Genomic DNA, 545,122 nt, shown 5'->3' on the forward strand with positions numbered 1-545,122 from the left:
CAGATTCTCAACCACTGCGCCACCAGGGAAGCCCTATTTTATACCTTTTTAAAATAAATTTGTTTTATTTATTTATTTTTGGCCGCGTTGGGTGTTCGTTGCTGCACGCGGGCTTTCTCCAGTTGGCAGTGAGCGGGGACTACTCTTCCTTGCGGTGCGCGGGCTTCTCATTGCGGTGGCTTCTCTTGTTGCAGAGCACGGGCTCTAGGCGCGTGGGCTTCGGTAGTTGTGGCGCACGGGCTTAGTTGCTCCGCGGCATGTGGGATCTTCCTGGACCAGAGCTCGAACCCGTGTCGCCTGTATTGGCAGGTGGATTCTTAACCACTGAGCCACCAGGGAAGCCCTATAAATACCTTTAAATGGAATATACGCTATAAAAATATTGAATCATTACGTTGTATACCTGAAACTAATATAGTATTGTTCAATACTATAAAAAAATAAACAAAAAATAATAGATTAAAAACTTTTAATAACTAAGATTCTTGCTACCTGCTGTCTCTGATTGGCTGTATTGTATATAAAAGTGCAAGGAGAGAAGTAAGTCAGAGGTAATTTAAGGTTTGAGACAATGGTGATACTGCTGGCAGAATTGAAATTGTCTTCACAGTAGGTTTGGTGTGTTGGGGGAGGGGTGTTGTGGAGAGGCAGAAGCATCATGAGTTATAATTTTAATCTGTTCAGTTTCAGAGGATATTGTTGTACATATTAACCAAGTGCTAATGTCCTGTAGTCAATTTACTTCTTCAATTAATTACACAGTGGGTAACAGCTTCAACTCTGTAGTAAGACTGCCTGGGTTTGACATCCAGGCTCCATCATTTGACAAGTGTGACGGTGGGCAAGTTACTTGGTCTCTTGAACCTCAGTTTCCTTATCTGTAAAGTGAGGGTAATAATAATAATAACAGTAAGAGTAGTATCTTCTTTCTATACCCAATGTGAAGACTAAAAGAGAAAGTAAATGCAAATACATTGGACTAGGTCCTTATAAGGTAAGTACTCAAAATGGTTTCTTGTTTTTATGATTTATGCACTACCTACTTCCTATGCAATAGGTTGTCATATTAAAACACATATAAATAAGACTTTAAATAGAACAAAATCTAAGTTAGCAAAGAAATAGAGAAATTGTTGCAATTCATTACTAACTTTAGCTAAGGTGATGGATATAGCTCCCAAAACAAGACAGTCACACTACTTGTACAATTCTTCTTTTAAGGAAACATGCATTCTGCTATGTCTGGATAAATACAGAATGCAACCCTTCCACCCCAATCCAAATGAATTAATTAATCAGTTAGGTGTGGTTATTTAGCATTATCCATTTAATAATTTGCCAATGTCCCACAAATACAATTTTAGTTTCAGCGTGAAACTAAATCAGAAAACATTTTTAACAATAATCAGAAAACATTTTCAGCAATTTCTTTAGGCCATTACTAGTTCAAGGTAATAAATTATTTCTTCAGGTTAGAATAATGCTTGCACATCTCTCTAATGTATTTTTGATGGAATCTGGACACGCATGACTGATCCGTGAGCAAAATGGAAAAAGTGCTCATTAGCAAGGCTTTGAGATAATCAAGACTGACACAGGCTGCAACTACATCTCTTAGACTAAGGTGAACATCTTGTACCTGACATTTTTTTACCCTCTTTAGTGGACTATTTTTGTTAGGTGACTTCTAGTATGAGTGGGCAGAAACATCCAAAAGATCCTCACAAACGAAATTGAGTTATTTGTAGTGAGGTGGATGGACCTAGAGTCTGTCATACAGAATGAAGTAAGTCAGAAAGAGAAAAACAAATACCATATGCTAACACATATATATGGAATCTAAGAAAAAAAAAAAAAGTCATGAAGAACCTAGGGGCAAGACGGGAATAAAGACACAGACCTACTAGAGAATGGACTTGACGATATGGGGAGGGGGAAGGGTAAGCTGTGACAAAGTGAGAGAGTGGCATGGACATATATACACTACCAAACGTAAAATAGATAGCTAGTGGGAAGCAGCCGCATAGCACAGGGAGATCAGCTCGGTGGTTTGTGACCACCTAGAGGGGTGGGATAGGGAGGGTGGGAGGGAGGGAGACGCAAGAGGGAAGAGATATGGGAACATATGTATATGTATAACTGATTCACTTTGTTATAAAGCAGAAACTAACACACCATTGTAAAGCAATTATACTGCAATAAAGATGTTTAAAGAAAATCAGGGGAAATGGACTATTCATTAATGACACAGTTAACTAATTAGCATACAGGAAAAAATTAGATCCTTACTGCACACTATGTACAAAAATAAATTTCAGGGACTTAAAAAAAATGGTGATTTTTTTTTCACAGTTTTTAATGCAGTATATTTCAAATGAATGTATTTCTCCATTTCATCCTGCAGTCTTGCATTTCTAAATTCTACCATCAATCAAGGCTCAGTCACTTGCCACCTCCTCCACAAAGGCTTCCCTGATCTCATAAGCTGAAAGTTAAATCTGCTTTTTTTTTTTTTAATTTATTTATTTATTTTGGCTGTGTTGGGTCTTCGTTTCTGTGCGAGGGCTTTCTCTAGTTGCGGCAAGTGGGGGCCACTCTTCATCGCGGTGCGCGGGTCTCTCACTATCGCGGCCTCTCTTGTTGCGGAGCACAGGCTCCAGACGCGCAGGCTCAGCAGTTGTGGCTCACGGGCCTAGTTGCTCCGCGGCATGTGGGATCCTCCCAGACCAGGGCTCGAACCCGTGTCCCCTGCATTGGCAGGCAGATTCTCAACCACTGCGCCACCAGGGAAGCCCTAAATCTGCTTTTCCTCTTGTCCACTTACTCTATCTGTTAGCCCCTAAGGACACAGCAGTATGTTATTTACATAAATATCTTCCCTACGAGACCACAAGCTCCTTGAGGTATGAGTTATCCCTGTCCTGACCAGTACAGGTAAGAATTATGTCTTGCACCACTAGTGCTGCTCAAAAGTGATGTTCCGCACCCACCCAACAATATCACCCTCATCTAGGAATTGGTTGGAAATGCAAATTCTCAGACTGATCTCCATTCCCACTGAATCGAAAACTCTGGATGTGGGTCCCAGTAATTAGTGCTTTAGCAAGTCATCCAGGTAATTCTAATGCACACTAAAGTTTGAGAATACACATAGCAGGAATTCTTTAGATCATCTACAAAATATGAACCCAGCTATAAAGTATCTTAACTCTACTGTGAAGAAAATGAATAGTATTGTCCAAGGGCAACTCCACTGGGTCCTTTGGTGATCCAGGAAAAAGTTTATAGATGTATAGTTCATGATCATTTCTAGGGAAGAATGCATAATGAGACTCATGGAGGGGGGACCTGGAACAGCTGTAGCTGGGTCACTTATAATAGTGTCATTATGGAATGCCAGTATTCCTGGGATGCTAGCCAGAGTGGAGGTAATTATTTTCTGAAAGTCACTAGGGTATAAACTCGGTCTGAAATAAATCCATTTTACATTGCAAGGTGACACTGGAGAGCTCTTAAATACAATTTATTTTGCAGAAGGCAGATAAGCTTGTGGTAAAAGGAGAATGACCATGCACAGAGACATTAAAGGTCAATGCCTCCAAAAGAAATTTTTGTTTATTGCCACTGCACCAGTGACACAAGCTAAAATCAAATATCTCTGAATGCTGTTGAATTGCAGTGAGTGCTATTACTCATAGATGAATGGTTCATGTTATAAGAATATATCTTGTGGTTACATAATATTTGGCATGGCAAAGCATATTGAAGAAATTCTAGCCTCTGTCCTACAGGTTGCAATCTAAGTAAAACAGGCAAGATTTACTGCAAATCAAAACCTCAGGAAAATCTAAATGAATCAGAATAAGAATGTTCTGGGAAGAACTGGAATCATTCAACTACTGGAATTAACTAAAAATAAGGCAACAGTACAGGGTTTTGAGACTGGCTATCGGGTTAAAAGATTTTTTTTTAATTGAAATATAGTTAATTTAAAATGTTGTGTTAGTTTCAAGTGTACAGCACAGTGATATATTCTTTTTCAGATTCTTTTCCATTATAGGTTATTACAAGCTATTGAGTATAGTTCCCTGTGCTATACAGTAGGTCCTTGTTGTTACCTATTTTATATATAGTAGCGTGTGTATGTTAATCCCAAGCTCCTAATTTATCTCTGCCCCCCAAACGAAAGATTTTTTTTAATCTAGTCATTAAGAGGAAAAAAGGCATCAAGACAAACAAATTGTGCTGAGGAGACTGGAGGACTGAAGACAATTCTGAAGAGACGGAGGAAATGAGGGGACCCTGGGCATAAGCACCTTGGACAGTGAGTGGATGGGATCCCAGTGAACCTTATGCTCTACTTAACTTGTCTGAGTCGGGGATGCCGTTGAGAACCTTGTGAAAGCTACGGCCTTCTTCAAAGCAATGTGCACATGCACTAATATTTTGCATACGATTTCAAGAAGTTCAACGACCTCTAAATAAATCAAATTCAGGTAAGGGACTCCTAGCCTAGTGACCAGATTTGCCTAATTTTAGACCCCAAAGCACACACTCCTAAAGATTTCTTTTGTCGAGACATGCTGTTACTGGCACAGCAGAGTTCTAGTCATCGTACAAAACATGAACAGAACATGTTAAATGCAGAGTTTACCACAGCAGGAAGAAAAGCTATTGATCCTAAAGGGGATGGTGGTTGGCTGTACAATTTTCTGAAGCCCCTCATTATGTGGAGGACGCCTGGCTTGATTCCGAGATACAACGGTGAACGTTACGGGTTTGGGTCTGCTCCCTTCGAGTTGTCTTTGCTCTCACGCTATAGGAGAAGGTTGACGTTTGTGACCGATTCAAAGAGTGAGCTCAGTAAGTATTTAGTGTGAGGGTGGGACAGAGGCAAGGAGAGAGAGAGAGGAAGAAGGAAAGAGAAAAGGGAGAGAGGGAGGAAGAGGCAGAGATGTCACAGTGCAAAGGAGAAGCAACAGAAGAAATGAGTGGAAGACTGAAATTTTATCACTTTGCCCTACTTCTACTCTACTCTGATCAAGAATCTCACAATTGGAAGTCAGCTCCATTTATACACATTATTTGGTAAAACAAGAAAAACTAATGTTAATTATAGGTAAGATTTTTGGGGTGTTTACCACGGCCTTAGATTAAAAAAAGAAAGGAAAGGAGATTCTAAAAGGGTGAATGCCAGAACACACTAAGCCTACATCCATAGGAAAGAGTGGGATAGTATAGGCACCAAATAAGGTAATTGAGAGAAAATGCCTTAGGGTAGAAGTGAGACAGTTCTATAAAGAAGGGTAAACTACGCATAGGATGCACTGGAAGAGTATGATGCCTTGTATCAAGGGAGAGATGAATTAAGATGGAGCTTCTAAAATTTAATGTGCATAAGAACCACGTAGGAAGCTTACCAAAATGCACATATCTGGACCATGTTCCCAAAGAGTCTGATTAGGTGATCTGAACTGGGCCTGGTAATCTGCATGCAGGTGGTCCATAGACCACACTTTGAGAAAGACAACCTCAAAAGGAGGAAGAGGAAACTATCCATTTTTTGATCTTGATCTACAGAGCTTAGAAATGGCTTGGCTCCATCACTTGGTGAATCGATTTGGGAGAAACCTTGAACTCTACCAACCTTGACTTCGAAATGACCCAGCTTATCAGGCAGGCTCTGTTATTGGTGGGAAAAGATCCATTCGAAGATTATTAGTACCAAAAAGAACCAACCTCCTGAATCTCCCTCCTGCTGTGACCCACATAGGATAAGTTCCGGGGAGCATCTCCACCCCAAGCAACTGGTGGCAGATGGCAAACTGAGGAGGACTAAGGAAATGCTTTAGAAGAGGGTTCCCACAGGAACAAAATCATAAACACGTATAAATGCTGTAGAGCTGGAAGTGAATAGTTTACAGGTACAATGGGTCAAGTAAGCACTGTTTTCCTTTTCATCATGTGTTCCATTTTAAAATTTTTGTAGGAATTACTTTTAAAATTTAATTTAATTTTATAATTATGTAAACGATTTACATGGCTTCAAATTCAAATCTAGAAAATAAGTGTATTTGAAGAAATTTAGTTTTTCCCATTCCCTACATTCTATTCCCTTCTTTCCTTTATAGATAACCTTAAAACATTTTAAATTGTTTATTCTTCTATTATCTTTAAACATAAACAGATGTATACAAATATTACTCTTTTCTTAGATAAACATTTTACATAATTTTCTCTACCTTAAAGAAGCTTTCTTGATCTGGACACCTTATAACATCGTCTCTGTGGAAAAATGTATTTGAGTTTAGATTAACTGCCTCTTTATAAGGTAGCAGTCACATTAAGTTTTGTTCAATAATCCACTCATTCAAGAAACATTTACTAAATAACTATAACAGGCCTAGGGTTAGTTCCAGATCTTGTGGGATCTAAAGCTTCTCTAATATTGGGTCCTCTCTTTAAGAAAAAGACTATAAAATTAGTATTACAACTTGCAGCAGCTCTCAGCAATAACCTGCCCTGGCAGGGGCCCATGCAAGATTCTCCAGCATCATGGGAAATCAGCCCCTGCATGGGCTTGTGCTAGGGACTGTACTGGTGGTTCGTATGCACAGCAAACATGATCCCTTATTTTGTGGAGCTTGTACTGTGGTGCAAGAGTGAGAGATTAAGCACATAAGCTCAAGACAAATATACAATTACAAATTGTAATTAAATTCCTGTTATGCACTGAATTGCATCCCCCCAAATTCATATGTCGAAGTCTTAACCCACAGTACTACCGAATGTGACTATTTGGAGTTAGGGTATTTAAAGAAGTAATTAAGTTAAAATGAAGTCATTAGGGTGGGCCTTAATGCAGTATGACTGTTGTCCTTATAAAAAGAGATTAGGACACATTTGTACAGAAGGAAGACCATGTGAGGACACAGGGAGAAGATGCCACCTGCAAGCCAAGGACGGAGGCCTCTGAAGAAATCAACCCTGCCGACACCTTGATCTCAGACTTGCAGGCTCTAACTTCTGTGATCTAAACCACCCAGTCTGGACTTCCCTGGTGGCGCAGTGGTTAAGAATCTGCCTGTCAATACAGGGGACACGGGTTTGACCCCTTGTCTGGGAAGATCCCGCATGCCGCAGAGCAACTAAGCCCACGAGCCACAACTACTGAGCCCGCGTGCCACAACTACTGAAGCCCGCGTGCCTAGAGCCCGTGCTCTGCCACAAGAGAAGCCACCGCAATGAGAAGCCCGTGCACCGCAACGAAGAGTAGCCCCCACTCACTGCAACTAGAGAAAGCCTGCGTGCAGCAACAAAGACCCAACGCAGCCAAAAATAAATTAATTAAAAACAAAAACAAAAACAAAATACCCAGTCTGGTACTGCATATATTAGCCCTGGCAGACTAGTACAATCCCTAAAAGAAAAGAGTGTTGGAGAGAAAGCACTATTACAGGAATGGTGAGGAAGCTCATCAGAGAAGGCAACTCTGAGAAAGTTCATATAAGCTAAGCTGTGAATAGATGAAAAATGATGAACTATGGGGAAGAAACCGATTTTGCAGATCCTGTTAAAAGGCGAAAGAAATCAAGGTGCTTTGCTTTGGTTAATCATCCCACAGTCTACAGAACCAGATGGTCCTCAGGCGACAGTCTTTCTAAATTATCCACCTAAGATGAAAAGCTAATGTGCAGCCAACTTCTGTACAGTCCACAGACTCTGAAGGACTGTATGAGCAAGAAGTTGAATTTTTAATTATAAGACACAATGTATTTGATATCATTCACACCTTGATTTAAGGACGTTTCTGAAGAAAATGCATATGATGAAATATGTAGCTCAAACACTTCTTAGAAAAAGAATAAAACAATGTCCTTCCTCATGGTTCATTAAAGAGATTATGAAAATTATAGAACCTGAATATGCAAAAACAAAAAAAGCCAGGAGCACAGACTCTGATTAGTCAAGGCTAATGCCTCACAGAGTAGTGATATACTTGAATAAATTGATTTGTCCTTGGCAAGCAAGTGTATGTCTTCATTTTAACTCAATGAATAATAAGAATTATAGAATCACAGGATAGACATGGGAGTCCCTTATTTCTTGGTGGGATGAGTCCCTTATTTCTTATGTGGGATCCACATAAACTACTTCTGACATATGCTTATTTAATTTGTCTTGTGAAAGGCTGAATATACAAACGGACAATGGCTGGACCAAATATGACAACAGAACTTTGACCACAGCCTCTGAAGCAAAATGCCAAGAATGGTCAGGACCTGGTCAGTGATTGCTAGCTTCCCTATTTTTTGCCCCTGGCTTCAACTCAGGACCAACCAGAGGAAGCAAAATATGTTTCCCAAACCAATCACCTAAGATGCTCTGCTTCTTGTAAACTCCTCTCTAGCTTGCCCATGCCAACAACCTCTTATCAGAACATACCTGAGGCCTTCCTTCTTTTCACTATAAAGTGTTCTCACTCCTCTGCCCATTTTTGAGTTTGTGTCAGATGCATGAGACGGTGGCTGACTCTTGCTATAGTGAGCAGAATAGTAAATAACCTCTGTTTGCTCTCATTTGGGTGGCTTTAATTTATTTCTATACATGACTGTTCCCAGAGAAGAAAATGTGTGCTGGGTCCCAGGGCCATCAGTAGAGGATGGGAATCAGAGTCACCTTCAAGCCCTGAGGTGCCCATCTTCATGCCGCTTGATATTTCCTTCAGGGAAGATGTCAGTGACTGGGAAGGTCATAATAGCCACTGAATCCCCACTGTGTCCCTGCTGTCAAATGATGGGATAACCCAGCCAACAATTCAAAGTGGTGAATGTATCTGTGAAGTTCTCTTAGTGATCAAGCAGCTGGCCAGATGTGCTTCAGTGTCAACCAGTCATGATACAGGTAAACTGGAGTTCTGGGTGGTTGAAAGCATTTGAAACAAGCTGGTTATAGCACCAGCTTTTATTCATTTTGCAGCTGTTTAAAAATCTCACCAATGTTGGCCTTGAGCAACCCAGCCAAGGCTTAGACTAAGAAGAAACATTGCCCTGGAAACAAAATTTCATCTCCAAACAGGGCTCCTGCACTAAAGAAATGACCTGGGGCAGGTTACTTGTTCATTTCCTCATCCCTAAAATGAGGATTACTAGACCTCTGTGAAGTTAAAATTGGATAATAAGATGGAGTATTTTTAAAGGTAAATAATTGGCAGAGCATAAATGCAAGACATTCTAAAGCACAACTGAGTTTTCAGCACAACTGATTTTATCCCAGCGTTTACATCACTCGGATTCAGATTAGCACACTACTGGCAGAAGGAGGGTGAGTGTAATTCATGGGCTGCCTGAGGGAAGAGCAAAATGTGGGGAGAGCCAGGGCTGGTGACTACTTCCTGGTTCTCCTCCCACTGCAATAAGAATGATAAAGGAGACTGGTAAGGCTCTCACTGTGGACAGAGATTAATATTCATTTCCTGGAAGCCTTGTAAAGTCACTTTCTGAAAAATGACCTGGTGCCATTTGCCATCCCACTTAGTGACTATCAGACCCGAGGTCTCACCCACAGAAACCAGGCTGTATTTTAAGCTCCTTCCAGGTGAGCAGCCCAGAAAACTCAGTGAGCAAAGTTGCCATCACTATGTCCTGTTTTATGAGGAGTGCATTTCAACTGCCACCATTGCTTCACCTCTTCTGGAAATTAGGGTTGTTTTTTTTTTTTAATTCTAGAGATAGATTCTCTGAAGTCTTGATAACAAGAAAATCACTTAGTGCAAAAATCGAATTTGACAGGAAATCCAGTTACACCCAATAGCTGACATATTAAATGTCATTGAAGTTTCTTTCAGGTTGACTTTTGTCATAGAGAGGGGTTTAAGACCAAAAAGAGAATACGTTATATACGAATTGCTTTATCCCAGTGATTCTTAACCCTGACTGCACATTGCAATCATTTGGAAAGTATTTTTAAAATGCCAATGCCTAGGTCCCATCACCAGAAATTTAATTTATCTGGGGTAGGACAAAGACGTGAGATGTTTGGAAGCACCCCAAAAGATTTTAATGGTCAATCAAGACATTTCCTCTAGGAGAAGCCACAGAGCCTGGGGAGATACCTGTAGACACTGGATCCCCATAACAAGGTGCCGTTAAATGATGGGGGAGGGCTCCAAGAGAAGCTCAAAGTGATACTTACAGCCTGTGAAGAAGATGCCTAAGTAGCTGGGAGTAGCTACACTTTGAAGACAACACTTTGAATGGTAAAATAAGTCAGGTTACCTACCTCCACCCTCCGCCACCTGGTGGGGCTTGATAGCTTTCACAGACATCCTCGCAGACAAAACTTTGCTCTCTGAAATCCAGCATCTCATTTCTGACTTAGATTCATAGTTCCTTTTGAGCTGCCCTTCTGTTTATTCCCAATCTACATGTTTGTTTTGGTGCTTCCCATGTACTTGTACTGCACGCTGTTTTCAGCAAACCATTTTCTGATTGGTCAAAAGCCCTTTGAAATCTGTCACGTGAGCAAGTCTCCCATGCTCTCAATTGTATTCTCTAGTCAATAAAAGTATGTCTCATTCCTAACGGTTCTACTACCCAGGAGATCTACTACCCAGTGATCTCCAGCTCTGCTTTCTGGCTTCATGGTCAAAAAGCAACACATTTCCTTCCAGATTTCATATATTCCATGTATTTCCTTCTCTGTTCCATATCCATCATATTATTCTCTTTGCTAAAGAAATCTCAAAATATTTTTTATTTAAAAGTCTGCAATCAGAAAACAATCTGTCGTATCATATAAATTTTTCATGCCCAGATATTTACTCATCCATTTTCCTGAAAGACCCAATAAAATAGTCAAAGAGCCACAGTCTATTTTAAATTAAAATGCATGGCTTTAAGGGCTATTTGACATGCAGTAATTATTTGCATAGTCTTCTAGCCAAGCATAGAAATTGCTAATGTCTCTGTCCTTGAAGGAAATGAACTGTGCAAAAAATTTCAAGCAAACATGATCCAACTGTTCACACAAAAGAGAGATTGCATAAGAAATGCATTGTGTCTCTACCCAAATTTCTCGTCTACTTGTCACAGATCAGCATGTACTTCACCTCTTTGGCACCAGGTAAAATCATAAACAGATGAGCTTTTCAGTAGAGGAGGGCAGACATGCCCTCTCCACAGATGGTCAGTATCACATGTCGCAGTAATGGCTGGACACGCCACGAAGGTACCATATAAAAACGGTGGGACTCAGAGCACTTCGGCTCCACTTGCTCTATGTTTAGAATTGCCTCTCTTTCAAGATGGATTTCCTTCATAGGAACGGAGTGCTCATTATTCAGCATTTGCAGAAGGACTACCGAGCTTACTACAGTTTTCTAAATTTTATGTCCAATGTTGGAGATCCCCGGAATATCTTTTCTATTTATTTTCCACTTTGGTTTCAACTTAATCAGGCAGTTGGAACCAAGATGATATGGGTAGCAGTCGTTGGGGATTGGTTCAATCTTATTTTTAAATGGTAAGCCTTCTGTTTTGTTTCATTTTTCCTAAAGCTTATTCTTAAATTTGTAGCTTGGTCTTAATGATCACATTTCAGATGTGTATAGTTTTACTTGGAAAATCTTTCAAACATACCAGTTAACTTGAAACACCTATTCCTAAATAGAACTTACATAAAGGCATAGAAATGTATACTTGATCTGGCTTAGAAGAAAATTCCAAAAGCCTGTTACATATATGATGTGATTAACCAAGGAGTGAGTTAAACGAGCAGCGCCATAATGAACAGATTGATAATTCCAGGAACCACTTTGATATTTCCAGTCTAAGTATCCAAAGCACCCAAGGACTTCGCCTGCAAGGAAAAAAGTCCCTGTTTTTATTGGAACCTAGGATGCCCAAACTCCAAATGACTGTCATGCTCTGTATTGAGACACAGGCCAGAAAGCAAGTTCTTTCAAAGTCTTTTAATCATGAGTTTTCCCCATCAATGTTCTGCTTGACTCATTTTTATAGGAGAGAATCGTTAGTCTCCAATTAAGTGATAGTTGTATATTTAAATATATATGCATATTTATATTTCTTTAAATACAGGATATTATTTGGTCATCGGCCTTACTGGTGGGTCCAAGAAACTCAGATTTACCCAAATCACTCAAGTCCATGCCTTGAACAGTTCCCCACTACGTGTGAAACAGGTCCAGGTAAGCAATTATAGCAGTCGCAGGTTAACTAAAGATATTCCAATAGAGAGCCATTGTGCATGATTATCAACTAATAACTGTACGATATCATACAGGGTACTAAAGAAAATGTCATGCATGAGGATGCTAAAAGTTCATAAACAAAAATTGCTAATGAAAAGGACAAAAGTTTTATGAGTAAGAAAATTTCATTTTTGTATTTGTAAAAGCGTTAATTAAGAGAATAGTCCCCAAATGATTTTATAGTTGGCATTTTTTAGAAGAATGTCGTGGTTTGATACTGAAACAAACAAAAAACAATTAGCTAGAACAAATTCCCCAAAAACTATATTAAAATCCTAGAAATGTTGATTTATCTGTTGCTGTGCAACTTTCACAGTTATTATAGATCTTCTGAGAATCACATGAATGAGGAGACAATAGACACAGTTTCCGTAAGAAAGATAAGGACTTCCTGGTATTACTATTGCCTATAGAAATTCTCTCTAATCTTATAATTATTTCTTTCAAATTTCTTTTTTCTCTTGTGTATACAGTATATAAGTAGACTTCTTGATCCACTTTCTTTTTTATTATAAGTAAGACTTTGTATGAGTGTAAAATCTTTACTATGGGAGTTGAGTTTAACATTTTAAAAAAGGTTTTTAAAAATATATATATAAAGGTAAACTACATGTTGTTTTAATTTCTAAGACTGTGTTATATTGTACCTCACCTCACCACAATTTGTTACATAGCCTAAAGTTCTTGGCATTTGACATCCTGAGACTAACCCTGAATACAGTCAATGTGTAAGTTCCTAATAAGTTTTCTGGATATCTTTATTTTTTGCTCTCATAAGAGTAGACATCCATCTGTTATAGTACTTATCAAACTATATTATAGTTAATTCTTTAATATCTGGCTCCTCCAATAGACTGTGCATTCCATCATGTCAGGGATGGTGTGTATTTTACCTTTGTGAAAGCAGTGTGGGATGGATGGATGGATGGATGGATGGATGGATGGATGGATGGATGGATAGCCTTTCAAACAATTGAAATGCTACTTTGGTTTACCCCAGAACTTCCCAGCATGTGTTCTGTCTTATGAGACATTTTCTGAAAAAAAAGAAAAGAAATATTACATTTTACATTCACTCCTTGGAGATGTACAACTCATGAAGCATATAAAAGGCTCTGAAAATTCCTGTTTGAGAAATAGACTTGAAGGAAACAGATCTATAAGAAATAGATTAGTCTTTATTTAACTTAGTGTTCTTCAAAAAGAGACTGGTGTTTAACCTGAATGAATCTCCCCTTGGTAAAAACTCAGGGAGGACATAAAAGTAAAGTGATTTTTAAAAAAAGATCAAGCAACATGGGAAAGATATTCCGGGAATAGAAAGGTTACCTGTCTGCTGATTTCTTCTGCCAGGATTAATACCCCTTTATAGCTTCCCTCATCCTTTTAATGACAAAGACTCCTTCTGCAGCGGCCAGCCACAAGATAGGCATGGGGGTAGCTGTTGGTACCCAGCAGTCAGTTGGTAAATCAGACATAGCAATGATAGCCTTTAGATGTTTGACTTTTCAACCCAAGGAAAATAAGCTGATTCAAGATCCAATCCAAGTACTTCAGTTTTCTCATCAATTAAAAACAATTAGATATGAAGAATGACTAAGGATGTGGCAGATTTTCTGATGCAACAGCCTGAGTTCTTACTTACCCTTGAACATTTTGGTTTCTGGACTTTGATGAACTTGAATAACCTGGGGAAAAAAATTGAAATAGTATTTTGAGGCTCAATTTGACTCAGTTTTCTTTATTTCTACCCATTTCTAAACATTACATAGAGCCTGTGCCCTGTGGCTTTTTTTTCCTGAGTTATTTGTAATTTTCATGGCTAATGTGCTATTCTATTGTCCATTTCTGATAGTGATACTCTATTAACCACCTTTCAAATGGATTGCCACTTTCTTGTTGCAGGAAGTCCATCTGGCCATGCAATGGGCTCATCATGTGTCTGGTATGTCATGGTGACAGCTGCCCTGGGCCACACCATCAGTCGGATGGATAAGTCATTCACCACTCTGCACAGGTCAGCTTTGCTCCAGTCTCTGTAGCCCTGGAACATGACAGTTTCAAACACAGAAAGTCTTTTGAAAAATTCAGCTTAGTGTATTTTTAGTTATTGAAATGTGCTTATTCAATTCTATCATATCCAAAATAGCAAAATGAATAGAAAATTAATATTTTGCTTTAAGATAATACCTTAATTAGTTCACAGCAATTACATTATAGGGTTGGATATGTTTAATTGATTAATGATTTTCTAAATGTGCCTTTGGGTTTCCATAATACAGTAATCACTTCGGTAGCTCACAAATAGGTCATCTAAAATTACATAATGATGTATTTTTGCATGCACATTCCCTTGTTTTAAGATTAACTAGACATTTTGAGAAGCATCATTTCCCTTGAATGCATCCGTTACTTTCATATAATTATGCTTTCTTCTTTGAATAGCCAGTGATTTTGACATCAATAAAATATATTCTAGCTTTAAAGATTATGCAACCTTTTAAATTAAAAACATTCTAGAGACAAACTTAAATTTGAATGTTAGTAGATTTAATGTTAGTAGATTCATAACATTCCGAAAGGCCTAGACCTTTAAGATTATTCAAAATTTTTGTAGAAATTTGACTTTTTCTTTCTTTTCTTTCCTGATATACTTTATCATTAAAACAATTCTGAGCACCACTTTAATCATAAACTATTAGGCTACCTGAGATAAGATTTGCCAGTTAATTGCATAAAAAATACTGAAACATACACCATTATATAAGTTCTTTATAATAAAAAATTTCCAAGAGCCATCTCATATTCTACTTTTTAGAGTAATATTGGGTAATATACAAAACAAGTAACCAAAGGAATGTGGGCATCTTTAAAGTTTATCCTGATGAGACTGTGACCAGTATGCCTTAAGGTATTCATTATCCCAAACAGCAACAATAGAGAGTTGTTGTAATTAAAAGAAATTAGCATTTTCTATCCATAGACAGTTTTTCAAAGTAGGAATCTAGCTAAGCCTCACCTTTTCTCTGTAGTTCATTTTCTCCTCCAATTTCCAAACCTGGAAAATCATTTGTTTCTTCTAAAAAAAAATTCTCTTGACTCCTCTTTGATTCTTATAACTGCAACATTTCTTTCATCCATCAAAATGTATTGAGTGCCTACACCTTACCTAAACATTACCACACCCTTATTGATTCTTCCATATGGATAACTCCTGCTTACTTTCTCTTTGAAAGTCTTGTTTCTCTCTATTCCTTAATTTTTCAGTAATCAAAGTTTGGTCCAATTATCAGGAACAAATCATTCAGAACACTCAAGGATTCCTAGAACTCATTATTGCTAATTCTTTTTGTATTAAAATGATGAGCATTGCTTGGATTTAAATATTTTTATAAGTTTTCTGCACACTGCTGCTTCTAATCCAAGACATATAACCCATAGGTCACTTTTCTGTTCCTTATCTTCTACGTGTCAAAAAACAAGGAGCCAGGACTCCTGAGAGTCTGTGAAATTAAACCCAGTGAAAACTTGCCCTTGATGGAATGCTCATGTGTTTTTATCAGCGTGGCAGCTGCCTCTCCAGTGAGTTTTCTTCAAGCAAAGAGAGGCTGAGAGAGGAAAGAGGAAGCACATGTGACAAGGAGTAAAAAATACATATAATTCACTCTTGATCGTTGTGGACATTAATAATTCCCCCAAACTTGAATTTCCCCTACTTCATTAAAATAATTTTCAGGATGCCAAGTTGGCTTCCTTTTATAGCATTTATTAAAATCTCAGGATATAGCACTGGTTAAGTTTAATGCATTGATGAATGTAGAAACATCTGTTAAAGCTTTTCAAATCCTATGGAGTACATAGAAAACAATTCTGGAAGAAAAAACTCTAGAATCATGATATTATATCACAGCTAGAAGATTCCTCTGAGAAAGATCATCTGGTGTCACCTCCCTCCCCCCCCCCATTTTTATGAATGATACAATTTCTTTGCCTTTTATGCTTGTATCTATTCTTCCATCGTAGACTCACCTGGTCATTTCTTTGGAGTCTTTTTTGGTTGATTCAAATCAGTGTCTGCATCTCCAGAGTATTCATAGCAACACATTTTCCTCATCAAGTTATTCTTGGAGTAATTGGTGGTAAATATGATCACTTACCTTTAGTTGTGTCATTGAACGCTTTACTGTCATTTGTTTTATGTTGACTCTCTCTGCTAATGTTCCCCAATCTCAGGTAATCCTATCAAGCCACTGATACTTAATGCTACCCTGGGAGCTTAAGTGGTTCCTCACACCTTTCAAAGTCTCCATGGACACAATGGCACATTCTCACTCAGTAGGATAAACCCATTACCTCTTAGTGAGATGGGCTTCTCTGAAATGTGGCTAGAGCTGAGGCCAACTCCCAAACCACCACTTAGGATGGCGTGCTTGTGTCTCGGTTTGGGGGATTTAATAAGGCCTTCCAACCTGCACACCATGCCACTCTCTCTGAAATACCTGCAGTGATTATTACCTGACTGTGGACTTCATTCAGCAGCTGCTTTGTATTTCCAAGGCAGCATTCACCATGACTGAGTTTACACTGTTCAGCCCCATGTACCTTTTAAAGGCTCTCTACGTTAATTGGCTGTGGCAATTGAAAAATTCATTGCAAGCACCTAGATCAGTGCTCTGCCTATAAAGTGGTTGTCACTCAGTGCCCTGGACTCCTGACCCATCCCCCTGCACTAATGTGGATGGTGAAAAGACCATGGGGCAAGTGTGGTTTTAGTTATTGCCTTAAAAAAGGGCTTTGGAAAATGGATAGAACCTAGGTTTCTACAGCCCTTTATCACTGAAAACTATGGCTAAACTCTTTAATGCAGAGAGGAATAATTCCTGAGAGGCTCAAAGGCACACGATTATCTTCAGTGTCTCTTTCCAATCCCCAGGCATGCTTGTGGCAGAGGCCTTTGAACACACTCCAAGGATCCAAACGGCCAGCCTGGGCACATACTTGAAGACCAACCTCTTCCTCTTCCTGTTTGCACTTGGCTTTTACCTGCTTCTCAGACTGCTTGACATTGACCTGCTGTGGTCCGTGCCCATAGCCAAGAAGTGGTGTGCCAACCCTGACTGGATCCACATTGACACCACGCCTTTTGCTGGACTCGTGAGAAACCTTGGGGTCCTCTTTGGCTTGGGCTTTGCAATCAACTCGGAGATGTTCCTCAGGAGCTGCCGAGGGGAAAACGGCTATAGGCTGAGCTTCCGGCTGCTCTGCACCCTGGCCTCGTTGACCACACTGCAGCTCTACCATTTCATCAAGATCCCGACTCACACGGAGTATTTATTTTACGTGCTGTCTTTCTGTAAAAGTGCGTCCATCCCGCTGACTGTGGTTGCCCTGGTTCCCTACTCTATTCATATGTTAATGAAACCGAGTGAAAAAAAGATTCATTAGAGTTGTGCGGAGGGTTAGTGCCGTGTGGCCCCAGGATGACCCTCCTCCTGCATCCTCCGGTAGGACCACAGGGCGGGGAGAGACTGGAGGCTTCCATTCGGAGGTCACAAAATGGCGGCCATAGGACCCAATCCATCCATGTGTATGATTAGTTTGGCCTTCGGGGTGGTCTTTTTTTTTTTTTTTTTTTTTTGTCCTATTTTAGATTAGTTGCCAACATTTAAAACCAGGATATTTGACACAAAACCCTGAATTTCTGTATTTTCCCGAAAAATCTGACAATATGGTAACACAGGGCCTGCGTTCCCACCTGGAGACAATCCACTGTTGCTGACTGACCCCAGTAGGAGACGTGCTCTTTGCAGGCTATCACAGTTTTCAGTACCCTACAGGACCCCCAGTATCAGATAACTTTATCATCTTAAAGTCAGGCTGCTTCTGGCTCCTGTGGGCATTTTAACGGCAATCAAACCTGATCCCCTCAGCGTTCAGATAAGGAAATGGAGGTTTATTCAGTTGAAAGAACTCACCGTTATCACACCACCGTCAGAACAGGAATTAGAACCCAATCTTCTGACATGTATTTCCATGACACTATGTTTTGTTTCTTCAAGAAGTAAAAATCTGTAAGAATGAATGCTTTTACATAGGTTCTATGATGTTTGCCATGTAAATCAGCTATTTTTTCAGAAATGACATTAAAATACCATATGCTGTTTGACTTAGACCATGCATGCAGGGTCTTGATGGGGCCAGCAGTAGCTCTAGTTATGGTTACATATCCACAGGAAAGGAAACAGGCCAGGTTACTGTCTGGACTTGAATCTCTGCTTAACTCCTGGTCTCTGTTTTATGGTAGTGCTTTCCAATATTTTAATAAATTCTGCTGAAGATGTTCGTCTTAGAACATTATTTACTCCCCAAAGGTTTATCTCTTCACTATGACATCCTTATACTTTATTTTTAGGAGCTAATCTTTCAAAACCAGGGAAATCAAGTGCCTTCCTCAAGGTCATGCTCTAACCCAGGAAAACTATGAAATGCTTATATCTATTAGCTGGGTTCTGTGTGTGCTGAACTGTGATGAAAATCCACAGCTTTATTTCAGAAAATTATTATTGATGGAATATTAATATACTAAAATTTTTTCAGTAAAGTTTTTTTCCCCTCATTGGACCTAGTAATTCTAGACTTTAAGTTGATAACTAGGGAATTCCCTGGCAGCGCACTGGTTAAGAATCCGCCTGCCAATGCAGGGGTCATGGGTTCGACCCCTGGTCCGGGAAGATCCCACATGCTGAAGAGCAACAAAGCCCGTGTGCCACAACTACTGAGCCTGCGCTCTAGAGCCTGCGAGCCACAACTACTGAAGCCTGCATGCCTAGAGCCCGTGCTGCGCAACAAGAGAAGCCACCGCAATGAGAAGCCCGCGCACCGCAACGAAGAGTAGCCCCCGCTCGCCGCGACTAGAGAAAGTCCGCATGCAGCAGTGAAGACCCAATGAAGCCAAAAATAAATAAATAAATAATAAAATAAATTTTAAAAAAGAAGGAAAGAAACCGCTTAGGCAGCAAGAAGAAGAGCTTCTCACAGCCTTGGCGAAAATGCCTGCCTTTAATAATGATGGAAAAGACTCTTCTGCTTCCAATTTATTTGCCAAAAGTAAGTGGAATTGAGCTTATTTGACTTAACTGTAACTATAACCATATATTCAGAATGTCCACATATCTACATATTCAGAAGAAAAATGTCAATATCATGAGCTTTCAAGATGAGAAAATCTAGACAAGTGACTTGAGAAACATACATTTGAAAAGATATGCAAATTAACAAGAAGAGTGTGGAATCCCTTCCCATTGACAACCTTTTGAATGGACATCTGCCTTAGTGGGTTAAGTTGGTGCCTTCTCTATGCCTATTTCAGTACAACAGAAGGGTGATTTAAAAAATTATTATAAGGTGCCCTTTAAACTCAAAGTTATATCTCTAAATGCTTTATATTTATTCACACCCTGTAAATAAATTCAAGATCAAAGTGGTACATATACATACAAAAAAAAACTTGCTATAAGAGAAAGTCAAAAGACTTGGTTTTTAAAATGTGAGTCATTTCTTAAGGATATGAAGACTGTATATTCCAGCACTTCAATTGAACTTTCTGCAATGATGGAAATGTTCTGTATCTGTATGGTAGCCACAGCTACATATGGCTATTAAACTCTTGAAACACAGCTAACGCAACTGAGGAATTGCATTTAAAAATTTTATTTACTTTTAATTAATTTAAAGTTAAATAGTCATATGTGTCTGTGGCTACTGAATTGGATAACACAGATCAAGTCCCAAAGTGCTTTCCCTGAAAAAAAAATTTTTTTTATGTTGTCACCTGTACCACATCCCTGTGAGACAGCATGAATCGATATTAACTGCTTTATTCTATATGGAGAAACTGAGGTATCAGTGGTTTGTTGGCGGAGCATGGACAAGGTATGTTTATTCCAACCAGGAGATCTTTTGATTAGCCCATGGATGTTACTTTCCAGATGAAAAAAATAATAGTTACTGTCAACAAGTTCAAAACATGCATGGTGATAAGTAAATCCCATTGTGATCTTCACACATTTAAAAAGAAATTTTAACATGTGTGGTAACTGACACGAAACATTTCTGGGGCTCGAAGGATTAAAGTGACCATAAAAAGTTAATAGTAAACTCTGCTACGTTTTCGAGAGAAATCCTCTGCAGATCTGGGAGTCTCTGTCTGTGCAGCTCTCTTGTCTTACTCTGTCCTGTGAGCTCTAACTGCCTTGGTGTCCCAGGACTCTTAGCTCTGTCACCTCAAATCAGGGAGTCTGAGTTCCCTCTCCCTGCACTGTGCCCCAGAAACCCTTGAAGGGTCACAAAACTGAGTGGGACTTTATCCAATATTCACAGGGCTGGATGACTTTCTGACCAAGTTTTCCTGCTTGTCTGGGTCTCTCATACCCATATGATGGATATCAGTACTTCTGAAGATATTCAAAATCTATTCAAAATCTATTCAAAAAGGATCGCTGGTATCTAGTTGCACCTGAGGATTTGGCCCTTGTTGACTGACTGTCCTAGCCTCTCTGGAAATTGCAAACAGCTTTCTGGAAGAATGAACCTCAACGCTGCCAAGAAACTAAGGTGGTGTTCCTAATTTTTCCTTCCCCTTACCTTTAATGCTTTCTGATGGTGATTCCACACTGAAGGTAAAGTGGTGGTACTTGTTTATTTTGTTAAGTCTTCATTTTGTTTTTCTTAAAAAAAAAAGTTAACAGCAAGAAAGGTCTATAAGAAGCAATACTCCAGAAACTTCTGTCAAATGACAGCAACTCATGAGAAAATTCTAAGAATTAGAAACGCTTCCTTTTAGCTCTGCAGAGGACAAATGCAATTTATGTCAAATGTGAGGCCGATTTGGTGTGGAGTACTAATTACTGTCTTTGTTATTCTTTGATGGAGATCACAGTAATGACTTGGAAGAAATCACATCTCATTTCTTTTGGTAGCACAGATGTGATTGCCCTCAAGGAGGGAAGAAATTCAAAGGTTGAGGTTATAAAGGTTAACACAAAGCTGATCAATTATTTGGTTTTTAATTTCTTGGAATCTTTTCTTCGAACATTTTGCCAGGTGATTTCTGAATCTATCTTCTGCTCAAAAACTGTGATATTTCCCCCCAAAAACACTATGTTCTGAAGAAGCTGCTGGGACCCAGGGAAGGTAATGAGAAGAGTGGCAGCTGTGGTCCTGCCGAGTGGGATTTGTGGCAAAGACCGGGGGCTGCCAACAGGAGCGATCGCTCTCACCCACCTTGGCCCATTTCCAGAGCTGGCCCAAGCGAGAGCAGAAACCACTGCCCTGGGACAATCTGGGCGCTCTGCAGGAGGAGCAGTCCACATATGTGCCTGGGAAAGAAACCCGGAGCTGATTAAGATGAAGAGCTTCCTCCTCCTCTATCTCCCCGTTGCCTTCCATATCAGTTGGGCCAATCACGCCCCAACTTCTGTTCAAAGACTTGACTTCTTCTTGAATTCAGTCTTGGGAACAGTACTGGCCAGATTGTCATCCCTGCTCACACGCCCTGCCATTAATGGAAGGGGTTTTCTAAAGGTGGGCGTTGAGTTCACCCATCACTGCCTTTCTTAGATGCCACCCTTGCCCTCAAACTCAGTAATTCCTCATTGAAAGCATCTGATCCTCGAGATCTCTTTTTCTACAGAATCATTCCAAACTCCGCCTTTTTATAATTCTTTTGAGTGAAAGAAATTGTAGAGGCCCTGCTGTCTTTCTATTTGAAGATTGCATTGACTTAACAAGGGGGAAGTAAATGTTCCTGTCCGAGTTCGTGAGATTTTTGTGTGCATCTTATCCTTTTAGCATTGGAGTATTGGTGCCCTGCTCATGCTGGCCAATCAAGAGACGGTGCCGCACGTCCCTATATGGATCCCAAAAGGTGTCAGAACTCAAGGGGGCAGGTGCTAGAGAATTCACAGACAGATAGATGTACAAAAGACTTCTTGGAGTTTGGCAGCAAGCACCCGGAATGGAGTCCTTAGACTGGTTTCTAACCTGTCTCTGCGTCTAACCACTGGGATACTGGGAGTCCATTTAATGTTAGTAGATTCAGTTGACCAGTTTCTAAAATGAGGGGCTTAAACTAGGCTTAGAATGAAAGGTTCCTTCCAGCTCTGACATTCTGCAACTCTGAGGATCTCATTCAATAAAACTGGAAGGAGAGCCAGAGTACATTAAATTTTACTTACATGCAAATGAACAAGGCTGTAAATTCTAAAGTGTACTCCATTTTGTAATTTGCTACTTTAAGAAACAATTTTAGACTTATGTAATACATTTTAGTCTTTAAAACATCCTATTCCTATTAGTATCTGAATTGTATCGCTATGAAAGGAGATGCATGGAGACGTGAAATAATGTAACTGATCTTAGAGGGCAAAATTATTCATATGAAAGTATTCACAGACTTCCTGCTCGAGTATCTTCCAAAAGAAATCCTGTAACTAAATCACCAGCTCCATTTCCCCTTCCTTAACATCCTAAAGAAGAAATTCTTCTTGCTGGAAGAGATACTAATGGGATATGTACAGTAACAGGCTGAGTGAGAAGAAGGGAAGCACAAGAAAATTCACTCTGTGGGAGGAAGGGTTTAACCAACTTGCTATGTGAGGAAAGTGCTAGAACTTTGAAAGAGCATTTTAGTAAGTTTGTTGTGGACTCATTGTGGATCTCTCAAAGAAATAAAGATAATATTTACTTTTTAATTCTTTATGGCTGTTGAAATGTACTTCTTGAATACAACAAAAATTCTAACGCCAAATTTTATGATGCCAAGGTTTTTGAGGATGACCGTGCTAAATTAAATTAGAGATTCAGTTCCACATAGCTTCTAAAATCGTCTCAGACTCAAGTAGGGCCCCTTGTGTCTTTGCTCATTTTTCTCTCTAACTCACTCTGTCCACCCACCTGACAAACACTTATTAAATGCCTTTACGTGCTAGAGAATCAAGGATAAGTTTAATATAGGCCTTTCCCTGGGGTAGATCCCCAGGGGCTCCAGGCTCTGGGTAGACTCTAGGGACATCTCTGGCTTGTGGGCTTGGAACGTTTGGATTGACACTGTCTCCAGCTACAAATTAGCTGGTAACATTATTCCCCATCTCTTCTAAACCCCTGCCTGCCCCCCTTTCAAATTCATCCTCTTCTTGAATCACTTTCTTTTCGACTCTAGCTATATCTTGCCAATGGAATACAGATCACTCCCAGTCTGACACCAATTGTATAATGGGAGAGAATGAGAAAGCATAATCACAAAACACTAAGTTTCTAAGTAAAGGCCTCATTCACTCAAAGCGTAATAAAGTGGGGTATATGGAATGTTCCTGAAAAACCACTAGAATGAGCTGCAAAGGACATCCATCCAGTGACATCTCCTTCTCATAGCAGTGACTTTTGCAAAAACACTGAGCAATTTCTTCTTTCACTCAATGTTTTTGGAATACTTCTGGATATAAAAGTCATATTTTGAGGTCATTTGTGCACACATCAATACTTCAACATTGCTTTATTGTCTTTATGCTTATGTTTCAACATTTTTTATTAATAAAAATCTAAGTGTATCTACTGAGTGTGTTAATCCATAATCAACAACAAAAACTACAACTACGACAAACTACTTCAGTAGCTTATACAAGTGAGAGGTGTTTTTTTCTTGTGTAATAGGTTGGCTGGAGGTGGGCAGTCCAGGCTGCAACGGCTGCCTAAGGATGTCCAGGAATCAGGCTCTGTCTCTCTTCCTGCTCTGCCATCCATAGTGTGTGGTTTCTATCCAAATGGCCACAGCATTACTGCTGTGCATCCAGGAAAGAAGAAAGGGGAATGCAAACGGGCTTCCTTAACCCAGGCTTTGTTCCAGAAGGGAAAGCCTCCATAGAGACTTGTGTCTATATTTCATTGACCAGAACAGTCACATGGCTTACCCTAGCTGTAAAGGAGTCTGGGAAGGTAAATATTTTACTTTCCAACCTCTGAGATAGAGGCCCCTCTATCTCAAGGGGAAAGCAAGGGGAAAGGGTGTAGGACTGGGTGTCAACCTAGAGCTTCTTATGTATATAACAATGAATGTAACTTACAGCTGCCTTCCTCCTCTGCAACCTACTAAATGGTTTCACAATAACACACAAAAATTATGAAGGCGAGGTGCTTTCTAAATTATGAAATGCTTTGTGAATGTTACTATGGGGTATATTTAAATGATTAATTGAATTTTCAAACTCTAAGGTATTTTATGAAAACATTGCTCATCTCTTACTTTGACTCCATACTTGATATATCAGAAATATATACTCTCAACCAATAAGATAGCACAATTTTCTTTCTTTTCTGTAGTCATTCTTAACTGTAGACACTAGCTCTGTGTCACCTTCAGTAAACAGCTCCCTTTCTACCTCCAGCTATTCTGTTCTTCTCACATCTATCTCTTTGTACCTGAGAGTAAGAACTGTACCTGAATTATAGGAAGGAAGGAACTGCCAACTCACTGACTGGCTATATATTCTTCTTCCTTTTTCTACTGCACAGTTTGTCTTAGCGCTAATTTATTGGGTTGAGTAGTTGCATCCAGACAGCTACATGCCAATCATGCATACCCTGATTACTCATTATGAGCCTTAAGGATACCATACAACTTACTAATGAGCACATTATAATGTTGGCCAGTGCTAATTAGATGATAATCATGTGCATTGCTTTATTTACAGTCTATCCATTTAAATTAATTGGACATTTAACTGAACACAGTGTGAAAGAAATTGGAATTGTGTTTCAAATTTCGTTTAAGTTAATTTCACCTGACGTCTCTTATAGGCAGGTGAGATTACTCACTTGATCTGGACATTTTCAGCAAATACAAATGGACATAATGCTTATTTTATAATGGCACACACGCATATGTAAATTTGTCTCAAAATGTGTTTGGAAACAGCAACCAAATTTGCAATTTTTTATCTCCACTAATATCCTTATGTGATCTGACTGCAGAGAGATTCTGCATGCGTAAGAGATATTAATAGATCCAACTCTTAGTTGGAAACATGAGGCGGGATCCTAAAACAACCTGATGAGAATATTCTGATATTACCTTAGGATAGGAAACTTACATTAATTCATAAATAATTAATAATTAATTAATATTAATAAATATTTGGTGAACTATACCTAATTATGATCCTATGTATTTTCCTCTTTCAGGACATAGCATCAAAAAATTAAAGGATCTACCTTTTTAAGTGAGTGTATGATTGCCAAAAATTGCATGCATGACTGCACTACTAAATTCAAAGTCTTTTTATTGAAACAATTTCCTAAGAGCACATGTAGAATAGACTTAGAGTAACTGTATGAAAAGGTGTTTCTATACAAAAGGATCCAGAGGCCAACTCTTCTATTTTTTTCTCAAATAGTAGCATTTCTGGTTTATGGGTATCTGCTTCAATGCAGTTTTGAGACACTTACATGACAGAATTTCTTTAGGCCTCTCTCATTCTTGAGAATAGTTTGCTAGGTATACAATTCCAGGATGGAGATAACTTTTCTCTCAGAATTCTGAAGGCAAATCTTTATGTCTTCTGACTTTTAGTGTCATTGTCAAGAGATCCTATGTCATTATGTTTCTTTATTATATGTCTCTTAGAAAATTTTAGTATCTTCTCCTTTCCCCCAGTTTTCCAAAATTGCATAATAGTGTGTCCAGGTAGGATCTTTGTTTATTTATTATATTTGACACTTGGTGAACTCTTTCAAGTTGGAAATTCACATCCTTCAATTATAGGACATATTCTTGGACTATTTAATCATTTGTCCCCTCAGTTTTCTCTACACTGTCTTTCTGGAACTGCTGTTAGCTAATTATTGCATCTCCTGAATTGTTCCTCTAAATTTTATTTTCTAACTTTTCATCTCTTTCTGTCCTACCCTCAGGGAAATTTCCCCAACTTTATCTTCCAATCCTTCTATTTTTTTTCTTCTGTAAACTTTTATTAACTGGGGTAACAGGGAGAGTTTGATCACAGCAGAACCCACCCTGAAAGCATTAGAAATTACAGAAAGACGAGATAAGTGTCAGACACAACAGATTAAGCAAGTCCCTCCATCACCTGAGAAACAATAATATAAAACTGTAGAAACCAAATCTTTGTGAGTGATACAGGATACGGAACAAAAATGAAGACATTGGCACTCTTGGTGTTGCAAAATAAACTCGCAACTTTATTTCTATATTTTTGAAGTTGTAATTCAATGTTTTTCCCAAATCATTTCAAGCCTTCTCCAGTCAACATTTCCCCTCTATCAATAACTTCCAAGGACCTTATTTAAAAAATAACTCTTTCTTTAAAATTTTTATTTATTTAATTTATTTATTTTTGGCTGCGTTGGGTCTTCATTTCTGCCTGTGGGCTTTCTCTAGTTGCAGCGAGCGGGGGCCACTCTTCGTTGCGGTGCGCGGGCTTCTCATTGTGGTGCGCGGGCTTCTCATTGTCGCGGCTTCTCTTGTTGCAGAGCACAGGCTCTAGGCATGCAGGCTTCAGTAGTTGTGGCACACGGGCTCAGTAGTTGTGGCTCGCGGGCTCTAGAGCACAGGCTCAGTAGTTGCGGCGCATGGGCTTAGCTGCTCCGTGGCATGTGGGATATTCCAAGACCAGGGCTTGAGCCCGTATTCCCTGCATTGGCAGGCAGATTCTTAACCACTGCGCCACCAGGGAAACCCCTAAAAAATAACTCTTAATCATCCATTTTTCTCACCCCACACATTCTATTCCAGGAAACTGGCAGCCTCCCAGCACAGAGCTTATGTTCCTCCTCTTTGAAATGCAAACTTAAACAGATTTTGGTCTTCTTTCTTCAATATTACAAGATGAGCACATGCTTACTGCAAAGCTTAATTCCTTCTCATGGCATTTTTATTCTGCAACTTACTTGTCACTGCCATTTGTCATAACTTAACTAGAATGCTGTCCTCCACCCTCTCCCTCCCTGACTTTGCAACCATCAGTTCTCCTGACCTAACTAGTTAACCTGTTAAACCACCTGTGTGGTTATTTACCAGGAAACACTGGACCAGAAACATAAATAATATACCTCAATATACAATAGCTCAGGCTTAATTTGTAGGCAGAATTTCATTTGTTGGCCATAGGAAGAAAGCACTTATACAAGGTAAAATTCACTATTTTCATTTCACGCTGGAATTTGGAGAAACAAAGGACAGCAACCAATGTGGAGGGGGATGAGGAGGAGTACAGGCTTGGGATAGAGCCCCTGCTCCAGGCACACCGGCAGAATCTAGTCCGGCAAATGGGGACTTCACCACCCACATACTACACCTTGAATCTATAAATCAACATCCCTGGCTGGTAAGCTCCCGCTAATACTTGCCTTTTTCTGCCCGTTTCAGCCTGAGAGCATCCAGAGTATCAAAGTCCTCCTTTCCCCATCCTCATCCTTAGACATAAATGAATCTGCTTTCACATGCAAGCAAACTTCAGTCAAAAAATACGGTTGGTCTTCAGTCCTTCTGTTCTTCTCCACATGATCTTGGCCCAACTCAGTAAACATTTGTTGAGTGCCTATTCTCGACCAGGCTTTGTGTACACTGAGGGTTCACAAATGCAAAGGATGGCTCTCTGTCCCTGAGAAATTCGAAGTCTCATTTCCTCCAAGTCTTGCTAATACCCACGTAGTAACTGGGACTGGCTCCTGCATGGAGAAAGCACTGGGTGATGGCTGAGCAGCTGCTTGACGTTGGATTCTCACTGCCACTGACCCTAGTTTCTTTCATGTTCTATATACAGACATTTAAAACTAAATTACTATTGAAAGTCATTAGAAATTAGCTCAGATGCCAATGTATGACCGTGTCTGTAAAAGTAAAATATCATTATTTCTGCTTAAAGAAAAGAAAAAAAAAAAAAACCCCACAGCACTTCTGTAATTGGTGCACCAACTGTGCATGAAGTTCTCAGGTCAGGTCAACTGATGGGGGCTCCTGTGGTGACTAGTTTGTAGTAGGCTCCTTTCTGGGCCATCAGTTCTTCATGGGTCCCCTTTTCAATCACTATCCCCTGTGACATGACAGCAATGATATCCGAGTTCCGGATGGTGGACAAACGATGGGCAATGACAATGCAGGTCCGACCTTCTCTGGCTTTGTCCAAGGCGACCTGCACCGTCTGCAAAGAGAAGATGAAAAGTTGATGCAAAGACGCACGCTTGTTCCCTGGCCCACCATCGCGAGAGTTCTATTTCATACCACCTGATTAACATCTCTATATTCAGGGGTTAAACCCGAAGGCTTGACAGGAGAGAGAGGATTAAATAAATATTCGCTGAATGCAATGCATCAGTGACTTAAATTGCAGTCTACAAGCTGAAAAATTTCAGTGAAGCCAGAATGAACCAAACTACAAGATCACAAGGTAATTTTACAATACTTGAGGGTCTAGTTTGCTAAAATGAAACCAAGGAAACAATGTAAGGTAACAGTTAAACGGTCACTCCTGATACTGTCCTTCATTGAGGACATTTTAGCTCTCTCCAAAACAGAATCCTGACTTTTAAGGAGTTAATTTTAAATGGTAAGTTTCATAATTGTGTTTTGCCCAATTACATTTCCTTTCATGCAAACTGCACATCAGATACCGCCTCTAACTTTGTGTTGTATGCTTCCCACCTGCTCTGCCATGGAACTTTAGAACTATAAAATATGAAATGCCTATCAGATGGCCTGGATTATTTTATTTTATTTAAGAAAGCTCATTATTTGCCCATGAAAAAAGTGTCACCTAGCCTAAACAATCTTAAAAAGAATTCTTATTTTAAAGTGAAAAAAATTTTTTTATTTGAAGCAATCCTATTTTAAAATCACTTTCTCTAGACTATTGTCTTTGGGTGCCGCAAAGAAGTGGCAATTTCTACTATTAATGAATCAGAAAATTAACAATACTGCCATTTTATAAGGACAAATATTACAGCAAAAAACTCATTTACAATGATCTAAGACTTTAGAAAATCAATACCTACCTTTTCACTTTCTGTGTCTAAGGCAGAAGTAGCTTCATCTAGTAGCAAGATTTTAGGATCTCGTACGATGGCCCGAGCAATAGCAATGCGTTGTTTTTCCCCTCGAGAGAGTTGAGACCCCTGGGACCCAACATTAGTTTCATATTTCTGGAGAAAATATGGTAAGTTTGAGAACCAGAAACAGCCATTGCTCCTATGCTGTATGGAGCCCACATCAATGACCCCTCTGAGGGTTTAAACAATTTGTTTTTTGTGAAATTGGGAATAATTTGTATAAAGGATGTCAAATCCATTTAGGAATATTAAAAAAAACATGGCGTTTTATGACCTTTCATGTTGGGAAACACGGGGACTTTGTATCCCTTTCTCTGCATTTCTTTTAGGTTTGTATTTTTGATCTCTTTCTCCTTGCGTATGAGATCTTCCCTGATTTAAGATTCCCTGATTTCCAAACTCCTGTCTGGAAGATCTTTCCAAGACAGAATGATCCTAGGCATAGAAGGGCCTTCAAGAGATCTCCTGGTCCATTCTCTTGTTGAGGTAGCATCATTCTGGAACACAAGCCTAACTTTCAATCTTCACTCTTGCTGCATACCAGCTCTGTGATCATGAACAAATTATTTAAATTTCTGTGAGCTGCAAACTCATCTGAAAAATGCAGATATTAATAACTAGTTAACATATTTGTTGTTTTAGATGAAATTATGAAGGAAAATCCCTACCTGACGCCTATGTAAAAAACAGTTACATTCACAGAGTATTTACTATGCATCAGGTATTGTACTAACTATTCTAGCCAGCTTATCATTTAATGTTTACAGAAATCATTTTCTCCCTATTACTATTTTTCAGTTTCCATGTCTTAATTTTCTTAGTGACCAACCACCAAGAGAGACCCTTGGTGGATGGAAAAATGCAGAGTCAATATCACACTACATTCAAACTTGGCTCTGGGAAAGTGAGGCATTCCAAGGCAAATGCAACTTACCCACCACACACAGGAGTTGCTGCCAAGTAATGAAATGATCATGATGACAATAGTAACAGCAGCAGCTTTCTTTGTGAGGCTATTATGTGTGCTCTCTCATTCTAAGTTATTTTTTGCATTTTGTAGATGACTGAGTCTCAGAAAAGTAATTGTTACAGAAGTAACTTTACACTAGAAAGTGGCCAAGCTTGGATTCAAATCAATGTCTGTTCCAAATCTCAGGATTTTTTTCCGTTATGCTAAGCTGATGCTCAATGTGGTACTGCTTTACTTACAACAAGTAATAGAGCATCCTTTGCGTTGGATAATATACTACTTTCCAAAACTAAAGTTTATGTTGATGAAGGACATATATTTTGCGTAAAAGACTGAGACGATTTCAGGGCACTGGGAAATAAGTTGTGTTGCCTTTGACCTTCTCCTTGAGCCACAATCATAATACTTTTTAGTCATTCTACCTCTCTCCCTCCCCATCTGCCATAGGGAATGACTCTGACTTGGTACCCACCTCTGGAAGGGACATGACAAAGTCATGCAGCTGAGCCTGCTTTGCGGCTTCTATGACTTTTTCTGTGGGGATTTCTTTGGTGTTGTCTCCATACTTGATATTGTCCACTATGCTACAGGCAAACAACACTGGTTCCTGGGAAACGATTCCAATCTTCGAGCGGAGAAACTGGACATTTACATTTTTGGTGTCATGCCCATCTATCATCTGCCAATAGAGGTGACAACCAGGGCACTGAGTTTTAGAATTCCAGCAGTGAGGAAAGTTTGTATCCTAGAGTTAGTGTTATGCAAGATATTTGCTTTGCTTAAGAGACAACAATCCAAGGACTCTTGGAAATAAATTATGTTGCCTTTGACCTCTGGAGGTGGTGTCTGCCAGAAGTGGTGTCAAAGTTGTGATCAGACATGGTTGTTTGTTTCCCAAACTCTAGTTCTACAGGTAGTATTATACAAACAGGAAAGGCACTCCAGACAGTATCTAGTTAAAAAAAAAAAACTTCCCCTTATCCTTTGGTGCAGCACATCCTCTCCAAGTACACAGAATTGCTCAATTTTGAGACTCCATGGGTTATGAAATGGGGTTTCCTATGTAAAGCTATTGGACAATGTAAGAATCAAACCTGTTTCCTTGATTTCACTGATACTAACCTCTGAATAATTGAGATAACAGACCCCAGTAAGAAAGAAGTATATTTGTTTACTTAGTCAACCAACAAACATTTATTGAATTACCTGCCACAAAGGCACCATGCTAGACAGTCTTTTGTATGCTATATAAAGAAAAAATAATTTGTAGTGAGGTGGATGGACCTAGAGCCTGTCATACACAATGAAGTAAGTCAGAAAGAGAAAAACAAATACTGTATGCTAACACATATATATGGAATCTAAAAAAAAAAAAAAAAAAGTTCTCATGAACCTAGGGGCAGGACAGGAATAAAGACACAGACATAGAGAACGGACTTGAGGACACGAGGAGTGGGAAGGGTAAGCTGGGACGAAGTGAGAGAGTGGCAGGGACTTATATATACTACCAAATGTAAAATAGATAGCTAGTGGGAAGCAGCTGCATAGCACAGGGAGATTAGCTCGGTGCTTTGTGACCACCTAGAGGGGTGGGATAGGGAGGGTGGGAGGGAGACGCAAGAGGAAGGAGATATGGGGATATATGTATATGTATAGCTGATTCACTTTGCTATAAAGCAGAAACTAACACACCATTGTAAACAATTATACTCCAACAAAGATGTTAAAACAATAATAAAGAAAGAAAGAAAAAATAATCTCTGTTTTTTAGGAACTCATGATCTACCTAGGCAGTTAATTACAGGAACTCATATGTCTACCATTTGAGCTCTTTCACTTAAAAGCCTTAGAATAGTAAAGGTACAGTATGTCTCACATACTATAATACTGTAAAGTATTTGGCCCCATGATTTCAGAAAAAGATCATATTAAATGGTGTCAATATATGATGTTTTAGATAATTTTTTGGCAGTGTAAAAAACAAACACTACTAGAAAAAATATAAGGCATTCTTCAACAATTAGCCCTCGCTCATCTTCCTCTATGCATTTTCCATAGTACTTATAGACTGCAAAGCATGATTTAACAATTAAATACTGGAGCTGTTTGCTAATTGTTGTCTATATGCTAGTATTGTAAGCTCCTAGAAGACATAAGACATGCTTCATGCTCTTTAGAATTTCCCATAGGGCCTAATGCAGTGCTGGGCACATCATAGGTACCCAATTAAATGTTGAAAACGTTGAATGTCTGCATTTGTTAGCTTCCTTAAGAGCAAAGAGGATTTTTAAAAATTGCATTAAAGGTGGTATTTTTCCTACTGAAAAATGTTTGTAGAAACATTTTACGATGATGTAACAAAATATATTGTGTCTATGAAATGCAAGGAATCATATTGATTTCTTCATGGGCATTGCTTTCTACCTGCGACCAGAACATTCACTGAGTACATTCAGAGAAATATACTTAATATACATGTTAATGTTGAAGAAGTCAAACATGAAGGATTCAGGTCCCTACATGTCATGTAGTTCACAGTCTACCTGGGTGATAGACATGAAAGATCTGACATTTGGGGAAACTGGATCCTCTCCTTTGTAGAGATCAGACCCCCAGTGCAATGTACTTTCTAGATTCATCAATCACCAAATACTTTCAAACAAATTAAAATCTCTATACCTAAAATTAATAAAAGTGATTATAAACTACAGATAATCAACTCTTACTCCTTATTTTCATAATTTCCTGGATTTTACCACTATCTGTTTGCTTGTTTTCTTGTTTTGCTTTATGCAAGGGAAACTTTAGTTGCCTCTTTCAAGTTTCTTTCAGCATTTCTCATCATGTTATCTATCCTCATTGCAATGAAGATTATACTATTCAGGGATATCAGAAAGTCCTTTTTCAAAAAAAAGGATTGAATAATCAATCAGACCCACACCTCTGAATCATTTCTTAGAAAACTACTTGAAGATGCACTCCAACAAAATGAGATGGAAAACCAAAGAAAGAGGAAGATATGGGAACTAGGAAATAATGGATCTAATCCAAAAGATACTGCAGGAAACTCATAGGCTGACAGTTGTTCAGCAGGTGTAGGATGTAATTAGTCCAGGCAGTGGCAGAAATAAGGGAAAGAAGCAGGTTCCTCAGAATAGATATCAGGAGAGAGACATTGGAAGAAACTAAAGATTTTATAAAGGCAGAGAATGCAAGAAAAAAGAGTCTTTCAGAAAAACAATCAAGAAAGAAAAATGTAATGCTAATGTACCTCACTACTTAACTATGAGATGAACAATATTTACTTAGCCATAATAAAAGTTGTTAATAGATTTTCAACTTTTAGAATCAACCTAGAGTAAAAGCATGAAAGATAATAAATGTTATAAACAAAAGGTAAGCATTTCATATTCTTTTTTTAAAATGTAGTACATATATACAATGGAATATTACTCAGCCATAAAAAGGAATGAAACTGGGTCATTTGTAGAGATGTGAATGGACCTAGAGTCTGTCATACAGAGTGAAGTAAGGCAGAAAGAGAAAAACAAATATCGTATATTAACGCATATATGTAGAATCTAGAAAAATAGTGAACCTATTTGTCGGGCAGGAATAGAGACATAGATGTAGAGAAAAGACATGTGGACACAGTGGGGGAAGGGGAGGGTGGGACAAATTGGGAGATTAGGTTTGACATAAATACACTACCATGTGTAAAACGGATAGCTAGTGGGAACCTGCTGTATAGCACAGGGAGCTCAGCTCGGTGCTCTGTGATGACCCAGATGGGGGGGTGGGGTGGGGGAGGGGGAGGGAGGGAGGTCCGAGAGGGAGGGGATGTATGTATACATACAGCTGATTCACTTCATTGTACAGCAGAAACTAACACAACATTGTAAAGCAATTATACTCCAATTAAAGAAAAAAAAGATGATATAAAAGTATAGTTATTAGGACTTGAGAGGTAAAAGGAGGGAGGAATAGGTGAAAATAGAGGTAGAATTGCTAATATTCTCATCTTAGAAAATGAGAATTCAAGAGATGTTATCGATAGGTGATGGAAAAGAAACAGAAGTGTATTAATTAAATTTACAAATAAAAGAACTTTTTAAAGTAATGTAACCATATTGGGAGGAGGTGGGTAAAAGGAGGGGGAGAAGTGAGGGTAAGCTAAATTTCCATCTCTTGAGAATAAATCAACAGAGGGTCTAAATTCGTTAAATCGTGAAACAGCAGCATAAGCATATTATTTAGGGACTTTGAGGTAATCATTGGGAGATCTAAAAACATAAAGTGGTTAAAGATAGTTGCCTTTGAGCAGAAAAATGGAGAATGGGGGGTGGAAAGGGTGGAATAAGGGGTTGGTTTTGTTTTGTTTTTTTAAACAAATCTTTCTTATTCTACTTTGTGCTCCTCTGCATATATTATTTGGAAAAAATAGAAAGGAAAAAGAAAAGAAGAGAAAAGAGGAAGAAATTCTGTGGAAATAAGCAACAAAGCAAACCACCAATTTTTCAAACATCCTTACCAAAGATTTATGGCATATGACTACCAATTTGAGGTCCTTATATTATTTAGACTTTAGCTTCTTGAACCAGGATTGTCTCAGATTTTTCATACTAAATTCCCTTTCTTACTCATTTATCATTGTGTTTCTTATCACCCCCACTTTTTCCATTCCCAGTCATTAGTTTCCTGATTAGTCTGCACTTTCTGCCCCATTTACAGGTAAGTGAATGCTTCCGTTAAGTACACTCATCTCCAGCTTTGCAGTTTTCTTTGCCTAACTGGTCAGCAGACCATCTGGAACTGGGAAGAATATGTTAGAAATTGTGAGGTAGAATCAGGTCAACCAGCAAATGACTGGAACTGGAAAATACTGTCCAAGGCAAGCGCTTTGGAATGAGTCTGGCAAGACACAACCTTGAAGATGACTTTTAGGGGTTGGAGATACTCTGCAGAAAGCAAAATTCTCAAATGCATTGACAATTTTGCATTGCTTACCACCTTCCCTTGGTCAGGATCATAGAAACGTTCCAACAGCTGAATACTGGTGCTTTTACCACATCCACTGCTTCCAACAAATGCCAGGGTTTGCCCTGGACCAACAGACACTGAGAGACCATTCAGAACTTGTATATCAGGTCGGGAAGGATATGTAAATTTACAGTCAACAAAGTCAACCTGCCCCTGGAAGTTGTCCTGTGGACGGGAAGATTAGAATTATATATGCTCTACTAGAATCTAGACTATAGAAAATGCACATAAGCCTGAGTTTTAAATCCTTGCTTAAGATACCTTCAACACCGAGCTGCCGAAGTGCAAAGTATAAAGACAGCAACTTAATGAAATGGCATTCTAGTCCCTATTCCAGCAGATGTAGAATAAAAGGAGGCTTGAGCATTGAATTTAAAGATATTTGATCTCTTATTCCCATTCTAACCTAAGGGGATTTCCTTGTCACCCATTCTTTGACATTCTGCATGGAAGAAAATACAGGATATGATTACATCACAGAAGACAGTAACTGTGCAAATTCCTACAGCTCTGTTCCCCCAGAGATTTAAAATAATAGCATTACACTTGAAATGACTTACACAGAAAGTTACTCGAGCCCTGAATTGCAAAGGTGAAATACCTTGAGTTGTACTCTCTGACGTGTGAACTCTAGAAATGGATAGACATTTAATAAGCCACACAGAGACTTACCTTTTATTGAGCTGAAGGAGAAATAGGGCATTTGACCAATTTTAAAAGATTTCTGAATTTAGTTGACTTTACTGGGGTTTAGGGGTTTTTGGCTCTCTTGAACATACTGGGATATTAAAAATTAGGCAGGGAAGATTTAAAAACACCTGTAGGGACTATCAATTAGAAAAAGTGATATTTCATTGAGATCAAATTAATTTTCTGGGAGTCCACATGAGCTCATGTGGAACACAGATAAACATGAATTAAATCAGTATTATTGGACAGGAGAAACTGGTTTTTCTACATTCCGTACCAGGATATCAGTAGAAATCTTGGTGGTTGGGTAGGTCGCAAAAGACATGTAGCTTCATTCATTCCGGAACTAAGTGTGTTTTTTAGTACCTGTGTACTATAAAACAAGTATTCACTGGATATCATTGCCTTATTCAAGTTCCAGCTTTATGAAGAATTTTTAATGCTAAGGTACTTCATTCCTTTACATTTGTAAATCTACTGTCTGTCCATTCTGAGGGCATATGAGTTCACCCATATACTGCAGAATTTAGAAGATAAGTGGTCTTGAATAACCAGCCCCAGTGACTGCTCTGCACACACGCAGAAGCACAAGCCTCCCCCACTGCCCTCTTACCCCTCTATACTTACCCATCTTTCACCCGCACTACTATACACATTGATTGTGGGTTGTCGGTCCAGCAGTTGGAAAAAGCGTGCGGCTGAGATTTTAGCTTTGGCATAACTTGGCGTATAAGAGGAGGCTCTCCCAAGAGCTGTCGCACTCAGTACAACTGAAGAGATCACCCTGTAGTTGGACAGACACCCAGGTAGAAAGGGCGCGGTGTGGTTGGTGTGACGGCCTAAGAGGCAGGAGTTTGGGGGTCTAGCCCTGGAAAGGACCGAGCAGCCTTGAGCAGGTCTCTTTAGACTTGTCTGGGAATGGGAGATTGGAGAGATTAGCCTTTTTCAAATTGTGTTCTAAGAAGAAAGGGTGAGGGGAGGATTGAAAAAGGGGGGCTCAGATCTCCAAACCCTGCTTCAACTACAACAGCCTTTTAAAAAAAATTTGTTTGAGAAAAAAAGACTTCTTAGAAAAAAAAAAAAAGGAGGGAGGTTGAAAGATCACCCACCGGATTGGGTTGCATTTTTACAATGTTAACATTCTATGAATCTATGATTAATGTGTAAAAGACAATGATTGGCGATATAAGCATCAATTCTGTACCAAGCAAGCATGTAATTCATGATTCAGACAGCATGATGCAATTGCCTGTATCCTTCTACTTGTCCCAGCCTCAATGTGTGCATAATTAACGAGCAAATAAGTGAATAAATAAATGAATGATAAACATGATAAGAGATAGCCCTTTTGCTCTATAGACCATGCTGCGAGGGGCGCCCCCCGAAGTTGTCCACCTGCACTGCAATGCACCATGGGGCCTGCCTCAGTCGGGGTGGGGTGGGGTGTCTCTGTGTGTTTTACTGCTCAGTTTATAAGCAGAAATTGTTTTAGGCCAGACTGGCAAAGCCAGACATCTCTAGGAGCCCAGTCCAAAACTTAAAGCTATGACAAGCACCCAGAATAAAATAGGAAATGATGAAAGGTCATCTTTCATTTTTTAAAGAGAAGCCAGAAATTGGGAGCTTTCTGTAGTGTCCCAATTTTTACACATTGGCAAATAATTCTTCAAAAGTCTTACATAAACTAAACAAGTCAAGAGTTTGTGATTTCTGATTTGGGGTTAGTAGCTCTACATACGCAAAAATTTAGAAAGGAGACTTTCCTGGTTGAGGTGGGCATAGTGGGGCAAGAGAAAAAAATTTCTTCTATATTTCTAGAAGAAGATAGAGGGCGAGCAGACAGAACTCGTGGCTGGAGAAGAGATGTCTTTTAGGGCCGATTTTCCTAATGTCCTCCGAGGCTTTCTCAGACCGTCTCCCCCTCATCCTTCCAAGGTTCCCTGCCCCATCACACCACACCCATATGCATGTGCACCCAGTCCCTTGGTACCCTGACACCCTTAGGTGTCTGGAAATGTGAGAAACTGGACTCAAAGCTAACCTTATTAGAAGAGCAGACTCCAGCTATAAACAAAAGAACAAAATTCCCCTCACTAGTCTTTGCTGTCTCTACCTAGGGAGAGTCAGCTAGACATGTGCCTTCTTTACAAGAAGTAGAGTTCAAATAAGGTAGTTCTAGGAACCATCTTATTCAAGGACTTTAGATTTTCTCAGCATTAACCAGTACGGTAGATTGTGAAAATGCTTAATTTGTCCTATTACTCTATACAAACCCTTTTGCAATATGATTTTTTTTATTCCTCTGCGATATTGTGACTTATGATAAGAAAACTATATTGGTCTTTTGTCAGTTCCTGGCACAGACTCCTAAACCCTTGGAATTTCCCAAGTTTTGAGAGGACCGAGGTGTCTTTTGTTATGTTAATGAAGTGACTTCGGTAAAAACTCTAGATAACCTAAGGATGGGGCTGGTTGCCTGGAGAGCCAACCATGCGATTAGAGGGGTGGAACTTCAGTCCCTTCCCCAACCTCAGGGGAGGGGAGAGGCTGGAGATTGAGTTCAATCGACAATGGTCAATGATTTAATTAGTCAGGTCTACGTGATGGAGCCTCCATAAAAACCCAAAAGACAGAGTGCAGAGAGCTTCTGGGCTGGTGAACACGTGGAGAGTTGAGGAGAGTGGCATTCCTGGGGAGGGTATGAAAACTCCAAGCCCTTCCCACATACCACACCCTATGCATCTCTTCCATCTGGCTGTTCCTGAGTTGTATCCTTTTGTAATAAACAGGTAATCTAGTAAGTAAATGTTCCTCTGAGTTCTGTGAGCCACTCTAGCATATTAATCAAAGCTGAGGACGAGGTCATGGGAACCTTGGGTCTACAGCTTGTTGGTCAGAAGCACAGGTGATGACCTGGACTTGCTTTGGTATGGAGGGTTGGGGGAGGGGCAGTCTTGTAGGACTGAGCCCTTAACCTGTGGGAGGACCCAACGCTATCTCCAGGTAAATAGTGTCAGGATAAATTGAACTGTAGGACAGCCATCAGGTGTCAGTGCCATGTGATAGCCGTGTGAGAGTAAAGGAGAAACACTTATCAGATCCTCTCATCAAAAGATGGGGTCCGTTCCTCTTTTCTCTGAATCTGGACTTGGTCCTATGACTTTCTTTGGCCAAAGAGATATTAGAAAATGTGATGCATGCAGAGTTGGCAAGTGCTTGCATGTTGGGGTTTGCAATCTTCTGTTGCACTTGGAACTCCGAGAGCACAATGTGAAGAAAACAAGCTCAGCTGCTAAGAGGCCATGTGGAGACAGAAGGGCATTCAGAAGCCTGACTGAGTCAGCCCGGTCCAGAAGAACCACCCTGACAGCCCACAGAATCTTTAAGAAATAATAAATCTGAGCTGTTTAAGACACCATGTTTAGGATGGTTTAAGCAGCAGAAGCGAATGGATAGAACCAGACTATTCCTCTCTAGAGTGCTGATCTTTTATGACTTTGGCCACGTAGTCCTCACCTGAACACATAGCTGAAATGGAGCCCCTCATTGGAAATTAAGTAACCTCCATATCTGTAGGAAGCAGAATTAGCAACAAACACAATGCACTGGGAAAAACCAAAGCAGAATCCGTAAACATTTGCTTTTCGGATGGCTGTCTTGTATGGCTTCTCCAGTTCAGTCTCAAACACTTCTATAAACTGCCTCTCCTTTCCAATCCCAGCCACAGTGCGAATATTATTGAGGGCTTCATTTGTAATCTGAAGAATGAAAAAGAGTTTTAGAAATAAAAGAGCGAGATAACTGCTTTCATGACATTTTCAGCCATTACATGGATTAGATCTGGTGTAAATGACAGAAGGCAGTGTACAGCACAGATGGGGGCATCATCTGGGAACACAGAGAAGTTGCTGGAGATCAATTTGACTGGACCCTGAGACATTCTATCAGTTCAACACAAGTTCTACTTGATCCTTACATGGCTTTGTTGCCTCTACTTGTTGAGGAAGAGAGAAGAGGGGGGAAAACGGTACATAAGGCTATCTTTGTGAATTCATTTGAAATGTTCAAAATGGTATCTTTAGATGCGTCTGAGAGAAAAAGATTGTTTAATAATATAAACCTAAAATATTAGATTCTATTTCTTAAAAAATTATGACCAAATACTATATAAGATAGATTAAAACTGAGTATGAAGTTTATCTTTTAGTCTATACTATGAATTTGTATTTGTTTCAATCCCTACTCTAGGGTAAATAACCACTGTTTCTGAATTAGGGTCCTATCCTAAAAATGGTACAAAAGTGGGCTACTTCCTACTATTGGCATACGGAATTCTTTTGGCTTCTGCCTACTTGGGCAATGTTCACATTCTCTCTTTAAAGAGAAAAAACGTAGTTTATAGTAAATTTGTTAAAAGGTGAGGGTGTGTTTATGTGTGTGTGCATGATTCCTTATCCCTGATATCTGTCTATGCCACCATATCTTCATTTACCTCTGATAACCAGATTTAATTACAACACACTCTTAAAAGTGCACAGGTAAAACCTAAGTGTATTCGAGACCTAAACTGTATATACCTCATGGTTCTCTTTGGGAAAGATATTTGCCACAAGTCAGGCAGACACTGAAGTGTGAAAGTTAAAAGCATGTGCCATTAAAAAGATAGTAACTCCTCTCTGTGTGGGTGGCATGACCTGGAGAAAGCATTAAGCTGAAAAAAACCAATAGACAGGAAAGTGAACTATCCTCTCTTGCAAAGGAGAATACTACACCAAATTGAGATGTAGAAAAAATAACTGTTTGACAGGAAACTGAACATGTAACCCTCTGTGTTTTCCCCACTATTTCTCCACACCTGCTCAATCCCATATCATCAGAGGCATATATGAAAAAGGCTAATGGGAAGTTTCTAACCATGAATGTTTGTAGGCTGACAGCTTCCTTAAGTCTGTTTGCACCCCTCATTCTTAGCAGTCTGACAGCCACTCAGCCATAAGCAGTCTGAAAAGTGGGTCTGGGAGATTACCTGTCCTGCGACCTCCATAGCCTGCTTGTCATGAGTGGCAAATCCCATCAACATTTTGGTCTGTATGGCTCCCGATAAAGCCAAGAAGGGGAAGAAGCACACTATGACCAGGCTTAGCTTCCAGCTAAAGAAGAAGGCGATGATCATGGCCACGGTGATGTTAGTGAAGGCATTGACCATCATCCCGATCTGAGAGCCGGCAGCCTGCAAACCAAAAGTGATCAGCCAATTTCAGACACACAGTCTCTAACTAAATATCATGAAAAAGCTATTTTGTAGCAAACAGATAGGTTTTTAAAAATTATTTTGATAAAATATACATAACAATGTTTATCATTTTAGCCATTCCTAAATGTACAAGACAGTGGCATCAAATACCTTCACAATTGTAACTCTCACCACATTTATTCCTGAAACTTTTTCATCATTCCTAACAAAAACTATACCCATTCAATTTAACATCCCTTCCTCCCTCTCCCCAGCCAGCACCTGTTAACCTCTATTCTATTTTCTGTCTCTATGACTTTGCCGATTCTAGGTACCACATATAAGTGGAATCATACAATATTTATCCCTCTGTGTCTAGCTTATTTTATCAAGCATAATATTTTCAAGATCCATCCATGTTACAGCAGGTATCAGGATTTCATTTATTTTAAAGCCGAATAATATTCCATTGTGTGTATATACCATGTTTCGTTTATCCATTGATCTGTCGATGAAAACTTGGGTTGTTTTCACCTTTTGGCCATAATGAATAATGGTGCTATGAATATGGGTGTACAAGTATCTGTTTGTGTCACTGCTTTCAATTCTTTTGGATATATACCTAGGAGTGGAATTACTGATCATATGGTAGTTCTATGTTTTAAAAAGGAGGGTCTTTTAATTAAAGAGACCCCCCCAATGCACTTGAAGGCTGAATTAATAAAAGTACATCTTATTCACACCTTCTTGGGAGCTCATGTATTGACTAATCTCATTTCATGGGTATCAGAGCTAGACCAGTTAGTGTGAGATTAATTCTAGTGATAATAAATAACTATAAAAGCTCCTTGCAGATTGAAGTTTGCAAAAATAGAAGAGATGAGATTATGGCTTATTTATTTAATCTAAGGTCAAGAATAAGGTGAACTAGACACTAGAATACGCAAATGTTGAGAGTAAAACTGGTAAAAACTTTAAGCAGTAAGACAATGCATATTAAAACCTTTCAAAATGACTATACATTTTGATCCAGTGGTTATATTTTGAGAACTAAAAAAATAATCAAGGGTATGCCACAAGCTTGATGCAAAATGATATAAATTGCTTATGTGGGGAGGGAGGACCTAAATGGGGAATTCTTTAAGAAATGATGATATATTAAAATGATGAATTAAGCATTCTTTAAAAATTCATTGTAGAAGGATATATAAGGACCAAAATAGGCTCACATCAGATTGTTTCAGGAGAAAAAAGAAAGATTACAAAATAATATGTACAGTGTGACCCAATGACTGTGGGAAACACTTTTTCTATTTATACAATAGAAAAAGCCTAGAATGATCAAAATGAAAAATTTACAGGGATTTTCCTTTAAAGAGGATTCCATGTTCCTTTGAAATTCTCCATATCATGGTTCATATTGTTGGTTGAACTGGTAGAAGTCAAGATATACAGTACAGCACTACAAATCCAGTGAGTTTTTTCTTCCAAGAGCCTCACAGACAAACCATGACTTTTCTTTTTCCTCTTTTTCTGATTTTCATGGAAAGTGAGCAGTGGTGTTGAGAGGCAAACTGAACTCTCATCCCTTTAACCCAAATGCCTGGTTTTATAAAGGTGTAGCCTCATCTTGTACACGTGTGCAAATCTCCTGAACAAGGCTACAGGTTCTGGGGTTTAGAAACCACAGCTTAGTCTCCCTTAGTCAGAAAAGACAGCCCTTGGAATGTGTCAGGATTCTAGATAGGAATCATCTCCGTCTTTCCCTCAGGTTCCCGGCTGGGCTGCTTAGAACTGCTTCTTTTCCTGAGACTAACTTACAAGCCAGGCGCCTGTGGAAGGAGGCTTTTTTCCACACACACCCTCTGGGGGCGCCATTAAGTCTCGTGGAATCTGAGCCTCTGGGCCTAAAAAAAAAAAAACGAAACGATCTGAGAAAGGAGGGAAAGTTCTTCTCAACTGCCAGACTCAGAGGAAATGCAAAACTCTGACAGATTTTGATTCATGCCATAACACTGATTCTGGGCATTACCTAGGAGACAGTGTGCTTTAGCTGCTGTTTGTCAGCTTTGGAAATGGGTGAAAATGTAGCTCTGGGGTAAACCCCCGCGAGTTCCTGTTTCATAGGAAATATGTACGTGGTTATCGGAATTACATGATTATTGGAATACATAAAGGAAAGAAAGTCTACTCCAGTTACTACATCCCTGGTTTCCCCCACGGCTTACCCCTTGAACTTGAGAAGCATCTGTAGCAAGCCTTGTTGTCAGTGCTCCAGGGCTATTTCTGAGGTCATCAAACCAGCCAATGTCTTGCCCTAACATTGCTCTGAAACCCAATTTACGTAGCCTTTTGGTGAGGAGTTCCCCGGATTTAGCAAAAGCATATCCCTAAAACATAAAGGAGTCTTTAGTGGTATTTTACCAGGAGAAGGGGGAAAATAACTAAATTGCTTACTGAAAAATAAAATTCCTTACCTGCAGAAATTGAGTGCAAAAAGATAAACAGCCTATTGCTACAAAGATCAGGCACACACCATGGATCTGTGACCTTTGTTCTTCTTTATCAGGAATTGAAAAAGTCTTTGCAAGACAGTAAGCAAGGAAGTAACTTTAGTATTAACAAACGATAGCAAAAGAAATCAATTCAAATATGTTTAAGAGAAATTTCTCTTAGGCTTTGGGTTAAAAAGCAGTTCACTTTAAACATACTAGCGTTAAACCAGAGTTAACTATGAACATGTGCACTTAATTCTCTGTGGGGAAGGAAGGCTGGTGAATAAAACCCAGTGGTTATGACTGACAGAATTTTTGTCTCGTTTCTTTGCCTGATGTAGGCAATTGTATTGGCTTTTCTTCGATACAGATGAAAAATATGATGAAATGCCTCAAATTCTTTACATAATAAGGCAAGGAAAAAAAAGAAAGGAAGGAAGAAAAGAAGAAGGAAGGAGGAAGGAAAGAAAGGGGGGAAGTTACTTGAGAATCTGAGAATATTATTCTGGGACAAAACTCAAAGCAATATGACCTATGTCTTTCCCCTATAATAAAGATGGCTTTCTCACTCAGGTACCTAGCCTATTATTAGTTTTATAGATTACTTATATATATACAAATAATAGCATTATTATAAAAGCAACTGGCACACACACACACACAAAGCAACTAGCTATCAAGGCATTGACTGGAATTGTCTTAGGACAGAAAAGCTTCCATCCATCAGAGGCTGAAATTGTTGCTTCTAAATCACCAGAAGCTGAAAACATTCCCCTCAAAAAACTATGGAAATTATGAGTGGGTTTTTTTTTTCAGTCTATATTAAGTGGTAATCTATACTCATAAGTATATTCTGAACTTACAGGCACATGCTCAAGTAACTGATTGGGACCCAAGCTGTTGCAATAAGAAAATGGAAAGAATAGCTGCATATTCTAATGACATCGCCCTACAGTGAAATAGATTTTAGGTACATCAAAACCCTCCTAATTCAGACTAAGTGAGGGAACTGTGAGAGTTCAGAAAAGCTATTTATTAGAGAGCTGCACAATAAATCCTTACTTATTGCTCTGCATTAATTTGAGTAACTAGAACAATGCCAGAAAGCAGTTGCTCAAAGGAAACCATTTATTCAACAAATATTTATTGAATGCCTGCTATATGCCAAATAAATCTCCTGTAAACAATGTATACTACTCCATTAACAAATCCTTTTTTGTAAAGCAGAAGTAACCTGTTGAAATTATCACAAATTCCAAAGTAGGGGGAGGGGTTCTAAATTAATGAGATGTACTGTTTCTAAGACAGAGCTTTTGGGCCCGTTATGGTTCTTAGCAATAAAGAATACATTCATTCTTAATGAATGAAGTGGGTTCAAAAGATGCCACAGTCATTCACCCCACCATGGAATAACTGATGTAAGTTTACTTTACAGTTTACAAATACAAGGACTTAAAGACATATTTCAGTCTGGTTTTAAAAATCGCTATACAAATCCCCACAAACCCCAAACAGTGATGCCATAATTCTCATTCCTCTCTAAGGTCACCTATTATAATCATGGACTATAATACTGCATATTAGCCAGTTTAACTCTTATTTTATAGATGGGAAACTAAAGCCCACAAGATCGAGTCCTTTGTCCAAGTTCATTTAGCTGGTGGTTATTATTAGATAAGGAAATGCCTGGTTTCCAGATTCCAGTGCAGTGGTTTTCTTCTGGGCACTCTCTCTTGGCTCTTGATATTACCCGTCTTCTCAGTGTTAAAAAAGAATGTTTGGCTAATATTAAGTTCAAGATTGGGCATCAGCTGTCTGTAATCTTTCCCCTCCCCCAAACTCTACTGCATGAGTTCTTTGTACATTCTTACTGAAATGCAACCCAAAGGACTGCCCATCCCCCGGTTCTTCTGTTTTTAGACTAGCTGTAGTTCAAGCACACATCTACATCATCTTGTAAAGGTAAGTTTGTTTAAGGAGAAAATGAACATTCTCTAGACTCTTGCTATTTACCAGATGCAAATGTGTTACTTAACCTACTTTAACTTAAATGAGGATTTCCTTAAATTAGGATTCTTAAAACAACCCAGTGAGGTAGATTTTCTAGCCGCATATTATAGATAAGGAAGCTAAGACTCATCAAGGGGAAACCACTTGCCCAGATGCATGCAGACAGCACAGAGCAGAGACCTGCGGCAAGTCCAGGGCTGGCTGACTCCAGCGTTCATACTTTTCTCCAGCACGCTATGTCCAAACTGCAGTGCTTGGAACACTTGGCACCTCTTCCAAGTCATATAAACCCAGGGAAAGTGAACCAGAGACATTATGCTTTATGTGTACATTGAGGTTTCGCTAGATTAGCAACCAGGCCCCTAACGCCCAATCATTTGCTGGGTCCACGTTCCAAACTGTGGTCTCAGTACCAGCTGTGAATATTGTGCCCTTTAGATATGTCAGAATGAAAACAGTGCAATTAAAACCAGACTATTATCTGACTCATGATTATACCCTACGAGATGAAAGCATCATGAACCCACTGATGAATATGTGATAATTATGCTAAGAGGCACACAAAAACCACCTTCTTTATCAAAGAAGAAGAATAGTAAAGCTTTATCCTCTTAGCAAATATAACCCTGTGAGAGCCTTAACGATGAGCAGATTTTGGATTTCACCAACTAGATCCTGCTACTCTGATCCTTCGGTCCTTAAGTGAAAAGCTGAATTGCTCAGGCTAGGATTTTCTGGTTGTGACCAAAAGAATCACAGAGAATATTCTCACCACCAATAACCAAGGGCAGGGGTTATAACTGGATCATCAAATTTTCTTTGACTTGGCCATTTCATAGACCACTAGAGCTGGAAGTTATCTTACAGATCATCTTTGTCAATCCTTCCTTTTATAGTTAAGGAAACTGAGACCCAGAGAAGTGGCATGATGTGACTCCAGGGCAGAAAAAAAGTCTCCTGGCAGGGAACCCAGGACTCTTCCCAAAGCAGTTCATACACAGAGTTTGGGTAAAGTTGAGTGAATGCATTCCATACTCTGCATTTATAAGAGAGAAAGAGATGATCAGCAAAGAAGTTGACATCCTGGAATTATTTTAAAAGTGTACATCTAGGGCATAGTCTTGGGTCTTAACAGATTCAATGCCACCCCCTACACCCTCTACATCTGCATCACTGCTCAGTGGAATGCATTTCCAGAGCCTCTCCCTAGTAGAAGGTCAGCTTTATGAGAGCAGGGAGGGCTCTGGTTTTCTTGCTCCTCACTGTACTGCTAATACCAGCAACAGTGTCTTGAAAACAGTAAGTGATCGATAAATATTTGGTGAATGATGAGTGGATTTTTTGGTTTAATGTCTATCTTCCTCATAGACCGGAAACTGCATTAGGGAAGGCGCCCTGACTGACACTGTGTTCCCAAGTCCCTAGTCTAGGGGAGATAATCAACAAATACCGGTTGAGTGAATAAAAGAACATTTCTATTATGATTAGGGTATGGTATTTACTAGATATTAATGAATATAAATTAATTATTAAAATATTTTCAGCATAACCAGAAATTCAGTTTACCAGAGTTGGCCCCTGTGTTTCCAATTTCCTACCTTTCTGATGATTTCCTCACTTAACACAAGGGGGTGGTGTGAAAATTGAAGCAGTGGCTGAGGCCTTCCCTATAGGATTGATTTGATTTTGCTTGTGGACTGTACAAGTCTTTCTATACAACTCATGCCTGAGGGGACTTAACTTCTGGTCAGGAACTCTGCCAGAGAGACCGCAAGAGAGAAAGAACAGTAGAGGGGGAAACTAAAACTTAGGACTCTCACAAATCCTTCAAAACAGCTGGTGCTAGTCCTGGTCCCATCAGCTAATGTGACCCCGTGTCACCTTGAACAAGTTGTTACAGTTCTCTAGATTCTAGGTTTGCCTCCTTGTTGACCTCACAGGATTTGTGTGTGTGTAAATTTCAACTAAGAAAATGTGATAGCATTTTGAGAGCTAATTTTGCAATGATAAGTTTTTATTGGAACTTGGCCCTGTAGTCACACTGCCTGGATTTAAATCCCAGATCCACCACTCGCTCCCCTAAGTTCTTTATGCCTTGGTTTGCTCCTTTGTCAAATGGGAACAATAAGAATACCTACCACAGGTGGTTATTAGAAAAGTTTAGTGAACTATTGTATACAAAGTTCTTAGATAGTGCCTAATTAATGTTTGTAGTCATTATTATTATTTTATTATAACAATGAAGTCAGATGGAGAATATCAAAATTCCTAGGAGGTGAAAACTGAAATAAGCTTATTCTTTATCCATGCCTTATTTTACTTCTCTCTTCCTTTTCCTGTTTTCTCCCCACTTCCCCATTTCAATGGTGCAACCAGCAGAAGAGAAGAGCATTATACAACAGGCATGAGCACCTGCTATTACAAGTCAAACTTTGTACCTCAGCTGTTCAGCAAGATCAAAATGGCCCCCCAATCCTTTTGTATTATTCAACCAACCAGCTTTGTATTCTGATTTGGTTTGCATATAGGTTAACTGCCCTCTTTTGACACTAAATTTGCAGCTATAGTGCTGTTTTTTTACAGACACGATGCCTGTTGAAGGGTGTTGCCAGCCCAAATGACAGACCGCTTCACCTTCTTACCTCCTGTGTGATGGAGACTCGAGACATTTTTAATCCTTTAGAGATGAGAAAAAAGAGCTTAAAAAAGAACTTAAAAAAAGAAAAGAGCTAAAAACATTACAACAAAGAGCCAACCTATCAAAAATGACGATATCCACTGATAGACAAACCAAAGGTAGGAGGAGAATAAAGCTGGTCCAGCTGTTTGCTTACCCCAAGAATCTGGCTGAAGAAGAAGGCATAGAAGGGTGTGACTGTCCCATTGACAGCTGCGCCCACAGCCCCTACCAGCATGTAGGGCCATTCTGGAGCATTAACTTTTAGAATCCTCCTAACTGGGGCAGGTTCAATTTCTTCTTCCACAGGAATGTTCTTGTCCTTGAGGGAAGAGGGAGTTACATTAATCATCTAAATTTCTGCATATACTCTTTTCTTATACAGCAGACCCTTTGGCATTCACAGCTTTGAGTCATGGTTTGATTGGTTATGAGTGGCCTTAAAGATCTACGAGACGAAGTGATTTGTTATTTTGTGAAAAATCGTTCTGAATTGCTTGCCACCATGCTGTGACTTGGATGGGATCGATCTTAGAGTGTCTGCTCATCTGAAGGTGAGCTCGTAGTTCTCATTTCACAATTGCATAGGTATTAACTCTTGGGGAGTAATAAATATGTTGGATCTGTAAGAAGAATAACCCCCCAATTTTAAAAAGTTTTTGTGCTATAGTGGTATTTACATATTTGAGGACTTGTGAAATTTTCAAGATATGTCCTTCGTAAATGTCAAAGCTCTAATATCTTGTAACTGGCTAAAGTTCTAAGGCAGGCCAGTGTATCTAAACAAGGCAAAATAATTTTTAAAATGCATTAAGTGGTGTCGAAGGTTATCAATTGCATGTTTTCTCTAAGGTTTTCCTTAATTAGTGCCCAGAAGTAAATAGTAATCAATTTGGATTTCTAAATTCTGCATTTTCTTCACAAGGAGTCAAAATTATTTCAAAATTTCCCTATTCCAATTTCTTTAGTTGCCAGTAAAGTGTCAGAGCTAGCAAATTTTTATCCTCTTAAAGGCAAATATATTCAGAATATCATCGTTTTTATCATCATTTTTCCTTGTTATAGATATTGTTCAGTGCTTGGTCTTTAGGCCCATTATTCAATAATTTGTTAAATTTATTGCCCACTTTGTTTGAGAAAGGGTTTTAGGTGACGTATATAGATCTGTATTGATTTATTTTTTACTTTTTCTATTAAAATATACTAAAAATGTCTACAGCAAATTGACTACAAAACTATTAGTGCTCTCTTTCATTAACACGCAGTAATTTACCCCTTAGGGAGCTGAATGTCAGGAACAGAAGACAACAAGGAACTTCAAATACTATCCTTTTGCTTCCAAAGTCAAAGTCTACATTGCCAAGTCAATTGAAATAAAAGCCTGGTGTCCCTCTCACTTTAGTTGCAAGCCAAATAGGGTGGGCGAAGGCAGCTCAGCTGGTGATAGATTTGTCAATGCCTCCGTTTCAAGTTCTCTCTTGGCCTGCCGTCAACTGTTGCACTTGTCATTACTACTCACTCATGCAGCAAATCCTTCAATGATTTCATCTCTGACATCTTACTAAACTCTAGGAAATCAATGCAGAGAGGAAGACAGGTGGCTGGGAAAGCATGAGGGAAACAGGTGTAGAAAGAATGGGGTTCTTGGATGAGCCTCATATGGCCACTAATGGAATATATCACCGAGCTCTTCAGCTCTCTGAGGCTCAGTTACCTCCTCCTCAAAAGGAAAGTTGCGTGGGGGAGACAATTCTCTATGGGTCTCTCATGTTTCTGCACATCTTGTGAAAAGAGGCATTGACTACCTTTGTTCAGGCTAATTTTTCAAGGATATTTGTACAGCAAATAGCCTTGGAGGACAGAGGTAGTGTCTCCATCCCAAGAAAAGGACAGATGTGCTTATTGCCCATTATAAAAACATCAGGTTCCTCAAGCCCAGGATTCCTCTCCCCGTTCATTTGCTGGTATCATCTGGCTCTCTTTGCATCAACTTGACAGGAAGTGGGGTTGGGCTGGGGAACTAGTGCAAATGCTATACTCTGGCTCCTGCTTGTGCTTTGAGTAAAACGTCGTTTGTCTCTGACGCAGAGCTCTTGTGTATTCTGCTGGCATCCATGAAATTGGGTCAGGCTATAGCTTGCAACAGAGCAAAATATCAGACCCTCTACAGTTCTAAACAGTGGTTGGTGTCCAGTTCTGGATGCTTACCAGACTCATGTGGGTCGAAGATTAAAATTACAGACACTTGGGTCCCATCAACAGAAATACTAATTTAGTAAGCCTAAGAGTGAATTTGTGTTTTAAAAAATACTCCTCAGCTAATTCTGATGACAAAGCCCATTTTTTGAGGTCCTCAGCAGTATACTATCTCCAAAACTCCTTCCAGAACTAAATGTTTGGGGTGCCATGTTTGAACGTTTTGAAAGTGTCAGCTGTGCTATACCATCTAGGGACATTAAACTCCAACATTTCCTGGAACCACTGTCCCACAGGATGGTCCACCCTCAGTCTGACATGATAGAAATTTCCCTGGTCATCTGATATCTGAAGGTATCCCTAAACCTTAACAACAAAACCAAAGACATCTAAAAGCAGTATGAAGTACCTTTTGTCCAGTAGTTAACATTCCAAGATAAGCTAACAGGAAGCAAAATTTAATTAATTTGAATAATTTTCTTTTTTCCCCTTTCATTAAAAATTTGACTTTAAAGGAAACTATGCCCCAACCCCCCAAAAGATGAGGCTATTAAGACTGAATGATGCAAAAACTAGGAAATCTGTCCCTGAGTAATTGACTTTTGATTGACTTTTATTTGATATTGCTAAAAGATAGTAGAAGAATAAAAGAAAATTAAAGTCACTATGTACAGAAGGGTTTTCACCTCTGGGATTTTGCAAAGCTAAAGATGAATTTACTCATCTAAAAAAGGCTAAAAAGCTAAAGATTATATATATATAGCAAACCAGTAACTCACAGAGAGATACAGTTATAAAAGTTTATATATGTTGAGCTGTTACAGTGGAGGACTACTGGACTGAATGTCAATATTATGACATAGTATGAGTGTGTTTCATGTTTGGTAATGGCAATCATTGTTGCTTTTGTTGTGGTCATCCATGTACAATGCTTGGTGTCAGGCTATTTATCTCTTGTAAAAATAAAATACAGTGTGTGTGTGTGAAAAAAAAAAAAAAAAAAGTTTATATATGTTTCCTCACTGCAGGGTTCCTGCCTCTATTGTGTCAATGTCAAGTTGCACAGTGCTCATTTATTTATCATATGTCAAGAAGTATCCTGCTAGCAGCTCCAATGCAGGGAGAAGGACAGTGACTCTTGTTCATCTTTGCATCCATAACACAATACCTGGCACGTGATAGGTGTGCAATCAGTGTTTATTGGATGAAAGAATGAATGAAGCTTTTATGCCCGTGGTGCATACATGCAACAAAACATTTATTTAAAAAACACTGATCACTCACTTACAATGTAGATGGTACAATGCTAGACAATGAGTTTTTCCCAGCTTCCTTCCTTCCATCTCCTTGTGTAGGTCAGGTGAAAATATAACTTCCTACTTAAATCTTATGTCCCGATTTCTATACTTTGTTACATTGACTATGTCATGCCAATCCATAGGGGTCTCCTGCCTCGATAACGACTTTAAGATATGATGATAGGAAATGGTAACTATGACCAAGAAGCAGGGACTCTCCAAATAATCAAAAACTGATAGTCATTTTTATAGATCCTCTGTCCTATCTCTCAACCATTGCCTAAACCCTGTCTCCAAATTAGCTGTGATGAAGCTACGGATTTCTAATATTTGACCTTGACTCAATCTCCTATATGTTTTACCTTTTTAGTTTCCCTAAAAGAGATGCCTATATATCAGAGACTGGAACCTCTAGCCTGCAGGTTTCCCCTAATCCTAATCTTAATTTTGTCAGCATTGTAACTAAGATCTGAATCCATTTATGAGAGCCAAGAGTATAGCTTGGAGAGGAAGAGAAAACAGGCTGTAGTCATGGCTCTGTCACCAGCTAACTATGAGATGTTGGGTCAGACACCCCACTTAGAGTTTGGAAGGACAGACTTTTGAAACAATTTCCTGAAGTTTTCGGAGTCAAAACTCTAAGAGACCACAAGGTGGAGATAACTCCTTTATATAAGTAAAACTTTTGCACTGCCACAGAAGGTAGAACATCTCCCAATTAACAGAAGGTCAGGTTAGAGCTTCTTCATCAAAATAAGAAAAAAAAAAAAAAAAAGAATTTTGCCAAATCTTACAGAATTTAGTTAACTATTAAAAAACTTTAAAATGTACTTGGATGAGAAAGTTCATACTTTAACCAAACAGGATTAAATTTTATTAACCCTGATTCTGTTGTTTCCTTTTAAAAAATACTTAATTTTTAAATCAAAAAGATTCTAATATAATTATCATACAAATGAGCAGTATTAATATAAGCATAAGACATTTATTCGCTTCAAGCTTTAGCAAAATCTCATTGGTGTCCCTGTCACTTTCTTCCTTTCTTCCTTTTCCTTCCTTAACTAGAGAGAGAAATCAGAGTCTCATCTTTATAAAATTACACTGTGTTATGGACCATTTTTGTTTCTCTAAAACTAATCTCTATATTTGATTTAGGTTTCCATTTATTTAAAGAACTCCCTTCTGAGTTTTCCCTGCCTCATGAGAACTCTGGGAACCTGATCTTCAGACCTCCAGGAAATCTGATTGTTCTCTTCAACAATGCTGAGCCATCTACTAGCTTCAACAAAAACAACAAAATTGGATTTTTTCCTTCCTTCCTAACGCTCTTGCTTTTATTGTAGAATATTTGCCCAGAAACTAGGGGGAAAAAATTAAAATGCAAAAATTGAATATGATTGGGACTTCCCTGGTGGCACAGTGGTTAAGAATCCGCCTGCTAATGCAGGGGACACGGGTTCGAGCTCTGGTGCAGGAAGATCCCACATGCTGTGGAGCAACTAAGCCCGTGTGCCACAACTAGTGAGCCTGCGCTCTAGAGCCCACGTGCCACAACTACTGAGTCCACGTGCCACAACTACTGAAGCCCGTGTGCCTAGAGCCCGGGCTCCGCAAAAAGAGAAGCCACCGCAATGAGAAGCCCAAGCACCACAATGAAGAGTAGCCCCTGCTCGCTGCAGCTAGAGAACACGCACAGCAACAAAGACCAAATGAAGAAGCTTCAAGATGGAGGAATATTAAGACGCGGAGATCACCTTCCTCCCCACAGATACATCAGAAATACAACTACATGTGGAACAACTCCTACAGAACACCTACTGAACGCTGGCAGAAGACCTCAGACCTCCCAAAAGGCAAGAAAACCCCCCACGTACCTGGGTAGGGCAAAAGGAAAAAGAAAAAACAGAGACAAATGAATAGGGATAGGACCTGCACCAGTGGGAGGGAGCTGTGAAGGAGGAAAGGTTTCCACGCACTAGGAAGCCCCTTCGTGGGCGGAGACTGCGGGTGGCAGAGGGGGGAAGCTTCGGAGCCACGGAGGAGAGCGCAGCAACGGGTGCGGAGGGCAAAGCGGAGAGATTCCCGCACGGAGGATCGGTGCTGAGTAGCACTCACCAGCCCGAGAGGTTTGTCTGCTCACCGGCCGGGGCGGGCGGGGGCTGGGAGCCGAGGCTCGGGCTTCGGAGGTCGAATCCCAGGGAGGAGACTGGGGTTGGCCGCATGAAAACAGCCTGAAGGGGGCTAGTGTGCCACAGCTGGCCGGGAGGGAGTCCGGGAAAAGGTCTGGAGCAGCTGAAGAGGCAAGAGGCTTTTTCTTCCCTCTTTGTTTCCTGGTGCGCGAGGAGAGGGGTTTAAGAGCGCTGCTTAAAGGAGCTCCAGAGACGGGCATGAGACGCTAAGGCTGCTGCCGCCGCCACCAAGAAGCCTGTGTGTGAGCACAGGTCACTCTCCACACCGCCCCTCCCAGGAGCCTGTGCAGCCCGCCACTGCCAGGGTCCCGTGATCCAGGGACAACTTCCCTGGGAGAACGCACGGTGCACCTCAGGCTGCTGCAAGGTCTCGCCTGCCTCTGCCACTGCAGGCTCACCCCGCACCCGTACCCTTCCCTCCCCCGGGCCTGAGTGAGCCAGAGCCCCCAAATCAGCTGCTCCTTTAACCCCGTCCTGTCTGAGCGAAGATCAGATGCCCTCAGGCAACCTACACGCAGAGGCGGGTCCAAATCCAAAGCTGAACCCCGGGAGCTGTGCGAACAAAGAAGAGAAAGGGAAATTTCTCCCAGCAACTTCAGGACCAGAGGATTAACTCTCCACAATCAACCTGATGTACCCTGCAACTGTGGAATACCTGAATAGACAACGAATCATCCCAAATTGACGAGGTGGACTTTGGCAGCAAGGATATATATATATTTTTTCCCTTTTTCTCTTTTTGTGAGTGTGTATGTGTATGCTTCTGTGTGTGATTTTGTCTGTATAGCTTTGCTTTTACCATTTGTCCTAGGGTTCTGTCTGTCCGTTTTCTTCTTTCTTTTTTATCACTTAAAAAATTTTTTTTAATAATTATTTTTTATTTTAATAACTTTATTTTATTTTCTTCTTTCTTCCTTTCTTTTTTTTTTCTTCTTTTTATTCTGAGCCATGTGGAAGACAGGTTCTTGGTGCTCCAGCCAGGCATCAGGGCTGTGCCACTGAGGTGGGAGAGCCAAGTTCAGGACACTGGTCCACAAGAGACCTCCCAGCTCCACGTAATATCAAACAGTGAAAATCTCCCAGAGATCTCCATCTCAACGCCAAGACCCAGCTCCACTCAATGTCCAGCAAGCTGGACACCCTATACCAAACAACTAGCAAGACAGGAACACAACCCCATCCATTAGCACAGAGGCTGCCTAAAATCATAATAAGGCCACAGACACCCCAAAACACACCACCAGACGTGGACCTGCCCACCAGAAAGACAAGATCCAGCCTCATCCACCAGAACACAGGCACTAGTCCCCTCCACCAGGAAGCCTACACAACCCACTGAACCAACCTTAGCAACTGGGGACAGATACCAAAAACAACAGAAACTACGAAACTGCAGCTTGTGAAAAGGAGACCCCAAACACAGTAAGTTAAGCAAAATGAGAAGACAGAGAAACAAACAGCAGATGAAGGAGCAAGGCAAAAACTCACCAGACCTAACAAATGAACAGGAAATAGGCAGTCTACCTGAAAAAGGATTCAGAATAATGATAGTAAAGATGATCCAAAATCTTGGAAATAGAATGGAGAAAATACAAGAAACGTTTAACAAGGACCTAAAAGAACTAAAGAGCAAACAAACAGTGATGAACAACACAATACATGAAATTAAAAATTCTCTAGAAGGAATCAATAGCAGAATAACTGAGGCAGAAGAATGGATAAGTGACCTGGAAGATAAAATAGTGGAAATAACTACCTCAAACTAGAATAAGGAAAAAAGAATGAAAAGAATTGAGCACAGTCTCAGACACCTCTGGGACAACATTAAACTCACCAACATTCGAATTATAGGGGTCCCAGAAGAAGAGAAAAAGAAAGGGACCGAGAGAATATTTGAAGAGATTATAGTTGAAAACTTCCCCAATATGGGAAAGAAATAGTTAATCAAGTCCAGGAAGCACAGAGAGTCCCATACAGGATAAATGCAAGGAAAAACACACCAAGACACATATTAATCAAACTATCAAAAATTAAATACAAAGAAAAAGTATTAAAAACAGCAAGGGAAAAACAACAAATAACACACAAGGGAATCCCCATAAGGTGAACAGCTGATCTTTGAGCAGAAACCCTGCAAGCCAGAAGGGAGTGGCCGGACATATTTAAAGTGATGAAGGAGAAAAACCTACAACCAAGATTACTCTACCCAGCATGGATCTCATTCAGATTTGATGGAGAAATTAAAACCTTTACAGACAAGCAAAAACTAAGAGAATTCAGCACCATCAAACCAGCTTTACAACAAATGCTAAAAGAACTTCTCTAGGCAGAAAACACAAAAGAAGGAAAAGATCTACAATAATAAACCCAAAACAGTTAAGAAAATGGTAATTGGAACATAGATATTGATAATTACCTTAAATGTAAATGGATTAAATGCTCCCACCAAAAGATATAGACTGGCTGAATGGATACAGAAACAAGACCCGTATATATGTTGTCTACAAGAGACCCACTTCAGACCAAGGGACACATACAGACTGAAAGTGTGGTGATGGAAAAAGATATTCCATGCAAATGGAAATCAACAGAAAGCTGGAGTAGCAATTCTCATATCAGACAAAATGGACTTTAAAATCAAGACTATTACAAGAGACAAAGAAGGACACTACATAATGATCAAGGGATCAATCCAAGAAGGAGATATAACAATTTAAATATTTATGCACCCAACATAGGAGCACCTCAATACATAAGGCAAATACTAAAAGCCATAAAAGGGGAAATCGACAGTAACACAATCATAGTAGGGGACTTTAACACCCCACTTTCACCAGTGGAAAGATCATCCAAAATGAAAATAAATAAGGAAACACAAGCTTTAAATGATTCATTAAACAAGATGGACTTAATTGATATATATAGGACATTCCATTCAAAAACAACAGAATACACATTCTTCTCAAGTGCTCATGGCAAATTCTCCAGGATAGATCATATCTTGGGTCACAAATCAAGCCTTGGTAAATTTAAGAAAATTGAAATCATATCAAGTATCTTTTCCAACCACAATGTTATGAGACTAGATATCAATTACAGGAAAAAATCTGTAAGAAATACAAACACATGGAGGCTAAACAACACACTACTTAATAACCAAGAGATCACTGAAGAAATCAAAGAAGAAATCAAAAAATACCTAGAAACAAATGACAATGAAAACACGGTGACCCAAAACCTATGGAATGCAGCAAAAGCAGTTCTAAGAGGGAAGTTTATAGCAATACAATCCTACCTTAAGAAACAAGAAACATCTGAAATAAACAACCTAACTTTACAACTAAAGCAATTAGAGAAAGAAGAACAAAAAAAACCCCAAAGTTATCAGAAGGAAAGAAATCATAAAGATCAGATCAGAAATAAATGAAAAAGAAATGAAGGAAATGATAGCAAAGATCAATAAAACTAAAAGCTTGTTCTTTGAGAAGATAAACAAAATTGATAAACCATTAGCCAGACTCATCAAGAAAAAAAGGGAGAAGACTCAAATCAATAGAAGTAGAAATGAAAAAGGAGAAGCAACAACTGACACTACAGAAATACAAAGGATCATGAGAGATTACTACAAGCAACTATATGCCAATAAAATGGACAACCTGGAAGAAATGGACGAATTCTTAGAAACGCACAACCTTCTGAGACTGAACCAGGAAGAAATAGAAAATATGAACAGACCAATCACAAGCACTGAAATTGAAACTGTGATTTAAAATCTTCCAACAAACAAAAGCCCAGGACCAGATGGCTTCACAGGCGAATTCTATCAAACATTTAGAGAAGAGCTAACACCTATCCTTCTCAAACTCTTCCAAAGTATAGCAGAGGGAGGAACACTCCCAAACTCATTCTACGAGGCCACCATCACCCTGATACCAAAACTAGACAAAGAGGTACCAAAGAAAGAAAACTACAGGTCAATATCACTGATGAACATAGATGCAAAAGTCCTCAACAAAATACTAGGAAACAGAATCCAAGAGCACATTAAAAGATCATACACCATGATCAAGTGGGGTTTATCCCAGGAATGCAAGGATTCTTCAGTATATGCAAATCAATCAACATGATACACCATATTAACAAATTGAAGGAGAAAAACCATATGATCACCTCAATAGATGCAGAGAAAGCTTTAGACAAAATTCAACACCGATTTATGATAAAAACCCTCCAGAAAGTAGGCATAGAGGGAACTTACCTCAACATAATAAAGGCCATATATGACAAACCCATAGCCAACATCATCCTCAATGGTGAAAAACTGAAACCATTTCCACTAAAATCAGGAACAAGACAAGGTTGCACACTCTCACCACTATTATTCAACATAGTTTTGGAAATTTTAGCCACAGCAATTAGAGAAGAAAAAGAAATAAAAGGAATCCAAATCGGAAAAGAAGAAGTAAAGCTGTCACTGTTTGCAGATGACATGATACTATACATAGAGAATCCTAAAGATGCTACCAGAAAACTACTAGAGCTAATCAATGAGTTTGGTAAAGTAGCAGGATACAAAATTAATGCACAGAAATCTCTTGCATTCCTATACACTAATGATGAAAAATCTGAAAGGGAAATTAAGGAAACACTCCCATTTACCACAGCAATAAAAAGAATAAAATACCTTGGAATAAACCTACCTAAGAAGAAAAAAGAACTGTATGCAGAAAACTATAAGACATTAATGGAAGAAATTAAAGATGATATAAATAGATAGAGAGATATACCACGTTCTTGGATTGGAAGAATCAACATTGTGAAAATGACTCTACTACCCAAAGCAATCTACAGATTCAATGCAATCCCTATCAAACTGCCAATGGCATTTTTCACAGAACTAGAACAAAAAATTTCACAATTTGTATGGAAACACAAAAGACCCTGAATAGCCAAAGCAATCTTGAGAAAGAAAAATGGAGCTGGAGGAATCAGGCTCCCTGACTTCAGATTATACTACAAAGCTACAGTAATCAAGACAGTATGGTACTGGCACAAAAACAGAAATATAGATCAATGGAACAGGATAGAAAGCCCAGAGATAAACCCACGCACATAGGGTCACCTTATCTTTGATAAAGGAGGCAAGAATATACAGTGGAGAAAAGACAGCCTCTTCAATAAGTGGTGCTGGGAAAACTGGACAGCTACCTGTAAAAGAATGAAATTAGAACACTCCCTAATACCATACACAAAAATAAACTCAAAATGGATTAAAGTCCTAAATGTAAGGTCAGACACTATCAAACTCTTAGAGGAAAGCATAGGCAGAACACTCTATGACATACATCACAGCAAGACCCTTTTTGACCCACCTCCTAGAGAAATGGAAATAAAAACAAAAATAAACAAATGGGACCTAATGAAACTTAAAAGCTTTTGCACAGTAAAGGAAACCATAAACAAGACGAAAAGACAACCCTCAGAATGGGAGAAAATATTTGCAAATGAAGCAACTGACAAAGGATTCATCTCCAAAATTTACAAGCAGCTCATGCAGCTCAATATCAAAAAAACAAACAACCCAATCCAAAAATGGGCAGAAGATCTAAATAGACATTTCTCCAAAGAAGATATACAGATTGCCAACAAACACATGAAAGAATGCTCAACATCATTAATCATTAGAGAAATGCAAATCAAAACTACAATAAGATATCATCTCACACTGGTCAGAATGGCCATCATCAAAATATCTACAAACAATAAATGCTAGAGAGGGTGTGGAGAAAAGGGAACCCTCTTGCACTGTTGGTGGGAATGTAAATTGATACAGCCACTATGGAGAACAGTATCGAGTTCCTTAAAAAACTAAAAATAGAACTACCATATGACCCAGCAATCCCACTACTGGGCATATACCCTGAGAAAACCATAATTCAAAAAGAGTCATGTACCAAAATGTTCATTGCAGCTCTATTTACAATAGCCAGGACATGGAAGCAACCTAAGTGTCCTTCAACAAATGAATGGATAAAGAAGATGTGGCACATATATACAATGGAATATTACTCAGCCATGAAAAGGAACAAAAGTGAGTTATTTGAAGTGAGGTGGATGGACCTAGAGACTATCATAGAGTGAAGTAAGTCAGAAAGAGAAAAACAAATACCGTGTGCTAACACATATATATGGAATCTAAAAAAAAAAAAAAAGAAAGAAAGAAAAAAAATGGTCAGAAGAACCTAGGGGCAAGACGGGAATAAAGATGCAGACCTACTAGAGAATGGACTTGAGGTTACGGGGAGGGGGAAGGTTAAACTGGGACAAAGTGAGAGAGTGGCATGGACATATATACACTACCAAACGTAAAATAGATAGCTAGTGGGAAGCAGCCGCATAGCAAAGGGAGATCAACTTGGTGCTTTGTGACCACCTAGAGGGGTGGAATAGGGAGGGTGGGAGGGAGGGAGACGCAAGAGGGAAGAGATATGGGGACACATGTATATGTATAACTGATTCACTTTGCTATAAAGCAGAAACTAACACACCATTTTAAAGCAATGATACTCTAATAAAGATGTTTTAAAAAAAGACCAAATGCAGGGCTTCCCTCGTGGCGCAGTGGTTGAGAATCTGCCTGCCATGCAGGGGACACGGGTTCGAGCCCTGGTCTGGGAAGATCCCCCATGCCGCGGGGCAACTAGGCCCGTGAGCCACAACTACTGAGCCTGCGCGTCTGGAGCCTGTGCTCTGCAACAAGAGAGGCCGCAATAACGAAAGGCCTGCGCACCGCGATGAAGAGTGGCCCCCACTTGCCGCAACTAGAGAAAGCCCTCGCACAGAAACGAAGACCCAACACAGCCATAAATAAATAAATACCTAAATAAAAATTGTATAACTTAAAAAAAAAAGACCAAATGCAGCCAAAAATAAATAAATACAATAAATAAATTTATTTTTCAAAAATTGAATATGATTGGTACTGTTACGTTTGAAACGTCAGTGCAGTGTTTAGTTCTTTCTCCCTTGAAGCTTATTAAACTCCTTACGTAATGCATCTTGTAGTTATGAGTGGCAGCACCATGGACATAAATGAAGAACCTGTTTCTAGAACTAGAAGAGGTGCTGAGTCCTTAATTGCAAGATGAAGTAAGCAACCATGCTTGCTAAACGTTTTCTCTCACTGGATTCATACTGCTCCTTCTGAGACAAGGTGTTCTTCTATGAAATTTATTTAAACCAACTCTTAGATATTGAGACCTCTATCTATTTATTATCAATATATTAAAACCAAAAGAGAGCCTTAACAATCCTTCCATCATAGTCATAAGATCGTTAAGTAGTACATTATTCCAAATTTAGCATTGTGAATCAGTGTTTATAATTACTTCCAAAATGGATTCTCATACTGAAATTGTTTAAAGACAATTTGAAATTACATCATGTACAATGGATGTGCTTGTAATTAAAATATTCTCTGACTCATTTTCTTTGGTATATCTTGTGGTTTGGACCTTATTTTACTATAAAAATTTAATTTTTCATCCTAGTTTCAAAATCCCTTGATGTCCTACTACATGCAGCTCTGTAACTAAACAGAAAGATGAAAGAGTCTGTAGATCATGGGCAGGTTGGAATGGGACTCAACAGATTCTAGGTTTACATGTGTCAAATAAACAGAAATGTTTGCTAGGTCACATGGTTACCAAATAAAGGACCTTCTGGTTAGGTTTGATAGAGCTATTCTCAGGGCAAAGCAAGGTGCCCAAGTTGATACAAACATAAATAATATATAGTCACTAACTTTAAGAAGCTTATAATTTAGTAACAGGATAAGACAACATGACCTGAAATAAGCCTCAATAAGAAAACTGCCATGAAAAGATTCAAATGAAGAGTAATGGAGGATCGAAAATGGGAGTATCAGGGCTGAAGAATGAAGTTCAGTGATTAAGCAAGGATTTGAGGAGGAGGGATGTTCACCTTATGTGAAAGTTAGACTGTACCCACCACAGCAATAGACATCCTGATGAAGAAAGTTTAATATTGTTATATGTGTTGATTCTTCTCCTATCTCTTTCATTTTTATGTTGTTTTGAATGATACTAAAATTAAGTGTTAATTTTAAATGCACCCTTAAACAATTATTATAAAATTGTATGAACTGAACAAATGCCCATAAAACCTAATCAGTCCCCATTAATTTAAAATTTGTGATAACTTGTATATCAAATATTTCTGTTGTCAAACACTTTTGCCAAGGTTATTATAATTTAAGAAGGAGATTTAAAATTTTACAAAAACAGTTTTCAGATATTTAAAAAATTTTTTTAAGGATACCTACATAATCAAATAATCTGCTAAGTACCTGTAATTTGCTTGTGTTTATCAGAGTGGTTCATCTAAGAACTATCAATTAACCCTTAATAGCTCAGTTTTAGTTACCATGTATTCTTAAAAGTATTTAATTAATTTGTGTTTCTTTTAAAATACCATGTCAAACATTATGTAAAATTTAGAGTTCCCATCAGGTCTTAATGGAATCTCCCATTTAGTTTGACTTAGTGAAATAATACTAGATAAAGGCCTTGAAAACTCATCTTCGCTTAAAGGGCATACAGTAGTCTCCAGGAGAGACTTCTTCCGTCCCCCCATGAGCGATCGGTACCTGACCTTTCTGTCCTCTTCATAAGTAGACTTATGATCTACAAGTGCTAATGGAGGTTCAGGTCCCAGGTAAGAAAGCTGAGACTTGGATCGTTGCCGGATGGAAGCTCTGTAAGTAAACAGAAAGATGAATTAGCCTGTAAATTATGGGCAGGTTGGAACAGGACTCAGCTGGTTCCAAGTTTACATCACTTGTGTCAAATGAACAGAAATGTCTGCTAGGTTACATGGTAAGCAGATAAGGGAGCTTCCTGATCAAGTTTGATAGAGCTATTCTTAAGGCAAAGCTAATCAGTTTGGTTGCTGTGGACAGCAGGCTAGACCCTGATTCAGAGTATAACCGAGGAGGGAGAAAGAGAAGGGGGGCAAAGTTGTTCCACTAGTTCACCAAAAAAGGTCCAAGACTCAAATCCATTCCAAACCCACATGGTTCTACTAATTGCTATAATGGCAATGGTCCATCACTGTTACCTCCCTTCTGTTTGTAGGTTGTAGTTTTGATATCTCTCCTTCTCTCCCTCTCTCTCTTTCTCTTTCACCCTGATGTTTGCTTTAGCATAATGCCACCTGGATACAAATGGACCAGTAGGAGGAAAGAGGGCCCCTAGTGAGGTTTTCTCCAGGCTATATACTGCCCATAGGGATGGATTTAGTTAACAAATCTCTTATTGAAATATAATTTAACTTGGTGTGTTCATTCATTCACTCGACAGAAGCTTACCATGCACCTACAACATGCAAACCAGTGCCAGGTGCTTTGGGGGATACAAAGACTGGTCAATTACAGACTTCTCCCTAAGGAGCTTAAAGCTTTATGGAAGAACAATGCATGCATCCAACCCTGATGTAAGGGAGAATGTGGTAAGTGCTATAAGGCAGATTTAAATAAGCAGTATGGAAATTTAAAGGAAAAAGGAATGTATGTCAGGTGTTACCATAAAAGGTTTCACAGAGGAGGTGGTTAAGGTAGGATCTGGGTATCTGTAGGCTGGAGGGAAGAGCATTGCTGATTGACAGAACAGTATAAAGAGAAGCGTGGAGACAGAGTTACTAGTTATATATACTTAGTATAGAGCAGATACATGAAGTGATTGATTCAAATTGTTTTGTTTTTTCCCTGAGCTTTCTGGGAAGGAGACTCCTACTCTCCTCTAGATTAAATTTGAAAGTATGTGACTCTGGAAGCTGTTGGCAATTATGTCAAGGAAAGAAGCTTCCTGAAAAATGAATACTGAAAAATAAGTAGAGCAGAGAAGGGAAGAGAAAGAAACTGTATGTATCTTGGGCAAATCATCGAAGCCCCAGCCTTGTTTGATACCAAAGCCTCCTTGGACTATTTATTGAGTTATGTTAACTTATTCTTTCCCTTTAAAGGTTAAACCAGGTTGGCTTAGGTTTTTAGCCATTTGCAAATAGAGTCTTAAGTGATAGAGGCAATCCTGAAGACTTGAGAGGATAGAAGTTACACTATCAAAGCACTTAATCTGAAGAAGTACGGCGTAAAGAGAATGATTTAGAGATGAGGAGACCTACATCGGCTGTGGTAGTGCAATCTAGATGGAGCTATTCATAAGTCTCTCTCTATCATCTGTATCCAGGTGAAGTTAGACTAAAACAAATACCAAGGTGGTGCCTGCCTATTATTGATGCTCATGCAGCCTTCTTGAGAAGGCAGCAACGCATCAACTGCATGACTCTAATTTGTTCCCACGTTCTGTTGATGGCATCACCATCCCCTTAGTCACCAGGTTTAACAGGTGCATTTATGTCAAGTCCTTCATCTTCCTTGCTCTTGCTCAGACTATTGCCAAGTCTCATTGTGATCAGGCATGAAACCACACCACCCCGATTCCCTGCTACCAGACTGGCCTCCGGGACACCCCAATCCCCTCCCACTTGGTCTGAAACTCTGCGGCAATAGAGTCATCTCTTTAAGTTAGGTTAACTAAGGTTGAGAGGTCATCTCCCGAAGGTGTGAGAAATAGGTATGTGTCAGCTAGAGAGAGCAGAGTGCATGACAGGGCTGAGACTTAAGGTTATGGGCCTAAAAAGAAACTCAGAGCAGTAGAAGCCAAGGTAGGAGCATGCGCAGAAGAAGAGGGCATCAAAATATAATTGCCTACAGCCCAGTTCTCAGCATGGAAGACCTTGATCCTCGTCCCCTCAAATTTCTACTACTTCATCTTCTATTTCTTAAATCTCTCTTTCTCTCATTCCCTGTTGCCCACCATTCCACCTGTCTAGCATAAGCTGTCCCAGTGAGACCATGGGCAGTAAGGGTGCAAGACAGGGGCCTGACCTGCCCCCTCTGGTCTGCCATAAACACCAACATTAGAGTTCTATCACACCCCTTTTCAGAAACTTACAACATCTGCCCCTCCCTTCCTCAGAAGCCGAGTACCACTTCTCACCACAAATAAAAACAGCTAATTTGGGAATATATGTTCTCTCTCTCAACATTATTATTTAGGAAATTACTGTCATCCATGAAATTGTTCTTGAACCTAAAATATATTACTAAAGAGAGACTTAGGCATCAGAAGGACTGAAGCCAAGGAAATAAGATACAAATGAACATTTCAATGAGTCATCTTAAAAAAAGATCTGTCAGCATACAAAATAAGATATTTTTAACAGACATTCTTACTCAAACTTATAAATCTTTCTCTGCAGGAGGTTAATAGCTACTTTCTGTGTATAGGTGGTATTTCTGTGTTTCTCTTCCTAGTCACCAAAATGGAGAATTTGTGAGAACTAATAGCCAAATAGGAAATATTTATATTAAAAATGGTTATCTGTTCCTAATAGTAAACTGTAAGTAAACTACGTAGAATGGGAAAAATTTTGTTCATCTGAAAAATTAAGAAAATATTAATTTTCTTGTTGACATGACCATGAGATACATCTCCTCTTTGCAACCTTTAACTTAGTGATCAAAAGAGTTGCCTAGTCATTTTCTGTTTTTGAGAAGTTAGTTGGTATCTTCAGATTGTGATTCTAATGACCTTTATAATTTTCTTTCTTCCAATCAGAAAAAAAGCTGGTTAAACATAATACCAGATGTCTATAAAAATTGCCTAACATTTTTGGCAATTTTTATAGCTTTTATTTTATAGAGAAACATGAAGCTATTGTTTTATTACTTTCCAAATTCAAAAAATTCAATAAAACTAGCATTTCTTAGAATTTTTCTGAATAGACTTGTTCTTAAAAGGAAAAATAAAAATCAGTGAATATTAAAAATAAGTAAATCTGTGTTTGAACTATTTGGAGTTGTTACCTGAATATTATATTTTAAGCTTCTTTAACCATTTTTCAATAAACAATTAGCTACCTTGAATGAACAAGTCCTAAACTGAGTCTTTGTTCAGAGCACGGCCTTGAATTAAATGTCCTAGAAATGGTAAACTCCATGGTGGAGAAATATGCTGTCAGTCTGTTGCCTACAAATAGTTTCCTACCTTAAGAAAAAAAGATCTTGAATAACATTTTCACAAATATAGACAAATACTCCTGGGCAGAATTATTCTTAATACATAGACTTTTAACATTAAAGTAACTATTTTGTTTTTGAAACTTTTAAACCAGAATGAAAAGCTAAATTTATAGTCTTGCTATATAGCATGCTCCAAAAATATGCTTTGGAAGTCAATGCCCATGTGTTGATCTAGGGAAAAAAAATTCATGTTTAGGAAAATTCTCTTTAAACGTCAGACAATGAATCTCTATTTCATCTAGTTAAAGAATGATTTGACTTTGGACGGGTAATTCTGGGAGCAGAAATATTTGTAATTCAATTACAGCTCAGTAGGTTAAAGAATGAAGCTAAAGGCATGAATTTGACCTCCATTTAAGACAGTGCTTAATACCACAGTTAGCTTTGGGAGACAAGTCTAAACAGATTTTTCAAAAATCCCCTTTCTAAGCTTAATAAACAACATTTTAACTACAGAGCATCTTTATCATGACCCCTACCCTCAATAAAATGAGAAGCCAAATTTAAACAAAAAATCTCTATGAATTGGAGACAGAAATGTCAATATAGCAACCAAGTATTCATTTGCATGTTCATTATTACCCAAGACCTGGGGCTGTGCTTAAGTAAGGGCTCTCCAGGTTGTACCTGAGGTATTGCCAGAGGATCTTAGCTGCAGAGGGCTCGTAAGAACATTTGAAAACTTAAAAATCTGCCCCATGACTTGAGCTTACCTTAAGCTAGCTTGGTAGCTCCCTCTGCTAAAGGTCTGTTTTCTCTCAAGTAAGGTATCTTCAGTTTCATCTTTTCCTATTCAACACAACACAAGTGATCCCTTAGTGTATACAATAAGCAGAACCATATCAAAATAAAATTATTATTTACTATATTTCCCTAGCATATCATTATTGTGTCTGATGCTAAAACAGTCTATTAACTTTATTGCAATAAATGAAAGTTAGCGCTTGTCCAGCACATTCTAACAAAAACAACAACAAAAAAATCAAAATACTGAGCAAGATTGAATCTTTTGAACTATATGATAGCCTATGTGTTATCACCACAGAAATAGATAACCTATAGATATAGCCGATACAAACCACAAAAAAACTTATGAGAAGCCCACTAGAGGTGGCAAAAAAAAAATGATAGACGTACCAAGTTAAAAAAAAAACCAAAACTTTTCAGAATAAATCACATGTGTTAAATGTATACAGTCATTTTACCCAATGGTGTTCACAAATCCAGATGTGATATGGTAGAGAAAGTTTGGAATGTTCGGTTAACGTAGGTTGAGGTAAACCACCAAACCTGAAAATTCAGATTGAAAAAGAGAAGGTACACTAGGGCCTGAAGTATCTATCTACATTAGTGAAAATAAGCATAAACCTTTTTAGTCATTGGTTAATTCACTCAGTCAACTAGAGGAGAGCTCCTACTGAGTGCAGGACACTCTAGGAAGACTCTCCTATTTGCAAACTGTGAGGGAAAAAAGGGATGGAATTGAAAGTTCTTCCACAAAAGACCTGTGTTTTAGCTCTATGACTTGATCAATAACTAAACCTCCTGAGCATTGTTCTTTCCTTTATCATTTATACAATGTCTCCCAGGGCTCTGAGGAGAACAAATAAGATACTGTATATTAAAATGCATAGAAATCCAAAAAACATTATATATAGCTAATTATTTAATATAATGTACAAGCATAATGGAAAAGGCACTTGCCCTTTATGTCTTTTTCATTAAAGGCTTGATCTCCTTGACTTTGCAAAGTCATTAGAGTGAAGTAAACTCCTTTCCTTTCCAACAGTTCTTCATGGGTGCCTCTTTCCACTGCTGTACCACGTTCAAAACCAATAATGACGTCTGCAGCTCTAACCGTGGATAGGCGATGAGCGATGGAAATGATTGTGTGTCCATGCTGAACCTGTAAGAGTGTACAGTGCACAGTTAAGCCAGACTGTAAGACAGAGCTGACATTGACATTTGGGCAGTCTCTGAATCCACAAGTAAGGCAGAGCCTCAGTTCCTGGGAAGATCCTTAAATAGGCTGTACAGACATTAGAAAATGCCAGCGTGCTTTCTTGTGGCTAATAAATGCCATCACATCACATCACACCAATCAGCAATTGATCTGGTAGCTGCTATTAATCAATAGCTGAAAACCAAAATGGAAATTTTTTAAATCACATATTTTACATTAGACTTAACAAGATTTAAAATTTTACACGTGCAGCTTTTAGAAGCAAATCATAATGTCTTCCATTCAACTGTGAGGAACATAGTGGTGAGCCAATAGTTTCCAGATGGATACACTGACCCACGTAGTCCTTCTCTGTCCCTCTTTCTGTCTCTCCTCTCTCCACAGCTGCCTTTCCTACAGCAACACAAGAATTTCCACACAGACTTATGAAAGGAACTCAGACTTTCAACAAACCTTACTCAGTGCCTCTTGCACCATGGCTTCACTCTCATTGTCCAGTGCCGAGGTGGCCATGTCCAAAAGTAGGATCTTCGGGTTTCGGACAAGGGCTCTAGCAATGGCTAGTCTTTGTTTCTGGCCGCCACTCATCTGACCTCCTCCTTCTCCAACAAGAGTGTCAAATTGCTAGGAAGAAGGTGACATCAGTAATGAAGAGGAAGAATTTGAAGGATCCTGACCGATTCTTTACAAAGGTCTTTTCTAGCTTCCTCCTCAAGCATGAATTTTCACAGGTCCGCCTTTCACTTAAAAAGACTCTTTCCTGAAACAGGGTATTATCTAATCAATATTTGTGTATAAAATAAAGATATTGATTTATCCTTTCCTTCTGGGATGTAAAAATGTTTCTCTTTAGCTCAACTTCAAATAAAATGTTTCCACCACAATAAAAGTGGATCAGGGTCCTGAAAATCCATCTTAGAGGATTAGAGCATGTATCAAAGCATTGTCTCTTTTCTCTAGCTAGACAACACAGAAAAACACAACGCTAAAACTGTCTATATATTATGAATGAAAGATCAAAGTAGCTTTAAAATCATTACCATGAATAGCAAACAGTTACTGAGTATCTTGCATGTCTAGCGTTATATTGGAATCTCACAATGGGGCATTGTGGTCAGACTCTTATCTTGTTTATTATCAGCCAACATGAGTTGAACACCTACCATGTAGAAAGCATGAATCTGAGCTCTCTACACATATCGTCATATTTAGTCCTCACAGATGCCACATGAGTTAGGTACTACTATTCTGCTCAACTGATGCATAAGGAAATACTGGGGCCTGAGGGGGAAAAGTAACTTGCCCAAGTTCATAAGGCTTGCAAGTAGAGAAGCTGGGATTTGTGTGGAGGCAGGCTGATTCTAAAGCTTTATACTTTTTAACCACTAGACTATATAATACTCACAGCTGAAATCCTATTCATACAAACATTTTAGAAGGCTGAGTAGGAAGTATTCTAGAGCACGGACTCTGGAGCCAGACCACCTGGATGAGATCCTTGTCTCTCCTGCCTTGAGCAAGTGATTTGACCTCTTGGAACCTCAATTCTCCATCGGTAGATGCGGATAATAATAGTAGCTGCCTGACAGGATGATTGTGAGAGTTAAATGAATTAATAGATGCTAAAGTGCTTAGAACAGTGCCTGATACGTAGTAAGCACTAACTATATGTAAACTAGTAATAATAACTCTTCCATTTAAAAGACCATTGGCCGCAAAATCCGTACAAGTATATTATTAGGGAGTTGGTTTTTGTTGTCGTGTTGTATAAAATGAAGATAAATGAGGAAATTTTGAATATGTGAGATACAGTACTGAAGACACAGTATTAGCTGCCCAAGCACAAGAAAATTAAAGAGCAGTGACAATGATAGACATCAAAAGGGCATTGTGAAAGTTACTGCCACATGACAAATTTATCATCCGCTTAGACAAATGCTTAATAGACAGAATAAGGAAATTATATCTGGGTCAAAGGAGCTTATAAAAGAAAGCTACCCCAGTTTGGTAGGTTTTTAATATATTAACAACAACATATTTTCAGACAAAGGGGAGAAACTCAAGATACATTTCTGGGCATAAAATTAAAACATGACATTAAGAATTTAATAATTTAGGAATCAAATGAAAAGAAATGCACATTACTGTGTAAATTTTTTGCCTTCTATGACTTCTGGGTTTCCCTCTGGAATGAGAGGCTAGGGATACCTGTGGCAGGTCCATGATGAAGCTGTAGGCATTGGCTTCCTTGGCAGCTCGGACTATGTCTTCCATCGTTGCATCTTCTCTGCCATAGCGAATATTTTCTGCAATGGTGGTGGAAAACAAAACAGGCTCTTGCTCCACTATCCCGATCTGAGCTCTAAGCCACTGAATGTTAAGAGAGCGAATGTCATGGCCATCCAACGTCACCTAGAGAACAAGAATACAAGGTCACTTCTCTTGGAATCCTTCAGAGTTCTGAGTCATACTACTAGGTTGTACTTGACCTATGGGGAGAAAAAAAAGAGACCAACGAGATTGTAAAAGAAACAATTCTTCTTACAATGTGGTTGTTAATATAAGGATGACAACATAAATTGAAATCAAGTATAGCTGTAGGACAATTCACTGTAGAAACACAATTGATATAAAGATCTCTTGATATAGTTTAACATGATTGGCCCAGGAGTAGAAAAGTTTTAAATTCTTTAATAAAGGGTAGAGTCCGTTATTCACCATACTTTGAATATTTCTATCTTTTGACTTGAGGCCAAAATGAACTTCAAAAGACACAAAGAAAATAAGCAATGATCTCTATCTTGTGTATATATGTTTAGAACAAAATCTTACTTTCTGGCCAGATTCATCAAATGACACTTGGCTGTTCAAAAGCAATTGAAACTGTAAGTGTGATAAGTAAATAAATATTGCTATTAGAAAAAAGTAAAACTTTTACATCAAGAAAACATGATTTCTATATATTCAGAATATAGTTATGGTGGTATGTAGCAAAGAATACCCAATCAAAGAACAAAGTGTCTGTGAAAAAAGAAAACTCTATCACATTTGCCATGTCACTCTGACAGTACATGCATTATATAGAGCTCATTGCATGGAAGTCATTTAATATACAGTCAAATGATCCTATCTAAAGGCATCAAGGAGATGTTAACAAGAATGATTTTGAGGCAGAGTGAAAAGAGCACAGCCTTTGGCATCCAACAGATCTGGGTTCAGATCTCAATCTCTCTCCTTCCTCATTCGCAAAACGGGCATATTTATCTTTGGAGGTCACTGTGAAAATAAGTGATGATTTTCATAAAGCACTTGACATATAATATTGATAAATAGCAACTATTAATATATATTTTTTTAGTTTCAATCTATGCTTATAGTCAGGTAAACACAAGGAGAAAGAGACAGTAGTTTTTTTACCTAATTTCTCAAAGCAATAATCAAGAGCTGTTCTCTGTTAATTCTGGTCATGTAAGCTTTCTTATACTTAGCGTTTGGAGGACCTTAGGGAACAATAATAATTTTGTTACAATAAGAAGAAAGAAATGGAAATGTTCCCTCACTGAAGAGGTAGCAATACCATTTTGAATGTATCTGCACATTCAGTTACATCACTGAGCAGATAGACTGGTTATTTATCGAACACAACCACCATGGAGGGAATTAGTCCAGTTGGTTCCGTCAAAAATCATTGTCAACTATGCAGATGTCAGGATGGTCTCAGTGTATGCTAGGCCTTTGTGTCTGACCAATGTATAACCATTTGCAATTTCCTATCCCCGTGGATTAAGAAGTTTCTAGAAAATACACACCATGCCTTCACTGGGGTCATAGAATCGCTGAATGAGCTGCAGTGCCGTGCTTTTCCCAGCTCCACTGGATCCTACCATAGCTGTCATTTCCCCTGATTTAATGACCATGCTTAAGTTATTTAAAATCTGCAGAGAAAAGAAAAGAGCAATGTTCAGATTGCTGTCAATTAGGTTACAAGTTAGAATGCTTTGTGAAGGCACTGTGTATGTGTTTACTTATGCCCTCACAGCAATAGCCACTGATTTCCCTCAATAACCAGAAAAATTAGTAAACAATGCCTAGGATGTGGTTTTAGCATTTAGCACATTACTTAGTAATAAACTGATAGCTGTAGCCAACAAATAAAACACTGTTGAAGTAAATAAGCCAGGCCGACTTGGAAAAGTATGTTCCAGAATCTAATTTAAAATGTTTCTGACATGTCAGGATACCTCAAGGAGACTGTCCCAATTAGCTTAGGGGAGAAAGCCACTTAGCAGTAGAAGACTTTATTAAAACAAACTACTGGCATTGGGAATAGAAGATAAAACAGAAATGACATAAATGTATTTCAATTCAACCGATATTTGTTGAACAGCTATTATGAACTAGCTCCGAACAGATATTATAAATGAAGCTTTCAGTCATCTGTTCAAAAATCTTTACTGAGTACTACCTTGTGATCTATATTTCACAAAGCACTTTTACATATGTTGACATTTAATGTTTATATATATATATGTGCTATATTATAGTAATCAAAAATATACTTCAGAAATATTATCAGAATATATGTAACTATGTTTTATATACAGATATGTATGAGGTGTGAGTGTGTGTGTGTGTATATATATATATATATATATATATATATATATATATATATATTTACCTACATTATAAGTATGTAGTATTAGAATTAAGTTGCATGGGATTGAGTTCTGTGGGGGTAATAGAAATAGTATTAAGAAAGGGTAGCTAACTATGGAAAACAGTACAAAGTTTCCTCAAAATACTTAAAATGGAACTGCCATATGATCCAGCAATTTCACTTCTGTGTATTTACCGGCAGAAAACAGAAACAATAATTTGAAAAGATACATGCATACCAGTGTTCATTGCAGTATTATTTACAATAGCCAAGATATGGAAGCAACCTAGGTATCCATCGATAGATGAATGAAGAAAATGTGGTATACACATATAAACACACACACACACACACACACACACACACAATGGAATATTACTCAGCTATAAAAAATTAAATCTTGCCATTTGTGACAACATGGATAAATCTAGAAGGTATTATGCTAAGTGACATAAGTCAGACAAAGAAAGACAGATACTGTATGGTCTAACATGTGGAATCTAAAAAACAAAATAAACAAACAAGCAAAACAAAATGAAAATAGACTCAGAGATACAAAGAACAAAGGAGTGGTTCCCAGAGGGAAAAATAAGTGAAGGGGATAAAGAAGTACAAGCCTGCAGTTATAAAACAAAGGCACGTGGATATAATATACAGCATAAGGAATATGGTCAATAATATTGTAATAACTTTGTATGGGGACAGATGGTTACTAGACTTATCGTGGCGATCATTTCATAATGTATGCAAATGTCAAATCGCTATGTAGTATACGTGAAACCAGCACAATATTGTACATCAACTATATTTCAATTAAAAAAAGTAAAAAGAAAGGGTGGCTAAAGATACTCTTTTAAAAATGAGGAATAAGTCTCCTCCCAAAGCCAGTTTATTTGGGGAGTAGATCCTAATTTTCCTGTGGGGTAAATTGGCTTTAAAGATACTTGCTCAGTAGGTGTGGGAAAACTGTAAATTTTCTTCATCATGTCCCCTGGACAATCACCTAGTGTAAGACATGTGACCATAATATCACAAGATTACCTTTCCTTCAAGGACTGATCTAGAGATCCTTGTGAACTTACGGATAGGAAATAAAAAACGTCAAAGACAGCAGCTTTCCTTTGCCACTTCATACCCTATCCACTCAGTGTCCCGCCTTCTGCAAGCTTTAAGGAGGTGGTTGATAAGCTACCCTTCTGGATTGTTCTGATTGTTTTGCAGTTTGTTTAGCTTGTGCTCACAGTGACAGGATCTGCCACTCATTTTAACAGAGCATCACTCAGTTGACTTAACCTGAATGTGCTACCAGACTGTGTTCCCACCAGAGAGATTTGCATATATTATGATCACAAGGAATATGGTTTGTGGCCTGAGGAACGACAAGACACCTGAGGACACTTCCAGAGAAACGTGTCTCCCTGCCTCGTTCCTGGAAAATAAGTCATGCTTCATAAAAACAATTATTTTGTGGCTCTGGAAATGAATCATCAAAGAAGAAATTGGCACTTACCTTCACCTCTGGTCTGGAAGGATAGTGGAAGGTCACATTATGGAATTCAATTTCACCCTTAATTCGATCCAGCTTGTAACCATCTTCTGACATGCAGTCAATGAGGGGTTTCTGGAGTAGAATATAAAAGGAATATAGCAACAGCATGTATTATATGCATTTACTGTCCATCTCGGTTTGAACTGATTCATAAAACAGAACAACAATCAGGTAAAACACTGCAGTGATATGCCAAAGATAAGTTGCTTCCACATTAAATATGCATTAATGATAGTAATAATATTCACTACCATTCACTGAGACATTAATGTGAGATTATTACTATTGTAATTACTATTACTACATAATAGTATTAATATATTACATATATTTATATATAACCAAACTTACATAAATAATTAATATACAGTTAATTATAATTAATATAAAATGTCAATGATCATATAATTGGTATAAAATATTATCACATTAATTTAATTAATTAGTATTTATTGTATACTACTATGATATATTATTACATAATGACAATAAAATAATAAAATAGGTTGACCAAAAAGTTTGTTTGGGTTTTTCTGTAAGATGTTATGGAAATATATAGTATTGATCTATAATTAATATATTAGTATATAATATATTGATATTATTATGGAGTATTGTAAATTGAGATACCACAGAAGACAATGTACAAGGTGTTTTAATACGCTTTTTTCATTTATGTAATCATCACTGTAACCTAACTAGACAGGTGATACACCCATTTGTTCACCTGAGGAAGTAGAGGCATCTCAAGAGGCCAAGGTCCAGTAGTAACCAACATTTGAGTATCTATTGTAGACGATGATTAAAACTAACTGAACGTCCTCAAGTGGTGTCTTCAAATACACCAACTTTCAACTGATATGCTGAATTCCACCTCTGTTGTTGTTGGTGGTGAGCCTAATTCAGAACTTAACCATGCTAGGTCATCAGACAAGAGTGAGGGTCATCTCCATCTACCAGAACACTCCAGGGCCAACTTCTTCCCTCTCCCTCACTAGTGAGAGAAATTCATCATCATATCTCTACTTGGGGCTACAGTGTCATCTATTTCTTCTTCTTTGGTCTCTAGTAAAAATAATAAAATAATTTTTAAATGCCTTAATTTTTTGTAATCGTTTCAGGGGCCTTTCAGACTCGTCATCTTATTTGAGCATGCAACAACCCTAAGAATGAGGTAGACTTTGGATAGCTCTATGTGGTTTTCAACAATCTTTTTATACCCCAATAAATGACACCCCAAAATATAAAACAACATATTGCCACCTCCCCCTTCTGTTCTTGAATTTTGACCTCTGCTGTCCTTCAATAACTTAAGCAGGGAAATCCTAGCCAGGCTGCCAGGGTCCTTTAGAAGCTTGTAGACTTTCTGTCACATTTAGAAGTTAATCTAATCTTATGAACTTGGTCTTAAAGTCCTGCGTGATCTGGCCCCTTCCCATTCCTACAGCCTCTGTCTCTTGCTCACTCTGTCCAGTCACACTGACTTTTAGTTCCTTGCATTCACCAAGCGCTTTTCCAACCTGGAGACCTCTTCCATGAATACCTCCCTGCTCTCACCTCTCAGGCATCTCTCCTCCCACGAGTCCCCTTTTGCATGGCTGACTCACCTCCTTGGGTTCTCAGCTCAGAAACGGTGTCACTGTCACTAAATTTAACTGCTCCTTCCCCCATCCCAACCACTATCACACTGATCGATTTTATTTCCTTCCTGCTACTTATCACCATCTAATATTATCTTATCTTTGAATGTGCCTACTTCGGTATTGCCTATTTCCCATATGATATGAGAGCAGGGGCCTTATTTGTTCTATTTCATTCTTGCACTGCCAGCTCAGAATGGGGTCTGGCTCATGACAGCACTTATTTAAGTACTGCTGAATTAAAGGCATTGTGATAGTTTCTCATATTTTTTAACATTGAGGATAAATTTCTCATGAGTTCATTCCTCCCCCCGGCCCCAACCTGCTAATGGCCCTTACTTTTGGCTTTTACATACCCGGTCCATTGTCTCAAAAATGCTCGTGGCTGCTGCACGGCCAGCTGCAAAGGCTTCCAAACAGGAAGAGGCATTGCCAAGATTTAAAGCTCCTACTATGACACTGAGGAAAATCTGTAATAAAAAGAAATAAACATAGTTTTCATCAGTTTGCAAATAGTCTTCACTGTCATTTGGGCTGCCCATGTGAACTCAAAGATTTCTCAGAAATATTCTTCTGTGGGAGTTTGAAAGCTAAATAGCTCTTTGGAAACACTAGGAACAGTTTTTGTTCTGCAAAGTATCTCCAATTTTTCTACTGTTTTGATTTAAAAGACTACATTATTTTTGATTGAACATCACTATTCTACAAAGAAGAACATGTTTTTACATCAGTAAGAGGTCTAAGCAAGGCAGCATATAGACACTGAGTGGGTTAGAGTAGTGATACGATAATTGATTCATTATATAAACAGCCTTATAATGTTAAAGACTTCTGGTTAAAGGGTTGTTGAAATGATAAAGACACTGTGATTAGCTTGATTGTTCTAGAGACTGGTACCTGCAAAATATGCCTACTACTACTGCTACTGCTATATTCCTGCTACTAGTGAACTAGTCTTTAGGATAACTACTGCTATACTACTACTAGCAATAATAACAATAATAGTAAGGTATGTGTTTAAGTGCTCTACTCGTATTACTTCATTTAATCCTTACAATAGAAGAGGAAACAGAGGTGTATGGAGGCTGCCTAACTTACCCAATGTCTCAACGTGTATTAAGGGGTAGAGCATTATTTGAATCCAGGCTCTTGATTGACATTTTGTCCAGCTCCCAGGCTCATCTACTGCTGCTGCACACAAGTGGAGTGGCCAGGTTCCTGTGCAGAGCTGGGGAAGCTCTTCTTTGACTCACCAACCTGGCCATCTCATTAAGTTAGGGGAAGGCTACCTGATCATGATCAGATGTTCCTACCCAACAGCACTCTGTTTTGTTTGTTTGTTTGTTTGTTTGTTTGTTAACATCTTTATTGGAGTATAATTGCTTTACAATGGTGTGTTAGTTTCTGCTTTATAACAAAGTGAATCAGTTATACATATACATATGTTCCCATATCTCTTCCCTCTTGTGTCTCCCTCCCTCCCACCCTCCCTATCCCACCCCTCTAGGTGTTCACAAACCACTGAGCTGATCTCCCTGTGCTATGCGGCTGCTTCCCACTAGCTATCTATTTTACGTTTGGTAGTGTATATATGTCCATGTCACTCTCTGACTTTGTCACAGCTTACCCTTTCCCCTCCCCATATCCTCAAGTCCATTCTCTAGTAGGTCAGCACTCTGTTTTTAATCAGTGCTGTTTATAAAGAGGCAAAGAGGCAATTCCTCACGTTGGCCTCTAGGAGAAGCACAAGACTTCACCCTTTCAACCAAAGAATGAGCTTTAGTCACATGACTCACATGGAGGCTGTTTCGTTGGCCACCATCTATTGAGGACTGGAGTTATTTTCTGAGGTAAAATAAAGGTTGGCACCTGCATGAATGTAGTCTTCTTCGGGTAATCAAATGAACCTAGTCTGTGGTGGTTTCATGAGCTGGATTCTTCCCACAGGTTATAGCACATCAGGGCAAAATACCTGAGTCCCTCCCCATTCTCTTTCTCCCTTATGGCTGGACCATGGGGCTTCTCAAAGCCAGTCAGGCATCTCCTCCCTCTCAGTAACCTCTTTATTCCATATATCTGGATGCTGTGGGCCAGCCCCTTCTTGCCTTCTCCCTGAATTCCCTATTCTATGCATGGGGACAAACATTCTCTCTTCATCTGTCCTTCATCTGTCCTAATCTGTCCTTTTCCTTAATTATGGCAGGTACTTCCTCCCATTGGCAGATTACTTACTCTCTCAAGCCCCAGTAGTTCATTATCTGTAACACAGGGATAATGATTGCCTATACCTCAAGGGATTGTTATGAGAAGTAAATGATAATGTGTGTAAAGGTGATTAATCCAATGTCAGCCACATAAATAATAGTGATGATGATGATGAAAGAAGTGAGATTCCACACTTAGGAAGTGAGAAGATGAACAGACAGAACAGTACTTGTGGTCTAATTTGTGTTAAGACCACCCTCATTAGAGGTCTTTTTAACTGAGCAAAAGAAGCCTTCCACATGTCCTCGTTCAGGGGTCAGTAAACACTTTCCATAAAGGGCCAGTTAGTAAAGATTTTAGGCTTTTTAGGCCATATGGGCTGAAGCAATTATTCAACTCAATTCCTCAACTATGTAGTACAAAAGCAGTCATAGACAGTAGGAAATGAATGACTGTGGCTATGTTCCAATAAAACTTTATTTACAAAAACGGGCCACAGTCTGGATTTGACTTGTGGGCCATGGTTTGCTGATTCTAGACCAACTCACTAGTGGCCTGAACTGAAGTTTGGAGTCAAACCCTTGCTCAGCCTGGCTTTGCAAACACTACCTCAAGCGAACATCTCTCTCGGGGTCCTCAGGGAAAGAGGGAGTGAGACAGACAGAGGTACACATCCTAATACCATCACAGTAGCTAGCACACATCATTTCTCACCCCAAATATCTCACTCTTCAGCCCTGTGGACTGCGGTGTGGGAAGAGGGAGGGCAAAAGAGACCTCTGGGGAATAATTTATCTGTGGGTGTGCTGTGCTGGAGAAAAGGGGATCTGTTATAGAAAATAAACTTATGGTCACCAAATGGGAAAGGGGGGAGGGATAAATTAGGAGTTTGGGATTAATGGATACACATTACTATATATAAAATAGATAAACAACAAGGTCCTACTATATAGCACAGGGAATTATATTCAATATCTTGTAATAACCTACAATGGAAAAGAATCTGAAAAAGTATATATATATATATATATATATAACTGAGTCACTTTGCTCTACACCTGAAACTATCACAACATTGTAAATCAACTAGAGTTCAATTAAATAAGTAAAAAAATAAATTAAATAAAAAGGGATCTGTGGCCCCTTGGAAGAGATTCAGAAACAGGAAAACAGTAGTTAATGAGTCAAGCCTCAGAGTCACAGAGATCTGAGCTCAAATCCCACCCTGTGCTATCTCGCATATATTTCTCAACCTCATGGCTCCATTTCATTTTTAACTGGTAGCATAATTACAGAATGGCATCAATTACAGAATGAAGTTGTGAGTATTACACATGGTAATTACATTAAATACTTCACTCAGTGCTTGACACCTTGTATACACTGAATAATGTTCCTCTCTATAACTGCTGTTACTTTTTTATTATCGAGTCCTGAAACTTAAGAGGGGCATGAAAGAGCAACCATCAGCACCATTCAGTTCCCTTTCATCTTTTTTTCGTAATAGATCATAGAGTATGTTTTTTGTCCATGTACAAGTGATACTAATTACAGTCATTTATGTGAAATACTTACCACTTATGCCCAATTACCGTGCAGCCAATAATGACTTTGTGCATCACAAAATGTGTTAGATTAACCTAATTGTTAATTAGTTTAATGTATTAAAAACACTCAACTCAGCTTATGCAAACTCAGCCTTTATAGTTTGTTGCTCAGAGCATGGCCAAAAAAGTGCATGCACGCTCAAGAGAAAGAGAGAGAGGGAGAGAGAGAACCAGAAAGGGAATGCTTACCAATGATTATACTGTTAAAGAATGTCGCTCATCTTCCCGAAGAAAAGTTTCTTAAGATGTAAGTGGAGGCTTGCAAGGAAAAGTTTAGGAAAAGGAGGTGAGGTTAGTTATTGATGATTAAAATGTTAGAGACACATAGTATGCCATGTCTGCACATAGTAAGTACTCAAGGAATATCAGTTGAGAGAAGGAATTATCTACAGAAGGTATAGAGTAGCCTATAATCCAACAGGCAGGAAACTTGAAGGTGAGAACTTGTTAAATGAGTTAAACAAGGATGCCATTAGACCGAGGTGGCTTTAATGCCACCTAATGTAGCAGCCTACATAAGCGATCAGAACCTAAGCCTGCATGCCTCAAGGCTAAGAAATCAAAACCTAAGGACAACCAATCACGAACAGCCAATTAGGCTTTCCCCAATAAGGCAACTACTTAAGCTACAGTCGATCAAATAATTTCTGTGCTTTGCTTCCTCCTCTTCTCTATAAAAGTCTTTCCCCTAGCTTTTATTAATAGACCCCCTCTAACCACTTCTGGTTTGGTGTGCCCAATAGGAGTTATTTTTTTCTCAAACAAACTTTTAAAAATTTTAATATGCCTCAGTTTATCTTTTAACAGAACCATAAAATTGGATCTTCACTGGAGAGAGTTACCAAGGGTAACTCAGTGGTAATTCAGTGGTTCCAACTGGAATTGTGTATTTTCAATTTACCATTTTTTCATTTTTCCCTCTGAACTGTTATTTGTGCACACTTCTGTCCCCTCCTTGCAGGCAAGGAATCAAAAGAAGGATGTCTTTTCTCAGTGCATATCTTTCTGCAGAGCGAGCAGATACAAGCTGCTGAGACTAAAGTCAACTACTGGTATTTCTAGTTTGGTCAAGTTGAAAGTTCTTAAGAATCATTAGGTCAATAAAGACAAAGGACTTTATAGTCAGATTTTAGACCTGTAGTACTTTCACTGGCTTTTCAAATGTGCAAAGCTATATTAAAAGTTATTAAGAAAGTGGTTAAAAAAAAAGTGTGAGGGCTTCCCTGGTGGCGCAGTGGTTGAGAATCTGCCTGCCAATGCAGGGGACACGGGTTCGAGCCCTGGTCTGGGAAGATCCCACATGCCGCGGAGCAACTGGGCCCGTGAGCCACAACTACTGAGCCTGAGCGTCTGGAGCCTCTGCTCCGCAACAAGAGAGGCCGCGATAGTGAGAGGCCCGCGCACCGCGATGAAGAGTGGCCCCCGCTCGCCGCAACTGGAGAAAGCCCTCACACAGAAACGAAGACCCAACACAGCCAAAAATAAACATAATAAATAAATAATAAAAATTAAAAAAAAAAAAAAAAAGTGTGAAAAGAAAAAGAGAAAGTGGTTAAATTATGATAATAGTAACACTTTCCATCTATGCTATCCCTTTAAGGTTTACAAAACATTTTAACATGATTTATCATATTTAATTTTTTTAAACAAACTTCAAGTGATGCCAGCTGTTTATCTTTCAAAGAAAAACTGAATTTTAAAAAGTCATTCTTAGTGTATTACCATGCTCTTAATGAAATAAAGTCAGTGCCTTAGAATGATTATGGTCTGACCTCTAATAATCATTTCTATTTGCAAATGAAATTTCTATTCAACTTTCCCTAGAGATGTATTTATATAAAAGCAGTAGGTCTCAAATTGCAGGCTTCTGGCTAGCAAATTTCTGGTGCACAAAATTTTGGTATTTTGCATTATTTAATTGATGCCTGTCCTACCTAGAATCTGGAGCCAAAATATTTGTTTTTAAGAATCTTATATGAAACCACTTCCATGCTTTTTAAATTAATATAATTTATTGAATAACTAACAGACCAAATGGAACATATATTTCATGTTTTACCTCCCTGACCTCATGGAGCTTACTGTGTGAGGGTGGGAAGGGACAGGAACAAATGTAAATAAATGCAATTGTTCAGATTCACTCAAGGACTCTGAAGGAAAAGTTCAGCAAACCATGCAGGAGAATAAAAGATTGGGGGACTTCCCTGGTGGCGCAGTGGTTAAGAATCCGCCTGCCAATGCAGGGGACACGGGTTCGATCCCTGGTCTGGGAAGATCCCACATGCCGCGGAGCAACTAAGCCCGTGTGCCACAACTATTGAGCTTGCGCTCTAGAGCCCGCGAGCCACAACTACTGAAGTCCACGCGCCTAAAGCCCCTGCTCCGCAACAAGAGAAGCCACCGCAGTGAAAAGCCCACTCACCGAAACGAAGAGTAGCCCCCGCTCGCCGCAACTAGAGAAAGCCTGCACACAGCAACGAAGACCCAACGCAGCCACAAATTAATTAATTAATTTAAAAACAAAAAAAAAAAGAATAAAAGATTGGATAAGCATGGAAGACCTGACTGGGGAAGTGCCATCCAGTTGGGAATTTGAACAATGACAACAGTCTAACTGTAAGGAGAGGTGCTGTAAGCTAAGGAGGAAAGGTGAGCGGGAGGAAGAGCTTTCCCTGACTCCATCCACACCTGCTATTCACTGTCGAGGTCCCTGTCCTCTGTAGCATATAATACCATTGTCATTACGCATTATGTGATTATTTATTGTTTAGCTTCCCTACTAAACTGTAAATTCCATCAAGGCAAATATCGCATTTCTTTTGCTCACTATTGAATTCTCTACACTTTGTATGAGTCTGGCATATAGTAGATGCTCTATAATTAATTCTTGAAAGGACAACTGAAAAGATACTGGAAATTAAAGTAGCCAAGGCATTAGTTATAGCATGGCTACAGTGCAAGGGAGAAATAAAATATACTTGTCTTACCTGTTCAGTTGAGGATATTATTGGCTTTGTATTTTAGTAACTATGAGTGAGTGTATTTAACAACTATGTCCATTAGCACATATCTTATGCCATTATTAAGCTCAACCACATAAGCTGTTAATTTTTAGCTAGGAGATCCCTGACTTTCCATTTTCATCTTTTGGACTCAGTCAGAAAAATCATTGTTTTACAGCTATAAAATCTTCCGTTGATTGGAAAGCATGAAATCACGAGTCTCATGAACTCAAATGCTCAGCATCCCTTTACTATAAAAGGCATAAGTATTGCTGTTTCAACAGATGGACTCCATCAAATCATTGAGGCTTTCCTCCTTCAAACACTAATGGGATAAACAGAATGCCTTCACTGTGGACTTTTCTGAGATACCGGCAGGAAATGTTCTATCTAGGTCATCAAGATGGAAGTACCTGGACAAGGGTTCCTGCTGTATATTCTCCATCATCCAGGACGAGTCTGGAGCCGTACCAGAAGGCCAGAGCGTAACACAAGAAGATGAGACACCACATGAATCCAGTAAAGAATCCCATCACTATCCCTTTTCTAATTCCCCAACGCTGGGCAAACACAAGATTTTTCTCATACCTGTGAAGAGAAAACATTTGAGTCTATTTCACAACAGCAATAGCAGCAGCAGCAGTTCAAGCTAAAATGTTTAAAACAGGCCACAGTGGTTTTAATCAATGATTATAAAATCATTCCAAACACAGGGCAGCTTTAGGGAAAGAAAACAACAATAACACCTGTGTAGTTCCTTAAAATTTGCTTCAACCTGGCAATGACAATGTGTTGAAAGGATGATGTCTAACAAAGCCTCATAGTTGATTACTTCTTGGATGAGTACAGTGGAGTAAGCTTTGCCCCAAGAGAAAAGAATTTTCAACACAAATGTTTGACCATGAGGGGTCTAGTATTATTTGTGTTTGAATTATCTCATTAAGTCACATGACATGAAAGAAAATATCTTCAATAGTGGAGGAAATATGCTAACGCAATTTTTTATGAGAAGTAAGGTAACCACTTCACAAACAAAAGAAGCAAAAGAAAAAAAATGAAAAGAGGATAATCAGAGGTTGTAAATTCTATTCTCTTTTTCATTTGGTGAATTTGGTAGCAACTGAGAATGTGACCATACTAGATCTACAACATATGAAATAAAAGTTTAGTTAAGCTGGTGGCTGTTTTATAAAATCAGTACCTGGCACCTGATAAGCACTCAACAAATACTAGATAAATGGAAGAATAAATAAAATCAAAGTTTTGACAACTGTGTTGTTTTGGTCATTTAGGTTTTGATTTTCATTAACAGTTAATCTCTTAGAATGATGGTCTATAATATATCAATGCTAAATTTTATTTGATTAAATGGAAATCTTAGACTTAAAAAGAGCATATAGTACAGTAGCTGAATAAAACACATTGAATAAAAAAGTGCTCAATAAAAATGTGCAAAATTGTATTTTAGATCAGGTAGGCTTTTCCTTAATGTCAGAAGACAGTATTTTAGACTGGCATGAAGTATGGTGTGTGTACACACACCCCATCAGAGTTTGAAACAAATATCCAACCTAAGATGGCTTTCTAAAAGCCACCAACTGCAACATCTTCAAGAACACAGAGCTAAAGCCTTGGGAGTCTTTTGTAGGTGCTTTGACCAATCTAATTGCTTAGCTTAGCTACCTCTTGAACAAAAGCTCCCTCAGGGTACCATAGCAAGGTGAATCTGCCACTTTATACAAAATGGGGAAGATTCAGGATAGTATGCAGATCAACAAAATTCAGAAAAGTGGCAGACATTTCAATTAACTAACCTTTCAACCTCTTTTTTCTCACCACCATAAGCAGCCACTGTTGGAATAGATGAGATGACTTCATCAGCCACTGCCCCTGCTTTGGCATAGGCCCTCAATTCATGGTCTGTAAACTTGGACACACTCTGAAGTCCAAACGAAAAAAATAAAATGTGAAGACCAGATAATCAGGTAAGTCACTCCGCCATTCACTGATTCATCTAGCAGAGCAAACATGTAGCACAGTTTCATACAAGACTAGATTCCCACTGGAACAGCGTTTACCGAGGAAAGAATTTGGTCCAAGTTTGAGCCATGTTAAGCCTCATCCATGGGTGTTTGGTTGTTGACATATCAAAATGACTCCATTAAAAGTCAGCCTCAACAAAACTTCTCACAGAGTATGTCCTAAATAGGGCATTCTATGTGACCACAGTGTTTCAGTCATCATATTAATGATGTTTTCAAGTCAAACCATGTCAGAGTTCATTGCTATTGTCCAAAGGCCATGCCGCAGTTTACAGACAAATACCAGGTGCAAAGACCAGAGGCCCGTGCAGGTGTCATATTCATTAGAATATAGAATAAGGGAGAGGTTCTGAGCATGCAAAGGCATGATGCAGCAGAGGTAATTCCATAGGAGAAAGCTTCAGATAAATATTACACCACCTGACTCAACTGTAGGGACCCAACTAACTAGTTTTGCTTTTTGCAAAAGGAAAGAAACAGACATTGCACTTAATATTAAAGTTAGTTTTTCTAAAATTGGACCTGGATTGAGTCCTAGTTAGAATCAACCACCAAAGACTTCCCTGGCACAGATTAAGAAACAACAAGGGGAAAAAGCAAATGTTGTGAAAGATTAACTGACTCAGAAACCTAAAAATATATATAGTACCCAGACTAAGGGGGTTTATCTTCCAAGTTTTTCCGAACTTTTAGCAGCAAAACCCTTATCAAACAAAAATCTTAGACAGAATTTTAACATATGAGTAAAAGTGGTATTTTATTACAATATATTTATTTCACAAGTCCACATTTTATAAATCTTGTGAATTGAAAGGCAACAATAAAGGAAAGTAAGGCGATTTTAATCAACATTAAAATTTGACTTTGGGTGGTATGGCAGTTTTTACCGCAATCCTCTTCTAATTTACTTCTGAAATATGTAATGAGCATAGTAATGAGAAAATTAAGTAGTTGCGAATGTTATCAGTTTTTATTGTAATGGCACATTAAAGAATCTCTTGATACTTCAATTAAACTGATAGAGGAACTTAAAAGATGTATATTGGGAAATATCTAACAGTTGTTCATGTTTCCCATCGTAGGTATATAAAAGTCATACAAAGGCATACAAAACCCACAATCAGTTCTAATATGTCATATTCTAATATGTCATATATTGCCCCCTCCACCTTCTTTTGTCCTGCTTTTGAATTGAGCTTAGTGAAATTGCTCGTATCATTTTACACAAACATGCACACACCTGAATTCAAGAAGAAACAAGTGCAGAGCCACAACATTCCAAATCGGTGACACATTTACAAGAAGTTGAAATATGGACACTGAGACGACAAGAGAAAATGTGCTTTGAGCCTATTTGAAATCAAGTTAACCAGTTTATGTTGTTGGTCTCCAACATGTTAAGACATGACATATGATCCATTTGAGTGTGAATATTAATCTTTTGTGGGTTTGAAGAAAGAGATTAAATTTTTTTGGAGGGAAAAAAATGCTGAATCAAATGTTTGCAGGCTCCCCAGTGACCCTCTGTGGAAGTTGAGGTTTCCCTGGGAGTGCAGCTGGAAAGCATTTGGTAGGAAAGACTGTTGTAAAACTTGCATGATTTGGTGGATTGGGAAAAAAATAAAAGCTAATATCTCTTTAATAATTAATTCTGTGCCAGATGCCATGCTAAGTGCATAACATGGATAATGCCTTGAGTCATCACAATGACTTTGGGAGGTACTAACCTTATTTTAAAGATGAGGAAACTGACATTTTGACAAGTTGAACATATCTTTCTTTTTTTTTTTTTTTAAACATCTTTATTGGAGTATAATTGCTTTACAATGGTGTGTTAGTTTCTGCTTTATAACAAAGTGAATCAGTTATACATACACATATGTCCCCATAACTCTTCCCTCTTGCATCTCCCTCCCTCCCACCCTCCCGAACATATCTTTCTTGAGCCAGGTGGTAGAGCCAGGTGGTGACCTAGTTAAGTGGAATGAGCTCTTTGCTATTGTCACTCTGTATTACTTGGGAAACGTTTGAGTAATACAGCCAGTGGAGTGTAGAGAGTATTTTGCTAGAAAATACAGTCATGGAGATCGGTACCTGTTGCTCAATGATGTGAATGTGTGTGCAGCTTTTCACTTAAATTCTATTCTCATTTACAGCAAATTATTAGTGTGCCTGATCCCATGACCTGTTATCTAATGTGGCTGCTCTAAAAGTAAAATAGAATAATTTCTCAATCCTTGGGAGTGTTTTTTAACTGGGATGACCCCAAATTCCTACTCCTCTACTTTTCCTTGGCCTGCATACCTGGGGAATGGAAACTGTGACTGGGATACTTCTCTGAATGGGTCAGATAACGCTCTCTCTGAAACTGATCAGATGGAGTGGAGAATACATTGCAATTGCAGAAATCTCTTTTATTTGTTGGGCCTTTCTGAGGGGAGCATCTGAACTTGGGAGACCACGGGAAGCCACAGGCACACTGCAGAGTGAGTGGGGATTTAGAATCAGGCTTCCTTGAATTTGAATCCTATTCTGTCATTCACTGGCTGTGCAGTTCCAGACAAGTCCCTTTACCTCTCTGAGCCTCCATTTCTTATATTTAAAATGGCATTAATACTTTATAAGATTGTTGTAAAATTAGAGATCATGTCCTTGAGGCTCCTAACAGTGCCTGGCAAAATAGTAAATATTCAATTAATGTAGCTGTTCTTGTTATTAATACAATAATATTTGTGTTATTAAAACATTATTAATCCCTAATCTAATAATGGAATGTTATTTGATACTGAGTAATAATCAAACAAAATAAATCAAAATGGTGATAATGATGTTGACTAAACGTACTCAGGAGAAGGGAATCAAGCTTCACATTTTTGGCTGTTTCTCAGTGCAAAAGTCTTCCCATGGAGAGAAGTGAGAAGACATTCTTACCAGACCAATGATGGCTGCTCCAATCCCAATGAGAGGGCTGACAGAGATAATAACCAAGGTCAGTTTCCAACCCCGGTAAAATCCCAGCAGGAACCCACAGACGCTCGTGGTCATGCGCTGAATGAAAATGGCCATTTGGTCGGCAATGGCATCATTGATTTTGTTAATATCACTAGAAACAAGAGAGGCTTTGGTCACTAAAACTGAATTTGGTCGATTCAATTCAATTTTGCTGAGAAAGTACAATCTTTCCTTTCTAAACACTCCTATTTCTGTACCCCCATTGCCCTTGGGAAACTTAATAGCTTCTCACATCTTGGAAATTTTGCTGCAGCTTGGGAGGGCAGCAAGTCTCTCCCCTCAGAGCCAAGGGAATGTGTCCTTAATCCAGTTTTCCTGACTGGTGTTCATTCAACATGGGCAAAGACTTTTGGAAACCCTCTTATTTGTCTCTTTCTTTCTTAAAGCTAATATCCTTGGTTTGTCCTAAACAGCCCTTCTTTCCTTTATATCTGCTAAATCTTTTCAGCCTCAAGGTTCTACTCACATACCACCTATTTCATTAAAATTTATATAATCCCCCAGGGAGAAGTAATATCTTCTTTCCTGTGTTTCCATAGCAATGTAATTAATCTGTATACATGTGTATATAATTATTGCTTTCTGCTTATAGGCAGTATAGAATTGTGGTTAACAGCACAGACTCTGGAGTCAGACTCCGAATTTAAACACAAGCTCTTCTTGGGCAAGTTACTTAGCCTTTCTGTGTCTCAGTTTCCTCATCTATAAAATGCAGATAAAAACAGAACCTACCTCAGTCGGTAGCAGTGAGGATTAGTTAATACACGTAAAGTATTGGGTTGGCCCAAAAGTTCGTTCGGGTTTTTCTGTAACATATGGAAAATCCGAACGAACTTTTGGGCCACCCCAATATGTAGACCAGTGCCTAGCATAGAGTAAGCAATCAATGTATGTTAGCTCTGATTATTTGCTTGAACCCTTTATCCCTCCTACTAGGCTGAAAGTTCCTTGAGATCAGGAGTTCTGTGGTATATCTTTATGCCTTGCATAGGGTAAGTGCTCCAGAGTATTTGTTGACTATAATTACATTAAATTCATATTCCTGTGAACATTCCTATAATCTCTTGTCCAGATGGAGCAAACAAGGCTCAGGACTTGATAGCAAAAAAGGACCTTAGACATTACAGCGAGATTACACAATTGTATTCTAGCAAGGTTAAGTATCTGTTCAAGGTCAAAGTAAGTAAAGGGCAGAATGAGTGCTGGAGTCTAGGGGCCCCCAACATTCAGTCTGCTTTTATCTTCACTACACTACCCACTAACTGTCTTTCATGGGACCTCAAACTTAAATTCAACACGATTCAATGATTCTCATTACTCAGGGCTCATTCAAAAATTATGGGCAGGGTTGGGGGGGGGGGCACTATTAATGACCCAAACTAGTATTTAGGTGTAAACTGGATTTAAATCTAGTTTTTCAGTTTGAATCTTTCTCAAACTATTTTGAATTTTTTTTTTGTTTTTGTCATTATATGTGGAAATTATGTCAACAGACAAAGCAAGATAATTCTTTCTAATCATATTTTTTTCCTTATGGGTACATAGATTGTGACATCCCTCAATTTCTTCTTTCAAGATCAAATAACGCTACATCCTTTAAACTCTCTTCTATAATACTTCATTTCTAGTATTTTAGTCCAGGACCTACAAACCAAATTATAGTATCCCGACTTTCAATTTTTAATAGTCATTTTGGAGGAGCTTCAAGATGGCGGAAGAGTAAGACGTGGAGATCACCTTCCTCCCCACAAATACATCAGAAATACATCTATATGTGGAACAACTCCTACAGAACACCCACTGAACGCTGGCAGAAGACCTCAGACCTCCCGAAAGGCAAGAAACTCCCCACGTACCTGGGTAGGGCAAAAGAAAAAAGAAATAACAGAGACAAAAGAATAGGGATGGGACCTGCACCCGTGGGAGGGAGCTGTGAAGGAGGAAAGGTTTCCACACACTAGGAAGCCCCTTCGCGGGTGGAGACTGCGGGTGGCGGAGGGGGGAAGCTTCGGAGCCACGGAGGAGAGCGCAGCCACAGGGGTGCGGAGGGCAAAGCAGAGAGGTTCCCGCACGGAGGCTCGGCGCCGAGCAGCACTCACCAGCCCGAGAGGCTCGTCTGCTCACCTGCCGGGGCGGGCGGGGCTGGGAGCCGAGGCTCGGGCTTTGGAGGTCGGATCCCAGGGAGGAGACTGGGGTTGGCCGCATGAAAACAGCCTGAAGGGGCTAGTGCACCACAGCTGGCCGGGAGGGTGTCCGGGAAAAGCTGGAGCAGCTGAAGAGGCAAGAGACTTTTTCTTGCCGCTTTGTTTCCTGGTGCGCGAGGAGAGGGGATTCAGAGCGCCGCTTAAAGGAGCTCCAGAGTCGGCGCAAGCCGCGGCTATCAGCGCGGACCCCAGAGACAGGCAGGAGACACTAAGGCTGCTGCTGCCGCCACCAAGAAGCCTGTGTGCGAGCACAGGTCACTATCCACACCTCCCCTCCCTGGAGCCGGTGCAGCCCGCCACTGCCAGGGTCCCGTGATCCGGGGACAAGTTCCCCGGGAGAACGCACGGTGTGCCTCGGGCTGGTGCAACGTCACGCCGGCCTCGGCCGCTGCAGGCTCACCCCGCCTCCTCTGTACACCTCCCTCCCCGCGGCCTGGGTGAGCCAGAGACCCCGAAGCAGCTGCTCCTTTAAGCCTGTCCTGTCTGAGCGAAGAACAGACGCCCTCAGGCGACCTACACGCAGAGGCTGGTCCAAATCCAAAGCTGAACCCCGGGAGCTGTGCGAACAAAGAAGAGAAAGGGAAATTTCTCCCAGCAGCCTCAGGAGCAGTGGATTAAATCTCCACAATTAACTTGATGTACCCTGCATCTGTGGAATACCTGAATAAACAATGAATCTTCCCAAATTGAGGAGGTGGACTTGGGAAGGAATGATATATATATTTTTTTCCCTTTTTCTCTTTTTCCGTGTGGATGACAGGCTCTTGGTGCTCTAGCCAGGCGTCAGGTCTGTGCCTCTGAGCGGGGAGAGCCAAGTTCAGGATGCTGGTCCACAAGAGACTTTCCAACTCCACGTAATATCAAATGCGAAAATCTCCCAGAGATCTCCATCTCAACGCCAAAACCCAGCTCCACTCAACGACGAGCAAGCTACAGTGCTGGACACCCTATGCCAAACAACTACCAAGACAGGAACACAGCCCCATCCATTAGCAGAGAGGCTGCCTAAAATCATAATAAGGCCACAGACACCCCAAAACACACCACCAGACGTGGACCTGCCCACCAGAAAGACAAGATCCAGCCTCATCCACCAGAACACAGGCACTAGTCCCCTCCACCAGGAAACCTACACAACCCACTAAACCAACCTTACCCACTGGGGACAGACACCAAAAACAATGGGAACTACAAACCTGCAGCCTGAGAAAAGGAGACCCCAAACACAGTAAGTAAAGCAAAATGAGAAGACAGAGAAACACACAGCAGATGAAGGAGCAAGGCAAAAACCCACCAGACCTAACAAATGCAGAGGAAATAGGTAGTCTACCTGAAAAAGAATTCAGAATAATGATAGTAAAGATGATCCAAAATCTTGGAAATAGAATGGAGAAAATACAAGAATCGTTTAACAAGGACTTAGAAGAACTAAAGAGCAAACAAACAGTCATGAACAACACAATACATGAAATTAAAAATTCTCTAGAAGGGATCAATAGCAGAATAACTGAGGCAGAAGAATGGATAAGTGACCCAGAAGATAAAATAGTGGAAATAACTACCTCAGACCAGAATAAAGAAAAAAGAATGAAAACAATTGAGCACAGTCTCAGAGACCTCTGGGACAATATTAAACACACCAACATTCGAATTATAGGGGTCCCAGAAGAAGAAGAGAAAAAGAAAGGGACTGAGAAAATATTTGAAGAGATTATAGTTGAAAACTTCCCCAATATGGGAAAGGAAATAGTCAATCAAGTCCAGGAAGCACAGAGAGTCCCATACAGGATAAATGCAAGGAGAAACATATATTAATCAAACTATCAAAAATTAAATACAAAGAAAAAGTATTAAAAACAGCAAGGGAAAAACAACAAATAACACACAAGGGAATCCCCATAAGGTGAACAGCTGATCTTTGAGCAGAAAGCCTGCAAGCCAGAAGCGAGTGGCAGGACATATTTAAAGTGATTAAGGAGAAAAACCTACAACCAAGATTACTCTACCCAGCAAGGATCTCATTCAGATTTGATGGAGAAATTAAAAACTTTACAGACAAGCAAAAGCTAAGAGAACTCAGTACCACCAAACCAGCTTTACAACAAATGCTAAAGGAACTTCTCTAGGCAGGAAACACAAGAGAAGGAAAAGACCTACAATAACAAACCCAAAACAATTAGGAAAATGGTAATAGGAACATACATATCGATAATTACCTTAAATGTAAATGGATTAAATGCTCCAACCAAAAGACATAGATTGGCTGAATGGATACACAAATAAGACCTGTATATATGCTGTCTACAAGAGACCCACTTCAGACCTAGGGACACATACAGACTGAAAGTGAGGGGATGGAAAAAGATATTCCATGCAAATGGAAATCAAAAGAAAGCTGGAGTAGCAATTCTCATATCAGACAAAATAGACTTTAAAGCAAAGACTATTACAAGAGACAAAGAAGGACACTACATAATGATCAAGGGATCAATCCAAGAAGAAGTTATAACAATTGTAAATATTTATGCACCCAACATAGGAGCACCTCAATACATAAGGCAACTACTAACAGCCATAAAAGGGGAAATCGACAGTAACACAATCATAGTAGGGGACTTTGACACCCCAGCTTTAAATGATACATTAAACAAGATGGACTTAATTGATATTTATGGGACATTCCATCCAAAAACAACAGAATACCCATTCTGCTCAAGTGCTCATGGAACATTCTCCAGGATAGATCATATCTTGGGTCACAAATCAAGCCTTCGTAAATTTAAGAAAACTGAAATCATATCAAGTATCTTTTCCGACCACAATGCTATGAGACTAGATATCAATTAGAGGAAAAAATCTGTAAAAAACACAAACACATGGAGGCTAAATAATACACTACTTAATAACCAGCAGATCACTGAAGAAATCAAAGAGGAAATCAAAAAATACCTAGAAACAAGTGACAATGAAAACACGACGACCCAAAACCTATGGGATGGAGCAAAAGCAGCTCTATGAGGGAAGTTTATAGCAATACAATCCTACGTTAAGAAACAAGAAAAATCTCAAATAAACAACCTAACCTTACAACTAAAGTAATTAGAGAAAGAAGAACAAAAAAACCCCAAAGTTAGCAGAAGGAAAGAAATCATAAAGATAGATCAGAAATAAATGAAAAAGAAATGAAGGAAACGATAGCAAAGATCAATAAAACTAAAAGCTGATTCTTTGAGAAGATAAACAAAATTGATAAACCATTAGCCAGACTCATCAAGAAGAAAAAGGGAAAAGACTCAAATCAATAGAATTAGAAATGAAAAAGGAGAAATAACAACTGACACTACAGAAATACAAAGGATCATGAGAGATTACTACAAGCAACTCTATGCCAATAAAATGGACAACCTGGAAGAAATGGACGAATTCTTAGAAATGCACAACCTTCTGAGACTGAACCAGGAAGAAATAGAAAATATGAACAGACCAATCACAAGCACTGAAATTGAAAGTGAGATTTAAATTCTTCCAACAAACAAAAGCCCAGGACCAGATGGCTTCACAGGCGAATTCTATCAAACATTTAGAGAAGAGCTAACACCTATCCTTCTCAAACTCTTCCAAAATATAGCAGAGGGAGGAACACTCCCAAACACATTCTACGAGACCACCATCACCCTGATACCAAAACCAGACAAAGATGTCACAAAAAAAGAAAACTACAGGCCAATATCACTGATGAAAATAGATGCAAAAATCCTCAACAAAATACTACGAAAGAGAATCTAACAGCACATTAAAAGATCATACACCATGATCAAGTGTGGTTTATCCCAGGAATGCAAGGATTCTTCAATATATGCAAATCAATCAATGTGATACACCATACTAACAAGTTGAAGGAGAAAAACTATATGATCATCTCAACAGATGCAAGAAAGCTTTTGACAAAATTCACACCCATTTAGGATAAAAACCCTCCAGAAAGTAGGCATAGAGGGAACTTCTTACCTCAACATAATAAAGGCCATACATGACAAACCCACAGCCAACATCATCCTCAATGGTGAAAACCTGAAACCATTTCCACTAAGATCAGGAACAAGACAAGGTTGCCCACTCTCACCACTATTATTCAACATAGTTTTGGAAGTTTTACCCACAGCAATCAGAGAAGAAAAAGAAATAAAAGGAGTCCAAATTGGAAAAGAAGAAGTAAAGCTGTCACTGTTTGCAGATGACATGATACTATACATAGAGGATCCTAAAGATGCTACCAGAAAACTACTAGAGCTAATCAATGAGTTTGGTAAAGTAGCAGGATACAAAATTAATGCACAGAAATCTCTTGCCTTCCTATACACTAATGATGAAAAATCTGAAAATGAAATTATGAAAACACTCCCATTTACCATTGCCACAAAGAGAATAAAATATCTAGGAATAAACCTACCTAAGGAGCAAAAGAACTGTATGCAGAAAATTGTAAGACACTGATGAAAGAAATTAAAGATGATACAAATAGATGGAGAGATATACCATGTTCTTGGATTGGAAGAATCAATATTATGAAAATGACTCTACTACCCAAAGCAATCTACAGATTCAGTGCAATCCCTATCAAACTACCACTGGTATTTTTCACAGAACTAGAATAAAAAATTTCACAATTTGTATGGAAACACAAAAGACCCCGAATAGCCAAAGCAATCTTGAGAAAGAAAATCAGAGTTGGAGGAATCAGGCTCCCTGACTTCAGACCGTACTACAAAGCTACAGTAATCAAGACACTATGGTACTGGCACAAAAACAGAAATATAGATCAATGGAACAGGATAGAAAGCCCAGAGATAAACCCACTCACATATGGTCACCTTATCTTTGATAAAGGAGGCAAGAATATACAGTGGAGAAAAGACAGCCTCTTCAATAAGTGGTGCTGGGAAAACTGGACAGCTACATGTGAAAGAATGAAATTAGAACACTCCCTAACACCATACACAAAAATAAACTCAAAATGGATTAAAGACCTAAATGTAAGGCCAGACACTATAAAACTCTTAGAGGAAAACATAGGCAGAACACTCTATGACATAAATCACAGCAAGATCCTTTTTGACCCACATCCTAGAGTAATGGAAATAAAAACAAAAATAAACAAATGGGACCTAATGAAACTTAAAAGCTTTTGCACAGCAAAGAAAACCATAAACAAGACGAAAAGACAACCCTCAGAATGGGAGAAAATATTTGCAAATGAAGCAACTGACAAAGGATTCATCTCCAAAATTTACAAGCAGCTCATGCAGCTCAATATCAAAAAACAAACAACCCATGGGCTTCCCTGGTGGCGCAGTGGTTGAGAATCTGCCTGCCAATGCAGGGGACACGGGTTCGAGCCCTGGTCTTGGAGGATCCCACATGCCACGGAGCAGCTGGGCCCGTGAGCCACAATTACTGAGCCTGCGCGTCTGGAGCCTGTGCTCCACAACAAGAGAGGCCGCGATAGTGAGAGGCCCACGCACTGCGATGAAGAGTGGTCCCCGCTTGCCACAACTAGAGAAAGCCCTCGCACAGAAACGAAGACCCAACACAGCAATCAATCAATCAATCAATAAAATAAATAAATAAATAAGAACGTGAATTTCTTAAAAAAAAAAACCCAATCCAAAAATGGGCAGAAGATATAAAGAGACATTTCTCCAAAGAAGATATACAGATTGCCAACAAACACATGAAAGAATGCTCAACATCATTAATCATTAGAGAAATGCAAATCAAAACTACAATGAGATATCATCTCACAGCAGTCAGAATGGCCATCATGAAAATACCTACAAACAATAAATGCTAGAGAGGGTGTGGAGAAATGGGAACCCTCTTGCACTGTTGGTGGCAATATAAATTGATAGAGCCACTATGGAGAAGAGTATGGAGGGTCCTTAAAGAACTAAAAGTGAACTACCATACGACCCAGCAATCCCACTACTGAGCATATACCCTGAGAAAACCATAATTCAAAAAGAGTCATGTACCAAAATGTTCATTGCAGCTCTATTTACAATAGCCAGGACATGGAAGCAACCTAAGTGTCCATCAACAGATGAATGGATAAAGAAGATGTGGCACATATATACAATGGAATACTACTCAGCCATAAAAGGAAACGGAATTGAGTTATTCGTACTGAGGTGGATGGACCTAGAGTCTGTCATACAGAGTGAAGTATGTCAGAAAGAGAAAAACAAATACCGTATGCTAACACATATATATGGAATCTAAGAAAAAAAAATCGTCATGAAGAACCTAGGGGCAAGATGGGAATAAAGACGCAGACCTACTAGAGAATGGACTTGAGGATACGGGGAGGGGGAAGTGTAAGCTGGGACAAAGTGAGAGAGTGGCATGGACATATATACACTACCAAACGTAAAATAGATAGCTAGTGGGAAGCAGCCGCATGGCACAGGGAGATCAGCTCGGTGCTTTGTGACCACCTAGAGGGGTGGGATAGGGAGAGTGGGAGGGAGGGAGACCGCAAGAGGGAAGAGATATGGGGACATATGTATATGTATAACTGATTCACTTTGTTATAAAGCAGAAACTAACACACCATTGTAAAGCAATTATACTCCAATAAAGATGTTAAAAAAAAATAATAGTCATTTTGATGAAGCCATGAAACCTATGAAAAAAGCCATGCTCCCTATAAAAGCCCAACTTAAGAGACAAAACGCATCAAAAAGAACTGAAAATGTGTTTCCAATTGTTATTTAATTTGGAAACAAGTGTTTCATTAGCGAAAAATCACACATTCATTAAAACGTCCTACCAGCCACTTACTCAGAAAATCTTGTATTCAGCTCTCCCACTGAATTGCAGTCGAACCATCCTATTTCCATTCTCATTATTCTCCTAAAGTACAGTTTTCTCATTTTCTGTATCTGACGAGCTGCCGCAATTACCCAAAAACATATCTGTAAATGGAGCAAGAAATGTTTAGCATAGTGATAAAAATAGTCATTAATTCCTTCTCTTTTCAGAAGAAAATATTTTCACTATGACAGTTGAGAAAAGGACAAAAGTAATTCACAGCATGCCTCTTGTTGGGAATTAAGGTGTGAGCTCTGACATCTGCTGCCGAAAGTGGGGCTGAGCCGAACCACTGTAAACAGGGAAGCCAGAGGCTTGGGTTTGAATCCAGCTCGGCCACTTGCAGAGTTAACCTTATTAAGCTTCACTTCCCTCATGTGTAAAAGAAGGCTTATCACACCAAAAATAAATTATTGCTCTTAAATCACTACTTTTGCATGCCACTTCTGATGAATTTTTCCCCTGAGAAGGCTGCCAATAAGCATTCATACATTGTTTTCCAGCTGTTGGACAATGATTTTCAGAGAAAGTAAGACAAACATTATGACATAAGCAGGGAATCTTGCTGATAGTTTCCCCCATGCAAGAAAAATAGACTGTCATTAAAACTCCAGTGCCAGAACGGTGAAAATTGACTCATTTCTCTTTACAAATAACACTAACTTCCTGGAATTCTTAAATGAATGGAGAGTAGGGGGCATTTATTATTTTTCCTACGTTAGTAGGAAAAAGATGAAATACTTTTCTTCCTTAATAAGAGTTAACTCCAAGCCCTCCCATAACTGAAATCTAGAATATGGATTCAGTTTACAGAACTTGGGTTGGACTGCATTTTGGTGTGACTTTAGCAAAAACAGAGAAAAAGAAAGTCAAGTTTGCTTTCCTCCAACTCCCCACTCCCAGCTTTTTCCAGGTACGAAGAAGGTTCGTACTCGCTCTCCCTGTACGAACACACCCACAACTGTCTATTTCTGAGTTTAGACGAGAGGATGAAGCAGGGAGGGCAGGGGAGAACAAGACACTGAAGCTAAAAGTCTGTTCTCCATTTCTCTGGACAAGCGCTCTTCCCCAACTGAGAGGAAGAATCCTTCCCCACCGTCTGTTGTCTGCCTGAAATAAAGCTGTAGTCCTTGGGACTTCTGAATAGCTTTAAAGAACACACTTTGCATTTCATTGTCACGTCTTTGAACCCAGCTGCTGAACAATAAATAAAACGAAGGCGTCACTAACTTGAATATATCCTGTGACAAGTACCGCGACAGCGATGCCAGCATAGTAACTGGCAAACTTGATCATTTCACTTTCAATGTCCAGAAACCTTCAAAAGAGGGAAAAAATGGTAAGACTCACAGGTAGGATCTAGCTAACAAAGATTGCATTTGTGAGTACAGAGGAATTTAAGATATACATATTGTATGTTTCTATTAAATATGGGTAAGGCGTTTTACCTGTGTAGAATTACAATCGATCCAAATCCCCAAACAGACCTCACGGTATCCATCATAGCAAAGATGCCTATCTCCTTCATTTTTACAGGCAGAGATGCGAGGGTTGTGAAATAATTAATGGGCATTTGTTGGAAGACAGGGGACCCTAGATGGCAGCCCAGAGCTCTGTCCACTGAGGCCCCTTTCACTCATGCTTATCATTAGTGATAGCGCAATCACAGCTAGAGAAATGTTCTAAAAAGCCAGACAAGTGTCTGAAAAGGCACAGGTAGAGAGATGTGTGCTGTAAATCAGGAGGCTTACTGTTACCCGTCCAGCAATCTTAAGCCAGTTTTTCAACTCCTTCCTCTCAGAGTAACACTAGGAGAAATGTGCGTGTCATCTTCCCATAGAGAGAGAAAAACACTTTATTAACCCAGTCTTTGTGCTGACCACAGCCCAGGAATCCTCGCTCCCCAGGACAATTTCTAAGGCTGAAGTCAAAGATCTTGTGGGAAAGCAAGAAAACTGCACAGTATTTTCCCATTACAAGTATCACACTGCAACACAGGGTTTGGAACTGGCAGGGGCAGGGAGGGGAGAAAAAATGATTCTGAAATCGCTTTCGGGAAATAAGAAATTTTATCATTAAAAAATTAACGTATTGGTTGTTGATATACCCGATCCTCAGGGATAAGCTAGATGATGTCCATTTCTTTAGAGAATCAGAAAATAGCATCTTTAGCCTAGATGCTCTCAGTCTACCAGCTTTCTGCTTTCTATCAGGCCTTCCTTTTGTGACCCAAGCTTGAATTGTTCTCTCCCTCTACTGAACTCAGACCAAGTATTTAAGTATAATTTATTTAATTCAGAACGAACTATTATTCCATGGCAGATTTTATTGCCATCTTGCACTATTATTCAATATTTTCATTGAATATATTTATATCGAGTATATTCATGTTTCTCTTGCTAGTAAATTGCAAGCTACTTGACAGCAAAGACTAGGTAAGCTGCTTGCTCTCACTCCCGAAGCCTGGTACAATACCTTACACATTAAGTAGGTACTCAGTGAATGTTTCTTGACTTTTCTTTCACTTGCAAAATACTAATGAGGAAGGGTAACAACTGCCTTGGTCAACCCCTCTGACAATCTCCAAACCAGCTAATATGTCTGTGTTCACCACATTCCGAGTCTTTCATGATGATTTAAGGGAACCCGGAGAATGAAAAAGATCTAGAAAGTCATAAACTTGTATACAAGTATCCATGATCAGAGGCCCTTACAAAAGCTAAGTATCTTTGTATAGAGCATATAATGCAGTATTTATGAGTAAAGACTTCTAATGTATAAATGAGTGCATAATATATATGATATTGATACTATGTATAAAATAGATAACTAATGAGAACCTACTGTATAGCACAGGGAACTCCACTCAATGCTCTGTGGTGACCTAAATGGGAAGGAAATCCTAAAAAGAGGGGATATATGTATACGTATATCTGATTCACTTTGCTGTACAGTAGAAACTGACACAACATTGTAAAGCAACTATACTCCAATAAAAATTTTTTTAAATAAATAAATGAGTGCATACTCTTGGTTTTCTGTTTGTGAAATAAAATTTGTGTGTCCAAAAACAGATAAGTATGAGCATTTGTCAAAAAGTTTTACTTAGATTCCCTGCGGTGCATTTATTCTACAGACACTGAAAGCAGAGGTGAGAGTGCCTGTCATGAAAAACTCAGCTGCCAGTCATGAATGAATGTACTCGACTAAGAGCTCTGAGCACTGACCCAGCTGTGGGATTTACTGGAGCAAAGTTCAGGAGCATTACATCACTGTCGGGGGGTGTGGATAGGACATGTCTAGTTTGTGATTGTTTTCACTCCCGAGGCACCCCAGAGATGAATGGTTAACTCACTTCTATTTGATTCTGGGAAGAAGTCATTAGAATCATTAGAGTTTTAAAGACTACTTGGGAATATTTCTGGGACAACAGAGCAAACCTATCAGAAAAACTGATAGGAAGGAAAAGGGGACGTCAACTTGGTTCCTTTGACTGCACATCAGACTTCATCATCTGCATGGTGGAAAGCTCCTGTGATTATAAAATCCTAGAAAGGATTCTGTAAAGTTTACAGGTGATTTGGGCCACAGGCTGTCTTTCTTTTCAACAAAAAGAAAAACAAAACAAAATTGATACATGCCTACTTGGATAAATTAAGATTCCCCTGACGCACTTGTTGAAGAGAGAAGAGGGGAGAGAAATGACAATTAGAGGGAAAAGGTAAAAGATATTTTACAACGACATGAGGTCTTTCTGACAAGGTGCATTGCCTCACCAGGAGCACTCCTTTCAATGGTTCTGATGCCCTGTAGACCCAGTAGCATTGACACCTTAGAGTGAATATCAATGTCAACCTAAACTGGCAGAAATGTGTCCATATCCTACTTCCAAAATGTTGAAAGGTGCATGTTCATTAATGCATGGGACATTGACCTATGGACAAATGGTTTATCACTGGGTAAAGTTGCTTTATAGAATACCCACACACTAAGGTAGCATATTGCCAGAATGGCTAATGCAATTGTGAGAAATATTACAGAGAGATTATATATGCCCTTTATCTAGTTTTCCCCCAATGGTAACATCTTGCAAAACTATAGGACAATATCACAACCAGAATGTTGACATCAATACAATGAAGAGCAGAATATTCTCATCATTCAAAGATTCCTCTTGTTGCCCTTTGATATATACACATACTTCCATCTTTCTCACATTTCTGGAGGCCAGAAGCCTGAAATCAGCTTCACTGGGTTGAAATTCAGGTGCTGACGGGGTTGTACTTTCTCCAAAGGCTCTAGGGAAGAATTTGTTTCTTCCCTCTTCCAGCTTCTGGTAGCTACTGGCATTCCTGAGCTTGAGACATCACTTCAGTCTCCTCCTTGATAGTCACCTTGCCTCTCTTTTTCTCTCTATAGTCAAATCTCCCTCTGCCTCTTTTTAGTAACTGTCCCTTTAAGAAATTCTAGTGATTGCATTTAGGCCCCACCTGGGTAATCCAGTATAATGTCCCGCAACCCAAGATCTTTAAGTTAATCACATCTGCATAGACTCTTTTTTCCATACAAGGTAACATTTGCAGATTCCAGGGATATCCTACATATCTTTGGGGACCATTATTCAGCCTACTGGAGCTACAGTCAAAATATAGATACTGGGGCTTCCCTGGTGGCACAGTGGTTAAGAATCCGCCTGCCAGTGCAGGGTGCACGGGTTTGAGCCTTGGTCCGGGAAGATCTCACATGCCGTGGAGCAACTAAGCCCATGCACCACAACTACTGAGCCTGCGCTCTAGAGCCTGCGAGCCACAACTACTGAGCCCACGTGCCTAGAGCTCGTGCTCTGCAACAAGAGAAGCCACCACAATGAGAAGCCTGTGCACCGCAACGAAGAGTAGCCCCCTGCTCAACACAACTAGAGAAAGCCTGCACGCAGTAACGAGGACCCAACGCAATCAAAAATTAATTAATTAATTAATTAATTAAAAAATATATAGATACTAGCAAGTGTTGGTAAGAATGTGAAGAAATTGGAAGCCTCACACATGTTAGTGGGAATGTAAAATGGTACAGCCACTTTGAAAAACAGTCTGGAAGTTCTGCAAATGGTTAAACATTTATTTATCATATGACCCAGAAATTCCACTCCTAGGTATATACTCAAGAGAATTGAAAACATATGTCCACAGGAAACCTTGTACATAAATGTTCATAGCTGCATCATTTGTAATAATCAAAAAGAAGAAGCAACTCAAATGTCCATCAACTGATGAATGGATAAATCCCCTCAATATATCCACGTTATAAATGTATTATATCCATACAATGAAATATTATTCATCAATAAAAAGAAATGAAGTATGATTCACGCTACAATGTGGATGAACCTTGAAAACATTAGGCTAAGTTAAAGAAGCTAGTCACAAAGGACCACATATTATATGATTCCATTTACATGAAATGTCCAAAATAGGCAAATCTACAGAGACAGAAAATAGATTCGTGGTTGTCTAGGGCTGAGGGGGGATGGAGAATTGGGGAGTGAAATTTAAGGGGTAGGGGAGTTGTGTGCCAATAAAAGTGTTCTAAAATTGATTGTGGTGATGAATGCACAGCTCTATGAATATACTAAAAACTATTGAGTTTTATACTTTAAGTGGGTGAATTTTATGGTATGTGAATTGTATCTCAATAAAGCTGTTTTTCAAAGTACATTGTCTTAAAGTGTCTAACTTCAAAATAGTACTTGAGTGCACAAGCTAAATGTACATTGCTAAGAAAATAGACTGAAATCCAAGAGAAAGTACAGACTTAGATTTTTGCATCGATGCATCCATATGTGGGGCAGGTAAGGACACAAACTTCCCAATGGCTGTGGTAGTGAGCCTCCAAGGAGCCCTTGATTGTTTTTGTCTCCTGATATTCACACTCTTGTGTAATCCTCACCAAAAGTATACCAGGGCTGGTCTGTGTGACCAACAGAAAATGGCAGAAATGATAGTATGTCACTTCCACAATTAAGTTACAAGACTTTGTAGCCTCCATTTGAGTTTCTACACTGTAATTGGATAAAAGAAAAGAAAAGTATGGGGCTTCCCTGGTGGCGCAGTAGTTAAGAATCCGCCTGCCAATGGAGGGCACACGGGTTCGAGCCCTGGCCCAGGAAGATCCCACATGCCATGGAACAACTAAGCCCGTGCACCACAACTACTGAGCCTGTGCTCTAGAGCTCGTGTTCCACAACTACTGAGCCCATGTGCCACAACTACTGAAGCCCACGTGCCTAGAGCCCATGCTCTGCAACAAGAGAAGCCACTGCAATGAGAACCCCGTGCACTGCAACGAAGAGTAGCCCCCGCTTGCTGCAACTAGAGAAAGCCCACGTGCAGCAACAAAGACCCAACACAGCCAAAAATTAAAAATAAAATTAAAAAAAGAAAGAAAAGTAAACTGCATTGTGATATTTCCTTTTTTCTTCTTCTTTCATTCTGTTACCTTATTATTTGACTATTCTGAGCAAATAAATTCTGAGAAGCTAATCAGGAGGCCTAACGTTCTGTAATCCTTTTTAGCCTTATTCACCGAGAGCCATTTGGAAGGCTCCAGCCTAAAATTCCATCCAATGGATTACAATTGATATGTGGAAACCTATACAATGAAAGAGAAAATCCAGCTCCTACATTATACATGCATGCTTATGTTGATAAAATCATTGAGTTGCTTTGTATAGTACGAGACTAACACACCAATTATAATAAGTGGAGACATTGTACTTTTAATGATATACTTTTTCCAAGAAAGAAAGTTGTGAAAGAGTTGGGTAATTTTGGAGGCATGTTTACTACTTACAGGTAAGAAAATGTCCCCTCCCTCTCTTCTGTCCCACCCAAGTCCATTTTCACAGTGATCTTACCACACGAAAGCTAAACATTTATTCAGAAGTGCAACAAACTGTATTCATGTCAATGACCATAATAACCCACAATTAAAATATTTAACTTATCAATGGAGTTCCTGGTAAAGGAAAGGCCTGAGAAAGGTGTGGTCCACACAATCAAATATCTATTTACATGTTTGGTATCATGTGAATTCAGCCAAAGCCAAGGAATTTCTGAAAGCCCCTATTTGCTCTGAATTATTTGCTCACCCTCTAGTATAGGACCCAGTAAAAATGAATAAAGTAATGGGTAGCCATGGTGAATTCCTTTCTAATGGATGCCAGTGATGCAGATGTTAAAGGCAGATTCATTCTTTAGTTCATCTAATAAATATTTATGAGGATTTGAGACAAAATATGTCTCAAATTTTGGTCCCTCTAACATTTATTTCCAATTTTTAAGACATAACAGGATATACTTTCAGGGATTTTCCCTTGAAGAATTTATCTTCATGCATTATTAATGACTGGGGTCAATTTACATCATACATAAGTCTGAATGGATTTTTTTCAAAGGGGGAAAACGGATTAGCTTACATTTTGTAGTCATACCACTCTGTAAAAATCAGTTCAATTCTGTTCTCCAACATAAATGAAAGACTTAAAAGACTGTCATTGGGAATTCCCTGGCTGTCCATTGGTTAGAACTCCATGCTTTCACTGCTGAGGGCTCAGATTCAATCCCTGGTTGGGGAACTAAGATCCTGCAAGCCACGTGGTACAGCCAAAAAAAAAATACTGTCATTGAAGACAGTCTCTCTTCTATGCAAATTGTTCTGAGTATTACTTCCAAATTTAGAAGAGAAATATACATATTTAGACATTGGAAATTTATATCTTATGAGTAGGCTTATTATTTGTTAAGGCTAATTCTGCACATTGTATGTTATTCTGTACTTTCCTGTCAAGTGCTAACCAGGTTATAACTACATACTTATTTGCATGGTCGTTGATTTCATTATGGTCTCACCAACTAGACCCAAGCTCCACAAAGACAAGGACCATGATTCATAAGGTACCACTGTATCCATGATGCTTACACATTTTCCTGGTACATAATTAGTGTTCCAAAAATTTTGGTTAAATTAGTAGATGAAGGAAAGATGCTAACAACAAATAATATTATGGAAGAACATCAGTGATTTAGAAGGATTTGTCATAATCTGGAATTAAGTCTGTAGAAAAATTTTTAAATGAAGGAGAAAAATATAAATTCACTTGGGGGTGCCATCCCAAGTGTCTTCTAGCTAGGATGTGCCCTGCCCTTGGTTCTTGAACCTGAGTGGGTTCATACGTGCAAATGAGCTTGTTCTGGCCCTGAGGCAGCATGAGGCAGGCTGCAAAGTCCATGCTATGACAGTGAGTCAACTCTGTGTACACTACAGACTCACTGATTACAAGGCAGCCTGTCGGGCTTATCACAGACAGAACAGGAGCATGGTGAGCTCTGGTTAATTCTGCATGGCTGTCTTCTATTCATAGCACCACATCACTCTTCCACAGAAACTCAACCGTTAACTGAGACCAGCGGCCCCTATTCCAAGTCCTAGAGCACAGGAATGATGAAATTCCCATTGTAGAGAGAAGGCTGGGGATCAAGTGGGTCATCAGCCATGGCCACAGCAGCTGGGGAACAGGAGGGAGGAGAGGAAGAAAGAAAGAAAGAAAGGAAAGAAAGAAAGAAAGAAAGAAAGAAAGAAAGAAAGAAAGAAAGAAAGAAAGAAAGAAAGAAAGAAAGAAAGAAGAAAGGAAGGAAGGAAGGAAGGAAGGAAGGAAGGAAGAAGAAAGAAAGAAAGAAAGAAGAAAGGAAGGAAGGAAGGAAGGAAGGAAGGAAGGAAGGAAGGAAGAAAGAAAGAAAGAAAGAAAGAAAGAAAGAAAGAAAGAAAGAAAGAAAGGAAAGAAAGAAAGAAAAGAAAGAAAGAAAGAAAGAAAGAAAGAAAGAAGGAAGGAAGGAAGGAAGGAAGGAAGGAAGGAAGGAAGGAAGGAAGAAAGAAGAAAGGAAGAAAGGAAGGAAGGAAGGAAGGAAGAAAGGAAGAAAGAAAGAAAGAAAGAAAGAAAGAAAGAAAGAAAGAAAGAAAGAAAGAAAGAAAGAAAGAAAAGAAAGAAAGAAAGAAAGAAAGAAAGAAAGAAAGAAAGAAAGAAAGAAAGAAAGAAAGAAAGAAAGAAAGGAAGAAAGGAGAGAGGGAGAGAGGCAGGGAGGGAGGGAGGGAGGGAGGAGGAAACAGGAAAGAGGGAAAAGGAAGTCTTGGATATGAGACATGACAATGACTCAAGTAAAATTCATGGGTCATCCTCCAACGGCATCAAGTATTGGTAGTGTCATCCTCAAGCCTGTGGCCTACAAAGTGGTGACATTTGGGTGATGTATTTAATGAGCAATTTCCAGTTCTGGGTCTTGCTGTTGTTGTTGGTAAGCTTTAAAAACCCGGTAGGACAGGAAGAACTTCAGGGCAGAGTAATTTATAGAAATACGGGTAAATTTATGTTTCTTTTTGCTCTGTGTTAGACACCACTCCAGCTCAGTCCATAAGATTCTCTTCACACATTTTGAATTACAATCCAAGATACAAGCCAAAAAAGTGAAAAGTAAAAAATAGCAGCCTACCCACAGCGCGTTCCATTTGTCACGTTCTGGTAGAGGGAGCCGTTGGTCCATACTATCGTGTTATTCACACATGCTTTTCCAGGGATCTTGAGTTCTTGTAATTCCATGTCATACTCAATAGAAACATCTGTCATTGTGCCAAAAATCAGTAGTACGCCTGGATAGGCTACTCCATGGAGAAATGCACATAAACTTCCCACAAACATCAGCCAAATGTCAGTCTTTGAAGAAAATCGAAACTTGAAAAACAAAGGATTCAGAGATCATCTATGGGTGAAAAGCAGGAGAGGTAGGAGGACTATTTAATTTTAGTTACTAGATTCTGATAAATAGTATTCAACACCAAGTCTAAGGGAATCATCATAATTGAAAGGCAGAGTTCTCACTAATATTGAAATAAATGGTACATCGATTATCTAAATCATTAGACTCTTACATTGTTAGTTCATGTTATCTCTTTCCTAGTCTCTTAATTCATTCTCTTTATCTCAGGAGCTGACTTTAGTTCTTAGATATTCATTCCCAGCTTAAGGGGGAAACAATCACTGGCACAGATGCTATTGCCATGTAGATATTCTGTGTGGGTTATTCAGCAACTGTATAAATTGGCTCCCAGAACTGATATTGACAATGAAGAGTGCCTATTTGTGCCCAGAAATGCCTCCACTCTGAAAATTTGAGAAAAATACCTACACTATGGAATTTCTAAAGACGTCATAAGAATAAGTATACATGACATGATTACCATGATAATTTTCCTTACTAAAATGATAATTAGGGGTTTAGTGATTATCTTCTAGAACACTTTTATGATCTACCAGATAGAATTTGTGTGTTTAATCAGCAATAAATTTCTAACTGCTATTTAACATGTTATCACGTAGACAGTTTATGACTGAAAAAGTGATCATCGTAGTTAAAAAACTTGCCAATGTGACTATAACATTTCCTCCGCCACCTGAACAATTCACAGTGGCAAAACCTGTGCCATAAATCAGCACAGTTTTATTACCAATTGAAAGAAGCCAACTTGACTGCTGCCACCTTTCTTCTTCTTATCTTCTAACCTGAGGAGAAAAACACAGGGGTTTACAGACCGTCCTTTCCAAAACAATGAGAAATTCTCCCTAGATGGTGATTTTATGAGTCATTCTTTAGTAAGAAAGAAAGCCCTCACTAGCTGCAAAATTCTTTCCAAAACTGGTATCTTAAAAACTAACCAGGGGGCTTCCCTGGTGGCGCAGTGGTTAAGAATCCGCCTGCCAATGCAAGAGACACGGGTTCGAGCTCTGGTCCGGGAAGATCCCACATGCCGCGGGGCAACTAAGCCTGTGCGCCACAACTACTGAGCCTGCGCTCTAGAGCCTTTGAGCCACAACTACTGAAGCCCGTGAGCCGAGAGCCCGTGCTCCGCCACAAGAGAAGCCACCGCAATGAGAAGCCTGCACATCACAACGAAGACCCAACGCAGCCAAAAATAAATAAATAAATTTATTTTTAAAAAAACTAAAACGAAAACTAACCAACAAGGACCTACTGTATAGCACAGGGGACTCTGCTCAATATTCTGTAATGGCCTAAATGGGAAAAGAATTTGAAAAGGAATAGATACATGTATATGTATAGCTGAATCACTTTGCTGTGAAACTAGCACAGCATTGTTAATCAACTATACGCCACTATAAAATAAAAAAATTTATTTAAACTGGCTATTACTTTCAGATTTACCTCTTCTAGAGATTTCAGTATAGCTGTATCTCTTGTTCAGTAGAGATTCACTGAGGTCTTTCTGAGAGGTGCTGAGAGAAAATAAAAAGTACTCTGTACTCCCAGTTACAGTAGCAAATAACTATTGGACCTCAGCTTTGAACCTTGGCCTCTTTCTACCTACATTTCCTTATAAGTTGAGGTGGTTGGATTATCTGATTTATAGCTTCCTTCTCGCACTTAAAATTTTTACATAGTGTTGATATGATAAAAAATTGTTGATATGATAAAAAATTAGTGTTGATATGATAAAATAGTGTTGATATGATAAAAAATTCAAAAAAACTCCCATACTTCCCATAAAATCATATTTACTTATTATTTCTTTTTTTTTTTAATTTATTTTATTTATTTATTTTTGGCTGTATTGGGTCTTTGTTGCGGCGCGCGGGCTTCCTCTAGTTGCATCGAGCGGGGGCTACTCTTCCTTGCAGTGTGCAGGCTTCTCCTTGTGATGGCTTCTCTTGTTGCGGAGCACGGGCTCTAGGCATGCGGGCTCAGTAGTTGTGGCTTGCAGGCTCTGGAGCGCAGGTTCAGTAGTTGTGGCGCACGGGCTTAGTTGCTCCGTGGCATTTGGGATCTTCCCGGACCAGGGCTTGAACCCATGTCCCCTGCATTGGCAGGTGGATTCTTAACCACTGTGCCACCAGGGAAGTCCCGACTTATTATTTCTTATTCATTTTATTGCTCATAAAATTGTACTCAACCCATTCTTGAACTTTTCAACTCCAGGGATCTCCACTTCACCTGAGTCATCCATTCATGAATATACCCCAGGTCTTGTTTTCACCAGGAACTAGTCTACTCTATCGGCTCTTTGGGACTGAGCATGCATCTTGTTTTCTCACTTCCTTCCTCCTTCCATACCTATTTGTCATCTCAGTTGAGACCCGCAGTCCTTTAAACTCTCCATTTACTTACGATCACTAAACCCCATCAAGATGCTGTTTCCTTACTCAGGCATCCTAGGTCCCACTGCTGGCCATTTGGACCACACTTTCACCATCATCCTCAATCCTTTTCCCCAAATCCAGCCTTGGAAACCCCATCTCTGCAGTCAGCCAGCTGTTCCTCCTTCTCCTGAAGCCAGGCTGCTGGACCTGCTAGAGACAACCTCTCCACCATCTGAAAGGTGCTGCACATGCTGTGCTTAGCACTTGGCTGCCCTAAGCTTCCCCTCTAGCTCAGAGTAGAATCACAGATCCTTGCTGACACATCCACAGCCCTCCGTGGTCTGGCCAGTTAACTCTCTGACCTTGTTTTCTCCTACTTCACTCCAATTTTCACCACCCGAGCCACCTGGCCTCTTTGCTGACTTTTGTCCATGCCAAATTTGTTCCCACCTCTGGGTGTTTGCACTTGCTACTTCCTCTCACCAAAATGCTCTTTCTTCAGATATCTGCATGGCCAACTCCCTCACCTCCTTCATACCTTCTCTCCAAAGTCACCTTCTCAATGGAGCCTTCCATGGCCAAAGTCTTTAAAATTTCAACTCTCCCCTACACCATTTCAAATGTCCATTTCCATGTTTACTTGTTTCTTCTTAGAAAGGGAGTGATAAATTATCACTAGCTCCCAGGCTATATATTTTATTTATTTATAGTGTTTATTATGTATCCCTCACTAAGGGAGGGAGCTCTTCAAGGGCATGTGAGTTCCTCAAGGACAGAGATATTTGCCTACTTTGTTCTTTTCTATATCCTCAGCACCTAAGCCCAGTAGGCCCTCAATTAATATTTGTGGAATGAATGAATGAGTATGGTCTCCAGCCTCAGCTCAACCCACAGCACTGTACTTCATCCCTCTACAGATTGTACCCATTCCCCTCAGCAGCTTTATCAAATTTTCACTGTCATCTTCTCATCCTACGTTACCACACTTATCAGGAGAAAGGTTCATATCCTCTAAAGACCAAAGCACTCACTCAGCTTCCCTGCTCACCCTCATTGCAGCTCATTCATCTGCATCCATGCCCTTTTCCATCTCTTTCCCACCCAGTGAGAAAGAACGGTTCTTCTGCGCCCAGCTGACCCTACCATTCCAAGTCCAAAGCTAATGTTACCACACCTACCACCTCCCGCTGCCATGAATTACTTAAAATGTCTTAAATACCTTCAACCTCTCCCTTTCCGCCACTTCTATTTCAGAAACTTAGCTGGTACCTTCTTGTTTTCTAAATTAGATTCCTTTAATCCTGCCCTCATGCTGAGTATGATTAAGTGACATTTGTTTATAAGAGAATTTAAACTCTTAAAGAGAAACATCTAATAATTACATTTTAGGCTTCTACTATTTGCTTTGGGGAAGAATTGGGCTTTCTTCTCTGTACCCATGAAATCATACTTGTCCAATTTTTCCTCTGCTCATTTAGGTCAGAAATTCTGTGGTGTTCCTGGACATACAGGGGAGATTTGGACCTAATCCAGAAGGAATATTCCCAAAGGTTTTTGAAATCAAATTATGGTAATGTTTAAAAGAGAAAAAGAATGGATTATATATACCATTTTGTAGGCAGTGCAATGTGTGTAAAAATATTGTTTCTGCTTTGTGCCTTTTATGGGAATACTAGGAAATTATTTTGAAGATGTGATGCATTGTTGAGTAATCACTTACTTTGATTTCTTATCATTGTCATCTGTCAGGATAAAAACAATACATAAAGCAGTTAATAATAATGACAAAATGAAACATAGTCATTAACAATTTTACTCTGGAAAAACATTTCTATAATTACTTTTATTCATGGAACAATGCAAAATAATTATTTGCTTTTTCATCTTTCTCTCTCTCTCTCTCTCCATATTATAGAAGACATTTTTTCACATTCAGGACTGCTGCCTTGACTACATTTCTTGACTTTTCTCCAGAAAATGAAATCTTTTTACCTTCTGGATGTCAACTAAAGACCAATATTTCTAAATTAGCTAAAGAAAGTCTGATTTTTTGAACTACCAAATAAAATGAATATTTATTTCTTTTTTGGTTCTTCATAAACATCAGAATTTGTCTACTTAAAATGTGGACCACAAATCAACTAAACGATAAGATGTCATTGACACCCCCATGCCAGTAGAAGCCATAGGATTGAGTCACATACTATTTTCCCCAGCATAGGTCAGAGTAGATGGAGGGGAGGAGGTGAAAGTGGGAGCTCAAGGTCCTGAGTGTAGGGAAACCACAAGGAAAGGAACCTGAGGTGCTAATGCCAACCATTGTCATAGGACAGCACATCTTGGTTCCCCTGGCATTTAAATTTCACGTCATTTCATTTCACTAAGAGTAAAGAAGCATTACAGTGTAGATAGAGATTAACCTCCTAGGTTTGGGAATCAGAACCAGATTAGGATTACAGCTCCATTAATTATTAGTCACACGATCTTTGCCAAGTTTTCAAAAATGTATCCAACTCTCTGTTTCCTCTTCTATAAAATGTAAAATCATAGGATTTAAAAAAAAAAAAAGATAGCTTAGAATCATCTGCCCTCACTACACACCATGTACTAGTGCTATACACATTACCTCACTCTGGCCAGCAGTCTTTGTACTGTTCCTCTCAGGGAGCAGCACTCACTAAACATTTGCTACTATAATCAATTATAACAATATACGAATAAAGGTAATAATAATAGCCAATGCTAGAACAACCCTACTCTACCCAGGGAAGAGATATTTATAGGTGAGATGTTTTCACTCACCCAGGATTTGTGCATTCTTACCTAGCACTCTCAGCCATTCCATTAGATGGATTCTAGGGAGAAACACCTAGAGTATGTTAGAAGACCATCCAGTAACAGTTCTACTTATTGCCATTGATTTTTCTCTTCTCCTTAAACCTTCACTAGCTTGTTCCACTTTTGTTCTCACCTCTCTTTGTACAAGAGACAGTAAGAGAAAAAGGCCACTTACATGATCTGTCTGACTCAAAACCATGATTGTCCTCTCCAGATTTCTTCATGCTGAGAAGAATTACCGAGTCAGACATGGTAATTGCAGTCCACAGCCAACAACACTAGAAAATAAAATAAAAGAATCATTGTGATTATTATTTATTTTCTCTTCCTTAATCAAAGTAGTCAAGTGAAAGAATAATTTGGTTCAAGAAATTATCTTCATTAACAATCTCAGACAAAAGTATGTTTTTTAAATTGGTTAATAACCCCATGAAAGAGTCTGATTATTAGGAAAGATAAACCCAAACCATTGATTATGGCTTTCTCTGGTTGCTGGATGGATAGTTGTTTTTTATTTATTTGTTCTTTCTGCTTATTTGTGCTTGCTTGTTTGATTGATTGATTTTTTTTAATGAGTAAAAATAAAAATCACTAGAAGGGCACAGCCAACTGATGACATTCTTGGGTCAGTAGAGCTGACCAACAACACCCAAATACTGGTGGGTAGGTTTCAGTGCTCCTTTGTAAACGCAGCCCCTAGATCCAGAATATGGAAAGTCCAGCATGGACCAGGAGAACTGCTACCTAATTCATTTTATAAAACAAGTATAACCTTGACATCAAAACAAATAAAAATTTTATAAGAAAAAAATAGAATTATAATTATTTTTGAAAATAGAGTTTAGAATGCTAAATATGTTCAATATAATCTAGTAGTTTATGAAAAGAACATAGTGAGCCATGTTGATCCCAGAAATGCAATGATTGTCTAATGTAAAAAAATTGGATCATCCTGATAGATGCAGAAAAAGTATTCAGTAAAAATTAATATCCATTCCAGATGTTTAAAAGCCCATAAAATTAGAAAAATCATTATGTTGCAACCCAATGAATGAATTTGGGTACTGATCAGTGACAAATACTAAAACCATTCATTGAAATACTGGCAAAGATTAAATATCCAATAGTGCAAAGAGTTGTGAAGATATAAAGACATTACACTAAGTTGTCAAATCTCCTTAAGCTTCTCTTAGCCATGACAATTTCTCATAAATTTCTTCTTTCTGATGATTTTGACAGTTTTGAGAAGTACTGAGCAGTTATTTTATAGAATGTTCCTGAAATTGGGATTTATCTGCTGTTTTTCTCATGATTAGTCAGGAGTTGTGTGTTTTGGGAAGGAAGACCACAGAGATAAAGTACCCTTCTCATTACGTCATATCAAATGTACTATCAAGATGATGGTATCTATCAACATGATTTATACAAAATAAATTTTAAAAAATGAACTCAGTATTAAGAAGCAGAGTGAGAGGGACCTCCCTGGTGGTCCAGTGGTTAAGAATCCACCTGCCAATGCAGGGGACACGGGTTCGATCCCTGGTGCGGGAAGATGCCACATGCCGCGGGGCACCTAAGCCCGTGTGCCACAATTACTGAGCTCATGCACCGCAACTACTGAAGCCCATGGGCCTACAGCCCGTGCTCCACAGCAAGAGAAGCCACCACAGTGAGAAGCCTGCACACCACAACAAAGAGTAGCCCCCGCTTGCCGCAACTAGAGAGATCCCACGCGCAGCAGTGAAGACCCAGCACAGCCAAAAAAAAAGTGCAGAGTGTGAAACATTAACTATGTAGTTTATGAGGTCAGTTAAAAAAATACTATAAAAAACAAATTCAGAATTCTTTTATCCAACAACAAAATTTCTTTAATATAACAATATTACATTCAGGCTGCAATGTTTGCTGGTTATACCATTTTTGAAATTTTGACCAAAATTTTTTTTTCAAAAAGCAAAGAAAAAAACTCTTTGTTAATGAGAAAATAATAAAACAACTTGAACCATAGTTGTAATATTGCATTTCCTAATTTTAAAATGAGACGTTTTTTAAAACTCCTGTCTCCAATTATTTTTTTTCCTGGCTTAGCTCTTCATTTAAAAAGGTTTCTTTTCACTGGTGTGCAAATATTTGGCAGTGTTTAGAGGCCATTGGCATAGTGTCTTGCCTGTGACTTTGGAGTTCCACAGATCCCAGTACTGTCTACGGCTTCACTCTATGTTGTTGGATATGTTTTTTAACCTTTCTCCAGGCCCTGATTTCTCCACCTTTTAAGTCAATGGAATACTACTCAGCCATGAGAAAGAAGGAAATCCTGCCGTTTGCAACAACGTGGATGGAACTTGAGGACATTATGCTTAGTGAGATAAGCCAGACAAAGAAAGACAAATATTGTATGATCTCACTTTTATGTGGAAACTAAAAAAGCTGAACTTGTAGAAACAGAGAGTAGGATGGTGGTTACCAGGGCCCGGGGGCTTGGGGGGAGCTGGGGAGATGTTGTTAAAGGGTACGAACTTGCAACTAGAAGATTAGTAAGTTCTGGACATCTAATACACAGCACAGTGATAACAGTCAACAATACTGTATTGTGTACTTCAAAGTTGCTAAGAGACTAGATCTTAAATGTCCTTATCACAAAAAAGAAATAATAATTATGTGATGTGATAAAGGTACTAGCTACAGCTACAGTGGTAATCATATTGCAATAAATAAATGTATCAAATCAACATGTTTTATACCTTAAACTGACACAATGTTATATGTCAACTATATATCAATTAAAAAATTAACTAATTAATTTTTTGGAAGGGTGAATTTGCCCTTTCGTTTTAGCTGGGACATCATCTTTTCCTGCCCTCAGACATCTGCACTTCTGGTTCTTGGGCCTTCAGATTCCAACTGGAACTACACCACTGGCTTCCCTGGGTCTCCAGTTTGCAGATGGCAGATCGTAGGACTTCTCAGCCTCTATAATCACATGACTCATAATAAATCTCTTTCTATGTATCTATATATAATCCTATTCTTTCTGTGCCTTTGCAGAACCCTGGCTAGTTCAGTTAGTATTCTATGAGATTGTTTATTTCTTATAGGAGAATAACACAGCTTAGCTGTGAGTGCCAGCCCAGCAACCAAATATCTGGGACTGTTCTTTTGTTTGTTTTCTTTCTCAGCATTCAATGCATCACTCTGGACTTCGGTAGTCCACTCCAAGGAGCTATATTTTAAAAGACACACTCTCTCCAGTGCTACAGGACATGCATCGGTTGTTCAGTCAGAAACGTAAGCTAGGGGACTTCCCTGGTGGTGTAGTGGTTAAGAATCAGCCTGCCAATGCAGGGAACACGGGTTCGAGCCCTGGTCTGGGAAGATCCCACATGCCACGGAGCAACTAAGCCCATGCGCCACAACTACTGAGCCTGCGCTTTAGAGCCCACGAGCCACAACTACTGAAGCCCGTGCGCCTAGAGCCCGTGCTCCACAACAAGAGAAGCCACCGCAATGAGAAGCCCATGCACTGCAATGAAGAGTAGCCCCCTCTTGCCGCAACTAGAGAAAGCCAGCGTGCACCAACGAAGATCCAACACAGCCATAAATAAATAAATAAATTATAAAAAGAGAAAAAAAAAAAGAAACGGAAGCTAGTTGCCTTATCTCTGGTCAATTCCGTGATGACTTTTAAAGGCCATTGTGTTGAAAATGTTAATTACTTGTGTGCACCCACAAAGATAGTAGTAATTTTATAACACTACATTTGGAGAAGTGCAATGAGATATTAAAATTACTAGAAAGAATAAACGAAGACTTTGCTTGTGGTATTTTCCAGAAAAAAACGATGTTTCCAAAATTAGATGTTAGATGAATGGCCTCATACCATTATAAGTGTATCCTGATGTATCATTAGACCATGTTTTCCCCACTGGTTAATTCCCTTTTTATTAGATGAGATCCTGGGAAATTCTTAGAGCAGATGCTGGAGAACATCTCTGTTAGTCTCTGAAACCCTGGAAACATAGTGGGAATCTAGATTTCAGTGACAAGCACATTTGTTGTACAGAGTGGTGAGAGCATGTCTCTTCCTCACTTGGTACATTTATGATTTAAGAGTGCAAGCAGATGTCATGTCATCTAATTCTACTCTCTCAGCTATTATCTATAGCATTTAAGCTAACAATTTGCTCTGGAGCTTCCTGAAGCGTGTGAAAGGTACTTGGGTATCATGCATTGCAAGAAGCTTTAATTAGGGTTTCTTAACAATTTACAATAACAAAATTGTACTTTAACCCACACAAAAGAACTCAGATTTGAAAATAACTTACCAAGCTATTTCCTCTTCACTCTGCCTTTTTATATAGTAAATTATTTTAATCTCTAAAAAATCTCTTTGGGAACAGATTGAGAATTTTCAAGGTCTCCCAGAAAAATTGTCTTTCAATAAACTTAAGAGAATCTAGAAGTTAAAAGTAGGAAATAAAGCTTTCTAAGCACTGATCAGCAGATTTTGGCCACCTAATCATGGAATCCCCCAAGAATTCTGAATCGCCCACGCCAACACCAGTTTCCCCCTCTGCCAAATGGTACGTGGTCTATACCCTGAGTACTACCTGCGCTTCTGTTTAACTCTCCAGGGTCAAAGTTTCTTTTTCTTTGATAAAATGTGTAAACTTATCAACACAGAAATCCACATTAGAGAACAGTCTCCTGACCTTTATTGGTAGTAATAGCAAGGATTTTTCTACCTTAGAACATTAGCAACAGCATTCTGGAAGACAACTGCCGGGGATGAGAGAGAGGAGACAGAGAGCAACACCTGGATGGTCGCCCAAGAGAACCTGGGACAGTGAGAGACCTCAGAGAAGGGGCGAAGGGAGCAGCGGCACAAGGGGTTGAGGCTGTCAAAGCTGGAGGAGATACAGGCTCTATAGGCCGTGCCAGGAGGAAATCAAAGATCCTGAGGCCAACACGTCAGAGCCCACCATGGGCCATCACACCAAGGCTGCTAGTGTGACCTCAAGACACCAGCCTGGAGCAAAAGATGAGTGGGCTGACCTTCACCAAAAGCTGGGTCAACACTAGCAACTGGCTGTTGATACTGCAGAAGAATTGGGAAAGAAAGGAAGGGAGGGAGGGAGGAAGGAAAGAAGGGAGGAAGGAAGGAAGGAAGGAAGGAAGGAATGAAGGAAGGAAGGAAGGGGGAAGGAAAGAGAGAAGGAAGGAAGGAGGGAAGGAAGGAAGGAAGGAGGGAGGAAGGAAGGAAGGAAGGAAGGGGGAAGGAAAGAAGGAAGGAAGGAAGGGGGAAGGAAAGAGAGACAGAAGGAAGGAGGGAAGGAAGGAGGGAGGTAAGGAAGGAACAGGTTGGGGTAAAAACTGTTCTCCCAGGAGCTGGAATCCTTCCAGGCTGAAGGATATGATAATAACCAGGACATTCAGCCCACTGCCTGGTTTTGTACATAACGTTTTCTTGGGACACAGTCATGCCTATTTGTTTTCATTTTGCCCTTGGCTGCTTTGGGGCTACAATGGCAGAGTTGAGTTGCTGTGACAGAGACCATTCCCACCTTCCCACCAATGCCTCAACATTCACTGTCTAGCTCTTCACAGATATGTTTGCAGACCCCTGAATTATGAAGTCAGTTCAGGACAGCCCAAAGCCCGGGGAGAAATCTTTGGAGAGCTGATTTACCCAACCTAAGAATCTTACTGCACACCAGCCCTCCAACCTGCCTGTCCTCATGGAGCTTACATTGTGACAGGGAAGGCAGATGACACGTAAGAAGTAAGCCCTGTGACTGTGAGTAGAAGAGAAGTACAGGCTTCCCCTAGGCCCTCAAGCAGGGCCCTTGTCTAGAGAGTAGGGGAAGGCTCTGGAACCAGAACAGTTAGCATGGGACCTTGAACATGGGGAAAGTTAGCCAAGGGAGCAGGAGAGAGAAGGCCGTTCCAGGCTCATGCAAAGGCCCAGACTCAAAAGACAATACATAGGTTCAAGGACCCAAGGGTGTCCAGTGAGTCTGAGGGAACATGGATGGGGCAGCTCTGGGGGATGTGGCTTCTTCATTCCTCAGGGCCCCATAATCCTTACTGCTGAGGATTTAGGCCCTTATCCCCAGGGCAATGGGAACTAGTAAGGGCTTTTAGGCAAGAAAAGGGTAGGATCGTATTTATACTTTCAAAAAACACAGCACTCTGATAAGCCCACACCCAGCGAGACAGGGAGATCGGGCTGGGAAGGACAGAAATCTCCCAGGCCCAGCAGCGGTGCCCCCTCGTTTACCAAGGCCAGGGACATATGCAGTTCACTTCACTTCTGGGCAGACAGGCCTGAGGTGACCAAAGGAGACAGGCTGTGTGATGCAAGACAGCCAAGCCAACGGTGCCCAGGCTCTTGTCACTTTAGGACACAGCTTCTCAACTCTACCAGTGTTCTCGGCTTTGAAATTTCTCTGGGGACATCTGTTCTGCATTCCGGTTCATTTTCTTCCGAATGCTATTTTTGAAACACGTTGATCTTGCCTAGACTGAATTCAGGAGGAAGAGGCTGAGATTTGTCTACGTTTAGGCCTCGATGGTAAGGAGGATCTAAATGCCCTAGCAGCCACTGAGGAGCTGGGAGGCCAGCGAGGGGCGGGGACACCCTCCCCGCCTCGCATCACACTGTGAACATTGGCTTTAGCTTTTCTCTCGTGAAGTCTTCGCCTCTGTGAAACCATTCAAGGCCGCCAGCACCACACTCTCCCTTCCCTGAGCTGCGCAGAGAGAGCAGAACTGCTCCTGCCCCTGGTGAATTTGGAAGTCCCTTTTGAAGCCACAAATTCCGATTTTTTTTAAAAAAGCCCTTAACAAGTCTTTCACTGCTGACGTTTAGGGATGTAGGAAGGGCACCCTTATTATGATCAAACCCAGCAAATGATTTCTTTCTCCAAAGGATCATTAAAGGAGAAAAGAAATATTGATTTATACCAAGAAGCAAGAAAAATAGAAAAATACTGCCTTGCAGATAAGCAGGTGTGTGTCAACAACGTGGAGACACTGTCCCAGGATAAGATGAAACAGAGGCCCTTTAGCCGTGGGGGCTACAGCTGACTGAGAAGGGAAAGCAATACACAGTTATCCTCAAGGGGCAGACGGATAGGCCTGCTTCACAGAATCGCAAATGAGACGGAGAACTAAGGAACTGCTCTTGGAGAAAACAGGATTTAACACCAAAGTTCCTCCCTGTTCTTCTTCCTGGTCTCTATATGTGTAGTTCTTTCACCTTCATAAAGCAAAGTAAACCTAATACTTGATTCCTGCTAAGGAACTCGGCATTTTCTAGCAATTTCAGTGTCTTTTAAAACCACAGAGTGAGCAGTGTTTTTTTCCTAGATTACTTCCAAATCCACTTCCAGCATTCATCAGCAAATATTTGTCACCGTTACTCTTAGTAGTAGGACACACAAATTATTCAAGGGCTTACAATTTAGTGGGGAGAAGGGCATGTAAACAGCTAGGCAGGGAGATGGAGGCTTCAAACAGATAATGACAAGAGTGGTACAGGCAGAGTAGGAGGGTAACTAAGTCTGGGAGAGGGGGGCATAAGGTGAGGGTTGGCTGCACACAGAAAGAACCTCTATTAAGAAATAGCCAGGGGGCTTCCCTGGTGGCACAGTGGTTGAGAATCTGCCTGCCAATGCAGGGGACACGGGTTCGAGCCCTGGTCTGGGAAGATCCCACATGCTGCGGAGCAACTAGGCCCGTGAGCCACAGCTGCTGAGCCTGCGCGTCTGGAGCTTGTGCTCCGCAACAAGAGAGGCTGCGACAGTGAGAGGCCCACGCACCGTGATGAAGAGTGGCCCCCACTTGCCACAACTAGAGAAAGCCCTCGCACAGAAACCCAACTTGCACAGAAGACCCAACACAGCCAAAAATAAATAAATATTTAAAAAACAAAAAAGAGAAAAAAGAAATAGCCAGTAGGGGCTTCCCTGGTGGTGCAGTGGTTAGGAATCCGCCTGCCAGCCGCACAGCACAGGGAGATCAGCTCGGTGCTTTGTGACCACCTAGAGGGGTGGGATAGGCAGGGAGGGAGGGAGGGAGGGAGACGCAAGAGGGAAGTGATATGGGGATATATGTATATGTATAACTGATTCACTTCGTTATAAAGCAGAAACTAACACACCATTGTAAAGCAATTATACTCCTATAAAGATGTTAAAAAAAAAAAAAAAAACAATCCGCCTGCCAATACAGGGGACACGGGTTGGAGCCCTGCTCCGGGAAGATCCCACGTACTGCAGAGCAACTAAGCCCGTGCACCACAACTACTGAGCCCGCGTGCCTAGAGCCCGTGCTCCGCAACAAAAGAAGCCACTGCAGTGAGAAGCCCACGCACAGCAACGAAGAGTAACCCCCGCTCGCTGCAACTAGAGAAAGCCTGCACGCAGCAGCGAAGACCCAACGCAGACAAAAATAAATAAATAAATAAATAAATGTATTAAAAAAAAAAAAAAAGAAATAGCCTGTAAATAAGTTAATATCTTAAAAGTTTAGTAATAACCACTATTAGATCCCAATGTTGAGTTCTAAGTACAATCATTATAATTTGCCTCTAAAATGTCTAGAAAGCTATTCCCCCCTTCAAAACGTTAGAAAAACCATACTTTATTCTCAGTCTTAAATGTGAATGATATTTGATCAATGTGTTCAAATTATCAGCAACATGTGATTTCTACTGGCTAGGGAAACTGAAAAATGGAAATAAGATTCTAGAATCCACCTTTTCCCCTTCTAGCCATGAATCCAGAGCTCATATTTTCCAGCATCTGAATTATTGAAAACTAGAAGAATGGAGTCGGTATAGTTCTGTATTAAACCAGCACCAGCTTTCTGGGGTAAGATTTGTGGTGGTCAGTGCATACAGAATTGTGCTTTCATAAAGCCAGGTTTAAAAAGTTCAGTAACGTTTTTACTTTGCGCTGATTATTCAATCTATTTGCCCATTTGCACCACACGCACCCAGATACCACACACACGCACACACATTCTCAAGAAAATTGATGCATAAAAAAAAAGTATTACTATAAATGAGATAGCAACAAAGATTCATCTGTATTATACACAATATTATGAAATCATTAATGTATTCTGCAAGTTCCTAGCCAAGCCTTGTAGCATTGTTTATTGCATAACAAGAGGCCAGCCTTTAATGAATCAGAAACACAACACGCCACAAAGTAAGACTTAGAGGAGATGAATTTGCAGAACACAGTCTTCACATGCTCTAGACGATACATGTCACTTACCTGTGAACGTGAAATTGAAGAAGCCAGAAGAAACAATGGACTCCACTGTGGAGAGTCACAACGTTTTCTAACCCGTTCCAACTTCAGTTTTCATCATTGTAAAGCACTGAACAGAATTCAAGCTTTTTCGAGAACACTATCTATTTGCTTAAGGGTCAGTGCCCTGAAGGTCAGTCTAAGCAGAGTTCAATGACATCTGAGGAAAGGTTGAACACACTCAAAATAATAACCCCAAACACAGAGTGCACTTGGGAATCCCTCTGAGGGTGTCAACAGGCTTTGGAAAGTGTTGATTCAGCTTCGAAGGAGAGGTGAGACGCCAGCAGGGGGTGCCCAGCAAGAGCACTGTGATTCTGGCCATGTCCAACTCTTCTGTTTATAGGCCATTATTTTTGAAGAGTTGCTTGAAAACATAACAAGGCAGAAAAAAATACCTTAAAGCTTTTCCTCCTCAATTTAAAAGATCACTCTTGGAAAATCTTTAGGTTGCAGGCGCTGATATTCCTGCCCCAGCCCCAGGGTTTCGTGGAGACAGATAACCTCAAAGAACACCTGAAACGGCCTTTTGCTCAAAACTCTGAGTGCTCAGATGACCCTTGCACCCTGGTCTGAACAGTCAATAACCTCAGGCTCTACCCACCAGATGAAGCCCTGTGTAAGTAAGGATTAATGATTTTTTTGAAGGTTCAAAAGAACAGAAAACCAAGTCAAATCAACACATATAGCTTCTCCAACAGCTTTGTGCTGCCACCCATATCCGTTCCTCTCTCTTCTTGTTGGTCCTTCCATCTTCTCAAATGTTCTTATTTCTTCTTTCTCTCCCTACCTGAGTGAACCCTTTCCGAAACACTCCTCGCTATGGCCTTCAGCAATGAATAGTAAATACCCAACATTGGTCATCACTTTATTGGGCACCTGACTCAGTTGAAGAGTTTAACTTGTACCACCTTATTTGGACCTCTCAGTAACCGTAGGAGTTAGGTGCTATCATTGTTATTCCCATTTTATAGTAGGGGAAACTGAAGCTCAGAGAGGTGAAATAATCCACCCAAGGTCTTACAACTAGTAGGTCGAGAACCTATGCTCCTGACCACTCTAAGCTAACCCTCTTCCACCCCACGCTCTGAGATGCCGTGGATGGACCAATGCTTCCCAGTTTGCAGAAAGCAAGATCAAATTAAATGATAAGATCAAATTTTCTCAATTTAAAATTTTTCGGCCATAAGTTTCTCTTTGAAATTCAGCTTCCACTACTGTTTGTCTCTACTGGAATCTATATACAAGATTTTGATAGTTTGTGATTTAGCCCCCAATTTTTTGTGTGACTATATTTAGATGTTAAAATCTCAATACATCAAGGTCAGCAAAGGCAAGAAAGATTTCTTGATGTTCCCCTATCTAAACTGTTTGAGAATCCCTGGGGTAGGTTGACTTCTGAGACAATGCAAATATAATAATATTGGGTTTGGCACCAATTAGGACCCAGTAAAAAAAAATCGACACAAAAACCAAAAAGGCAGCACAGCTGTGGGATTGTACCTTTGATTGGGGGAAGACTCTCAATAGAATTTTGCTAACTTTGTTGTGGTGAAACTGTTGACAATAGCCAAAGGGTGAAAATGCTCAGGAGAAAACTGAGCAGAGCTTCTCACTGGTCCTACTGTCCTAAGACCTCCCTTTGTGGGGCATGTAGACCAGGAGGAAGATAGAGCCTGGAGTTTTAGAGCAGAAAACAACATTGCAGATATTTCCTCCACCCCTCAGCTTATAGATGAGAAGTGAGGACAGAGCAGTGACCCCTCCAGAGGCCCTGGGAGAGTTAATGGCATCTTCCTTTGCTCCTTCAACTCTGGCCCCTTGACAGCGTTGGCCCAGGCAGAGTGAATACCGTGTTAATCATTCCTATTTTGTTTCAGCTGTAGGTGTGTTTTCTTTATGGTTTATGGTCTGAAAACAGGTAAGGTCGTGGTCCCTGCTGTCCTCCAGTTAAAACATCGACTGTTTGAGTGCTTACTATGTGCCAAACACTGTTCTATCCTCTGAGATACAGGAATGAGCAAAACAGATGAGAATCCCTGTCCTCAGGAAACTTATACTCTGGTGGGGGGAGGAACTAGACAGTAAAAAATAAAACATATATGTCAGATGGTGATAAATGCTACGGAGGAAAACATTGCAGGAAAGGGATGTGATAGGGAGCGTGCGCATGTGTGAATGTGTGTATGTGTGCGTGTGGCGGACAGGGGAGGGGACGGAGAGTGTTGCCATTTTAAATCAGGTGGTTGGAGAAGATGACATGTCAGGAATTATGAAAGGACATGAATGAAATATGTTGACCTGGGATAAGGGAGAAAGTACATGAGTATCTGGGAAAACAGCAAATGCAAAATCCCTGAAGCAGGGGCACACCTGGTAAGTTTAAGGAACCACAAGAAGTCCGTGTAGCTAGAGTAGAATACGTGGGTGGAGCAGTAGCAGGCAGTGTCAGTATGGTGGAAGGAGGGCCGTGGTTCTCAGGCTGTGGCCACTAGACCAGCGGCAGCAGTGTCACCTGTTGGAACTGGAAAATCTGGGCCCTACCCAGACCTACTGAATCAGAAACTCTGCGGACGGCCCCCAGCATGCTGAAGCTTGAGAACCTCTATTGTAGAGCCTTGGAGGTCACTGTAGACCAGTTTGGACCATGTTTCAAAATCATACACCAAAATGCCTCAGGGAAGGCCCCAAACCATGAAGACCAACAGTTGTTTAAAAAATTATATTGAGGATCATTGTGGGCACTCACTATGGAAGAAACAAAAGAAGTTGCCATTACTTTCATTCCTTGAACCATTTAAGGACAAATTATTGAACATCTATTTGCAAGACACCATGTCAGGTGTTATGCTGATTTCCAACTTGTAAACATTAAGTTAGTGTCCCTGAGAATGTTCAAATCTTAAAGGGAAGATAAGGCTCCACATAAAAAACAATTAAGGAAAAAATAAAGACGAAACAACATCAAATGTCAAAATGTTCAATGCGTCTCAAGTATTTAAAATGTGACACATCAGTGGGGACAGGAATCATCAAAGAAAGAGCGTCAGAAGAGGGGAAATTTGAGTTTTGTCTCAAAGTAGGACAAGGGCCAGGTCAGAAATAAAGCGCGAGCAAGGTCACAGAACACATGCAGGCAGCATTGAGAAGGACCAGATGTCTACTGAGAGGAGAGACTAGAAAACGGTGTTTTGTTTGTTGGCAACAGTGGCATCTAGTTTGCTTAAATAGGGAAAGACCGGCAAAGAAGGAATTTTGATTCCAGCAGGACGCGTTGCAGCCAGTCCAAGATCCAGTTCTCTACATAAGCTTTTCAATCCAGGTGGATGTTGGTAAACTAGTATTTTTAGCTTTGGGGAGAAAGAGTGAAGGCAGACACATTATTTTTATTGCTATGTTGCAAATGGCTGTTGAGGGCTCCTCATTTCCACTCGTACTAAGTCTAGGCAATGCCTTACGACACCAGAAAATTAGCTTGTGAAACAGTCCTGTAAAGCAGTGAGCTATCTAGACCTGATTCACTCATTCATGGCTTCTCGCTGACACTTGTCCAGGCACATGTTTGAGAATGTCACAATTTTAAATAGCAATGATTAAGAGTGATTAACTAGGGGACCCTGGTCATGAGCATCAAACCTCAAACTGACATACAGCAAAATAGAGGCCTTGCAGCCAAGTTCAACTGGCATGCAACTCTGACGGAGAAGTAGAGGCAGCTGTCCTAATGCTAGAGACTCTCTTCCCATTCAGCCCAGGGGTTTCAGCACACCTCGTGTCAGAGTCGACGCTCCTCTCTCCCGGGATGCAGTCGGGCATCTTTCCCTTTAGACCACAGCCCATCCCACGCTAGCTGGTTTGCCACATCCTCACTTCTTTATCGGGTATGGAAGGGTGGTTGCCTGCATTCTCAGGAATTCATTTCAGTATCTCACATGGTCCTTATGGGCATATTCTTTCTTTCTTTTTTTTTAATTTATGTACTTATTTTGGCTGTGTTGGGTCTTCGTTGCTGCATGCGGACTTTCTCTAGTTGCAGTGAGGGGGGCTACTCTTCATTGCGATGTGCAGGCTTCTCATTGCGGTGGCTTCTCTTTGTTGCCGAGCACAGGCTCTAGGCACGCCGGCTTCAGTATTTGTGGCACGTGGACTCCAGAGCGCAGGCTCAGTAGTTGTGGCGCATGGGCTTAGTTGCTCTGTGGCATGTCGGATCTTCCCGGACCAGGGCTCGAACCCGTGTCCCCTGCACTGGCAGAAGGATTCTTAACCACTGTGCCACCAGGGAAGTCCCCTTATGGGCATATTCTAAGGACAGTCACTAGTTCTTGTTCTTCTTCTGGACTGTTGTCTATGTCTTTATTTTTAATATAAATGAATGTGTGTGTAGTGTGTGTATGTGTGTGTGTGCACATGCATGCCAAGCAGAAACAAAACTCACAACGTATCATATTCTAAGTTATGGTATTTCCCTCTAAATCAGAATTTAAGAAATTATGTCTGGAGGACTTCCCTAGTGGCACAGTAGTTAAGAATCCGTCTGCCAGTGCAGGGGACACAGGTTTGAGTCCTGGTCTGGGAAGATCCCACAGGCCACGGAGCAACTAAGCCCGTGCGCCACAACTAGTGAGCCTGCGCTCTAGAGCCTGCGAGCCACAACTACTGAAGCCTGTGCCTAGAGCCCGTGCTCCACAACAAGAGAAGCTACCGCAATGAGAAGCCCGCGCACCGCAACGAAGAGTAGCCCCAACTCGCCGCAACTGGAGAAAGCCTGTGAGCAGCAACGAAGACCCAACGCAGCCTAAGTAACTAAATAAATAAATAAAACCTCATTTAAACAAACAAAAAAAAAGAAAGAAATTATGTCTCGTGATCATGAGGTGACTGACATACTAAAAAATGAAGAGCCACATGCTGAGGACAGCAGGGTGGAGAGATAGAGTCTGGGTCCTGATGATATAATTGAACCACTGAACCAACCCTGAAACCAAATACCTCCAGATTTCATGTACTGTGAAATCACTGCTCTTATTATTTAAGCCACCATTACCAGGATATTCTTTCATAGGCAGCTAGGTATATGCTAACAGAAACTCTTTACATTCCTAGATAGCTCCAGAAATTAAATTGCATTATTACTTTTCAAGGAGGGACACAGGTACACAATTTTATACATTCTGAAGATTTCATCATAGAGAATTCAGAAAATGGCACAAGAAAATAAGTAAGAAAAAAAAAAAGGAAGTGACAACCCAACTAAGTGACTCTGCAATGATTCATCTCAAATCTTCATTCCAACAACTTCTCATGGCCTCTCTGAGTGATTCCCCCACCTAAGTGATTACTGACTTCCCTCTCTTCCTTCAGCCTGATTCCTGATGTGTCACTGCCAGCTCAAATCCACTGGTAAAACATTAGGCTCTGCTCTTCTCCATACTTCTACTTCCTGGATCCCTTTCTTCTTATCAGCCTTGTAAAATACCTATACCTGATACAGTCAACCATTCAAGGTGACAATTTGTCCGTAACCTCACTGAGAAGGCCCCAGTGCAAATAAATGCTGCTGTGACTTACTCAAAGCCTAGATTAGCCACATCTTGGCATGATCTTGAGATTGAGCTGGTTTCTCCAAACTCTGCTAAGATTTCTACAACTACTTAGAGCCTGAAAAAATAATCAGCAGTGCTCAAACTGGGTGCTGTAAGTAGCTCACAGTTAAGGAAGCTGTGCTGAAGAGTTTGGTGGCCAGTGAGGCATAGTTGTGGCTTTATATCAGTGAGATCATAGGCAAGCCTGGTATTATTGGCTATAATGTTTCAGGACCAGTCTTTAACATCTGATTATATTTGGTTTATTATTTGAATGTTCTTGGACCATGTGTGATCAGACTGGTATCTGAATAAAATAAGATAACATATGATAAAAAATACCTACACCGGGCTTCCCTGGTGGCGCAGTAGTTGAGAGTCTGCCTGCTAATGCAGGGGACACGGGTTCGAGCCCTGGTCTGGGAAGATCCCACGTGCCGCAGAGCAACTGGGCCCATGAGCCACAATTACTGAGCCTGCGCGTCTGGAGCCTGTGCTCCACAACAAGAGAGGCCGCGACAGTGAGAGGCCCGCGCACCGCGATGAAGAGTGGCCCCCGCTTGGCACAACTAGAGAAAGCCCTCGCACAGAAACGAAGACCCGACACAGCCATAAATAAATTAAAAAAAAAAAAAAAACCTACACCTTTTTCATGCATGAAACCTCACTTATCGATTCTAATATCTCCTATGATATCCTAAGTTTCAAAACATTCATATTTAGCTTTTATAATAAGGCTAAAATTCACAACAATACTTAAGTTTATACATCTTTCCTCATAATTTCCAATGTTGCTTCTCAATTATCACCTTCAAATCTATAAGCCCCTGAACTATTTATAACTCCTAACACTGAGAAACCACTTCCTCTTTTCTTTACACTCCTGCTGGATTCGCATTTTTCAATTTCCCCTTGCAAGGGCCTGCAGCTGTGTTTTTTGACACAGCTGTTAGATTTTGTCATAACTCCAATGACCTTTGCTCTCGTTTTTATTTTACTCACATCATCATAACATTTCTGATAAATCCCTCTTTATAAACCTATGGCCTTTTGAACTTTTTAAACAATCTAATGGGTTTAAAAGGGGAAAGGTGGGACAAGGGATAAATTAGGAGTTTGGGATTAACATATACACACTATATATAAAATAAATAACCAACAAGGACCTACTGTATAGCACAGGGAACTATAGTCAAAATTTTGTAATAACCTAAAGGGAAAAGAATCTGTAAAAGAATATTTTTATATATATAAATCACTTTGCTGCATACCTGAAATTAACACAACATTGTAGACCAACTTCAATTGTAAATATCTCAATAAAAAAAAAAAAACTTTTTTTTAATCTAATGGGTTTAGCTTCTCTCCTTCATGGTAATTCCTAGTTCATCTTGAGTGTAAAGAAGATTCCTCTCTTGCCCTTGGCTCATCTTGGCATTCAGTTCCTCCATCGCAACGCAGTCTTTGAACAAAGTACATCATATTCCTGATACATATGAGGGGAAAGGGAAAGCAGGGGTTTACTCCCATTGCTGTAATGTGGACAGGTGCCCAAGAAATACTTAATGCTGTTACCCCTTGGGAAAAATCACAATAGGACTGCTTCTGATCCCTAATCCACTCAATCTTTCATTTATTCATTCAACAAATATTCATTTATCAATGACTATTAGCTTAGCATCTCGATAGGCGTTATGGAGAGAGATGATGAGCAAAACAGGCGTGGTCTCATGAAGTTTATAATCCAAAGGAGAACCAATAATAAATAATCACACAAGCATAGAAATGATGATAAAGGTCATAAAGTCTATTAAGGAAATGTACAAGAGGCTATGGGAGAGTTGAGAAGAGGGATTTAACTTAGATTGAGGATTTGGAGGAGGCTGGGCTAAAAAAGAGAGGGTGAAGGGATTGGCCAGGAAAAGAGTAGAAAGAAGAGGACAACAGTTAGGGGAAAATAGTTCATACAAAAGCCCTACGTCAGGAGAGAGCCTGTAGATTTGAATAACTAAAAGGACCCCACTGTGGCTGGAGAGTGATGAGAAAGGGAGAGAGTGGCATGGCCTGTGGCTGGACAGGTGGGTGGAAGGCTGATCACGCAGGACCTTGAAAGCCACATTCATGAGTTACAATTCAGCAAAAGAGTAACGGGATCTGATTTTCATTTTTAAACATTCACTCATTGCAGGGTGAGTTGAAGGGGGCAAGCATGGAAGCAGAGAAACAGGTAGAAGGCTATGGAGTAATACAGGCAAAATATGACATGGCAGCTTATCTTATGATGCTAATAGTGGAGTTGTCAAGAACTGGCCACTTTCAAGAAATATATATAGGGTTAATTATTACTTATTAATTACCAAAATTAATAGGATTGGGGGGCCAAGAGGAGTGGAGAGTCAAGGATGACTCCAAAATTTCTAGAATAAATGAATAGATGGATAGAATGTCATTTAGTAAGATGGGGAAGAACTGAGGAGAAAAATAATTGCAAGAGTAAGAACTAAGTGTTCAGTTTTTAATATGTTTATTTTGAGATATTGTGAGATATTAAGGACAACTGTGAGTAGCAGTTGGGTCTGGAATTCAGCAAGTAACCATGGACTGGAGATGTTAATTTTGGAGTCTTTGGAGTACCTGCAGTATTTATGGGTTTGGAAGAATATAAAATCCCCTTGGAAAGTATAGAATGAAAAAAATTTTTTACAATTGATCCCTGAAGGACTCCATCATTTAAGGTTGGGCCAAAGGAGATTAAAAACTGACTTCTAGAAATGTTGATTAAAAACCAGAAGGGTCTGTAGTAGTGGATTCTGTAAACTAAGTTTTTCAGATAATCAAGCATCTTTTCAGCATATCAGAGAATCAGAAATTGAGCCAGAAAAAAAAAAAATCCTGCCATTACCCTCTATAATCATCAAAGAAGAAAATATGTTAGACTGCAAAAGTTTCTTTTTTCACTGTTAACATATGTCTGCTTATTATTCCAGTCTTTTTCTGTGCACTTAAAGTTGATATGCATTTAAAAATAAACTTTATAAATATACACCATATTTAATTTTATATCATCCTTTTCCACAGCACTGTAACAGTTTCCTATGTTATTACATATTCATCAAAAACAAGGTTTATAAAAACTGCATTATAGTCTCTGATATAGATTTAACACAATCCATTTAACCACCATGCTCAACATAGATTATCGCACTTTTTTAAAAAGTATGAATGCACTTTTAAGACATATGAATGATGACAAGTAGATAAATATTTGATAAATGTTTGACTGCAAATTTGATTATACCCTTAGGATAATTACTAAAAGGGAAATTACTGAGGCACAGGACTCAAGCATTTTCAAGGTTCTAGAAAGCATTTTTTTCTTAGGAAAAAACACTGACCACAGTTCTAGCAACACTGAATATTATCATTAAAACTTTAATTTTAATTACATTTTAATTAAATTTAAGATGTAATAGAAATAATATCTCATTCTGCTGTGTTTTTTTTAATTAAAGTGTAGTTGATTTGCAATATTGTGTTGGTTTCAAGTATACAGCAAAGTGTTTCAGTTATGCATATATATATATATTCTTTCTCAGATTCTTTTTCATTACAGGTTATTAAAAAGATATTGAATATAGTTCCATATGCTATACAGTAAATCCTTGTTGTTTACCTATGTTATTTATAGTAGTGTGTATCTATTAATCCCATACTCCTAATTTATCCCTCCCCCCTACCTTTCCACTTCAGTAACCATAAGTTTGTTTTCTATGTCTCTGCAGCATTTTATTTTATTTTTTTAATTTAATTTTTTTATTGGAGTAGAATTGCTTTACAATGTTGTGTTAGTTTCTGCTGTACAATGAAGTGAATCAGCTATATGTATACCTATATCCTCTCCCTCTTGGACCTCCCTCCCACCCCCCACCCCCTGCCCCATCCCACCCATCTAGGTCGACACAGAGCACCAAGTCTGTTTTCCAACTGGAGATATACAAAAGGAATTCAAGCATCAACCAAGTGGATTGGTAACACCAATGAAGATGGCAGAATAGCGACCACAAGGGGCTTGTCCCTCCCTGGAAACATCAAATTATCTGGCAAAAACTGTGAGGATCAATCTAATTGAACTCTGGAAGACAGACAAAGCTTTACAGCAACCAAGTAAACATTTAACCAGAAGAAGGCCACTAAAATATAGTCAGAGAACTCTGTGGCATTTTAACTTAGCCTTGCCCCGCCCTTCTCCCCACATGGTGGTCTTCAAGATGGCAGTTTGAGTTCCAAGTACGAGTACCTGGTACTGGAGGGAGTAGAGAAAACCTTGTTCCCAAGGAATCACGTTTGTTTTGACGTGTCTATGGGTTCCTTGAAGCACAACACAAGGAGCCTGCCTTGTTTCACCTATCTTGGAATGCCCTCAGGGTGGAGGACATTCCTCAAAAATATTGACAGCCAAATGAACAAGCTGCTGCCACCTAGGACAAAAATCAACAGTTGAAGCAAACAGTAGACATGACAAAAGGAAGAAAAAGCTTGAGAGTGAGATTCTGGGGAATGAAGGCTTTGAAAAACTCCTGAGTATACCAGGGAATCTAGAAATCCATGGACATGCCCAGGGCATCATGAATGCTCAGAAAAGACTTAGAAAAGACTGTAAGCTTTCACTTTTTTGCCGGGGGCAGGGGCTCATCGCAGCATGCGGGATCTTAGTTCCCCAACCAGGGATCAAACACGTGCCCCCTACAGTGGAAGCACAGAGTCCTAACCACTGGACCGCCAGGGATTTCCCCACTTTTAGCTGATCTTTAGGCTCAGCGTAAAAGGAAGTGAAGGCTAATTCAGAGTTGTAAATGGCCTGGCTAAGCACTGAGGATTGGCCCAACACAGAGCCAATCTGCAAAGACCTGGAGGCAATTTTCTTTTCATTTCTTTTCTTTTTTTCTTTTCTTTTTTCCTTGGTTCCAGTCATTTAAAGAAGTCACTATCAAACAACTAGCTGACTACTAAGCTAAAGAAATGGAGACTTCAGAGATCCAACAAAGAATACATTCTTTACAAAAATAGCTTAGAAAAGTCACTAAACAAACAACTACAACCCAGAGCAAGGACCAACAACAGATTCTAGAAAGAAGAGTGTTTGATTTTCAGCATTTTCTGTTTAGAAAGAATAGTTTTCTTTCAACAAAGGGCGCAGGAACAACTGGACATCCACACGCAAAAGAATAAAATTGGACTCCTACCTCACACCAAACACTAAAATTAACTCAAAATAGATCAAAGACCTAAATATAAGAGCAAAAATTATAAAACTTGGAAGAACATATATAAGCAAATCTTCACGACCTCAGTTTTGCTGCAGTTTCTTAAATATGATACCCAAAGCATAAGCAACAAAAGAAAAAATAGAAAAATTAGACTTCATCAACATTAAAAACTTTTTTGCATCAAATGACACTATCAAGAGAGTGAGATGACAATCCACAAAATGGGAGAAAATGTTTTCAAATCATATATCTGATATGGATCTAGTATCTAGAATATGTAAAGAACACTTGTAACTCGACAACAAAAAGATAAACAACCCAATTAAAAACCAGGCAAGGGACTTGAATAGACGTTTCTCCAAAGAAGAAACACAAATGGCCAGGTAGTACATGAAAAGATACTCAACGTCCTTAGTCATTAGGGAAATGCAAATCAAAATCACAATGAGATACCACTTTACACCCACCAGGCTGGCTAAAATTAAAAGGACAGGTAATAAAAAGTTCTGACAGGGGTATGGAGAAATTAGAACCCTCATACATTGCTACTGGAAATGTAAAATGGTGCAGCCATTGTAGAAAACAGTTCAGTGTTTCCTCAAAAGTTAAACATAGAATTACCATATGACTCAGCAATTCTACTCCTAGGTATATATATTTTTAAAAAAACAATAGACATTCAAAAACAATTGTACAAGGATGTTCATGGTAGCTCTATTTATAATAGCCAAAGGCAACTCAAATGTTCATCAACAGATGAATAGTTAAACAAATAGTGTTATAACAATACAATGGAAAATTATTTGGCTACAAAAAGGAATGAAGTACTGATACATGCTACAAGATGGATGAACCATTATGCTGAGTGAAAGAAGCTAGACAAAAGGCCACATATTGTATGATTCCATTTATATGAAATCTCCAAAATGGCAAATCCATAGAGAAAGAAAGTAGATTATTGGTTGCCAGGGACTGGAGACAGGGGAGTAGGGAGTGACTATTTAATGGGTACAGGTTTTCTGTTTGAGATGATGAAAATTTTTTCTGGAACTAGATAGTAGTAATAGTTGCACAACATTGTGAATGTACTTATTGTCTCAATCATACACTTTAAAATTTTAAATAATAAATTTCATGTTATGTGCATTTTACCACAGTTTAGAAACAACAAAAATAAAACATCATCCAAGTGAACAAAAAGTGCTTCCAAGATAAATTTATATGCTTTAACTAATTGGCAAACATCATTTCCAGACTTACAACTTCTACTGATCCAATGATGACAGAAAGCAGAAAGAAATGAAACAAACAAAACATGATGCTTACTCACACAATGCTCAGTTATGAAAAGAGAACGTCATCTTTACAACTGAGGTACTCTTACAGGCTGAATTGTGTCCCTGCAAATTCATATGTTTAAGCTCTCATCTCCAGTATCTCAGAATGTTACTGTATTTGGAGACAAGGCCTTTAAAGAGGTGATTATGTTAAAATGAGGCTGTTAGGGTGGGTCCTAATCCAATTTGACTGATAAAAAGAGGAAATTTGGACACACAAAGAGACAACAGAGATGAACAAGCACAGAGGAAAGGCCATATGAGGACACAGTGAGAAGGTGGCCATCTGCAAGCCAAGGAAAGAGGCCTCAGAAGAAACCAAACCTGTTAACACCTTGATCTTGGACTTCAGCCTCCAGCGTGGTGAGAAAATAAATTTCTATTATTTAATTTACCCAGTCTGTAGTATTTGTCATGGCAGCCCTAGCAAACTAATACAGGTACACAGACCTGAAAGTGACTTACTACAGAATCCACACACAAAAAATTTAGAAAACTGTTTGGCAATCTGAATAGAAAGCAGGAAGACATAGACTAAGTGATATAGAGTAAAAGATAAGAGAAGAGAAAATAATGACATGAAAAGACCTGATAAAGAAGGAGAACAGGAAACTGAAAATACATTATCAGAATTAAAATCTTCATTGCCAAACAATAAACAACAAGCCAACACTATAAGAAAGGGAAGTAGTGACATACTATGTAAATGTGAGAATTCTACCAGACTATAGAGGAAGAAGGCAAAAGTATGAAAATGCTGTGGTGATCATTCTGTAATGTATAGAAATATTGAATCACTATGTTGTACACCTGGAACTAACATAGGGTTGTAGGTCCATTATACTTCAATATAAATAAATAAATGATGAAATAGAGATTATAAATTATAGAAAATAGAGACAACATAAAAAGTGTAAGGCTTCTTGAGGAAGAAACAAAGCTAATAAAACGGAAGCAATAGTCATTGAAATAAATTAACTTCCAGGATTGAAAAACTTCTAAATATAAAAATCAAAGGTCAGTAAGAACAGAACCATATCTGGTTGGTTTCTGGCAAAATTTTTCAAATTACGAGGATAAAGAAAAAAGTCCCCAAAACTTCCAGACCAAAAAAAAAAAAAAGGGGGGTTAACCTTTAAGGCTGTCATTGAGTGGGATCGCTTTCCATGATTGATAATCATTTAAAAAAATTATTGGTGCTGTTCAGTTGAAGACTTGATAGCAAAGATTAAATAACTTTTCAACTCTTTGCAAATGTCGAACACTATCTTTCCCAGGGAATCACAAGTAATTTGCTTTTTTAATAGTCAAGCATAAGAACAAGTGGAGGTTTTAACTGCCAAGGAAATTGAGAAATATTTTGTATATTTTTAATTCCATATTAAATGACCTGACCTAAAACTTACATATTAAATTAGAAAAGAATAATAAACGACCCACTGCCAGATGTCGTCAGTTATCAAGCCCTCTCAATGTCATGTTCCATCTTGGATCACAGATGACCCTATAATAATCATGCATAAGAGTAACTATCTGCTATACAAGCTCGTATCAGTTAGCTTTTGCTGTATAACACACCACCTCAAAGCTTAGTGGCTTAAAACAGCAACCATTGTATTTGCTGACAATTCTAGGGGTTAAGAATTGTGGTGGGCTCAGCTGGGGGTCTTGTTGAGGGTCATGCCCATGACTGCAGTCATCTGGCGACTGTCGGGACTGATGGTCTGAGATGGCTTCACTCACGTTTGGTGGCTTGGTGCTGGCGGAGGGCTGTGCCACAGGACTCCAGCAGCCCAGCCCAAACTTTGTATGGTGGCAGCACTACAAGAGGGCAGGCTCCAGTGTGCTCTTCTTTAAGCCTGTCCTTGCAACTCTTCTGCAGATGCCCCGTTGTCCAAAACAAGTCACGTGGCAAACTCAGAATCAATATGTGCAGGGACTACACACAAGGGCCTGGAAGGAGGGAGGCTAGCCTCTACCGAAACAATCCATCACAAAATCAACCATATAAACGTGCTGAGATGGTACAAGTTTTAGGAATTTACTCTAAGCAAACAATCAGATATGAAAAAAAATTCATTTAAAGATGTCTTTCAAAGCATTATTCATGATAATGAAAAATTAGAAGCAATCTAAATGCCCAGTTATAAAAGATTAGCCAAGTAAACCTATATGATGCAATACAACTATTTTTTTAAATTACTGACAAAAGAATATTTATTGATATCAGAAAGTATTCCAAATAAGTTTATGGTAAATTTTTAAGAAAGCAGCCTACAATACATGTAACACTGTTTTTGTAAAAAAAAAAAAAAAAAAGTAAATAAATACCATATGGAGACATAGAAACAGATATCATAGAAAAAAAGACTAAGTGAATGTACTCTAAATTTTAATAGTGATTGAGAGTATAATGATATGGACTCTGAAATAAGACAGATCTGGGTCTGAGCAACTAGGTAAGTAAATCTAATCAATCATTTAATCTCTCTGAGTCTCCATTTTCCTCAACTTTAAATTAGTTTATAGTTTAACAACTGATAGGGTTGTTGTGAGGATTAAATATGATAATGCTTGTAGTGTAGTGCTTGGCCAACCAACGTTTGTTTGTATTACTGTGATTTGCTAAATACGAAATAATTTTTCTGTTTTTTTTTCCTCATTTTCCTCTGATGAGACTGAATTACTTTTACTTAATAACAAAACTAACTAAAAAGAATAGTAAAAATAGCTTTTCTTGGAATCATTGGGATTTTGTTTAAATGTTAAACAAGGCTTCATACAGATGGAAAGGAGCCAAAACCCAAGTTCTGCAGCCCCAGTTCAGCAAAGGAAAGGCTCCCCATTCAGAGAGGCCCTGGAGAAATCAGGTCCCCTGCATTGAGAAGCTGCCAGTCAGGACATGCTAGACATTCCTTATACATTCTAAACATAAGGCACAAAGTTCAGGTGGGACATTTACTTAGCAAATGTTTGACATCGCATCGGAGGGCCACTGATGGCTGGGAAGTTAACTTTTATTAGGCAAGATCTACTTCACTATGGACCAGTTTTTGTGCCAACAGCCAACCAACTTCAACAGGGTGTTATAATGACAATACGTCCTTTATGTCTGGCAGGTTTCATTAACAACCTTGCCATTCCCAGCATGGGATGTTTGGAACTCAAACTAGTTGATCAGCAGTTTGCTTTCCAACTAATAATTCACATTTTAAAATAAGCAACCATCAAAATGCCAAGTTTACTTGTTTGTATTTGAGCAGGACAAGAACCCTATATTCAGAAAAGCAGAAAGGCTAACAACATTTCACAAATTTCAGTCAATATAATAGTGTCAATGAATCTTGCAAACTAAATTAATCCAGTGCATGTAGTTGATAAAGGTATTTATGTTTAAAAGCAACGATTGTTCCAGACACCTGCAACTTTGTTGATGGCCAAGTTTGTGTTCCATATTATTTATATTTCCCATAACACCTGGCAAAGTATCTTGCACAAGAAATACATGGGCCAGGGCTTCCCTGGTGGCGCAGTGGTTAAGAATCCGCCTGCCAATGCAGGGGACACGGGTTCAAGCCCTGGTCTGGGAAGATCCCACATGTGGGAAGATCCCACATGCCGCGGAGCAACAAAGCCCGTGAGCCACAACTACTGAGCCTGCGCTCTAGAGCCCGTGCTCCACAACAAGCGAAGCCACCACAATGAGAAGCCTGCGCACCACAACGAAGAGTAGCCCGCACTCTACAACTAGAGAAAGCCCACGCTCAGCAACGAAGACCCAACACAGCCAATAAATAAATAAATAAATAAAAATTTTTAAAAATTAAAAAAATAAAAAGAAATACATGGGCCAGATTGGTTTCCTTGACTAATATCCAAAACACGTGAATTGACATTGGGTGCTGTTGTCTTGCAAATACAAGCTCAACTCCATAACCATAGGGAAAGCATTTGATGCATTTTATAAAATAACAATGAGGCATCTTACTTTTTAGACATCATTATGGCAAAAGAACAGAGACAAATTGAAAGCATATTTAGAGTGTAAAAAACCTACAGCAAAACTATACCTTCCATTAGGTAAGCAGCCTGTTCTTAACAAGATATTCATCTCAGGCACAGGTTATGAGACTGGAAGCTAATCTAGTATGGCCCCCTCTTCTGCAATGCTTTAATTCAGTTTTCAACTTTAATTCAGGAGAACACTGATAAAAGAGATATGTTAAATATCTCAAAGTCAGTCTTTCTTTTTAATTTATGTAATTTCTTTAAAAAATTTTATATAAATAACAAAGTGTGGTTATATCATATTTTAAACTTTTTATAATGGAATATTTCAAACATACATAAAAGTAGACAAATTAGTATCCTGAAGTCCCACATACACATCACCAGCCCAGCCACACCTTCATTTATTCTTCCCACTTCCATAGTATTTTGAAACAATTCCCAGACATCATATTATTTCATCCACTAATATTTCAGTAATTAACCTAAATGATAAGGGCTCCTTTATTGATAACTCTAATACCACCATAATATCTGAAAAATTAACAAAAATTACTTAATGTAATCAACTATCCCAGTTAATTTAAATTCCAGTTGTCCCATAAAAATTGCCATAAATAGATTTATTGTTGTTTTAAAGTATGTTCCCTCAGGATCCAGATAAAGTCTGCATACTGCAATTGGTTATATCTTTTAAGTCTCCTTTAATTAGTAGATTCCCTCTCTATTATTTTGTATGTGATTCATTTTTACTGAATAAATCAAGTTGTTTGTCCTTAAGATTCCCTCATTGGTTTATTGATTATACCCCCCTCCCCAGGATATAGTTTGACTTGTTTCCCCTATTCTCTATATTTCCTATAAATTGGTAATTGGTTGTAAAGGTTCTATGAGAGTCAAGGGGTTTTTTGGTGGGGGGGTGTTGTTTGGTTTTTTGGGTGGTTGGGGATATGGCAGGACTTTTTCCTAGCTGGCATTGTGTTCGGTCATATCATTTTCAGTGCAGTCTTTTTTTTTTTTTTTAATTATTTATTTATTTTTGGCTGCATTGGGTCTTTGTTGCTGCATGCGGGCTTTCTCTAGTTGCGGCGAGCGGGGGCTACTCTTCGTTGCGGTGCACGGGCTTCTCGTTGCAGTGGTTTCTCTTGTTGCGGAACGTGGGCTGTAGGCATGCAGGCTTCAGTAGTTGTGGCACGTGGGCTCAGTAGTTGTGGCTCGCGGGCTCTAGAGCGCAGGCTCAGTAGTTGTGGTGCACGGGCTTAGTTGCACAGTTGATCTTCCTGGACCAGGGCTCGAACCTGTGTTCCCTGCACTGGCAGGGATTCTTAACCACTTTGCCACCAGGGAAGTCCCCAGTGCAGTCTTTTAAAAATATCTTTTCCAGGAATTCCCTGGCAGTCAACTGGTTAATACTCTGTGCTTTTGAGGGCCTGGGTTCAATCCCTGGTCAGGGAACTCCCGCAAGCCGCACAGCACAGCCAAATATATATATATATACACACACATATATATACACACACACACATATATATATACACATATATATGTATCCTTTCCTTTTTCTCTTGTTTCATCCTCTCTTTGTTTCACCTATGCCACCCATCTACAAGTGACCCATATTAACAACCCAGGGCATATCCCTCCATATTTTCTCCCTGTTCACTTAAATATCTTTACACACATGCACATAGAGATTCCCTGTCTACTTTACAAAAGTGAGGTCATGGAAAGCCTTCCAAGCCAGGTGGTAGAGCTGTAATTTGTTCTATTTAATGGCTTCAAAATAATATTCCATGTACACATCTACCATGATTTACTCAGCCATCCCACTTTTGGTGGCAATCACTTTGCTCCTGCATCTTGTTGCCACCTCTTGTTCATATGTACATGTATACTGGCTTTGTTTTTATAAAATGGATTCCCAGCAGTGGGATTGCTGGGTCAAAAAGTAATATGTATTTTTTATTTTAATAGATGTTTCCAGATAGCTTTCAAAAAAGGCTGTAGCGGTTCACATATCCACCAGCCAAGGATGAGATCACCCTTTCTCTGACAATATAAAACAGTCTCAAGGAGCAAAAGATAGTCACAGATGAGAGTCACATGTTGGGAGCCAGCCAGGGGCGGGGGTCATTCAAGGAGAGGAAAAAAAGCTCTATGGGTTTCCTTCATCAACAATTAATGAGCCAATGGTGAGTGATTCCTCAATAGGAAAGGCCCTACTTATTTATCCTTGCATCTCATGAGCCTAACACAGGCTGGCACAGAACAAACAGTTCAGAAGACCTTAAAACAGGGTCTGAAGACAGTTATCTCTAACTGCCAAATGTTGTTTTTAACTCCTCTCCATTTCCTGGATCCCAGTGAGTTATTTCCTACTGGATGGCACTTGTATATCATTCAATGGCACTTGTATATCATCAAGCATCTGCTCATAATTTCCTTTGATTGTTTATCATCTCAGTTAAGATTCTGGGAAAAGGAAGTTGTCTTGGAAAGGAAGAAACCAGTAAACTTAGCAAGAGGATTATTCTTAAGCCAGGGGATAAAAAAACGTTTAATGCTCTACGTGTGTTGGTCACACCAGAAGGAGTAACCACCTCCTTCCCTCTGCGAGAGTCACATTTTTCTTACTAAACCTCCACCCTTATTTCTCGCAAGTCTCCCTGTTGCTGAGAATCCCCAGTGTTTCTGATCTTTTCCCTCCATTCTCACCCATCTTCTCTTGCTCCATGTGCCTTGACGGGACAATGTTCACCGATATAATACTCCTCACCCCACCTTTCAAACCAAGACCTCTTGTTTGAGTAAGTTAAAACGATGTGTGTTCTGCAAATAAGAAGAATCTTTCCTCAAATAATCTACCAAATGCTCCCATGACTCAGTCCCTTATTATTATACCTAAAGATCTTACAGTGTAGGGGAACAAAAGATTAGCCCAGCTTCATCTTACAGTTGGGAGAGTCAGGAAATGCCAAATGAATAACAAAGCTCCTGGTTTTGACCAAGCCTAGCTATGCATTTATGAACAGCATTTGCAATGCAGCTCCTCGCATGTCAGAGGCATTGTTGGTGTAGTCAGGGGAACCTTTATAGTGGAAGTAAGAGAGCTGCCTGTTGACAAAGGAAGGAGGTAGAGATTACAACCTGTACTGTTTTTACTAGGAAGCCATAAATCCAATTCATGGTTATTCAGAGAAACGCGCTCCACTGAGAGCGACCTTGGAGAGAGGACTATATTATTACGCCAGGAAGGAGGAAGTCAACACGCAAACTCCATAAACAGTCTTTTCTCTCTGGCAACCCTTACAAGAGTGACACCAGCCATACTCCAGGAATTGGATCCCCTACAGCCTGCAGTGCTGGGGTACGTGCTTTTTTCCATTTGACTCCCATTTTAGGAATACCTGTGGCTTGGACCACCCCAGCAGAATGCCATGACGAGGAGCCTGATGTATGTCCTCTGAGACAGTGTTGGGTCTGGATATTCTCCTTGTGTTTTGGTGTCTGGAAAAAAGTGGAGAAGGCATCTTTGGGCAGAAATCAGAGGGAAATATGGGGGACACACACACTTAGAAGAAAAAGGAGAGTCATATGTATAGTGTTTTTTCTATGGCAGTATCTAGACTTACCCCTATATAATTACAGCCCAAGTATCAACATCGAAATTTACATTTGAATGAAATTCACAATACAATCTCTGTTTTAAAAGGGAACTAGGAAGAAAACGGAATGGCAATTTCATTCTGGATTTTTTTACATCACCTCTGATGACCAGAAGTCTAATGTAGGGAGAGTTCTGAACAAAGAAACACTTTCATATGTTGCCTTATTAAGGAATGGGAATGAAAGAAAGTTTAGCACTTAAGAAGTGAATTTGAATGCAGATATGTTAACAGTCCAGATAAGGCGCTGCTGACAAATGATTGCATTAACTGAACACCTAGATGGGATCATTTGGCAAAGGAAGCAAGTGTTCCAACCCTGGTGTCAGGGCTACTGAAGCTGAACTCCTAAACTGGGTCCACTGGAATTGAGGGATCCAGATACATGGCAAGAATTCTGGTTCTCAACATGCAGATCAGTCAAAACATCTGATTTTTTAAAAAGTCTATTTGGGAAAATTTTAAAACGGCACCAAACACGACTGCTGAGTCAGCAAAACCTACTGATGTTACAGCCTTTTCTTGGCCCTTTTCCCATCTCTACCCCATGACCACCCAGGTGTCTGTGGCTCTCTCCACCTCTCAGTGACAGTAACTTGCTTGCAGGAAGGGTCAGACAGTAAACATTTATACCTGTCTTCATGAGGATGTAAGTCAATGTATTATCTCTCAAAGAAGATTTCTATTTAAGCCTTACTCTGACATGTGAAATGTCAAAGGGGAAAAACTATATGTGGACATTTTGGACACACTATATCTTTACCTGAGTAAATTTCAGTTTTGGTGTTTTGTTCTTTTGGAGAAGAAAAGATCCCTGTGTAATTTAAAGAGTGATGGCAGTTGTCTAGACTCTACCTAGACAGATATGTTCATTCGTCCACTCACCTCAGCTCAACCATAAGAAACTGTGTTTTTCAAAGAAGGGACACAGAAGCCTGGGAAATCTGAGACGTATAACAATAAATCAGTATATAAGGAGACTGAAACTAAACAATCAGTGGCGTTTGTACCAGCTTGAGTGCCTAGGGCGAAGGTGACAGGCTTGGGGAGGGGTGGGGCTGGTGTATATATTAGCACCTGCAGCCTCGGTACTTTCTGTTGCATCCCAGGATATGCCAGGTCAATTGTGATGACCCTAAAACAGACCAACTCTGGGCAGGGAGGGGGCGTCCTTTCCTCTTCCCAGTGGTCTCAGTTCTAGAGACCACTTCAATAATATCTCCTTGTCATACCTTAAAACACAAATTAAGACTTATAAATAAGCCCACCCTCTCGTTTCCTTAAAATGTTTTGATCGCCTTGCTCTCCAATGTATAACAACAACAACAACAAAAGTGGTAAAAACAAATAATCAGAGACTGATTTCCCCTACCTACACTCTTGAGAGGGAAGGAGTACTAAATCAGCAAAGGCGTGTTAACAGGGAGGAAAAAAATAACTAGAGATCATGAACAATAATCATAATTCCAAAATTAAATAATTAAAACAATGCACTGGGCAATTTACAGAATGTCTCCATGTTAATTATTTCAGTACTCACAGTGAAAGTGGTGTTATTGATCATTTGTAAGTTCCTTCTAAAAGTCACTACCTTTCATTTACTAAAAATACTGCTGATTCCTTTGGAAACACATGACCCACAACTTCTTGGCTTCCTTCAACTGCAGAAGAGAGATTTAGTCATCACCCCGAGTCACAGTGAGGGTGACTCACAGAGCGAGGAGGGAACCTGAGTACTCCTCACACATTTAAGTACTTTGAGTCTGACAGGAGCCCAGGCACCTCCACCTTAAGAGGATCTTCGACGTCAGGGTGACACAACCCTTCTTTCCCCAGCACAGCGGGCAGATCGGGCAGATCACAAGCAGTCCACACCAGCTTCTGTGTCCCCGTTCATCTTAAACAAGGTAACCGATGATGGAGTTCTGTCATTTATTCCTTCATTTCTCATGTCAGTCTTCAAACTGTTTTGTCTTACAAAATGAATCAAGTTGTCTTTCATGCTGCAGTCAACGGTTGCTATAAAAAAAAAAAAAATGATATGTTAGGAGGCTGTAACGGGCACTGGGTCCATCTCACCACAGAGATGATCTCAGTGTCCCTCGAGACCTTGCCTTGAACTTCCCCAGGTTTCTCTTTGAATGTTCTTTAGCACCCTAGAGTTACAATTACATTTACATCTAGTTCATCTCTCTGTGCCTATTTGACACCATCTGTGAATCTTATAATTAATTGCAAACTGGAGTGGGAAGAGGCTCCAAAAAGAGTGGGAATCTTAGCTGAGTTTCTGATTGGAACAACAGATTTGCTACCAACTGCGGGTCAGGTCTGTTTGTCTACCTGCTTTACCAATATTTTCAGATGTCAATTTAGGCAAATATACACACACTCCGTAGCTGAGTGAGAAAGATGTTGTCTAGTCCAGAAGGAAGCAGCGAAATTCCTCAACACACATTTGGTTCCTGGACACTGGGATGACAATAATAAACCTACTTCGTATATTTACTCTCCATTTTATGATTCAGGTTGGGATTTTACCTGAAACTCCCAACATACAATGAGAAAGGGAGAAAGTCAGTTTAGTGGCTTCAAGGACAGCCCTTGTTAAAGGCTTTATGATGCAAACAGTAGTGTGGTCTCTCTCTCTCTCTCTCTCTCTCTCTCTCTCTCAGCGGCTTGACTTTTAGCAGCTGGGGAAAAAGTTTAAAGAAAACACACTTTTAAATTAAAATTCTATTCAGGGTTGTACAAATAGTTCTGAAATGTCCTGCTACACTATTAGCTCCAGGGTAAGGATTATGTTTTACTTAGCTTAGTAAGTGCTCTAAAAAAATCCTTGGCTAGATACTGCATAAAATGCAAATTAAATGTTGTATCATCTTTGTTGTACTTTAGACATTCGAAAAGTATGCCCAATTTTTAGGACAAAGTTCAATATTTAAATGCAAGGAAAAATTATTATCTCATACATATCAAATGGAGAAAATGGGAATTGGTTTTTAAACCCTTATAAGGCATGTCACTTTCTCAAGGTACTGTCTTTAAAAACGCTGCTTCTGCTCAAAGATAACTGAGACTGAAAGAAATATACTGAAGATCTGAACACACTTTCTGCATCTCTACATAACATTCTCTCTGTATTCTAAGCTTTCCTTGAAGCTTTGTAACTAAGCTATAATAAAATACAATATACAATGTCTTCCAATTAGCAACTTTTATTCAGAAACATAAATAAGGTAACCATGGCTTTAACAACAATTCTTAACCTGCCAGTACTGTCAGGAAGCATACTGTCAGGCAAAATAATAAACCTAGGAGGGACTGGAAATATTAATTAATTTATTTATTATTATGGATGTTTTTATCAATTATAATTTAAAAGTTTTGAGAGGAAGCAAAGGAAAGAGATACTTTTTTCCTTAGAACGAAAGAATGCAAAACATAAATTCATCAGGTCTTCCCTACAAAAGAGGGGGCTGGCACACCTCTGCCAGGAGACTGAATGAGTCTGCAAAGAGGCACAGCCCTCTCCATACCTCAATGTCCCACTCCACAGGGCACACTGGGCACTGTGGGCCGCCTCCCTCCTGCAGGAAGCAGGATTCAAGGGGTACATAACTGGTGGAGGAGCTTCTCCATCCCACTGAGTGAGGGAACTTACAAGGATGAATACCATCTCAACCATATTACCAGGGACATCATAATCATTATCATTTTAATCAGACCCTCAACGGAGCGTTAGTTGCCTAATGTAAGGCTATTTCAGGTAAGGTCCCTGAGCTTCATTTTAAAATTTTTTTTTAGATTTCTGGGTGCCCAACTTGAACATTTTTTTCACAGGAACATCATTCATTAGTCATATGAATTAGTTTGTGTCATTAGGCGCAAGTGTCATTTTTCTTAAAGAAAAGTGCCACAGAAATCTCAGAAAGGCCAGTTAGGTTAAATAGTGACAGAATTTCTTGATTCAATGAAAAGGTAAAAATAAAAAGGAATTTGGTGTCAGTTAACCAGGTTTACAATATTTAAACGTACAAAGGACATACACATCCAGTCAGACTGCTGTCAACACTAAGAAAGCTTGTGCAAGAGAACCTCCGAAAGAAAATATTTTAGAAAACAATTGCTAAATGTTCTCGCTTTGATGTATTTTGATAAAAACTTAGTTGTTGATTCAACTCAGGCCATGATTGCAACAAATTGAAAAAAAATAAAGATTCTACAAATCCCTTAACAATCAGTGTGATTGACCAGTCTCAGTATTGCTTTCTAAAACAAAGTCTTTTGTGAAGTTCTGTGGAAATAAAACCAAGTTGTATGGAAAGAATTCTACATTTGTTATAAAAAGTATACCTTGCAATGACATTGAAACGTTAGGACATTATTTTCCGTTTTGTTTCTTTTAAACTGTCGTTTATTTTTAAAGGGTAGAGGAAGATGACTAAGAGAAGTGAAATCAAAGGATCTTATTTTAGATATTTTACTAGGAAAAGAAACCCAGAAAAAGGAAATTAAAAGAAGCAGAAGTGGGCAAGGTCAGCAATCGAGTTGCAATATTTTCCTATAGCTGCAGCCAAGCAGTTACTCTTCAGCCCTTCACATGCAGATGAAAGAGAAAATTAGTTCTCCTTTCTTGGTTCCTTTTGAGGCTTTGTGGCATGGTGGAGAATTCTGATAATGTATTTTCATTTTTCCTGTTGACTGATAATGTGTTCATCTCTTTCTATTTCTACTTCTCTTTTTACACAGTTTAGGAATTGAGATCAAAATTTTAGATCTAGCCACTCTCTGGCAAATGACCTTATGTATGACATCTACCCTACTTAGCTCACAGAAGAATTTTGACAATTTTTTTTTAAGATAGTAGTCATCTTTTCTTTCTTTCTTTCTTTCTTTCTTTCTTTCTTTCTTTCTTTCTTTCTTTCTTTCTTTCTTTCTTTCTTTATTTTTGGCTGTGTTGGGTCTTCGTTTCTGTGCGAGGGCTTTCTCTAGTTGTGGCAAGTGGGGGCCACTCTTCATCGCGGTGCGCGGGCTTCTCACTATCGTGGCCTCTCTCGTTGCGGAGCACAGGCTCCAGACGCGCAGGCTCAGTAGTTGTGGCTCACGGGCCCAGTTGCTCCGCGGCATGTGGGATCTTCCCAGACCAGGGCTCGAACCCGTGTCCCCTGCATTGGCAGGCGGACTCTCAACCACTGCACCACCAGGGAAGCCCCTATTTTGACAATTTAATGAGATAAATTTTATTTGAACACTTTTCAAAAATGTTTAAAGTTATCTAAATTGGAAGTGTGACTGTAAGACAATCATAATGATGATGATGTTGATGATGCCCTGATGATTTAGAGGGCTCAACGACTAACCCAATTATCACTAGAACCCTGGTGTTCAAGTGGAAACTTCCTTCTCTCCCTCTCCTCCTTCTTTCCTTCTACATTTACTTACTTAATACCAACTATCACACAACGCACAGGTGGTGTAGAGAAGTGTACACATAGCCCAGAGTTGTGTGGGAATCCAGGTAGCCGTGGAGCAGAGGATTAAAGCATGGGTGCTGGGATTGAGTGGCCTGCATAGCAATCCCCAGAACAGCACAATTCTATCTTGAGCCAATTAACATGCATTTCTGAATTTGTTTCCTCATCTATAAAATACAGATAATTTTACTGTAAGGTATAAATGAGAAAAATATTTCTAGATCCTAGCAGAGCACCTAAAATGTGGTAATACTCAATAAATCATAGAGTTATTATCATTTCTACCTGACTTGGTCAACTGGGAATCCCAAGGACCATGGCTTTCTGGGAGCATCCTCTGAATTCTGTAGTCAGCAGGCCACCCATCTGAAAGGTGCCCCAGAGGAGTCCCGAAAGGTCCAAACTCAAAAGGCTCAGCCAGAATTTAGGCCTCATAAAAGCTGTGAGTGCTCATTTGGTAATTTCTAAATTCACAAATTGTATCACACATAAATTTGGCTTCGTTCACTGCCTCCTATCCTCCTGATGACAAAAAGGCAATTATTGTTTTTAAAACATAGAAATTGATGCTTACAGCAGCAGGGTATGAATAATATTTATAAATAACAAAACTTTTCTGGTAAGACCATAAAATAATATGAACTCTTATCAATGTGGCATTACTGAGGAACCAACGACTGAGTTTCCAGAAAAGTAGTTCTGATGCTGTACAGTTCTGCGCCCCCAAGACAAGGCAGTGCTAGACCAGTGGTTCTCAAATGGGAGTGCTTTTATCCCCAGGGGCCATCTGGCAATGTCTGGAGACACTTTTGGTTGTCACAACTGGGGAGGGCGTCTACTGGCATCTAGACGATAGAGGCCAGGGGTGCTGCTAAACATCCTGTAATACACAGGACAAACCCACAACAAAGAATTATCTGACCCAAAATTGCAGAAGTACTGAGGTTGAGAACCCAACCCAAGATATGGGCAATGCATACAGCAGCCCCCTCACAAAGTGAAAGTGATTGATCCTGCCATACGACAAGGTTCTTCCTGTGTAGCACGCCTAGTCACTTTATTTCACCAAGTACTGTTCAAGGTAGAAGTTATTATCTCCATATTACAGATAGAAAAATGGAGGTGAAGATAATGAAAGTAATTTACCCAAAGGCCTTCTGATGGTAGAGGAACTGAGACTGAAACTTTACCGGCCTGATTCCGAGGCCTAGGCTCCTAAGCCCTGCTCTAATTGTCGTGTGTGTGTGTGTGTGTGTGTGTGTGTGTGTGTGTGTGTGTGTGTGTGTGTGTGTGTGTATGTAACCTTGGTCCTTGCTTTTCCAAATTTTATCTTGGCTTAACAAAAATTTCCATGACCAGTTCAGAGGACTTATATTCAGAATTGCACCCATCCTTTTGCACTGCACTGAAGGGGCTGCAGATCTGCTTTCTCTTACTTGGTTCTTGTCCTTGACGAGTCAAGAGGCTCACAGCCCTTGGGTGCTAGAAGGACTATTGCAGACCTAGGTGCTTCTTGCCAAGGGATTTGTACCCCTACCAAGCAGTTTGTGTGAGATAAATTGGAAAACACAACAGATAAGCAAACAACCCAAGCAACTAAAGTCAGTGTCCTGAGTCACTGAATTGCTGTCACCAGAGAACTATGTGGAGGTGACCACACCTGGCAGACTAAGGTTGAAGCAGACCTATTAGTTGCTGTTACTCATTTACTTCTCGGTGGTCAATGAACCAATCTGCCATCAATCAGCTTCTGTGTACAGGTCATGTTCCCAACGACTCTGACCAACCCAGGCTGTTACTCAGAGGTGGCATCTTGGCTAAAATACTATTAGAGGACAAAGGTATGTGTTGGTTTGTGGCTGACTTGGTCCAATGACCTAGAGGAACGTGAACCTTAGGAACTGAAAAAGACCAGTATTTTTGGATGATAATCTTTGGGGAAAGGACAGGCTTTGCAAAACTCTAGGTCAAGGTTTGCTGTCCACAGATTCGGGCTGCAGGCTGGGACACCAGCATCTGAAATGACCCTCAGTGCAGAGGGGTAACTAGTGAGGACGACACATTTGAACGTGAGCCCATCCCTAACAACTAAACCTCCTCTCTGTTTGCTTGTTATCAAGGAAGAATTGGTTTGACTAGGGAAGGAGGAGGTTGAGCGGGGGGTAGAGAAGATGAGGAGAGAAGAGGGAGTCTGACTGCTTTGGTTTGAGTTTTTGTTTTTCTCCAGTGGTTATGAAGGTGAACTCGCCAAAGAGTAGAACGCAGAAAACTCAGTGTCCAAGGTCACTAGATTCTGAAGTCCTGGGTATGAAATAGTTCTTACCTATTCTGTGCGTGGAACTCAAAGCCGTCGAACACTTTTCTCAGAAAAAAAAAAAAAAGTTTTCTTTTCCTTTGCCAAATTTTTAACTTTTTTGTTTTGAATTAATTTCAAACTTATGGAAAAGTTGAAAGAATAGTACAACCCAGAATCCCCAGATATTGACATTGTACCACATTTACACTCTTATTCTCTCGTTAGAGAACATATGTGTTCTTAATATATTTGTTTATATACATATTCTTATTATTTCCTAAACTGAGAGTAAGTTGAAGACATGGTACTACTTAATCTTTAAATACTTCTGTGTGTATTTCCTAAAAAGCAGGACATTTTCTACATGATCATAGTAAATTATCAAAATTGAGAAATTGATATTCATGCAGTATTATTTATCAGATCTACAGAGCTTACTCAAATTTCACTTGTCAACCTAAAAACGTTCTTTTTGACAAAAGAAAAAAATGATTTTCTGGTGCAGGATCACCAGTTGCATGGGGTTGTCACTTCTATTTAGTCTCCATTAATCAGGAACAGTCTTCAGTCCTTCTTTTCCTTCATTCATGCCTTTGACATTTTTGAAGAGTACAGGCCATACATTGTGTAGAATTGAAAGATGTGCCTTATGAATGATTAGCTTTCAGTTATGCACAGAAGTGCTGCTGTGTCCTTCTCAGTGGCTATACCAGGAGGGACATGATGTTGGTTTGTCCCATAACTAGTAGTGTTCATTTTTATCACTTGGTTAAAGTGGTATCTGTCAGATTTCTCCACTGTGAAATTACTATTGCTCTCTTTTTAATTAGTACAAATCTTATGCAGAGATTCTTTGAGATTCTATGGTTATTGTTTCTCGTCAGAATTTCACCCACTAGTATAAAATTGCCTGGAACAATTGTCACTATGTCAGTTGCCAAATGATGATTTGCTAATTTCATCATTCCTTTTACACATATTAACTGGCATATTAATTCTCCTATAAAATGAGGCAGGTAATGTGCCCTCTCTAACCGAGAAGGCTGTTAAGAGGATCAAATGAGACCTACATGTAAAAGTGCAGTGCATAATGCTTCGTAAATGTAAGCCATTGTTTTACTATTGCTCACCTTATGCCTGCCATCGGCCAAACACAACAACACAGAAAATTTCCACTCTCCGCTCTAGGGCATATTAAACCCCATGAGTATTTGCATTTTTCACATAATTCTCTTGGGAGTTCAGATTGCAGTAAAGACTACAGAATCCATTCAGCGAATACAGTCAACGTTTAGTTATTCGACAATTATTTATCAAGACCAGGACTTGAACAAAACACTATCCTAATTGAGTGTATAAACATGAAATTTCCTTAAAATGTCTAAATATGAAATTTTGCAAGAGTTGGTTACACCACCCCACCCCTCAAAATTATATATTTTTAATGTATTTATATATTTGAGAAAGGGAAATCCTGCTACATGGACATGATTTGCAACAAATGAATAACTCCTACAGAGGGAAGATTTGGAGAAACTATACCAAATTTTTACGCCACGATAGTCTAAAAACCTGACTGCTTTAGAAATAGTCACAGCTCTATCACAAGAATCAACTAGTTTGCACAAACCTACCATTTACCTCTGACATGTTTATCAGTTAATAATTCTTTTACTCTTTTTTTCTTTCTTTAGCTATAGATCTTTTGGCAGGAAAAAAAGATGAAAGCAGAGCCCAAATTTTCCGTGATAAGTGAAGATATATAACACTATTTTTTATCTGAAATAATCTGTTCCTTGTAAAGCAATAGAAATAAAATTGTGTGTATGTGTGCACATGAGTGTGTGTGTGTACCATTCTATCTGTATGTATGCTTGTATTCCTTATTAAGGAAAGAAATATTTATATATATGTGCAGGAAATAAATGGCTTATCAACCCAATGACCTGTGTCAACTTTGCCATTACTTTTTCTACTACTTGGTTAGTTTTTGCATTACTTTAGAGGAGTGTTTTAGCACTTAAATGGCCATCTTCCCAAACAAATAAGTGTTATTGTATTTTTAACTATCTATTTATCCACTCAAATGCATTAAGATATCTTAAGTTCATCACTCCTGGGTTATAATGCCTTAATGGTTCTAATTTGAATTTTCTTTCCAATTTTGAACACTCAGGACGCTATCTTCTTTTACTGTTCAAGAAAGAAGTGGCTCTGTCATACACAGGGGGAAAATGCTCTTTTGGGTGTTAGCCCTCCTCATCCTTTGTGGTTTTCTATGGAATTATAAAGGACAGCTAAAGATCACAGACATCACTGATAAGTACATTTTCATCACTGGGTGTGACACTGGCTTTGGAAACTTGGCAGCCAGAACTTTTGATAAAAAAGGATTTCGTGTAATTGCTGCCTGTCTGACCGAATCAGGATCAACAGCTTTAAAGGAAGAAACCTCAGAGAGGCTTCATACTGTGCTTCTGGATGTAACTGACCCAGAAAGTGTCAAGAGGACAGCCCAGTGGGTGAAAAACCAAGCGGGGAAGAAAGGTGAGTGATGTGGGGATGGAAAGAATGGAGGGGGTGTTGAGAAGTTACCAAAGCTAAATAAAATGTGTTCTGATTTTAAATAGTTTCTCCAAAAAAATGTTTCCTAAATACCAGCTGTGTACTGGAGAAGATTGGAGAAATTTTAGAATAACCCCTGAGTAGTTCTAAGTTGCAAGCTCTCTACGTGCATGAGAGACACAGCCCACGTTATCCTAAGTCCCAGTGGATGAATTTAGAACTGAGATGGAGGTATTGACTTTTCCTGGTCTTTTCCTGTGAAGTGCTACTCTAGCCCCCTGCACAGCAAAGAACTTGGGGCTAAAAGCTACAGGAGATCATGGGGGCAATCTCCAAATTGTCATCTGGATTGGGACCCATTTCTCACTACAAAATGGTTCCAGAGCTCACACATTTCCACTGGGAAAGGAAGAAAATGGTCTGAGGATCTGAGCAAAGGTGCCTTAGATAGTCATGATAGAGTAGTGAGTCACTGGACCTCATTCTGCCTTAGATTCTGCAAAGATGGCAGCATTCTGAACTAGAATACTTTTATTGGCTTGGATCAAGTTTGAAATATTCTCATGAATGAAGATATCTGAGTCCACAAAGGAAAAAACAAATGTATGTGATTTTTCTCTATCACATCTTCATCATACAGTTGAGACTCTGCAACTTTCAAAAACAATGGTTTGATGAGCCTCCAGTTATTTTGTAATGCTTGAATTCCAAACAACTTTAACAATATTAAATGTTCCCCACCATAAAATAAGCCAAGTGAGTGACTGGATTTTTACCAAAAATAACTGTGAAATAGATCAATGTTGTTCTTTGTCTATAAAGAACTGTTTATAAATATTCTCTGTCTTTGCCATCTAGCACGGTAGGAAAAATAAACCAATTTACTCACATCTGAGATTAAAAAGCAAAAAGTCTCCCTCAGACAGTATCAGTGTTTGACATTCAGAAGCAGAAACAGAAGAATTGTGAGATTGGCTTCCAGTCACAGAACTTCAGCCATTTCAGTTTAGCCTCCCACCCTCTGTGCTCTCACTTCCCAAGACTGCAAAGTATTTCAAAGCAGGAAGGAGTATGTCTAGAAGGAGGAAGTGGCACCATCAGGTAAAGCAAGGGCTGTACTTCCATCAAGGATGCCCATATGATGCCACCTTCTACCACACCTCCTTCCCTTCCTCTCTGTTCTAGGCCTCTGGGGTCTGATCAACAACGCTGGCGTTCTCGGCGTGCTGGCGCCCACCGACTGGCTGACAGTGGAGGACTACAGAGAACCTATTGAAGTGAACCTGTTTGGACTCATCAGTGTCACGTTAAACATGCTTCCCTTGGTCAAAAAAGCTCGAGGGAGGGTTATCAACGTCTCCAGCATTGGGGGTCGGATTGCATTCAGTGGAGGGGGCTATGCCCCATCCAAATATGCAGTAGAAGCCTTCAATGACAGCTTAAGGTAAAGCAAAGTTGGGCATATTAGAAAATAATAGGTGCTAACATTCACTGAACATTTATTATGTACCAGACACTATATTTGGTGCTTTATGCTATTCCCAATTTATAGATGATACCACTGTAACTAAGAGAGATGAAGTGACTTGCCCACGGTCACCCAGCTGTCAAGTGGTAGAATTGAGATTTGAACATAATTTTGCCAAAGTCTTTTTTCCTTTTTGCATTAGTGCATGATGTGGATAGCGGTGGCAAATTTATATTCAACAGATCAGCTTATTTAACAGGGAATCACAGAGAGAAGCTAAATCAGGTCTCTCTGTTGGTGTTACTGACAGCTGCAGACACAACAGTAGCATTTTATTTAAACCCTCAGTAGAAAATTATCTGGTAAATAATGACTCAGCTATGCAGCATTTTATTTCCTCTTGTTGCAAGTTCTGGACTCAAACCTCACAAACTATATCCGAATGGATGGTAACCTCCCCACCCCCACCCCAAGGACAAGAAAGACAGCTTTCCTCTGATGCTTCCATTTCCAAACGAAACTCAGAGTAGGAGCTTGCTAATCAGAGGTGAAGATTCTGCTACCACCAGAAAGCATTGACCACATCTTTTTGCTGTGTGCTATCAGAGACTCCCAGAGCATAAAACCATAAGATGACCAATTTAACAAAACAAAGTCCCCCAACTCAGTGTGCGCAGACATGAATTTCTTTGGGTTTATGATGTCTGAGGTTCACTGGGCCTCTTGAATCTCTAGGTTTATACCTTTTGACAGATTTGGGGAGTTTTCAGCCATTGTTTCTCCAAACTTTTTTTTTTCCTACAATCCACTATTCCTCCTCCTAGGATTCTAACACAAATGTTAGACCTTCTGGTTTTGTCCCACAGATCCCTATGTTTCTGTTCACTTTTTCAATTATTTTTCTCTTTGCTGTTCAGATTAGGTAATTTCTAATGATCTGTCTTCAAATTCATTGCTTTTCCTTCATCTTCTCCATTTTACTAATGAGTCCAGCCAGTAAATATTTTATTTTGATTATTGTATATTTCAAGGGTAAAATTTTCATTTGGTTCTTCTTTATCTTTTCTTTCTTTTCTGAAGGCTTTCTTTCTTTCTCTCTCTTTCTCTCTCTCTCCCTCCCTCCCTCTTCCTTTCTTCAGAAAGGAAGAGAAAGAAAGAAAGAAAGAAAGAAGAAAGAAAGAAAGAAAGAAAGAAAGAAAGAAAGAAAGAAAGAAAGAAAGAAAGAAAGAAAGAAGGAAGGAAGGAAGGGGAAGGAAGGAAGAGAGGAATGAAAGGAAGGAAGGAGGAAAGAAAGAAAGGAAGAAAGAGTGAGGGAGGGAGGAAGGATGGAAGGGAAGGAGGGAAAGAAGAAGAAAGAGGGAGGGAGGAAAGAAGGAAGGAAGGAAGAGGATTCCCCACTCTCTCTGAGCATTAGGATCCCCAACGCCAACTCCTCAAGCCAGAACAATGGGCTTCTCCTGGAGTTCTCTCTGTTTATGAATTGGGTCTCTCCTGGAATTCTTTCCTTCTACTTCTGAGTTTTGAGGTTGATTTGAGTCCAGACCAGGGATCTAGAGCAGCAGAAATATAGGAAACCCATGTTTGGTTCAGTGGTATTTCAAAATCTACTCTTCTTCCCTACTTTGCCCACTAACATTTGCTTTTCAGAGTTTTTAAATAGCTGCTCCATGCATTCTGTCCAGGTATTGTAGCTGCTTTCAATGGGAGAGACAGGAGTGTGTGTGCTTAATGCATCTTACCTGAAACCAGAACCTGTGACTGTCAGTTCAAAGCCTCCAAACTGCAAATGGTTATATCAGTTAAGGTTCTCACGGGAAATGGAGGCACATTAAAATCGGGTCAATGGAGCAGATTTACTGAAAGGACTGTTTGCAGACATGGGAGCCGTGTAGGGAAATCTCAAAAGGTAGTGTAGTTTCTAGGAGTTAATGCCACCAGGGGTATATCTGTCCACAGGACTGAAGGGACAAGGAGACAGGGCTGTCTCCAGAACCTGGATACATAGAGGTTATCACCTTCAGGTGAGGGATGAAACCAACCAGTGTCCACACCACAGGAGGAATAACTAGCTCAACCTCTTCTCATCGCTCCCTCTGATCTGCCACCAGTACTCCCAACTGACTGTACCCAACAGAAGGCAAAATCCCAGAACGTAGTGCAGGAAGAAGGGTGGAGGGGACTAGAGGAGGGTATCCAGCAAAGTGTGCCTTAGGGAAGAGAGAAGACAAATTAGATACAGTCTTTTCTTCGATTTATACATTTATTTATTCAACCAGCATGTGTTGAAAGCACATGTTAGAGTTTGTAATCTAAACCATGGATCTAGGCTTAGCTTACCAGTAAAAGGTCAGATTATTCCATGGAGACTAATAAAGACAGAGCAACTCCATTTTGCCATTTAATCTGGTTGCCTGGTTTGATTCTCCCAGGAAATAAACACAATAAATAGCATTAGAACAACACTTCTCAAAACAGTAAATCGCCAGAGGATTTTGTCAAAATGCAGATTCTGATTCAGTGGGTCTCAGGTGGGTCCTGAGTTTCTGCATTTCTAAGAAGTACCCAAGTACTGCCCATGATTCAGGGATCGCACTTTGATTAGCCAGGTCATGGGAAACCTCCATTAGTCTCTTTGGTTGCCCTTTAGTTCCGTGATTTCAGCAACAGTATCCTAATAAAATTTTAGTATACTTAGGGATTTACTCACTTTTAAAAAGAGATTTCAACTGATGGGCTTGTAGGATTACAATGCAACTATACCATGCTTGAAATTAATCAATAAGGGTGTTTATTTCTTTCTAAGGCTTGGAGCTGGTATTAGAGATGCTACTGTGTATTCAGGCCACACTCCAGCGGCAGCTACAGAATTTCTATATTATAAGAGGATTAGGAGCAGCAGTCCAATTGGAAGAAGGCTGGGGCTCTTTAAAGCTATATTTGCCCAGCAAGCATACTGGCTTCATACTGGTTTTACTTACCTGGTAAGCTTAGTTGTGGACTTAAAGTCATTTGTCCCTAGATTATATGTTATTTTCGTGAGCACGTGGAGAGACAAGGCTTCCCAAATACCCCCTTGGCACTGCTAAGTTCCAAAATCCAAAGGGGATCAGAAGATAGGTGAGAAAAATACAATTAAGTTGGAAAATAATCTTTTAAATTTTAATGCAAGCAATATACATTTCAAAATCTTTCAAGGTCAAGCTAATTTGCATTTTTAGTAAAATATACTTCAAACTAGACAATAGGTATGTTTCTAGAAAGCAGAACCTAAGATAAACCACATTTTAAGTTCACTGGCAGAGTTCTTTGAAAAATGTTATGGTGAAGACTTCTGTAAAATGAATAACTACTTCCTTATATATTCCTGGTAAAAATAGAAATTAAATTTAGGGAACGATTATTCATAAACCGTTTGTAATTCTTTGGTTTGCTTTAAAGAAAGGGGTACCATATTCCCTTAAAACCATGTCTCCCAGTAAACCAGTAGACTATTGGTTTTCCAAGGCGACATGATGAAAGAGCTTGCCAAGCAGCACAGGGAGCAGGTTATTCAGGTCAGGGATTGTCATATTGTATCCCTCAGCACCCCTCATTTGTGCTGTAATCTCCTCACATTCCTGGAGGAGAGGTAAACTTGACCATCCAGGCTAGCCATTAGTCGATTTCACCATCAGGTAGTTTGAGTACTGAGAAGAACCTTGTCCCTAACCCAAATGCTTGTCAACTTAATGAGACAATATCTTTTGGGGGAACACTGCACTGGGGGTGGGTCTACCCAGATCCCCTTCCTGTTCTGCCACTAAACCAGCCCTCACTTCACCACCCTGAACTTCAGTTTCCTCATCTGCAAACTGAGAGGGTAGAACAAGATGCTCTTTCCCATGCACCCCATTCCATGATCCCATGAAAAGATTCATAAGCAAACATTCTCCAAGTAAGCCTGGATTAAACATCTTCTATGGGCTCTTTTCACAGGCGGGACATGAAAGCTTTTGATGTGCACGTCGCATGCATTGAACCAGGATTGTTCAAAACAGATTTGTCAGATCCAGTAAAGACCACCGAAAGAAAACTCACCATTTGGAAGCGTCTGTCTCCAGACATCAAACAACAATACGGAGAAGGCTACATCGAAAAAAGTGAGTTTCTGGGTGGACCCAGGGTCCTCTGGTATTCATTGTCCTAGACAGCTTGAAGGAGACTCAAACATAATTGAAAAAATAAGGTTCTCATGGTAATGCACCAATAGAGATCTCAAATGTGGATCAGGGATCCTTATTAATTCCAGTGTCATCTCTTGCTCCTCCAAGTGTTTATAAACACTTACTGAGCATTTACTAAGTGCCAAGTTCTATACTAAGTGCCTTATAAATTATATCATTTATTCCTCAAAAGAATTACAGTAGTGAGCAGAGGCTTGGAAAGGGGAAATGTCCTACCCAAGTTTATACAACTCCCCCAGGCTGTGCCTGGACCGGAGCCCACGGTCATCACCTCTACCCAAACCTCCTCTTTTTGGTAATCACCGACCACTCATTCAACACTGTTCAAGGATTTATGGAGGTTACAACATATAAAGACTCAGACTTTGACCCTTAACTAGCTTACAATCTAGTTGACAACAAAATGCAAGCAGATGAGACTGAACAATGAGACTGTACAACATGCAAGAAACTTGATCCTTTACTTCTGAGACACAACCCAACAGACCAGAAGGGTGCTAGATAGTATGCTCTCTAATTGCCAAGAAATTCTGCACAGGATAAAAAGTACTGCTGGTTAAGAAGCCTTTATAGGAAAGGTCAGGTTTGAATAAGGCCTAAACAGGAAGAAATTATTTGGGTGGAAGTCTTCTGGAGCAGGAATGCAAGGGAGATGGAGACGGAAGGAAAAGTAACATAAGTCAGACTGAGTCAGGGATAGAGGAATAATCATAAAGATTAGATAACAATGACTAACACATAGTGAACATTTACTATGTACTTGTCACCATTCTAAGTGCTTTACACAAACTCTTTCATTCAAAATGCCCAAACAAACCCTCTGAATTTTATAGAAACAGAGGCACAGGGATGTAACTTGCCCAAAGTGGCACAGCTAGTAAGTGGAAGAGCTAGATCTAAACGCAGACAGCCTGACTTCGCCATCTATTCTCGGGCCGTGCACTGCAACAGGGACGAGGCATTGAGGAACTGCTGGAACTTCCTGTATCCGGGGCCCACCTCCACGTCAAACGTCCTGGCCCTGTTAGTTTACTTGCTATTCCTCAAACACTTACTAAGCTCCTGCTTTGAGCCAAACAGGGCCCCACCTAATTTTGTGTCACTCTAACCCCAACTGTGATCTTACCTCTTCATCAGCAGGCTTGGTAAGACAGCCAACTGTGGCAAGGTTCAAGGCCAGGAGTTTTCAAGGCGGAGCCAAGAGCCCAGTCAGACCCACCTGGGGAGGTTTTTAGACTGACTGACTTCCCCAACCACCTCACTACACACACACACACACACACACACACACACACACACACACACACACACAGATACATATAGGTCAACTAGAACATCTGGTTTGACAAGCCTCCCAGTGCTGATATGTCACTATGTGTAGGGTTACAACCACTGCCATTAAATGCTGTTTCTCACTCACGTACCGCCTCTGAAGGTTCTAAGTAAGTTCGGAAACAAAATCCCTCATTGAAAAGAGCTTTCCCTGTTTGATGTTGAAGTTGATACTTTCTAAGTGCCTGTGACTATATCACCAACTTCCATCTCAAAATTATTTTTGACTTGGCCCCTGGGTCAGGTGTCCTTTCTCAGAATTCCCAGAGGCTTAGAGCCCTGTTTTGTCCTGGATGCTCGTTAGAGTTTTCTGAGCCAGGACCTCAAGATCAGCCAGACTCATAGTTCCAAAGCAGACCACAAATTTAAGCTCACCTTGCTTCATTTCGCAAGGTGGAGTAGTAGGAGTTTAAAATTGACTAAGACTTACGAGCTAGCCTCAATTAGACTCTTTGAACAACTTTTGGCTACTGGCCCTGAAGTAGAAAGAAAGATTTAACACAATAGATTTTCCCTTGAGAAGACACAACTCAAGGTATATTTTAAGAGCTGAGGAGGAATGCTCCAAGCCATCACCACTCCCTTGATAAAATACCTGCCTCTTTAAAGGTATCTTAGCTCGGGACTTCCCTGGTGGCGCAGTGGTTGAGAATCTGCCTGCCAGTGCAGGGGACATGGGCTTGAGCCCTGGCCTGGGAAGATCCCACATGCTGCGGAGCAACTAGGCCCGTGAGCCACAACTACCGAGGCTGCGCTCTAGAGCTGCAAGCCACAACTACTGAGCCCGTGTGCCACAGCTACTGAGCCCGCATGCTGCAACTACTGAAGCTCACGACCCTAGAGCCCATGCTCCACAAAAAGAGAAGCCGCCGCAATGAGAGCACGTGCACCACAACAAAGAGTAGCCCCCGCTCGCCGCAAATAGAGAAAGCCCATGCACAGCAACGAAGACCCAATGCAGCCAAAAATAAATAAATAAATAAATTTATTTAAAAAAGAAAAAAAAAGTACCTTAGCTCATTACACAAACACTTCATTTACCTGAGAACCAGGATACCTTTAGCTTCCTGAGTCAGGGCTTTGGGAGATAATTCTCTCTTTATTCACTGACTTATAGAGGCACATGTTATATGAGTGTACGCACACACAGGCACAAGCACATGTGCACACTCACACTTCCTATAAACTTAGTACTCCCTTAAAACAAATTCGGAATCAAACTACTAACTTCCTGGGTTCAGAAGCCTCAGAGACTTTCTGAAGTATCTTTCCTACATTGGTTTAAAGTAGCGCTTCTCAAAGTTTGGTCCGTGGACCAGCGCCATCAGCATCACCTGGAAACTTGATAGAAGTGCACATCCTTGGGCTCCACTTCACATTCACTGAGTCAGAAACTAGAGGTGGGACCCGGTTTTTAACAAGCCCTCTAGGAGATTCTGCTGCTCACTCAAGTTTGAGAGCCAGCGGTCTAAAGAAATCCCTGTTGCATCCTCTTTTGAGGAATAGATAGAAACCCATCACAAGGGGACCCAGTTATAATGGCAAATTCAAAATAAATTCCCTCACTGCATCCTCCCCTTTGCAACCTAGCCTCACACTCCCCTATTCCCCTTCTTCCAGAGAGCTAATGTGCGTTTGTCTCTTTGTACAGGTCTAGACAAGCTGAAAGGCACTACATCCTTTGTGAACATGGACCTTTCCCTGGTGGTGGAATGCATGGACCACGCTCTCACGAGTCTCTTCCCTGAAACCCATTACGCTGCAGGAAAAGATGCCAGAACTTTCTGGATTCCTCTGTCTCACATGCCAGCAGTTTTGCAAGACTTTTTATTGTTGAAACAGAAAGTAGAGCTGGCTAATCCCAAGGCAGTGTGACTCAGCTGACCACAAATGCCTGCCCCAGGCTATGAGATTGGCTGATTCCAAGGACACATCTCCTTCTCCATCTCATTCTTTACCTAATCCAACCTGGACTCATTAAGATGATGCTTCTTTTGGTAAAAGAAGAGATCCCACCGTCACTGATCATCATCAGGGTCCTTCTCAAACTTTATTTGAAAAGATGGGCAGGTATACACCTGCCCAACATTTAGGCTTTGCCTGCTTGGTACGATGTAAGGAAAATGGGGAGGCTTTCCCATCCAAAATGATCTCCACCCGTTGCCTGCCCCATGCTTCTGGTCCACAGCACTTAAAAGTAACTCCTGGGGCTTCCCTGGTGGCGCAGTGGTTGAGAATCTGCCTGCCAATGCAGGGGACACGGGTTCGAGCCCTGGTCTGGGAAGATCCCACATGCCGCGGAGCAACTGGGCCCGTGAGCCACAATTACTGAGCCTGCGCGTCTGGAGCCTGTGCTCCGCAACGAGAGAGGCCGCGATAGTGAGAGGCCCGCGCACCGTGATGAAGAGTGGCCCCCGCTTGCCGCAACTAGAGAAAGCCCTCGCACAGAAACGAAGACCCAACACAGCCTTAGATAAATAAATAAATAAATAAATAAATAATTTTTTTAAAAAAGTAACTCCTGAATGTTAAATATTTGTCCCTTACCAAAACATTGAGAGATAAGTAGAATACTTTCATAAGTGGATTAGGTGTGTTATCTTGCTGAGAGTAAGATTAAGAATAAGGATTAGAACTCAGTTCTTTGAGCTTTGATGGGGGCAAGAAAAGGAAGGGTAATGAAGCATTATGGAACTGGTATAAGCTAAGGGGCAGCAGAAAAATACTAGGTAAGACTACAAGTAGGAGGGAAGGAAAAGGAGAAAAGGAATAGGAGGACTGAAAAAAAAAAACAAGTGTAAAAGTAGAGGTAGGGAGATTCCAACACAAGCCTGCCTATCCTAGAGGGAACTACAGAGGACGGACAGCTTCTTCAAGGCCACTGTGAACATTAATGCCCATACAGCTCTCTGTGGAAAGATGGTAACAACAGAGGAACCAGTCATTCCAAAAGAAGAAAAAATGTAGAGCATGTGTGTTTATTCTGGTTTATTGTAAATATAACAAGACATAGACTATCTGATACAATTACATCTGAGATGGTTGGAAATCCAATATTTGAGGGGTCTCTGAAGCCCCATGAAAATACAGAGCTAAATTCAAAGACTCTCTTTCACCTACAGTTACAGTGAGAGCAGGTCTGCTCCTGGCTCATATCATGGTTCTAAATTGGGTTGACTCTGGACCCACCCCCCATCCAAAACAAACAGCTACCTAAACGGCTGCTTGCCCAAACCCCAGCGCCCAGCCCAGTATCAATCACAGAGGTTGGCTGAATATTTACACGAAAAGCCTGAACTGTCAAAATTTAACATTTGTTGCAGATTAATGTAGGGTGAAACAGCGGGAGAAATTATCTAGTGTGCATATTTGTGTGTACACACACACACACACACTGAACTGACTGTGAAGAAACTATTTAATGTCTGCTGCTTGAAACCATGTCACTTAGAAGATATCAGTAATTCAATTCATTTACACTCATCTTTCAGGAAACATCTGCCTATGAGGTAGTTTCCTCCTTTCACATTTGCAACATACTGATGACTTTGAAAAATCAAATCTCCAATGGTGTCAGGTCCACCTGAACATATATTTCATTATTTTGAGAGAAGATACACTCATCCTTTTTGCATGAAAATGAAGAAAATCACAGCAAGAATCAGATAGAAAAATTCTCGGGCAAAGTTATCTCAACTATCATCATTACCTACTTATGAACTCATCTCCATCTTGGTCCTAGCCCCAGAGACAGTCCACCTATAGATTCCTGATTTCTTCTGGTTGCCACTAACCACCTATGGGTTAGGTGACTGTCACTCGGCTTGTCCTTGGAGCTGAAGTTCATCCGCATTGTTTGCTGGGGCTCCTCCTTCTCCTCTTGAATTCCTAGATCTTGGCTTCATTTCATTGCTTTAAAAACATCTAGCCTGCTGCTCCCTGACCTTCTGGGCCTCCAGGGCTTTAGAATCTGCAGGAACCTCCTTTGCCGAACTTTCCACCCTGTCGCTGGGCTTACCTAATGGTGTTATTTCCTTTGTTTCACCTAGACCTGAGTTCTTTACTCATTTCTCCTAGTAGCTACAATTGGTAACTCCCTGTTTCACCCAACCAGAAAAATGCTGTACTTAAATGAATGCGCTCAAATATGATATCAACTTAAAATGAAACCAAATATATTCATCCAAGCAACTTTTAAAGCTTTTTCAACTAAATGAGAAGGTGGGGGCATTTGGAGTATAAAGGCATAGTCTCAACAAAAGCACAAGACCTGGGAGGGAGGGAGGGGTCCAGGGGGGAGGGACATGGGAAGGTCACGGCACCAGGAGTCTGAACTGTGGGTTCCTAGACGTCTCTCCATCTCACCATCACTTCTCATATTCTCTGTGCTCTTGGGGAAATACATTTTTATCAATAATATTTTGGTGGACATATGTGCTGGGCTTTCTGCTAAGCACTGGCCTACAGTCAGGAACAAAATGGATATGGTCCCTTCCTTCACAGAGCTTAAGGTAATCCAAAGGCTGAGGCTGCCACTCAGGATGCCTTAGGGGAGCTTCTCCAGGAATCTGTGGTCAAGATGAATTGAGATGTCGTCTTCTGCCACATTGAGCTTGGGAGGTCCTTCCCCACTTAGTTTGGAGGGACCAGGAGAACTTCCCAGATGTTTCCTCTGGTCCGATCTAAAAATCCAGCTGTGTCCGATATAGCTCTATCTGAACACTATATTCAAATCTGGAGTTTCTATCTCCCTCGCCCCACCTACCCTTTCCCAGTCCAGCACCAACTACTGTCAATTTTATCGCCTGAGGAGACCTCAAGTCCATCTACTTCTCTTCACGTCCAGTGCAACCACCTGTTCAAGCTTCCATCACCGCTTATCTCAGCTATAGCATATTTACCCTGTGTAGCTTCAATGAGTTCTCCTCACTGCAGTCAGATCCAAAATTTAAATCTGATCATGCTGGTCTTCTCCCCACCTCCACTTTCCTAAACCCTTCAGTATGTTCCCATTGTACTTTGACTGGATTAAAATGCATAACATAAACCACGTTGTCCTGGCATGCCTCATGAGCCTCATTTTAGGCTACTATTCTCATTTTGCCATCTCAGGGCCTTTGACCATGCTTCTCCCTAGAACGTTCCGATTTTACCTGCTTATCTAGTTTCCTCATCCTACGATCTCAGCCCCTTCCTCAGGGAAGTGTGTACAATTCTAAAATCTGACCACCATCTTTTCATCCCAACTAGGTTCCCATCTTATACATTCTCACAGCACCCTATAATTTGCTTCAGGGCACTTATCACAGTCTGTAATTATGTATTTGTGTGGCTGGTAAGTTAGTTAATATTGGTCTTCCCTATCAATTTTTTTTTCTTAACTTCTTATTGACATTGGCAAATTAAAATAGAATAAATTAACAAGTATTTTTTCAAAAAAATGTTTTGTACAAAAATACTGTCAAAATTTCCTACAAAGCTTTCAACACAGTAGTATCTTTTCATGTACTGAATATAACTATTAGCACAGTGTCAAAAATGTTGAAGACAGAAACAAAATAAAAATCTGTGAAATGTTTGCCACTGATGACATTCCACACGCTATTATTGTCTGTACATACGGCGGAGGCGGACAGCCACCTTGAGCGTGAACAGTATGACTCTCCCTATCAAAGTTAAGTTCCATGAAATCAGGAACCATGATGCTTTGCTTAACTTCGTATTCCCTTGCCTAGCACATTACTGGCACATAGACCGGTGTTCAATAAATATTTGTGGAATAAATTCAGAAATCAGCCTGTATTAGCCATTCTGACTAAGGTGCAGTCTACCACTTAAGATCAAGTTTGCCAGCCCCATTACTTGTGCTATCAATGTGTCAGTTCAGCAAAATCCTGTAACTTCCTTAAGCCTTTGAGTATTTCCACAAGGGCTCCCTACCTCTGGTTCTGCTATCAGCATTCCCTCAGAGATTAGTCAGTGTTGCCATAGTGATTTCCCGTGACCTGTTGATCCAAAGACACTGTGAAGGAGCCTGCGTCTATGCTGAGACTTCCTGGGTCCAGTGGTCACAGAAAAAGAGAACATTAGACATCATTTTGTCCAGGAAATTCCCTGGCAGTCCAGGGGTTAGGACTGAATGTTTTCACTGCAGAGGGCCCGGGTTCAATCCCTGGTCAGGGAACTAAGATCCTGCAAGCCGCGTGATGTGGCAAAAAAAAATCATTTTGTCCATTTCTCTGCCTGTAGGCAGGACATGTCCATGCCATCCAGGCTGAAGAGAATCTCTTCTATTTAAAATCTCTCCAGAAACTCCATAACTTCTGTGGGAAACCCAGCCCAGCATTTAATGAGGAAAACTTCCAGGAACTTCTGAGAAAAGTGATCAATTTTGGCTCTTCTCCACCCTATTAATCCCAATAATTCTCAAGAACAAGAGATAACAATACCATCGGTGTGGAGGAAAGAGCTAAACATTCGTAAAATGAAAAGCTTTTTAATATTTACAAATTATTTGTGACAACTTAACCTTTGCCACAGTTTATAGGGATAATACTGGCCAACAGTTTCCTGAATTTTTGCACGTTGAAAAGTTAAGACAATTCTGTTGATACTCAATTCAGATATTCTTCCTCAACTCTGTGATTCATTTTTTTAAAACAAAATATGAGTAATATCCATTCTTCTATATGAGGCATTAAAATAGCCAGGGCTCTAATGCAGATTCTGGTTTAGCAAAGTTTCCAAGCTCTTTGTTCACACCGTACCTGCCTAGGAAAAAAACAGACCACAGCTCTTGCCTAATTCATTCCTGGAAATAAATAACACTCCAGCCTGAAACAGGTCATGCAAAGCAACATAGCATTCTGTCACATTCTACACCAGCAACTGCCCTCAGTTCCTTTTGAGAAACTGGAGATGGAAAGCATCCTGTGATAGACACATAGCATAAGCCCTGACCAAAACCATGCAGTCCCAGGCCTAGGTAAAATATTTACTCTCAGCCCTCTGGGTCTGTTTTTTCCTCCTAGATATGGCAACTAGAACTTGAGCATGATGCCACCCAATTAATGATGGTACCTTTGTTATGGATCAAGTAATCCAAGCAACCTGGCTTCTCACAGGTATAATAAGAAAAATATAGTAATGGTTATTCAACACTCAGTACATGTCAGGTTCTTAATGCATTTGTACATTGCATGAATGATTTTACCTAACCCTAATCATATCTTAGATATGGGTTTTTTTTGCTTTTTGTTTGTCTTTAATGTGGTAGGAACACAACATGAAATCCACCGATTTCTTCCCGATTCTGTAAGTGTGATAAGAAGGGATTGGATCTAGAGCAGAGCACTCAGAATAATGAAAGGGAAAAGAATCAAGACCTGTGAAAAAAAAACAGCCACACAAAATATCCTTTGGTCGCCGTTTTCTCAGCACCCACTCCGTGGAGAGGCCCACCCAAGGTTCTGTGACTACAGAGGAAGGGAGTCCAAGATGCAGGACGGAAAAAAAAAAAAAGATGCAGGACGGACCTGGCAAAGCCTTCAGCTACTAGAAGAGTGTTCGAATGGAGAGAGGTGGGGTTGCAAGGCCCTTCAGATCTCTGTTCAAAGAAAAGGGAACAGAGGCCCTGAAAGCAACATTATCTGTCAGAGTCACAACAGAACGGGGCTCAGATAAGAAATGGGCCACTTCTCCTGTGAGAAAGATAAGAGACCTCAAAGAGTGACTCAGTAGAAATCTAAGAGCTCCAACATCATCACCCCTGAAGAGCTGCAGAAATAAGATAACGAAGATGATGTGATGATGATGGTACCAAATATTGAGCAGCTACTACATGCACAGCAAGCGCTGTGTTAATTGTTTTATATGCACAATTACCTCACTTATTCCTCACACAACAGCCCTGTGAGGTGGTTACAGAGAAGATGAAAGCTCAGATAGGATACTCAACTTACGCAGCACCTAGAGCTGGTGGGTAGCGGTGAGGACCGTCAGCTTCTACGTTGGACAGCCTCTTAGAGGCAGCCCCCTGCAACAGATGCAGCTAAGGGCCCTTCTTGCTCAGTGAGTATATATTTTTAGAACATCCAAGCCACAGCACTGAGAAGTTATATCTCTTATCAGTGAAATCGATTTACTTGGTCTTCCATACAGAGTTTGGAACTGTGAAAATGATATCAAAAATAACCACCACATTCATCTTGGTGTACGAATGGGCTCTCAGACAAAAATCTTCCATGGCATTTGGGTCTGGTATTGATTGCTTTTGCACTATCAGAAACTTGCCGAAATCATTGCTTTTCTCCTGGGTGACATAGCAGCATTTCCCTTGTACTTTTCTAGCACAGTGTAATGACATGCAGTGGAAACCACAGGAAACTCTGTGGTTGGGTTTTGAACTTGAGCCATCATGCTCAATCCCAAAAGTCCGACAAGGGTACTATGGAATGAAAACAAAGTGGGGGGTGTGACATAATTGGGAGGTCCTGTCCTTATTTAGGGGACAAGAGAAGCATCATTTAGGGGACTTGACTTAAGGGTCTTGGTTATAAATGTCTCCATCTAAACCCAAACCAAGAGCAAACCAGGGGGACCCCACTTGGGACACCCCTCAACTCCCAGAAGCCATGTGCTGGAGAGAGGGTACTTGAGGGGATGCTTGCATGTGTAAGTGCTGGTGTATTTCCTAGTTGGCATTGTACTTGGCTCCAAGTTAGGTGACAAGCATTTCCTGAACACATTCTGTTTTCAGAGCCAAGTTGAGAGCTGCAGAATGTCCTGTTGCAGGATTGCATAAGATCTCCCTCTGCATCTAATCCCTAGATGGTTAAAATAGCAACTGCGCTTCCATTTCAGCAGGAAGTGAAGTAAGACCACCTGTACTTCTGTAAATTGCCAAGGAAGCTTCCAAAAGGTACAAAATGAACCCAAAATCAGTTAAAGCAGAAAGAAAGTGAATGAATAATAGTAGATATACCATTTATGGAACAATTTTTATGTGAATGTGGGCTACAATGCATTATCAGGTATAATCTTCTCAACAACATTGTGGTAGGTGCTATTATGATGCCTCATTTTACAGATGAGAAAACTAGAGATTTGGGAGAGGTCGAGTGTCATGCCCAGGGACACACACACACACACACACACACACGCACACACCTCTGACTGGCCTGGAAGTCAATCCTGGTTCACCAGACACTTGTGCATGTCTCCATCTCTGCTGCCCCTTCCCCAACACATGGCAAGTTTTCAAAATGACCTATTCATGTGTTCTAATTTAGTCCCCTTTCTTTTAAGTAGTTAAGGCTATAGTCAGAGAAATTACTCCGTAAAGAGTCCCAATTTACCTCACCTACCTAAGCTAAAAATAATCCCTCTTTCCTCCCTCCATAGTGAAAATGGAAGGCAGAAGAGTATTTTCTGATTAAATGCAAACTCTTCTGTGATAGAAAAGCTGCCCCAAATGAATTAAAGATAGGAGAAAAATTAGAAGCGAAAAAGATTTGGGATCTGTTATGAAGATATTCTGATACTACATTGGAGTGGGTCACTAGGAAAATCTATTCACGACTTCTAGTGAAGCCAGAGGCACTATATCAGCAAGACGAGAGTTTTGCTGCCTGGAGGTACTATGCCAGAGCCTCCAGGGCGGCTATAGTGGATTTCCTCATTGGCTGGCAGGCCGGACAAACTTGAAGGCTCAGCTGTGTCTCATAATTGTCAAAGTGCAACGGCCACATCTCAGGTGGAAATGGTTGCCTGAGCTATTTCAGGGTCAAGTTTGAAGGAGACTGACTTCTAAAAATCAATTAAAGCAGCCAAAAACAAATTAAAAACCCACACACCTTTATAATATTTTTACAAAGAAATAGTATATGCATGAAGCCAGCCCACATAGCTGTGTGTCAAGTGAATTGGACCCAGGAAACTGTTTCAAATCTGGAATGAGGGACAGGCATGGGGAAAGGGGACTGGGGTTTACTGAGAGGCAGCAGGAGTTTCACAAGTGTTGTCTCCGAAATACACTTATTCCTGCCACCGTTTTGAAGGCGGCTCCATCCAAAGGATTAAGTGCTTAGTCCAAGAAGCTAGGAGTTGAGCTCCAGTCTCTTTAATTCCCAACGTTAAGCTCTTTCCACTGCACGGACCTGGTCCCCTCATGGTGATACTGGGTAATGATGGGCAGTCAGCTCTTTCTCCAAATGGTGTGGGTGCAGGAACTGCAGCTTCCAGGGGACTGGACAAGCCACTTCCTGACACCAGCCCCCTCCCTACCTCTATTCCTCCCCCCAACACCTCTGGCCCCAGGAAACAAGTGGAGACAAATTGAGATTCCTCTCCTAAGTCCCCGCACCTGTGCTCCATTTTTGTTGGGATCAAAGCATGCAAGGCCAATACTGCCACTTGGACACTAGGGGGCACCTGATGCTCATAAAATCCCTGGGATTCCCAGGAAGGACCCTGCAGTTGCTGTTTGATCTCATTGGGAAGGAACATAATCGTTCCTTCTACCCCTAAGAAATATCACTTCTAACGGATTAAAATCTACCGTTTCAAGATGAACTCGTTTCTTTCTTTAATAGCTTTTCCTACTGGAGAAGTCTTCCGTTTAGACCATCTAAATCTGACATGCTGTAGTTTAGTTCTATGAAAACACAGTAAAAAGCAAGTTCCCTCTCGGATGGAAAACCATAATCCTCCCAGCCCTGCTATTGCTAACTTCTAGGATAACCCAGAATAATGCAGAACACAATCAGTGATTAATATAATAATTTTTTTTAAAACAGGGGACCAAAAATACTACAAGGCATAAAAGAAAAATCACCGCCATCTCCAAAGTCCTGCCCATCTCCTGAGCCCATAGCTCACTGTGCTTACATGTCTTCGTGGAGGAAGTGGTGCTGGACGGGTGAAGTCAGCCCCTTGGAGAAGCTGTCTTTCGTTTCACCCGGGGAAGCCCAGAGAACAGCAGAAAGAAGGGGAGGGGCAGGGTGTTCTCAGTTCCTGAAGCCCCAAGAAGAGGCCCCAGGTGCCCCCAACATGCTGAGGCCTTTCGAAGCTGGGCTCTTGGCAACAGCCTTTGAAACAACTGAGTGCTGGCAACCCAGGTTTGACATGAATATGCAAATCAGAATATTCAAATCTCCCATTTCATGCTTTTGGATCCTTTTAAAAATCCAGTCACTAACCGTGACTAACAAAAAAGAAAGGAGAAAGAAAAAGTAGTCTGACCTTTGCTTGTTTTCTCCCACTGACCTCCTTGTGCTGGAGCCAAAGCACTTTTCAGACCAGAGAGAAAGATGGCTGGGGTCTTGACCACTAAGTGCCAAAGACATTTCGCCTCCCCTTCTCACAAAAGCTTGGGAATGGATAAATGGGCACTATGCAGTTCTGTCAATCAACTTCAGTTCTCTATTTTTGTTACTACTAACATGGTTACGAAGCTAAAGTTTGCTACAAAGGCCCCATCAACATATTCGGGGAAATCTTAATGAGTAACGTCTGTAAACTTGCCAGGCTGCTAATTGTGTGTATCATTTCCTTACAATCCCTCCATCTTGTCACTCTGGTCCCAATAATCACTTTGGCTCCCATACTTCTTCCTCTGTTTGCCTGCTCCCCAGAGGAGGGCCTGGAGGAAGGCACTTCAGAGGCAGGCACATCTCTATAACAAGATGTGACAACGAGTTTGGGGAATTTGCTGGGTAAGCATAATTATAAAAAAGAATTTTCATCATTATCCAGTGCTTTTCGGAGACACAAACGTGATGGTAAGGCTCTCCCGGACCGGGGCAGGCACACAGCAGGCGCTGACTGATTAACCCAGTGGCAAGTCCACCCTGCCCGTGGGGAAAGGGACACATTTAAATAAAGCCCGAATCAGCTGTCATACCAAACCAATATAAACAGCTGAATGGTAAAGAAACAAACAACGAAAAAAAATTTTTATTTCCTAGGAGATGAATTACACCCATGTTCAAAATTCCTGGCACTCTTTGAAAGGAATCAGAGTTTGTAGATGTTTCTTTGCCTTGGTGTCCTTGGGGAGCAGGGGAATTCAAGATTTTGCTGCAGGAGATGTAGGACTTCCTTTCTTGGGGAGCAGGGGAATTCAAGATTTTGCTGCAGGAGATGTAGGGTGGAGACCAGGCAAAGACTATGTTTTATGTGCTAGTGCAGAACAGGGAAGAGGTGGCCTTTTAGTGTCACATGGAACGTGACTGCTGCACTAACGTGGATGAAAAGAAAGCGTCCAGGACCCACCTCTGCAGGCTGGTAGACGATTACCGCCATCCCACACCCGACACCCACGCTCCCCACAATGTTCTCCAGCTCCTATAGCCCCTAAGGCTCCTGCTGCTTTTGATAATAACCCTTGCCTTTTGTATGAAACACACTTACGCACCTGTTGCTCCTGTGGCCACCACCCCTACACGGAACCTTCTCTGAGGTGTCAACGCCTTTTAACGTTTCTTGGATTTTATCTCCTTATTGAGATGGGGGCAGGTATTAGGAGTCACATTTTTTAAGAAGGGAAAAAGTGAGGCTCAGGAACTACGAATCACCTTCCAGAGGCACAGAGCATCAGAGCAGCCCTGGAGCGTCAAGATCTCCTGCCAGCCCAGCGGCCGTGGGTATCTCCTAATTGAGCAGATGCGCCCCTGTGTTTACTACCCTTGGCCTTTGTCCTTTCGCCTCCCCCGGCAGATCAACTGAATCCCCTCGGAGCCCTAGAGCCTCCACTGGGCAGTGGGCACCAAACGGCTCTGTTCTGGCAACTCCTCTTGATGGGGTGACACCCAGGGTGGGTGAGGTGGAAACCACTTGCTAAGGTTGGGTTTAGGAATTACCTCTTAACTTCTCTTATGCAATTTTGTTTCCCCTCCGCCTTCCTTACTGAGGATAATTGACACATGCTGGCATGTTTTTTGAAGCTAACCCAACATTTTATGATCTGTGAAAAGAGCTGCAATGTTCTAGAGAAACACAACATCAAGATAGCAGCTGGACTCCCAGCTGCATTGGGTCAACCCCTGGTGTCCCATTTCTTTTATTCTGATCCTTTGGTAACAATTCCTAGCATTCTTACTGAGGGCAGGGAGAGGAGAAGGAGGCAGTAAGAAGCAATCTGGCTACGCTTTGGGTGAAACTCCGTCAAATCAGTTTGCCATAGGTAACAAGGGGAGGCAGGGAACTAACTGGAAACAACTCTACCTTATGTACTGTGCTTGGTCCATTAACACTGGTACCATCTGGCCGGCTCCTCCTCTCTCTTCTTCATTAGAGGGAAGGTGGAAGGAGACCCCCAAGCTGAGATCCATTCAAGTAAGTCCGCAGATTTCAAAAGTCGTATATTCCAGAAGTCTCTTTATACATGTAGCTCTAGTTCTGACAGTAGCCAAGAAGGTTATATTCAGGCAGGGTGAGTGGGGCTCTGCATCTTTTTGGCAGCCAGGATGCTGTGGGTACCAATAGTCCTGCCAACTGCCCTCTTCCCAGCACCTGACATCCCCCGGGTGACCAGGTCAGTCCTCGGCTACTGAGGAGTGATCTGGTCATCTTCCCCGTTCAGACCTGACATGGCCCTGTCACTGCTCTCCCAGGCCAGGACCCCTCCCACCAGCACGAGCAACCTTTGACGGGGCTCCTAAGAAAGGACTTCCCTCTCTGGGCATCCTTAACACCCCTAGTGTTGCACATCTTCCCTTGGCCTTCTCTGCTCATTTCATGGGCGGCTTTCCCCCCGCATGTGCCCCACGCCCCCTTAGGAACCTGGCTGGGAGAAAATATGAACCCTTTGACGGCCCCTATCAAGATGTTCCTTGAAACTCAGCTAGCCTCCGGACCAGCTGGTGCATGGCTCTCTCTTCAAGTGGAGTTCTTCCCCCACTAGAATACTTCCTAGCATGTCAAGGAGCTGAAGGGTGTTTGGCCTCCAGTTTGCACCCCTCCAATTTATTCAAGAATTTTCTGCCCTGGGACCGACTGTCAGCCCCAGAATTTGCCTCTGCTCTCCGCGGGGGCCTGCGAGGTCTCTAGTATGCAAACAGAACTCTCCAGTGGCCCCCACCAAAAACAAGCCCTGATTTGTCTGGATTCCAGGACAGAGCACAGAACGGGTTTCACTCTGAGACCAAGGCCATTCATCATCTATTTGGAACTGAGAATGAATTTCTCATAGAAACAATGGTGGTCCAGGTCCCTCTCCAGCTCGCAAGAGCCCGTGAACCCAAAATGTGGCTCAGCTGGAGAACCAACTGTACTAGGCTCCATTCTAAGAGAGAGAAGAATATAGAAAAAGGAAAAGGAAAAGGTCTTTCTGCTTTCCTGGCACCTTTCCTAAAACAAACCAAGCCCATTGTGTCTTTGGCTCCCTGCCATTTCCCCCCTTCGCCAGCACCTAACAGCCTCTCCTCAAGCATTCCAGGACTCCTGCCATTTGAAATCCTTCAGCTTGGCAGTCCCCCATACCCACCCCAGGCTGGCCCACCCTCAGCAGGCTCCAGGCCACAACACTGGACCTGCTGCCCCAATCTCAGGGTCCCTCTGCATAGGTCTGCCATCTGCTGACTCACTGAAGGAAACCAGCCAATCAACTCGTGATCAAGTGTGAGGGCTGACTGCGCGTTGGCGCTCCCGTGAGTATGCACAACAGCTCCTGGCAGACGTTCAGATCTGGAAGCTTCAAGGTGTAGGGAAGCATCCCCAGCAGAAGAACAGCTGCATTGCTACAAGCATTGGCCGTAATCCAGGCCCTGTGCTACGTGGTTTGTCAAATATTTCAGCACCAAGAAGAATGATGTGAGCACTTGAACTATAGCACCAATGAAACAAACGTGCATTATCTCATTTAGTTTTCATAACAACCTAGGAGCATGCGAAGGTCATACCCCCAATTTACTCAGTAAAAAACAAACAAACAAACAAAAAACCAAGCCTCAGGTGCCTGGAGATTAAATCATGCACTGCAAGAATACGCTGGTTAAGTAATGAAACTAGGACTCCAAGCCAGGCTGCCTGTGATGCCTGAGTCCATGTCTTCAGCAGTGGGCCACCTGGGAGCCAGTGCTCCCCACCCCCTGCCCCCTCCACAGATGGGGTCCAAAACCCAGGCTCAACGGCCCCGGGCTGTTTGTGCTTTTGTCAGCCTCTTCCCTTCCTTGTCTTCTGAACTCACGGACTCTTAAGAGGTCTCACCTTTCCCCCAAGTTGAGGGGAGGGTAGAGGGGACAGAAAGTCTGGGAGCCCTGGCCCATATGTGAACAGGGAGCGTGCGGGCCGTCTTTATGACCACTGCCTCCGTGGATCTAATTAGAGGTTTTCTCAAGCCTCCTTGAAGCCACAAGAACCCGTAATTGTCAAACAGGTGAGTCATGTTATAGATCGTTCCATCTTGAAATAAAACATTTAGAATAGTAGGTTCATTCAAAAGCTGTTACCTGGAATCAGAAGGATTGGTATATTTTACGCAAAAAGAAAAAAAATTAGAAAATATAAATTTCCTTTGCAATCCAGTATGAAACATGCATACTCACTAGTCAAAGAGCTAAAGAAGCAAGTAGACACCTAGGGGGACCAAGCTTCCCCTGAGGTCTGAAAGTAGGTTTACTAAGTCAAGGACAGCACAGTCTCACCCACCCCTGAACTTCCTAGAATTGAATATCTGTTTGGTTCTTTAGGGTGATTCATTGTTCTTCAAAGACAAAAACAAACAAACAAACCCAGGACACACCTTGTCTGCTAACATGTGACCTCAGAGATACGCCCTTTACATCTACAAGATCAAAATGTCCCTCTTCTGCAAGATAGAACTTTTGGTGTCACCTAGCTCAGTTTTAAGTTCTGTATTCTAGGAAGACAATTGGGCATCTCCTCCATTTAAAACAGCTATCATATGTGTAGTTCTGTCAGCAAAAGGATTCTGACCCAGAAGGAAGACTCCCATCCCCATCCCTGCCACCCAACCTGGAGGTGCAAGCCCCTTCCCACCCTGCCCCCTCAGCTTCCTTCTCCAAGGACCAACCGCACACTCCTCAAAGGCTGCCTCTGACAGCTTAGCTGGAGAATAAAACTAAGAAGAGGGAAAGGGAAAGTGAGAAGGTGAGGACAGAGGGAGGAGGGTTAGGGACCTTCCTCCGGTGCTTATTCTTGGGTTGGCTGCTCTGCCAGGAGGTCTGGCAAATGGAGGGCCAGGCCATCTTTGTTTTCAGGCTGATTCATCCTTTGCTGAATGCAACACAGTCCTGGCTGGGAAATTTGTTCTACTTTATTCCATTCTGGCAAATCAAGTATGCAAGGATATGGTGACAGCATCAGATGAAAGTTAAAGACTATCTGGTGCTCCTTCCGGATCCCTATTTGGGGCGTCTGCACCCATCCCCCAGCTGCTCAGGGCTCAGGACTATGTCCTTTGATGGACTTGCCCTCAGCCAGCGTGCTGCCTCACACAAGCTTATGGGGGTGTGATAGACACTGAATGTTTGTGTCCCTCTAGAATTCATAGGTGGAACCCTAACCCCTTATGTGATGGTATTTGGAGGTGGGGCCTTTGAGAGGTGATTAGGTCATGAGGGTGGAGCCTTCATGAATGAGATTGTACTCTTATAAAAGAGACCTCAGAGAACTCCTTTATCCCTTCTGCCATGTGAGGACACAGTGAGAAGATGGCCGTCTGTCTATGAAGCAAGAAGTGGGTTCTCACCAGACACTGAACCTGCAAGTGCCTTGATCTTGAACTTCCCCGGCCTCCAGAACTGAAATAAATAAATTTCTATTGTTTATAAGCCACTCAGTCTATGGCATTCTGTTATAGCAGCCTGAACAGACTGAAACAGAGTGGTTGGTAGCCAATGCCAGGCTGATGGAGAGACCAAAGGCTTGGCCCCAGCCTCAGTTAAGGATGACTCGGAAGGACCATTCCCAGCTCCAGAGCATCCTGTGTCATTGGCCGAGGTCTCCATAGCAACTGCCTCAGAGTTGAGCTCCTCCCTCTCCCCAGCCTGCCTTCGTCCCATTCATCCTTATAGCTGTACACATGGCTTTCCACAACATTCATGAGGTCCCATAATATTAATACTTAGTTTCATAAAAGGATAGATCCAAGAATCATTCATATGTATAGGAGAAAGGATAATTTTTTCTAATTCCTTCAACTTATACATTAACTGAGCAGAAAGGTTATAGGTTTGCTATTAATTGGGACCTTTAAAGAAGTTCTGCTACCGCGGACGTCTCTCCAGAATGAATACAGTTACGCTGTCATCTGGCCTTGGGGTCACCCTGCTTGGAGACAGATGGGTATCAGTGGGTGGCACCACAGCATTCCCTACTTCCCATGAATTACATCAGTGGGGGAAAACCACCTCCTAGTGTCCCACCTGCAGTGAATCTCTCCAGCCGCCTTCACAAAGGAAAACCACTGGGTTGTGAAATTTCAGAAGCGGATGGGAGCTTAGAGGTCATGTCATCCAGCCCTTCCCAACCCAGAGTCTACAGACTTTTAAAGAGCAAAAATGGAGCTCTTCAAGTTATTTTCAATATTGTTAAAAGCCAGATTGAAATGGTGTGCTTACCCTTCAATAGCCTCAGCTAACAGGGTTGTCAATACCTATAAGTCAGTTTATTCATTAGTCCAACAACTCATCAAGCACCTGTTAGGTGCTAGACCCTGAAGATACAGAGGAGAATAAGGCAGGGAGTTGCTGGCCCACACAGAAGCTTACACTCTGGAGGGAGAGATAGACAAAACTGAGTAAACAGATAGACTTATTACATAGAAAATGGCGGCTAAGACTAAGAAAGAAAAGTAATCCATGATGCGACACAGGAAAACAGAAGGTGGAAACTAGGTGAAATGCACAAGCAGGACCTCACTGAAACTGAGTCAAACTCTAATTTGACTTCATTAATTCAAAATGGAAAACAAGGTAATTGCTACTCAACAAATATACTTCTTTTGATTAATGTTACTTTCAAAGCATGGGTCCCATGTAATTAATTAAAGAGGGTCTTCCTCTATGAAAGACTTTAAAGCAGTGATCTTTTTTTAAAAAATTAATTTTTTTCTTTTTTTTTATTGAAGTGTAGTTGATTTACAATGTTTCAGGTATACAGCAAAGTGATTCCGTTATACATATATACATATACACTCTTTTTCATACTCCTTTCCATTATAGGTTACTACAAGGTATTAAATACATTTCCCTGTGCTATACAGTAAATCCTTGTTGTTCATCTATTTTATATACAGTAGTTTGTATCTGTTAATCCCATACTCCCAATTTATCCCTCCCCCACCTTCCCCTTTGGTAACCATAAGTTTGTTTTCTATGTCTGTGGGTTTCTTTCTGTTTTGTAAATAAGTTCATTAGTGTCATATTTTAAATTCTACATAGAAGCGATATCACATGACATTTGTCTTTCTCTGTCTGATTTACTTCACTTAGTATGATAATCTCTAGGTCCATCCATGTTGCTGCAATGGCATTATTTCATTCTTTTTTATGGCTGAGTAATATTTCATTGTATCTATGTACCATATCTTCTTTGTCCATTCATCTGTCAATGGATATTTAGGTTGTAGAGCAGTGATCTTCAATCCCCTTTTAAGAAACCCAAAAAGCAGGCAACGTGTTGAGATCACATCGCTCAATTTTGGCCAGCCTGGACTGAGGCTTGGATCTCCTCCTCCCTGGAACAGGACTCTTTCCATTACATCGTGTCTCAGGTCATAGAGACGAACCAGGAAGCAGTTCTGACCCTGATTAGAAACGTGGCTCTGAGTCAAAGCTCCTGGGTTCAAAACCTGGCTCTGCCACTTCCTGGCTGAACGATCCTGAGCAGGCTGTTTTAATTCCGTGACTCAATTTCCTCCTCCACAAAATGGGGCTGCTAATAACAGTACCTCCCTCAGCTTGGTGTACCCCCTGAACGAGGGCCTATGTGCGAACAGCATGTGCCAACTGCTCGGCGGACACCAGCTGTCTCAGGCCTAGGCTCCTAGCCAGCCTGGTCTCAACAGGCCAGACAGACAGCCTGGTTCTGTGAGTGGCTCTCCGCAGCCCTGTCTTATACACGAGCACTGGTAAGTTTTAGGGGTTGAGTGACACGGGAGGGGTGGAGCTTCCCTGCCTACATCCAGGTGAGCTTTTAGTAATAGCTCATCTCCTCTCAGTCATCTTTCTGGAAAAGCATGAGGTTAACTCTTCAGATGTCTTTTTTTTTTTTTTTAATTGGGGTATAGTTGCTTTACAATGGTGTGTTCGTTTCTGCTGTACAACAAAGTGAATCAGCTATACATATACATATATCCCCATATCCCCTCCCTCTTGCGTCTCCCTCCCACCCTCCCTATCCTACCCTTCTAGGTGGTCACAAAGCACCGAGCTGAGCTCCCTGTGCTACACTGCAGGTTCCCACTAGCTATCTATTTTACACATGGTAGTGTATATATGTTAATCCCAATCTCCCAATTCACCCCAACCCCCCTTTCCCCCACTGTGTCCGCAAGTCCATTCTCTACGTCTGCGTCTCTATTCCTCCCCTGCCAATAGGTTCACCTGTACCATTTTTTCTAGATTCCACATATATGCTTTAATATACGATATTTGTTTTTCTCTTTCTGACTTACTTCACTCTGTATGACAGACTCTAGGTCCATCCACGACTCTACAAATGACCCATTTTTGTTCCTTTTTATGGCTGAGTAGTATTCCATTGTATCTATGTACCACTTCTTCTTTATCCATTCATCCGTCGATGGACATTTAGGTTGCTTCCATGTCTTGGCTATTGTAAATAGTGCTTCTATGAACATTGGGGTGCATGTGTCTTTTTGAATTATGGTTTTCTCAGGGTATATGCCCACACATTTGACCATTCTATTCAATAAGAAGCCTTTATGAGTCCCAGGAGCTTAGAAGAAAAAAGTCAAAGTACAAATTTAAATGGCACCTGATCGTGACCAAAGTCACCTCACACACATGAGCTCTGAACCATCCCGTGAGGTAGACAGGATACGAACGTGCTCGTGAAATCATGTATCTTTCACTGGAGGCTCAGGGTTTGATGGATTTCTTTCTTGCCTTAGCCTTTAACTTTTTTTCACTAATTTCCTTAACTAACATTTATTCAGCACTTATTAAGTGCCAGGTTCAATGTTAGGAGCTATGGAGAGAGGAGTGAAAGATGGTCATTGTCCCTGGGACATTGACACAGGGTTGGAGAGAGAGACAAGAAAAGGGATTATTAAAATGTATACCAGGACTAGAATGGAGGTGAGCTTAGAAGGTCCTGTGAGGGCAGAAAAAGGGTGTGAATCTCACTTGATTAAAGAAAGACACACACCACACACACACACACACACACAGCCTCCCTCCTTGCCCAGGAAATTACAAATAACATTCAGGGTAGGGTTAGCTGTCCTAGCTGTTTGACTCCACCATCCGTTTTGAGACACAGCTCAGAAAAATCATTTCGCCTGCCTTTCACATTTTTCTGCCTCTTTTGTTTCTCAGAAACAAGAGCCTCACGGTCGGACACAGCAGGAGACACACCAGGAATATTCAACCTGTCCTGGCAGATTTATTTCTCTGCAGAATAAATCAAGGCGTTGGTTCATTATATACTTAAAGGCTAATGACTGCATGAAGAAAAGGTTAATGCTGGATGGCGCAGCTGGGCTGGGCTGGCGTGGCCCTTCATAGGGAGAGAAGCCAGCACCCAACTGGGGAAGAAGCACCCAGGAGCCAGTCCAGCCCAGGGAGGTCCCTCGTGCGACCAGAGCCGTCTCCTCCAAGGGTTCTTATTAAATCGCATTAGCATTAACTGAAGTCAAGACACTAACCCACAGGGGCCGGAAAGCATTGACCTGCCCTCAGTAGAATACAAGTCACTGAAGGCTTCCTTTGGACAGGAAGTTTTGATAGGAGTTTGGAAAGGTTTTTAAGAGTAGGAACTGTTGGACAGTCAGGGTAGGGTGGGACGGGGATGGAGAAGGAGTTAAGTCGGGGTTGGGTAGGGCAGGATATTCCCTTGCCAGCCTATGTGAGAACTCAGTGTGGCACAGTGTTGTGGAGTGCGGACCCAGGGACTAGACTGAGGTGGGGTCCCGGATCCAACACTTAATACCTATAAGACCTTGTGCAAGTTATTTAACCTCTCTTACCTCAGTCTCCTCATCTGTAAAATGGGGATGAGAATAATAATCTACTTCATAGAGCTGTTGGGAGGATTCAATGAGTTAATACTTGGAAAGTGCTCAGAAAGGGTCCTGGCACATAAGAAAGATTCAGTGAATACCTACTCTTATAGCTATTGTTGCTGGACAGTATAGGTCACTAAGGAGCCACAGAAATAAAATGGAGGAAGTAAAGGAAAATTTTTCCTAGGTCACGATCTTGTGCCAAAGCATGTTGTATTGTGCTTTATAATTTACACAAAACTATAGAATAATTTTATAACTATAATTATCGAAATATAATTTCATGATTTTTTTAAAAAAATAGCATCTTCCCATCTGTGGTCTCCCTCCGTTTTCTGATCTGTAAAATGGTACAAATAGTACTTCCAGTATAAATCTTCCAGAATTAAATGAGATACTTCACTTAAAGTGCTCAGGAAATGTTAGCTGTTACTACTTGATACTATTCTTTGGTACCTAGTAGATGCTCATTCAATATTGGTAGAATGAATTAATAAATACTATCCTCATGAGAGCCCTATGGAATTTATTATCTTCAATTTTTTTAGGTAAAAAACAGAAGTTTAGAGAAACTCAACAGCTTTTGCAAGGTCAGCCAGCTAGCTAGGGAAAGAGCCCTGGCTCCAACCCTACTTCACCTTCCCAGATGCCACGGCTGACTCCTAAACCAGGGCGTGGTGGCCATTTGCTTAAGTTATTAACTGGCGGCTTTGCCCTCTGAACACCCCAGCTCAACCCATTCTGAGAAGTAACTCACGTGACCAACACAGGTGACTAGGGTATTTCCTGCTGGCCTGGGCTGAGCTGAGCTGTGTTTCCTGCCATCTTTTCACGGGCTCTGACACAGTCAGAATATTAGAAGGAATACCATGCCTCAGTGATTTTCAAAGCCATTACAGGAAGCTTCCTAAGGCCGTCTTGGGAAAACAAAAACAAAAACGGCTCCAGATGTCAGACTGATGATTAAAAATCCAAATTTAAAATTTTACATTATGTGTATCTTACCACAATTGAAAAATAAATTCAAGTTTAACATTCAAAGAATTGAAAATCATGATTAGTTTATTTTAGTTCTAGGTTCATCTGCTCTTTAATCCAGAGCCCATTTATGGGCCTCGCGTCTCATCAGAAGTCAGCAGGATGCCACTGGATCTTCATAGGTGACTTCCTGGTCCTCCAGCCAGCCTTACTCTCTGACTAGGGTCCCTTCTTGTGCCTTAGGAAACTCCTTATGGACCCGGGGTCCCATGAAAAGGCCCCTGCAGCCTTGGCTCTGTAAACGAAGTTTGCGGGAGTTTCCTGCAAAAATAAACCCCTCATGGCAACTTTCAGCCCTGAAACTGACAGGCAGGCTTTCAGATACTTCAAAAAAAAAAAAAAAAGATTTTCTAAAATGCATCTCTTTGATAACTCACCTAGAGAGAGACAGAATTTGAGGATAAAAACTAAGGAGTTATAATCGAATCTGTCTTCTTTGAAGTTGCTATAACAGGCTTAGAACTTACAGAAACAGCTGCAGTGATTTTGAATTGAACCAAATTCCAAATGAAGACTGAAGCAGAGAGAAATCATCGAACTCGAGTACTAAAGGAGAACTTAGCGATAACCTTGTCCAACCACTTCACTTTCCAGATAAAGCTACTAACCAGCAGGGAGGTGAAACGACTTACCCAAGGTCACACGGCCACTTAGTCAGAGCTTCACTCTCTCCAGGAGAAGGGCTCCTTGCCCATGTGACTGAAGTCTGTGTCAGCCATTTGCCTGAGGCCCTGGGCAAGGGCCAATGACAGAAAAATGGACTCCCCGCACCCAAAGTCTAGGCACTACCTCCATAATGTGAGGAACCATTTTCTGTGCAGCAAATAAAGTCTCCATTGCCCTCCACTGAATGAATCTGGTCCCTTGAAGATTTGGAAAATGGTGGCAAAGCACTGTTGCCAAGAACAGCTCGAGGTTGCTTATCCTCTAAATTCTGAATTTGCAAAAAAATAAAAATAAAAACTCAACAAACGAAAACCTAGAAGCAATAAATATACAACTGCACTCTTGGAGATAGACTGCATCCTACCTGTCTTGCGGTAAAAGTCGTGTCAGGAAGGTTCAGGATGCTCCAGTCTCCTCCTCTTCCCAGGCCCCCAAAAGGCCTCCTGAGGAATTACAGCCACAGTGAGGTTCAGGGAAACTAATAGAACATAATTAAAGTCCCTTGGCGTCTGGAACCATGGAAAGGGATAGAAGAACAAATTCCTCCATCAACCTGTTCTTTAATTCAGCGAAGGGCTGGGTGCGGGACACTGGGAATTTTGTGCAAGGTCCTACCCCTGGATTGTTGGAACAGGAAATGTGGGTCTGTTCCCCATGCTGTGACCTGAATATGCATTTTCCCTTTCTCAGCCTCAGGTTTCCCATCTTTCACGTCTAGGGGTCTTTACTGCCTTCTCATTACCCTTAAGTGACAATAAAATGAGACCCTACGTTTTATCATCTTCACTCCAGCCTCATTACAGACAAGATCTGTGCATTCTTCCAAAGGCCAGGAGAAAATCTTGACCACCCCCATAACATCCTTCACTTAAAAAAAAAAAGAAAATTAAAGACGATTAGCCACTTCTATTTAGATTAGTTCTAATCCTGGCGGCATGTTAAAATCACCAAGGAGCTTTTTAAAAATACATCTCCCTTTTTAAAAAAGCCTCTTCCCTTCTCTTCCACTTAATAAATGATCATAATCATGGCTACTGCAGATTCAGGGCTTACTTTGTGCCGGGCAGTGGGCTGCATACACTCTTTACATAGATTTTCACACTGGACGCTCACAGCCCACCTCTCTGTTTCATAGAAGGTGCAGCTGAGCCTCGGAGATTAGCAGCAGGAGTATAACCCAGCTCCCGCGAAGAAAGTAACCGGTTGGGAAACTGTGCTCTTGGCAAATGACTGTCATTAGGGGACACTAGTTATCAGAGGAACAGAAATATGAGCCCTTCCTCTCTGGTCTGCATAAGGTGGGCACAGCATTCTATGACTGGTGATATTGTTAGCTAAGTGAACTCAATGACGTCGAATAGTTTCTAGAGACCCGTGTAGTTTGTCTCCTATCACTTATTCCAGAATATCATGGACACAAAGTGAATGCAGAAGCTTGGTTGATTTTCATACGAAATGCTCTGAATTCACTTCCAGGAAGAGGCACAGAACTGGTGTGACTAGAAGTCCTCAGCAAGGCTGGTAAAATTCAGGAGTTGACACACCCAGGTGATTTTTTTTTTTTTTTTTTTTTGATCCGCACCTTGTGATGGCCGTGGTTAGCATTACCACCAGGGGCACGAGGCAATGCTCTCCAGAGCCGGCCTTCCTTTCCCAGGCTTTTCAGACCTTTCATATACGTCCAACCTCTTTTCACTGTAAATCAACTATACTCCAATATAAAATAAAAATTAAATTAAAAAAAAAAAAAGAAACACATAATCATATGTTATCCTCAGTATGACTTGTGGCTTGTGACCTTGATGAATGCAGAGGGGAAGACTGAAGAGAGGCTGAGAGTTCAAAGGACAACCCAGGGCTACAGACTGTGAGGCCAGGGCTCTTTCCAGAATGTGCATCTCTAACCAGCTTCCTCAGACCCCTCCTTAACCCCAGGGCCTAACTAGCTCTCATCTTTGAGCCAGCCTGAGATACTCCACCTCAAAAATCAAATAATAGTGATCTTTCCCCAATTCAGGAAAAAAAAAAAAAAAGTTAATGGATGGAATTCTCCACTAAAAGTTCTCCTCTCACATATTTTCCTTAAACTCATGGTCTCTTATGTCCATATGTTTGCAACTGAGTGCTGGTAAGAACACAGGCAAGTGAGTGAGTGAGTGAATCAATGAATGAAGGAAGAAAGGAATAAATAGTAAAAAAAAAAAAAAAAAAAAAATCAATGGGAATCCCTGGGCAGGTGACCAGTGTGATTTGACAGTTTCCTATGGACACACCTGCTCATGGTTGTGATCTTACATTGTGCAGTAATACACTTCTGCTAGTAAAATTGTTCCTGCTTCATGTGATGAGATGCTGAATAACATCAGCTTTTCCATCCTTTAAACAGCACCCTGTCTCCAGGTTGCCCCCACCAACCTTGCACACCTTCCCACCAGCTGCTCCGACTGGAGAGAGTAAAGCAGGGGCAGGACCTGGGCTGGGAGAGCCGACCAGGGAGGGGCAACCCTCCCACTGACGCTCTGACCCGCAAGTGCCAGCTCACACGGGAGAGAACAGAAACGCAGCAGCAGGCTTTCTGATTCCTTTCTGGGGAGACCCACAGATGAAGCTAAGCAGGGAACTAATTCTCGTTTTTTAAATTCCCCAGAATAATTTCTTATTGCGCTTAAGGCCTAAGACAAATATCAAAGCTGGAAATCACAACCAGTTTTGAGCTCCCTTTTACTCTGACTTCACACTTTGTGGACTGATACATCTCACGCACCCCACTGGAGCCCGAATTCCAGGCTGAACAAAACCCTATCCAGCTGTGACCATGCTCGCTGCTCTCCCATCACAGTTAGATCCGAAATGGGAAACTGGCTGGGGGCCTAGGGTGTGAGGAAGGAAAAAGGCAGGGGGAAATGGATGGCTCTGAAAGGCAATTAAGGGGGCCGTCCGACCAGAGTTCAGGTGGAAACCTAGTTTTTTTTCTTTTTTTTAAGATTTTTTTGATGTGGACCATATTTAAAGTCTTTATTGAATTTGTTACAGTATTGCTTCTGTTTTATGGTTTTTGAATTTTTGGCCACGAGGCATGTGGGAATCTTAGCTCCCCGACCAGGGATCGAACCTGCACCTCCTGCGTTGGAAGGTGAAGTCTCAACCACTGGACAGCCAGGGAAGTCCCAGAAACCTACAGTTTACTCTCCTGAGCTCACCCCGCCAGGCCTGTCAGGGCTGCGTGAGCTGTGGATTCCTCCTCCTCCTCCTCCCCTCCCTGAACCTTGGGCATTCCTGGTTCCCCAGCTGCCTAGCACTTAAAGCCCCAAGCTCTCTGCACAGCAAAATACAACTGATTCATGACCCGGGCTTATGAAGCACACAGAACAAGTCTGATAAAATACACATTTATTAGAAATTTTTCAGCAGCATCATTTCCATTTGCTTTCTAATCAAAGTACATGTCAAAGTAATTTACAATAAGCACTCAAAATATGAGCAAAAAATATTTTGAGAACTTGGGAAAAAAATCATCAGTAGTACATGTTTCATCGATCCATCCATCCATTCATACACTCATTCATTCGTTGTTTTAAAAATGTGCCATAGTAGCACAGAGAGCCAGGAATCCTACCTACTTAGTGTGGAAACTGTGTATTCCTGCCACGGTTCCCGCTGTGGAGACTACAGCCACTATTCAAGAGGAGGGCTAGGCTCCTCAAAAGGTACGATTTTGCCAAGGACCTAAAAAAGGCTCAATAAGAACGGTTTCCCTTTCTATTCATGTTCAACTGAGGAAATAAATAGTCATCATAAGGAAATTTTCACACACAGAAAAAACCACAAACCCAGCTGAGGCTTTGCTTAACCGGTATTTGATTTGCACCATCCTTTATGAAGACACAGATTTGCTTTCAGTTAATTCAGCTCCTGAGCTCCAGTTTCTAGGGTAGGTGACCACCTGAGATGCCAGGCAAGGGTGTCAATCACCCTATGGTCCATCAAGTGAAAGTTCATGCGATTAGATACAAACTCTTCGCAGGACACTTACACTTAATGACATGGGACGTTCTCAGACATTAAAATAAAAGTGTTGACTTGGCAGAGAGCAAGATAACACACAGGAGACAGTGTTCTGGTTAGACAACGCAAACACGCAGAAGGGTGGGACTGAATTGCTTTTCCACCTACTGCATCACTATCATTACGCTATTCATCAGGTTACATGTAATACTGAACATTAAGTGCTGATGTGTGAAAACGGACCCAGGAGTGGCCTGGATTCCCTTCCTTGATAATTCTATAGGGACTATGAGTGGTGCCTCCTCTTCTGACATGGCTAAAGGCCCCAAGTCAATTCCTTTCTTCAGTGGATCATTTTCTTTTTTTAAATTAATTAATTAATTATATTTTTGGCTGTGTTGGGTCTTTGTTGCTGTGCGCGGGCTTTCTCTAGTTGTGGCGAGCAGGGGCTACTCTTCATTGCAGTGCACAGGTTTCTCATTGCGGTGGCCTCTCCCGTTGCGGAGCACGGGCTCTAGGCACGTGGGTTCAGTAGTTGTGGCGCACGGGCTTAGTTGCTCCGCGGCATGTGGGATCTTCCCGGACCAGGGCTCGAACCCATGTCCCCTGCATTGGCAGGTGGATTCTCAACCACTGTGCCACCAGGGAAGTCCCAATGGATCATTTAATGTAATGATCACCAACCAATTCAGCAGATACTCTCATTAGCAAATTTAATGATGTGATAATCTTTCCAAAATTTACAAATATACAATATATTTATAGCATTACCTTCAGATAGCTTCAGTGCAAAGATATACATATAGTACACTGTGATAATTATTTGTAAAAATATGAGATGAATAAAAAAGACACACAAGGTATTGTTTCCACAAATATTTCCAACTACAGGAGTACAGGGGAAAAAATATTTTTTTAATAAAGTACTGAACGTTAATTTTTTTCATCTGTTTGTAAAAAATATATGTGCAAAAGTGTGTTTCTAATTATTCCCTAAATAGCTGGCACAGCTATGCCTCAGAGTCTTCTCTAACGAGATTTGCGGTGTCTTTAAATGTGTCTTCTGTTGCACTGTAGGTTGGACTTGGGCCTTTTTTCCAAGAAATCTTATCAGGGGGAGAAGGTGATGGAGGTGGGGTCACAGCAGCACCAACCTTTGGTTCACTCTCCATCTAAGACCACAAAGAAACAGGAATCAGCCATTTATTCCCCCGACGAGATGGGAGACGGTTTTGTGTGAAGAAGACAAATCTTGGCCAATTTGCTCAGAATCATCTGAGTGTATGCCTGATTTAGCAAGTTAATACTAAGAAAGAATGCCTGGGCTGAGAAAAATTGTTAAAAATTACCTCGGAATAGAATGGATTTTCAAAGTTGGCATTTTGTTTCGGTTTTCGTTTGAAGATATTCCACTTTGTTGCCTAAGTGAAAAGAGGAAACAGAAAACCTTCAGTAATGGAATTTTTTGGTGGGTTTCTTCCTTCTGCTTAGGTTTTAAAATTTCTTCTTACAGAGGGAGAAAGCAATCTGGGACCTGGGACCACGTGACCTGGCCCATGTAGTAAATTGTTCAATTCTTCCTCGGCTGGGCCTTGAACAGTAACTGAAACTCTTTGGGCTCTTTTTATCTAATAATTTCAAAAAAAATTCCTTGATCTGAAGTGTACAGTTTACAGAATCTGTGCCCAGAGTATCTAGAAGCTTTGACAGAGCCAGGCAAGAGATTTCTTCAGGGGCTGCCTGAAAATTTAAGGAACAAGCCAGATTGTAACTCTCGTTTCCTAAAATGATGTCTTGATCCTTGGTCAACTCAAACACGTTCTGTCTCGCTTCATCATTTCCTCCTGTAATCAATAATAATAATGGCAACAAAAACAACTAACATTTATTGAGTGCTTACTATGTGTCGGGGACTATTCCAAGAGCTTTACAAGTTTCTGATGTAATCTTCCCAAGGACTCTGTGAGGTAGATGCTCTTTTGCAGAGGAGGAAAGGCAGTCACAGCAAACTCATTTAACTAAATTGTAGATAGAGGAGTAGGCAGGGCCTCCAGGATACGGAGGTCTCAAAACTGAAGAACCCAAAGAGAAATCACCCCAGTCTATGATGAGTGGCCCCTGTCTGGCTGAAAAGCTGCCCATGGCAGCAGTGCTGGCCACGGCCCTGCTGCCGGATGTAAGGAGACAAGAGAACAGGGGATGAGGAAACAGCCTCCTTCCACAGGGCTAAGGTAGCCCACGTGCTTTATGGATTGTCTCTTGCTCTGTGAAAGTAGGGGGCCAACATGCGAAGGAGTGGGGAGCATGTGAATACAGGAGAAGTAGAAGAGGCCATTCACCCACATTTAAGTGAGCACCTACTCGGCACGAGGGCAAGATGGAGACACTCAGGTCAGAGCCTGGCCTCGGGAAACCTACACTTCAATAGGGAAGGCTAAAACTCATTGCTTCGGTATGGAATGGCTACATGGAGCTGAGTAACTACTAACAAGAGAAGTGCGGGTGATTTTCATTGTCGTCTCCTTGGGAAATCCAATGCATGTCGACACGACTTTTGAAAATGACAGGACTAAGTCACAGGACTTCATGTTCTTTGAGTCCTTTGAGCAGATTTATTGATGAAAGAGAAACCTGTGAGCCCCTCTGGCATATCAAGGTCAACCTAGGGTCATCCTAACCAAAGGCTTCTACTGCTTTAAGCCTCCCTGGCTGTTCTCTCAGTTCCCAGAAGGCAAAGGTCATAGAAAAATCCCTGGATGTACCATGGAGGACAGACCTTAGAGGGTCTCAGCCTCAACTGATTAAAAAAAAAGAAGCAGGGCTTCCCTGGTGGCGCAGTGGTTGAGAATCTGCCTGCCAATGCAGGGGACACGGGTTCGAGCCCTGGTCTGGGAAGATCCCACATGCCGCGGAGCTACTAGGCCCGTGAGCCACGACTACTGAGCCTGCGCGTCTGGAGCCTGTGCTCCGCAACAAGAGAGGCCGCGACAGTGAGAGGCCCGCGCACCGCGATGAAGAGTGGCCCCCGCTTGCCGCAACTGGAGAAAGCCCTCGCACAGAAACGAAGACCCAACACAGCCACAGATAAATAAATAAATAAATAAAAATTAAAAAAAAAAAAAAAAAAAAGAAGCAGAGCCAATGTACTGCAAAGATGGAGATGAGAAAGAAAAGGACTCTAATTGGTAAACATTCGCTCTCACTTGAAAGACTCTCAGTGTTTCTGATGACTGATGTGCAGGTCAGACGTTGCAGCATCTCCATCACACTTCCCTTCCTGCTCAGCTGTGAGAGAACACTGCCTAGGGAAGATCACTAGACTGGAAATGGACTGAGAAAAGATGTTGAGAATATAAAATAGATCTGGCACTGCTGTGGAGTTGAGTCAGACTTGGGGAACCAAATATGTGACATTCAAGTATTCTGGTGTCTGTGGAAAATCAGTGTTCGAAATAAACTTTTCAATGTAGCTTAAAGAAAAAAAATTCAGTCCCTTGAAAATATGAAATATGCAAAATATGAAACTGGAAATTCCTTTCTAAGACAACATTCGTGTGTGTGAGTGTGTGTGTGTGTGTGTGTGTGTGTGTGTGTGTGAGAAGGAATTAGTAAATGGAATATGAAAAGGTGGACAAGGTGACCTTTGTTATAAGCTCTCCTCATCAGCATCAATTTAGTTCAACTTTCATTTTGACGCAAATAAGCAGAACAGGAACCAATCTGTGAGGTGCTGAAAATCCAACATGACTTTGCAGATACCAATTTTGTTTATAGATTATGCAATTTGAGAATAGGGATTGTAAAAAGTGGTAAGATTTCTAACTACCCCTGGGCTTTTGTTTCTTTATATTACTTCACAGAAGTCATAGAACCTTAAAACTGAGACATTCCAGATCCTATTGTTCTCAACTGGGAGAGCATGTTTGGGGGCCAGGGGCGGGGGAGGGAGCGATTTCTGGGATCACAATGCACTGGGTAAAACACTACTGGCACTTAGTGGACAGGGGCCAGGAATATTAAAATGTCCTGCAATGTATAGGATACTTTTGTACCAAAAAGAACTGCCCCTCCCAATAAGCCAATAGTGCCCCCATTGAGAAACATTAAGACTCTAGTGCTCAGAGGTAAAACAGTTGCCCAGAATCAAACAGCTATATCTGAGCTAGCTTCCTATGTGTCTGTTAAAACTAATGATATATTATCCATTAATATTAAGTTTTGTATCAAGTTTATTTATTGAATTTCTCTCTGTAGACAACATAGTTTACAAATTTCAAAGGGCCTGCAGACAAGATAGAGAAGCTCCATCTAGTGGTCTTTGTTTCTTTTAATCTTCTGTATTAAACACTGTGCCTGGCACATTGAGGGCAGTAATGTTCACTGGATGGTTAGATGGAAGATGGACAGATGGATAGATGAAGAGTGTAAATTAGTGCCATCTAGTGGTGAACATTGGTAACAAGAGTAGAGCTAAAAACAACATACATTATTAAGGGAACAAAGATATACACTGTAGAAAAATTGTATTGCACGGGAAAGGAAAACGTCCTCTATATGCATCACTGACACAGTGAGGTCTTTATTCATACTAAGTTGTTATCTCAAATTAAACGCCTCTGATTTGAAGAGGCTGGGTCCAGAAGTCGGCTGCCCTTCTTTTCTGCTTTACCTCCCATGTCACAAGGAACATCATTACCAACTCAGTGTTAGAATGTAGCTTTACTCAGTGGAAAGTTTTTCAGTTTATGATAAAATTATCTTTACTAACTGCCTATACATCTTGGGCTCTGTGAGCCTATCAGGGTCTCTCTAGTTTGCCTAGGATTAATAAACCCAGCAATTCCAAAGTCCTTCCCAAATCCCATATCATTTCAGTAGTCAGTCACTGTTACCTGAGTTTCATCAGCACTTGGGGAAGTTGGCTTTGTGTCTGGAGCTAATTCAGCAGGGTTTATGGGACTTCCATAGTTTTCGTTATACACATTTCCAGATTCAGTCACCTGTGTGCATATTGAAGGCCATTATTCAGTTTTGAAAGAATTTTTGCTATAAAGTTTCTTACCAGCTCTTTGGTTCTGTTTATCACCTTGCTCTCCCACGAACATGATCAGGCATCATTTTTATTATATGAGACGAACCCTGTGGTCCAGGAATAAACACCACTCTCGTCTCCCCAAAATCAGGAGCACCAACTACTAAGTTGTCTATCTGATGCCTTACTCTTGGGAGGCAAATACACCCATCACTGGTCACACTCTCATGTAGTAATAGCAACTTCTACGATGTTCTCTAGGGCCCCTTACTCCCCACTGTTGACCACAGTTTTGGATAAAGGATACTCTGGTTGTATATTGGCAGCCAAATCCTAATAGAACAGTATGAATTATTTCCAACCGCATTGGTGAACTGAGAGTTTTACGTTTGGATATTTAGAATAAAATTATTAATTTCAGAGGACTGCTTAAAAGAGGTTGAAGTTTTTTTTTTAATATTTGTTTATTTATTTATTTATGGCTGTGTTGGGTCTTCGTTTCTGTGCGAGGGCTTTCTCTAGTTGTGACAAGCGGGGACCACTCTTCATCGCGGTGCGCGGGCCTCTCACTATCGCGGCCTCTCTTGTTGCGGAGCACAGGCTCCAGACGCGTAGGCTCAGTAGTTGTGGCTCATGGGCCCAGCTGCTCCGCGGCATGTGGGATCTTCCCAGACCAGGGCTCGAACCCATGTCCCCTGCATTGGCAGGCAGATTCTCAACCACTGCGCCACCAGGGAAGCCCAAAGAGGTTGAATTTTTAAAACAAGAGGCATAATGACATTAATACCCCTCTAGATATTTTCTGTAACACTCATGTGATTCCGAGGTTCCCTCTTAAAGCACAAATTACCATGGATATATAATTAATAAATTACAGGGTAGAAATTCACCCCTTTTCCTATATTTTTACATTCACCACTTTATTTCTTCTCAAACTTGGGAATGTATTGGTAAACATGGCTTCGTTTTATTTCAAGGGAAAATGCCAAAAATCTATTTTATCATGTGATTAAAATTTTGCTATCTGGATATTAAAGGATCAGGCAAAATGCTTTCAAGATTCAAATATTGCTGATCTTAAGAAATCTATTCATAAAATAAACATTTCTGTCTTACATTAAAATGTACTATACCTTGTGAGTTCAAAAGAAGTTTAGGTGTTAACAGTGAAACTGTATTTTGCCGAGGCCCTAGCTGTTTTGACAAAGGAAAGACAGGCTAACTAACAGTTGACAGGCACTGGAGTGGCGCTGGGGCTACTGATCTAGACCTAATGAAGAGTTCTGTTCCTTCATCCATACATCTATCTCATCTCCCTGTTCCTCTTAAAGATGAGTGAGTAATAGGGCCTCATCAAAGGAAATTTATGTACCTGCCTATCAACTTCGAAGACCTTTGTACTTTCCAGAAAAGTATGGCAAGGGCAAGCAGGGAGGTCACCTCAAATCACACCCTTGTGATACCAGTCAGAACCCAGAGAGTGTGCCCAGTACCCCAAACCTCTGCATAATGACCTGACGACCATCCACTCATTCAGTTCACAGATATTTACGGAGAGCCCGTATGTGTGTGTCAGGCACAGTGTTTGCCGAGCCTCTGAATATGCACTCAGACCTCTTGCTCTGACCACTCAAGATGAAAAGGCTCTTGGTCGGCACCCCCAGAATGGCTGCCAAAACCCAGGATTCTGATTGTTTTCAGGCCTTCTGTCCTTGGGTCAGTCCTGTTACTGCAGGGAGTGAAGCTGAGGAAGCGACCAGTGTGCTTCCTTCCATGGAGGGAAGGTTGGGAGGACCCTAAAGGCACATTATTCCAAAGAACAAGATCCAGCAACAGCCAATCCTGACAGCAAAGACTGTGATTTCTCACCGGGGTTGTTGTTGGCTGAGCCACTTTGACGGCAGTGTCCCTGGAGGTGTATGTCGGGTTTTCAAATATTATGGGCGGCTTCCCCAGGTCCATGGCAAAATGTTCACTCTGATGGAGGGAAAAATAAAGATCATACCGTGCTGATCTGATTCGTACACAGAGGAGGATGTGCTCCTCACACCTGGAGGTACGCTAGGTGCTACGTCAAACTGACCCAAAAAGAACTTGCCCCCCACCTCTCCAACAAAAGCCAACGGACACACAAGGCCTCCACCCACGAGGCAAATCATTATGCAAATCGTTATGTAAAGTAACGTAAGTGCACTAACTCCTCAGGGCAGGAGAACAAAAACCCTCTTCCCTTATCCGAGTTCTCTGTGGCTCCTTAAGGCAAATAACTCACTTGGGGATTGGCTTTGGACATAGCGAAAAGGGTGGGGGGGGTGGAAAAGGAGCAAAGAGAAGAGGGAGAGGGGGAAAGAAGACAGGAGGGATAATATTGTACTTTCAGGCAGGAACAAAAAGGAAAGATTGGGGGGGAGGCAGAATACTGGGAATGATTTCCCAACAGTGATGGTAGACTTCATAGTGGATACTAGTACATTCATAAAGTATTTGGTCCTCACAGGAGGGATTATTTTACAGATGGAGACAGAGTGATCAAGCTCCATCCCTACTATTACATACTTAGCAGGTGGCAGAGTTGTGATCTGAACCAACCACTGACTCTAAAACTACTGTTTATCCCAACACTACACACTGGTGGGAAAATATATGAGACTAGGAAACATGTTATTTCCCTGCCTCTTCCTTTAAACATACAAAAAGTCATCAAATAAAAACAGAATATCACGGTCCCTCTCCCTTGCTCCCCAAAAAACATAGATTGTTGAAGACTCCAGTTAAACTTAAAACTGTTCATGATTCCAGTTCAACCGTGTGGCTTAGATCAGGGGTTAATTTCAATTTCATTACTAATGTTTTTAGACACATTTCTACAACAAACTTAGTGTTTCCTAACTTTGTATAGTGAGGGGGCATACTGTATTTCATTTTTTTCTAGGTGAATTTTATTCTTTATAAAAAGTGTTTCTTTGATAAAACAGTAAAAATGATAACCTTCAAATAGTCACTTTGAAACCAAACTCACCATCGCCATTGATCTGTCAATAGCAGACTCGGGCCCCAAACCAGATACTCCAATATCCATGTTAACATCATCCCCTGATCTGAAGGTCACCCCATTTCCATTTTCAGAGGATTTGCTAAGACTGCTTAAGCTGAAAAGAAGTAATCAGTATCTTATTATTTTTAAAAAACAATCTTTTGCAATAGGGTTCTTTCTTTGTACCTTTTCCTAGCTCTTCCTTAAATGAAAGGCTCGATTCCCACTTAGAATTTACACATCATGTATGGGAATAAATTCCCTTAGTGACCTGGAAATGTTCGAGCACATTCCCGAATGCTTGCGATCCAGGAGAGGACCAACTGGGCAGAAAAGAAAGAAAGAAAGCCTGGTCCCTCAAACAGCCAACGCTGTTCTCCAGTGTAACCTCAACGTACAACCCTTTGACTCTAAAATGTGATTTGTACTCAGGTTTCAGAGAAGCAATCAATTAAGACATTGTGATTTGAAGTGACTGCTTTAAGTTCAGTATTTTTTGTTTCTGCAGAATAGGTGAACAGCCTAGGATGCTTTTTTAACTTAAAAGAAAAACTAAGTTATTTACGTGGTTACAGATCACACTGACTTCTAAAATCAATATTCCACCTAATGAAACTGACCTTGACAGCTTGGGCAGAGAAGGCAAAAGGGAGCCAGTTTTCCTATAGTGGAAAAATCCTAAAGTCGCTAAAGCTCCAATTATGATGATCAGGATGATTGTCAATAAGACGGCCGCTGCTGTCAAAGAGGGAAGAGGAAGCAAACATATGAACATGAGGAGAAGGAAAAGAGCCAGTAGTCTTAGCAATAGGGACTGGGGGCTAGAACCATTCATTCTTCAAAAACTGAGTTAAACAGAATATAGACAACACTCAATTTAGTTACCATGATGCACTCCCATGTCCCTCGTATTCTTAAAACTTACTTGTTCCGGGAGGAATGCCTTTTGAAAGCCCTATTTCACAATATTCCCCCACGTAGGTACTAGGACATCTGAAAGGAAAAGAAGAATCATTCACAAGCTGTTGATTTCTTAGGCTCTGATTGTAATCTGACTGTGGAAAGTCACTTTTGAGGGAATACCTGTGGCATCTACAGAATCAGCCTCAACAAATAAACCTATTGGTGTCTTCTCTAATCTATGGAATTCCTCCTTGGAGACTGAAACTGGAAACCTTCATTGTGTTCTTTCCTTTGACATGCTTTCGTTAAATATCATCTTGCTCCACGTTAAGAGCTTTCTTGATAATTCTCTGCTCTCCAAATCTTTAGCCCAGGCTCTGCTCCTCGTGAGCGCCTAGCACTGTAACAGCTCTGCTGACAGCTGCTCTCCCACAATCCAATTATAATTAGCAATCTGAGGTGAGTAGGAAAATGGGGTTGTCACTCCTGTAACTCCTTGCTCTCCAAAGCATGGCCCACAGTTCTGTGGCATCTCCTGGGAGCTTGTCAGAAATGCAGCATCCCTGTAAATGAGATGGGCATTTTTTCCAGAGCCCCAGGTGATTCTAACGCACATTATACTTTGAGAAGCACTGCCTTAGTTCTCTGTGGACTCCCCCATTGGAGGGCAAGCTGGTTATGATGTGAAAATTAGCGAACTGGCAAGGTTCTTGTACTTGTTTTTCTGGCTACTTTGAGGTCTCAAATTCCCCCCAGAAGATGCAAGACCTACAGCATTCAGACTTACTTGCATTTGGGGAGGTCATTCTCGTCAAAATAGCAGTTTCCTCCATTCATACACCTGCATGGATGGGGCATGATGATAGGACTTTCGATCGCTGCAGAAAGGGAAAGCCACGCAGGTGTTAGTCAGTCGCACTCAGCAGACACCCCCTACCATGCAAACCTGCTTCAGCCCAGGGCTGGAGTGGGGAGCCCATGTGATGGGGCAGCTAATTAGTCTCCCTTTTAAATGTCACCTTCCCCTTAAGTCAGATGAATTTCTTTATCAATAAGGTCTTGGGAGTCACATACATTTGGTAGGGGGAAAAAAAGGCAGTTTATAGCATTTCCCACAACCCCCCCCCAAAACAGTGGTGAGATACTAGACTCCAGAATATATACTAATAGTTAAAAAGGACATTGTGGTAAAGGAAATCTCTTAGGACATTGACATTTTCTTTTGAAGTTTTCAGAATTCTTCTCTTTGAATACAGTTGGAATCAAGAATTCAACTTAGGCGCACCCCGAAACTTCCACTAAAGGCTCCGAAGCGTCAGCAATCCGTTCATCAATAAATGGACACGTAGACAGATAAATAGACGCTTAATGGACAGCTGGTTGGAGATCTCCTCATTTTTTAAGACCTTCAAAATTGCCCTTGCTGAAGATTGTAATCTTGCCAATATTTCCCCAGTAGCATTAGGATAAGAGTGGGGATAGGGGAAGGGGAGGGGGTAGTTTTTACTTGCTGAGTTCATGCTCTAAACCTGCCAACTTTTCAGCCTGGTTGGGAAGTCAACAGGAGGGGCCTTGTTTAACCGCTTGCGCCCCCTGGTGGCAGAACATGGTTACGCCTCTTCATTTCCCCATCAGCTAAAGCAGGGGGAAGGGCCCAAGGATGTGAGCCATAAAATGGGCCACTAGTGAACAGCAGGATGATTTTCTAACACCCTTATCAAGCACTGGATACTAGTTAGGGACACTAACTAGTTACTCCCTATGGCTTATTAACTCCTTAATTTAAAAGAGTCACTGAAGAAAGGTCTTGCCAAGAATAGATCATCTATAGCATTTGGGACGAGAATTAAACCACTGCTTACTTACTTACTTCCAGCTTCCATCTCCCAAGAGCATAAGGTACATTTTAAAACGTGGCCCTTTTTCAGTTGTCCAAACTTTGAAATGAGCACGTGGGAAAACCAGTGAACCTCCTCTAGGCCTCCCCTCCGTACTGGATAAGCGCCCCCGTCCCACCTCAGGAGCCTGGCTCTCCACCTTGAGGAGCTCTTGTTAAGACTGAATAGATTCTGGGGCGATTGGGATCCAGTATGGGGTGGAGAAAGGAGGAAGAGGCCTTACAGAAAACTCACTCTTCAAAATGTCTTTATAGGCAACACAACAGTCGATTTAGGGGCACTGGATCTAAATCTCTGCAGATTTTGGCAAATAATTCTCAGAAATCATTGGAACACAAGATCTGTTTGGCCCCTTAAGTCCCACTCAGCTCTGTTCATATTTTCCACATCTCCCATCCCTCTTTCTAGCCATCCCCACTCTATTCTGCAAGAGACCAGTAAACAGGGATTCTTCATGCTCCTGAAAAAGGTGAAGCATGGGTAAGGGAACCTACTAACGAAGGCAAAGGAGCTCTCCCAGGCCCCCATGGCTGCCCAGGCAGTGTCCCTACCTGCATCACACTCAGTGACGCTCCCTTCTATAAATTTGGAGCCTTGGGGACAGGCACAGGTGTATCCCTCAGGTCTCAGAAGGCAAAGGTGGCTGCAGACCTTTTTACAGCGGTTGGGCACTGGAAAGCAGAAGAGAACAGTGGTTAGTTTCTGAGGAGGGAACGAATACCCCAACCAAGGACATGCCCATCCACTGAGTTGTGGCCAGGTGACATCAGAGCCCAGGCAACATCCCAACACCTTTAAGCCACGTGCCACCTGGCAACTCACCCTCATTTACACTACCTTCCCCTGCCACCCCACCAAAGTGGCACAGCCCCGCCCCGTGCCCTCCATCCCACTTCTGTACCCCTCACATTTTCTTCTGGCATCATTTATCTCCCCTGTTGCTCTGGCAGCTTTGGAAGGTAGGTGTCTGTCTGGTTCACTGCATGACCTCAAAAACCAATCAGCACTAAGCAATTTGAGATATTTCTAAAAGGTCAGTAAGACCCCATTATTATATCAAGACTTGTCATCACCCAAATTTGGATAGATCATAAAGTGTGGCCCAGCCAAAGCATACATTGGATGTGATTTCCACCCCTGCTCTCCACGGAGAACTTTCTTCTGGGCTTCAGTTTCATTATTTGCAAGATTAGGGAATTTAGAGCTATGATTATCAGAATCACCTGGGAGCTATTCACAATGATGGATGCCCTGTCACAGAAATCCAGATTTAAATCGCTCTGGGATGGAACTCAAGTATTACCGTTAAAAGCGCCTCAGGTAATTCTAGAGTCTTCTGAACACTAGCTTAGCATATATTATGATTTATCCAAGGATTAGGTCGTCTCTAAATTCCTTCTCAGACTAACATTCTATAATCCTGATTCTCTGTCATGCAAAAACGTGACCATGAACGAGGCATGGCTGTAAAAAGCCTCACTCAAAACCTGTCCCATGACCATTTCTTCAGCTCTCTAGAGCACAGCTTTCAAATTTTAATGTCGTACAAATAACCTGGGGAATCGGATTCAAGAGGGCTGGGATGGGGCCTGAGAGTCTGCGCTTCCAACCAGCCCCCGTATTGCACCAGTGCTCCTGGTCCATGGCCCACACTTTGAGTAGAGCAGGGATTCTCACAATGTTGTTCCTGACCCAGCAACATCAGCATCCCCTGGGAACTTGTCAGAAATGCAAATTCTTAGGCCACCTCAGGCATATTAAGTCAGAAACCCCTCAGGTGGGACCCAGCAAGGCGTGTTCAACAAGCTCTCTAGACGTTTCTGACACGTGCTAAACTTGGAGAGCTATTGGTCCAGAGTAAATGCTAATCTGGCACAGCTGGGCTGAGTCTCTGGCCTACTCATCAATCAACACTTTGCAAAGGAGGCTCAGAGTATCAGCTGGCTGAGATGCTTTTCAGGGAAAGTCTCCAGATTTTCCTCTGCCTGACTCCTGGGCTGTCCTCTGTACAGGGGCCGGAGGGGGCTCCGCAGGTATCCTGGGCTCTCCCCTCCTGCCCTTGAAACTGCCAAACATAAGAGCTGCAGGAGCATTTAGGACACAAGAGCTATTGTATCAGTGGGATCTGGAATGTTCTGGAGAAGGTCTGGAGAAGGGTAATCACTACCAGCAACACAAGGGGGCTAATCCCTAGAAAAGGCATTTGCCGCCAGTGTAATCTCCTGGGAGCCTCCGTTCTGCACTTCAATTTGTCAAGACTGATTCAGGCTCTCAGAGTATCAGAGAACTCAGGGGGACCTCAGGCTCCACATCTGTTTCACATGCAAGGATCAGAAGGGAGGTGACTTGTCAAAGGCCACACAGCCACAGAATGCAATCTGGAATTGGGTACACTGATAGCTGGACCAGAACAGAAAGATGCTGAGCTTTGGGGTGAATGGCATTGAGTTTAAAAACCATTTCTGGGTTTAAAGCTTATCCGCTGGTTGTGTGACTTGGGCGCACCAGTTACTAAATCTTTCCTATCGTCAGTTTCCTTATTTGTGAGATGAGAATTAAACCTCTTTATAAGTTTGGGAGAAGATTAATTGAAGGAGCAGATGTCTGGGTTAATCCTGAAGACAGAATCTGACATATAGAACTTAATAAAAGTCTATTTCCTTTCCTCACTTCAAAAATGTCCTTTCCCCACTATACATTATTGATACTCTATAAAATAGACAACTGATGGGAACATACTGTATAGCACAGGGAACTCTACCTGATGCACTGTGGTAACCTAAGTGGGAAGGAAGTCCAAAAGGGAGGGGAGATCTGTACCTGTATGGCTGATTCATTTGTTGTGCAGTGGAGGCTAGCACAACATTGTAAAGCAACCGTACTCCAATAAAAATTAATTTAAAAAAAAGGAAGATATTTCCAAAAAAAAGATTTGACAGAATATTTTGATATATAATTACCTATATCTGAAATAAAAATCATTAAAGACATCAGTGAATAAAAATGTGCCCACGGGGAAAAAAAAATGTCCTTTCCCTTTCACGTTACTCCACACAATGATGAAGGATGAATTAGAACACAGGTAACCTGAGGAAGCAGGACCCAGAACTCAGAAAATGAGAAAGAAGGGAGGATGCAGAAACGCATCCTTTAAGCTTTAAGCTAAGGCTCGCATAGCTCAGGATGACTTGACTAGCCTGGCCTTGCAATTGCTAGAGTGGGTAAGACTTCTGATGTCCACGAAGCCTATTATGTGACTTGTCAACCCAACGCACATTTAGCAGGGGGTCTGACACCTACTGGATTCTGTGGCCTAAGAGTACAACCCCACAACTCCAAGCAGCAACAAGGACTGAAGTATTTTTACTCCATATCTGCTGGTGGTGTGCATCATTTCATTTGACCTCCAATTTTATCTTCTTTGGTCAAAACGGTTAAAATACACACAGACGCAGACACACACACACAAACATGTTTCAGGCACAGGGAGATCAGCCTATTATTATCCACCACCATTTTCCAAAAAAAAATAGCCATTAATTTGAAATAAGGTTGGTGACTACCTGACTGATTATATCTCCATTGATGGAAGATTCGAACTTGCGTGAGCCAAGGGTTCACTACCAGCAATTTCTCTTTCTCGTCTCGCCCAAATTTATCTTGGATCCATACTTCTCCCTTATCCTTAGATGTCCAGTATAACTGGCTCTCGAAGATGTCCAGACTATAAGGGGTCATTGCTGTTCACCCACAGGGGAAAAGCAAAAGAAAACAAGGTTACTGAAAAGAAGATACCTGAGCCCCACTTCTATGTCAGAAGTCAAACTGCTTGGATCAATCTCTTAGGCAACACTTTAAAATTCCAGCAACATTCAGGCAGACTCTCTGTACACACGACCATGAAAGTGTGCTGCACCAGGAGATCAAGATGACAGAAATTAAAATAGATCAGTGCCTACTGACTGACACCAATTATAGGGGACTCGCTCACTTTCAAGTTGCTGATTTTATTTTATTTTTAGAAAACAATCTGTATGGCAGAGATCTTTTTTTTCTGTGAACATAAGACACCACTTATCAGAAAAACCTGTTACGTGCTGGATTGTTGCAGTTCTGTAGAGTCTAGATAAGAAAACAAAATGCTTCTCTCCTAGATGTTTCCAGTTGTGCATAAAAAGCAATCTAGCACATTAAAAACGGATGTACCTAGAAGTGGTTAGACACGGATTACCATTGGAACACATGATGGCCATCTCTATCAGAGCAACCTAACAAGAAACAGTTATTTCAACATCTGCTGCTGACAGCAGGTTTTTTTAATTCTACAAAAAGGACAAAAAGGACTTAATAATTGCTAATAGATTCATTTGCATTTAAATCAGCAGCTGGGAGCTGGGCAGAGTGGTATCTAAGAAACTATAAAAAGCATCTCCTAAGATTAGGGTTCCTTCTTACGAAAATGGGCAAAGAGACTGGAAGTACATTAATTATTTAATATATGAAATTCTAAGTGAAATTTCTAACCTGCAATTGCAACAATTCTCCTATCGGTCCCATCATATTTGATGGTTTCAATAACGTCCTCCTTGAGGTCACTCCAGTAGATCCGGTCACCATTCACATAATCTATACAAAGGCCGGTTGGCCAACCGAGGTCCTCCTGAACCAGGACTTTCCGACGCTGCCCATCCATCCAAGCAGACTCGATTTTAGGTTCTTTGCCCCAGTCAGTCCAGTACATAAACCTGTAACAGAAGGTTTCCTCATGGCAGCATTTCATCTAGTGGAGAAATCAACTGGTTTTCAAAGAGGCTTGGGTGCTAAATGATGCTATTTTTATACTTTACACAAGACAGGGAGAGAAAGGGGGGAGCCTGTGCATCTGTGATCTATCCTTCCTGAGAACTGCACTTTCCCAATAGAAGCTGGCCAGCCCTGTCCAAAGATATATATCCAGACCTTTTAAAATATATAATCACAAAAGCTGTTCATTCTTCAAAAAATATTTCTTGAATGCCCGCTGTGTGAGAAGCCACTATCCTGTGTTTGGAACGTATCAGAGAACAAAACAGATTCCTTCCCTCATGGAGCTTACATTCTAACTCTTTGAAAAGGTATTACTTTGCATGCAATTAATACTTAATTGTAGAAGAACTGAGTAGACCAGGGACTGTACCCTTTAAACACCTAGAAAGGATCAGGCAGGCAAGATAAATGGGTGGAACAGGGCAGTTATGAATGTAGAGTGATGGGCAAACACCGCATCAAGCAAAGCCCTGTCTAAGAGTTCTAGGCAATACCGCAACAAGGAAAGCATACCTACCTAACTTTACCAGTTCTTCTGATTTTTCAAGCCAAAAATACAAATATTTATTTTTAATTTAAATGTTATCTACTAAGTTTACAAAAACAAAAACAAAAAACTTAAAGCTCTGTGAAGTTCAAGTCCAATAAGTGTATGGGCCATATTTAGCCCATCAGCCACCACTTTGCAATGTCTAGTCTAAACCAATCATCAGGTGTTGCTCAGTCCTTAAATTCTGTTGAGAAATGTGTGGGTTTTAGACGTGTGGGTTTTAGACAAACTGGGCTGTGGAAAAATTGTGGCCAGAGGCCTTCCCCTGACACAGTGTCTATCTTCTGAAGCTTGTTTTGTCCTAAGTGATCTTTAGGGCATATTATAATTCTTGAAAATAGTCATAGGTGCCACTCAAAAAAGTCCAAGGACAAATTTCAGTACAATTAGGAAAAAATAATTGAAGATATAATTTTTTTGAGAATCCAGTGGAAAATATCTAGAACATTAAGGACTCCTTCAAGTACTTACCCTAGTTTGGGATTCACAACTATTGCAGCTGGTTGATCCAGTTGAGCGGAAATCAGCCACTTTCTGTACCTTCCATCAAGTTCAGCCACCTCGATCCGTTGACTCCTGGCATCTGACCAGTAAATATGCCTGAATTTAGAGAGACAAAGTTAAACAATTGAAAAGTCTAGACTGGACTTCTGGGGAAGAGGTGTGAAGATGAGAGCATTTAGTTTGGAAGTTCTGGCCAACAAGACAGCTACTCAGACACCAGTGATGAGAGCACAGCCTCCCTCTCTCAGGAATGCCCCAATCTCTTCAGCCAAGGGGACATCTGTAGAAAGTTACAAGTGATGGGGTGTCGGATGAAGGGGATATTCGGCCAAAGCAGCTGTGTCAGCCAGGATTGGTAATGATGATGAACCTCACATCTGGCATTATTATGAGGCAATTGCTTCTAGGAGTTGTGAGGCACTGTTGGTCTTTCATTCTGACTGCCTGTGAGTTGGCTTCCTCCTCAGCCAAGAGCCCACTGGAATCACTAGGAATCTGGCATCAGCTCCAAGGATGAGTGGAAATAGCCATTCAAAATAACAAACTCAGCAAAGCCATCCTGCCCTTATTCCATCCCTAAGGCTTCAGGTCTCAGTCTCTTACAAGCAGAAAGAGTTCCAGCAGTTGCTTAAATTTACTCATTCATTAAGGCTGAGAAAGAGGTAAAACTTCAAACAAGAAGACAGATCTTGGGACTTCTCTGGTGGCGCAGTGGTTAAGAATCCACCTGCCAATGCAGGGGACACAGGTTCGAGCCCTGGTGTGGGAAGATCCCACATGCCACGGAGCAACTAAGCCCATGTGCCACAACTACTGAGCCTGTGCTCTAGAGTCTGTGAGCCACAACTACTGAAGCCCGTGAGCCACAACTACTGAAGCTCACACGCCTACAGCCCCTGTTCCACAACAAGAGAAGTGACTGCAATGAGAAGCCCGTGCACTGCCAACGAAGAGTAGCCCCCGCTCGCTGCAACTAGAGAAAGCCCGCTCGCAGCAACAAAGAGCCAACACAGCCATAAATAAATAAATAAATAAATTAATTAATTAATTAATACAAAAAAAAAGAAGAAGACAGATCTGCCATTGCCTGGTTGGTTTGAAGAAGGAAGTGCTAAAGTCTAGAGTTTCCAGTTCATGACTCTCTGAGGTCTTGTTTCCTGACAGAAGTTGCTGAAATGAGTCTCCTGTTATGCTGCAGACACAGTGGGACCTACTTAACTTCTGCAGAGATGCTCAAGTCTTCCAAGACCACCAGACAAGTGAGTGACAAGGTGAAAATTAATTAATACTACAAAGGATTCTCTGTTCTCCCAGAGTGCAGCAAACATTTTCCTTTATTAGTTCATTTCAAGGACATAAGAGGTTCTACAAATGGTTGAATTCTGATTGTAATGTAATCACTTTCCCACAAACGTCATTCCAACCCAAGGCTCTTCCTTGAAGAAGGAGCTTATTAATTCTTCCACATCAGTTTGCCTCCCATGCATGTATCTGATGACAAACCTACTCAAGGTTCTTATTTAGGTATCGTCCAAAATGTCTGGCTCTGGTCCCTGCAGTTCTAGAAGGTGTAGAAGAGCAGATCGAAGCTAACAGCTCTATTAACTCAAACCCAAAGATTAAACAGGGAAGTCAAGTTTCCAATCTGTTCAGACAACATAGCCTCCCAAAAACACAACATGTGGATTGTTCCTCCTCAAAATAATACCATAAAGGAACATGTTTCATCTCAACTGCTTTGCTGGTAGAATGTAAGGCTGTCCCATTTCTTCACAAAATGAACAGCGCTGCCATAATGAAAGTTCATTTTGGAATCCAGAACTCTGTTGGCAAGAATGCTCTCCTAGATAAAATATAAAATCTTGACCTTGGGGCTTTCCCAAAATTTTCATGGCACACATAGAATATAGGAAGTGATGATGTTTATATGACACAATGGGGAAGCAGAGGTAGTTGCTGAGGCTACAGGAAGCCCAGGCATCACCCAGCTGCCCCTGAGGCTGAGTGTGCCCATAATCGGGGCCAGTTTAACTCATGCACCATGGTGAGCAGAGGGGAGCTCTGGCCAGGAAAATAGAATAGGCAAGAGGAGAATGAAGCTAAACTTACCTTCCAACCCAGTCCACTGCTAATCCATCTGGCTGCACTATGTATTTCAGATCCAGGTTAACTTCCTTCACGGGATTATTGTTGCCAGATTCAAAGTTGGGGATGTAGGCACGTTTGATAGCACCAAAATTAGAGCCGTGCCCTAGCACGGTGTAATATACAACACCTGCGGAGGCAAGACACACAGGTCAGTTTCCTGTTAGGAACACCAGGTAAGGGAAGAACTGGGTCTAATCAGGTGAAGTACTGTTCATTCATTGACACTTCTACCTCTTCGGTGTTCCTATAATACTAATAATTCAATTCAACCAGTATGGTCAAACCTCAAAATCTATCATACTTGAGCTATTAGCTACAAATGCTTCAATTGATAACTTATTGATACTTAGTCCTCTCTATTTGAAGGTAATGCATTAAAATATATTTCAGCCTATTTACCCCCATTAGGATCACATTCTAGTTTCCAAAACAGAACATACAGATAAACCAGGGGCAAATCGTTAAGAGTTTGAGTCCATACTAGCAATAAAGGAGCTGTGTAGATGAGAAGTCTTATTTTATGTATAGATAAAGGATATTGGACAGCAGGCATTTTAAAAGTCATAGGAAGAAGGAGACGCAAGAGGGAGGGGATATGGGGATATATGTATACATATAGCTGATTCACTGCTATACAGCAGAAACTAACAAAACATTGTAAAGCAATTATACTCCAATAAAGATGTTTAAAAAAAAAAATAGGAAGACTATGACTTTCAAGGCACATACTTTCCTAGGTATGAACCATTCTTTTTTTTATTTTTTAAGACTTTTTTTGATGTGGGCCATTTTTAAAGTCTTTACTGAATTTATTATGATACTGCTTCTGTTTTACGTTTTGGTTTTTTGGCCGCGAGGCATGTGGGATCTTAGCTCCCTGACCAGGGATCAAACCCACACCCCCTCCAATGGAAAGTGAAGTCTTAACCACTGGACCGCCAGGGAAGTCCCTGAACCATTCTTGAAAAGTTCACTGTATTGTATAATGAAATGTGAAAACACAACAGCAATAAATCTTACATAGTTTGTTTGCAAAGCATTTTCATATCTGTCATCTCACTTGGTTTTCAAAACAACTCTCAGAGGGAGGCAGGCCGAACAAGATTACTGCTTTTATTTTACAGATAAGAAATGGAGATCCAGAGAATTGTTACAATTATTTAAGGTCATAAAGCTAGTAGATGAGGGAGACAGGCATAGAGCACAAGTTTTCCTGCCCCACTACCGTCTCCCACACGCCATACAGAGCCATGAGAGACTCCACAGTAAACATCACTCATTTTTCCTTCATTGAGCACCACCACACACACTGTACTAGATGCTGGGTCAGATGCCAGGCATGCAGAGATGAATTCGATTCAATCTCTGTCTCCAAAGAGCACACAGTTAAGACGTAGGGAGAGAAATACGTGGACAATTAGCTATAACTCAACGTAACATGTGCTTTAGTAGAAGCGTGTATAAAATGCTACAGGCTCACAGAACTGTGCCAGGAGGGATTATCAAAGACATCAGAGGGAGGTGACTTTGAACTGGGTCTTTGAGTAGAAATTTTCCAAGCGTACAACGATGGGGAAGAACGGTCTCGGCAAGGGCAAAGACAAGGAGATAGTAAACCAAGGGACATGAGGTGATCCTGAAAGGACAGTCCCCAGAAATGGGAGAAGGTTCAGCGAGAAGGTGGGAAACACTGGCTGGGACGCACGGCCACAGCTAAATTGTCTGGAGCACGCTGGGCGGGAGGAGCATCCCCTTCCACTCAGGCAACAACATTCACTCATTAGAAATAAATTCCCCAAAGTTCAACGCTTTATAATTCAATGTATTCAACTGCTATCAGTGACCGAGGCCACAGTTCATACTCACTGAGGCCTGTGCCCTCTGGATCCCAATCGTAATCCATAGCCTGAATGCGTTCCTGGTCTTCAAGGTACTCTGAGAACTTCTCAGATGAGAGATTGTATTTTCGAATTCGCACGTTTTCGGGCAGTAGCAGCAAAGGAGGGTTACCTGTAAACAAATGAAGGGCTGATTAATCTGTTTGAATGCTACCTGAACTTGTGTTTATAACAGTAGGATATAAAACAGCAGATATCCTCCCTGCCCTTAAAAAACAAAACAAAACAAAACAAAAACGAATTTTTCTAAAAATTGATCTCTGTTAGTGAATAGAGCGGACCATCAACTGGGTTGCAAAATCTGTGACTGTCGACATCCTTGTCTCCGTTTCAGGTAGAAAGCTAACATTTCTGTTAGGGATATTATCAGTTCTTTATCTTTGGGCAACAGTTTAAAGCTAAGCCAAGACTGAGACCCCTGGATAGCCACTTCTTTTTCACTGATTTGTTTTTCACTGACAGTAAAACAGACAAGATTGTAGACATTCAGTCTCACAGAAGAAATACAATATGTGGAGTCATACTAAAAGTTTACCCGGAAGTCCTCATTTCCCATTCTTTACTGACAGATTTTAATGATTCTTTTAGCAGGCAATCAGCTCTGTGACCCAATTTAGCTTCTAGCTAATGACAAAAAACAGCTTGTTCTTGGTTTAAAAAAAATTTTTTTTTACTTAAAGCAGCTATGTAAATGGTGACTCATTCCAAGATGCATTGCCTAGAATTTTTAAAATTTAGTTTACTTGCATAATGTCAATCAAATCTAACAAGCAACTTTTGAAAGTTCATTTTATATATTTCCTTTATCTTGACATAATGTTTTATATACATATTCTAATTTATTTCAGTCATCTCGTTAGTTAAGAGTTAAACATTTTCTAATTTGCCGCTTAATTACCACACCAACTGTTCAAATGCCTTTACCCTAGTTTTCCTTCAGTGTCAAAAATGCTTGGAGGGTAAAATATTTAAGTATGCTAGTCAAATGTATGCTTTAAAAGCCCAATTTGTATGAAGAAAGTGAACAGCCATTTTACCCTTCATCTGCAAAATAAAAATGCTATTTTCTTATCAAGTCCTTAAACTCATTTACAAACTTTAAATTCAAATCTATAAGATCATAAAGACCCCTTAACTGAGATACGCTGATTTAGATCAGACCTCTGGAAATCTGGACTATGATACTTCTGACTTTTATTGTCATTTCTATCTAGTATTTATTACTGCTTTCACTCAGGCCTGATTCTCAAATATTGGCATCAACCTAAAATGTAGAGCTAATGATTGAAGTCGCAAATAAGCCAGATGCTTTCTGTCTGTGATCTGTAGTCCATGAACAATAAAGAAACATTTCTCAACAGAATGTCCCTGATTTGCCCCAACTGACTGTGACCCATTGAATGGAATGTTTTCTGTGACCCGCTTTGGATTACTGGGCCTCAAACCTTGACCTCAGAGGACTGGGAGCTTTTGGTGACCACCATCCTACAGGGAAGCATTTGTTGTTTGAATCCTCTGGAGAGTGACATCTTGTCCACTTTTTGAAGTTTGTATCCAGGTGGACCAGAGGCTAAATCCAAAATAATACGTAACCCCTGACTCTTGTTTGAACTCTTATGTATTTGTTGGGGGGTTGTAGTTAGTGTTTTAATTTGGCAGGGGAGGAGAGAGGAGAAGAGGGTGGATGGGTGTTGGAAGTGAAGTAGCTGGTGAATTTACAAAATAAGACTCTAAAGTTTATTTCCTAGTATACTGTACTCATCAGCATTGCTGAGTACATCAGTTAATCCCCAGGTCAACCATCCTACCGTCAGCTGCACACCGTCCTCCGTGGCTGTCACTCACGGACCTGAACCCTTCAGCGCAGGAACACTCGTAACTTCCTTTGGTGTTAAGGCAATTCTGGGGACAAACCCCAAATTGCTCACATTCGTTGATGTCTGTAGGCAAAATAAAACCAAGTGGGCAACATCTGCTCCCATCCATTCCTTAGAGACCCTGCTTCTGTTTAAATCCATATTCACAAGCAATAAGGATGAGAAGAGTGCAGATGAACATAAGCAATGATGCCAATGTTTGTGGAACACTGACCAAGTTTCAGACACTGTTTCACGTGCTTTTCATGTTTTTTCCTCATTTAATCTTCCAACAAGACTCTCTGAGGTAGGGACTATTACTGAACCCAAAGTCCCAAAGACCAGATTTAAATGGAAGCAGTCTGACTCTGTACAACAGCAGAACAAGATTTTCCCTTTGGGGAAGCAGCTGTTGTGCTGTTGATGTTTGGTACCACTTCCCTCCTGCTAATTGGCTTCAGAAAGGGAAGTCATTGATTGGTTTTTTCAATTGAGTTCTTAAGCTTCAGCCCTTAAAAGAACTATTCTAATCATCTGAGTATGGCACATCATGAGATAGGAACAGTAAATTCAAATGATCAAATACACCTAAAATCATACTTGATATTTGCCATTCTTGATAAGCTCCCTTAGGACTCCACACCTGGGAACTCATTTCCGTCTGACGTAAGGAGGTATGTAATAGATATGTGTTGTTTGAAGAAAGTAAGGCTTGTGTTGTACAGCTGATTCACTTTGCTATATAGCAGAAACTAACACAACATTGTAAAGCAATTATACTCCAATAAAGATGTTAAAAAGAAAAAAAGAAAATTTGCAGACACTGGTACAGTAAGTGGCCATCATCACTCAGGTCTTCATTAATCATCTCAATTTCACAGACATTACTGAAGATGAGCTATGGCCCAATGCTCTGCAAGGTACCAGTAAGATAGCCTGGGGAAAAAGCAACTGGCATCCTTGAGTCATGGTCCTAGCTCATGAGCTAGGACCATGAGCTTAGCCCCAGGAAGGGAATTAAACCATGTTTAGTAAAAGGGAATGAATGGAGAATCTAAAAAGTACAAGGTTCTCCCTAATAGGAATTGGAGGAAATATACTCTACCTTCACAGGAGTTTCTGTCGAAACTATTGGCTTTGAACCCAGGTCTACAGGAGCAGATGAATCCTCCTTCACTTAATTGGGTACAGTTGTGTTCACATAGATTTTCAGCACATGACCTTTCTTTTCCTGTATCTGAAAAACAAAATCCCAGCATTACAAATGAACAGTACAAAGCACGTCAGCCACAAATGAACAGTCAAGTCGTATATCAGAAGAACACCTACAGATAGCCAATTATAGAACATCTTGAGATGACCCCTTTCCATAAGCTTTGCAGAGCATCAGAGACCTCTGTACAGGGCTATCTGGTAATGGCTTGAATACCATTTGTACAAATACATGTAATGTTAGATCCTTGAGGCAATTTTCCGATTATACTCAGCCCTGCCAGGCTCACCCTCAGAGCATCCAGTTCTGGACAGAATCACAGGCAGGGACTCTTTACAACTGTAACCACCTGCTCCGCTATCTTAATATTATATAATCATGTTTATATATAAATAGATACATCTCAAATGTGTGTATACATGTATCTATATACACACACGTATAAATAAAAGACACTGATACAGGTATCTCCTGACTCAATTCTTTTAAATAAAAATAGATTTATATCTAATTGTCTTCTATAGTAGGCAATGAAGTGAACTTAGCCACTTCTCAGGGTCCCTTAAGGCAGGGGTCCCCCACCCTTAGGCCGCAGACCACTACGGGTCCGCAGCCTGTTAGGAACCAAGACGCACAGCAGGAGGTGAGCGGCGGGTGAGCGAGGGAAGCTTCCTCTGCCGCTCCCCATCGCTCCCCATCGCTCGCATTACCTCCTGAACCATCACCCCACCCCCAGCTCCCATCCGTGGAAAAATTGTCTTCCACGAAACTGGTCCCTGGTGCCAAAAGGTTGGGGACCGCCGCCTTAAGTACAATGACTGTGAGTATATGTGGTTTGAATAAACTAAAAACATTCAGTTTCAAAAACACAAAATAAAGCACAATGACATTCAATGGAATGCTGCCCTTGGATTTCATACTTAAAAGCTTTATACGTGAGACCCTTATAATAAAGGTCTAGTCTGAGCTCTTAACAATGACACATTGCTAAATAAGTCTGTTCAGATTTTCTATTTCTTCCTGAGGCAGTTTTAGCATTTTTTGTCTAAGAATTTATCCTTTTCACCTAAGTTGTCTAATGCGTTGGCATGAAGTTTCTCATAGTATTTCTCTATTACCTTTTAAATTTCTGTAAGGTTGGTAAGTAACGTCTCCACTACATTGCTCAATAAATGTGACCTTATTTTTATCAACATGAATAGCCTTGAGCCAGTCACATCACATCTCTGAGTCTCAAGTATATCATGAGGCTCTCTGATTTCCTCCCCATCTCTAAAATCTACAATGTAATTAGGGATCCCAGGAGGTAAAAATTTCTGGACCAAGTGTTCCCTTGAATGAGTTATACTCTTGTGAAGCAAGAGTCCTTAACAAGAGCAGAACCCTATAACATTAAGAGATTCATCCTCAAATGTAAAGACCTTCCTGTAACTTTTTTCATTTGAAAACAATCACCATTTTAATTCATAATACAAGAGATCTCCCCCAACCCAGATATATGATACTCTATTTAGGAAGTAGACACTCTATTTTCCATTTTATGAAGAAGGAATAAGAACTACCAGACAGAGAAATAGCAGGTCAATCTATCTCTGTAATCACATAAATAATATTTGCAACCTGAGGTTAACTTCTTTTCTTTATCCCTCAATGGTATGAGAAAAATGTTAATGTCTTTCCTTTCATGATTTTTAAATATTTTTGAAAAAGAAAACATATGTCCAAAACACTTCAGTGATCCTGTTTAAAAGAAAAGGAGGAGGAAGAGGAGGAGAAAGGAAAAGAAAAGGAAAGCAAGTGGATTAGCAGCATCCAAGAACTGGTGTTTTAAATAAGAATTCTATGTCTTAGTCAAATTAGCCCACTGCAGAAAGACTGAATTCCATATCACAGGTCCGCTTAATATCTGCAAAGAAATGCTGCTTCCATACCATATTAATGCCTGTGATACCTATTTCCTTTAAATAAACCCTGCTTTTAATTAAATGTCATTTGAATTAAAAGTACTGCGGTTAATTTTCAGGCTTTTAACTGGCACAGGTAACTAAAAGAGAAACCAATGTTTGACCTAAGCCTAACTTGGAAATATTCCAAAGTCCTGGAACCATTCACATATCAGTCTCTAGGCAGCAGAACCCAAATCTACCTTTGGGTTTTACAAATTCCATCATGTTTATGCTTTTTAAATATTTAATCAAGTCACATTATTATGCCCAAAACTCCAGGCCCCACTGAGAACGTGTGTGAAACAAATGGCAAATCAACTCAATACAGCTGATTCTTCATCTTCCTTTGTAACCCACACAGGAGAAAATTTGCCAGGAAATCTTTGGGGCGTCTCAGAAAAAGACGATTAAAGCCCACAAAATTGAAAGCATGTGGAGCTAACGAAAGTGACTAAGTCCAGACTTGTAGGGTTTGAAGAACTCCCTCCTTTTTCCTAAGAAGAAATCGAGGCCTGACGAAGTCAGTATGCACTCAAAGTGGCACAGCTAGTTGCAGAGGAGCTAGAAGCCAGCTCTTCCAGCCTGGAGTCCCAGGACTGTTCAAATTCTGCCTCTGCCACTCTGTGTGACCTCAAGCAAGTTACTTAAGCTCTCTGAGCTTTATTATATAGTTAGACATAATAGCAGTAATCCCCTGGAGCTATCTTGAGTGACAAATTAGAGAATGTACGTGAAAGCATTTCATAAACGCTATAAAGGACTACCAAAGTGCGAATTATTAGCATGCCCTTCCAAGATTTCCATCACAATATTAAGCTAGAATCATCCCTTGATTGCATACACCATCCTTTCCCTACACAAAATCCTCTCTTAAAAATAAGTGGTCCTTCCAAGGTCCCCTGTGACATTTCCATTCTTACCAACCACTCTTCCCCTATGTGCCAAAGATACTGCATTTGGCTTAAGATGAGAAAATGTACAAACTAAGAAACAAAATTAATAGCTTTAAGGTGCTGAGAGGCACCTAATGAACTGGGAAGAGGCTATGCCCTGCAGTTAAACAGATCAGAGTTCAAATCCTGACTCAGTTTCTTAATGACAGGAAGACATAGCCAATTTATTTAACCTGTAAGCTGGTTTCCTCACTTGTTTAAAAGAGAGAGACAGAGAGACAGACAATACCTAACTCACAGGATTGTTACAGGGATGAAATGAGATAATCCATGTACTGTTTGGCACGATGTCTGGTATAGAATAAGTGTTCAATAACAGGTAGCTATGGGCTTGACTGCAGTTCAGAACACAATGTGTAAATTAAAGAGAAACGTGGTTATCGTCTACTTTATGTTATTGCATGCTTCCAGTAGGTTAACTTGAGTTACTACAATGAAGTATAAAAATAAGTATTTACTTACTGCATCCCATCTCATCAAAATGGTCACCACAGTCATTGACATCATCACATACAAGGTGCTGTGAAATGCAACGTCCATTGCTACACTTAAATTCATCTTCTGCACAAGGTCTAGGAGTCGGTTCTGCACCTAATATTTAAGAATAAGGTAAAGTCAAAACCTTTTCTTCTGTGAAACATGACGCTTCCTTCTGTGGCAGAGGCAGTATTTCCACAAATAAGCTCGTGCGCTTCCCTACAATTCCTCGTCTCCCTTGCAGTTAGGTTGGGACCATGTGTCTTGTTCAGGCTAATGGACTATGAGTTGGAGGTGACACGTGTCACTCCTGAGCTGAAGCTATTAAAGCCTATGTGCTTCCCTGCTCAGCAACCCAGGGACCATGTGTATCAGGTGGCCTCACGTCAAGATGGAGAAGGGCGTGCAACCTGCGCTGGCCTTTACGTGAGTGAGAAATAAGCCTTTGCTACGTCACACCACTGAGAGTTTGAGATTTGTTGGTTGCGGTCGCTAGTATTAATTACCCTAAGTGATATAGAAGTAGGGCACTTCCATAACAAAAACCTAAAATATTTGGCATTGGCGTCAGTCAGGAGGCAGGCAACGAGGACAGTGATCCCAAAGGAGGGAAAGATGGAGACCTGTGTTACGCAGTGGCAAAGTATTTGTAAAGTTGTCACCTTGGAAAAACTGGAAGGCAGACCACATGTTTACTGAACTCGTCAATCTGTGCAAAGAGGTTAGAAAATGTAATGTTAATAATGTGCACGGATTGCCATTACCTGAGTTTGGCAAGAAAGAGATAAGCTCGGGGAAGAACTGGTTGATTTACAAGCAGAAATCAAAGAAAATAAAGTCCAGAAATTTACAGTTTGCAGAGAACCTACTGCATTTCGATGACACAAGACTCTGAAGTTTAAAAAGGACCAGTCAAATCTCTTAGTTGAATTAAAGCCCATCTACTTTTCTGGCCTGAATATAACTGACAAAGTTGACACAAAGGGAGCAAAGGGAAACAAAGCAAAGAAATGCAACAAATTCAAGAACTGTGTCTCAAAAAAAAAACCCCAAAACCAAACCAAACAAACAAACAAAAACACTGAGTAAGGTTATTGACACTTAGAACTAACTGGAAGCAAGCAGATCAAAAGCCTGCTCGGTTTCTGAAACATATGACCAAATAAACCAAAACACTGTGACTAAGGTGACAAAACTCTTGGGCCCCCAACCTTCTACAAACAGGGAGTGGCTGGGAAAGCTGTACCGCCCCTAAGGAGGGCATACTCCCTTGTTCCCTCTTCATTTGAAGAGGGATATAGACAAGCAACCACTCCCAAAGGGCGGAGGCAGAGACAATGAGGAAAAATGGGCGTAGGTGCTCCTCTGAGGGCAGAGTCTTGACCTCATCAATGAATCTCCTCCACTCCCCACTATATAAGGGCCTTCACAATGTCTGCACAGGGTAAACATACAATTTACTCTCCAAGTCGATACACTTGTGAGAGGGAAAGGAGCTCTATTAACAATTCCACTAGGGCAACAGACGTAAATCAGGATGGTCCTGGGCCAACATGTGCCACCATAGCCCAGTGGCATCCCAGAATTGCTACAGAACAGGGATGGCAATGAGTCTCTCATTCTTTCTTTCCCAATGAGGATGTTTATTTCCATTATGCTCCCCCTGTTCTACCACTATCTACTGGGGGCAGGAGACACAAATAAAACTAGTGTCTTAGTTTATGGGTCTCCAGACCAAGAGGAAACACATCTGGAATTGATGGCACGACTAGTGCCTGTCACCTGGAGCTCCTGGATTTCATTTACTGAGAGGGACTCTGGGTTATGTCCCTGGAGGAGGGGTTAAGAGTGTTCTATGCATGGAAAGAAAAATGCACAGGGAATTTTAGTGACACCAGGGTAAATTGTGGTAGAAACAAATGGTGTTCACTAAATAGCCATGCACTTCTCTGCATTTCCCAGTCCCCCGTGCAGTTAGATTGGGACCACGTGACTAGGGCCAACCAATGGACCGTGAGCACGCGTGACACCTGTCATTTCCAGGCCCAGCAAGTTAGGAAACTGTCTCCTCCATTTCTCTCTTCTCCTGCCTCAGCAACCTTGAAGACTATGTGTTCCAGATGGCATAATTACAGGATGGAGGGAGTTGCCTGACCTTCATCAAACTTTAGTCCTCTGCTGTTTTAAGCTATTGAAATGTTGCAGTTCGCCTACTGTGATGGCTAGCAGTGATTCCTCTAACATCCTGCTCCCTGAGAAGAATTTTAGCTTACTACCCCTTTTTTTCCCACTCTGGGATTTGACCACATGCTACAAATGTCTGGCTCCATTGAAAAATGGCATGATTGACAGGGGAAATGGAAAGAGAAGAGGGAAAGGGGTAAACCTGCCCCAATTTTTTAAAAAGGTTTTATTTCTAGGTTTTCATTCTTTTGTGCTATGCTTCAAACAAACATATTAACAATCTTATAACCACAGGTTCATCTCTGCCCCAGAAAGGTGAGGGAGAGGGAGGGTACAAACTTGAACATGGCAATAGTATCAAAGAGCCCTTGACACCCAGTCGCCGGGATGGCCATCTGGGATGGCAGCTGACAGTAAGCATTTTAAGACCACATCAATATAAGGAATAGAAAATAGAAAAGTTAAGCATTTATCTAAATTTTCCCAGATAATATCCTTTTAGGAAAAAAAGTAATTTGACTCAGGAGGAATAATTTTCCTCACTGACTTTTTCTAGATAAATTAAATTGCCCAGAAAATTAATCAACTCTCTCCTTCAATGGATAGATTTAAAACAGTCTCAAAATGGAAAAGCACAGATTTTTCAATATCTAAAATATTAAATGCAGCCAGTTTGAAACTTATCTCTTAAAATAATCTATCATCTTTCTCTTCTGGGAAATGCATTTTCATTTTAAAGAAGGGTATTAGATAAGCTCTGTGAACACCAGAGCTGCCTTACTTAACATGATCTTTTCAGTGGGGCATTGAGAATTTCCCATGTCTAGATTGGCAATTAGAAACTCTAGGCTGAAGAGTGACCAAACCTCATCTTTGAAAAGAGAGAAACCATTAGTTTGTGAAGTGTGACTCAACCACTATTTAGTATTTGTTCTCACTTTCTTAAGGAACTTGCCAACATCTGGTTCAAACGAAATAGGAAGAAGCAGGGAAGGGTTGCATCTGAGTGATGCGTGTTTATAGGGTCTTGCAAACAATAATGTCCACGGAGATCTGCACTCATGGGTGCAGCTCAAGCCTCTACAGAACGAACTGCAATCCCTGAGGTACATTTTGCAAACTGCAAGCAATTGGGGGCCCTTCTCTTTCCCTTCTCCCTTTTGACTTTGGCTTACAGTTCTCCTTTTTCTCATCACTTCCATCTCCACAGTCATCCTCATGGTTGCACAGCTCGTGACGATAAATGCAGCGATTGTTGTCACACCGGAAACGGTGTGGTGAATCACAGGGAACGCTCACTAAAACACAAGATGGAAAAGCAAAAGTACAGGTTAAGAGCAAAACATAAGGGTCAGTGTCTAAAAACACTCCTGTGCCAGCGCCAGGCTTGCTTGATTCATCCCTTCATTGGCTTGTTCGATTAACCAATCGACAAATAGCTCTTGAGTGTCTAGTTGACACCGTGGCGCTGTGCCGGGCATCAGATTCAACTGCGAAAAAGAAAGACACAATCCTTATCCTCATGGGACGTTTATTCTAGCAGGATAACAGACTTTACAAATTAACCATTCAACTACAACTGTGGTAAGAGCCACAAAGGAAACATGCTGTGAAAGCATCAACTGTGGAGATATGGTATAGATCTGGGGGAGGAGGGGTCAGAAGAGGCTTCACATGGAAAAATTCTGAGTCAGGAAGGCAGGCTTCTGGACCTGAATAAAAGGTCTCTGGGCTGAAGCATGGAGTGAGAGGGACAATGGTGGCCAGGAGGCTGGAGAGGCCAGCAGGACCATACCTGAGCCAAGAGGCCACTGTCTGTCCCTCTGACTGGAGTTATCATTGAGCCTCTAGAACACAGTCTTTTCATTAAAGTTTTACACCATGATGGACTTTCCTACCTGAATTCCCTCACCTATTGCACTTAAAGTTGATATTTCCTAAGCAAACCCTGACTCACTTTATTATCCAGAATTAGACCTCTGGCTAATGCTTGTGTCCCTGTGAGGAACCTACAGGTAGAACCCAGGTCCCTTAGTTGCTACAGGGGAAACGGTCCTCTATGCATGTACCAGGAATTCAGTGAACTCAACACACATGTTCCTCTTTCCCATGGAGGACTTGGGCTGTTTGATTTTCCTTCTGCCTTGGTACCACAAACAGGGAGCAAGAGGAGAGACTTGTAATGAGGTTGGGGGGAAAAAATTCAGCTCTGAGAGCTGGTTCTTGGAAATATCGTTAATAGAACTTTGCAAGAATTATTTGCTGTGAAAGGCAAATGCAACATTATAAAACAGTGTTGGTCACTTTTTCATGTGGCTATATGTCTCTGCCTCCGAAAGTTTAATTTTACTAACTATGGGCACTGTATCTTTTAGAGGGAAGCAACTTCCTGAGGACTTCTTCTTTGAAAGTTATACATGCTTAAGATGTTTTTCAAGATTCATCGAGTGAAAACAAAACAAAACATGGTTAGTTCCTTATACAAAACTAAGATGTGGCAAGGAAAGTGTTGGGATGCCACTGGGAAAATATAATGTACGCTAATTCAAAGTTCTTTGGGGGGAAGGAATACTCTGATATATCATTTCTAGAGTCAAATCCCTGGGCTAAAAATGAATTGTTTCCAAAGGCCACAAAATGTTTAAAACTATGGATGTTTGCCCAACTTTCTCATGTCCCAAGTAGAGAACTAAGCAGGAAGGCCAAGTGAAAGCACACTAATGCAGATGAATCTAGGAAGCTGAATGGAAGAGGTTGTGAGAACCTCAGAAGCAAATTGCAGCTAAGTCAGACTAGGAGTTAACCAAGAGTTCCAGAAGGAATGTTTCTGGAAGTGTCTTCTCCTGTGTTGGGGGCTTTTACTTACATGAAATTCTTAACCTTTAGCTTGCATCAGGATCACCTGGAGGGCTTATTAATGCAGAGAGTGCTGGGTCCCCCTGCCAGAGATTCGGATCGGGTAGATCTGGGGTGGGCCCATGAATCTGTATTTCTAACACGTTCCCAGGTAATACTGACTCTCCTAGTACAGAGATGACACTCAGAACTACTGCCCTTGAGTCTCTCCAATGACTCAAAGCATGGAGCAAAATGACCAAAACAAACTCTATTTTCATTCACTTTGTTAAAATCAGTAGTTCTCAACCAGGAGACTAAACTAAAAGCTAAGGAGCTTTCTCAATATACATTTTGCTCAGGCCTGACATGTCCTTGGACATTCTGGTTCAATAGGTCTAAGCCTAGGGTGGGACCAGAGCGTGTGCTTTTGAAATACCTCTCCCCAGGTGATTCTGATGGGTACCCAAATTGAGACTCACTGGTTTAAAAAATAAATAGATAAAAGAGGGAAGAGATATGGGGATATATGTATATGTATAACTGATTCACTTTGTTATATAGCAGAAACTAACACACCATTGTAAAGCAATTATACCCCAATAAAGACGTTTAAATAAATAAATAAATAAATATGCATCATACAACAGAAAAGAATTAGATGGGCTTGAATTGTGATGTAAAGTGAAGTGACTAAGGACTAACTAGTTTTAAAATTTCCTAAAGGTGTTCTCTGAAGCTCTGGGGGTTTAGCAGAAGTACTCTGAGGGGCACTGAAAGTAGGATGGAGCAGGAGAGATGTACACCCCCACCCTAACTCAGACTTCAACCACAACAGATCTGCCTCTATTTATGCAAATTGCCTTTGAAGGCCACAAACTGTTTAACACTATGGATGCTTGCCCAACTTTCTCATGTTCCAAGTAGAGAACTAAGCAGCAAGGCCAAGTGAAACCACACTAATGCAGATCATGTGTCCAGTACTCAAAAACTGTACAACCGCCCTCCTGGATCACATGCTCCACATAAGAAACATTGACAACACCACCCCCAGTCTCTCTCACTCACAGCACAGATGAAGTTCTTCATCGGAGCCATCGCCACAGTCGTTATCACCATCACACTTCCAAGATGACTGGATACAAACATGATTTTTACATTCGAACATAGTAGCTGGGCAGTATGCCCCATTGGGAAAGCGAGTGGCTGTCGGTGGGGAGGAGACATAGTCAAATTATTAGAAAAAGATACTTTTTGGAAAGCTATCCGGCTGTTCCTCCTTTACAGAAAGAGCTCTCCTAATGGAAAGAGTTCCTTTATAGCCTGCCCTTCCTGATTCAACCAGATGTTCTGTGGCTTTAAACTGTCTGAAATTCTGACGGAATGTTTCTTAAGGATAGATGACCAAGCCCAGTACTCAATGACATGAGTCATTCTGTGGACAGCACTGCACTTTTTCTTTATAGGCAAGTGCAACCCTTCAGCGGTGTCAACACTGGCTTTTCCTATCATCCATTTATACAGTCTCTTGGAAACCAGGTTTTAAGATGCGGCAACCGCATTATCAACAAAATCCACCATGGATAATCATCAACAGTTAATATTTATTCAGTGATTCAAAAAGACTAAAACGCAAATGATCATATTGGCTTTATACTTTTAAACAATTTTATATGCCATTATTCAATTCAGAAAATGTTTAATGCTGGGACTTCATTATGTTTGAATACCCTTCTATTCATTGCTTGAATATTCTTTTACCTGCCAAGTTTTTATCCAATTAATGATTTGTAGAGCAGCTGATAACATATAAATACTTTTGTTAGCACAGACACTTAATATATTCTCTATCTGAAATATTATTAATGAAATGCACTTGAATGTCTACTGTGAAATATATGGACATGGTGACTCAGGCCCCAGGTAAACTGATAATTATCAATGAATGCTGAATAGAAAATATCTATGGTCTTTTAATATAAGAAGTGGTGGCTGATGGGAAAGGTTGGGTCTAAACTGCCATATCCATACATTTCAGACAAACGGTGCCACGGGTGTCTAGAAACTTACGGCAAGTGGCTTCATCAGAGGCATCGTGACAATCGGCAAACCCATCGCATTTCATTTGGTCAGGAATGCAGTGCCCACTATCACACTGAAAATATCCAGGATGGCAGGTCATCATCTCTGAAGAGAAAAGACTGTCATTTCCAGGATGCCTTGGCATTCTCAGACAACTGTTAGTTCCGTGGAGGGTAGTAAGTCTTCCATCACATTCCTATCCATACCCGGTGACTGGCTCACAACAAACCCACGCCTTGTGGTTAGCGAGTAAATAAACTCTCAAAGGTACACCTTCCCCGTTCAAAATATGGAGATGGAAGTAGCGATCTCTCTTCTATTAAATATCTCTAGCTCTTAAACTCTTCCCCAAAAACCTGAACTCCCCAACTTTTACTGTTTTGCATGCTGATTTTTCTCAGACTCAACCCTTAATCAGTAAGAGCTATAAAACTACTTGGGGTTTATGATTCCTATTCTAACATCTGACCTCTACACCAGGGAACTACAGCTGTATATATGTTTTAGGGCCACTTTCTGGAGAATAGTAGGAAGACCAATGTTTTTATTTGTTTATAAGGTCCATGCAGATTAAACTCTGTTCCTAGCAGAGGTTTAAGTTAAAATGAGATTTTTAAAACTCTCTTGCGATTTTCCCCTATTATTATTGATCTAGACTGCTATAAGGTAATCATAAAGCATAGAAAAAAATATGTAAAGCAGAAGGTACTGTAATGTTAAGGTTTATATATTACATAAATTACACAGAAATCATTTAAGTCTAAAAAATCTTCCAAACACACATGTGAAGTCCCTACTTCCGACCAATACGCTGACCCTAGTACAAGACTCTCTGGAAAGCCCCTTAAGGAGCTGTGACAGTTACCGCAGTCCCGCTCATCTGAGTTGTCCCCACAGTCATTGTTTTGGTCACAGATCCATCGAGAAGGAATGCAGCTCTGATCATCACACCGAAACTCGCTCTCTGTGCATTCCCGGGGGGCTGAAAAAGAAAGCCACATGGCCATTAGAGGGCACCAGGAATCATACATAGGGGACAGGCTTGTGGACCGGCCCAAGTGTCCTCTGTGCCTAACGCCCTCCTGTGTCCCAAGTCCCAGACTGTCCAGCCTCCAAAAATAGACTTTACACCTCAATTGTAAGTCTGTAAAGAATGGACTTTGTCAAAAAGTTTGTCCAAAGGTGATTTAATCTTAAGATAATTTTTCATTTCCTGAAACTCCAGATAACCTCCTATAGGATTCAACATGAACTTTCTTATGAACAATAAAATGCCAATTGGATCGCCCTTTTGTGTAAGAAGTTTTTAGTCAATTGATAATTGCAGGTGTAATCAGCATCCTGATTCTCTCAACTGCCTATACCTTCTTACTTCCAAAAGAGGACTAAAGTCAGAATGTATTTCATGTTAGTTAATCTGAAATCGATATATATCATAAGGCAATGATATATTGTAAGTCACCTCAAGTTCTTTTTGAAAAAAAAATAAACTTGAGTGTAAATAAATAAATAAGAGACAAAAGATATACTTGGGTAAATATTCTTCTCCCAGAGCTTGATTACAACCAGCTGAGAAGGAATTGAAAAAGTAGTAATGTACCAGTCAGAAAACAAGAGATCAGGTAGCCATCCTCCTACCCTTTGAGGATGAACAGCATAGACAGTTGAATTACAGACAAAAAGCAGACATCACCACTCCAGTGGCACGTAAGGATGAAGGACCCTGAACACTCACTACAGTTTTCCTCATCTGAATGGTCTCCACAGTCACTGTGCCCATCACATCTCCAGCGAAGAGGGATGCAGTGGTGATTTGTACAGCGAAATTCCCCAGAAGGTTTGCATGCCATCAACTCTGCAAAGCACAGTCATTGCAAATACTTCAGAAACACATGGTCAAGAAATGTTGAAGTAGTACTGACCTTCTTGTGAGATGGTCTGAGGCTTATGCTACCATATTCTCAAAGCTCCCAGAAAGAGGAATGCCAGCCACATTCACTGTCAATATTCCCCTTTAGGCTAAACTGAATCTATCCTACTGTTTGAAACTAGATCTGTTCTCTTTTGTAGAAACTGTTCAAAAAATGATTTGGTCCCTGGCTTGCAATTTGCAACGAAGGCCTGGAAAGGAAAATTAAGTGATGCCACCAGCAAACAAAACATGTCCATCACATTGTCTTTAGTTGATTAGATCCAGTGTTCTTATTAAAATAACCCAATATCTTCCTTACCTCTCTTCCAACTAAACCTAACACACACACACAGAGACATTGTTATCAAGTTAGAGTATATGCCTAGTCTTGGCAAATTCCATTCATTCATTTGGCCTTTTGTCCACAAATTCTCTATGTTGCCAGACACAGAGGATGTGGAAAGTCAGAGGGAGATTCAGAATATGAAAATCTCCAAATAAGAAATATTCTGATTTTGAAATATCCTTTTTAGAGATAGATACCAAATCTTTTCTCTACTCCCCCTTTCATTCCTTTCAATCAATCTCTAAGATTAGACAGACAGTTTAAACTTGTCAAGCATAAATAGGAATTCTGCATTTGGGAGAAATTACACAAATTCCTAACATCTTCACAAGGTCTTCCCCAAGTATAGTATCCTTCGAGACACATTTTCATTTAAGATGTATAAAGTAAACTCCCAATATCCCTGTAAAATGCTACAAAAATGTAACATGTTATTAGAGGCGAACAAAGGAAGGATGATGTGGGAAATCCGCTCTCATCTCCGGTGAACAAAGGGAGGATGATGTGGGAAATCCGCTCTCATCTCCTGCTAAGTTGTTTGCCCCTCCCTCCTCCCCTGCAGCCGCTCCCTACCACAGTCCTGCTCATCGCTGTTGTCCCGGCAGTCGTTGAAACCATTGCACACAGCCCACTGCAGGATGCAGCGGTAGTTTGTTTTACAGTCGAATTCCGTATAGTTGTCACAGCGGTAGGCAGGGCTCACTGAAAAGAGAGGAAGCAGCAAGGTCAGAACTGAAGTCTCGGCCCTGCCAGGAAACCAAAGACACCTTTCCATTGTCTTATTTAGGATGCGGTGCTGATGAGTAATGGTGACCATGTTACCAACCAAACGGACTCTGGCAACTGTGTCTCTTTTAGGTGTGATCCGTTCACCCAAAGCAGAAAGACAGAGTCCTTAAGTTTTCTCACCGTTTCATTACCACTCATTTATGTTGCAGTCAAATTTTGGGGGGAGTGGGGCGGGGTGGGGGGGAAGAACTGGGTCTGAAGTAAAAAAAAACCAGGTTGAAGTGTCAGCTCTGGCACGAAGTAGAAAAGTGACCAACCACTTAACATGAAGCTCAGGTTCCTCACTTGTAAAATGAGAGTTGGTAACACCCACTTCCCCTACCTCACCATGTTTCTCTGAGGCTCAAAAGAGAAAGTGCTAGACAGACAAAGTGTAAGTTCTTGTTATCATATTCTGGACAGTTAGACATTCGTGTATGGAGAGCAGGAATCAGCCGCTTGAGAACCGGGGGCGTGGTTCAACCCGCAGGCTGTGCGTGCGGCTCTCCTTTGCCTTGTGGTGCCGGAAGAGCCGCGGGGAAGAGCCAAGAGGGGGCACCCCATGGGGCTGCAGCCGGGGCTGCACACCCTCTCTCCATCCACACAGAGCTGCTCTTGTTCCCTGCTCCCGGTCAGGCCAGGTCCCTCTCACAGGAACTTACAGCATTCCTGGAGGGGCTCGTCTGAGTAGTCTCCGCAGTCATTGTCTACATCACACTTCCAGCTCTGAGGGATGCAGTGGCCATTGGCACACTTAAAATAGCCCGGCCGGCAGGTCCTGCTGGCACAGTGGGAACTGTCTTCGTCCGAGTTATCTCCGCAGTCGTCCTCCATGTCACACTGCCAGGATTCCGGGATGCAACGTTTGTTGGCGCACTGCCACTCGCTGGACTCACACTGGTGATGCTCTGCAGGCGAGGACGTTTGGTTATCAGCTTGGAAGGTGTCAGGAACAAAAGCTCGTGATTTACACTAATGGATCCTGGAGAACTCGATTATAATTTCTTCTTAGAGGACTTATGCCCTAATGCACTTATTATTAACCAGTACCACTACATGAGCAGTTAGTTCTTTGACTATTACTGTCTCCTAAATTCTTAAATATCTTTTCCTTGCATGCAGAATTAGGGGATAAGGACTGAATCGCTGACAGCCTACTAAATTCACCTTCTCCTGTACCTGCTGCCCTAATGGACAATGGTTTTCAAACTTTGTTTGTTGCTATTGTTTATGTGTTGATTTTGGTTTGGAGAGTTGTCTTTTTGGGTTTTGGTGGGGCTTTTTTATTTTTTTATTTTTTGGCTTTTTAAAAATGGAAACATAAATAAATATTACAACTGAGAGTCCCTGTTTAAAATGTGGGAATCCCTCATTTCATCCTCAATGTTAGCTCTCAAAGGAGATTCTATGCACAGCATACAGTAAAGAACCATCAATATAGACAACTTAGTATCTACCTCAACCATCTTCCTTGTAGAGACCTTGGGATTTTTTTAAAACTTTATAAAAATAGATATAGGATGGACTCTGAGGTTTTTTTTCCCTAGGATTTTGGACCAGTTTTTGGATTATGACATTCAGAAAATCCCTACAGAACCATGGGTGATCAACTATAGAAGTGGGCAAAGAAGGTAGAAAGCAATTCAACACACCACAAAGAACAGAGTCTTCATCGGACCCATCAGGGCAATCCTGATGAGCATTGCATATGAAGTGTGGGCTGGTACAGTTGCCATCCATGCACTGGTACTGTCCTAAACGGCAGTAGCGCTGCGGGCAAGTGATGGGTTCATCGGAACCATCCAAGCAGTCTCTCTGCCCATCACATTTCCACCAGATAGGAATACACCTACACAGAGAAAACAGAGCACTTCTCTTAGCAAAACACCAAGTGGCTAGAGGAGCAGGCAATGACTATCCAGAGAGAAGAAGGCAAAATTGAATTCCAAGCAATGATACACACGAGTTCTCTCACAGCCCAAGAAGAGGATCAATTAAACCTTGGCTACTGTGGAATATTTTCAGAGAAAACATAACGAGGTGACATAGAACAGGTTTGTTAAGACCCAACACACACTGAAAAAATGCTTTGAGTATGATGATTAAATTCCTGCCACGACAAAGAGTGGAGTGTGTGTTTGGAGCTGTGGTTCTGGAAACAGGGATTGGGTGGGACTGTCAGCCAGAGGGATATATGACATTTGGGTACTGGCTGGAAAGCTGGAGGCACTAACATTTGTAGAGAGCCTATGTCGTGATGGGTGTATGCTAGATTCTTAACCTAGGATACCTTATTCAATTGTCAGAATAATCTGCCACTGAATCTTAGATGTTATGATTTGCATTAACACCTCCTCTTGACCTCACTCTCTGACTCAGAGCCCCTAGTCGTCAAGGCCTGTGGCCATAGTGAGGGAAATAATCTGTGACCATGTTTCATAACAAATACAAATGATCAAAAATGGATTTGAATGTGTGACCCTGGATCCTCTGGCATAGTCATCTAAGGAGCTAGGCCAGCATATGTTTGAAAAAGAGAGAGAAATTCTATCACTCCTGAGGGCTATTTTTCAGTGTACACTTATATACATTTTTGGCCCTGAGACTTTGGACAATTCCTTAGAAATAAAAAAAAACACACAGTTTGCTTCCTTGCCTCAGAAACAAAAACTTGCATGCATGGGCGTAACCATTTGGTTCACAAATTCCTTCTTTCATGGACAAAATTATCTGAAGTTAGAGAAAGTTGGACGGTTGGAGATCCAACTTTCCTGGTCTTGGTGCATCCCAAATGAGCCACGTTAATTAGCCAAAATCTTGGTTCATTGGAAAACTCCCATCCCCTGGAGGCTTGAAGTTCAATGTGTGTCCAAGGGCTGGAGAGGCAATGGGGAGAGGGAGGAGAGAGCCTTACATTTCACTGTTGGCACACAGGAATTGGGTGCTAGAGCACACGGGCAGGCACTGGGTGCTGTAACTATGCCGGACAGTATGGAAGTTATCTGGACACTCGCAAGTGAACCCACTGCCTCCTTCTTTGATGAGGCAGAGATGAGAACAGCCACCATTGTTGGTACTGCAGGGATTAGTCACTAGTGAAAGAAGGAAGAAAATATATGTTCATTCACTTAAAGAGAGTATCAAGCACAGACGCGCTGATTACCGGCCGCATAAAACTCATCACCTCTTAGTAAAAAAAACGTTATCCTAGATTCATGCTTTGTGCAAAAGTTCATAAAGAGTACATATGGTAGAGCTGTTTTAGCAACCCTGTTGCTAGTACAGAAAACTGATTTATGTGCTACCAGAAGTGAGGCTTACTCACTGGTGTTGGGCTAGAAAAAATGTGTCTCCCAACGTTCTTGGACAGCAGGTGGGAAATTTAGTTTACATCCATGTGCCCACAATCTAAGTTAAAGTTTTAATTTTCAGCAGATGCTATATTCTCTCATTCTAAGGATATAGACAACAGAAGTTGCACAAGAATCAGGTGGGTGGATAAACTGAGCAACATCTATACTACTTTTCTGGGCCGCAACTCAGAGGTAAAGATGAATTTGAACTTCTGCTAAATAATATGAAGAATATTAACTTCCAGAAAAAAATATTTCACCAATTCTCATTTTTCCTAACTTCCAAGTTTATCGTATGTTTTAACAAGACACCACAACAAAGCAGGCCCACAAAATCCATTCTATCCCCAAAGAATACTCCAGAACTTGGCTAGATATCAAATGCAAACAGACATTTAATAAATGATGTTTTATAGTTACTATAACTTTCTTTTAAGCATTTCTTTTAAACTAATCATTTCAGTAGATTGATGTTGGTAAAGAAATGATTGTTCTAAATACATCCATGTTATTATAATACATCTCTTAGGTGTTACAATTTATTGTGGTTACACAGGAAATGTCCTTATTTTTCAAAGGTGCTTTCTTAAGTACTTAGGGCTGAAATGTCAAAAGGCAACATAACAACTGTTGATTCTTATCAAAAAGAAAGCCCAGACTGATCTTTAAGAATAGAGCAGGTGCTATGAAAAAGAATTGTAAGCAGACTTTTCCAGGAATAGGGGAATAAACTCTAAAGATATTTCCATCCCCTCAACTCTCAGCATTTGCTTCGTAGAAAACATTAGCAAGTAACACCATTCCCAGTATAAATCATGATATTTATGCTTAAAAAACAAAAACAAGAATGGCATGCACAAGACCCTAAAGCAACTGTGCAAAAACTTCCAAATCACTTACTCACCAATTGGCTGCCTGTAGGGATGATACACACGGATGTCATATGGTCTGTGTGTTGTGTTCACCAGCACCACCCTATTGGACCCATTGTATTTGTTTCCCTTTTCAACTGTCTTTGTATTCCAATCTGTCCAATAAATGGTGTCTTCAAAAACAGTAATAGCAAAGGGATGAGGCAGTGTCCCAGTTTCGTACACCGTGTGCCGATGGTAGCCCTCCAAATCAGAGTACCTGGAGTTGGAGGAAGGAAGAGTCACTCAGTGAAGATAATGCCCCTCCTCTAATGCCTTTAAGGATAGAGGCTGACAAATCAATGAATAAAGTTCTACCTTCTAGAGGTAACTGAAGTTCAGATCTTCCTCAAAACTTTTAGTCTTCAATTAAAACAAAAACTAAACTTAAAGTTTATTTGGACTGAACGAAAGATGTAAAAGTTGCAAAAGCAATGCCTTAAAAATAGGAATAACCTTTCTCAAGTGCTCATGGAACATTCTCAAGGATAGATCATATCTTGGGTCACAAATCAAGCCTTGGTAAATTTAAGAAAATTGAAATAGTATCAAGTATCTTTTCCAACCACAACGCTATGAGACTATATATCAATTAGAGGAAAAAATCTGTAAAAAATACAAACACATGGAGGCTAAACAATACACTACTTAATAACCAAGACATCACTTGAAGAAATCAAAGAGGAAATCAAAAAATACCTAGAAACAAATGAAAATGAAAACACAATGACCCAAAACCTATGGGATGCAGCAAAAGCAGTTCTAAGAGGGAAGTATACAGCAATACAATCCTACCTTAAGAAACAAGAAACATCTCAAATAAACAACCTAACCTTACACCTAAAGCAATTAGAGAAAGAAGAACAAAAAAACCCCAAAGTTAGCAGAAGGAAAGAAATCATAAAGATCAGATCAGAAATAAATGAAAAAGAAATGAAGGAAATGATAGCAAAGATTAATAAAACTAAAAGCTGGTTCTTTGTGAAGATAAACAAAATTGATAAAACATTAGCCAGACTCAACAAGAAAAAAAGGGAGAAGACTCAAATCAATAGAATTAGAAATGAAAAAGGAGAAGTAACAACTGACACTGCAGAAATACAAAGGCTCATGAGAGATTACTACAAGCAACTATATGTCAATAAAATGGACAACCTGGAAGAAATGGACAAATTCTTAGAAATGCACAACCTTCTGAGACTGAACCAGGAAGAAATAGAAAATATGAACACACCAATCACAAGCACTGAAATTGAAACTGTGATTAAAAATCTTCCAACAGGGCTTCCCTGGTGGCGCAGTGGTTGAGAATCTGCCTGCTAATGCAGGGGACGCGGGTTTGAGCCCTGGTCTGGGAAGATCCCACATGCCACGGGGCAACTAGGCCCGTGAGCCACAACTACAGAGCCTGCGCGTCTGGAGCCTGTGCTCTGCAACAAGAGAGGCCGCGATAGTGAGAGGCCCGCGCACTGCGATGAAGAGTGGCCCCTGCTTGCCACAACTAGAGAAAGCCCTCGCACAGAAACGAAGACCCAACACAGCCAAAAAAAATTAATTAATTAATTAAAAAAAAAATCTTCCAACAAACAAAAGCCCAGGACCAGATGGCTTCACAGGCGAATTCTATCACAAATTTAGAGAAGAACTAACACCTATCTTTCTCAAACTCTTCCAAAATATAGCAGAGGGAGGAACACTCCCAAACTCATTCTACGAGGCCACCATCACCCTGATACCAAAACCAGACAAAGATGTCACAAAGAAAGAAAACTACAGGCCAATATCATTGATGAACACAGATGCAAAAATCCTCAACAAAATACTAGCACACAGAATCCAACAGCACATTAAAAGGATCATATACCATGATCAAGTGGGGTTTATCCCAGGAATGCAAGGATTCTTCAATATATGCAAATCAATCAATGTGATAAACCATATTAACAAATTAAAGTAGAAAAACCATATGATCATCTCAATAGATGCAGAGAAAGCTTTCAACAAAATTCAACACCCATTTATGATAAAAAACCCTCCAGAAAGTAGGCATAGAGGGAACTTTCCTCAACATAATAAAGGCCATATATGACAAACCCACAGCCAACATCATCCTCAATGGTGAAAAACTGAAACCATTTCCACTAAGATCAGGAATAAGACAAGGTTGCCCACTCTCACCACTATTATTCAACATAGTTTTGGAAGTTTTAGCCACAGCAGTCAGAGAAGAAAAAGAAATAAAAGGAATCCAAATCGAAAAAGAAGAAGTAAAGCTGTCACTGTTTGCAGATGACATGATATTATACATAGAGAATCCTAAAGATGCTACCAGAAAACTACTAGAGCTAATCAATGAATTTGGTAAAGTGGCAGGATACAAAATTAATGCACAGAAATCTCTTGCCTTCCTATACACTAATGATGAAAAATCTGAAAGTGAAATTAAGGAAACACTCCCATTTACCACAGCAATAAAAAGAATAAAATACCTAGGAATAAACCTAGGTAAGAAGAAAAAAGAACTGTATGCAGAAAACTATAAGACACTGATGAAAGAAATTAAAGATGATACAAATAGATGGAGAGATATACCATGTTTTTGGATTGGTAGAATCAACACTGTGAAAATGACTGTACTACCCAAAGCAATCTACAGATTCAATGCAATCCCTATCAAACTACCACTGGCATTTTTCACAGAACTAGAAAAAAATTTCACAATTTGTATGGAAACACAAAAGACCCCGAATAGCCAAAGCAATCTTGAGAACGAAAAATGGAGCTGGAGGAATCAGGCTCCCTGACTTCACACTATACTACAAAGCTACAGTAATCAAGACAGTATGGTACTGGCACAAAAACAGAAATATAGATCAATGGAACAGGATAGAAAGCCCAGAGATAAACCCACGCACATATGGTCACCTTATCTTTGATAAAGGAGGCAAGAATATACAGTGGAGAAAAGACAGCCTCTTCAATACGTGGTGCTGGGAAAACTGGACAGGTACATGTAAAAGAATGAAATTAGAACACTCCTTAACACCATCCGCAAAAATAAACTCAAAATGGATTAAAGACCTAAATGTAAGGCCAGACACTATCAAAATCTTAGAGAAAAACATAGGCAGAACACTCTATGACATAAATCACAGCAAGATCCTTTTTGACCCATCTCCTAGAGAAATGGAAATTAAAAACAAAAATAAACAAATGGGACCTAATGAAACTTAAAAGCTTTTGCACAGCAAAGGAAACCATAAACAAGACAAAAAGACAACCCTCAGAATGGGAAAAAATATTTGTAAATGAAGTAACTGACAAAGGACTAATCTCCAAAATTTACAAGCAGCTCATGCAGCTCAATATCAAAAAAACAAACAACCCAATCCAAAAATGGGCAGAAGACCTAAATAGACATTTCTCCAAAGAAGATATACAGATTGCCAACAAACACATGAAAGAATGCTCAACATCATTAATCATTAGAGAAATGCAAATCAAAACTACAATGAGATATCATCTCACACCTGTCAGAGTGGCCATCATCAAAAAATCTATAAACAATAAATGCTGGAGAGGGTGTGGAGAAAAGGGAACCCTCTTGCACTGTTGGTGGGAATGTAAATTGATACAGCCACTATGGAGAACAGTACTGAGGTTCCTTAAAAAACTAAAAACAGACCTACCATATGACCCAGCAATCCCACTACTGGGCATATACCCTGAGAAAACCATAATTCAAAAAGAGTCATGTACCAAAATGTTCATTGCAGCTCTATTTACAATAGCCAGGACATGGAAGCAACGTAAGTGTCCATCAACAGATGAGTGGATAAAGAAGATGTGGCACATATATACAATGGAATATTACTCAGCCATAAAAAGAAACAAAATTGAGTTATTTGTAGTGAGGTGGATGGACCTAGAGTCTGTCATACAGAGTGAAGTAAGTCAGAAAGAGAAGAACAAATACCGTATGCTAACACATATATATGGAATCTTAAAAAAAAAAAAAAAAAAAGGTCATGAAGAACCTGGGGGCAGGACGGGAATAAAGACGCAGACCTACTAGAGAATGGACTTGAGGATATGAGGAAGGGGAAGGGTAAGCTGGGACAAAGTGAGAGAGTGGCATGGACATATATATACTACCAAACTTAAAATAGATAGCTAGTGGGAAGCAGCCGCATAGCACAGGGAGATCAGCTCAGTGCTTTGTGACCACCTAGAGGGGTGGTATAGGGAGGGTAGGAGGGAGGGAGATGCAAAAGGGAAGAGTTATGGGGACATATGTATACGTATAACTGATTCACTTTGTTATAAAGCAGAAACTAACACACCATTGTAAAGCAATTATACTCTAATAAAGATGTTAAAAAGAAATCAGGGCTTCCGTGTTGGCGCAGTGGTTGAGAATCTGCCTGACAATGCAGGGGACACGGGTTCGAGCCCCGGTCTGGGAAGATCCCACATGCCACGGAGCAACTGGGCCCATGAGCCACAATTACTGAGCCTGCGCGTCTGGAGCCTGTGCTCCACAACAAGAGAGGCTGCGATAGTGAGAGGCCCACAAAACGCGATGAAGAGTGGCCCCCACTGCCGCAACTAGAGAAAGCCCTCGCACAGAAACGAAGACCCAACACAGCAATCAATCAATCAATCAATAAATAAGGATGTGAATTTCTAAAAAAAAAATTAAAAAAAAAGAAATCAAAAAAAAAAACAATAGGAATAACCAGAGGAGTTTCAAGATCACTAATTCCTAACCACAGCTGCTTTCCTTCTGATGGAGCTGGTTCAGTTCTTGTAGGTTTATAACCTCTTATGTTGATGTTCTCCATGAAGCATTCTTTCGATATCCTGGGATGAACACTGTTTCCTAAGCCATCAGAAGAAATCAGAGGAAAGCAATCTAAAGCTGGACTTCTGTCTCCTCAGGAAGACAAGGGAAGAAGCAGTTTTCAGAGACAGCTTGATTCTCAGTATAACCTGAGCGGTATAGACTAGCTGAGTTAACCTAGAGGCCAGCAGGGTTAGCTTTGTACACACTGGTAGCACATGTATTATTAATCATGACCCAGACATTATTAGTGAATCTAGGTCTCATTCATTCCTGTGAACCTATGTCAGAATACTGATATTTTAATATTTAAAAATCTGGGAGCAGACCCTAAAACTCACAAGAGGTGGAATGAGCTAGCAACTAAAGAAGTTGATAACATTAGCCATGTGATGTTAGAAATTTTTTCCAAAATATCATAATTTATGGAAACTTAAAGAAGGCATAGGAAAACCTGAATATCTTCTTGACCTCTGTTAATAAGACTGCAGATAAATGACCAGAACTTAGTCATTATCTGTTTCTTTAAAAAGGTCATAAACCAGAAAGCAGTCTTGAGGCCTTCTCCTTCAGTTCTTGCATGATCTCTATATAAAGAGCTCAGATACTTTGATGAGTATTTTTTGTCAAGTGTAATTTTTTTCAAAATAAATTTAATAGAATGACAGGATTTTTTTAAACCTTTAAAATAGCTCTAGTGAATTAACGACAATTCCCTGCTTTGGCATGCAACAGGCTGTGTATCTGGGTACTAGTTCATAAATACCCAGAAGACATTACCATAGTCCAGCTAGGCCATAATTAGCAATGCCCCGAAATAAACATGTACTGCTTGACTAATAATTTGTATTATCTTTTTTACAAGGAGTATTTTTCATTGAACAGTATAATTTTTCCAAGTCTATTAATCACATATTTGGGAGGGTAGAGCAAAGTAAAGGGATAAGGGAATTAAGATGAGCTGAGCACTAGGCTGACTACCACAGGGGAGAGATTACTAGCTGCTTTGTTAGGAGTATAAGGAGTAAAAGCACCAAGACAAAATCCTGATCTGTATGACTTCAGAGTTCACGCTCTTTCTCTTGCACCATACCACAGAGCTCGGTGAATTGCCTGTAGGCGCTTTAGTTAGAAGTGACTTCCAACAAACAGGCCAGTTAGAAGCTGCCTGGGATTAATACACTGGCAACACAAGCACTGGTGTTTGGAATGAGCAGTCACCCAGGTTGCTTTATTCTTTTCTAAGTACGTACTCAATGTAACCCAGGTGGGCATCTGTCCAGTAGAGTAGATCATTGGTGTAATCAATGGTGAGGCCATTGGGCCACTTGATCTTGGTAGAAATAATCACAGACTTATGGGTTCCATCCATGCCTACTCTCCCAATGTATGCTCGGTCAGCCCAGTCTCCCCAGTAGACATGCCTGTTGGAGCAAACACAAAGGGTCAGTCCCTGAAGCCAAAAGAACTCAGTGGCAAAGACATAAGCTCTCTCCAATTAGAGAAATGGAGTTTACATCCTACAGAGCCTTTCATAAAGGAAGAGAACTAATCGAAAATGATCTAACAGGGCATGATGCACAGGAAATGCTCAAGAATGAACATGATTAACTGGGGATTTCAGTGGATTTGACATGGAAAGTCCAGTAAAGGTGGGTTGTTGTTTTTTTAAACCATAAATTACTTGCATGCAGCCAAAATATGTGACTTTGAAAGTGAAATGGTGTGTCACGGCAAAGAAAATAGAATAGCTGATGAATAGCATTTGAACAAGCCATGCTTCTACCCATAATACTAAGCCATTTACCAGGTAGGAAAAGCAGAAGACAAGCTCCAACAAGACACTGGCCTTGATATCACTACGTGAACAGCCTTTTTGGTAACAGAGGTGGAAGAAGGGCATGAAAGAAGAGCCCAAGATTACAGGGAGACAATACCCATATCGAGGGTGCAGGGCAATTCCTCTGGGATTGTCAATGCAGAAGGTGTTGTTGGCATCCACACAGTGCTCGGCCAGCCTGCGGCGGTATCGACCATTGAGGTCAGAGACAGAAAGGCAATTCAGGTGGGAATCCACCCAATACAGCTTTCTGAAAATGGAGAAATGGAGAACCAGGAGTTATAGCCATTTTACTTGCGAAACAATGCACATTGAGCCACACAATTTCCGATCCAAGCACATTTCCCCCAGGCAAACAAGGACAAGGGGAAACACAGTTGACCTTCCTGCAATGAGACAACAAAAGATGCAAGAATGTGTGCTCCTCTTCCTGTTGTAAGGTGATGTCACCTTACAATAGGAAATTCTGGGGCCACACTTCACACAAGGATTCTGGCTTTACTTGCTTCATGCAGCAAAAGGCATCTTTCCCAAGCAATGTTCCAGGCTTTAGAGGAGCAGGGAAGCAGAAGTGAGAGTGATCAATGAGTATCATGAACTACAGTTTAAATGGTGGAGTCCAGGAAACAAACTTGTCTAAGTGTTTTCATTGAGACTGCACAAGGGAACTCTGAATCATGGCATCCTTCAGATAAAGAAAAACCTGACCCCCTCCCTGGCCCTGTCCCAGTAGGCTGGCAAAATGAGTTTCTTACCCTGTGCCAAGTTTTATTTAAACTCAAAAAGCTTTAGAAACTTATTAGAATCTCTTACCTCAAGGATATTTCAGTTCTGAATATATTGCTATTCAATAAAATCCATTTATTTTCTATAAGGCAGGGTTCTTAATCTGGGGTCCTTAATCTGACACCAGGGTAGCCTAGGCTCTGGGGGCGGGGCGTGTACCCTCTAAAACTGATGCAAAATTGTATAAGCATAAATTTGTTAAGTGCTTTTATCCAGCAAGGGGTCTGTGGGTTTCACCAGAGTCTTAAAGTATCCATAACCTTCCAAAGGGTTCAAAACTCCTAGAATGAGTGTCACTTGAGATCTGATAGTCAATTCCTACTGAAACGATTTCTCTTCCAAAAGACCCCAATGTCTCCTTGCCAGAGGTAAGCCTGATCCAACCATGCGAGGTGTCAGAATATTTAACTGTTAGGACAGTAGCATCTGTTTAGGCTTGGGGATGAGGGAATGAGTATGCATAAATGCACAAGCCTTGCTATTTAATTCAGTTGGGTAAATCCTGATGTATGAGATGGCCACAATTTTAGATTCCAACATTGTAGAGGGTAATAATAGCAATAATAATAGCAGCTATCAATTAAATGCCAAGCCCTGGGCTAAGGACTTTTTCAAATATTATATTATTTAAGATCTTATTCCTGTTTTCTTGATGAGGCTGCTGAGGCCCAGAGGTTGCTGATTAGTAAGAGCTAGAGCAGGAATTCAAGACTGGCTACACCACAGGGCACTCCGCTCTGTGGAGCTTACTGCCAACTCATTAATTTCTCTTTATTCCACAGTCAAAACACTGACCCAGTGAACAGAATATGGAGAAGACACTCCATGCCCACTCCAGGAAAAATTAAGAGGACTGAGAACCAGCACAATTTTCCACGGTGCATAATGGTGCTTTGAAAAACTTGTATATCAAGTTTAAGGGCCTTGGAAACCAAACATCCTTGAGTTCACTATGAACATCTTTATTGATATTGGGGAAATTGTTTCAAATTTCAATGTAATTAGTATCTTAGGACTGTCCCCTACAAACTTAAATGTGACTGCGTTCTATCCTGCCTTGTGTTTTAAGGAATGTTTAGCCTGGCTGTGCTCCTTCTTGAACATTTGAGAAAATGCTTCGGTCATGAGATATTTTATCCTACCCTCACCCTAGACTTTTTTGCTCCATCTTCCTCAGTACCACACATGTACCTAATTCTTTCCCCTGGTCAAGAACATGCCTAGAGTGAGAGGAAAGTAGCTGAAATCCAGGGGAAAATATCATCCTACCAGTTTTGGGGAGAGGGGGCTGAATGACAATATCAAGGCTAAAATATTATCTTTCCCTGCATTGCACCAAAGGATGAGATAGGAACAGTACTACAATTAGTTCTATTCCTGCAAATCATTAATCACTATGCTTTTTGACACCCAAAAGAGCCATTATATATAAAATACTTGTATTCACATGATCAATATTTTATTCATTTTTCTGTAGGCAGTTCTTGAGCACCTATGGCAGGCCAGTTACTATTCAGGTAGAACTAGGGGGCCAATTCTCCATCCCCCATCTTAGGATCTTTACCCTTAAGATGGTCAAACAGAGAAGATGTGGAAGAGTCCTCTGTAGGTCTGGGGTGACTGAAGCAATAATATTTGCAGGCTAAGTGCCTACAGCTTCATGTCAACCACAAAGCCAAATATCTGATAGATTCAATATTCAATAGAGATGTGAAGAAGTGTGGTTGAGCTGGTCAAGTTGAATTAAAATATCACCGTCTACCTTAAAGATGCTCAGAGTTTCAAGTTAGCCATTCTCTATTTTACAACCAGCCCAGGCTGCGAATAAATAGCATTGTAAGCAGCCTGTGAACGCCAGGAAAGCAGGGGCTGTGTCTGTCTTGTTGACCTCTAGACCCCAGTTCCTAGCATAGCACTGCATGCAGGAGGCACTCAGGCAACAGCTTTAAATGACTGAATGCACCAACGAATGCATGCATCATCCCTTCACATCACCTCCAGTTAACTGAATGGCCAGTAATAACAGAGCTCTTTCCTCCTTTGTGATGCCCCTCCCCATGAAATTGATACCATAAATTCTTAAAATCACTAGATTTTAGGTTCTGTGGTATCCCATTTGATTATTAGGTACCTAGCAGAAAAAAACAAAAACATGCAGAAGCATTAAAATGTATCCACCTATTAACCCAAGTTGGAAAAGATCAGTTCTCTGTTAGGATGAAAACATGGTTTGAATACTTTTTTAAAAACAGAAAGCCTTTTAACTCTTAAAAAGCGCCTCAGCTTTTTCTTACCTGGTAACCCAGTCGACAGCCAGACTTTCTGTACCCGGTAGATTGTACTTTAGGACTGTCTCCCTGTTTGTCTTATTCAGAAACATTCTCTCAATGACTTTATTCTCTATATCAAGCCAGTACAATCTCTTTTCTACTCGGTCAAAATCCACTGCCACAGCATTACCCAGTCCTTGCAAGATGAGGGAGTATAAATGGCCATCGATAGTGAGATTTCTCAAATAGTAACGGTTACTAAAAATGAGATCGGGCTCGATGTTGCTGTTCTGCCGGCAGGTCTTTCCATCTGGCTCACGGATGTAGCCTGGGGCACACTTGCAGATGTAAGAGCCCAGTAAGTTCTCACACTTCTGGCTACAGACAAAGGGCGTCTCCTTGCATTCATCAATATCAACACAAGTCCTCTTGTCAGACAACAGCTTGTAACCAGGGTTACAAGAACAATAGAAACTGGTTAAAGTGTCTGTGCAATTGTGGTCGCAGCCACTGAGTGAAGGGTCATTGCATTCATTAACACCTGTAGGAAAAAGACAGTTATCAGAGAACCTAAGTTGACAGCAATGGATCCACCATAATGGTCCAAAGTCAACCTTCCCACTGGACAGACCCAATCCTTTTTGTTTCGTTTTGTTTTGCTTTGTTTGGACAGACCCAATTCTTAATGAATCATGCTAAAAGAAGACAGATAAGAAGGGATTTCTAAAGGTCCTACATTATTCAAAAGTCAATCTTACTCAACTTCCTCCCAACTTGATCCTTCACCAGTGGTTTTAACAACTAATACAACCAACAAGTTTGACTTCTAATCCTATACCTGTCAATCTTCTTTTAATCGATAAATTTAGAAGTAAAATAGCAGGAGAGAGGAGAAAGAAGAGCAGACGAGCCCACACAGCGGTGTGCTGGTAAAACAGGTCTGGGGTGTGGGGTGGGATGGGGGGAGGGGGGAGCTCTAATTTGTAGCCTCTTCCATTTCAATGGTGCCACGACTCACACCATGGCCAATTTCAGGCTCCCAGTGTGACGTCCCTGAATGTGGAGATGGGAAGAGAAGCGCTCACTTGACTGAGAAACACAAATGGGATGAGCCACCCAGCACCCCAGGAGGGTACCTCTGGCTGGTCCTGTGACACATGGCCATTCACATTCAAAAACTATCTACGGGCTTCCCTGGTGGCACAGTGGTTGAGAATCTGCCTGCCAATGCAGGGGACACGGGTTCGAGCCCTGGGAAGGGGAAGATCCCACATGCCGCAGAGCAACTAAGCCCGTGAGCCACAACTACTGAGCCTGCACGTCTGGAGCCTGTGCTCCACAACAAGAGAGGCTGCAACAGTGAAAGGCCGCGCACCGCGATGAAGAGTGGGCCCCACTCGCTGCAACTAGAGAAAGCTCTCGCACAGAAACGAAGACCCGACACAGCCAAATAAATAAATAAATAAATAAATAAATAAATATAAATTTTAAAAAACTATCTACACAGTGGGGAGAATATTTCCTTAAGATTCTATATTTTATAAATTCTAGACTGGTTTACTTGTGGGAGTTCGGTGGGGGTGGGGGGAGGGGCTGCCAGTTAAACTCTCCCCTTTAGTCACCTGAGGATGAAAATTAAGAACAGGCTAAGGGGACTTCCCTGGTGGTGCAGTGGTTAAGAATCCGCCTGCCAATGCAGGAGACACGGGTTCGAGCCCTGGTCCGGGAAGATCCCACATGCCGCAGAGCAACTAAGCCCGTGGGCCACAACTACTGAGCCTGTGCTCTAGAGCCCACAAGCCACAACTACTGAGCCCGCGAGCCACAACTACTGAGCCCACGTGCCACAACTACTGAAGCCCGTGTGCCCAGAGCCCGTGCTGCACAACAAGAGAAGCCACCGCAATGAGAAGCCTGTGTACCGCAATGAAGAGTAGCCCCCACTCGCCGCAACTAGAGAAAGCCTGCGCGCAGCAACGAAGACCCAATACAGCCAAAAATAAAAATAAATAAAATAAATAAATTTATTAAAAAAAAAAAAAAAACAGGCTAAGGAATCCTAGCAGAGAGGCAGTGAAGGCAACAAGTCATTGCAAGATGCCAAAAAGAATCAACACTCTCTGCTGTTAGATACCGATGGCCTGAATTTGTTCATCTCCCGTTCTCTGTAATGACTGCCTAACTCATGAATTAGTCCAAAAAATGTTTGTGACTGACCTTATATACCAAGAAATCCTTGCTTTTTGCTAGACAAGCAATAGTAATTTTCTGGCAATGTTCTACTTAGAGAACCAACTGACAAGTCCTGCTAAGTCATGAAGGGTTGAAAATCCACATTCAGTCCCCCTGGTTTCCTTTTCCCCAATCTTCTGTTATACTCACCACATCCTTTCTCATCACTGTTGTCTAAACAGTCATCTAGATGATTGCAGACTTTCACCATCTCGATGCAGTTCCCATTGTCACACCTGAACTGATGAGGGGGACACGTGGTTTCCGGGGTGTGACACAGGTGCTCCAGCTCATCCGAGTCGTCTCCACAGTCATTTTCCCCATCACAGACGAAGGCCTTATAAATGCAGAGCCCATTCTGACAGGTAAAATGGACCTTGTCGCAGGCAGGGTACACGCAGTCCCTCTCATCACTGTAGTCACCACAGTCGTTGCGCCGGTCACACCTGTGTTATGAAACCCAGTACCACTCTTGAGAGGGTTTTTTAAATATGTTTCCAGCATTTAAAATCAGAATATTTCAGGTGAAAATCCAGATTCCCAACTTCCCTCCAAACAAATGACGCTGACTAGTGTCTGTGTCTCCTAGCTGCAGCACTTGCCCGAGGGCCACCTCACCTGCCCCTCACTGTTGTCTGGTTGACCCTGAGCCACAGCGCCCAGACCCATTTATCATCATGCTCACACTGTTATTTTTCTTACAGCAGAGAGAAGAGAATGAAGTATTTCTTGTACCCATGCCTCTACTCCAAGTGGAAAACCAAGAGCCTCAGCTACCCCAAGAAAGAACTTTCTTCTAGCAAGCCCACTTCATTCATCTCTCTGGCCCTCCGTGCAAGGTCACATTATGACCTTCATGGACCCTAGGCACTTTTGCCTTCATGGGCCCCTTCCTCCATAAAAATATTTATTTATTTATTTATTTCCCTAGAATAGTCAAATTCATAGAGTCAGAAAGTACATCGGTAGATGCCAGGGGCTGGGGGTCAAGGGGAGTGGGGAGGGGGAATGGGGAGTTAGTGTTTAAAGAGGACAGAGTTTTGGTTTAGGAAGGTGAAAAATTCCAGAGATGGATGATGGTAAGAGTTGCACAGCAATGTGAATATACTTAGTGCCACTGAACTGTACACTTAAATATGGTTAAAATAGTATGTTTTATATTACGTGACTTTTACCACCATAAAAAACATTTATAATTAAGGACCACATTGGTATAAAGCCAGATATATTAATATTATTTGGTATTAAAATACTTTCTTTGACCTAAAATTTCTCTTTTTTTTTTCCTTTTGATTTTAAAAGAAATCCAAACATTTTCATAGACCACTAAAAGTACCATGGGCTCCAGGCCCCAGTCCTGCCTCATGGAAGTTTAGGTTTGTTGGTAGACTGTTTAATCCCCAATTCACCTGAACCAGTCGGGGATACACAGTCCATTACTACAGGTGAACTCCGTTTCAGAGCAGGATCTCCTGGTGCAGTTCTGGTGCTCATCATAGGCATCAGAGCAATCCGCATCGCCATCACAAACCCAAGATTGAGGGATGCACCTCCTGGATGGAGACACGCTACTTACACAGAGAAACTCAGAACTTGAGCAGCTGTGACTCTCTGAAACCAAAGCACATGAGAATCAGAAATCACATGAGAGCTCATTCTAGAAGTCAAATTCATTCTGAACCATTATTTATCTTGCTTTACATTACATAATAGTCTGAGGGATGAAAGGAAATGAAGGGGAAATAGGTAGACAAACTACCCTCCCAAATTTTCATTTTAATTGCTTTGGATCTTTGATTTTTTTTCAGAAGTAAAAAGTAAAGATAATAGAACACCTCATTTAGTTTTCCATAAAATTAACGTAAGGTCACATTTTTCCCTTAGGCCTATCAAAACTACTCACATTTTATTAATTGGATACCAAAAATCCCTTACATTTGGTAACATTTTTTAGTTTACAAAGTATAATCACACAAACACAATGTGAGATAGGCATTTTTATGCCAGTTCTACAGATGAGAAAACTGAAGCTCGCAACGGTTGACTAGATAGCTCAAAGTCATAGAATTTTCCAAAAAGCTAGGGCTTCTTTCCTAGGTATCTAGGAGCTGTGTCTATCAATAAGAGTTGTCAGAAACCAAGACACTGTTAGGAAAGAGCTAAGATGCTAAAGTGTAATCATGAAAGCCTGCAGAATAAAATACAGGTATTTTATCCAATCTCACTGAGGGTAAAGAGGAGACAAGAGGAAGGGAGTCTTGGTGAGGAGATATGGGAGAAAAGTATATGCTACAGTCCATGTTTGTGCAGCTGCCAACCACCCACTTCATAGAATATATGTAGAACCATGGACCACCACCAAAGTCGTGGACATATGAGGTAACAATCAAATGCAAACATCATGGAGTCATTGTTTTTATTATTCTACCATGGAAAGACACTCTTCCAAGACACCTTAGCTAAGAGTTCTATGCTCTGTTGGTAATGGGAGATGGTGTTCCATAGTTTGTTCCATGATTCACTTAAAAGGAATGACCCCCCCCCCCGATCCCCTAACAGCTCTAGGTATTTTCTGTTGCATTTAGGTAATGGAAATAATGTCCTAAAAACTGGAGGCACAGTTAATTGCAACACTATTAAAACTGCTATTAAGAGTGGCCAACTGAGTTCTCTTTATCTGCTCTAGAAATGTAGGACATTATTTCCTTTACCTAAATGCAACAGAAAAAAAGTAAACATTAAAATCATTTTTCATCATTTTAAAGCATTTAAGTGGATGATATCAAACATTCTTGAGCGTAAAAATAAAGGTAACATTCTATCTGTGTGCATTCAATAAAGAGGAACCTCTCTGACAACCATATACTCCAAAGACAGAAAAATAAATCTACTGAGTTTCCCTGGAATGTGACAATGCAGAGGAATCGATTGTTTGCACTTACCACAGTGGTGTCTTTCATCCTCATCACTCATGTCCCCACAGTCATTATCACCATCACAGACCCACTCTACTTGGATGCACCTGTTATTGTCACACTTGAACTCATCACTGAAGCACGTTGGCTCAGAAAACTCTGAAAAAATATAAAAAGCACTCTTGGTGAGAAGAGTGGTTTGCAGTCCAGGAATCTTGGGAGAAGCCTACTACAGCATGGGCTTTCTAGAACACCAATTAGAGTTCTTTAATCATATCCCACATGTCAACGAATCAAGTTGTCATATGCCAATAAACCCAGAGACCCCTCAAAATTAGCCTAGGGCAAAAGAAAATTTAATTTTAACCACTAAAAATACAGCACAATGAAACAGTAAGGAGAAACATGACTTTTCATAAGCTGGTAAGAAAAGAGTACATATCAATACAGTCTTTGAAAGAAACATATCCCCTTTGACACAGGAACGCTAATCCTAGAGATCTAGCCTATAAGAATCTTCCCACAGATGCAGGATGTTCATGCTAGCATTATGTCTTATAGTGAAAAAATGGAAACAACCTAAATATCCATCAGTTGGGAAAGGGATAAAAACACATGAAACACCCATACTTTACAGCAATATTCAGCAGTGCAAAGGAATGAGATAGAGCTGCATTTTCTAACTGACAAGATATTGTTAGGCTAAAAAATAAAAAGTGGGGGGGAAATTGCAGAAAAAATATATGTAGTAAGATCCCATTTGTGTTTTTAAAACTACATGTCAGGATATATAGATAAAGGTAAGAAGAATTCACACTTAATAGTGATTATGTCTGGGGAGGGAGGAGACTGTAGGAGGGTGAAGGAATGGGGATTTTACTCTTTTATACACATCTTATTATTTCTTTAAAATAATATCTGTGTATTGGATGTTCACCAAACTTATTGTGGTAATCATTTCATGATGTATGTAAATCATGCTCTATACCTTAAACTTACACAGTGCTGTATGTCAATTATATCTCAATAAAACTAGAAAAAAAAATCTCTGCATATTATGAGAATGCATTCATATTAGATTGTGTGTTTACTTCTATTTAAATATGTCAGACAGTTGGTACTAATTGCTATTACTATGACTTTGGTTCCCATGGAGAAGTCTGGAAACTCTATTTATTCTTCATATATCTGAACCAATAGTTCATATATTTAAACCAATCTCTAAGACTATTCTACCCACCTAACAGTTATTAATTATTTCCTTTACAGATCCTCAAAACTCTATGTGCCCTTTGTTTTCTCAAAACTCTTAGTGTTGGGGAAAAAGAAATTGGCAGAGAGCTTCTAATACCACTTTCTATTAGCCACAGAATTTGAACCTGAGGGAAAATAGGAATAGAAAATAGTCTGAATTCAGCTGCAAAACTAGGCTAATGGTCTTAAGGAAATACCCCTCCAGGGACTTCCCTGGTGGTGCAGTGGTTGGGAATCCGCCTGCCAATGCAGGAGACACAGGTTCGAGCCCTGGTCCGGGAAGATCCCACATCGCCGTGGAGCAACTAAGCCCATGCCCCACAACTACTAAGCCTGTGTGCCACAACTACTGAAGCCCGCGTGCCCTAGAGCCCGTGCTCTGCAACAAGAGAAGCCACCACAGTGAGAAGCCCGTGCACCGCAACTAGAGAAAGCCCACGTGCAGCAACAAAGACCCAACGCAGACAAAAATAAATAAATAAATAAATAAATAAATTTATAAAAAGAAAAAAGAAAATACCACTCCAAAAAAAAGCTTTATATGTGATGATACTTACTGCAGTGATACTTATAATACAAGAAAAAAATAAAGCAATCTAAATGCTTAAAATAGAGGCAGTTAACTCAATGATCACATAACCACTCAATGGACTATCACATAGCCATTAAACAGGAGTATGAAGACTTTGTAACAGGGGTCAGCAAACTCTCTCTTAACCAGACAGTATACATTTTAGGCTTACAGGCTATATGTTCTCTGTTGCGCCTACTTGACACTGTCATTGTAGCAAAAAAGCAGCCATAGCCAGGATGTGGCTGCATTCTAATGAAACGTTATTTATAAAGACAAGCAGCTAGCCCATGGCCATAGTTTGCTGACCCCTATACAGCAATATTGACGGACAAAAAAGCAATGTATTAGATTTTACCTTTATATTTTTTAAATTATGTAAAAAAAATTGTGCATGGATATAGATTAGGACTTGCAGAGGTAAATAGCATACTTCAAACACAAGCAACACACAACTGCCTCTAAGAATATAACTAGAAGGTCCTTGGAACATCTCAGGAAGCTCAGATGGCCATCAGACCCTACCTCCTCAGCTGGCACACAGAACAGGAAGAAATGTGTGCCCCTCATATGCCCCCTCCACCTGTATATGATGATTTCAATCACTCTTGGATCCTCCCACAGTCTTATGGGTCAGAACTCAGCCAAATTCAGAAATTCCAATTCAGACAGAGTCCATTACAATTAACTGAGTTCCACAAGCCAGGCAGGTACCAGGTGCATCACCAACATAATCTCTTTTCATCTGCATCGATCAGCAACCTCCATATCCTGACCAGCAACCCACCCAGTGCCCTGCATGAACAGGTTTTTAATGAGTGTCTGCTGAGTGGTTTCAGCAAGGAGTGCAAACATTCCACAGCCAGAACCATAGTCTATATTTGAAGTAGTCAGAAGAGGGTCTCCAGCCGCGTTACAATGCTTTTCATGCTTGCTTACTCTCTTACCACAAGTGTCAGGTTCATCAGAGCCGTCAGAACAATCTCTTTCGTGATCACAAAACCAAAAGCTAGGAATACAGGATCCAGACGTGCAGTGGAACTCATCACTCTTACATGACTTAGAGACTGCAGGAGGGAAAGAAGATAAAACCCATGAGCAACACACAAGCTTGTTCCTAATAACCTGCCTGTATCTCTGATCTGGATACGAGTTGCCAAGAAAGGAAGGCTGAGGCCTGGGAAATGAGTTTTTGTATAAGTTTTCCACTGGGAGGGAGGAGTATGGGAGAGCAATACCACTCCAGTTTCCCAGGATTTTTTTCTAAATTCCAGAAATTCAAAAATGAATTGCATTTGTTAGAAATACCAAGAGACTATTTTTTTGACACATGAAATCACAAATTATAGATAAAAGAAAACTTGGTTCTATGTTTTCTGCCATAACATAAAATAAAATAAATGCTATTTAAAAGCAAAAACAACAATATAACCAAATCTGAGTTCACCCTACACACAATCTTTTAGCCATCTTAGACCATGATTCTAGAGAGTTAGCAAAGTTCTGCTCTTATTCATCCTTGTAATTCATTTGAGTAAATGACTCTGCCTACATGAGAACATTGATTCTTTTCTCGCATAACCTGAGGTAGTTCTGGTCTGATGTGTTTTCTAGATTTTCTGCTACCTCTTGCCACTGTTTTTACAACTGACCCCTGCTCTTGGACTGGAACCTGGCCTGGTGACAATCACTAAGTTCTTAAAGGATGCATCTATTTACACCAATAGTCTCAAAATCATCGTGCTTAAGAAAGGCCTTTTAGTTGAACAGATACAGGAAATTATTTGATTAAACCAAATGGCTAAATATGAAATTAAGGTTTCTGAAAGTCAAACATATGAAAAAGAGAGAAAAATTCTTTCAGTTACTAATGGCTACTACAAATGTATCGAGAGCATATACAAGGGCTCAATGTGCAAATTCTGCCTGGAGTTCCTGAAGACAAAAGGTCTTTAATTGCAGAAAGTTAGGCATTAGAGCTGGTCTCTGGAAGAAATATTTGGAGTCAGGCATTCAGCCAGGGAACAGAGAGAAGGGGCTTCTTATGTCCCTACAATTACATCCTAAAGTAACTGCCTACTGAATCTACTTACAAGGTCAATTTGAGATGACAAATTGAAATTAGCCCAAACACCCAGGCGATGTATCTTTGCATTAGCTCAAGACATGCATCCCTGGAACTACAGAAAGAGAAGCAGGTTTATCTTACCACAGAAAATGGGGTTTTCATCACTCATATCTCCACAGTCATTGTCTCCATCACACAAGAAAAGATGAGGAATACAAACAGTTGAATTCATACATTTTACGTATCCAGGCTGGCACGTGCGATCAGCTTGAAAAAGACAACCAGATAAACATTTGGAACATACCCACCACATATACATCATACACGTCCACGCTAACAGATCTACTGCAGAATCAAACCACCAGAAGGGAAGGATGTTCAAAGCTATCACAGAGGCATGATCCACGACACTTATGGGATGCCATACATTCTACAGTAAAGAGAGATATTTCCAGCTGATACCGGAGGTCATGGAGGAGAGGGGAGGCTGCTTTATAGTTTTAATTGTCCGTTTTCATTATTTAATAGCATCAGCATGACTCTCCACTCTTGGTTAAATAAACGATGGCATATCCACACAATGGAGTAATATGTAGCTGTAAAAAGGAATGAAGAAGATCTCTGTATATTGATAAGGAATGATGGTATGATCTCCAGGATATATCAACAGTAAGAAAGCAGAACACTAGGCTATCTTTTGTGTAAGAAAAATGATGACAGTGTGTGTGTCTAGCAAGAAAGAAATGCTTACACTAAAAACAACAACAATGATGAAAAGATAAAACTAATGAAAATTGTAACCCCTATGAACAGATTGAGAATAGTATGGAGAGAGCAGGGTGGAGAGGACAAGGATGAAGGACTTCTGTGAATGTACCTTGTCATATAATTTTGACTATGAAACCATGCACATTATTTTGTATAAATAAACATAATGAAATAAAAATAGATAAAGAAAAGCAATTCCTAAAATTTGGAAACAGTAACAAATGACTGCATATTCCTAGTGGGAAATAATCTAAGAACAAGAAGGACCTAAAATCTTTCATTATATTTGTGTGGTTACTTTGAAATTATTATAGGCATGTTGAAATTATTATAGAATAAAGCAAATAAGTGACTATGTTAATGTCACTTATTACAAACCAAGATTTTAAGTAAAAGAGACATGATTATAATATCCAAAAGGTAAAAAACCTGTTATCCCAAATTAAAATGGAAAATACCAATATCATTTTTTTTCCCTTAAGAATTGTATTTCCTAGCTCTGTCCAATAAAAAGGCCTAGAAGCAATAAAAGCCAAATAGGAATGGGTAACGCAACACTGCGGTAATTTTTAAATACCACAAAAGGAATGAGGCCAATTCCAGGTCTGAGACAGGAAATGTACAAGTCTGAGCTATGGAAGACTGAATGGGGTCAAGTCAAAATAACAGAGAACCCAACTTTACCAGGGTTCCTGCTGGCTGAAGATAGAACAATTAAGCACCGAAACCAGTAACTTACGTCACTGCATTAAAATTCAAAAACGTAAAAATCCATGAGTTTAACACAATAGTAAAAACAAAACAAAGCAAAAACTTAGTGCTCATTGGTCACTAACTCATTACTCTCAAAAATGACAAAGGGAAAGAATCAGACATTTACCCTGCAGAATTTTATTTCAGGGTAACAAAACAGTTAATAAGGGAAATTTCTTCTTTATGGAACATCAGCTAATAAATGTGCAAGGAACAATAAAAATTTTAAATGCCTATTTTGTAACCCTTAAAGTAATAATGAATTTATGGAACAACCATTCATGGATGCTAAAACCACTGGGTGAAAGGTTGATGGGAACTTCCTAAGGGAAGATTCAGGCTGACTTCTAAATTCACTAATTAATTTCATCCTCACTTAAAGTGGAACAATCAAGCATTATGTGCTTCATTATGTGATACGACAAGAAATAGCTCCACCTATGAAGTGTTCTTGCCCAAAGAATTGAGTCTAATGTAATCAAACCTCTAGGCCTCAATTCCAGCCTAAATCAACGTGTAGACCTTGCCTGAATCCTAATTTGAACAGAGCAACTGTTGACATTTTGGGGACAAGTGATAAAATTTGAATATGGACTGAGTACTAGAGGATATTAAATAAGTATTGTTGATTTTGTTGGGCATAATACTGGCATAGTAGTTGTTTTTCGAAAGGTCTTTATCAGTGATATGTATGTCTGGGAGTTGCATTAAAATACTCAAAAAAAAGTTTGGGGAGATAGATGAAACAGATTGGCCACTTGTTGAATAAAAAAAAAAAAAGCACACCCAAATAAATATTGTGTTTAAGTGCCTACAAAAGCAACGGAGCATGTAGATATACCCAAACTAAAAATACATTTGTGCTCATGCTCCGCCCTTTTGTTTTCTCAAGGTTCTGAAGTGCAAATCCCAGAAATTTTGGAAAATCAATTCACTAAAAAGCAATTTACCAGAAAAACTAAAGAGACAAATCATTTCAGTCAACACTGTACTATGTACCTTTTTGCACAACAAACATTAAACACAACACATTAATCAATCATTTTTGTCATTAACCACTGGTAAAGCTTTAAAACAATCAGATGTATAAACCAAGGAGAAAATACTGAACGTTAAATAGTCAATGGTTGTACAGATCCATAAATTTAGGTGAATAATTCAACTACTAGGTAGAATTGTTCTAAAAAAATCACTTAGGGGCTTCCCTGGTGGCGCAGTGGTTGAGAATCTGCCTGCCAATGCAGGGGACGCGGGTTCGAGCCCTGGTCTGGGAAGATCCCACATGCCGCGGAGCAACTAGGCCCGTGAGCCACAACTACTGAGCCTGCGCTTCTGGAGCCTGTGCTCGCAACAAGAGAGGCTGCGATAGTGAGAGGCCCGCGCATCGCGATGAAGAGTGGCCCCCGCTTGCCACAACTAGAGAAAGCCCTCACACAGAAACGAAGACCCAACACAGACAAAAATAAATAATAAATAAGTAATAAATAAATTTTTTTTAAAAATCACTTAGTAGACTGTATTAAAATGAAATGTATGTTTTAGATGAATACTATGGGGTTTTTTCTCAGAAAATGCATTGTCTTTATATAAAAATTTCATCTCCCAAGCTCTAAGACTTCAAGACTCCAAAGCACAAGTACTGAAGATGAACTTACAGCAATTTTTCTCATCTGAAGCATTGTGATCATGGCAGTGGTCCATCCCATCGCAGACTAAGTGAAGTGGGATACACTTTCCATTACTGCAAGTAAATTCCGTGGTTTCGTTACAAGCCCTGAACAGGCACCCTGCCTCATCACTGTTGTCACCACAGTCATTGTAGTGATCACAACGATAACGATATTGGACACATCGCCCGTTGGCACAGGTGAAGCTTGTCAAAGGGCAGGTGTGATACGCTAAGAGGAGGGGAAAAAAAACATTGAAGAAGCTTCTGGATTAAAGCATCATCCCATTTTCTAAAAAGATACAAGCAAATAAAATAAGACACTTTGGGTTTACCTTCCAAGGCAAAAGCTGCAAAACGCACTGCATGCAAAGTGAGATAACACTTTAAATTAGTTAGATTAAGCAAATATTTTGTATGCTTCTTTTAGCAAATGAAGTATTTTAAGCAAATGGCAAAGTCACTCCATTTCTCTACCATCTCAATGTATAAGTTTATCTCAATCACATTAAACTTAATCACGTTAAGTTTGCAAACACAATGCTTTAATGTGATTGAGGCTCAGAGAGGTTAAGTAACTTTCCCAGGGCTCTACAGACTGTAAATGGCATCCAGCACCTTTGCTCTTAACCACTATAGAGGTGCTTCCTAATAAAGCATCACACACTACCTCATAGCACATATATCAGCTTATGTGTGATTTAAGCAAAGTGCAGTCTAGATTCTCAGAGTAAATGTTTTTCATTTCTAAAAGGACCAAACACTTGGTACATTGTGAGTTCTTAACAAAAGTTCTAAAAGTCCCAAAAGTCCAACTCACCACAGAGAGTTTCCAGCTCGTCACTGCTGTCACCACAGTCATCGATGTCGTTACATTTCCACTGCTCTGGGATGCAGTACCCACTGAGGCAGGTGAACTTGGAACTATGGCACCTTGTACCATTATCCCGGATGCAGTACTTATTGTTGTTGGCCAGGTACCAGTGGCCCTCGTGTGGACACTGACACTCAGGGCCATTTGGACCTGAAGGAAGGTAGGCCCAGGAAAAGCTAAAGATTTGTGTAGCAAACATTCATATTTTCTCCTCCAGAAGAGCATTGGCAACAGCTTCTATATTAAACACGCTATAAGACAAGCCATGGAAACTCTACTCTGAGTCATTTTTCCATCAATAAGAACCACCACCAATCTCTAATAAATGTGTCTACTTCACCTTAATCTTTAAACCACTATCTCTTGACCTCACTGAAACGTTAGCAATGATTCTACCTTCTCAGCAAAATCTGCAAAGCAACAGTCTCAAAAGGCACGTCTTCCTATGAATTTGTTGTTCTCTATAAAACACACTTCTGAAGCACACATCACACTCTAAAATATCCACTATAAACAGTACCTCCTAAGTGAAAGAATTAAATCCTTTTATAAGGAATGTTAGCTCATTGATGAAATTTCTATTCAAGACATGAGATGCAGCAGCCAAACCTGCATGTTTCTTTCTAACTCCATCAAGCTTGAATTAAAAATGTCTTTGTAAGAAGGCTCCATATGGAATACAAAAGAAACCTTTCAAAGTCTTCTTCTCAACATACAAACCCTGAAATCTATTTTATAAGTTACTCTGAAAACAAAGAGAATTTTTTCTATTAGAGCTGAATATTCCCTCAGCCTTCCTTACTAGTGGTCATCATTATTATTACTCTCCATGAGTCTATCTTCATGGCCAGTGCCTTACCTGGTGCACAAATATGGCTGCAGCCCCCATTAAACTGATCGCAAGGATTGTGACACTGCTGCTGGTCCTTCACGACAGCACGAATACCCTTAGGCAGGAAGGGAAGAGTCGTGGTCATTGCAGTCTGACTTGACCCATCATATTTGTTTGCTCGGTAAATTTTTTTAGTGAACCAGTCACTCCAGTAAACATACTGGCCATAGACAGCCAAACCAAAAGGATTATTGGCTCTGCTGACAATGACCTCCCGCTCCAGGCCCTCTAGAGTGATGCGCTCAATCTTCTGCCTAAAACGAAGATGGAAAAAAAAAAAAAATGCTGGACTCCAGAAAGAATAAGTTCCTCAACTGGTACCCAATGCCTGAGCCCAACCATGGCTTTACACAAGCCCCCAACTTTCTTTTCAAGTGGAGCATATGGCAGCAAGAAATGTTTCTTCTGGTAATGGGAGAACTTCATCTGCTTATCAAACAATGGCCTATATAAATCATTGATTTCCACATATTAATATAACCCACAAGTAATCCTACAAAAGGAACCAGACTGACATTTGAAAACGGGAGGGTATTAAGAAATAATACATGTATTGCATGGAACTCGGTGTTTAGCACAAAGTAGTCACTCAATAAAATGTGAATTACATGGGACTTCCCTGGTGGTCCAGTGGCTAAGGCTCCGCACTACTAATGCAGGGGGCCCGGGTTCAATCCCTGGTCAGGGAACTAGATCCCACATGCTGCAACTAAAAGATTCTGCATGCTGCAACTAAAGATTCCCACATGCTGCAACTAAGACCTGATGCAGCCAAATAAATAAATATTTTTTTTAAAAATGTGAATTACTTTTCCCTTCCCACTCCCTTAATGACTTTTTCCATTTGTCATTTACTTTGAGGTATTTACCTAGAATGATCCAAATTTAGACACAAAACATCACTGCTTTGTTTCAAGTGAGAAAATAAAGATGAAGTTGTTAGGTGCTCAGTGTCACAAGACCAAAATCATAAGAAAATAAGCAAGAAAAGTTAAGATTCCCACCATGTAGACACCAGCCATAATAAACAAAATCATCTCATCTCTTCAATCGTTAGGATGATTGGAACGTGAGTAATTTCAGGAGTACTTGGAGAGTTACATATAAAATTAGAGCTGACAGAAGTTTATAAGTAAAACACTATGAAATTGAGAAGAAGCTAGCACAGAAGAAAGAACTTTTTTGAGAAGATGACGAAAAGACAAAGACTGAAGGAAAATGTTTTTACAAGATACTGAATGCTAAAGCCCAGAGAAAACTTACTATCAGTGGGCATTTAAAAGTCATTCATATTTTATGGTAGTCACATGGGGCCTGTAAATTATAAATTGAATGACTACATTTGTAAATATAGTTGAAATTAACTTGTCTAGTAATGCATCTTTAGATGCCTTCAGTTCACAATTATTCAATCTCATGATATAGATCAAGTTTCACAGGTGTATTCACCAATATTTCATCACATTATGTATATCCCTCTCTTTTTGAAGAGGGAGGAAGAAATCTTCTCATCAACACCCACAGGAATAACCAAAGACACATACAGATTAGCATCTGCCCAGTAGAGAAAGCCTTCTTCATAGTCCAGAGTGAGCCCATTGGGCCAGACCAGGTCACTGTTCACGATGGATTCCCGGAAGTTTCCTCCCAGTGTGGCTCTCTCAATTTGGGCATTAGTACTCCAGTCAGTCCAATACATGTACCTAGTGATCCAAAAGGAGTCATAATTCATCACAAGGAACCTGACTCTTTTTACTTAAGAAAGATGGCAGCATTCTTTAACTGTAAATTGACACCAATACGGCAAAATGAAACCCTACTCCATTCCCATCCATACAACTTGCCCAATGGGGATTTACTGAGTCAGAGCATTAATTCCCTAGTAAGCTGCCAATTTTCCTAGCATCAATGGGAGTTCCTTCCCAGGTAGAGTCACTCATGCTCTTTCACCCTTGAATCTGTAGCTACAGTGCTACAAGCCCACAAAACACTGGCTTCTCTATGAGCATAAAATAATTTCAGACCCCACTCCCTCCAGAAATAAGCAGACCATGGCATACCCTTGGCAAGGATCTAACACAATTGCTCTTGGCTTTGTAACTCGGGCTATCACAGTGTGCTTAGACCCATCCGTGGCAATGGACTTAATTGTCTGGTTGGTGTAGTCACTGTAATAAATTCTTCTATTGATCCAGTCAAAGGCAATGCCCTCAGGATTCCCTATGCCTGGACATACACCAATAAAAACACAAAAAGAAGTTAGAGTCTCAATATGCATTTTAGAACCCCTGGGTTATCCATGTGTGTTGATCCCATTGTGTCTCCTTCCAAGATAAGCTACACTTAGAGTGCACTTACCCGAAACAACAACGGTGGGAGAACTCCTCCTTGAATTCAGGTTGACATAGGAAATCTGGCCTTTTCCAGATTGTAAAATTTGTGTGAAGTAGATTCTGTTATCTATGCTGTCATAGTCTAGGGCCACGGCAATTCTTTCCACACTTATTGCTGTGAAAGGGTGACTATAGTCCTCAGGGTCAAAGTGTAAGCTCCTCAAGGAATCATCCAAGGCAAAGATGAGGAAATTTTCTGATGAAATGGCACAGCTCTTGCCATCACCTTGCAGGGTCCCAAAGGCACAGCCACATTTTGGGGTGTGCAATTTAGGCAGAGCAAAGCAGAAATGGGTGCATCCTCCATTATCTTCCAAGCAAGGGTTGTTGTTGACCTCTGCTGGTGACCGGGGCTGAACATTCTGGTCAAAGATGGTCACATCTCTTAGCCAGTCGATATTGTCCCTTATCACTGTTGGTGGATCTGCTTTATATGGTTCCTTGCTAGCTTGGAAGATTTTTTTTAAATTCCTGTCTACCCATATGATAGAATTTCCAAATATAGTGATGGCATAAGGAGCTGGGTAACGACTGCCAAAACGAATCACTTCAGATTCCCCTCCATCAATGCTGACCCTTGCAATTAAATCTAAAGCATCATCAACCCAGTAAACGTAGCCATTGCTAAGGTCCAATGCCAAGCCCCGTGGTGTGGCAACGATGTTTGATACAAGCACAGTTCGATTGGTACAGTCAAGAAAAGAACGTTCAATCTTTGGGTTTTGTCCATAGTCAGACCAGAAGAGGTATCTGCTCTTGGGGTCTACAACGATATCCCTGGGCATATCCACTGTGGTTTTAAGGAGAACACGGCGATGGGTGGTATTGATCCTTAGAACTTCTATTAGTGTTTCAGACCTAAAAGCATTGGTGAAATAAAGATTTCCTGCAGAAAAATGAAAGAGCATGCTGATGAATGGAAAAACAAGAAGGAAGAAGAAGATACCATTTGTAAGATTGAGGTTTGGGTCAGTATATGTTGTCTTTTCCAGGATGATAGATAAATATCTCAGTTTAGACTTAGAAAAATAAATATTTACTCTTAGGAACTAAATAGATTGTTTCTTCACATTTAAAGAGAATGTAACTCTCTTCAGCTTCTAAAGCAGATCAGAATTCATAGCAAACATCATAACCCACTTTCTACTGAAAGATGTATTTTCCAGAATGTCCTTCCTCTTCTACCTGAATCTTCAAAGACTCATTATCATGACATACCTTCTACTCCAACATGATGAAAGGAGCAAAGAGTGAGAGCCAGCAATATCTCAGGTTGTTACCTATGTCATCAAATGCTCTTTCTGTTTGGCATTAACGTGAGATCTTTTCTTGTCTTTCTAACTAGTGTAGAGGTTTTCATCCCACGGACCTTCTAAAGTCACCAAAACAAAAGGCCATTTGCCTTTGGGCATTAAAGAACAATGTAAATGCTAGAATAAAAAGCATGGCAGGAAGATAGTTTAAGGAATAGAGAGGGAGCCCACATTGATTCCATGTAGTCAGAAGTCTGTTGTACTGCTACTAAGGGTTGGCAAGCTTTTTCTGTAAGGGGCCAAATAGTAAATATTTTAGGCTTTGCAGAGTATACAGTATACTCTACTCTGCCACAGTAACATGAAAGTGATCATAGACAATACATAAATGAATGGGCATAGCTGTGTTCCAGCAAAACTTTACTTAAAAAACAGGTGATGGGCTGCACTTGGCCGACAGGCTATAGGCTGTTGACCCTTGTTTTATCTATATCCTCAGAAATAACGTAGTAAATTTGTAATCAAGAGTGGAATTTAAGAACCAAATTAAAGCCTTAAAGCCTAACCATATTACCATGTTTACTATTGGCAATTAACTATTATAGTATCTAGATTTTCATAATATATTTTAATATTTCTAAGTGATATCTACTTGCCAGGCTTGATAACACACAATGATACCTATTTTGATATAATGGGATTATATTCTAGAAGTATAATACATTTGTTTGTCAGTGTATCATTAAAAATGAGTGGTAATCCAAAATTAAGTACATGAATCAGTATAGCTAAGTTAATATAATATTGGGTCAGGCATTTCAATTTAACTACAATAAAGTGCCTAATAATCAAAACGGTTTTCATACATTAACATGAGGAAGCAATTAAGAATTCGGCAAGTAAAATTGCTAACCTTTAAAGTAAATGTCATATTTCATGGTTTACATTATATTTTGACATAGCTTTCTCTTTGAAAATTTAGACATTTCTAATTTAGAAATTAGATGCTCATCTAAGTGTGAAATAAACCTACATAATTAAATATTTCTATCCATTTTGCCTACAGTTTGATCCTGTTAATAATAGAAGCAAATGAGATAATCTCTAATGAATCTGTCAACTGAAACACCTTAATCATTAACAGACACAAGTCTGTTACATTTATTCTAAAAACACAATTCAATCTATTTTAAGTAATCTCAATAAACATTCAGAAAAACAGATCTGTCGCACTTATGTTAAACTTTATAGCGTAAATAAGATGATAAATAAGAAATAAGAAATGGGAACACGAAAAGCCTTTTCAATAAAATCACTATATAGCTTACCCACCTGCTACCCAATCCACTGCAATACCCCGGACTCCATTTTCTCCTATCCCATCTGTAATGATGTTTGTAAAACTAGTCCCATCTGGTCTGATTCTACGGATTGCATTATTAGATGGCACAGAGTTGCTAAAATCACACCAATAAATAAAGCCAGAAGATACGTCCACATCCACGTGCAGTGCATTTCGTCCTAGAACATTTAAGAAAAGATCATTAAACAATACTCTAGCTTGAACTAGAACTTTTAAAAATGTCTGCCCTTCCTCTCAAACTCTCATTCCCAACACCACCCTGCTCCAACCATGCCCCCATTATGAAATAAAACTATTTATTTCCCAGTTGCAATGAGCACACTTACCCCCAGATCTTAGTTTCTAAGAACCACTTCCCACAGTAAAGAGCACTGGCTCCTGGGAGAAATGGCTAATTATAGGTTTGGGAAGGGAAGGTACAAAGTGAGCCTGGAACATATTTATTAGACCAAGAAACAAGGAAGCACTCAAACACTAATGGGATCATGTCGAAAAAATACAGGCAGCCACTTCGAGAGGCTCTCCCCGGCCAAAATGGATTGCCTGAAGCATCAAAAGAATAATTATGCTAAATGATTCTATACTGAATTAAAAAAATAAAAACTTGAGTGCATGTGACAATAAAAAGGAGAGCTCTCCTTTATAGAAGAATGAATGTAGGGACTTCCCTGGTGGTGCAGTGGATAAGAATCCGCCTGCCAATGCTGGAGACACGGGTTCGACCCCTGGTCCAGGAAGATCCCACAAGCCGCAGAGCAACTAAGCCTGTGCGCCACGACTACTGAGCCTGCACCCTGGAGCCCGCGAGCCACAACTACTGAGCTAGCATGCCACAACTACTGAGCCTGCGCGCCTAGAGCCCGTGCTCTGCAACAAGAGAAGCCACTGCGATGAGAAGCCCACACACCGCAACAAAGAGTAGCCCCTGCTCGCCGCAACTAGAGAAAGCCTGCGCACAGCAACAAAGACCCAACGCAAACAAAAACTAATTAATTACTTTTAAAAAAGAACGAATGTAGAAGGAATGATAGAACAAGAAAAATCACCATTTTGCAATGCCCAATTAAATAATCATTTCAGACAAGGATCATCAATGGCTCAAACCAATGAATAAAAGGTGCTTGGGGAAAAACATTTTCGTGGGTACCAAAGTGTGACCCCAAAGATTTCATACAAATTACAAAGGGGGAAAAAAAAGCAGAGACTTCACAGTGACCACCTTAACCAAATGATCAAGCTTAAGCATTACTAAGAGGGGGACAAGCTGACATTATGTCCTTTTTAATGAGATTCTGTATCAGGGACACAGCTTCAACTATGAAGGATTCTTCTCAAGTGTGTTCAACCCCAATCTAATCAAGCAATTAGACCTAACTTTCATTTCATGGGAAATCAGGGTATAAATTGAATGACAAGTTAAATGACACTATGAGGAAGTAATCAGACATCCTCAATGTGAGATGCTAAAAAGACAATAGGTTTGTATCTTCAAAAAAATCACTGTCATAACAAAATACTGGGGTAACTACTACAGATCAAAAGACACAAAACAGACATTCCAAATACGATGCATGAATCTTGATTAGATCTTGGCTGGAACAAATCCACAGCTATAAAAATATTATGAGGCCAACAGGAAAAAATATGAATTCGATGACAATGCCCTTCAAGCTGCATGCTAAGCAGACAGGGGTGAAGTGTCATGATATCTGCAATATATTTTCGAAAGGTTCATTCAAAATGTATGTATATGTATGTATACACACATAAACACACAGAGACTGAAGGCGCAAATGTGGTGAAATGTTAAGAATGGTTGAATCTAGCGGGTATAAGGATGTTCTCTATACCTTTTTTTCAACTTTTCTGCATTTGATATTTTTCAAAATGAAAAGTTGGTTGAAAAACTTAGTGACTTTATTTGCAAGATGGTAACTTAGGTCCATGACTTTTTAGATATAAGAAAACAGAGATGAGTCATGAGGACATGTGAAAATGGATATCAAGCAGGATAAACAAGCTTCCTTATGTGCTGAATCCAGACGTGGAGAAATGCTTTATGGTACCAAGGACTTCAACATGGCACCAGATGGAGTCAAATGTTACTTATACTGGAGTTGGCATACCTTGGCCTGCCACTGGCACCATGGCTTCTGAATGATCTGACAATTCCAAGCTAAAGCCCCTGATTGCCCACAGCGTGGAAACAACAATGAAAGAGTGATATGGGGAGCAGGTCCGATTATCAGGACTGAGTTTAAATCCGGTGGCACAGGCACATGAGAACAGTCTTCCTGGTAGAGGCAGGCAAATCTGCTGACAGGCATTCACATTGTTGCTACAGCCATTTGAGGATTCGGAGCCTAAAAGAAATCAAAATTAGTTTGTAACTTTTCACCCCACCTACTTGCCACTCCATGTCAAATTTTTCAACTGAGTCACCAAATAAGTCATTATAAAAGTAAGTAACAAAATATGGAATCTGAGTTAACCTAAAAACAATATTGGAGAGCCGACTGCTTATAGAACTAACACGTACAGAGGTTTAAAACAGGACCACAACTATATAATACTTATATAGTTTATATATTATATAATAATAGAGAATGGAGCACCAATTGCTTTTCTTCCACAAATCATTCAAGAATTAGAGGAATTAGGGAGGTCAGTCAACAAATTCTAATTTTTTTTTTTTTTGCCCTCTTGACCTATGTACTGGCATTTTAAATTATATCAGTTTTAATTACATGATCAAAACTGTGATGAGCATTTGATTTAAAGTATATTAAATAAGAATATTTAAGGGTTTTTTGAACATGCAATAAAATAATACCAAGTAACAAACCTAGGTTATAGGACAGCAAACAAATCTTTGGCTAGGGACTAAAAGCTATAAAATATTTCAAAATTATAAAAAATCATCTCCAGATCATAATGTTAATATAAAGGGGCAAATCAGAAGTTAGATTATCTCTGGGAAAAAAATCTATTGAAAAAGGCAACATCTAAGAGTATTCCTTTTAAGATTAAAAAAATTCTATCGTGTTAATCACTTTCCCAGCAGATATCCAACAAATATTTACTGAGCACCTCCAATGCTCCAGCAACTATTCTAGTTACTGGGGAGAGAGTAAGAAACAAGACAGACAAAATACCTGTCCTTATGGAGGTTACCTTCTAATGAAGAACCCAGATGATAAACACATACGTAATATGTCAGGGAGTACGATAAAATAAAAGCAAAGTAAGGAGTTTAAAGTGCCGGGGAAAGAATGGGAGTAAGTTTACTCTGCAGTCAATCTGGCCTTTCAGATGCCAGCTTAGTCTTTGACACTTAGCCATGCTTAAGACATGGTTATAATTTTTTAAATATCTTGGGGTAATTTCAGTTTGTATGCATGTGTATGCACACAGGTTTGTGCGTATGTGGGTTTGCGTGTGGGCATGTCAGTGTGCAGACACCCATGAATAAATATATATACACCCATGAATATGTATGTTTCAGTGACAAATACTCACCACGTCTTTGATAAATTCGAAGGCCCCTGAGATTTGGGACATTATCTCTCAAGACTATTTTGTTGGCCCCAGTAGCCTTGTCAACTCTTTCAATGACCTCATATTCTTCATCTGTATAATAAAGGAAGGGGCCATAGACAGCAAGTCCCCAGGGGTAGGAAAGATGGTTTACCAGGATCATTCGATTTGTACCATCCACGTTTCCTCTTTCAATCTGAAAGATCAAAATTTTCATTATTGACTGTTTCATGGTGCAATGAGGAAAATGTTTAAAACCAATATTCTCTTAATAATGTTTCACATGTATATAGCACTCTATCCTTTCCAGGGATTTCTGACTATATTTCTGACTATATTTGATAGTCACATCTACGTCGAACAGTAGGTCAGACAAACGTCATTGTGCCCATTTCACTGACAATGAAGCTGAAGTCCAAATAAGCCAATCAACTTTCTCAGATGGCATGGTGAAGAATAGGGGACTAATCCCTACGTGTGATATTCTGGTCAAGGATAATACACATTTAATGTCTAACTGGCCCTGCGTTTAACATCTTCACCAACTATTTCTGCAATGGAGATAGGAAACGTGCTCGACACACTCACAGAAGACAGCAAGATAGCGCTGTTATATCAGGACAGTAACAAGCCTGAGTCAAAATGACTCTGGTGAACTAGAAAAGAACTCAAGAATGAAGTTTCTAACAGGAAGTGACAAGCATTCTGCTCTGGAAGAAAAACAAAATGTAGACATAGCTGGTTTGATTTCATTCCAGAAACTTGTCTCAAGTGCCTCCTCTGTGCCAGGATCTGAGCTGAGTGCTGGTAAGAGAGAAACGGGGTGTGGCTCCTGCCTTCCTGGACAAGGGAACCCAGCAGTTACAAGAGCAGGTTATGCCCTAGAAACAGACAGAGGTTCCAGAAGGGTAGAGCACAGGGGAGATAAGCTCTGAGGGGAGCTGCTGAGGGAGTGACCAGGACCAGATGAGCTGACCACACTTGGCTGAAGTATCTGGAGCTACTTATCTGGGCCAGGGTTCCAGGGTTCCTTGTGGTTTTATGAAGACCACATGCCTCCATCACTAAAACAGGTTCATTAGTGAGGGTCGTGCTCTCGTCAGGGCTAGAGAGAAGTGGCTCAGAATGGTGGAAGTGGCAGAAAAAGGCTGGACCTGAGAGAATAGGCATGGGGACAAACTGCCAGGATTTTGTGATGACTAAATAAGGATGTGGTTATTAGAGTGAAGGAGGAATATGTGGGTTCTAGCCTAGGAGAAAGGATGGACAGTCATACCACCAACCGGCTCACAGATTCCAGAGAGCAGAGCAGATGTGGAAACAGGAAGGGGAGGGGGCTGGGGAGTCTGGTCTGGGACACGCTAATTTGTAAGCAGAAATCACACCATGTGGCACGAGCTTCTGCAAAGTGCTTTCACACACATCACCTACTTCTTTTTCACCATTATAAGCACAAATCAGGAGTGAAATGAGTACTCAGCGAGCTGTCATGAACTGAAAACCAAACCTACCGGACAATTTCATGGAGAGCATCCATGTCAAAGACAGATCTGAAATCACTCCTGTTCTTTAAAGCAAGGAAGAGACTAGCACACACTCAACATCCAAAACAATATTTTAGTTGAGCAATAATTATTACTGAGCACCTTCTATGTGCCCAGTCCCAGCTCAGCTGCATAAGCACAGTAGTGAAGATCAAATGTTATTTCTGTGAATGAACGGAACTGTATAGTTCCTGCTTCTTATTGAAGAATGTAATGAACTCCACCTTGGAGTTTAAAATTACCAGGAAAGGGAGTTTTCACACATGCATCTACCATGTTAGGACATTAGAGCGTCATATGTAGCTGTGAGGGGACATTGAGCTCAGAAACTTGCTATTTTTTTTTTTCCTTAGTCTCTGCAATCGGAGAGCCTTTGAGAACTTGCAAAGAAAAGCACTGAAATCACTGAAACATGAAAGAAAGGGCTCTTAAAGGACAAATATGAAATGAGAAATGGAATTATTTTATCTTGAAGAAAAAGAAAGAATGAGGGAAAAAATAAACATTCTGTAAGGAACCATGCACACACTATAAAGAACTGGACTTCAGGGAAAGAAGTTATTGAGAGAAAGGGCAATAAAACACTGGTACAAATGGCCAAGTGAGATTTCTTGAGAACCACTGCCAGACAACTCAGAACAATCCATGTCAGCTGTGCAAGCTCGGCAACGAAGAACAACAGACTAGAAAGTGTGCTCATACCACTCCTGTGCTGCTGACTGCCCAGTAGAGTTTCTGCTCCTCAATATCGAGGGTGATAAACGCCACATTATCAAGGCTCCCAGTAAAGAGAGTTTTTCGAGATGTGCCATCCATGTTAGCGCTGGCAATCTTGGGGGGAATGCCACTGTTGGTTCCTCGGTCTGACCAGTACAGTTTCCTACAACCATGAAAAACAAAGGCATTTAGTGAAACAGATGCTTTCACTACATATTTAAATGAAAAACATGTCTTTCTTGTCCTCAAGATGCACACCATTCAATGCAGGAAGTCTGAAACATTAATACCTCGTTACATCCAATGTGGAGGAGTCCTTAATCGGTGTTCTCTAATGTCTGTATACTTCTCAGTTATTATTGGGGGAGAGGCCATTTAAAATGGTATCTGATACAGGATACCATTTTCCATTGGTGGGCAATCCTTTAGCTTGGGCACACAGGAAGTTCATGGACTAAGAAGAGCCTGTATCAACAGTCGATCCTTTTCAAAGACTCAGTATGCCCAGCACACTAGGAAGGACAAAGCTAATGTAAATGTGGTCAAGTACCTCCCTGATCACCTCTCAGCCCTCTTATTTAATTCTCTTCCAAATCATCTACCACAAGACCAGCTACTTTATTTTCTGATTTTCGTGATGGAAAATGCAATCTGTACACATGAACCCTAATCAGCACACAGAATTACCAAATCCGTGATCCATGAAACTTCATTAAAATATATAAGGGTTGCTTTCCATTTACAGTGAGGACATAACTTCTAGACTTGAATCCAAGTTTTCATTCCTTTCTATCTCACCTCCTGCTATAGCCTCAACAGACAACCCTCTCACACTCTTTCCCTATAAGTCCTCAAAACACTTAATTCCGATCATCTTTATATGCATACCTCTTTCACCACCAATCCAAGATACCCATCCCATGAATCTCCTCTTCAATTCTAAACTTCTCTGCCTCTAAGTTCTCAAACTCTGAAATTCCCTGCTTCAACCAAACTCTTCCATCTCTTCCTTGCTCCTATTTTATTTCTTCCACTGAACCTGTTCTTTGCGCTTAAAACTTGTCTGAGCTCTCAGTCCTTCAGGCCCTCTATGCCTGGACCTCATACCATTTTAACCATTTTAACAATATTCTGATTTATTCTCATGATCTCCCATTGTGCCTACCTTGCTAACTGCTAACCCTGAGTTCCTGTCATTTTCTTTCTCCTTTCCCATTCCAGGCTGCCAAAAGTTTTCTGGACAAAGTCACAAAACTCTTGTGAATTCTGAGTTCACTAAAAATTTAAGCTACCTAAACTTAGCTAAGAACTCTCATCCCTGACTGAACATTTTCTTCCTTCCCCTGACCCTTTCCACTCCAGTTCTGATCAATCTTTCTAAAATACAGATTAGGTTCTATCATTCCCTTCCTCCAAATTCCCTGCTGGCTCCTTATTTCTCAGAAAAAATACAGTGCAACTCCTTAGCATGACATTAAAGTCCTTCCCTAGACTTCCCTGGCGGTCCAGTGGCTAAGACTCTGCGCTCCCAATGCAGGGGGCCCGGGTTCGATTCCTGGTCAGGGAACTAGATCCCACATGCCGCAACCAAGAGTTTGCACGCCACAACTAAAAGATCCCTCATACCACAACCAAAGATCCCACACGAGGCAAGAAGATCCCATGTGCTGCAACTAAGACCCGGCGCAGCCAAATAAATAAATAAATACTAAAAAAATAAATGAAGTCCCTCCCTGATTTGTCCCCAGATGACTTTAGCTGCTGTATCTCCCACCTAGTCAATTGCCCCCTACTCGAAGTCTCTGGTTCCAGCCCTCTACACAATCATGCTAAATACCACCATGCCTCTGGGCCTTCACTGCTCTTTGGCCTCAAGTACCACTTCTCAGCTGCAACCCATCCTGCACCTACTGGAAGCCTTCTCATCCTTCAAGGTCTATTTCAAGTGTTTATCCACCCCCTTAAACCTTTCCACGTTCATTCAAAGTCAAAATGTATTACTGTTCACTCTTATAATTCTATTTTAAAATATCTGAAATTCTTGTTTGTTTGGAATTAATTTTAAGTTCAGTGTTATTAATTTGAAAAACAGAACACAATACACATTAAATATAACTTAGAGTTATTTCTTTCTTACTGAGATCTATATTTTTCAAATGTTGGCATATGAAATCACAAAAGGCCCTACATTTGAAATCTTCCATTTTATTAGACCATAATATTAACAAGAGTGGTGCTGTATAGAAGACATACACTACTTATGAATGAACTCTCACCCATTAACAGGATCAATAGTTATGCCAACAGGAAAACCAACTCCAAGATTTGTCCCATCATTGGTAATCAGTGTTTTTCCGTATCTGACATCTCCTCGGAGTGTCAAAACCTATATAAGGGGAAAATAAAGAAAGCTATGATGAAGGAGAACTTAAACACACAACGAATTCAAAGCATGATTGTGGTGAATGGGAGGGTTTACATGATATTCAGATAATCCCTAATTGCATTTCAAGGCTATGAGAAAATCGGCTCAATAGAAAATGGGAGTAAGAAAACAAAATCACCTCTCAAATTTCTATTTTCAATTCACCTAAAGTTCCAGGAGAGGATATTTATATGGATAAAAGAAAGATTCAAATGAGTGAACATACAGAATCATTGTCTGAGTGAAGCTACAGAAAAAAGATGAGAAAACTCTGGAAGACCAATGGGAACCCCATAGGTCTCCTGTACCCCAGTTGCTGGGCCATAGCACCCAGTGGCCCATCACTGCAAACACAGTTAATCAAACAGTCCAAATTTACACAGAGTTAAAGTGAATTCTGTGCCAAGTTAACAGCCTGAGTACAAATCCTGACCCGGCCAGATCTGACTATATGACCTGAGGCAAGTAAGTTCACCTCTCTGAACTTTATCAGTAAATGTGGATGACAAATTCCCTTCTGCATAGAGGTGCCAGGAACGTGAGACAATGCATGTAAAGTGCTTCACACAGCACCCAGCACAACTGTATTCAGTTTTTTTTATTGATCCATTTATTGGGACCTCACTATGTAGCAGGCCTTATACTAAGCATTATCGGATTTAATCCTCACAGTAATTTTGTGAGATAGATGCCATTATTATGCTCATATAACGTGATGAAAAAGAGGTCTAGAGAGGATTTGTGGTTTTCCCAATGTTATGTTTTTAAGTAATCTTGCTAGAATTGTTACAACCACAGTGTTATAACACTGTGAAACACCACAGAGGGATATGGATTACTGGACTAGATGCAGTTTCTTATAGAAACAAGGCTATTTTGGTATGCACTTGAGACAGAGATGAGAAAAACTCGTAAGAAATAAGAAAATACCTCTTGATTTGCATGAAGGCTTTTCTATAAAATTACATTTCAACACAAACTGATTATTTGCGTTTGTTTCTATCTCTGCCTCTCTATCTGTATACATCTCTCTCTCTCTCTCACACACACACACACACACACCACACACACCGCACACACACACACCCTTCTCTCCCTCACTCTTCTCTCTATATTTTTCTCTCTCCTGTGTGGTATGTTTCTCTCCTATTTGGACTAAAATAATTTTTCTCTTTTCAATTTTCCTCTTCCTGCTGCAATTTCTCTCCTTTCCCTAAGGATGGCTTTGGTTCAAAGGGAAGTCCGTCTCCTTGTGTTTTGGCAGAGATGGAGCTCTCTCACACACGGCCATTCGGTAGGGTTCACTCTTCAGCTACAGAATTGCTTTTAGTGAGTGAGCCCACAGCTACCCCTAGCGGAAGAGTTGGAATTAAATGTGAGTTTCTCCTACTCTGGAACGGATATTATACAGGTAAACAGTACTTGGACACTATTTCTGGTTTTTTAATCAATCTAACATTCATCTGGAAGAGTCACAATTGATACCACCAAAGGAAGAAACCGATAAAAACACTAAAGGGGCAATTTACCTTTATGGATAGTCTAAATATGTTGATGATTTGAGGGAAACAGGGCTCTGTATTCGCAGGAGACCTTAGCGTCAAGTACTTTTACTTACTGAACTATTAACCCCACTTTATAGATAAGGAAGCACAGACTCAGAGAAGTTATATAATTTGTCCAAGGTCAAACAGCCTGTGGGTAAACACCGTGCTTAGTCACAAAATGCATTTTCATGTCTCAGGGTCTTTATTCAAGTGGTTTTTTCCCCCTACTTCTTCATTAGGCAGAAATAAAGGATGCTCATCCTTCAAGACTTAGCTCTCAAGTAACCTCTTCGGGGAAGCCCACCGTTCTCTCCCCACACACTTACTTCTGTCCTTAATCACTCTCTTTATATTCAATGCACATATCACACTTACACTGGAGCAAAGATATTTGTTTATGTGTCTAGCTCTCAGATGTGTGAGCTACTTAAAAGCAGGAAAAACAAATGTTTGATTCATCCTTGAATATCCAGGATTAACCATGGCATCAATCCATGGAAAGCATTTCCTAGTGCTTATTGAATGAATGCATAAATGAGCAAGCAAGCCAGACTCGAAGCCAGGACTCCAAAGCAAGTTCTCTCTCCTCTGGACCTCACTGCATTTGGAGCACAATTGCCAACTTTAGGTTTCCGTGGTTAAAGTGGCCTCACCAATACACACACATGCACACGCACATACTCAGTTCTTCAACTGGTGCTTTACTGTTGTATCTAACCCTGATGGAGGAGACATGTGCCCTGCTCTTGGAAGAGTATCAGTCCAAAAGAGAAGACCCCACTTACAAAGCAGGAGCAGATTAACTGCCATTTGGAATGAAGACAGTTTTCTACTGAGTGGACTCTAGAGAGATGTGAGTTTGGTATTAAAGGTCTTGGGCAGTAAATATTGCCTGTGTTTTGATGGGTCAGTGATGTTTTTCGTTGAGGTTGTGCAAAATACCTTCTGTCACTGTCCAAGGGGGTTGAAGCAGGCTAGACTGCCGAACTTTGTGGTTTATAACAAGGCAAAGTTAGACCACCCACCTCCCCCAGAATCAGGGCAGTGAAGCTGACTGTTTAAGCCAGTTTCTTAGCCTCTGTGGGCTTCAGATTTTCGTCTAACAAAGAGCTTGAACCAGATGAGCCTCCAAGGTTCCCTTCATGTTAGGAGCTGCTGATTCTACCCGGCTTGAGATCAGCATACTGCATGCGTGCTGAGAATGTCCCCATCACTGTGACCGTTTACTACACTTGCCTGCCCTCGGGAATGTTGTAAAGATTGGATGAGATGATGTTTGTGGAAGACCTTTGTAAACTGTAAAGCACTGTTCTGACTATCGAATAAGCACTCCTCCTAGCAAATCTGCTCTAAATTAGCCACTTAGCTGCTGTGTGCCTTCCTCATCTTTAGCATTAATCTTTCTGAACGCCCCAAAGAGAACCAACTTACTAACTGGTGCCTCATCCTGAGCAGTGGAATGTCACCCTACTGTTGCTCTCCCAAGACCACCCCTTTGCATTAGGAATTCTCACTCTCAAAATTACTCTGAATTAATAATCCATCACGTAAGTTTTAACCTTGTCCCAGAGTGGAGCAAACCAGTACTAGTCAAGTTACCTCTGATTTACTTCATGTGATTTCATACCTGTGCCCCTATAGAATTTCTTCTGGGAATTAGAGTAAAAAAAACACTTATCTCAAAAAAGGAAAGCATCAAAGGAATTAGAATCAAGTTTCTACTTTCTGTTTCACTGTTGGAGCCATAGAAAGATTTCCATCTAAGAACAGAGGTAACCTATAAATTTGGTTTAGAACTGAAATAGTATTGAATACTTGATGAGGAAAGATAGTGAAAATGCCTTGCCTACTATCAGCTTCCCTTTATGTTGAACTCCTTACATAATTTTTTATTTATCTTTGTATATATCTTAATAAATTATCTAAAATCCCTTTGTATGAACAAGTTACCATTTATACTTAGGAGGAGACAAAGTAGGGCAGTAGAAAGTTCCAATTTTTAGGTTACTCCTTGGCTTCAGAGACTTTGATAGTTACTATTAATATCCCTTTTGCTTCCTCCATATGATAGCATTTCCTGAGGATAGATTTTACGTGAATAAGAAACCAGTGTTTGCGTCAATAGTATTATGGAATCATTACCTTAATTGACTGAGTTCCACGATTGGTATAATAAAGGTTTCTTGATAGCCAATCTAAGGCCAGGCTCGTAGAAGCCCCCAGACTTGAGAGAGGAACAAACACTGTCCTGTTGGTGCCATCTGTCTTCACTCTGTGAATTTCACCCTGGAAAGAAAGACAAGGAGGGCTGAGCTGTTTCCAGGCCACAGCTTCACTGCAGCTACTGTGTTTCTTTAACACGCCTAACACGTGGAAGAAAGGCAAAGTTTCAGGGCCGCTGGCTGGGGTTACTGTGTATAACGCTAACACCAGCAACACTCAAAACACTGATTTTCAAGCGCATCACAGGAATACACAAGGCTTACCATTCAGGCTCCCTCTGATATCAGCTACAGAAGTTTATTCCTTAACCACCACAGGCCAAAGAGTCATAAAAATAATCCAAGTCACAGGTGTGAATCAGGAGGCCAGGAGTATATTTTTCCACAGAGGTGACAAGCATCAACCACAAAGATCTTCCCTCTCTTCCTCATTTGTATTTTCCTTGCCCCTTCCCCATCCTCACAGGTTTCTTCCCTAAAGGGTGAGGAAAGGGTCCCAGTGGAAAGGAAACTGGAGGAGTGTTCTTTTTTATCCTAGAGGCAAAGATTCTGAGTAAAGGCCACAGTGGCCACATCAGATGCTTTCCTGGAATTCCCTTAGGGAACTACTGCTTTTGGTCTTGAGCGATGATCATTTTTATGTTAGTCTAATATCCTCATTTTTATCTTAGTCTAATAGACTAAAGCTCCTTAAGAGCAAGCTTTGTCACTGCTTCCTCTTGGCATGTACTCTGCAGTTGGAAGCAGCTAGTTCAGTGCAGGGAGAAGAGTAGTCACTTAATACTTGCTGAATGAATAAATATACCCAATAGCTTAAATGTGCTTACGATAGGGTCTTTGCTCCAGGCCAACTTCCCATTGACATCCCTCACTAAATTAAAAAATGCTCAGTGGTAAATCTATTTATGTCTGGGCCATTTCCCACCCAGCAAAAATATAAGAAGGCTTCAGTGCCGGTAGGCTCTTCAAGAACAAGTTGCATACTTTGAATGTTATTCGAAACTTACTGGGTTTTCAAGCCAATAGATGAATCGCTCTGAGTAATCAACTGCAACATCATAACCATTCTGTATCCCTGATATGGGCACCATAGCATCAAAGGTCTTCACCTCAGGGTTAAGGGAGATTCCAAAAATTATACTGTGTCTTACAACTATTAGGAACGCTTCATCACCTGTGAAAATAACAGAATATCTCTCAAAATTATATCCCAGACATTTAGAGTAACAGAAGGTAATGGATCGGTACCATCTGATGGGACAAAATGCCACTGCAGAACTGCTGCAATAACTATAATGCATGATGGATATTTCACCAGATAATCCAGGGCCTTCCATTGGGTTTCAATGGGTTGCTGTGTCACCAGACCACCAACTTCACACATAAGACCTCTGGAATTACCCAAAGTAGATGAGCATTTACCATACTCTTCATTAATTCCTTACTCACGCTGCTAAACTATCCAAGTTTGCTAAGAGTCACAGACAAGAAGTTCTTCCATTTCTATATGCAGAATAACTCAGAGAAAGGAGAGTTCGATTTTGCCCCAAAATGTGAAAGAAAATTTATAGACTCTTCTTGGTGAATGGCAGTTCATTAGTTTTAATTATGTTCAGAAAATAACACCACAAAGTGTTGCCTAGCGTTTATGAGAGACTTTAATTACTAAGTAAATCTAATTTATGATCCCACCAATTGTTGTTTGACTAATGTCTACCTTCCACATTAGATTCTAACTCCCAAAGGGCAGTGACCCTGTCTGATTTACTCACTATTATGTCCCCAGAGCTTGGCTTATAATAGTTGTCTAATAAATATTTGCTAACTGAATGACCCCATAAATGAATAAATGGACGGATACATAAGTAAATATGTAAAGAGTGCCTTCTAAAGTTCTCAAAAGTATCTGTACATTGCAAATTAAATGTCTTCATAATGCCTTATTTAAACTACCAGTTCAAGTAGGCTCTTTAATAAATAATGAGGTCCATTTTCAAAGATGATCTTTATCCAAATTGTAGTCCCTTTATCAAAAAATTAATGAGGTTCACGAGTAGGATTTTATTATCATTCCTCTGTGAGAAAAGGAAAACTTTGGAATGTGAGTTTTGTGTTATTAAGACATATCAGATATAGCACCTATTAAGACACTATATAAAATGATTAATCATTGCATACTCTTCATGGGCTAAAAATGGCGTTTGCATTATTTTGATCATCCGGGAAGCTTTACATCTTCAGCAGGATTATTTTGACAATTTTTTCTTTACTTAACTTCCATGTCCTATTAGCTTTTCCTTGTTCCTTGTTCCTGTTTCCACTACCGAGAAATGACTCAATTTATTAACCTGGTACAAATCTAAAATAAAATTTGCAACTCTTCATGCTTAATACTTTACAAAGTATTACAATATATAGCATTTAGTCTTTCACAGCAACCCTGCAAAGTTGTTTTCAGAAACAACTGAGGCCAAGGAGCTTCCCACAGCTCTGCAGCTTCCACAGGAAACAAGGCAATGAGATTAACCCCCAAGCCTTGACTCTCTCAGCTGCTCCACTATGCCTCTCTTCTGAACAACTGCAATAACCATAATAATCGTCGCCACTTATTGAGAAGACATGCTACACAGCATGCAGCAAATAAGTACTACTTCATTTAATTCCTCTTCCTGAAGCCTCATAACCCTGCTTGTTAGGTAGTTATCCCCCTCCCCCAAATTTCAAATGAGGCACAAAGAAACTAGCATATCTAAACCAGGTCACAGCAACGTTGCTTGAACTCTCCAAAACCTATGTTCTTAATCACTCCTCTGCAAAAAGTGTAGGCTGGGTTACTACTTATCGAATATCAAATCACCACTCAATTCATTTGATTTAACTGCAGAAATTAAAAATTATGAGTTTAAGATGTACCCTGAATATACTGAGATGATATTTAATGATGTATTAATTATATGTTATAAATGTTCATTGGTTCAGAGAAACAAGAAGTATTTCCCAGTTTCACAGGGGAACTTTTACTTACTCAAAACCTGATTCTGTTCTTTTTAATGGGTAATTTTTCTTTTGCTTAATTGCAAGAATTGTCAACCAAAGCACTGTTTAAGGCCTAAAAAACTGCATTTCTCATCCATCAAACATGGGCCTTCCTGATTCCTCTAACAAGCTCTTCCCTTGAGAGCACGCAGCACTACTCCTTCAGCCATTACTCTTCCCTGGGGATGGGTTTCAGGACCTCCATCTGATCACTGCAGGTGTGTTTGAGAGGGTTTACAGCCAGTGAACATTTGTGGGCCACAGACCAGAGATGGGGTATCATTTAATGCTGCACTGGCAGAAGTGACCACTGAGACAGCAGGTGGCATAGGAAGGTGCATGAAAAGTGCTCTGTGGGAAAGAAAACAGGAGTGATTTTATGACTCTACACATCTATAAAGGAATGAGCAGGTGAAAAACACAGGAATGGAGAAGAAGCAAAAAGGGATATTGGAGGGTTTGTCATTCACTCAACATCTACTGAGTGCCACTGTGTGCCACGGGCATACATCAAGGAATCAGGTAGCGGATTTAGTCTCAAGGAACTTAGAGTCTGGAGGGCCAGACAAAGTATATGGACCATGATCATGAAAGAGTAGGCACAGCAGCACCTAGGGTTGGCTGGAAAGGAGTTCAGGAGGTCTTAGTCTTTTGAAATGAAAGAACATTTCTTCATTTTCTATTTTTCATGTCATGATCCTATTAAGATCAGTGTTAGCAGAGCAAAGAAGTGAAAAACAACAGTCAGGAATGGGAAATTTATGTTGTCATTAAGAGGTGACATTTATGACTCCCAAGCCTAGCTCCTCCCAAAATATGACCTTGCACAGCCCTGGATTTGCGGTTGTTAATTTTAGGGGGTGCTGGGAAGATGTTTTGGTTTGAGTTTTGGGGGTTTCTTTGGCATTGTGGGGAACGTATTTGCTAAACATTAAAAAACTATTTCATACAGAGAAAGCTCTCCCTTTAAAATTTTATAGCATAAAATTAGGAAAAAATAGAAATATCCCATAATCCCCCTTCCCAATGTAAGCATTACATTGCAACTTTTTTTTTTAGTTCACATATACTGGCACTCAGTTACCCAGCTGGTGCTCAGAAGCCGGTTGGAAACTATTGAAAAGGTTCCACCTCAGTAAAGTCAGTCCATGGGAAAACCACTAGTGGAATTATTTGTGAAACAACAAAAGGTACTACTATTTAGAGTTTACACTTATCAATCACCATCAGATAGTAATACAGATTACACCAATCCCCAATGCACAGTTCAACAATCTTTGTGTGGTGAAAGAATGCTTTGTATGCAGAATGTCTATAGCCCAGTTTAATCTTCTGCTGAAAGACTCTGAGGACACACTAAATTAAACAATGTCAACAAGGATTAGGTTTATAATAAAGCTCTGAAGAAAAATGGCAAATGTCAATCCCTTTGTAAGCATTACCAATAATTAAAATCTTTCATCACAAAAGTATCATTGCAAAATATTACATGTCGATGGAATTTGATAGTAACCTTACATCTGCATAACCTGTAAACACCATAAATTTCCTGGATTCAGGAATATACTTTCCATTTGAAAACTAAATTTCCCTCTAGATTGACTCTATTTTTCTCTTAATTTAGCAATTTTTTCCCATTAACCATTTAATTTTAACTTGTCTACAGCCATTTTTTATCAGTATCAAAACACATTTACTCCTCTTCACTGAGAAATGAAAGAAACTTGAGTTTAAACTACCTCTTTAGATTTTTAAGCAAAGGCAAATGATTTCTTAGAAATCTCCTTTGCGGATTGACTAAATCTTGTCCTTCCTTTCTTGCTCCCTAAAGTGTTTAGTATAACTCTCCACATACTCTTCAATCAACCCAGTAAGATATCTAGAATGAGATGAAGAATAAATTGTTCAAATAATCCCTTAAAATATTTCATACAGAGAAAACTTTCATTTTTAAAGTACCATACAGTAATAGTAAAGGTACTGAAACTGGAGTCAGAAGACACAGACTATGACACTCATTATTGACTACTGGTTATGAGAATAAAGATGAGATCAGGAACCTAAAAAATGAAGCTATCCACAAATATTAAGGATTTTTACTTCTAAATGCAGAATCTGGAACTTCCCATTGTCATAGCTTGCCTGACTATAACCAGGTAAGAGAAAATGTGAGGTTCAAGATTGTTGAATTACATGCACACATAATATTAGCTGCATGTACAGAAACTATATTACAATTACAACTCAATTGGAATACAGTTTCTGTATACGGTGCTCAATTAACACCCCATATAGCACACACTCTACAGACACCTGCTGATCAGAGGGAACACAGCACACACCCCATCACCAAGTGGTTTAGAGCTCACACAGCTTTGTACAAACTGTGGCAAGCTCCACCTTCAGGGCATACTTAAAGGACATACTGTACCTCTCACGCAAGTCACAGAATCATGAGAGAGACGCCACCCTGAAGGACAAGCACAGGAGTAAAGCCTCTCTGAGGAAAGCAAGCATAGATGGCTGCATTGGGCATGGACGCATGGATTTGTGGCTGTAATACAAAAAGAAGAGAAGAAAACATTGGTGAATGGAAAACCGCCCACTTTAAAGTGCACGGGATGAATGGATAAAGACATGGTATGTATATATACACATATAATCGAATATTATTCAGCCCGCAAAAAAGGAAATCCTCCATTTGCAACACACGGATGGACCTGGAGGGTATTATGCTAAGTGAAATAAGTCAGACAGAGAAAGACAAATACTACATGATATCACTTTTATATGAAATCTAAATTTAAAGAAAAAATGAACTGAGAGAACAGACTGGTGCTTGTCAGAAGCAGAGAATGCGGGGCAGCAAAATGTGTGAAGGTGGTCAAAAGGTACAGACTTCCAGTTACAAGGTAAATAAGTCTTGGGGATGTAATGTACAGCATGATGACTATAGTAAAGAGTCGATCTTAAAAGTTTTCATCACAGAAAAAAATATGTGTGGTGATAGATGTTCACTGAACTTATTATAGTGATCATTTCACAGTACATACGTATATCAAATCATTATGCTGTACACCTAACACTAATACAGTGTTATGTGTCAATTATATCTCAATTAATAAATTGTCCTTCCAGAAGCCCCCAATATTTGGAGACACAATACATTAAGTTACATTGGCTGGTTTGGTATTTACCCTTCCCCAACATCATTCTTTCAACATAGAATTCATAAGAGGCATAAGAGGGAGGAGTGACTTGCCCAAGGTCACAGATCAATCCAGTCTATAAACAGAACCAACGGCCACTGAGTAATCCAGAGCTTATTAATAGAAATTTGATGCTACATAAGATGTGTCTCCTTGGCTGACCCCAAAGAGATCTTTTTACATTAAATGAAACCAAGTTGTGTGTTCCCTGTGTGACCTTGACATTTACCCACTGTAGTCCAAGTTTTGGTTAGATAATAATCTTTTATTTTTCTATTGATGACATCTTTGTGTGTTTCTGCTCCTTGAAGTAGAGGGATCCTGTGTGCATCCTGTGCTCATAGGATGCTCTCTAGATCCTATATATTCTTATTACATACACCTTGTTAGATGCAGTAATCCATTTGTTCACTCAAAAACTAGCAAGCCTTCACTATGTACCAAACACCACTCTAAGCACCGGGAATACTGTAAACATGAGGCAGATACTCTAACAAAGGGAGATAAAACTAAACTCATAAGTAAGTTGTGTGACTTTAGAACGTGAGAGTAAAGAGCAAAAGAATTATGAGAGGCGGTGCCATTTTCGATAGGATGGTCGAGGGCCACCAAGGAGCATCTAAGAGAATTCTAAATAACATGAAGCAGCAACTCAGGCAGACATCTGGATGAGGGGCGTCCCAGGGCAGAGGCAAGAGCCAGTGCAGACGTTCAGAGATGGTAAGTAGCCTGGTGTGCTTCTGTACCAAAATGAAGTCCAGTGAAGTCCAGTGTGGCAAAAGAAAGTGGGAGAAAAGACCAGGGAGACTTGAGTATGTAAAGACATACAAGATTTGAGTTTTCCATGGTAAACAGAGGTCATGGAAATGTATTGTCCAAACAAATGGGTCTGCAACATTATACATTTTACATTCCCCAGATCAATGTTTTCCAAGCTATACCATGCAGGAGATCTCTATCACTTACAAGCTGGTTGTTTTGCAGGATGAACCACAACAATTCCAAGGGGCTGGTGAAGAGACAGTACTACTGATTGGTTCCCCCCATGCCACTTGTTGGCTTTCATAATCTCATGAGTAGCACGGTCACTCCAGTACACGGAATCTTCAAAGAGACTTAGGGAGTAGGGATGCCGCAGAGTCTGTGAAGCAGAAGAGAACAATGAGACCTAGAAATAAAAATGAAGATGAACAAAGTAGAAAAGGATACCTACCCAAGAAGATGGTTTCCTTTAGCATTTAATTTAATAAAGACATAGTGAAATCATTGGTCAAGAGACAGAAAAAAATATACTTCTTGACCTATATCCCACTTACCAACCAAAATACTTTTATGTACCTGTGTCACTTAGCCTTCATTTTTACTCTGGTAATTACACTGCACATCCATCTTATAAACAAAAGCAAAACTGAAGTGCAGAAAGTAAGGTGACCTATGTAGATCACCTGTCTAGTTACAGGAGAGATCCCCCAGGGCCTCTTCAAGTCACAGAACTATAAACAATCACAATCTTAAATAGAAGTCAATAATAGCTCTTCGGTAAAATACATATTTTCTCATTTAACTTGTGACAATAAATTCACCAGAATTTCCTGAATAAAAATACAAAATATATAACAGGCTATGATTTCATGGAGGGAATCGACATATAATTAAATCATTATTTACATGGACTTAGAGAAGCAACAGATTAGCATCTACAAATCAACTAAGTCACACGAGCTATTAATCCTTCCTGGACGTGGCACAATCTGACCATGAACTGGAATATTGATTTTCTGTCAATAATAAAAGATAGACTGACCCTTCCTCCTGTTGATATTTCCTAGATGGACCTTGTAATGTCTACGACACAACAGTGAATTTCTTCGCTTTCTTGTTACTCTATCTGCTTCCTACTAAACCATTATTGTGGTCTTAGTTTCCTTTCCTCACTACCAACTTACCAAATCACTGGCTATCACCTGCCGCCGATTGCTTCCATCATATTCACAATAGTCTATGTAATCAAGATAGCCATCCACGAAATACAGCAGCCTGTTGGGGTAGTCAATAGCTAAGCCATTGGGCCAGAAAACCTTCTCCTGGATAATGACGGTACGCAGACTGCCATCCATGCTAGCTCGCTCAATGCGAGGGTGATGGCCCCAGTCAGACCAGAACATCACACAGGCACTGTGAAAAGAAACCAGTTACCGACTGGATGGGACATATTTCAAAATGGAAAATGACTGTCATTTTAAGTAACAGAATATCCTGTTTAAGCTCTGCTTAAAATAACTCATCTCCAGGTCAGAATATATGCACAGAGCTTACTATTTCCTCTGAGAGTCACAAAGTAAAACTGTAATCATAATGCAATCACAAGCCATCTGGGTGTTTTTCTAATGTTCAGAAAACGTGCAGTGTACTGTGACACTGAAATGTCTCAATGCCGATTCATGTTTCTGTACAATCCACAAATAGTTGATCTAGAAAAGTTCATCTGTCCCTGTTTATCTACCCTGTCGTTTTTAAGATAAGTCAATTTATCCATCATCAGAGATTTATCATAAATTTCACGGGTGCGAAATTTACTTTACAATATCTAGGAAGTCTGCATTGCATTGAACATAATTTGCCTAACTCATCTTCCTGCAGAAAAGAATCTAAGAGAATCTAAGGAAATTCAAGGAAAGAAGCCTTCAAAGTTTTCTAAGCACATGGGAGAATTTCTTCTTCTTCCCTTTAGGGCCAGCAGGCAAAAACTTCCTTACATGACATAAAAGGAAGTTCTAGTAAACAATATGAAACTGAAGCAGGAAAATCTGGCATTTTTGTTGTATAACCATGAGGTATACATGGCACAACAAGTACCATGGCCCGTCTATGGAATATTACTGCATGCATTCATTAGACTTAATCATTTACTGCCAAGCTAATAAATCAATGTGTAAATTTTGTGATATGAATATTAGCCACGGCATGCCATGTTATTTTTCCCTCATACAATGTTAAGGCAACATCATTTAAAAAAAAAAAAAAAAAAGAAGTCTTACGTAGTTCTGGGATCTAACACTAGTCCCCTTGGATTTGTTATGTTTTCACTAAGCAGCACGGTCCTGTGACTCCCATCCAGTTTAGAGACTTCAATTGTTTGCAGAGAAAAGTCTGTCCAGTAAAGATTGCGTCCTACCCAATCTACTGCAATACTTTCAGTCATCGTGATACCACTGTCAAGCGTCTAAAGACAAAAGTGAATAACGAGTGAATTCTAAAGGGAATAAATGAATGCAAACATGGAAATTATATGAAAATTGAGAATAAGGCATCTAATTGGTCCTATGATTGCTTATGAAGATTAGAAAACTTTGTCTTCCCATGTAGAAACAGTAGGGTTTTCTGGAAAAAATAGACAAGATTATGTAGAACTGAATACTCTATTGTTGGATTAGTCTGTAGTTTCATTTTGGTTTCAGAATTTTTTCAATTAAACAAAAGCTGTATCCGTTTGCTAAGCTGGCAACCCTATGAAACTTTACAATGTTCACATGGCAAAAGTAATACCTTTATTGATTGAGTGCCAACAATTACAAAATAAATTTCTAAGGGGCAGAGGAAACATAACCATCAAGGATCAAGAAACTGAAACTCCGGGAGATTGATCAAGAAACATAACTGAATTAAAGCTAAGAAAAGCAACCTCAACAGCAAGGTCCTACTGTATAGCATGGGGAACTATATTCAGTATCCTGTAATAAACCATAATGGCAAAGAAAAGAATAAATTTTAAAAACATTTTTAAAAGATAAAAGAAAGAAAAGCAACCTCCCCTGTGTTTCCCTTATCTCTCATCCACTAGGAAAAAAATTTGCAAAAGGGACCTCCAAGATGCTGTGAGGTCTGCATCATATGACCTGCAATTCAGAGCCATGCATCTCCCTTCAGATCCCATCAAATAGGAGTTAGGAACATCGGGGTCCCTTGGGTGTGATGTGGCCCGGAAGAAAACATGAGAACGACCTAAGATGAGGTAGGGTCTTCTCCCACTGGTGAGTAACAGCAAATAGACCCAAGACAGGGGAACTAGTCAGGTCAAAGGCCAGTAGACATGTACTTACTAGTTTTCTATCTGTTCCATTTTGAAACGCACGCCAGATTTTACCCTGAGTTCCATCAGACCAAAAGATATGACCACTGACTGAATCAAAATCAACAGCCACAATGTGAGAACCATCCTGGACAAGGGCGTGGATAGAGTGCTCCTGCTTGGTGATGTTGTCAGCAACAAGCTGGTTCTGACTCGCCGCAAGTAACAGCAGACTTTCAGATGCTGTCCAAGAAGAAAATACAAGTGTCAACGATTCTGGGAGAAAAAACAATCAATATTTGATGTAATACCTTTGGTAACAGAAAGAAGATGTCATTCCAAACTAGAGTAATGGGAAAAACAAACAAAAATTCCTATAAGAATGATGTTACCTTAATAGTTAGCTGATTTTCATGTGTTGAAAGCAAGCTTTTTCGAAATATCTTTCCTCCTTGAATTACACTTTAGTGTTTATCTAAATATCAACCTGGAGTGAACTCTACTTGCATTCTTCCTGTTACTATAGTTACTTTTGTACTTGCTTATTTTGTACTTTGCATTCAGCTGTTGCAGAGACTTCTAATCATCCCCATGTCCCCTCTCCTCTTCTTCCTTTTTAGTAATAAATTATGCCAACTTTTAGCACAGCACAGGGCCTACAGCTAGAGACATTTCCCCATTTCCATTTCAGTTTGGAGTGACCATATGACTAAGTTTTGAACAATAAAATGTGAACAGAAATGATGTGTCAAATTCTAGGTGCCATCCTTAAAAGGAAGCTACTCGCCCCTTTCCTACTTTCTGGGAGCAGGCAAAGACTGGAGCAAAAGCAATGGATCCCTAGATGGAAGCCACACCAGCTTTTACCCCCTGAACCGTCTACCCTCCAAACTCCTGCCTGAAAAAGAAAGAAACTGCCTACTTTGTTTTAGCATTCTTTATCTGGTCACTTTATTTATTTTTTTAACATCTTTATTGGAGTATAATTGCTTTACAATGTTGTGTTAGTTTCTGCTGTATAACAAGTGAATCAGCTATACATATACATATATCTCCATAACCCCGCCCTCTTGTGTCTCCCTCCCACCCTCCCTATCCCACCCCTCTAGGTGGTCACTATCTGGTCACTTTTAAAGTAGCCAAAGCAATACCTTAACACATAGTACAAATACTTTCACGTAGTAGAAACTGAATTAATACTGGTTGAACTGAATTCATTAAGCATTATATAAAGATGGTGAAATTTGTTAAACATGACATTTAATCTTAAGCTCTGGAGTGTGCTTGGTAAACTGGCTGGAGTAAGTTCACTTTCATTACCTGTAGCTTTGCAGGTCCTCTGGTCAGCGTCTAACCTGTATTCCGGATCACACCAGCACCGAAAAGAACCTCTCATATTGTAACAGTGCTGGCTACAAAAGCCTGGAATATGACATTCATCTATGTCTTCACAGGTCTTGGAATCATTGGCAAGCAGGTATCCCAATGGACACTGGCATTGAGCCCCATAGGGCCCTTGAATACACTGGTGAGTACAACCACCATTGGAATCTGAGCAGCTCTCCTGGTCTAGAATAAAGAAAAAGAATCACAGAGTGGAAAAGTCAGGAATCTTTGCTTCTTTGGTTCACTCGGTTGTATTATGTGTCATACAGTCTCAGGCCACCTTCAACACAATACCCAGGTAAAAGCTATGAGCAGAATCCACCTGGATGAGGTCCACAGGCTGTTCAGTGCTCCGATTTGCCTGAGGATTTACCATCTTTCACGTCCACTGGACTTGGACCACTTTCTTCACTACAGCCTTCTATTATAACTCCATTTAGTGCAATGAGAGAAACTTGGGGAAATATGGTGGACATCAAGAAACACAACTATCGTTGGTAAAGCATGCAAAGAGACCTAAATTACTTGCCATTTGCTTCCTGTCATTCTTCTACCTACACAGAAATGGAAGATAAGATTTTGACACTGAAGAGCAGAGCTGGAAGGTCTATAAAGGAGAAAGGCAATTGGAAGACTACAGGGCACAGATGCACTGACATGCCATCATCCTTACTTTCAGGGCTAAAACGGCAATGCCTGAAGCACCCAAAGATAGTTCATCTACCTGAGGATGCAAATGCCCTCTATTTCCATGTGTACTCTTATTTATAAGAGTCATGATATGAAACATGCACTAGAAGGGGAAGTAAGTCAAAATGATTAGGACATTTTCAGCACAAACGCAATGCATTTAAAATCATAAGAATCTAAAATACTTTGCAATCATACCTGGCTGGGTATCATCTGAGAGTGAGCATTGATTAAAGAAGAAATAAAGAAAGGACAGTAATTAGGATTACATGCCAATCACAGGATTTTAATCATAGCAAACACAAATCCCCAGACTTCATTTGTTTTGTGGCAAGTTCTGATTGAAATCAGAAAATATTAAAGTTAGAGAAACTTAATGAGCGCATTACCCACAGAACCAAATTTAATTTGACGATCTAATGAAGTAAAAACACAGAACCGGGTGCAAAGGATTTAATGAGAAATATTATCCAGTGATGATTTATTTGAACTACTCCAATGATGGCTATCCCTACACAGATCTACATTCAGAGAGGAACCGAGACCCCCTTCCTCAAAAGCTACGTGGTGACTGTGACAAAGAGGACGCACAGCCGGCCACTGCTCAGGATGAAGTTATGGCAGCGAACTGTGGTCAGGAAACTTACTGCAAAGCGGGGACTCATCTGTCCCACTGGGGCAGTCAGGGTTGCCATCACATACTGCACTCAGATTCACACAGACGCTATAACCGGGGCATTGCCATTGCCAACTGGGACACCGAAAGGCCTGCGTAGGGCAGCCCTTCTCATCGCTCATATCCCTGCAGTCATTGTCCCCATCACAGAGCCACTCCCTGTAGATGCAGTTTCCATTGTCACAGAGGAAATGAGATGAAGGGCAGGTTTTGGGGGCACAGCCATTGTGCTCATCAGATCCGTGGAGGCAGTCCGGGTGGCCATCGCACTCCCAGGTCTTCGGAATGCAGATGCCATCTGCCTGGCACTGAAATTCATCTTGGTGGCACATACCAGGAGGCCTGGTTGCTGAGAGAACAAAATGGGGGAAATGGGCTTGTGGATGCAATCCATAATCCCTTTCATAGAATTCCTAGATTCAGAGGAAACGATTTTGGATCAGTGGTAGGTTTATAATAATGACTGTGACAAATGTAATATTAAAATCTAAAATGACACGAGTCTTCTCTGACACTGTGGCACGTAGAGATCTTCATGCGTCAGATTAGTGGATCTGACAACAAAGGATGTACAACTCTTGGATAGAAGATAAGTCCCTGGGTCAAAAGAAAATTCTATTTCCTGTGTTTCTAATTATGGATTAAACAGTAAAGAATCACCAGAGCAATTAAAATAGAGCTTAAATAGCTACGGTGAATTGGAATTCATGGGTTTAATGTCGTATATTTGGATGTTATCATTTTCCCTCAAATGAATTATATCAGATGAAACCAGCACACATTAAGTAAACAAAAGATGACTGTAAATCCTCAATTCTTTGCAAACTTTCCACTATTCACCAAGCAATCCTTACGAGATAAGTTAAGGATTGCTTGCCTATTTCACAGGAGTAAACCCAAACTCCCTCCTAGGAACTTTTTAAGGCAAGAGCAAGTCAGGGGCAATGGCACTTTAACCTCAGATCACCACATAAGAATTCCATGTTTTCAATGTGAGACAGGAAATTCAGTGATTAAGAATTTCTGGGTGTTGTACACACCTATACAGTATGTAAGCATTTAACTTTTCTTTTTGATTCATAGATTTAAACACTTCTGATTAGGGAGGAGAATTGATAGAAACCTACTATTTGTGGTCCAAAATACCATTATTCAAACAAATGACCACCTCACCTCATTTAATATAAAAAGTGGGCAGTAACAAATCCTGTCCATTATAGGTTTACAGCTTGTGGAGAGTATAGGTCCAACAGATTTATAGTCCGTGAAGTCCTCCTTGAATCCTCTGAAAAAATTTCTTTTCTCTGAACCTTCATAGAATTTTATCTGTATCATTTCTATAAGGCCCTTGTAACTATCTACCTTGCTTTGTTTCTTACTTTCTATAATTTCTCTTATCAGACTCTCAGGACAAAGACCATATGTAACATGTTAGCAGATACTAAACAAATGATTTGCTTGATTTCACCTCCCTACTGACATTTAAAAGAAACCATTAAAATATCTTTATAAATAGTAAACCTCAAAACTTTGAAACCCACTAATTTGGTATGCCCTAGGAAAAATTAACAGTGAGAACAAAAATATCTGAGAAATATTTAACCTACTCAAGAGACAATTTGAAAGTGCCCATTTACAACCACTCGATTCACAAATTATAAGTCGCTGTTTGGTAATGTCAAGTCAATTTTATTATATGTTCAATACTGTGTTCCTTTGACAATGCTTTGTAATTCAGGCTGCCTTCCCTCTAGTTTGTCTAAGAGAAAATCTGTGGTAATATCAATACTGGTAAACATGTAATGACCCCTTCACCTGAAACATGCTAGGTATATGGTACTTACGACAATCTGTCTCATCAGAGTGGTCATTGCAGTCAAAAACACCATCACAGCGATATGTGTTGCTAATACAATTACCATTACTGACACATTTGAATTGAGAAGCAGTGCAATTAATTACTGAAAATGAGAGAGAAAAGTATTAGAAATTAAGCCAAGGAGCAAACAACTAAACATTGAGATTTTTCTAAACATCGTGAATAAAAATGAAGCATTATTTACAATAGCCAAGATATGTAAGCAACCTAAGTGCCCATCAACAGATGAGTGGATAAAAAAGATGTGGTATATATATACAATGGAGTACTACTCAGTCATAAAAAAGAATGAAATCTTGCCATTTGCAACAACATAGATGGACATGGAGGGTATTATGCTTAATGAAATAAGTCAGAGAAAGACAAATACCGTATAATATCACTTACATGTGGAATCTAAAAAATAAAACAAACTAGTGAAAGTAACCAAAAAGAAACAGACTCACAGATATAGAGAACAAACTAGTGGTTAACAATTGGCAGAAGGAACAGGGGCAGGGCAAGATAGGGATAAGCTACAGGAATATATTATACAACAAAGGAATATAGCCAATATTTTATAATTATAAATGGAGTTAACCTTTAAAAATTGTGAATCAGTATGTTATACACCTGAAACATATAATATTATAAATCAACTATACTTCAATGGATTGATTAACTAATTAATTTAAAAATTTAAAAATAAAACAATGTACTTACTACAAGCACTCTCATCAGACCCATCAGCACAGTCGTGGATCCCATCACAGACAAAAGATAGGTCAATACATCGATGATTGGGGCAATGAAACTGACTAGGTGAGCATGTCTCTGTATTATCTAATGTCATCCAAAAACAAAACCAAGTAACAGTTTATTTCTTGTTCAGTGTGTACCAGAGCCAAACTGTAAAACGCTAAGGAAATACGTAAGTTATCTCAGTTGTATGTGCGCTCAAAATTCCTTCAAGTCAGCCAGATTGCCAAAGTCAGCCCATCCAGAGCCCAGCTAGGACACTTTTTGGAAAGAGGAAAAAAATATTACAGGGCAGAGTCAGAAACTGTGATTACACCTTGAAAAACAGACCACACTTAGAAAGTAAGCATCATGGCCTTGGACTGGCCTACATCTCCTAAATGCTATAAGTCCAAGACTCTGCACCAAAGCTAAGCAATGGAGCCCAGCAAGGCAACATGGTCCGCATGACCACAATGCCTAGTAGCAACAGTGTAGAGACACATCATGATAACTGGATTTAATCCAAAATCTAAGCAGAACGATCCTCAAAACCAGGGTCCTAGCTGGCTGAAGAGACACAGCCTTAGAGTCAGATGCGCTGCCTCCCCCTACCCGAAACGTGAAGTCATAGTAAATATAGTCTCACAGAATGTGAAAGCTGGAGGGGATCTTAAAGCTCATCTAGTCCTGAGAAAAAGCGAATTGCCTAATCATGCAACCAAGACAGAATTTAGTCCAGGGAACTTTGCTCCACCTTAAACTATGACTGCTGATATGAAAACAAATGACAACCTAGAGGAAATCAGAACTCGCAAGATGAAAGGCAGGTGGGTTAGATTAATGAAATTTAAATGTTCTGTGCCTCTTTATTCTGTTGCCTTTTTTGCCTGTATAAATGAAAAGGAAAACCAATAGCCAGATGTCTGGATGTGTTTATATGATTTAGAAAGAAAAATTGTTTTAGATATCTGAATAGTTGAAGGATTTTATTTTCCAGTTTCTATCTGGGTGTTAGACATCAGAGACAGTGTTTTGCTTGCATAGAAAATATTTAGGAAGACTTGTTTTGCTTGCATAAAAAATATTTAGGAAGACTTCCCATGTCTTTGCTCCTATAGCCTATTAATACAGGGATTGACAGGTGAAGAGAAGTAGCTAAGATACAACGAAAATTATGTAAGCCTTCAAGGAAAGTGCACAAGGCCTACTGACTGTTCAAATCTATTCACCAGGCTGACCAACCAAGAGAAATCAGTTCAAAACTTACCGCATGACTTTTCATCAGATCCATCCCCGCAATCATTATCTGTGTCACAGACCCAGCTCTTTGGGATACACAGGTTATTATCGCAGGTGAAGAAGTCTGCGCGACAGGAAGTGGGTCCTCGGGTGGGGCAGTTCTGCTCATCACTGCCATCCACACAGTCATTTTGTTTGTCACAGCGCCAGTGTGAGGGAATGCACTGTCCCCCGTGGCCACACGCAAACGCTGAAGGTGCACAGGAAGTATCTACAACAGAAACGAATTGGTCATAAAGACATCTGTTTTTACAGCCTTTTAAATGAGATCTTACCTTGTAAAGGCCCATTTCTTCTCCTTTTGCAATGGGAGTGTTATACAAAATGTGCAAGTTTATTCAGCAACTATCATATGCCAGGCACTTTTCTAAGTGTTTACATATTTTTTTTCTCTCTTAATCCTCACAAGAATACTGTCAGGTACATATAATTATCTGCATTTTATAGATGAGGAAATTGAGGCTTTGAGAGCTTAGGAATCTGCCCAAGACCAAAGCTCTAGTTGGTGTGACTCTAAGGCCCATCCTTTACTTCTAAGCTATGCTTCCTCTGATCACATGGGTCATTGGAAATTGATAAAACATTCATGTAAAATCTGCACTTTTAAAAACAAAAAGATATACACAAAATAAAACTTCAAAAAATTTCAAAAATGTACAAATGAGCAGTTTCATTTTCAAATATCACTTTTCTTTCTACTAATGTTTCCTTGATAGAAATTTCTGAGATTTCAACTGTCCTCTATCTTTTTGTCTTCTGCAATAGCATTTATTATAAATTGGATTACCATCAAAAGAAGAATGTAAAGGTTAAAACCACCATTTCACCCATAATTCATTTTACACCAACAGGAGGAAAAAGGAATATAGCACATGAGATTTTCAAAAGCTATTATTGCAAGCACCTATTCTGTGATATTATTCTCTCCAATACTAAAGATTAGATCCACTTTGTTTTGTTGACTTTTTGAGGAGTATGCCAAGATGCAATGACTCTGCATTGATCCAAACAGCCAATGTCAGAAAGAAATTTTGTTGAAGACAGCCCAAATCAATGCTAGCAATCATCTGTAACATTATCTATGAATGATATTTATCGCCTAGCTTCCTAAAAGCCTTTGGAGTACATATTAACAATCCGAAAGGAATATTCTTTCCTATAGAGATAACCCAAGCCTTTTTTTTTAAGCCCCCTCTCTCTGTTCTATTCATCCTAGGAAGTATTGCCAGTGTACAGCTACTTACTAAATGTGCCACATTGAACCTCATCACTGTTATCATGACAGTCATCAATTCCATCACAGCGGTAGTGAATGGGCACACATCTGCCATTGTTACAGGGGAAGGAAAAGGCACCACACTGCTCCAACGGTGGCTCGCGGGATGGGTCTTCCACGCACGTCAAACGATCGGAAGTCAGACTCATTCCATAGGGGCAACCACACACCCGCTGGAAATTTGGCACTGGGAAGCAGAAGTGGCTGCAGTCACCGTTCGGATTGGTGGGTCGGTTACAGGCGTTAGACCCTGAAAAAGCAATGCCCCGAGATAAGTGAGTCAAGCACATTTCCTTTAGGTTGATCACAGGTTTGGTTGTCAGACCCAATATTAAAAACTCGATTCCTCTTGGAAATCAACGTGCCAAATAGCACATTCAATTTAAATACAGAAAAGTGCTGAAACGTGTTTTTCTCAAACACAGTTTTAAAGTTAGCTGAGTCGAACAGAAATTCTAAATCTTACACTTTAAAACTATCTGACAGGAAGATAAAACTATCAGGAGTTATATTAAATAATAAGTACTTAAAGAGAAAAGGAGCCACCATATTAAACACATCCCTATGAAAGAAGCTGGCAACATGACTCACCGGTCTGGATTCTGGTATCATATACCTTCACATGCATTATAATACCAACGCCACTTCGGAGAACCACCAGTTGTCCACCATCTGTTTTCCTGACTCGAACAATACCACGCAGTCTCCAGTCAGTAAAATACACGTAGTCTAAGAAGGAACACGGTGATTAGTATTTTCACCACAGCTCACTTACAAATCACTTGGGAAAATGCAATATGTTTGTAATGCTTCTTCCAAATGTGGGAAGCTTCTTCCATAAATATCTGTAATATGTTTCTGTAATCATTTTCCATGACTTGTTAGTCTCTAGAAAGGACTCTTTAGAAGCCTATATATATATATATTCTTTTTTTTTTAAAGAAAACATTTATTTATTGACTTTTGAGCTTCTGAAGCTAAGGACCTTGAATAAAACAACAGAGTTGTAAGAATACTTCCTGATACAAATTTTTCCTGCACCAGTAGAGGTGAAAATTCTATGATTTGGAGAGAAAGGGAAGAGCTCTAGAGGAGTGTAATATAAACAGTGAAACTCAGGGAATAAAAACAATAGGAGTTGCTGGTATGGATCTCTGAGAGAGACCCTACCTCTTAGAAGCCTTTTTTTTTTTTTAATTTATTTATTGATTTTTGGCTGTGTTGGGTCTTTGTTGCTGTGTGCGGGCTTTCTCTAGCTGCGGCCAGCGGGGGCTACTCTTTGTTGCGGTGTGTGGGCTTCTCACTGCGGTGGCTTCTCTTGTTGCGGAGCACGGGCTCTACGCACTGGGCTTCAGTAGTTGTGGCTCCCAGGCTCAGTCACTGTGGCTCACGGGCTCTAGAGCGCAGGCTCAGTAGTTGTGGTGCACGGGCTTAGTTGCTCCGCAGCATATGGGATCCTCCCGGACCAGGGCTCGAACCCATGTCCCCTGCATTGGCACTTAACCACTGCACCACCAGGGAAGTCCCAGAAGCCTATATTTTTTATAATACTAGCGTTCAGGTTCAGGCAAGAATGTATGGAATATTGTGATGGTATTTAATAGCAATTGGGCTTAGATTGCCATGGGCAAAAATTTTTTTAAATCTCAGGATTCTTTTACAGAGCATTAGCTGATGCCTCAAAAGACTGAGTTCTTATCCCAACTAAAGCAGTAACCTGCTGAGTTATCTTAGGCAAATACTTTACCTTGGGGGGGGGGTGTGCTCATTTTTCTACTAAAATTAAGGAAATGGACTAAATCATCTCTAAGCTCTCTTCCAGGTCAAACATTTTATATCCCATGTTTTAATGAGAACATTTTTTTAAAAACTTTGACCCTCAAGTTTCATAACAAGCTGTTGAGAAGGAAAAGTACAGACCTAGTCCAAGAAGGAAATGTCAGTGTATGTTTAGGGATCAATAACAATTACCCACAGAAGTGTTCCTACACCTAAAGCACACTGAGTAATGCTCCATGAAGCTGAAAGTAGAAGATAGAGGCAATACAAGATTCTAAAACTCAAAAATTTGATCATGTTCATTTTACCTTAGATACTGAAACAGAGAAATAAACATATATATTTCAACAGAGTTTTTCAAAGAACAGATCGAATCAAAATGGATCTTCTCTTTAACAATAACTTAACTAACTAAAACTGCCAACTAACCAGAAAATCACAAATTTTATCATTAAACCAGTTTTCCTTATCTATGGTCTAATCAATGACTAATCAGTCATCAGACTCACTAAATCTTATCTAGACTGACCGGCCATCTCAGGCCCATCACCCAGGAAGGCATCTTACTATATTTAAAAATATAACGTGCTCAATAAACCGGTAGGTCCTGTGTGGTGCGCAGTCAAGGAGATCTAGCCTTTCATTAAAAAGACACGTAATTTCCATGGCATTGTGGAATAAAAAAACTTTCTATAAGAAATTCACAATGAAGGGCAATGTTGAAAAAACACATTATTATTATTATTGATATTATTATTGTAATGCTGTGTTATTCTCATGGGTATGCACTCAAGTTTTTTTCATACTGATGAAACCAAAAGGTACTGAAACTTTATTCAATCCCAAAATATCCCAGCAAAGAGCAGAGAAAATTTAACATTCTTATAATGTTCCTATGTGACAACAAATAGGACGTATCTGACATCATTAGTAGAAAGGGAAAGAATGCATAGGCTGGGGGGCTGCGTATTTATAACTGACTCATCAAAAATCTCACAAGACCATTTTAAAAATATTTTTAAATACCATGCACTCCTCCACAGATAAACAGACAACAGGGTGGAATATACAATATATTTACTAGCTATTCATTCCACACTACAGGTGTGTGACAAAGCCTTTGAATTATAGTCAGTGTCTAGTTTTTTTAAAGCACTATGCTAATTATTCAGAGTAGGAAGTTTCAACCAGAGACACAACTAGCATATGCATAGGGCCTTTGGTGGATCACAAAATGGCACCTCTCTAACTAGACTAATTATGGTTTATCAAGCAGAACCAGGGTAGATTTTAGTTTCTCCTTGCCCTCTTGGCCTGGCACAAGCTATACAATCATTCACAGAAACCCTGTTTTCAAGACTAAACAAACCACCTGTTTCGTAGTGACAAGCTAGATTCTTTTTCCCAGCAACTGAACCCAGGAGAACAGGCTTACACTCACAAGAGGGGAGATGGGAGAAAGAAAACAGATACACCAGTGTGATCATTGTTGCTGCAGTTTCCCAGAATTCCATACTCCCAGCAATCTTAAATTATTTGGAAAGGTTGATGAAAAAACTACATTTAGCTATTCTTCATAAGCCATGTGCTAACACTTCTGTATCACAAAGACGAGTCAGCTACCCAGTTGATGAGTATGTGTAGTGGTTCTCCCACAAGGATTCTGACAAGGTTCTTGCAAACATCAGAGAACAAAGAAATGCTACAATATGGACATACATACACTACCAAATGTAAAATAGATAGCTAGTGGGAAGCAGCCGCATAGCACAGGGAGATCAGCTCGGTGCTTTGTGACCACCTAGAGGGGTGGGATAGGGAGGGTGGGTGGGAGACGCAAGAGGGAGGAGATATGGGGATATATGTATATGTATAGCTGATTCACTTTGTTATACAGCAGAAACTAACACACCATTGTAAAGCAATCACACTTCAATAAAGATGTTTTAAAAAATTAAAAATAAAAATAAAACTTAAAAAAAAAAGAAATGCTACAATAATTATTACAAACAGCCCTTGCTGTTTTATTCATGAAAATAAAGAAGCAGTAATGTACTATTTCTTTGCATGATATTTACATAACAGAGTTAAACTGTATAATATGTTTAATCTATAAAGTGCTACAACCATATAAGTTGTCAATATTATTATCTAAAAATTTCTTAAACAAAAAATAAAAGTTAAATATTCAGTCAACTAACCAAATGTTTTATTTATAGATAAAAGCACCATTTCAATTAAAAAAGTGACCAGCTTTTCTGGAATTGTGAGATTGCCAAATGAGGATGAGTTTTATACAACTTGTACAGTATAAATAAGACACACTTCTTTTGCTTCAAAACGTACCTTCAAAGACAGCAAGTCCAAACGGATGTGTTATCTGCTGTATACTGGCCAGGACTTTTCTATCTAACCCATCAAAGGTACTGTGCTCAATTTTATCAAAAAAGGCATCTACCCAGTACAATCGTGAAGAGCTAAAATAATAAAATACTTGGTTATTGGTTATCCAGAAACTAGCAAAGCACACTTTATACTAAGGGCATTCAAAAACAGCACGTTCAGTTGACACATTTATTAAGCAAAGTTTAATAGCTTCATGCTCTCCAGAAAGACAAAACAACTTTTATGAAGTGATTTTCAATTGTCTTAGAAAACTTGAAATGTTATTTTCCAGCTAGGAATTTTAGTTTTCTCCTTATTAAATCCACAAGTTAGGAAAAATATTCGTAGTAACTGATGTTTAAAAGGTTAAACACGTTTCTTCCTTTATCCTCTCCTATAAACTGCTTTTGCATTTGATGTCTGTAAGCTTATTTACCCTGTTACCTTTTCCTATATTCCTTGACAGATTAATTCCTTAAAATTTAAATCTCATATTCCAAAAATCCTCCACGGTGTATATAGGCAAATACACATTTGTTGACACAATTTCCTATCCTCAAGATGCCCCCTGTAAAAATTGCACATGACCTGTACTTCATCAAATCCCTGTTCTACTTCTAGTGGGGTTTGGGTCTTGTCCTATTCTGCTTCCTCTAGCAATTTCCTCAGAATATTCATTACTACATATGTTTTCATCCCAGCAGAAGCTAGCCAACTATGTATATGTCTTCCATAGTAAGTGGGAACTCAGCAATTTGGGATGATTCCTACTTACCTCCAATCAATGGCCAACCCATTGGGCCATCCAAGAGTAGTGTTTACTATAGGCAAAAGGTTAGATCCATCACTCCATGCTCTCAGAATTTTAGCAGGACGGTACCAATCAGTGAAGAATATATACCTAGAAAAGGAGGTAATAAGTCAAAGATGTTAACATTGGAACAAACTACATGACTTAGAGAGATTTAGCACAAACGTAGATTCTCCAGAGACTTGCTGCAAATTAATTTCATTTTCTGTATGCTATTGGGTTTATATAGAAAAATATATCGAAAATACAAATGGTATTAAAATGGGCATCCAGAGCAGAGAACCACTGTGCTAGACTTCAGGACCTAAAACTATTGTCACCAAGTAGATTCTTTAAAAAGACACAGTTCAGGTTACATTTTAAATACTTCATGGTCTTGAAATAAAATAAACTACGAGCAAGAAAACAGATTTTAATCTCTCACTTTCTTTCTGGATTAATCATCCAGGATCCACTAGATCATTCTTTAGGCATCTTCCACAACGAATTAAATTTGCAGGAAAGCATTTCATCCCTGATGAAAAATGCATCCAAATAAACATAACTCTTAAACGATCTTACCCAAGAGGTCTTTTTTTATCCCGAGGAGTGGCAAAAAGATGTGTAGGGAAAAAACCTTTTCTCTTTCATATGAGGCTTAAAAACTAAAATTAGTCTTTCCAAAAGGTAACTTTCTGAAACGTGACTTCATATTGTTTTAAATTAAGGACAGGGGCTTCCCTGGTGGCACAGTGGTTAAGAATCTGCCTGCCAATGCAGGGGACACAGGTTCGAGCCTTGGTCCGGGAAGATTCCACATGCCGCGGAGCAACTAAGCCTGTGTGCCAGTGCCACAACTACTGAGTCTGTGCTCTATAGCCCGCGAGCCACAACTACTGAGCCCGCATGGCACAACTACTGAAGCCCACGTGCCTACAGCCCGTGATCTGCAACAAGACAAGCAACCACAATGAGAAGCCCGTGCACTGCAACAAAGAGCAGCCCCCGCTCGCCACAACCAGAGAAAGCCCGCGCACAGCAACAAAGACCCAACACAGCCAAAAATAAAAATAAATAAATTTATAAAAAAAAAATATGGGGGCTTCCCCGGTGGCGTAGTGGTTGGGAGTCTGCCTGCCGATGCAGGGGACGCGGGTTCGGGCTCTGGTCTGGGAGGATCCCACGTGCCGCGGAGCGGCTGGGCCCGCGAGCCACAACTGCTGGGCCTGCGCGTTTGGGGCCTGTGCTCCGCAGCGGGAGAGGCCGCGGTGGTGGGGGGCCCGCGCACTGCGATGAAGAGTGGCCCCCGCTTGCCACGGCTGGAGAAGGCCCTCGCACAGAAACGAAGACCCAGCACAGCCAGGAATAAATAAATAAATTTATAAAAACAAACAAACAAAAACATTTATAAAAAAAAAAAAATATGAAGGATACATCAGGAAAGGAATTTAACGCTTTTTCAAAACCCAACGTCAAAGATTTAGCTTAAGATAAATTCACTAGAAAATCAACTGTTTAACTCTCCATTGGGCAATAAAATTTCTTATCAATAACATCATTAGTTTTAAAATATGTTAGACACACTGGCTTTGCCATCAGGCAGGCCTGGAATTTGAATACTAACTATTGCTTAATAGCTGTGGGTCCTTGAGCAAGTTACTTTATCTCTCTGAGCCTCAGATTCTTTATCTCCAAAACAGGTCTTGTATATACCTCACTCACAAACCAGCTTTTGGATTAGATGAGATTATGTACTATGTAAAGTGTTTGCTATGTACCCTCAATCAGGCTTTAGTGAATTACCAGTCATCTTTTTTTTTTAACTACTCTATTAAAACACAACTAGCTATCTCAGACTTTATGTTAGCTATCGAGCATATTTAAATAAGAAAGGTAAGAACAAAAAGGCATGGCGTGAAATGCTCTGTCTCTTCTTGTCTGACTCCACCAATAATGCAATGGTTAAACATGAAACTTTGTCTGTGGTCTGAAAGACTTTTTATTCTGAAAACTACTGAATGATTAAGCAAGTTTTGGTAAGCTTTATATCAATACATTAAAGCAGGGAAAGAATTTGAGCCTTTCCTGATAATTCTGCTGCATATTCATTCCTTCTCCACAGAATCTGTGTCTCATTGTTTGGTCCTCTGCGACTGTGAAAAAAAAACCACACTCCAGTGAAGACTGGGAAGCCAAAGCTTAGGAGAAAGTTTTTGGAAGGAGATAAAGTGATCACTTCAGCATATGCTAAAAGGACACAATCTAAGGTGATTTCAATTTACACGGTTCAATCTTGTATTTACTGAATTTGCCAAATACCTATGGCATCACTTTGCAATGACTGTACAAGACATAAGTTTCAAGCTCTTAGGAAAACATGAACACACTTACCCAGCAATAGGATGAACTACGATTGATCGTGGGTTATTTAAATTCTGGACTATTGTGCGCCTCGATTTATCAGCTAGCCTTATGACACTGACACTCCTATAAGAAGCATCTGTCCAATAGAGATTCTTTGAAATCCAGTCAAAACTCAAACTTTCAACACTTGGCACTCTGTTAGCTGTGATAACTTCTCTTCCTGTAAATTAAAATATGGACATGGTTTAAAGTAAGCATATTTTACATGACATACATTTTCCTACCACTGCATATTTAAACTTTGTGTGAGAACTAGAGAATATTTCAGTAATGTGGAATTCTTTTAAAAAATAAAGCAACAGTAAACTGCAAAGCAACACATGAGATAAACCTAGAATCTATCCATCTCCAAAAGTTTGGATCTCAAAGAATAGATATGACTCTGATAAATAGAACCAGGAGTGGTATGGCCTGGATTTACTCCCTTGTTCAACCGTCCAGAAAAAATTTCTCAGTACAGAACATCTGAAGAAGAGATACCTGAGTTCACATACTCACAACCACCACCCACAGACAGCGCTGATAAGCTGACACCGCCAGGTACGACTGGGGGTATCTATGAGGTATTCCCGCCCAACCTTCTCATCAACAGTCTTTCATAGCCACAAAGTTGCCAAGTTTGGAAAAGACCAGCAACCAGAAAGGAAATCAGAACTGGGTACAAGGAGAAAAATGACCACTTTCTTCTTTGTGAATTTTTTATGCCTTTCCCCCTCCTTTTTCTTTTTTTACTAAAGAAAATGTGAATCACAGGAAACTCTGCTCAACCTAAATGTAACAACCTAAAAGGGAAAATGTATAACTGAATCACTCTGCTGTACACCTGAAACTATCACAACAAAATATTCTTTAAAAAAAAAAAAGTGGGGCTTCCCTGGTGGTGCAGTGGTTGAGAATCTGCCTGCCAATGCAGGGGACATGGGTTCGAGCCCTGGTCTGGGAAGATCCCACATGCCGCGGAGCAGCTAGGCCCGTGAGCCACAACTACTGAGCCTGCGCGTCTGGAGCCTGTGCTCCGCAACAAGAGAGGCCACGATAGTGAGAGGCCCGCACACCGCGATGAAGAGTAGCCCCCACTTGCCACAACTAGAGAAAGCCCTCGCACAGAAACGAAGACCCAACACAGCCATAAATAAATAAATAAATACTTTAAATAAATAAATAAATAAATAAATAAATAAATAAATAAATAAAAGTGAATCAGAGTAAGCAATCACATCTCTTTTTTATATATACATTTATTTATTTATTTTTTAGCACCTTTAATTATTATTTATTTATTTATTTATTTATTTTTTGGGCTGTGTTGGGTCTTCGTTTCTGTGCGAGGGCTTCCTCTAGCTGCGGCAAGCGGGGGCCACTCTTCATCGCGGTGCGCAGGCCTCTCACTATCATGGCCTCTCTTGTTGCGGAGCACAGGCTCCAGACGCGCAGGCTCAGCAGTTGTGGCTCACGGGCTTAGTTGCTCCGCGGCATGTGGGATCTTCCCAGACCAGGGCTCGAACCCGTGTCCCCTGCATTAGCAGGCAGATTCTCAACCACTGCGCCACCAGGGAAGCCCCACATCTCTTTCTTTTGAAGGAAGAGAAACAATCCTGGTGCTTTTTCCATTCATTTATTCAGCAAATTGGAAAAAGAAAGTCCTCTGTGTGCTAGACACCATATTAGACATTGAGGAAACATGATATTGCTAATAGTATTAATAATAATAGCTTATACTGAGCACTTACTATGAGCCTGGAACTGGCCCAAGTACTTTACATGAACTCATCCATCCTCACAACAGCTCTGCAGTAGGAATTATTATTATCCCTATTCTGCACATGAGGAAACTGAGTCATAGAAAAGTGAAGCATTTTGAAAGAAATGTGGACACTGTCTTCAAGGTATCTTCAAGGTAATGAAGTGGGAGAGGTTGGGCGAGGCAATTAGGCCAAGAGGGAAAAAAACAGAAGAGTAACAGGTGCTGTGCTGGAGGTATGCACAGGATGGTATGGAAACCAAGGCCAAGTGCGGGTGTGGAGAGGTTTCCCAAAGGAAGTGGTGCATGGGGGGCTGCAGGAAAGCAAAGACGTGGAAGTGGGAGGGAGAGAGACAGGATTCCACACGCTCCAAAGCGTGGCTGGAGGTTAACAAGTTAATGGTAGAGGCTAAAAGAAAGGAAGAAGTTTGGGTGACCACCAGATTTGGTGGGCAGGGGGAGAGGTGGTGCTCTTCCCCTAAGGCAGGGGTTTGGAGAAGTGGAATAAAGGTGAACATTTAGACATATTGGTTTTGAGGTGGTTTGTGGGATATCCAGGTGAGATATCCAAAAGGCAGTTGGCTCTATGGGTCTGAACCCCAGAGAGAGAGTTTGGATGGAGACTTCCATCACCTCCTGTAAGAAGCCTTACCTGACCTTTCCCCTCATTCTCCAGGTGAGGAGGAAAAACATTCAGGAAATGGCCTATCATAAGTCTCCTCACACTGATTTATAACTACTACATAGATTATAACACAAGATACGGAAGGTGAAAAATTATGCAGAAGAAAATGCAGAATAAGAAAAGAAGACCGGACTTCCCTGGTGGCGCAGTGGTTAAGGATCTGCTTGCCAATGCACGGGACACGGGTTCGAGCCCTGGTCCGGGAAGATCCCACATGCCGTGAAGCAACTAAGCCCGTGTGCCATAACTACTGAGCCTGCGCTCTAGAGCCCGCGAGCCACAACTACTGAAGCCCGAGCACCTAGAGCCCATGCTCCACAACAAAGACAAGCCACCACAATGAGAAGCCCGTGCACCACAACAAAGAGTAGCCCCTGCTCACCGCAACTAGAGAAAGCCCGCGCGCAGCAATGAAGACCCAACGCAGCCAAAAATACACAAATTAAAAAATAAAAATTAAAAAAATTAAAAAAAATAAAAAGAGGACCAATGTTGAGCACTAGAGATCACAGTTGTGTATAGGACAGGCAAAGAAGAAAAGACGTGTAAGGAACACTAGAAAGAATCGTCAAGAAATAGAAGGAAATTCACGAGTGTGTTGTCAAGGGGGAAAAAAGCATTTTAAAGAAGACGACTAAGGCGCCAAAGATAAGGATAAAGTTTATAACAAAGAGACTGGAGGTGACCAGGATAAGGGGTTTCGAGTGACATAGTACGAAGAGGTGAGAAATGTGGAAGTAGGGCTACGAAAGTGTAGGCCAAACTTTTAAGGTGCTTGTTCATGAACTTGAGGAGAGAGGGCTGCAACTAGAGAGGAACGTGGAGTGAAGGGTGGGTTGAAGGTTTTTTAGTATGGGAGAGACTTGAGCATATATGATGGGGAAAAGTCAGTAGAACAAGAGAAGTTGGAGGAGAGAAGGGATCATTGATGGAGCAAGTTTCCTGAGGGCTTCATTCAGCCCATCTTGACTTCAACTTGATTTCTGACAATTCAGTTTTTGCATATAAACTCATTGACACTCAACCTTCTCACTCGGAAAAACAGGGCAATTTACAATAATACATCCCACACCAGAGCACAAGCAGTTTAACCACTAACTATAAGAAACTTTTAAAAGGCAATTTGCTCAGCATGTGGACTTGAAATTGATTTTGAAAAACAAAACAAAACAAAACAAAAAAACCCATGATGAGAATTGCAGTTGCCAAAGCAGAAGGAAGCTGACCTGTGGAGGCATCTACAGGAGACTTAGCCTGTGTGTAGCTCAGCAGACCTAATTCTAGTCCTCAGAAAAGATGCATTCTGGTTCAGAATAACAGATTGACCACTGTGTTTATCTCCTCTTCCTTCCAAACTCCTTTTAATAATGACAGTGAAAGAACAGCAGATGAAAGATATCCACAGAGTTTGGAAGAGAAAGAGACTTCTCCAAAGTAACTCACTAAGCGAAAGGAGAGACGTGCCGGCACGGGGGAGCGCCAACACCCACACACACAGAAGCCTCAGCGTGTCTGCACGCAGAAGCACCGGCTCTGAAAAAGGTAGGGGCGGGATGCTAAGGGGCCTAGTTAAAAGTTGGCATCGGGAGCGACTGGACCCAGAGGTTCCTCCCAGACCCTGAGCATGTATGACACTCCTCTCCGTCTACCTCCTCTAACAGACCAGAGATTTTCTTCTCTGGGGGACCTCAAGCAGAGAGGCTGTGGGCTGAGGACACATTGCACAATGGAGGGCTGGGATCGGCACAGAACTGAGCACACGAGGGTTATATATGTGAACACTGAACTGAACGGGCCTCAGCTCCCTGTCCTCTGTACTACTCCCAAAACAGATACTAGCTTCCCCCTCTTACCCCTCACCCCAATAGGGAGAATGGAAGCAGCTACTAAGGAGAAACTGACTATCTCCAGAGAGGATTTTCTGATACTGACATTTGGAAGCTTCCCAACAAAAAGGCTGCCTTATCACCAGCTGATGAGGCCCATTCATACCAACAGCCTTCTGGTCGGTGTTTCATAGCTTTGCTCTTAATATCAAACAAGGCTCAAAGAAATTTGAAGAAAGCTTCCTTCATGAAGGAGAAAGTTGAAACAAACCAAAAGGAAAAAGGAACCCAAAGAAGATGGAAAGAGGAAAATTAATTTTTTTAATGTAATTAATATCTTCATAGAATAAGAAGAGATTGAATTTATGCAGCAAGAACAGGCTTTATTTTTAAAAAGGAATAATCAGAGAGCAAGAAGGGGCTCTTCAACATTGAAAATACAAGAGAAATTAAATATTCGATAGAAAGGCTAAAACTGAAATGCCAAAAAATCTCACAGAAAGTAGAACAAAATGATAGAGATGAAAACTAGGAAAGAAAAGATAAGAAAAAAATAGATAATTAATCTAACATTCTCGAATAGAAAAAGCAAAGGCGGGCTTCCCTGGTGGCGCAGCGTTTAGGGGTCTGTCTGCCAATGCAGGGGACACGGGTTCGAGCCCTGGTCTGGGAGGATCCCGCATGCCGCGGAGCAACTAGGCCCGTGAGCCACAACTACTGAGCCCGCGCATCTGGAGCCTGTGCTCCGCAACGGGAAAGGCCACGACAGTGAGAGGCCCGCGCACCGCGATGAAGAGTGGTCCCCGCTCGCCACAACTGGAGAAGGCCCTCGCACAGAAACGAAGACCCAACACAGCCATAAATAAATAAATAAACTTATTAAAAAAAAAAAAAAAAAAAGCAAAGGCAAGAAAATTCCCAGAATGGGAGAGAAATCTCAAGATGAATGGGATAACCAAAAGATTCTAAAAGTTTCCAGAAATGAACAAAAACAACCTCCCCCAAAAAAGGTCATACACACTGAAATGCTACTCTGGATGCCACAGGACTCTCAACACTGGCTACTAGAAGAGAGTGCAGCAATGTCTTCAAATTTCTGAGGTAAAATTACTTTCACCCTACACCTAGTCAAATGATCAAGTTGGAGGGCAAAATAAAAACACCTTCAGACTCGAAATATGTACCACCAACTCATTCTTCTTAAGAAGCTACTATATAATGTGTTTCAGCAAAATAAGGAAATCAGCCTGGAAAGAGAAACAAGTGGCTTGCCAGAAACAGGAAAACCAGCACAGGAAAGTGGCAGAGGCAAATCGGAAGACAAGAGTTGTGTACCAGATCCAACTGAACAGCAGAGGGGGAAAAAATTATAGATTGTTCTCATTTGATAGATAAATAGATACACAGACAAGCATTTGATAGATCTGTTGGAGCATTTGGGGAAAATATAATAGCTACGTAGAAAACTAAGAAAATGAAGATGGAGCAATTGTTAACTGGAGGAAAAAAGAAATCAAAATTTGTTCAAGAAATGTCATCATGGAATACTACTTGACTTAGCAGCGAACAAAAATTACAACCTAGCTTTTTAGGGAGAACAGGGGGAGAGGGAAGTTGGTAGAGGGGAATGTAAGAGCTAAATCCCTATCTATAACAATGAAAATAAATGTCTAATATGCAAATCAAGAAGTAGTACTGCAACAGAGAAGAACAAACCTGACTCCATATTGAATCTATTCCTTTAACTCTAACCTTTGTGCTATGTTGCCTGTGCTTAGTCATGCTGGCTGTGCACCTTTTGTAAAGGAATGTTGCCTATGGCCTGAAATACACAGGAGAGCCCATTCTCAAGGCTCTGATCTTTAAAGGTGTAAGACTTTTCCATTCATATAGAGATAAAAAGTTGCAGAACAGAGAATAACATTTGTCTTGTTAGTGGTTTATAAGAACACAGTGACCAGATGCACATGGACAGCTGCAAGAACAAAGGATTCCAGCACCAAGAAGTTTGCAACAACCAGCCACACCCTCTCCCCTTTTAGTATAAAAGAGGCCTGAATTCTAACTCGGGTAAGATGGTTCTTTGGGACGCTAGTCCACCACCTTCTCAGTCTGCTGGCTTTCCGAATAAAGTCGCTATTCCCTGCCCCAACACCTCATCTCTAGATTTACTGGCCTGTCATGCAGCAAGCAGTACAAACTTGGACTCAGTAACAGTATAAGCAAAATATTTAGAAACACGGAGACAAATAATAGAACAAACAGGTAAAAGAATGGTAAGGAATTACCTCTAGCGAGCAGGTCTGAGTTGGGGGCAGGGCGGGGCAGAGCAATAGAGTTTTTCATTGAGAACAGCTACAATAATAGCTAACATTTACTGAATATTTACTATTTTCCAGGCATTATTCTAGGTGTTTTACATGTATCAGCCTAAAATTCTCTCAACAACCTTATGAGCTATGTAGTACCTCTATTATTATTATTATTATTCCTATTTCACAGATTTAGGAAACTGAGGTACAAAGAAAGTAAGTAACTTCCCCAAGATTACATAACTAGGAAATGTGAGGAGCCAGGATTCAAAGCTAGGCAGTTTAGCTCCTGAGCTGGCCCCTCTTAGTTGCTATGTTATACTGGCTACTGATTTTTTTTTTTCAAACTTCAGGTTTCGACCCATTAGTGGATTGTAAAATCAAAGTACTGGATCATGCCAACATCCAATAAAGTACCCAACTGGTAAGGTATGACTGACTATAATTTATCTTTCTGTGAGGATTATGAAGATTTTGACAGAATTCCAATCAACTGAAAACTTACAGTAAATCCATATTTACATATAATTCATGTCTTTTAAAAATAAATATTATTATTCCAAGTCCAGCATTTACGTAGTGCAGCATCCCTATAGAGAGGTCATTCCATTGGCTCAGTCTGGCTGCTTGAATATAGGGAACAGCCTCTAGTTAATTAACCCATTAACAGCTTTCATACATTTGACACTGCTATTATGGAGTGTCCATATGTTAAGATTTGTCAATATTAATATTCTTCATTGTCCAATTACAACAATATTTGTTTTAAAAGGCACTCTCATTTGTGACTTATTTTGAAAATAAAGGAAGTGTTCACTTAAACTCAATTCAAAAGAAAAGCAGTAGATTTCTTTTCCCAGTCTAAAAGTATTTAGCAAGCTTAGTAAAAGACCCTGCTTAAGAAGTGAATGCAAAGTTTTAATGAAAAAATTATTAGTATTATTATTGAAGACAGACAAAATATGCAAAAAAAAACCCCTTTAAACCCATTCTCACCTGTGCCATCGATCTTTTGTTTACAAATCATGTCTTTTGTTGTATCTGAAAAAAAGATAGCCTTCTCCTGGGCATCAAAATCAATCCCAACAAAGACGGAAGCATGTCCTGTCACTGGAAGGATGACATCTGCCTGGTGAGAGAGGGTGAGCGGGATGCCACGAACAGCCACATCAGATGAAAAGAACAGAAATCGCTCAGCAGCTGTAGAAAGAGGGACACACACAGTCAGCCACAGCATAGTTCTTGCCTTCTCCCAATTCCAGAGAAATTACTTATACACCCATAAAACACATGTTATAATTCTGCAATGTCATTCTGAAATAAACATTAAAAAAAATAAATCTGTAGAAAACATAGTTGGAAATAATGGAAAGAAGGGAAGAAAAAAAAACTGTGAAGGCAAAACAATCTTGAATTGAAGTATTACAATCTTACTTCTCCCTGAGAAATTTATCCTTAAGATTTATTTATATAAAACATGGTGCCCCAGCAAGATCCTTTTTGACCCACCTCCTAGAGAAATGGAAATAAAAACAAAAATAAACAAATGGGGCCTAATGAAACTTAAAAGCTTTTGCACAGCAAAGGAAACCATAAACAAGACGAAAAGACAACCCTCAGAATAGGAAAAAATATTTGGAAACAAATCAACTGACAAAGTATTCATCTCCAAAATATACAAGCAGCTCATGCAGCTCAATATCAAAAAAACAAACAACCCAACCAAAAATGGGCAGAAGACCTAAATAGACATTTCTCCAAAGAAGATATATAGATTGCCAACAAACACATGAAAAGATGCTCAACATCAATAATTATTAGAGAAATGCAAGTCAAAACTGCAATGAGGTATCACCTCACACCGGTCAGAATGGCCATCATCAAAAAGCCTACAAACAATAAATGCTGGAGAGGGTGTGGAGAAAAGGGAACCCTCTTGCACTGTTGGTGGGAATGTAAATTGATACAGCCACTATGGAGAACAGTATGGAGGTTCCTTAAAAAACTAAAAACAGAACTACCATATGACCCAGCAATCCCACTACTGGGCATATACCCTGAGAAAACCATAATTCTGAAAGAGTCATGTACCACAATGTTCATTGCAGCTCTATTTACAATAGCCAGGACATGGAAGCAACCTAAGTGTCCATCATCAGATGAATGGATAAAGAAGATGTGGCACATATATACAATGGAATACTACTCAGCCATAAAAAGAAACAAAATTGAGTTATTTGTACTGAGGTGGGTGGACCTAGAGTCTGTCATACAGAGTGAAGTAAGTCAGAAAGAGAAAAACAAATACCGTATGCTAAAAAAAAATGGTTCTGAAGAACCTAGGGGTAGGACAGGAATAAAGACGCAGACATAGAGAATGGACTTAAGGACACGGGAAGGGGGAAGGGTAAGCTGGGATGAAGTGATAGAGTGGCACTGACATATATACACTACCAAACATAAAATAGATAGGTAGTGGGAAGCAGCTGCATAGCACAGGGAGATCAGCTCGGTGCTTTGTGACCACCTAGAGGGGTGGGATAGGGAGGGTGGGAGGGAGATGCAAGAGGGAAGGGATATGGGGATATATATATATGTATAGCTGATTCACTTTGCTATACAACAGCAACTAACACAACAATGTAAAGCAATTATACTCCAATAAAGATGTTAAAAAAAAAACATGGTGTCCATATGCTTAATATCTAAATTGGTATTAACTGCATAATAATCCCATCAAAATTCTCGAGTTACATTAACTTTTGTGTAGAGATCTATATCAAAAATCCTATTGCAGTTTGGGGGATATTAAGACCAGCAAAAGAGAAGTTTGACAGCCACCAGGTAAATTTTTTAGAAAGAAATAAAGGAAGGAAAGAAGAAAGGGAGTGGAGGAATGGAGGAAACAGGAAAGAATGGAGTGACATGTAAAATCAAAGAAGGAGACAGTGACAGTATGCCAGGAAATCAAAAAGAAACACATGATTTTTTAAACGAGGGTGATTTTTATCTGAATCTAGGGTTACCTACAAAGTGAACAAATTTGTTTGAGTTAAAATAAGAGAATTTACGTACTAAGCCAGAAGCAGCACCATCTAGGGAGTAAGAATTTGCCAAAGGCATTAAAAAGGAGAGTTGTCAAAGGGAACATAAGAGAAACAAATATTGTAGGAGTGCATTTCATCATCAGCTGAAGCCAAGGCAGTAGCCTATTTTAACTGTGAGTAGATGTGCAGGTGACCAAAGAGGAGGACAGGAAGCATTTAGGGTAAGAATGCAACCAAGAGCATAGAGGCAGAAATAAAGAGAAAATCTGAATTGAGGAGTAAACACTAGATGAAGAAATGGGCCACCCAACACTTAGGAGTTTAGTTTGGAATACAGCAGTAAAGCCAGGTGAGATCAAGATGTGATTACCTGACTTAGGCAAAAGTGGTGAGCTAAGAGAGGTCAATAAAAGTGATGGGAAGTGCTCCCCATTAGAGTTAAGACTAACATCTAAAGTGGAAAGGATATACACATGGTAGAGAAAAGAACTCAAAATTAAATCCTACAGAATTTCAAGAGCATAGTTTGAAAAAGAGACAGACCTGGTTCTTTGAGAAGATAAACAAAATTGATAAACCTTTAGCCAGACTCATCAAGAAAAAAAGGGAGAAGACTCAAATCAATAGAATTAGAAATGAAAAAGGAGAAGTAACAACTGACACTGCAGAAATACAAAGGATTATGAGACATTACTACAAGCAACGATATGCCAATAAAATGGACAACCTGGAAGAAATGGACAAATTCTTAGAAAAGTACAACCTTCTGAGACTGAACCAGGAAGAAATAGAAAATATAAACAGGCCAATCACAAGCACTGAAATTGAAACTGTGATTTAAAATCTTCCAACAAACAAAGCCCAGGATCAGATAGCTTCACAGGCGAATTCTATCAAACATTTAGAGAAGAGCTAACACCTATCCTTCTCAGACTCTTCCAAAATATAGCAGAGGGAGGAACACTCCCAAACTCATTCTATGAGGCCACCATCACCCTGATACCAAAACCAGACAAAGATGTCACAAAGAAAGAAAACTACAGGCCAATATTACTGATGAACATAGATGCAAAAATCCTCAACAAAACACTAGCAAACAGAATCCAACAGCACATTAAAAGGATCATACACCATGATCAAGTGGGGTTTATCCCAGGAATGCAAGGATTCTTCAGTATACGCAAATCAATCAATGTGATACACCATATTAACAAATTGAAGAAGAAAAACCATATGATCATCTCAATAGATGCAGAAAAAGCTTTCAACAAAATTCAACACCCATTTATGATTAAAACCCTACAGAACGTAGGCATAGAGGGAACTTACCTCAACATAATAAAGGCCATATATGACAAACCCACAGCCAACATCATTCTCAATGGTGAAAAACTGAAACCATTTCCACTAAGATCAGGAACAAGTCAAGGTTGCCCACTCTCATCACTATTATTCAACATAGTTTTGGAAGTTTTAGCCACAGCAATCAGAGAAGAAAAAGAAATAAAAGGAACCCAAATCAGAAAAGAAGAAGTAAAGCTGTCACTGTTTGCAGATGACATGATACTATACATAGAGAATCCTAAAGATGCTACCAGAAAACAACTAGATCTTATCAATGAATTTGGTAAAGTAGCAGGATACAAAATTAATGCACAGAAATCTCTTGCATTGTTATACACTAATGATGAAAAATCTGAAAGTGAAATTAAGGAAACACTCCCATTTACCACTGCAACAAAAAGAATAAAATACCTAGGAATAAATCTTCCTAAGGAGACAAAAGACCTGTATGTAGAAAACTATAAGACATTGATGAAAGAAATTAAAGATGATACAAATAGATGGAGAGATATACCACGTTCTTGGATTGGAAGAATCAACATTGTGAAAATGACTCTACTACCCAAAGTAATCTACAGATTCAATGCAATCCCTATCAAAGTACCACTGGCATTTTTCACAGAACTAGAACAAAAAATTTCACAATTTGTATGGAAACACAAAAGACCCCGAATAGCCAAAGCAATCTTGAGAAAGAAAAATGGAGCTGGAGGAATCAGCCTCCCTGACTTCAGACTATACTACAAAGCTACAGTAATCAAGACAGTATGGGGCTTCCCTGGTGGCGCAGTGGTTAAGAATCCACCTGCCAATGCAGCGGACACGGGTTCGAGCCCTGGTCCTGGAAGATCCCACATGCCACGGAGCAGGTGGGCCCGTGAGCCACAAGTACTGAGCCTGCGCGTCTGGAGCCTGTGCTCCGCAACAAGAGAGGCCGCGATAGTGAGAGGCCCGTGCACTGCAATGAAGAGTGGCCCCCACTTGCCACAACTGGAGAAAGCTCGCACAGAAACGAAGACCCAACACAGCCATAAATAAATAAATAAATAAAATTAAAAAAAAAAAAAAGACAGTATGGGGCTTCCCTGGTGGCGCAGTGGTTAAGAATCCGCCCACCAACGCAGGAGACGCGGGTTCGAGCCCTGGTCTGGGAAGATCCCACATGCACAGCAACTAAGCCCGTGCACCACAACTACTGAGCCTGTGCTCTAGAGCCCATGAGCCACAACTACTGAGCCTGTGTGCCACAACTACTGAAGCCCATGTGGCTAGAGCCCGTGCTCTGCAAAAAGAAAAGCCACCACAATGAGAAGCCTGTGCACCACATGAAGAGTAGCCCCTGCTCGCCGCATCCAGAGAAAAGCCCGTGTGCAGCAACAAAGACACAACACAGCCAAAATAAAAAATAAATAAATAAATAAGACAGTATGGTACTGGCACAAAAACAGAAATATAGATCAATGGAAGGATAGAAAGCCCAGAGATAAACCCATGCACATATGGTTACCTTATCTTTGATAAAGGAGGCAAGAATATACAGTGGAGAAAAGACAGCCTCTTCGATAAGTGGTGCTGGGAAAACTGGACAGCTACATGTAAAAGAATGAAATTAGAACATTCCCTAACACCATACACAGAAATAAACTCAAAATGGATTAAAGACCTAAATGTAAGGCCAGACACTATCAAACTCTTAGAGGAAAACATAGGCAGAACACTCTATGACATAAATCACAGCAAGATCCTTTTTGACCCAGCTCCTAGAGAAATGGAAATAAAAACAAAAATAAACAAATGGGACCTAATGAAACTTAAAAGCTTTTGCACAGCAAAGGAAACCATAAACAAGACCAAAAGACAACCCTCAGAATGGGAGAAAATATTTGCAAATGAGGCAATTGACAAAGGATTCATCTCCAAAATTTACAAGCAGCTCATGCAGCTCAATACCAAAAAAACAAACAACCCAATCCAAAACTGGGCAGAAGACCTAAATAGACATTTCCCCAAAGAAGATATACAGGTTGCCAACAAACACATGAAAGAATGCTCAACGTCATTAATCATTAGAGAAATGCAAATCAAAACTACAGTGAGATATCATCTCACACCAGTCAGAATGGCCATCATCAAAAAATCTATAAACAATAAATGCTGGAGAGGGTGTGGAGAAAAGGGAACCCTCTTGCACTGTTGGTGGGAATGTAAATTGATACAGCCACTAGGGAGAACAGTATGGAGGTTCCTTAAAAAACTAAAAACAGAACTACCATATGACCCAGCAATACCACTACTGGGCATATACCCTGAGAAAACCATAATTCAAAAAGAGTCATGTACCACAATGTTCATTGCAGCTCTATTTACAATAGCCAGGACATGGAAGCAACCTAAGTGTCCATCATCAGATGAATGGATAAAGAAGATGTGGCACATATATACAATGGAATACTACTCAGCCATAAAAAGAAACAAAATTGAGTTATTTGTACTGAGGTGGGTGGACCTAGAGTCTGTCATACAGAGTGAAGTAAGTCAGAAAGACAAAAACAAATACCGTATGCTAACACATATATATGGAATCTAAAAAAAAAAAAATGGTCATGAAGAACCTAGGGGCAGGACAGGAATAAAGACACAGACCTACTAGAGAATGGACTTGAGGAAACGGGGAGGGGGAAGGGTAAGCTGGGACAAAGTGAGAGAGTGGCATGGACATATATACACTACCAAACGTAAAATAGATAGCTAGCGGGAAGCAGCCGCATAGCACAAGGAGATCAGCTCGGTGCTTTGTGACCACCTAGAGGGGTGGCATAGGGTGGGTAGGAGGGAGGGAGATGCAACAGGGAAGAGATATGGGGACATATGTATATGTATAACTGATTCACTTTGTTATAAAGCAGAAACCAACACACCATTGTAAAGCAATTATACTCCAATAAAGATCTTTAAAAAATTAATTAAAAATTTAAAAATTAAAAAGAGACAGAGATTTCAGGAAGGAGATAAAGGGAAAGGGGAGCCCAAGGAAACCCTAGATGTGTCCCAAAGGACAGAAATTTACATCTTCCAACACAGCTCTTTGTACAGAGGGAAAGGTGCCTACCAAGGAAGATGCCCGGGGGCTACCAAAAGTTTATTTGCTGTGAAGAAGTGCTACAGGGAGCTGGCCCAGTCCAAGAGCAGCACATACCCCTGTGCTGACCATCAGAAAGACAGTCCAAAACTGATTTCTTACCAACGCAGTGGTAGTCATCCATATCCGGAATGTAGCCGAGCCTGCACTTGCAACGGTAGCCCAAACCACCATTAAATGTTCTGTGGCTGAGGACACAGATGTGTTGACAGCCCCCATTGTTATCTGCACATGGATTGCTAGCTGGAGGGAAAAATGCACATGGTTAAATCTCAATTAGAAATGCATATTTATCCAAGACATGCGAAGCCATTTTGAGACCTGTGGGTGAATTGGGTTTGAAACTCCTTGGAGACCTCACTACTGGTTGCTACTGAATACATCCACATTTAGCTGCTCCCAATGTCATTGTTGCTCTCGAATCTACTCTCAAACTGATGGTGGCAAAAAAAAAAAAACAACCAAGACTCCTGCAACTGGATAACCTTGGGGGTTCTTTTCCCCCCTATAACTGTAACAGACTCTGTCTGCTAGCCTCAGTGACTAAAATATAACTGCCCCCCAAATAACCTTAGTATTATTTTTTACCATTCAAAAAATAGAGTAAATAACTATAACTCACTGGATGCTTATTTTGTAGGACAACTTAACAATCAATGCCTCTAAGAGGTAAATATTATCGCAGTTTTACAGAAAAGGAAACCAAAGTTCCAAAAGGTGAGACAACTTGCTCAAGATTACTCAGTGGTTAAATAGCTAAACTAGAATTCAAATCCAGATCTCATTCCAAAACCCTACATGTCTGAAACACAAACCATTTTATACGTCCAAAAACCACTCTCAAAGCAGTGACATCAGGAAGTTCACTGTACACAAGGCTGTCAGAGCTAAAAATGTCTGCTTTTGAAATTGTCTTCTTAGCCTTTGACTTATTCTTTAAAATAGTCTCTTCACCTTCTCGGGTAGATTAATTTTGAGAAACACAGGCAGGTATAATTCTGAAGCAAATAATAGAAATAATTTAGATGATAAAACTGGGTAATATTTTTGGTCAAGGGCAGATGTGAATTTAGTAGCTCATGAACTGATTATTCCAAATAGGTATTTTCTAATACAGTGTATACTTTCAGGTACAGTATACAGTTTCCAATGAAGTACTTGTTTCCTAGGATGACTGCATTGAAGGGTAGTCATCTGAATCTATCAGTTTAGTGGTTGGTTGGTTTGAGTTTTTTTAATCAACCTAATTACTTTATAGTCTTTCTCCATCCTAGCCAGACCTATCACTTAGCATTACAGTTTTAAAGTGAAATCTGTCTTTCTCTGAATTACTGTTCACTGGTATTAAGCTTTCTTCTGATGTAGTCTAGTTTATTGTGTTTCTTTTCTTTGATGCATGAGCAAATACAGAAGAGAGCTGTATACACAGTCTAAACAGTCATGTCAATTTAAAACCTTGAAACAAACAGAACTTACTGTAAAATAACATAAGTAACATAAGTACTATAAAATAACATTCAGTGTCTGAATCAAAATATTTCTTTTCTTTGATAAGTGACCAGCCTGAGAGATACCAAACCCAGCTGACCTATGACAGACCCAATGCAAACCAAATAACAGGTGTCATAAATATACAACAGAGAAGAAGGAAAAAAATAGCTCTGACACTACCTAAAATGACCACTTAGCATGTCATTTTCTTCTTCTGGGCCTCAGTTTCCTCAACTGCAACATTAGAGGGTTGAATTGGGAGATTCCTCCCGTAGAATAAGGATGGGTATTTTAGTTTGGTTTGTTTGCTGCTCTTTCTCCAGCCTGTAGACAGGATCTGGTATACCGCAGGTGCCAATAAATATCTGTTAAATACACCTCTAAGTTCTTTGTAGATTGGGCATTTTAACTCTGAAATACATCAAGTTCTCCAGAATGCCAACGATCGGCAAAGCCAATTTCAGAGGGTTGAACTCTCTAGATAACCCATCATATATTTGAGAATGCCACCCAAATCTCATGAGAACTTTGAGAAAACCTTTCTACCAAGGCCAGTAGCAAGCATGGTTTTCCACTGCTGAGGGGCCTACCATAGGGCTGCCTGAGGGCATGGTAAACAGTCACTCCAAAAGGCCTCAGGGAAGACCGGTAGTACAGTTGTGGGTCAGTCTCCGTGAACTTGTTTGCCTTCATTACAGCCATCTTTGTCCAATCGGTAAAGAACACATGATCTTCAAACAAGCTTATTGCAAAGGGATGAGGAATGTTCGAGCCTCCATGAATTACTGTCTTCCTGTTACAAAAGATATATACCATACAATTTTGATTAACGATGGAATTAGTTCCAAAAAAAAAAAAAAAAAAAAAGGTGGAATTAGTTCACGTAAATGCTTAAAGAGCTAAAAAATTTCTTGCTACCAATACAGAATATATAGTCAAGATACATTTTAAGATGCAGGTGTATTTCTGTCTATACTCGCTAGAAGGATTTTCCTATTGTCTCTTCGAAAAGAGCCTTGGCACTTAAATTCCAGTCTCCGTCCTCGCTTGTTCTAGATCTTTTGAAAAATTACTGTTTTCCCACCTGCTCTTCATTCTTTTAAGGTTGCTCCACATATAAAAAAGGTCTAAGATGTGAAATATCATTTTGAAATCTGTAGGGGAAAGAGTGTAACAAGGGACTGGAAGTCTGGTAGACAACTTCAACACTTACTCCACGCTCACCACTGACCATTTCTCAGCAATTAGGGAGCAAGACAGTGAGCTGGAGAATTCACCCCACAGCAAACACACAGACTTATTCCTGATGTCACTCTAGGGAGGGGAAAAAGTAGGGCTACCACTGGTATGCCTCTGTCTGACGAAACCGTCAGCTGAGCATATTTGTAGTGGAGGCAGAGTGCCCAGAGCCGCTAAAATGGAAGACAACACAGGTAAGAGGTGCTAGGCAAGGGGAAGAAATCAACACTGCTGCCATGACTGCATCTACAGAAACAGTAATTCACTGAGGCCACATAAGTAAAGTGAGGTAGAGGATGGTACGTGAAAGAAACCTCTTTTCTTTTGGCATAGGAGAAAGACCTCAAAGAAAAATCTCAGCAGCCCTGGAAAACTAAAGAGCACAATAGAGCTTTAAGAAAAGACTTGAAGATACTAACACTGGGAATCACACTGCACGCGAAAAAAACAAAGAAACCCAAGATGGCAAGTGAGTGCAAACTTTGAAACACTCAATAGTGACATAGTACATTAAAATTAATGGGGTTTTTTTTCATTTAGCAAATTCCAGAAGTCTAGAAGACTTCCCTGGTGGGGCAGTGGTTAAGAATCCGCCTGCCAATGCAGGGGACACGGGTTCGATCTCTGGTGCAGGAAGATCCCAAATGCCGCGGAGCAACTGAGCCCATGTGCTCCAACTGCTGAGCCTGTGTGCCACGACTACTGAAGCCCGCAAGCCTAGAGCCCGTGCTCTGCAACAAGAGAAGCCACCGCAATGAGAAGCCCACCAACCACAACAAAGAAGTAGCTCCCGCTTGCCGCAACTAGAGAAAGCCCGCACGCAGAAATGAAGACACAAAGCAGCCAAAAAATAATAATAATAATAATAATAAATTCCATTAATCTAAATGCCACCTGCTGGTAAAGCAAGAGGCAATGACTTTATGATTTTAGCTGTACTTGTGAGTTTTAGTATCTCCTCCATATTTCTCCACAGCCAGCAAACCACTCGAATCTTTCTGAAATTCCATTGATTTTTATGTTTTACTTTAACCATAGCATAAAAATATTTAGACTATAAAATTAATGCCAAAACAACTGTGAAAGTGAAAAAAAATTAGGCAATTTCTCAATTGTTTTTATATGACTTATATGATTATTTTTTCATTAAATTAATTCCTATCCTCACTATGGGAACCAGTTTCAGTGACAATACGTCATAGCCTTAATACCCAATCACTTCATTTAACCAAGTAGAGATTGTTCTAAGAATATAAAATCCAGTGGCAAACTGTGATACCATCCTTACAAAATAGAGATAAAGGAGAAACCAAAACTAGAATATTCTTTTCACTGAGAAAACAGTAAAATCACGTCATTTGGAAAAATCAAATTGACTAGAGTAATTTTTCTTGGTCAAAATTTAAAGACCATGTTTAACCAGTTTTTGAAAATACCAACAGAAGAGGATCTAAAATAGGTAACAATTTAATTAATTTATAGTGAGCTCTAATCCAACTAAGATGAAGGAAAAAGGTATGCCATACTCTGCGTTCAAATATTGTTTAAATGTCTTTGAAGTATATCAGGTAAAGTCAGAATTTCTCTTTAAGATTTGAAATATATATAAGAGCAGTATAAAATCCAATTAATTCCCACCAGATAATGTTAAAAAAATAATAAAACTTATTTACTGGAGGGAAGATAGAAAGCTAAAAGATAAAGTGATCTTTGGAAACAAACCATAAGGGACCCAGACAAATAAATGGACTCGGAAGTTAATGAAAATAATGTGCTTCATCTGGGAGTGAGAGAGGGCTTGGAGAAGAGAAATCAAAGAACAAATGCTGTAGGTAATATTTAATGAGTGTTAATATGGAACACAAGCTAAAACTCAGAGCAGGTCACAACGTGCAATGTCAACACAAAGATCATTCAAGTTATGTCAACCAACAAAGCAATCTTTTAATTCTAGTCCTTCAGTTTCTCTCTCCATAAATTTTATGTATTTCCCCAAAACTTATAAAGATATAAAAAAAAAACTTCTTACCTTTGAATTCCATCATAAGTTACAGTCTCAATGTAATCAAACCGGGAGTCAACCCAGTAAACACGCTTTGATACCAAATCCAGGGTTATCCCAGCAGGCCATCCCAGCTTTCTTGTCACCAAGTCTTTACGGTTGGAGCCATCCATGAAAGCCCTTTCTATCTTAGGTATCCCAGAAAAGCTCTGCCAATCTGAGAAAAATAAATAACTACAAAAGAAAACCAAAAGATGAAAGAATCAGTTATTTTACAAGTTTACCTAGAAAATATTTTTTGAGATTGTATGTTTGGATCAATGGAAATTTCCTCTAGCTGATTAGAGAACCATGGGGGTTTAAAACAACAGAGAAATTTTAAAGTATTAAAAATCAGAAACTGTGAGGGCCAATCAGGAGAGTCAACAACTCCAAATAGCAACTATTAAAATGTACTAACTGGCAGGCAAAAAAAAAAAAAAAATGCACATCTACCTTCTTAACTTCTTAATATTCTCCCCGATCCCTGACTCCATCCTTTACTTCTCTTTTTTACAGCCAGCAAAAAGGCTGTAAAAAAGAAAAAACTATCAAGCCATTTCCCTCCATCCTTCACTTCTCTTTTTTACAGCCAGCAAAAAGGCTGTAAAAAAGAAAAAACTATCAAGCCATTTCCCTCCTTAATTCCTCATTCTAAGGCATGGTCTAGAGAACATATACATCATTTTCAAGGAAGGACAGCTGAAATCATGAAATAGAAATGAATAATCACCATTCACCAACACTTAAGTAGCCTCAAGTTCATCCAAGGCTCCTAAGACCCAACTGTGAAAATCTAGGAGAAAGCTAGTCCCCCGTAACTGGTCTCAAATGTGAAGATGAGGAAAATTTTAATTTACACCTGGAGAAAAGTAAGCATTATCACTATTGCTGGATTGATTCACAGTTGAACAACTTGTAATGAGGTATTAACACTGACATCTCAACCCCAGTCTCTAACAAGAAATCACTAAAAGGGATAGATCTGATAGGGGATAGAGTAGGGTAATCAAATAGTTAGCTTAGAAACCACATTAGGGGATTGCAGATAGAGAGGGAACTTTAGGGGGTTTTGGGAGACCACAGTAAGTTAATGATCACTCAAGAAAGTAATGGAAAAATCCTGAAACAATGTGGGCTTGCTTGACTCATAAAGCAGAGCAAGTCGCTTAGCATCAAAGCCAGACTGGCCTGCTTAACAACAAAACCAAGCCAACTTGCTTACCAACAAAACCATGCAACAGAAGCATGAGACATGCCCCAAAACAATAAAACAACAGTGGAAAATAAGGTCTATAATCTGCCCAGTGATGTCAACAAGTTAATGACCCCTAGGACATTCTCTTTGCACACACAAAAAAACAATAACTTACAGAAAGGTGATATTTCAAAGTGAAAGACCCTCATTGTACTGAGACCTGAAATAATTTCTCCATAGTGCAGTGACAGTCCCGGAGACACCATATAGGTTCAAAAACTCCCCCGCCCAACGTATAGGAGGAGTTAATGATGGAAGACTCAAAGAATGAAAAAGAAGGTGGTCTTCTCCCCCTCCCCTCTCTTCCTTCGATTATAAAAATGTAACCCACTAAGTACTTGGGGCAGCACAACATTCGCCTGCCCGCTTGTAAGCCTCACAAGCGACCTATTCTAATAAATCACTTCTTATCTATCACTTTGCCTCTCGCTGAATTCTCTCTGCCCTGAGACATAAAGAACCGGGGATATTCAGAGCCCCTCGCAACGCCACCTAGTGGTTTCAGATCTATCCCCTCTTTAAAACAACTTTACAACTTATGTTAGAGTGATCATGTTAATAATGGTTTAGTTGTGACAATACTATTAGAGTCAGAAAACAGAATCCAATTTCTCAGCCAGGAGAATGTGGCAAACACTAAGAATAAAATTCATACCCCAAAAATATCACGTATTTTTAGGACACCAGTAGGTGTGTTTGGACTGCATATCCTCAAATTGAATTATATTTAGCCAACTCCTTTAAAGCTTCTATGAAAAGAGATATGAAATAAACATGGATTCTAGAGTACAGAACCTAAAAGAAGTCAGGATTAACCTTCAATTATGCCAATGGATGTTTTGTGTACGGGGGAGAAATAAAACTCCAAAAATGCTGGAATCAGTATGTATTCACATAACTTACCCAACAGTTGGGTCCACGGCAATTCCTCTAGGATGTCCCAAATGTTCACTTATAATGGTAATCCGTTGGCTTCCATCCAAATTTACCATATCTATGCAGTTGACATTGGTCTCTACAACATAAAGTTTATTATTTACCCAGTCCACAGCCAGATTCTCTGGGTCTTCAACAGAAACATTGAGAACTTCTTGGATATCTAAACCATTAATGTCAACTGAAAAAACCTGAAAGAAAAACCAAAATTATTACACTTCTTAAGCATAATTCACTGGGAGCAGTTTTCCTATATTTCATTCCAGGGACCTATCTTTGTTGCACAAATCAGTCATTTGGATTTTAAAAAAAAAGAATTCATATATGGCCTTTCTTATGTTGAGGTAGGTTCCCTCTATGCCCATTTTCTGGAGAGTTTTTATCATAAACGGGTGTTGAATTTTGTCAAAAGTTTTTTCTGCATCTATTGAGATGATCATATGGTTTTTCTTCTTCAATTTGTTAATATGGTGTATCACATTGATTGATTTGCATATATTGAAGAAACTTTGCACCCCTGGGATAAATCCCACTTGATCATGGTGTATGATCCTTTTAATGTGTTGTTGGATTCTGTTTGCTAGTATTTTGTTCAGGATTTTTGCATTTATGTTCATCAGTGATATTGGTCTACAATTTTCTTTTCTTGTGATGTCTTTTTCTGGTTTTGGTATCAGGGCGATCATGGCTTCATAGAATGAATTTGGGAGTGTTTCTCCATCTGCAATTTTTTGGAAGAGTTTGAGATGGATCAGTTTTAGCTCTTCTCTAAATGTTTGATAGAATTCGCCTGTGAAGCCATGTGGTCCTGTACTTTTGCTTGTTGGAAGATTTTTAATTATGGTTTCAATTTCATTACCTGTGATAGGTCTGTTTATATTTTCTAATTCTTCCTGGTTCAGTCTTGGAAAATCGTACCTTTCCAAGAATTTGTCCATTTCTCTGTGGTTGTCCATTTTATTGGCATATAGTTGTTTGTAGTAGTCTCTTATAATCCTTTGTATTTCTGCGGTGTCAGTTGTGATTTCTCCTTTTTCATTTCTAATTTTATTGATTTGAGTCCTCTCCCTTTCCTTGATGAGTCTGGCTAAGCGTTTATCAATTTTGTTTATCTTCTCAAAGAACCAGCTTTTAGTTTTATTGATCTTTGCTATTGTTTTCTTCATTTCTATTTATTTCTGCTCTGATCTTTATGATTTCTTTCCTTCTACTGACTTTGGGTTTTGTTTGTTCTTCTTCCTCTAGTTGTTTTAAGTGTAGGGTTACATTGTTTATTTGAGATTTTTCTTGTTTCTTGAGGTGAGATTAAATTGCTATAAGCTTCCTCCTTATGAGTAGCACACTGTTTAGCCTCCATGTATTTGTGTTTTTTACAGCTTTTTCCTGTAACTGATTTCCAACCTCATAGCGTTGTGGTCAGAAAAGATGCTTGATACAATTTCAATTTTCTTAAATTTTCCGAGGCTTGATTTGTGACCCAAGATGTGATCTATCCTGGAAAATGTTCCGTGTGCACTTGAGAAGAAAGTGTATTCTTCCACTTTTGGGTGGAATGTTCTAAAAATATCAGTTAAGTCTATCTGGTCTATTGTGTCATTTAAAGCTTGTGTTTCCTTATTTATTTTCTGATTGGATGATCTGTCCATTGGTGTAAGTGGGGTGTTAAAATTCCCTACTATTATTGTGTTACTGTCGATTTCCCCTTTCATGGTTGATAGCATTTGCCTAATATATTGAGGTGTTCCTATGTTGGGTGCATAAACATTTATAATTGTTATATTTTCTTCTTGGATTGATCCTTTGATCATTATGTAGTGTCCCTCCTTATCTCTTGTAACAGTCTTTATTTTAAAGTCCATTTTATCTGATACGAGTATTGCTACTCCAGCTTTCTTTTGATTTCCATTTGCATGGAATATCTTTTTCCATCCCTTCACTTTCAGTCTGTATGTATCCCTAGGTCTGAATTGGGTCTGTTGTAGACAGCATACATATGGGTCTTGTTTTTGTATCCATTCAGCCAGTCTGCGGAGCTCAATATCAAAAAAACAAACAATCCAATTTAAAAATGGGTGGAAGACCTAAATAGACATTTCACCAAGGAAGACATACAGATGGTCAAGAGGCACATGAAAAGATGCTCAACATCACTAATTATTAGAGAAATGCAAACCAAAACTGCAATGAGGTATCACCTCATGCCAGTCAGAATGGCCATTAGCAAAAAAGCTAGAAACAATAAATGCTGGAAAGGGTGTGGTGAAAAGGGAACCCTCCTGCACTGCTGGTGGGAATGTAAATTGATACAACCACTACGGAAAACAGTATGGAGGTTCCTTAAAAAACTAAAAATAGAACTACCATATGACCCAGCAATCCCACTACTGGGCACATACCCTGAGAAAACCATAATTCAAAAAGAGACACGCACCACAATGTTCATTGCAGCACTATTTACAATAGCCAGGACATGCAACCAACCTAAATGTCCATCGACAGATGAATGGATAAAGAAGATGTGGCACATATATACAATGGAATATTACTCAGCCATAAAAAGAAACAAAATTGAGTTATTTGTACTGAGGTGGATGGACCTGGAGTCTGTCATGCAGAGTGAAGTAAATCAAAAAGAGAAAAACAAATACTCTATGCTAACACATATATATGGAATCTAAAAACAAAAACAAAAAATGGTACTGATGAACCTAGTTGCAGGGCAGGAATAAAGACACAGACCTACTAGAGAATGGACTTGAGGACACAGGGTGGGAGGGGGAAGCTGGGGCGAAGTGAGAGTAGCATCGACATACGTACACTACCGAATATAAAATAGTTAGCTAGTGGGAAGCAGCAGCATAGCACAGGGAGATCAGCTGGGTGCTTTGTGATGACCTAGAGGGGTGGGGTAGGGAGGATGGGAGGGAGCCTCAGGAGGAAGGGGATATGGGGACAGGTGTATGCATATGGCTGATTCACTTTGTTGTACAACAGAAACTAACACAGTATTGTGAAGCAGTTATACTCCAATAAAGATCTATTTAAAAAAAAAGAATTCACTAGAGACTTGTTATTTTACATCATGGGTTACTGGGGGCAGGGAGTTTCTTTAAAAGCATATGAGGCATATATAAAAAGTTGGGTTTACAAAAAAAAAGCCTGCATTTCTAATTCTTGGTACTTAGAGAAAGTTTAATTCAATGTGGATATCTTGGTGGAGGAGGTGGTAGTGGTTTGTTTTGATTTCTAGCTGTCATTAAATCAGATCTGCTAATAATCCAAAGTCTCAATTTTTAGAAATTTTATGCAAATTATCAGTTAATTGAATTAAAATTTTATTAATGGTACAAGGAAATGTAAGGGAAGAAATAAAATTTCATAACTCTTTAGGATTCTCCAAAATTTATGTTTTAAAAATCTCCGTTGCATTACTCAAAGTTGAAATCAGATCCATCACACTTTCCAAATAAGAGAACATAATGAAATTTTGGCTGTTAAACAAAATACTGTCAATATTTGCTACCCAATCCTCAATTACTGTTCCATTTAGAAGATGCAGGTAAAAATCTGATTTTTATCATACAGGAAAGCAGAATACTTTTTACATTTTAAATGATCAAGTTTCAAAAATTACTACCAAATATCTACCCAGTTTTGAAAGAATGTCTACTATTTCTTTTAATTAGGCTTTTGGACTCCATTTCGAATAAAATTAAAAGTTGCTCAAGGCTAATCCATATAATAGAGTGCTTTGTTTAATAGGTCACATGTAATACTATAGCTGTAAAAGGTGCTGATTAACATAAAATATCTCAAGGGCCTTTTTTGTTAGAAAACAAAGGAACTTTCCCCTCTACTCCCCCAAAAATGAAAAGCTATCAACACTTTGTGCTTGGAGTTCTATCAGCTCCCGAGCTACACTCCAGAAATTTCTATTTACCTTATTTTGCACAATGTCAGTCCAAAAGACTCTATGTAGGTGATAGTGAAAATCCACACCCACAGCCGATCCACGATTTTGAGACTCTACCAGGATCTCAAAGGTGCTTCCATGAATATCACCCCTTAGCAAATCCCGACCATTGGAGAAGATCACAGAGGCCTCACCAACTAAATGAGAAGAAGGAAGGCATTATCAGTCGTTTCAAGTGAACAAAGATGATGAAGCAACTTATAACCTCGTTTTCTTATTTGGTTTTAAACCTTCTGAGGCACACATATATGTCATTCTATCCATTTTCCAGATGGGCAAACTGAGGCACAAAGAGGCTTAATGAAATGTCCAAAATCACAGTAAGTTAGGAACAGCGTCTGCCAAGAACTCGAATGTACTGATTGCTAGTTCAATGACACTGAGGTATCATGGAGAATCTTTGATGATGTGGGCACCTTATCCCAGGTGCAACTTTAGATTGTGTAAAACACAAAACACATTTTAAGGATTAGTGAGAAACCACTCTGTGAAAAACATGGCAATGGTGGATCCAAATTTGCTATACCCATATACTCACAAGAATGCAAAATGAATAAGGTTATTCACTGAGGTCTTGTTTGCAATATCAAAGGGTAAGAAATAATATAAAAGTCCATAAGTAAAGGACTAGTTAAATAAATTATATACAACCAAAAAATGGATTTTGCCACTATTAAAAAAAAACTGTACACCTGAAACATTGGAAATCAACTATACTTCAATTTAAAAATACAACAAAATTAAAAAAAAAAAATGAAAAAGAGCTGTCTGGGTTGATATGGAAAGCCCTTGAAAATATAGCACGCAACATTAGCAAGATGAAGAACTGTATGTATAGTTTACCACCATACATGTAAAAATAGGGTTAAGTGTCTATATTTGTATATTCCTATTTACGCATTTAACAATCTCTAGAATTAAACAGTGATTATCCATAGGAGAGGAGAAGTGGGAAACTAGGCAGAGGGGAACAGAGATGGTGGGGGGAGGTCATATATCATCTAAATAATTTTAAATTTTTGAAAATGTGAGTATAATACCTATTCAAAAATAAATAAATGTTAAAAATCAGTTGTAAAAATCTAAATGTTCGTCCACAGCATATCAATATTTCTACACAAAAACAACTAGAAAACGGTCAATTCATAGATCATGTGGGCCGATAAGTTTCAGAAAGCCCCCAAAGGCACCTTAAACAGGTGTGAAAAAACAATTGGAAAAAAAGAGTAAAGTCAAGATCTTATTACCCAGAAATCCATGGTGACAAAAATGCTTTGGGAGGCCCAATTTTTTAAAACAAATTTTCATGACTTTTCTCTACCACAGTACTCTTAGAATGAGGGCATTTTCACAAACTAATCCAAATTTAGCAGGTCCATTTTGAACCACCTCTAAATTTTGCACAAACAATGCCTATTGGTACTTGTCACCATATGGTAGGTACAGTAATTAAAAGTAGGTCAAATGTACTCATAAAATTTATGTGATAGATGACATAATATTCCAGTCCCAAAGTGAACAAGCAACCAATAAAAATTTTAAAAAAACAAAAAAAACCTGTTAATCCACAAGTTGGTCCCTAATAACCGAAGTATGAAATTAATGTTGACCTATTCTTCCAAAAGCAGGAGCCATTCCTGATTTGTGGTAATAAAACCCTGCCATCCGCATCAATGCTGATATTTCTTTTGTCGTCTGCTATGGAAAGAGGATAGTCATCAGAAGTTTACTGTTCAGAAACACAAGTGTCTTTAATTTACTCACAAGAAGAATTAGCTTTACAGCGCTGCTGGTGCTCCAAGATATACCCCTCTACACAGTGGCACTGGTGATGGCCAATTCGGTCTTCACATATCTGGTCACAAACTCCCCACATCTGGCAATCATCAAAATCTGCCACATAGGAAATAACCATTTGTAATCGTGTTTAACAGCATTTCTTGAGCACCTTCTGAAAAAAATCTTGGACAAGCTATACAGGAATATGGTGATGCCCCTGCCTAAGTAAGTACCCTCTAGGGGGAAAAAAATAGGCATTATCATACTAGGGAAAACCCAAGGTTTTTTAAAATCTACGTAAAGGATAACTTTGCAGGTGATGCACAACACTGCTTGGACACATTGCCTTTGCATTTCATTTGTTAATGTTGGTTTACAAAATATCTGACTTTTAGTGTAAATGCATCCCTTTAAAATTGTGCTTTCCAATATGGTAGCCACTGCCCTCTGCAGCTTCTCAAATTTATATTTAGATTAACTAAAATAAAATAAATTTAATGATTCAATTTCCAAGTCACACTTGCCACCTTTCAAATGCTACATATGATTAGTGTTTACCATACTGGAAGACACAGACATTTCCATCACTACAGGAAGAACTGCCTTATATCCAGTGGCTCATTAAGATACAAATCTGTGCCTGCAATAAAGTATCTGGAAAGGTCTGTTTACCCAGCTGCCTTTCCTCTGATGTCAAAAATCGTAACCAAAATTAAAATCATTTTTAAGACATGAAAAATATATTCTCTTCTGATTATTCATTAGCATTATTCATTCATTTAATATGGGCTTATTGAAAATCCATTACATAATAGAGCTCTGTTCAATGCCATAATAGTCTCAGTTCTACCGTGTAGAAAGTGTTTCAATATAATTGACATATAAACAATACAATATGTGGGGGAAAGAACGTGTCTTTCTCAAAGATTATAAAGCTTAAGGGGCACAGAAATTGTCCTATCTTTGGTCCACTGGTGCCAAATATTTCATTTGACCCCCCAAGTTCACATCCACTCTTCACCCTCCTTCACCCTGCTCTCTTCCCTTGGAGAATGACCTCCACAGCCTACACCAACAAGGTTCCCACCCCCTAGGGCTTCAGGAAATTCTCAAGTAAATTATAATTCCTGAGACTCTCAGGTCTAGGATTCTCCAGAATTTCTAGAATCCGATCACACTTGCAGAGTTGTGAGTTGAGTTCTACCACACCTGCTGGATGGCCCACCATCTTGTGACTCCCCAGCAAGAAAGACCAAGAAAGTCCTGGGATCAAGATAACAGTTCCCATTTACCCTCCAGACCAAGTATAACAACATGGACCAGCATATCTTTCATTCCAAGGACTGTGACGAAGAAAAAATTAATCCAATTTGGACATGACAAGATAAAAGGACATGTGGGTAAAAATAAAAGGCCCGCATTTGATCTATGTCTCCTGTGCCCTCGCCTCAGCCCTAAGAAAGCACCACGTGAGGCTTCGCTTCAGCAGGAATAAAAGTACAGGACATTCGCCCTCAAACTCCCAGGGTGTCATGACCTCATTTTGAATGCAAGACATTATGACTATGTCTAAGGGTCTGGAGTCACCCTGGGAGCAGTTCTCATGTCAAAAAGAGGGTGAAGTCATAACTAGGAATTCTTGGGTGCAAATGCCCTTCCTATCACCTGGGCTACAAATACTTTACAGGTTTAAATGAGTGTATAAACATGTCACTTTTAATGACTGAATAAGATTCTATTCTCCATTATGAAGAAGAATGAAGGCTAATTAATATCCATTGTCCGCCAAAGGGAAGACAAGAAAAATGAAAGGAGACCTGAGGTTTTCAAGAGACTAGAAAAGGTAGCAGAAACTAAAAAACACTAAAATGCTGCTTTACAATATTCCAGCCCGTTACCTTGATCTACTTTCCTTTTTATTCTTTGTCCCCTCCTACCAACAAACACGGCTTTGAAAGTAATTCAAAAAAATGTTTTTTAGCATAGACCCCCTTGGACGCCCTCTGATCCACCTGGCTGTGTGAAATCCCACCATGCTGAATGACCGTCCTGCTCTAACTCTGCACCACGATGTCATTCCCTCAACAAACAGCATGTCCTGTCAATCAGAAACAATAACCCCGGGAAACTGCTCTGGCAGCATGCCTCAGAGGCTACACAGCCAGGTCAAGACCACCAGCAGCAGATGAACGGAAGGACACAAAATTTCTTGTCAGGATTATTCCATTTTATTCTTGATGACCACTGAGGCATTCACTGGGGAGCCAGATCTAAGATGGTAAATGTTGTATAGGTTTCCAACACCTGAAGCCTCTGTGATGAGTCAGCCATGCAGAGGATTACAGCCATAAAGAGAGTATTTGCTGAACTGAAACGCTTGAAAGAGCAGACCTAAACATTTCCCCTAAAAGCTCAGCTGAAACAAGTGTAACTGGTTTCCTCCGTGTCATGTATTGAAACTAATGAGTTCTCTTTACAAAGAGAGCAAAATATAGTCTTCTTTGAAAGAAATGTGAAATCACTGTTAACCAAGCTTCAAAACTCAGAGGCAAAGGGTACATTCTTAAAGGAGAGGGAAGGTCACAGAAGAGGTCTCTGCAGGTGTCAGGGGGTCTCACATTCACAAAAGCCCTCAACTGCAGACTTTTGAGCTTATATCCAAAGGAAGTCATCTGTACTAAAGTCCTAGGCACATTGTAAAGGGACTGAAAGATGTTTGTGGAACTTAAAATTAGTGCCCCAGTATCAGACTACTTGCAGTGTGCTATGAACTGAATGTCTTCTATGAATCCTGAAATTATCCTGTGCACAGCATAATATTGCAAAATTCTGTCTTACATTCATTAATAGATTAAACGTAAAAATCTTGTTATGAAAGTTTTTCTTTTCTTAAGGGCTGCAACAAATTTAAGTGGCCTGGATCTCTGACCTACGACCCAAACCTCATCACAGGCTTAGCTATTAGAAAAGATGTTGGAAAACGTGTTGGAGAATGTGGCTCTAGGGTGGGGGGAAAAAAAGGACCGAGAATAGGTTGTGAGGTATCACAAGAATGAACTAGGGATTCTGAAAGAGCAAGTCACTTTTACTGAAAAGACTTCATGGCCTATCAAGTTCCAACTACAAGGCAGTCCAGCCCTAACTCCTCTTTGGGGCTGAGAGGAAAAACAGAAAAGCTAGTGTAATACTGAGAACATGGCTTCTGGTATCTCTACTGGAATTCCTTTTCTGCTAAGAGAAAGCAGAGGGGCCTAGAAAACTAAGAGACTGGAAATCGGATTGGCAGCTGGGTGGCAGTAAAGGGGGTGGAGAAGCCTGACATTTGGCAAAAACAGACGAGCAGCCTTATACCTACAGATGAGCACCATTCCGAGAAAAAAGGGATGCAGCCCTCGCAGTGATGCCAGGAAGCATAAGCAGGGGTTCCAAAGTGAGAAAACCACCAAACAAATGAGGACATTTGTGTGAAAAGTCTTTTTAAATGACTTGAATGCATCTGCAGTGTTACGATAATGATAATGATAATAATAAAACACAATCAGTGTCCTATAATATCACTTAATGCTAGCTGCAGATCATAAATGTTTTATTTATAAAACGTTTTGAGATGATTAGAAATTTGGGGGCTTTCCTAAATAGTTCCAAGTTCTCTCTGAGTCTTCAGGATCTCTCAGGCTGATTTGCATAAAGCATTTGATCTTAACATGTTCTTGTCGAATAGAGTTACTTAAGAGGAGCAATCAGATCCAGGGCAAACTTTGGGACACGGTCCTGATATTAGAAATCTAAAATTACCTACTTCGAACACCACAAGAACAACCTCAACTGGATTGCTTTACCGGATATAAAAATCTTGGCATACAACAGGTAAATGAGCGAGCCCCATTACAATCGTTCTCAGTAACACTGAGGAATAGACTTTCTCAAGAGTTTGTAAACCAGAGTCTTTCTTTTTTTCTTTTTTCTTTTCTTTTATTTTTTGGCCGTGCCACATGGCTTGTGGGATCTTAGTTCCCAAACCAGGGATCAAACCCAGGCCCTCGGCAGTGAAACAGAGACCTAACCACTGGACCACCAGGGAACTCCCCAGAGTCTTTCTGACATTAAAATTTTTTCTGACTATGAGGAAATTATTAAGATCAAACATAATTAAGTTGGAAGCCATGAGCTGAGACTAAAGACTGAATAACTTCATTAGGCTTATCCAAATTCAATATTTTTGGCCAAATTATATTAATATTTTAGAAATTATTTCAGAAGAAATACTTTTCTAAAAGTATTTCGTACGTGTGCCATGTTTGTTTTCATCCAAAAAGCCCTAAAGAATCTCAAATTTCTAAGGAGTATCAAAAGAACACAGATATCCTGGTAAAATTCTGAATCATCTCTCTTTTGAAGATCCATAGATGAATACTTCATAGTAATGAATTGTTTCAGTTGCCTTCCAGATGCCTTTTCCCAACACCAGTAAAAACCCCTGTGGTCACTTTCTGCTAGTATGTCTGTTGTTCACACAACAAAAGTTAGAAAGAAGGAAAAAGAAATCAGAGCATTAAAAATTCATTGTTCAAACCCTAAAAAACTGAAAATTGATGATACTTGGCCATGTCTAATTCTCCCATCATAAGAACCCCTTCCTAATCACAGTGGGGTACAAAGCTGGCTTACATCAAAATCAAAATTTTCCCAGTAGGAGAAATCATTCTTATCTTTCAGATAGGAAAGATGTCAGAAATATTTAGTGCACTGGTGTCTAATTCAATGCCAGCCACTGGATGGAAATAACATGATAGAGTTTGTTCTTCTTTAGTATTAGCTTCAAAAATCAATGGGATTAACAACCAGCACAGCATGGCACTGACTGGCCAGTGTGGTCAGTGGATCAGTGACCTGGTGATCCTCTGTTGTGTTGGGTGACCACTCTTTAGTTCCTGGAACCTGGGGAGGTTTGGACATCCTGGGAAGAGGCCAGAGGAGTAGGGTAAGGTGCTTGATGGATTCAAGGCAGAAGCTATTTACCAACTACATGGAAGTATTTCAGTACAGTTGACCCTTGGCATTCTATGGGGGTCGGTTCCAGGACCCCCCAGGATACCAAAACCCAAAGATGGTCAAGTCCCTTATATAAAATGGTGTACTGTTTACATACAACCTAGAGACATCCTCCTATATACTTTAAATCATCCTTAGATTACTTATAATGCCTAATATCAATACAATGTAAATACTATGTAAATAGCTATAAATACAATTTAAGTGCTATATAAATAGTTGCCTGCACACAGAAGGTTCAAGTTTTGCTTTTTGGAACTTTCTGCCTTTTTTTTTTTTTATCCCCAGTTGATTTGAATCCGAAGTTGCGGAATTCACAGATAGGGAGGGCTAACTGTATTTAACAAGTATGGCCAATATCATTTCTGCTTCCAAGTACATAAAACACAAATACACAAAACACCAAAAGACTACCTGCATCATCGGGTGGTAGAAAGATATACACATAGCTAGTCAACTCACGCATCACACGACCACTCTTTCACCTTGGGTGCCTCACAAAAGCTTCTCAGAGTTAAAACTTCACACTGTCAGGTTTTTGGTGAGGACTGTGCTGCCCTTTGTTAATAGACGTTCGTATCCACAAGTACAAACTCCGTGATGTTACAGGGCATGGAACCCACCAGTGCCGCAAGCGCCGTGATGAAAGACCAGGCCCTGCCACCTGTCACTTACCGACACAGTTATGGGTGCTATTTTCGTTGACGATAAAACCTGAGGGACAGTAACACATCCCTCCAACTGGTGACTTGTGGCATTGGTACTCACAGCCTAAGAACGGACACAAATCCACATCTAAACAGAGAAAAACACTTGGTGAAATGAACGGTGACCTCTGGACAAGGCTGATTTACAAGAAGTAAGAACTTCTTCTTTCAAAAGTAAAAGCTCAGTAAGCATGCAGCAGCCGCAGGAAATCTGTCACCATTCAAGCCTTCCTGCAATACAATGCAATAAAAAGCTCGGGAGGAGATATGGGGATATAGGTATACGTATAGCTGATTCACTTTGTTATAAAGTAGAAACTAACATACCATTGTAAAGCAATTACACTCCAATAAAGATGTTAAAAAAAATTAATAATAATAATTTTAAAAAGCTCAGCACATATTTTTAAAAAGTTGTAACTAAGTGTAAGCACAAGTCATCAGAAGTGCTGTTTATAGAAAAATCTGGTCATAAGTCTATCTTTGTGTCAACATCATAGAAGGAAATTCCCAAGAATTCCCAAGTCACTGGACACTAAACACTAAACTCTTAACTTTTAACACTAAAAAGTTAATTAATCATGGCTAGCTTCAAGTGGTGGAATTTCAGGTGACTATATTTATTTTTCTGTTAATTTTACTTTTCTAACTTTTGTACCAGGACTATTTAAAAGGGTTCCCAAATGAAATGGCAAAAAAAAAAAAAGCCATAGAAGTCTCTTTTTTCCAGGGAAAAAAAATCCCCAAAACTTTAGGGTTATAGTTAATGGCCACTGCTAGGCAACTACTAAATAATTTAGAAAGAGTACTATGATAAAATCAAGGTCATGAATTATATTTTCTTACAGGAAAGTCAGTTGTCCACAGAATTGATGGTTGATGGTGGGGGAATAGTCTACAGCTACAGGGGGAAAAAAAAAAACACTGACTCAAAGTACATATCCCTGAAACCAGAAGCTTCTTGGAGTATATCCAGACAACACTTTTTCCATAGGTATAAGCCAGGGAATAAAATCTCCAGAACACTTTAGAGTCATCACAATTACCATTAAATCCATTCTTCCTGGGAAGGGGGAGAGGGGAGTCACAAATATTTTTAAGCTCCTCCCATCAAGAGATGGAGTCTATTTCTTCAATCCATTGAATCTGGGCTTGGTGTGACTTGTTTTGGCCAATAGAACACTTGGCAAACATGACATAAGCAGAGGCTTAAAAGACCTTGTACACTGGGCTTTGCCCTTTCCACCACCATGCAAACAAGCCTGGACTAGCCGTGCTTTTACTGCAGCATCCTGAGATGTGAGTGAGCTGGTCCAAGCCAGAAGAACTACATAGCCAACCCACAGAACTGTGAGAAATAATAAATGTTCGTTGGTTAAAGCCACTAAGTCTTGGGATTGTTCGTTCTGCAAACACCAACTGATAGTCTCTGTATTTGGCAATCTGTTATAGAGAAACAGACACACATTTACCTGAAAGATGCCCAGATAAATTTCCATACTCACCACAGTGTTGTCCTACAGTGATATTGCTTTCATCTTCTCCTTCTGGACAATCTGAAGTCCCATCACAAACTTTAGTAATTGGGATGCATTTTCCAGACTTTGGACAAGCCCATTCATTTGGGTAACATTCATAAGTACGGTTAATTCTGCTTTCTGTGGGGAAAAAAGAGAGAATTACTACAGGCCACATTAGAGGCAGAGCCAACTCTTTTTCAATACATGGTTAAGAGAGGATAGAGATCAGGTAGACAAGAAGTCTACAAATGACCTATATTTCACAGTAATCTAGTAGTTTCTAACTCTACAACTGACCTTTTATTGAGATTCTAAGCAGTGGCAAATGGCATTAAGTTCCACTCTTTCTAGGGGAGGCAACTCCCAGCCAGGTTATAAGAGGAGGAAGCAGAAATGGGCCTGAATTATCAACAAACTAGATGAAAAACCCATAGCAGAACATTTAGTTAATTAAATCATGAACAATAGAACTAGGGCTATCAAGGTAATGCCAGGATTCCTATGTTGGTTTTTATGTGTGTGTGTGTGTCATTTTGAGCAGTTCAGTTTGTTTTGTTTCTTTAGTGAAATGTCAACAGTGTAAGAAACACCCAAATGTAGGAAAACAACTTCTTGGATCACTGAAACATGAAACCAATGGATGTTCCCAGAACAAGCATCATTCTTAATATAAAGATCTTACAGAAAAAGCTGAACGAACTTTTTGGCCAACCCAATACCTGGGGCTAGACCCGCAAAGGTGACGTGCTTTATTCACGGGTGTCAGCAACTTCTGAACTGTTGGGGGTACTGCTGTTGATAACAGCACAGTGAAGGGGGTGAATATCACTGACAATCTCCTTCTCACTTCCCTGGAGAGTGGCCTTTCCCACAACTAACAATCTCCAGCTCCAAGTCATTTTTCAAGGTTATAAGGTCTTAAGACAAATCACATTTTCCCTCCTTCCCCCTGCCTACTTTTTTTATATAGATACATCTAATTAAAATAAGAGTCTTAAAGGGAAAACCTCGGATAGGGCTATAGACAGGGGAGAGACTGTCCTACCTATTTGGCCTTAGTGTTAGGAAGGAAAGGATTATAATTTATGCTATATTTGAGTTTTGGGTCTTTTTAGGAAAAGCTTGTGGAATCACCTCTTTCCTCCCCACCCACTAATTCCCCTTAAGCCCAGCCAATTCAGAAACTTGCATGTCACACGGATAATTTCTAACAAGGAAAGTAGGAAAAACAAGTTCTGGAAAACACTTTAAGAAAACACTTTCCAATCAGAAGCTCTTCCCCTCCTTACCGCATCCATCTTCATCGGCATTATCTACACAGTCACCTTCTCCATCACAAACCCAATTTTGATTAATGCAGAAGCCGTTGGGGCAAGTGAATTCGTTACCTTTGCAGGTCTGATAAGAACCTGGAAGAAAATGACAGCTGCACTCCAAAGATACAAACCACTCAGAAAAAATCAAAGTGCTCACCTTGCCACCTAAACTGAGCTCCTAGAAACTGAAATTTCTATGCCCATTTAGTCCCTTAACTATCTTGACAAAAATGAAAAAAAGGAGGAAGAGAAGGAGAAAGAGAAGGAGAAGGAGGAGAAGAAAACAGCAGCTTTGGGTCCAGGACATGAACTCAGGTGCATCAAGATTAAAAACAAGACAGTTATGTTATAGGTTGTCACAGAACAGAGAACGCAGACGGACAAAGATGCTATAGACATGCCAATGGCCAACATTCTCTTACTTGACCACAAGCACAGTCATTGCTATCTAGGACCTAATGATTCTGAGTAACTCATTCCATGATGTCACATTCTTCTCAATGCAGTCCCTGAAACAAGCACAGGTGCCAGAAAAGAAATCAGGCATGGCTCACAGAAAATTAGAGTGATACTGAAAATATTTAACAACCCTTAAGGCATGGTTACCCAGCAATCAAAATGGGTGTGGAGAAAATCCTACATTCTGGTAAATAAGTGACCACCAAATTAAAAAAAAAAAAAAAACCTGTCAATTTATTGGAATTTATAAAACTCTCTCATGGAGATTTCATATTCTAATAAAACGAGTCCGGAGGTGGCAACAATGAGAGCGTTCGTGTGCATTGCAGGCAATATCATGGAAAGAAAAGGAGGGTCAGAGTGAAAATGTGGAGGTAACAAAAGCCACCTGCAACCATACTGAAACTTTCCCAACTTGTGATTTTAATGTGGTAAGAATTTCAAAGTAAAGAGGAGAGTTAGGGTCATTACTATTAGGGACCTTGTCTCCCTTTCTAAGCCCTTCTCTCACTCTGTGAAGGTTATTAGACCCATTCCTGAGATATGAGTAATTTGAGAGTCCAGTGATACAATACACTCTGTATCTTTGTAGCCTAAGGAAAGAATGCAAATTGTCCATCAGCAACCCTTCAACTCTACACAGATCCTTGGAAATTAAAGAAGTCCAAGTTCAGCAACATTGCTGAGGCTCATGCCATGGGCCCTAAATGACAGTCTGGCTCCCTTTGCCATCAGACATAGTGACTCTGTGATTTTTAAAAAGTAGCACATTGGTAGGGAGAAAAAAAAAAAAAAACGCAAAGACAAAAGCACTCCTAACAGCACGACCCAACGTAAGGAAATCACCGTACTGCAAGAACGTTCATCACTGCCATCTTCACAGTCAAGGTCATGGTCGCAGACGTAGGTTTTATAAATGCACTCCCCACTGCCACACTGAAACTCACTGCGCAAGCATCGGTGAGCTGGGACACAAGGTTAAGAAGGGAAAGAAAAGAGAGAAATTCAATTCCACTGTAGCCACTTAATTTCATAGGAAGATTCTGTCTCAAGTTTAAAGAGAGATTCTTACTATGCAGTAGTGTTCTGGTAAATGTTTAATAACCAGTTCTCCAGGAATATAAAAGTCCTCACCTGTACTATCTGCCAATTTCCATGATGTAAATACTCCACCATGGCTGACTTCAAGCTACCAACATGAATTCACTGAACACAAACTTGAGAAGAAATGTGCATAACTGGCCAGTATAAACCAACTTCACCATATTACTTACTGCAGTTGAGTTCATCAGAGGTGTCTCTGCAATCCATTTCCCCATCACACTTCTGACTGGTGTTATAGCAGGCTCCATTGGCACAAGTTTGCTGCTCACATATTGGGTATCCTGAGAGAATGGAAAGAGCACACAAACCTTAAATGAAGACGTTGCTTTAGCAATCACTTCTTGAGTGACTACTATATTCTAGACGCTAACTGCTAAGCATATATTGGTAAACAAAAGATACATTCTCTGGATAACCTAAGAATGACACAAACAGCAAATTACAAACTGGATTACATGCTTAATGTGGGAAGTACAGAGTGCCATGAGAGTGCATAGTCGGGGGGAATGGGAGCCCAGGGAAGTCTCCTCTGAAGTGACCTGCGAGCTTCGAGTTGAAGAATGAGAAGAAATTCAACTTATTTCAAAATGGAACCTTTGTTTACGTAATACAAATAACATCCCAGGAAAGTAATGTACCACCACATATGCTTTGGGAAATGAAGGGCCAGTTCTTTGGCTGGAGGGTCATAGAAAGAAAACAGGCCTAGAAGCCAGGAAACCTGGGACCTGGGGTACAACTCAGTACCTATTTACTCTTACTCAAGTTGTTCATCCTCTCTGTGTCACCACTTCCCCATCCACACATTTGGATAAGTTCCTTCACAGGGTACAGGGACCTCAAGACAATGTCTAGTAAAGCTTTTTGAAAAGCCCAAATAATTGCTACCACATTATGCACATATGGTCACTTCACTGCTATTAACCAGATGCTTAACTCTGGTTTTTGAGGTCTCACTGGAAAAATCAGCATGTCCCTTGAAGAAAAAAGGTACTGTCAGTCTCTCCCCTGTGCTTCCCTAGACTTGGAACATGTATCTCTCATGATCCCTAAGTGCAGGCTTCATCCTGTTGGTTGATTATCTGTTTCCCCCATGACATCAAGAAACCCTCTGAGATCAAGGATCCTGTCTTACTCATTTTAAAATCCCCATCACTGGGCTTCCCTGGTGGCGCAGTGGTTGAGAATCTGCCTGCCAATGCAGGGGACACGGGTTCGAGCCCTGGTCTGGGAAGATCCCACATGCGGCAGAGCAACTAGGCCCGTGAGCCACAACTACTGAGCCTGCGTGTCTGGAGCCTGTGCTCTGCAACAAGAGAGGCCGCGATAGTGAGAGGCCCGCGCACCGCGATGAAGAGTGGCCCCCACTTGCCGCAACTAGAGAAAGCCCTTGCACAGAAACGAAGACCCAACACAGCCATAAATAAATAAATAAATAAAAATTTAAAAAAAAATAAACAGGAGCTGTTGTTTAAAAAAAAAAAAAAGAAATGCTTGGTATTGCTAGAGTTATCACTTTAAAAAGCTTTTAAAAATAGTTTGAATGTCTGCCTTTTATGATCTTTTAATAGCCTCCCTCTCACAAGTATGATATCTTTCTTGGTCCATTCTTTGTTTCATTAAAGATTGTTTGCATAATGATTCTCAGATTCTCTTCTGATTTCTTTTTAAGTAAGAAAAGGGTATGTCTCCAACACCAGAGAGCACAGTCCCATTTTGTGAAGTCCTCCAATAAAGGAATAAGCACAAATATTCTCATCTCCAGAAGTTCAAAACTAGTCTGTTAAGTGTCTTTAAATCCTTTAACTGCCAAAGTTACATGTAGTCAAATCATATACTAAAATGGAAGGCATTTAATAACTGATTAAAATTTTTAATTTTTCTGAATTTTATTTTATTTTTTAATAGCCCAAGAACCAGCTAGTGTTTAGGGTTATTGATGTCTTTTCATCATTGAGATGGTGCACATTGCAAATGCACCTTCAAAGGGTCACACAGCTCAGTTAAGTAATTCTGCCTTCAAGAGATGCCTAGAAGCCAGTTGAGTCCCGCAAGCGATTCCTTTCCCCCATGTGGAGGATAGCGTTTAGGGTCAGTATGCCATCTAGCCTTTTAAGAGAGCAGCAGGCAGGAAAGAAATCTTAGAAAACCCAACTCTTTGCAACAGAGAAGTTATCTATCAGGAGGAAAATTTATCTGGGCTTGGACTGTGACTCTTTCATTTAAGGTGATTATTGTAGATATGAAGGATCTGAGACAAATACGCTGAGCAGATCTCTTGCTCTCCCTGTCCTGCTTTTTGAGAACCAGTCCCATAAAATTGAAAACCAGTATCCACTAACAAGACTAAAAGTTTGCTGACATGGCTCATTTCCCCAACAAACAACAAGGCCAGCTTGATGTCATCAGAGAGGGTATTGGAATGGTTAGAGGTCAGCAGTTTGACACTTGGAATGAAGAATGAACAGCTTTCTTGTCTCCGTCCACGCTGATAATGAATCTCTGTCAATCAGCTAAGGACTTGCCTCAACCCCTGTACACCTTCTGGTCTCTTCTGTGCATGATTAAGTGGAGGGGTATGCCCATAGGAAAGACTGCACAGAACCAAGACACAAAATACACAAAAGATTTGGAAAACTGTTTCCAAAACTTTTTCCCCCTTTGGATACCCACACAGAGGGAACAGGTCCAAGTTGTACACTAAGCAAAGTAAGAAATGAACAGATTCTACTTCCTTTAAAGATTTCTATTGCTAACAGTATTAATTAATGGGTTTCAATCTACCCCAGAAAACAGAAAGTCACAATACTTTGTGATAGGGGATCTCTAAAGTCTTACTTTTTGGTTTATTTGCCTGGAGAGTCTGAGTCTAACCTTGTAAACTTTTTCCCATGGAGCAAATCCATCACGTAGCTGAAATGTCCTACAGGACTTCAAGTAAAGGGGAAGTGTAGTAAGAGAGGAGACACTGTACAAGAACACCAGAGAAACTCATCCTGCTAAGTTTTGTTTTAATGGAAAGATGGACAAGCACCTATTAACTAAGGCCCAGACCTCTAAAGTTTATCTGATATGAAAATGCAAGAATGTCCTCATTCACACCACCTCTTCCCTCTCCCTTCCTTTCTCCAACCTCCAAACGATACATGTCCATGTTTGCTCCTCGAAACTGGGAGCTGTCTCCAAATGTACATGTCAGATTGGTGCTTGAAGACTTTTTAAATGTTTTCTCTGCTAATGATTTGGCTTGAAGCAAGAAATTTCCATGCTATAGTTCTGTTTACATAATCAAGGAGGAAGATGTGGTTTGAGAAACTCGTAGGCCTCCCAGAATGGATATCATTCACAGCAGGGTAAGACACACATATTAGGCACTACTCTTTATTATCTTGACAGGAAGGCTGTAAATACAATCTGTTCTCAGAATTTGACAAAATAGCCAAAAAGAAGACAAATTGATTCTAAAGAAAGAGAGGGCCTCTTAAAGGTATATTATGACACTTAAGCCAGGATTAAAAGGAAAACAAGAAGTTACTGATATGTCCTGCCCAGACACCTGGGACTTTTCAAGGTCTTGAAGTCATCCTTTATAAGTTACTTTATGTTAGTCTGGTTCCAAGGCAGGATAATCCAGTCAGAGTAATGATTTGCCAGAAAAAGTTTACTAGTTTGGCCACCAGCACTTAGCTGCAAGTACTATCCACGAAGTTAAATAAGCAAAGACAATAATAATCATCAATAACATGTATTGAAAACTATGTGCCAGAAGCCTGTTCAAGTACTCAATGTGTATGAACTCATTTTGTTCTTACAACAACCCAGTGAGGTAGTTATGCTATTGTTCCCATTTTATAGATCTTATATACATGCCTCTCTGAGGTACAGAGAGGTTAAACAATTTGAAAAAGGTCATACAACTGGTAAGCTGGAGAACCTGAACTCAAATTCAGGCAACCTGGCCCCACTACGCTTGCTCCTAACCACTATAATAGGTATTGCTACCACTTACAGGCTTCAGAGTAATAGGAAGAGAAAATTACAGGAGAAAGAATGAAATTGAATGAAAGGAAATAATCTTAAAAAGATAGCATGAAAAGAAAGAGAAGAAGCAACACAAGGGAAAGTTTTTCTTTCTTCCATTCAGTTTCTCATTCCACTTTGGGAAGTCTGGAGCAGTGAGGCCAAATTTAAATTTCATCAAATTATGGCATATTCTACTAAGGACTTCAATCTGGTATAATCTAAGAATTCCAGGAAACCCTATGCTAGGAAACAGAGCTTTCCAAGAGTACCAGGACAAACAAGAGAGTCCATACCAAAAAAACAGACCACAGAGCAGCAGGAGACCAACCTATTCCTCTCTGACCCGCCCCCCCACCCACCCCACCCCACCCCACCCCCCGTCTCCTTTGTCAGTCAAATTCAAGTCCCTGAAGTGACTGTCATCATGTACTGGCATCTAGGGAGTGCAGTAATACACAAGAGGACAACAGAGAAGCATTTCCTGCCTCTTTCCAAAAATAATTTGAAGAGCCTTTCAATGAAAAGCGTATACATAATATTTATAAAATGTGAATAACAATTCAGTACCTTGGAAAGAGAAAGTAAATATGGTCTTCCCAAGGGCTACTAGAATTGGACTAGCATCAAGTTTAGTCTGAGCAGCTTTCAGGAGCCTGAAGCCAAAAAGGGAAAGACATTAACTTATAGTTTCCCTTACCGCCCTCGCTTTGAACTACTGGGTCTGAAGTCCTAAATCCCTATCTGGTCTCTATCCATGGTGACCTGATCTCAGACCTAAGTTTAAAACAGCACCCAAGAGGCCTGCTCTGAAGAGTTTGGATCTGCAGTACCTCTTTCTTCTCATACACAGAACTATCACCAAAATCTGCAGAGGAGGTAAAGACTGACATAGTTCTAATTTTTTGAAAAATAATAAAAATCTCACATTGAGCCCTAGCATTGGAGTCACTGAGCCACAGGATGGACCACCGTGCCTCAAATGCTCCAGGGAATAACGCAACACATATTTATTGAAATCCATCCTCCTAGACACCGTGCTAAGAACTGGATAAAGAGATTATAAATGAAATTATAAGTGAAGTAACACAGCTTTTTTTTTTTTAATTTATTTATATATTTATGGCTGTGTTGGGTCTTCGTTTCTGTGCGAGGGCTTTCTCCAGTTGCGGCAAGGAGGGGCCACTCTTCATCGCGGTGCGCGGACCTCTCACTATCGCGGCCTCTCTTGTTGCAGAGCACAAGCTCCAGACGCGCAGGCTCAGTAATTGCGGCTCACGGGTCTAGTCGCTCCGCGGCATGTGAGATCTTCCCAGACCAGGGCTCGAACCCGTGTCCCCTGCATTGGCAGGCAGATTCTCAACCACTGCGTCACCAGGGAAGCCCAACACAGCTTCTTAAAACTATTTCGTTCAACAGATAGTAACGGGACTGCTAAGTACTAGAGAGAAAGTGATGAACTTCATAAAATCCCTGCTCTCATGGAACTTACATTCTATTTAGGAGGGTGGAAGGACAGACATTAAAATAAATGAGAAAGAGTAACAGTGAGGAGTAGCTCTCTGATAAGGTGTTGTTTGAACAAGAACTATTAGGGTTATCAACATGGAGGTCACCGGTGACATTGACAAGAATGTTTTTGGGAGATCTGGAGATGGACTGTTTTCAATGAGTTCAAGAAAGAAAGAAGGAGAGGAAATGGAGATAGACAGTGATTAAAGACAATTCTATGTAACTTTGCTGTGAAAGGGAGCAGAGAAGTAGGGTAACAGCTGAGAGAGATCTTAGGGTCTTTTAAAGGATGGAAGATATTTATAATGTGCTTGTAAGATGAAGACTAAATAAGAGATTTTTCTCTTTCCTCAAGGTTTCAGGGCTCTGAATCCTATCTCAAACTGCTGGGAAAGAAAAGGTCCGTCTGTGATGTGATATGTAAGACGGGGTCAGTCTGCTTCTTCCTTCTCACCTCGAGTAGAGAGAATAGTAAGAGCAAGGCGCAGTGGGGCTGAGTTTGATGAACATGTCAGTCACCAGGCATCACTGTCCAAAGAAAGACTGATCCCTCCTCTTCACTCCCTCCCAGTTATGCCCCCAGTTGGAGTTTCAACAGTTAGAAATATAAAGTTAGATATACAAAATTCTAAAGAACAGAAAGTCAGTAGAAATAAAACTTCAGAGACGAAGCCGCCCCAGTGGCAGGCAGACCAAATACTGCTGATTACCGGCAAGAAAGCCTTCATTGTAACAAGGATTTGACCCTTTCTTTGGCATTCCTAAGTAACAAAAGAGAAGTGCTGCAAACCAATGATAATTAGCAATAGTTTTACTCACACCAAAAGCATGCTAATATGGTACTTGATAAAGATGAAATAATCTGTTAACATAACTAAGAAAAAATTATACTATTTTTGAGCAACTGAAAGTCAGTGCAACATATTAATTGAATGACCCATAATTGCTGCATTGTTCTGATGTTTATCTTAGACTCTGAGTGAGTGGGTTTTCCTTGATGCTAATCCCATTAAAAGCAAAATGGATGGCAGTTTCAACTCTCTGTTCCTTAAAAAATAATAATAATTGACAAGCTGTTTAATAGCAGGTGCCATTTTACAGATGGCCAGACTGACGAGCAAAATAACTTAGGAAAAATGAACTTTTACCTATTTCATAGCTGTACACACACACACACACACACACACACACACACACACACACACACATATATATATTCAGAAAGTTCTCAGACAGTAGAATAACCAAAAATATCTGCCTTATGCATATAGGAACACAGCAGACAAAAAGACCAAATATGATATGAAACTATTTATTTCAAGGATAATCTTTTTATTGGGACCTTAATACCCTTGCCTTTCTTGCCATCTCACCCATTTCTTTTCCCTCCCTTCTCCCTGCTTCCCTGAGTGCACCCTTACACACCATTCATTGTTATGTAAAAGGAGTGCTTGGAATGGACACAAGGTGCTCTGTCTTGGAGCTCAAGACCTTGATCTTAGAAGCTTGAAAGGGTAAGAACTATATCCTAGGGGTCTGATCTGACAGGCAGGACTATGAACTACAGAGTCAAGTTTCCTGATCCTTTCAAATATTTGGGGAAAAGAAATGTCCTTCTTGGCAGTTTTCCAACATCCAGGCATCTCTAGTGCCTAGAAGACCCATTCCTATAGACAATCTTATTTCTGAGAAATAGACAAATTAAAGCCATATTCATAAACGGATTCTAAGTTTGTCCAAAAGTAATTTTCCTATGCATCATGACTGCAAAAACAGAACAAAGTGTCATGTCTCACAAAAAGGTTTTCTGGCCAAGCCTCACTTAATCCTCCATCATGTGGGAACATTCTAATTTAAAACAACTAATTAAACAGTTGCTATATATCTGAAGTGACATTTAAAATAGCTAAGTACCTCTACGACTAAATGGATCTTAGCATGATTATCAATGGCTGCTAATATCACAAAGGGGCAGTTAGACATTAGGTGCCTCTTGATGGAAATACATACCTTTATATACAAAATGTTGTTGCCCTTACACACACACACACACACACACACACACACACACAACCTTGCATGTGCTCAAGCCTCTAGACTAGTGCTATTTTCAACTGGAGCAGGGGAGGGGAATAATTCTGCTCCCAGAGGACATTTCACACTGTCTAGAGACATTTTTGGTCATCACAGTTGGGAGGTGCTGCTGGCTTCTAGTGGATACAGGCCAAGGATACTGATAGTTATTCTACAATGCACAAGACAGCCCCCCACAATAAAGAATTATTTGGACCCAAATGTCATTATTTCCAATATGGAAAAACCTTACTCTAGATCTAGCTACCAATTTCTAGGAAATACAGGGGACAGAAGAACATGTTAAAGGACATCAGAGGGTGGGTGCAATGAGCAAAACCCAGACTATGGGAAACTCCAGAACAAGTCACTTGCTAACTCCAACATATAGATTTTCTTTGGATTTTTATTTAAATGACACTGTAAAAATATAATAAGCCAATTGGAGAATTTTTAAAACTGGATGGATATCTGATTACTTTAAAGAACAGTTATTAACCTTTAGGTGTGATCATGATACTGTAATGTTTCAGTCCTTATATTTTAGCAATATAGATACTGAACTATTTAAAGACAAACGTATAGGATATATGAGAACTGCTTCAAAATAATGGAGAGAAGAGATATAGGTAAGACAAAATTAGCTAGAGTTGATGTAATCACTCTGCTTTTGATTATGTTTAAAACCTTCCATAATAAAAAGATGTAAACAATCATTTTAATAATAAAATAGCTAAGTAACCTATAGGCAAAAATGCTCTATAAATTTCTTATACAAAAGTAAAGTATTCCAAGAGCATGGGCATAGGGTTTAGACCTAGGTTAATATCCTGGTTCGTCTACCCTGACCTCTTGATCTCTGTAAAGTGGAGATGGTCCTCACACCTACTTTGTAGTACTGATTAATGCGTATATGTGGAATCTAGAAAAATGGTACAGATGAACCTATTTGCAAAGCAGAAATAGAGACACAGATGTAGAGAACAAACGTATAGACACCAAGCGGGGAGAGGGAAGGTGGGATGAATTGGGAGATTGCGATTGATAATATATACACTACTATGTATAAAACAGATAACTAGTGAGAACCTACTGTATAGCACAGGGAATTCTACTCGGAGCTCTGTGGTGACCGAGGTGGGAAGGAAATCCAGGAGGGAGGGGATATATGTATATGTATAGCTGATTCACTTTGCTGTACAGCAGAAACTAACACACCGTTGTAAAGCAACTATACTCCAATAAAAAAAAAAAATTGAATACGATAGTGATTGATGCCCTGGGAGTGACACTCCCCTTTCCCATTTCCCACAAGAGCTCCAAACAAAGACGGAAAATAAAATGAGGCAAAAATCCTCCCCCCAGTACTGGCACTTTTTAAAGACTTTGATCCAGGTCATTCATTTCCTTCTTGTACAAATCTGGCTGTGGCCAGGAGATCAAAGCACTAACAAGGAAGTATGAGGATTCTTTTTTAATTTCCTCTGATTTGTTTTTTTTTTTTTTTACACTCTTCCTTACAGAACACATAGCAATAAATAAACGAGGTAGAGAGAAATAGGAAAAAATACCTCATTGTAAAACCCCCTTACATGTGTGAGATTCACTTTAGGGCCATGAACCCTGAAGGATTCATGACTTGTATGATTCCAGAAACAATGAGGTTTAACTCTGGTTCAACAGTTACTTGCATGTACTTAAAAAAATGAACAAAATCTTGATTAAGGATTCCTGCCCAGATATTTTACAAAGCTCACTTCCTTTCCTTCATTCCTTTCTATAAGAGCTGCTTGAATGCTTGTACCCTGCCAGCTTTTTTCCAGAAGGTCCGTCGGCAAAGTCATGAGGCAGCTGTATTGGTGACTTGAGACTTGGCTGCAGGGTGTTCACATGGAATAAATCCAAACAGTCTGTTTTGGCTGCCTTTTATTTTCCCTAAAATAGCATTTCCTGCAGTCCCATTGCATTTGCAATAAAGCACTCATTTTTATCCACTTGTAAATAAGGGATAAAGACGCAGACTGTTGGCTGGTGGCACAGACCTCTGGTTCTGTTCTTGCACAAGGTAGGACTTCCTCCTTCTGTAAATAAAGTCCTTCATGAAGAGCAATCACCAGACTTGGACCAGAGGACGAACTGAGCTCTAGCTCTGCCACACACCATTTAACCTTGAACAAGCCACTCCATCCTTTGCTGGTTCAGTTACCTTATTCGTAAGACAGTATTATAATACTGGCCCTAATGTCCTCAGAGAGGGGTCTAATAACAATAACCACTGGAATTTACATAAGACTTTGAAGTTTACATAATACTGCAAAATATAATGTATGATTTGTCTCTATTATTAATCAAAAATATTTTCTTCACTTGCCACAATATAAAGAATTTATTGTTTGCTTTACAAAGTACTCAAAGGGGAGTCCTTGACTCTGGACTTGCTATTTGTGACCTCCAGACACACACTACCGTCTCTAAAACTGCCAGTACCAAGTCTAAATTCTCCATAACTTTTCCAAAGTTAAAGAAGACCCAACCTAGAGGCAACACAATCTCTTTCAAACGAAAACATGTAAGTTGGAAATTACAACAGAACGATACCAGAAATTCTTCTAGGAAATGGAAACGTAAAGACAAATAGAACAAACTCCTCTCAAAGGAAAATAACATACAAGGGAAGAAAGCATTGGAGAAGTTTTTTGTTTTGTTTTAATGTACTGTGTGATGACAGTGAGGCTGCAGCATGAATCTGGACACACATATGAGTATTTCTTCCATTAAGAGCACAACTTGAACACTACAGTAAATAGGAACAATTTGCTCGCAACCAGTTTATGTTAGCTCCCACCCTAGGCATGGCGCCGCATTGGAAAGTGTAGCAAAATATACAGAAGATGGCTCTTTCATTAAGCATAAAATATACCAAAGGAAGGAATTTAGAATTTTAGTCCAGAGAACTAAAATCCTATCAAAATGATCAAACAATAAAAGAGTTGTCCCATGAGAATAGACTAAAACCTAAATCTTTAGTTGGAAACATAATAACCAAGAAGTTTATGATCAAGGTTTCTAAGGTACACAAAATCTATCCACCGATTATTAGAATACTAGAATATTAAAATAACTCCTTGAAGTCTGAAATGCAGTATGCCAGAAAGAATGCCAGGGAAAGATATATAAAAACTCAAAGAAGCTCTGGGTAAATTCATAAATGATAGACCTATAAGCGCTTTTGAGAGAAAATGGGTATGTCTGAGACTAAAGACAGAGGTAGATGGACCAGAGGACAGACACAGCAGAATAATTAGTATATTCTTGTATTCTAACAATTCTATATAAACCTCAAGAGAGGCAGATTACTCTTTACTCATTTGTAAGAAGTGATTGCACTTTCTTATTTTGCTTATGGTCATATTTAAACATTATACATAGAATACTCTGATTTGTATGCTTTATCTTGTGGTGATCAGTTACAAATTGATATAGTATTCTTCCATTACACAGATAGCCATTTTCAAAATGTAACACGTTTCCAAAGGTAATCTGGAAAACACTGAGTCCATAAGAGCAGAAAAACTGAGACATTTGACCTAGAAGCTTACGATGGTAACGTACTAAAAGTTAAAATTGACCAAACTGGATTTTGTACTCATTGACTTCTTGTGATTCTATGTTAAAGTTAAAAGTTTCTTACTTCAAGACATACAGAAACTTGATGTGCTAAGGCAGGACAGACTCAGAATGTCTTGCTAAAAATAGACTCCTATCAGAACATCACCTCTAATCCACAAAAGAATCTGCCAAGAGATTTCAATAACAAGAGGCATATTGTAGGCATTTCTGTCCATCAACAAATTGATTAAAATGCCAAAGGGACAAAGGTGAAACCAAATACAGTGCAAAGGCTGTAAGGGACTCACGGCAGTTTTTCTCATCAGTTCCATCCAAGCAGTCTGTGGAATGGTCACATCTGAATTCTGCTGGGATACATTCACCGTTGTCGCACGTAAACTGATGGCTTGAGCATGTTCTCCCAGCTGTGAAAGGAAAAAAATATTACTTTGTAATTACTGAAAAACACAGACCAACTAACAAATATGACAGTAACATTAACCCAGCTACTCTAAGGTAGACATCTTACAATATGAAAGCAAAAGTGTTATTATCAGGATACTATCAAAATGCCCAGAATCATATCAACATTCAAGGTTGTGAGTGTACACAATTATATTATCAACATGTGTTGAGAATACAATATAGCTTGAAAACCTATACAGTAAAAACGATGGATGAAATAAGAATTTTGCAGGTATAGGTATTAATCAAGGATCAGTAAGGTCCCCCTCATTGAAATCCTTGTTTAAACAAGAAGGAAATATGCCAAAGGGTAAACAGTGGTTATTTCTTAGTATTAGAAATGTGGGTGATTTTTTCTTTTCTTCAGAGTTTTCTCTACTATATAAGCTTTCTACATTGAATACCTGTCAGTTTTATAAACATAAATTTAAGCTAGCTTGATTTTATCCTAAGTTGATTAGGGTAGGTGAGAGCAGAGCACCAGTAGTTTATCAAATTTGCCTCTGGATAAAACAGACAAAATCAAATGAATCATTATTCCAAGCATCATGTGAATTCTATTCTGTGAGTCTGAGGCAGGAATTTTTTTTAAATTTATTTATTTTTATTTATTTATTTTTGGCTGCGTTGGGTCTTCGTTGCTGCACGCGGGCTTTCTCTAGTTGCGGCGAGGGGGGCTACTCTTCGTTGCGGTGCGCGGGTTTCTCATTGCGGTGGCTTCTCTTGCTGCAGAGCATGGGCTCTATGCACGCGGGCTTCAGTAGTTGTTGCGCAAGGGCTTCAGTGTTTGCGGTACGTGGGCTCTAGAGCGCAGGCTCACGAGTTGTGGCGCACGGGCTTAGTTGCTCCCCGGCATGTGGGATCTTCCAGGACCAGGGCTCGAACCCGTGTTCCCTGCATCGGCAGGCAGATTCTTAACCACTGGAAGCCCTGAGGCAGGAATTATGATGGGACTTTTTAATTGTCCACATAAAAGAGAAGCATTTGGGGAAAAGATGATCCGATAAAAAAAATAATGTAAAATTTAAAATGCAAGAGTTACCTTATAAAATCCATACTCATTTAAAATAGTATGGAACATTGCTCATAAATTATTGCTGTAAAGTTATTTCCAGTCTCCCCAAGCAGTTGCCCTTGGTAGTTCCCATCCCCTCTATGTAGTATTATTATCAAGGGGTCATCCACCACACACTGCATCACAATCTACAGCCCAGCTTTCTTCCTACTCCGTGTGGGGAGCAAGGGAAAATGGAACCAAATGGCATATCTAGCCAAAAGATAAATAACCCATCATTCATTCATTCAGTGTCCACTTATCAAGAACCTACTATCTGCCAGACAGAATACCAAGCCTTAGGGATACAAGCTGAATAAAGCACAGTCACTGCTCTCCAGAGCTTCACAATCTAGCACTGAGTACCTACTAGGTCACCCTTTTCCTCTAGGACCTTTGAGAGGCCAGCCAGAAATATCAGAGCCCAGAACAGATTTCCTAGAAACAAGGATTTCTCCCTGCTCCCTACTATGCCTGGTACTTTTCCTTCCTCCTTTCAGTCCTTCCGAACTACTGTCCCCCACCTCCCTCCCTTTTTGCCACTTCACCTCAGATCCGGGTGCGCGTAACTGGACCTGATGTAGATATGCCGTGCTCCTATCTGGCCTTGACTAGCTCCTGTCTGTGCCCTCCTCAAGACTGCCATTTGTCACCACCACCACCCTCCACAGCCCTACATAGTTTGCTGGTTTCCCCTGAACCACTCTGCCCCAAGGATCACCATCTCTTTGTTGCTGGCAGACCTCATGACCAGCACTGACAAGCCCTAACAGATTGTTTAATTATACGGTCTACATTTTACCTTTACACCAAAGTCAAACTCATAAGTATTGAGAATTTCCATTATCTTCCTCAAAAGAAGGCTTCTAGTGACTCGACTGAAAAGAGCTCATACTCCCATTGCTGGACTCAAAATTCCTGGACTTAATTCCAATTTTTTATAAATACATCCAGAACCTACTGAAGCCCACAGCATCTCCACTGCTAGTCACCTAACAAACAAGTTCCCACATGACGTAGCCATCAAAAATATCTGTTTCTTCTTTGATCTTTGTGGACAATGTCCATGTGAAAATGCCAACAGGATCTTGGCTATCTCAAAACCAACACACAGTGATGATAGATGTCCATGATTTAATGTGCATTTAATGAAACAGAATGTGGGGAAGTTGAAAGGTGAATGCTACACAGTGATCAGAGCTGGACTTTTCCAGAGGACAACTGAGGTCAAGAGCCTGAGGTGGTTCATTACAGCCTTGTATCTTCTCTCCAATTTCCATCTCAGTCCAACTTAGACTCGCTAAAAGGTTTTAGTTTGGGGTTTTTTGTTGTTGTTGTTTTCTTTTGTCTTATAAAAACACAGGGAAAAGATGTTGATGTTTTCTCTTCTAGAAAATTGAATTATGGGAATGTAAAATTCAGGACTTCTGCAGCTTTCATGCAATCATGAAAAGCCAATAGGCTAAAAAGACGGCAGGGCAGGGCAGAATAGTGGAAGAAAATTGGATGATGTCACCGATCCAAGGAATTGAGATTTTCCATTATCTTCCAATCAATTCCGGAACAATGCTACATTTAGGCTTCTTGGGTGAGATAATAAATTCCCTTTTTGCTTAACTGTTTTGAGTTGTGTTTTTCATTCTTTGCAGCCAAAAACATCCCCATTGATACAAGAATAATTTTAAATTATACAAATATCCTTAAGAGAAAGGAATACTACAGATGACAGACATCTTTCTCACATGTTGCCATCTTACATTCACCCAAGATTATGCTCTTGTCCAAAATTGTTTAAGCCCAATAAAACGCTCTTTTCCAGTTCCATCCCAAAGAAGTCAGAATGGAAGTGTTTCTTCCAGGTTACTGCCCTGAACCCCCTCAATGTCCAGGAATCAGCAGTCGCCAACGTCCTCTTCCTTGCTACTATTTGCTTTCTGGTTCCAGCTCATCCTACGATGGCTATAGCAGCCGTCACTGAAGTGCCTCCAACAGACCTCCACTTCCACTCAGTCAGAAAGAAGACGGTTTAATAGTGGGGCAGAAGGGGTGGAAGGTTTTTTGTTTTTTGTTTTAAAGGTTTGTTTGTTTGTTTGTTTGTTTGTTTTTATTTATGGCTGTGTTAGGTCTTCATTTCTGTGCGAGGGCTTTCTCCAGCTGTGGCAAGCGGGGGCCACTCTTCATCGCGGTGCGCGGGCCTCTCACTATCGTGGCCTCTCTTGTTGTGGAGCACAGGCTCCAGACGCGCAGGCTCAGTAATTGCGGCTCACGGGCCCAGCTGCTCCGTGGCATGTGGGATCTTCCCAGACCAGGGTTCAAACCCGTGTCCCCTGCATTGGCAGGCAGACTGTCAACCACTGAGCCACCAGGGAAGCCCCGGGGTGGAAGGTTTTGCCTACACAGTGTGCTGCAGGAGCTCGCGGACTCATCCAACTGCCAACCAGACAAATGAAGACGTCCACATACAGATACCAATAAGTGTTTTGTTTCTTTCTTAAGCATAACATAACCTGAGTTAAATACTGGGAATCCATCCCATGTCCACATCACTGGCTATCTTGATAATTCTTCAGCACATTCACACTTTCAGTATCATCCAACCCCTGAGTGAGATGGCTGGCACAGTTTCCCTTGTCCTTCAAGGCCCAACTCTGCATTTATAAAGATTCATTCCATTGTGTTTTGTATTTGTAACAGGTTGGAATTTAAGGTGTCCAAAGGGCCAGAACAAGATTCCTCTACAAGCACTTACGGCAATGCCGACGTTCATCTGAGCCATCGATACAGTCTTCTTCCTCGTCACACACCCAGTGGACCGGGATGCACAGCTCCTCACTCTGACACAGGAACTGGTTGGAACGGCAAGTAGGGTGAGCTAAAATAAACCAGAAAAAAACTCATTATCTCAAACATCCACCCTATTATACCAACCAACAATGCTCGTTTCAAAAGAAGTATGTCAACTCCTGCTCAATATATTTGATAGCAAATACAAAAAACCTTAGAGCCTGTGGACTTTGACCAGTGTTCACTGCCAAGTAATCTCAGCAATGGCATCACAACAAAATGATGATCCAAAGCAATACAAAATACAGAGAATAAAACAAACAGCCCAAACACACATTCGTACAAAGTTATGACCAAGAAAATATTAAAATTTTAATTTCAATAAAATCAACCACGAGTTTATAATTATTAAGTTATTTGAAGTGTTTTGTAATACCTAATAGTCAAGCATCATGATAAATTGTAAAATCCATGAGATTTGGAAAATAAGACCCAAAATCAAATAATTTATTATTTCCACAATTTACTTGCTTTACAATCTTCAGCAGGTTCTCTGAATCTCAATGTATGCATCATAATATGGGGACTATATTTTTCTCACGGTGTGCTATAAAAAATAAGTAGAATGGAATATTACCCAGCCATAAAATGAAACAAAACTGAGTTATTTGTATTGAGGTGGATGGACCTAGAGTCTGTCATACAGAGTGAAGTAAGTCAGAAAGAGAAAATCAAATACCGTATGCTAACACATATATATGGAATCTAAAAAAAAAAAAAAAATGGTTCTGATGAATCTAGGGGCAGGACAGGAATAAAGATGCAGACGTAGAGAATGGACTTGAGGACACAGGAAGGGGGAAGGGTAAGCTGGGACGAAGTGAGAGAGTGGCATGGACATATATACACTACCAAATGTAAACTAGATAGCTAGTGGGAAGCAGTTGCATGGCACGGGGAGATCAGCTCGGTGCTTTGCGACCACCCAGAGGGGTGGGATAGAGAGGGTGGGAGGGAGACACAAGAGGGAGGGGATATGGGGATATATGTATACATATAGCTGATTCACTTTCTTCTACAGCAGAAACTAACACAACACTGTAAAGCAATTATACTCCAATAAAGATGTTAAAAAAAAAATAAGTAGAGTAACATATGTGGAAGTACCATGTAAATAAGTTGCGAGTGATTGTCATTGGTATGTTTTTATCATCATCGTTATGGGACATTGATAAATTGTTGGTATGACTGTTCAATTATTCCTTTATCTCAGAATACACTGTTCCTGACTTTCTGCTCCTAGTGTTTAACCTAAAATGAACTCAGTAAGCCCAGAGGAGGCAAATAGATAGCACTTGATCATATCTCTACAAATAGAACTACTCCCTTACTCAAAGTGTGGTTTCCAGACTAGCAGCATCAGCACTACCTGGGAGCTTGCAGAAATGCAGACTCTCAGGTCCCACCTCAAACGTGTGGAATTAAAACCTACACTTTAACAAGCTCCCCAGGTGATCCATTTCTGCATGAAAGTTTGAGAAGCACCTTACAGGACTTAATCCCCACACTTCTCCCATTTTCAAATGCATCGTCATCCAAACAATACACCAAAGTTTGTCCTGTTGTGCCACAGGATGGCCAACGATTCAAAATAAATTTTCACCTGCTTTCTTGGTTTTTGGATGATAACCCTTGCCTGTCCACCTGTCAGAATGAATGAAATTGCAGCAGTGTGATGGATCACCTATGGCAAGGTGGGAGAGCAATGGACACAAGGGTTGGGATTAGTGCACCAACTGGGAAGCCTTTAATAAATAATTTAGCTTCTCTATGCCTCAGTTTCCTCATCTGAAACCTACCTCAGAATATTGTTGAGAGAACTAAATGAAGAAATATATGAAAGTGATTTTATAATTCTTCTAAATTAAAGAGTTAAATTGGGGGTTTATAATATTATCATGTTTTTAACTATTATTTTAAAAACATAAATCACACTAGCCCCTTCTGTGACCTCTTGATAGTAATGCACACAAGTTCTACTACATCCTTTTTATAAACACAGACTCTTCCTTGAATTACAAATCACAGCAGTACAGACAACATTATTTTTTTGTTCTTGTTAGTGCACAAAATTTGCAGATTAAATAATCTGAAATAATCATTTATAGGCTTCAGAAAACAGCTCAGAAAGTTGGTTCCATACCAAGGTCATGGGATAAAAGTAAGATAGAAACTGATGTGAATTGAACCTCGCGATCAAAAGGGACTGAATTCTTAATGCCACCAGTTCTCTATCTCAAAAGATTGGAGCTCAGTCCAATCTACTACTAAAGGCGCAACTCTTTCTCTTTGTTACAGCTGAAATGACCATGAAGCACTTCTGCTACTCAGAACAGAGCTTAGCCCCACCGCTCTTCACTTACGGCAGCCAATTTCATCCGAGCCATTCGCGCAGTCTCTGGTCCCGTCACACCGCCAGGACGCAACGATACAAAGCCCAGGTTGGCACTGAAACTCGTCACTGTGACATTCTGTAATCCCACAAGCAAGAGAAAGCCAGTTTAAAAAGTTACCCACACAGATATTTCAAAAAAATACAAATTTTTGATGAAAACAAAAAATTATTCAACCAGTTAGTAATCAAAGAATGTAAATTATTTATACAATTAGGAAAACATTTTTATGATTATATTCTGTTTCAGGGTCTGCAGGAAAGTCATTTTCACACACAGCTGACTAGAGTGCACCTTGAGGTAACCAATCTGGAAAGCAATTTGACAACAGGTATCCTGCTTTTTAAAAGTGCTTATTCTTTAACTTAATACTTTTACTTCTAGGTAATTTTTTTTCCCCTTAAGGAACTAAGCAGAGAATTAAAGATTCATGTGTAGAGGTTTTCATCATAGCATAATTTATAATAAAGGAAATTGCAAACCTCGTAAATGTCCAATAATATGAAAATGAATAAATTTTCTTATAGCTATATCTATATATCATATTAGGAACTCATTAAAATAGTTATGAAGAACTTCTAAATGATTTAGAGAAATATTTGTAATATTTCATTATACATTATAACAAAGACAAGGATGCAAAATTTTACCTGTAACAGAATCATATATAACAGAAAAAAAGCACAGAAAAGGCCAGAAAGTTAAGGGTGGTTATCTCTGATAACATCATGAGTAACTTTTCATTTGTGGGACTGTGCTTTTTTCAGTCTCCCACCCTACAGTCTTTTTAAGCGCCTATTTATTACTAAATCATATACAGCAATTTATGGTTCTTCATTCTTAGATACAAGACCAATATTATGGCTTTTTGCTTGTAACTTATTTGTAAGATGCCAGGTATGGCTCTTCTCTGCCAACAAACAAAGGCCAAAAAACAAACAAACAAAAATCTCTGCAGCCAATCAGAGTGCACAAACTTGGCATCAAACTAGCCACATTCCCAAGTGGCAGTGATATCTCCTAGTGATACCAGAAAGTGAATATAACTTAAACAAGTTCATTTAATTCAACCAGTATATCCTGCAGTTTTCCTAGTTCTCCCCAGGGGACTAATTTGGCAGTTAGCAATCCTCTGAGTTTCCCCAAATATCTGACCAGCAACCTCCCCACACATTATGTGCCAAGCATGAATTTTATTTTTAAGAGAGCAACCAACACCAACCCAACATGGAGAAGACTCAAAATTATTCTTTCACAAACCCATGGTGGTAGAGGAATAAATCGGGGGGTTGGAAGAATAATTATACTTTCCCCATGTATTTAAGCAATCATGCTAAATTACCCATTTCAATGTTTGACTAATTAAACTGAAATTAAGTAAATATATAGATCAATTACCTACTCCTAAAATAAATAAACAATGTGCTATCCTGTCTTGCGTAAATGCAGGCATATCAAGAGCATGACATAAACATAGTTAAGTGATCTATTCCTAGGGGATATAGGCTACTTTGTTCATGGAATGTTCAAATCTGATTGTCTGGTAGTGACATCCTGATTTATAATGTATGCTGCAAATGGTCAGAAACTTTCCTTGGCTAAATGGTGGTACCGAGTGGTACAGGAACACGTACACCCAAATACCTTCTATAGACTAATGCATGATGGTGGTTGGTGGTGCAGGTCTGGGGTTGGTGGTGCAGGTCTCTTATCAACTACCTTTAAAACACAACAACCTCCCTTGCAAAAATGCCCCTAAGGAATGTACAAATTCACTCTGGAATCCCAGAACTTCTCATTGGATTTTGTTCTACAAAGCAATATTTCCATGAGAGATTAGAGGCTTTGGAGGTTTAGCTATTAACACAACATATATTAAATCACTTTTATCAATTAGGTCTATTGTTAGTAATCCAACATAATACATTTGTAAATTCAGTACATTTGTTTCCCTTAGTATCTAATAATTGCTGGTTGAAAAATTGTAACAATCTAAAGGTCAGTCTACTTACAAGGAGTTTCCTATTGCTGGAAAAATCATACACTTAGAAACTGAGCATACTGAAGCAAATTCTCAGAACAATATACTGCCTGTTTTTAAATATATGTATAATTAGTGTTATTTCTTAAGCAACATTTTTGTTTATTTGGTTTTTTTTTCTTTTTTCATTTCTTAAGCAATTTTTACTACAAGTCAAATTTTGAGGTTGTTTTTTGTTTTTGCTAAAATATGAAGTTAAGCACATTAGGAAAAGAACACAAAATAGATACCCAAAAGTCATTTGTTAAGCACTTCAAAGTCAATTATTTAAAATCACACATTAAAAAAAAAAATTAAACTGATAGGGGAAGTTTTACAATTAAGTAACTCTTTCTAGTTAGTATTTTTCACATTTGATCTCCCAAATACTCAGTTATCTAAAGTAATATATCAAGCCCAATTCACTCAACTTATCAACAGATCCATGGTAATTCATTTGTCAAGTTCATCTTTTCAATATTAACTTCCATGCCTGTTATAACTCCCAAATGACTATTGTTTGGAAACATCTCTTCAGAAGAACAAATGGATACTCTATCACTTGCTGGGTGGCATCTTAGTAATCAACCAAATGCTCCACTAGTGTCAGAAGGCTGTCATCCATTCTATTACAAAGGAAATATGTGTTGTTTAAAAACAAACTGCTAGTATAGCACAGGGAACTCTATTCGATACTTTGTAATAACCTATATGGGAAAAGCATCTGAAAAAGAATAGATATATGTAGATATATAACACAATCACTTTGCTGTACACCTGAATCTAACACAACATTGTAAATCAACTATTCCCCAATATAAAATAAAAATGTTTAACAATAATAATAATAATAAAATAGAAATCAAACAAAAATAATAATAAAGTTCCAGAACAGGCAAAAATAAAAAATAAATTAAAAAAAAAACAGAAACACACTGCTAGTGAAAAGGTCTAGATCAAGTTTGATAACAATTTCAGCTGCCCCTGATTTCAACTGGTTTGTATGCACTTTATTTTCTGAGAGTTTTTTTTAAATAAGTAGCCTTTACTCATAACCCCTCCAAAAGTTACTACATATTATCTATACTTTATTGTTTAATAATTTGAAGTCCAAAGAAGGTGGGAGTGGGGGAATTTCATACCTTGGAGCTAAACATAGTTTATGAAAGAAAAAAATCTAAATAGAGCAAAATTTAACACTTCTTTCAACAAATGGTCTCTAAACGTCCATATTCAACCAATCCATTTTTAACCAAGAGGTAATTTTGCAAACAATCTTTTATAACTTTAAAACAGTCTCCCGCTAATAAAAACCAAAGAGGAAAACATCATAATCCGCACTGAAATAAAAACCTATTGTTAAGAGCCAGGCAGTCATTGACAAGGAACCACTAGAACCAAAGGGACACCCTACTTTCCCAGGCTGGCCCTGCCTTTCCCAAAAATCAAAGTAGATGGTGCAAAGATGAAAAAACTATTTGTGTGGTACTTAAATGGTATGCACAATTCTAAGTACTTTGTAAACTTTTTGTAAACTTTGTCATTTAACCTTCATAACAACCCTACAAGATAGATGTCATTATTATGCATATTTTACAAATAAAGAAACTGAGACACAGAGCAATTCAGTAACTTGCCCAAGATCAAATAGCAAACATGTGCAAAGCAAGATCTGGATCTGACAGTTTTGGTCCAGCATCTGTGCTGTACTGACTACCAGTGCTCTATGTTCTCTTCAAACCAGAAAAAAAAAAAAAAAAAAAAAAAATTCCACCAAAAAAATGAATGTAAAAATTTGATTATTTTCCAAAGTTGTTATCAACATTCACTGGATTCATTAACTGGACTGGTGTGGAATCCGCACCACACCATATGCTCATACAATACAATTGGAGAAGAGTAGTCTACTTAGCAACAAACATTGCACATAAAAACAAAGGAAAATTTGCAACAATCAAAAGCAATGCAAGGAGGGAGGGGTGTGGGGGAGGGATGTATTGGGAGTTTGGGGTTAGCAGATGCAAACTATTATACAGAGAATGGAAAACAAGTTCTCACTGCATAGCACAGGGGACTATATGAAATATCCTGTGATAAACATAATGGAAAAGAATATGAAAAAGAATGTATATATATGTATAAATGAATCACTTTGCTGTACAGTAGAAATTAACACAACATTGTAAATCAACTACATTTCAATAAAATAAATTTTTTTAGAAAAAGCAATGCAGGGAAATCAAAAAAAGAGTTTCAATCTCTTCAAGAAAAATTACAATAGACATAGGGATAAACTTGTTTTCCAACGTTATAGAGCCCCAAGCTGGAGAAAAACAAGAGTAATCCTTTCTTCATAAATAGCCATAGCCCAAGCTTCCTGGTTTAAGTGTTGGACTAAGAATGTGTTAAGATAAGATATTGGAGCAACAGATAATGCCTAGAGGAGGGAAGAAGTTTGTTTTTCCAGAAGGGGCACAGCACGGAATTGAGAGCACCACTTCTGTATCCTTTACAAACTCTGGCACAGCGCTAGGCACATGTGGGACAGTAAACACGTATTCACCAGGTAATGAAGATTTCTCTTTGTAAAATTACATATCAGAGATTCATAAAACCATCAAGGCAAACAATGAGTCTTTTAATTGGAGTTTACTATCGTAAATCTATAGAAAGAAAAATGAAACCTGGTATAATTTGAAATAGGAAGAATATCTAAAAGTTTTAAAAAGAGAAAAATATTGTCATACTAATGTTTCATTCTTTTTTGAATTTTTTAAAATTTATTTATTTTATTTAATTTTGGCTGCACTGGCTCTTCTTTGCTGCGCTCGGGGCTTTACTCTAGTTTCAGAGAGCAGGGGCTACTCTTCACTGCGGTGCGTGGGCCTATTGCGGTGGCTTCTCTTGTTGTGGAGCACGGGCTCTAGGCGCGCGGGCTTCAGTAGTTGTGGTTCACAGGCTCTATGGCGCAGGCTCAGTAGTTGTGGCGCACAGGCTTAGCTGCTCCGCGGCATGTGGGATCTTCCCCGACCAGAGCTCGAACCTGTGTCCCCTGCATTGGCAGGCGGATTCTTAACCGCAGCACCACCAGGGAAGCCCCCTAATGTTTCATTCTTTTGCCCTTTCTTTATAAGAGTTTCTTTTTCCTCTCATGAATTCTCTTATTAGAAGAAAAAGGCAAGTCGTAGTCAATGGAACACTGTCCAAAGTTAACAGAGTAAGGTAATTTCTGTGGCAAATCCTACTTTCCGGCTAGATCCTATAACATGTGCTGGTCTTTCCAGACACTTTTGGTCTACCTGAGGAGGCAGGTAAAAACATGTAACACTACATGGCACTTTAATAGTCTTACCTCCACTGAGCTCAAAGAAATACATTCCTTAATTCACCCATAATTTTTACTTCACTTCTTCGGTACTTTGTTTTTATTCCCTTGGTATTGACAGACATACTTGTGATGTTTATAAGCTGGGTGATGGTTTACTACAATTCTCACACCTTGTCCACACCAACAAGGCCAGTCCCCTTTTGAAGATTTAAAGTCACTAGCTAATTTCCAAACTTGACACTGCAGCCATGACAGCCAAGGGTAACAAACTGTCTGGAGACCCTGCCCTGCCTAATGTCAACCGGTGGAATAGCCACCAACTCAACTGATGGAACTGAAACGAGACGGGTACAGCAAACCAGCCTACTACTCTTTCTGTACAACATTTTAGCTGCCTGGTTTTCAGAACAGGTCGCCAAATAGGTGGCCAGAATTATTCTTTTTTTTTTTTTAATCCAGTTTACAAACAACTGAGTTGACTGCTTTTTCCAAATTATTGTTTCGGAGCCCTGATGTTTTGATAGAGGAAAACAATATTGATATTGAGAGGACATTTCAAGAAGTCAAAGACTTGGAGGGAAACCCGCAAAGCCAGCTGATGCGTGATCATGTACACACATCACTTAAATGAAATTTTTTTTTAAAAAGGACCAAAAGAATATGATGTCAGATTCAATAAAGCCACACACACAAAAAAATCATACCCGCTGTGTGCAAAACTTTGTTTAAGGTTTGTGGAAGAAACAAAGAATGATAAGATATGATCCTTTTTTTTAATAGAACTTACAAATTTATTGGGGACAAAAGTTATTTATGCATTATAAATTAAATAGCCATGTAACAACAATAGCTGCTATTTGTTGAGCACCTACTATGTGTTGGACAATATAAAAAGCTTTATACACATCCATTTTTTTTTTTAAGATTTAATTTTATTTATTTTTGTCTGTGTTGGGTCTTTGTTGCTGTGTGTGGGCTTTCTCTAGTTGTGGAGAGCGGGGGCTACTCTTTGTTGCGGTGCGCGGGCTTCTCATTGTGGTGGCTTCTCTTGTTGCGGAGCATGGGCTTTAGGCGCACGGGCTTCAGTAGTTGTGGCACGTGGGCTCAGTAGTTGTGGCACATGGGCTCGAGAGCACAGGCTCAGTAGTTGTGGAGCACAGGCTTAGTTGCTCCGCGACATGTGGGATCTTCCCAGACCAGGGCTCGAACCCATGTCCCCTGCATTGGCAGGTAGATTCTTAACCACTGCGCCACCAGGGAAGTCCCTATACATATCCATTGGATCCTCTTAGAAATATGGGAAGTGAGATTTATATTTATTTAATAGAAGGGGAACTTGAATCTCAGGGGCATTAATCAAATTCCCACAGATGCAGAAAATGTCGAAGTCTGATTCAGACCCAGGGCCTGTGTGATTTCAGAGCCTGTGCTCTATTCCTCAACCCCCATCCCAGAAAACAAATGACAGCTTTCAATCACCCAGAATTTATTAAGTGCCAGCAGTATTTTAAGTGTTTCCCATAGATTATCTCACTTATCCTCACAACAATCCTATGAGATGGTACTAACAGCCCCATTTCATAGATGAGAAAACTGAGGCTTGACCAAATCTCACAACTGGTAGGTGGAGAAGCAGGGATTCACACCTAGGTAGTATGACTCCAAAGTTGTGCCATATGACAGTAGATGATTTCATTCCAAGTAAGCAGCAGAGGTAATAAGAACCAATTGGTCTCAGGGAGAAAAAAATGATACCACAAGATGATGCAATGAGAGAGGCTTCATGAAGGAGAATAAGACTGCACTGGGCCTGTGTGAAAGAGCAGGACTTGGCGGGGGAGGGAGGGGGGGTGAAGGAGGGACCGTGCTTTGTGCAAGGGCCCAAACAACTTGAGGGAGGCCCAGCATGGGTGAGAGGGGAATAAGCAGGCCTCCATGGCCCAAGTGCAGGGAACCTCTTCTAAAGTGGGGGACAACCAAGCTGGGGAGATGGGGAAGAAAGGGCCTTGAATGCCAAGAACAGAGTGACATGATCAAATGGGTTGAGAGTGAGAAAGCTTAGAAAGCTCTAGTGCCAGTAACTATATTAAAACTAAAAGTCACTCTGGGTGGATGCAAATCTGAATGAGGATATAGACTTTGGCCATGAGAAGGGCTTGGGCTCCTTAGAACCCTGCCCAGAGCATGACCTCAGTGAACAGGCCGGTGGGTGGTTCACCAAGAGGCTCTGGCAGGGATGGGCTCACCCTCCAGCCCCTCCAGTTGCCCCAGGCCCGATCCAAAGCAGCTCCAATGCACGGCAAATGGCCAACAGTTTCCGCAGGTGCCACCCAAGGCCTCCTAGTGTCCGGTTCTCTCCAAGCTGAACGGATGTGTCTGAGCATCCAGCATAAGGAATTCAGCCAGACCTCGAGAGATACAGGATCTCAAAGACTGTTGAAATATTTGCTTAATAATTTTTAAAGTGCCGTTTCAATGATCCAAAGCCGGCAGAATAATATGATGCACTATCAGAGAAGCCTCTCAATTCTGAGAAGTGGGAAGTTACATTTCCACCTTTCCTAACTGAGCTATTCCTCACGCATTTTGTTTAAACACTAGCTACCTGTCTTTCTCCCCTTCCCCCGTCTCTTCCACATCACTTCTTTTTCACTGAGCACCTCCTCGACCTACAACCAGATTGTTCATCAGCACTGAAGTGCATTATAAATAAAACCACGCTTCTCAGGGGTTCCTGACAGGACATGATGGGCATGTAGGATGGGACAATTATCCAGCTGCCGTGGGCAAAGCAGGAGGTCTAGCGTCCCTGGCCCCTGACATGTGGAATGCCAGTACTGCCCATCCCCCGTCCCTGTGACATACATGTCCAAACACCCCTTGAGAGTAGTGGTACCACCCCCAGTTGAGAACAACTTAGAACCTCTAAGCAGTATGGACATTCAGAGCTCAAAATGTCTTAACCCACATGAAAGAGATCATCTACGAAACCCCCTGTAATAAATTCTTCCCTCCTAAAGATAATAAAATTTCTTAAGCGGCAATCACACTCCCTCCCACCCATCAATAAGAGGGCCTGAGATTGGGCAATATCATGCCGCAGCTGCTAGTACTAGCACCTTGAAATGAACTCCCCTGGGAGTGTGGTAAAGCATCTCAGTTCCAGGCAGGCCTGCTTCACCCTGAAGTGCTCCACGGGGCCTCCACAGGCTTACCCATTCAAGGGTAGGGGGAGTCACACAAAAAAACAAGCCCCAAATCTGAAGTCCTCAAGCAGTTCTTCACTAATGGAAAAGGGCATTGCTACGAAAAACAGTCATAAACACACCTGCTCATGGTGCAACGTTTTCCCATCTGTGTAATTATCAGAACAAAAGAAAAAACTTTTTTCAAATGTCCTCTCCCCACCCCGCCACATACGCTCACAAAAAAATAAAGATATGAATTGACGATCATCTAAGTGCCCAAAGCATTCGAAAGAATCTCTAAGTTTTGACCAAGAACACTCAGCAATGAAAACTTTCTGCCAGCCATGACCAAACACTGAAACTGTGTTTGTATTAGTCTTTTCTGTATTTCCTCATATAATCCATGCAGTGTTTTCTCTATCAGCTGAATCACTGAGGTTCCTATAGATGGACTCCCCCTCCACATGGGAGAAAACTAAGTCCAAGACCTTTGTCCCCACTCCCCCCCAAGGAACTAACTGGTTATCTGATGGCCAAAGAGCTACATTTATAGGATGCTGAAAAGAGCACTATCCAAACAGAAGAAAATTTAAGACAGTCTGCCTGCTCTGGTTAATAAGAACCCAATGAATCAAACTCCATGAGAAAAGAGTACAACACCCTTCAACACAATGTTTTAACATGACTTGTACAAAAACTATAAATCCCCCCATTTAAGAGCTGATTTCCAACCCCAACTGCCCAGAGTATTCCTATACAGCTTACTGATTAGCAAGATAAATTACTGGAAGATGGTTGAACAGAATCAAAAGCTAAAAAGGAAAATCACACACATGTGAGAAATAAGTGACTACACAGATCTCCAGATAGGCAGCTTTCCTGCTTAAGGCTTATTACATAGGGTGTGATAGACCCACTCTCAATCCTAACACAGAGTTTATAAATAGCACCAAACCAGGGTTTTTCTGATTAATTAGTCCCAAGTGTTGAACCGTAAGTCAAATCAATACAGGTGTGTTAAAGCTGCAAGCATCACTGCTGTTTTGGTCACCTTAACAAGCAAATTAGATCACCAGGTTATCAAGTGAACAATGGCTTGATACCAGAAATTATGACAATAGCAGCAGAAGGAGAAGAAATTGACTCCCAACTCGTGGATTTGGGGATGATTCTCTATAGTCACAGGGCAAATCATTTGTAACTACTAAACGGATCTTCTGGATTGAATCATACAAACACCTTTTTGTTCTGATCTTATTTTAGTTTTTTTCTAACTTTTATTATTGACTTTATTGAAGTATAGTTGATTGACAATATTATATAAGTTTCAGGTGTACAACATAGTGATTCAGTATTTTTATAGATTATACTCCATTTAAAGTTATTACAAAATAATGGCTATATTTCCTTGTGCTGTACAATTTTTCCTTGTTTTCATTTAACAAACACTTTGCTGTATTCTTTATCCCTTACTCTACGTTATTTCATTCTTTTTTTTTTTTAATTGATTTATTTATTTATTTCTGGCTGTGTTGGGTCTTCGTTGCTGTGAGCGGGCTTTCTCTAGTTGCGGCGAGCTGGGGCTACTCTTCGTTGTGGTGCACGGGCTTCTCATTGTTGTGGCTTCTCTTGTTGCGGAGCACGGGCTCTAGGCACGCGGGATTCAGTAGCTGTGGCACGCGGGCTCAGTAGCTGTGGCTCACAGGCTCTAGAGCGCAGGCTCAGTAGTTGTGGCACACGGGCTTAGTTGCTCCGCAGCACGTGGGATCTTCCTGGGCCACGGATCCAACCCGTGTCCCCTGCATTGGCAGGCAGATTCTTAACCACTGCGCCACCTGGGAAGCCCTGTTATTTAGTTCTTGACCATTCACAATAGTTACACCAATAGGCTCTCAAGACATGAAAAGGGAGAAGAGGCAGAAATAGAGGAAGAAAGAGAAAAGGGGAAAGAGGAAGAGAGAGGGGGAGGAAACGAGAGATATCAAGGTCAACAATCAGCATCCAAACACTAAATTTAATGAGACCTTGCATCTTGCACCCTAAGCACAATTTGATACAAAATGGTAACTCATTCTTATCTAGCTATGGCCCAAATCCAGGCTGGAACAGTTTGTAATTGATAAGTGGGTTTATGAGTCACAAATTTCAGCGAGGAACTAAATAAGCTCTCATTCTAAATGTGTATATTTTCAGAAAGTAGAGATCAGATATATTTTTATATACAATATATATAATTTCATATATGTGTATGAAATTTACTCTGAAGCAACAAATACTTACGCAACCATAAGCAAGTCTGATGACAACTCTGACCAGAAATGTTGACCACGGCGGGGCTTATGGTGGCTTCTCACAGTGTTTACACACTGACTTTGATCAATCTGTTAGGAGACTAGTTGAGGTGAGCACATGTGCATGACTCAACCTTGATGATTTAGTTACGGGCACGTATGGCTTCTGCCAACAAAACATTTTCCTAAACTCTTAAGAAATACTGTGCAGCAACAATGTGAAAATACTTCCACCAATAAGTTTAAAAGCCTGTTCCTGGGCAATAAGTACTGATAACTAATCATCTGGTAAACTGAAGTCAACATTTTTAATACATATGTATTGTGTCATTAACTTTTTTTAAAAAACTGGTTTTGCTGTTTTACAGTGTTTTTGTATTTTTTTCCCTTCTAGTGATGTTCTATCTCAGAAAGGATTTTATAAGCAGGAGCTCAAAATTCTCCCACCATGACCTGATATATGAAAAATAAAGAACAGAAAAAGTAAATGAGATTAAGAGACCAAAAGAAGAGTGATAGTAAGGTGGCAAGAATTTATTACGATTCTACCAATAACAGAGCATTATTCTAAAGTGTGAGCTCCTAAAAGCAGGAATAAATACCTCTGTAATCCCAGTGCCTAGCACAGAACGTCCTAGTACCCAGATGACCCTCAATAACTAAACGATATATGATGCATTGCAATATATGGGTGAAGTTGATTTCCAAAAGGTGATAAAGTCATGAGATCATGATGATTTGTGTACTTTTTTAATAGATCCTGCTGTTTAGAGCCACTGTTTCTTCCGATCTAATTACCAACTGAACAATTATCTTCCATACTGACCCTCATGAGAGTCCAGAAAGACTCTTAAGAAGTCAACTCCAAATCCTTAGGAGCCTATTTATATGTCCAGGTCATTCTCTGCTATTTCAATAAAGGATGGGACTCCCCTCCCCCCGCCCCACCCATATTATACAAAACATTTATATCCAGCATTACTCTGTAGTAGAGAATACTCTATACCCTCCCGCACAAAAAATAGGAGGGAGAAAAAGAAAGCTACAGGAGAATATCTGATTCCACAAATCAAAATTTGTAATTTTTATTGTAAGCAATTTGCTAACATAAGCATGACTTTAGTTTCCCTATAGAGTCAAAGGTAAAGCTGATTTTGTTAACTTGGGAATCTATAAAATAGGATTTATTACATTTACAAAGATTTTCATGGTAAAATGACACAAAATTTCCTGTGTCTCCTCTACTATATTGATTTTAGCAATTGAGCAAAAAGAACTTCAGGACATACCTCACCAGCAGGTTATCTGTTAAACCAGGAGTTCTTTGGCCCCGGTTTGTTATGCCTGGGCTTAAATAACATTTACGGGTCTCCAAATGACTTCCAGGCTCTATAAATGTCATCACTTCATGTTATAACGTGAAACTCAACAGCTTGTTGACACAGAATCAACAATATTATATTGTCACCCACTGATACCCATGTGTAATGAAATGGTGTTTGGGTTTCTGACTATATATGGTGAATTTATAATTCCCCCAATATTAAGAGCAGCTTAAATAAAATTACAATTTTATCTGCAATGACTGTCAAAAGCAGAAAGAAAGAAGTTAGCGTATATTTCCTAAGATTTCACCTAATCTGTATTTTAAGTATCAATAAGTAATGACAGTAAGAACTTATTGTCACAATAAATAGACACTGTTAACCATGCATTAAAATAGAATCTTAGAATTCTAATGCTGGAAAAAAGTAATGGTTTCAGTAATAAACTATACTAGGAAGTACATACAATAAAATCTCTATTAACTGACACAAACAAATTAAAACCATTGTTTACTGGAATTTTGTCTGCATTACACTTTTTAAAAAAGTAATTACAAGAAAATAAACTGATATTAGGGATTTGGTCAAGAATAGAGTTTTCAGTGGCTGTCTTAAGTCTGGAAATTGGGCTAGAATTATACAGTGCTGACTTAGACATTGAATGAATGAACTGATATTCAGAATATAGGTTCTTAGGTATTATAATAAAGACAATTTAAATTAAGTCCAGTAAGAAATTCAGATTTCTCAGTAAGTGCTGAAATAAGAAGATAGTGATGGAGAAAATACTAGACTAAGAGCCAAGACACATGGGTAGCACTGACTACTGTCTCCGTATCATTCAAAAAGTTCCATGAGGGCAGGAACTGTTTGTTTTATTCAACATTAAATCTTCAGTCAGTAAGTATTTGTTGCTTAACTGACTTGGCTTGGTGAACTGGGATTTAAACTCTGATACACAGTTTCCTTACCCGCAAAGTTTCTGACATGCAAAACCAGGTTCTGGTGAGGATTAAACAGGTCCCTGTAAACCACTAGCACAAAGCCTGAAGTACAGCAGTCCCTCCGTGAAGGGTGGTTCCCTCCTGGGCACACCCATTTCTCATCCATCTCGAACATTCTAACAGCCTAGGAAGTAAAATATTTGGGGACCAATGCCTTCACCAGATAAGACCTGTTTGTTCCCTTAATAATTAATTGAGAGAAAACTCCCAAAGCCTGAGCCACCTTGCTTGTGGGAGGCTCAGCATTTAGAGCAAGGATGGATGGTGGTTGCCTGCCCATGAACAAAGTAGCCACTGGCCCAGTCTGAGGTCAAGGGCAAGACTGAAAATCAAGATTTATCCTAGGACACACAGGTCAAGCTAGGGCCAACACCAAGCTTGCCACTGGTTTCCTATTTTCTTCTTTATGCATTTTCCTATTTTCCTACAACAAGCATTTTTATTCTTCATCTACTTTAAATCACTCAATCTCAGGTGACCCTCTGGAGTTTTGATGTGGAATACCGTAGGTGTATAATTTCAACACACACACAAAATTTGATGATAAATATAGAGGCTTTCCCAGAGTGGACTTTAAATCATTATACTGCACGTTAAACTTGGACACGGTGACCTTTTGATGGTCATAAAAGTATTCCCATTGACCTCAGAGCTCGCCTCAACATATGGCACAGAACTGAGGACATGAAGAAATCCAGGATTTTAATCAACTGAAGCTAAGCTAAAAAGCTGTTCATTTAGAAAGCTCATAAATTCTCCAGGTCATAGGTTCAAAAAAATGAAATTTCAAATTCTTCCTTAAAATGCTAAGATATTCATTATCCTAGTTTCTAAACGTTCTCTTACGTAATAGAAAAATGCTACAAATGCACACATTCTTTGACTAAAATCATTTGTGATTATGCCTTGCAATACATTCAAAGGAAAACTTTATCATCTTCAGTTATCACCTTCTCTCTGGTTGACTAAGAATGGATTTACGTGAACCTAGACATCCAACCCTTCCAAAAGGAGGAATAAAATATCCCATCATTGCCATGACCCCAGCAACAGGCTTCCCTGGTAATGAAACAGAGAGATCTCACCACCCTCCTAAATAGTCTCCAACTCACAGAGCAAACGCTCCAAACTCAATTCAATCCAACAGCATGTGTTGAGGCTCTGGCAGACCATTTATCTACGTGCTCTCAAGGAGACAGAATAACAACCGTCAGGAGACTACGGTAAAGGCAGCAAACCCACAACAATTTTGGCTGTCCTCGTGCAAGCCCACACAGCCAGCCCACCTCCTGCCAGAAACTAAGTGAAGCCAGTTCTTCCCTGAGAAGGACCATGGTCACTCTGTTTACTAAGAGCACTCAACACTTCACTAAGCTTGGTCGGTAAAGTTACAAAGAGGTAAAAGCAGCTTAAATCTAAAAGGCTCTTCTGATAGTCCAGGAATGAGGCGATTAGGGCCTTATCTAGTTAAAGGGTCCTACCTCTGCTTCATTTCCCCCACCCTTGTCTAAAAATCCTTTCCTCTCTCTCCCTTAGATCCCCATAACGTGGCCAGAGTTTTCATGGCTCTCGACCCTGAGTCCCAAAATCTGCACCCAAATGAACTTATTCAGAGCAAAGTTTGAGTTTTAAAACCTTTATGGATACTGGTACTTTCAGCAGAAAACAGGAGGCCCTCAAAGAAGTGAATTTTCTAATTGTGGCATTTTAGGCATTTCTAATGCCCAAATACCTTCCTCGCCAGATTGATGGCACAGATTTTAGGGGAATAGAGGATCTTATCAGGGCTCCTAATGTGGTAGGTGATCAACTGTCTTTGCTGATACCAGAAACCTCATCAGCAGTGAGACAGCATTTTTCCATAAAAGCACAGGCCATTGAAAATGCAGTCCAAGGGTTTCCCAGGCGAACTGGTGACATCTCACATCAGTGTAATGTGTCTTAGATTAATCTGGGCTGAAGAAAAAGGCCCTACGGAAATACTGCAAAAGGAATGACTCCAAAGGCCTAGAGAATCAAGTAACAAATGAACATGATTTATTGAAACACCGTAGTATTGGTTCTTTTGTAAACTGAAACCCCTTATCTATGTAACTCAAAGAACTCCTTCCATTGGAAATACAAGATTCACCAACTCCACCCAATGTGTATGTGTGTATCTGTGTATATATGCATGTACACAGATACATACACACACACACACACACACACACACACACACACGGAAGCCCAACATTTCAAAGCTTGCTGACTAAGGAATGGACTTGATATGCTTCCCTGGAGGTGTACTTTCCATTACACCTGTAGGAATGCATTTCAAGTATAGAAGTCTATATTTCCCTTCTTTCATTCAGCCCAGCGTGTCTAAAGCTTTTCTACAGAAGTTTAAGAGAGGAAGTCTGAATAACCAGATGGCTGTATGCTTGATATACTGCTCTAAGATTGGGGGGTGAGGAAAGGGAGGGAAGAGGAAAGACTGCTTAGAAACCCAAGTAACTTTCCAGAGAGAAGCCTCTGAAGTCTACACCTGGATTCAAACTCCAGCTCCACCTCTTCCTAACACTACGGTGAGTGAGCATGTTATTTAATTTCCTTGCCTCTGTTTCCTCATCTAAAAATGAGGATAATAAGAGCTCCTACTCATAATGTTAAAATGGAAATAGTGTAAGAAGTATGGGCCTGACACATAAGGACATGGTCAACAAATGTTAGCTATTGTTACTATTTTTAGGCAGGTGTTTTCCGATCCTTTAAACTCTATATATGGTCTCCCTTTGAATTTTTCAGGGTTTTTTTTGTTTGTTTAATATATATTTGCTTATATTCTAGCACTTCTGTATTCATAATCTGCAACCCAGTTTGAAGATCTTTTTAAATTACCCTAATTAGAATTATAGCTTATTGCCCCAAAAAAGCTGATTTAATACAGAAATTTCATATTATCTTATTACTAAATTATCACTTCTATTTTAAATTATACTCTCTCCTTAACTATTTCTTATATCTGAGGTTCACAAAAGAAAAACATCTATATTCAAAATAAAACTGAACTAGAAAAATAGAACTTAATTCACAAAGATAGGCAAGTTTTCAGGTACACATCTATGCAGTTTCAAAAATAAATCACTATTTAGTGAGATAAGTTAACTCTGCTAGTTTATTTCTCTGGTTGATAATGCCTCTGTTTTTAAGACATTTCAGCAACTGCATTTCAGATGTTTAAAATGTTTAGTAATAATTTAAAAGAATTCAAGTTTAACTAAATAACATTAACCAGTTGCCTAAGCACAGATATCTTAGTCCAAAGTTGATAGTGACAATATTTATTGAATTACTGAATTAGGCAATATGGAATTATTAAGCCCTGATATTAGTATCTACAACCTAAGAATCCTCCTCACTTCAGCCTGAGTGTGGAAACTGTTTCTGACTCTCGATGACATTTTGAAAAAGACCACGCATAAAGGAAACAGAGCCCACACCTCACAGAAGGAAAAATCCTGAGCTTTTCAAAATATAAACTGCAAATGCAGTAGCACCACTACAGCAACCACTGAGAAAAGGGGATTCTGACAACAATGAAACTATAGAACAAGCAATATTTCTAACCTCAAAATCAGACTCACAGATGCATGTATATAGTATACATCTCTGTAAGGTCAAAGGTTAAAAGAGACATTAAAGTCAAATTGCAGCCTTCTTTTGGTGCATGCGATGTGCCTACAACTCCCTTCTTATCCTTTAGAATCATTAAAAATAGGCCTTATCCTTCTTCCATGTGATGGTCCTTTGAATATTTGAAGAGAGAGCTAGCCATTGTTCCCCTGATTCTTCTCTTCTCCAAAAGAAACATCCCCAGTTTTTCTATCATTCCTCCCGTAACATGGTTTCTGGTTCTCTCATCATCCTTTTTTCTGTCCTCCAAATTCAGTTCAAATGTCTTTACAAAAATGTGGTCCTCAAAGTGTAACAAATGCCCAGTGTCACCTGACCGTCTATGGCCAGGACCACAATAGCCTACCACAATATTCATTCCCCTTCCTCTTCAGACACAGAATCCCAGTTTTATTCAGGTGAACAGTGTGTGCAGCCAAAAGGCTATATTTCCCAGACTTCAGCTAAGTATGGTCACCGGAGTAAGTCTTGATCAACGAGATGAAATGCAAGCAATAGGGTTACGTAGGACTTCTGGGAAGTCTCCTTTAAAGAGGGAAGGCATGCCCTTCTTTTTCCTTCTCCACACCTAGCATGGAGCAGAAGTAGCTATGGCTACAGAAACTATTTTGGACAATGAGGTGACCTTAGGGATGGAAGCCACCAGCAGAGGATGGTGGAGCGAGAAGATAGGCACCTAGGTCCCTGATGATACCATGGAAGTACCAAGCCAGCCTCCTATTGCTGGTTACGTTAGGGAGAAACAAAGCCAAACAAAATCCTCTCTGCAACAGCGATCCACAGTAGAGCATGCCTATCACCTCCCCTGGGGGACAGAGTTGCTTTACTACAACTCAGGGAGTTCTTAAAAGAACTTTCCACTAAACAAAGATTTCTTGAGTTCCTGCTTACACGTGGCTCTGTGCCAGACACAGGATACCAGAGGAAGCAGGCATAACTCTTAGCATCAGTGGTCCTATTCTAGAGGAAGAGATAAAATACATACATAAATAATTGTAATTCACGGTGTGATGATAAGTGCTGTGAGAGAGGCTCAGATAACATTCAGCGGAGATCAAGAAAGGCCCTGTGGAGGAAGGTGCTTTTAAGCTACGATATGGGGGTCTGAGGGGAGTGGGTGTGCCTGGCAGAAGGAACAAACTGGAACTGGCAGGAAAGTGTAGGGCATGACCAAGAAAGAGCTACATTCTTCATCCTATGTCACGGACACATGCCTTCAAATTACCAAGACTGTGCTTGAAGCAGGTTTCCTTTTATGTGAAGAAAAAAATAAATGTGTAAGATCCTGGCACCCTCTAAAGCCACGGAGTGCCTCCATGGAGTCAGTTCAATTCACCAGGCATTTATGGAGCACCAACTGTTTTGCTGTCAAATGAGAGTTTCTCCCAATCCATAAAGCCACCCTAATTTTTTTTAAATGTCATCAAATATTGTCCATATTTTAAAAAATACTGGAAGGTGATGCTTTGCCAATATTCTCCGGAACTGGAAGAAATGTTTCCTAGAGGTGGATCCTGAGATTTGATAAACTACAAGTGCACAGAGCAAATGTTTTTCTCCTTTTCCGCTTATACTTGCCCATTAAAGTTAAATATGCAAGATCCAGAGATAGTCCTCCACTCTGGCTCAGTTTGCACATTTGTAAAATGGGGACTAAATGCTATAATTCTGGTGACTATATCCCAGACACATAATAAGTTTCAACAAACGTCAGCCCTTATTACCAGTATTATTCCTTCCTGCCTCTTTGTCCACTCCCTATCAACCAATATGGGCCCTTGGTTGACAGAAGGAATACCGGCATTTGGGGCTGGATGATTCCTTGTAGTGTGGAACTGTCCTGTGTGTTGCAGCTGGTTTAACATCCTTGTCTGCCCTCTAAATGCTAGCAGTGACAACCAGGGACTGTGACAACCCAAAAAATGCCCCTACACATTTCCAGATGCTCTGCAAGGAAGCTGTACCAACTAGGAATCAATGAACGAAACCAAGGAAAACAGCACTCGCCATACCCAATATGCTAGAACTTTTTCAGATAAGGGGATTCAAGATAACACCATCAAGTATTTATGAATGTACATTGAAAAGACATGTCTAATATTCCCATAAATAACACATATCAACTTATAAAACAAATAATGGGGATTATCAAAAACAGCAACAAATAAAAGCTTTTTCTATATTCCATGGTGACTCTTTCTCCTCTGGTCACCTTCAGGTCCACAAGTTTAGTTCGACCCTGATCATCTGTCTCTCAGATAATTACAGTAATTCTCTAATTTAACTGATTGATCTGCTTTTCCTCATGGCGAAAGCATTATCTTTATAAAATCTAAGTCTAATCATTGTGCTTCCCAGCTTACATTTTTTCCAAAGGCACCAAACTGCTCAGCTTGACACACAAAGTCCTCTAGTCTCACCAGAGTCGGCTCTCCCAACTCCATCTCCTGCCAACACACCCTCCCTCAAGACTCTGTTCAATAAATAAAATAAAATTCAAAAAATAAAAAAATAAAGTAGTGGACTGGTTAGCTTAGCATACATATACATTTCATATAGGGAGTCAATTTCTGAACTACATCTAAATCCACACTGGGAAACAAAAATATTTCTTCAATTAGGATGGCTGCTCTTTTGATCAGAATTTAAAAAAAAAAAAAAAAAAGACTCCGTTCAAATGGCAAATCGGGGCAGTCTTCCTTGGCTCTTGGCCCCCTCAGGTCCACTTGACCTCACTCCCTTTCCTGTGCTCCCAATCCTCTATGACAACACCTCTCACCTTGTAGCACAACTGTTTGTGTACATGTCTTATTCATCTTTGTGTCTTCAGTTCTGGACCCGATAGGCTCTCAGTAAATGTGGAATAAATACATCAATGTATTCACTGTAATTATGAACCAAATCTGGATTGACTGATAGCTTTTCACCTCTTAAACTTCTCACTGACTCTTGTCTATTTTCACGGAATAATAAGGAACTGTTATAACATTGATTATGATTTTTAGGTGGTCTGATTAAAACTTCTCACAAAGCCAAGTGTTCATCTTTTAACGTACTCTTCCCTCTGGAAAGCTTTCTCCTTGACCAAAAGGCACACCTGAGCTCTACTTAGACTCATGCTTCTATCATTCTTGTTCTCAGAGTTACAGAGACATCACCAGTAAACTCTGCAGAGGACCAGGTTTACAGGAAGTAGGTACAGGACACACGAAATGGAAACACTGAGTCCATTGAGAAGTTTGAAATACTACATAACATGACATTTTGGGTCTGTGCTTTCAAGCCCTAAAGGTGAAAGTCCAGATAAATGTTCTTGGGGGTAGAAAGGCAAGATACAATGCCTGACAAGTAAGCCTAATGCTTACTTGTTTGACAGTTCCCACTCCTAAAAAAAAAAAAAAAAACTGTATTTTTTCCTCAACAATTTCTATGGATAGAGAATGTGACAAGTGGTTCCTTTATTTCCAAAGACACAGCATGGGGGCTGCCCTGCTGCATTGACCTAACCAAGAGCTGGTCAACTATGAATGATTCAGCACCAGGTTCCCTGTGGGGTTAAATGTTTACTGAATGCTCACCAAGTGCCAGGACCTTGCATGCTCACAAGGTCCTTTAAATATTCCCAGGAACCTGTGGAGTAGACATTACTAAGTAGTCCAGGAGACTGAAGCTCAGAGAGGTCAAATAGCCCAGAGGGGCACATCTGGAATGTGACAGAGCTAAATCTTCAAACTCCAACACCAGGCAGCGCCCCAGCACCAGAAAGGTTTGGCCACAGGTGAACTACATCCAGGGAAGACCCTTGAGATTGAGGATCCTTGGGTAGGTGGAGAAGGGGGCAGGGGGCGTGGCCAGAGAGCTTCCATAATAGTAGGAAGAGCCCAAAATTTTGCTTAGCAGTCAGAGATGTAAATTTACATCACTGGCTTCAGCTCATTCCCACAACTGAGGCTGCCTTCTATACCCTCAAGGAAACTGTAGGAATTTTCTCTTTATAAAATGTGAGTGATCTTAGCATTGAATTTTTACAAATATGTAAATATATTGTAACTCCTCAAAAGTTATTCAAGATGCCAAATATTCCTTCTAGAAGGAATCCTAAATAACCCCATATCATCTGTCTCCCAATGCAAATCCCCTGAGTGTTCAATGCCTTTCAGAAAATGCAACGGCATATTTGAGGGCATGGGGGACAGGTTGGTAATGTTCCAGCGCACATGTTTCATTGGAGACCAAGACATAATCATGTAAGCAGGGAAGAGAATTTTCAATTATAAAGATTCTAAAAAGTAAGAACACTCTAGTTGTATATTTGCATGGCATTTTAAACCTGCAATCAAGCTTTACTGACTAATGCAATCACTATATCCCAACATTTTGATAAATTCCTTCTAAATAGAACACCTAATTATCCATTAAAATTTATTTCTAGCTAAAAGCCAAATTCTGTCTCATGTTATTATATCCCTCATTCACTTTTCGCTTAGAAAAAAGAAAGAAAATAAAACATTAAAAACTTCATAGTAAAAAGCTTCTCCTGGAGTGAGTTTCATCATTACTTGCTACCTCCATTCTCCCTTAATGTTGCTATGTACATACTTCTTAAGTTTCATTCCCCTAAATCTTTTAAAATGTGCTGAGATGAAGGAGCAAGAGTGTCCTTTAGCCTGACTTTTCCTTAAAACCACATATTAAAAGGTACTCTGGGGTGTTCCTCTCGAACTATAACCAGCTAGTTCTCATTTGTCAGGCTGGCAGGAAGGGAATGAGATGAGGAGAAAAATCTCTAATTTGTCATCAACAAAATAAATCAGGAAATAAAGCCTTTAATCTTAAGAATATAATTTACTGATTTAGTCATTTATTTACAAAATTGATGGAAATTGTTAACAAGGAGTTAATTAATTTAAGTCACCTGATTACCACAGTTAATTAACCACACTGACTTAATCTTCTTTGAAAACATCAACTAATCATTTCCCAGGTGTCAAGGGGTAAATCGTTAAATAAAAAATAAACCTCTGTCCTCCTCTTCAAGGGAGATTTCTTGAGTGTGTTTTCTTTGCAGATTCCAATCTAGCAACAAGCCAAGTTTAGGCAGTTTTTTTCCTATATGGCTATACTGAAAGAGCTTCCATCTTTCCAGTTTTTTCCTCCATACAATAAGGGGAAACCAGCCTTGGAAACTTACCATTCACCCATGTCATTTTGAATTACTTCAAAAATGAGCTAGAAACACTTCCTGAATTAAAATGAACAAATGAAAGGCAGAAATTGAGGCTTTCATGTGGGAAAGTGAGTTTTCAGAAAAAGAACTTAGAAACTTTATTTGGAGGGTGTGACTACAAAGGAATAGCATAAGGGAATCGAGGGAGTGGGGGGTTATTGAACTGTTCTAATCCCAATTGCGGTGCTGGTTACACGAATATATACATGTATGAAAATTTATAGAACTATACACACACCATTTTAGTCTACGTTAATTTTTTAAATAATAAAATAAAGCACTTCATTAAGGCTAATATTCAAGCCCACCTGTATGAAAACTGTAAAATCTTATTCCCTTTCATACAGATAGAAAAATTAAGGCCAATTACTTGCCTCCCACCTCGAAAAAAGTGGAGGTGGGGAGACTAAGGAAACCAACCCTGTTAGAGAAAATCAGAAAGAATCCATCCTATGTGTCTCGAGATCCACTGCTTCTTGGCAAGAAAATAGAACCAACTGTCTTTGATCTACCAATGCAACCCCAGTGCAAGAAGGCCCTGAAGGGAACCAAAGCCCCAGGTCACTGTGACAAACCACACTTGGACCTCCTAGAGAAAAAGAGGGCTAAATGGCCTCAATCAAATACCGTTCCTCTTCCCTTCACTTTCTCATTCCTTCAATCAAAGCAAAATGCTTGAAAAATAAATCTGGATTACAGCGGGATTTTGTTGCACATATTCACAATCAGCAACCACTATTAAAGACCTCTTTGATTTCCTTTACAGGGAAGTGAAAGTGTTCCATACACTATGCATCTTTCTTAGCTCAAGTCCCATGTTCTCTCCTGTCTGCCCTGCTGGGTTTAATTATTTACAGCAAGAAGCATCTAATTTTTGCTGTCTCCGAGTTAGTACATTCAATTTTTAAACCATGCATCTTGTTTTTCACTAGAATCTCAGCTTCCAGTGATTACTTAGCAAATTCTTTCAACACCTCGCTGCACCAAATATTAGGGAAGAAGTAAATTTTTATGCCAGAAGTGAACTGGAAAAATAATTCAGAGCGGTGGTACATAAAAATTAACCATTTAGCAACGGATTTGGGAAATGTGTGGATTTCACTTTATTCATTTGCAAACTGTTTTTTTTATTGCATACTAACTAAGGAAGAACACTGGATTTCCTATCCAATAGTCATCATTACGGTCTAGAAAAATTATAACTTCCATTTACACTAAATCCAAAAGCTTCCTCTCAACCTTACCTGATGCCAATGAATCCCGAAGGAATGATTGATAGAGTGCTGCAACTTTGTTGCTTTTAGGACCAACCTTTCCTTTTGTTCTAACAATCGTATTTCAGCTGAGCTAATTAGACGAAGGCGAGCCTTACTAGAAAGTAAGAAGTGCTAGCTTTGACATCCGTTTGACAGATTCACAGCAGAAACTCCCCATAATGTCATCCTAAGGAAAAAGCACGAGCAATAATATCTTTTTTCCCCAGAAAAGCTGATTTAGGCAAAACAATTAGGAGATGAGGTTGGCTCCCTTTCAAGACTCTCACCTTCTGGTGCCTTCTTCCCTTCTTTCGCACCACCACCGCATCAAACCATCAGCTTTGCGTCTCGTTCTTTCTGAACCTCACGCTGACAAATGTTTACTGTTCGTTATTAACTCAACGAACTACTTTACCAGACAGGGGTAAACATTTCTCACTTTAACCAGAGTTTCGGGGGGAAGAGCGTCTTACTCTAAAGAACTGGCCCTAATGGTGACGGAGCAGACATCTTTGGCCAGGGTGAGAGATGCTTTAGAGCCAAGAGATGTTCCAGCACTTCCAGCCCTTCCAGCCCTTCCAGCCCACAGGCAAACGCCTTCCCCATCTCTACACGATTAAACTTCTCAGCTGTAAAGAGTCTCAGTTCTCACTTGGTTGTTCATTGCTTTCTTCTAGGACTGAATAAGAGAACTTAGTAGGAATTTTCCCATCAGTATTAAGCAACAGCAGACTTTAAAAATCTGTACATCACCGCCATCCCTAAGAGGAAGTTAAAATAGAACTCTCTGACTGGGGAAGGGTCTTCTGAGTTAAAAGATGTGTAATTATAGAGAAGAGGACATTCCTAGATAAAGGAATGGTAGTATAGGAGAAAGTCAGCAAGCAGGAATCAGCCAGTACCAAAAGAGTATAGAGGGAAAACTAGGTTAAAATGGAAATGTACTCTTCAAGAGTAATCTGTTTTGGATAGGCCCATGTGGCAGGAATCTCTCTATCCTCTGTTGTACCCAGTTACACATGCCAAAGCATGATATGGTCTCCATCGACATGTAATCAATGAACGAATGAATGACTGCCAAGAGTAGCACAAAAATGTCCACGAGTTGAGTTGCGAAGTTACCAGCTTCTGAAATGAGGTCACCTGATCATAATATGAGCCATTAAATGAGGGTTTGTTTGATTGATACAGAGGCACTACCTGGCACTTGCTCCTACTTACCCACAGTGATAACACATAAGATTAAGGACTCTGGGTTCAAATCTTAGTTTCACCACTTAATAACTAGATGGCTTTGGGCAAATGACCTCACCTGTCTTTGCCTTGCTTCTTTATCCATAAAGTTCAAACTGTTAATAAAGAAGTGGGTAAAGTTACTCCTGTAAAACGCCTAGGACTGTATCAGGCACATAGAAAGCACTCAAAATTTTTAGCAGTGGTTATGTCAGGTCATTCTCCCAACTTCTTCACCCATACATGCATGTCACTGAGTCATTCCTCTGCCTCTAACCTATTTGGTCACGGTTGCATTATGAAGTCATCAAAAGAATGGGGTCTAGGGACTTCCCTGGTGGTCCAGTGGTTAAGAATCCACCTTCCAATGTAGGGGACATGGGTTCGATCCCTGGTCGGGGAGCTAAGATCCCACATGCCATGGGGCAACTAAGCCCGCACACCACAACTAGAGAGCCCGTGTGCTGCAACGAAAGATCCCGCATGCCGCAACTAAGACCCGACACAGCCAAATTTTAAAAAAAGAAAAAAAAAAAAGAATGGGGTCTAAAGTGAGAAAGATTGTGCCTAGCGACAAGCAGCCACGGGCGTTTTTCAGCAGTCTGGCCCTCTTCGGTTGGGCCCATTTTTGGTTCATTCATCAGGAACAAGACCCATGAATGTCCTGACTTGACATGTGATGTTCTTTCCTCCATAGTCTACGCCGCCTCCCCAAGTTGAGAAACCACTCCCCTCTTCAAAGAGGGCCTTTTGTCTGATCAAGGCTGTTTTCACTGTGCCATGGTCTCAGACAGATTTCTTTTGTGTTCTGTTTAAACACAGAATGACAGTCCACTAACATAAAGTCTAAAAACTTTGGCTTATCTTTTTGTAAAAGTAACTGTATCAAATCTGTCCCTAAAATTGCCCCATTCTCTATGTACAGGGGATCCTCACAGGGTAACCAAGTGTCTGGGGTGGAAGTTAAAAAGGCTGATGCAGAATCCGCTACTATCAAATGCATTGGGATTCATCAGTAGTTGGGGGGCAGTGAGGTGGAGGAAGGGGGAGAGTCAAATGGAGAGAAATAGCGTTGCTAAGCCACTTGTTTTGATAGAGACAGCAATTTTCTTTTTTCTCCATCAGGACCTTGATGGGGCCTCCAGGAGCCTGGCAGAATTAAGGGCTGGCAATACCAAGGACATGGTGATGAGCTTAGGCTGCCCTTCTTGGTTTTAGCACTCATGGTGGCATCTATCTATCACTCATTCAACTTATTTGTATTTAGTTAGCTCTATTATGGACACTAGGGATAAGTCAATGAATAAGACAGAGAAAAATGCCTGCCCTCTTGGAATTCATATCTTAGGGAAGGGAAAACAAAGTAAATAAATAAAATAAATAAATAAATTATGTCCATCATGTCAGAGGGTGATAAGTGCAATGAAGAAAGTAAGAGGAAAAAATCAGAGAAGGTGGCACTCAGAAAGTGACCTATAGGCAGTGACCTATCGAAGGTGAGGGACAAGTCATGCACGGTCTGAGGCAAGAATGTGCAGGAAGAGAGAAAGCCAGTATGAAGGCCTTAAGGTGCTCACTGCGTTGGGAAAAAAGCAAGAATATCATTGCACCTAGAGCAATGTGAGTGGGAGAGAGAAGGAGATAGTTCAGGGAGGTGATGTGCAGGCCAGATGGTTAGGGTCTACTTGGACACTGACTCTTTATGAGCTGGGAAGCAATGATAGACAGGGAGATGAGGAGATGTACCACCCAGATTCCCCTTCAAGGAAGGACCAGCTGCAGGGAAGGACTTTCTACCTACACTGAGCTCCTCTGAGGTCCATCTCAGTTGTAGAATAAGGCCACATCTAGGGCAGGCCAGGGCAGGCCACATCTAGCAACTGAGGAAGGCCATTTCAGCCTGACACATAGAACACTCTCTCTGCCAACTGTAGCTCCAGAACTCCCCACTGCGTCAAGCAAGGCCTTGTCACAGTTCAGTTTCTTCCTCTGCCTATTTCTGCTTCCTCCCCTTCCCTTCACAGACACTGATCGTAATAAATATCTTGCACTCCAAACTCCATCTCAGCGTCTGTTTCTGGAAAATCCAACTCGTGTGTGACAAAAGCCATTGGAGCTTTTGAGCAGAGGAGTGACAGGATCTGACTGGTTTCTAAAAGGGGGTTGAGAGTTGACAGAAGGGGGACAGAAGGGAAGCAGGTGATCAGTAGGGAAGCTATTGCAATAATCCAGGTAAGACGTGACCATGACTTGGATCAATGCAGTAGTGGTAAAGACGAAAAGTGGTTGGATTCTACATGTATTCTGATGATCGAAACAATGGGATTGTCTGATGTATTGGATGTGAGGTATAAAAGAAAAAGAGAAGTCAGAGCAGAGTCCAAGGTTTGGAGTCTGAACAAGGATGGAGAAGCCATTTACTAATATGGGGAAATCTATGGAGAAAGCAGGTTTGGGGCATTAGTGGAGATCAGGAGTTCAGTTTTTGGACATAAGTCTGAAATGACTATTGCACAACCAGGTGGATATATCAAATAAGCAGTTGCACATATAGGACTAGAGTTTAGGGTAAGGTCTGGATTACACTCATAAATTTGTAAGTTGTCAGCATACAGATGGTATTTAAAGAGAGAGGATGAGGCAACCAAAGTAATGTAGATAGAGATGAAAAGTAATCAGGAAGATGGATGAGAACAAGCATGAGATACCAAGGAGAGGCCAGCAAGGAAGGAAGGAAACCAGGAGAATGTGGTTTCATGGAGGAAGGCAGGACACACTGTGTGCAATGTTGCTAATCAGCTAAACAAGATGAGAGCTGAGAATGGATCTTTGGATTTAACAACATGGAGGTCATCGGTGACGTTGGCCAAAGAAATACCTGTCAAGGGGGGTGGGGGCAGAAAAAACTTGAACGGCATGGATTTGAGAACAACTGACACAAAACTACAGTGGATAAAGACAAATCTGGTGACCTTGGCCAAAGAAATACCTGTCAAGGGGGGTGGGGGCAGAAAAAACTTGAACGGCATGGATTTGAGAACAACTGACACAAAACTACAGTGGATAAAGACAAATCTGCCAAGGGATTTTTGCCAAGAAACAGAGAAAATAGGTGATAGCAAGAAGGAATGTGGGGAAAAGAAGATTTCATGAGAGGAGACAAATGGTGAGAGGTGAGAGAGAATGTGATCTAGAACATGAATGAACTGGTTGCACTACAGAGCATGGAAAGTTCATCCAGAGTAACAGGAGGAAAGACAAAATATACAGGCTGAAGTGCAGGTGATGATGGTTGAGCTATGGGAGTTTGTGGAGTTCTGTTGATTGTTTCTATTTTCACATTTATAAGAAGCAACATTGTCTGAGCAGGTGGTGTTGGATGGAGGTTTGAGAAAAGAGGACCAGACTGCTGAGGGTGGAGGCAAGGAAGTGATGCTAACGATGGGCCATAAAATATAAGCTGAGGAAGTGAATAACTGAGGGATTTGAAGGGCAGTGAAGAGGTGGCAGGATCAACGGACTATGTGTCCCAGTGGGATCGACAAAGAGTTGGGCTTAGGATACAAAGTGAATGAGCTACAAGGTTTTCCAATACTCCCATGCCAAACACAGACGGCTGCTTCAGATTCCAATGAGTTCTGCCAGGGATTCCCTTGAGATGAATCCCTGACTTGGGTGGAAAAGGGTAAGAAGACCTCCAACAGTAGTTGGAAGTAGTAGCTCAAAGAATCTCAGGTTCTTAGAGTGGGAGGAAGGGCATCAAGGTGTCCAGGGAAAGAACAAAGAATCTAATTAAGACACAAATAGTAGCTACAGGGAGGGGCTGTCATGTTGGCCAGGAAAGGAGACCGCCAGGAATGGGGGCAGTACTTCATATCACCCTCAGATATAAAAGAGTAGTTTTCCTCATTACTGTAACTACCTTTTAACATCCCCACCCAAAAGAAGGAATAGATTTAACAGAGTATACTTCACTGCTACTGGAAGGAATTTGCCATGGCAAATTAGTTTCAGTTTATAAAACTAAAATGAGACAGGTTACCCAGATCAGTTGTTCCCAAACTGTCTGACTCTCAGAATTACTTAACAAAACAGATTCCATACTTCTAACTTAGTTAAGTGTGGGTTTTGGCCTAAGAATCTACATACCGTTTAAAGCTCCCCATGTGATTTTGATGATATGCCAAATTTAGGAAGCTAGCTGATTTCCATCTAGGGACCCTAGAGATTATAGCATTCTATAAATTGTGATGAAATAATGCTTTTGAGAACATAGCTGAAATCTTCTCAAAGTTGAATTGTTCTTAGATAGGATCAAGAAAACATGTAGCCCCATTTGTCCTGGCAGCTATAGTATAACAATATGGGAAGCCAGGCTGAAAACAAAGCTGAAACCTAGAGGGGAGTAGAGTCAAGAAAACTACAAAGAGAGAGAACTGGAGCCATGACTGCACCTCACCTGAACCCCGCTATGACTCAGAAGTTTTTACTTACATGAGCCAATAAATACCCTTAATTGTTTAAACCAATTTGAGGTGGGTTTTCTGTTTCTTGCAACAAAAAGTATCCTCCACACCCTTCCCACATCAAAATCAAACCTGTGTGGAAGTACACACTAGCATTTTCTCCTCCCCTTTAGTGAGATTAAAAGGTAGGTAAGACTGACATATTAAAAAGATCTCTATCCTTAAATTCAATTTTATTTGAGGATTTCCCTATTGAAATAATGAGTTTTGATTTTTCAGCCTTTACTGAGAAAAACTTCTCCTTGTTAATGAGATTAAAAACCAAAGAACTGGACCCAAGGTGACAAGCAAATCTCTGACACTATATGACAGGATGTTTTTATATGAGAATCCAAGAAAGCCTAGCATAACAGAATTGTAGCTGCGGTCTTCTTCCCCTTTATTGGGTTTCCTCAACACCCGCTGGACACTCAAAAGTAGGTATGCTATTACTTAATGTGAATCAGTGAGTAAAGGCTTATTTTAAAAGTTACTAAGAATCTGCATGAGGCTGATGGTACATAAACTTAAAGGAGACCTCTGGTATTGCTTCCAAACTTGGAATCTCAAGATCTGGACAATAAACAAGCCATTGTATCCATGGTAACAGTGGCTTAACTTTTCAATGCACAGAATGGTAATTACATTTCCTGCTTTCATTCACTTCTCACTGTTTCCAATAACCTTGGGGGTTAGGCATGACCTGAGGGCTAATGACCAAAAGCATAGAGATTTTAACATGAAACTTCACACTGTCTAATCTGTCATTTTCTTGGAGAGACTTATATTTCCAGGAAACTGATGTCTCCAGTTTCTTGGTACATGATATTAGAAATAAGACTTAAAGACCAGCAAAATAACCATCAGCATAGAGTGCAAATGTTTGGCATTTCTGAATTAATCCAGTGACGTGTGAAAGACACCTATTCTACCATTTATAGAAGAAGTCCCTAGGGTATATGCTAAGGGCTCTTAGATTTGCACCAACGTGCATTTTGTCTCCATAGAAGCATCTTAATATGTCTCCAAACCCTTCTTCTCTCTTCTTTCTCTTTACCTCTTTCTCACAGCCAAGGTCTAGTGCCTGGAAAAGGGACAACATCTTGGGAATAAAAACAAATGAAGTGAGTTGGAAAAGGAGCAAGGGCCTAGGACTCACTGAAAAATGAAATCCTACAATGGACTCAACAGCTCCTTACTTTGATCTCTCAGCTCGTTTTCTAGAACGTTCCTGTCCATCACAAAGTTCTGCTCCAAATAAGAATCCTTTAGGCTACAAGCAAATCTTCTAGTTGCAACATGACCACACGAACACAGCACCATGTCTTTTGCCTTAAATGTTTCCAATACTTTTCCCCCTTCAATTATTGAGTTACCCCAGGACTGCCTGCTCTTGAGAAATTTCTACAGCCTTTTCAAGTCTGTCTTCATACATAACGTGGAAAAATGGTTTTATCTGATAAGGTGTTCTAGACACCTGTTGTTTTTGCAGCCCCACATCTGCTCACAATTCTCTTGGGAGCCTTACCCAATTTTCCCTCTGGGGTCTAGCCTTCGTCTGTGACCTCAGGGACCAAGCATGTGACTCGAGTCTAAGCTATAGGCACACGTCATGTCTCTGGATACAGTGATTGGTTCTCTGATAAGCTTATGACCTAAGCAGAGCCCCTGAAATGCAACTGAGACTTTTGCAGAGAACAATTAAGACAAAAACTCTTGCTCTTTCCCATTGGACATGACATGAGAGGATGCGGTTCCAGAAGCCATTAACAGCCATCTTGTAACACCAGAGAAGAACACGCTAGAGATCAGAGTCATCTCAGAGCCAGAAGACAGAAAGAGAGTCCAGATCAGCATGACATATGCTGAGCCCCCATCTGTACTAGGTTGAACCAAGTGAAATTGCCATAGTTGACTATTTCTGACCTAGAAAAACAGCAATCCCATATGGTTCAACCTAATGGCTCTATCTTTTCAATTACGTATTTCAATAAACTTCCCTTTTGGCTTCAAGCAGTTTAACTTAGGTTTCTGTCATTCACAAACATGAGAATTTAGACTACCATGTAAAGTTGTTGTAGCCACTAAAGTACTATGTCAAACATGCCCAGGAATATCACTCAAAGGATCAGTTGTATTAAAAAAGTAAAAATAACAAAAGGATACCAAGATATAATATCTTCTCCTCAAGTTTGGAAAAAGTTAGATTCTTGAAGAAGGCAGTAATGATGGATAGAAAAATATATGAGACCTCACAGTCTAAAGAACACTTCACACGCATCTCAATTAATTGGCATAGCCACCCTACCAGGTAGACATGTGCCTGTTTTACAGATAAAACCAATCCAGAGCAGTTGAGTACACTGTAATGAATTTCTCAGACAGTAAATGGCAGAGGCAAGTTTCAAACCCAGATCCCCTAACCCCAAAATCTCACACTCTTCCTACTTTGTCTCACAATGCTAAGACTGTCAAGAAATCAATTAGGAAACATTTGCACCGACCCCTACAGAACATGGGAAGCATCAAAGAAATGTCTCTGACATTTCAAAACATCTACCAATCTGATCATTCTAAAGAAGCAGCCCAAAACACTGAGGCTGGAACATGTCAAATCTTTTTAATATTGGTGAGATCATAGTCAGGGTTATTAGGAACTAGAGAATGACGATCTCAGAATCTTAAAGGCCAAGTTGCAGCCCATTTTAATTGTGAAACCTAGACTCCTCTTTTCAGTTCTCATCCTCCTTAACCTTTCTGTAGTATTGATACTGCTGACTCACTAGCACACTGTGGATACTTATTAATAAATGTTTGTGGAATGCCACAGTGGTGACAGTATTTTTTAATTCCTCAAGATCACAAAGTTAATAGAATATGATATAACTATTTGAGTTATACCAACTCTTTTCAATTCAACAAACTGCTGTAAGCACCTCAACTTTCTACATACCTTGTTCTAGCTACTAGGACTTAACAGAAACCCCAAAGACAACCTTGCAATGTGCTTCTAGTCACATGGGAAATACATTTAAGTTCTTGATATCATTATTTTAAAATGATTTTTTTAACTTTTAATTTACATTTTCTGAAACCTGTCAGTGTTCTTAGAGCACATGACTAAAGAACACGGGCAGTGATTAACCGTGACCGAATAATTACCTTGAATAAGACTAAAAATCTAGTCATGGAGCAGCCTCACTACAAAACCCAGAGACCTTCAGGAATGTGCTCTTGATGGCCCAAGGTTTTGAAAAATGGATCCAGAGGCACAGACTTTGGGAGTTGGGGTGCTGACATGGCATAAGTTCTGGACCAAGCTAAGAACACATGGTTATCATAAGATTCAGCTTAGGCCTGAGACAGGTGACCCATCCAATTGATGATTCGCCAAGATCATCTCTTCATCATACTTTGTCTCATCTGATAAGTCAGGATCAACACAAAAGGAATCTAGAAATTTCCTCAACCTGGGGACATTTAGAGGACATGTCTCTAAAAAAGGTCCTGTAGAATGAGGAAAGGAAATTCAGGTTCAGATCCTGGCTCTATCACAGGCCATATGCCCTTAGGCAAGGCACTTAATCCCCACCCTTTCACTCCCTTTCAGTCTCCCTCCAGCGTTTAGTTACTTATCTATAAAATAATGCAAGAAGACCAGTTGATATCTAAGGTTATTAAAGTTTCTATTAAAACAGGACAAGCACACTATTGAAGGGAGTTTAAGCAGAAGCCCCAAAGACTGGCAAGGAAGAACTTCAATAAGAGAAAGAAAAGCCAACTGCTGTGAAATAAAAGCAGAAGCAGGTATCAGAGACGTGATGGAACCAAAATGCTACCTGTTTGTTATTGGCCACACAATCCTTTTAACCATATAAACTGCACCCAAAGATGTAATTGTCATAAAAGCTGATACTATTAAGGGCACAACCAAACTTCTGTTGGATGAAAGAATATCATTGTCCTGAGAATCAATACCATTTTCTCAAAAAACTTCAAATCACATCCTGGAATCTGGGAATTCCTCAAAGAAATGTTAAATGGAAAATGCTTAAAGACTTTCCTATGTGCATTTGGAAATTAGAAATATGAGTAGTAAGCAAAAAAAAAAAAAAAGTAACATTTATTGTTGATCAGTATAATAAAAAGAGCTGCTAGTTTATTTATGATCATTGTCTACCATGCCTTACACCACACTAAGCACATTTATCTCTTTATGTTCATAAAATGTCATGGAATAGATTCTCTCATTAGCATACCAATTTTACAGATAAGCAATCTGAGCCATGCAAAGTTAAATGACTTCCCCAAGGTCACACAGCTAGAAAGTGGTGAAGCCATCGATGGAGTTCAGGCCCTCCCACATTTTTTTTTTCTTAAACAGCATTATACAAAATAGAGGACAATGCAAATAATTTTTAGCTACAGATATGTGATATTTTTTAAAAGACTAACTATGACACTCTTTCCAACTTCTAATGATACAAAGTTTGCTGTAAGATCTTACCTGAAATATTTTATGCTAAAATAAGGGCATTTACACTGTCATCATACTTTACTTCATCTAAATCAAAAATCAATACAACAGGAATCTAGAAATCTTCTTAAACTCCCAGATTGAGGACACTCAGAGGACATGTATGTAAAAATGATCAAGTAGGAGGACTGGGAGTGAGGATAGTAGGATTCAGGTGATAGAAACATGAAAAGAGTTTCTGAAAATATCTAGTTATGAGCAGTAAGCAGATTTTACATTATGTGGCAAAGACTTGCAAAATGCCCCTCAGCTTCCTTAGTAACTTCACACAGGGACAGTAACTTAGGGGGCATGACATTTTTAGTACAAAAGAGATAGAGAACCACATACAGTAGGAGTTAAATTATAGCCTCTGGAGTCAGAATCTCTTGGATTTGCCTCACAGCTCTGTGATTTCCTAGCAGCATGACCTTGGGCAAGTTAATTGCTCTATGCCTCCATTTCCCATCTGTAAAACTGAAATAGTAAGAGTACTTACTTCAAAGGGGTATGGTAAAGATTAAATGTCAAGAAGTGTAAAATACTTAGAACAGGGCCTGCCACATATATAAGTATATGATATGTTACTATTACTATACATATTATTATGTTATTATTATTATAGAATGAAAGATGGATGGGTCTAAACTACCAAGAAGAGTAAGTACAGGTTATTTGGTGACTAAACTATCAATCCAGGGAAGAGAACATCTGTTTTGGTTGTATGCGGACAACCCAGATGTATCCCAGTTGAATCCGGGCAACATTTCCTTTTGCCAGGCACTGACAGGAACATACAGTAAATCCTATGGCTATATTTAGGACACGGATGTATATAACCCTAAGCACTGCAGTAAACCCTCCACAATAGTAATAAATCTTCTTTCTGTGTTACCAACACTGAGAAAAGGTGTTCAAAGTTAGAATTATTAACGTTCTCCCCCTGCCTCCCCTCCTTTTCCAAAGATTTTTACACAACCAGTGGGGTTTGTTGGCGTTTCCAAACTTCTTCCCAGGAAGTCTGCAATGGGTACTGCTAGGAGTTGCTGTATAATTACTTAGTTGATTCCTTCTAAGGAGCTTACGCTAAGAATTGAGGAAAGAAAGCAGATTAACCATTTGAATACACGCCACGGCCCATCCACAAGCCCTCCCTTCTCTCCGTCATCAATGGGGGCTTCTGCAGTCCCCACCCGTCAACCCCAATATGTGATCCAGGGAAATCAATTTATTGCTTTGGCTAATCCTACAACAATAGGGGTTTCATTTTCATTGTAGGGCAATTAAGTTGTCCGAGCAGGAGGGGAAGGGGGGGGGGGTTCCCATCCCCACAGACAGATTAGTCCCCGTGGAGGCAGCAGAGTTCGCTCTGTCTGTCTGGCGGTCGGTCACACGCAGCTCTTGGCTGCTACCTAGCAACGCAAAGCCAGGGAGAGAGCTCGCTGCTTCCCCTGCCTCCTCGCCCTTCCCATTCATCCCTAGCTTCCTCTCTCTCTCCCTCTCTCCCTCTCTCTCTCTCTCCCTCTCTCTCCCCGCTCTCTCTTTCCCCTCCTTCTCTCCATTTTACTCTCTACTTGCTTGTCTTCTCTCCTTTTCATCTTACTATTTTTATTCTCTCCACTACTTGCGCCTCCTCTTTCCCTCGCCTGTTTCTGTAAAAAACCGAAAACTCCCCGACGACTTGAGAGAAGTTTACAGCTCTTCATAGCAGAAACTTTCTCCATTCGAGCCCTCAAAACTCTGGCCGCGCAGACGGGCCCATTCATCAACACAAAAGCTCCCCCCTCCCGGGTGGAAAGGGAAACCCTTCAAGAAAACGCTGCAGCACATCAGCCGCTCTCTCGACCAATCCCACCTCCCGGCCTTATCTTGGCTCGTAAATGATCTTTATCGAAATACGGTCTCTTGGGGGTCACGGCGAGACCAAGTTTCGCCGCTGAAGAGAGGCGAAACTGCGAAACTCGAGCACGAGCCCGCAGCCTGCGCGCGCGAAGGGACTCGCGGGCCGGGCGCTGCAGGTGGAAAACTGCGCACCGAGCAGCGCCAAGGACCGCTCGGCCCCGGAGAGAGTAAACCAGCGGGGGGAGCAGGCTGCGGACTCGCGGGGAGAACCGCAAAGTGCCTTCCAGAAGGGTTGGGACAAACCCCAATGGGAACAAAGGTGGGGTCCCCGTGGGGTGCGCTGTCACCGAAACCGGAGGGGCTGCTTTCTCAAGTTTGCGACAGCTCACTTCCCGGTCGGGCGAAAGAGGGGCGCTCCCGCTCTGCCAGCGCTGGGCAACCTGAGCGCCCCAGGGGGAGCCGCCGCGCCGCCGCCCGCTCCTGGCCTCTGCCGGTCGCGGTCCCCTCCGCCTGTCCGCGGACCCGACCCTGCCCCAGGCGGGGAAGTCCGGCGCTCCGCGCGGAACTCCGGCCGGTGAGCGCTTACCTCGGCCCCTGGCCGGCGCCAGGCAGGCGGCGAAAGCCAGCAGCAGCGTGCACGCCGCCGACGCCCTGCGCTCCATCCCCGCGACGGTCCGGGTCCCCGGCCTCGCCGTTCCTTCCCCGGGAGGTGGGCGCGCGTCGCACTCAGCACTGCAGCGCCTCCGCTGGAGAGCGCTCCTTCAGGCCCGCACCTCGGCGGGCTCCCAGTGGCAGAAAGCCGGGCCCCGCGCCCGAGGCATCCCGTTTTCTACCCGCGCCAGTCCCCACCCTCCAGACAGTGCATAAAGCCCTTTAGACCCGCCCGCCCCGGAACTAGCATGCGGGAATCCCGCGGGGCAGGCCCCCTGCCGCCCGGCCCGCCCCCTGCACTTTGCAGCTCCGAGAGGAGCGGGGACGCGAACACACGCGTGCACACTCACGCAGGCACTCCTACAGAAACAGCCTCCCGCACACAGAGGCACATACTCCTCACGCGCAGTCTCATACGCTCCCTCACGCGCGCACACACGCACACGTGCACGTACACTTCCCAGGTACACGCGGTCCTTCATACGCGCACACACGCCCCTCACAGTCACACACTCACATTGACACACTCACACGCGGGCAGGATTTGCCTCCGCACTGAAGTCCGCTAGGCGGTCCACGCGGATATCTGCCACCTATACAGTTTTTGAAAAGGGAAAAAATAATAATAATAATAAGAGAAGGAAGAGAAGGGAAGGGGAAAGAGGAGTAAAGAGACTGCTGGAGAGGTTTGAGAGCATTCTCTAGTCTGCAATCCTCAGGCTCCCTCGGACACCTTGGTTTCCCCCTTAGGGCGCTGAGATGGGGTGCTCTGTGTTTTTACAAGTTACGGGGGGAGTTGGATCAATATTGGGGGGAGGGGGGCGCCTCGGATCCTTGCTTAGTTTTCTTAAGCACCACGTCTACAGGTGTCACGGCCAGATCGCACTTCGTACAAATCTGTCCATTCTTAAGTAAAATTGAAAGAATGGACGTCTTCTCGATGATGCTGGCGCCCCTTTATGTGAGGGAGAAACGTAAGGGGTTCAGAGGGCCCCGCAGTTCCTTTCTTTGGGGCAGCGTTAGCCAGGGTGGCAGGGGTGGGGGGTGGGCGGCCACCAAAAGCACTGTGAGCGGACCTTACAGAGCATCGTCCTCACCCGATATGTGACTCCAGTGCCCACAGAAAAAAGGAGGGTTGGTGTAACCTCTTTCCTGGCCACTGGGAGCCCTGTGTGAGGAGGGGCCGTTTCCGGGCCAGGGGTCACCCCAGAATTTCCTGCTCCAGGAGCCAGGCCCTGGTCCAGGGAGTCAGGAGCCCTTTCCCTCAGCCAGAGGGGCCCTGGCCGTGAAGGCGGCAGCCCAACACCCACGTAGTCCCCCGAGCATGCATCTTGTGGGACGCTGCTGACCCCCAACAGTCAGACTTTAGTGGTTGGTGAAGCTTTGCGGGGAGGTGGAAGGGGGAGATAGGTATTATTTTTGAAAGACAAGACGAGAGAAATAGACACAGAGAAAACTCAGCCTTAAAAAGAGTAGGGTGCGAGAAGGGGCGGGAGAGATTGTGTGGCTTTCTTTTCGAGGACTGGGAATCCAGAGTTCTCTGCTCTGACCAAAGTGACTGGAACGCTATGTGCCTCCCTGCACAGCGTATGGCGCTGGGCGGCGCCGAGGAGGAGGGCAGGATTGGGGACCCGAGGGGCAGGGGGGCTGGGAGGCAAGGGGGACGAGGCGAGTGGGAGGAGGGAAGGGGCGAGGGGGCAAGAAGCTGCACTTTAGTCTCGGCGGGTGATTTATGCCGGTTCCGGGCGGCCGGGGCGATGGTACGAGACCGCGCCGGGGTCAAGCCGCTCCAACGCCCGCCGGGGCCGCGCTGCATAGTCAATGAGCGTCCCCGCACCACCGAGTTACAAAGAGCTGCGGCGGGCGCTGGGGAGGCGCGCGCCTGGAGCGGCGCGCGGGCGGGGGCACAGCAGGCGCGGGAGGGGCTGCGTCCCTCCCAGGGCGCGCGTGGGCTTGCGGAGGTGCGGGAGGGTGAGCGCAGGCGCGATGGCGGGGGGGAGGGTTGCGTCCTTTCACTGTAGCAGCCCCCGCTCCAAACATTCCTTTCTGCACTGAAGGGTTTCCCTCATTGTTGTTGTCTTTGTGCTCCAGTGTTGCCAACTTACTGGAATTCCTGACGTGGTTGCACAGCAGGGCTCAGGCTGACCGTACGAACCAGCTGCGTTTGTGTATGGGGCCGACCCCGCCGTTAATCCCAGAATAACGCCGGAGAAGGGGGGAAGAATGGAGGGGGGGGGAGGGAGTGGAGCAGATAAAGGGGTGGGGATGGAGGATGAGGGACCAATAACGAAGCACGGCCCATCATTCCCAACACTGTATGTAAACTCACACATCCACACTCTTTTCCACTAGAAAACCCCGTTTTTTCAATACAGTTCCAAACTCCTGCCACTTAAAACCAAGCATCTTTTACAGCCTGCACCGTGCGCATGTCTTTATCTCCGCATCTATACCTGAGAATGCCTGTTGCTAGATTTGGAGGATTACAACTAAGCACCAGCATCCGGCAAAGCACAGGCTAACGCAGTTGTGATTTACGCCAGTATCATTTCTACGTAATGCAAACGTGTAATTTCTTTATGTTCCACATTTCTCTCTACATCTATGCATCTATACATTACAGTGCAGTTAACCAAAAGAGACAGGAAAGTGCGGAAAAGTGAAATTTATCCTAGTAAATTTGTGTTCATTGATTTCCTTAAATTTATTTTTGACTTGTCTATGTTATTATGCATCTCAACGCCAAATTACTGGAAATATTTTCAGAGCATTTGTTCCTATCCTGATCCAACTTCTGCTTCCTGCAGTGGACATGAAGTTGTAAAATCTCCTTGCGTATGATCCAACTTCGGCTTGCTAATAATCTAACCCAGATTTGCCTCCTGAGTGCCACAGAGCTAACTGCCCACTGGACAGTTCCAAGCCAATGTCCCTAAGAGTTCAAACTCAACATGATGGAGCCTGAACCATAAACCTTCAGTGTTTCTTGTCTCAGTAGGGGGCACCACCATCCACCCCACAGGCCAAGGCCGAAATTGTCATTCTTGACTCCTCTCTCTTCCCCACTCCATATGCAAGTTCCTCAATCCACTCACTTCTCTCTCAAACTCACCCATTTCTCTCAGTCTCACTGCCAGTAGCCACCAACCTCTCTCACCCGAATTATGGCCAGAACCTTATCATGGGCTCCTTGCTGTCAGTCTGCCCTCTCACATCTATTTTCCATTCTGTAAACAGATGATCAAAGTGATATTTCCACCAGACTAGTGTTTTCAAACAAAGGTAACTATTACAAGGTTATGAAATCAAGGTAGTAGGTCAGACAAGACATTTTCAAATAAAACAGAGCAGAATAGAAACTAAAATAACTTTCATATGGAAAGGACATGAGTTGTTTCACAAAGCTCTTGTGAAACAGGCATTCCACTATGTAAAATGTATTTCTTATTATGCATCTCAGTCAAAAAAGTTTGAGGTATCTCCCCACAAATTCCTCGTTAATTAGAGAAAATAGTAACTTTAAGTGGAGAAACTGGCAGGTGTTTTAATAGGTTTTATTATTACTTAGGTATGGTAAGGTCAACAGATCAGGAAATGATGGCCATTGAAAAGATAGTTTATTATACTCACAGATCCCAAAAGAGGGAACACAAGTCAGGACATCGGGGGCCACACAGGCAACCACCAGAGTCATAACTCAGAGAGGAAAAGGGGGGAATTGTGGGCAAGCACCTTTATTGTGATTTCCATGGGAAGGAACAGGGAACAGACAGGCAGGGTAAGCACGTTTAGGATTGGATAGTTAGTATTTGAACATAACTCTCCCCACCCCAAAACTCTGGAGGAGGCAGGAGGTCAAGGCAAGGTGACTCAGGTATATTATCAGGACAAGGTGTGTCCAGCATATGCATGCAGGGCAGATGCATCAGGATTACCGAAGCTAGACACATGGTAAACAAAGCAGATACCACAAGGTATACCTACACAAATGCATAACATAATCATGAGAAAGCATCAGAAGAATCCAAACAGAGGGACATTCTATAAAATAATCAACCTGTACACTTCAGGTTGGCAAGGTCACAAAAGACAAAGAAAGGCTGAGGGACTTTTTAGAGATAAGACAACTAAATGCAATACACAGCTTTGGGCTGGACTTGGACTGGGGGGAGAAATAGCTTTAAAGGGTATTATTGGGAAAAAATAGAGGTATTTTAATATGGACTGTAGATTCAATAATAATATCCTATAATGTATGATATTGGTTGTGAAAGAGAATGTCCTTGTTTTTTAGGAAATACATCCTGAAGTATTTGAAGGTTCAGAAACGGGAATTCCCTAGCCATCCAGTGGTTAGGACTCCGTGCTTTCACTGCCGGGGCTGGGGTTCAATCCCTGGTCTGGGAACTAAGATCCTGCCCATGTGGTGCAGCCAATAAATAAATAAATAAATAAATAGAGGTTCAGGAACATGAGTTCATAATTTATCAATTAGGAAGAGAGAAAGAGAACAAATGGGCAAAGGGCGTATGGGAGTCTCTTGCACTATTCTTGCAACTTTTCTGTGAGCTTAAAATTATATTAAAATAAAATAATTTTTTTTAAGTTTAAGAAACTTTGCCTCAAGTCATAAGTTCCACAAGGACAATTCCTCTCTTGTCTCCCAGGGTTTGCTCCTATTATTCCCTCTGTTTAGAATATTATTCTCCTCCCAATCCTTCCCTTCATCTGGTTAATTCCTATTCAAATTTCCAGTCTCATTTAAAATATCTCTTCTTCCAGGAAACCTTCCCTAACCACCGCTACTGACTTAGGAGGCTCTTCGATATGCCCTCATAGCTCTCTTGATTTCCCCCAGCCCAGCTCTTGCCACACTTGTTGTGTTCCCTTGGCCTCCTGAAATCTTCTCCCTCTGAAGCCAGAGTAATTTTTTTCAGTCATCCAGACCATATTAGTCACTTGGTCTTAACACTTCAGTAGTTTCCCCATTTATTCCTGGAATAAAATTCAAAAATTTTAGCACGGCTACAAGCTCTTGAATGATCTGGAGTGATGGTTCACACTGACCATCTTGTGAACCTCATATGACTATCCAGACACACTGGCCTCCACCTGGTTCCTCAAACATACTGTCTGCTTTCCCAGCCTTGAGGGTGAGATTACGGAGCCTAGTGGAAATATAGGCAGAGTCTCATGGGGCTGATTAAATTCCTGACTTCACTCCAGGTCTAGTTTCTAACCTAGATTATCCTTACAACCATCCTCCTTTTTCTTGAGTGAGTTTGAATGGATCTCTGCCCCTTGTAAACCAGAGCCACACTGAAACCATAAAAAATTGCCAAAAAGACATCACAAGGTATCTCACCTACCAGGCAGCCCCAGTATGCTTCTGATGTAATAACAACTGCCATTCACAAGGAAAGAACATTTTTTGTTGCTTTTTTTTCCAACTTCTGACTTGCCAGCCTCAGAACCAGCTCCTGAGCCATAAGTCAGCTGCCTGTTCCTGGTGGGTAGCCAGGCCTGGAAAAGCCACAGCCACACCTAAAAGGACAACCAAGGGCAGCAGCCATGTTTTCCAAACCAAAAACGGAGACACCAGGTGTAATATGACAAGGGAATCCTCCTTCTTTGCAAGTATAGTCATAGGGAACATCTTGGCAGAGGTTTAAAGAAACAGTAGAGAATCTAATGAGTCTCACTGACTGCAAAAAAAAAGTTCAATAAAATTAGGACTTGCCTGAAAAACTTAGGACTTAAAGACAGAATGGCAGGAAGCCCTGGGAGTCAGGCGGGCCTAAGGCAGGCACACGTGTTCAGATGGTGACGCCACCACAAGCACCAGTCAAGAGTCTGTGCAGGGCCACTTGATAGTGCATCATGAGGAAGGCTAGGAATACAGTAGCAGGGTCAACGTGGTGAGCCTCCTGCTTTCAAATTCCTCTCTCTTAGGAGCAATTTCTGTAGGCAAAGGTCAGTGAAAACATCTGCCTGGATAATGACTCTTGAAGGCCAGAAGACCAGTACAATTCCTTCAGTCCCACAGTCCATCTCTTATCTCAGGGGTTGTGAGAGGGCTGCAGGTTGTAGAAAGGTATGTGATAAGGAGCAGTATGTGCATGAAGAAAGGGCCTATGTAAAGTCAGGACCCATATATGATCCTCCAGGTGAAATCAATTAGGACAACTATCTCGGTATCACCATTAGACATAACTCCAGTCTTCGATGTCTGACTTTGTTTGGGGACTTGCATCAGAATTCAGCCAGGCTCCCTATCAAAGGAGTTGGGTCTGTCTTATTCAACACCAAATTCTCAGAACTTGGCATGGGGCCTGATACGTGGCAAACCCTCAGTAAATGTTTGCAGAACGAATAAATGAACGAATGAAATAAAACAGTATAAACTCCGCATTTGGCTTCTGGCATTTCACCCATATCAGACCTCACAAGATGCAACATACTCTGAAGAGATCTTGAGATCTTGTATACTGTGGGAAATATCCTCAAGGTATTTCAGAGTTTTAACCTCTCCTTAGCTATCCTTGCCTTTAGGGCCTACAATTAACATTGCAATCTGAGTTATAAAAGGAGCATTATTTCTCTAATGTCCCATGGGGATATCTGGCAATATTTGGAGACCTTTTTGGTTGTTGTGACTGGGGGTTGTACTGTCATCTAGTGGGTAGAGACCAGGGATGTTGCTAAACATCCTACAATGAACAGGACAAACCTCTCTACCCACTCCATCCCCCACCCCATCCCATAACAAAGAATTATCTGCCCTCAAATTTCACTAATTCAAGGATGAGAAACCCTGAAACTGCAGTCAAAAAGTTTGTGACAACTAAATCTTGAAGATGGAATTCAGACCTTTAGATCAAGAACAGAATCATAAAATCCATTTAAGAACCACTTCTGCTAATATCTTCCTAGTAACTGGACAATGCAGTAGGCAAAGGACTGTAAGAGTTCAGTCCAGAGAAACAGACATTAAGATGGGGCATGCCAAGAAGCATTTCAAAATGTAGAAGATGAATCTCGGTTCTTACGCTTCAGCAATGTTTAAGTAAATGCAAGCTAAACAAGAAAAGTATTTGTTGACCAACTGCTATTTTTTCCTCAAGCCTCAGCTCAAATATTTTCCCCTTTGTGGTAAGAGCTCCTCTACCTCTCCCAGAGAGTCTCTTTCTTTTCTGTAATCCCATCCTACCAACCACTTACCTACATTAAAATACTCAGTATGTGGGGCTTCCCTGGTGGCACAGTGGTTAAGAATCCGCCTGCCAATGCAGGGGACACAGGTTCAAGCCCTGGTTGGGGGAGATCCCACATGCTGCGGAGCAGCTAAGCCTGTGCGCCACAACTACTGAGCCTGCGCTCTAGAGCCCATGAGCCACAACTACTGAGCCTGCCATGCCACAACTACTGAAGCCTGCACGCCTGGAGCCCATGCTCCAGAACAAGAGAAGCCACGGCAATGAGAAGCCTGCACACCACAACGAAGAGTAGCCCCCCGCTCGCTACAGCTAGAGAAAGCCCGCTCACAGCAACAAAGACCCAACGCAGCCAAAATCAATCAATTAATTAATTAATTTTTTAAAAACAGATTCTCACTATGTGGTATAAGTTCTTTGATTACATTCATATCTCCTGCAATAAACTTTGTACTCCTCAAAGTCTTCTTTTTTGAAAAAACTTTTTAATTGTAGAATAGATTTACATAAAAGTCGCAAAGATAGTACAGAGGGCTCCCACATATCCTCCAACCATTTTAGCATATTATTAACAACTCACATCAGTATGGTATATTTGTAACAATCAATGAGCCATTATTGATACATTATTATGAACTAAAGTCCATACTTATTCAATTTTCTTAGCTTTTTCCTAACGCCCGCTTTCTGTTCCAGGATCCCATCAAGGATCCTGCATTATATTTAGTCATCATGTCCCCTTAAGCGCCTGTTGGCTGTGACAATTTTTCAGACATTATTTTTATTTCGGTGATTTTGTTCTGAAGTCACTCTGTACAATGCCCCTCAATTCAAATTGTCTAATTTTTTTCTCATGATTAGACTGGGGTTACTTGGGGGCAAGACTACAGAGGTAAAGGGCCATAATCCTCACATCATGTCAAGAGTACATACTGTCAACATGACTTACCAGGTTGATGTTAATATTGACCACCTGGCTGAAGTCGTGTTTGTCACGTTGCTACACAGCAATCACTCCTTTCCCTGCTTTTCGTTCTGTCCTCTTTATAAGGAAGTATTTATGCACAGCCCACACTCCACTTCCTTAAGGGCAAAGTAAGGAAATTCTTCTGCATGAATAGATTTATCTATTTGTCCCTAATTATTTTTTTATTCAATACTTTATTTATATCACTATGGAATTATGGATATTTATTTTATAGTTTGGGTTATAAGCCAATACTGCATTATTTTATTGCTCAAATTGTTCTAGCTTTGGTCACTGGGAACTCTTTCATTTGGTTCCTATGTCCCTTTAACATACCCCCATCATTGTGGGGTTTTTTGTGGGTTTTTTTGTTTTGAGCACGTCCTTACTTTCCAGCACTACAAGGTGCTCCAGGCTCATCTTGTATACTCCCTGCCGTAGTCCTAGAATCAGTCAAGATCTTCTTTTTATTTTGTTTTATGAAGAATAAAACTAGTAACTAAAATTTGATGAATATTCACTTATGTGCCAGATATGAGCTAAGAATCTTACATGCATATGAAAACTTGCTGACATCAAGCAAGGTTCCAGCTAACTAGTATGCAAATACTGATACACCTTGTTTTTAATGAATTGCCTGGGGAAATTATTTCTATTACATTTTATTTTTATAATATTAGAATGGGAAAGCCTAATATTACAAAGCACAAAGCCTACAATACAGAATGGAAAGAATTGATAGTTTTATCTATAAAAATAAAATGATTTTGTAAGCAAAAAAACACAATAAACAATTTGAAGACAAATTGGAAAATACTTTTTACACCTATGACCAAAAAAGTTAATATTTAATATTACAGAAAGGTTCCTAGAAACTAATAAAATGAAAAAATAATCCTTGAACAAGTAATAGATAACATTTATGTAGTGCTTACTACATGCTAGACACAGTTCAAAGTGCTTTATGAATATCAACTTATTTAATCCTCACAGCAACCCTATGAAGTAGGTACTATAATTATTCCTGTTATCTAAAAAAGGAAACTGAGTCCAGAGAAGTTAAGTGATTTTCTGAACATCACAAGATAGTTAGAAGACCTAGAATTTGAACCCAGTCTGATCAGCTCCAGAGTACCTAAGCTTGTACTTTCCCTGAAAGCAGAGTCCTGAAACAAACCCTTGAGTGCCTGTCATTTATTTGAGAAATAACTCCAAGGAGCAATATTGGGGCACCAGAGAGAATGAGACAGGGAAGAAGGAAAGCTATATAGGGGTACTATATCAATGTCACCACTGTGGTACCTGGCACTTAGTTTTCCCAGAGCCTTCTAAGGAGCGCAGAGAATGCTTTTCAGAATTATCCACCTGACTATCAACCAGGAGAAGTAATCATCCATCAACTCCCATCCACTATTAGTAAAGAGTTATCTTCATGGGCATTACCTTCCCCATAACCTGTGGTATGCATGTACGCTTGCTGAGCCCCCCGTGTCTGCAGCAGTGGAGAAGTTCCAGGGCAAAAAGTAAAAGATATGCTGCAGCAGGCGCCCGGAGCGTAATGCTTCCAGCGTAAGGTGAGTTGAAGCCTGTATTAGGAGCCTAGTGACCAGGCAGCTGTCATACCTAAATGTTCTGTGGTACTTTTATTGTGTCCCCCCGTGGAATCATTATGCCTAGGAACAAGAACCTCTAAACCAGCAGAGCCTAAGTTACATTTCTGTCATTTAGCAAATTCTTGAGATGATGGTGAGAGACACCAATTTTTCTTCCACTTCTTAGGGACAGAGCATCATATATCTGCCACATACTACATCCCAGAAGACAGCATCCCAATCCCATGGTTTTGTTGTTGAGCTGGTCATTTAAATGAGAATTTAACAGATCATTGCATTGTTCCATTAGGGTGGCTCCTTCTGGGTTATGAAGTACAGAATAGGATGAAGGCATTGCAAAGTCAAACACCCAGTATTAAACCTCCTTCACTACAAATGGGTTGCTTGTTCTGGGGCAACACGATTCTAGATTCCATGTTAGTGAATCAGGCATTTTGTAAGCCTTCAAATGATGGTGCTGGCAGAGGCACTGTGGGAAGGGAAAACAAACCCATATTACAGGATCTGTTGATTCTAAGAAGGACAAATCACTTCTCCCTCCACATGAAAAAGGTCCATTGTAATCAACATGGCACCAAGTGGCTGATTTTTCTTTTTCTCATGTCAGTGTTAGCAATTTGTGCTTTTCTAGGAATTTTTCCATTTAATTCAAAATTTTAAATGTATTGGCATAAATTTGTTCATCATATCCTCGTATTACCTTTTTGGAATCTGCATGATTTGTTGTATGATCTCTCTTTTCATTACTGCATTGGTTATTTGCTATCTTTTCTCTTTTTTTTTTCCTTATCAGTATTATCAATTTTGTTGGTCTTTTCAAAGAACCAACTTTGGATTTGTTTTTGTTGTTGTTGTTGTTGTTTATATATTTATTTATTTTATTTATTTTATTTTTGGCTGCGTTGTGTCTTCGTTGCGGTGCGCGGGCTTCTCACTGCGGTGGCGTCTCTTGTTGAGGAGCACAGGCTCTAGGCACGCGGGCTTCAGTAGTTGTGGCTCGCGGGCTCTAGAGCACAGGCTCAGTAGTTGTGGCACACAGGCTTAGTTGCTCCGTGGCACGTGGGATCTTCCCGGACCAGGGCTCAAACCTGCGTCCCCTGCATTGGCCGATGGATTCTTAACCACTGCACCACCAGGGAAGCCCAATGGATTTGTTTCTAATTAATTACATTTTTGTTTTCAGGCATTCCATCCTAGCTCCTGGTATGCCTGGCAAATTTTTATTGAATACTTTATATTGAGTATGAAAAATTGTGTAGGCTATAGATGATGCCACCTTCTCCAAAGAGGATTTATTTTCCCTCAAGCAGGCAGTTAGAATAGGGGTAAATCCTTGATCCAGTAAATTGAGGTGTATCAAGACTGGATTTAAGTCTTCTTGAAAGCTGAACTGGGACTTCCCATCAACCTGTAGTTTCTTAAAGATTAATTACAAATAAGGAATCTGAAACCATATCAATGAAATTTTCATCCTCAGTTATACTAAAATCCATTGGCCTGTCTTTCACTTTGAATGGATTTTGTAACATTATGCACTAGTCATTTGGAAAATATTAGTTTACTGTTACTCAGTTCTTCACAAAGTTGATATATTTCATTACAGAATTTTTTTAATTACACTGGTTAATATTACCACAAAACTCAAGCAAAAAGAGTCAAGTATTCTTAAGCTATCAAGGTCCACTGGCAGATACAAGTTTTCCAAAATTCTAATTTTTCGACTGAAAGCATAGTAAGTTCTGCCTAATGATTGCAGGGCACCGTATTGTTACAGCAACCTCTTTAGTAACAAATATGTCACAAGAAGAATAACTTGCTATATTTGAATATATTGCAAGACAACACTTGGATGATATAATCAGTATAAATAAAAATGTACCTATACTCTTCAGAACTTGTACATTTTATCAACTTAAAGGTGACAACTTTATAAAATAATATTTAAGCCTAGAAATACCTCAGTCTGAATGGCAAATTAGGCAAAATAGAAAAGTTTTTTAAATTACAGTAAAAATAAAAATACAAACTACCATTAATAATGTTTGGTGAGCAGCAGAGAGATATTGATCCTGCTGCCATCTGATTTCACTGACCATGATAATTGTGGGTAAATTGACAGAACACTTTTCACCAAGTAGCTGCAAAAATCTTTCTTTAAAAACTAATATACTACTTACGTGACTCCTTCTAATAAAACCCTTACTATTTCTCAAATTGGAAAATTGGAGGCACTGTATAACACAAGCTTTAGAAGAGAGACTTGCAATTTTTTTTCTTCCAGCACAGCCCATTCCAGTGGGTGGATAAAGATAAGGGTATCTTCCATACCTGTGTGCCTTTGCCTCTGCATCCTCAGAGTTGGCTGATTTTCATCTAGTCTAATATCTGGTCAGGGAACTAAGAGCCCACGTACCATGCGGTGCAGCAAAAAAAAAAAAAAAAAAAAAACAATGTGGGGAAAGTGTAACGCTTGTGCATTGATGGTGGCAATGTAAAATGGTGCAGCCACTGTGGAAAGCAGTTTGGTGTTTTCTCAAAATGTTAAACATAAAATTACAATAAGATCCAGCAATTCCAGTTCTGGGTATATAATCAAAAGAACTGAAAATATATGAATGGAAAGACAAAATGTGGTATATACACACAATGGAATATTATTCAGCCATTAAAAGGAATACAGTTTTGATACATGCTACAACATGGATGAACCTTGAAAACATTACGCTTAGTGAAAAAAGTCAGACACAAAAGTACATATATTGTATGATTCCACTTAAATGAGGTACCTACGGTAGTCAAATTCCTAGAGACAGAAATGAATAAGAATAATGGTTACTAGGATTTGTGGGGAGAAAGAAATGGGGAAATATTGCTTAATAGGTACAGAGTTTCTGTTTGGGAAGATGAAAAATTCTGGAGATGAATAGTGGTGATGGTTACACAACACTGTGAATGTACTTAACGCCACGCCACTAAATTGTACACTTTAAAATTATTAAAATGGCAAATTTTACATTAAGTATATTTTACCATAATCAAAAAATTCAGACAATAAGAGAAAAAGAAATGGAAGTCAACAATAGCCAGCTTTACCCTACTTTCTTTTTGTAGAAAATCCATTTGGTAATCAACATACACTGAAAAGTACCTTCAGACCTTCGTATGTTTTTGTCCTTCTTAGGGGCTTCAGAATTTCTTGCTCTTTTTCTGCTCACTAATACAAACCCCTACTCACCCCCGTTTCAAAAGTAATGTGTAATTTAAAACATTTATACTCCAAATGAACTCAGAAGGTTTTTTTTTTGTAAAACTCGAGGTAAAGTGATGGCTACATTATTCATTAGGCTCTTCATGTGGCAGTAGCATTTTAATGGGTTAATTCTGCTTATGTAAAGTTGCACAAACAAAATCCATCACTTTTTTTGTGTCTCCAAACTTCCTTGCAGCTGAAAGAATGAAAGAATAAATGAAATGACCATAAACCACTCAAGTTTTCTGATTTTTTTCAATGATACAGATATGTCTTCTTTTTATTGCCCGTTAATTCAAATAACATTGATTTGGCTAAAGGTTTTGTGGCAGGCATATAAAATAGACACAAAGTTGTCTGACATGTGGCTCTTGCCTTCTGTGGATTAATAGTCTTGAAGAGAGTTCAAACTGCAAAGCCAAATCCACCAGATGCCTATTTTTGTATAGCCTACAAGCTAAGGATAGTTTTTACAATTTCATATGGTTGAAAAAATTCAAAAGAAGAATAGTATTTCATTGCGTGAAAATTATGTGAAATTCAAGTTTCAATGTCCAAAAATTGTTTTATTAGAACCCGGTTATACTAATTCACTTACACAGTGACTAAGGATGATCTCACACAACAGCAGATTTGAATAGTTACAACAGAGAGCATATAGTCCACACAGCTTAAAATATTTACTATCTGGCCATTTATAGAAAAAGTTTGCCAGCCCTTGATCTAGCAGGTGAAGTGAAATGCATATGGAAATAACAGCAAATCCAGACAGGGGGAGGTAAACATAGTGTGAGTGACACCTACCCAGTGCTGAATCCCGGGAGACTGCAGAGGAGAGCAGGGCAATCAAAGAAGGCATCATGGAAGAAGCAGCATTCAAACTGGTCATCAAAGGACAACAAGGGTTTCAACATGTGACAATTCAGAAGATTCTAAACAAAGGGACAAGTTTGCACAGAGAGAGGGGAAGGAGAAGTATAAGCCAAAAAAAGGCTTTGGGGAGAAGACACTCCAATGCTACAATCAAAAGGAATTATTGGGAACAAAAAATGTGAATAACTTAGTGGTTGCTCTCTCTTAATTACATGCTAAAAATCATTAATAATCACAAACATCAAATTTTAAATATAGTAATATATTAATTCTTACTCAACACTCTCATCTGGAATTCAGTGCATTGCAAGAACTATTGAGCAAAGTGTGTTTAAAAAAAATTGTATAGTCTGAAAAATAGAAGACACTTGAATTGGATTGGTCATAGCCACACTATCAGTGATTTGAACAAAATGGACAGAAGCTTGTATAATTTTATTCTTCAGATGTGCCACTCTACCCAAAAAATACCCCAGCATTTTATGACTGTATTTTAATATGTCAAGTCTACATTTGCATGTCTGGTGGCTTAACAGGCAGTTAATAAAAGTGTGCCAGTCCCCAGAAATCCTAGATGACTGCCAAAGCAGATGAACTGTGTCAGTAATCCAAAGGTCCTGAGCCTCCTGGATTGAGAGTCACTAAATAGTCAATTTTTTACTCTTTTGCCAAGGTGTTTTCTTAGTTAGAAACCTTCCCAGAAAGTCATCTCTTAGGAAAAAGCAAAGTTCCAACTCTTGGACCTTGAGATGATTAAGGTAACTGTTTTACTTGATAAACCCTGGGGGAGGTTAGAAAAGGAAATGTTTAGCTCTTGTTGCTGCCTTTGTACACATTCAATGCATAAGGGGTTTCATGAGCAAACTTGTCTGGGCAACACTGCCAGCATCAGGGCCGGCAGCACTTCCCGGGGGAGCGTTGCTGGTATTACAGAAAGACGGTATTTTCAGCAAGTTCCCCCCAGATCCTCCCAATAATAAAGAAGATGAGCCTAACACAGGCAACCGTCATAATTAAGAGCCTGAGCTCAAATCCCAGCTCTACTTCCTCTGTACAGCTATGTAACCTTGGCAACACAACCTCAGCTTGTAACTTCCCTGTGACTCAGTCTCTTCATCTGCAAAGTGGGACTAATTAGAGTGCTTACCCCATACAGTTTGTGAGGATTAATGTTCAGTAAGTATCAGTTATTATTATTGACAGCTCCAACGTACAAGTCCTCTAGAAAATCAAGATACCTACTGCTCTTCTCTTCCTGTCACGGAATCCTCAGTTTTTCTCAGAGTCCATTCTATTAATGAGCCTCCGTTTTTCACCATGTAGTATAAACCTCCACTGGGGGCTTCCCTGGTGGCGCAGTGGTTGAGAGTCTGCCTGCCAATGCAGGGGACACGGGTTCGAGCTCTGGTCTGGGAAGATCCCACGTGCCGCGGAGCGACTAGGCCCGTGAGCCACAATTGCTGAGCCTGAGCATCTGGAGCCTGTGCTCGGCAACAAGAGAGGCCGCGATAATGAGAGGCCCGCGTACCGCGATGAAGAGCGGCCCCCACTTGCCACAGCTAGAGAAAGCCCTCGCACAGAAACGAAGACCCAACACAGCCATAAATAAATAAATTAATTAAATAAATAAACCCAAAGTTTAAAACCTCCATTGGTGTGCACCCTGATTTCTTACCATGATTCATCAGACCCCACTGTGGTTCTTTATGAGATCTAATAACTTCAGCTTCAGAAAGGCCTGTCTTTTTAATTTGCAAGAAAGATAAACAGGCTAGAACTCTACTGTTAGAAGTATCTGTATTACTGGATAGTAGAGCTAGAGACCATCTGAATTGTATCATGTTGATATTTACAGCTGAGGTCCCCACAGCTGAGAGTAAGGCCATAGAAGCCATGTAGCAGAAGTTCATAGTGCTTTCCAGGCTGTACCCAAACCAATTAACTCAGCCTCTCTGGGAGTAGGGCCTGGGCATTGCTAATTTTTTAAATTTCCCAAGTGATTCTAATGTGTAGCCAGATGGAGAACACTGACCTTGGGGATGCTCTTGCTTAGACAGTATTAATAACTACAGACTTGTACAGACAGGATAATTAAAGGAAGGGTCTGAAGGAGGTTAAATTTTCAGTCAATTATTATAAGATTCCTGTTGGCCTTGCTAGGTTTCATTTGTAAAATATGCACCTATGAAAGGGTTTTCTAAGTCAAGTCTATTTTTCCAGTCCAAGGAAATTGATTTAACCCTTTTCTGCACCACCTCCCCCCACACACAAATCTTAATCCTTCCCTATGGGTTTTGGGTTTTTTTTTTAATATTTTGCTTAATATCCACTCTAGGAATGACCTCTGAAATTACAGTGACTTTTAAGCATGCCTACTGTGAATGCAGAAATCTAGCCAAACAATATAGGAAGCTTTATTCAGCCTGAAAGCCACCACTGTGACTTTCTGAGAAGAATTATATTAAAGGGGAAATGGTTTACAGCTCTGATTTGGAGACTATGAGGGGTACTCCAATAATATAGATAATATTTAGATGAGTATTTAAAATATGCAAATGTGCCTTCTCAGAATTTTAGTAAATGTTCTATAAACAATTTCTTGAAAGTAGCCAGGGGATTTCTTGATTAGCAAAACTTTTTGTACTAGGAATAATCACTCTCTAATTCTCCTCACAACAACTCTATGAGGGAGATATAATTAGCTCTATTTACATAAGAAGCAGCAGCTTAAGAATATTTAAGCAATTTGCCCCAAGTTCCAAGACCAAGAACATGGCTGAGCAGGGTTTTGAGCTCATATCCATCTGAACCAAAGTCTAGACTCTTGATTATGAAGCTCTAGGGTCATTCTAGCACCAAAAATGTTTTGCCCCCTTCCAAGTCTTATGTAACCCAACACAATTCCTGCCTCAAACAGGAGTCTCAAACTCAAAGGACTGCAGGGCCTCAACTGGTAACACAAATGAGTTAATATGGGTCATATTTAAGAAAAAACCCACATTGTTCTACAGTGTATAACTTGGCTACTGCTCAAATTCAGCCAATTATTGTCCTGTGAAAAGTTAGTCCTGGTATTCTTGGTCCCTAATTTTGTAACAGAAGCCAGAAATCTGGATTTTCATTAGAAATAACCCAATTTTCAAATGTTGTCAATAAATGTACTTTTTTTCTTCCAGTTTTATTGAGATATAATTGACATACAGCACTGTATACGTTTAAGGTGTACAGCATAATGATTTGACTTACATACATCATAAAATGATTAAATGATTAAACAATACGTTTAGTAAACACCCATCATTTCATATAGACATAAAATTAAAGAAATAGAAAAAAATATTTTTCCTTGTGATGAGAACTCTCTTAACAATGTTCATATATAACAGCAGTGTTAATGGTATTTCTCATGTTGTACATTACATCCTGAGTACCTACTACATACTTATAACTGGAAGTTTAAATGTACCTGGGTGTTTGTTTGTTTGTTTGTTTGTTTTTCAGCCACGCTATGCAGTTTGTGGGATCTTATCCTAGTCCCCTGACCAGGGATCAAACCCGGGCCCCAGCAGTGAAAGCACCAAGTCCTAACCACTGGACCACCAGGGAACTCCCCATAAATGTAGCTGTTTTTGAAAGAACACTACATGGGACAACATTGAGTGGGTTAAACTATATGAGCCACAGTTTGGAGAGAAGAGAGACTCGTTCAATATTCTTATCTTCTGATTTCCTGTAGACGTTAGTTAATTTAGTACAAGTAAATGACTTTCTAGACAACATAATAAGAGAAAGGAGTAATGCCCACAAGTCCATGGTGGGAAAAAAAACCAGTCAGTTCATTAATTAATCAGAATCTCACTTATACATATATCATGAAAATAACATTTTGTGATCTTAAATCAGATTTTATTCCTTGACAACAAGGGTAAACATGTAAAAATGCTATACATTACTGAAAATATAGATATTATATGAAATTTATGGAAAGATATTATATCTCCTTGACAACAAATTCACTGGAGTAATTTTAAGCTAATCAAAGCCAACTCATTCCTTTACGGCAAAAGCGCTCTTATCTGCAGCCAGCCAAGGAAGCATTATCAGGTTTGAAGGTAGGTTTTTGTTTTCCCCCAGGAATGACAACTTAAGTGAAAAGCCCTCAGGTTGAATTACAGCAAAAAGAAAAAAAATTACTATTTTCTAAAATCTCTTTAACTCCGACTCTCAGATCTCTGAACTAGAGATAGGGCTGGAATGCGGGTGCAGCCGGGAGTAGTAGGCCCGGAATCTTTTCAATGGACGTGCTCCTAAGCACAGCATGTTTTCAAAGAGGTTTCCCAATATCATTCAATGGAAAAAAATACTCACTTAATATCTGGGGCTCAAAATAAGTACTGAGTCAATATTTGTGTCTCCATTTCATTTACGCCAGTCTTTCACATTAGTAACTGTAGAATTTTCACTTGTCTCTTAGTTTTTGTTTTCTCCTCTGAGCTGCATATAATTTTTTAAATAGCAGCTGTGTTTGAAGCTTTGTCATTTAACTTATTTGGGATGCATCATTGCATTTATAAAGACATAGCTTTCAAATAACATGTACTGAAAGATGGAAAGATCAAAAGAGTGAAAATGCAGAACAAAGTAAGTCTCAGAGACCAGTTTCTCTTTGAGTTTATGTCTGATACAATTATTTCATTCTCAAGCTGAGGAAGAATCACACCCCTTCTATCCAAATGCAACTCTGAACGTCACTGTATTGTGTAATGCCTGACATGGAGCTTGATGCATAGTAGGTAGACCATAAATGGGATTGCTGAACTATATGGCAAACTATATGGCAAAGATTTTGTAAAATCTGAACTTTAAATAGCACTAAGTCAAAATGTTTGCTCTTTGAAATTTTGTCTGTTTTTATTTACTCATAAATAAATGTCTTTGGTCTGGCTTTGATACGCACAGAGCTGAGACCCAGGAGCTTCAACACACTTTAAATAGGTAGCCAAACAGTATACTAAGTGAAATAAGCCAGATAGAGAAGGACAAATACTGCATGGTATCATTGACATGTGGACTCTTAAAAAAAAAGTCGAGCTCATAGAAACAGAGAATAGAAAAGTGAGATAGAGAGGTTGGTAAAACTTTCAGTTTTAAGATGAATAAAGTCTGAGGATCTAATAGGCCAATGTATAACATGATCACTTTAGTTGTATAATTGAAATTTGCTAAGAGAGTAAAACTTAAATGTTCTCACCACCCCACCCCCGCCCAAAAAAAATGTGCACGGATGGATGTGTTAATTAACTCAGTATATACATTCTTTCACAAAGTATACATGCATCAAATCATCACACTGCACGCTTTCAATAACTTACAATTTTATTTGTCAGTTATACCTCAAAGAAGCTGAAAAAATATAGGGAGGCAAAGGCAGTGAATGATCATATGAACCAAATTAAAATGTTGACAAGGTTCTTGCCATTTTTGAATGTTTCAAACTATGTAAGAACATTTTTTATTGCTAAAATTGATGTATATATTTTTTAAATTAATGTTTTTTCTTATTTCAACCAGAAAAGGGAAAGTGAAATTGAAGGAATTTCCACTACACTTCAAAAGAATTTTTTAGCAAGTCTGGATGCAAAAAAAAAAAAAGAGCATTGTATAGTGAGTTGTCATATTTTTTTAAAAAGTAGCTAATGAATGGGAATACAGAACCTTGAGACAACTATCAGTACGTTTCTAGAAAGCTTATAGTTATTTTTAAATATAAAATGGCCCAGGTTTTCTATAAATAATTTAGATGTTAAAAACTATAAAACTGCAAAACTGCACTTACTCTGGTGGGCCCGTAAGGACTCCATATTTTCCATGGCAAAGCCTTAATTAAAACTTTTAAAGGTGGAAATCATGGCAAAAGATCAAAGAATGAGAAATAGGTTGCAGGCTGTAGTCAGCTCTACATCAATAGCATTCAGCCGCCTCCTCCTCCTATTTCTTGATAAAAACCCATTAATTCCAACTCCCTTCTGTGCTAACATTCATTTCAAGAAAAATATGCTTGAACCTGCCTTGCACAAGCCTTCACACTGTGAAGCGCAGAAGCAGAGAAACATGCTGAACATCTGAAATAGCTCTACTCAACTCATGGCTCTACATCTGGCACCTCCGCCCCTCCTCCCATGAACAATGTCCTTGCGGGGGCCCAGAGGAGGAATTATCATTCCCTTTACTGCCGGGAGTGGAAAGAAGATCAGATAAGTGCACTTAAAAAGATGGCCAAACAGGTGACAAGCATTTTTAACTCTGGGCTCATGGTAATAATCATAAACATACAAGCTCTCATATCTTCCAATTCAATTTGGTCAAAAGATGCCCAAGAGGTAGATTTTTATCTGTTACATCGCTTAAATAAATTTAGTTACTTTGGAGAAACTGGGCTTCCAGGAGACAATAAAAGAACAAAGGTGGAGGATTAAATACGATCATTCTAAAATGTGCACCTCTGTCCTTACACTACTTGTTTCAATTCTTACTTTAATGTGGGTAAAAAGTAGCACCTAAAGGTCTTTCATGTAGATGGCACCTAGCCAATCTATATTCTTCTAAGTAAACTTTTAAAATTAAAGATTAAAACACACACAAAAATCATTAAGTATACAGTTAGATGAATTTTTCACAAATTAATTCATGTAGTCAGCACCAGATCAAGAAATAGAACAGTATCAACATCACGGAAACGCCTCTCATGACCCTTTGAATCACTTCCCCCAGGGGTAACCACTATTCTGACCTCTAACCAGATAGGTTCATTTTAGGAAGTATAAATTTTCATGCAATTGAATTGTGTCTTTTTCAGTACTTGGCTCCAGATAAAATCTGCAGGTATGTATTGGACTAACCTAGCTGCTATCCCAGGCATTCACTGTTTGACTACTCAGCTATGCTGAGTATTATATAGTAAGCACCATTTTGAAACAAAAGACCCCAGATTTAGTCCCTGCCCTGCCACTAATGAGTTGTGAGATCTAGAGGAAATAACTTCTCCATTTTGGCCCTAAAATTCCTCTTTATAAAATAAGCACATTTAACTAGAAAAGGTACAAGTTCCCTTCCGAAAGAAGGTACTCATCAGAATGAAAATATTAAGGATATAGACTTTAAACTATGTATCACTTTCAAGTGTACATATATAATTATATATATTCAAATATAATATTCATACTCATATATACATACATAATCAATTGAATATATATTCAATATATAAATATATAGTCCAATTATATATAGTTTATAATTATATATAGATTTTTGTACATACATATTTATATATAGAGAGAGATTTATAAAATATGCCCATTTACCTTCCTTCAAAGACAAATATTTTTTTTAACATTTTTATTGGAGTATAATTGCTTTACAATGGTGTGTTAGTTTCTGCTTTATAACAAAGTCAATCAGCTATACGTATACATATATCCCCATATCTCCTCATTCTTGCGTCTCCCTCCCACCCTCCCTATCCCACCCCTCTAGGTGGTCACAAAGCACCGCGCTGATCTCCCTGTGCTATGCGGCTGCTTCCCACTAGCTATCTATTTTACATTTGGTAGTGTATATATGTCCATGCCACTCTCTCACTTCATCCCAGCTTACCCTTCCCACTCCCCGTATCCTCAAGTCCAGTCTCTATGTCTGCGTCTTTATTCCTGTCCTGTCCTTAGTTTCTTCAGAACCTTTTTTTTTTTTTAGATTCCATATATATGTGTTAGCATACAGTATTTGTTTTTCTCTTTCTGACTTACTTCACTCTGTATGACAGACTCTAGGTCCATCCACCTCACTACAAATAACTCAATTTCATTTCTTTTTATGGCTGAGTAGTATTCCATTGTATATATGTGCCACATCTTCCTTATCCATTCAATTGTCGATGGACACTTAGGTTGCTTCCATGACCTGGTTATTGTAAATAGAGCTGCAGTGAACATTGTGGTACATGACTCTTTTTGAATTATGGTTTTCTCAGGGTATATGCCCAGTAGTGGGATTGCTGGGTCGTATGGTAGTTCTATTTCTAGTTTTTTAAGGAACCTACATACTGTTCTGCATAGTGGCTGTATCAATTTACATTCTCACCAACAGTGCAAGAGGGTTCCCTTTTCTCCACACCCTCTCCAGCATTTATTGCTTGTAGATTTTTTGATGATGGCCATTCTGACTGGTGTGAGGTGATACCTCACTGTAGTTTCGATTTGCATTTTTCTAATGATTAGTGATGTTGAGCATCCCTTCATGTGTTTGTTGGCCATCTGTATATCTTCTTTGGGGAAATGTCTATTTAGGTCTTCTGCCCATTTTTGGATTGGGTTGTTTGTTTTTTTGATATTGAGCTGCATGAGCTGCTTGTAAATTTTGGAGATGAATCCTTTGTCAGTTGCTTCATTTGCAAATATTTTCTCTTATTCTGAGGGTTGTCTTTTCGTCTTGTTTATGGTTTCCTTTGCTGTGCAAAAGCTTTTAAGTTTCATTAGGTCCCATTTGTTTATTTTTGTTTTTATTTCCATTTCTCTAGGAGGTGTGTCAAAAAGGATCTTGCTATGATTTTTGTCATAGAGTGTTCTGCCTATGTTTTCCTCTAAGAGTTTTATAGTGTCCAGTCTTACATTTAGGTCTCTAATCCATTTTGACTTTATTTTTGTGTATGGTGTTAGGGAGTGTTCTAATTTCATTCCTTTACATGTAGCTGTCCAGTTTTCCCAGCACCACTTATTGAAGAGGCTGTCTTTTCTCCATTGTATACTCTTGCCTCCTTTATCAAAGATAAGGTGACCATATGTGCGTGGGTTTATCTCTGGGCTTTCTACCCTGTTCCATTGATCTATATTTCTGTTTCTGTGCCAGTACCATACTACCTTGATTACTGTAGCTTTGTAGTATAGTAAAGACAAATATTGATTATGGCATTATACATGCACTAATAAGAGCAGATCTGGGGTCCCTGCCCCCACATTGTTTCCAGTCTTGCTCTAACTTAAGCAAAGAAATTTATGAGTGATTAATAATGGAGCGAGGGGGCTTCCTTGGTGGCACAGTGGTTAAGAATCTGCCTGCCAGTGCAGAGGACACGGGTTCTAGCCCTGGTCCGGGAAGATCCCACACACCGCGGAGCAACAAAGCCCGTGCGCCACAACTACTGAGCCTGCGCTCTAGAGCCCACGTGCCACAACTACTGAAGCCCGCGCACCTAGAGCCCGTGCTCCGCAACAAGAGAAGCCACCGCAATGAGAAGCCCGCACACCGCAACAAAGAGTAGTCCCCGCTCGCCGCAACTAGAGAAAGCCCACACGCAGCAACGAAGACCCAGTGCAGCCAAAAATAAATAAATAAAAGAAATAAATTTATAAAAAATAATAATAATAATGGAGCGAGGGAGCCATGGGACTAAATACGCATGGATCACTAGATGACATTTCTTCCCGAAGGGGCACAGACTTCAAGGAAATAGAGGAGCTCTGTATAGAACTCTAAAGTAGAGGAAGCTCATCTGTAGTGACCAGAGGCTTAATAATCTTTGCTTTTCGTCTATTCAGTGGGAACTCTTTCTCTTCTCCAAAGTGCTCAGTGCCCTTATCACTCCCTATCAAAATAAGATTAGTTTATTCTCACTAATGTGTAAGTGGCTGCCAAGTCTGAATGTTCTCTCTCACGCTTACCAAGACATTTTGATTTTAAAAAGTGAATTTCGGGACTTCCCTGGTTGTCCAGTGGGTAAGACTCCACACTCCCAATGCAGGGGGCCTGGGTTCAATCCCTGGTCAGGAAACTAGATCCCGCATGCATGCCACAACGAAGCGTCCGCGTGTCGCAACTAACAGATCCTGCGTGCTGCAACTAAGACCCAGCACAGCCAAAATACATAAATAAATAAATATTTAAAAAAAGAAAGAAAGTGAATTTCTAGTTACATAACTTCATGAATCAGAGTCAGGAGGGCAGGTCCTCCTTTAGTCAAGGAACAACAAAAATTACCCTATTCCGGTAACTAGTAAAGTAACCTTCTCTCTTAATGTTAGTGACAACTATTTATTGAGTGTTGTACCAAGCTCTTTACAAACACCATCTCACTGATTTCCACAGGTGGTGCCATTATTATTATTTTTATTTCATAGATGAAAAACTGTTACTACCTAGGCCAAGGGCACATAAGAAATGACACCAATTCCCATATTTGTCTTTCCGAAAGGCTAGTCTGACCCTGCTTTTGGCAGCAGTTACCAGCCAAAGGCAAAAGTAGAAACTAGAGGCCAAAGTTCCCCTGAGCAATCCAGGAAGGGAATTCATTCTTCTGGATCGTTGGTGGTGGAGGCCTGAGAGCCACTCTTCTTTGTGCTGCTGGCACCTCTGGCCCTCCACCTTTATGCAGGACCCTTTCAGAAGATGCATTAATGCTTTCAAGGCCTGATGAGTTAAACAGCAGCAAAGTTTAAGGATGCATTGAAACACTGTTCCGGAAGACCTGCAAATCAACCTGCTGGGCAGCCTTGACTTAAAGTCATTCCCAGTCAGGGTGTAATGGAAGGTTCTAAGGCCACTAGAGACTTCAGCTGCAAATCAAGGGCAGCCTCTGAAAATGCTAACAGGGCATAAAACATCCAACATTGCCCTCTGGACACGAGCACCAACCATGTCTCCTAACTCTTAGAAGGTGATGCACCAGAGTTGCTCCAAATGGGCCTGTTTTATACCATTTGTAGAATTATGAAGCCCTGAGTCTTTTCAAAGGTCCATTTACTAACCAAGGGGCCTGTGCTGAGAAAGAGAACACAGTTTGGTAAAAAGTATGCCCAGCACTTAACCCCCAGGGTATCGCTAATGATCCCAAGGGATATGGAGCAAGACTGAAAGTGCTCAAAACCAGATGAATTCAAAACCTAAGTACAGCCTCCCATGGTGCTTGGGATGGGAGGGGATATTGAAACCCAAGAGCTGAGTGTAGCAGCTCCAGAAAGTCAGGAATCATCAGCTATCTGTTGAGGCTATATCTCAGCACATCATGATTGCACCGGTTTTAGAAAGATTACTGGCACTTTGGCCAATATGGTTTCAATGTCAGTCCAACATAATGGAAGGGTAAATTTGGGGCCACAGCATCCATCATAATTATAGACCCTCATTGGAGGCAGCCCTGTTAATAGAATGACAGACTTAAGTCAAACTACTAAATTTGAGAAAATGAAAATATGCTCAATCCAGTTCAGTAGTTCAGAAATGAATGAAATCAAGCTGTATTGTTTTCATGCAAATGAGAGGTGTTTTTTTTTTTAATGTTATTTGCAAATATCCAACTTTATCTAATCTTATGATATGTTTTCTTCTGGGCCCTTACAATGCTATGGTGTGTCTTGGGGACAATCATATGGCTGTGGCTTGGCATAAGTAGACCACCAATTTCTAAAAAGGCTCATCAGGGAGTGTAAGATAACAGAAGTCAGAGGTTTGGAAGGAGGAGGGTCTGGAAGGAAGAGGAGGAGAAGGGGCATCAAAGACTTGCAGACCATTAGAGGTAAGGGCTTCAAACTTCTCTTCGTTCTATTTCCTCTAATCTGGATTGGCACATGCTACCAAATTCTTGCCTTTGGTGCCACTTTTAAAATCCTAAGTGATGAGAACATCGGAACACTAGTTATTATCTTTAAAAAAAGGATGGTCTCAGCTCAGAATGACGCAGATCTATATTGACTAACATGAAGCAAGCTCCAAGATACACTAATAAATTGTTTTAAAAGTTTCAGCATGGCATGTATATTGTGCCACTTGTATACCCAAAAAGAGGAGGAGATGTGTACACATAAATGTTTATGTATGCATAGAGTATATCTAGATTCTAGGATACATTAGAAAGAGGTAAATATAAGGGGATCGTGGGGCTGATATGTCTCCCCCACTCTATACACCCCTTACAGTTTTACTTTTTTCCAAGTTTGAAAAAGTAATCATGAACAAAAAAATGCACTGTTTCACTAAGAGAGCTATACTTTCCAGGCCAATATTTGACCTATGGGACTTGGAAATTTTACATAGTGAGAGTACTGTGCAGAAACAAAGTGACCCAGTGATGTCTTACATAGCCAATCAACACAGCTTAGCCCAAGAAGGTTTTAAAAGTGCAAATGTCAGTCCATTTTGGTAAAGGCCTTCTTTTGCTACTTTTCTTTTTTTTAATTAATTTATTTATGGCTGTGTTGGGTCTCCGTTTCTGTACGAGGGCTTTCTCTAGTTGCGGCGAGCGGGGGCCACTCTTCATCGCGGTACGCGGGCCTCTCACTGTCGCGGCCTCTCTTGTTGCGGAGCACAGGCTCCAGACGCGCAGGCTCAGTAGTTGTGGCTCACGGGCCTAGCTGCTCCGCGGCATGTGGGATCTTCCCAGACCAGGGCTCGAACCCGTGTCCCCTGCATTAGCAGGCAGATTCTCAACCACTGTGCCACCAGGGAAGCCCCTTTGCTACTTTTTTTAGTCTTTTTTTCTCCTCAGATTTTCTGAAGATTCTTCATGGTGGTGAAAGAGAAATCACAAAGACTTTAAAAGAGAAAATGTGCTACTGTGTTAGTTATTAAATAAAACCACTCCCTTAACTCTCTGGAGAGAGAATTACAAAGAGAAGCTGAAGTCACTTAAGATTGATTTCTCTTGCCCTACTTGTGAATATGGATCAAGATTGACACCCAGTGGCCAAATTTAATGCTTTTTGTCCCTGAAATTCTTTTCTATGTGATTAGCCATTTTCCAAAATTTCAATTGAAAATATTATTTAAATCTATGACCTGTTCACTGAAAGTGAATTGTACCTTACAAAGACAAATTAAATTAGTAAATACTGCTTCACACATAATTAATAGATTTTTTTCTGTATCCTCTTTGTTTGCTTTTTTTACCTAACATTAATAAACAATTTGCCTTCTGTTGATGAAACAATGTATTCAATTTCTGATAGAAACTAATGGGACAAATTGGAATTATGTAGCAAACCTAATTAAACAATAAAATAATTTATAGCCTTAACTTTTCCTATATCAAATAGCAAAATACCCATTTTAAGTTACTTCTAATAATCTAACATTCAGTAATTTTAAAGTCCTGAGAGTAATATAACTGTTCATAAAATATGCTAATTAGGGAACCCTTTCAGAGTTTAATTTTACCTCTATTTAAAGAGGAGAAAAAGACATAAAATATATAATTTTTTAGAATGATCTCTTATATGAGCACTTTGAAAATTTTGTGATAAGGTTTAGATGAGATGTGTATTGTGGGATCCATTTTAATGGCTCTAAAGGAGAAAAAAAAAACCTTGATTTGTATGAAATTAATATTTTAGCAAATACATCTAACATGTTTAACACAGATTACCAAACAAGAAAGAAGTGAATTAGAGAGTCAGAAAGATCAAAGTCCAAATTCTAACTGGGTAATCTTGGGCAAATCTCGACACTTTACTAAATTTCAATTGCCTTGTCTATAAAGTGGAGCTATTAATCCTGACTTACAGGGCCATTGTGAGGATTAAATGAGACACAACTTAAAATGCTTATCAAGGTACCTGGCACATAAATATATAAACAGTAGCTATTATTACTACCAGAATATCAGAAAAAGCAAGGTTACACCTAGATGGGAAAAGAATTTGAAAAAGAATAGATACATGTATAGGTATAACTGAATCACTTTGCTGTACACCTGAAACTAATACAACATTGTTAATCAACTATACACCAATATAAAATAAAAAGTTTAAAAAAAAAAAAGGAAAAGAAAAAACAAGGTTACAAAAGTCAAATAATACCCACATGAAGCAGACATCTCTTCTGCAATCAACCTTCTGGCATCTGCTTTGATGTAGAATAATGGCCCCAGATAATCTAAAAGTGTAAATAATCCAAAAGACCAAATAATCCAAATAGAATTATCTACAACTGAGTTTCTATTATACAACATTTTTTTATGGCCTATTTATTTTCACAATATTTTTTAATCAAATATTAAAATTAGATTGACAATCAGGGCTCTCCAAACGTTTTTCCTTTCAGGAAAAAATAAGTTTACTGCATACCTCACAAACCTCCATGTATGATGTGTGTAAATTAATGTATTTACACATCACATACACGTACTATTACACTAATTATATACATTTTAAAATACACTCCCAAAATAGAAATATTTAAAGTATGAGATAAATATAAATCAAAGTGCAGACATTCTTCTCTTTTCCCCAATAGAGTATCTTGCTCATGCCTGAGGGGGTACGCCCATACTGGAGGCTGTTACCCTAACAGTTTTTTGACTTTTTACCAGTAAAGGGGAGAGAGATAAACTGATTGGTGATCTGGCACAGTAGAACAAGCAAGGGCTTTGAGGTCCCCATCCTGCACTGAAAACTGCTCTTCCATTTATGACTTTGGCAAGTCTGTTCATCTCTTTGGGCCTCAGGGTTCTCTTCTATCAAAGGAGGATGGTTATACCTACATATGATACTGTCTGTAAAATACAGTGTTTGGAGCACAGTATCATCATTACTTAGAGCTGAAGGAAGCTTTCATAGGTCACTTAAGACAGTAAGGCTAGAATGACAGTCTCCCGGATTTTTAAGTCTAGGAAACGTGCCTAAAGCTACACAGCTGGCTACAGACAAATCCAGAACCATCCTGTTTACTGAGCTGTTGGCTGCCTCAAAAAGTGTACTGTCAGGCAAGGTTTCCCTGGGACTGGGAATGTAAATTCTGCCATAAAATTTCCCATAAATTTTACTCCAAGTGTAATCTACATAGAAGTACAATTAAAAGTTGCCCATAGGTTGTTATACGGCTTAAAAAAAATCCCACAAGTCACAGAGGAAAATATGCCCTATTATCAGCACCAAAAAATCCCTTCAATACATTTTATTTTTAAATCTATACAATGGGAAAAGCTCTGGCTCAGGAGAAATGCTACATAGATTCTAGTCCCAATTGTGACATGACCCAGTCACCTGATCACTCTCTACCTTATTTTCCTCATGTATTAGGCAAAAATGATAATATTCACACTTGTGGTAAGGATAGCATTAATAATATAGGTTAGTGAAAAGATTCTATGAATAACTATCATTATTGCTAACGTCCTTTCCTCCTGCAACAGTAAAACTGCAACACACACACACACACACACACACACACAATTTGAGAATTCAGTATCCTCCCAAAAGATCTGGTCTCTTTAGACAAGAGACCAAAGACCACTCCACGAGGACACAGGTAAGTCTTACTAACAAAAAGCACTGACATTTTCTGCCTTCTCCGATTGCCCTTGTCCTCTGACCCCTATAGGGGCTAGCCTCAGTCCTAGGCCTATTCTGAGCCAATCCTTATCAGCAGCCCCAGGCCTCTCAGCCTGTAGACAAGGTGTACTATGCTAGGGATGAGTCTTGGAATTTCAAGCAGGCAGGACCTACCTGACCTCTCTCTGACCCAAGTCATTGGAGTCCTTCAAAATGAGCATCTGCCTTGGCTCACCTGGTTGGAGCTCTCATCCTTTACTAGGACTTGTATCTTAACCAATTTAGAGTAGATGCCATAATATGGGCCTACACTGTCCTGGGTAGTTTACATACAGTATTTCTAATCCTTACAACAACCTATGAAGCGGTGATTACCATTCCACCATACAGTTATGGAAACTGAGACTCAGAGAGGTTAAGTAACTTACAAAATTCACACACCGAGGAAGGGGAAATACCCAGATAACCATTTCAGTCTGGCTCCAAATGACATGCTCTTTCTAAAATATTTCACCTCCTGATTCCCTGCCTAGTTCCTGCCTAATCTACCCCTAGATTCTGGATTCTGTTTCTTATACCCTAGCAGGAGTTCTGCCAGAAACCACTGGACTAGCATACACTACAATCTCCTGCTTCTAGACTTACCTCTAAATGAAGAACATATGGGAGCCCAAGGAAGCATTCTCCTACACATGTATGTACCTCCATTCACTAATTAATTGCCTGATAAGCTCATATTGCTACAACCTTTAGGCCCAGGGCATCGTGTTGCATATTTTTAATCTCTATAGATTCACAGGGATCAGGGTGGAATGGCGCCCCTCTCCCTTTTTAAAACTCAGGGACATTGACATAAAGCCTCAGTAGAGGGCAATAATCCACATAAAATTTTAATGAGCTCACCTTAATTCTCCAAGTTTGGAGAAATGGAAAAAGCACCACTATCGCATTTTATGAACTTTTGAAACAGATATTTAGAAAGCATAAATCAACCATGATATCCTAAGAGTGAGCCTTGCAGATCTTATAGAATGGGAATGATGCCCTACATTTGCTACAGGTCACATTACTGTAGACTTAGAGTCCCGATTTAAAATAAATATCTTGCACTTCTCATGTTCTAGTGAACAAAGCTACCTCCAAAGTTGGGGCTTTAGCTATGATCCCAATTACGTAAATGTAGGAATCAATTTAGCAAAATTAGGACCAATAGCAGAAGATCGGCACAGGACTCTTACAGGGTGGCTTCAACTTCTAGGTTAAAAAATAAAATGTGAATGTGTTTCATATGAGGCAACCGTGCAACAATTATTTAAATAACTGTTATCAAGGTTAGATGGGGGTAACTCTGTTCCCATCACCAAGAAAGTGTCCAGAGAAATGTGCCAGGCTTATATGACATCTCTGCTCTAATTAGACTTTAAGGTGATCACACACAATACTTTCTCCCTTCTTGCCTGAGGATTGACCAAGTAGTATCAAAAGTGGAGTTGGGGGCTTCCCTGGTGGCGCAGTGGTTAGGAATCTGCCTGCCAATGCAGGGGACACGGGTTCGAGCCCTGGTCTGGGAAGATCCCACATGCCGCGGAGCAACTAAGCCCGTGAGCCACAACTACTGAGCTTGCGCGTCTGGAGCTTGTGCTCCGCAACGGGAGAGGCCACGACAGTGAGAGGCCCGCGCACCGCGATGAAGAGAGGCCCCCGCTCGCCGCAACTGGAGAAAGCCCTCGCACAGAAACGAAGACCCAACACAGCCAAAAATAAATAAATAAATAAATAAATAAATTTATTAAAAAAAAAAAAAAAAAAAGTGGAGTTGGTAGATGAGGCCAGTAGATGGGGAAAACATGCTCCCTTAGAATGTGTTTATACTTCAACAAGCGACTATGCTTCACTTCAGTTGGCATTGTTTTCATCTGTGTCAGAAACTGTAAAGCCCAGTACGCTACCATATTTGTGAGGAATGGTAGCACATGCCCCTGGTAGCACTTGTACAGCAGCCAAATTGCTAAGAGAATCTTAAAAGGTAGAGATCAGAACTAATCAGCGTCAGGGCCCTAGCAAAGCAGCTAGAGTCTACTCAAACCTTCAGACTTCAAAGAGGACAAAAGTTGGTTTCCACACAAGTTCCCATCAATGTTGACAAGGTCATGGATGTCAACCTATATCAGGCCTTTTTCATGACTTGTTGCTATAATAATATTGTGTGTTTGGAGAAGATTTTCATGCCAAGGAACCACTCTGATTCTTTTTAATTTGCCATCAAAAAACATCAGAAGTCTCTTAGTTAAATATAGAAACTGGCCTTTACATTTTTCTAAGCTTCTAGGGATGATCTCTGCTGATATTATCAGAAAGGAACTCCTTCTGGATGCCCTGGAGCACGGGGAGGTATGGGTGGCCTTGCCTGCTGTAATTTGATGTTGATATTTTGGTCTCTTTGTTCTCCTGTTGTCCTCCGGTTCAGTAATGGGAAGGTGAGCAGAGGGAGTTGCTAAGGGATTCCATGATAGTTTTTCAGTCATCGGAATTCTCTTGCCCCAGACATGTACATTCCTTGCCCTTTTATCTGTTGCCCATAAATAACAGGCTACACAGCATAAGCACCAAAGCCACTGATTTTCCAGGAAAAATGAGCAAGAAACTTTGATTTAAAACTCATAGTTCCATTTCAAATCTCTGCTACAATAATCACCACTTCATGTCATTGGTGAGCAACATATGGACTGCCAGACACTAATATTTTGACAATACACTGTTAAAAGATAATTTATTTATTTTATTTATTTATTTTTGGCTGCGTTGGGTCTTCGTTGCTGCGCACAGGCTTTCTCTAGTTGTGGAGAGCGGGGGTTACCCTTCACTGCAGTGCGCGGGCTTCTCATTGTGGTGACTTCTCTTGTTGCAGAGCACGGGCTCTAGGCGAGCGGGCTTCAGTAGTTGTGGCACACGGCCTCAGTAGTTGTGGCTCATGGGCTCTAGAGCACAGGCTCAGGAGTTGTGGCACACGGGCTTAGTTGCCCTGTGGCATGTGGGATCTTCTCGGACCAGGGATTGAACCCGTGTCCCCTGCATTGGCAGGCGGATTCTTAACCACTGTGTCACCAGAGAAGTCCCTAAAAGATAATTTTTTAAGGTAAACTCATGACTCTCATACAGATATGAAAATGAATGTGTGTTAAAGATTTTATTTAACTCAGTGAGGAAACTAAGGAGGTGTTAAAACCAATTCAAAGGGAAAGTCAAAAAAAGCACAACTTTCCATGGAGTAAAGAAATGGTGAAATGAACATGCAAATGGAGGCAAAACTAGCTTCTTCCACAGTGGCGGAGAGTAGTCAACTGCACCTCTACTAGACAGGATAGAATATGCATGTCTATAGACAACAACTGTTTTACATTGCCATCAGTTATCAGCAATTTACAGAATCGTGAAAAGCTTATAAAAAATCCGAACCATATAACATGGAAGGATATCCCCTAGACAGTGCATAGTTTTTCAGTGAAACACAAATTGTCCCTACAACATCTATATTTATACCAAACTGAGATTAAGGAATCAACCAATAGGTAACTGTAAACAAATAGTCTGGAAGAATGGTACAGATTATCAAAAATCTTTCAAGGAGAGTGACCAATAAGATTTTCCCAGTTTCTTATCATTAAAAAGTTACTCCATGTTCAACAATAATAGTAAATACTATACTATGCAGGGAATATAGTTGGTTCCAGAATGCTGATTGAACCATTTTATTCCATGTTCCTTGAGGAACTACAGCCAGCCTAAAACAGTTTATTTGAGATATTGTTCCATCTGTACCTAAACTTCACTCATTTTTTTAACCATGAGAGTAAGATCTCATGAATAGAATAGAAAAAGAGTTCCTGGCACCATAACTCAGATAATGATAACTCTAACATACAATGTTCCAAGGTCAGGTGAGATTTTAAATTGCCATATCATATTGATCAATAATAAAGGTCTTTCTCTAGCATTTCCTCTAATGCCATTTGACTTTGATTTTATTTAGTTTTATTTTAGTTTAGTTTTTTGGTTCCACCAACTGAGGTCTCACAAGTCCACAAATTGAAGGAAGCAATAATTCCTCTGTAGGCACCACAATTGCTGAAATGGAGTCAACTGATATTTCTACACCTGCTCCTATAACTCAGAGACAACCTCACAAATGGCACCCCCTACCTTAGTACATTACTGTATAAGCCAAATGGAGACCAGTGGAAATACATGCCATCGGCCTGCCTAATACTGGTGTGAGCCAGGATAATATTTTTTAAGTACTAAACTAATGCAGTTTTGGTCTCATAACCCCTAGTTATTCCTAGTTTCCCTGAGGGTACCTACCTACCTAGCCTAGGACAAAGAAGCCAGTCAAGTTGCTCCATCAGCTCACAGAAGACACAACAATTTGAAAACAAAAGCAAAGGGAGTGAGTTGCAAGTGCTCGAGAAGGTACAGTGATAATTTTGTTTTGAAATGCAACAGAATTTGACTTGCAAGATTTCAGCGAAAACCTAAAAGACTAAGCCTAGAACTTTGTAATAGCCATGGTAATGGTGCCATATTGAAAGAAAGGGCATCTTTCTACCTCCAGAAGAATAAAAGATCTTCCTAGGTTGGGACAAGGAGGGAAGTTCAAATTGCAAGTAAAGGGTCTGCTCCTTGGTTCCCTCCTTCTTTCACCCTGAATGAAATTCAGGCAGTCCTGGACTTTTCTGGTCATTCTTAGATGATAAAAAGCCCAAACGGCCACATCAAGTTGCAAACAAAGTCTCAGAATGAATGTGAAAGTGCACAATCTCAAGTAATTACCAAAACATTGAATTTGATTTAACAGTTAAACTTCTCCCCTCTTCCAACTGAGGTCTTTGTAGGTTAAGTCGACCAAAGACTGGAATATGATCCCATTTCTCCACCCTGGGCTTCTACCCCTTCTCTCCTATGTCCTATTTTGCTATGTGTTATCTGACTCCTCAAGGGTCAAAGCAGGAGGAGAGAAGGGAAAGGGGAGCAGGGAGGGAGAACAGGAAAGTTATTACTTAATCAAGACTGTCATTAAATGGCCCTTGCCCTCTTATCTGATAGATGTTTAAACCTGGCTCTTTAATTTATGGTTCCTTTTATGAGTCCTGCTAGAAGTCCTCACTGGGAACGTTCAATTTTGTTTTTAGTCCTGGTGGACGCGTTCTCCCCCCCACCGCTAGCTACTCCACCTCAGCATTCCACACTCCATTTTCTCCTTTGGGTTCCCATCACTCTGTCCAGGCTTGGCTAAGATTTAAAAGAGCCTCAGGCCTGTCTTTTCTCCCAGTGACCACATCTGATTGAGGAAACACACACACACACATCCTTTGCTCCCCTTGGATCAGCTGGATAGTCCACATTCTTGTCTTTTACATTTTTCAGTCAGAAGTCAGACATCAGTCCTCATGGCTACCCTCTGCCCGCCCCACACACACAACTGCATGAATCACATATCAAGATTTCTCAGGAACTCTTCTCACCATGTTTAAGATGAAGAGAAAGGAGGCAGGGAGGGCTCACAACAGAGCTCTCTTCAAAGACATCCTCTATCCAATCCTCTCTTCCCATTTCCAACCCTATCCTTTAGAACTTGGATATGAGAAAGATTTAGAAAACTTCCCTTGAAATTTGACAAATCCTCACAATCCACTCTGCCATCTGGCATTTGTCATCTTAGGATCTTTGCTTAAACTTCCATTTATAGATCCTGTTACAAGTGTTTTCTCTCTACATGGCAGCATGGGAACTTACATGGTGACTCACCTTTCTCACCTAGCCTCGGAAGTCACACAGCATGACTTCTGCTCCATCTACTGGTTATTAAGTGAGTCACAAGCCAGCTGAGATTCAAAGGGAGGGGATATATACTCCTTGATGGGAGGCATGTCAAAGAAACGGCAGCCAATTCTTAAAAACCGCCATACCTTTTTTCACCATCGCTTGAATACACACAATGATGTCCTAAGTGCGCATTTTTTTTGTCATCATTTCCCCATTTGGGGTTATCAGGCAAAGGTAAGACGTCTCTGAGATCAAGCACCCTGCTTTCTTCCCCCTTCTATCACTTCACCTGGCCAAGAACAGACACAAGCACAGAAACATGCAACTCACACACCACAGTTTTCAGGGAATTAGCTAAGCAAACAAATCTCTGTTATGCTTAAGATTCAGGAAAACTCTCAGAGTCTTTTTTTTTTTTTTTTTGTCTGCAAAGGGAAGCAAATTGTGACTTTTTCACCATCAACATAAATTAAGCTTTCATTTTATTTTCATCTTTCAGAAAATCTTAGCTTTCTATCAACTCTTACATTAGTTGACTCAATCTTTTTAAAAACATCATTATTTTTCACACTAGCCATTGTTTCCTGATATACAATTATATAGCAATATTTCAAGGTAAATGTTCTTTCTAGTCCATAACAGAGACGTAAAATATTTAATCTATTAGCACTAAAATAATTCTTACCTTCTTTAAAAATATATATTCTTGATAGTCAAGTGAATAATGAGTATTGCTAAAGAAGCTGACAAAAATGTATTCACTTTGAAGCACTATATTTCTTAGAAGCTCTTCACCATCTTTAAAAGAAAAATTCTTTTCTAATCATACTTCTGTTGGAGTTGAGAGGCATTTATTATACATCACTCTTTGATTCAATGGATGTATACAAATCACTCCAATTTTTAGCAAGCCCTCTTTTATGGCTTCTTGGGGTATCATTTGCTGCTCCCTGATGATTGGCAGACACAACACCTTGGAGGATAACTATCCTGCCCACAAATCAATGAAAATGCAAAAATAAAACACTGATAGATAACTTTTATTTAGTAAATTTAGCAAAATACTCTATGGTTGTTTTTACCAGATTATGCAAGGTTAATCCAGGAATTTCAACCATGTTCCTGATTAACAAGAATTGACAGTGATAAACAACATTGGCAGTGAAATAGAAGAAACAAAATGTTCCAGGGTTATCCAGGCTGGTCTGATGTGACTTATCCCAGGGGAATGAATCCATATCTCATAGGAGAGTTTACATTTATAAGCTAGGTTAGAGGTAACTGATATAAAGCAGAATGTGAATGCCATAAGAGAGATTCAGAGTGCTTTGGGGATTAAAAGACTAAAAGCACATAGGTTAGAGGAATCATGAAAGATCTCATAGGAGAAGTGGCTACACACAGACCTCCAACCAACTGTTTAGGATTCTGTCCTTAAATATAAATGAATGCCTTATCAGATTTTTATCAGATATTTCTAGAAGACAACATAGAAGAGAGTAATCACAACAAGCAAACAGGAAAAGAAAGGGAGAAAGTACACTAAAAAAATTCAAGGAGTGGGGAGGGAAAAGGGGGTATACAATACAGGGAAGAGATAAAAACTTACAAACAAGAGAATAGTCTCAGACAGAAGGTGTACCCTTAAAAAAAAAAAAAAAGCACTACAAAAACAAATAATCCAAGAATAAGCTCTTAGAAATTAAAAATCTAGGGCTTCCCTGGTGGTGCAGTGGTTAAGAATCCACCTGCCAATGCAGGGAACACGGGTTCGAGCCCTGGTCCGGGAAGATCTCACATGCCATGGAGCAACTAAGCCCATGCGCCACAACTACTGAGCCTGCGCTCTAGATCCCGCAAACCACAACTACTGAGCCTACGTGCCACAACTACTGAAGCCTGTGTACCTAGAGCCGATGCTCCACAACAAGAGAAGCCACCAAAATGAGAAGCCCGTGCACTGCAACAAAGAGTAGCCCCTGCTCGCTGCAACTAGAGAAAGCCTGCACGCAGCAACGAAGACACAATGCAGCCAAAAATTAATTAATTAATTAATTAATTTTAAAAAAAGACCCAACGCAGTCAAAAATAAATTAATTAATTTTTTTTAAAAAATAAATTAAAAATCTATACATTGAAAAAATTTTTAATTAAATAGAAGGGTTGGAAAATAAAGTCTTCCCAGAAAGTAGGAAAAAAGAGAGCAGGGGAATAAGGGAAAAATGAAAAATACAAAAGATAAGAAAATCAGAAAATTAGTCCAGGTTATGCAACATCTGATCATTCTAAGTGCCAGAAAGAGAACAAAAGACAAAAGAGGGACTTCCCTGGCGGTCCAGTGGTTAAGACTTCACTTTCCAATGCAGGGGGTGCAGGTTCAATCCCTGGTCGCGGAGCTAAGATACCACATGCCTCACGGCCAGAAACCAAAACATAAAACAGAAGCAATATTGTAACAAATTCAATAAAGACTTTAAAAAAAAAATGAAAGAGTGATAATCTAAGAAATAATTTAAGACAACTAGTGAAGGTGAAGGACACAAGTCTGTAGCCTGAAAGGACTTGCCAAATGACTAGCACTATTAATTTCAAAAGTCCCACTCCAAGGAAAGCATCATACAGTTACTGACCATTGGGGATAATGTGAAAATCCTTTAAGTCTTCAGAAGAGAGAATAAAAGATCACATACAAATGAACAGAAATGAGAATGGCCTTGAATCTCTCAATAATGACCTTAGATGATAGAGGACAAAAGGTAAGAAATCTTAAAAACTTTGACAGATAATGACTTTCATCCTAGAAATTCAAGTTAGAATTTTATACCTGGTCAAGCTTTAGAGTAAACTAAAAGCATTTGCAGGCACACAACAGCTAAACAAACTTACTCCCTTTCTTAGAAAGCGAATGAGTCCAGCAAAATAAGCAAATGAATCAAGAAAAAGAAAAATCATGGATCCCCCAAACGGAGTGTCAAATTTAAGAATGAGTTAAAGAATAATCGCAGTTTGACAGGTGACCTAGAGAACAACCAGTACAGAGTGATCCCCAGAGAGCTCCAGGAGGAATGTTCCCAGAAAAAGGAATGAAGATAATAAACTATCTGACTTGCTCAGCATTTGGGAAACTATTGAAAGGCGTTTGACAAATCTCATAGAAAAAAATAAGGATAAGAATAGAAAAGTATATAAGTAAAACAAATGTTACAATCATCAACTTCAGGAAAAGCAAGCACAAGCACTATAAAAGCAAAGAAATTAAACCATAGTACGTTATTTGGCTCAGGAGTGAACAATATTTATATGATATGATGTTATGCATGACTATCAATTGAACCAAAAATTATGACATAATTCTATTATCATGGTGGAGTACTATTGCCTATCCAACATTCCTTCCCTCCATCTCCCACCTTCCTCCACCTAGATTTTGTTCCAGTATCTACCATTTTCTGTTTGGCAACGTGCTTTAGAGGAGGCTGATCCCAACACCAGTCGTAAAGGGTAAATCTAATTAGTCCCAATCATGACAACCCCATTCCCTTTAGTTGTGATAGTTTTAGGAAGAAACATAGATCCAAGTCTGATGGGAGGCTTCTTAAACAGAAATGCAAGGAAGAGTCAGTCTCTTCTTGTTCCTCTGGACATGTGGAAAAGACAAATAAATTTGCCACCATCTAGCAATCATGAGAGCAGTCAATCTGCAGACAAAGTCAATACCCCAAGGATAGCAGAGCAAAGATAAAAAGTACCCAGGTTTCAGTGATGCCACTGAATTGTGCAACCTTGAGAAATATTATCTTCAGCCTCACATTAAATGGAGATAACAAATTCCCTTATTAAGCCTGTAGAGTCAGGGTTTTCGGTAATTCTCACTTGAAAGCATTCTAATTACACAACTGGGCAGGGGATGGGGGTGGGGGGTGGGGAGGGTGTATCCTGGCAGTCAGAGGGCTAGATTGCTGAATCCACATCTACCATAACAGAACATATGTAATATACTATCTGAAGTTGTTAAATCAAGATAGGGCAGTATAAATCCCACATTTAGAAACAGAGAGCCAAATATAGATACTTGGGAAAATGGCTAAAAAATAGATAGTAGGTGGTTCTAGGGAGTAAGACTAAGAGTTGTAGAGGGATGAGGTAGAACCATTTGATTGTTCTTAATTTTGTGGGTGATTACTTTTTTTTTTTTTTTGTGGGTGATTACTTTGATGAAAATAAAAAGTAATCACAATAAATAAATATGCAAACAAAAACATAGAATGTGATTTTCCAAGGTAACTGTTAAGGAAGGTGGAGCTCCCCCATGTGGCCATCAAAAAAGCTATTGACATCCCCCCAAAATAAAACAACTAGTCTTCAAGAAGCTACTAACAGGCCTACTTCGTTTTATCGTGCTTCACAGATTTTGTTTTTTACAAATTGAAGGTTTGTTGCAACCCTGCCTCCAGCAAGTCTATCGGTGCCATTTTTCCAACAGCGTTTGCTCATTTCATGTCTTTGTGTCACATTTTGGTAATTCTCACAATATTTCAAATTTTTTCATTATTATTATATTTGTTACAGTGATCTGTTATCACTGATCTTTGATGTTATTATTAAAATGGTTTGGGGTGCCTCAAGCCATGCCCATGTAAGACAGCAAACTTAATCAATGAGTGTTGTGTGTGTGCTGACTGCCCCACCGACTGGACATTCTCCATCTCTCTCCCTCTCTCTCCTCAGGCCTCTCTATTCCCTGAGATACAACAATATTGAAATTAGGCCAGTTAAGAACCCTACAATGGCTTCTAAGTATTCAAGCGAAAGGAATAGTCTTTCACTTTAAATCAAAAGCTAGAAATGATTCAGCTTAAGAGAAGAAGGCATGTCAAAAGCCAAGATAGGCCAGGGACTTCCCCGGTGGTCCAATGGCTAAGACTCCGCGCTTCCACTGCAGGGGGCACAGGTTCCATTCCTGGTCAGGGAATTAAGATGCTGCGTGCCGCCAAAAAAAAAAAAAAAAAACTAGGCCTCTTGCGCCAGTTAGCTAGGTTGTGTATGCAAAGGAAAAGTTCTTGAAGGAATTTAAAAGTGCTACTCCAGTGAACACAAGAACGGTAAAGTGAAACAGCCTTACTGTTGATACAGAGAAAGTTTTAGTGGTTTAGATAGATGATCAAACCAGCCACAACATTCCCTTAAGCCAAAGTCTAATCCAGAGCAAGGCTCTAACTCTCTTCAATTCTATGAAGGCTGAAAGAGGTGAAGAAGCTGCAGAAGAAAAGTTTGAAACTAGCAGAGCTTGTTCATGAGGTTTAAAGAAAGAAGCCATCTCTTTAACATAAAAGTGCAAGGTGAAGCAGCAAGTGCTGTTGTAGAAGCTACAGCAAGTTATCTTCTGGATACTTAATGAAGATACTGAGATACTTAATGAAGATACTTAATGAAGGTGGCTGAAATACTTAATGAAGTACTGAGATACTTAACGAAGGTGGCTACAATTAACCAGAAATTTTCAATGTGGATGAAACAGCCTCATATTGGAAGAAGATGCCATCTAGGACTTCCATAGCCAGAGAGGAGAAGTCAATGCCTAACTTCAAAGCTTCACGGACAGGCTCCCCCGTTAGGGGCTAATGCAGCTGGTGACTTTAAGTTGAAACCAATGCTCATTTACTATTCTGAAAATCCTAGGGCCCTTAAGAACTATGCGAAATCTACTCTGCCTGTGCTCTATAAATGGAACAAGAAAAAGCCTGGGTGACAACACATCTGTTTACAATATGGTTTACTGAATATTTTAAGTCCACTGTTGGGTCTTACTGCTCAGAAAAAAACATTCCTTTCAAAATGTTACTGCTTATTGAAAATGCACCTGGTCACCCAAGAACTCTGATGGAGATGTATGAGATTAATGTTGTTTTCATGCCTGCTAACACAACATCCATTCTAGAGCCCATGAATCAGGGAGTAATTTTGACTTTCAAGTCTTATTATGTAAGAAATATATTTCATGAGGCTATAAGCTGCCATAGAGAGCAATTTCTCTGATGGATCTGGGCAAAGTAAATTGAAAACCTTCTAGAAAGGATTCACCATTCTAGATGCCATTAAGAACATTCATGATTCATGGGAAGAGGTAAAAATATCAACATACACAGGAGTTTGGAAGAAGTTGATTCCAACCTTCATGGATGACTTTGAGGTGTCTAAGACTTCAGTGAAGGAAGTAACTACAGATGTGGTGGGGAAAGTAAAAGACCTAAAATTAGAAGTGGAGCCTGAAGATGTGACTGAATTGCTGCAATCTCATGATAAAACTTTAAAGGATGGAGAATTGGGCTTCTCTGGTGGTGCAGTGGTTAGGAATCTGCCTGCCAATGCAGGGGACACGGGTTTGAGCCCTGGTCCAGGAAGATCCCGCATGCCGCAGGGCAACTAAGCCCGTGCACCACAACTACCGAGCCTGTGCTCTAGAGTCCATGAGCCACAACTACTGAGCCCGAGCACCTAGAGACCGTGCTCTGCAACAAAAGAAGCCACCGCAATGAGAAGCCCGCTCACCGCAACGAAGAGTAGCCCCCGCTGGCTGCAGCTAGAGAAAGCCCGCATGCAGCAATGAAGACCCAATGCAGCCAAAAATAATTTTTTTAAAAAAAGGATGGAGAATTGCTTCTTATGGATGGGCAAAGATAGTGGTTTCTAGAGATGGAAACTACTCCTGGTGAAGATGCTGTGAGAACTGTTGAAATGACAACAAAGGATCTAGAACATTACATAAACTTAGTTGATAAACAACCGCAGAGTTTGAGAGGATTGACTCCCAATTTTTAAAGTTCTGCTGTGGGTAAAACGCAATCAAACAGCATTGCGTGCTACAGAGAAATCATTCGCAAAAGGAAGAGTCAGTTAATGGGGCAAACGTCGTGGCTGTTTTATTTTAAGAAATTGCCACAGCCACCCCCAAACTTCAGTGACCACCAACCTGATCAGTCTCAGTCTGTACCATCAACATCAAGGTAAGACCCTCCACCAGCAAAAAGATTATGACTTGCTGGAAGCTCAAATGATGGTTAGTATTGTTAACAATAATTTTTTATTGTTGGCCTCACCATGTGGTATGTGGCATCTTAGTTCCCTGACCAAGGATCAAACCCGTGCCCCGTGCATCCCGTGCCCCCTGCACTGGGAGTACAGAGTCTTAACCACTGGACCACCAGAGAACTCCCTAACAATAAAGTATTTTTAAATTAAGGTATATACATGGTTTTTATAGGCATAATGCTATTGCACATTTCTACATAAACATAGCTTTTATATGCACTGGGAAACCAAAAACTTCATGAGACTCATTTTATTGTGATATTTGCATTACTGTGGTGGTCTGGAACCAAACCTACAATATGTCTGAGTTATGCCTGGGTAATCATAACAACCACACAGATTTTACAGTGCTAGGATACCAACAGCTCAAATTAGAGAGCAAACTGAATCTTAACTGCATAATGCCATCTCCATTTTTTTTGGCTACACCACGTGGCATGCAGGATAGGGGATCTTAGTTCCCTGACCAGGGATTGAACCTGCGCCCTCAGCAGTGGAAGCGCAGAGTCCTAACCATTGGACCGCCAGGGAATTCCCAATAAAGCCATCCTCAGATAGTTACAGACAGGATTAGAACAAGGCAATATTCAGATGACATGACATTATACATAGAAAATCCTAAAGATGACACCAGAAAACTCCTAGACCTAAACAATGAATTTAGTAAAGTTGCAGGATACGAAATTAATACACAGTAATCTCTTGCATTCCTATACACTAACAATGAAAGATCAGAAAGAGAAATTAAGGAAACAATCCCATTTACCACTGCAACAAAAAAGTAAAATACCTAGGAATAAACCTACCTACGGAGGCAAAAGACCTGTACACAGAAAACTATAAGATACTGATGAAAGAAATCAAAGATGACACAAACAGATGGAGAGATATACCATGTTCTTGGATTAGAAGAATCAACATTGTGAAAATGACTATACTTCCCAAAGCAATCTACAGATTCAATGCAATCCCTATCAAACTACCACTGGTATTTTTCACAGAACTAGAATAAAAAATTTCACAATTTGTATGGAAACACAGAAGACCCTGAATAGCCAAAGCAATCTTGAGAAAAAAAATGGAGCTGGAGGAATCAGGCTCCCTGACTTCAGACTATACTACAAAGCTACAGTAATCAAGACAGTATGGTACTGGCACAAAAACAGAAATATAGGTCAGTGGAACAGGATAGAAAGCCCAGAGATAAACCCACACACCTATGGTCACCTAATCTATGACAAAGGAGGCAACAATACACAAGGGACAGCCTCTTCAATAAGTGGTGCGGGGAAAACTGGACAGCTACATGTAAAAGAATGAAATTAGAACACTCCCTAACACCATACACAAAAATAAACTCAAAATGAATTAAAGACCTAAATGTAAGGTAAAACACTATAAAACTCTTAGAGGAAAACATAGGCAGAACACTCTTTGACATAAATCACAGCAAGATCTTTTTTGACCCGTCTCCTAGAGTAATGAAAATAAAAACAAAAATAAACAAATGGGACCTAATGAAACTTAAAAGCTTTTGCACAGCAAAAGAAACCATAAACAAGACAAAAAGACAACTCTCAGAATGGGAGAAAATATTTGCAAATGAAGGAACTGACAAAGGATTAATCTCCAAAATATACAAACAGCTCATGAAGCTCAATATCAAAAAAACAAACAATCCAATCAAAATATGGGTGGAAGACCTAAATAGATATTTCTCCAAAGAAGGCATACAGATGGGCAACAAACACATGAAAAGATGCTCAACATCACTAGTTATTAGACAAATGCAAATCAAAACCACAGTGAAGTTATCACCTCACACTGGTCAGACTGGCCATCATCAAAAAATCTACAAACAGTAAATCCTGGAGAGGGTGTGGAGAAAAGGGAACCCTCTTGCACTGTTGGTGGGAATGTAAATTGATACAGCCACTGTGGAGAACAGTATGGAGGTTCCTTAAAAAACTAAAACTAGAATTACCATATGACCCAGCAATCCCATTACTGGGCATATAGCCTGAGAAAACCATAATTCAAAAAGACACTTGCACCCCAATGTTCATTGCAGCACTATTTACAATAGCCAGGACATGGAAGCAATCTAAATGTCCATCAACAGAGGAATGGATAAAGAAGATGTGGTACATATGTTCAATGGAATATTACTCAGCCATAAAAAAAGAACGAAATTGGGTCATTTGCAGAGGCATGGATAGACCTAGAGACTGTCATACAGAGTGAAGTAAATCAGAAAGAGAAAAACAAATATCGTATATTAATGCATATATGTGGAATCTAGAAAAATGGTATAGATATTCTTATTTGTAAAGCAGAAATGGAGACACAGATGTAGAGAACAAACATATGGATACCAAGTGGGAGGAGGGATGGGATGAATTGGGAGATTGGGATTGACATATATACACTATTGATACTATGTATAAAATAGATAACTAATGAGAACATACTGTATAGCACAGGGAACTCTACTCAGTGCTCTGTGGTGACCTAAATGGGATGGAGATCCAAAAAAGAGGGGATATATGTATACATATAGCTGATTCACTTTGCTGTAGAGCAGAAACTAACACAACATTGTAAAGCAACTATACTCCAATAAAAATTAATTTAAGATAAATAAATAAAATTTTAAAAAGAACAAGGCAATATTATGATAACAAGATGACACAATGAGGTCTAGGTTGAGGTCACATGACTTCCCAGTAGTCTTTCCCTAAGTTATTTCCTGACTGCTAATTTCACTCTTTTTTTTTTTTTAAATGTCTTCCAGCTCTCATTTCCCCATAATTCAAATATGAAATCTTACTATCAAGGCCTCAATATTATAAAGGGCTGTAATTGAAAAAAGATCTTTTCAGCAAACTTTCATGATTTAACAACTGTTAGACAGCATTAAGTTTAGGTGAAGGAATCCGGTTTTGGGCAGTCAAAGAAAATAGAAATGTAAGATATTGGAGGGGGTGCAAAATACATCATTCTGTCAAATATTCCAAATAATCTCAATTTAGTTATCTCTTGATTTTTGACAAATTAACAAATAGTCTATTAAAACTAACATATATTTCAGGGACTTCCCTGGCGGTCCAGTGGTTAAGACTCTGCGCTTAACCACTGGACATGGGTTTGATCCCTGGTCAGGCAACTAAGATCCCATGTGGCGCAGCCAAAAAAAAAAAAAGTTAACGTGTATTTCAAAATAAAACTTAGTCATTGATTTCAGCCACCAGACTTTTCACCAGAATAATGAAAATAACTGATTCAGATTTGTTTTCCCATCCTGTTCTCTGATCACCTGTTGGTCAGGTGGGCCTGAGTCTGGGGTAGAAAGGAAGTGTAGTCACTCCCTAAGTGATTGGGAGGGTCAGGAGAGGGAGACCAAGGCATTGTGATGTTACTGTTAGCATCCTGTTAACTCCAGTCCTCCTTCAGGTCTCAATTTACTTCTCCCAGAAGTCCTCCTTGTCCTCCTAGACTAGGACAGGCCCCCTGTTACACACTCTCATAACACCCTACCCTTATCACAACAGTAACCAAATAATTATTTCTGTAATTAATTGTTTCATGTCTGTCACCTCCACTAGACAATACGTTCTATGAATCACAGGTTGTGTGCATTTGGTTCGGTTTTACAGTATCTAGCACAATGCATGGCATATTATACATGGTCAAGAAATATTTAATGAATAACTGAAAAAAGGGAAGCAAATGATTTTCAAAAGATGTTCAGCCTCACTCATAGATAAAGAAATAAAAATGAAAACATCAATGAAATACTATTTTCTGCTTATCAAATGAAAAGTTCAAAAAATTTGATAATACACACAAAAAATTTGTGTTGTTGGCAAGAGTGCAGTGTGACAGGTGGCCCCTGTGGGGAGTGCTGTAGGTTGGCAATTTCTTCGAAAGAAACTTAGCAAAATATTTCAAAACATAAATGCATATACTCTTTGACCCAGCAATTTCACATCTAAAGTTTTATTCTACTGTCACACTTTCATTTATATTCAAAGACCCATGTACAAGGACATTCATGATTTTGCTTGAATAGAAAAAGAATCCTAAAATAATACAGGAGAATTAAATAAATTATGGTAGTACCATATAATAAAATGCTACGTAGCAGTGAAATGATGAGATTTTTATATATGATACATATAAAACATTTAATCATTTTTATAAAAATATAAATAATATATATTTAATCAATATATGTATTGATTAAAAATAATATCCAAGACGCATAAGTGGAAAAAATAAAATGTAAAACAATGTTTATATTACATTCCCCTTTATTGTTGTGGTGGTTTTCAAAAATATATATGTGCATACAGGATATACCTAGGAACATACATAAGAACTGGTAATAGAAGTTGCTTCTGGTGGGGGAAAGACTGGGAAATTAGAATCTGCCACAGAAGAAAAACTTTTTTTTAATTCAGGATATTTTTCTTTATTATAGCTATGATTATTAACTTTCTGTTCCTTTTTTATTGAACTATAGTTGATTTACAATATTGTGTTAGTTTCAGGCATACAGCCAAGTGATTCAGAGATGGATATATAGATATAGATTCTTTTTCAGATCCTTTTCCATTATAGGTTATTACAAAATATAGAATATATATGCTTTGTAGCATAATCACTTCTGACCTCCTCACTCCTCTCTAAACTTCAGAAGGACAGTGGAGCTTTGGATGTCCTGAAATGCTGGTCAAATTCAGAATGCAGATCCATTCAGCATAGTGATTTTAAAACTTTCAGAGAATTGATGTCATTTAAAAGTTGGAAAGGGCTTCCCTGGTGGCGCAGTGGTTAAGAATCTGCCTGCCAATGCAGGGAACAAGGGTTCGAGCCCTGGTCTGGGAAGATCCCACTTGCCGCGGAGCAACTGGGCCTGTGAGTCACAACTACTGAGCCTGCGCGTCTGGAGCCTGTGCTCCGCAACAAGAGAGGCCGCGACAGTGAGAGGCCCACGCACCGCGATGAAGAATGGCCCCCGCTCGCCGCAAATGGAGAAAACCCTCGCACAGAAACGAAGACCCAACACAGCCAAAAATAAATATAAATAAATTAATTAATTAATAAAAAAGAAAAAGTTGGAAGATTTTTTATAAAAAACTGGGTTTCCTGATTCTCTTGAAAATTCAGTTCACACTGGACTGAATTCAATTCACACTGGACTTGTACTCCTCCTTAGAAAATGCTAAAGCTGAGTAGTGGCCACCTCTTTAAGATGGGACCTGTGTTCTCCAGTTCACCCAAATTCCCATCTTTCATAGTCTTTAAACCTCATTCATACTCTGAAGGCATTTGAGACTGTGATCTTTGCTTCTAACATCTCTACAGAGTAAGGGATGGATGGATGGATGGATGGATGGATGGATGGATGGATGGATGGATGGATGGATGGAAGGAAAAACGAACAAACTAACCCAGCATGTGGCAAAATTCACATCTTCCACATGACTCCTGCTTTCCAGGGAGCTCAACAGCTGAATTCTCATATCAAGCCACTCTTCTTCTCTGTTCTTTTCTTGTCCTGGGTCATGTTCAGAAAAACTCTGGTCTAAGTCTGAGTGGAGAAAAGAGGTACTTCTTTTTAATAAGGACTTTCCATTTTCCCTCCTAAAACACAGAATGGGTATGAGGCAGCAGTCAAAATTTGTTTTAAAAAAATCATTCCTGGGACTTCCCTGGTGGCGCAGTGGTTCAGAATCCTCCTGCCAATGCAGGGGACACGGGTTCGAGCCCTGGTCTGGGAAGATCCCACATGCTGCGGAGCAACTAAGCCCGTGAGCCACAACTACTGCAACCCGCGTGCCTAGAGCCTATGCTCCACAACAAGAGAAGCCACCGCAATGAGAAGCCCGCGCACCGCAACGAAGACCCAACCCAGCCAAAACTAAATAAATATATATATATATATCTTTTAAAAAATCATTCCTGTGCCTCTGTATGTGAAACTGGGAAAGTAAAAACTCAAGAGGGATCCAAGCGAGTCACAGCCTTTGCTTTGATGTGCTCCCGGTGACCCACGCTGAAGCAACACATGGCTATGGATTCCCATTGTTAGTGTAAATGTGACTTTTCTTACACAAGGGGAGTGGTTTTGATCGATTCAAAGGGCCCTGTGGGCAGCCAGGGATCAGCATAAAGGGTGAAAAGGTGAGCAATAAATATGTCAGTGCCTTGACACAATTAGGTTTATAAAAAAAGCACTGAAGCAAAATGGAACATAGGGGGTTTACAAAAACAGCTGACATGTTCTATGTTTTAGAGAAGGATTTATGGCTAATTAACCGTCCAGAACAATTCTAACCCCTGTACATAGCAAAACATAAGCTGAGACAAAGAATGATTGATTTTAGTGGGAAAGTCCTGTATTGTGAAATGAGAGAGAAAGGGAGGACAGCGTAAGGCAATTATTTGGAAGTATTGAGTTTGCACAGCTTAGATGTGGAATCAGGATTTTGCAAGAGACTGGGTTTTGTTGCTGCTGCTCTTGTTCTTATAGCTGTTGTTTGTGTTGTTTTAAAATATCTTGCGGTAAGGCAATAGTTATATCTGTCATGGAAAAGAGACGGATTTACCAGAACTTTTTGAAGTTACTGCTACTGGAATCCAACAGGAGAAGGTATTCAACAGCTCTCATGTATACAGATTATCATGCTGTCATTACAAGAGAGGAAAGAGGAGATTTTGGCTTTAACAGTAACTACTTTTCCATGTTTAGAGTTTCATCTGGATTTCAGGGGCACTGAGAAAGTTCCCATAACAGGAACAGGAGCGATCATATTTTGAAAATGTAAGTAATTTCTGTTCAAATCATCCTGTGTCCTGAAATAAATCCTTTCTGCCGTCAGTTCCATATGCATCCACTTTTCCTAGCCTTGAAACACAGCCGAACCAAGAGTGTGTATACCACTAATGAATATCAGTCTAATACCAAACATCTACATTCGAAATAAGGCCTAAGCACAGACAACAGCGCCAGGATTCATCATCTTCTGGTTCTCTCTTTCCTCCACTCTCTCTAAAGATCAATTGCTCTGATTGTGGTTACCCACCTCCTCCCTCTAGAAAGCTTCTAAGAGAGGTAAGTGAGAATATAACCACAGGAAAAGGAGGAGCTAAAGTCTGATACCAGAAGACATGGACAACAGAAGATAGAGGGTGGTCTACCAAGAGGGAAAATAGGTTGGATGAAGTTTAAGTTGGTAGAGGAATTAAGATAAAGATAAACAAACAGCTTGCTTTTTGAAAGGGAAAAACAAGGCTCTAGATTCTTTCCATTAGCTGATGTCAAGCTCCAGAAAATACAAACTGGCTTTTTCTTTTATTTATTTGTTTGTTTGTTTTTGGCTGCGTTGGGTCTTCATTGATGCCCTCGGGCTTTCTCTAGTTGCGGTGAGCGGGGGCTACTCTTCGTTGCGGTGCGGGGGCTTCTCACTGCGGTGGCTTCTCTCGTTGCGGAGAACGGGCTGTAGGCACATGGGCTTCCAGTAGTTGTGGTGCACAGGCTTAGTTGCTGCGCGGCATGTCAGATCTTCCCGGACCAGGGGTCGAACCCATGTCCCTTGCATCGGCAGGTGGATTCTTAACCACTGTGCACCAGGGAAGTCCCCAAACTGGCTTAAACATAGAGTTGATTAGCACTTAGAAAAGAAACTGGAGATAACTCAGAGCAAGTTTCACAAATTAACCTCTTTTTTTTTTTTTTTTCCTGATAGGGCATCTATATTGGTAGATCAGAGATAGATAACCGATGTTAGTTAGGGATTTCAGAGAGTCATGTGTCAAAGTCTTTCATGATAGTTTGGTAGGCAAAATGGAGAAACCAAGGCAATGTGATAGTACAGATAAGACCAGCAACTTTATGATGGAAGGGATTGTCACTAACGTGTTCACTGCTATGTCTTCTCTATGCAACACAAAGCCTGACCCAGGCTCAAAAAATTTGCATTGATTTAGTAGTTAGGTGCATTCACTGATGTACCAAAACACATTGTTTTCTGGATCTCTGTCAACAGATTTTATTTTGTTTGTCTCCGTATCTCCAGGTCATTAGACACTACCTGGCATATGGAAGTAGGCATTTAATAAAATGTGATAGATGAATGAATAAGTCTATAGATCTTCTATAAATTCTTACAAGGTTCTTTTCTTAGTCTTAACCTAGTCAATGTTCTGAACAATGACTTGGTTGAAGATACATTAAAACAAGGGATTATCAGTTATTACAATTGTATACATTAAAACAACTAACACATGAAATACAATGGACCAAAAGGACATAGATCAATACCTATACGACAAAATTTAATATCACTAAATGTATATTTAAAACATGCACAAATGAAGGATAGGAGAGTTCCCAGCATGAAGTAATTTATTCTGTAAAAAGATATGACAGCTCTCATCAAAAAGACCACAAATAACAAATGTTGGCAAAGATGTGGAGAAAAGGGAACCCTGTACCCTGTTAGTGGGAATGTAAATTGGTACAGCCACTATGGAGAACAGTACAGAGGTTCCTCAAAAGACTGAAAATAGAACTACCATATGATCCAGCAATTCCACTCCTAGGTATATATCTGAAGAAATGAAAACACTCTTAAGGGAAATCAGAAAATATTTTGAATTGAAGGAAAATAAAAATACGACATACAAAAAATTGTGGTATATAGTGAAAGCAGTGTTTATAGGGTAATTACATCATTGCTTATTTATATTAGGAAAGAAGAAATGTAATCCACTATATTAATAGCCAAAAAAAAGCATGATCATCTCACCTGATGCAGAAAAAAATATTTGATAAATTCAACATCCATCCCAGATAAAAACTCTCAGCAAACTAGGAATAGATGAGTTCTTTCTCAATCTATTGAGAAAAGGCACCCTCAAAAAAAAAAACAAACCCTACAGCTAATATCATACTAACTGATGAAAGACTGAATGTGTTCCCTCTAAGGTCAGAAACATTACAAGGATGTTCACTCTCACCACGCCAATTCAACATCATACCAGAACCCTTAACCAGTGAAATAAAGCAAGAAAAAAAAAATGCACACAGGTTTGAAGGAAAAAATAGAACTGTTTCACAGACAATGTGTAGAAAATCCCAAGGGAATCTATAAAAAACCTCCTAGATCTAAAAAGTGAATTTAGCAAGATCACAGGCTACAAGGCCAAAAGACAAACATCAATCATATTTTCATTTAGTAGCAATAAACAATTAGATACTGAAATTTAAAACACAATACCACTTACAGCAGCCCCCAAAAATGAAATATCTAGGTATAAATCTTATAAAATATTTACAGGAACTGTATGCTGTAAACCTCATAACACTGGTTTTAAAATAGACCTATGTAAATGGAGAGACATACTATATTCAAGGATTGGAAGATTCAGTAAAGATGCCAATTGATCTACAGGTTTAATGCAATTCCAGTCATAATCCCAGCGGGATTTTTGATATATATAGGAAATCTATGGGAAAGCAAAGGAACTAGAATAGCCACAATAATTCTGAAAAAGAGAAATAAATTTAGAGAAATCATACTACTCTATTTTAAGTTTTACTACAAAGCTACAATAATCAAGAGAGTATATTATTAGCAAAGGAATAGACACAAATCAACAGAACAGAATAGAGTCCAGAAATAAAATCACACATATATTAATTTTGACAAAAATGGAAAGGCGTTTCAATGGAGAAAGGATAGTTTTTTCAATAAATGGTGTTTGAACAATTGGGCATCCATATGCAAAAAAAAAGAACCTCAACCCATACCATGAATCATAAACAAAATTTATCAAAGTGGGTCATAGATCTAATTGTAAAACACAAAACTATACAATGGTTAGAAGAAAAAAAAATAAAAAGAGATTCATGGCTTGGGTTTAGGTAGAGTTCTTGGACATGTCACCAAAAACACAATCTATAAAAGAAAAAAATTGATAAACTGGACTTCATCCAAATTAAAATTTCTATTCTATTAAAGATATTCACTGTTAAGAGAATGAAAGACAACTTACAGACTGGGGGATATTATTTGTAAATCATATGTTTGTTAAAGACATATCTATTATATATATGTATATATATATATATATCTCAAAACTCAATAATAAAACAACTTAAAGGTTGAGAAAAAAGTTGAGCAGACATTTCACCAAAAAGGATATACAGAAGGCAAATTAGTATAGTCCAACATCTTTAGCCTTTAGGGAAATGCAAATTTAAAACCAGGATGAAATCAGTAAACACTTATTAGAATGGCTAAAATTTTTAAATACTGACAATACCAGGTACTGGCAAGTATGCAGAACAACTGTAACTCTCAAATATTGCTGGTGCAAATGCAAAATGGTACAGCTACTCTGGAAAGTCATTTGAAAGTTTTTTTATAAAGTTAGGTGTATCTCAACAATTCCACTCCTCAGTATTTAGGAGAAATGAAAACTATGTTTGTACAAAAACTGGTACATGGTTGGTTACAGTAACTCTATAAAAATTGCCAAACACTGGAAACAACCAAGTATCTTTAAACTGGCAAAGAGATAAACAAGCAATGGTACATCCATACAGTGTAACACTCAGCAATAGAAAGGAATGAACTATCGATACATGCAACAAGTTGAATGAATCACAAAGGCACTATGATGAGTGAAAAAAGCCAGTCCAAAAGTTACATACTGAATGATTCCAACTGTATGACATTCTTGAAAAGAGAAAACTATAAGTGATAGGAAACAGACTAGCACTTTCCAGGGCTTAGAAGTCAGAGGAGGGTGTGATTACAAAGGTATAGTAGAAGGAAATTTGAGGAGGGGGTGGCGAGTGATGGAATTGTTTTGTATCTTGATTGTGGTGGTGGTTACACAAATCTATACATGTGTTAAGATTCACAAAACTGTTTACTAAAAATGTTAATTTCACTGTGTGTTATTTTTTTAGCCATACAAATTTTGAAAATAAGATATGACAGTTTTTATTGATCACAGCTCAGTATATGCCAAAAGTATGATGATTACCAAAACAAACAACAAACAAAAACCAACCAAACAACAACAACAAAACCCAGCTTGGGCTGCATTAATGGGAGAATTAAATCCAAATCAAAGAAAGTTATAGACCCATTAGACCCTAAATTGATCAGACCACATCTATAGTATTCTGTTCTATTTGGACATTGATAAAATTAACTGTCTTGAGGAAGGAGACCACGATAGCTAGGGGATGGTGGAAAGAATTGAGATATTTAACTTGGAGTAAGGAAGGAATGACATGGTAACTCTCTCACTATAGGAAAATTGCCCATTAGTTTACTGTCTTATTCTTTATTACTCCTGAGGAAAGAAACTGGGTACCCTGGAAAGTAGCTGCAAGAAGGCAGACCTCAAATCATTATACAGAAAAGCTTTATTATAATTCAAGATGGGAATAAATAAAATGACTTGCCTAGGTAAGCAGTGAGCGTCTCGTCATTGGAAATCATTGAAAATGTTTAAGCAGATGTTAAATAACCATCTATCAAGGTTATTGTCAAAAGGATTACTTCATTGAGTAGAAGATTGATCTCTTTAACCTCTAAGGTCTCTCCAAACCTACCTCCTTTATTCTAAATTATAAAGGATGTTGTAAATCACCCTCACCCTGTGTGTACCTCCAACTCCCTACAACTCATTACATTGTACATTATATAGAGTGCTCACAAAATCCCCATGGACTCCTCCCAACACTAACTGTCCCAAAACAGCCTTCCAGGATGTTTTAATGATTTCCAACCAGCAACAGGGAAGATGTGCAGAACATGTTAAAAATTTTAAAAATAAAAAAATTTCAAAAAATAAACTAAACTTGTGCATAGAACAAATAGGTAACTTCTAACAAGAATACATAGGGAATGTTTGGCCCTGCTCTATCTATGAAGAGTTATTGTATCATCCTAAAAATGGACTAATGTGTGGTTTGAGACCTATTCTGAGTTACCTTTGCTCTAGTCTAGAAAAGGAAACTGGGAAGTTTCATGTCTTAAAATTGACCAAAAAAAAAAAATGCCCCTATTCTTTCCTGTCCTTTTCAATTCTTTGAATCTCGCTCTTCATGTTTTACTCTTTCGTTTTTCTCAATCTGCATTACCTAGGCCTAGACCTTTCAGAAGTCTCCTACAAATTAAGAGCAAGAGCACCTGGTTAAGGCCATGGTGGGCAGCACAGCGGGCTTAGCAGACATCAAGCCAACAGAACTGGGATGAGGGGAAGGCTACGGAGGTCAGTCTTGTCTGGCAGGACATGAGTCAGGGTAACCGATTAGTATTGGTACTATCTGAAGTTGGAAGAGCAAAATTTAAAGCAGCAGATCAGGCATGGGTTAGACAGGACTTCAATCAGAGGTCTGGTGGTACCCCAGTGATTGCAAGAGAGCCAAGTTGTGTTGTCCAGGTCCAAGGCTGTAATGATGCCTTCCCACATCAGAGTCCACAGGCCTACCTGGCTCTGAAATATTTACATCAATGCAACTTTACTCTTTTCAGAGTGCTTATGAAGGTATAATAGTTAGTTCCCTTTATGAGTCCATTATAGAATCAAAAACATCTGGTTGGCAGACAAAAATGATCTATGGTATTAGAAGTCAGGTCACTTATGTGGCAGGTAATCACTGAAAGAGAGCATAGTGGGGGGTTCTGGGGTGCTGGTTATATTTCTTGATCAAGGTGCATCTAGATTTTTTAAAATTCTAGTTGTGTACTTATGATTTGCACATTTCTGTATTTATGTTACCCCTAAAGATAAGGAAAAAGCCCTTGGCAGGGGCTTCCTAAAGCCATTCTGGCGAGTGTGCAGCCAGCAATGCAAGCGCTAAGCCTCAGCCCTGAACTCTCAGCCCTCTTTCTTTCTTTCCCTGTGTGCGTGCAGGCTCACACGTGCTCATTGTACATACACACACCCAAACACAAACTAGATCTGTTCAGAGACAGAAGAGGCAGCAAGCACACACCTGAGGAGTGCATTTGCCTTCTCTTCCCAACCCTGTCCCAGATGCAGCTCCAGGGCTTGGCTGATGTCACTCTATGGACCAGGATTTGACATTCTATACTCAGTGTTGAAAAGGGGCTCCTCCTTCTCTCGGTAGAAATCCAGACCCCCCAGGTGGAACAAATAGGATAATTTTAAGCATCAGTTAACCAATGATACCATATGAATATATTATTCATGAATGCTTAGCAAAAAAGGAAAAAAATACATCAAATGTTAACAATTATTATTGCTGAGCTATGGGATAAATTGAATTTTTTTCTTTATCCTTTTCTCTAATTTTTATGTTTTCTATTGTGATTGTGTACTATTTTATAATCAAGGAAAAAATGTGCTGTAAATAAAAATTTATGTTTGTGTAATAGATTATCACTTTCAAATTTATATGCATAAGTTTTCTCAGTGGATTCTCTGTATATTTAGAATACAAATCCTTTATCAGACATGTGTTTTGCAAATATTTTCTCTCAGTCTGTGGCTTGTCTTTTCATTCTCTTAACAGTCTCTTTTACAGAGCAGAAGTTTTAAATTTTAATAAAGTCCAACTTATCACTTTTTTTTTTCATGGATTGTACTTTTGATTGTATCTAAAAACTCATCGCCATCTGTTGATTGTTACAATAATTCTCTGACATTATTATCTCCATTTTGCAGATGAAGAAATTGAGACTTGCTAATTTGACTAAGCTCAAACGGGCAGAAGTAATAGATCTGGGACTGACAGATTCCAATACTCTTTCCACTCTACAAAGTTGTGCTGCTATCTAACCCTATTCTTCTTGCCTTTTTTCTCTCTGCCTTTCTTTCTTTTTTCTTTGAAGTTTTTTTTAAAGTTTCCCCCCCACCCTCCTTTGGCCGATGCACGGCTTGTGCGGGATCTTAGTTCCTCCACCAGGGATCAAACCCGTGTCCGCTGCAGTGGAAGCACAGAGTCCTAACCATTGGACCTCCAGGGAATTCCCTTAAGTTTGTTTTTAAACCTAGGGTGAGCATGGTTTGCCAGGAGAAATGGCAACTTTCAAAGAAAAAGAGATTCATGAAGCTAGTCTAAAGTATATCATCATGGCATTGTTAGAGCATGCTCTAAGATAGCAATGTCAAGTGTTATGGGAGCAAGGAACCCGTGGGAGCACATTACTAAAGGTAAGAGTCCATTTCCCTAGAAACACACATGCACACATTTTCCATACAGTTTAAGGGGTTCTGGATGCCATAGCGTCTCTAGACAGAGATATATGTAGAATTAGTTTAGCACCTGATCATCTGAGTGAAATATAAAATACTAGAAAGAAATAATATCCATGAAAGCACTAGCATAGTTCTTGTGCATAGGAGGCACTCAGTACATTCCCATTTAATTTGAAGTCTGGTTAATTTGGTTAATAGTACAAGTAGACAAGTAGGGAATCCACACCTACTCTGTTTAATACAGTCTATTATAAGAATTTACCACAGGGTGTCACTCTCATTCTAAAGAATAGCTTAAACAGAATCCACTCCCCCCCACCCACTCACACCCACACCTCCCCTTAATCATATGATATCACTTATATGTGGAATCTAAAAAAAAATGATACAAATGAACCTATTTACAAAACAGAAACGGACTCACAGACTCTAAAAACAAACATATGATTACCAAAGGGGAAGGAGGGGAGGGATAAATTAGGAGCTTGGGATTAACAGATACACACAACTATATATAAAATAGATAAAAAACAAGGTCCTACTGTATAGCACAGGGAACTATATTCAATATCTTATAATAACCTATAATGGAAAAGAATCTGAAAAAGAATGTGTATATATGTGTGTGTGTATATGTATATGCATATGTATAACTGAATCACTTTGCTGTACACCTGAAACTAACAAACACTGTAAATCAACTATACTTCAATTCAAAAAAAAATTTTTTTTAAAGACTAGGTAATGCCTACGTAGTGAGGAGGGAGAGGGCACTACTTTTGTATCCTGAGCTCTTTTTTTTTTAATAAATATATTAATATAATTCATTGTGTTTGAATGTTCTAAATATACTGCATCAACACATTTCAGAGCACATTGCAGTTGTCCCAGGTGTAAAAAAAAAAAAACTGAAAACACTGCTTGTGTTCAGAGACTTTACTCCAACACAGAGGATCCATGGGGAGTCTCAGTCACTCATTTACTCATTCATCACAGATTTATTGAACACCTGCTATGTTATAGGCACCATGCAAATCACAGTATGCCAAGAGGTTTGGGCAAGTCTGCTCACTCTCACCATAGCTCTGGATAATTAGGCCTTGCTTAGGGTAGCAATAGAGTAGGGATTTTGTTTAGGATCCCTGTGGAGAACTTGGTCACCTCAAATAGCCTCTCACGGTTACTCAACCTGAAAACTGTCATCATAATCCTACATCCTGTCGTGCTGCTATCCATCTATCACTGCTAAGGTGAGCAGCAGTCATCTGTAAAATATCCATCTGGCTGGTGCCTTCCTCCTTCTCGGCACTGAGGCACAAGAGGCAAAGCCAATAACATTCACATGAATGGTTTTATTTTATAATAGCATTTTTGAGATACTTACATACCATGAAATTCACCCATTTAAAGTGTACAAGTCAGTGTCCTTTTTGCATGTTCAGAGAGTTGTGCAATCATTACCACTACCTAATTCCAGAAAATTATTGTTACCCCCGAAAGAAACCCCACACCCACTAGTAGTCACTCCCCATTCTTACCCTTTCCCCGGGCCCTGGCAACCACTAATCTACTTTCTGTCTCTATGGGTTCCCTTATTCTGGAAATTTCATATAAATGGAGCCATAACACGTAAACTATTTTAAAATGGCAAAGGAAAGCAATTCTTTATCTCTACTCCAACTACCATGACTTGATTGGGTGGATTTCTGCTTTCAGAAAAGTGCTTTCACAGTAGTGACCAATATACAAATTTATATATCCTTATACTATACATCATGGGTTCCCTTGGGGGGAATTTCTAACTTAGCTAAACTGTACAGCCAAATTGAAGTGAAGATGATTTTACTCAGGACAAAAGTGGCTGAAATTAACCATCTTCTGAAATCATTATTTCTTAAGTATGGTCTGTGAGAATGTGGAATCTGTTTGGGTACAATACTGTATCTATTATCTTATATTCTGAGGTAGGAGACAAGAAAACTTAACTGCAAAACTCTGCTAGTCTCTCCTAATTAATCCTTAAGTAAACATCCAAGTCGTCCATCCAGGCCCATAGGGTAGAATGAGCTGACAATAACCTGCCTGGAGATGGAGAATAACATCAACAGAGAGAAAATCATGCCCCAGGCATTGTACTAGCTGTTTCCCTCCCACCAATCCTGCAAGATAAGTACTATTAAAATGAGAAAATAAGACTCAGTGAGCTTCAATAATATACCCAAGGGCAGTTGCATCCCTCGTATGTGGAAGTGTCGAGTAATGGATAAAATCACAGAATCAGAAGCCACACTTTCTGGGTTCAAATCCTGAATTCTGTAACACACCACCTGTATGACCTTGGGCAAGTTCCTTAACCTCTCTGTGCTTCAGGTTGCCTCTGTAAGGATGGGATGCTAATAATACCCACCTTCTAGGGAGGCTGTAAGGTTCAACTAAGTTAATACCTAAAGCACTTAGTACAGTGCCTGGCATATGAAAAGCCTTATGTAAGTATTAACTATTACTATTATTAGAATCCAGATTTGCCTGGATTTAAAGTCCCTGACCTTGATGAAAAACATGCCTCTCCACGCCTACCCCATATTCTTGCAAGTTAAAAAGGTGGCTGAGGAGGCCTGTGGCCTGAGCTGACCTGGCAGTGCTGCAGGATGTGGGCTCTCAGTCAGTCCCGACCTGGTACAGTGAGCACATTGGAGGTGCCACCCTGCTCACACTCCAGACGTCTGCAACTTGAATTTTGTTTTCTTAGCAAAATGTATTATCTCTTTATCTGTGTAATTGCCTGCTTGTCTCCATGGAATCATTCTGGAGAATTAACAGGGGTAAATAAATAAATCCCTGCTGTTTGTAACATTAGTACTATTGTTTAGGGTTGATCATTTAAGTAGAAGCTCATTAACAATACAATACCTACAATTTGGAACACCTGCCACTGTGCAGGTGGCACAGAAACCTCTGTTTCATTTTTCTCCAAATACCTAGGTATTCTGTAAATATCTAGGGTATCTCTCTTTATTGAAGGAATTATCAACCTTGGTTATACATTGGAGTCACATGAGGAGCTTAAAAACCATTGATGCCTGGGCTGTGTCCCCAGAGATTCTGACTCCATTTGTCCAGGGTGCAGCCTGGGCATCAGGAATTTCAAAGACTCCCGACTTATGGATAGCCAAGTTTGAGAGCCAGTGCTCAGCTGGTAGTCACATGACCTCTGGTCCTGCCTCAGTTTCAGCTGTTGGGGAGAATGGCTACCCACATTTTCAGGTTTCCTTAGAGGTCCCTCCACGACCAAGTGAATTTTCATTTTCTACATGCCCCATGATCCATGTATTATGTCAGATCATCCCAACCCAAGCCTTCAGGGCAGGTCTCCTAAGTGGGCATGAAACAGTGAGTGTTAATTTTCTTATAAACTCAACTGAGATGAACCTGATAGTTACCCAAGTCTAGAGATGATCTGAAGGAAGAGGTTGAAGATAAACTTAGAAAAGAGTCTTAGTTCTGGTAATGAGTGTGGATTGTTTAAAAATTATATTCATATGTTCAATTCTGTTGCTTTTCTTGTTTATATAATATACTAGAATCTATACTTCAGTATAGATTCCTAGATAAATATGTAGCATAATTAAAATTTGTAATTTAACTGTAGTGTTTCCCTTTTTTTTTTTTTTTTTTGGCTGTATAGGAAGATGAAGATCACAATGAAACCATAGAGCAAAAACAGAACATCTCATAAGATTGGGCCAATGAGAATGAATTGAGCGTTGAATCATTTCCATTCCACATTTATAAAGCATCTACTAGGAAGCTGGCACTGTGCTAGGTACTCAGAATTCAAAAACGTCCCTTGTGAGGCTGACCATCTAGTGAGGGAACAGATAATTTCACTATATTGTGGACAGTGCTCCAGTAGAAGAGAAAAACAGAGAAGGAGCCTTGAACTCAAAGGCGAGAATGGGGGTGGGGGCAGAGAAGCCTTCTGGTGAAGGTAATGCCTTACTAAATTTTAAAAGACAAGTGTTGGCCAAGTGAAGTACAGTACTGGGGTTTAGGGTCTCAATTATATTCCAGCTTCCCTCTAGGTTCTGAACCGATTGAGAAATTGACCTACGGGTCAACAGGGATCAAAATCTCAGCTTACTACTGTTATTTTTGCATTACTCTAAGAATGACCATGACTTTGCCAGAAGAAGAGTAGGAAACAGTGATAGAAGGAATCCTGTGATTTTTCAGCTCCTTCTCACAATGTGGTTTCTAGTCACATTTCCTAGAATCTATGGTTATGTAAACATGGCAGTTTGTTAAGTATGTTCAAAATTTTCCTTATCATTCACTGAGCAAAGCAACTTTATCACAGCCCTTAAAATACCCACAAGAACATATTTTTATTTCTCGCAAATTATAATTGAAGAAAAAGAAATCTTCTTTGTTTTTATTTGAACTCATCCCAGAGTCAGCCCTAAACTATATAGTCTATTTTGCACACACTAACTTTTGGACACTCATTATTTTTTTTTAATATTTATTTATTTAGTTGCTTCGGGTCTTAGTTGCAGCATGTGGGCTCCTCAGTTGTGGCTCGCCTGCTCCTTAGTTGTGGCATGCAAACTCTTAGTTGTGGCATGCATGTGGGATCTAGTTCCTGGATCAGGGATCGAACTCGAGCCCCCTGCATTGGGAGCATGGAGTCTTACCCACTGGACCACTAGGGAAGTCCCTGGACACTCATTATTTATTATCAATCCTGGTCCTAAAAGCCAAATGGGAAAAATCAAGCCCAGCTTCTTGTAGAGCCCAGAGGCCACACAATCATGTGACAAAATTTTAAGAACTACTATAAGGCCACCTCAACTGGAGTAGGTAAGATTAGGTGGGATGTTTAGGAATTATTATTTGCCACTCTTTTTCATCCTTCCTATACCTTTTTTTTTTTTCTGCTCTATTTCCATCTTCCCTAAGTTAAATGTTTTTGACTTCCTTTGATTCTAAAATTATAGTAAAGATATATAAAATATAGTACCTCGATATTTGGAAACACTTCCTTTAATTGTTTAATTATAGCAATTAATTTTTGTAAAGATTCATTTTGATTCACTTAATTTACAAAATTTCTGCTAATTTAATTTCTTTTTTTTTTTGGCTGCATTGGGTCTTCATTGCTGTGTGCGGGCTTTTCTCTAGCTGCGGCGAGCAGGGACTACTCTTCCTTGCAGTGCGTGGGCTTCTCGTTGCGGTGGCTCCTCTTTGTTGTGCAGCACCGGCTCTAGGCGTGCAGGCTTCAGTAGTTGTGGCACGAGGGCTCAGTAGTTGTGGTTCACGGGCTCTAGAGTGCAGGCTCAGTAGTTGTGGCACACGGGCTTAGTTGCTCCGTGGCATGTGGGATCTTCCCAGACCAGGGCCCGAACCCATGTTCCCTGCATTGGCAGGTGGATTCTTAACCACTGCGCCACCAGGGAAGTCCCTGCTAATTTAATTTCCAATTTTCATATTAACATTGCTCTATGGCATGATGAAATAATAACTGCTGTGATCACTACATTTAAAGCTTCCTATTGTGAATTCAATAGTCTGAAATACATTCCCATACGTGGATTCACTTACAAATATAGTTTGGAAAAGACAACCAACAAGGACCTACTGTATAACGCAAGGAACTATGCTCAATATCTTGTAATAACCTATAATGGAAAAGAATCTCAGAAAGTATATACATATATATATATATATATATATATATATATATATATATATATATATATATAACTGAATCACTTTGCGGTACACCTACAACTAACACAACATTGTAAATCAACTATACTTCAATAAAAAAAATTTTTTTAAAGTATATATACATAGTTTAGAAATGCAATGAAAATGTTTCACTTGAAAACATGAGATACTGATAAGGTCTTTTCTTACCTAAGATAAACGTGTACATTTGCAGCTCAAAAAAAAATTAGAGTCACTTGGTCACCTGAAAATTAAACATGGCCTGAGGTGAATCTGCCTTTTTAAAAAATGCCTTTAAAATAGACATTATAATTAATCTAATTAAAGAAAGCTATGGTAACTTTTGTCAAAACTTGTAGATTCTTTTTTAATGAATTTTTCACTTTCATCCAAGCTAGTAAAAAACACATAGCTCACTGGTTACTTGAGTCCAGTCCTTGAGAGAGGAAGTTTCTATAAACTAGTCCCAGTTTATTCTGGGAACCTGGTTAAGTTATTCCTGGCTTTTGATTAGGAATGGACAATGTTGAAGGGTCCAAAAGTCACTGATATTGTCAGTAATAGGTGTTTGGTGTGGGGTGGTGAGGAACACAGAGCTCCAGTCCCTCCCCTGATTCCATCTTCACTCGGCTTAGATTGTGGCCTCATACATAGCTCATCATCCAGCCGACTCTCAGTCCATTAGAAGGCAGACATTAAAAATCAGTGACTCAGTGAGAAAGGAATGAGTGAGGAGCTGAAAACATAAATAGAATCCTATTATGCCTGCTCCTCTTTCAAATATGCCTTTGGAGTGAGTGAGAGAGAGTGAGTAAGTGAGTGAGTGAGAATGAGTTAAAAAACATTTGAATTTGAGCAACAGAATAAATCTCTATAGTATTGGATTATAACCCAAAGAATAAATTAAATATCCATGTGTCCATACTGACATAAAAAATGATTGAATAAATAAATTAATAGAAGAGAAGGGAAAATCTTTCTTACAGAATTCCAAATAATATATTTAGATACTTCCCCCTCCAGGATATGGAGCTCAATTCTCCTTCCCGTAAGTGGGGGCTGGACTTAGTAACTCACTTCCAAAGAATAGAGCATGTAAAGAGAAAAATAGTAACTTTGCTGTGGAGAAACCTGTCTAGTTAAGACACCGCCTTAACTAGAGATCAAGGTTGACATTATTAGTAATAAGTCAGGTTGATATCTATATACCCCCTGATTTGATACCTACACACAGAAGAATATATGTACTATGATTCCTTTTATTTATTTACACACTTGCCTCAGTTTAAGGATATGTATGTGTGGAAGTGTATTCAGGAATATATAGAAGAGTTTTGGGAGGAAATAGACCAAACTGTTAACAATGGTTACTTCAGGGGAGAAAAGAGCTATTGGAGGAAAGGGAGCAGATGAAGGAGTACTTTTACTCTTCATTCTATATATTTCTGTACTGTTTTAAAATTTTGCAACAATTGTTTCTGTAATTTTTACTAATTTAAAAAAATAGAAATGTTCTAAAAGAGAGAGTGTGCGCTCTGGGGAGGAATTTGCAATTTTTCACTCCATAGCTCTTGTCTCCCCCCAAATATGAAGAAGTTCTCTCTTAAAGCATGCTTTGAAGACCTTTCCTGATTAGTCATTCTTTACTTTCACTTATTTTCAAAATACTTGACTCACACCAACATAATTTAATGCTACTCTTAAATTTGAATTTTCATTTCTCAAGTCCAAACTTTAATGTCTTTTCCACCAGGAATGTTAAGGCTTAGTTAGGTGGCAAGTGCCTATGTCTAAACTATTCCATAGGCCTCTTTTGGCAAATCCAGGATGAAGCATTGATATACATCAGATGTTGGAGTATCTAAGGTCTAAATGATGTCAAATGAAAGAAAACTGAAATATAAATGAAATATTGTTGGGCTTCCCTGGTGGCACAGTGGTTGAGAATCTGCCTACCAATGCAGGGGACACGGGTTCGAGCCCTGGTCTGGGAAGATCCCACATGCCACAGAGTAACTGGGCCCGTGAGCCACAACTACTGAGCCTGCGTGTCTGGAGCCTGTGCTCTGCAACAAGAGAGGCCGCGACAGTGAGAGGCCCGCGCACTGCGATGAAGAGTGGCCCCGCTCGCCGCAACTAGAGAAAGCCCTTGCACAGAAACTAAGACCCAACACAGCCAAAAATAAAAATAAATAAATTTATTTTTTTTAATAAAATGAAACATTGTTATATATGATTATATAACATCAAATTCTCTCAATGTTGAGATGGTAAAGTGTGAATTTATGTTTCCCTCTGATGTCATGTAGATAGAATCTTTGGCTATCTTTTTTCACAAAGCTGAATAAATGTTAATTAATTGAAGAATAATACTGCACTGAATGCAAGATAGTGGTATGTGGTAAGTGCTATTGGAAAAGATAGTCGCTCCCAGGGCCCTAGGAAGGAGACTTAAGTCCTAATCTTTGCCCATCCCCAGCTGATGCAAGTGGCAAGTGTGTGAATAAGAGAAGGCAGGTCTTACAGACCAGGGGAATTCCCTGGTGGATAGTGGCTGCGCTTCCACTGCCATGGCCCAGGTTCAATCCCTGGTCAGGGAACTGAGATCCAGCAAGCCATGTGGTGTGGCCAAAACATGTGTTACAGACCAAAGAATCACTGGAGTTAAAATATGAAACCTATGAGAATGACTATAAGAAGGAGAAATAACATTCTACTTCTTCATTGAATTCCCAAGATATCATCATTTTCATATGTGAAAATAAGTATTAATCTATATTAACCTCAGATGTTAGCGGTATCACCTTGCCTGTAACAATAAGACTGGCTAAAACATCACTCCAGATTCTGTGCAATATCCAACTATGTACCCAAGATGTCTGTGATATCCCAGAGGGTTTATCTTCTCATAGTTACATACAGCTCCAAGCTTTGACTTCCTCTGAATTAACTGGTCCAGATTATGCATTGCTGCATCTGCACAAACCCCTGTCCCTGTTCTGAACCACGAAATTTAGCACCACTTTCTGATTTCTACAGGGGGGAAGACATTCCCACAAAGTCTTTGCGTTTTAATAGATTTTTCTTAAAGTTTTGGGAGATGAATGGGGTTTACATCACAATTCTACAGATAACTTAAAATCCAGAGTCAGAGGTCCATGCCATTCAAATGACCTTCTGCCATTATATTAAAATTGCCATTTCTCCTGCAGCCTACCTCCAGGCTTCACGCCTTCCCTCCCTCATTGTTCCTCCTCCCCTCACAATTTGAGTATTCTAAAAGTATATAAGCTGACAGCCTCTGGAAAATACTTTTCATACTGCTTACTTTTTTATTAGTACAGATAATATTATAGCTTGCAAAATGGATTTTCTAAGTTTTACTAGTTATGTTACAATCAGTAGATAATAGAAATTCTAAGAAATAGACAATAACTTTTTCTTCTATCTATAACCTCTTTAATCTTTAAAATTTAACCCGATGGTTAATGTACTGTAAATAGTTCAACATCATCAGATTGTTTTTGTGTTTTGGATTTGCATGAAAGAACAATAACAATTAAATCCATTCCATTCATGATGTTTATGTTTAATGTTGTGAGAAGTTGCAATTTTATCAGCCCATTGAGCACTGAACCTCAATTTGAGTGTACAAACCATACTGTAAAACAAAATAATAACCCTCTAAATGTGTTACTATGTACTATTAGTGGCATGCTATTAAAATAACTTTGGGCACCACAGTAGATCTACTTTGGAGGTTAGAGTTTAAATTGTTTGTAAAATGTTTTATAAAAATGACTAATAATGAAATATAAATAATTACATTTTTTTTGTCCTTTTTTATACAGAAGGTACACAGGAGCCATGATGTAGACCAACTTAGATCAAGGCCATACAATGTGTATAGTATAATGGATATTATGACAATATATCCATATAAATGGATATACATATAAATGACTGACTGGCTTTTGATAGGGTGATTGCCACAGAAATATCTAGCATTTTGTCAATAATGGTCAACATATAAAAGCTTGCACATTTTTCAGTGGAGGTTTGGGGTAATATAAATATGAATTCAGGAGTATAACTTGATAGTCTGATAGGTTTAGACTGGGGAGGAGAGTATATCCAGGCAGAGAACAGCATAACAAAATGCACAGACACATACTGAATCAAGAATCAAGAATTCAATAGTTCAGAATTCCTGGACACTGGCAAATAATGCGATGTAATATTAGAGTTCTGGGGTAATCTGGCTTTATAGTGATAATGGTAAGGATAATTATAAAGAGATAACTATAAAGGCTGAAGCCTTGTAAATGTTAGGGAAGAGACACTGAAGTATGGTAAATGGAACTAGAGTGATTCACTTAGGAGTCATTGGTTTGTTTCTAATTTGACCAGATTGGACATCAATGGAGCTGTTGTTCTTGAGAAGAAAAGAGACTGATTCCTCCCATGACTAGCATCAAAACACAGGGACTGCAGCTATTACAAAGACAACTAGGCATCTTAGTAGGAAGGCATGAGGTGATGAGCACATAGCCTTCTTCACTTCCCTACTCTACCCTTTGTTGTCCCCATCAAAAGTGGGATTCGCGTACTCTGCATAATCCGCTGCCAAACTCCTACACTAAACATCAACTCAATCCAATCGAGCAAGAACACATCTATTTTGGATGTGGTACATTAAGAAAATGAACATGTTTTTAAGCATGGCATACTGTTCCTAATTGCATATATTAATTGCTGATAAGTTTAGTCACAAATTGAGAATTTTTGTGTTTCATTCAGTTACATGAGCAGTGTTTCCTATTCAGTGATACAAGAAAACATTTCTTAATGCACTCTCTATGATGTTTAGGAACACATACTATAGAACATCTTGTACATAAACCATAATGTTTCACTTTATTTTGCATAAGCTTGAAATCCGAAATGGATTCCATAACTTCTTTATAGTAAGAAAATCTTTGCTGAACAAAAGAACAAAGGATTCCATAAATCCAACATTCAGTATACAGATTAAATATTTTAAAATAAAATGTTTTATAGTAACATTAAACCCTCTCATAGCTCTTCTATGTTTTAAAATGAATTGTAATAAACACTGCTCAGGTACTTGTGACATGTATCTAATGACTGTCTTCACGTAGAAGTTAAGGAATACATCAGAGTTAAGGAATAGATCAAACACTTGGAATAGAACAAATATAATTACTTCCCTCCTTAAAGGCTTTTTGTTTAGCATCAATTTTCTAGTAGTTGTACTTGTAAAGTTGTTTCTAAGTGCAATAATTTTGTTTTAAGATAGAAATGTATTTCAATAACATTGATTGCCACCTAACTGAACAAAGAGTAAAATATTTGCACTGAAGCATATTTTTATGTTTTGTAAAATCTAGATTTTAGATTTTTTTAAATCTTAAGGTTATAAAATATATTTTGGCTTACTGAATGTCTTCCTAGTATGTTGTGTCTTTACAGAGGAAAAGACAATATCTTGGGGCATCCAAAATATTGTAGACACTCAATGAAGGGTAAAAGCTGACACCTTAGAGGAAAAATTCTTGTTATTACCCATGAACTCTCAACATTAATAAAGGTGATCATTTTAAAAGGAGATGGGTGGAATAGGGAGAATAAATGATTCAGTGACATAAGGATAACAACTAGTTTTTTTTTTTTTTTTTTTTTTTAAACTAGTTTTTTATTCTTGTTTTGACTCTACTGTGCTTCTTTGCTATCTAGACTGTGCACTCTTTCACTGGACTCTAATGTTGTGATACATTTCCCCCCTTAAGGCCTTAACTTTGCTTTTAGGATAAGATAAATAGGTGTTCTTGAAAGGAATGTGCAGGCAAGAGTAGTTCAACAAATGGTGCTAGATACTACCCAAGGCAATCTACAGATTCAAGGCAATCCCTATCAAAATATCAATGGCATTTTACACAGAACTAGACAAATAATTTTAAAATTTGTATGGAAACACAAAAGACCCTGTATAGCCAAAACAATCTTGAGAAAGAACAACAGAGCTGGAGGAATGATGCTCCCTGACTTCGGACTATACTACAAAGCTACAGTTATCAAAACAGTATGGTACTGTCACAAAAACAGACATGTAGATCAATGGAACAGAATAGAGAGCCCAGAACTAAACCCACACTATGGTCAATTAATCTGTGACAAAGGAAGCAAGAATATACAATAGAGACAGGGCAGTCTCTTCTTCAATAAGTAGCACTGGGAAAACTGGACAGCTGCATGTGAAAGAATAAAGTTAGGGGGCAGAGTCAAGATGGTGGACTAAGAGCATGCAGAATTCGCATCTCTGCACAACTAGGGCACCAAACAGGCACCAGTGGGGGACCATGGACACCTAAGGGGAAGGGAGGAACCTCCAGCGACCGGGTAGGATATGGGGCATGGGTGGGGAGTGAGGGGGGAGCAGAAGTGGAGGCGGGACAGGACTGGTGCCCCTGAGGGGTGGCTGGGGGAAGGGAAGGGATCCCACGCCTGAAGGGGGAAATTGGGGGACCATCAGGAGGGCAAAGGATCAAAAGGGAGTGTGGCCAGGTTTCCCCTGCCCACTTGGGCCCCCGGGAGGCTGCTGAGACCCCAGGCCTGATCCTCTGCCCACCGAGGCCCCTTCCAGCCATGCGGGTCCTGAGGGAGTGGGAGGGAGGGAAGGGGGAGCAAAAGTAAAGGTCAGACCTACAGGACCGGCACCCCTGAGGGGTGGCTGGGGGAGGGGAGGAGTTCCTACACCCAGTGGGACCCACCCACTGTTAGGGGTCCAGCGGCAAACAGGGAGTCCTTGGGCAGGGGCAGAGGAATGGAAAGGAATGTGGCCAGTGCTTTCCCTGTCCACTTAGGCACCGGGGAGCCTGTTGGGCTCCTGGGCCTAATCTTCTGCCCTTGGAGCCTCCCTCCTACCATGCAGAGCCCAAGCCCCGCCTCTACACCCCCATCCAGGGCCCGACCTCTACACTTAGAGGCCCCATCTGAGACCCCCTCCAACTGCACTGGGCCTAAACCCCACCCACACACCCTCACCCAGGGCCTTACCTCCAAACTCCGGAACTCCACACTCTCTGGAGGCCCCCCTTGGATGTGCTGCCTCTCCCCTTCCATGCAGATCCTAAGCAGAGGCCCCACCCCACCCTAAACCCCACCCCTGCCTAAGTTCCACCCCTGCCTAAACTCCGCCCCCCATAGACAAGGGTTTTTGTTTTTTGTTTTTTTCTTCTTTTAGGGTGGGGATCTGTTTTACCTTGTTGTTGTTGATTCATTTATATTTTTATTTTTTCTAATAAATCTTTTATTTTTCTAATTTTATTTTATTCTTTATACATTGTTATTGTTCTGCTCCTTTTTGCTTGTTCCCCCCCTTTTTTTTCTTTTTTTCTTTTTTCTGTTGTGGTTTTGTTTTACCTTGTTGCAGTTGTTTCAATTATATTTTTATTTTTCCTAATATAATTTTTATCTTTCTAATATTAATTTTTTTCTTTGTTATTGTACAGCTCCTTTTTTTCTTTTTTTTTTTTGGCGTGCCACACAGCTTGTGGGATCTTGGTTCCCAGGCCAGAGGTTGGGCCCGAGCTCCTGTGGTGGGAGCACTGAGTCCAAACCACTGGACTAACAGAGAACCTTGGACCCCAGGGAATATTAATTGGAGTGAGGCCTCCCAGAGGTCCTTATCTCAGCACCAATACTCAGCTCTACCCAACTGCCTGTAAATTCCAGTGCTGGATGCCTCAAGCCAAACAACCAGTAAAACAGGAATACAGCCCCCACCCATCAAAAAAAAAAAAAAAAAGAAATGACAAATATATGTTACAGATGAAGAAGCAAGGTAAAAACCTACAAGACCAAATAAATGAAGACGAAATAGGCAACCTACCTGAAAAAGAATTCAGAGTAATGATAGTAAAGATGATCCAAAATCTCAGAAACAGAGCTTAACTGAAGACGTTGGAAAAGTAAGACGAGGAGATCGCCTTCCTCCCCACAAATACATTAGAAATACATCTACATGTGGAACAACTCCTAAAGAACACCTACTGAACGCTGGCAGAAGACCTCAGACTTCCCAAAAGATATATTTTTTTTTCCTTTTTCTCTTTTTGTGAGTGTGTATGTGTATGCTTCTTTCTGTGACTTTGTCTGTATAGTTTTGCTTTTACCATTTGTCCTAGGGTTCTGTCTGTATGGTTTTTTTTTCTTTCTTTCTTTTTATTACTTTTTAATTTTTAATAATTTTTTAATTTTTTATTTTATATCATTTTTTTCTTTCTTTCATTCTTTTTTTCTCCCTTTTCTTCTGAGCCGTGTAGCTGACAGGGTCTTGGTGCTCCGGCCGGGTGTCAGGCCTGTGCCTCTGAGGTGGGAGAGCTGAGTTCAGGACATTGGTCCACCAGAGACCTCCCAGCTCCACGTAATATCAAACAGCAAAAGCTCTCCCAGAGATCTCCCTCTCAACGCTAAGACCCAGCTCCACTCAACGACCAGCAAGCTACATTGCTGGAGACCCTATGCCAAACAACTAGCAAGACAGGAACACAACCCCACCCATCAGCAGAGAGGCTGACTAAAATCATAATAAGATCACAGGCACCCCAAAACACACCACCAGACACGGTCCTGTCCACCAGAAAGACAAGATTCAGCCTCATCCACCAGAACACAGGCACCTGTCCCGTCCACCAGGAAGCCTACATCACCCACTGAACCAACCTTAGCCACTGGGGGCAGACACCAAAAACAGCAGGAACTACGAACCTGCAGCCTGCAAAAAGGAGACCACAAACACAGTAAGTTAAGCAAAGTGAGAAGACAGAGAAACACACAGCACATGAAGGAGGAAGGTAAAAACCCATCAGACCAAACAAATGAAGAGGAAATAGGCAGTCTACCTGAAAAAGAATTCAGAGTAATGATAGTAAAGATGATCCAAAATCTTGGAAATAGAATGGAGAAAATACAAGAAAGGTTTAACAAGGATTTAGAAAAATTAAAGGGCAAACAAACAGTGATGAACAACACAATAACTGAAATTAAAAATACTCTAGAAGGAATCAATAGCAGAATAACTGAGGCAGAAGAACGGATAAGTGAGCTGGAAGATAAAATGGTGGAAATAACTGCTGGGGAGCAGAATAAAGAAAAAAGAATGAAAAGAATTGAGGACAGTCTCAGAGACATCTGGGACAACACTAAACACACCAGCATTCAAATTATAGGGGTCCCAGAAGACGAAGAGAAAAAGAAAGGGTCTGAGAAAATATTTGAATAGATTATAGTTGAAAACTTCCCTAACATGAGAAAGGAAATAGTCAATCAAATACAGGAAGTGCAGAGAGTCCCATACAGGATAAACCCAAAGAGAAACATGCTGAGACACATATTAATCAAACTATCAAAAATTAAATACAAAGAAAAAATATTAAAAGCAGCAAGGGAAAACCAACAAATAACATACAAGGGAATCCCCATAAGGTTAACAGCTGATCTTTCAGCAGAAACTCTGCAAGCCAGAAGGGAGTGGCAGAACATATTTAAAGTGATGAAAGGGAAAAACCTACAACCGAGACTACTCTACCCAGCAAGGATCCCATTCAGATTTGACAGAGAAATCAAAAGCTTTACAGACAAGAAAAAGCTAAGAGAATTCAGCACCACCAAAGCAGCTCTACAATGAAGCTAAAGGAACTTCTGTAAGCAGGAAACACAAGAGAAGAAAAAGACTCACAAACAAACCCAAATCAATTAAGAAAATGGTAATAGGAACATACATATCGATAATCACCTTGAATGTAAATGGATTAAATGCTCCAACTAAAAGACACAGACTGGATGAATGGATACAAAAACAAGACTCTTATATATGCTGTCTGCAGGAAACCCACTTCAGACCTAGGGACACATACAGACTGAAAGTGAGGGGATGGAAAAAGATACTCCATGCAAATGGGAATCACAAGAAAGCTGGAGTAGCAATACTCGTATCAGATAAAATAGACTTTAAAATAAACACTGTTACAAGAGATAAGAAAGGACACTACAAAATGATCAAGTGATCAATCCAAAAAGAAAACATGGCAATTATAAATATTTATGCACCCAACATAGGAGAACCTCAATACATAAGGCAAATGATAACAGCCATAAAAAGAGAAATCAACAATAACACAATAATAGTGGGGCACTTTCACACCCCACTTACACCAATAGACAGATCACCCAGACAGAAAATAAATAAGGAAACACAAGCTTTAAATGACACAATAGACCAGATCGACTTAATTGATATTTTTGAACATTCCACCCGAAAGTGGAAGAATACAATTTCTTCTCAAGTGCACACGGGACATTCTCCAGAACAGATCACATCTTGGGTCAAAAATCAAGCCTTGGAAAATTTAAGAAAATTGAAATCGTATCAAGCATCTTCTGCAACCCCAATGCCATGAGATTAGAAATCAATTGCAGGAAAAAAAACCAGTAAAAAACACAAATACATGGAGGCTAAACAGTGCACTGCTAAATAATCAAGAGATCATTGAAGAAATCAAAGAAAAAATTTTAAAATACCTAGAAACAAATGACAATGAAAATACAATGGTCCAAAACTGATGGGAGGCAGTAAAAACAGTTCTAAGAGGGAAGTTCATAGCAATTCAAGCTCACCTCAAGAAACAAGAAAAATCACAAATAAACAATCTAAACTTACACCTAAAGCAACCAGAAAAAGAAGAACAAAGAAAACCCAAAGTTAGTAGAAGGAAAGAAATCATAAAGTTCAGAGCAGAGATAAATGAAACAGAAATGAAGAAAACAATAGCAAAGATCAATAAAACTAAAAGTTGGTTCTTTGAGAAGATAAACAAAATTGATAAACCTTTAGCCAGACACATCAACAAAAAGAGGGAGAGGACTCAAATCAATAAAATTAGAAATGAAAAAGGAGACATTACAACTGACATCGCAGAAATACAAAAGATCATAAGAGACTACTACAAGCAACTACATGCCAATAAAATGGACAACCTCGAAGAAATGGACAAATTCTTGGAAAAGTACAACTTTCCAAGACTGAACCTGGAAGAATCAGAAAATATAAACAGATCAATCACAGGTAATGAAATTAAAACTGTAATTAAAAATCCTCCAACAAACAAAAGTCCAGGACCAGATGGCTTCACAGGTGAATTCTATCAAACATTTAGAGAAGAGTTAACACCTATCCTTCTCAAACTCTTCCAAAAGCTTGCAGAGGGAGGAACACTCCCAAACATGTTCTACGAGGCCACCATCACCGTGATACCAAAACCAGACAAAGATACTACAAAAAAAGAAAATTATAGACCAATATCACTGATGAACATTGATGCAAAAATCCTCAACAAAATACTAGCAAACAGAATCCAACAACACATTAAAAGGATCATACACCATGATCAAGTGGGATTTATCCCAGGGATGCAAGAATTCTTCAATATATGCAAAACAATCAATGTGATACATGATATTAACAAATTAAAGAATAAAAACCATATGATCATCTCAATAGATGCAGAAAAATCTTTTGACAAAATTCAACACCCATTTATGATAAAAACTCTCCAGAAAGTGGGCTTAGAGGGAACCTACCTGAACATAATAAAAGCCATATACGACAAACCCACAGCAAACGTCATTCTCAATGGTGAAAAACTGAAAGAATTTCCTCTAAGATCAAGAACAAGACAAGGATGTCCACTCTCACCACTATTATTCAATATAGTATTGGAAGTCCTAGCCACAGCAATCAGAGAAGAAAAAGAAAGAAAATGAATACAAACTGGAAAAGAAGAAGTAAAACTGTCACTGTTTGCCAATGACATGATACTAGACTTAGAAAATCCTAAAGATACCACCAGAAAACTACTAGAACTAATCAATGAATTTGGTAAGGTTGCAGGATACAAAATTAATGCACAGAAATCTGTTGCACTCCTGTACACTAACAACGAAAAATCAGAAAGAGAAATTAAGGAAACACTCCCATTTACCATCGCAAAAAAAAGAATAAAATACCTAGGAATAAACCTACCTAAGGAGGTGAAAGACTTGTACTCAGAAAACTATAAAACAGTGATGAACGAAATCAAAGATAACATAAATAGATGGAGAGATATACCATGCTCCTGGATTGGAAGAATCAATATTATGAAAATGACTATACTACCCAAAGCAATCTACAGGTTCAATGCAATCCCTATCAAATTACCAATGGCATTTTTCACAGAACTAGGACAAGAAATTTTACAATTTGTTTGGAAACACAAAAGACCCCGAATAGCCAAAGCAATCTTAAGAAAGAAAAATGGAGCTGGAGGAATCAGGCTCCCTGACTTCAGACTATACTACAAAGCTACAGTAATCAAGACAGTATGGTACTGGCACAAAAACAGAAATATAGATCAATGGAACAGGATAGAAAGCCCAGAGATAAACCCACGCACATATGGTCACCTTATCTTTGACAAATGAGGCAAGAATATACAATGGAGAAAAGACAGCCTCTTCAATAAGTGGTGCTGGGGCAAATGGATAGATACATGTAAAAGAATGAGATTAGAACACACCCTAACACCATACACAAAAATAAACTCAAAATGGATTAAAGACCTAAATGTAAGGCCAGACACTATAAAACTCTTAGAGGAAAACATAGGCAGAACACTCTTTGACATAAATCACAGCAAGATCCTTTTTGATCCACCTCCTAGAGTAATGGAAATAAAAACAAAAATAAACAAATGGGACCTAATGAAACTTAAAAGATTTTGCACAGGAAAGGAAACCTAAACAAGACGAAAAGACAACCCTCAGAATGGGAGAAAATATTTGCAAACGAAGCAACCGACAAGGGATTAATCTCCATAATATACAAGCAGAGGTATCACCTCACACCAGTCAGAATGGCTACCATCAAAAAATCTAGAAACAATAAATGTTGGAGAAGGTGTGGAGAAAAGGGAACACTCCTGCACTGTTGGTGGGAATGCAAATTGATACAGCCACTATGGAAAACAGTATGGAGGTTCCTTTAAAAACTAAAAATAGAACTATCGTATGAACCAGCAATCCCACTACTGGGGATATACCCTGAGAAAACCATAATTCAAAAAGAGACATGTACCCCAATATTCATTGCAACACTATTTACAACAGCCAGGACATGGAAGCAACCTAAATGTCCATCAACAGATAAATGGATAAAGAAGATGTTGCACATATATACAATGGAATATTACTCAACCATAAAAAGGAACAAAATTGAGTTATCTGTAGTGAGGTGGATGGACCTATAGTCTGTTATACAGAGTGAAGTAAGTCAGAAAAAGAAAAACAAATGCTGTATGCTAACACATATATAGGGGATTTTAAAAAGTGGTACTGATGAACCTAGTGGCAGGGCAGGAATAAAGATGCAGATGTAGAGAACGGACTTGAGGGCACAGGGCGGGAAGGGGAAGCTGGGATGAAGTGAGAGAGTAGCATTGACATATATACACTACCAAATGTAAAATGGATGGCTAGTGGGAAGCTGCTGCATAGCACAAGGGGATCAACTCGATGCTCTGTGACGACCTAGAGGCGTAGGATAGAGAGGGTGGGAGGGAGGCTCAAGAGGGAGGGGATATTGGTATATATGTATACATATAGCTGATCCACTTTGTTGTACAGCAGAAATTAACACAACATTGTAAAGCACTTATACTCCAATAAAGATGTGAGAAAATAAATAAATAAAATTACTTATACCAAGTAAGAAAAAAAAAAGAATGAAATTAGAACATTCTCTAACACCATACACAAAAATAAACTCAAAATGGATTAGAGACCTAAATGTAAGACCAGAAACCATAAAACTCCTAGAGGAAAACAGGCAGAACACTCTTTGACATAAATCATAGCAATAGTTTTGTCTCCTAAAGCAAAAATTGACAAATGGGACCTAATTAGACTTAAAAGTTTGTGCATAGCAAAGGAAACCATCGCAAAAACAAAAAGACAACCTACTGAATGGGAGAAAATATTTGCAAATGATATGACCAATAAGGGGTTAATATCCAAAATATATAAACAGCTCATACATCTCAACATCAAAAAACAAACAACCTGATTAAAAAATAGTCAGAAGACATAAATAGACATTTTTCCAAAGAGGAAATGCAGATGGCCAACAGGCACATGAAAAGATGCTCAACGTCACTAACCATCACGGAAATGCAAATCAAAACCACAATATCACTTCACACCTGTCAGGATGGCCATCATCAAAAAAGAACACAAATAACAAATGTTGGTGAGAATGTGGAGAAAAGGGAACCCTTGTACACTGTCGGTGAGAATGTACATTAGCGCAGCCACTGGAGAAAACAGTATGGAGGTTTCTCAAAAAACTAAATATAGAACTACCATATGACCCAGCAATTCCACTCCTGAGTATCTAACCAAAAAAACCCACAAAAACACTAATTTGAAAAGATACATTCGCCCCAATATTCATAGCAGCATTATTTACAATTGCCAAGATATGGAAGCAACCTGAGTGTCTGTCAACAGATGAATGGATAAAGATGATGTGGTAGAGACTTCCCTGGTGGTCCAGTGGTTAAGACTCCGTGCTCTCAATATAGGGGGACCAGGTTCGATCCCTGGTCCGGGGACTAGATCCCACATGTATACCACAACTAAGAGTTCCCATGCCACAACTAAAGATCCTGCACATGGCAATGAAGATCCTGCATGCTGCAACTAAGGCCCAGTGCAGCCAAATATGTATATATGATGTGGTATATATATATATACAATTGAATACTAGTCAGCCATAAAAAAGAATGAAATTTTGCCATGTACAGCAACATGGATAGACTTCATCAGACAAAGAAAGACAAACACTGTATGATATCACTTATATGCGGAATCTAAAAAATACAACAAACTAGTGAATACAACAAAAAAGAAGCAGACTCACAGATATAGAGAACAAACTAGTGGTTATCAGTGGGGAGAGGGAAGGGAGGAAGGGCAATATAGAGGTGGAGGATTAAGAGGTAAAAACTATTATGTATAAAATAAGCTACAAGGATATATTGTATAACATAGGGAATATAGCCAATATTTTATAATAACTATAAATGGAATATAACCTTTAAAAATTGTGAATCACTATATTATACACCTGTAACTTATATATTGGGTTGGCCAAAAGGTTCTTTCGGTTTTTTCCGTAAGATGGCTCTAGTAGCACTTAGTTGTCTTTAACTTCATTTGAAACAATTTTGTTAGATTGTATGTGACAGCTGTCATATCAGCATGCATTTTAAAAAAGACATCGGGCTTCCCTGGTGGCGCAGTGGTTGCGAATCTGCCTGCCAATGCAGGGGATACGGGTTCGAGCCCTGGTCTGGGAAGATCCCACATGCCGCAGAGCAGCTAGGCCCATGAGCCACAATTACTGAGCCTGCGCGTCTGGAGCCTGTGCTCCGCAACAAGAGAAGCCATGATAGTGAGAGGCCCGCGCATCGCGATGAAGAGTGGCCCCCACTTGCCGCAACTGGAGAAAGCCCCTGCACAGAAACGAAGACCCAGCACAGCCATAAATAAATAAATAAATAAAAATTAAAAATAAAAAAATAAAAAAAGACATCAAAATTGATGAATTTTTGTGCAGACATTTTAATATGGAAGATGGAGGGAAAAAAGCAACGTTTTCGGCATATTATGCTTTATTATTTCAAGAAAGGTAAAAACACAACTGAAACGCAAAAAAATTTTTGTGCAGTGTATGAAGAAGGTGCTGCGACTGATCGAACATGTCAAAAGTGGTTTGCGAAGTTTCATGCTGGAGATTTCTTGCTGGATAATGCTCCACGGTCGGTAGACGAGTTGAAGTTGACAGCGATCAAATCAAGACATTAACTGAGAACAAGCAATGTTATACCACGCGGGAGATAGCCGATCTACTCAAAATATCCAAATCAAGTGTTCAAAATCATTTGTACCAGCTTGGTTATGTTAATCGCTTTGATGTTTGGGTTCCACGTAAGTTAAGCAAAAAAAAAAAAACCTTCTTGACCGTATTTACGCATGAGATTCTCTACTTAAATGTAAAGAAAACGTTCCGTTTTTAAAACAAATTGTGATGGGCGATGAAAAGTGGATACTGTACAATAATGTGGAATAGAAGAAATCGTGGGGCAAGCTAAATGAACCACCACCAACCACACCAAAGGCCGGTCTTCATCCAAAGAAGGTGAGGTTATGTATATGGTGAGATTGGAAGGAAGTCCTCTATCATGAGCTCCTTCCAGAAAACCGAATGATTAATTCCAACAAGTACTGCTCCCAATTAGACCAACTGAAAGCAGCACTCAGTGAAAAGCGTCCAGAATTAGTCAACAGAAAACACATAATCATCCATCAGAGTAACGCAAGACCGCATGTTTCTTTGATGACCAGGCAAAAACTGTTACAGCTTGGCTGGGAAGTTCTGATTCATCCGCCATATTCACGAGACATTACACCTTCGGGTTTCCATTTATTTCAGTCTTTACAAAATTCTGTTAATGGAAAAAATTTCAATTCCCTGGAAGACTGTAAAAGGCACCTGGAAGAGTTCTTTGCTCAAAAAGATAAAAAGTTTTGGGAAGACAGAATTATGAAGTTGCCTGAAAAATGGCAGAAGGTAGTGGAACAAAATGGTGAATACGTTGTTCAATAAAATTCTTGGTGAAAATGAAAAATGTGTCTTTTATTTTTACTTAAAAACCAAAGGCGGGGCTTCCCTGGTGGCGCAGTGGTTGAGAATCTGCCTGCCAATGCAGGGGACACGGGTTCGAGCCCTGGTCTGGGAAGATCCCACATGCTGCGGAGCAGCTGGGCCCGTGAGCCACAATTACTGAGCTTGCGCGTCTGGAGCCCGTGCTCCGCAACAAGAGAGGCCGCGATAGTGACAGGCCCGCGCACCGCGATGAAGAGTGGCCCCCGCTTGCCACAACTAGAGAAAGCCCTCGCACAGAAATGAAGACCCAACACAGCCATAAATAAATAAATAAATGAATAAAAATTAAAAAAAAAACCAAAACCAAAGGCACTTTTTGGCCAACCCAATAATACTGTATATCAACTATACTTCAACAAAAAAAGTGGTGCTAGAACAACTGAATATTCATATAGAAAATAAAGGAATCTCATGAGGGACAAAAATGAACCTCTACCTTTCCTCATATCATACATTAAAATTAACCTGAAACAGATCATATACATAAATGAAAATCTAAAACTGTTAAGACTTCTAGAAGAAAACTGTTGTGATCTCGGGTTGAGAAAGATTTCTCAGTACACAAAAAATATTAAATAGAAAAGAAAAAATGATCAATTAAACTTAACATTAAGAACTAAACACTTCTGCTCTTTGGAAGAAAAAAATTAAGAAATGGAAAGGCAAGCCAGAGACTGAGAGAAGATATTCTCAATACACATATCTAACAGAGGACTTTGCTCTTACAAAATTCAACAATACGAAACCAAACAACCTGTTAAAAAATGTGAAATGACATAAACAGACAATTTACAAAAAGGATTTACAAATGTTCAATCAGCACACAAAAAGATGATTAATACCATTAGTCATCAGGGAAACACATGTTAAAACCACAATGAGGTACCACTACATATCCAATGGAATGGCAAAATTGAACAGATTGACAAATGATGGAGATACATTGTTGGTGGGAATGTAAAATGGTACAACTGTTATGGAAAACAGATGGCAGTTAAAAATACACCTACCATACGACCCAGTAATTCCACTCCTAGGAATTTACTCAAAAGAAATTAAAATCTATATCCACAAAGACTTATGCATGATTGCCATTGGCAACTTTATTAATGATAACTGGAAATGACCCAAATGTCCAACATGTGACACAAACTGCAGTATATCCATAGAATGCAAAATAAGACAGCAGTAAAAAGGAGCAAATTACTGATACATGTATCAATATGGATGAACCTCAAAACATTCTGCAAAATGAAAGAAGTCAGATACAGAGTATATATAGTATATAATTTTTTAAATAAATTTATTTTATTTATTTATTTTTGGCTGCATTGGGTCTTTGTTGCTGTGTGTGGGCTTTCTCTAGTTGCAGCGAGCAGGGGCTACTCTTTGTTGCGACGTGCAGGCTTCTCATTGCGGTGGTTTCTCTTGTTGCAGAGCACAGGCTCTAGGTGCGCAGGCTTCAGTAGTTGTAGCTTGCGGGCTCTAGAGCACAGGCTCAGTAGTTGTGGTGCACGGGCTTAGTTGCTCCGCGGCATGTGGGATCTTCTGGGACCAGGGCTCGAACCTGTGTCCCCTGCATTGGCAGGCGGATTCTTTTTTTTTTTTTATAATTATTATTATTATTTTTTAAATTTGTTTATTTTTATTTATTTATTTTTGGCTGCATTGGGACTTCATTGCTGTGTGCGCGGGCTTTCTCTAGTTGCGGTGAGTGGGGGTTACTCTTTGTTGTGGTGCACGGGCTTCTCATTGTGGTGGCTTCTCTTGTTGTGGAGCACGGGCTCTAGGCGTGCGGGCTTCAGTAGTTGTGGCGTGTAGGTTCAGTAGTTGTGGCTCGCGGGCTCTAGAGTGCAGGCTCAGTAGTTGTGGCACACGGGCTTAGTTGCTCCGCGGCATGTGGGATCTTCCCAGAACAGGGCTCAAACCCATGTTCCCTGCATTGGCAGGCAGATTCTTAACCACTGTGCCACCAGGGAAGCCCATAATTATTTTAAATTTATTTATTTTTATTTTTAGCTGTGTTGGGTCTTCATTTCTGTGCGAGGGCTTCCTCCAGTTGCGGCGAGCAGGGGCCACTCTTCATTGCAGTGTGCGGGCCTCTCGCTATCACGGCCTCTCTTGTTGCGGAGCACAGGCTCCAGACGCGCAGGCTCAGTAGTTGTGGCTCATGGGCCCAGTTGCTCCGCGGCATGTGGGATCTTCCCAGACCAGGGCTCGAACCCGTGTCCCCTGCATCGGCAGGCAGATTCTCAACCACTGTGCCACCAGGGAAGCCCTGGCAGGCGGATTCCTTACCACTGCACCACCAGGGAAGACCTATAGTATATAATTTATTACACCATTTATATAAAATCCTAGAACACACAAAATCAATTTACAATATGGCACTTTTTATGTTATACATATACATATATTTTACCACAACAAAAATAATGAAAAAAAAATCTGCAGTGACAGAAAGCAAACAAATGGTTTCTGGAACCTGAAGTTGACTGCAAAGGGGCATGAAAAATCTTTTTGGGGTGACGGAAATGTTCTGTAGCTTCATTATGGAAGTGGTTACATGGATATATATACTTGTCAAAATTCATCTACAATGGGTATATTTTATTATATGTAAATCATACCTCAATAAAATTGATTTAAAAAGTAAAAACACATACACACACACAAAACTTTACTTACAAATGCAGGAGAAAAAAAATCTGGGAAACAAAGTATATGAAGGCCCAGTTAAAAGCACTGAAAAATAGTCATTTCAGTCTTTGTTTCAAAGGTCCTACTGTGATGTCAGGGTATTAATTTAGTGTTGCTGTAATAAATTATCACCATCTCAGATGTTTAAAACAATACAAACTTATTGTCTCACAGTGTTTTCTGTGGGTCAGGAGTCTGGGCTGAGTTCTTTGCTTACCTGGAATCAAGGTGTCTGCAGGGATGTGATCTCATCTGAGGTTTGGGGTCCCCTTCCAGGCTCATTCAGGTTCCTTAGCAGAATTGGTTCCTTGTGGTTGGATGACTGGAGTTATTGTTTTCTTGCTGGCTCTCAGCTCTTAAAGGCTGCCCTCAGTTCCTAGACATGTGGCTCTCTCATAACTTGGACACTATTTCATCAAAGCCAGCAAGAAAATCTCTTTTAAGGGCTCACCTGATAAGTTCAGGCCCACCAAGGATAGTCTCCCTTTTGACTAATTCAAAGGGCATTAATCTCATCTGCAAAACTCTTTCATCTTTGCCATACAACATAATCTAACCACAAGACTGATATCCTATTCATAGATTCTTCCACAGTCAAGGGAAGGGGATTACATAAGATATGTACACCATGGGTGGGAATCTTAGAGGCCACCTGGAATTCTGCCTATAGCCCTCAACAATTCATGCCTCTCCCAAAGGAAAAAAAAACAAAAACTGTGTACTCCATCCCAAGGTTCCCCTCTCATCACATTACAGCATCAGCTCAGAATCCAAGATCTCATCATCTAAATCATTTACATCTGAGCAAATGAGGCTCCTGGCTATAAGTCATTAAGTGCAGTTCCTCGAAGCACAATTCCCCTTAGTGACCAGTGAAACTAAAGAGACCAGTGCTCCCAACACTCCCATCATACAATGGTGGGACTGGCACAGAACAGTTAGAGACATTCCAGTTCAACAGGGGGGAATTGGAAGGTACAAATGAGCCACTGGCATATAACAATTCTGACATCCATCTGCGCAAATGTTGGATTTTTACTGCTTAAGGTTTAAGATCTGGGAATAATCTTCCGTGGTGCTCAGATCCTCTGAGTCATCCTTGCTTTTTCATGAAATGTAGCACATGTTTACAGGTGAGTAATTTTTTTTTTTTTTTTTTTTTTTTTGGCCACACCTCGCAGCTTGCAGGATCTTTAGTTCCCCAACCAGGGATCAAACTCAGACCCTGGCAGTGAAAGCGCCAAGTCCTAACCACTGGACCGCCAGGGAATTCCCAACAGGTGAGTAATTTTATCAGCCTGCTTCCCACCAGCAGAATTTTGCTGGGTCTAATAGCCTCTACTATTTGTTAGAGTAGCACACCACTCCTGATACCAATCTCTGTCTTAGTTTTCTATTGCAGCATATAACAAATGACCACAGCTTAAAACTACAGACATTTATTATCTCCCTGTTTCTGTAGATCAGAAGTCCAAGCATGACTTACCTGGGTTTTCTGCTTAGGGTCACAACCAGGCTGCAATCCAGATATTTCCTGGGGCTAAGGCCTCATCAGAAGTTTTACTGGGGAAAGATCTGCTTCCAAGCTCATTCAGGTTGTTGGCAGATTTCAGCTCCTTGCACCTATAGGACGTGAGACCGCTGGCCCTAAAGGCGGTATCATAGCAGGTGGCTTCTTCAAGGCAAGCAGGAGAGTCTCTCTTGCTCCAGTCAGCTGAGATCCAGCCTTATACAACATAGTATAAACATGGGAATGATATCCCGTCACTTTTACATCCCATCATCTTTGCTATATTTTATTAGCTGGATGAAAGTCACAGGTTCTGCTCCCATCCAAGGGGATGGGATCATACAAGGGCATGACTCAATGGGGGCCACTTTAGTCTGTGTCCACCACACGTTCCTTTGTCTCCATTACCTTCGTCAACCTGAGAAAAACTCCTCATGCCTTTCATATGAATATACCCAGTATTTGGCACAAAGCCTGACACACCCAAGTGCCAGATACTTTAAAGTGATCAAACTTTTGCTCCCAGGACCCCTTTATACCCTTAAAAATATCATTGAGGATCTGAAAGAGCTTTGGTTTATATGGGTTATAGCTATTGATAGTTATTGAGAAGTTTAAAAATTCACTTAATTCATTTAAAAGTAAAAATAACCTCATTATATATTAACATATATTACATTTTTTAAATTATATTTTCAAAAAATTGTGAGAAGAGTAACACTGTTTTACATTTTTGCAAATCTTTTTAACATCCAGCTTGATATTAAGACAGCTGTTTTCTCATATCTCTTTCACATTCAGTTTCACATCATGTGCCTTCTAAAAAACTCCTCTGTACACTCAAAGGGAGATTGAGAATTAAAAAGACAAATAGTGTTATACAAATACATTTGGACCTTGTGGGCGCCCTGCAAGGATCTTGAGGACCTCCTGGAGTCCCCGGACCACACTCGGAACCATTGATTTAGAGAACTGTCCTGAACTGAGGGAAGGACGGCACTTTGATACATTCGAAAAGTACTTACTGAATGCCTACTCCGTGCTCGCGTGGGTTCAAAGGGAACTCTCTCCTCAAGGTACTCACAACAGAGCGAGAGAAGAAAGGTTAAGGACCGCTTTAGTTCACTTTTGAGCTGAGACTGAAGTGACAAAGGACGGGCCAGGTAGAGATCTGGAGAATCAGAGTTCCAGACAGAGAAAGGGGGCGCCCTCCAAAGGCGCTGAGCCCTGCCTGGTTGGAGAGCAAGCAGAAAGCGCGAGGACGGCATGAGGTGGGCTGGGCCGGAGGAGGCAGGGCCAGACGAGGAATTTCGAGTTTTAAGTCTACATTTCTCTCTTTCTTTTTTCAGACCGCACCAAGCGGCTTGCGGGATCTTAGCTGGCCCACCAGGGATGGAACCGAGGCCACCAGCAGTGGAACCGCAGAGTCCTAACCAGTGAACCGCCTGGGAAGTCCCTAAGTCTAAATTTCCTGACAGTGGGAGAGGAATGGAAGGGGGTAGGCGGGGAGGAACGGCTTAAGGAGGCGAGTCTGGAGGTGCGGAAGGTCACTCAGAAGTCAAGCAGCTGCGCCGGGGCCAGCTCGGCTTCTCTGAGGCACGGAAACCTGTCTGGAGCCTCAAATCCGCTTAACTACACCACAGGGCCGGGAAAGCGCGCACATTACGTTGAGGAACTTTGGGTCTCGGCGCCCGCCGTAGACGTCGTGCCAGAGGCGGCCCGTTGTCTTGGAGCCGGCGAGACGCCGTTAGGCCTCCCCCGCCGCCGTCACCATGTCGGTGCTGGATGCGCTTTGGGAGGACCGGGATGTCCGCTTCGACGTGTCCTCGCAGTGAGTCGCCAAGATTCCCCAGTGGCCGGGAGCCTGTAGAGGGCGCCGCGCCGCGATTTCCCGACCCGCGGGCGGAGCCTAAGACCCTCGCGAGGGTGGGAGGAGGTTGGCGCCTGCTGTCCTCACCTCAGGAGACCCCGGACTGGCCGGGGCCCTGCGGCCCTCCCCAGGCGCCACAGCCGGAGCGCGTCTAGATTGTACGCAGTTTCGGTCCCTTACGATCCCCGGTCCCGTCTCGGCCCGGGGGACCTGTCGGAAGCTGAGCCCAAACGCGGCAGGGACCACCTTGGGCTTGGGCGTCCAGTACACACCAGTGAGCTTGCGGTGCCAGTTTCGTAGGGTGGAAGGAACGTGGAGCAGGGACTCTGGAAACGAGGGTTCGGAAACTAGGTCTAGAATAAGGACACACATTGTGGGCCCTGAGAAAAATGACTTCACCGTTCTAAAGCTTGAGTCTCCGAGGGAAGTGAGAGTAAGCATTCTCCAAAATCCCTGACCATGCAGACTTTAATTCCGTAGTAAGCTTCGTTTCTAGTTATTCATCTAAATCACCAACAGGAAGAAGGAACCCTCTTTTGGAGCCTCTCAAACAGAAGCCCTGTTTTTGGAAATTTTCATGTTTTAAAGAGAATAGTTAGAAACGTCCTGCCGGCAGTCCAGAAAAAAAGTGCCCATTTGGATAGCAAGTGTTGGAAAACAGTAAAGCTAAGGTTCTTGGGTTAATGGTTTGGAGCTTCTTAGCCAATTCGCATGATTCTTTATTATGAACAGAACTTTCTTTGGTGGAAAAAAATGAAATATTAATTTCCCAGGCTTAGCTGTGGCTAGGTATGTAATACTAACATGGTCTTGGATCCTTTAAGGCGTTGTGAGGGAAGGGAATTTATAAAGTTATAAACAACGGTTACATATTGCACACATTCTTTGACTTTTCCTGTTATTCTTGGAGGGTTCTTAAGCAAAGATCCATTTCATGAACATTTTCAGTTTATTAACCATTTATCAGATGCTTACTATGTACTGGTGACTGTGCTGATAGCTAAAGATACAAAAATAATAGGAAATGACACCCTTCCCCACCCCACCCCACCCCTGTTCTACTGCAGGAGATAGATATAGACAACTAACTATAAAAAATGTGGTAAACACCGTCATGGAAAAAATGAACAAAAAGCTGGAGGACCATAGAAACAGAAAAGTTCATTCTTCCTAGGGAAGGCCTCAAAGAAAAAATAATATTTGAATTGAGCCCTGATGAATGGTCAGGGCCTTGCTAGGGTATACAGGAGGAGAGTATTCCAGAAAAAAGAAAAGGAAGAAAAGAACAAAAAAAATTAGATGCAGAGTCTTAGAGGTATAAATCTCATTGGCTAGAAGCAGGGTCTGGTAGGTAGAGAAAGGAGGTGCAAATAGAAAGGTAGATTAGCCAGATTGTGAAATATTCAGTTGAGGATTTTGGACTTCATCTTCTAGGCAGTGGGGTAATATGGCTTTTAAACAGGGAAGTGTATGATCATGTCTGTATTTCCAGTAGGTAATTGAGTTGGCTTTATTGAGAATGTGTTAGAAGGCTCTACCACATATTCTGCTACATTTTTCTTTTCTTTTCTTTTCTTTTTTTTTTTTTGGCACTCTAGATTGCATTCTATCAGTCAGCAACCTATTCTTCATTCTTTATTTCCTTTTGTCTCATTTATCTGATTGTTTACCAAGTCCTAATGTTGCTTTGCTTTAATCTGTTCCTTCCATAACTGCATGACTCCTTTGCTCTACTCAGAAACCTCTGGGGCTTCTCCACTGTCCACAGGATAAAACCCCTATCTATCTGACTGACATTCTAGGTTATCCATAATCTGGTTCCTTCTTACCTATCCTACTATACTTTTCACTACCTCTCAACATGTACCTTCTTCCCCAGCCAGGCCAGTCTTCCCACATTCTCTTATCATTTCTTATTTCTGGTCTTTAATCATAGATTCTCCTCTCTCTCTTTTATTTCTTCAAATCCTACCTCTCCTTTAGTTCTGACTTCTCTCCATGTCCCTGGTCACTCCAGGCCCCACTTGATCTCCAGGTTCTTTAAGTTCTTGAAAACCTTATTTTCAAATGCCTGAGCATTTGGTACTGTATTATTTATACTTTTGTCCGTTTTATATGCATATGTCTTTTCTCTCCCTCACTAGATGGTAAGCAGGTGTAGTTGTAGCTAAAAAATTAAAGCCTTTATATTTATTTTAGACAAATGAAAACAAGACCTGGAGAAGTCCTTATTGATTGTTTAGATTCAATTGAAGACACCAAAGGAAATAATGGGGATAGAGGTGAGTATATTTCTAATGTATTTTATATTTATGGTTTAAATTACAAATGTTATATTAGCTGGAGAATAAGATATGAAACAGCATTATATGTCAACTATGGTTCCTGATGCCCCACCCCATACTATTGTAATAAGTCCTTCTGTAAATAAACCCCAGTTATCCTAATTTAAGTGAGCCATCTCTTTTCTGTTTGACCCTGACTGATAGATGCAGGTCTAGTCCTCTGTGATCTTGTGGGAACTTTACACTCTAGCCATGCTGGGTAACTTACTATTTGTCAAACATACCATGTAATGTTCCACAGTTTCTCTTGAGAACGCCTTCCTTTGTTTTTAGAACCTCCTATCCCATCTCACTCCAGCGTTCACACAGGCTTAGTTTCTCTGATTTTAGATATTCTAGGGGTTTTTTCAGGGAGGAAGGAGTATGACATGGCTATAGATTACTCATCAAAAGAATTCCATGGTTATAATTTGCTGAAGAAATGTGTTAAACAAAGTCAAGAGAGTTTTATTAGTTCAAGATATTTAAAAACTATCCTCATATGCTAATTGTATTACAAATTTCTAAGACACATCGTTTACCATGCACAGATTTACTTGACTTTTTTTTTTTTCTTGGAGCATCTATAGGGACTACTATTTCATACGACATACTTTGAGAAATGAAGTTTATCTAACTTGGTACATATTTCATTGTAAAAACATCAGTTTGAGGCTAAGAATGAAAAGCATAAGCCTTAAACAGACTTCAGCCTAGACATGAGTTCATATGAGGAAAAAGTTTGCTCACAGCAAAAAAACTGGCTACATGAGTATATGGCTTATTTAAATGAGAACTGCTAAGAGAGTGCTCAAATGGCAGGGATTCATATATATATGAGAGTTCTTTGAGAAGTGTGATTTCACTGAATGACTTAGTAATTATACTGTCCTGTACTCATACTCAGTTGGACACATATAACCTACTGGGACCCCCAGAACAGCTTCTATTGAGAAAAAAAAAAACAGTACAGAGTTTTCTCCTCTGTCAGTTGAGTCAAACCAAGGTGTTGGCAGTGAATACCTGTATTTTTTCTGTAACTATCAGATTTTGTTTCTCTGGGATTCTGAATCACACATTGTATACCTTACCTAGAATGGATATGCGTAATAAGTATTTTCAATTAATAAATGTATGAAAAACATCTGTGGGTGTTGCTGTTGGTACTGGGCCGGAAGTTTCGTGTCCATCTCATTCTATACTGCAAAAATGGGTCCTTACTTAAGGTAACTTATTTTTCTGTTTGTTTACTTTTAGGTAGACTCTTAGTAACAAATTTAAGAATTATCTGGCACTCTTTGGCATTACCCAGAGTCAATCTTTGTAAGTATCTTTGTTAGCATGAAAGAAAAAAAATAATTTGTCAAGTAAACTTGCACAATGGCTCTTGACACCAAAAAAAGCTATACTATGAAATATGTGAAAAACTTTAATTGATAAAACTTAAGAAATCCCAGACTAACCACAGACTGCATCATAATGCAAAAGGAATGTTTTTTTCGGTCTGTCCATTTTGTCTCTTGGACATATACAATATTAGTGCTTTTACACTGAATGATTTTTGGTTTCATTTTTTACTTTACTTTGAAACTTGCTATAACCTGTTTCAAGTAATATCAAAGAAGGGAGATTAAATTCTAATAAAAGTACAACCTTTCATTGTGTTAAATTTTGTTTCATTTGTTTTTTAAAGGTATTGTAGATTTTCCAGCTAGACTTTTTCTCTTGATGTTGTGGTGCTAAGATTTTTAGTAAATAATACTGTATAGGTTTTAGAGAAGCAAACCTCCTTTTTCCCTATGTTGTGAATATTTTTGTTCAAAAGAGGCAGAATTAACTTTCTAGTCCTTTTAATTATTTAACTTAAATTTGTAGATATTTCATTAAAAATTTTTAATTGTATTTTTATATATATTTAATTTTTTAAACTTAAAAGTTATGTATATATAGTTTTTCCCTCAATTTATTGTATCATGGTCTTTAAATTCTTTGCTTTTAAATTTTAGCTATTGGTTACAACTGCATATTGAATATTACAACAAGGACTGCTAATTCTGTAAGTCTGAAAAATCTTATTGATATATATATATTAAAGAAACAGTAGATATTTGAGGTTGATGTTTGTTTTCTCTATAAATGAGAAATTGCTCTTAAAATCTGAAGTTTTAAATAAATTTGTCTTTACAGAAATTACGAGGCCAAACTGAAGCTCTTTATATACTAACAAAATGTAACAGTACTCGTTTTGAGTTTATATTTACAAATTTGGTTCCTGGAAGTCCTAGACTTTTTACTTCTGTGATTGCAGTACACAGGTATGGTAATACTTTATAGATTATTGAATTTTAAGGTAATTCTATGACATAAAGGTTTAGAGGGTAAAATTTCAACATGTGGTGCTGTCTTCCTCCAAGGTCTATTGTAAACATCCTGAAGATACATAGAACATGTTGCATTACCATTTAATAAACACTTTGAAGGTATTTATAAAACACATAAAACTGCTGAAGAGTCTATTAAATTAGCTACCAAGGTAGTTAACAATGAAATAGAGAATTTGTTCAATGTAGATAACCAAGTTGAACAATTCAGTTAAGGAATTAAGGTGATTTTTCTAACAATAGAAGGCATGATTGGGTAATTTCTCTAAAGAGTTTTGTTGTTTTGTTGTTGTTTTGATTTTTTGTTTTCTTAATTATTCTCTTTTTACTACCCCAGCTCTTTTTTTTTTTTTTTAACCAGCCCTAAGTACTATGATTTTTTTAAAAGTTTGGCTAAGATGACAGGCCAAAAAAAAAACTACACACACAAAAATTTATACACACAGATATATATAGTATGTATATATACCATTGTTTTAATTTGAATTTCTTTTATTACTAGTGATGTTGAAAGTTTTCGTATTCGTTGGCTATGTATAGTTTTCTGTTGTAAATTTCTTAATTTTACTCCTATCTGTCATGTATGTTGCAAATTTATTTCTTTCCTAGTTGTTATTTTATTTTTTAATTTTGTTGATGATTTTTTAATCTATATAATTGTTTGCTTTTCTTGGAGATATAACTCACATAACATAAAATTTACTATTTTTAAGTTTACAGTTTGGTAGTGTTAGTATATTCACCACTACGCAATTCCAGAATATTTCCATCACTCCAAAAAGAAACCCCCATAGTAGTCACTTCCCATTCCCTCATCCCTGTGGTCCCCTGGCAACCACTGATTTACTTTCTGTCTCTGGATTTGCCTATTCTGAGCATTTCATATAAATGAAATCATACAATATAGTGGCATTTTATGTCTGACTTCTTTCACTTAGGTAATGTTTTCAAGCATGCTACATGTTGTAGCATATATCAGTACGTCATTCCTTTTTATAGCTGAATAAGATTCCATTGTATAGATACATGTTTTGTTTATCCACTCATCAGCTGATAGACATTTGGGTTGTTTCCACTTCTTAGCTTTTAGGAATAATGCTGCTGTGAGCATTCGTGTACAAGTTTTTGTGTGAAAACATATTTTTTTAAGCTCTCTTAGGCATATACCTAATTCTTATCTTTTTATTTCCGTTTACTTAGAGAAGTAATATGAAATGGAGTATGAAGGGAACAGGGAAGCTACTTATCTTTAATAGTATAAAAATGTTATGTGTTCCCTCCAAAACAATTTATAACATGAATAGTTTCCATTTTTTCCACTGGTAAATATTGATGATTACCACCCTAAAGGAAATTAAGATTTATAGTCAAATGCTCGAATCCTGCTCTTTCATAATTTATATATTAGAAGATTAATTAATGTAAAAATCAGAAGTTTAACAATACATATTATAATTTATATAAATGATTTCTAAAGTTATTCAGGCAAAGCAAACCCTTTAGTTTTATTAAAAGGGTAAATTAGCCTGTATTTTTGTGGAGTTAAAATTAAAATTAACCAAAAGTTAATCAGAATTTTCTTCTGTTTTTAGTATTTATCAATAGGGAGACATGGAAAGAAAACAAAGTTATAGGAATTTTATTACATACATACACACACACAGATACATACACTGTCCTAGGGTACCTTTTGGAGTTGGTACAGATTCATTCTAATTTTCTGTATAAAGGTAGATGTGAGCATAATGTTTTCAGGTTTCAGTGAGAAAAGTAATTGCAGTCTTATTTATATCAAAAGAATAATGGTGCCTTTAACTAAAACAGAGAAATGAAGGGAAGCTTTTTGATAGAAAAATTAATTTCCATGTCTGTTTTTGCAAGCATTGTTCTTCAGCTTAAAGAAAAAAAATCTGCTTCCTCTCATTTGTGCCATACTGTATACATTGCCTTAAAAATTAGACATCTAGGGACTTCCCTGGTGGTGCAGTGGTTAAGAACCTGCCTGCCAATGCAGGGGACACAGGTTTGATCCCTGGTCTGGGAAGATCCCACATGCCACGGAGCAACTAAGCCCGTGCACTACAACTACTGAGCCTGCGCTCTAGGGCCCCTGAGCCACAACTACTGAGCCACATGCCATAACTACTGAAGCCCACGCGCCTAGAGCCCGTGCTCTGCAACAAGAGAAGCCACCGCAATGAGAAGCACGCGCACTGCAACGAAGAGTAGCCCCCACTCACCTCAACTAGAGAAAGCCCGCGTGCAGCAACAAAGACCCAACACAGCCAAAAATAGATTAAATAAAATAAATTTTTAAAAAATTAGACATCGAAAATATAGGTACTGAGATAAAATGTGTAAATACTACACTGAAATGACAAATACAGTACAAAAGACTATAATCAAAACTTATAGAGAAGAAAAAATTTTTGATGTACCTTAGTAACTATTTGAGTATATAACTGTGTATTTTTGTAAATAAGTAAACATAATCTAAGAAAATCACATTTTCAGTTTGGATTAGTCTTTTGTTCTTTTTTATAGAGCATATGAAACTTCTAAAATGTATCGTGATTTTAAATTGAGAAGTGCGCTAATTCAAAATAAGCAACTAAGATTACTACCACGAGAACATGTATATGATAAAATCAATGGAGTATGGAATTTATCCAGTGATCAGGTACCATGCAAAGAACTAATGAACCTTTTGGGGCAGTGCTTTCTTTGGTAATCATTTTTCCATTTATGATTGGGTTTGTATATTTATTTAACTGTTAAAATAAGCATTAGAGCTCTTAATTAATTAACATAGCTCTTGATATACATAATATTCTGATTTTCATATTTGTATGGTTTTATGCTCTTTTTATCAACATTTGTTATGTGTAGACTTAGAGCTGGAATGGGCCTTGAAGGTCATCTAGTCCAGTCTCTATTCACTTACAGATGAAAAACTCAGGCCTTAAAGAATTAAGTGACCTCTACATCTATTCTGTCCCACAGCCACGTTCTTCCCCCATACCACACTACCCTCCACATCATGATAACTTAGGCTGATTGAGGAGAGTCATAGGGTGGACAGTCACGGAATCCTTTTAATCCAGTCTTTATGGAATTAAACATATAACTCATTTGGTGACTCCTACATCCATGATTGTAACTTTTCATTTCCTCTTGAAATTATGACCAGAGGAAACATATAAGTGACTAATAGTTGGAATAAGAAACAAATAAATTTCTAGAGAATAATTTGTCTCTTACTAAGAATAGTTTCCAGCCTTTGTGGGTGTTACAACCTAGATTCGACTGATAACCAGTGTGGTAAAACTGTAGCATTTGATTGAAGAGCTCTTGCTAAACATGGAATCATAAGCTTAAATTGTAAATAAACTTTGCGCACTTGAAAAGTTCTAGTTTTAAACTATGATAAATATTCTATAGGATATTGACAGCTCCCCATCTGAATAACTACTCCTCATAATACTCAATTCTGGTATTTTATGCTGCTGTGAGAATCGGAATTATTCTCGTGTTTAGAAAATAAAGAGTAAGTATTCAGACATGATTGTTGATGCCTGTCTCATCACTCTCTTTTACAGGGAAATTTAGGAACCTTTTTTATTACCAATGTGAGAATCGTGTGGCATGCAAATATGAATGACAGTTTTAACGTCAGTATACCATATCTGCAAATTGTAAGTGCATGCATTTTGATGACCTTATTTTAATGTAGAATAAATAATTTCTGTTCAACAGTTAATAGGACTTTTGGGATTAGATGAGTTTTCTCTCTCCCTAGTGGCAACAGTTTAGCTGAGAGCATACTTTTTAAATGTTGATAATCAGAAAAGACCCTATTGTACTTCCATTCAAGGGAAATGGCACCATTATCAACTTGCTATTAAGAGAGAAATATACTGGATTCTAAAAATTTTAATAGTTGTCATACAGATTAAGGTGATTTTTCTTAGATTTTATTCAAAGGGCTTTTAGCTACTAAAGTTTTCCATAACCTTTCCAGGAGGCAAGTATATAGTGGTCCTTTGGCATGGCTTCAGCTCACTGACCCACACACTTTATGGCTGTCTTGCTACTTTCTGTTCAAACCCTTTTAAAGCCAGAGTGAATTCATTAATTCTGTGAATGAACAGTTTTTACTGTATTCAGATACAGCATGTATATAAGCTGGATTCATACTACAAGTTCAGTGAAAGGAATCAAGATGGTTTTTAGTCATAATGGTTTTAGCTTAAATTAAAGCTGTTAAAATTTAGAATAAGAACTAATTACACCTGAGACCAGTTTGTTTTGGGGGTAGATGAAGGTGGTTCTTTTTACTCTGCTGCTGCTTTCATGGTAAGTATGTGATTCAGTGAAACAAATAGTAAACTCCAATAAACTGAAGAATTTCATCCTATATATTAAAAAAAAAAACCCTACTTATTGGACCCTAGTGCAAATTAGATGGAACATAAAAATAGTTAATGAGAATCCTGTGAGGTAATCCTATGATAATCACCCTTATTATAGAATATAAGTAGTCTTAAGACTAAATAGTTTCATTAATAAATATTTATTGAGTATTAGATACAATGTATGTGATATCTGGAAAATGTCATTTTTTAAAGAGACCTCTTAACCTATGAGAAAGATGATTCTTTGCAAAATATTCCCAAGTCTATCTTCTGCTAAATTGTTTGATTCCTGAGTTACTTTAAAATATTTGACCATTCATTTGCCGAATACTGAGCACCTACTCTGTGCTCAGTGATGAAACTCATGAACCAGTACGCAGTTTCTGCCTTTAAGCAGCTTTCAGTCTGGTGGAGGAAAGCAACACATTAAACAGAAAATCATAGGATCTGATAGGAAAAAAATTATTTCTGGCCATCTAAAGAAATACGAGAATTTATAAGCATAGCTGGAAATATGTGACAGAGTCTACATAGGTATTTGATAAATTGATATTTGTACTGTTTGTTGCTGTTTTATATTGCATTTACATATGAATGTCTATTATGCTGAATAATTACTGAGTAGTAAACAGCCTTGTGATTTCTGTTCTTCAAGTAGGATACTTTCCGTTATTTAAGAATACCATTGCCAAATACGGATTCTGGAATGAATTCAGCCTGGCCCAAACAACTTGCAATCCGATATCATCACAATCTGTCACTGGGGCAGTCATGTTCTAACTTCAGCTCTGGGCCTCAGCCATTGTCCTGACTCCCTTCCTATAGATGTATATTTATATATGTATCTTCTTGCCAGTTTCCATCTTACCAGCCTGTGTCATCCACAGTTACCTGGTTAGATTACCTATTCACAAGCAGGATGCCAGGGTTCTGTAGTTCTTAACCAGGACTGTGCGTACTCCTGGCAGGGTGTGAAGTAGTCTAGATGGAAGCCCAGGTTTTCATAACAGTTACCATTTAGGCTGTCTGTCGTCTGTCTGTGTCTCTCTTCCTCTCTTTTTCTCAACTTCCAATGCCCACCTGTCTGGAAGTATGATACACCATCACCTACCACAGATTATTATCCTTCTTGGACTTTTGGTCTGCTGGTTATAATGTTAGATCCTCCATGGTTCTCTCTAACCCTGCCAGCAAGTACGTTTTGTTTCACTTTCTACAGGTCCTGCATGTCATGCTTCTACCCCTCTACCCTTCTCCCAGGCCACTGGTGTCACTGCTCATCCACTAGCCAAGCTTCACCCTCATGTCACACTTACCAGTTGAGTTAATTATATTTGACCTATCTTAGCCTTCTTTGATGCCCAGTGATGAATGCCCATACTTTTTTTTTTCAATAAATGCAGTGGAGGTTCTTTCAGAATTTAGTCATTTATTGTGTAAGAAACAGAAGGCACATGCAACATTTTTTTTTAACATCTTTATTGGAGTATAATTGCTTTACATTGTTGTGTTAGTTTCTGCTGTATAACAAAGTGAATCAGCTCTACGTACACATATATCCCCATATCCCCTCCCTCTTGCGTCTCCCTCCCACCCTCCCTATCCCACCCCTCTGGGTGGACACAGAGCACCGAGCTGATCTCCCTGTGCTATGTGGCTGCTTCCCACTAGCTATTTTACAGTTGGTAGTGTATATATGTCCATGCCACTCTCTCACTTTGCCCCAGCTTACCTTTCCCCCTCCCTTTGTCCTCAAGTCCATTCTCTACGTCTGTGTCTTTATTCCTGTCCTGCCCTTAGGTTCTTCAGAACCTTTTTTTTTTTTTTTTTAGATTCCATATATATATGTTAGCATATGGTATTTGTTTTTCTCTTTCTGACTTACTTCACTCTGTATGACAGATTCTAGGTCCATCTACCTCACTACAAATAACTCAATTTCATTTCTTTTTACGGCTGAGTAATATTCCATTGTATATAGGCACATGGGACTTTTAAAAACTAACCCAGCCTTAGGAGTCACAAAAGACACTGGCTCTCCATAACTAAAGGATTGCTGGGCTTTGGTTTAAAATATTCAGAAAAGTTGTGGACTCCCTGAAGCAGGGGACATTTAAGTCAGAATTTTGTACATATTTCAGAGATGTCATCTTTGTGTTGCCTTACAAATTTGCCACCTATTTCCAGTATGAAAATTTTCATTTACTTGATCTCTATAGGAGTGTAAGGAAAAAGGAAAGAGGAAGAGTTCTGTTCTTTGGACTATGAACAGTAGTTACAAAAAAAAAAAAATGTAGTTACTGTGTAAAAGTTGAAAAATGTGTTAAAGTGTCACTACTATCAGATAATAAAAACGAGCATATTTTTCTTTTTTGTTTTATATCTAGCGGTCAATAAAGATTAGAGATTCAAAATTTGGTTTAGCTCTTGTCATAGAAAGCTCCCAGCAGGTAAGATACTTTATATTTTTATTAATCTTTAATATATTTAAAAAACTATGTGACAGTCTATATTTTTAGTTTTATTTTTATAGTAACCAGTTTATATCCAAGAAGAGTATTAGCTGTAACATGAGATTATATGAAGAGTTTGAGTTTGAAGTCATATAGTAATTGTCCCCATGGGAAGAATCCTGCTTATATTTCTCTTTTGGGCAGACATATTAATTATGATTACAGTCATGACATTATTTCAATCTTTACACAACCCTATGATACAGTTACTATTTTTTCCCCATTTTATATTCAAGGAAACTGAGACTTGGAGAAGTTAGAAACCTTGCCCATGGTCTAATAACAGTAAGTGATAGGGCTAGGTTTTGATTCCAGGTCTGACTGATTCACAAGACTGTCTTTGAGCAACACAGGTATATACAGATAAACACACCCTATTTGAGATTTTATACCATCAAACTCAGATTATACTGTATCAAATTATAAACTGCTATGCCCCGTTGTGGCTGGTTTTTGCATTTATTTGTTTTTATAAATTTTTTTTTAAAAGATTTTTCTCTTCTAAAGTCTAAATTTGGGCTTCCCTGGTGGCGCAGTGGTTGAGAATCTGCCTGCCAATGCAGGGGACACGGGTTCGAGCCCTGGTCTGGGAAGATCCCACGTGCCGCGGAGCAACTAGGCCCGTGAGCCACAATTACTGAGCCTGTGCGTCTGGAGCCTGTGCTCTGCAACAAGAGAGGCCGCGACAGTGAGAGGCCCGCGCACCGCGATGAAGAGTGGCCCCCGCTTGCCGCAACTGGAGAAAGCCCTCGCACAGAAACGAAGACCCAACACAGCCAAAAATAAAATAAAAATAAATAAATTTAAAAAAAAAAAAAAAACAAAAACAACAAAAAACTTAAAAAAAATAAAAAATAAAAAAATAAAGTCTAAATTTAAATACGAATGTCTACTCACTCCTTTGCCCAGCATCATACAGCTAGTTGTATGATGTAAACCATACATCATATGTAGTGTTGTAAAACCAGGATTTGAACACAAAAGTGTATGCTCTCAACCATCACCATACGGGTACTTAATTTTTTAACACTTCTTCTCCAACAAACTGTCATGGGCAAGTTTCTTTCCTAATTCTTCAAGGAGATAGCCTCAGGTATGCCATTCCCTTTTTTATTTTAATATATAGTCTATTCCTTTTAAATGTCTAGCTCAGGAAAATCTCATTTCCCTTGGCCTTCACAATCTATGGCGTATTTTTTTTAATCTTGAAATATTAGCTTTGATACTTACAGATTAAATTATGTGATATCTGGATATATTTCAAAATAATCCTGAGTGGGTGAGGGGAGGAGATTTAGGGGATGGGGAGGTTACATATGGAACAGAGTTGGCCATATGTTGTGACTTGTTGAAGCTGGTTGATGGCTACATGGACATTTATTGTACTCTTCTATTTTTGTATATGCTGGAAGTTTTCATAATAAAAAATTTAATTTTAAAAAATCAGCCTACATATTGTGCTCTGAAATAAGGACAGTTAGAGCTGTAGTTTATCATATACTGTAAATACTGTTCCTCAGGCTTTTCATTTTTTCATTATTTTCTCTTACAGAGCGGAGGATATGTTCTTGGCTTTAAAATAGATCCTGTGGAAAAACTACAAGAATCAGTTAAGGAAATTAATTCACTTCACAAAGTCTATTCTGCCAGTCCTATATTTGGAGTGGATTATGAGATGGAAGAAAAGGTAATTTGTTCAGTGTGTGATATACAGAGTTTGCTCAATTGCCTTTACACAATCTATAAAATTCAGATATACACACATTGTGTACAATTTAATTTTAAGCTATGTTTAAAATGATGAATATACAGGCTCTGCTCAGTGAGTATGGCCAATGCTAATTTGTGCCTACCACCTGTTTTCTCCCTGCCTGCTTCACCATTCATTCCTGCCCGTCTAGGTAGCAGCCTGTCCAAGATGTCCCCATATGCAAGGCTCTTCTGATGTAGAGACTTGAATCTCTCACTCTGACAGCTTTATTTTTATTTTACTTCAGCCAGCCATTAGCATTTGGTTAAACCTTACAGGCCTCACAGACACCATTCTCTTCCCCCTATGACCCACAATATAGCAACTCCAGGAGGCTGCTCTATTAATTTGGCCTGTGTCTGTTCCTATTCATCAGATCCTCTTCCATGTCAGTTGTGAAAAATTTTGAATATCATGCCCACATGTCTGCTCTTTGCCTTCCTCACGACTTCTGGTTTCTGCACCAATCCCGCTCTCCAGGTACATCAGCTGTCTTTTGGCTTTACTCTTCAGCCTCTGCAGCTGGGCCCCTTGTCATCTGGTGTTTCACTGTTGTCCTCACCAGCCACTCCATTAGAGACTCCTCGCCGTCTGCTCTGACAGTGGAACCCTTGCCAGAGGCGCTCTGTCACACGTTCCCTTGCTGTCTGTTCTTGTGCTGGGGCCCTCACCGTGCGCTCTATTGCTGGTGTCCCTGCCACCCACTCTTTCATCAGTGTCCCTGCCGATACTCAGCATGTTGAGCCATATCACATATCGCATAGATTATCTGTCTCTCCTCCTGCTCTTGGACTGCAGCAGGTGACCAGGAAGATCAAGAAGTAGGACTGGACAGCTGAGTACAAATTCATACCCTCTGACTTCAACCTCGCTGTGCTCCATACACTTAATTTGTTTGTCTCCCTGTCAAATTCCATATCCCTTTCCCCTTCCAGCTGAAACTTGTCTCTGGATTGTTGACACCATATTGTACATACACTCTAAGTATTTCATCTCCTTAACCATCATTTTCTGCTTTCTTCCCAACCTGCACTTCTTTCAGCATTCTCCCTTTCACTCTACCTTCTCTGTATATTCCTCAGTAATATCACCTCCTCCTCCAGTTTCTTCAAGTTGTACTTCTGTAGATGACTCCCAAATCTTTCTGATCTTGGCATACTCTCTAAGCTTACCAGGGTTCCAAATATTTCTTGAATATTTTCACATAGATGAGCATTCCAAATAACATGAATTGAATTTCTCATTTAAAAGTTTATCATAGTAACTTAATTAATAACTTTCCAAGTCAGTAAGATACACTAGGACATGGTTGAGTATCTCAAACTTGGTATACCTAAAATCTTGTCATTATTCTCAAAAGCAGTATCTTCCTGATTTATCTATTTATTTATTCACTACTTATTTATTTTTAACATTGTCAAAGTCAGATGTGCTCAAAACTCTGGGGTTTTCCTTTTTTATTTTTCCCATTATCTTACTTTACACATTCAGTCAGTTGTACCAGTCTCTCCCCTGTTCCTATCCCTTTCTTTCCATTCAAACTGCAGTTTCCTTTGCTACTTTTGCTTGTAGAATAATGTTGTAGAACAAGCATGGTCCTTGGAACCTGACAAACCTGACTTCAATCCCAATTTCACCATTTATTTGTGATCCTAGGCAAATTTGAGCTTCAGTTTTCACATTATGAAATGAAGGTAATCTCTCTTACAAAGTTGTTGATCGTGTCTGTAAAGTGGCTGGCACATGGGGAACAATATGTTAGCTCTCCTACCCATTCTGTCTCTACCTTTCATTTCTCTTCTTTTCCCCTTCTTTGGCCCTCAGTACATAATAATAACCAGGCATAGTAGCTTGCTTTGTCACCACACATAAGTCCTTACTCCAAAGCCACTTCTTCAGGGAGGTCTTTGGACTATCCATCTAAAACACCAACCCCTGTCACTTTTTTATCCCTTATTCTGCTTGTTTGTTTGCTCACTTGCTTGCTTGCTTGCTTTACTTTCGGTAACACTAATCAGTCTCCTTCACTATAAATAATCTCCATGAAGTCAGGGATTTTTGTCTATTTTCTTTAATCATTATATCTCCAGCAATCAAAACTAGCACATAATAGGCTCTTAGTGAATATTCATAGTTGCTGAATGGCTATGTTGAATGCCTACTCTTTGCTGTTCACTGCTCTAAGGACTTTATATGCCTCATCTCGTTTAGTCCTCCTAAAAACACTGTGAAGTGTATCATCATCATTATTATTAGCCCTATCTCACAGTTAAGGAGACTGAGGCTTAGATAGGTTAATTTACTTGTACGCAGTCACACAGCTGTGAACATGGTTGAAACACCAGCTGTCCTCGGACTAGGGGATCAGGTCACCTCTTGTCAGCAGTACACTTCTACCATCAACTTTACCCCACCAATTACCTATAAATAGTCCACATTCTCTGAGCTGGTATTAAAAAATTTCAGTAAACTTCAGTCTACCTTTCCCACCTTATCTGCACAGCCACAGTGTCTGGTTCTGTAGGCTGTGCACTGCCCAGCTCTAGGGAACATTGTTCACATAGACTCCAGTGTGAGTGATACTCCTTGGCATTGTTCAGTACAATATTCTGCGTAGCTCCTTCTGTCTCGTGGGACTCTCATATTTTGACCATATTGGATTATTCATCTTCTTCGGCCATATCCTGTGGTTTCTCACCTTTGCTGTTACTGATCCCCTCTGTCAGGAATACCCTTTCCACTAATCCCACCTATGAAAATCATCCTCATCCTAAAAGCCCTAGATCACATGCCAGCCTTTTCTTCATGAAAGTTTCTGGCATGCACAAGCCAGAAGTTGTGCTGTCTCCAAACTCTTCTATTATAATAGATATTGCATTTGTTATAGCTATTTTTTGTAGGTTGAACTATATGATATTAATATTTGACCATTTTTTACTAAAATGGCAATTTCATACAGTTCAACCTGATATTTAGTTATTTATAATTGTGTTTTATCCTTCATTCCCACTAGATTACACACCTTTTGTGGTAAGGGCAGAGACTTTAAACCTTTGGTAGTACCAGCATGGTACCTCATACACTAAAGATATTCAAATATTTGAAAAATGAATTAATAGATATCAGTACTATATTTATTCTGCTTTACATTTAGAATATTCCATACAAATCTTAGTTCTTCTTTTTCACAAATTTCTTTTTTCACAAATTCTATTTAATGACTATTTTGAGGAAAATTTAAAACTTGCTATTATACAAAAGTTAGTTTTTGTTAAACTTAAACTATCAGATAGTTTTTAACTATCAGAAAATCAGATAAAATCCAATGAGAGTTTTTTTCTTCATGGATATTTCTAAGTATCATATTAAGTTTGTCATTTTAAATCTTTTGATGATATTGACTTCAGATTTAAAAGCTTGGGTTTAACTGACTCATTTCATTATTCATGTTAGTTTTAATAGAATATAAATTATATAGTGATTTTTGTAAGACTTGAGTGGTTGGTAACTGTGATATCCTTTTACAGGTATTTACAATTCTCACAGCACATTTTACTAAAATTATTTATTTGATTAATATTGTCTCTGATACATTTTAACATCTGATTTAACTGATTTTCTTTTTCTTTTTTTAACATCTACTGATTTTCAGCCACAGTCCCTTGAAGCTCTGACAGTTGAACAAATTCAAGATGATGTAGAAATAGACTCGGATGATCACACAGATGCTTTTGTGGTGAGCATCACAAAGAAGAGCTACTAAATTTCTTGTGATTTTTTTTTTAATCTGAGTCATGTTTAATTAAATAATGGTTTAAGTGTGTAAAATATCATGGAACTTGAGACTTTTTAGAATGTCTTAAACATGAGTTGGAGAGTAGTTTTTTTTTCAGGTTAGGGATGTTTTTGTGTGTGTGAAAATACTTTTAAATTACCAAACTGGGAAATAGTTTGAGAACATACTTATTCAGAGGATTTCAGATATGTGAAAAGTTTTTTCATACTTTAAGATAACAGAATATATTAAATATAGTTAATTTAATTAATTTAAAGTCTATATACTTTCCATAAGCAACCTTTATGAGATGGACCTCCCTCCTTCCAGTTTATAGGTATATCATCTTAAATTGGATTTCTATTTGAACAGTAAACTTTCTTGTTTCCAAATTTGTATTATTTAATTAATAGCCAAAATAATAATAATGCTTTCTATGTACTGTGGTCTATGAATCTGACTAGACTATCTCTCTGGGAATGAAAGTTTTTAAGCAAAGTGTGAAATAAGTATAAGATAGTTAATAATAAACTACTACTGCCTCAGTGTATGCATTTGCTGACACATTGAAGCACTGATCGCTTTGTTTTGTTTTGCCAGCATCTTCTAAACCAAAAGTAGGGGTGAAATTTTATAGCTGCTTAGTCATTCTTTTATCTCCTTTCAAGTTAACAATGCTAATTATACACCAATTACAAAGCACATTTTTAGCGCTTAAAGCATAACTCTTGAAGACATAAATAATGATTGACAGAAGAAGTGAATTCTGCTACTAGCATTGTAAAGATAGGTGAGAAAACCATTAGACACACAGTAACAGAATATAAAATACAGTTAGTTACAGAATTGTTCTGTAAATTAATTACCTGTTCCTTGGCCTATTAACCTATTATACATCAAGTATGTGAAATATAGTTTTCCTTGTCTTATAGGCTTATTTTGCTGATGGCAATAAGGTAAGGATATTTTACCTATAGTATATGAAAAAAATTTTCTATATTCCAGTATTTAGTATTCACAGACTTATGTGAAACCTATTTTTTGTTTTTCTTCCTCTTCCTTGCCCACCTTCTCTATTCCCATATGATCCTCTTATCTCCCAAAAAGCAACAAGATCGTGAACCTGTGTTTTCAGAAGAACTGGGGCTTGCAATAGAGAAATTGAAGGATGGATTCACCCTACAGGGACTTTGGGAAGTAATGAGTTGATCGTGATTTGAGCTGGGTTTCTATTTAAAGATATCTCAAGATTAAAGATACTAGTCGCCTGCTATAAGACATGGCATAGTTTTTACATTTACAGAAAAAGCTTTTCAGAGTGTTTTTTAATGATTAAGGAAAAACTCATTTGTCGAAGATTTTATTGCCAGTCTTCTAAAAATTATATTTGAAATTGTAATCAAAATGTATCTGGTTTGTTGTAAATATGTTTATTTTGTAACTAATACTTGTAAATTATTAGTCTGTGGATATTAAAAGACTGTATCATGTTGAGTTTAATAAAGAATTTATGCAGCACCATTAAATGCTTTGAAAGTATTATCTAAAAGCATAAGACTATTCTTATGGAGTAATCAAAATGCTGCTTTTTTAATTATAAAAATATGGTTTAAATATATTTATCACATAGCTCCAAAAGTAAGCCAACTCTCATATAAATTATAAACCTTAAGCTTGTCATTTTTAGGTAACCATTTATGTAAAAACTAAAAATTTTAGCTAACTTTGGAGGATATCAACCCCTATGTAAAGTTTTGGGCACTGTTTTGGAAATAATTTCAATATCATTTTGGCAAGAATACATTTATTTTCTAAGGAAATAGTTTTAAATAGTTTGTAAGTAAATAGTTTATTTGTTGACTTGCTCTTTGTTTGCATTCATTGAAACTTCTTTGAAGTTTTCAAAAATATGATATTATTTTCTGATTTCTTGGTCAGGTAAGATTTGGTGACCTCTCTTGCGTAAGTGTTTTTTGCCACTGCTTCAGTATAAAGAAACTTTGTAAGGAACTTTTGTCAAAACATTAAAATTAGCCCTCTTTTTCTAGAGTGAAAAAAGTGAGTGTGTAAAATCATTTAGAATAAGATGCCAACTGTATGTACAACCGTAGATACATAGTACAATCAAGGGCTAACCTGAGTTTAATAAAGATCAATGAACAAAAGCTATAAATTGGTTTCTTCATTTAAATAAGAAAGGATTTTTACATTTTTAAGGGATGGGGTTATAATAACCTATATTAGGGGGAAAATGTTGCTTGAAAAATGTGTACAGGTCAAAAAAATGCAGCTAGGAATATTGTTTCAATAGTTTTTCAAGCAAAACAGACTATAAAATTGCCAATTAGTAAGGAATAATCTCAAACGTCAAAACACTGTGTTTGCATCTGACTCATTAATCTTTTCAGATGTTAGGTGTTACGTGTAAAGAGAAATGAGTCATTTATTGTTTAAACAAGGGAGCAGCTGTTGGTTTTTTCTAGTGTGTTAAAACCTTTAGTGGCCTCTATAAATGGAAAGAGAGTCAATGAGCTCTTCTCTCAGCTGTTGTTTTAGCAGCTGACAGTACTATTGACTTCACCGTGATGTAAAATAAGGGAAAAAACTTTTACTGATGGATGGAGACCTTGAAGTTTAAAAATACATAATTTCCTGATCTGGGGGCATTCATTGATTCACTCAACAAATATTTATGGCGCACCCGTGAGGCCCTGTGGCTATAGCATTGAGCAAAACAAACCTCCCCCAAATCCCTGTCTTTATGGAGCTTATGTTCTTTTGAGCATGTTTAAGAATACCAACCTTTGAAATTACAGTATTTTTACAGCCCCACTGAGTTTTTAAAAATGTGAGAATATAATTTTGTAATAAAATATTTCGTGAAGAAGTATATGATGCTTTTTGTATGTAAACAAAAGATCAATTTTTTTTCAAGTCACACTTTCTGCATCCCATAATTAATATGGTGTGTTCTATTATAATCAACAACTTAAATTATGATTCTAGTCATATACTTTTTTTGTGTGTGTATAAAGCCTGTTTTTCAAATTATACCAGGGATGTAGCACTTCGTCCTGATTTTGCTGTGTTCTATTGATTACATTGTTCTCATGGGGTTACAATACATCTGTTCTATTTTTTTAATTTTTATTTAATGAAAGAGCAACACAAAACACAGAATAGCTTTAGTGATCATACTGTATGTGTGTGGATTTTTTTTTTCCCTAGGGCCGACTTTTAACTTTTTTATTTCTTGTCTTATTATTATTGTTTACCACATCAAATCCTTTGTAGAGCAAGGCAGGGTGTGAACAAATTAAATAATTTCATAATTTAATTCAATACTAATTATAGTTTTTCCACTTAAAAATATCGATAATTTGGGATGTCTTAGAAAATAGCAGTTTCTCTGCATTTATTTTCAATCATGATGGGGGTATATTATTATTTTAAAGGTTTTTTTTCCCAAAAAAATCTATAATTATAGTACCTAAGTAGAAGTCTTTGTTTCCTACTTCTAAAAGAAGATTATATATCCCACTGTTTTAAGTAGAAAATAAAAATTCGTAGCAGTTATTGGAAAGGGGATCTTGCTTATGAGTATCCAAATGAACTCAGCTCATATTCTTGAACTTTGCATCATTAATTCAGATAGCCAAGTAGCTTGCCACTAGACCATTTTTAGCGGACTGACTCATTATTATGATTCAGTTTTGTGTTAGTTTAATAAACATTTTCTTGCGGTAGCCTTTATTAGCATATCTTCTAATGCTTTATGTATTTTAAAGCTTTCCACTTCATTTAAATCTCTTGTTTCTTAGCTGTTTCCTTAGTGATTAAAAGTTCCAGTTGTTCCTTTCAATCTGTAACAGCTGCAAGAACTCTTCTTTCCAAACTAGCTCTCCTAAATTCCCTTGTTAGAGTTGGTATCTATATTTAGCTGGTGGGATTAAATTGCAAAGGCTTCAAGCTGGGCAAAGCACACTGATCTGCCTTTTTACTGCTAGACCTGTGTACTGTGAGGAGCTAAGGCCTTAGTGTCCCCTTCCTTACCTAGGTTACTCACAAAATGGATTCCCAGCGGGAACTTGCAGAGGAACTGCGGCTTTACCAATCCACCCTTCTTCAGGATGGTCTAAAAGATCTCCTGGATGAGAAAAAATTCATCGATTGCACACTAAAAGCAGGTGACAAAAGTCTTCCTTGCCACAGATTGATTTTGTCAGCTTGTAGTCCTTACTTCCGTGAGTATTTTTTATCTGAACTTGATGAGGCAAAAAAAAAGGAGGTAGTACTAGATAATGTGGATCCTGCTGTATTGGATTTAATCATTAAGTACCTGTACTCTGCCAGTATTGATCTCAACGACGGAAATGTGCAAGATATTTTTGCATTGGCCAGCCGCTTTCAGATCCCCTCCGTGTTCACTGTCTGCGTTTCGTATCTTCAGAAAAGACTTGCTCCTGGTAACTGTCTAGCTATCCTAAGATTAGGACTTCTTCTTGACTGCCCGAGACTCGCCATCTCTGCCCGTGAATTTGTGTCTGATCGCTTTGTACAGATTTGTAAGGAAGAGGACTTCATGCAACTGTCTCCACAGGAGCTGATCTCAGTCATTTCCAATGACAGCCTAAATGTAGAAAAGGAAGAAGTGGTATTTGAGGCAGTGATGAAATGGGTGCGAACAGACAAAGAAAACAGGGTTAAAAACCTTAGCGAAGTGTTTGATTGTATCCGTTTTCGCCTTATGACAGAAAAATATTTTAAAGATCATGTTGAGAAAGATGATATCATTAAAAGCAACCCAGAACTCCAGAAAAAAATCAAAGTTCTCAAAGATGCCTTTGCAGGCAAACTCCCAGAACCTAGCAAAAACACAGAGAAGGCTGGGGCTAGTGAGGTGAATGGTGATGTTGGTGATGAAGATTTACTTCCTGGTTACCTGAACGATATTCCCAGGCATGGAATGTTTGTCAAAGACCTCATCCTCTTGGTTAATGACACAGCTGCAGTGGCTTATGACCCCACGGAAAATGAATGCTACCTTACTGCACTGGCTGAGCAGATCCCCAGAAATCATTCCAGCATCGTTACCCAGCAAAATCAGGTGTACGTGGTAGGAGGCCTCTATGTGGATGAAGAAAATAAAGATCAACCTCTACAGTCGTACTTCTTCCAGGTAAGAAAGGATATTTTCATATATGTAGAGACATAAAGGAAAGGCTGTTAGTCACCGTCTAGTTAGCTGACTTGTGAATTATTCAGGCTGCTTGTATTTTATTCTACTTGATGTGCTATTCCAGTCCCTTGAATTTTCATTACTTAGAGGGCTGACAAATATTTGAATCAGTTAACTGCTTGTTAATATTTAATAAACGTTTTGGTAAAGAATGGGGTTCTAATTAATGTATAAGTGATGGCTCATGATTTTCTTTATGCACTTTTACCCAAAATGTCATGTTTATAGTTGATTGTGACTGTAATCCTTTAAAGTCCAGTATTTTAGTAAAAACGAAATTTAATCTTGTGTCCTCTTTCTGAAAAACAGGTTACTGTATTTCCCAAAATCAAATTACTTTACCCATTACAAAATGTTAAATTGATCAGATTTTCTACCTTCTTCCAAGTTTCCTTGAACTGATTTGAAGTTCCTGGAGGTAGCGTTTCATCTCTTATTTATGGCTACTGCCTAAAATATAGTTTTGTTTAAAATGAAAAGAACTTGTATACATATTTTACATGCTTTGGATTACCTTCTAGGAAACACTGTCTGCACAAGTGTCACTAATTTGGATTAATTGTATTTAGAAATATTTATTTATGATAAATGATCAAATTTATTTGGATCAGAGTTGTACTTAGACATATTGGCAACTTAATCTGTATTATGAAACCATAGAAGTTTCCAAGAAAATTCATCCTCCTAAACTAACACTCTTTGTGGTTTGTGTGAAAGGAGTTCGTTTCATATTGTCAACACATTATACTTTACCAGTTTATGAAGGAATCAGTGGCTGAAGCTTCATCTTTAATAATGTCAATACCAGGACTTTGTAGCTTACAGATAGTTCAAAAGAGTTTGTTTAGGTCATGGCTACTTAGGCCTGGGGTTTATGGGCACTTGAGTTGGAAAGGCCAAAGATAAGCATGTGTAGAATGTCATACCACAGTCACTGAGTGCTTTCAAAGTGTGTGACATATGGTGCATTTATAAAGCACACTCTTTAACCAGCTTTTTCTAATCTTGAAAAATGTAATAATACATGTTAATCACGGTTCTTAATTTTCCAGGTTCCATTAAAGAATGTTAACTATGAAATATAAAAATAAAATAGAAGCTGTAAATGTCAAGTATTTGAATGTGGGCCAGAAGATTTCCTAAGCCCTAATTTTCAATTCAGATAAATTTCAGGAAGGGTAAATTCAATTGAAAAGGCAATAATTTTATCTAGGAAGTAAAAATGACATCAAAATACAGACAGACAGACAGATACCCGGAAATCATAGACCCAAAGAATACTTAATAGCCTTATCTTTATTCTCTTCCATCCTGTTACTGCCCTTGCTTTTATTGACACAGCCTCTCATTTCTGAAACCTGCTTGATGTTGTTCCTTTTAGCTACAAAAGGTTATACAAAGTTGAAAGGGTCGACTCCCTGTCATTTCGCATGCCTTGCTCCTTCTAAAAGTCACAAATAGTGGGACAAGATGCCAGGATAAAAACACCTGACTGTAAAAGAGGGTTATGACTCACAAGAAAATATATGTATGAGAATCTCAGGCTTTGTATTTTCTGCTTGGTCACCTCTGTTTAAAATGTATTAAGTTAGGATTCATATGACCTTTGATTGTATACTAGAATTAGATTATGAGAATTTTTTTACCTAGGTAAGAGCCGGTTTTTTCCATAGACTTAACAGTTTCATCAAATCTGTGAACACCACATCTTAAAGTAATCTAGGTCCGAACTCTAATTTTAAGGGTGAGAAAACTGAAGCCAGAGAGGTTAAATAGCTTGACAGCTCATCTGTAAAAAAGCCTGGCAGGCAGCCTGCTGTCTCATCTGCTGTAGGAAGTGCCCTATCCGGGGTAGTATGGGAATGTAGACAGTATTGTGTAGTGTGGGCAGTAAACCCTCAGGTTTGGGATTATGATGGCTGCTGTTCCCATTTAAAAAGACAAACTATGGGGCTTCCCTGGTGGCGCAGTGGTTGAGAGTCTGCCTGCCAATGCGGGGGACATGGGTTTGAGCCCTGGCCTGGGAAGATCCCACATGCCGCGGAGCCACTAAGCCCGTGAGCCACAACTACTGAGCCTGCGCATCTGGAGCCTGCGCTCCCGCAATGGAAGAGGCCGCGACGGTGAGAGGCCCGCGCACCGCGATGAAGAGTGGCCCCCGCTCACTGCAACTGGAGAAAGCCCTCGCATGTAAACGAAGACCCAACACAGCCATAAATAAATATAAATAAATAAATAAATTTATTTTAAAAAAAAGGCAAACTATGAATTTGTATAGCTTGCATCAAGTATCACTTAAAAGCTCTGTGAGTTTGCGCAAATTATTTAACCTTTCTGTACCTCAGTTTCCTCATCTGTAAAATGGAGATAATAGAAGTCCCTATCCTGGAGGACTAGATGAGATTAACTGTGTCAAGCATTTAGTATGAAGCCTATCACAGAGTAAAAACTTCATAAATGCTCATTATTACTGCTACTATACTACATACCACTTTCTTGATAAATAATTTTTTTTCAAAAAATGAAAACATTAGTGATCACAATCTGGATGTTGAAACTTGTGACTGCAAACTAACAGTGTATGTGTGGGGATCAAACCGCTCATCTCAGCTAGTTTTAATTAGTACTTTGCTTTAACCAAGGTTACTAGACCAGATAGAGATAGGCTTCCATAGGGACCCCTCCCTATACCACAGACTTTAATATCTGCGTCTATCCTTGGTGTCCAATTATTCTGGGTTTTATTCCTTTTTCTTCCACTGCATAGAAGTAGCACTAGAGAGGACAACAAATCTGTGAATGCGCACCCTCAGAAAGCAGTTTTCTTGTGCTTTGGTGTCCTAAAATGCAAAGAGGAAAATCTTAAAATTACCAATAGTAAGTGCTAAAGCTGATGCCAGCCATATCAGAATCACCTATCCCAGGGCGTGGGCTCTTGGAGCGCTGTCTTAGGCTTGCAGAATCAGCAGTAGCAAAAACAACCAAAGTTACTTCCTAATATAAAGGAGAGAGAGAGAGAAGGGTATTTTAAATGACTCCCCAAAAAAGGCTAGGAAGTTGTAGGCTGTAACACCTGCCTATATCCGAAGTAATGAAGTGAAGCATGGAGAACCTAAAAATGGTGAAGGAAAGAAAAAAGATAATGCCTAGCGCCCCAGCTGTCTGTGAACTGAGCGACAGGTCCAGCTGTCCCGGGCGCCAGCTTGGGAGCATGTTAAATATAGCATGCGGGGGTCACTCACGTACTGTGACCCTCCCTACAGTGGCAACCTCTTTTTCCCCAGTGTCCTAAAAGTATTATGATTCCTTGTTCAAACCTCAACAAGGCAACATGGGAAGAAAATTTGACAAGAAATCTCACAGTGCTTAACTAATCTCCGGTGACTATTTTATTTTCTCTTTCCTTTCTTCAAGTTCTGCAGGTTTGAGTACTTTTAGCTATTTTGGTAGGCCAAGTAGCTTTTCTCATTTTTCTCGGTAATTCAAAGGTAAAATATGATCCTTTTTGGGTTGTAGTTTTACTTGTGAGAACTTTGACTATCTCAATGAATTCTAAACAACAAAGTAGAGCATATTTTTTGGTACACCTGTAACAAGCTCCACAATTCCTCATATATTCTTTCTTCAGCTTGATAACGTAGCATCTGAGTGGGTTGGACTTCCACCTCTGCCTTCAGCCAGGTGTCTCTTCGGTCTGGGAGAAGTAGATGACAAAATCTATGTAGTTGCAGGCAAAGACCTTCAAACAGAGGCTTCGCTGGATTCAGTATTGTGCTATGATCCTGTGTAAGTTGGCATGACATTCTCGTTTTCTAAGCATTCAGGTATATAAGTGTCTATATCAAAGTCATAATTTTAGAACCTGAAATTCACTGAAAGCATATAAATTCTATCTTCTGCTTTTAGGGCGGCCAAATGGAATGAAGTTAAAAAACTTCCTATCAAAGTCTATGGCCATAGTGTGATTTCACATAAGGGGATGATATATTGTCTCGGAGGAAAGACAGATGACAAGTAAGTACCCTGACATCTCCTTATGGTTTATATCCAAGTGATTTTTTTATTACAAGGGTTCCTTCCTGTTTTCACTTGAATCTACATGCTGAAATAGGACTTGGTACTCTCCCATAACATTTTGAAAGTAAAATTTCAAAATAAAATTTTGAAAAGTTATTGGAGGATATTTAAAATGATTGATGAAGGAAAACTGTATACAATTTTAAAGTTGCTTAAGTCAATTTGTGTATGCCCAGCATATTGCTAAGAACAAACATAATATCTCCATCATAAGCATTCTTACAGTGGAAAAGCAGCATTTAGGAACATAATCAAGCCTTTTATTTGGCTAATTTATAATTATATTTTACTACATTAAAACCAGTGGGCTTTTTATTCATTTAGCCATAAGTAGATAAAAATTAAGTGTATCTCTTTAATGTAATATTTTAAATATAACTATTAAAACAACAGTGCTTAAAAATCATGGATTTGTACTTTACATTCATCAGAGAGAATTTGATAGTTGAGTTTGAAACTGGTGACTGGGGACTGAAAAGGGGGTAGTTCTTTCCTCAGCAATGTTTCACTTATTTACTCCTGGTCAGGTGATATTCAAAATATTTAACAACTGGTCACAAACAGGCACTGATCAAACAGAATAGATACACCTGATATACCCAGTAGCACCCAGTCTCTTATGAGAAAAAGAGGATGAAGTTTCATATAACTTGCTTTCTAGGTACTTCTCAAGGGATAGGTAATTAGGAAAGAGATCTTATACCCCCAAGGGAGAAGTGAGTTAAGAGTGCTCCAGAAGCCAGTCAGTTAAGCCAGTAGCCTGTCTGGTAAAATGAAGATTTCTAGCTTCAATAGTGAGAACAAATTTCCTGCCCCTGAAAACTCTGCCTAATTTGGCTTGTATCATTTACCCAGTTTGTTCAAGAGATGCCCAATCCTGGAAAGGGAGTCAGAATTAAGAATTTAAGGGCAAAGCAGGAAAGGAAAGTAAAATATGGAAATGTGCTAGAGTTAAAGAACTGCATATTGTGCAGTTAATAGTTAATGGCTATTACTCAATTAAAATGACATATATTACAGAAAATATGATTTTTAAAAGCAAAGGGTTTTTAATACAGTCTATCCATATTCAAAGATAATATATTCTGAAATTTTGAAGCTTAAATCCTCCTTAATGCCAGATAGTCCCATCAAATAAACATTTAAAGGAAGGCCATATTATAAACACACTCAGAGCAAAATCTTGTTTGGAATATTTTTCCTGAGTAATAGAATGGAAAATCTGTATTAAGCAGTGTTATGACTTTGGAAACATAGTGACTCCGCTAAATGATTTAAATTGTTTCCTTCAAGTAGTATTAGTAACTAGGAAATTGATGTGCCAGTAAGAAGCATGCAGGCCTTGTCAGTAAGAATACATTAATCTTGAGAATATGATTAACCAAAACAACATTGTGGGCTTCCCTGGTGGCGCAGTGGTTAAGAGTCCACCTGCCAATGCAGGGGACACGGGTTCGAGCCCTGGTCCGGGAAGATCCCACATGCTGCAGAGCAACTAGGCCTGTGCGCCACAACTACTGAGCCCACGTGCCACAACTACTGAAGCCCACGTGCCTGGAGCCCATGCTCTGAAACAAGAGAAGCCACCGCAGTGAGAAGCCCGCGCACCGCAACAAAGAGTAACTCCTGCTCGCTGCAACTAAAGAAAGCCCGCGCGGCAACGAAGACCCAACGCAGCCATAAATAAATAAATAAAGTTCCCTTTAAAAAAAAAACAAAAAAAACCCACCCCAGAACACTGCTTGACAAATGCCAAAGTCAAGAACTTTGAAAAGAGTCATTACCTAAAGTAAGCACTGAGTTATACTCGTTATCGCCACTGCATTTGAAGAACATGATTTTGGATCGTGTTCTTATTGAGGAGTTTTAAGATAATACTCATAGTCATATATTAGAGGAAATGCTTCTACTCCAGATATCTGGTCTTTTATAAAACTAAAGAAAAAAATTATGACGACCCCGGCGCCCCGGATGGGGAAGGAGGCGGGCGGCCGCTCTCCCCAGGCCGCGCACCCCTACGAACTTGCGGGCAGGAACTTAGCTGTATTGTCCTGCCTCAGAGAACAAACTCATCTACTGTAGGCCTAGCCTGGGTTGCTGCCTTTGAAAGCAAGGGAAGGTCGGTACAATATCAACCACAGCTCAGCATGGAATTTCCAGAGAGGTTTTATTTCAAAACTTTGTAAAGATCGAGAACCACATGGACTTCTGCAAGGGAGATTGAACTGGCCTGAGTTTGAGCAAAAGGATAATGTGTGCCCAGCCTGTAACTAACACCCAAGAGGCCAGGTGGCAGAAGGTCTTGTATGAGCGACAGCCTTTTCCTGATAACTACGTGGATCAGAGGTTCCTGGAAGAGCTCCGGAAGAACGTCTATGCCCGGAAATACCAATATTGGGCTGTGGTATTTGAGTCCAGTGTGGTGATACAGCAGCTGTGCAGTGTCTGTGTTTTTGTGGTTATCTGGTGGTATATGGATGAGGGTCTTCTGGCTCCCCATTGGCTTTTTGGGACCGGCCTGGCTTCTTCACTGATTGGCTATGTTTTGTTTGATCTCATTGATGGAGGTGAAGGACAGAAGAAGAGTGGGCGGACCCGGTGGGCTGACTTGAAGAGTGCCCTAGTCTTCATAACTTTCACGTATGGCTTTTCGCCAGTGCTGAAGACTGACAGAGTCCGTCAGCACTGACACCATCTATGCCATGTCAGTCTTCATGCTGTTAGGCCACCTCATCTTCTTTGACTATGGTGCCAGTGCTGCCATTGTATCCAGCACACTGTCCTTGAACATGGCCATCTTTGCTTCTGTCTGCCTTGCCTCACGCCTGCCCCGGTCCCTACATGCCTTCATCATGGTGACATTTGCCATCCAGATTTTTGCCCTATGGCCCATGTTACAGAAGAAACTGAAGGCATGTACTCCCCGCAGCTATGTGGGAGTCACACTGCTTTTTGCATTTTCAGCCTTGGGAGGCCTGCTGTCCATTAGTGCTGTGGGAGCCATACTCTTTGCCCTTCTGCTGGTTTCCATCTCACGTCTCTGCCCTTTCTACCTCATTTGCCTGCACCTTTTTAAAGAAAACATTCATGGGCCTTGGGATGAGGCTGAAATCAAAGAAGACTTGTCAAGTTTCCTCAGCTGAGTTAGGGACCTCCATTCCATTACTGAGACAAGCTGATAGACCAGCCTTCCAACTAGTAGGAGATTTGAAGGCAGAGTTCCATTCTGGAAGTGGCATAATGATGTGGGTGGGAGATCAGAGATCAAAAGAAAAAAATTACCCATAGGCTTGGGCAGTGAAGGTGCTTATCCTTTCTGTTACTTTGTTCATGAAAAAGCTTCCTGGGGCCCTCTTGAATTATTGCCTCTCATTATTATTCTCTGTAACAAATGAAGTGATGTGGTTTCTGTTTATTAAAAAAATAACACATCTAAAAAAAAAAAATTGTCCTCACAAAAAGTTGAGGTTTTGTTTGGTTGCTTTTTGGCTTTACCAAATATATCCAGTTAATCAATTCTTATTTGGAATTTGAACTCCCATCAGTAACTTATGGAATCATAACAACATACTAAGAAGGATAATTCAGGTAAGTCCAGGTTTTTCTGGTACCATTTAGCATATAAAATTGTTTTCATTACTCATCAGCTCAGATGACTAGTTGTCTAATCTTTAGTCCCAGATTTCTTAAAATGCATTGGTATATTAGTGGTAGACTAAAATAAAATGAGCCATCATATTACAGTTACATTTAAAATAGGTACATTCACACCTAGTTATTTCTTAAGTTAACTGATTCATTCTTAGGATATTCAGATAATGAAATGAATAAACGTTTTTGTTACTGAGGCACAATAAAGGGTTTATGAATTTTTGTTAAGTCTATTGTGTATTGAATTTAGTAGCAGATAGGATTAAAATCTACTCTGCCTGGGCCTCTAGGCAATTGACAAAAGTAAAGGACCCTACCTTCCAGTAGTATAATTAAGATTTAAAATAGCTTTAGTCCTCATATTTGGAATTGTCCTTTGCTTGGTGACGTATGTTCAGATTAAGAATTTTCCTGATCCTCACTATACTACATATTTCAAACGAGAAGCAAAGGTAAATGATTAGTGAAGTTGCTTCTTTCAAAAAAGGAAGCTTCTAAAAGGACCATTTTGTTGTGTTTTATGTTTACAGAAAGTGTACAAACAGGGTGTTTGCCTACAACCCCAAAAGAGGAGACTGGAGAGATCTGGCTCCAATGAAAACCCCTCGTTCCATGTTTGGAGTGGCAGTCCATAAAGGCAAAATTGTGATTGCTGGAGGCGTCACTGAAGATGGTCTTTCAGCTTCAATTGAAGCTTTTGACCTCACCACCAATAAGTAAGCTGCCATCTCTTACTACAGAATATGAATCACTATACGTTTTAATTTCTAACTTTGGATAAAAATTAACCTTTCCAATTAGGACATGGGGAGAGGAGGGTAGGGAGGCAAGGATTGAAGAGTAAGTATCTTCATCTGTGTTTCTTTTGGTGTTATGGGTGTGAAATGCCTAACATTTTGATGCATTATGTGTGTTTGTAATTTGGAACACATGACCCTCAAGTTAATGTTGGAGTGATCAATCTATCCTTACTTGTTATTAACTTTGTGAATTTAGTCATGCAAAGGTAATACTTCTGAATAATTATATACACATAAATGGATATACATCTCTCTATAAGGTTATTTGATTTGAAATATGTGGTTTCTTTAAGGACAAAAAGACCTCCGCTTAGTTTGTGATATTTGTAATGCTTCAGATGTTTGATTCTTTTGTGTTCTTTATAATTTTCTTTTTTTTTTCACTTTTAAGCTTGTATTGGCTTAAAGTTAACGTAAAAGATATTTCACAGATATTCTTTATATAGAATTAGTCCTTTTCAAGTTTTTGAGCTCACACATCTAGATGAGTATATAGTTTTTATGCTCCTCGTTTAGCAATGAAGAAAAAATTAGAGCACTATTATTACTTTTGTAAGGAACCATGTATGCCTGATTACAAAACAGACTTTAGTTAATCTGAAAATTACAAGGAAGTTTTATGGAATTGTATTTTTATGATCGTTAAAAATCATGTTTTTTGAATACTATATAATATGGGTAAAAACGCATGTTATAAGAAGTTAAAGAAGCAGCACACAGGGCTTCCCTGGTGGCGCAGTGGTTGAGAATCTGCCTGCCAATGCAGGGGACACGGGTTCGAGCCCTGGTCTGGGAAGATCCCACATGCCGCGGAGCAACTGGGCCCGTGAGCCACAATTACTGAGCCTGCGCATCTGGAGCCTGTGCTCCGCAACAAGAGAGGCTGCGATAGTGAGAGGCCTGCACATCGCGATGAAGAGTGGGCCCCGCTTGCCACAACTAGAGAAAGCCCTCGCACAGAAACGAAGACCCAACACAGCCATAAATAAATAAAAATAAATAAATTAAAAAAAAAAAAAGCAGCACACAAAACTGCAAATACTCTATGTTCTTAGTTTTGTTCAAATGCATAGATGGATGTTTAAATTTATATGCATTTTTTAAAATGACAAAATTATAGCAAAATTTTGCTTATGATTATGTCTGAAGGACATGATCATGGGTGATATTTGTTTCTTCTATACCTTTCTGTTTCTCCAGATTTTGTACAATGTACATATATTTTTATAATTAGAGAAACAGATAATATGTTTAGAGAAAAACTATGAGGTCCACCTTTATGCCAGAGTAATGGAAGAGAGCTACCAAAATGACTAACTCATTCTAGACTCTTGATACTTCCAATTAATTTGATTGATTTTATCTTTAGTGGTCCTATTTCATATAGCTATTAACATTAAAATTCCCTTAAATCCTTTACTTAAAAGGATGAAGTATAAACTATTAAAAAGAAAATTTCCAACCCTAGTTTGGAAACTATTCTTATCACATGCTTTATTAAAAAGGGTTTGGAGATTTCTTGAGACACTATGGACATCAGAGTTTTAAAAAATTTGTATTAGCATTCAAATGAAATCCAACACAGTAGGGCCTAGGAGCCCTAGAACGTCCCCCCAAAACTCCACTATTTTTTTGGGGGGGGGCCACGCTGCACAGCATGTGGGATCTTAGTTCTCCAACCAGGAATCGAACCCGTGGCCCCTGCAGGGGAAGCACAGAGTCTTAACCACTGGACCGCCAGTGAAGTCCCTTAAAGCTCCACTATTTATGGCATACAGTTTGATAACCACTGCTGAAGGTGCTAACTAATGAAGGTGAAGTATTCTTGGATTGACATACTGAGGGCTTTAAAATCTAATTTGGTTACATCTTTCAAATAAAGGAATATTTAGATATTTTCCAGTAGCAAATTTAATCTTCTAATTTTGGATGTTTATGCTACTTGAAGTTTTTAATTATAATTTCCTATAATTGTTCAGTAAATACATTTGGCATTTTTTAAAGTTTTACATTAACTGTGTCTTCAATAATTCCTAGGTGGGAAGTAATGACTGAATTTCCCCAAGAAAGAAGTTCCATCAGTTTGGTCAGCCTGGCTGGATCCCTGTATGCCATTGGTGGTTTTGCCATGATTCAGCTGGAGTCTAAAGAATTTGCACCCACTGAAGTCAATGACATATGGAAGTAAGTTTTCTTCACTCCAATTTTCTGAACCAAATATTAAATAAGATAAAACAATTTTGAAGTAAATAGGAAGCCAGACTTTCCCAAAATGTATGCTACTTCTTGATAGTAAACTAAACACTCTTTGAACCTGTTGAACTTTTACACATTGCCACTTACTTAATCAAGTACTGCTTCTAGTTAGCTATGAGCTTGGGAAAGAACTTATCGGGGCCTATTTCTTAATCAGTAATTGAGAGTTGGACAACTGATCCTTTAAGCTCCCTTCCAGCTTTAAAAGTGTAGTGAACACTCTAGGCATCCAGTAGAGCAAAGGCTTCCAAACCACTTACCTTTCTCCCAGAGAGTACTTTATTTCCTAAGAAAACAGTCTGGAATGAACACTTAACCTCTTGAGTTTTCCATGATTCATTAACTCTATTTTGAATCTAATTTAAATATTTTTCCAATTTTCTGAGGATTCAGTTATAAAAGCTTTTTAAAAAAGTGAAAAGTAGCAATCCACTTGACCTCCAAGATAGGTGCTGGGTAGGTCTCCCAAGTATAACACTGACAGTTGTTACTCAATTGAACTATTTTACAGTTAAGCTTAAAATGAATGTATTTAAAAAGGGATGTATGTATATGTGTGTGTGTGTGTGTGTGTGTGTGTAGTTTACCATAGTTTCTAATGCAGTGAATGTCACATAGAGGACCAGTGTATCCAGAAGTCTTGGGAGCAGAAGTGTAACTTGTGTCATGGAAGAAAGTCACATAGTAACATAGCTGGGGCAGGGCATACAGTGTGCAGACGTCTGGTCACTATCAGGTCACCACATGTGCTGTCTTCAGCCTAGGCACCATGCTTGCTGATCTAAGTTTACAGGAGGTAGATCTCAGTTGCCTGAGGTGAGCATGAGTTCATGCTGTATACTCATACAGAAACTGCCAGACTTATGCTTTACCTGTCAGTTTAAAGGCCAGCCCCACTCCCAAGTCAGATGCCCTTACCTGGCCTGTCACCAGATTGTCCAGAACCTTGGTACTCGAAGTATGGTCTGTGGACCAGCTGTGTTGGCATCTCCTGAGGGCGTCTTAGAAATGCGGAATCCCAAGCCCCAACCCAGACCTACTCAGTCAGAATCTTAATTTTAACAAGATTAGTGGGTGATTTGCTTGCACATTTAAGTTTATAAGTACAGCTTTGGAAGAGTGATCAGTGAAGGCATAACACTGAACCTGAGAGTGAAAAGTAGGTAACATTTGTTGTATACCTGAACCAGCACATGCCTTATTCCCAGCTGGTAAACTGGAAGGCTGAAAGGCTGGCAGCTTAACCAAACAATTATTTTGTGCAACAGACATCACTTCCTTATGTTGTTGTAACAGTAACTAGCTGTGTAGAGGGCAAGAAAAAGTGGCTATAAAAGGAAGTTAACTGGGACTTCCCTGGTGGCGTAGTGGTTAAGAATCTGCCTGCCAATGCAGGGGACACGGGTTCGATCCCTGGTTTGGGAAGATCCCACATGCCATGGGGCAACTAAGCCCACGCGCCACAACTAGTGAGCCTGCGCTCTAGAACCTGCGAGCCACAACTACTGAGCCCACGTGCCACAACTACTGAAGCCTGCACGCCTAGAGCCCGTGCTCCGCAACGAGAAGCCACTGCAATGAGAAGCCTGCAATGAGAAGCCTGAGCACCACAATGAAGAGTAGCCCCTCTCGCCACAACGAGTGAAAGCCCACGTGCAGCAACGAAGACCCAATGCAGCCAAAAATAAATAAATAAAATAAATAAATTTATTTTAAAAATAAAGGAAGTTAACTATTACCTTTCTCCCTCCAAAAAAGAGGGAAGAAGATAAAGAAACTGGAAATTTCCAGGGAAAGAGGTTAGACCTAGCAAGAGCATGAGATGGGGAAAGACTGGAAAGCAGCAGAAAAAAATATGAAATTATGGAGGGCTGGGAAGGTTAGGGTTTTTGGAAGATGGGGATAGGTACCAAGAGTGAATAGGCAGTGATTCTTAACCCTAGCTGCTTTTACCTTTTTTTTTTTTTTTTTTTGGCCGCACTGCGCAGCATGTGGAATCTTAGTTCCCTGACCAGGGATTGAATGCACGCCCCCTGCATTGGGAGCGTGATGTCTTAACCACTGGACCACCAGGGAAGTCCCCTGGCTGCTTTTAAAATATATCAGTGCCTGGGCCTTCATGCAGACCAATTAAATCAGTTTCTGCAGGCAGGGCCTGGGCATCACTAGTTCTTAAAACCTTCCAGGTGATTCTAATATGCAGCAAGCCTTGAGAAACACTGATGTTAAGGAATGGTGCTATCAGCTGAACCCCACATGAGCCACTCTGGATCCTAATGGTGATCAAAAGCCAAGTTGCTTCAACAGAATACTGCAGGCAGCAAAGGAAAGTACAGCATCTCCTGCTAAAATTACCTCTTATATTGCTGAGAGGAGACTGAATGAGGGATTCTCTCTGATGATGGTTTATTTTTGCGATTAAGGCAGTGCTTCTCAAAACTGCTTGCTCATTGGAATCACCTCAGGAACTTCAAAAAGTACTGATGCTGCCTCTGTTCCCCTCTATTGATTGTGATTTAATTGACCTGGGATTTGGTCTGGGCTTCGGAACTTTCAAAAGATCCCCAGATGATTCTAATGTGCAGACAAATTTGGGAACCACTGGATTTGGGAAAGGCAAGAGGAGGGGGCATTCATCATTATCTGCTTGGCTGTAAAATTTTAAATTTAGGTACTGGTATTTTCCATTTAGGTAATAAAATCTGGGGCAATAATTCTCAAACCTTGCTGCATATTAGAATCACTTTGGGAACTTTAAAAAATCCTCACGCCCAGGCCATAGTCCATACCAATAAAGTCAATCTGTAGGGGTGGGACCCAGGCCTCAATATTTTTAACGTCTCCACGTAGTTCCAACTTGCGAGTCAAGTTTGAGAACCAGTGATCTGCAGTGGTTCCCAAGGCAGCATCAGCACCACCTGAGTACTTGGTAGATGTGCAAATCTTTAGTCCTCACCCCGCAGACCTACTGAACCTCTGGAGGTAGGGGCCAGCAAACTGTGTTCTAACAAGCCCTCCAGGTGACTTTGATATGCAATAAGTTGAAAGACACTGACCTCCAGAGAAGTGGCTACCCACTTGCCCTCAACTTCCTAGTGAATCTCTATTCACACATGCAGAGATGAAAATAACAGTGTACTACATTCTAAATCTATAGACCCTCTTACTGTGATATGTAAAAAATAATTTCCATTCTCATATTTTTTCTTGAAATCATTCCATTATGTAGGACTGACCAAGCTGGAAGTAAAAAATATAACTGCCGGGAAGCAAATGCTTTTAGGCCTCATTTAACCTCAACCTCCTATTGCTTAAATGTGGTCACTTTTTCATTAGATCATTTAAAACTGTTCTTTATCTTTTAATTTGTTGCTCCAAATTTTATATAGATAATCAAGGTTCTTTTCCTTATTAGTGGTAAAATATTTTTTGTCTACTTTTCCCTACATAAAAATCACTCAGTGCACAGTACAGCTGTACAGCTGTTAAATTTGGACCATTGATGAAATTAAGTCAGATAGGCATCAGCTAATTTTAAAATTATTTTAAATCTCACTCACTCCTTGTAGAATGATTTCGGAGTATTTCCTATGTGCCAAGTATTGATAGCTTCTGGAGGAGGGAAGATAGTAATGTGAATAAGATATATGTACCTTTGAGCTTGTTGAGGACATAAATATATGGGAAAAAATTAAAATAGAATGATAATTGTTATAATGGATACCATACAAAGGACACTGTGAGAAATGAAGAGAAAACAACAAACTCTGCTTGAGGAAGGTGAGAAAGGCTTCAGAAAGAAGGCAGTGTTTAGGCGTTTCTCATGCAGAGATGGCATTCCAGGCATCAGGCAGAGGAAAAGCACACAGGTCTCAAAGGAACCCAAGTTGTCTGTATCTATCTTTATAACCCTGAATATTCAGAGGGGACGACCAGTTCTTACCTAATGTCAAGTGCAAAGTCTAAGAGTAGTACTCACACAGGACAATAAAGGGGAAAGAGAATGGCTTCTTGCAGAGTGACCACTAGTGTCATGTACCATGCTGAGCACTAGTGTATGGGAACAGCTGAAATCATAATCAAACTGCCTAACAGTCCCTGCTCTTCCCAGTTCTTACTCTTTGCTGACCTTGACTCATGGGGACCAGCCATCTTTAGCAGTCCAAAGGTGAAAAGATTAATTGCCTGTCTGTTACCCGTCATCTCTGGATGGTCTCTAATTCCCGGAGAAGGCTTAACTGCCTAAGCATCCAGATTAAATACCATGCCAGTAATCGGGCATATGCTCAGAGAATGCATATTTTTGGAGGAATTCAAGTGTTTGTTAGTCTACAAGTCAGGTGCATCCTCCTCTGGGTAAGAGCCAGTAGGGTTTTCTCAGAGAACTACATTTGAATATTCAACACAGGGAAATCTATAGAACTATCTACTTAAAAACAACTTACTGATTGCTTTCTTTTTCTCCATCAGGTATGAAGATGATAAAAAAGAATGGGCTGGAATGTTGAAAGAAATACGTTATGCTTCAGGAGCTAGTTGCCTAGCAACACGGTTAAATCTCTTCAAACTGTCTAAGCTATAAACAAGAAGGTGAAAAACCATAATAGATAGGGAGGTGGTCTGTTTGGATAATAGGGCTTTAATTTATTGTTTTTAAAAAGGCTATACAGAGATTCATGTAGAAATGATTCACTATGTTATTGTCCAGGAGATTAGCAATGAGAATCAAAACCTCAAAGTTACTGAATCCTCAATGTAATGATCAGAGCTTAAAACCATTTTCTAAGAAATTAAATCTTAAATTGAACAGATTATTCCTTTTGTTAATCTGTCTCAATCAATTGTAAAGAAGCTTCCTAAATCTGAGTTTACTAATCTTTCATTTGCATTGTTAAGGTACCTTTACACTTGTTTTCTATTACAAATGAAATTGGAGAATGAAATATGTACATCTGCATTTTCTAAACATGTTTAAAATAGCAAAAACCTTTCCTCATGCTTCAAGATATAACAAGAATCCTGTGCATTATATTAAAGATTATATGCTGTAAGAAAACTTTGGAAATGCTATTTAAGGAGTATAATAAATGGGTCTTATTTAAATTTAAATAAATTTAAAAATAATAAAATAAAATAATATAGTTCCTGCCACATAGTATGCACTCAAAGAATGAACTGTAAACTACTTAAGTTTCTTAAAAGCTACATGTCTTTTACATTAAGAATTTTAAACAATTTCCCAACTAGATAGTAGAGAAAGTAGTCCATTGTAAAATGTGTTTATTTTAATAGGTATTAATTGACCTAGAAATCAATTCTACATTATTTTTTAATTGAATCAAGCCACTTAATTAAAATAAGTCCAAATATGACACACCATGATAACTAATTTTCAAAAAAAACTATGATGATGATTTGCCTTCTCCAAATATCCGTTCTCTCAGGTAGTCCATTCGAGCATTCTTTGTTGACAGTGCCATAGAGTTCCATTCAAAATGAGGGATCTGTAAAATATGTAGTCTGAATGAAAGCTCAAAAGCAGCAACAAAAAACATCAGGGGAGACCTCTAAGAATACTGAGAAGAGCTATAGGAACCCTAAGACATTAGTTTACATAAGCATAGCCTTTGAACCCTATTTGGAAGGTTGCCTTCTTGACAACACCTGGAAGACCCTTTTCTGCTTCACAGCTCCTTTCATCCTCCTGTTCCTACAATACCAACAATGGACATTTTTTCCCATGTGCCTTTCTTATATTTATACACTAGCCTTTTTCTCTTATAACTCCATCCATCTCCATAGTGCCTCTCTTTATTGTAAGATGAATATAAAAATCAAGAGATCTTCTAGAGACAATTTAAAAAATTATTTTTATTTACTATTCTTAAAAAAAAAAAGGGTGTTCTATTTCAGAGAGATTTTAATATAGCTTTTTTTTAATATTAAAAAAAAAAAAAGGTAATTCTACAACTTTCACCTTAAAAGGGGACACATGTAAAGCCAGTGTCTCTGGGTTTTTTAAAGGCTGAATTACATAAGTATTTCATACCTGAATTACATGATAGCCCAAAATTTCCAAGTGTCGTTTTTTCATAGCAGATTTTCCTTTTAAATGAGGGATGTTTCTACAAAATGCTCTCGAATCCAAAAATTCCAAAGCAATCCTACATAAGATGAAAATAAATATTTACTTCTGAAATTGAGAAACTGAATAATTATAAGCCTTTCAGGAACAAGGGTGCATCTTTATAAACTAAAAATCGCCAAATGAATAAATGAGTATACTAAGTTATTTTTCTACTTAAATTAGTAATTAATGACAAGTAGTCCGATTCATTAGAATTAAACCAAATTATAGTAAGTATCTGCATGCTTTCATCTATTTGTTTCTTTGTCCAATACATATTTATTATGCACCTACCATATGTAAGGCACTGTGAGGGATACAAAAATAAAAGGACACACTTTATAGTCTAACAAAGAACATGTGATACATAGTAAGTAACTGTAATGCAGTGTAGGAAGCAGCTATGTGCTATCCGAAAAGTAGAGAGGCATGGGAGGTCCAAAGAAGAAGATACTATTTATTTCCACTGAGGACAACTTGAAGGTTAGTGCTTTAGATATTGCTAGGCTTTGGACAATGAAGGATGGAGATTAAAGCAGAAAGCACAAGAAAAGCAAAGGTATGTGGGTAGCATGCATGAGATACATGAGGAGCAGATTCTACTATAAATAATCCTTGATAGCTGAGTTCATTAAACCGTGCCGAATTTAACATTTAGATAACAAAATCTGAAACTAAGAAAGGTACTTTTCAGCTCCTGGTGGCAGTCTTGATCCAGCTATTTGAGTATTTAATTCCGAGTGTATTTTTGGTAGTTTTCCCAAAGTTGTATTATGGCTTCCATACGGAAGAGGTTTTTTCCTTTTATCCAAGATACACTCAAAATCTATAAGAAAGTACAGGAACCAACAATATGAATTAGGTAAATTCTTATAGGTAAAATTTTAAGATATATTTTAAATATTTATACGTGTATACAAAGACACACACACACACACAAACATGAAGAATGAGGTACCTCCCTAATTATCCAACTTATTTCATTTATTTATTTATTTATTTTGGCCACACCATGCAGCATGCAGGATTTTAGTTCCCCGACCAGGGATTGAACCCCTGCCCCCTGCAGTGGAAGCTCGGAGTCTTAACCAATGGACCGCCAGGGAAGTCCCTATCCAACTTATTTTATATATATGATCTAGTCCAAGATCACCTCTCTTTGAAAATCAATGAATAAAAATCAACCAGCAAGTATTACTAAACTATTATTTAGCATGGGGGCTATATTTAGCACTGCACTAAGCCAAATCACATTACAGTTTTATTTTAATCCCCTTAAATCTCTTGGTCACAATTGGAGGAAGCTAAACCAACTCATCTGAAAATTAGTAAAGACAAAGATTGAAGCATGTATCCTGTCTTTCCTGTATGAACTGTACATAGGGTAACTAAACAGTTGACATAGGAAAGTTCTTTTTAGACAAATTCCAACTAATAAATGCAGAATGACAGATGCAGAATATCACTACTTTTCCACCCTTGATGAATAATGCATTTAGACAATAATTTTAATGGCTACTAAAATCAGTAGGTGAAAAGCTGATGGGAAAGCTTCCTACCGGATGAGCTGACAACATATAAACACACTGATGAATCTTAACATAATAAAAAGGGGACAACCAGAATTGTATGTCTTCTGATAAGATGCAATAAGAAGCACATACCGCCTATGAAAAAGCTGGCCAAAAGAATCACCACTGCCACTCCCAAACTAACCTGAATCTAATCAAGCCTCTAGATCTAACTACTGGTTTACAGGAAAAATAGGGGATGCAGGAGCATGTTGAATGACACCACAGGGTTTCAACTGGAAAAGTCCAACAAACAGTAAAATAAAACATATAAAAGATAATTGAGACACTTGAACGTTGACAAGCTATACAATATTAAGAAATTATTATGAATAGTTGTAGAGGTGAAAATGATGGCACTGTGGTTATATATCCTTTAAGATATACATTCTAAAATGATATATTATCTGTGATTTGCTTGAAAAGGATCAGGTGGGACTCTGGTTAGTAAGTATTAATAATTTTTAATGCTGGATGAGGGTTCATTACACTATTCTATTCTTGAATATGTATGACATTTTTCCATAATAAAAACAATCATAAAAATGTATTTAAACCAAGAAAAATGAAAAAAAGAAACAATGAATGAAAAGGAAGAAAGAGTAGGTTTAATTACCTATTCTTTACATATAAGGGAAACTGGGGCACTGAAGCATCTTCAAGTTAATTATCGAACATGAAATATACTTTTCTCATAAAGAAAATGAATTCTGGAGCTAGAATGCCTAGGTCATCCTGGCTTTGCCATCTGCCAGCTACATAACCTTGGGCAAACAACAATGTCTCTGGGCCTCAGTTTCCTTATCTATAAAATAGAATAATTTGCAAAACTTATAGGGACATAATAAGTTTATTATATATAAAACACATAATAATATCTAACACATAATTAATATGTAACATAATAATATGTAAGTCTGTCAATTACTGTTGTTGTGATATGAAATTACAGCATTGTTTGAAAGATGCACATACCAGCAAAAAACCTTAATAAATCACAGCATAGTCATTCAATGAAATATTATGCAGTCACTAAAATAATGTATAATTATATTTCTTGGCATAGAAAAATATTCACAACATATAAACAAAGTTACAAACACTATAAAATAAGCCATTTTGGTTTTTAAAAAAGTCAGAACTTTTCAAAATACATATTGCTTGCACACATGAACATGTATGGCTTGTAAAATTAGAAAGAAAACAACAAATGTCATTAAAAATGAAAAAAAAAGTCAGAAGGAGAAACATAGACACCAAAAGTAAAGAGTGTTTGTATCATGGGTGATTTTCCTCTTTTTGTTATCTGTCCTTTCTGGTTTTTCTATAAGCATGTATTATGTATCATATAAATGAGTGTTTTCTTCCAATCCTTAGTTCTTAATCATACTACTGTATTGCCTTAATTATACCATATCCTTATATACAAATATTACCAATTAAATCTTATTTTTAATGATCTATATATATTTTCACATAAAAATAAGCCTCTTGACAACATGAGGTACAAATATGAGTTGGCAATACAATGGGCTTGGGATATAATAATCCTAGTTCCCCGACCAGGGATTGAACCCATACCCCCTTCAGTGCAAGTGCAGAGTCCTAACCACTGGATCACCAGGGAATTTCCTGAAAATTTCTAAGATAACGAAAAAATTCAAAAAAAAGTTTTAAAATTCCAATTGATAAGATGATTATGTTTAGTTTGGCTTTCTGAAAGTAGCTAATAACCTACCAAAGACTTACCTATTGTGTAGTAATAAGGTGTAAGAACAGAGGCTTTTACAAAATTGATTCCTCCTAGTACCTCTGCTAACATTTTATAAATCTGCTGTTGTGCTCCATTCATACTGCCAAAATCTTCAGGAAAATAAAAATAATTAGTTCACTTAAAATAATCAGCTTTTGAATGAAAATCATCCCATACCTACAAACTGAAAAATAGATTAATATTTCCAACAAGAGCTTCCATGTATTGTAATACCACTTGCAATAACACTAAATTCAGCACAAGTTCTTTGGCTCTCTACCAAAAGAGGTTTAGTGTCCTAAATATTAAGAAATTCTTACAACACAAATTTCATCTACAAAATGGTTCCATTAAACAAGTTATGGCACTCTTGGGAACGCTGGTGTCATGGTTAGGTTTAACAATAAAAACAGTGCACTACCTAATAATATACTTTAGAATTAAGCTTTAGTTTCTGACCCAAACAAAACTCAAACCTTTTTTATACTGCTGTTGACAGAAGCGGTCATGAAACCATGGAATCTGATATTCAGGACATTCCAAGCAGACTGCTCTATTTAATTCCATAAGACGAAATTGGACCTTCATATTTAGAGATGAACATAAAACTGAAATTTAAAAAATACATTAATAGACTTTGATAGCTTGAACTTAGCAAAGACGATTCATTTTTCACATTCACTTATCCCCATAATGGTTGTAACTTTTATTCTCGTATATGTACAAAATACGTACGTATTCTCATACATACAAAATCATTTCATTTGCATACACATACTTTATATTTTTAAATTATTACATTCAGTGGGATTATTAGGACAAACACCGATGTTTTTCACTAATTATGAATATTAAAACTACATTTTAGGGGCTCCCCTGGTGGCACAGTGGTTAAGAATCCGCCTGCCAATGAAGGGGACACGGGTTCGAGCCCTGGTCTGGGAAGATCCCACATGCCGCAGAGCAACTAAGTCCATGCGCCACAACTACTGAGCCTGCGCTCTAGAGCCCACAAACCACAACTACTGAGCCCACGTGCCACAACTACTGAAGCCCGCATGCCTAGAGCCCGTGCTCCGCAACAAGAGAAGCCACTGCAATGAGAAGCCCGCGCACCGCAATGAACAGTAGCCCTGCTCATCGCAACTACAGAAAGCCACGCACAGCAACGAAGAACCAAAGCAGTCCAAAAAAATTAAATAAAATAAAAACAAAAAAACACTACATTTAAAAAAATACTACTAAAGAATATTCATTGACCTAATATTCCACATTTAGCAATCTATCCTAAGGAAACAAAGATGAGGGCAATGACTCATGTATAATAATCATTATTTATAGTAATGAAGAATTGGAAACAACCTACATGCTAACAAATTTTATTACTTCCTTATAATGGCAGATTCTATAGACTAAAAAATCATGACATCAAAAAATATTTAATGGCATGGAAAATTGTTCAAAATATAGTTCAATGACAAAAGCAACAGACAAAAGTGAACATATGTATAATTCAAATTTTGTTTTAAAATATATATAGGTATATAAACATACACATAAGGGCAGGAGACAGAAAAGAAATACTCCAAAACATTAAAAGTGGTAGTTTCACTTGGTGGTAAGATTATAAATAATCTTTTATTTTCTATTTTATACTGTTCTATAAATTTTCTACAATAATCAGGAAATACTTTTATAAACAGAAAAAAACCCCCAGTATTAACATTTAAATGCTTTAGTATGTAGGTAGAGCTGAAACTTGGATATAAAATACAAGTGATAATTTATTAAATTAAAAAATATATACATACGTTCAAGTTGAGAATCTAATTTGGCTAAGAATCTTATGTTAAAAATTGCCTTCAGTAGATCTTCTGAAAAATATTCACGTGTGGCCAAAGAGTAACCAAGAAACACTAACATGAGAGGATCCAATATACCTAGAACAAAATTAAGATTAAAAAAAAATTAAAATGTACAGCTGCTTCACATATACATAATATATACTTTATTCAGGTAAAACCAGGTTTTAAAAAAATAATACAAACACAATCTTGACAAAATTAATCTATACCATCACAAGTCTGGATAGTGGTAAAGTGGTTACCTTCGGGTGGGTGAAGAATGGGAAAAAGGGCCAGGGAGAAGGGTACTATGCTAATATTCTATTTCTTGATCTGGGTAATGATTCCTTGGCTGATTCAATTTATATAAATTCACATTCTATATATATACTAAGGATATGTACACATTTCTGTGTTATTATTATACTTCCATTAAAAGTCTTTAAAATTGCCTTGAAAAGAGAAAGATTGAAAACAAAGGGTCAGTAGAGTATGTAAAAATTAGTGATCCCAGTCTCTATATACTGATAATATTGCTCAGAATGTGTGCAGAATCTTTCTAAGCACTTTACAAATATTAACTCATTTAAACTTCACTTCAGTGTAAAGTAGGAATGATTATTATCTCCGTTTTATAAACTGAGTGTACTGAAGCACACAGAAGTTTAATGACTTGCCCCAAGTCACATGGTTAGCAAGTGGAGGGTGAGATTTAACTTGGAGAGTCCAGCTCCGGAGTCTGAACCACGGTCCTGTGTTGCTCTCTAGGGCTCTCAGACCCCCAGGCGGTACAGACATATATGAAGCTCAGGTCTCACCCAGTACCTCCTCCCTTACCTGTCAGCCAGCAACACGGTATGTGTCCCAGCGTATAAGGCTTGAGGTTATTTACCGGATTTGCTTCATCCAAGAGATATTTCTTTTCTTTTTTTTTTTTTTCTTTATTTTTATTGAAGTATAGTTGATTTACAATGTTGTGTTAGTTTCTGGTATACAGCAAAGTGATTCAGTTATACATATATATATTCTCTTTTTCATACTCCTTTCTATTATGGTTTATTACAGGACATTGAATATAGTTCCTTGTGGTATACAGTAGGAACTTGTTTATCTACTTCATATAGAGTATCAATAGTTTGTATCTGCTAATCCTAAACTCCTAATTTATCCCTCCCCCACCCCCTTTCCCCTTTGGTAACCATAAGTTTGTTTTCTATATCGTGAGTCTGTTTCCGTTTTGTCAATAAGTTCATTTGTATCATATTTTAGATTCCACATATAAGTGCTATCATATGGTATTTGTCTTTCTCTCCCAAGAGACATTTCTGATGAGAGGGAAGGGGTCCTCTAAAATGTGCCATTAGCAGCAATGTTCTTACAAAGGACAAAAAAAGATGTTAAATCTTTTCAATGTTTTGCTGAGTTTATTTAATAAAGCAATATCAAGTCACAAACAAGGTTAATAGCGATGATCTCCACCAGCAAAATTGATCTGTCAAAACTAATGTTTATTCAAAATAAAGAAAAGTATTATTCCATTAGAATTTTGCTTATACAGGTCTCCAAGAGTTTTCCAAACATTTTCCAAGTCTTAAAAAAAAATCAAAGCTGTATTTCTCAAACTCTCATCTCTTGTATCCTTTATTTGAAGAAAAAAAAAAAAAAGAATGTATTTTCATTTCCTTCTGATTGTTGACACACAACTGAACAACCAGGAGAGCACATTCAAAGTCTCATCTTTCAGTTTCAAGTCTCATCTTTCTATATATAGTTGTATTACTAAAAGGGGGTATATATGAATGCCACACATGTATACACCCATAAATGAATAAACACATACATATCAGTCCAATTTTGTCTATTAGAGACACACAAAAATAGACATGGTTAGACACTCTCTAGCATAGAGACCCCACAAAAATGTAGCAAAGTCCATGAGCATCATACTGACATAATTAATATATTTATACTGGTCTCACACAGCCTAACTAGAGGTCTACAAGCCTAGAGAAACATACCCTAATATAGAGCCTAACACCTTATGCTGGACATAGAAGCTCCCAGTTAAGTATTTGTTGCTTGGATGACAGAATAGGAATTTCTTACTCTCCAGGCACAGCAAAAAGCTCTGCAGAAGCTGGTCTCTGGCTGTCTCTCCAACCTCTCCTCCTACCAACTCAGTCTCCCGCATTCCGCTCCTGCCACACTGAATCTGCTGCTCCCGCAAGAAACCAAGCATGTTCTCACCTCAGGGCCTTTTGCACTTGCTTTTCTTTACCCTGGGATTCTCCTCCCCACCTATGGACATGAGTCACCCTCTCTCTTTTTTTTTTTTTTTTATTTTCACATCTTTACCAGAGTATAATTGCTTTACAATATTGTGTTAGTTTCTGCTGTACAACAAAGTGAATCAACCATATGTATACATGTAGCCCCATATCCCCTCCCTCTTGAGCTTCCCTCCCTCCCTCCCTATCCCACCCCTCTAGGTCATCACAAAGCACCAAGCTGATTGCCCTGCGTGATGCAGCAGCTTCCCACTAGCTATATATTTTACATTTGGTAGTGTATATATGTCAATGCTACTCTCTCACTATGTCCTAGCCTCCCCTAACCCCCCGTGCCCTCAAGTCCGTTCTCTACGTCTGCGTCTTTATTCCTGCCCTGCCACTGGGTTCATCAGTACCACTTTTTAAAATTCCATATATATGCATTAGCGTACGGTATTTGTTTTTCTCTTTCTGACTTACTTCACTCTGTATGACAGACTCTAGGTCCATCCACCTCACTACAGATAACTCAATTTCGTTCCTTTTTATGGCTGAGTAATATTCCATTGTATATATGTGTCACATCTTCTTTATCCATTCATCTGTTGATGGACCTTTAGGTTGCTTCCATGTCCTGGCTGTTGTAAATAGTGCTGCAATGAACATTGGGGTACATGTCTCTTTTTGAATTATGGTTTTCTCAGGGTATATGCCCAATAGTGGGATTGCTGGTTCAAATGGTAGTTCTATGTTTAGTTTTTCAAGGAACCTCCACAGTGTTCTCCATAGTGGCTGTATCAATTTACACTCCCACCAATAGTGCAGGAGGGTTTCCTTTTCTCCACACCCTCTCTGGCATTTATTGTTTCTAGATTTTTTGATGATGATCATTTAGATTTTTTGAGACATCATCCTGACCGGTGTCTCACTTCATTCAATCCACGGTCAATGACATCTCCTCGCTCCATCCAGCCCACCTCACTATCCTCCATCCTACACACCCACCCTGCTCTAGTGGTCTTAAATACTTATCACCATTTCACCTTATGTATTTGTTTATTGTCTATGGCAGTTTCACCCCATCAGAAAGTAAAATCAACGATGGTAGAGTCCACCTGTTTTTATTCTCTCCTATATCTCCAGTGACTAAAGACTGCCTGACAATAAGTACTTGGTGAATGTTGACTGAAAAAGCAGTAACTACTGAGCCAGACATTTCACTTCTAAAACACACTATATTGACAAGTAAGACATGTGGGTCTGAGAAGAGAAGCAGCATAAAACCTTTTTCTTTAAGGCCAAACAGAAAGAAATACAATTCAGGACCAAAATAAAGAATGAAAAGAAAAAAATAATTTCCTGCCTCTGCTACCCTCACGTACTGCTTCTGCTAAGGCCAACAGTAGGAAGGAATATTTCTACTCCACTTTTTTCTGGTACTGAAACACTATTTAGACTTTTTAAAGAGACACATAATAATCAGCACCAGAGCAGCAACCTTTCTGACAATTAATAAACATCTACATAGGACCTTAAGAAATATTTATTTTCTATTTAAAAAAAGAACAAACTTTTAAAATTGACAACAATCAAATGTGATATGTCTCCAGAAATGATACAAATATCAGGTATACAGCACCACATAAAGGCATTTTTTGCTGAAAATGTTTAATCTGAATCTAATCAAGCATCTGTAACTAACTTCCAGTTTACTAGGAGCACAGGAGATGGAGGAGCAAGTTAAAAGAAAGCACTCAGACAAATGCAGAATGTGGCACAACCCACAATAAATGGCCAATCTCTACTGCAAAAAATAAATATCAAGAAAAAAAAAGATTAGGAGAAAGTGACATAACAACTCAACGTTGGTTTCTTTAAAAAATTTATCAAAGAAAATTTGGTGACAATTGGGAAATTTTTATTATGGACTGAGTAGGTAGAAGGTGGTACTTGTTCACTTTCCTAAGTGTGATACTGGTATTGTGCTTCCATAGAAGAATGTCCTTATAACCTGAAGTATTTAGGGCTGACACTTCAAGTGGTTCATCATACACACACATACACACTCACACACACACACACACAGCAAATGTGGCAAAATGTTAATCATTATTCAAAAGCTACATTGTGGGTATACAGATGTTTGTTACATTGTTCTTTCAATTTTACTGTATATTTGAAAACTTAGGGACATTCCTGGTGGCACAGTGGTTAAGGATCGCCTGACAGTGCAGGGGACACGGGTTCAAGCCCTGGTCCGGGAAGATCCCACATGCCGCGGAGCAACTAAGCCCGTGCACAACTACTGAGCCTGTGCTCTAGAGCCCGTGAGCCACAACTACTGAGCCCACATGCTGCAACCACTAAAGCCCCCGCACCTAGAGCCCGTGCTCCGCAACAAGAGAAGCCACCACAATGAGAAGCCCGCGCACCACAACTAAGAGTAGCCCCCGCTCGCCACAACTAGAGAAAGCCCGTGTGGAGCAACGAAGACCCAATGCAGCCAAAAATAAATAAATAAATAAATGTCCCTTAAAAAAATAAATTAAGCATATGATGACTTCATGGAAGTGCACAACACAGCCAAAAATAAATAAATAAAAAATAAATGTATTAAAAAAAAGAAAACTTAGATAACAAAAAATCTTTCTCTTAAGTCAATGCAGAGCAAAAAACAAACAACAAAAAACAAAAAGCAGAGAATATTCTAGACCGTAAGATACCAAAGAGATAACCTAACGGAATGAGTGAACCTTGATTGAATCCTGGGTCCAAAATAACCACTCTAAATAAGGTACTTTGAGAATGTGAGAGATTTAAAAATGGATTGTGTATTAGGTATTAGGGGACTATTAATATTCTTAGGTGTGATAACAGTATTGTGGTGATTTAGGAGATCATTATTCTTAGGAGGTGTATGCCTAAGCAATTAGGGGTAAAGAGTCACAGTGCCTACAACTTACTTTGAAATGGCTTAGAAAAAAAAACAAGAGAGCAAGAGAAACAAACAGTAAAGCAAATATGATAAAATGTGAACCACTGAATCTACCCAGTGAGTTTATAGGTGCTACTTGTTCAATTCTTTCACTTTTTAATGTAAGTTTGACATTTTTCATAATAAAAAAGTTTAAAAAATGGATCCAAAATATTTTTTGAAGATATAAAACTCATGGCTATTATCACTATCCTTTAAAAAAGGAATATGTCTTAGAGTAGCAGCAACAGTATCCTCCAACCTCCTCATCAATGTAGTACCAAACAATATACCTACTTAAGTAAGAATTAAGGCGTTGAAGGCAAGTTCCAAAAAATTCATCCCTTTGAGGTGGATCATAGTTCAGGGCGCTGAACGGAAGAATAATAGCAAGGATTGCAAAAGGATGAATCTGTAAAAATAGAACAAAAAAGTTATTGCTTCAACTTCAGCAAAACAAAACAAAATTTAGCCTAATTATTATCTTAAGCAGAAGTCTTTATTTAACATGCCTATAGTTAAATGAACGTGCCCACAGTTAAATGACACATGTATCATTCTGTTTATTAAGTTTTCTACCTTGTTATAATTTATTTAATTCCACCACTAATTTCTAGTAACTCTAAATATTAATGCAGAAAAAATAAATCAGATAAGCTACAGATTGATTTTGTTCGGTGTAAAATCCTGTTCCAGAATTCCTTAGTCATTAAAATGACGAGAAAATAGTGTCACTAATTTCCATGATACCAGCACATTTTATAGACTCATAATATAATGTAATTAAGGAAGTTTCTTAGTTTATAATAATAATCATAATTCATTTTTCTTTCTTTCTTTCTTTTTCTTTTTTATTCATTCATCCAATACTTAATAACTGGCAGGCACTACAGACTTTTATTTTCACTTATTAGAAATAATGTCTTCTAAGTAAAAGCCATATCCTGATCTATATAATAGATTTTGTAAGTGATTGTCTTCTCACATAATCCAAAAAGCAGCATTTTACGAGTTCCAGAAATAAATGTGTAAGACACACTGACAATTCAAGAATATTGAAGTCAGTGGAGATCTTATAATTTTCTCAGTTTTCACACTTACCTCACTCTTTTGAATAGTTTTTAAATAGTAAAAGTAACTATCACAGGATTATAGAAAACAAGAAAAAGAAAACAAAAATCATTCATCTTCTTTATCTTATACAACTATTATTATTTTAAGAATTTCCTTCTAGTCAATGAATTTTGACTGCTGATCTTAACAATATTTGTAATAAACCAAAAGATGACAGCTGATCTCCCCAAATCTGCACTGCTGGAGGAAGGGGTCTTAAGGGGAGGAACGACAAACTGCTGAACCAGAAACTAGAACTTAATTTTTTTTTTTTGGCCACGCCCCGCGGCTTATGGGATCTTAGTTCCCTGACCAGGGATTGAACCCAGACCCACAGCAGTGAAAGTGCAGAGTCCTAACCACTGGACCACCAGGGAATTCCCACTAGAGCTTAATTTTTGAACTTCAAATTCCAATCAAGTTCTCAAAGTACTTATGATAAACATTTATGCTTCTAGAAGTTGACAACTATATAAAACTAATGTGTAACAAACATTTCAATTTCACCTTTTCAATCTGCTGAAGGACCACTGAGGCTATCCTATCAAGTAGCGAAGTACTGAGGTAGTTAGTTCTAGAAATAAAAGATGCAATCCCTGCAACATTTATGTAATTAATTTCATCCATCAAACGCTGTAAGGTAACAACAGTTTCTTCAAGAAGTGAATCAGCAAACCAGTCTCCTTTTAAAGATTTAACTTCTTCCCATAACAGATTCAAACTGCTGCATTTTTGTAGTCTCTGACGACCGTAGTGATCTAATTTTTGAAGTAGTTTCAACTGTTTCCCAGGAATATTATTCCGATACATGTGATCATACTGAATACATCTTAAAACAGATGTGGCAAAACTATTCAGGTCATTTAGGTCACACTGTGGTAAAACTGCTTCAATTTGAGATATCCTCGCTTCGTCTAAGTGAGGAGAAGGAAGCATCGAAAGAGCACAAATCAGGAGGGAAATCTCACTAGGTATGACACTGACTTTCAAATAACTATAAAGAAAGAGGGAAAAATGAAAAGAACAAAATTAATACATCAGCAAAAAAACCAATACACATATAAGTATTAAAATATGAATATATAATTATTATTACAATTAATAGGTGTGATAGGCTTAAAATATAAGTTAATTTAAGAAGGGTTGGATAAATTCAAAGATGACAGCTTCTTAAAGGATTCCTAAGGGAAGCCTTAAGATGTTCTAAAGCACAGCCCCAGTTTTTTATGCAAAAATAAAACCACAGTCCCTGACAAACAAAACGTCAGTGTCAGAACAATGTCTGCAGTGCTGCAGTTGGAGATGGAACTTGGACTGAATTTCTGATGTGACCTGTCAGGAGCTGGTATGACCTAGAACAGGCAAAGAGTGACCACTCAGTAATAGTGATTCCCTTCTTTCTTCTGCTACATAAGAAGCCCAACTTTAAAAAAACAAAAACAGGATAACAGTGCATACAATTGACCCCATTCTCTACTCCTCCTTTCCCAAATCCCTCTGGTAAAAGCCCTACCACCAGGACAGCAGTTGTTAAAATACAAATTAAAAACTGGGAGTTTTTAAAGAATCTTTAGGGTTAGAAGTGTTGGAAGAGATAATCAAATATAAATTAAAACAAAACTGAGTTACTTTTAAAAATATTAAGTTAGCATATTAAAATAATGATAATGTTCAATGCTAGCAGGGGTGCATTGATACAGGCTTTCTCATTCACTAACAGTAAACTTAAAAAGTTGGTGCAAACTTTCTGGAAAGTAATTTAGAAGTATAGCTTGAGAACTTTAAAAGTAATTATATCATTTGACATGATCAATCTCTGTCTAGTAAACTAGCCTAAGAAAATAATCTAAAATGCAGGCAAAGATTTATGTTAGGTTATTCATCATATTTTTTATGTGGCTAAAATTTGAAAACAGTCTACATACCCAATGATGGGGAATAGTTAAGAGAATTATGGTACAATCATATGATGGGTAATATCCAATCACTAAAAACATTTACACATAGTTTTAAATGATGTAGGAAAATGCTGTTAAGGTTAAGTGCGGGGGTTGGAGAAGGAAGAATACAAAGCTGCACGTTCATGACTCTCAACTATGGAAAAAGAAAGCATATAGATATAGATACAGATATAAAATGTAAGTATATACCACGAGGAAATAAACCAAACTGTTGACCGTAGATGAAAGGGCTTACAAATGATTTTTATTTTCTTCTTTATACTTTTTTCTGTTTTCAAAATGATTTTTTTTTCACATCAAATGGGTCACATGTTGACATCATAACAGGTTTGAGGGAGGCACATCTCACGCAACAGTGTGAACGCCCAATCATCATGCTTATGAAGTACAAAAGGATCTCAAAATGATTTTCATATAATATTTGGCCCATTGCCTGACACAAAGTAGGTACTCAATAAGTACTAAATGACTATTTTATTCTTATAACCACAAAAAATTAATATACTATTTTATATAAAGAAAAGAAAGTCCCCAAGAGCTACATCTGTTTGCAGAATTGACCCAAGGGATAGGAACTCTGAGTATTTGCCAATCTTGTGATACTTGTCTGAAAATAAACCCCCAACAGACACAAACTTGCCAACCTCCATTGATGTTTTTCCTTATGGTGGTTCCTCAAATTCCAAAACTTACATATGCAATTGTGTTTATAATACTACCACAAATCCACCAGCAGGGCTAAAATTAGAAAAAAAATACCAAGTGTTGGTGAGGATATGGAGTAACAGGAATGCTCACGTTTTGCCAGTGGTAGTATAAACTGGCACAGCCACTTTAGAAAACTATTTAGAGTTCCCTGGTGGACTAGTGGTTAGGATTCTGGGCTTTCACTACAGTGGCCCAGGTTCAACCCCTAGTCGGAGAACTGTTAAAAAAAGAAAAGAAAAAAAAATAGAAAACTGTTTAGCAGGATCTACTGAAGATGAACATATGTATAACCTACAAACCAACAATCATACTCCTTGGTAAATATCCACAGAAATGCACACATATGTTCACTAAGAGATACATGTGAGGATACGTATCATAACAAGAATATTTATAATAGCCAAAAAGTGGGAAATAAATATCTGTCAACATTAGAACAGACTAAAAAAAAAATTGTTACATTCTTACTAGAGTATACAGCAAAAACATGGGTAAACCTCATAAATCCGCCTGCCAATGCAGGGGACACGGGTTCAATCCCTGGTCCAGGAAGATCCCACATGCCATGGAGCAACTAAGCCGATGCGCCACAACTACTGAGCCTGCGCTCTAGAGCCCGTGAGCCACAACTACTGAGCCTGCATGCCACAACTACTGAAGCCCGCGCACCTAGAGCCTGTGCTCTGCAACAAAAGAAGCCACGGCAATGAGAAGCCCCCACTCGCTGCAACTAGAGAAAGCCCGCGCGCATCAATGAAGTTCCAACGCAGTCAAAACTAAATAAATAAATAAATAATAATATTTTTTTTAAAAAACTTCTGCTTTAAAAAAAAAAAGAATTACTAAACTTCAACACTGTCATATTTGCTTCAAGTTTTTTAATAAAGTAAATAAAAACATTACAGGTAAAGTGAAATCACCTGTGATGCTCCCACTCCTATGTTATTTTTCTGTTAGCATACCTGTAGGCAAACAGTATTGTGTAATTTAATCTTTTAAAAAAGATCATGCTGACCAAATAAATAATGTTGCTGGGCCAGTTTATGATATCTAATTTAGAACATAAAATTCTTAATAGAGGCTTTGTGAAAGTTGATGTTAAATATGGAAAGGGTGAAGACACAATAATCCTGTATTTAATCACCTTGATAAGAAGAAAGTTATTTAAGAAAACAGTGAATCTTCTTATAACATATCTAACATGCAAAATTATCATCTGATAAAGTGCTACCTCTTATTCTTCAGTTCAAATCTTAACCATAATGGATATCACCTTATTATAGTAAAAATCACTTTCAATTATATGCCACTCTTTTGATTACAGCATAGAGTCCCATGCCTGGTCTTTCAAAAATCACAGTAAGAAATCAAACTAGTATGGAAAAATGGACGGGAAAAAGGTTAATCTGCTTTTAATTTCATTCATTATTCTGATCCTTAAAATAAAAATTTTTAATGGAAAACTCCATTTTAGCATAATGCAAAGTCAATGGAAAACTGAATAACTTCTTAGTTGAAATATGAATGCTATATCCATAGAAATGCAGAAATTTTTAAATTATAAAGGGAAAATCTGTATGAAAACAGTTTTTCACTAACATTACCCCCACATATTTTATTTTTAAAGTTTCAAATTTAAAATTTTAATATGCTTTAAAACAGGCAACTAAGCAGACTAAAGGCCCCCAAATGTGAGCACTCCCAAATGGAGTTTTGCCTTCTTCAGCAGCTCCAATCTTTTCATCGTTATTCCATTCCAGCAGGAAAGGAGAATGGCTTGGCTTTGTGTATTCACGTCCTAGGGAACTCATCACCCTACTGACCTCATTTCCATTTCAAAATATATCAAGCACAAGCACTGGCAAAATGGGCATGGCGGGGAGATGAGTGTCTTTAACATTTTTAATAACCTACCCATTTCTGCTTTCAAAACTTCCAACAACTCTATACATCATTAAAGAAAACAAAGAGTGAAATAAAGAAATAAAAAAAAACAACAGTGAAAGACTTAAACACATCTATTTTAATCTTACCTAAGCAGCAATTCTCTGAGTTTCACAAAAAGCTCTTTACTTTGAAAATGTAGAAAAATCGATGCTTGAGTTATCCTCAATAACTCTACTGGTTTATAGTTATCCAAATGTTTATGCAGAATTGAAGCAATTCTAAAAAGAATGATAAAACATGTATTATAAGCAGTTCATTCATGTACTTTTATTAAACTTTTACTGAGGAGCTGTCTCATGCCAGACATGCTCTGTGCTGGAGAAACAGCAATGAATGACACAAGGTTTTCTGTTCTTGAAGAACTGCCTCAGGATGATGACAGAAATGTAAAACTGATTTAATTTTCTTCCTTAAATCCACTGGTCCTCTAATGGAGATGCTTAAAAGCAATGGGAAATGCGAAGAGACAATAAGTTGGAAGAATTAGGGCAGAAGGAATATCTTCTAAAGGAATATATAATATTATGATAATGAAAAGATAAGTATACACAATCTGAACCACGTATTTTTGTTTCTTCTTAAATCTCAAGTTAACAAAAAAGGCAATATATGGCAGTATGATTTCAAGGTAACAACTGTAGTGTGAAACAATTCAAGTTCATATAGATGTTAACTGTTCTGCAAAAACTGTCCTTTTAAAAAGTCAGTTCTGCTCTATGCTCTCCACTTTCCTAGATTATATCCTCTGCTTGAGAATGACAACAGCAGCAAATGAAATGAAATATGCTGTAAACTATTTAAAAATCTCTATTTTGAAAAATAAATTATTTAGAAAATAAACAATGACTTAAATGTTAATTCCTTATTTCTTCAAAACCAAGATTATAGGAAAAAAACACAAGTTTTTTTCTCAAAAAAAAAAATAGCAACTTATGAATGTCAACTAAACTTAACACCATGAATTTCAGAAAAGATTACTTTTTTTTTTTTTTTTTTTTAAATTTTATTTATTTATTTATTTATGGCTGTCTTGGGTCTTCGTTTCTGTGCGAGGGCTTTCTCCAGTTGTGGCAAGTGGGGGCCACTCTTCATCGCAGTGCGCAGGCCTCTCACTATCACGGCCTCTCTTGTTGCGGAGCACAGGCTCCAGACGCGCAGGCTCAGTGACTGTAGCTCACGGGCCCAGCTGCTCCGCGGCATGTGGGATCTTCCCAGACCAGGGCTCGAGCCTGTGTCCCCTGCATTAGCAGGCGGATTCTTAATCACTGCGCCACCAGGGAAGCCCCCAGAAAAGATTACTTTTTAATCAGACGTGAATTTCTGCTTTCCATCTCTTCCATTGCTCCCATCACTGCCAGGGCTTGCTGGCTAGTCAACTCCTCTGACATCAATAATATAGTTGATTTAAGTCTAGAAGCAAAGAAAAATATTTTTGTGTTGAAAAACTGATGATTAGCTTATAAAATTTTTTAAAAAATAAGTTCTTAGAACTTAAGAAATAGAAAAGAAATAATAGAAACAAAAACTGAATTCAATATATAATTCTAATTTTTCTCCCCACATAACTGGGGATAATACAAAACACTATTAAATAAAGAAAATTACATTGTTTTCTTCAAAGTAATTAAGGCCTCAGTATAATCCTAAACTATCTCTTAAAAAATATAAAATGTTTTTAAATTAATTGGTTAATTAATAATTCTAACATTGTAAACCTTATAACCCTTAGCTAGAGAGCTAAGGAACTAACTAACAATTGATATTCCAACTCTACCCCAATTTTTTAAAACTGAATAAGATCTGACCAGGAAGTCAATATACCTACATATTAACAGAAATCTTATATACTAACTACTTACTGTAACATTATAAACTGAAAATTTACAAAGATGGTCCATTTTGAAACCATCCAAAGTAATCCAGTAATAAAAGTATATAAGTGTGCCTTTTAGAATAATTTAGAAGGCAAGCCTAAAACTGAAATCTAAAGAAAGCAAGATAAACTAATTTTCTATTCATCCTACATAGTTCCACACCATCCTTTTCACCAACTTTATCAAACATTTCAAACCCAGCTTCTCCCCATAGCTTTTCCCAACCATTTTAGCCCACATTTTTCTCTCACTTTTCGGTCCACAGCAGTTACTATCTATATCACTAATTTTAGTAGTTACTCATAAACTATGTTGAAGTGTCATGCTATTTACATATTTCAATTATGTATTTCTGTCCTCTCAAGTGGAATAAAAACTCCCTGAAGGCAGGGACTCAATTAAATTCAACTTTTGTACTGCCTTGGCATAAAAGATTTTAACAGTACATGGTGACAAAAAAAGAGAAAGATTCCAATAAAAGTTTTTTAATAATCATCTTGTTTCCATGTTGATACAGTCTCTTAAAATGTACCCTTAAATTTCTTCATATAATTCAAAGGACTCTTAAAAATAAAACTCTCCATGAAGTCTTTGCTAACAGAAATGAGGCAGATACCTCTATTATGTAACTCCTGGAACCCCTGCTTAACTGAATCTACTAATCACACTTATTTGTTTGCTCATATCTAGTAATCATGTATTAATTTAATATTTGCTCATCTTTATAGCCCAAATATTTCTATCTACATCAAATCTGGCAAAACAGACATAGAGAATGGACTTGAGGACATGGGGAGGGGGAAGGGTAAGCTGGGACAAAGTGAGAGAGTGGCATGGACATATATACACTACCAAATGTAAAATAGATAGCTAGTGGGAAGCAGCCGCATAGCACAGGGAGATCAGCTCGGTGCTTTGTGTCCACCTAGAGGGGTGGTATAGGGAGGGTGGGAGGGAGACGCAAGAAGGAGGAGATATGGGGATATATGTATATGTATAGCTGATTGACTTTGTTATAAAGCAGAAACTAACACACCATTGTAAAGCAATTATACTCCAATAAAGATGTTAAAAAAAAAAAATCTGGCAAAACTGTAAATTCTTAAAAGATAGGAATCAGACCAAAATCACTCAAACCTGACACTGGGAACATATACCAATGTGCATAATAAATGCTTTTGATGATGAATGTGAAGACACCAAAGCATAAAATGGTCCATCGTTAGGACTACTATGTACTGGGGGTGGGGGAGTCTTATCTCTCTGTGTGTGAAGCCAGTCACCTGGCCTAAGAAGGGAGAATAATAGCACTTAAATGATGTTCTCCCACATCCATTGCTGTGTTGGCCACCACAGGATTATTGGCCCCTATACAAAGCAGTAGGAGACTAAGAGTTTGAGATGTAAATTAGAATAATCAGAGAAACAATCAAGGAGCAGAGCACAGGAGATAATTCTCCCTTCTACAGTTGAGTGGAGTGACTTTTCTGACCTCCAGAACTGCAAGATCTAAGCTTGAAGGCTCTATATATTCTCAACAAGAAAAGTAAAGTATTTTTAGCTGAACTTACTGTTTCTCTTCTTCAGGTCCTGCCACAGGTCCCAATGTTACAAACAATTTTACAAAGCTAGCAGGGTAGTCAAACAGAGGAATCATTTCTGTTAGCCTCTTCTTGGTCATTAAAATAAATTCAAAACTATGAAACTGTAGAGAGTGGTATAGACTAAGTATTTTACTGATGGAGTCCAAATCAAGGTGGTTCACATTGCTCAAAAACACCTTATTGCACCTTTCCAATAGTGGGTAATAACTATATTTAATATTTCGAAGAAACTGTACTATTCTTCTTGCAATGTTGACCTGGGAAGAATCTATGGTGTCAAAAAGTTGCTCTGTTTTGTTCACTAGTTGCTCTTGAAAACGCTGTGATATTAAGGAAGATATGCTGACCATTAAAACAGACAAGCACCTGAAAAAGGAAGAAGATGCAAAGATTTTTACATTATCTAAGAAAAATGAGCAATTCTAAGACTAAATGCTTAAAAACGGAAAGGAATTGATAAAAATATTATAGGTTTTATACAACAAAATTTTTCTTTTAAACACTAATGGGACTTGAACTCTGATCTCCCAGTAATCAAACCCCTTTAGACAAAAAAGAATTGAAATAATATTTTTTTAGTGTGTATAATATCTCATTCTATAGATAAATGCTTTGAAGGAAAATATTTTAGTGAAATTTACTCAGAAATCACTCTGGGCCAACAGCCCATTGAATGCAACATGGAAAGTCTCATCCTATATTTTTCGAAGTAGACTTTGCTTTGTTACTCCTTTCTCTGTGTATCTGTAATTTACCAGTAAAAATCTTGGCTAAATATTTCTTCCTAATGAATGATTTCATATTTTTTAATGTTTCAGGCTACATTAATATTAATATATAACAGTAGGACAATATTGAACGTGAATATTTCTTCACTCAATAAACACTCTTAAGAAACATAAATCAATCTTCTAGGCACTGTGGAAGACACCAAAATTACAAAGGTGAGGTCTCTGCTTTCAAAAGACAGTTCTTACATGATACAAAAATCAAAAAACTCTAAATATAAGAATATACCTAATAATGAATAAAGAATGCAAAATGTAAGATATATAATAAACACGTGGGGATACTAATTATAAAACAATCTACAAAAAAGACATGAAAATATAAATCTAAAACTATCTCAACCATTAGGATAGGGGTACTGTTTGCATTTTTTTGTAATTCAAAATTTCTTCAATCTTTTCAATTAAACAAATTATTTTTTAAAAACTCAGTTGTACAATACTTTGGCTTCTCTAATCAAAATGTTTAATGTTAGTACCAATTAACATTAATTAGTAAACTAGCATTGCTATTTAGTTTAATCATGAACCCTTTGGATACGATTTTTTTTTAATTGTATATATATTTGTAATTGCAGTTTGGAGTGGGGAAATGTCCAAAGATTTCATTAGATTCTCAAATGGGTCAATAATAATTTTTTAAAGTTAAAAAAATTTACTTTACAGTGATTTTTATTGTCTCTGCTTTTATAAGCTACTTTCATGTATGTGTGAAAATATATATAATGTAAAATTTACCATTTTAAACATTTTTAAGTGTACAGTTCAGTTGTATTAAGTACATTCACACTGATGTACAACAACACCACCATCCGTCTGCAGGACTTTTTCATCTTCTCAAACTAAAACTCCTTACCGATTAAACAGTAATTCCCCATTCTCCCCTCCCCCAACCCCTGGAAACAACCATTCTACTTTGTTCCTATAAATCTGACTACTCTAGGTACCTCATATAAAGTGAAATCATACAATACTTGTACTTTTGTGTATAGCTTGTTTCACTTAGCATAATGTCTTCAGGGTTCATCCATGTGGTAACATATATCAGAATTTCCTTCCTTTTTAAGGCTGAATGATACTCCATTGTGGGTATATACCAAATTTTAATTGCCCAATCATTTGCTGATGGACATTAAGGTTGTTTCCACCCTTTGGCTATTGTGACTAATGCTGCTATGAACACTGGTGTATGCTATAGACTGAAATATGGTTCCCCCCCCCTCCAAATTTATATGTTAAAGCCCTAGCTGGCAATATGACTATATTTAGAGGTAGGGCCTTCCAGGAGGTAATTAAGGTTAAATGAGCTCATAAGGATGGCAGGCAAACATGTTAGCTTGCAAGTAAGGAAAAATCACAAATCTCGACAACATTGTGTTATACTTTACATATTTCATCTCTAATTCCCACAGCAACATTGCACAGTAGATACTACTATACCTGTTGTATAGATGAGGACAGTGAACTTCCAAGAGATTAAAGTCACATAGTTAGGAACTAGCAAGTCTAAGTGTGTGTGCATTCAAAGCCCAGAATCCTTCCACCATGACACAAAGCCCCTAAATACATTTACCTTAAGTCCTGTATGGTTTCCAAGTTCCTATTTACAATATCAGCTATTTTTCCCATTAATGGACTAAAACATAAATGTTGATCTGCCAGGCAAGAGGAAAATTTTGACAGCACATTAATATCAAACCTATTAAAGTAAATATACAAAGGGGATCATTATTATTTATTTTCACTTAAAACATAATACACAGTTATAAAATAAAAAGCAATAAAAATACTAATATATTACTACTATAAAATGAATTTTTCTAAAATGTTGATTATTATTATAAAAGTAACCCAGGCTAAGAGTTAAAAAGCCAAATTCTACTTGAAGATTTTAAAAAGGGAAAAAAAAACACTTGAAATTGTTTGAATCATTTACTTATTAATTTTTTGAGGACAGAACAATTTCAACTCAAGGTTGTATATTAACAAATAAAACAACCTCTACTACAATCACGCTTGAAAAACTTCAGAATTTTTCTATAGGAAAAATGACCCGATTTCTTCAACAAGTAAATGGCAAGACAAGAGCAGGAAGGAGAATTGTTACAGATTTTTAAAGACTTTGAATTCACTAAAAGACAAGCATAAGGAATTGCACAGCAGCATAATATGTAACAGCAAAAAACTAAATGCTAAATAGCAACAATCTCAATGTCCATCAAGAGTACAGTGCATAAATTGCACATATTCCTAGAATACTATACAGCAATAAAAAAAGAACAAATAGTGCAATATCATGGAAGAATCTTTAAAACATATTGAGTGAAATAAACTAGGTTTAAGAGTTCTTACTATATGATTTCTTGCTCTTTTTTTTCTTTTTTTTTTTTGGCCACGCTGCACGGCTTGTAGGATCTTAGTTCCCCAACCACGGATTGAACCCAGGCCACGGCAGTTGAGAGTGCCGAGTCCTAACCACTGGACCACCAGGGAATTCCCAGGATTTCATTTTTATAAAAGCAAAACTAATTTATGGTGGTAGAAGCCAAGACAGTGGTCACTCTTGGGGCGGGAAGGTAGGGAGTGATTGGAAGAGAGCATGAAAGAAACTTCTGGGAAACTAGTGATATTCTCTGTCTTGATCTTGGTGCTATTACACAGAAGTATAAGTGTATTTTCAGTATGTGAAAATTCATCAAGATGTATACTTATGATTGGTATAATTTTAAATGATATTCTTTAATAAAATGAGTACTTACCAAAAAAGGCAGAGAAAAACTTGACTAAATGTAATCAGTAAACCTTGTTTGGATACTTATTTAAACAAACTGCCTTATAAAAAGACCTTTATAGAGCAATCAAGGAAATTTGAACTCAGTTATTAGGGAATTTAAGGAATAATTATTCATTTTCGTAGGTATAAAAATGGCATGGTGATTATATATATTTTTTAAAGAGTGCTTTTTGTCTATCAGAAATATATACTAAGGTATTTACTGATGAAATGATACCACAATTTAAACTATACTGAAGGGTAGGGAGGGAACTGGAGGTGATCTAGACAAAACAAGACTGCTATATGTTGGTAATCGTTGACACTGGATGATGCGTACATAGGAGTTCATTACACTAATTTCTCTACTTTCGTAAATGTTTAAAATCTTCCATAATACAGAGGGTTTTTAATTTGAATTTCAAATGTATGCTAATTATTCTTGCTATGATCCACCATATAGTGTTAATTCATAATAATCTATCCTATATGAATCATTACAAATTATATTTATATAACAAATTCATAGATATTATAGCAAAATCGTTTAATTTACTGCAGTAACAAAAATTTAACATCATAGGCCACCATGACTATAAAAAAATCAGAAATTAACACTTATTCTATGACTCTACTAGAAATTCTACATATGGAATACAAATTAGGGTTTAAAAATTTTTTATTACTTAGTATTATAGAAAAAATAAAAGTATTGCTACAAATTAAAAAAACACCACATAGAACAAAGTCATTATCATCTGAGCTATTGTGAAATTAAGAAAAATTAAAAAGAAATGTCTGATTCACTGGGAAGTATAATTGTATATTTGTAATTTAATTGTTTAAGTAGTAGATAGTAAAACCAAAAAGAAAAAAAGCACCTATTCTACAACTGATTTGTTCAAGATGCGTAATACACACACCATTTAATGCTGCTTTGAAGAAAAAAGTTTTGAGCTGTTACCAACAATGACCAAATTTAACCCCTAAAGACTCTACTGAGTCGGCCCTCCATATCCAAGGGTTCCAAATCCACGGATTCAAGCAACAGCGAATCGAAAATATTCAGTTAAAAAACAAATTCCAGAAAGCTCCAAAGAGCACAACTTGAATGTGCTGCATGCTGAGCAACTATTTACATAGCATTTCCATTGTATTAGGTATTGTAATTAATCAAGACATGATTTAAAGTAGATGGGAGGATGTCTGTAGGTTTTATGCCAATACTACATCATTTTATATAAGGGACTTGAGCATCCATGGATTTTGGTATCTGAGGGGATGACAGAACCAATTGTCCCTGGATACTGCGGGAGGTATACTGCGGGATACCTTGGATAATTGCTCATGACAGGACTAAGATTATTCTTCTGCCCTAGGATTGACTAACACACTTTACACGATCAAAAAGCCCTCGAAGTAAACTGAATTTAAATACATTTTTTTCAATGAAGCTTGATAGTTAGGCAGCAGCTCCCCATTCTTTCCCTATAAGATTTCACTGTGCCAACTCTGAAAAGGATAACCCTGACCTTAGCTGAAACACCCAGAGTACTTGCCTTTCCAGTCTTCTCCATGCTTCTGTAACTAGTGCTTCAACTAGCGGGTCATGGGCCTCAAAACCAAACCTCAATAAAATCAAGAGAAAGTAATTTTCCATACAGAAACATTTTAAAATTATTAAAAACATACATGCAGTAAGGATTATAATGCAAAAGTAAACCTCAAGTTATTATATTCTTACACAATCAGTCCTTATTTCTGGTCTGGTCTCATTTCAGTATTCTGATTTCTTGGTACAATCTAATAAACCCCTATACTTTATCCCATGCCCTTCTCATCCTTTTATAACTCTGCTACTCATAAATACCCACCATCATTAACTTGGAGCATTTCTTTCCAGTTATTTTTCCACATACTTAAAGACATATACATATTTCTTTTACATTTTTATATCCTGCCTTTTTCAGTAAGTTAACATTATATTGTGGACATTTGCCCATATCATTACATATTCTTCAAAACATAATTTTTAGTGGTTGTATACTATTAATTATGTTAATAAATTATCATTTAAACATTCACCAACTTACTAGGATCTTAGTTTTTCAATATTATAAACAATGTTAGGATGAATAACCATGTACAAGAATCTTTTTTTTTTAATTAATTGATTTATTTATTTATTTTTGGCTGCTTTGGGTCTTCATTGCTACACGCAGGCTTTCTCTAGTTGTGGAGAGCAGGGGCTACTCTGTGTTGCACTGTGCGGGCTTCTCATTGCAGTGGCTTCTCTTGTTGCGGAGCACAGGCTCTAGGCACGTAGGCTTCAGTTGTTGTGGCTCACAGGCTCTAGAGCACAGGATCAGTAGTTGTGGCGCACGGGCTTAGTTGCTCCGAGGCATGTGGGATCTTCCCAGACCAGGGATGGAACCTATGTTCCCTGCATTGGCAGGCAGATTCTTATCCACTGCGCCACTAGGGAAGCCCAAGAATCTTTACATGTATCTCAGATTACTTTCTTAGGATAAATCTTAGAAGCAAAATTATTGGGTCCAAGGACATTTTTATAGTTCTGGATACGTATTATACCACCAGAAGCATACAGCAGTTCCTTCACATTTAACAATGCAAAGCATATACCTTCACTAACAATGGGTATTTTCTATATATAATTAAGCAATATATATTATATGTTGTACATATAAAAATCTCTTTTTAACCGATTTCAACATCTTTATAATGTTAAGGCTAGGTTATTTTGTCTCCTGAAAGTCAAAGACTTTCAGGTTGAGTCATAAAACAAAATCAAACTACATGCTATTTTAAAAAATTGAAAACAAAATTATATTTTACTCTTAAAATCCTTTCCTTACTAAAATATGACTTAGGAGGGATACACAGAAATGCGGTTTGGGGGCAAATCACCATGAAGCAGCATTTCTCCATCTGTGCAGTATTCTTGTGAGGTGTTCAACACAATGTTTTGTGGATAAGTAAGTTTGGAAAATACCCCCGTTGAAAGGTTCACAATATACATTAGCATATGTATGTTGAAGAGTCCTGCAGGCTCTGAAGAGTCCTGCAATAAAGATCTGTTTAATTTCGTCTGATTCAGCATTTTCCAAACTAATATGACCACTGAGAAAACAAAACTGATTATCTTACCCATCCCACCATGTACCTCAGAGAAAAAACTTTGCAAATCTGAGAAAGACCACCAAAAAAGGGATGTCACTCTTTTTTAGTCTAACACCACCCCCCAAAATAAGTAAAGCCTTAAGCCCCCTTTTTTTTTTTTAAGCCCCTTTCTTGTATACGCTGACACCCTAATAAAAACAACTGTATCTCTGCTCTGTACAGTGCTGACATCTATAGCTAAATGGCCCTTGCACCTTGGATAATTTCACCAATGAGACTAATAAACAGATTAATTTTAACTTTTGTGTCCTTTTTTCCTTTATATAGCTGCTGAATTCTTCATTTAGGGCATCCAGCTCTTCTGAAGGCTGGATTCTCTTGTGAATGATGTAAAATTTCTTTTCAAATTTTTTCCCAACCTTATTGACATATGCTTAACAAAAATTGTATATATTTAGGTTGTACAGCATAATGTTTTGATATGTATATACACTGTGAAATGATTACCATAATCAAAGAATATCCTCTACATATCTTTAAAATATTAGATGATCAGGGCAATTCCCTGGTGGCTCAGTGGTTAAGAATCCACCTGCCAATGCAGGGGACACAGGTTCGATCCCTGGTCCGGGAAGATCCCACATGCCGTGGAGCAACTAAACCCGTGTGCCATAACCACTGAGCCCGCCATGCTGCAACTACTGAAGCCTGCTCACCTAGAGCCTATGCTCCGCAGCAAGAGAAGCCACTGCAATGAGAAGCCCGTGCACCGCAATGAAGAATAGCCCCGCTCGTCACAACTAGAGAAAGCTTGCGTGCAGCAACGAAGACCCAATGCAGCCAAAAATAAATAAATAAAATTAAAAAAATTAGCTTATCAGGAAAACTAAAGGGAAAAAACATTTTTTTCTTTTAAAGAGATTTTTAGAAAATTAAATATAAAAATAAACTACAATCATTTCTATAAAATCTAAAAGTACATTACTTACTGTTGTATGATGTACAACACATTCACCAAGGTACTGTCATTCATGAATTCCATTTTAGTTGTAGTTAAATTATGAAGAGTAAGAAATTGGGGATGGTCTCTAATACATTCCACATTTTTTAACAAGCTGCTCTTCTGCTTTTGAAACTGCCAAAGCATACTGAGTGCACATGCCACTTGCTTTTCTGAAAGTATGTCTTTGTTTTTTTCAATAAGATCAAATATTTGCTCTTCATCTGTACACTTATTCATCTGATTAAGTAATGGTTCGAAACTAAAGGGTCGAAACTGAAACACTCTCCAGGAGAATGGACAAATAGCTCTTAGGCGAAGCATATTGTAAACAATCAGTCTAGGAAAAAAAACTATCTTTTCATTTACAGCACAAATTTTCTTAGGTAAAGAAAACCATTTGCAACTAGCAGTCAGGTGCAATATGCTGGTATAAAAATAACTGTTTTTCCTTCATGTAGCTTGCTTCCATTATGATGACTCCAAATCCCATTCCAATATGCAATTTCTGTAAAGAAATCAGTTTAACACAGTTATAACTATCAAATTCCAAAATTCTAATTAAAATAACAAGCTTTTCCTCCATTAACTACACACTTTGTTCTTAGCCTGAACCTGAGAGCAGGATTTAACCCAAAACTAAATATCCAGGAAAAGGGGTTTCCTTCCACACTCTATTTTATTTATTTATTTAATTTTATTTTAGTATTTATTTTTGGCTGCATTGGGTCTTCGCTGCTGTGTGCGGGCTTTCTCTGGTTGCGGTGAGTGGGGGTTACTCTTTGTTGCGGTGCACAGGCTTCTCATTGCAGTGGCTTCTCTTGTTGCAGAGCACGGGCTTTAGGCTCGTGGGCTTCAGTAGTTGTGGCACATGGGCTTCAGTAGTTGTGACTCGCGGGCTCTAGAGCGCAGGCTCAATAGTTGTGGCACACGGGCTTAGTTGCTCCGCAGCATGTGGGATCTTCCTGGACCAGGGCTCGAACCTGTGTCCCCTGCATTGGCAGGTGGATTCTTAACCACTGCACCACCAGGGAAGCCCCCCGCACTCCATTTTAAAAATGTTAAATCTGACACTTAACATGAAGCTTTCAAATTTGACTATAAAAGCAGAAGGGAAAAAAAAATCCCAAACCAAAAAGAAGCATCTTTTTAAATAAAAGAACAAAACTGAAATAAATAAACATATTGCCTTTATAGTTTCTACGAAGAGTAGCCATTAATTCAGAGCCATAATAAAAAATGTTTTTTTTCAGAGGGATAATTTCTGGTATATTTGCTTTCAAGATAATTTCTTGCTCCTTTCTCCTTGTACACTAACAGAACTCAAACAGTTTAATCACTATTGACCTTAAGTAGGTTTTAAGCAATAAATGAGATGATTAAAGCCCAATCAGGACATATGAAGAAATCAAGTAACGTAGTTGCGTAGTGATGCAACAGGAGAACCAAACACAATAAAGAAAAAGAATAATTTGTTTTTAAAATATATTAAAAATGTCTATATTTCTAGTTGAGAAACAATAGTTAGAAAAGCTGGGACTAAAATCCTATCATCTAACACTGCTGCAACATTTTACAAAGGACTTTTAAAATATGTTATCCCATTAAATTCTCTCAATTAACCTGCCAGGTAGATGTTATCATTTGCATTTTACAGAGAAAAGCTAGGTTCAAAAAGGTTAAAAAAAACTACTCTAGTACTAATGAAGCTGGGACAACCACCCAGCTCTTTCAACTTGAACATCCTCATTACATCAACAAACCAACACTAAATGTATGCCTCAGAATCCTATGGCTACGCCAAACGGTCTGTACCCAAGAAAAAACGATGACACAATATTGACTACTTTGTGGCAATATGTACAGCATCCCGACCCAAGCCGACTTGGGTCACACACATACACAAAAAACTGCACAAAAAAAAGAGTCTCCTGCCTATTCACATCTGAAAGTGGAAGGAGCTCACTGGTTACAATACCAAGGTGTCAAGTCCCCAGCTAAGTGACCTTGGGGAAGTGACTTAACCAAAGGACGGGCCTTGGTACTATAAATGAGAGATAGGTTACCCGCCGTGAACAGGTATTGTGCAGGATACACAACACCACCCTTTGCAAATGGCAGGCATCCTCCGCGCTTGGCACACAGTGGCGCTGAACGAATGAATTTGGTCTCCCGGTCCTGGCTGGGAGAGGGATCAGCCCTGCCCTAGTCCTCCGCGCTCCGGGAAATCCAATACCCGGGAGAAAGCCTCCGTTTCTCAGCCGAACCCAAGGTCCCCGGCCCGAGAACGTGCTGTGAGCAAAAAGAAAACCTATCGCCGCCACCCGGCCGGGACCTGCGGGCAAGTTTTTCCCCTCAACGCCTGGGAACTTTTCTGAAGGATCGCGGTTAAGCCTGGTTACGAGGGCTCAGAACTCCAGGCTATTCCACGTCTCTCAGCAAAAGACGCAACAGGCTCGGTTGCGTCGCTCACGCCTCCCTCATATCCCAGAGTTTTTAGCCTTTCCTCGAAAGACATCACCTTACCTCTAGCGGTGCCCGTCCCCAAACCATGAAAAAACGCCGGGCGAACACAGCGTGCACCGCCAAAGGCACGCACTACACGCCCAAGGGCACGTCGCGCCGAGGTCGGCGGAATAGACGTCGCTTACGCATTTGGCGGGAATTCTGGGTATTGTAGTTCCTCATTGAGACACTCGGGCCCCACGTCTTGAAGTTATAGGTCCTTAGGGCACGTGTTTCTCAACTATATGAGGTTCTCTCCCAGTCCGTGAAGACTGATATTTTTATAATATATAATAGAAATGAATACTTAGAAAAGTGAAATTTGAAAACTTAAACATGGAAAAGACACGTCAAGATTTTTATTTATGTTCAACGCGTATGGAATAACTATCGAATGCTATAAAAGCATCATACTTCTCTCAGTTCCTGCACTTGCGTAGTGGTAGGCAGGTACCAGTCCCAGACCACAAAAAATTTAAGAGCTTTATTGAGAAATTATTTACACACCATACGATTCACCCATTTATGGTGTATAATTCAGTGGCTTTTCTTAATTCAGAGTTGTGGAACATCACCACAATCAATTTTAGAATATTTTTATAACTCCAAAAAAAAAACCCTGTAACCATTTAGCAGTCACTCCCCCCACACCCCGAACACCCTAGGCAACCACTAATCGCAGAGCACTCTTGGAGTAGCACTGATTTGGATTGTTGGGAACTAGATCAACTGATAATAAATATGAAAACTGAGGTTGATCTGAATGCACAGGATAGAAGGGGTTTCAGAACAAATGTGAGAAAAAGCATAGGGATGAGACTCAGCATGACCTGTGTCAGTGCTCTTCAGTCAAAGACCACCAGGAATACACCTAAAGTTGGAATTACTGGTTGGTTGCAATGAAGCAGAACACACCCTAAGGGGTGTCAACTTAAGATGGTGTTAGAAAGAACTTACTATAGTATTTGGCCTTGTGTTAAGTGATTCGGGGGTTTAAGAGGGACTTTTCTCTACATTAGCTGCTGTGAGAATTTCACTGAGTATCTTAATAAACTTTATCTAGAAGGCAGAAAGAAGTGAGGTTGAAGCTGTAATTGGTGAAGCAGCAGCCCTCACTCATATTAGCCAAGATAGGTGGATGTTTTGTCATTTTTTGTGGTTTGGACAATATTCTTTTTTTTTTTTTTAATTGATTTACTTATTTATATTTGGCTGCGTTGGGTCTTTGCTGCTGCGCGCGGGCTTTCTCTAGTTGCAGCAAGTGGGGGCTACTCATTGCAGTGTGCGGGCTTCTCATTGCGGTGGCTTCTCTTGTTGCGGAGCACAGGCTCTAGGCATGCAGGCTTCAGTAGTTGTGGCTCACGGGCTCAAGACCACGGGCTCAAGACCACAGGCTCAGTAGTTGTGGCACACGGGCTTAGCTGCTCCGTGGCATGTGGGATCTTCCCGGACCAGGGCTCGAACCCATGTCCCCTGCATTGGCAGGCAGATTCTTAACCACTGCACCACCAGGGAAGTCCCGGTTTGGACAATGTTCTTGTTTTTGTCTGAGTTCAGGTATAATTATGGCATGGTCTTGTTTTGGTCTTGACCCATCAGTCAGAGAGTAACCTTGTTTCATGTTGGTATTCTGTGCATTTGTTATGTTCAACAGAATACCAAGGCTGAGCTATGAGTGTCAGATCAGCTCCTGGCAACAGTAAGGCCTAAACGATAGTGACAGGACAGTTTCTTCACTTGTTAGGGGTTGTTTGTCTCCTTCTCACCCGTTTGTGGAATTATTAGGAGACAAGTCTAAGGAACAAACAGATGCCAACAGCTTGCCTTCCTCTAGAAACACTGTCCATGTGAGAAAAGAAAATCCTTTTTGTTTAGTCACTGTTAGCGACTTTTTTCTTTACTTGCAGTCTAGGGCATTCATAAAATACATATTTATATACAAATCACACCTGAGGACAAAATTAAGGTAATAATTTAAATCCACAGCTATAAAATTTCATTTTAGCTAACGATTTAAGTCACGAAGAAGCATCTTTTACAAGGGCTGACAAGTGGTTAACAAAGGGTGGCTCTAACTTTCCTCTTAGCAAATGTCAATGCCCTTCAGCCAAAACCCACCAGGAACCTGCAGTTGATGGACTTCTTGTTACAGCTCAGGAAAATGAACACTGTAGGAAACCATTTGGCAGCTCAATAAAAGAGTGTTAGAAAGAACCTCTTACAGGATTTGGGCTTTGGTGGGTAATTTCGGGGAGGGCCTAGGGAAGATGAGGTTTGCTCTATCTTGGGTGCTGTCAGGAAACAGGGCAATTCTATGACTGGGCACCTTAATAAATTTTAACTGTAGAGAAGGCTGACCGAAGCGGGGATAAAGCTGAAATTGGTAAAGAAGTAGCATTCATTCATTTAGCAAGAGGGGAATCTTTGGTATTTTGTGTTGCACAGTGAATTTGTCTGATCTTGATGTTCTATGAGACTCCTTATTCCCACAGGAGGCCAATATGCTTTAAACTGTGTCAGATTAGTTTGAAGTAACATTGAGGCTTAGCTATGAACATCAGATCAGTTTCCCAACATCAGGAACTGTTTTTCTTTTTTCTCACAAGTTAATGAATGCTTTTTCTCCTGGAGTAATTCTGCCAGTAAAAAAAATGTGTTTGTTGGATATAACACCAAAATTATTGGCACCAAGAGAAAAAAAATAGGTTAACTGGACTTCATCAAACTAAAAAAACTTGCATGCGTCAAAGGACACTATCAACAGAGTGAAAAGGCAACCCACAGAATGGGAGAAAATATTGCAAATGATGTATCTGCAGGGATTAATATTTAGAATATGTAAAGAACTCCTACAACCCAATGACAAAAAAAATTTCTTTAACGGGCAAAGGACTTCAATAGACCTTACTCCATGGCCACAGGCACGTGAAAAAATGTTCGACACCCCTAATTATTAGGAAAATACAAATCAAAACTACAATGAGATGCCACTTCACACCCAATAGGATTGCTATTATCAAAAAAAATCAGAAAATAACAAGTGTTGGCAAGGATGTGGAAAAATTGGAACGCTTGTGTATTACTGGTAAGAATGTAAAATGGTGCAGCCACTGTGGAAAATGGTATGGTGGTTCCTCAAAAAATTAAGCAGAATTATCATGTAATCTAGCAATTCTACTTTTGGTTATATACTGAAAAGAACTGAAGCAGAAACTTGAAAAGATATTTGTACAGCAATGGTCATAGCAGCATTATTTACAATAGCCAAAACGTGGAAGCAATCTAAGTATCCACCAACAGATGAATGGATAAAGAAAATGTCATATATACATACAATAGAATTTTACTCAGCCTTAAAAAGGAAGGAAATTATGACACGTTACAATATGGATGAACCTTGAAGACACTATGCTAACTGAAATAAGCCAGACACAGATAAACCCATGCACATATGGTCACCTTATCTTTGATAAAGGAGGCAAGCATATACAGTGGAGAAAAGACAGCCTCTTCAATAAGTGGTGCTAGGAAAATTGGACAGGTACATGTAAAAGTATGAAATTAGAACACTCCCTGACACCATACACAAAAATAAACTCAAAATGGATTAAAGACCTAAGTGTAAGGCCAGACACTATCAAACTCTTAGAGGAAAACATAGGCAGAACACTCTATGACATAAATCACAGCAAGATCCTTTTTGACCCAGCTCCTAGAGAAATGGAAATAAAAACACAAATAAACAAATGGGACCTAATGAAACTGAAAAGCTTTTGCACAGCAAAGGAAACCATAAACAAGACCAAAAGACAACCCTCAGAATGGGAGAAAATATTTGCAAATGAAGCAACTGACAAGGGATTAATCTCCAAGATTTACAAGCAGCTCATGCAGCTCAATAACAAAAAAACAAAAAACCCAATCCAAAAATGGGCAGAAGACCTAAATAGACATTTCTCCAAAGAAGATATACAGATTGCCAACAGACACATGAAAGAATGCTCAACATCATTAATCATTAGAGAAATGCAAATCAAAACTACAATGAGATATCATCTCACACCGGTCAGAATGGCCATCATCAAAAAATCTATAAACAATAAATGCTGGAGAGGGTGTGGAGAAAAGGGAACACTCTTGCACTGTTGGTGGGAATGTAAATTGATACAGCCACTACGGAGAACAGTATGGAGGTTCCTTAAAAAACTAAAAATAGAACTACCATACGACCCAGCAATCCCACTACTGGGCATATACCCTGAGAAAACCATAATTCAAAAAGAGTCATGTACCAAAATGTTCATTGCAGCTCTATTTACAATAGCCAGGACATGGAAGCAACCTAAGTATCCATCATCGGATGAATGGATAAAGAAGATGTGGCACATATATACAATGGAATATTACTCAGCCATAAAAAGAAATGAAATGGAGGTATTTGTAGTGAGGTGGATGGACCTAGAGTCTGTCATACAGAGTGAAGTAAGTCAGAAAGAGAAAAACAAATACAGTAATGCTAACACATATATATGGAATCTAAGGGAAAATAAAGGTCATGAAGAACCTAGTGGCAAGACGGGAATAAAGACACAGACCTACTAGAGAATGGACTTGAGGATAGGGGGAGGGGGAGGGGTAAGATGTGACAGGGTAAGAGAGTGTCATGGACATATATACACTACCAAATGTAAAACAGATAGCTAGTGGGAAGCAGCCGCATAGCACAGGGAGATCAGCTCGGTGCTTTGTGATCACCTAGAGGGGTGGGATAGGGAGGGTGGGAGGGAGGGAGATGCAAGAGGGAAGAGATATGGGAACATATGTATATGTATAACTGATTCACTTTGTTATAAAGCAGAAACTAACACACCATTGTAAAGCAATTATACTCCAATAAAGATGTTTAAAAAAAAAAAGAAATAAGCCAGACACAAAAGAACAAATATTATATGATTCCAGTCATATTAGGTATCTAGAATAGTCAAATTCATAGAAACAGAAAATAGAATAGTGGTTGCCAGAGGTTGGAGGCAAAACGTAATGGGGAGTTTCTTAATGGGGGGTTTTGAAAGACAAAAAGAGTTCTGGAGATTGATTTCACAACAATGTGAATGTACTTAACACTGCTGAACTGTACACTTGAAAATGGTTAAGATGGTAAATTTTATGTTTTGTATATTTTACAATTTTTAAAAAAGGATTCAATAGAAAAATGGCCAACCTCACTGGTAATCAGGAAATTACAAAATACAGTGATACCATTCTATTACCCATTAAATTGGCAAAAACTGGAAAGACTGAAAACAACTTCCGTGGGAGAAAATAGCCACTTTCATACAACCTTGAAGTGCTACAACCTTTCAGGATACTAATCAGCCCTACATGTCACAATTAAAAGTGTATGTATTATGTGACCCAATAATCTCACTTCTGGCTATCTTTCCTAAAGATTTATAAGCCTCAATATGTAAGGATATACATAAAAGGATGTTTATTACAGTATTGTTTATATTAACCAAAACTTGAAACAACTGAAATGTCCAATAGGAGAATGGCTAGATAAATTATAGCATGTCCATACTATGGAATGCTGTATAGATATCAAAGATGTTCATGATATATTTTTATGCAAATGAAAGCATAATATGTAATATGTGTGATGTGATCTCATTTTTGTCAAAGGGAGGGAGGAAGGATACTAAATAAGGATTTTTAATGTTAGAATAGGAATAGAGAAGAGTATCATTAGATACCTCAAGGAAATGTAATTGGAAAGGGTTAGGGGCAATTATTAAATTTTAAACCTCTATAGAATGTTCAAATTTATACACTTGTTTATATTACTGTGAAATATATGTGACAATAGACATGCACTTTAAAAAAGTTAAACATAATATTGGCAATATAATAGAAAATTAGAACAAACAATAGTTTATTTATCTATGGGTAGAAGCAAAAATTTTCATTGTTCTAAAGTAAAGGTAGGTTAATTGTAGTAGTCCAGCCCACCTACTTCCCCTCTTTTGGTATCAGACTCCATACTTCACACTACAAAGACTGAAATGACCCAGGCTAGACCAAATCTAGTACTGCTTCAGGCCCTTGGCCTATTAGATGGGTAATGATGTCTGCTGTAATGAATAAAGCCAAATATCAGTGGCTTAATCTATAGAATTTGATTTCTCAATCACATCACATTACAACCAGTGGGTATCCCTGGTCAGTGGAGGACTTTTCTCCACACAGAGATTCAGGAAACTAGGCTTCTTCAATAATCTCCCAAGGCTTTAAAATACTCTGGATCCAGCTGATGAAAACAGGAAGAGATGACATGGAAAAGGCATAGCACTTCATAAATATCTTGGTCTG

General features: G+C 39.5%; 7 protein-coding genes, 1 long non-coding RNA gene and 1 pseudogene across 19 annotated transcripts; 6 read left to right on the forward strand and 3 right to left on the reverse strand.

Moving 5' to 3' along the window:
• Positions 1-11,273: 11,273 nt before the first annotated feature.
• G6PC2 (glucose-6-phosphatase catalytic subunit 2) lies at positions 11,274-25,161 on the forward strand. The gene is made up of 5 exons (XM_082465524.1): positions 11,274-11,523; positions 12,099-12,208; positions 14,177-14,288; positions 16,295-16,410; positions 17,205-25,161. The coding sequence occupies exons 1-5, from the start codon at positions 11,306-11,308 to the stop codon at positions 17,714-17,716; spliced, it is 1,068 nt and encodes a 355-aa protein (XP_082321650.1). The 5' UTR covers positions 11,274-11,305; the 3' UTR covers positions 17,717-25,161.
• Positions 25,162-25,249: 88 nt separating this feature from the next.
• Positions 25,250-170,751, reverse strand: ABCB11 (ATP binding cassette subfamily B member 11). Of its 3 annotated transcripts, XM_082465330.1 has the most exons (29): positions 169,569-170,751; positions 155,142-156,208; positions 112,320-112,422; positions 111,027-111,048; positions 107,659-107,713; positions 106,647-106,885; positions 98,335-98,422; positions 97,075-97,208; positions 87,950-88,121; positions 84,791-84,915; positions 83,390-83,564; positions 76,519-76,632; positions 74,484-74,594; positions 72,123-72,248; positions 70,522-70,725; positions 68,767-68,937; positions 68,055-68,256; positions 67,064-67,139; positions 62,861-62,963; positions 48,662-48,826; positions 43,800-43,904; positions 43,551-43,712; positions 41,116-41,319; positions 39,606-39,847; positions 36,717-36,873; positions 35,367-35,564; positions 30,832-31,038; positions 29,336-29,482; positions 25,250-28,485 (listed from the first exon to the last, which is right to left on the reverse strand). In XM_082465330.1, the coding sequence occupies exons 3-29, from the start codon at positions 112,393-112,395 to the stop codon at positions 28,285-28,287; spliced, it is 3,981 nt and encodes a 1,326-aa protein (XP_082321456.1). In that variant the 5' UTR covers positions 112,396-112,422; positions 155,142-156,208; positions 169,569-170,751; the 3' UTR covers positions 25,250-28,284. The 3 variants fall into 3 exon arrangements, with proteins under 3 accessions (XP_082321456.1, XP_082321457.1, XP_082321458.1); XM_082465331.1 differs by lacking the exons at positions 155,142-156,208; positions 169,569-170,751 and adding an exon at positions 121,429-127,078; XM_082465332.1 differs by lacking the exons at positions 155,142-156,208; positions 169,569-170,751 and having other exon boundaries at positions 112,320-117,293.
• Positions 120,055-231,600, forward strand: LOC309662605. The gene is made up of 2 exons (XR_014264809.1): positions 120,055-120,336; positions 231,154-231,600. It is a non-coding gene; the product is annotated as an uncharacterized lncRNA (long non-coding RNA).
• Positions 134,333-162,914, forward strand: DHRS9 (dehydrogenase/reductase 9). 2 transcript variants are annotated; one of them, XM_082465493.1, is made up of 5 exons: positions 134,333-148,866; positions 151,270-151,640; positions 152,844-153,102; positions 157,102-157,265; positions 160,333-162,914. In XM_082465493.1, the coding sequence occupies exons 2-5, from the start codon at positions 151,328-151,330 to the stop codon at positions 160,554-160,556; spliced, it is 960 nt and encodes a 319-aa protein (XP_082321619.1). In that variant the 5' UTR covers positions 134,333-148,866; positions 151,270-151,327; the 3' UTR covers positions 160,557-162,914. The 2 variants fall into 2 exon arrangements, with proteins under 2 accessions (XP_082321619.1, XP_082321620.1); XM_082465494.1 differs by having other exon boundaries at positions 134,333-141,025.
• On the reverse strand, positions 184,970-384,748 carry LRP2 (LDL receptor related protein 2). The gene is made up of 79 exons (XM_082465320.1): positions 384,497-384,748; positions 348,471-348,578; positions 346,013-346,135; positions 342,053-342,169; positions 330,701-330,811; positions 330,278-330,391; positions 328,941-329,060; positions 327,637-327,789; positions 326,100-326,219; positions 320,358-320,486; positions 318,561-318,730; positions 314,588-314,811; positions 312,415-312,621; positions 309,737-309,939; positions 307,758-307,898; positions 301,122-301,325; positions 293,529-293,721; positions 291,123-291,248; positions 290,309-290,439; positions 286,775-286,912; positions 286,152-286,433; positions 284,876-285,118; positions 283,591-283,710; positions 282,854-282,970; positions 280,981-281,358; positions 279,578-279,826; positions 278,289-278,500; positions 277,227-277,411; positions 276,135-276,363; positions 275,155-275,329; positions 273,411-273,533; positions 268,951-269,117; positions 267,864-268,007; positions 264,026-264,135; positions 261,735-261,912; positions 259,471-259,684; positions 258,078-258,314; positions 255,921-256,109; positions 253,301-254,221; positions 253,003-253,168; positions 252,487-252,645; positions 250,910-251,196; positions 249,997-250,200; positions 249,166-249,408; positions 246,131-246,256; positions 244,869-244,988; positions 242,124-242,255; positions 240,591-240,792; positions 239,332-239,627; positions 236,974-237,490; positions 233,991-234,143; positions 233,307-233,477; positions 227,204-227,430; positions 225,861-226,038; positions 224,599-224,795; positions 223,609-223,854; positions 222,752-222,880; positions 221,656-221,775; positions 220,786-220,902; positions 219,909-220,025; positions 218,907-219,044; positions 216,179-216,301; positions 212,805-212,933; positions 209,336-209,467; positions 208,183-208,314; positions 206,343-206,486; positions 204,438-204,603; positions 202,296-202,424; positions 200,993-201,213; positions 200,032-200,208; positions 197,020-197,139; positions 195,358-195,448; positions 194,593-194,660; positions 194,288-194,405; positions 193,653-193,782; positions 192,503-192,610; positions 190,494-190,601; positions 186,951-187,022; positions 184,970-186,773 (listed from the first exon to the last, which is right to left on the reverse strand). The coding sequence occupies exons 1-79, from the start codon at positions 384,570-384,572 to the stop codon at positions 186,612-186,614; spliced, it is 13,956 nt and encodes a 4,651-aa protein (XP_082321446.1). The 5' UTR covers positions 384,573-384,748; the 3' UTR covers positions 184,970-186,611.
• Positions 384,749-468,924: 84,176 nt separating this feature from the next.
• Positions 468,925-488,303, forward strand: BBS5 (Bardet-Biedl syndrome 5). Of its 3 annotated transcripts, XM_082465480.1 has the most exons (13): positions 468,925-469,020; positions 469,099-469,580; positions 471,819-471,901; positions 473,201-473,266; positions 473,950-473,999; positions 474,131-474,258; positions 476,869-477,004; positions 477,924-478,019; positions 481,127-481,189; positions 482,805-482,939; positions 486,655-486,738; positions 487,710-487,733; positions 487,885-488,303. In XM_082465480.1, the coding sequence occupies exons 2-13, from the start codon at positions 469,522-469,524 to the stop codon at positions 487,984-487,986; spliced, it is 1,026 nt and encodes a 341-aa protein (XP_082321606.1). In that variant the 5' UTR covers positions 468,925-469,020; positions 469,099-469,521; the 3' UTR covers positions 487,987-488,303. The 3 variants fall into 3 exon arrangements, with proteins under 3 accessions (XP_082321606.1, XP_082321607.1, XP_082321608.1); XM_082465481.1 differs by lacking the exons at positions 468,925-469,020; positions 469,099-469,580 and adding an exon at positions 469,658-470,098; XM_082465482.1 differs by lacking the exons at positions 468,925-469,020; positions 469,099-469,580 and adding an exon at positions 470,155-470,934.
• Positions 488,304-490,753: 2,450 nt separating this feature from the next.
• KLHL41 (kelch like family member 41) lies at positions 490,754-507,614 on the forward strand. Its single transcript, XM_082465403.1, has 6 exons — positions 490,754-491,956; positions 495,645-495,802; positions 495,923-496,030; positions 500,275-500,460; positions 502,582-502,728; positions 507,271-507,614. The coding sequence occupies exons 1-6, from the start codon at positions 490,847-490,849 to the stop codon at positions 507,380-507,382; spliced, it is 1,821 nt and encodes a 606-aa protein (XP_082321529.1). The 5' UTR covers positions 490,754-490,846; the 3' UTR covers positions 507,383-507,614.
• LOC309662571 (phosphatidylinositol N-acetylglucosaminyltransferase subunit C pseudogene) lies at positions 496,038-499,469 on the forward strand (annotated as a pseudogene). The gene has a single exon. The product of its transcript is annotated as a phosphatidylinositol N-acetylglucosaminyltransferase subunit C pseudogene (transcript).
• Positions 507,615-508,063: 449 nt separating the features above from the next.
• FASTKD1 (FAST kinase domains 1) lies at positions 508,064-540,132 on the reverse strand. Of its 6 annotated transcripts, XM_082465357.1 has the most exons (15): positions 538,775-540,130; positions 536,238-536,756; positions 533,667-533,735; positions 530,908-531,033; positions 528,514-528,912; positions 526,368-526,478; positions 525,155-525,286; positions 520,960-521,446; positions 519,637-519,751; positions 514,063-514,191; positions 512,728-512,859; positions 512,248-512,361; positions 509,615-509,753; positions 508,850-508,964; positions 508,064-508,304 (listed from the first exon to the last, which is right to left on the reverse strand). In XM_082465357.1, the coding sequence occupies exons 2-15, from the start codon at positions 536,570-536,572 to the stop codon at positions 508,203-508,205; spliced, it is 2,505 nt and encodes an 834-aa protein (XP_082321483.1). In that variant the 5' UTR covers positions 536,573-536,756; positions 538,775-540,130; the 3' UTR covers positions 508,064-508,202. The 6 variants fall into 6 exon arrangements, with proteins under 6 accessions (XP_082321483.1, XP_082321484.1, XP_082321488.1 ...); XM_082465358.1 differs by lacking the exon at positions 533,667-533,735; XM_082465362.1 differs by lacking the exon at positions 536,238-536,756 and having other exon boundaries at positions 530,908-530,989; positions 538,775-540,128.
• Positions 540,133-545,122: the final 4,990 nt, after the last annotated feature.

The sequence above is a fragment of the Balaenoptera physalus genome (assembly GCF_965194825.1).
Source record: "Balaenoptera physalus genome assembly, chromosome: 6".
Classification (NCBI taxonomy): Eukaryota; Metazoa; Chordata; class Mammalia; order Artiodactyla; family Balaenopteridae; genus Balaenoptera; species Balaenoptera physalus.

What these genes read in the sequence shown, in the direction of transcription:
- BBS5 (XM_082465480.1), top strand. Translation starts at nt 469,522, where the DNA reads ATGTCGGTGCTGGATGCGCTTTGGGAGGACCGGGATGTCCGCTTCGAC. An exon ending in CAACAAGGACTGCTAATTCT is followed by an intron (nt 474,000 to 474,130) that starts GTAAGTCTGAAA and finishes TTGTCTTTACAG; the next exon opens with AAATTACGAGGCCAAACTGA. An exon ending in ATCACACAGATGCTTTTGTG is followed by an intron (nt 486,739 to 487,709) that starts GTGAGCATCACA and finishes CTTGTCTTATAG; the next exon opens with GCTTATTTTGCTGATGGCAA.
- KLHL41 (XM_082465403.1), top strand. Translation starts at nt 490,847, where the DNA reads ATGGATTCCCAGCGGGAACTTGCAGAGGAACTGCGGCTTTACCAATCC. An exon ending in GTATTGTGCTATGATCCTGT is followed by an intron (nt 495,803 to 495,922) that starts GTAAGTTGGCAT and finishes TTCTGCTTTTAG; the next exon opens with GGCGGCCAAATGGAATGAAG. An exon ending in GGAGGAAAGACAGATGACAA is followed by an intron (nt 496,031 to 500,274) that starts GTAAGTACCCTG and finishes TTATGTTTACAG; the next exon opens with AAAGTGTACAAACAGGGTGT.
- ABCB11 (XM_082465330.1), bottom strand. Translation starts at nt 112,395, where the DNA reads ATGTCTGACTCGGTAATTCTTCTCAGCATGAAGAAATCTGGAGAGGAC. An exon ending in TGCAAGAGGCACTGAGTAAG is followed by an intron (nt 68,257 to 68,766) that starts GTTTGTTGAAAG and finishes ACACTCTTACAG; the next exon opens with GTTCAGCATGGACACACAAT. An exon ending in GTAGTGCGGGTGAAAGATGG is followed by an intron (nt 35,565 to 36,716) that starts GTAAGTATAGAG and finishes TCCCGTCCACAG; the next exon opens with GACAACTTCCAGGGGCAGGT.
- DHRS9 (XM_082465493.1), top strand. Translation starts at nt 151,328, where the DNA reads ATGCTCTTTTGGGTGTTAGCCCTCCTCATCCTTTGTGGTTTTCTATGG. An exon ending in GCCTTCAATGACAGCTTAAG is followed by an intron (nt 153,103 to 157,101) that starts GTAAAGCAAAGT and finishes CTCTTTTCACAG; the next exon opens with GCGGGACATGAAAGCTTTTG. An exon ending in AGAAGGCTACATCGAAAAAA is followed by an intron (nt 157,266 to 160,332) that starts GTGAGTTTCTGG and finishes CTCTTTGTACAG; the next exon opens with GTCTAGACAAGCTGAAAGGC.
- FASTKD1 (XM_082465357.1), bottom strand. Translation starts at nt 536,572, where the DNA reads ATGCTTCGCCTAAGAGCTATTTGTCCATTCTCCTGGAGAGTGTTTCAG. An exon ending in GCATGGAGAAGACTGGAAAG is followed by an intron (nt 531,034 to 533,666) that starts GCAAGTACTCTG and finishes TTACTTTAATAG; the next exon opens with GTTTGATATTAATGTGCTGT. An exon ending in AATTCACGTCTGATTAAAAA is followed by an intron (nt 525,287 to 526,367) that starts GTAATCTTTTCT and finishes CATTCTTTTTAG; the next exon opens with AATTGCTTCAATTCTGCATA.
- G6PC2 (XM_082465524.1), top strand. Translation starts at nt 11,306, where the DNA reads ATGGATTTCCTTCATAGGAACGGAGTGCTCATTATTCAGCATTTGCAG. An exon ending in TTCAATCTTATTTTTAAATG is followed by an intron (nt 11,524 to 12,098) that starts GTAAGCCTTCTG and finishes CTTTAAATACAG; the next exon opens with GATATTATTTGGTCATCGGC. An exon ending in TACGTGTGAAACAGGTCCAG is followed by an intron (nt 12,209 to 14,176) that starts GTAAGCAATTAT and finishes TTCTTGTTGCAG; the next exon opens with GAAGTCCATCTGGCCATGCA.
- LRP2 (XM_082465320.1), bottom strand. Translation starts at nt 384,572, where the DNA reads ATGGAGCGCAGGGCGTCGGCGGCGTGCACGCTGCTGCTGGCTTTCGCC. An exon ending in TGCCCTCAGGCAGCCCTATG is followed by an intron (nt 307,899 to 309,736) that starts GTAGGCCCCTCA and finishes TTTTCCCTCCAG; the next exon opens with CTAGCAATCCATGTGCAGAT. An exon ending in TCCAGAGGGCACAGGCCTCA is followed by an intron (nt 204,604 to 206,342) that starts GTGAGTATGAAC and finishes TTGCCTCCGCAG; the next exon opens with GTGTTGTATATTACACCGTG.